Source organism: Podarcis melisellensis, assembly GCF_964234715.1.
Source record: "Podarcis melisellensis genome assembly, chromosome: 9".
NCBI classification, from domain to species: domain Eukaryota; kingdom Metazoa; phylum Chordata; class Lepidosauria; order Squamata; family Lacertidae; genus Podarcis; species Podarcis melisellensis.
This window is the reverse complement of record NC_138541.1, coordinates 55994574-56522227: the sequence shown is the minus strand read 5'-3', so window position 1 is coordinate 56522227 and position 527654 is coordinate 55994574. Positions and strand designations below refer to the sequence as shown.

Here is a 527654-nt window from a genome sequence, read left to right as displayed (position 1 = left end):
ATTATCACCGTTATTTATTTATTTATTTTACCTACTAACAATTTTAACTGCTTGCAATGGTTTTTAAGATAAATTACAAATTTGCCCCATTATTAAAATTTTGGCCTTCCTGATTTCTGATTCTTCCAGTCATTTTTGGCATTTCTGCATAATCTATCAACTTAAACTGCCATTCTTCTCTGGTGGGGACTTTAATCTTTCCATGTCTGGGCTGGCAATCAGCACCTAAAATTCCTAAAAGAAAAGCTGGGGGGGGGGGGGTTAAGAAAAAGCTTATTTTAAACATTTTTTTTCAACTCATTATAAATCATTTCCCAAAATTCTTTTACTACCTTACACGTCCACCACATTATAGAAGGTGCCTTATTTTTCCTTACATTTCCAGTCCAGCCCTTTTCTGCACACTTTTTGATGCTCTTTATAACCACAGTCAAGGGATGCAGGTGGCGCTGTGGGTTAAACCACAGAGCCTAGGACTTGTGGATCAGAAGGTCGGCAGTACAAATGCCCGCAACAGGATGAGCTCCCGTTGCTTGGTCCCTGCTCCTGCCAACCTAGCAGTTCGAAAACACATCAAAGTGCAAGTAGATAAATAGGTACCGCTCCGGCGGGAAGGTAAATGGCATTTCCATGCGCTGCTCTTGTTCACCAGAAGCGGCTTAGTCATGCTGGCCACATGACCCGAAGCTGTACACCGGCTCCCTCGGCCAGTAGAGCGAGATGAGCGCCGCAACCCCAGAGTTGGCCATGACTGGACCTAATGGTCAGGTGTCCCTTTACCTTTATAACCACAGTCACGATGGTCATGTTTGGAGTGGAGGCGAGAAAGGTGACGACTTTTAACAATTTTTGGAGCAGAAAAACGATAAGCTTCATAATTAAATTTTTGCACGTGCAACGCAAGAAGTGTGCCAGCGACGTAGGTTTCACAGTCTCATTTTCTTTTATTTTTTGATAATTTTTATTAGTTTCAATTACAGTCCAATAATTGCCTCATTATATCAATGCCAAATTACTAATACCAATCATTTTCACAGTCTCCTTTTTTCATCACCACATTTAAGCAACAACACAGTAAAAACTCCCATTGCAAGTGCTAACCGCACAAAGATGTCTGAATGCTGGGCAGAATTTATATGAAGGCAAATACCACCAGCAAGGTAGTGCTTTAAAAGGAAAAGGGAGAGGTAAATTGTTTGCCCGTCTGATGATTTTGAGTTTTTGATGACATTTGTGAAAGTATAGAATTCCATTTTGAAAGCCAGAAGAGCTTCTGGAGCTGTTATCACAACCAACAGATATGAACATTTCATTTCTTTTGTTTAACCCTAAAAGGGGGTGGAAAGGTAAAGGACCCCTGGACGCTTAAGTCCAGTCAAAGGCGACTATGGGGTTGTGGTGCTCATCTCACTTTCAGGCCAAGGGAGCCAGTGTTTGTCCGCAAAAAGCTTTTCCGGGTCATGTAACCAGCATGACTAAACCGCTTCTGGTGCAATGGAACACTGTGACAGAAACCAGAGCTCATGGAAACAGTGTTTACCTTCCCACCACAATGGTAGCTATTTATCTACTTGCACTGGTGTATTTTTGAACTGCTAGGTTGGCAGGAGCTGGGACAGACCAACAGGAGCTCACCCCCATTGTGGGGGTTTGAACCGCCAACCTTCCGATCAGCAAGCCCAGGAGGCTTGGTGGTTTAGACCAGAGCACCACCCATGTCCTAAAAGTCACCTGTACCAGGAGCAAATCCCATTGAACTCAGTAGGGTTTACCTCTGAGTAGGCACATACGTATAGGATTTCATATCTTGAAGGAACATCTTGAAAGGTCTATACCAGGGATTGGGAACCTTAGTCCCAGGGGCCAAATGTGGTGCTCAATGCCATTTTCTATGGCCCTCAGGACTTTTCCCAAGTCATACCCCATTTCCAGGCCACATCCCTCACCCGACCTTTTCTTTGTCTAGAATGTGCCCTTGACCTTGGATCATGTTTCTTGCTCACCTGGATGGAGGATAAAGAGTTGGGATGCAGGGGTAGCCTTAAGGAATGTCCTCTATTTTTTGTGATTAAGTCCTTATACACAGAAGATTGATGGGAGGACTTGATCAGGGAAAAGGTGTGACAGTGTTGGGGTGACAAGCCTTTGATGCGTATATAGTGGTACCTCTGCATGTGAACGGGAGATGTGTTCGCATCCTGAAGCAAATGCAACCCACGTCTGCGTGTGCGCGGGTCACGATTCACCGCTTCTGCACATGCTCGTGATGTCATTTTGAGTGTGTATGTGTGAGCGGTGAAACCCAGAAGTAACATGTTCCATTACTTCCGGGTCGCTGCAGAGCACAACCCGAAAATGCTCAACCTGAAGCAACTTCAACCCGAGGTATGACTGTACAGTGGTACCTCAGGTTAAGAACTTAATTCGTTCTGGAGGTCCGTTCTTAACCAGAAACTGTTCTTAACCTGAGGTACCACTTTAGCTAATGGGGCCTCCCGCTGCTGCTGCGCTGCCGCCACACAATTTCTGTTCTCATCCTGAAGTAAAGTTCTTAACCCAAGGTACTATTTCTGGGTTAGCGGAGTCTGTAACCTGAAGCGTCTGTAACCCGAGGTACCACTGTACCATTTTCATAGTGTGCACACAAATTTTTTCCCATCAAAATGCGATCCTGTGTTTTTTCTCCACTTAATCCAGATTTACCTTTTTCGGGGGAACCCATTGATAGCAATATGCTAGCTCCTTATTGCGTTCAGTCAGAGGCGTGTCATGGTTTTGAAGTCTCTTTAGTGTTCCGATATCCTTGTAGCTTTTGCTTGAGTGTTTGGCTGTTCTGTTTTCATTAGGAAAACTCAAGGTTACACAAGAATAAGCTATCATTTCCCCCCTCCCAGCCTGCATAGATCTTCTACAATCTCTCTCTTTAAAGGCAGATGTGCAAGTCCTCCAGTGCACATCTAAATATTTTTCAGATACCATATATTTTATCATGCACCATCCCTCCTGCAGTACCTATAGTTATCCTGTTGGGTTTAGCCTGCCTCTTATGGCCGCAGACAGATCAACACAACCTGGCCATCCATCTTGGCAACTGAAATCTCCTTGCAAATAGATTTATTTTCACAACATTGGCCATTATTGAAGCCATCCAACTAAGCCAGATGGATCATTAGCCGGACACACAGTGGCAGTTTTGCTTGATGTAAATTGGCAAGGACTGACTGACACAGTGACAAAACACAATCCCTTAGGTGTCCAATTTGTGCAACGAACTTTTGTCAAATCACAGTGGCCCATTGTGTCTTAACAAAAGCCTTTACTTGACTTAGTAATGCTGAGTGCCTTGTGCCACACTGAAAACAGACCCAATAAGTAATTTATTATAAGCTAAAATCAAATTTTGTATGATGAAAAGCCAATTTAAAGATCACAATGCTTTTGTTTTTGAACTCCCTGCCATTGTATTTTTCAGCAGCTGAACTGATGGCTCTTGTAAGGTAAAGGTAAAGGGACCCCTGACCATTAGGTCCAGTCGTGACTGACTCTGGGATTGCGACGCTCATCTCGCTTTATTGGCCGAGGGAGCCAGCGTACAGCTTCCGGGTCATGTGGCCAGCATGACTAAGCCGCTTCTGGCGAACCAGAGCAGCGCACAGAAACGCCGTTTACCTTCCCGCTGGAGCGGTACCTATTTATCTACTTGCACTTCAACGTGCTTACAAACTGCTAGGTTGGCAGGAGCAGGGACCGAGCAACGGGAGCTCACCCCGTCACAGGTATTCAAACCGCCAACCTTCTGATTGGCAAGTCCTAGGCTCTGTGGTTTAACCCACAGCGCCACCCATGCCCCGATGGCTCTTGTAAGCAGTGTAATTTGAGACATTTTCTTTGCTTAACTGTAATACAAGCTACACAATATTTGTCCAGCAATTAATTAGTAACAGAAGCTCTTGCCAATTACATCCAGGAGTCTTTCTCTTTGTCCAGTAGAAACAAATTTATACAAGTCTTTTATTCAAGCTGTTCAAGAGCTGTAATTAAACTCGCCTGATCCTTTACTGTAATTGCTTCTCAGTTTAGAATTTTTATCTCCCATTTTGGAGACTTCTGTATTTTTTCCAGAAATAACGTTCAGACATAAGTTCAAATGACTGTATTGGGTCCCAAAATAAACATGAATACAAGTTTGATGTTTGATTTTCGTGTTGTTTTTATCCTACATGAAAAAAATCTTAATAGAACGCAAAAAATATATATGATGCAAAGTAAAAATGGCCATGATAGGATATATTTTGATCCTCTAATCTGTTCAGGAAGTAGCATATGAAAATGATGTCTATTAATAATTTTATAATAATGATTTATAATAATAATAACTTATTATTTATACCCCACCACTCTGGGCGGTCTCTTGAGACCCCCCCTCCCCAGATTTTCAAGTAGATCAGGTATGGGGTGGAAAGTCCACTGTCCTAGATTGCCAAGACTGGGTGAAAGAGAGAAAATGCTAATGCAATAACCTGAAATTTTACTGGTGTTTTACATGGCAAAAGTCTGCAACAGGCAAACCCAAACTCCCTGAAATAAGCACCACTATCTTCATGCAGATTTCCCATCCCTTTAATATTCATATCTACATCATCCATTTAAACCACATGACATTCCCAAATAATTCTGGGAACTATAGTTTACCACTCATGGAGCTACAATTATTCCCGGCACCATTAACAAATTATTAGCCCAATAGCTCTTTGTGGGAGACATGTGCTTCAAATGTGATTTATACCTCTGGTATGGGTGTGATCATATACAGTAGAAGAAAATTCACAATAAAATACTTGTAAATTATATAGCGCCTATCATTTAAATACTGCTTTTACAGTCAGCACCCTCTAGTCCACCCTGTGCATTTTTGCTGAGAAATAAGCCCCAAGGAGGAACATGGGATTCGCTCCGAAGCACAAATGCTATGCTGGGAGAAGCATCAATAAGTTGCAATCCAAAGACTTCAGATGTCTCCTGTTGATATCCCATTCTCTGAAAGATGTCTTTCAGGCTAACAATATTATTTGACATGTCTTAGATTTCATAACTCAGGAGTAGAGGGGGTGGGCAAGAGAGGAATTCTAATCTCCAAGTAGCATATTGGATTTCAGCTTTGGCATCATATTCTGGTTTCTTGATGTGCTCCAAGAGTTCCCACCAATGTCAAGAGGTTAATGTCGTTTAACGTCCGGATGAATGCTGATCATATATGCAAAACTGGATATCAAAGCTCCTGTTCTTACTGCTTCCAGTTGCAACCGAGAACACGAAGCAACATCAGCTGTATTATAGCAAGTCAGATCCTTGGGTCCTTCTACTGTATTTTATAAATTTATTTATTTGTTTTTTCAGATTAAAATGTTACAGAGCTGTATCAAACATAAATCATAAAAACAAGATTTCAAGGAATCTCCTGGACTTCCATCCTCCCCTTTGTGGGTCCTGTTATTTATCATTTCCTTCTGTATCTTTTATGATAGTCCAAATCTTTTACATCTCCATTGTATCCAGAATTCACCCTTAAACTACAAGTCCTTTTTTCTAGCCTCCCCCTTACAGCCCCTGATCTGGCCACCCCAAAGGGTTTCTAGGAAAGTAGGCGGTCTTTCCGGTATTTGGGCCCAACCTGAAGCACGAATGTGATGCATCTTGAATTGGGCCTGGAAACGAATTGGCAGCCAGCGCAACTGTTTCAGAACAGGTGTCTTCTTTTCTTATTTTACCCAGATAACTATCCAAAGTTTCCAGCTCGGGAACGAGTAGAATTTTTATTTTGCCTTTTGTGAAGGATTGCAACCAGGATTGTGACCAGATTAAGGGGAAGGTGGAGAACCGGGAGGAGGGATTCACTCCAGCTACATCAGGCAAGTCATCCCAAATCCTACAATTCACATCCACCCTAGAACGTTGGAAAATTTAATCCTGAGTATCACTTCGTCCACCGAAAGGACCCTCTCCATTATATGCAGTATTCCAGGCAATGAGATGTCTGTCAAATTTGATAGTTTTAGACAACTATGAGCAACGGACAAAGAGAGTGAAAATAATTTGGGGAAATTAACGTAGATTACTGGAAAGGGGAAATAAATTTATGGTACTCTCATGCCACAAAAGCAGAACAAAATAAATCCACAGGCTTCTCTCCAGTGTTGGAGGGACTGTGGCCACCCTATAAACATTTTATCTGGTTATTTAGTGAGAATATTTGGGGCAATGATTTCAGAAGAAATCTCTGGATGCCAGGTGGCAGTTCCGGAAAAACCACCCAAAAATCCTTGACGACACCAATGAAATGTGATTTAAAAAACAAACAAACATTGAATCTGTGAAATGAAAGGAACATATTGCCCAACCTGTGACTTGTGGGCGTTTGTTGTGTGGTATTTTGGGGCAAGCTTCCCATCTCACGAGGGCGGGTGGTTGCGAAATGTGTGCAAGGGTGCTCATGTGACCAACATTAGGTAACTTTGGAACGGTGCCTATCAGCCGTGCAGAAGGGACTGATTCCTTCCGATAGCTGTTCATAGCGTTGATTTGGAACGGTGCCTATCAGCCGTGCAGAAGGGACTGATTCCTTCCGATAGCTGTTCATAGCGTTGATTTGGAACGGTGCCTATCAGCCGTGCAGAAGGGACTGATTCCTTCCGATAGCTGTTGATAGCGTTGATTTGGAAGACGTTGATCTCGAAGGAGACCCCCCTCCAGTCATGGAGATATTGGGAAGGAAGCGAAAGCTTCCTCTGACACGCAGCGGTAGATTGCTTCGCAGTTCCTCACCGAGGTTTCCAACTGTTTGGGACATTAGTGAGAATGAGGAACTGCCCCTGGGGAACTGGTCAATAAATGGCATTAAGATAAATTCAACAGTGTAAATAAGTTTTGATGGAGGTAACAATGGAATACTGAATGGTTTAGTTCACGTAAAATATGCAGGAATGTATGGTATGCAAAATGAACCACAGAAAGAGAAGAATGGAAGTCATTGATTTAAGGTTGTCTAAATGAATATTTTGAAATGTAAATTAGAAAAAATTAATAAAAATTAGAAAGGAAAAGAAAAGAAATATCACCAGATAGGGACTTCTCAAGGAGTAATCCGAACCAGAAAAGCAGTAAGCTTGGGGTAAGGCTCTGAGGGGTATGCAAACTTTCCCATTAAGTTCACATCCCAATGACCTTGGATAGATGGATGGGATTTACAGTAATTTGCTGCCGCAAGTGCTGGAAGGAAGACCTGCTCCCTGCTGCAAAGCCCACATCTACCTGGCCTAGGGGGTGGAGCCCAGACTCAACTTGAACAGCCGAAAGAGGCTCCTGGGAGGCCTGAGGGACATTGTGAGAACAACTCTTGGGTTGAGACGACTGGTAAAAATGTTTTAAATGTTTCCAATTTTGGTTCCTCTGTTTTGTTTTTGTTGGGTTGGTTAAATGTTCTGTTGGGCTTGGAGGTTGTTTTAATTTGGGTATAACTATAAACTGTTTGGGACGCGGGTGGCGCTGTGGGTAAAACCTCAGCGCCTAGGACTTGCCGATCGCATGGTCGGCGGTTTGAATCCCCGCGGCGGGGTGCGCTCCCGCTGCTCGGTCCCAGCGCCTGCCAACCTAGCAGTTCGAAAGCACCCCCGGGTGCAAGTAGATAAATAGGGACCGCTTACCAGCGGGAAGGTAAACGGCGTTTCCGTGTGCAGCTCTGGCTTGCCAGAGCAGCTTCGTCACGCTGGCCACGTGACCCGGAAGTGTCTGCGGACAGCGCTGGCTCCCGGCCTCTAGAGTGAGATGAGCGCACAACCCTAGAGTCTGTCAAGACTGGCCCGTACGGGCAGGTTTGTTGCCAATACAGGAAATTTTATTTCTTAATGTTGCATGTTTTGTTGTGTTTTTATATATATTGTAAGCTGTGGGCTAATAGCTAATCGCTCTGCCCAAGGCATGATAGAGAACAGCAAGAACCAGGAAAAGAGAGGCATAATACATATTTTACAAGGACAGGAAGAAACATCTCGGACAGAATAATTGCTACACACAGGAAGAACAAGGATATACAGTACATGTTTGTTTTGTTTTTTGTCCCTGATCATGCCTTGTGGGGAGACACCTTGACAGACACCCTGAAAGGGAGGCTAAAAAATCTAGTAAAAAAATTAATAAACCAAGCTTTTTTAAAGCAGCTCGGAATAAAAATCAGCAACAGCAATTGCATAATACAATTTAAGAAAACAAGTAAAACAGTAACAGTGCAAAACATTAGGTTTTTTTTATTTATTTCTACAAACCTTTATTAGGAATTGCAGATATAGATAATCTTAAAACATCCATATACAATTTTTTAAAAAATATAAGCAAAGAAACAACCATATAAGATATATAGCAACAGAAATTTTCATTGGAGTGGCTTCCTGCTAAACTGTGCCATTCACCACTCTAAAATATACTATTAACAGAAACTCAGCCACCCTTGCAGTTACCTCCGGGTTAATATCACAGGTAAAGAAAAAGGTAAAGGGACCCCTGACCATTAGGTCCAGTCGTGACCGACTCTGGGGTTGCGGTGCTCATCTCACTTTATTGGCCAAGGGAGCCGGCATACAGCTTCTGGGTCATGTGGCCAGAGTGACTAAGCCGCTTCTGGCGAACCAGAGCAGCACACGGAAACGCCGTTTACCTTCCCGCCGGAGCAGTACCTATTTATCTACTTGCACTTTGATGTGCTTTCGAACTGCTAGGTTGGCAGGAGCAGGGCCCGAGAAACGGGAGCTCACCCCGTCTCGGGGATTCGACCTTCTGATCAGCAAGTCCTAGGCTCTGTGGTTTAACCCCCAGCGCCACCCACGTCCCTAATATCACAGGTAGAATCCAATATTTTAATTGTACCACGATGTTAAAGGTAAAGGTAAAGGCACCCCTGCCCATATGGGCCAGTCTTGACAGACTCTGGGGTTGTGCGCCCATCTCACTTAAGAGGCCAGGGGCCAGCGTTACCTGGAAACGCCGTTTACCTTCCCGCTGGTAAGCGGTCCCTATTTAGCTACTTGCACCCGGAGGTGCTTTCGAACTGCTAGGTTGGCAGGCGCTGGGACCGAGCAGCGGGAGCGCACCCCGCCGCAGGGATTCGAACCGCCGACCTTTCGATCGGCAAGTCCTAGGCGCTGAGGCTTTAACCCACAGCGGGCCCCTGCGTCCCTGCACCACGATGTTAAGCTACCCTAAAAGGGCAAAAAAACACATTTATTTATTAAACAAATGTATCAATCTCTTAAAGGCATAAAGCCATCAAAGTAGTAGTAGTAGTAGTAGTAGTAATTTTATTTATACCTCACCCATTTGCCTGGGTTTTCTCCACCACTCTGGGTGACTTACAGCATATCTAAAAACATAAAGCATTAAAAACTACCTCAAACAGGGCTGCCTTCAGATGTCTTCCAAAACTTGTGTAATTCTTCATCTTCTTGACATCTACAGTTAGGATGCCACTGCCAAGAAGGCCCCTCTGCCTGGTACATGTTTAAAAGATAAGGAAACAGAAAAACATTAAGTTCTAAAAACAAGGAAGTCAATTCAACAAACTCTAAAATTACGTTTCCCAAACTTGAGTCTCCAGCTGTTTTTGGACCACAATTCCCACCATCCCTCTCTAGCAGAACCAGTGGTCAGGGATGATAGGAACTGCATAGCCTCCGCCTTTTCTCTAAAGAAAATAGGGACGTCCCACTCCTCAATGATAATTTTACTATTTCTACCCCACATATTTGACTGCGTTGCCCCAGCAACTCTGGGCAGCTTCCAACATATATAGTATAAAAACATAAGAAAACATTCAACATTTAAAAAAATCCCTTTCCTATACAACAGACCCAGGACGGCTCGGAGGTCAAATAACTCCATACCCTCCAACATTTCTCCATTGAAAATAGGGACATCCAAAGGAAAAGTGGGATATCCCGGGATCAAATGAGAAACTGGGACGGCTTCTCTAAATCGAGGATATCCCTCGCCTTGGAGGGTCTCCTGTAGTCCAAAAACAGCTGAAGACCCAAGTTTGGGAAACGCTGTTAAAGGGTATTATTAGAGTCGGAAGGGACCCCCAAGAGTCATCTAGTCCAACCCGCTGCAGTGCAGGGATCTGCTCTGTGTCTTGCGACTTTTCTGTATAAGGTGTTCCTAATTTCCCCAAGGGGAATGTTCATGCATGCTACTATTATGTTTTTAGATAGAGTAGTACTGTACCTTGGCACTCAAACGCCTTGGTTCCCAAATGCCGAAAACCCGGAAGTGTTCTGGTTTTCGAACATTTTTCGGAAGCCGAACATCCGATGCGGCTGTTGTTTCCAGGGCGCCTGAACCAATCAGAAGCTGCGCCTTAGTTTTTGAACATTTCAGAAGCCAAACGGACTTCCGGAATGGATTAAGTTTGGCCCTTTTGTTTTTGCTATTTATTTTGCATTTTTGTTTTTGAGGCTTTTTCGGTTAATTTGTTTTTATATGTGTGGAACCCAGTTCAGCTACTGATTGATTCTGTGACTGCAGAAATGGATAAAATGCCCCCATCCAAACAATGACTATCATCAGTGCATGTAAGAAAAAAAATTAATTTTAACCATCTACAATACTGTCTTATTTATTTAATAGTACAGTACATTATTGCTTTCATTTTATGGATCAATGGTACAATGCATGTTAAATTGCTGTTTTAGGGGTTGTTTTTAAAAGTCTGGAACGGATTAATCTGTTTGGCATTACTTTCTATGGGAAAGTGTGCTTCGATTTTGGAACACTTCCGTTTTGGAACAGATTTCCAGAGTGGATTAAGTTTGAGAACCAAGGTACCACTGTATAGCGAAGTTTTTTTAAAAAAACGTTTTATGTTTTAGGATGTTGGAAGCTGCCCAGAGTGGCTGGGGCAACGCAGTCACACTGGCGGAGTATAAATAGCAAAATTATCATTATGAAATGGGATGTCCCTACTTTCATTGCAGAAATGTCAGAGAGTATGGTATGATGCCATTTTCATTGGAGGGTGTGGAGTTATCCAACCCCCTAGCTGTCTGAAGGCTGCGCTGTATAGCATAGGGTATTTTTTTAACGCTCAATGTTTTATTACATTTATATATGTGTTGGCAGCTGCGCTGAGTGGCTGGGTATAAATATCAATATTCATCGGAGAGTGTGCTACAACTCTCACGGTGCCCAGCCAGAGAGGTCAGCGCTCGGTGATGCTTGGAATCCGTAGTCCCGGAAAGCAACAAACCGGAGACCCAAGTTTGGGAAACCCGGCGGGGAATTTTTAAAAAAAACCACGCCGTGGAAATGCTTTAAAAAAAAAAACCTGTTTTGAAAAATACGTGAAATTTGCCCTAGCTCACCGGCGCCACCTAGCATGGGCAAGTTACACCGTGAAGCGTTTCCTTCACAGCCGTGTGTCCGAATCCGCTTATATGTAACTTGAGGCCGCTCTACTGTGAGGGAAGAAGCCGCGCGAAACGTCGCCTTCTCCCCCTCAGTTCCTCAATCAGGGAGTCGGACGAGGCCGCCGCTCGGCCCTCAGGCGCTTCCCGCCTTTTTGTGCGGGCGGACGTCTGGCGCGCCCGCTTCACGTAACGGAGGCGGGCCTGCCAATGCGGAAGAGGTCATGTGATTCTCGAGGCCCCGCCCCTTCTTCATCTTCCTCGGCGCCTCAGAGCGAAGCTCCCACACGGCAGGGAGAAGCTCTGCGTGGCAAGTCGAGAGCAGGGAGATGCAGGCGCCGGGGGTCTTCGTTGTCGTCGTCGCCGCCGTCGTTTTGGGGGCTGCGGTGGCCAAGGACCCGGTAAGTTTCTCTTCGGGCTCGCTTCCTCTCCTGTCTTCCCCCCCTCGGGGAAAGCGGCGGAGTTAGAAGAGAAAGAGACGCACGCGCACAAAAAAAAACCCCAACACTCTCCACTACCCCCGCCGGCCAAAAGCGTTCCTGAGCAGGTGCAGAGTGCGCCTTCGGTGTTTGTCTCGGCGCATCCGCGGAAAGGGTTGCTGCTGCTGCTGCTGGTGAGCAGGCAGACTCTCCCTTTCCTTTTCAAAGGATCCCAGGGTGGTTGGAGTCGGAAGGGATCCCCAGGGTCATCTAGTCCAGCGCCCGCCATGCAGGGATGAATATGCAGCTGCCCCGCACCGGGATCGAACCTGCGACCTGGGCGATGTCAGTACTGCACTCTCAACCACTGAACCCTCCAGGCTGAAAGGGAAGTTCATTTTCTGTTGCGAACCGCCCTGCGATCTTCTGGTTTGTTTGTTTCTTTATTAAGCTTTTCCGATTTTAAGAATTAAAAAACAATTAACAGTCAACATAAAAAGAGAATTCCAAAGAATCTCCTTCCCTTTTCCCCTTTGTGGGTCCTTGTATTAACCTTTCTCCTCCTGCATCTTGTTTATTAATCCAAATCTTTTAAATCTCAATAACATCATCATCATCATTATTATTATTATTATTATTATTATTATTATTATGTATCCTGCCCATCTGGCTGAGTTTCCCCAGCTACTCTGGGCAGCTTCCAACAAATGATTAAAAATACATTAAAACACCAGTCATTAAAAACTTCCCTAAACAGGGCTGCCTTCAGATGTCTTCTAAAAGTCTGATACAGCAGTTGTTTATTTCTTTGATATCTGATGGGAGCGCGTTCCCAAATTTCAACATTAAATCACTAATGTCATTCCAATCCTACTAATGATTTTAATTGCTTGCAATGGTTTTTAAGGCAAATTATATATTTCCCCCTTTATTAAACTCTTGCTCTTCCTGTTTCTGATTCTCCGGGTCATTTTTGCCAATTCAGCATAGTCCCATCAACTTAATCTGCCATTCTTCTCTGGTAGGGACTCTGCCTTCTTTCAGTCTCCAAGCTAATAACATCCAAGCAGCTGTGGTCGCAACCACCCTGTGATTTTCAGGTCGAAGGGCAGTGTAGGAAGTTATAACAAAGCAAGGCAAATGCCACACCCATATGCTCAGAGGCTTTCACATTTATTGACAGATTTACAGGCTTGGTCCTAGGAGGAGGGAGGGAGGACCCAAAGCAATCTGCTTTTTACCATGCTGACCATGAGAAGAGTAGTTACAGATAGGTAGCCGTGTTGGTCTGCCATAGTAAAAAAAAAAATTCCTTCCAGTAGCACCTTAAAGACCAACTAAGTTAGTTCTTGGTATGAGCTTTTGTGTGCATGCAGGTATCTGAAGACGTGTGCATGCACACGAAAGCTCATACCAAGAACTAACTTAGTTGGTCTTTAAGGTGCTACTGGAAGGAATTTTTTTTGTTATGAGAAGAGTAGGAAAGGCTAGAGGAATTCCAAGGGATGATTAATCCTATTGGTCTGTATATTTCAGAGGAAGCGAAATAGGCAGCCCTATTGTTGTTTCTCTTCACTTTTTGCTGGGGATGCTGAAGTCTTCCTGCTTTGTGCATCTTTCAGGCAGATGCAGGGCTAGTAATGATTTTTCCTAGTGGGGGGAGGATTTGTGTCAGTTGCCTACATCTTTGGAGGCTCCTATCCTGAGTCAGAATCAGCTGAACGTTGGGTGGGGGCGTGGTTGGATCAACAGTTTGAAGGTCCTGCTGAACAAACAGCATTTGTGTGTATCTCTCCCCCCCCCCCTCTTGAGCATAGTGCAGTGGCTCTCACTGTTTTCCCTGGGCCATAGATTCAGAATAAAAATTTCCTTGCACCGCACCCATTTTTCTAATTTGATAACTTATTGGAAAACACAGCTAGGATTGTGCTCGGTATCGTGCTCTCATTTTAACAAGATATCCCTCCCATATGCTGCTATTTTTTTTATTAAAAAATTGATGCTATGCTATACTGAAATGTTTGAATGTGTTTTTTTTGAGCGGGTCCTGCCACACTTGCCATCCTCTCCTGCACACCAGTGTGCTGCGCCACACCGTTTGAGAACCACTGGCATAACGGTTGTAGAAGTGATTTACAATTTGAGGCGGTAGTTTAGGCAGTAAGTTTTTCTCATGTACAGAACGCATGAAGCAATGTTAAAGGGAGTGGTTTGGAACAAAAGTCCTTTGTTCTTTCTGAGCCATTTTCACAACTAGGTAAGATTGGGGAGGCAGATGGATTTCTGGTCATGACTTTCGAGCTCTCGTCTTAGAAATTAACCAGTGGCACAGAGGTTGACGATTGTTATCATTGTTATTCACTGCATAGTTGCATTTTTAAAATACAAATAATCTGCCTATTTCCCAAAATGTTGCAGCGGTATAGGAAACAGAGAGCCATCCATATGATGAAGCAGTCAGCTGTCTGCTTTGCAGGTGACCATAGATGAGATAATTCTCCTTGCATATATATGTGTGATAGCTCAATCGTAGAGCATGAGACACTTCCCCCCCCCCCAAGGTCATGGGTTTGAGCACCATGTTGGGCAAAAAAATCCTGCATTGCAGGGGATTGAACTCGATGACCTCTGCTATCCCTTCCAACTCTGATTCTATCCAAAGTCCTTAGTTGTGAATTGGAGCTTAGTCGCGTACATTGCTCAGGCCATACATGGTATAGGCAGAAGGCCTAAATGTCTAGATGTTCAGGTAGCTGGAAACCATTTTTGTGAGATCTTTTCATAGGCTGTTATATAATAATGTGCCTGCGGACTATTGAACAAAACATCTGTACTATATTAGCCAGAAATGTATGTGTGGTTTTAAATGCCTTCCTTCCACTTAATCCTTTGCACCAGGTAAGTTCCAAAGTGACATATGGCCGTCATGTGTGAAAATACCTTTGCTTTGTCTTTCATGTATACCGGTTGCCGAAGTTAAATGAACTGATCCGCTAATGATTTAATGATAATCTTTTTCACTTGATGAGTTTAAAGCCTTGACGTTTACATCAGAGCCCTCTGGATCAAGCCGGTGACCCATCTAGTTCAGAGTTCTCTTCTCACAATAGCCAACCAGATGCCTCTGGTAAACCTACAACTGTTAATCTCTCCCATCTTGTTTTCTACATAGTGCCTTCTTAACATTGCCTTTGCTTCTGGAGGTCAAGATAGCCAGATGACTAAATGGGTCTCTAAGCACCTAATTTTAGCCATTCCCTCTCACAAAAGAGCTGTTTGACTAGTGTTGCCTATGATGATCTATAGCAGCAAAGCTACTGTATTTCCTTGAATTCCTTGTATACTGTTGTATATTTCTATATTTCCCCATTCTACTTATATCCAAATACAGGAGCACGTTTCCCCCTTTGTTTAAACCACATGTTCTTTGAGTAGGCTGATCTCTCAAGTCCAACTTGTGAGGAGCTCAGATCTGCTGCATCTTGTGACTTAGCAGAGCAATTACCTTCTTGTTTCGTTTAGAGAAACGAATTGCTGAGTGCGGCAGTTCGTGGATGTGTAATCTTTTCTTGAAATGTATACTCCTTCCCAACAGAACCAAACGGACAACATAGATGTTCAAATGTGGTCTTAGTTAACGCTTAGCTATGGCAAAGTGTATTAACAAGTATCACATGACAGTTTCACCAGAGTTGAGACAGGAGCTGCCCTTCTACTTCAAAAATTTCTTGCACTTTTTTTGCATTTTGAGTGTTTTTCTTTTTATTTAACACATCTGAATTCTTCCTCTCTTACAAGATCGGTTGCGACTGATCTTGAGATAAATAAATGTTTGTTTGTACCAAATAGAGGGGCATTTGCAAAGGGGCTGAATCCCACATTTATTATGCAGTCAAGTTATTTCTAATACATATTGTGAAACTGACTAGTTTTTCCATGTTTGGGGAGCAAGGGAAATCTGCTTGCATCAGTTTCATGTGATTCACAACAGCCCTGCTGGTTCTACCTGCCAAGTGACTATTTCTTATATTACATAGGCCAAAGATTGAGTGCATGTCAAAGTAAAAATCAAAAATTGTGGATCTGTGGTCCCCAGAACAGGTCTTTGAACTTTGATGCATATGTTTATCTGTCATAAGCATTACTTTGTTGTGAATTAGTGCCTCTGGTGGGAACCTTTTAATTACATCCTTGTGTAACCTCATTTAAGGTGTAATATCCCTTATTTTTTCAGCAGAGTTCTTGACATAGTGCAAATATTACTTTATCGCTGGCAAAACAATTCTCTCCATTTTATATCCATTAGCAATTGCAAGTTCTGTTTTCTGAAAAACCAAAAATTAGTCCAAACCGCACAGAAGACAAGAAGATTCCAAAACAGTTAAATAGATTTGGGGGGAGGGGGAAGCGGGGAAAGGCAGAGAATTTTGAATTACACTTAAGTAATTCACTAAAAATAGAAAAGGGAAAAAAAGAGTTGCCTTTCTCTTACAGTCCTTGTATGCACCTATGTAAATACTTGAGCTGACAGTCTGAGTTAGTTGGCGAAAAGGTAAGATACTCCCTTATTGCAGATGTTCTGTCTGATAAAAGAGGAAGACAAGTAAGTAGAAGTGTACCAATTCTTGAAGTTATGCAATGCACCTTTACACAGGCATCTTGTGAAGGAGAATTGTGCATAAAATTGGGTGAGCATCTGGCCCCTCCCCTGCGATAGCCTGAAGCCATTGGGCTGTGTGTTTGGCATGGATATTGAGAGTGGGCACAGAATTGCAGCCCTGGTCTGTGCAGAATAATAGTTATGATTGCTGCAGTATTGTCTGATCTGATCAGGAGGGTTGCCTCTCTTTTAAGCAAAGGTGTCCCCACACTTAGGTGAGGGTTATGTTCTGGGGCCCCTCATGTGTACGAGTGACATTGTGTAAAAGCGGGGAGCACTCTCTGAATGCCCTCTGTGCCGCTGTCTCTCTTCAATCCAGACGCGAAAATACTGAACCCCAAAATATCCACAACTAGAATTGAAGCTCTGGGGCTGGCAGGAGACTGGGGGACATGCTGGGAAATGGATGGTCATTCCCAGAGCGTGTTGCTTGGGGTATGTTCTTCAGCCCCATGGAGCCTTCAGTGTAGTGTTTCTCGGGATTTAGTCCACCCCCCGTGCTGTTTAACATAGACCTGAAACCACTGGGTGGGGTTATCCAGAATTTTGGGAGTACATTGTCAGCAATATGCCAAAGACAAATAGCTCTACTTCTCTTTTGCATCTACAAATGAGGCAGTGGATGTGCTGGACCAGTGTCTTGCCCCGGTAATGGACTGGATGAGAGCCAACAACCTGAAATTCAATCCAGATAAGGCACTGTTAGTGGTTGGTTCCCTAGACCAGATGGGTGGGAGATTGCCTGCTCTTGATGGGGTTACACTTCCTCTGAAGGAGCAGGTTCATAGCTTGGGGGTCCCTCTGGATCCTTTGCTGTCGCTCGAGGCTCGGTTGGCCTCAATGGCCCGGAGTGCCTTCCATCAACTTCGGCTGGTGGCCCAGTTATCTGGACAGGGATAGCCTAACTTCTGTTGTCTACGCTCTGGTAACCTCTAGGTTGGATTACTGAAACACTTTATAAGTGCGGCTGCCTCTGAAGACAGTTCAGAAACTTCGGCTAGTGCAGAATTCGTCAACCAAGTTACTCACTGGGGCAAGATGGTTTGAGTATATTACACTGATCCTAGCCTGGCTGCCAGTTAGTTTCCGTGCCCAATTCAAAGTGCTGGTTTTGACTGCCCAGAACTGCTATACCTCAAGGACCACCTTTCCCCATATGAACTGACCAGGACCCTGTGATCATTATCTGAGGCCCTTTTTTGTGTGCCTCCTCCATGAAAGGTCCGGAGGGTGGCAACACAAGAACGAGACTTTTCTACTGTGGCTCCCTATCTGTGGAATGCTCTCCCCAGGGAGGCTCACCTGGCACCTTCATTAGGCATCAGGCAAAAATATTTCTCTTTAGCCAGGCCTTTGGATAATTTGTGGGAAGAGGTTTATTATGTTTTCGGTTTAGTTTATTAAGTATTTTGTGTTCTCGTTTGGTTTTTTCCTGTTTAGTTTATTAAGTATTTTGTGTTCTCGTTTGGTTTTTTCTCGTTTGGTTTTTTTCTGTGATCTTTGGATGAAGGGTGGTTTGCACATTTAATTATAATAATAATAATAGCCTCTCCCCACCCACTTTGAGGGTTGCTCAGCGTGTTAAGACTTTAGTAGAGGAGTCTGCTTTCCTGTGGGAAATTCTTTGCCCACACCCAAGATATTGTTGAGTAGGACCATCATGTACTAACTGTCCACACATCAACAGATGAAACACCACGGATAGGAGTCGCAAGCTGGGAAGCTCAATGCAGCATGGTCCTGGCTCACTTTGTTAACCCTATTCCGGTGCTTGCATAGAAGTCCTCACCCGATTTAGAACCCTGATTGAGTAAGGGGAGCCTATGCGGACACATCCCTGCTGCAGATATCTGCCCTCCAACATGCCGTGCGGAGGGAGCCAGTCAGAATTGTCCACACTCTACCTAACCAGATGGGGGAAGCTAATACCTTAACAGGGCTAGTAAGCTCTGCTAAACGGTATGGCAGGGAGTGAAGATGCAAAACACACATCATAGGGAACGTACAGTCTTTTTCTTTTTCTGGAATGCTAGTTTAAAAGGCAGAAATAAATTGAAGAGGGGTCTGTTGCCACTTAATGAATTGCCATTCCATCAATTAAATAGACAGCTCCCAGCCTACAACAGTGGCATTTCTGTGTCTGCTTACATAATCCCGACTGTTTGAGTAACACCTTTGCGAATCCTATGGTTTCATTCTTCTTTCTGCATTAGAGGCAGAGTGGCTTTTTTTGCAAGTGCTCTCTGCTTAAGTACCTTCTCACTGTTTTTCAATAAGAAGCTTGAAAACTTTATTTCAAATACAATGGAGCTAACCAGATTTGACTCTAAGTCAGGGCGGGGAACGTGGTGGCTCTCACTGATGTTGCTGGAGTACAACTTCCATCGTCCCTGGCTAAGGGCTGATGAAAGCTGGAATCCAAATGAGCACCACTGGTTCAAGATCTTACTCTCATGGCTTTTAAAAAAAATGCTTTTCAGCAGGTAAGGACTCTGGGCTACCCACCATCAGATGAGTCTCTACAGTATTGGATTGTAGTATATCTTGCTTCGCAAGCAACATAAAACTTCAGACCTGTTCTAGATCCAAGAGGCAAGCAAATAGCTGAAAGCAAAAGCTTCGTGTGCTAGTTGAAGCTCAAAAAGGAAACGTTAGCATTTCCCTACCTGCAGCATTCGGAATTCGTCATGTGCATTTTGCACATGGCTATCAGCCACTACCAAAAAGTTCCTGAAATTGAAAAATATGACTTTCGAGCCATCTGCCACAAAAATGACAGCTAGGCCTTCTCTTTTGGCGACCGTAACCCTAAGGAGCCATTTGGCACCTAGTTTATATGTTTGAGTTTCTAACACTGCCTGTGTGCTGCTGCTTCTAACACCACAAAAAAGCCTCCCACTGCGTAGTGATTTGGCTTGGGGGAAAATCCCACTACTATGAGTGGAACGCTTTTTCATCTTCTTCACCTAACCACCACATAGGGCAGCTTTTTGTTGCCAGAGAAGGGAGCATCTAGGAAGGTAAGGACTAGTTGTTTCCCACTTGTCTCCTCCTTCTGACATGCGTCAAAAAAGAGACGAGCATGCTCAAAGTCAGAGGCTCCCTGCATGATTCACAGTTATGCCCAAACCAGCCCATTTTAAACATGCATAGAAAAAAAAGTTCCCAGGTAGTTGTTTGCATTTTTGAACCCTAACCTTGACACCTGCAAACAGAGAGTTCAGGTATACTAGTTCAATCCTAGGCAAGGCTCAATGAGTTTCGCAGGACTTTAGTCTTTCGTAAGTGCATATGACTGCAACTTTAGTCCTACATGGGGGTTTTTTTGTCTGCAAAAGCTGAGAAGGAAACAAGAACTCTGAATATTTTTGCATGAAACAATTATAAAAACGTTTGTTCTCAAAAAGGGTTTGTCTTGTTTTTTTGCAGTTGGCTGAAGAATGCAAAACACTAGCATATCCTCCCTCAGGACCAACGTAAGTAACTTATTAAGGACAGCTCAGTAGCTGATAGTTGCTGTCTACTTGTGATCCTGTTTACTTACAAATTTAATTAACATAACATAAACTTTGAACTTGGCCCATTGAGTCCAGATTGTGGTGCTGCTATTACCTTACTATATCACTGACCAAATATTCAGCTAGAGAATATTGTACCTAGTTTGTACTAGTATTGTACCCAGTGGTGATTTTTGCAGAATGAGGGTACATGGAAAAGAATTGTGTAGATTAGCTTAATGAAGATTCCTTAATTGTCTTCAGCGATCGTAAAGGAAGACCGCTACTAGGCCTAAATATAAGTAAAATGTGCTTGTGTTAAATATGTTTGTGTTAAATATTAATGGATGAAAACTAGGCAATGTAAATATAAATTACTTAGAAAATATTAAGCAGAAAGATGCCTGAAGGCAACAGCTGCAAAACAGTGCTTTAAGTGTAGCGACACCTTTCTGCGTTTCATGAAAATCGCTCCTTTTTCAGGTACAAAGGAAAGATTCCCGCCTACATCATAAATCTTGACCTGCCACCAAGTGAGAGATGGGTCCAGTTGGCACGTGACAAAGATGCAGAGGTAGGGAACATGGTGGGGAGGAGGTCAGAATCAGAGCCTTTCTTCTGGGTGCATTTTTAATGAGATACAGGCGTTAATTTCAGCTAACATAGATGTACTGCTTAATGAAACAGGCTTTAATCCTGCCCCCAAAGCTGGAGGGAAATATTTTAAATTGTGTTCAGGAAAAGATGTTTGAATTCTACATTGCCTTTTATTTCAATGCCAAAAATCCTCGGTCAGAATGCCTAGTAAAATGGCTTTAACTGAGGAACAGACACAAGCTGGCATTCAAGTAAATGTGCATAGGTTGTATGAGAGCCAGTGTGGTGTAGTGGTTAAGAGCATAATTTGGTGACTCGTAATCTGGTGAACCGGGTTCGCATCTCTGCTCTTCCGCATGCAGCTGCTGGGTGACCTTGGGCTAGTCACACTTCTCTGAAGTCTCTCAGTCCTTCAAAGAGTGTTTGTTGTGGGGGAGGAAGAGAAAGGAGAATGTTAGCCACTTTGAGACTCCTTCGGGTAGTGATAAAGCGCAATATCAAATCCAAACTCCTCCTCCTCCTCTTCTTCTTCGGCTGTGAGTTCACTTCATTTTTTTGTTTTTCTGGGGGTATGGTCATAGGTTCAGTCTTGTGGAATCTTAACAGACACAACTCTCCACTTCTGCTCTCCTGTCTGGCCACATTCCAGTTTGTAAGGGTGGGGTTTTGCCATTGCAAAGCTGTGAAGGAGGCCTTGTCAGGATGCAAAACAGCAGATGCCTCATTGGGATGGGCAAGCAACAGCAGATAGGGCAATTCATAGAATTAGGGTGTTCCCTCCTCCCTCAGAGCACCCATTGATAGCAGCCAAGACTTGGAATGGTCATAACATACAGGATAGGCGGGGCTTAACAATGCATGAAGTTTGCCTGAAGAAAGAACTCTCTACCTTTACAAAAGACGTTTCACATTGCGTCAGTGAACATAGTTGAAAGTGTCAACTCATCCCTATTAAAGACTGCTTGTTTCACAAGTGAAAGGGTTATATGTTTTAAGTGGCTCTTGCATTACCCTAAAAGTGTGTTCACCTGAGCTTTTTCTTAAAACTTTTCCAGCTGAAGGATGTCCTTAAACTTATGAAAGATATTTTACTCACATTCATTCATAGTGGAAAAGCCATAGCATCACTGGAATCTAAATTGGTGAGTACCTTTCCATTTTCTCTAAAATGTAGGGGAAAGTTGAATCCAGCTTGCTGAACCTGTCTGAACCGCTGCTGCTAATAAGCCAAAAATGGGGAAATAAGTGCACTAGTTATCAACAGGATCTGATGCTTAGTGTGAATTCTGGCAGCAGTCCTTGGCATCATTGCAGGGCCCCTAATGAAAATCTCTTTGGTGTGCCACTGCTCTCAGAAAGCCAGTCATGATTTCGAGTTTGTACATTACTGTGCAGAGATTTATCACCGCTCCAGGCTATCTGGCTGTTGCTTGAAAGCCAGGATGCTGCCGTATGCGGGTTCAGACTGTCAACTTTTGTCAGGCAGGAGTCTACCCCAGCCCTGCTAGGAAAACCTCAGATTGAATCTAGCATCTTCCCCAGGCAAAACATGTGCTTTACCACTGAGCTGTGTGGGGAAAAAAGCAACTAGAAGGGATTCGGAGAGATGCAGGAAGGATTCACGCAGGCAAATCCTGTGATGAGCTAGAAAATGATAGGCTCCCGAGTAACTTAAGGGGGGGTATCACTATCGTTGGCCCAGATTCAAAGAGGCTTTCAGGTGATCGGGGGCCCTGGAATGTTTTTCAGATTTGTGCAATCTTGTCAGGGTGTTACACGCATGGGGTATACATTTGAAACAATATCGTGCCACATTGAACATTTGTGGCTTTCCCCAAATAATCCAGGGAACTCTGGTGCTGAGATTTGTTAGAAAACCCAGAGTGGTTTAACAGTCAGTCCCCTTTCCTGTGGAATTCTGGGAACTGTAGTTCTGTGAGAGGGAAGAGGGTCCCTTAACAAACTACTCTTCCCAGGATTCTGTAGGGGAATCCATGACTGTTTAAAGCTGTATGTTACTGGTTTAAATGTATCGTGTAGATGGAAGATTAGACCATTTAAATTAATGGGCCTAACGTAGTCATGTTCATTCATTTCAGGGGGTATACTCCAAGTGAAACACAGTAGAATTGTCTTCTAATTGTCTACTAATGTTTTAGAGTGTCTTCTTAATTAACTTCTCCAGTGTCCACTTATTTCAGCAGACGTTACTCAGAAATAAAAGGGAGCCTATTTATTCAGTTTACATTTAAACCAGAGTTTGAATTGGAGTTTGTTGCACATTGCTCTGGAAATAGCTACTGCAAGAAGGAAGCGAAATCTGAAAAAATAGGATGTAACGCAATAAGGGTTGCAAAAATGGTAGAAAGTGAGCTCAGGGACCTTGAAATAAGCATCCTAACTGGTCTGCGGATTGTGGCTGCAGTCTGTGCAGGAATGAATAAATAAATTTACAGTAGTTCTGTTTTGAACCTCCATCTTCCACAAAATCTTTCTCTTTGCTCTTGACAATTATCTGCATGAACCATGGTGTTCAGATTAATGTAAAAATGCAAGAGGAGAAGGATATTGGAGCTCCAAAATGCCAGCCAAACCACAGTGCCTTGGACTTTGTTAATGGAGGTCATCCTGCAGCTAAATTCTTGATAAGCAAGTTCTTTTTTTTAAAAGGTTTCAACAGTCCACAAAGTCTCAAATGTCTACTGAGGCAACTACAAGCCACTTAGCACATAGCTTTTGTTAGTTAAGTGTACACCTAAAAATTGTAGAGTGCAATTGCTGCCAACGTGTGTTGTTCATATGTACCCATTGGGGAGTCACAATTGGCTGTGCTGCCTGTTGATCAGACTGCAAAACTGAGTTTGTCCCTTTGTAGTTTGTGAAATGACACTAATGCTCTGTAAAGGTGCTCTGTTTACACCAAGTGAGATAATTGGGACTGAGAAGGAAATATATGGAGACAGATAAATTAAAAATAGAAAATAATTTACTATGTTTTCAGGTTTTAATAACTTGCGGCTTTTCTTCTTAGGGTTGGTTAGGTTCCACCCTTCCCTATCCTTTCAATGATGAGATCAAAGGCATCGCTTCTGCAATTGATGTTCCTTTAGGTAATTTCCATTTTGTTATTACTGTTTCTGGCTCTGAAAGCACACTATTAAAGGCATAATTTGGTGCAATTGAACATTTCAGCCACTGTAGCAATACATGCTGAGGTTATAATGCATTTGTGGAACAGGAGTGCTTAAATGTTTGTAGCAGAGATGAAGAGCAGGTGTCTATTTAAATGTAAGACCTGACCAGGAAGACTGAACAGGTTTTCTACTGAGTGAAAGTCTGTACAGTAATATTTTCACCTTTAGCATGCCGGGAGCACAATATTTGCATATCTGAACAGAGAATAGGATCCTGTAATCTTATTCCTGGATTAAAAATCATCAAGCTATAGATTATGCACCCTGTGTATTGCATAATTCAGGAGAGCAAGTCAATTTCATTCCTGTATCAACTCAAAAGCTGAAAAGAGGGGCATCTCACAGAGGTACTAAAATAGGATTGACCAACAAGTTGCCCATCCTCTTTGCAGGCTTCTAAGCGACTTCTGAAATGGCAAGTCTTGTAGATTTCCTGCTCAGTGTCTCTGTCTTGTGGCTTGCAGTCCATAGACATATGAACCAAGCACAGTAAGAAGTGCTATTCTGAAGATATTTCCTGTCTCCATTTTCTTCCTTTTATGTGTATACTTGGTTTTATCCGTTGTTTTTAATGGTCACTTTGATGAAAGGTCTCTCTTTCTCCCTCTTCCCTTCCCACCTTCCAATTTAGGTGACATTGTTCTGTTCAATATCTTCTATGAAGTCTTCACAGTGTGCACTTCAATAGTAGCAGAAGACCCCACAGGTAAATGAATGCTTAGCCAACAACATGTATTTTAAAGATAGTGCTTAAGGTATTTTTTTCTTTGACCTTAATTCCATTTCTCTCCACCACCCCCTTTTCCTTTCCAACTAGGAAAACTGTACCATGCCAGAAATCTTGATTTTGGATTGTTTCTTGGGTATGTATGTACCAGTGAAGTCCAACCTGCTCTGTAGATCCACAAACTTTCTAAATTGGGGGGGGGAATGTTTTTTACCTTACCTTTTTATTGCTTTGAGACTAAGCAGTGAGCAGAACGTTTAGTTAATCTGCAGCATCTTTAACTATGATGATTGGAAGGCCTGCCTTTCTCAATTTCTTTGGAGCGTCTTTAGAGGGGGAAATACGTGTGCTGTCATAATTTTCACCATTTTCTATAAAAAGGAGAAGCTCTGAGGTTGTCATTTTCAGCACAGTGACTTTTTATTTATTTATCAAAATAGATTATTATTAAGAAAGAAGCATAGTGAATATATATATATATATATATATATATGCAGGTTTTGGTGTCCTCGGGTGTCTTCCCGTGTAAAAGTTGGGGTGTCTAGGCGACGTTTCGACGAGGTCTCACTCGTCATCTTCAGGCTGGTGCTTCCTCTCTGCCCAGAACATTGGAGGCTATACACCACACCCCCTCAACAGTATTTATAGGAACTCAAACACTGAGATCCTGCTCTGTTCCAGTAACAAGAAGCCGAAAGCACCAGCCTGAAGATGACGAGTGAGACCTCGTCAAAACGTCGCCTAGACACCCCAACTTTTACACGGGAAGACACCCGAGGACACCAAAACCTGCATTCCTGTACCCGTGAAAATCTACGAAAGCATATATATATATATATATATATATATATATATATATATATATATATATATATACACACATACATACATACACACACACACACACACACACACACACACACACACACACTGCTCCTTTTGAGAAAAAGTCTTTTATCTGACCTCCAAAATCACTAAACCATCTATCCCTCCTATCTCCCAAAAAGACACCTTTGATACAATCTGGGCTCCCTTTTTCTCTCTTATTGAAGAACAGGATTTTTTAATGCCACTATCATCACAGAGCTGTCTGTAGAGGGGATATATTCATTGAAAAAGTATTGTAACTTTTGAATAAATTGTTAAAAAAATAAAAGGCCCAAGACTTAGCAGTGTTCCATGAAGACTGTGGGTAGCATCTAATTGGGGTCTTGCTCTCACAGAAGGGCTTTTGATTCAGCAGACTCCTCCAGTTCATAGAAGAGGAAGTGGGGTGATTTCTGCCAACTTCAGCCCCTTATGCCACCTTCAACCCTGTTCCGCCTGATGCCCCAACTGGATTCCATTTTCTGAACATACCAGGGTAGCAATGTGCATTGACCACAAGATTTGGTTCAGATCCAAACCCAGCACTTTGTACAGCAGTTTAATTTGTCTGTTCAGAGGCTACCTGATTTGCTTCATGGCTCCTAATCCACTCCCCCCCCCCTTAGTGAAAACATTTATTCTGCCAACAATACATCTCATTTCCATCACTGGAGGAGCTCAGACAACAAAATTATATGCAGCTTCCTTAACTGAAGAGCGCTAAGACAATGTAAAACATTGAGCAACCCAAAACAACCACGCCTTTGCTTAGTCCACGTGAGCTATCAATGTCGTTAACTTGAAAAAGACAAGATAATGCTCCTAGTCCACTTGATTGCCTTCCAAACCCAATCTATTACTGGGAAACAAACAAAGCTAAAATGGTTTCCCCCGCGTCTTTCTGGTACAAATAGGTACAGCCTACCGCATCGCAAACCAAAAGCCCCTAGACCAGGGTTTCCCAAACTTGGGTGTCCAGCTGTTTTGGGACTACAAAACAGCTGGACACCTTCCTTAAGTTGGGAGACAGTTTGGCAAAGCTGCTCCCTCCCCTGAAGCCCTTGGATTGGAGAATGCTGATGCCAGTCATTCCTTCCCAATTATAAGCACTCTCCCTCATCACCCTGCCCTAGCATTATGGTAAACACTCTCACTTCTGGGTGTTTGCAGCAATGTTTTGACATCTGGATCACTGAGGTGCTATGAAGCACTTCATGAGATGGGTCTCTGCTTCAACTTGTGCCTCCCAGAGGCATTCTGCTTTGCCTCAGGTTTTGCCCGAATCTGGTGCTTGCTCCTGTTGTGGAGGGGAGAGAGATGAAACAGATTTTTACATGCTCGCTTTTTCCAAGGAAAGCCGCCCAAATATTAGCTGTTCATGCATCCAGCTTGAAAGACTCAAAAATCTGAGAGAGTCCATTTTACATTGCTGTGGATTAGTTGCAATTCACATTAAACAGACAGTTCTTGCTTATGTTTAAGTGGTGTTGCTTTTCCTGCAGGTGGGACGTGAATGCTAGTTCTTGGAAGACAACGCAGAAGCTGAAGCCGCTCATGGTGTCGCTGGATTTTCAAAGGAACAATAAAACAGTGTTCAAGTCTGCAAATTTTGCAGGCTACGTGGGAATGTTTTCTGGATTGAGGCCAGTGAGTATTCCTTTATTTGGACAACACTAGGTGCATTCCGATGTAACAGTAAACCATAGCTTGCCATTATGAGTATGAACAGGCTTGAGACACACAGGCTTGCCTGCTTCATCTTCCCCTTCCCTTAGGAGCAAGCAGGTGACTTCAGAGGCTTCTACTGCTGGTGGCATCTGCCCTTAATTTTCCATTGCATCTGATGTTGCAAACTTTGCTGAAAACAAAGCCAGGCATATTAGTGCCTTGTAGAGAAAACAGCAAAGTCTCGAAGCACCTTAAATGTGTAATGGTTTATTTTACGATTGATGAAGCCTTGGGAGAGTGGCGTTCACTGTGTGCAGAATGTGTATTTTGGCAAACATCTATATGAGCGTATGATGCTTGTGTCCTCACCTCACCTCACATCACTAGGTATGCATGTACAAAGAGGAAGAGCATTTGTAAAACATTGGGGCCCAAAGACTATATAATACAATGGATAGCAGTGTTCTGTCGCTCACAGTGGCCTTCTTAAAGCACTACAGAATTAGCTTAACTGTGTCTCTGTTTTCTAACTGCTGGGTATTAATAAACACTGTTAACTGACTTTGTGTTTTAGGGCATTTTTACTCTAACCATGAATGAGCGGTTCAGTCTTGATGGAGGTTATATTGGTGAGTATGCTTAATGCTCTGACCCTGTGTCTTTGGGGTTTTTTAGTTTTCATAAAATGGGGAAATTTTAGTAGCGTTATATCCCACCCCACCCAAATCATTGGAGGTTCCAGTTTCACAAGATACAGGGGAGAAAGTGGAGAGAGCAGTGTGATGCATGTTGTAAGGAACTATATGAGAAGCTGTGTGGCATGAAGCAATAGCAGGGCACGCCCAACCATTGTCCCAAGAAGCAAGCCGCATGGAAATGGTTTGGGATGACTTTCAGCTTGGTTGAATTAAACTGAAAGATGAGATGCTTAAACAGTGCTAAGGCTGCGTGTGGTCATAAAGCTCTTTGAATTTGTGTCTCTTGCAGGAGTCTTTGAGTGGCTCCTTGGCCAGAGAAACGGTTGGTGGATGAGCTTTCTCACCAGATCTGTGTTGGAAAACAGTACAAGGTAACAGTCAAATTGTGAAGTGGTTTATCTGCATATATGGCCAAGCCAGGGAAATTAGGAATAATCGCAATCTCATTTTATAATGTCTCTTTGTTTAAGTCTGTTCTTTCTCGTCTTGACTACCGCCATCTTGGTTCCATGGAAATTTTACATTGTGCAATACTTAGGAAAACTTGTTTAACGTTCAAACCTGCCTGGCACCATCCGTGGATCAACAAGGTGCTGTGCAGCAGGGTTGCATGTTTCACGTTCTACCATTCCTCCTCCTCTTCTCTACTCAACTGGCTCCCGCCTCTGACATGGGAGGAGCCTTGAGGTTGGTTATGGAGTGGGATGCTTCATCCTTCGAATGCATTGTGTGTTCCTCGATAGAGGAAGTGCTTTGCTGCTTCTTGCCTGCCTCGAGGCTTACAGGAGCAATGGACGAGTCTCTTTTCTTCTTTCTTCCTCTAGTTAAATTTTTATTGGTTTTATAAACTTCAAAGCACTTTTCTTAACAATTTGACTTCCCATCCCTGCGTTCATGATGTCTCCCCCCCAGTTACCTGCTGCCTTATAGACAATACTTATTCTGCTCTGCATTTCTTTATTTACAGCATTCTTACTGTCCTCCCGTTGCGTATATTTCAAGACCTGCTCTCGATTTCATTTGGCTAGAATGCTTTTTAAAAAAATAGCCCGAAAGGAATTTCCATTCTTCCATATGCTTTCCTTCCTTTCAGTCTCATATTTTTGCCGTCAATCTCGCCCTCTCCACATCATACTCCATTAACTTCGAAATCCATTCCTCTTTTGTTGGAACCTTGTCTTCTTTCCTTCTTGCCTTCTTTGGCTGCTGTGGTCACATACATAAAGAATTTGACCATCTTTTGGGGGGGACTTCTAATCCTATTATTCCTAATAAGAATGCTTCTGGCCATTACAAAGAAACTCTGTCCTTGGTATGCCTTTTTCCCCTCTTCTCAGTTTGATTCCCTGGCACCATATTTGTATAAATTAACTATCCCAAAATACAGACGTGCCTTCACACTGGCCAGATTGGATGTGATACCCTCTGCCGTACTTGAGGGCAGATACCAAAAGATTCCAACTGAGAAACGACTCTGCCCCTGTGGAGATGGCAAGCTGGAAACAGTGGGTCATGTTCTCCTGTCCTGTCCCCTTTATAAAGATCTGAGGAATGAGATCATTACCCCACTCTTACTTACCATCCCAGGCCGCCCATTTGCGTCCACATTGTTCTTTCTTTTATCAGATCAAAATGATCAGACAACAGCAAAGGTTGCTAGCTTTATCGAGGGTGCAATGAGATTAAGGGCCACTCTCTAAACGATAATCTTGGTCATTTGATTGCCCTTTTTACCCATTGTTGTCTTTTTAATTGTATATATTGCTTGTTTTATGTTGCTGTGGCCATTGGCTAATGCGAATAAAGTTTATCTATCTATCTAATAAGAATGCTTCAGGCTTTTTTGGAAGAGCTTTTTCAAAGATCTTTTTTTCATTATGCATCGTTACCCAGAAGCCTGTTTCTTGTTGATAGGTCCATCACATATGAATCTCCTATCCTTTTTTCCCTCTGCCTCTTGATTCTCCCACCTACCCACCCTCAAACAAGGTCTTTTCCCCCCTTTGCTCTCTTACACAATTCCACCACAATACCCTTCCACACTAGGCATTTGCTGCTTTACATGAGAGTATTTTGAAAGGCTCTGGCCTACCAGCTTCACAGTTTCCATGGAATACCTGATTAACGCGCCTGTCTCATTGCTGTTTCTGTTCTTGCATGTAGTTACGAAGATGCAAAGGACAGACTGGCTCATTCAAAGCTGCTGGCTCCAGCTTACTTCATACTAGGGGGAAACAAATCCGGCGAGGGATGTGTCATTACACGTTCCCGTGTTGCATTGTTGGATATCTGGGAGTAAGTATGCCTGATGGTAAAACGATTTAAGCAGATCTGTCGCCTGTGAGTGATTTTGCTACAGCTGCTACACCAACCAGCTCTTGTTAATGCATTACTGAGGATTCGGTCTCTCTGCAGTGTCTCTTCCTTGTGTACATTCCCCCATGCTTTTATAGTTTTGAATCAGTATCCTCCTTGTTTTCAGTAAAAATCTGCCATGGCTTCTGACTTTACCATTCACATTGGTGACATGAGACCAGTTTTGGGGTACTCTGCTTTAAGCCACTTGAACTCTATGTTCAAGAACATAAGAGCCTGGTGGATCAGGTCAGTGGCTCATCTGGGACTTTCTCCAACAGAAATTAGTTAGAAGTAAAAATCATTTAGGGATGGGGGTGGTGCTGTGGGTTAAACCACAGAGCCTAGGACTTGCCGATCAGAAGGTTGGCGGTTCGAATCCCCATGACTGGGTGAGCTCCCGTTGCTCATTCCCTGCTCCTGCCAACCTAGCAGTTCGAAAGCATGTCAAAGTGCAAGTAGATAAATAGGTACCACTCTGGCGGGAAGGTAAACAGCGTTTCCGTGCGCTGCTCTGGTTCACCAGAAGCGGCTTAGTCATGCTGGCCACATGACCCGGAAGCTGTATGCCAGCTCCCTCGGCCAATAAAACGAGATGAGCGCCGCAACCCCAGAGTCTGTCATGACTGGACCTAATGGTCAGGGGTCCCTTTACCTTTACCTAAAAATCATTTAAGGTGCATCATTGCCAAAAAATAAGCGTTCATGTTTGCTACTTCTTTCAAGCTTGGACACAAAAAATGGCGTCTGGTATGTAGTGGAAACCAATTATGACCGCTGGAAGCCTCCACTTGTTCTGGATGACCGGAGAAGCCCTGCAATGAGCTGTTTGAACCAAACAAAGCAAGAGGTAGGTCTATACAGTGGTGTCCAAACTTTTTCAAAAAGGGCCAGATTTGATGAGGGCGGACCCTTTTTTGGGATTGAAGTTGTTGACTTTTCTTTTATTATGATTTCACCCCAAAGTTGTTTGTTTGTTTGTTTTGGGATTTTACCCAAGGAAATAAATGTCACATGGGTCAGGTTAAACCGGATTAGGCCCCCAAAACGGATTTTGGACATGCCTGGTCTAAGACATGCAAAATAAATTAAAATCATGTAACCCAAAGGCCTATTACAGGTGACAAAAACCCAACCATTTTTAATGTTTGACATCTTACTATTTTTTATATTTTGCTGGAAGCCACCCAGAGTGGCTGGGGAAACGCAGCCAGATGGGATGGGTATCAATAATAAAATTGTTATTAATATATTTTAATTAAATTGACACTCCATACGGGCAGCTGGGCTCCATACGGGCAGCTGGGCTCCATACGTCAGTCCAGCACCATTGTTTCAAAATGAAACTGATAGGACCCCAACATGGTGCAGGCATGCCCCACATCTGCCCGCGCCAACTTTTTAGAGGAAAAGGTACCACAGCGCTCGCAAAGAGAAGCTTTGCACCTCTCCTCCATTTAGAACAGTGTGTCCACTCCTGACCTTCGTTCGTGGACACGATTAAAGGAACTTGTTCCACATAGGAGAGGCTGAGAAGGAGCAAACACACTCATGCACTGTAGATTGTCAGCAAGATGTTTACTGAGACCTTTCACAGACACCTAGGAAGCAGTGGTGGGAACCCTGGTGCCCACAAGCATCAACTTGACAACTCCGGGTATGTTGTACTAAAGAAGAAGAAGAAGAAGAATAACAATAATAATAACAACAACAACTAATAAATCCCTTTCCTATTCAAGGATAACTCAGTGGAGCTTGAATCTGAGCAGAACTGCACAAGATTGGAAATACTAACTGGAGGCAAAATTTGAAGCTAGTTACACAGTGGAACCTCAGTTTTTGAACATAATCAGTTCTGGAAGTCCGTTTGACTTCCGAAAATCATTCAAAAACGGAAAATTAAAGGGCTGTCAGCAAAATGAATGGCGAAAATGGAAAAACACATCACAGAAGCTGTTTGACTTTTGAAAATCGTTCGAAAACAGAAGCATTCACTTTTGGGTTGTTGGCATTCGGGTTCCAAATTGTTCGGCTTCTGAAGCATTCGACAACCGAGGTTCCACTGTAATCCAGATTTTTTTTTTGTCTGTCTGCACCCTCTGCTGGTACATGACCCCACCCCCAGCAGCAGATGGCCTCCAGGGGAATGCAACGCTTCAGAAAAATGGTTCCCTGCTCTAGAGGGAGTCAACTTTTGGCTTCACTGCTGCTTAGCAGAGGTCAGATGTTGAAATTTGGTAAAGAAACTGCTTAGGTTGAAGCTTTGTTTTGGCTCAAGTCTGCAAGTAATTTAAATCTTTGTTCTCTCTATTTTTCACCCGCGCAGAACATCTCATTGCCAGCTCTGTACAACATTCTCTCCACGAAGCCCATTCTCAATAAGGTAACTCGTCCTCACTCTTCCTTGTCTAGCATGTTGTTGCCTTATTCAGGTCTTGGTAGGCGAAAGGGGCGAAGACTCAATTGCTGCTCTTAAGACAGGTGGCTCCCACAGCAGATTATTTCTGCCTAGAATATTCTTTGTACTCCTTAGATGCCAGAGTTGGGGATGAAAACCAAGCCACAAGACAATCTAAGCCATACACATGTGTGGAAACACACACGAGAGAGAGAGTGCATTTAATATTATTTATTTATTATTATTTATTGAATTTATATACCGCCTTACACCCAGAGGTCTCAGGGCAGTTCACAGAATAAAAGCAAAATATAAAACCACAAAAGACATAATCAAAATAAAAACAACAACCCACATTTTAAAAGGGCACGCTGGCAATTTTTGGGGTAGTTAGTCTGTTAATTCTCTTAGATTTCCAGATATTGGCAGCACTGATTCCGCTTGGTGTGGAGTCTCCCCCCCCCCCCCCGGCATCTGTAAATCAAAGCATTGTTGCATTACATGCAAGGCTTTTATATTTGGTCTAACTAAGACATAGCTTTCCACCCTTGTCGATATAAAACACTTTCTTTAGAAAAGCAATCTGCTTCATGGTACAGTCGTACCTTGGAAGTCGAATGAAACCCGTTCCGGAAATCCATTTGACTTCCAAAACGTTCAGAAACCAAACCGCAGCTTCTGATTGGCTGCAGGAAATTCCTGCAGCCAATCGGAAGACGCAGAAGTCATCTTGAACATTCAGCATCCAATTATAGTTCACAAACCGGAACAGTCACTTCCAGGTTTGCGGCGTTCAGGAGCCAAAACGTTCAAGAACTAAGCTGTTTGAAAACCAAGGTATGACTGTATTGACTTATTCTCTCTTTGGTTCAGACTCATTAAAGCCGTGAAAACTTTGCTTTCCCCCCCATTTAGCTGACTGTGTCTACAACGCTGCTCGAGGTTTCTGAAGGCCATATGGAGACTTACCTGAGGGAGTGTCCGGACCCCTGTAGCCCCTGGTGAGGACTCGGGTGGCTTATGAAGTGGATGCTCACAAGGCAGGAAAAGACAGAGGCTGTACTTCACCCAAGACTCCCCTTCACTTGCAGCGTGTCTTATGAGATGATGATTTTCTAAACTTGGCAGTTATGCAATGGTTTGCCAGTATAAACCGTATCCCTGGCATTTAACATACTGTTAAGGTGCACTTCCTATGAATTGAAACTTAAACAGTGGGCTTTTTGGATCCCTATTTCCTTACACGCTGCTTCAGCCCGTCAATGTTTAGGAAATGTCTTGCAGTGCAATCCCTGGGCATGATTTCCTCCAAAGTTTAGTCTCTCAGGTTTGGTCCCGGAGATCTGTTGTAGGCTTAGAAAAGGCATTGTACAAACTCCCTTCAGGTGGAGTGTTGCTGTGAGTCTTTTAAAAGATAGCCCAGTGTTTGGCCTTGCGATCGGACTGCCAGCTGCCTCTGCGCCACAGTGCATTTTCCCAGTTCTGAAGAAATGTTGTGGGGCTCTTGGCCTCCCCAGTTCCATCTCTTCCAAACTGGGAGCAGGGGTCATTTCCAACAGCATGGCAATCTCCTCCAGCCTTTGAGGGCTATCTTGGCTTCTTCCTGTGGGGATTTCTCTCCCCCTCCCCCCGACTTTTATTTTTTTTTAAGAGCTGGGAGGGAGAGCAGCGCTAACCTTACAACACTCTTTCCTTAAGTTAACAAACAGATGGCCAGGCTGCCTCTCCTGTGCTCTTAAAGAGCGAGGTGATAGCATTAGCGACAGGTTTAAGCATGGGAGACTTCTTAGCTGGGCTAATACGAATTGTGCTGCTTTCAGTGCAAGCAGGCAGGTTTTAAATTGCTGCTTTTTAATGAGCATAATTGGCTAACCTGGGGAATGAGCAGTGGTTTGGGGCAGGGCTTTTTTTTTTTTGCCGGAACTCTGTTCTGGCACCTCTCAGGTGGGTGCCATTGCCAATCTGGGAGAATGAGGGAGGTGTTCATGGTGAGTTCCGGCACCCCTTTTTCTAGAAAAATGGCACTGGTTTTGGGTATTCCTGGCTATGGCAAAATGGGTCCATCCATCCCTGCCTACCTCTTCCTTTGCCCTGTGCCACTCCCTGATCCCCCAGTTCAGTAGATTAGAGGTGGCTCCTTTCTAAAAGGTTTAGGCACTGGAATAAAAGTTATTCCGTTTTCCTACTAACCTAACGTGGCTACGAATGTTTCCGTACTGCTAGACAGTACAAAGAATGTACTTTTAATATATTCTGGATCGCTTTACAATTAAAGAAATTGTGGGAGAAATGGTCCACGTTGCTTTGTCTGACTTCTTTGGGAAAGCGAAGCGAGGATTGAGCTAAACTGTATTGCAACTTCTGCAAAGCCGCTCCCTTTCCTCTCAGGGTTTGACAGTGTTCTGCAGAGGCGGCTAATCCTACACCCACAAATTGGCCATGCCTTTTGTCTGTTGATTCAAAAGTTCTTCTGGTGATTTGATATGCATCTCAAGGGCTGTGTTACACCTAAGCGGAAATTTCCCTTAGGGAGGAATGGTAGTTTGGAAAGGGTGGTTCTGAATGCCTGGTTAACATGCTCTGAGTGGGCAGGAGAGGCAAGTTTCAAAGAAGAAAGTGGCCCTGCGCCTACATCTGAATATTACTTTGGTGTGTTAATGCATTAATGCAGATCTGCCCCTCCCTTTCTGACCAGCTGTCCACCCCCCACACAGTTGGCGTTCCCAGCCGAAAAAGACACAAGTTTATAAGGAATGCCTTGCTGGTTTTACACAGTATGTGACTTCTAAATGAAAATATTGTTAAAAGTATCTGTGCAGTCTGGAAGATCTCAGCTGAATTTATTTACTCTTGCCAACTATAGATAGTTCTATATATAAAGATAGTTGACAAGCACAAATAAGTCCAGCTGAGATCTTCCAGACTGCATAGATACAGTATAGTGCTTTTAAGCATTACATTGGTGCCATTACATTTTGAAACGCAGGGAAGCTGGAAAGTTGAGTTCATAGTAAAATCAGGAATATAGAAACTGAATGTTTCCCAACTGAATCAACTCGCGACGAGAAGGCAGAAAACGAGGCAGAATGGCTGGCACAGCAGTATCTTAAACTGCAAACCACGCCCCCTCCAAGCCTCACAGTTGGGCGCTTACCTGTGGGCGTGGTGTGCCAGCCAGGTGAGTGGGGCAGCGGGCATAACGCCCCCTGCGTGACGCAGTAATCACGTCCCGCCCACAATACCTCCCCTCTTGGAGGAGAAGAGGCTTTCCCAACTGAATCAACCAAATCCTTTAATCGTCGCAAAATCAACATTTCGGCTACAAAGGTTATGGTGGTGGCCAAGGTATAGGACTTGCCTCTCTCCTCTTTTTCTGCCCCAGTCCTCCACACTGATTCCTGTTTCTTAAAACAAAAACCCATGGCTATGACTTACTGCTGTTGCAAGACGGACTGTGTGTGTTACGCTCATCACATAAAAAGCTAGGCTGGGATTCCCAAGACTTCCCTCCTGGAAGAAAATGGGAGATGCTTGACTAGCAGGAGTAAGATGGATGTTCTTCCTTTGGTTTTACATTGCTCGCTCTCCCTGTTTGAGGAGGCAGCGGAGTAATTCTTTGCCACCTTCGCTGCTGCTTCATTCTGTGACTTAAGCCTTCAATAAGTACTGGAATGAGATCCCCTGTCAGCTTTACTCAGGAACAATTGTGTCAATAATGATCCTCATCTCCCCATTGCACTGCAAGGCCACGGCCTCCACAGGATTGCCGACTTTCTGCCACTCTCCTTTCAGTTGTGACCGAAAGCAAAGATTTGGTGCAAAATGTGTCGGCTCTTTTCACACCAAGGAAACCTGAGTTAACACTTGGATGATGATGATGCTTATTATTATTATTTTATTTATACTGCAATGCACTCGTAAGTGGGGCTTCTCTTGCACCTCACCTGGAAACTGCAGTTAGTTCAGAACGCTGCAGCAGGGTTTCTGACAGGAGTGAGACCCTGTTAGCATATCGAACCTCTGCTCCCAGATCTGTCCTCGTCATTCTTGTTACCAGGCTACATTCAAGGTTATATATTGGTATATAAAGCCCATATGTACCCACTAGACCACTTGGATCTGCAGAACGGGCACCATTACAGGTTGCCACCCAGTAACTGCTCCGCAGTTGTAAGAAATTTATTGTTTAGTGTGGCAGCAACTTTGGAACTCCCTGCCAATTGACACCAGGCTTTTACCATACTCTCTTGAGTGCCTGCTTAAAACATTTTTGTTTAGGCAAGCCTGTTCAGATATGTAAATGTTGACAAGCTTTAATCTTTAAAAAAAAAATCTGTAAAAGTTTTTAATGGTTAACTTTCTAATAATGTTAATATTTCATGTAAACGGCTTAGAGGTAGCATTATATAAACTTTGTGGTTGCTATTTATTTAATTTATTTAGCAATCTTTTCTTTCCCACCACCACCGACACTCCATGAAGACCTGACTTTAACCAGGCTTCTTCAGTTTTCAGGTTCCACGTTGCCAGAGCCAGCTCAACTAGTTCCACTTGCCTGAAACTAGAATGTCTTGCAGCTGCACCTCTGTTAACAATGGGGTGCAAAACTTAGACTCGTTCTATGACCTAGTTTTTTACCAAAGTGGCTGGTTAAATCCTGCAAGTCTAAACAAGGCAATTCATAACACCCAATTTTAAGGAGAAAATCAAAGTTAGAAACAGAACTGCTAGAACCCAGCTCCAAGATACTTTCAAGAATGTATAATTTGCTGCTAAAATGGAATACACAGGATGAAACGGTCAAATCAGCTATGATAAAATGGGCACAGGACATAGGGTACAACATTATGTTTGCTGACTGGGAAAAGTTATGGACCACTGGTATGAAATTTACGGCATGTAATACCCTGAAAGAAAACATTATGAAAATGATATACAGGTGGTACATGACCCCAGTCAAGCTTGCAAAGATATATCACCTGCCTGATAATAAATGTTGGAAGTGTAAAGAGGCTGAAGGAACATTCTTTCACCTCTGGTGGACGTGCCCTAGAGTGAAGGCTTTCTGGGAAACGATATATAACGAGTTGAAAAAGGTATTTAAGTACACTTTTCTTAAGAAACCAGAGGCCTTCCTCCTGGGCATTGTCGGCCAGAGTGTGCAAAAGAAGGATCAAACCTTTTTTATGTATGCCACAACAGCAGCAAGGATACTCATTGCTAAAGGCTGGAAAACTCAAGATTTGCCCACACTGGAAGAATGGCAGATGCAACTGATGGACTATATGGAACTGGATGAGATGACCGGCAGAATCCGAAACCAGGGAGAAGAATTGGAGGAGGAGAACTGGAAGAAGTTTAAAGACTATCTACAAAAGCATTGTAAACTGTATGAATGTTAAGAAAAATGTAAGATTTGCAACATTAGGGCTCCAACAAATTAATAATCTATGTGTGTAAAAGTTCTTGTAATTGTAAAATAAGATAAATTGTGGATAAATGGTATTCTATAATTAATCTTTGATAAGAGAAATTTAAAAGATTAAATTTGAGATTGGAATATTGGGAAATTCTAATAGATAAATTAAAATAAGTTTATAATTTGCTGGTAAAACATATGAGCTTAGAGAGTAGGGACAAGAGACGTGAGGAAGTCCAAGGATGTTTATGAAATGAGGATATCTGAATTTGGTATGTTTTTTTCTATATACATTTATTGTTAAACAAAAATTTAATAAATATTATATATATATAAAAAATTCATAACACCCAATTTTAAGGAGAAAAAAATTACAGTCGATCAATAACAGATTGGATTGTAATCCGACATAAATGCTGCTATGGGTGTGTATCTGGGGTGGAGTCCCACATTGCTTAATAGGGGATTATGCTCAAGTAAGCAGGCACACACAGGTTTGCAGCTCTGGTCTAGATAACAATAGGGTTTAGAAACAATCTGGTGTATTGTGTGTCAATTTATTAGCAAGTAGATCTGTGCAATAAATTGTACACCTCATCATTAGGTTATGCTTTGGCCACTTTACAGCAGGGCATTAATCATGCTCAAGCCCATTGATTTCAACAGATGTGGCCGCTGTCTACTCCTGCAACGCAAATCTCTTCCACGCAGCTAGCGGGCCATAGCCGAACGCTTTCCCCTTTAACCAAGGAAACCTTGAAACTTGTTAGATGAAGGCCCTTGAGATCTGCAGTAGAGATCTCGGTGCCCTCATCTATAGCAGCCATAATTCTCGGGGCAGTCGTAACGGTTAAAGGTAAAGTTACCCCTGCCTGTACGGGCCAGTCGTGTTCGACTCTAGGGTTGTGCGCCTCTCACTTAAGAGGCCGGGGGCCAGAGCTGTCCGGAGACACTTCCGGGTCACGTGGCCAACGTGACGAAGCTGCTCTGGCAAGCCAGCACCAGCGCAGCACACGGAAACGCCGTTTACCTTCCCGCTATAAAGCGGTACCTATTTATCTACTTGCACTTAGGGGTGCTTTCAAACTGCTAGGTGGGCAGGAGCTGGGACCGAAAGAGGGGAGCTCACCCCTCCGCGGGGATTCGAACCGCCGACCATGCGATCAGCAAGTCCTAGGCACTGAGGTTTTACCCACAGCGCCACCCGCGTCGGTTAAACGGGCGTAAATGCAAGATTGCGGTGTCTGTATCCCCCACCCACAAAAAGCTGTGTTTTCCTGCTCATCCAAATAATTGTGCTCTATCGATTGGCAGTAGTTCTTTGAAGACCTATAGGTAGGTTATGGGAAGCAAATACGGTAAGTTACATTCTGAGTGGACAGGCAGATGGGTTTTTCTTAAGCATATGCACGCCCAACTCCAGCACCCATACTGGCTGTTGTCGGGTTTGCTAGGACTGGTGGGAGTTGGAGTTCGTAGAACCATAGAATTTCAAAGTAGAATTTCTCTTCCAATGCTCTACAATGCAGGAATATGCAGCTGTCACATACGGGGATCGAACCTGCAGCCTGGGCATTATCAGCACCTGTCAGCTCTCGCCAACGAAGCTCTCCAGGCTGATAGAACATTACTAATTCTCCATCTTTGCCGGAGGAGGAAGCAGGCCGCATACGAGTCAAGATTCCCGAGGCAGAAGCTGACAAGGAGAAGGCAACATTTGGTGCTTGCCTTTTGGGGTGGGGTGTGTAATGCACAGCAAATACCAGGGAAGTTTTCCCCCAGTATAGAAAGGGTGTGATGGATAAATGGCTAATAAATACCGGTGATGTAAAGCTGCAAGAACTGTAGGCGGTTTAAGGCATTTTGCCCTGATGAGCCAATTGGTGTGGTTATTCCACGCTTGAAATTTCCATCATTTATTGCACAGCTGCACAGCAGTGACTAAATTGCCTGGAGCATCTTCCCCAAAAGTATAACATCATATAAAAAAAAGTAAAGGACTCCTGGATGGTTAAGTCCAGTCAAAGGTGACTATGGGGTTGCGGCACTCATCTCACTTCCAGGCCAAGGAAGCCGGCGTTTGTCCACAGCTTTCTGGGTTGTGGCCAGCATGGCTAAAGCGCTTCTGGCTTAATGGGACACCGTGATGGGAACCAGAGTGCATGGAAGCACTGTTTACCTTCCTGCCGCAGCGGTACCTATTTATCCAGAGGCTGCTCCAGCACCCGGAGTGGCCCATGGGGGCAGGGCTAGCCGCCCAGTGCGCCAATGGCAGGGAGTGTCCCAGGGGGCCACTGCCCGTGACGATGTCACACACCCCGCCTCAGGGATGACACCCGGGCAGACTGCCCCCCACCACACCCACTTTCTCCGCCTCTATTTATCTACTTGCACTGGTGTGCTTTCAAACTGCTAGGTTGGCAGGAGCTGGGACAGAGAAACGGGAGCTCACCCTGTTGCGGGGATTCAAACCACCGACCTTCTGATCAGCAAGCCCAAGAGGCTCAGTGGTTTAGACCACAACAGTTGTTAAAGACCTACATTTGCTCCCAGTACATTTCCGAGCACAATTCAAAGTGTTGGTGCCGACCTTTAAAGCCCTCAATGACCTCGGCCCAGTAGACCAAAAGGAGCATCTCCATCCACATCGTTCAGCCCAGACACTGAGGTCCAGCTCTGAAGGCCTTCTGGTGGTTCCCTCACTGCAAGAAGTGAAGTTACAGGGAACCAGGCAGAGGGCCTTCTCGGTAGCAGCATTGTGAAAGACTTTGAATTGCTCTGATCCACAAATGTGAGAAAGAAAGTTCAGCTCTTCACTTGCAAGAAAGAAGCTACCGTACATTTTGCTGGCGGTGATAACAAGCAAGTCAACAAGATTGTCCTTAGCATTACTTTACAAGAGTACAAAGAAAAGCAAATCCAGTGCCCCCCACTCCAAAAAAATGGAGAACATGGAAGCGTCTAAAGCTATTATCCCAAAAAAGAAGGATACAAAAATAGTTTAATATTGAGATAAAAGCTTTACCAGTTTTAATGGGAAATTAAGAAATGGTAAATAGAAGTTTGTAGTCTGTACCGCCCTGTAAAATGTTAGGGGGTTGGCCAGTTAGAAGTGACCTCAATTCACACTACAGAGGATATTCCTGTTTCACTGTACATCATGCCTCAGTGCCACAACAAAATCTAGAGTCCAGGATGAACGAGCAGCAACACAATTCCAAGGCAATTCCAGGTATGATATCATGTGTTTTCCTTGGGCAGAGAAACTGCAGCCAAGGGGAAATGTTTCCAAATTGCAACCAAATAAACCTCTTTCCACCTGTATCTAACATTGCATAGACTATTTTGGGGGACTCAAAATTAAGAAAATTGGGGAGGGGGGATTCCCCAGAGGAGTTGAGCTTTTTTTTAGGGGGGATTGCAGAAAAATTGCTCACCCACCAGACTGGCAATGCCACTCTCCCATGTTGTAAAATCAACCTATCCTCTATTTCCTCGCCGACAAAAGCAGCAAATTGCCCACACCTTGCCACAGCCACCAACACCAGCCCTTGCCATAGCCACCATTCACAATCTCTGGCTCCACACATCCCCACAATGCACTACCCATGTATAAGACGACCCAAAATTTTTAAACATGATTTTTGGAGGGGGAAAACCCACCTAGTCTTATGCTACAATTTACCCTATTTTTCTGTGTATATCTTATAATGAACAGGTACTGGTTTTGATTTTGTCTTGCTTTTGCTTACTATAAAAATAACAAAAACATGGAAGATGTAATAATTAGTAGGCTTTCTTTTCCTTTTATCATATGGAATAAGTTGTATGTCTCCGGAATTTGAAGGTCTGCAGACGACCAATAAGGTGAAGAAAGCATTGCATAAAGTGCCCAAGGCAACATGCTTCAGAAGTGTCGAAGTCTCTGCTTTAAATGGCACCCCCTTTATTTGTCAATGAGACAGACTTCTGGGTCCCAGATGGAGAACAGAGTAGTGCATGCAAATGCAGAGCATCGCTGATCTCGGGGGATGGCATTATTCAACACCGTCTTTTAAAAGTCCACATTCTCTCCCTCCCCACTTTAGAAAGGAATCACTGAGTGGCGAAAGGCAAGGCGACGATGCACATCGAGTCAAGCAGCCCGGGAGACTGTTAAGTCATAGTCTGCACCAGTTGAGCAAGCTCTTGCGATATTGCTTTAATCGCGTTGCAAATCTGGCAGAACAAAATTTCTCAGCTCCTCTCGGCCTCCACCTGGCCGGCTCTGCTTGTGTGTGCTTCTTGAGCAATCATGTGTTCATCACCTGCAGGTGATCAGGGCTGCAATAGAGATTTCTTAACAGCTGTCAAGCAGCCCCACTCCTCTTAATTCCTATCACGTGCTTAGAATTTAAGAGTGCTGGCTAAGGAACTCCAGAAGGAGAGGGGAGAGGTGGCTGGGAGGAGCCTTGGAAAAGCATCTTGAGACCTAGGCAAACTTGAAGTTCCTGCTGCCGCCACCAAGGGAGGTAATTAGCAATTTGAGCCGCTAGGATACAAGAACTGTTTCTTCAGTCTTGCTCTGACGCTGTACTAGTTGCTTGCTGGGTGCCAAGTCTTAATGGCAAACCAGTTTTTCACTTATTAGCTGTGGAAGTAGATTGTTATCATGGGAATGTTATGAACTCACTGCTCTGAACTCGCTTCCAACTTGCCATGGATAATTACTGTTTCTATCCTACAGGAGTTTTGGGGAGGAACGCATTGAAACCAACCTCATCAGGCCAGCTTTGTGCAAGGTAGAATGGTTGCCTCACAGTCTGTGACTTGCAAAGGCACATTTTTCAATGCGCTCCCCATGCTGGTCAGATGAGGGATTGGACCCAAAGTCTGTGTGGCTTTGTGTTTTGTTTCAAACGGTAGCATTTCAAACAATGCCTCCAGTATGGCGATGGAGGGCCTGTGACTACAAATCCCATCATCCTTGACCATTGGCTGTGCTGGTTGAGGCTGATGGCAGATAGAGAGAACACCACCATCTGCAGAACTCGACTTTCCCATGTCTGCTGCAGAAGCACACAAGCAGGGCACAAGAGGTCTCCTTCTGTTGTTGTCACCAGTTTGGAGACGGCATACAGAATTAGGCTGCCTCTGCAAATGTGGATTTTATCCTACTCAGGGTTGGCAAACCAATGGCTTTCAAATCTTTTTGGATTTGGCTCCCAAGAGCTCCAGCCAACATGGCTAAAGGGAGGTGGTAGCCAACATCTGGAGGCTCACCAATGGGTTGGTTGGTTACTTAGTAGTAGCTGCTGATGGGCCTAAAAATAATCAATTAAATTTAATCCATTAGTTTATCTCCTCCCATATTTAACAGACCATCAAATAGTGGCCATCAGCCCATCCCATGACAGTTAAGTCCATAAATTAATTGTAAGCTCTGTGAATAATGACTTTCTTTGGTCTGCCGTAATCCTCCTGCAATATTGGTCTTTCGCAGGTGACCTCAAGTTGTGGTATTATGGCCTGCCCCAAATAGTCCAGCTTCTCCCCTGTTCAGGTACACATTGCACCAGTTACGTAGCTGACATGCAGGTTGCCCAATGGGTGCTATTTCTATTCTAGGCTCTTTGTGCCCCACAGATGTTGTTGCTGAATGTCAATCTATCCCCAGCCAGCATGCCCAGTGGCCAGGGGAATATTTGTGCAATCACAGACTTACTTAGCAGAGGTCGCACTAGACATCCCTTTGGAACGAATAGGAGTTATAGATGATGGCTGGTGCCAAAGTTCCCCGTTGCCCCTTCAGTTTTTCCTCATGGCAGACAGAGCACAGCAATCACATATTGTTTTGGGGTTTGACAGCACTTGAAGTCCTACTTGATGAGAAGGGAAGTAACTGACATAGGACCTAGGTAGGGTTATTGCCGCTACACATTTCTCGCTACCGCAGAGATTTTAAAGCATCTGGCAAGACCTTGAGGTTAATTTTAATTTAGTGGAATCCTGATTTGCAACACCAGGTCCTCTCCTAGGATTTCTGTGGCTTTTTGGCAACTGCTAAATGGCGGTCAGAATGGGCACCTTTTCAGTAGCATCTCCGTTGTCCTTTGATGGGACTTCCCCCTGAAGAATGCGGATGGAACTCTGAGTGCCCTGTTGAACTTAATCCCTAAGGCAGGAACCTCTGGAGACACACAGGTACCTCATCCATGCCTGAAAAACTTTTAAGAGGAATTATGGGCCATGGGGAAAATGCAAGTGAGGGGTTCTATCTCCACATTTCTTCTATGAGGTGCTAACGCCTGATTAAATACCCTTGAGGGAAGCGGGTGGCGCTGTGGCCTAAACCACTGAGCCTCTTGGGCTTGCTGATTGGAAGGTTGGTGGTTCAAATACGCACAACAGAGTGAGCTCCTGTTGCTCTGTCCCAGCCCCTGCCAATCTAGCAGTTTGAAAGCACGCCAGTGCAAGTAAATAATTAGGTACAGCTGCTGTGGGAAGGTAAATGGTGTTTCTGTGTGCTCTGGTTTCTGTCATGGTGTCCCATTACACCACAAGCGGTTTAGTCCTGCTGACCACATGACCCGGAAAGCTGTCTGTAGACAAACACTGGCTCCCTCAGCCTGAAAGCGAGATGAGCGCCACAACCCCATAGCTGCCTTTGACTGGACTTGACTGTCCAGGGGTCCTTTACCTTTTTATTTTTTTAACCAAACATCCTTCATCTCCTCGAGAAGGACACCTCCTTGTCCTGATGCCCCTTTTCCCATCCCCCATGGAGAGCTCTGGGTTTAAACTATGGATCTTGAAGCCATTGGTATAAACTCTTCAGTAAGCATACTCAGAAACTGCGACAGATTTTATCTTCTTCTCCTTTGTGTTGATTCCGACTTGGCTCCTGATTATAATGTAGGTACCAATGGGAGGCCAAGATGTTATTACCGAAGTCCCCACAGCCCTGAAACGTTTGGCCAAGTACATGGTGCGTGGCTTCTATGGAGCCGAACATGCGCTGGCCCTCGATGTTTTGATCCGCTACGCATGCGTGAAGGAGGACGATTTGCTGCTGCTCCTCAGGTATGAGCGCAAGCAGCTACGGACCGTCCTGAACACCCTCAAGGCCGATAAACTTGTGAAGCTGCGCATGCGCGTGGAGACAGGCTGCAACGGGAAGAGCGCGAGACACAATTACTACTACATTAACTACAAGGTGTTGGTGCATGTGGCGAAGTACAAGCTGGATCACATGCGCCGGAAGATTGAGGCAGACGAGCAGCGTTCCACCACCCGATCGTCCTTCAAGTGTCCCGCCTGCTCAAATGCGTACACCGACCTGGAAGTGAATCAATTGTTTGATGCTTTCACAGGTAAACTGCTGCATCTGTGTCGTTTGCCTCTTATCCTTTAGAAAATACGCCGGAACATAAAAATGCACCTGAATTGTAATTGTGCAGGGAAAGGCCTTAGCTCAGTGGGTATAGAGCATTTTCTTTCCATGCAGAAGTTCCCAATTTCAGTTTCCATCATCTCCAGGCAGGTCTAGGAGAGATTTCTGCCTTCAACCCTGGATAACCATTGCTAGTTAGTGAGAGCCATATTGAGATAGGATCTTATCAAATCATAGTCAGAATGGACCCTGCAGATCATCTAGTCCAAGGCCAAGTCCAAGCAATGCAGGAATATGCCGCTGTCGCTTACAGGGGATAGAACCTGCAACCTTGCCATTGTCAGCACCATGCTCTAACCAACAGAGCCATCCCCCATTATGGGTGGGGCAATGGTTTGACTCGGCATAAGGCAGCTTCTGGCAACCCCATGTTGCAGATCTTTTAAAAGGAGATTTGAAGAGCGAGGGTAGTCTTTGGGTTTGTTTGTTTTTTCATTTTTTTAAATTGAATTTATATACTGCCCTATGCCCGGGGGTCTCAGGGCAGTTCACAAAATAAAATCAAGATATAAAACCACAAAATATATAATAAGAATAAAAAAAACACCCAAGAGCACCCCGCCCGAACAACAATAACAACCACATTTTAAAAGGGCATAGGATGTAAATCAGATCAGCCAAAGGCCTGGTTAAAAATGAACGTTTTTGCCTGGTGCCTAAAAGTGTGTAATGAAGGCACCAGGCAAACTTCCCTGGGGAGGGCATTCCACAGATGGGGAGTCACTGCAAAAAAGGCCCGTTCTCGTGTTGCCACCCTCTGGACCTCTTGAGGAGGCTGTGACAGGCACATCTCACGCTGTTGGGCCCACTCTCACTTAGATAAATTGCCCCCACCTCACTGAACAAACCTTTACTTGAAGGTTTCTTTTTCTTTCCTCTTAAATTTCTAGCCCAGAGTATCTTGCGGGGGACCTTTGTGAGGGGATAACTAGCAAGTTCGAGTCTCAGTCATGTTTTCTTTAAATAAACAATAAAGGTTTATTTAAAGCAAGATAGTGTATAACACAAATGGATTAAACTTAGGTTACTTTAAGAATACAGTGCGATTTCACTTTAATTCATCCTCAGTTGTTTTTGTGTTATAGGTTTGGTTCCTTTATACGGTGAGTCTTTCGGTTATCCACCCCCTTTAACACTCCTGCTCCTGAGGTACTTTTAAGTAATAGACCAAAGGGCTTTCCACACCCCTTTATTCTTTTCCTTAGAATAATCTCTCCCGTCCTGACTAGATTTGAGTCCCAAGCAGGCTGTTCCTTTCCAGCTCCTACTTGTCCTGACTCAACCTCTGCCTCCCAGTAAAATTCCAGTCTATTCCTCCTACAGGACAGCACACTCTGTCCTTCATAATATGCTCAGTGTGGAAGTTGTTTTTCCAGAACCAACTCTTTCTCCCATTCACTCTTTATACCTCAACCTATCTCCTTACCTATCTCCCAACCTCAAAACCAACCCTCTCCACTAACTCTCTACAAATCCTCTCCTTTTAATCTCTCCTTTCTGGAACCAGGGCCAATCAGAGGCTGCCATTCATTAACCATTTGCTGGCAGGGGGAAAAAAGAAAGAAAAAGAAACACTTGTTGATCCAACCGGTCCAGCAAAACCAACTTTTTAATCGCAGAGGCACATGAAGAAAGGCCTCAGAAGATAATCTCAGGGTCTGGGTAGAGGTGGTCCTTGAGGTATTGCGGTCCTGAGCTGTTTATGTGCTGGACTTTAGATTTCTGCATCAATCTGCTGAGGGCCTGTGGGCCCCTCTAGAAGTTGTTGGACTTCCATTTACCTCAGCCAATGTGGTCCATGACTGGGGAGGGTGAGAGCTAGAAATGAACAACATTTGGAGGGGCCACAGGTTCTCCCTCCCATCGCCTCACCTCTGTTTATGTGTCAGGGACGTTTCGTTGCACCTACTGCAATACTGAAGTTGAGGAAGATGTGTCTGCGCTGCCCAGACGGGATGCCCAAACTCTGCTGGCCAAATTCAACCAACAGACGGAGCCCATCTTTGAGTTGCTCCGTGAAACGGAAGACATCGTTTTGCCATGTGACCTCCTTGAGCCCCAGCCTACAGAAATACCAGAACTAGCAAGAAGGTAACATGTTATTAAACTTATCAAGCTCCAAGTGAAATACTGGCATGAAGTAGAGGTTGATGAGTTGAAGAATTTTGGGGTGGGGGTGGAGAACTGTCATGGTTGCCCCAACTAATTTTGTACCTTGGGCTTGCCTTTCTAACTGGAATAGGCAGCAGCTCTTCTTTCGTAGCATCGTACCACGGACTCGGTGATTATATATGTGAGTGGACTAGGATGGGTGAAACAGTCCGACCCCACTTCTGCAAAGTGGAATGAAATCTGTGTATTTCACCCCAACTCTGGTGTGGTTGTGAAAACCAGAATGGCTCCTACAATCAGCCCTGGGCATGGGAAACCTCTCTACATATTTCCTTTAGGAAATGAGGCACAGCAGGGACTGTGGTGTCTTTATGATATATGGTTTATTTACATACATTTGCACCATGAGCCTACGATGGAGGGGTTCACAGCATCAACACCCCGAGGGTCTTGTTTCTCCAATGGCCACAGCCTTGGATTCAAGCCAAAATCAGTCACAATTTCTTATCTGCCTTTCCAGCTTGCAGCTTCCCCCATTCTAGCTTATAGGTCACATGACAGTCAACTCTCGCTTTTGTCCTTCTCTCTGTCTAATAGCTGGAGAAGCAGACCACGCATAAGAGCCAACTCCTAGGGGCCGAGGTCCCTTTCCCCCACCCATAAAATATTTGAAGGGGCTGAACTTCCCTCCAAGTTGATGGGCATTGCTATTCAAACGGTGTGGGGCAGGGATTTCCTGCCCCCACCCCCAATATTTTATTAAAGTTGGCGCCCTGGCGCCACCCATTTGCTGTCTGGTACAGAGCTGCCTTTCCTTTATTCTCTCTTAATTGCCTGTCCCATGCCACCCTACCTGGAGGCATTCACCTCATGAGGAAGCCATCCTGAATGATATTTTAACACTTGCTAGGATTATAGAGATTAGAAGTCTGGCACCCACAAGCTCATAACAATACTCCTTCCCTTTCTTGTACCTTAGGCCACTGTTTAGTACTTGTTGTCACGGTACCGAGTAGAAAATAGTGCCCAGCCCATAATTGCTTCTGTCCCCACAATAAGGAAGACATGCTGCTAGCCCCAATTCCAGTTGAAGGTAGAACTCTGCCCCATCCCTAGAATAGGGTAGCACCTTTCTGAGCAGAGGAATCCTAGGCATGTCTGCTCCCCGGTTAAGCGTGTATAGCAATTGTAGCTACGAAAGGCACATGAATCATTCCTAACGGTGTAGTTTTTTAGATGAGGTTGTTCAATTGTGTGGGCAATAGCCTTTTAACTTAGGAATATAAAAGAGAGTCACAAAAGACTGTTCTGGCCTCCGTTTCTGAGATTCTCATACGTGAACTTTTGTAGCTTTAATCACAAATAAAGCACTTCTTAGATGAAAAAGGCCTTTCAACCTATATCTGGCTTGTCCCTTACAACAGCCTTGCAAAACAGGGTTGCTACGAATCAGGGCTTTTTTTTCAGCCGGAACTCACTGGAACTTGGTTCTGGCACCTTTCAGGTCGGTGCTATTGCTATTATAAGAGAACAAGGTGAGTTCATGGTGAGTTCCAGCCCCTCTTTTTCTAGAAAAATAGCACTGCTACTAAGCCATACTAGAGTTCTTAACAAGGAGTAGTAAATTGTGTTCCTTTATAATTTGCTGGCTACCTTGAATAAATAAGCTAAAACAATATTCAGGGGGGCAGAACAGGAGGGTCTTGTTCCATATTAGACCACCCGAAGCCAATGGGACTTAGAATATAATTGTGACATAACCCTATTAAATTGCAGTATGGGAAAAGTATAATTTTGTCTGAATCAGAGCCGTACACTTAAAATATTCACGTCTGTTAAGCAATATGAGAATGTCAGTGACAAGACTAATGTGTACATTTTTAGCTTGGATAAGAATCCATGTTCAAAAACTGAGCTGCTTCGTTGCCCTAAGAAATGGGCCGCCAGGAGTTATGCCAAGAACATGTATGTCCAGAACGTTGTTATTGACATCCAAAAGTCTGGACTTAAGAAGAAAGCAATGGTCAAGGCAGTCAAAGGACAACCTGTATGGATGACCCAAAGTGCCACAAAGGGGACCTCTTCAGCTGTGGCTTCTACTAGTGTCAGTGAGTCCATCTTCCAATAATATTATTCACACCTGCTGTTAAAAAGTGCTCCACTTCCATGCTGTTTGCACTTCCCCTTTGGTGGTAGCTGAACTATTGCTGTCAATCGATCCCCCTTTCCCTTGCATTTTGGAACAGGGAAGCTGTAGGACACCACATTTGCTAAGCTAAGAAGTCCCAGATGTTGTCGGTACTGAGAAGGACACTTCGCCCTGGCCAGACTCTGCTCCCCAGTGTTCAAACGAGTTTTCATACCCAACCTCTAAAGCAGCAGTACCTCTCAAGCAGCATTTGGTTAGGTGCAGATACTCGAGAGCAAACAGGAGTCAATGTTGTGGCAAGGTGGACATCACCAAAGCAGTCGTTTGCCATCAGAATTGTTGTTTTTTAATGCTTACAGCCAGTGGCCATCGCACTATAAATCCTAAAACAAAATAAATGTACAGTGGTACCTTGGGTTACATATGCTTCAGGTTACAGACTCCGCTAACCCAGAAATAGTACCTTGGGTTAATAACTTTGCTTTACGATGAGAACAGAAATTGTGCGGTGGCAGCGGGAGGCCCCATTAGCTAAAGTGGTGCTTCAGGTTAAGAACAGTTTCAGGTTAAGAACGGACCTCTGGAACGAATTAAGTACATAACCAGAGGTACCACTGTAAATGATGCAGTCGACCCAGGAGGAAGTTGCAAATGGTCCACAACTAAAAACGGTAAGGTTGACTTAACCAGTAGCAGTAGGTGGTCCAGCATAGGTCTTGCTCACCTGCTTTCCCAAGCTGTGCCACAGCCAGTTTTGGAGAGAGACAAGGTGCCGAGTGTGCTGTGGCAAAGGAGGATTGGGTTGGCTCTGCTGTGTTGACACAGATTTGAGCTCCTTGTGCTTTGCCCTGCTTTCTCTTGGCAAGCAGCAGCAATGAAAAGGCCGGTGAGCACCCTGCCTGTGCCAATTGCAATTGGCTGCAACTGCTGCTGTTGCAAGAGGAAAGTGTGAAGACACTTCATGCGTTGGCTTCAAGCATCCCATTCCTAGAAAACCCCAATAAATTAGTGTCAAGCTATGGTTGCTCAATTGTGAAAGCGGCACACCCAATATGATCATCATTTATCTGAGGAAACTTTAGGGTGCATAGCCAACTGTGGCAAAGTATGCAGCTTGAGTTGGTGGAAAACTATATTTACTTGGCCGGCATTTATTTTATTTTCTTGACCACCTTCTCATAAATTACAGGGGCGGTGAATATAGATACATATTAGTCCAATTCCAGAGCAATTGAGTTGGTACGGGTTTTGCCACTGCTAAAGTCTTATTTATAGGAATGATGGTTCACTGAGGCTTGACTTATTCAACGCTAATAAACCCTTCTTTTACAAACTAAAGCCCAGTTGCTTTCATGTTTCACAGTACTCAAGGGGGTTGCAGAAAGAGAGATCCCAATATCTTGGGCTTCTTCTCTTTGAAGGAACAACACACAGTTTCAACAAGGGCATTCACCAGCTACGAGACTGGACTTCCATTTGTACCTCTGGGTAGAAGAGCTCTGACCTGCTTCAGAGGCACTCTGTGTCTGCACAATTCGACTTGTCACTGGGGACCTAATTAGATAAGTGAAAAACAAAGCACTGCCCGATTCCTTACCCTGTGGAATCTAGAAATGGCTATTACGAACTCTTTCCCCTCCTCTCTGTAGCCATTGCAGTCTCTCCAAAGGGGACTAAGTCACCTCCCTGAGTGTACCCTGACCCCATTAGATCTAGTGCCTTCTGGAACAAGTTTTGCTCTCAATTTGGATGGTAGGTTAAACATGGTGAAGAGCTCCCTTAACTGTATTTCTCCCCCCCCCCCACTAGAAATGCCTAAGGATGTGGCAGACTCTCCCAAGAAACCTTCCATTAACAATGAAGTACTAAGGACTCTACTCATCCACGAGTCAATCCCTTTCTCTGTGTCGGGAAAAACCCCTTGTTTTGACAAAAACGGACCCCAGCAGTCAGAAAGCGACACCAGTGAGTCCGAGGAAGAGGCCAAACCAACTGCAGTCAACACCACCAGCAGTGATCTAGAAAATAATCAGGAGCCAAGAGTTCTAAATCCGACCGTAATTGTGGCTGGACGGCCACACTTATACAGTGAAGTGAGTGAAAACCCAGAGCTTGTTTCATTTATGACAGATGAAGAGCGAGATGCCTACATTAAAGTTGGGCAGGAGGTGTTCCATTCTGTCTTTGAGTAAGCACATGGACCAGGTTGATGGCTTGCACGAACCTCTTTGTGCAAATGGATTGTAATACAGGTGAAAAGGATAAACCCTACTGTGCTTTTTGTTTAAGAATGGCATTTGATATGTCAATTATAACAGTCAATTTGTTTTCCATTGGAAGATTAACTGACAATCTAAAAGTCAAGCGAGGTTGAGTCTATTATTTTGAAATGAGGAATGTTTACTTTTGCATTTTTGTTTAAAAATCCAAATGTAAATCCAAATTGTATGAATTGTAAGAGGATATATATAATGTGCCTTGCAAGCTTAAGGTTGGCATCCTTTTTTATTCTCAAGGAAACCTACTAAGCAAAAATAGAGTTACGTCCACAAAACCTCCAATATGGCGATTGTCCAGTTAGCAAGTTAGTTTTTTGTTTTTTTAAAAAGCACATCAAAGTTGCCTTCTCTCTGCAGTGAAGAGAGTAAGACTCTCTTTGAGTTGTAGTCATTAGATGCTGTGCTTGGCTATGGCTTAGGGGGTTAGGAGAGCAAAAAATGCTGATGGAAAGTGGCCTTTATGGAGTCTTGTGATTGCTACTAGCTGTGCTTCATAGGAAATTTACTGTCTCCTGAATGGCTGTCAGTTGAGCAAGAGATTCTGCCATTTGCTCTAATAACTAAAAAAACAGGTCAGACATCAACTGCCCTGCAAGAAGGGAGACAGGCACACAGGCTAAGATAATATCAGGGCCTACCCAATTGAACTGAGTGCCACTGTTCCCCTGCCCAGCCCAATGACCAGTTTGTTTTACATCATCGGCTTGATTTGATATTTAGAAATTGTAAGCTGCCCTGGAGGCCTTGACAGAAAGGTAGTTATAAATGCTCTGTATGCAAGCATGTCTGTCTAGGTCTTTATGTATTTGAATAAGCAGAAAGGAAAGGATATACTGTAGAATAAACTCTGCAACCCACATTAATTGGCAAGTTTTGTTTTTTTAAGCAACCCTCCAGTAATACCTTTGAGGATTATGTGAAACATTTAGTGCTGGCTTAATATCTTGCACTGAAGTATCAAATAGCATCTTCACAAGCTTACATACTTTTATATAAATATATAAATTTATTTTTATTAAATATTTTGATTTACAAAAGTACATGCCTTGTTCTCTTCAGGTTGTCCGGTCTTTCTTACAAATCAGCTATGTTTGTTGTGAGACCTTAGTGTTGAGTACAGTATAAGGTTGGGGAAGGGGGAATGGTGAGACTTCTATTTTTTTGCATAGTGTATGTGTGGGGCTTTGTGTAAGCATCAACTGGGTAGGTTCTCTTTCTCTTTATTACATTTCCTTGGCAGTAAGAGGTATTGGGGGGCAGGGTGTGGTGGCTGTCTGCAGTGGGGTTTGTTTACATATGGGGGGAGATTGTTAGGTCAGGTCAGCCATATTGATTCATATGCTGTGGGTAGATTCTTGTCTTGTTGGGCTGTGTTATGTGATAAAGGGGAGCCATACTGGGGTGAAGACGTCCTATTTGTCGCCATGTCGGTTTATTGGTTAGCTTTTCTAGTAAGGCCGCTTCCCGTAGAATTTGATACCATTGGTCCACATTTACTCCTGACAGGTTTCTCCAGTGTCTGGCTATGAGGCTTCTGAGAGTACGTGGGTTATAAGCTCTGTATGAGTGGAGCTATCATGATTTTGGAAGATGTTCAGCAGAGCCAGTTCTGGGGTGACTTCTAATACCTGTTGAGTTATTTCGCTATCTCTTGTAGGACTGCTATCCAGAAAGATTAGATTTTAAGGAATTTCCACCACATGTGGAGGTATGTAACTGTGCAGGTACAGCCTCTCCAACATCTTGGTGAGGTTCCTGGGCATATTAGTTCTAGTTTCTGTGGTGTTATGAATCATCTGTGAGTTTCAGAGTGAGTTATTTTCTTTTCGCTGATATGGATTTAAAGGGAGGTTTAGACCACATTCTAGTCCATTGGGTAGGTTTAATTTCATATGTCATGCTCCCATTGTTCTTTACGTCAAAGTGGTTTGTGGTATTTTGGAGTGGTGTTTTGTGGATACCATCCCTTTGCTGTGTCCCTCAGCTGTCAGGAGGTGGTTTTTGAAGGTGACAAAGGGTCTAGTGGCTGACAAGCTTTACATACTTAAGACCAATATTGTAAAAGGTTTTGCTACACCAACTGAGCATCAGTTCCTATTTACATTTTTCTAAATCTATCCCCAGCTGGCATCATATTCTTATATGGTAGGCTAATCCCTGGAAAATGTATAATTAATGCTGGATTACTGGTGATATATTATTGTATATTATTATGAGAGTGTACTGGGAACACGCCTACTGGATTAATTAAAGAGACAGCAGTTCATCCCCTAAGGCTGGAAGCTCTTTTGGGGACTTTGATCCTCCACATTTCTCACACTTTAAGGTATAAGTCTACTCTTGAAAAATATCCACAGCAGGGGTGGCTGATGTGGCATCTTCAGGGACATACGAGCCCACAGGGGCCCCTCCCAATGCTGGAATTAGGCTTGACAGCAGCATTCTGATGTAGTATAATACTGTGGTAGGTGTGTAGCATCCATGAGTCTACTGCTTTTCCTACTAACTAACTAACTAACTAACCAACCAACCAACCAACCTGCCCACACTGTATTGGTTAAGGTGATTGTAGTTCACTATTTAGAAAACAAGGTTTTCCCATACCCCAGTTTCACTGCCTTGATATTTTCTCCCTCTGAAGTGCTACTGCGTTACCAGTGGAAGACGAAGCCAGGGTTAACGTTGCATTGGTGCAGAAAGGCAAACTCTAAATTGTTAAGTCTGTTTCCTAAGAGTGGCTAAAACTAAAATGGCACCTTTTTTTGTTTGCAAATAGGGCTTCCGTATAGAACAAATGGCGGCTTAAGGTAAATTTCGACCAACAGAACTTTTCCACCAGCTAATATAGCCTTACAAGATGAAAGCCGTGTTGGTCTGCCATAGTCAAAACAAAAAAAATTCCTTCCAGTAGCACCTTCAGTGTATCTGAAGAAGTGTGCATGCACACAAAAGCTCATACCAAGAACTGACTTAGTTGGTCTTTAAGGTGCTACTGGAAGGAATTTTTTTTGTTTTGAAGATGAAAGCCGTATGTGCTAGAATTCACGCTTCTTTTAACAGTGCTGAGATTCTTCCCTATATTTAATGTGCACATAATACAGTGGAACCTTGGTTCTTGAACCACTCTGTTCCTGAACATTTCAGCTCCCGAACATTGAAAACCTGGAAGTGTTCCAGTTTTTGAACGTTCCTTGGAACCCAAACATCCGACACGGCTTCCCATCTGCAAAAAGCCTAGCTGTCAGCCAATCAGAAGCCACACCTCGGAATTCAAACATTTCACCGGTCGAAAGTCCTTCCGGAACAGATTACATTCAACGTCCGAGGTCCCACTGTAGTGAAAAACCTACATATTGGGTTTCAAATAACAGCAGCAACCAACTTGGCTCTACATGCCCTCCATGACTACTTTTGCCTAGTTGAAAGGTGTCCTTGAACTGTGACAATTCCTCTTGCTTGGATGGAGAGGTATAGAAACGTCTCAACTTTTGTTTGGCTGAAACAGTCACATCTACTGCTCCACTTTGGGCTCCCGGTCTTGCCCATCATGAACATGCAGCCCATGAGGCAACATGGCCCCTGGACTGGAAAAAAGCTGACACCACCACCACCACCAAATCCTCCTGTTTTTCTTATCTGACCACTTGAAAGGCTTCTTCCCACTGTAATTAATTTCATGAATATCTTGCACTGCATAGGCCCTCAGGGCATAGTAGTATTGCTCTTAAGACTTTTGGCTAGGGGTTTCTCCCATCTATCCTTTAATTCCCAAGTGACTCATTATTCTGCTTGAGTAATACCTTATCCACCCAAAATCCTTTAGGATACATGGCAGAAGAGGGGCAAACCCATCTACAACTTGTTTTCCTATGGCAAACTGGCAGGATCAACAGCAAGCAGCTGGTCTGCATAGGTGGTTCATATAATCTGCATAGCTAAAAATAGGGCTGACCCTAGACTGCATTGTACCTGTAAAATAAGGCTGAGAAACATGCAACCCTGCGCTGAACTACAAGTCTTATAATCCTTGATCATCAGCCGTGCTGCCTGAGGCTCATTGTAGCTGGAGTCAACATGTAGGTCCATGCTTTACAGCAGTGTTTCCCAACCTTGGGCCTCCAGCTGTTTTTGGACTACAATTCCCATCATCCCTTGCCACTGGTCTTGCTAGTCAGGGATGATGGGAGTTGTAGTTCAAAAACAGCTGGAGGCCCAAGGGTGGGAAACACTGCTTTACAGTATCAAATCTGATGTTTACAGAATTTTGAAGCTGAATGTCGTCAGGTTCCAGACAGACAAAATGAATAAACTGGGAATTTGCGATCATTAGATGCAGAGGTGGTTGAGATTCTGGGTGGCTTTTAAAGGGGTTTAGACAAATTCATGGATGATAAGGCTATGCACTAGTCTCCAATGAGGTAGGTAGAATGCCTCTGAATAGCGGTTATAGGGAATCATAGGTTGGGAGAGCAGCCTTGCCCACCGTGAGAACAGGACGTCAGAGTCCTGCCTGATCGGACCAAACAGTGTTTTAGGGTTACCATCTTTCAAAAGAGTAAAACCAACCCCAAAGCTGTCAAGCTTTTTTTTCTTTTTTAGACGAAGCCCACAGTTGTCAATCTTCTTTTTCTTTTTACAAAAAAAAAAGGACTTTCAGACCATGGACACGCCCATTCCATCCAGATGCGTGGCTGCCCTGATACTGCACCTGTTGAATTGCCATCTTTCAAAAAAGTAAAACCAACCCCAAAGTTGTCGAAAGTCCTTTTTTTGTAAAGAGAAGAAAAGATTGACAGCTTTGGGGTTGGTTTTGACAAGTCCATCGAAAAATCTGGTTTTGTTGAGGCAGGGGTTCATCACACATCCATCCCCACTCGATCAATCTGATAGGTGAGGGTGTGTGTAATTTTCATCCCCATCATGGATTTGGCATGGACAGAAAAGTTTAAACTGGCACACTGAATTGAATTGGGATCGAAGATTCCTGGCCCCTGCTCTAACTCAAGAGTTATTCCATGACTAGAAGCAGTGGCGTAGCATGGGTTGTCAGCAAGGCAAGTAATTTGCGCCCCCTAACACTAACCCCCAGATGTTGTGCCCGGTGCGGCCGGCCCCCCCTACACCCCCCACGCTACGCCACTGACTGGAAGATCATTTCTGTATGCAGGATGACACTTCTGCATCCAACCCACTACTTTGGTCCTGTGGAAAAAAGGAAGTTTTACACTTAATAAACTGCGGCAATGAAGTAAAAGACATGATTCAATACCGCTTATCTCCTTAAATCTTTTAACACCTGTCTGTTCACAGAGCGTCATATCCACACCTATGTACAAGTCAAACTTTATTTAAAACTACATTTTAAAACTGCTAAAATCACAATAAAATTTCTTTTAAAAAAGACAAGACAGAAACGAACTGTGCAGCCAGACTGAAAACTCAGTTTTAGCTGTTTAGACTTTATGGGGGGCAGGGGGCGGAGTTAGCATGCCTATTCTAAAAGGCAATGTGTGAAAAACTAATTTACATTTTTTGTACAGATTAGAACACATGAAGTTTAGTAGCAATTTTCTAGATGCAACTGCAGATGAAATAGGCCAAGAAAGAGCCCTGGATGTCATTTTCATGCACTTTGGGCTCCTGTAGTCTCTGTAAAAAGAGAAAACACTGATCATTGTTCAGAAACAATAAAATAATACATTTTTAAAAAATAAATGTTTGGTCAGGGCTTCCCTCAGCATTTTGCAGATTATAGTCAGCACAGATATATATGACCAATTCCGTGAGTGTCCCAGATGCACTTTATAATATCCTTCTGCTCACCCTTTCCCATTCATTTGAGAAGACCTCTAATTTAACCACATTTAGCCTGCTGAAATTAGTGGGGTAGCACCTGTAGCATTCTGGACCCCACAATAAAATTAAAGAACAGAAGAAAGGGACCAGAGAGGGTGCTCTCCAACTCTCACCTGCACAGGATCAGAGCAAGCTAAATTAGCATAATGGATATAAAAATCTCCCCATACCTCAACTAATAGTCAAAATGTCACAAGTTTGAACATAAAGTGAACTGCTGAATCTTGATCCCTCCTTTTGCAAGCCTACTTGAATCCACTTGAACCTACTACTTGAACTCACGTCAAGTCTTATGCAACAGCACTTGAGTGAATTACGGCAAGCTTAAGATAAATAAAAGGAGTTGAGCCATGCAAGGATAGACAAGCATGTGGAAGGAAGCTGAAGATTCTCACCAGGTTCCTTCAGCATTTGAGGATCTCCTACTAATTCTTCACCATGACTTTCTGCACCAGAGAGTATTTCTTCAGTGATACTGTTGGACTGAGCCTCTGCCACCATTTTTTTCATTAACTCTTCCTGGAAACAGATTAACGCGTTAATTTTCAAAAATTACTGTTCATTGCTCACTTCCTGTGAGTGATACATTAAATAAAATCTTTGTTCTCTACACCTCTCAATAAGATGAATTTCAAGCAACGTACCTCTGAGTAGACTGCAAGTTTAAGGGGCAAGTTTTCAACTTTTACAAAGTCATCTTCATCTGATTTCTGACTGACGTTTCCAGAGCCAGTTTCCTGTTGGCAGAATATTTTAAACTGTCTTGTAATTTGGATTTCCATGAAAATTTTAAAACCACACCAATCAAGGTCATAGTTTTTGGTTTTTTAAAGGTGGGAAATCCTGCTCTTTTGAGTGCAGGAACTGGTCTGAGCCATAGCTGTCAACGTTTCCCTTTTTTAACGGGAAATTCCCTTATTCCGAATAGGATTCCTCGCAAGAAAAGGGGAAAGTTGACAGCTATGGTCTGAACAAAAGGGCTTAGGTGGGCACTATGGAGCCAACCTATATTTCCCTATGGGAATGGGGGGGGGGAATTATGTGGACCCTCCTTCTTGCTTCCATGTTCTGAGCAGCAAGAACAATGCTAAAAATAAAATGGCAGGGTGGAAAAGGTTTCAGCTTTTACAATGCTTTTTAGGCAAAACTGCATTCCAAAGCAATTTAGAGCCATGCACAAATGCATCTCTAAAATCTATTACAGCTTTTAAACTATCCTGTCTTGCCTACTAAGCAACAAAGACTGAGCACTCTCTGATCCACTTTGTTACACAAGTTAAATAAGCTTATATTATAAAGAAATGACAAAACGGCACCTGATGTCGAGTAATACATACATATTCATTCACTAATACGGGAGACTCTGTATCGGGACTGCCAACCACAGAGCTTTCAGGAGTTCCTGATGAAGATTTGGTTTCCCCATGTAGTGTGTCCAACGCCTGGCTTTCATTGACTGCTAATGAAGAGTCTGGCTCTTCAGATGTTAATGCAGCACTGGCATTAAGATCTTCGGCACCTCTTGCAGCTGAAGGTTGCTGATCTTCTAATACATTCAGATACTGAGGCACAGCAGCAGGTAAATCCTGGTCACCTAAAAAGCAAACACACACAACTTTTTACTGCATCTTCTCTTCTCCCTCCCCTTTCAATTTAGTGATTCAACCCCTCTTGTTGTTTTAAAGGAGCTGAACCTAGCTTAGATCATGTGAACATTACTCAAGTTTCTCCCAAGGCAGGAATGCTACATCTTACAAGCACTGAGACTTCAGACATCTGCCCAGAATATGTAATCGCCTTTGCTGTCTGTTATCCTTTATCTTCATCAGCACAAACTATTCATTAAGTTAGAACTTCTGAACAGAAGCAGGTTTTATATCTGTTGCAACAGCACTTGAGTGAAATATTATTAGTCAGCTTAAGAAAAAGCATTCCTTTTAATTATTTCACCTGTGAACTTCAGGCTCATCCTATCTTGGCAACGGTGGAATAGATCTTACAACATAGTATAGTTATGAACACGGCCACAGTAGTTTGAAATGTTCTCATTCCCCACATTTCTTTCTTCAAAAATTGCAGATAAATCAGTTTCGATTAACAATCATTTTACCATTATCAGTTCCAGATTTGTCCTCAGTAGGCAACATCTGGCAACCATTTGGACTCTCCGGTTTGGGTTGCAAAACCTGTGAGGAAATGATGTTTAAGCTGATCAAGACGGTAAAAGTGTGAGGGTTTAAATATAAGCACATAAAGCTCCAGGGTTTTCTGCAATGACTTGTGTTGGCAAGTTAAATTATCCAGTCAATAGGAATACCATTTCTTGCACTTTTAAATCTAGAATTTTTTGAAATTAAATTGTTTCCCACTACATCCTGCTGAGTAAACACTGAAATATTTATTCATTAACATCCTCAACACATTCTATTTTGATTTTTTTATATACGACTTTGATTAATTAATAAAGCCACCACCTTCTTCCCCATCTTTAGCTGATTTGGATCTCCAAGTCTCCCACCTTTAGACAAATGTACAAGTTTTGTGAATTTTTATCCACTTAAGCAGGTTAATAAATCTTTCCATTGTACAACAGACTGTTCAAATGGATTTTAACAACTATGTCATGAGCCAAGTTTTCCAAATGATATTCAGCAAATATAGGTCACTGAGGATATCAGAATGATGATACTGAAAGTAGGGAAAACTGATCAATCCCAACTTAGCTCTTTATAAAACAAAACACCCCACAAGTTGGTATTTTGAAGAAATACATCATTGAAATTCACTGTGCTTCGTCAATCACAATACCTGCTCTTGTTCATTTTCAGCTGTAGTTTCATTGTTTGCTTGGAGGGAAGTCTGGACATCCACAGGTCCTTCCTCAAATTCATCTATTTCTTCATCTTCGTTTTCATCTTCCCCACTTCCATAATTAGTTAAAGCCTGGGTTTCTGCTTTAGACAAGCCTAAAGTTAAGTGAAATTAAGTTTTGAAACATATAGCAAAATGCAGTATGTGGGCATGCCTAGTGATATTTTGGAGGATTTCTCTTTTGAATAAAAAGCGCTCCATGCGCTCCAAACGTGGGCCGGTGTCTTCAGCGCTGATCATGTGGCAGGCCGGAGGGCGCATGCCCATACGCTATTTCCACCGCACTTCTGGGTTGGAGGAGCACTGGAAATAGCTTGTGCGCATGTGCACGGGCCTCCTCCGGCCTGGATGTGCACCGGAAATAACGCTTGCGCACAAGCTATTTCCAGTGCTCCTCCGACCCAGAAGTGGGCAGCCGTGCAGCACAGCACCGGTAAGAGTGGGCGGCGGGGGTTGCTGCGGGCCGGATAAACGAGTCCTTCAGGCCTTACCTGGCCTGCGAGCCTCAGTTTGGGGACCCCTGATCTGGCTAGTTTCAGAACAACTTTAGTGAACAGAACCAGTTCTGTGGGTCTTTGGATTCTGGTCATCTTTTCTGCACCTCTTACCGCTAGAGACCACACTGACCTAAACCAACACAAAATCAGTCATGCTGAAGTCTACTGATTTCAATGGACTTAAGCAAGCTTAGCTCTGTGTTGGATTTAGGCTGCTGTGATAATTATAATAGAAAATACTTTTAGATGTGAAAAACTGAGAATGTGAGGCATGCTGTGCACTGTAGATGGGTCATTTAACAGCAGTCCAATGCGTGTTTCCTCTGAAATAAATCCTACTATATTCAGTGCGGCTTACTCCTAATGTAAGCATCCACAGGAACCAAGGTAGTCATCCAAATGCCATTGAGGACCACAAAAGTAAAGGGAACCCACCTGAGGCTCTTTCTATTTAGTCCAAACTGCTTTTAAAACTGATGAGCACCTTGCTTTTCTTTCCATAGGGAGATACAGAAGTAAAAGGCTGCTGTGGACATCATTCCTTCTAATCCTTTTATTCTGGCCTGCAACAGCCCCTCTTCCTTCTTTTCTCTCTCCCATCCACCTCTGCCTACAGCAACAACAGTGCGTAACTCCCGTTCTGCTCTCTTTCCTGACACACTCCAAAACGGGTCAAGGGAGAGAAATTCTTCTTCAGAGAGATGCATTCTGGGTGAGGTGGCCGAGAGGCTGTCTATACTACCACCATGCCACTTCTTTGTCTTGGGGTTGGGAGTTTTGCAACTTAATATTTTGGGTTCTGCTGCATTGGAGCAAAAACAGCACAGATGGTCTTCTAGCCGCCTCCTGTAAATGCACTGCTGGGAGGAAAAACTCCCCTTCAGCTTTCTTAGAGCAAGGCAAAGCGGTGGCAGTGCAGAGCGCTCAGAAGTCTTGCGTCAGCAGGACGCTGCCCCACATGTGAAGCTGCTACATGCCTTGGCCTGCAGAAATACCAGACAGCAGGGGACCCTGTGAGGCGGAGATCCAATTTTCCAGAAACACACAGCCTTACCTGCCTCCTGAGGCTACTGTCTCAGTTGGACTCACGAATAGGCCAGTCCAATAAGGAAATTTTTTATCTGAAGACATGTTGCATGGGAAGACATACATCTGGTGATTTTGCCAACCTGGTACTTTTCAAATGTTTGGGACTACAACTCTCATCAGTCCCATGCAGCTCAGATGGGAGTTTTCCCCAAACATTTGGAGGGTGATGGGTTGGTAATGGCTGATATAAAGCTACAACACTGTTGTGTGAAGCTGCTTATCAAAGCAATGAATACTGCTTACTTATGGATACTGGACAACTTTCACTCTCTTCTTCTTCCTGGTCAGAAGCATCTGATCTTGTACTTCTTGGGACTTCCCTGTTGTTGAATATTGCAGGTTCATGAGTTTGCTTAATAGTTTCAGTTTCATCTTTGTCCTAGACATAAAGAAAGTGAATCTTACCTGGAATGTCAAAGTTACAGCATTCATATTTAATTTACAGTAGACATAAATGAGTGCACATCTCATATTGTTTACTGGACGGAGTAATGCTACAGCAGAATTGTATAAGTCAACAACACCACTAAGGAGAAGAAATAGATGTTTTGTGAACTCAAACACCTAAACTGTTTTCTTTTGGAAGAGGTTGTGCAGCAACCTTATGCCCCGTTTGTGAGCTTCCAAGGGGGCACTGTGTAGGCTGTTAATGTTCAGATCCAATTTTCTTGCTGCTCCATGCCATTGAAAAGGAAAATAAACAGAGACCCAAATGTCATTTTCTGTTCATTGTGTATTACACACCAAGTGGGCTGATGCCTTAGGGGACACTATGAGTGATAGACAGTAAGTTGGACTGACAGAATTCTGTCAATTCACCACTGCCTCTACATCCCCCTGACTTCACAAATCTGCTACAAACCTTCTGCTACAGCACAAGAGGTGGTGTTGGGGGCAGCAGGGGAGGGGAGAGTAGAAAAAATTACAGCTACACCCCTTCCACCAGAGTAGACCCTCTGCTGGATCAATCCAATCCAAAGGACACTCCCAACTTTTAAAAGGTAGAGGGAGATATTTAATTTCCCTCTGCAGTCCCCAGTGGCATGCTTCCATAGTGTTTCCCAACCTTCTTGAGCAGATTTTTGAAGGGGACCATCACAGGGAAAAAGGAATTAGCGGAAAGTCAAACATCCCCTTTCCACCAGCTGGAATATCCTTTGAGTGGAATTCTGCTCACGGAAAGTTAGGAGCATAATTTTTGCTGAATTCAGCGATCTTGCTTCTCACTATTTGAGTGAAATGAAGGTGGCTAGAAAAATGATTTTTCAACAAATGATTAATATTGTATTTAGAAGGAGATTTGAAGGCAGGCCTTTCCCTTCCCAATTGTTTTAAAGAACGTCTTACTTTGTCTTCATCTATATCTTCATTGGATGAACAAGCTCCTCCTTCCAGTGCTCTTTTTGCCTAGACAGCAAAGAATGGAAAGTTTATTATTTTCTGTTCAAAATTAAACAAAACAAGCAACCAGCTAGTCAAGAAAGAGATTAAATTAAGTCTAAGGAAACCAGTTTGGTTACTAGCAATGAAAGTGGCTGTTGCTTCTTTGTCCCAGTATACTTCGATGCAGGGCTTCCTGAACTTAGGTCTCCAATTGTTTTTGGACTATAATTCCCATAACCCCTGACCAATGGCCCTGCTAGCTAGGGATTATGGAAGTTGTAGTTCAACAACAGCTGGAGACCCAAGTCTGGGAAACTCTGCTTGATGCATTCGACCAGCTTTTGCACTTGGAATGAATTAACCTAATCTTCAAAGGCTATTCCAAATAAAATATTACAACATACAGCAGATAGGTCTTCTCCTATGCAGTCTACCAAGAAAGCCTTTCTCTTTCTTACGCCCCACTTTTGGGCTTGATTTAACTTCTGAGCCCAAGCACAAGGATTCGCTGAACTCACAGATCCAGGATTTTCAGTAGGTTCCAAATAAAGTGTTATGATTGTTCCTATTTGGGTTTTAGCAATGCTGTGACATTGCAAACAATTAACATTGTGCAGCTCTATCAAAGTGGAGAATTTAAATATGGGTTTTTAATCAGAATGGAAGAGAATCGAAGTTCTTTATGGGTTTGTACTTGCACTAAGTAAATATATTCCTGGTAATTTATTGTGTAGTTATGCAAGTTAAAGTTACGCTGACGATTCTTTTAACTTCTAGTGTGAGGTTCAATTCACATTTTGATGTGAATAATTTGCAGGGCTTTTGGTAGCTAGGCCTTCAAACAATAAGCTCAGTCACCCTGTTTGGCACCAGACACTTCCCAGCTCCAAGGAGAGACAATGTTCCTTTGTGTTATGCCCAACACAAGTAGTCTTATAAATCACAACCAAGTTTGAAGATAAAGGGATCAAACAAGAAATGTTCTTCCCCAATATCCATGAGCAGCAAGTTTCCAGAGTACTTTCGACAGTTAAAAGATATGGCGTGTGACAGTCTAATTTAAAGGCTGAGTTACTACTCAACTATACATAAACGCCTAAGGAAAACTCAGTCATATTTGTACTGATACAAAAAGGCATGGCGTACAATAAACTTTTCAACAATTTAAACATCACCTCTAAGTAGCTATAGGTACAATTCAAACAAATTCTACTGCGGTAGGAAGCAGCACAGCTGGCCCTATTTAAAAATTTAAAAAGAAATCTTATATTGCACTGTTTCCTGGGGGGAATTCACTCAAATTTAAAATCTGATAAAAACCTCTTTAGCATAGGACTGCATCATTCCATCTGCTTCCATTTTCCTTTTGCCTCTTTGCTTTACTGTCAGGCTGTTGTTGTCCAAGTCTTGCATGAGCTTAAAGAAGGCTAATTCATTGAACAAGACTTCAGAAATCTCCACAAGAAGATCCTCCCCACAATCCTTCAATTTTTTACCAGCAAATTTTGCCAGTGAATCCTGCCAAAAAAGAAAACATTTTAGTACGTTTACAGGTCACTCATCACCCCCCTAAAAAAACAACCAGGGAAAACAATACAGGGTTATTCAACTTTAACCTCACAACCACTATATATTGAACACCAATATATGTGTACTAGATTCCAGGGTTTCCTGGCACTTACTCAGGGTGGAATGAAGAACAGCGGAGACTGTGGTGTCCTTATGATATATGGCTTAGTTACACATATATACAACCTGAGCCTACAGCGGAGGGTCTCACAGAAGTAACACTCCCAGGAGGTCTTGCTTCTCCCATGGATCCCAGCAGAAATAAAGCAAGACTCTTTTCTCAGCTCCCTAGCCTGCTTCCTTTTAGCTTTTGCTTCTCAGACAAAACTATGGCCTTTGTCTTTCTAACGGACAGTTGACTTGCAACACTATTAAGGGAAAGTCAGCTGAATCGCAAGAACTGAGTTGCTCAAGTATTTAAGGTGCAGCAACTCTTATATTACTTTTCAAAAGTCTGTAGCTCAGGCTCTGTGCAGCCAACTGACTCAGTGGCAAAACCGTGTTATAGAAGAATATTCATACCAAAATGGTAAGCTAAACTAAACACATCATAGCTTTCTCATAATTATAGTGATTGTGGAAATGAAGCTTAAAGGTGGTTAATTAAAGGAAAACACATATACAAACCTGCAAAATGCTACGAAGTTGCTTATGAAAGATCTTCACAAATTCTTTGCTTTCATCGTTTTGTTGAGTAAGGGTTAAGACCATACGCCTTACTGAGGTCAAGAGCTGAGAAGAACATACTTCATCCATGTGTTCCTGGCAAGAGTTGAAAAGCAGATCATTCTTAATGAAAACATATACAAAGACAAATATCCTTCTTTGAGAGGTCTTATTTTTCTTCAGAGAAAAGGTGAGTGACATGAATGGCAAGTATGCCAACTGATTTCCCAGAACAGCAATGCAGAAGTTTGCTTACAGCTAAGGGACCGTAAGGCAGCTTACCAGTACATGCATGATAAAGAGTTCAGAGCATATAAATAAAATATTAACTGCTCTATCACCAAACTCTGCACTAAGGCAGGACTACAGCTATTCAAAACTCTGCACTCCTTGGAAGAAAACTTTTATTGTTGGAGAAGAGAACAAGGTAAAGGCCTCTGATTCTACCGATCAAGTCAAAAGGAAAACCTAAAGCTTTCTGTAAAGATGGCTTCAGAGAGAGCTCCGTTTACTGATATAATTTTGATTACCCTCAGAAATGGGATAACCTCTTTCATAATAGCTTTGATTTGCCGGTCAAGCTGCTGGGTATCTATTCGAGGACAAGGAACGGCAGGCGCTTCAGTAGACTGTGCTGCACAATGGCTTTCAGCCGTATCTGAACCTTTAAAGAGAGAAAAATATATATTCAAATCAATGTTCTTTTCATAAAGCTGCCGTATCAATACAGGTCACAAACTCTGGCACTTTGATTATAATAAAGACTACAAATTTATGCCAAAGAAGCTGAACACTGACATTGTACAGGGACTGCTCCCTGCTAAGGATGGACAGGATTGCAGCCTGAATCACAGAGTCTTAAAAGTGCCATGAATTTCCAGACCTATGGGAAAAGATTATTCCCTTCCCACAGCTTATTCACTTCTACATCTTTTATTCCAGGATGTGAACTAAGGTGGAAGGATATTAAGTGGACCAGGAATTGGGAGACAAAGGTTTAAATCAGTGTTACCTTGGGTCACATACTGTCTCTCAGACTAAGCTACATCACAGGGTTGATGTAAGGATACCATAAGGAATAGGAGACTTTATGAAAGCCACCATGAGCAACTTGGGGGAAAGGTGGACTGGATAAAAATATAATAAAAATTAAGCCTCCCTTCAGCCTGTCTCTGATTTTAAATGGGGGGGGGGGAGGTTTGGAATCATGAAAAAACCTCAATGTTTAAGAAAAAATGAATCCACAGACTACACTACAATTTGAGCCAAACAACAAAAAGCACCAGCTCCTTAAAGACTAATACATCTTTATAGCATAATTGCTGGGGGATAAACTTCACTTCATCAGATGCATCATTCTTAATCCACAAAGGCTCACGGAAGAATACAATTTGCAAGCATCAAAGTGCTACTTGACTATTGTTTCATTTCTGCTGTGAGCCATGGCTAGGTGGCTACCCCTTTGATTGAAAACAAGGATGCTGAGACTGCCCAAGGAAACCCTACTAGGCCAATACTGAGATTTAATAACAACAGATTGGAATAGGAACCTCCCATGTAGGGCTGCCTAGAAGGGAAGTCTGATCAGTCACATGGTTTTTCTGTTTAGAGAAACACACTAGGGACCTCTGTGCCACAGGTGTACTTTTGGATTAGGATGTGCTGCAGGGGCCCGGCTGGCAGAAATGTTTGCAGAACTCCTTTGAGTTTAAATAGCAATATGTATGTGGAACAAGAAAGAGTGTGTGCGCTTTGAGATTTGGAAAGGGTGGGTGTGTTAAAAATTGTTTGATGTTCTCTTTGCAAGGGATGTGTCCCAGTAGCCTTGGTGGACCAGCCTCTATGGAGCTTAAGCATACTTTCATACTACACAAAATGCATATAAACCACTGTCAAACATTTATATGCCCAGCGAACAGTGTTAAGCTACTTGATGCAGCTCCATTTCTCTGCATGGAGACTGCTTGGTAGGATTGTGTTTGTTCTTTCAAAAACGTGCAGGACAAAACTGTGATAAATGAATTTGTTGTTGTTGTTTAGTCGTTTAGTTGTGTCCAACTCTTCGTGACCCCATGGACCAGAGCACGCCAGGCACTCCTGTCTTCCACTGGATAAATGAATAAACAAATGCAAAAATGTACCTTCCAATTTAGAAGCAGAAGCATTATGAGGATTACTGCAGCATCCATCCTCAGAGTCAACGTTACTTTCGACTGCCATTTTCTTCCGTCCATATTCTCTCATCCGAGCCAGTGCCTGATCTAAATGAATCACAGTGTTGCCTGTATTTTGGCAACAAAACCTTTTACAATATATATTTAAGTTTTTGGAAATCAAACATTATTATGTGTAGATTAAATATAAAAACTGCAAGAAGAAAGCATCATTATTGTTTTTAACACTCGATTGGGAGCCGCCCAGAGTGGCTGGGGAAACTCAGCCAGATGGGCAGGGTATATTAAATTGTTGTTGTTGTTGTTACTACGTGTAAGAAGCGCATCAGTGAAGGACTGATTCACAGAAAACAGTTGCGGCACTTTAAAAAGGTACTTGAGTTACTGCTGTATATTGTTCAACTGCTAGGTTTATGCTTACCCAGCTCATCAGTAGCAAAGGGTTCAAAATTTGAAGAAGTAGACATAGTGCTGCCATTGTCTGCATCGTGTTGTTCACATTCTCTACAGGCTCCTTCATCAAAGTTCTTCTCAAATGTCTCCTTCAAAATATGGAAGCAACAAGTTGGCAATTGTTCTTCTACAAATAACTAGCCACTCTCAAACGCTCATGTTTTCATAAATTGTCACCCAGGATCTTAAATTAAGAATTCAGATCACCTTGAAGTGTTTGCATTAGTGGCTAATTCTTGGGCTAAAAGATTCATGTACATGGTTTAAAGCTTAATTAGAAAAAAAGGGGGGGAGTTTAATTGATAAATTCTTCTGAGTATGTTCACCAAATAAAGGGCTCATCCTTCCAAGCTAGAAAACGTGTTGTGTTGCAGAAAGCAGTATTTACCTGTTGTCAATTTCTATAAGTAGTTCCTTAGACAGTAATCGTTTACACTTAAAAAATGACCCTCAACTGACAAAAAGGTGAAATACTGACAAAAATTTGAAATATGCAACTGCAGACCTAACTGACGTCCTCTTAAAGCGGATCAGTATAAAGATCTTCAGCTGGTTGAACCTCCAAAGATCAAAGCCATTTTTTAAACTAAAAAAAAAAACCCCACTGCCTGACTGTTTGAGAACAACAGCTTGTTCTTAACACAACACAACAGAGATAACATTTTTGTGAATTATATTGAATGAGGAGTAATAGGAAACAAAAGGAGAAGAAGAGAAAGCTGCGGAGCTTTTATTTCAAAGGAAAACTCAGGAGAACATTCGGAAAGGGGAAAATAAATGGAGTAAAAAGTGAGTAAAAGCAGTCATGAGAAAGGATAAAAGCTGAAAGAAATCAACTGTCCATGGGGCAAGGTAGGGGAAAAACTGGAGATGGGAGTCATGGAAGTTAATGACTAGTATGGTACAGTTGGTCCTGCCTGCCCTAGGTAGAGATAGACTGTTAATCTGTTGTTGCCTCACCCACCTGGGAAAAGGCCAAGCCCAGGCCACATCCCTTGAAAGTAATTCCCACTGTTCAATGTGACATATTCCTTAAAATGCATGTTTAGGATTGCAGCCTTAGCAAGGTACACAGAGCTCAGAATTAAGAGATCATACAAAAGGACTATGACAAGGTTGAAAAATGCTATGTGGAAAGACATTGAACTAGCCAGAGATCACCTCTCCTCCAGGAAAGACCAACTGTCAACAAAAAAAAATTTGAGGACATAATCACTTTACACAATTGCTTAAAAGAAACAAGCTTTACCTCTGCATTTCTCTCTTACTTTTGCACAATTCCCATTTGAAGTTGTATCGTAATAAATATTTTCACATCAAAGTCTAATGGCTCAAATCTATACATATTTTATTATCAAATGTATTTATGCCAAAATCTAAAACCCATTTTAAAAAGGTTGGATTTTATATTAAAATACCCAAAGTTTTCAAAACCCTTACGTCATCCGTCGTTGCAAGGCTTTCACTGGGAGTAAGTTCTGAATTTGATCCTGCCCAACCTGCAGAGTTCGGTGGTTTGGGACACTCTCCTTTTGCATTTTCTTCAGATGCATGCCTGGTCACTATATCCTATACAATGCAACAGTTTCATTAATGATTGCATTAAGAAAATGTTTGCTTAACAAAGCAAGTCTAAAAATCATGGTTTTATTAAGGTACCTGTAAAGCATACAATGCTCTTTGTCTCAAATAGTCTGAATTTAGCATCTGGAGCTCATGAAAAAGCTCAATCAGAAAATGAGGGCGAGATTCATTTTGAGATATCAAAGTGGCTACTTCAGAGTAAATGGTGTCTCGCAAAGCTTCGAACATAGAAAGATCACTGCCTGTTTCTGTAGAAAGAAAAAGAATGAATTAAGTACCATTATTCTTCTCCATTGACATTTCTCTCCTGTTACAGCATGCAAACTTTGAGAAGGACGCGCCTTATGGATGGGATGCAACTCCTCCATGGGTGGATGGAAAGCTGTTTTGCTCATGCAAGGAGTGGTATTTTCTTCTAGCAGCAGATCCTTGTGCCTTAACTGCTTTTAAAGAGCCTCCCGATATTGGAAGGGGCTGCTGCTATAAACAGGCAGCGGAAAAGACCCTGGGCACAAGGGAATACTGCACACAATAGTTACAGTCCTTGTCATTATGTACTTCTTTTACAGGTGCAAATGAACTGCTGCATATTGTATTTTATAGAGCTAAACAAGTATCTATTGAATGTTTGCCCTGCGAAAGGGAACTAAATACAACAAAACGTAATTGACATAATAATTAATACAATGCATTGCAACAATGAATTCACTTGAAACCCCACAGTTACTGCCACACAGCTACAAAGCTATATTTGGTGACAATGTGTTCATTGAGGTTCAGTTTTAGATCTATTTTGTTTTCAAATGCATCCTAAGCATAGTTGAAGTAGCACATCTTGCTATCGGGTCATTAGTTAAGTGTAAGTCAAGGATGACTTTTCAAAATAGCAGCTGTGTTAGTGTAACACTCACGGTCATAGGATACTTTAAAAATATGGCTGGGATCCAAAACAACTCGGACCTCATGCAGCTAGTTGTGAGGTTCTTTGGATTATGGCCTAACAAATCTATTTTGTTTCGCTGTCCACTTCATGCGCCTAATGAAGCTATTGCAGCTCATGCCAAAATACACTTGGTATCGGATGACCCTTGTATTTGCTCCTTAAGTAGTTGAACACATTTAAGTATAGTAAAATCCAATTTTGAGTTTCAGCAACCACAATGTACTGTTTACTTTTGGGCAAAAGTAAACATATAGAACTTAGGGAGCTGAATATACCAAGTCAAATCATTAGTCCTTCCAGCTCAGTATTTTCCAGCCCTAACTGGAACGGCAAGGATTGAACCTGGGACCTTTAAGATGCAAAGCACATGCTCTACCACTGAGCTATAGATCTTTTGGCTTAGGGTTAAGGGTGAGAAATAAATATCAGTCTTTTATCTAAAAGGACAGGTGGCATTTCACACCCCTTTTCTACTTCTTCCCAACTAGCAAATTCTCTTATTTGAGTCCAATGGGCATGGCCAGCTCTGATCTGCCAGCAGGGCACACCTTTGAAATGTTCACCTCAGCATAAATGGTGACATGACAGCTGGATTTTCAATACCTCACCTACTCACGTGAGAAATTAAGCATCTACAGTAGACATAGAAATACTTTCATTTTACTAGAAGAAACCAAGTCATGCTACCTGTCCATGCTTTATGGTCCAACAGCAGCTCAAACAGCAGATTGTAGAAATATTTTCATGTACTGTACCTCAACTATCTCAAAACACGAACAGTTACTTCTGGATCCACTGGTGGTGCAGAGCGCCCCTTCCTGAAGAGGGATAGCTAACTTCTGCTGTCTATGCTCTTAGATGGTGGGAAGAGGTGGCCTTCATTATATATCCAGTTACAGATAGGTAGCCGTGTTGGTCTGCCATAGTCAAAACAAAAATCCTTCCAGTAGCACCTTAAAGACCAACTAAGTCAGTTCTTGGTATGAGCTTTCGTCTGCATGCACACTTCTTCAGATACCTGAAGTATCTGAAGAAGTGTGCATGCACACGAAAGCTCATACCAAGAACTGACTTAGTTGGTCTCAGGTATCTGAAGAAGTGTGCATGCACACGAAAGCTCATACCAAGAACTGACTTAGTTGGTCTTTAAGGTGCTACTAGAAGGATTTTTTTTTGTTTCTTCATTATATATCTTTAGGTTCCAGGCAAAAACGTGTCTCTTCAACCAGGCCTTTAGCTGATTAATATGTTCTTTTAAATGTGGGGGTTATTGGTTTGTTTTTATTCTTGTTTTTGCTTTATGTATTCTTGCGTTTTATATTTATGTTGTGAACCACCCTGTGATCTTTGGATGAAGGGTGGTATACAAATTAAATTTAAATAAATAAATAAGATTTAGGAATACACTCTTAGTTTCAACCGTAAGAGATACAAGGGCAAAACTCCGCTCGAAAGTCATATCCTCTGACACAGAAGTGCTTAATTCCAGGGTAGTCAATATGGTGTCCTCCATATTTTTGGACTCCAACTCCCATCACCCCCTTCTAGCATGACCAGAAATGATGCCAACTGTATTCCCAAACATTTGGAGGGCACCATGCTGAATACCTTTGCCTTAACTGGTTGTTCAGGGTTGGCTATGACTTTCAGTAATAATAAAGTACCTAATCATGAAAGCAAGTAGATTAAAAAAAAAAAAGTATCATTTGGATTAGTGCACCTTTTGCTAATTCAATAAGCAAGCTACTTGTTAGTTAGGACAAGAGACCAGAAAATCAAGGTAAGGTAAGTTTGGAAGCTAAGCAGCAAGTGCATTACCTGGTGCTTCTATGCATGCATTTCTGTTAGACTGCTGCAGTATTCTCCTAGCATGTGCTGCAGGAAAGGGGTGGGTGGGAAGGACAGACAGTGATAAACACAAAAATGTGTATCGGAAATAAAAGCAAGGTCTAAGGAAATAATGGGAGAAAGGCTATTTAGTGATCCAAATGAACAAAACAAAACAAATCTCCAGAGAACCCATGTCTCTTGGGGGTGGGGGGAGTGATTTGAGAAAAGCATATTACCACAAAAAAATTCCAAAAGGGGAAAAGAAAAGATCCCAGAAAGAATTTTTCAAGTATGCGCACTGGATTTCTCGCTCACTCTATGTCCACATACAGGTGCCTCTCCACTTACGCGGGGGTTACGTTCCCGGGTATCGCACGTATACATGAAATGAAAGTGGGGAACACTTTTATCTAAACCTCTCTGCAAGCCTCACAGTTGGGTGCAAAGGCTTCTGGGATCGCTAGCTGTTTTCCCACTCTTTCTGCGACATTTTAGCACTTTTCCAGTTTAATTCTTTTTATTTATTTCTGGGCGTCACACTTATATGCGGTCTAACTCGTGTACGTGGGGACATGCCTGTACACAGCGTCAATGAGATCATAATTGAAACTCGTTTACTAATAAAAGCAACATGAAAATATGAGCATTCAAAAATATGACCCTTCTTGTTTCAAGTCTCAAGAGCACACTGGTCTCCCACGATTTCAAAGAACCCCAAAAGGGGGAGACAGAGAAAAAAAAAGAAACCCATACGCACACACCACATTGTTAAAAAGGGACACTGGAGGCATTCAGTTGCAATGCTAAAACATGGTTTAGTGCTACAAGAGCAGGCCAGCCTCCCCATGCAATCATGTGCTTCCTCCACTGGCACAACTATGAGGAGGAGACTGGATTCTCCTCCTCCAGCTTTAGATTAATGAGTTTATAGAATGTCATCTGAGCTCTAAATTGTGGTTAACCAGAAATAGGATTACTGAAAGGAAACCAGCCTTCACAAACTAAAGCTTGTTCCCACTAACCGTAAGATTAACCCGGCTTGTCTGGGTTTGGCCTACATGGCAAGCTGTGCTTAATCAGAAATGAAGAAGAGAAAGCTTCTGAATGCCTCCTGGTAGCGGCACAGGACTAAGGGAGGGAAGTGGGAGGCGAGGCTCATTCTTGCAATGCTAAACTATGGCTTTGTGTTATTTCCAAATCAGCCCACGGGCAAATCATTAAATGTGCTTAGCAAATATGTTTAACGTTTGAATAGAGATGTGTGGGCCTTCCGTTTATGCTCTCTGATATCCAAAACTGGATTTCAAATATTACCTGCAATCAGCAGTGATCAAATATATACCTGAATGTGTCCCTTTAAAAGTGAAGAAACAACAACACTGAGAGCAGTAGTTTTAAACCTGTTGTTGCTATTTATTTTTACCCAAGCCTCTCTTATTAAGAAGAAAGCAACAGAATCAACGCTTCAATAAAATATTATAAAAAAATTAAAGACTAATATAATGGGCTGAATCTAGAGTCTCTTTTCCAAAAATCAGAGAGACCATTCAATTCACTGAAGGAGCTGAGATCCAGCAGATGCTCCTGCTTTGGGGAAAGAGAAAATACATTTTTGTCCTATTCCTCGTTCTCTCTGCAATTCCTTCACACTATCCCCCAACACTATTCTACAGGGTCAACCCAACCCTCTGAAGGTACAATCCATTACAATATCGCAGGGGGAAATTAACATTAAAGGCTCAGTTCTATGCATGGTCACTAGAAACTAGATGCCATTATATTTAAATATATTTCGGATTGCAGACTAAAATTCCATGCATGATCTTCAGCATATAATAGTTTCCATCTGTACATCTACACTATACATAGTGTAGTTTAAAAAATAAATAAATAGCAAGTAACAATTATGTGAACGTAATAATTGGGTTACCTGAAAATTTTCATCCCAGTTAAGATTCCCAGTTCTTCATTGAGCATGCAAGTAACCACAGAATTGGTACACTTTAAAATAAAAACTGTTAACTATTTTTAAGTACCTGAGGACATTTCTGATGATCTACTGTATTTAATTATTTTTTCTAGTTGCTCTCGATTCTTTTTACTGAACACCTTTGCTTGGACAACTTCTTCCTTCCGAGTTGAGTGCCTGCTTCTGTTGCTCTTGTAAGGCTCGCATGTACTGGAAACACTGGCACTTTCAAAACCTTAAAATAAAAAAGATCCAATTTGCACAGATTGCCCTTTCCATAGCCACCCTGCCCCCAGATTATTGAAAGAAAGATAAATAACCCCAAATTATGGGTGTTTCATATGAACCTACCATTAGATCTTGATCGGTTTTTAAATTGAGAAGCATTCCTCCTCTTATTCTTGGACTTTGGCGTTTTGTCTTTGGAAGCTAGACTGGCCTGTGCAGATGCTTTCCGAGGTTTAAAGGTTTTAGTCACGGTGGTTGGATCCACTGGATCGGGCATACTACTAAAGCTCTCCAGGGATTCTTCATCAAATTCTCTCCTCCTGCTCGTGCCAGCTTGATTTTTGTGATTACCACATCCTGCATTTTGTACAGGTATTGCAAATCCAGACTTGAGGAACAAAGGTTTTTCTTTTCCTCCTTCCTGGTGTCCATTTGACCTAGTTGATCTATTCTCTGTTTCTTCTTCAGGTTGCAACTGACCTCTTAAATGGGGGGGGGGGGGAGAGAGCGAAATCAGAATCATGGCGTAAGAGGCAAAGTCAGAAGTTTTCCAAGGAAAGAAGTGTATTTCCAGACAGCCATTATTTGAAATCTATAACCCATGCTGTTCCAAAGGTGTCCCAAACAATATTTTCTCAGTAGGCATGGGAAAGTCTGATGTGGTCTTTGGATACAGGCAAATCATTTCTGTTTTTCCTTCTGGAAATGAAATAAGCTGAACTGGTTCAAGAAATATATTGGATCTTTACGAGCTTGAACCAGCAACTAATCAGAGCTTCAATCAAACCCAAACTGAAATAAAACAGTTAATAGATTGTTTCTCTAAGCAAAGACAACTGGTTGCTGATGCCCCAAAATCTCATCCAAAATCACAATATTTGATAGGCTATCTATAAAGAAGTGCTTTCACAGAGATCAGCACAACAAAAAATACAATTTCATAACTAAATCACTCTTATAGGACAGGTTCTAATTTGAGCCCAAATAAAAAGTGTGGCTCACAAACACAAGTTCAATTTAAGCTTCAAGTACCTTGGTTTTTCTACTCCACCAGTCGAATTACTTTCAAAAGGTTTTGGAAATGCCATATAGTCCATTTTCCCAGTGGTGTTAGGCTCTATGGGTTGCTGCTGATGTTCACTGTTCTGAGCTGTACAGTTGTGTGGGAAATCCCCCAAACCAGAAGGAAACATTGGGCCAAAGTTTATACCTGTGAAAAGAAATCACACCAGAAACATTACTGCTTCCACAATTCAAAAAATTATATTATAAAATACAAAGAAAGATGTATGATAGACCATAAAAATGCTATCAAGCTTGTATCCAATCTTTTCCCATAATTCAAGTTTTTAAAAAACGATTTCAACAAAATAACAAAGGGTGTGCACTGACTAGGGAAGAAACCGTAACAACTTCCATACTATATTTACTGAAAACTATTCCTGATTTGAGTCACTTATTGTGGCATAGGCAACAAAACCACTGTATATATTAGGTAAAAGTATCTGTTGTTCTAAATGAACATTGCCTTCTACCAAAAGCATTACTTTATAGATGTGTATCTATGGTAACTGTTGCCACATCTAGGTGAGGACTAGCAAATTATAACTGGTTTATATTTAATCCTTGGGTGTTTTAATCCTTGTATTTACCTACAACTATCAGAGAGTAATGGCTTCACATTATTATTTAGGAAATAGAGTAACTCAAATGGACTCAATTTTATTATATACAGATGACGTCTAAAATATACAATGAAATAAATGCATATTATTACCATACATCCATGTATGCCATTGCTTACCTAGCCTACTGTGAAAGAAGGACTTTAAAACTTTTTTCCTTCTGAGAAACTTTAAAACTTTTTTCCTTCATAGTTTTGAGGAAAGCATGCTAGGAAGATGGACTGAAGAGAGGGCACAACATTTAAGTCATGCTGTGAATAAATGTGCTACAATGAAATTAGTGAGGAAAAATGTACGGAGACTTGGGAGGGTTTGCTTTCAAGGTAAAACAACATGAAGGCAAGAAATGCTACTTTGAAGCACTTATCTTGGGAACAGAGAAGCAAAACACATGGAGATCTACTGCTAGTAATTTGGTGCAGTTCTGGAAATGCCTACCTGGTGGGAAAGAGGATAAATTTGTGAACCCGGGCATGCTGAACAGGTTCATTGTTTGGGAAGGAAAACCAAAAGGACAAAACATCGTTGGTGATGGAGGCGGTGGAGCCCTGCTGTCTTTCTCCTTCGTAGTTGTTCTTGTCTGCTGTTGCTCTTGTTGGCGCATTAGATCATTTAACATTTGCTTCAACCTGTGAAATAATGGTATCTGAATTTCAAATACACAGACTAATAAACACTCAAGGACAAATCAGTCTTCGAAGCAGAAATGCATCTGTTTCCAAATTTCAATCCCTAAGCAATTTCAACAAAGGTTAAAATATGACAGAGCTCTAACATGATCACAGAATTATCAAGTCGGACCATTACGGTCTCATCTCTATTGTGTTCATAAAAATAGCACATAATTTATCTTTTAAATATTACATAAGATGTCACTACAATGTGTTTCTTGCACTGAGGTTCTGGAGTACTCGGGAGCACACATGTAACAGTCTAATACAAGTATTTTTTTAAATACAATAAATATAAGACACCATTTTTGTGCATCATTACAGCCTGTCTTCTTTCAAATGTATGGAACAGACATCTATAAAGTTGAAATGAATACCTTTGAACATTATTTTGTTGCCAAGTCAGTTGAGTATAACACTGATTTAACTGATGCATTATAAGGTGTACTTGTGGTGAAGCAACGTTACTGGGCAACACACTGTAAGGGCCAGTAAGCAATGTCTGCAACAGGCAGGAGAGAGTCTGCAGAGAAAAATATGTGAAAATATAGATCCATTAAAATTAATTCTATTTATTAGATTTCTACCCTGCCCTTCCTCCCCCAAAGGAGGCAAGGGGGTACAGAATATTAACTTTTCATTAAGCTTCTTTGTCCCATCTTTCCACAATCTTGAGCCAAGATAAAATAACAAACCTTCACACCTTTAAAACAAAATGCTAATGTTAGTCATTAAAATATTTTACTGCCCAGCCCCTAACCAAAAATCTTGCAGAACAAGAAGGATTTTATTTCTAAAATCTAGGAAAACACATCTTCTTGGGGATCATTCCATAAACTTGCAACTATGCAATGAACCTAAGTTCGTCTTGAAGTTCACTTCAATGGGTCTAAAAATTCAACTCATAATCAGACTGGAAGTCAGAAGCAGCAGATCAAGAAAGGATAATATATCTGGACTTGTTCTGTCACATATTCAGAAGAAATGAGAAGCTGGAAACCACCCTTTAAATACTGAAAAATGAATCCTTTAAAATTAGTGGCAGTCTCCCCCTCTCCAAAGTATAATCCCCTTCAACGGTGGGCTCAATTCTGCCTCATCAACAAGACAGGAAGGACAGAAATGTAGGAAACAACCAGCCTGTTGGATGGGAACATGCAGAAGAGAAAATTAAATAAGTCTTTCACATTCTACCTGTTGATCCTGCATTAAAGTCTGACAAATATTGACACTGAATTCAAGCTGTTTCTTTAGCTGGTTAATCTGCTCTTGCCATTGTTCTTTCTCTTCTACATGAGAAAGCTCAGACATCCAGCGATGGTTTTCTTGCCGCCGCATGCTGATATTCTGTTGCTGCTTTGCTTTAGCCAGAGGACGATAGTTTCCATCTGCTGAAAGAGGACGAGGATTCTTCCAGCTGAGAACAACGAATGTTTCGACAAGGGATTACACATTTCTAAATTGCGCTCTTGGTACAAAGCATTTCATTAAGTAAAAAGCCAGTTACGAGGCCAATGAGAAACAAGCAATTCAGTTCTGAAGGAACACAAGCCTAGTCCAGAGCAAACATGCTTCTTTCCCTTCACACCATGAAGGTAACATGATGTAGTCACCTAATTTGTACAGTGTCCCTTTATCCTCTTTTTGATGAGCAGGAATTTCTTTTATCTGGCTTTGAGATAGAACACAATGCATAATGCCAGGGCTGTGTGAGATAGCAGAACAGAGGCATGTCTCTCCTCTACAGCATGAAGCCTCTCACTATTCCAAAAAATGTTTGGAATGGGGCTTAGAAGTTAAACATCAGTAATACTGCACAAATGAATTGTAGGCTGACCAATGAAATTACAGAAAATATTACACTAGATATCCACACGTTCATAGTTTCAGGTTATATAAAACCTTTCAGAGTGAACTTCACGGTATATAAGGACTAGCATCATAATGCACAGCTTAATAAGCAGCAAAGGGAAAACATTTTCTTGGAGGGAGCAGTTTACAACTTAACTGTCGGTAATGAACATGCAAAACTAACCTCTCCTTATCTTCCTTTGCACAATATGTACTTTGATCTGCGTTATTGGGACACACAGAGTACTCATTGGAACTAGATTCTTGCTCCTCTTCCTCTTCCTCTTCCACTTGACCAAGCCCGTCAGAAAGATATGCATCTTCATCACCACCATCTTCATCTTCATCAAATGCACACTGAGTAGACCCTCCCCATGTTGCCATGGTTCTAGTATCAAGTATTAAAAAACAGTCATTCTGCTGCTAAAGTGTAAGGTAAAATTAGATCACAAAAAACTAAGTTGCATGCTGGATAAAAATAGCTAACATGCACATCTCAAATTAATCTCCTAGAAACACAATTTGCTTTGATTTATCTCTATGCCTTTTAGGAATTCTGCACGATTCAAATTAAATTTATGACTTTTGATTTATGTCATTTTTAGATTATTTCCCCACCTTTCAGAATATAAATTTTGTTCCTACTTGCTCCTGCATTTTAAAATTCACAGCTATGTATTTCCACTATAAGGATTTAGATATTTATTTGTTTTTGGCAAGGCCAAATTGTTTATAACCAGACAGTGCCTGCTCAAGTCTCCCAGACTAAAAGTAGCAAGCACGACTATTTAACCTGCTTAATCAGGCTAGTCATAACAGTGATTCAAAACCCACTGTGGGAATGAAGTCTTAAAGAGGATTATTTTTAAAAGTGTGGGTGGAAGAAAGGAGTATATAATTCAGTTCCAGAAATGAACATCCTCAAGAACACGGCAATTTTTTTGATTGGTACAACAGCTTGCATGCTGCTGGTGAAAAGGTGCACAGACGTGAGGAAGCAGTATTATCATACCAGTGATAAAGTGTAAGTCTACTGGGGTTGGGGAGGAAGAGATAAGTGGGGATCTCTTCCCTTCCTTAAACTGGGTTAGCAGAAAGCAATGCTCAGATTCAGTATAGGCTATTCTAATTATGCCACATTTAAAAGTAACACATCTAAATACAATCTTGAAAAGTAATTTTCTTTGCAATGAATACAACTTAAATATACACCAGATGAGAAAGCAGGGTATTTTACTTTTTCTCTTACTTTTCTGTTCTGCTTTGTTGGGGAGTGCACTGGGTCTCTGATCCATCACTTTTAGTAGATCCAGCACAAGCAGATGTGGTATCTGCTAGGTCCCTTCTCCGCTGGTGCTCAGCCATTAAGGCTTCAAGCTGCTTTCTTCTCTGTCGCAATTCTTCTCTCAAAATCTCATGTCTGCGCATCTCAGACCAAAGCTGTTTCAAATAAAATATTAAGAGAAAATATTTTACTGCAATGCAATTCAAAATATGCTATTGCAGTTTTATCCACAAGAATATGAAGCACCTCAGTATCAATTGTGGCTGTTTCTTCTGGTTGGACCACAATCTTGTTGGTTGCGCTGATTTCATTCGCAGCTGGCGCTGAAGTATTCCCAGGGCAATTATCCACACTAGATGACAACTAAGAATAAAGTGTTAAAATTACATTATTATTATTTGAATAAGAACCTTTATCAAGTTAATGAAATCTGCGGCATCACTGGCTTTAGTGATCCAGTCAATTTCATTTTTCAACAAGCCTGCAAGCCAACACAAGACTGATGTCTACAAACTAATGTTCCAAGCTTTTGAACTACTCATCCAGCTATTTACAGACCCATCATCTTTCAAGCACACATCTTTTTCTCACTATTTCTGACCTTTCGGTATATTGGCAATCCTATGCTCAAAACTCATATTTATAACTACAAGGGCTAACACACCCTGCATTTAAATGAATAAAAGCTAGGGTTAATAATCTTGCGGTTGAGATGCCAAGCAGGGTTGCCCTTGGGATTTTGTATTTCCCTCTCGTGTTAAACCACCGGTCTACCTACTTGAAGATCTGGACAAGCTTTCTGCAACACCTGGATCTTTTCTTGGATCTTTATCAGTTTCTTCCTTTCTTCTTGGAGATGTTTCAATTCTCTCTGTTGCTGCTGAAGCTTGGCTTCATAAAATTTCTCTCTACAACAATAAAGCATTCTCATGTTATCATTCTCTGCAAAGGAAAAAACCTGAAGTGATTACAGACATCTAACTGGGCAATTCCCTACTCCTAACTAATTTGTCAAAAGCAAAAACAGATTAATTTGGAGAACATGCACTGCAGAAGTTTAAAATGTATTTTTCTTCTTGGACGAATCAATTCTGTATTGGGCAAGGCCTTCCAGTTCCACAGCACTCCCAAGTGAGAGTGTTATATACCACAAACCAATGGCAAGGACATATGGCCAAGACAGTCCCACCTAAATCAGAAAGGGTATATGAGGCCTTAGCTGAGGAGTTGAGTTCCTGTGGCCCTCCAGATGTTACCGGACTCCAACTCCCATCATCCCTTGTTGAGGGTTGGACTCCCAAGAACAGATGGAGGGCCACACACTCCACATTCCTTAATCTCATTCAAAAATGATGTATGGGTAACCAGCCATCATGGGAGGTACAGTGGAACCTCAGTTGTCGAATGCTTCGGAAGCCAAACAATTTGGAACCAAACGCCGAAAACCTGGAAGTGAATGCTTCCATTTTCGAACTATTTTCGGAAGCCTTCCGAGGCACGTTTTTCATTTTTTTCCATTGACTTTGCAGCCAGCCCTTTCAAATGCTGAGCAGTCTTCCGGAATGGATTACGTTTGAAAGCCAAGGTTCCACTGCACACTATCCTGCTACCCTGCCTGCTCACTGGGTTAAAATTCACTTATCCACATGTAAAGAATTATGCCAAATCCTCACTATAACCACCACAGATTCAGAGACCCGAACACCAGGAGTTTGCACGCTGCCTTATTTCCTTGCTTGTTTCTGCTTTGATGGTCAGCAGAAGTCATTTTCAGGAAGACCAGGCAGGGAAAACTCTCACATTATATATAATCCCCTCAAATTCAGTCAGTAAATCTGCCCCATCATTAACTTTAATGCATGTGAAAGAGACTGTACCTTGCTTTTTCATTCAGAACTACACCTTTCTGGGACTTGTTTGCACTGGTTCGAATATTGTTTGGTTGCTGCTGCGCTTTTTCCTCTTCAGCCACAAAGAACTGATCCATGTTATCCTGTCCTGAAGCCTCTGGTTCTACTTCATCGTCCTAAAACAGAAACAGTGTCTTCAGCTATGACCTCACTGAGCCTTCCACCTTTCCTTTCCATTCTCTGTCTCTGTCTCTCTTTTGCGCCATCCAAAGCAGTTTTGTTGTCAGGTGCACCGGAGTCAAAATCCCATTGATTAAGCATGTTTTCAACACTTTCCTGCTGAAATCAATACAACTGAAAATGCTTTAATTTGACTGGAAGATGTCCCAAATAAACCTTCAGAATTGCTTGCTATTGGGTTCCCTCTTTTTCATGATACTAAAAATATGTCAACTTTTGAGACCATCTGTAATCGAGAGCTGGAAATATAATTTTTATTTAATACCTTCAGATACTGAAAAAGAAGTTTTCAGGTTTCCGCAGCTTAAAAGCATTTCATCATTTACTGATGAAGCCGGATTACAGTACAAAAAACAACAATGAACAATCACACACAATATTGGGCCAGATTAAACTACGCAGTTGATGGCAGAAGCCAGCTCAAGGATTCCCACTAGCACAGCGGGGCTTCCCCCATCCCCCCAAACCCACTCTTGCAGTTTGGGAGAACCCCTCAAAACAGCACATGGGGAGAAGGAAGGGGAAAGTGTTCCATCACTCAAGCAGAAATGCTAGGGCTGATGGAGCGAGCTCCTTAGCCTTACTTTTAATTCTACCCATTGCTTTAATTTAAGTTAGCACACTGGCAAGGAACTGATTAAATGAAAACAGACCTGTACCATAGCAACAAGGTTTTGCAGTTGTCGAAGTTTCTGTTTTGCTGCTATAAGCCTGTTGATCTTTTGCTCAAATTCCGCATCAGCAGGAGCCTCCTCAGCTATGCTGGTTCTGCGGCTGGATAGGGAAGCTTCACTGGCTCGATCAACTTCAGCATCAACTTCATCTTCACCTTGTGGAATATCAGCACCACCATCTTCTCTATTGTAATGGCAATCTGAAAGAACACACTAGGAACTGAAATCACTTATAATCTGGACAACCGATTTTTAAAAAATATGCCCAACCTTTTTTTTTTTTTTTAAAGGACTTACAAAATTTACAGATGGAAAGCACTGTCTTAAGTGAGTGGCTCTCCATTCTTACACATATCTTCTAAAAACAGTGTATGTGTTCTGCTTCAGAAATAATCTTTACCCATACACAAATCTAGAGAGTAAATTGATTAAACCCCATGTGATTAATAAATTAAGAAGACTTGAATACTGCCACACATTACATTCTCTGCAAAATATATTATTTTGAAACGTACCTAAAGTTGAGGGCATATTCAGCATCCTTATATTAGCAGATCGGTTGTTTATTTCACAAGATGTATTAAGATGCCTTCCATTTCTGTTATTAGTTCCACACTGCAAATTGCTATTACTATTGCAATTCATTTCTCCCCAGTTAGTGGTGCCCTGTGGATTTCTAGAGGAGGAAACCAAATTAAGCATCATTTAAATTTTAAGCACCCTTAGGATTTTTACAAGCTCCAAGACAGAATCGATAGATAGCGCTAGAAAACAATTATGATCCTCTAAAATCTTTATTTTACCAGTCTTTCTTTGCCCTTCACCTTTGATTTGGTACTTATGAAACCCATTCTGTTCCTAGTACTAGATTTTACCACAGCAAAAATAAGTAACTGACCTAACTAAAACTCTGTTCTTAAAAATATCATATCAAAAATGAACTGAACATACCAATTGCAGCAATACAATCATTCAACAACAATGGATAAAAATCCTTAAAATTTTTGTGCCTGCATTAAATTTCAAAAAACAGAAGTCTATATTTTTAGCCGTCTATATTTTATCTGTAAGCTGCCTTGAGTCCCAGTCTGGGGAAATGATGGAATACAAATAAATATTGTGCTAATACTATAATAATAGTGGGTTCTTTGTCTTGTTTTTGAAATAATTTATCTAATGGAAAAAGTGCATCACCTTAACAAGCCCAGTTTCCCAAAACCTAAGCATTCAAAAGTTGGGAGAATTGAGTTATGGGAGCAGGGAGAGGGGAAAAAAACACAGAAGAGGGAAGAAAGAAGAAAAATAACATATGTACACCCTACATTTCACTGCAGGAGAAAAAGCAGGAGAAAATTAAGTTTGCACTGTTGCTTTCCCCATTTCTCATAAATACCAGGTCAGACTTTAGGTATTTCGGACAAGATCAATAATTATAGCAAACTTATGTTTAAGATTATTTCTTATCATTATAGCAGCAGCACTTCAGGAGGCAACAGCCACAGCAACCAACCTACCTAATATTGGTAACTGGCTGTGGATTCTCATGTTCTGAATCACACTCTGAATCTTCCGTTTCCTCTTCCTCTTTAGTGTTTTCATTTACAGCATCTGTCATCATATCAGATGTCTGCTCATAGTAGTGGACTAATTCACGCAATTCATTTAGTCTCTTTCGAACTTCATTCAACTTCCTACAAAGGAAAGAGGTCCAACTGTCAGCTTGCTTTGAACAGTGGTATGGGGCCAACTTGAAATTCATATTTATTATTTTCTTACATCAAGGAAAGTGCAACCCTGGGATGACTGAAGTTGGCAGTTACCTGCGGAAAATCTAGTTCTGGACAAAGCAGGAGGTTTCTCTTGATATGAACTGGGGAAATTGTGTGTGCGTGTGTATAGCCACAAAAATAATATTATAAATTAGGAGGATGGGAGAAAGAGAGAAGATGGGAACTTCCGATTACTTTGACTAGGTATAAGCTAGCTAGTTGACAAGACTAGGAGTTTTATGACACAAGAGTAGCTAAACGACACCTTGCCAGACATCTGAGTAGTTACTTTGAAATCTGGCCATCAAGCAGCATTCATTTAGGTGTTCAAATCACTTCACATACATTATATTGTTTTAATTCTGACAACACTATAAAAAGGTAGGTCAGTATTTTCTATAAATTGTAGATGGGGTACTGTGGCTGAGAGAACAGCACACTCAAGGCCATCTCTTGAGATCTTGGAACAGCTGAAATCTGAACCATACTTCCTGATTTGTAACTCCCCTACCATCTCTCATACTGTTGTCAATACTTTGCTTTTCAGAGCCTAGTTTAACATATGATTTCGACCATCCTGAAAAGAGCACATTACAGATAATAATGCACGGGCAAGTTATTGCTTGAATTGTGTGTATCCACAAGGTATCGAAGCTAAGTTTATTTCGTCAAAAAATTAAACCAGAATGTACACGGACAATTGAATGTTCAGTACCCAAGTACCTAAGTTAACATCAAGCACCAAAGTTGGCTTTTATCTGCAATCGGTTTGAACACCCAACTAAATTGTTATCTATTGCAGAGCAGTCTCTCTCAAAACAAGTGTTAGGAAGAACTTGTGTCTTAAAAGCCCCTCCTTATATCGTACATATGCTCTCAAATATCTACCATGGGTAACTGCTTCATAAACCAAACTAATAAAACAAACTGTTTATCCAAAATTTTAGAATATATTACTGTAGCTTTTCTGTTGGATTTAAGTTGTCGTCCTCTTCGCTGTCATTCTGTGAGGTGACAGAATCTGGATGATAGGCAGCAGATGATGCTAAGCTGTTAGATTCTTCATTGACAGCAGCTGCTATTCCTACAGCTGCAGAAGCTACTGAAGCTGTACTTCTTTGATCAACACTTCTCTGAGGAGACCCTGAAGCCGGCAAGACTGCAAATTAGATGACACTAGATTTCATCTTGTTTTATGCAAAAACCTCTGAAGGACTATTTCTATCATAATTAAATGTTGCAGCCCTAGTATATTAATACACTATATTAGTAAATTAAAATTATGACTCAGATTAAATCAAGCAGATTTAAAGATAAAGAATACAAGTGTTTATAAAAACTTCAGATGGCTTCCTCCCATTTCACTTCTAAGGTAACACGTTGTTTGTTAAAAAAGGACATTTCTGCTTAGGAACTATTTTTACCCATATCCAAATTCAAATGATTGACCAATCACTGATAAAATCTTTTACGATGGGGATGAAGCCCATGGGGTCTGAAGCCTGACTTGGAAAGGACCACAGACAGTGCAGAGGCTTGTCATAGCAGTGTACTGGACATGAATTCTAATGTAAGTCTGCTTACATTAGTCAGAATGTAATGTAGGTCAGAAGCCCAATAACTCCTTAATGCCTATTTTTCCCCTGTAGTCCACTTTCTTCCTCCAGCTCTACATTCCAATAGATTTTTCTATCTCCTGTTGGGCAGAATGGTGTTGACCAATTCGGCTGGGTACCCAAACCTGTGCCGTGATCATTGGTAAGCTTCCAAGTTGCAAGCTGCAGCTATACTGGGTCCAAGTGTCTGATTGAGCCTTGAAAAAAGATGGTTGGCCTTGACCGAAAAAATCAGAGAAGCATGGTTGCTAAGCGAAGGAATACAGAAAACCACAGGTGGCATGGTTGGTAGGGTGCCACTAAGGTGACTGAGACCTGTTCCCTTGCACCTGGACTATCATATCAGTGGTGTTATGGGGAAAGTATAAACTACATTTCATGGATGAGGGGCTGGAAGAGCATCTATTGCATGGGTAGGCAAACTAAGGCCCAGGGGCCGGATCTGGCCCAAATACCTCCTCAATCCGGCCCGTGGACGGTCCAGGAATCAGTGTGTTTTTACATTAGTAGAATGGGTCCTTTTATTTAAAATGCATCTCTGGGTTATTTGTTCATATATTTTTTTCAAAATATAGTCTAGCCCCCCACAAGGTCTGAGGGACAGTGAACCAGCGCCCTGATGAAAAAGTTTGCTGACCCCTGATCTATTGCCTCCACTCACTCCATGGGGAAGTGCGTTTGTTTGTGATTGACAGGGGTGAAGAAATGATTAGGTGTGCTGCTGGACAGCTGAAACATTTTTTAGATAGTGGTTGCATCAAGGCTTCATTCTCTGGGCTTGAATGAAGTGTTACATAGCCCATCTGCCACTGTGTTCCACTCTCATTTGATAAGCTGTGCTGTGCTAGACATTAGGATGGTTTTAGCTCCCTCTGGAGGGAGCAGCTACCAGTTAGAGGCTTGGTTCTGCTTGATCTTGTGAGCTTTGATAGTAATATTTTTGGTGGGCTTTCAAGCTTGAATGCACAGACAAGATGCCCAGGGCAGAACTCCTGCCAGTTGATACTGTCACAAGTATCTGCTGACAATCAGGAACCTTATGTCAAGGTTTCATTACAGTTATTCTTGTCAGATCTCACTGGGCACTTGGTATTATGAGTGGTATCACGGGTGGCAGTTTCCTCTTCTTAGCTATGGCTGGAATTCATGGAGTATGGAATGGAGTATGAGTGACTTTTGTAATTTTGTCTTGAAATTGAGAAAAGAGGCGGAATCTGGATATCCCCCCCCCAAACTGTCTAAAGGCTCAGACTAGTGGCATGCATCTAGCAGTCTTATTCTTTTTTTACATTATTATTATTATTAATAAAATACAAAAGAGAACCATAAAACAGATATAAATCAAAAACATCAGAAACATAAGCAATTACACCTCTGTGATGATAGAATTAAAATACAGTGGTACCTTGGGTTACATACGCTTCAGGTTACATACTATTCAGGTTACAGACTCCACTAACCCAGAAATAGTGCTTCAGGTTAAGAACTTTGCTTCAGGACAAGAACAGAAATAGTGCTACGGTGGCACGGAAGCAGCAAGAGGCCCCAATAGCTAAAGTGGTGCTTCAGGTTAAGAACAGCTTCAGGTTAAGTATGGACCTCCGGAACGAATTAAGTACTTAACCCGAGGTACCACTGTACCCTGTTCTTCTTCAGTAAAAGAGAAAATGGGAGACCAGATTGTATCAAATGTATCTTTTTAGGAAATAGCAGCCTTAATCATGTGTACATTGAAACATGAACTTCTAGCAGTTTCTCCCTTACCAACTTCTTTATTTATGACATAACAAGGAAAGCCATGTCTAAAGGAGACCTAACCTAGGAAAATTAGGCTGAGCAGAGGTTTGAATATTCAACATCCAAACCCAACATGCATTTGTTTTTTTGGGGGGGGGGGCGGTGTGGAAAGAGAACGGAACTGAAAAGACTTCCACCAATTCATATAAGTAACAAACAAAATACTGTAAATAACACCACCAGATTGCATGCTACTACTTACGGGATGAATTGTTTAGATGCTGGTCCCGAAGTGTGTGCAATTCTCCCAACAATTTGTCCATTTTATGCTTTTTACCCTGCAATGCTATCATCTTACTGAAGAGTTGGGCCTTTTCTTCGGACAAATGCTCAGACACAGAAGAAATCCTGCTCTGGGAAACCTCCCTGGTTAGAGAAAGACTCTCTGCTTGCCTTCTATTATCTGGAACAGGTTGAACCTAAAAGTAGACATATTTTATTCAAGTTAATTTCAGAACACTTAACACTACAATCCTATTACCACTTTTGGGAGAGTAAGCCTTCTATTCACAGAAGGGATTGAGATCCAGCAGAGGTTCCCGCAATTGGAAAGAGAGCTGGACAACATAAGCAATTCCCCTGTTCTCTAGTAGCCCCTCAAATTACCTTCCACACTGTTTCAATGGTTCCCCAAACCTACCACAGCAGCTTTTCAGGGCTGCAGGGAGAATGATGAATTGGCAAAAAAAGTCTCCTTCCCCTTCCACTTGTGGAAACATCTGATGTGCAAAGTTCTGTTGCAGGGAATGCTGGATTCAAGGGAATGGGACTTCCTTCAGACATGTTTGGAATTGTGCTGTAATCTTTTTTTAAATGGCTGTTTTCGATGACAGCATTTCATGTAACAAAATTCCAAACAGTTGTCACAGTTTGCATCAGTCCACCCACCATTTTCCTTTCAAAGCAGTCAAACAAATCAAGAGAATTTTTTAATGGAAGTAGATTTATTGAAGTGTTTTGTTTTTTTAAAAAGATGAAGACTAAATTTCTGCATTGCAAGGAGTTGGATTAGACAACCCTCAAGACCCCTTCCAACTCTACAATTCTATGAAAAAAAATTCAATCCACATTACTTTCAACTGAAGGCATTTCAAGAAAAAAACACTTCAGCAATGCAAACACGTTAGCACTATTCATCAGGCTATAGGAGAGAAAAAGATGTGATGCAGTTACTTTGCTGACAGAACACAGTTTTGCTGAGATATGCAGTTTTGCTTTTTTCAGCTTCCTCTTTTCTGTCATACTTTTTGGATTTCTAAGCCAACAGTCTTGTTTCTGTTGATATTATATGTTGCCCTGATAGCCTTTTTGACAAAAGGGCAGGATAAACTTAACTTAACTTAAAAAACGAAGATTCCATGGAAAGTGCTAATAAAGGAATCGATAGCAACTGGCAACAATCAATACTATAATGCTCACTTCTGAAATGGAATTCTCCATAGCAGAAAGCAAGCCATTTTAGACTGACTTGATTAGCAATATAATCATGTACATACTAAATATAAAAAAGGGTACCTGAGAATCATGAAGCTGGTTGTGAAAGCGCTGAATTAAATCATTTAATTCTTCATTCAGCTCTGATGTTAGACTCACTCCTGAAATGCTACCAGTTGTTTCTGTTACAACTACAGGTGGGAGAGGAAAATGGAAAATTTTATTGAAGTGCTTAAGTAAATTTGGAACTTATTAAACAGAGGCTTTTTAATCATACGAAATAGGGCATACAGAAAAGGCATTCATGTAACAAACTGTGGAATCCGAAAGACTTTTAAAGATGTGGAAATTATTGTTTTTTTCCACTGGGAGACTGCAACTCCACTTCATTTTCTACTGATTACTAGAAACTTGAATCATAATACAGAATTCAGCATGCCCCACACTAACTGCCTGCTACTTTCCAAATGTTTCTCAGATTCTCCTATCACTGTTACTTATTTAGGCTGTTCATATGACATAAAGCACTCTTATGCGTTCTGTTTTCAGCTCATAGGAGGGCTAAAAACCAGAGGGTGATACCCAATAGTCACAATTCAGGCCCAGTGAAATAGAGTAATTTATGTCTTATGAATTCAACGGATCTACTCTGAATATGTGGGTATTTAACAGAATGCACATTCTCAACCTATTTCATTTAACATGCTCTGGAGTAATTTCTTAGGTTCTTATTTAAGAAACACAACCATTAAAGTGAATAATTTAATTACTGGAAATGCAATAAAAGGTACAACATCTGAGACCTTCAAGTTAGCTCAGCTGGTTAATGTGGTGCTGATAATGCCAAGGTTGCAGGTTTGAACCCCATATGAGACAACTACATATTCCTGCATTGCAGGGGATTGGACTAGGTGATCCTCAGGGTCCCTTCCAACTCTGATCCTATTATATCAAATTAATGATTTAATTGCAGAGGAAGAGGTCTTTTGTCCAGGTATCTAAACCTCAGCATACCAGAATCATCCATGACAGCAATGGCTTGTTCTGCTTTATGCTGTAGTGCAAGCAGAGCAGCTTGTCTCCCTTGAAGAGCTTTCAGTTGCTCCTGTTGTTGTAGCATCCTCTTCAATAAATCATGTTGCTTCTTCAAATTTGCAAGCTCTTCTGTAGCCTCCTGCTGAGGATCTCTAGCCTAAAAAATATAAAGGGATAAAAATGAAAATAAAATAAATGGGATCAATATTCAGCTGCCCATTAGCAGTTAACTTACATTTTTAGACAGTCAGTGTGGAGAAAACAAACCTGAACCTCTAAATATGTATGGAGTTTTGTTTTCAGAAAGAAGAACCTACGTTATTATCTTAAAATGTAGTGGAAGCAAAATTCAGTTTTCTGATATACTTGCTTCTTCCCACCCCATAATGTATTAATTGGAGTTACCGTATTTTTCACCCTATAGGACGCACCGGCCCATAGGACGCACCTAGTTTTTTTTGGGGGGGGGGAATAAAAAAAATTATTTCCTCCCCAGGCGCGGGGCTGGGGTGGGGGAAACCCGAGCTTCGCCCGACCCCAGCTCCCAGAACTGGCTGCTATTCGCAAGCCTTCCCCCACCAGCCCCGACAAACTCTGGGAGTATTCCCCACCTCCCGCAGAAGCCGTACGCTCTTTAAAGGGGCTGTGCGGCTTCTATTGGCTCTTCTATTGCCTTCACCCTGCTGTCCTGCAGAGGCTAGCAAGGCTGTTCCCAAGCCAGAACAGCGAGACGGAGGTCTCCATCTCGCTCTTCTAGCTTGGGGACGGCTGCGCGCAAAGGAAGGCTGTTCCCAAGCCAGAACAGCGAGACGGAAGACTCCGTCTCGCTCTTCTAGCTTGGGGACGGCTGCGCGCAAAGCCTCTCCAGGGCAGCGGGGTGCCTTCACCCCGCTGTCCTGCAGAGTCTAGCAAGGCTGTTCCTAAACCAGAACAGCGAAACGGAGGGCTCCGTCTCGCTCTTCTAGCTTGGGGATGGCTGCACTCAAACGAAGGCTGTTCCCAAGCCAGAACAGCGAGACGGAGGGCTCCGTCTCGCTCTTCTAGCTTGGGGGCGGCTGCGCGCAAAGCCTCTCCAGGGCAGCGGGGTTCCTTCATCCCGCTGTCCTGCAGAGGCTAACAAGGCTGTTCCCAAGCCAGAATTCCCCCACCTCCCGCAAAAGCCTGCAAAAGCCGTGCAACCCCTTAAAGGGCTGCACAGCTTCTCCTGGCTTTTCTGGAGAAAAGCCCCAGGCTGTCATCCGCAAGCCCTGGGAGCCCGAGGGAAGTCACGCCGGGCTCCCAAGGCTTGCGGATAGCTTCCTGATGCCTGCATTCGCCCCATAGGACGCACACACATTTCCCCTTCATTTTTGGAGGGGAAAAAGTGTGTCCTATAGGGCGAAAAATACAGTATATTCAATCCTTTTAACGCCATGCTGAAATTGGGTATGCCATTTCAAGCTTTCAGCCCTTACAGCAAAATCCTATACTTACAAAGAAGTACCACTCTTTTTATCAGGCCTTATTGCCATAGGCAAATAAGATAGTACTAATATATTTGGATATGATTCTGCCTTTTCTATTTTAAAAAAGGCTTGCATAATAACTTCCATGCAATGACAAATCAGAGTTATCCAACAAGAGCACTGTCATTCTATTTATTTCAATGGGAGATAGTCAAACATACAACGTCCAATGAAATGAAAACTACTCAAATTGGTATGCAGTGCAACACTGATTATGTAAAATCCTGTATTACAATGAAAACTGAGGAGAAAAAGAAAGCCACCAAGAGAAGCAAAGAACAAATCAGAATTCTTATCACACAGCTTAAATATCTTCCAAAAAAAGCAAGCACAAAATGAATTTCCTCATCTTTAATTCCTCATTTAAATGTTTTAAGATAAATAATTGGACTGGGGAAGAGAAATAGAGATAAAAAGGAAATGTTAAAAAAGCAAATCCAAACAACCCCAGTATTAAAGGGTAAGAACTTATGATCATGCCAATGGTCCAGAGTCCACATTCAGTTACCATTTTAGAAATAATCAACCTTTTTTTTGGGGGGGGGGTAATAAAATGTTTACTAAAACAACAACATATATGCCCCATTAACACTATTTTCTTATGAAGTAAGAACAATGTGTGACAGAGACAGGAAGATATCTGAGCTGAGATAAATATTGTTGCTACATTATTATTAAACTTATTTGTTCGAACAGGCCTTTAAAAAAATAAATGCAAATGCAGCAAAGCAGACAGAAGAATAATTTCACAGATAAATAGTGCATAAAGTCAAGTATTTAAAAGAACAAAAGCAATCATTGAATGCACATCAAACTTCTGTTACAGAGTATTTATTATAAAGAAAAACTAGGAATGCAGACTGAGCCCCTATATTGATGTCCAAGGCAATATTTGGTAGTGTACCTTTGAGAGTAATCCAGGTTCTTGGCTATTAATCCTACTAGACCAGATTTCCCTGCCATTCAGAGCAGCTCTGTCATTTTTCACATTTGGACTTGCTGTAACGGCCATGTCTGAAACCTGTCCTTGAGAAGCTGAATTCCCTAGTTTGTCCTCAATGCAGGGCCGAGCTCTCAGACTAAAAGATACCTCCTTTATCAAATAGTTTAGTAAGTTAGACTGTGAACATATATTTCTGCTAAGCATAGTTTAAGTTTATAATACCACTAGTCTACTCCAGTTGTAATTTGTCAACATACCATATTACCCAGGATCCGCTTTTAACCCAAACAAGCATCTGGGGAACCATTTCTTAATCTTTTACAAGATATTTGCATGGTGGTAGTGCTCCTGTTTGGACCCACCTTGGATCAGAGCACAACCCACTAAAGGGTCTCAAAACCACCAACTAAGCCCCAAACCCACTGACTTAAAATATATTAAGCATGGGCATGGTTCAACAGATTTCTTTTTACAAAATGTTAAAGATGTCAAATGTTGCGTTTCAGAGGACCCATGCATCATGAGCAGATCTCTGAATATCCTTGTATATGACTCATTCCACCAAACTTCTTAACTGCTTTTTAAACTCTCAGAAGCTGAAAGAAGCTGTTTGAGGATTTGGCAGAAGGGCTCCCAACTTCTTCCAAAGTGTCATGCGGTAGGTAGGGAAACTCCAATATCAAATGATATGCAAACATGAATAAATTGCATGGTGGCACATGTAATTTCTTTTGACTGTGACAAAAATATTATGACTGCAGGTATACAAGTTGCTATGAGGATAAACTGCCAACTAAGAAGCTATGGCTATTGTCCGAAGCACCTCACCAGGACTGCACTGTAAAAGCTTATACATACTTTGAGGTCATTCTTTTAGTAACAACGAGGTACGAATAAGCAAGGAATGAGATTGCAAACAGGTTTTAACACATCATTCTGAAGAGAATCCTAAATATAGTTTAGGCAATGAGGAATGTGCAGTAACATGGCTTCAACTTCAAACCTGCCTTGTGCTTAATTCCTGGTGGAAAGCCTTTGTCTACAGGCCATACATACTGAATAAAGGGTGAATAGAATCCCAAAACATTAAGTTTTGCGTTGCTATTCATGTTGGGGAAAGGGGGACTACATGGAGGAGATATTGAAGTTGGGGATAGGAAGCTGGCTACAGTGGGAAGCAGGGAGAGAGGAAAACCCAGTTTTCTGTTTCACTGTAGTTAATGCTTCCAGAATTTGTAGCTTATAAAAAGTTTTCCTGGACTAAAATTAGATTCAGAACATAAGTTATCTGGAGAGAGAAATGCATCTTCATCTCTAGCAACTTAATTACTAAAAAGAAGCTTACCGTTGTATCTGAAACTTCAGACTGCACATCTATGTTTAGCGATGTGCTCTCAGCTACAGAACCAGATCCCACAGCTGAATCTATAGTCCGACCATCCTCCTCCTCATTTTCTCTAGCCTGGAATATTTTAGTGGCATAAACAAAAAACTACATAAATGGGGTAAAGGGAACATTAAGGGGAAAATATGCTACGTTTTAGATTCATCCCCCGTACTATTTTCTCACACCATTTGAAAAAGGCATTTAAGCTTTCCAACTTACAAGCATCTTCTGCAAAAATTTTAGGTATGATTTCTCCTGTTCTTTTAGATGATCTATGAGATGTGACAAGCGTTCCACGTTAGCAGATCTCTCATTTTTCTCAACTAGATCATCTCGCATGGAACTGGCTTTTGCAATATAGTCACGAATTTGAATTAGTCTGCTCACAATCTGAAAGTCAAAAAAACAGTGGAGTCGATACAATAATGCTTTAAACTGATAAAATAGATGGCAATCCTGCATTTTAATTTAAAAATGTTTACGGTATTTAAAATGCTACATAAATAAATTGAACCAGTCCAATTGCTTAACATCCATTTTTTACTAGCAAGACTTGCTTAAATGAGTGTCCAGGCCTCTAGATGAAAACCATGTTTCAACTGAATACATTCTTAAAAAAAGAAAAGTGTAATACATCCATGGCGTGCAAGCTCTCTCTCTAGTTTCTCAGCGTACATTTCCCTTATGTTCATAATAAACCTTCAAGAAAAAAATATTATTTTAAGGAGCACTCATTAAATATTTCATTAAAAGATCTTTTTCAATATGAATTGGATAATTTAACCACTAATATCACCTGACTACTGTCCACTGCTGGTTCACCTCTTCCATCTTCTTCAATAGAGACAGGACAATTCTGTAACAAATCCTTACTCAAGGCAGCTGTAAATAAGTCTTTATATTGCGATGATCCCCCAGTTTCTTGTGTCTGAGAACTTGTTGCAGCATCTTTGCCTTTGTTAGTATTAATCTGCAGTGACAGGAAGTTGAATGGCTTTCTGCTTTCATTAAGCTGGCGTTTGTTGTTAGCAGCTGTTGCTCTGCCCTGAGAATCACTTCCAATGCTTCTCTACATAAGAATGAAAGACCACAAAATGACTTACAGCTTTCTTTCAAACACTGCTCCAGTTAAGAAATTCTGTGGGGTTCTTCTGGATAAAAAAAATGAATGACCATTTTTCCTCCCAGAGAAATGAATTGAGTTGCATTGAGTTGAGATTAAAGAATTCATTATTATGGCAAAACAACATTGTAGAGAATAGTCATATATCCTCCAAGTTCTCCCAGCTTAAGTTTTGTCCCCATCCTCCTATTCCTATTTTCTTCATTCCCTTCCTGCTAATATGAAAGGAGTGGGGACAGAGTTGAGTTCAATCACTACCCAGGCCCTATATCTTCTGACTTGTAGCCAATGTAACACCTTGCAATGAGATCCAGAATTGGGAGAATCCTCCCCCCCCCCGTGTTTGTGCATTTGTTTGTGTACATAAAATACTCAAATCCAATATCATCCAATGAGGCGGAATGGTGGGAGACTCAGAACAGATTTATTCATGTAGCCCATGGTTACTAAACACATTATTAGTTATCATAAATTGTAGCGATGGCTGCCAACTTGATTGGTTTTAAAAAGGGGATGGATAAATTCATGAAGGCTAAGGCTACCATACTGATGACTTCACCTCCAGTATCAAAAGCAATATGCTTCTGAATGCCAGTTACAGAAGAACGTAAGTGGGAGACAGTTTTTGCTCCCATGTCCTGATTGTGAGCTTCCTATAGGCATCTGGTTGGTCAGTGTGAGACTAGACCAACAATTTTTATGCTGTTAACTGTAGGTTTCCTCTATCTGCAGTAGAGAACACAACAAGGTACTTGAACAGAGGAGCAGCAGAGGATCCAGTTGGCTCATTTCCTACCTACACATGAAGTCTAAGAGTTATGAAGATAGTGTCTATAGCCATAACTGGAAAATATGGAGAGAGGCAAGCAATGCTGTCACGCTTGCTCAGAAGCTAACAGCTGCCCAAGTGCCTGACAGTGGACTTTGCAGCTGACCTTTTCTCTGCTCTTGTCAGACAGGATTAAAATTTAGCTGCAAAGCGCACAGCAGGGCGCTTGGGCTCATGCTAGCTTCTGCACCTCCTTCCTGCCTCTCTACAGAAGTGAGACAGTGGCTAGACACCTGAGCTTCCTAACTTGGAAACCAGGGAGGCCACCCAGGTCACTTTAGTAAAAACAAAATACATACCTGATCTAAATCACTGAAGTTTATTCTTTGTTTAAGTTTTTCAAGTTCTGCCTGCTCTGGAACAGACATTTGGGTAATGTATCTTGTATGAGGGAAAGTATGAGGTGTCTTTGACTTTTTCCGTCCAATTCCTGGTGTCGATTCTGGTGAGATGTCATTAGTAAGTCTTGTTTCACTTTCACCGGTAACCTTTTTCCTGTTTTTTTCTGAAGATCTGTTGGGCCTCTTTGGTTGACCACCCCAGCCCTTAAAAATCAAACAAAGAAACAAAACCACATACATCATCGTTAAAGAAAAACGATTACTTAAAATTCATGATTCTTCCCAATACCACACAAATTGCCTATTTATTTTTTAAAACTTACAACCATTTTAAAGCAAGTGTTCAGCATGCTGCAATCTGCTAGCATTTTTCAACAACACTGTGAAACTGATTTCAAACATACACTTTAATATTTATATAGTTTTGGTAGAAGCATCATATATCCTTAAAACTGCCTGTGGAACCCACTTGTCAATACAGGCAATCCTCGTTTTGTGCAGGGGTTATGTTCCGAATCCCCGCATGCGTCGGCAAAGCACACACAAGTCCACTCTGCCCCTTCTCTGTTCTGCCCCTTTCTGTGATGTCTTTATAACGTATTGGGCCCACTTCCAGGTCCAGCGCCATCCGCTATAGCGCACCATTCGGATGTGCATAAATCAGTCATCGCCTGTATCTAGAAGAGCTTAATATTCATTTTTTGTTCTTGTTTTTATTTCATATTTTTCTCTTGTGAACCATGATGAGATATACAGGTGAAGGGTGGTATACAAATTAATAATAAGTATTAACAGAAATTAGTCCTATACCGTGTTGTTTAATCGATCATCAAGGCTCTCATTGCTCCAGCCAGGTAAGTCACGATCATCCATTCCTTCTTCAAAAGGGCTGCCTCCTGCTGCCATGTTATGTTATTCACCACTAAAAAAACAGATACCATTATAAGACAAATCCACTTTAAAAGGGCCACATTTCCAATCTGTACTAAATGCTGGACACTGGGTAAGTCAGATATAACAGGAAACAATTGTCTCTTCCTATGTGAGTGTGCACATGTCCTGGGATCACACAGGCTAGTTCATGTCGCCTTCACACGGTTCATTATTTCTGAACCAGCCCTGGTCTCTAATGTTTGGTTCTGCACACCAAACTTGATACAGTATTTGTTTATTTCCATACTAAGCTTATTTCACATACAAGAATGAGTTGATTCAGTGGATGCAGCATTTTTAACAAATGCAGATTTATACAGAAATAAATTCCAATCCACCATCTTTAATGGCACTTACTCCCAAAGTAAGTGAATATAGGGTCATTCCACGTCAGTTCAACGCAGTCATGCCACCCACCGCCTTGGATTTTGATGAAACTTGGTGTACAACCTACCCTTATGGTTGAAAGGAACCCCCTTAAATTTTTCCCCTCTATCTCAAACTGTTTAAATTTTATAGCACTTCAAAGTTTTGTGAAATCTGTGTTTCTGTTCCTCTTGAGATCCTCGACCTTGTGTGAATTATATATTTTTTCTCCATAACCAATGATCAGATCTCTTTGAAATTTTACACAGAGTTCAGTAACATGATGAGGATTTCAGGAAAAAACACACCAGCACTAAAATGATTTTATAAATGCCTAAAAAATGTATAAATGTAGATTTTTGGTGGGAAAATGAGGTTTAGAAAACCTACATTTTCAGTGTGAGGGCACTACGGAATCCAATGTCTTTGATGGTGAAAATTATTGCAAAGATGTTTTTTACTTGCTTTTCCAGCTAGCCCATTCTTGTTCACCTTCCAAGTGGCTATTTTCAGATGAATCCTCTTATAAAAGCTTTGTTGCCCTGACATCCTCTTAATTTCCAGAAAGACTAAGAGATTGCACATAGGCTGGCACTAATATCCTGTACAAGTCTGTGATTCCTCACTAAACAGTCAAGCAAAAGCTATGCTAAGTGGAAATTAATAAAGGGCCATATAACAAGTTTACAGTACTTTCAATCGGTACCAAACTCACAGAATGCACTCTGAATTTCCATCTTCCAGTTTGTTTTGACAGAGGAAAACTGACTAAATCCCAGAGCCCTGATCCTAAAACACTTGCAGAACAATCCTAAACATGTTTACTCAAAAGTAACTCCTACTGGGTTCAATGGGACTTACTCCCATGTAAGCATACATAAGAATGCAGCCTTAAAACCCTATTAAAATTAAAGCTTAATGCACGTAACAGTGCAATGCCAGGATCCAGCAGGGAAAGCTGGAAAGTTTAAGGTGCTGTAGAGCATACTATTGGGTACAAAAAACCCCATGTCCAAAGTGTTCGTTCAACAACAGATATCACGAAGCCAAAACAAGTATGGTGAATTTTCCTATAAGATCCATCCATATTTGAAATGTAACACAGATACAGCACAATTCAATACCCCAGTCATCAAATATGGACATTGCAGTCATCAAATATGGACAGCAATGTAAGATCAAATTATGCAAAGTAAGAGTCCTATAAGCAGTTGGCAACATCTAAGGTCAGCCTCAAGAACTCTTTTGTCCACCAATGTCACACACACAAAGGTGCATAACCAAAATGTCAGCAGAGAAAAGCTATCCTGATAACCTTTGGCTGAAATCCTATGCATACTTTCAAGAGATTTGGGGTTGGACAGGAGAGGATTAATGGATCCAGGAGACTGCCTTAACAGTCGGAGGTGGAGATAGGTACTCAGGGAGCGTCCCAGGAGGGTGCTGCCCACGGCGAGCATCCCAGGGCGGTGGCACAGTAATGTCACCCCCCTCAGGGATGACACCTGGGGTGGGCCGCACCCAACGCACCCCCATTTCTCCCCCATTGTTAACAGTCCTCGCAATGTTGCCAAGTATTTCCTTTGCTAGAGAACTAACAGGTAAATGGCCCACAACAGACTGTTCTGGAAGCTTGAAAGCCATCTCTATCAAGTCCGTAGCCTGGGCGATGGGGCAAGATGTCTGTAAAGGAGAATGATAGGTTGCCATTTGAGTCAGGCTGAGAAGAAAAGAGAGCTGAGCTCTGAACTCTGTAAACTAACAGCCTCTGGGGTGCCTGCTGTCTCCTAGAGATCTAATGTGAGAGAAGTGGACTTCAGGTTGAGTGCTCCTGATGTATCTTTGTTCAACCTGCATTTTTGTAAATAGATGCAAATATTGCAAAATACAGTGATCTCCTTCCAAACGAGGCTAAATACAGGAAAGCACTGCACCCCTCAAACTTACTAGGAAATGAACACAACTGAACTCAAGGATCAGGCTGTCAATGACCCCAAATTCTTGCTCCCTTTTGAATCCGTCTGCCCCCTTACATTAGAAATTATCTTCCACATATGATATGTCCTATGGTTATCACAGGAATGAAAAGACAGTGAGGCACTGTTGTTCTTGCCTGATCAATAACACAAGTATCATTTGCAACTGGCCAAAAAACACTGTTCTATACTCTAAAGCAACTAATAGTCTTTCCCAGTTGGCCTGACTTGCTAGATATTTTGCATTCACTTTATATCAGCCCAATTTACAGCCACCCTCATCTCTCAAAAGAAAAACAATTCAAAGACGCACATGCATTTAAAACTGTTTTCATTAATTTTGAAACAAGGAAGAACTTCTTAGATCTCGCTATTTTTTTAAATTTTACTGTTACAGTATTTTCCATAATTGTAGAGCAGATTCAAGCAACAAGATCTGTTGTATGTTACTGTGATGACATACAGAGGGTATTATTATTATTATTTAAATGTGTATACCGCCCTTCATCCTAAGATGGCAAGGTGGTTGCCTAGCAAACTCTGTAAACAACCTCAGGACAAAGAAGGCAGCCAAGTTGCAATCTTGTAACTGGCTTGTTCTATGTATAATGTAGGAAAGGTAACAAAAGGTATGCAGCTTTAAACTTGAAGTACTGGTTTGCACTTCTGATAGAAAAGTCTACACAGACCAGGCACTGCTGCATAACTTGTACTCATGTGAACCAACCTGTGATCTTTGGATGAAGGGTAGCATACAATTTAATAAATAATAATTGAATTGCAGAGTTGTAAGGGACCCTGAGGATCATCAAGTCCAACCCCCTGCAATGCAGGAATATGCACCTGTCCCATACAGGGATTGAACCTGCAGCGTTGGCATTATTAGCACCATGCTCTAACCAAATAAACTCTCCAGGCTATAGTAATAAATAATTAAATGTTGGCTACCATTGGGAAGCACTGAAGCTGGACTACAGCCACCCAAACAAGCCTCTTGCTATAAGAAGCTTGCAGTTAAGCATATATAATGGCATATTGCTTCCTAAATTTCAGTTCTGGCAGTTTTAGCAGAACCACCAATGAAAGCAGCAGCACAGGGGAGAGCTTTAAGATGCCATGGTTAACAGGAAGCACCTACCCTAACCAGTTTCAGAAACTCAGATATGAAAATTGGGAGCTAAATGGTATCTTAAACCTAGGTTATGGTAGCAACAACGAAATGTCTAGGCACTTTTTTTTTTAATAACAAGAATACAAAGCTGAAAATGAATGAAGTGCAGCTAAAATATTATGTTCATTTCCCACATGGTCTGGCCCTCCCCAGTAATATTCTTAAGAGGGTGTATTCTCCAGTCTTCAGAGAGTGGCTGGAAGTGGGGAGGCAGAAAAAGGTCTTCTTTTCCTTCCACTCTGCTGTTTTAATCTGAAATCTTAGGCCCAGAGCTCAGACTGTGAATGACATCCTCGGTCGCAAAACTCTGCCTGGAACAATGGGAGTTTCGAACGCAGACCCCGACATAATTCTTCAGCCAGGTCAACCGCAGCTCACAACCCTCGGAGTTAATCATAAGGCCCAGCCCCTTTCCCCTATTATTACCGAGACTGGGAAACAACCTGGGATGGATCCCCCCCCCCAATTACAGCGGCGGACCCAAACCCAGTTCCCTAAAAGGCAGCAATCATAAGGAAACGATCTTAGCCGATCCATTACCCGCGGCGGCGCTGTGCAGGCCCGGTCAGGCAGGGAACCGAGCCCCAAGCTCTTCTTCCAACCACGGCCGCCCCAGCGCGACTGCCGATTCCTCCTTACCTGTCGCTTCTCGGGGGCGGGGTCAGAAAGACGGTTGGAGGGGCGGAGCCAGGGGCTCAGAAATCCCCGCTCCTGCCTCGAGATCGGCGGCAAAGTGAGGATGGAGGAGGAGGAGCAAAGCAGGGGGGCGGGTCCCGAACGACCCAAGCGGCCAGGCTTCGGGCCAATTTGGAAAAAGAACACTCCGTCTCCTTGGAGACAAGGCACCCCCTCCCAACGAGGCGCAGGGGGCGGAGCCTACCAAGGGCGCCGCGCGGGGCTCTGGAGGTGGAGCGGATGGACACGCCCCCCTCCGCACCAGCGCGCGCGGTTCCTGAGGCGCGCGCTCCCTCAGGCTGGCCCACAGAGGCACCCCTCCCCATCATAACACGCGCGCGCTCTTTTTGTTTTGCCTCCCGTTATCTCCCACCTCAGGGGGCTGCTCGTTTTGAGGGGGTAAAGGGCGCTGCCGAACCTCGCCGCCTTCCGTCCTTCTCGGCCGGCAGCTCCCGCCGGCGTCCTCGTTCCATAAACGGAGCGGGAGGGTGCTTACATGACGGGGTCCCCCCTCACATCCCCGTTCCAACGGCCGTCCCCGCCGCCATCTTGGTGAAAGAAAGGCGGCGGACGGATACGTACCGTTATTTAGTCGCCCCTCCGCCGGGGAAAAAAGAGATGCTCTTCCGCCGTCGGCTCGCCTTCTCTTATCTCTTCCCCGCCCCCTCCTCCTCCTCGTCCCCTTCCCCCGGGTCACGTGACGCGGTCCTCTTGAGGCTACGCTTCTTCCTCGACGGGCGTTAAGGAGGCGGAGGCGGCGGAGGGGCCGCCTCGAGCGAGACTCGCGCGCTCGAACTACGTTTCCCAGAGCGCAGCGCGCGGGCGGCCCCCTCGCGAACCGCCCGCCGGCCTCCCCTCGAGTGAGTCTGGGGAGCGTAGTTCGAGCCTGTGTGGCAGGGCGCGTTGCATTGTGGGATATCGGGCTTTCGTGAGGAGAATCGCTCGACTTTCTGAGGAGCCTTTTCAAAGCGCACGGATGCTAAGTCTCCTTGCTAAGTATCGGGCTGCCGATTGCGGTGATTCTGCAATAGGTTTCCGCATTGGCTGATAAAATTGCTGCGTTTCTCTTGTGTTTCTCCTTTCTGAAACCGCGGATTCAATAGACAGGCGCAGAATCACCGGTTACTAGCAATACCGTATACATCTTCTAACGGAGATGCTACCTTTGGGCATGGTTGAATTGTTTCCACTCTTTTCTCCTGGTCCATCAGGGCTGAGCTCGCTGACTGACAGGAAGGGAAGAAAGGTGGAACTTTTATTTTATTTATTGAATTTATATACTGTCCTACACCCGGAGGCCACAAATGCAATTTACACACACAATGTGTATTCAAAAAGGCAGAATAGCACCATATATGTAATCTATTTTTTAAAAAAGGTAAAGGACCTCTGTACAGTTAAGTCCAGTCAAAGGTGGCTATGAGGTGCGACGCTCAATTCGTTTTCTTAACTTTCTTTAAGGGCTTAGAGGCTTAGAGGCTGACTTTTAAAAAACAAAAACATGGCACACAACCTCAGTCTCTGAGCAGTGCAAGATTGCTCAGTTGCCTACCCAGGGTTCAGTTTCTTGGAATGAGGGACAGCTGAGACAGTGGGGTCTTTATTGTACCCCTTTAGGTGCCAGGCAAAAAACGTTCATTTTTAACCAGGCCTTTGGTTGATTCAGTTGACATCGTATGCCCTTTTAAGATGGGGTGTGTGTTATTGGGTTGTTTGTTTTTATTTTCATTATGTATTTTGTGGTTTTATATTTCAATTTTGTTCTGTGAACCGCCCTGAAACCTCCAGGTATAGGGCGGTATATAAATTCAATTAATAAGTGGTTTATTTACCTATTATTATTATTATTATTAGTAGTAGTATCATCCATAGATGCCACCTGAGGCTACGGTGGAGGGTTTCATGTGCTTTCTGGCACAAAACCATTTCATTTGTTAGATTAATGACCTTCAGTAGCATCTATCTCACCAAGGGAACTGCCCTGCCTGGCTTGTGGGAATCCTTCACTGGATTTTAACCCAGGCTAAGGCCCACAAGGGGATGCGGGTAGCGCTGTGGGTTTGGCGCTGTGGACTTGCCGATCAGAAGGTCGGTGGTTCGAATCCCCACTACAGGGTGAGCTCCCGTTGCTCAGTCCCTGCTCCTGCCAACCTAGCAGTTCGAAAGCATGTCAAAGTGCAAGTAGATAAATAGGTACCGCTCCAGCGGGAAGGTAAACAGCGTTTCCGTGCGCTGCTCTGGTTCGCCAGAAGCGGCTTAGTCATGCTGGCCACATGACCTGGAAGCTGTATGCCGGCTCCCTCGGCCAATAAAGCGAGATGAGCGCCGCAACCCCAGAGTCGGCCACGACTGGACCTAATGGTCAGGGGTCCCTTTACCTTTACCCTTTAAGGCCCACAGGGATGCAAGTGGCGCTTTGATCTAAACCACTGAGCCTCTTGGGCTTGCTGATCAGAACCTAGCAGTTTGAAAGCACGTCAAAAAGTGCAAGTAGATAAATAGGTACTGCTCCATTGGGAAGGTAACATTTTAACACCTATTCTTTATCAAGCCATGATTAATCTTGAGCAGATTAAATGTGATTCTGTATTGTGCCAGTAAAAAAAATCCATCTGTCCAGCAGGTGGCAGAATAACGTAAGGAAACTACATGTTTATTTATTAAAATATTACTGAGAGTTTATAGATTGTACAAAGTTATTATGTTCTTGTAAGTTTCATTTCTGATATGTTCTGTATCTTAAGACTACACATTAAATAGATTTTTGGCACCCAAAAGACAGACTGAGAACTTGGGTCCCAATCCCATGCATGGCAGTGACACTGCAGCACTTCAGAAAGCAAAGCTATTCCGTTCTTGAGGTTCCTGTAAATAAAATTTAAAAACCACAAAGGATTTTCCTAATAACCTTTCTGAAAGCCTCATCTTTTCTCAGCTTTACCCTTGGACTGAACATTTTTAAAATCTGCCATTGTCTGTAGGGAGATAAAGGAGGAGAAAGGGGACAAGTTAAATTTAAAATTGGTTCTTGAGCTCTTAAGTGTCTTTATCTACATGCTGGCTTGAAATATTTCTAGGGAATTTCACCTTTCAGACTAATTGGTTTCTGTGAACCTTACTGTAAAATGTTTGTTCCTAAATAAGGTGGGGAAGGGGAAGAGGGAAGACATAAACCCTTTCATCAGCCTGAATACATCCTGTTCCAGAATGGACTTTATCCAAAGAATGCAGGCAGGAGTATGTGAGGTTTCAAACAACCGTTGATCAGACAAAGTAAGGACAAGTTCTGTAAAACGTTTAAATCTTTTGCACACTTACATTACCAGAAAGTTACCTAATGAAGAATAAAAAAAATTCCTTCCAGTAGCACCTTAAAGACCAACTAAGTTAGTTCTTGGTATGAGCTTTCGTGTGCATGCACACTTCTTCAGATAAGTGTGCATGCACACGAAAGTTCATACCAAGAACTAACTTAGTTGGTCTTTAAGGTGCTACTGGAAGGAATTTTTTTTGTTTAGACCATGGCAGAGCAACATGGCTACTTATCTCTAATGAAGAATGTTTCTTTACTTATTTTGTATTAATACTCTTCAAGCAACATATCTGTTTCTGACAATACCCGGTTCAATTAGACATGCTCCATTCCTTAGGCACTGTTGCAGGAAGTAAGATGAATAAGTGCCAACTTCTGAGAGCACATTGCAAAAACAAGTTTGAGGGCATAATGTGCATTAATAATTGAAAAATTAAAAGAGCATCTGATAACAATCATTCCTCTGCAGTTTGAAATGCCCCTGATACTGAACTGCTTTCTCAACACCTTATGGCTTTAATTTAATGCATGTGTCAGCAGTCAGGAATCTAGAGTACCAAGCAATGTCAGAGGCTTCAAAGACAGAATGATTTTCTGTCCATATGAGCTCTTATCTTTAACACAAAGTGCTCTGCCTAAAATGTTAAAAGTATGGATAATGTTCACGTCTGATCTAAAAACGTGATCTCTTTTTGCAGTTGCATTCTGAGGGAGACTTCATGCCACAAATAAAGCTGTACAAAAAGTCACGAAGCTTCAACAGAGAATGAAGTACAGTAATAGTACAGTAATACACCTTGGAGGGTCATGTCCACTTTTACTCTGTATCTTTGACTGCAACAACAATCTCTCTTTGTTTTGCCTTTATCATCCCCACAGAACTGTAGATCCCCCTTCCAGACCACCTTGGGCAGGGACTCTTCCCCTCCTTTGGCAGGAAAAGGGGAGGCGAGAGGGAGGGGCTAATGTTTAGTTTGATTCCTTTTGCAATAAAAAAATTAAAAAAGAAGAAAATATGTTCATCAGTAGTCAAATACTCTACCTGAACCTTAGTCTGATATTTTGAAAAAACACAGGAAGCAGGTGGATAAGACGCATCATCCCATTCTGACCTTTCTGTATTTTTACATAACAGCTCAAGGTGATTTGACGTCAGCATTCTGAGAAACGGCAAAGCTTCCAGGTGGTGCTTAACGCATAGAAGTCAAAAATGAGCATAGTGCTAGTCTGTGGGACATTTGCAGCTAAATGACAGGTGTGTAACATTATTTTTTAAACACCAATATTCTTACCAGATCTGAAATTCAGCCAAATACAACACAAAAGCACAAATGGTACAGCTTTAAAAACGAATGACATAAGAAATAATTTCTTTTCCCTCTCTCTAGAAACAAACACCTAAAAATTTGAAATAGGTGCAGCTCTTAGGCATGTTGCTATGTGGTTAGGAAGAAAAAGCAATGTACATGTCGAACGTTTATAATGGAGGAAGAACTATTACTTAGGAAATGGTTCTTAGACATTTAGACATATCGTCAGACTTTACGTCTTCTGTGGTGACAGCATTTTTCAGAGATTAACAAGACAATGCTATACATGATTACTTAGAAGTAAATTGCAACTGTGTTCAGTGGAGATCTCCCTGATGCTTCCTTAAGGAAGCTGCATTGAACTGAAAGACCATTAGTCCATCTTAGTGTATTGCCCAGACTGGCTGGCAGCGGCTCTTCACAGCTTCAGATGTGAGCATTCCCAGCCTTGATTCAATAGATATTGTGTGCCGCATTACCTCCCACTGTTGCAGTCCCTAGCACAATTTTGGATTCTTTGGGAACATGCAAACATGCATTTATATCTTCATATCCACCCGAGTGCTCATGTAGCCTTTTCAAAAGGCATTGTACAGCTGCCCATTACCTTTTGCCAATACCAAGACTTTTTCCATCCACTAGTCTGTTGTGGTTATGATACATAGGTGCCATTTTCCTGCACATAGTGACCTCACTGCTGTTATCATACACAAGATGAATACATTATCTCCCCATCTCACTGAACCTCCTGTGAGATTCAGAAGGAAAAAGCAGGGTCCAGTGGGATCTCATGTTGTACAACTTTACTTGGTGTCAAATGAAGGAGAATGTTTGTAACTTTTTGTTTAGCAATAAACATTTTATTCTCCCCTTACTTTTTTCATTGCATGGTTGATCTTATTAGTATTGTATTTGTAATGTGGCAAGCTAGCAACGGTTAGGACAACTGCAACTCCTCTGAACATTCCTCCCCACTGACTCATTACAGTTTGGACGGTTCAGAAATTAACAGCAAAAAAACAACAACTATCTCATTCTGGAGAAGACTGTGATATTCTTTGCATCAACTCCGAAGGGTTTCTCTCTCTCTCTCTCCCCCGCATTTAAAGGTAAATGACAAGACTGTTTCGAGGGTGGAGGTGATTTCTCTATCACCAGATATATATGCTGTACTTCCATTAATTACATTGGTGTGCTCTAATGGGATTAATTGTTTAGTGAGTTGCTGGAAAAGAAAGTAAACCAGCAATCCTCAATACCCTTACTGGAGAGTAAGTCTCATTGAGTGCAGTGCAACTTACTTTCAAGTAAGTATGCAAAGGCTTGCATGGCATGAGTTACGGTAATCCGAGCTAATATGTTTCAGTGGGTAGTGGGTGTTTCTAGACAACAAGAACAAAAGCAATTTTTTGCAGACGCTTTATAAGAACTAGCCTGATAAAATTGACAAGAGTTGTGGCAATGTCATTTAATTTTATCTGGAAGGTCATTGGATTCAGGACTCCCAATCCCCACAGATTTGACTCAACGAATTGCATGAAGCTGACAAAATCTGTGTCGAATTTCACCTCATTTTTGCCATGAACCATAGCAGGAACGACTGTACTATAATTGCTCTTCTAGTAAATCCATAGCAAAGGGAGATTGCAAGGGCTGCGGGGGAGAGATAGAACAGAAAGAAGCAGAGTTACATACCATCAGCAAGCATCTTCTTTGGCAATCACTCATAGCCAAGGAGGATTGTCTTCCATGAACACAGTCTTAACAGTGAGTCCGTAAGTGACTGTGGAGGCCAAATCTGGATCCACACGTCCTTCCACACTGGGAACATAGGTTTCCAGGCGGGAGTTGATCACGGTGGGGGTTTACCAAGCGTGCCTTCCTCTTAGCACGTTTCTCCCTTTCATCCTGAGTTCGAGTGTCTTCAAAGCCCATGACACCTTTGGTAGAGGCTGTTCTCCAATTGGAGTGCTTGCAGGCCAGTGTTTCCCAGTTCTCTGTGTCCATACTACACTTTTTTAGATTTGCCTTGAGAGAGTCTTTAAACCTTTTATTGACCACATGCATTAGACTTTCCATTTTTAAGTTGCTAATAGAGTAGTTGCTTTGGAAGACGATCATCAAGCATCCAAACAACATAACCAGTCCAACGAAGTTCATGTTGAAGAATCATTGCTTTGACACTGGGGATCTTTGCTTTTTCCAGTACACTGGCATTAGTTCGCCTGTCTTCTCAAAAGATGTGTAAAAATTTACGGAGGCACCATTGATGGAATCTTTTGAGGAGTTGGAGATGGCGTTTATAAGTGGTCCATGTTTCACCAGCGTACAGTAAAGTTGGTACTGTAGTGCAATAGTTTTGTAAACAAGCATTTTGTTTTCCCAAAATCATCAAGCATATCAGCAAGCATATCACAGGCTCTGCCCGCTACATGTCAATATAGCACAGCACTTAACCATCTTGTGACATCATCATATGTGTTTCCTTGCCACTGCTAACACTAGCTAATTATGTGGAGCGAAGGCAGGGAAAGGCATGATGTGATGATGTCACAACAACACAGATCATTGTTACCTGTTGCACTCAGTCATGGGGAACTCAGACATGGCAGTGTGGTTTTCTGCGCCATCCTTTTGCTGCTATGAATGTGTTTTTTGTGGCTAGAGCTCAAACCTGATCATTAGTCTTCTGTAATTAGTCAATATTTACAAATCCATACAATTTCTATGGGAAATCAGTGGGAACAGAACTCCCAGTTTATCTTACCTTATTTTGTATCTTGGACCCTTTAAGTTGTAGATCTTCAAGTGGTGGGTTGGGAGCCATGGCTGGGTGGCAGCGTGACTTACGGTGGATTGCATCAGCAGCATTTCCACCATTTAGGTGCCAGGCAGAAAAAATATATTCACCCAGGCCCTTGAGCCTCACTTTGCTGCTTATCTTTGGATAGGGTGGGGTGGATTTGCTCTTTTATGCATATTCATTGGTGAGCATTTAGGTGGTTTCTATGTTTTTAAGGGGACGCGCGGGTAGCGCTGTGGGTTAAACCACAGAGCCTAGGACTTGCCGATCAGAAGGTTGGCAGTTCGAATCCCCGTGACGGGGTAAGCCCCCGTTGTTCGGTCCCAGCTCCTGCCAACCTAGCAGTTCGAAGGCATGTCAAAGTGCAAGTAGATAAATAGGTACTGCTCCAGCAGGAAGGTAAACGGTGTTTCCGCCTGCTGCTCTGGTTCGCCAGAAGCGGCTTAGTCATGCTGGCCACATGACCCGGAAGCTGTCTGCGGACAAATGCCGGCTCCCTCGGCCAATAAAGCGAGATGAGCGCTGCAACCCCAGAGTCGGTCACGGCTGGACCTAATGGTCAGGGCTCCCTTTACCTTTTATGTTTGTTTTTAATAGGAGTGCCAGTTTAGCCCTGTGACTGTGGGTGCCCGGGGCCGTGGGTGCCATGCAAAATTTGTGGTTGCCTGGCCCCTTCATGGGGAATTTTGTGGGTGCTCTGGCACCCAGGACCCCAGTGAGTTGGCACCTATGGTTTTTAATGTTTGCTTCTGCAAGTCACTTCGAGTTCACCTTTCTGAAAAAAATGGGTAATAAATATAAACTTTTTTTGTATTAAGTAAGAACTAAGCCACATTGCATATTTGGGCTAAGATGAGTTGCAGGTCTGTAAAGATGAGAAGACTACAATTCTGTAAGCATTTATTTGGGATGAAGTTCCACTGAACTGAGTGAAAATGTACTGGATTGTGTTGCATATCTTGCGTATGATTTCAGTTTACAAAGCCAACAATTAAGGGGAGTAACCCTTATTAAAACCCGTGCAACCCATTTCAGCCGTGTTTAAAATTACAATGTATTAGCTCTCTTGTACTGAAGAATCTTTTGTCTGTTGCTTCAGTTTTCACGTATGCCTAATTACAGTATTTCATTCTATTTACTTGTTTTGTTTCCCCTATTAAAATATATCTCATTAAGGGAGGGAATCAAAATAGCAGTGAAGAATCTCATTCAGGCAGCAGCGTGATTTTAAGTGTGGCCTTAATATCTTTGGACTGGAAGTTTTAACTTCCCAAAGCAGCTAGATGCCTCTTCTTTGTTTTTTTATAGTTTGCTTTTTTTAAGTATATTTTTATTAAAGATTTCTTAGTTTACAAAAATGCATGCATTGTCTCTTTTTTCAAGTTGTGTTTTCTACAGATCAGTTTCATGTGTTGTGAGACATTAGTGTTGCATACAGTGTTAGGTTAGGAAGAAAAGCAGGGGCATGGTGAATGGGGGTCGGGTGGCAATGCTTCTGTTCTTCTACTTAGAGTATGTGTGGGGTTTTGTGTCAGCGTCACTTGTGTAGGTTCTCTTCCTATACACTTGTTGTATTTCCTTGGTGGTGAGAGAGGTTGGGGGTGGCCTAGGGTGTGGTTGGTTGTCTTTGGTTAGTTATTAGTGAGATTTGTTTTTGTATGTGAGTGGGGTGTGGATCAGGTTAGCTCAGGCTTCCTTAATACTGCAAATGGGTAGTTTAGATCCACCCCCAACCCCCGCAATGTGTGCACGACTAGCACCTGAGCATCCAATGTTGTCATAGACGCAGGGCCCGATTTAAATTTGATGAGGCCCTAAGCTACTGAAGGTAATGGGGCCCTTTATATGTCCAGCTCTCCTTTGTCAACAACAAATTGTCACTGTTTTTTTGGTGTTGAATATATGCTATATGGTAATTTATAGACCTAATAGGTATCTAAAGCCATTTCCTCATGCAGAATGTAGGCACCCTATATATAGAAATGAGCAAACCAGTGATATTTTAGGGAGCAGGCTAGCAGGCAGGGCCCATTACTTACATCATAGGAACCTACACAACACAAAACACGGTTGCTGTATGTAGGGTTTATTTTATTTGTTGTTTATCTTATATTTTGGAAATGTACATCCAGTGTTTTTTTTTTACTTTAATTTTTTTTTAGCCCCCAGGAGAGTGGAGTCCTAAGCTACAGCTTATTTAGCTTATACATTCCTGCTCTTGTCGCTGGTCAGAGAGAAAGTGGAGAACCAGAAATGCTATATGCTCCTTCCATCTCAGGAGAGGAGGGGAAATGACATCACATAGAGCCTTCTCTACCAATTACATTTCTATGGTATGAGTCTCTGCCTGTCAGCAATACAACTCTGTAGCCTTAACCCCTCCTCATGCTAAGTAGCAAGAACATGCGCTGTTAAATTTGGCTGCTAATCTTCCACAATTTTATTCTCTCCAAGCAAAGCAGAGAGGAAGACAAGAGCACACCTAGGCTTCCTCTTGTCTCTCTGTGTTTTTTGAAAACAGGAACATGCCACAAGCACTTGTTTGCATGTTAATACTCAGCCAGCACTCTGGTTTCTTTCCTACTTGGAGAAGGGAGAAGCAAAGTGGGTGCGATTTGAGCAATATGCATCGTCATGTTTGCTTCTTCACAGTAAACCATAGTTTGGCATACTATGTCAGGTGAACCGCACCCTAGGGTTGAGGAGCACCTATTATTCTTTTTTAGGCTATATGCTGCATTAAAATATTTTAGTTCAGATGAATTTGATTTCTAGCAATGCACTTCTTGCCTCAGCTATGCAAATGAGGGAGCAAGCAGCAGGTCCTTGATTTTTTCTGCAAATACAGTGCTGAGTCATCATCAGCTATGCTTGTACTTCCTGCTGACACAAGATGTTGTTTTCTTTTGCAGGCTCATCAAAATGAAAAATTGGAGTTTATTTCATTTGTTTCTCCAGACTGTATTGATAGTAGGCACAGCTGGCTTGGTAAGTTTTACACAGTACAAGGAGGATTTGTAGTTTCTTCTCACCGTATAATAGAAAAAAAATGAGCTTATTCATACTTGGATCCTATTGAGTTCAGAGGTGACATTTGGCTTAAGCTGATAGTAGAATCATAAAATGCTATAGTTGGAAGGGACCACGAGGGTCATCAAGTCCTACCCCTCAACAGAGTTTATAATTGCTACTTTTATGCATTAAAAACGTCAGATCAGAACTATTCCCTCAGAGTATGGTTGGTTAGGGCTTCCTCTCCAGATAAGGACAGCTTCTTACACAGAGGTTTTTTTTTAGTTGAACATGAAAATATGAGTCTAAAGATATATTAAAAGATAATATGTAGACCAGAGATGAGCTGCATATGGTAGATTTCTGGAAGTAGCTCTTACTGAAGTCCTCAGATGTTCAAATATTCTTGTTATTATAATTTCACTGGTGGTACTTGCAACAAAACGTTGCAGATTGCAGCTTTATCCTCCATGAATTTGTCCAATCCTCTTTTAAATCCACCTAACCCCAAAGAGAACTAAAATTTAAGAAATCTGGACACAACCCTTGAGTTACAAAGAAAAAATGCTTCTTTAATTGTTCTTAGCGGGTACTTCAAATGTTCTTAACTCGATACTGAGTATCTTAAGTTCCAAAGTACGTACTAAGAATACACAACATTTTATCTTCATGATGTTCATGGAAAGGAGGAACAAGGGTGCCTTCATGGTTGGCTCTTTTAACCTGACATAAACCTTCCTCGAGAGAACGTATCGGATGGATGTTAGCTTGTAATCGGCCATGCAAAGCTGTAAAATAAAAAGTTTCTGCATGCATTAATGGCAGCAGCTGGGATAAATGTGATTGCATGTCCAGACCGCAGGATTTGACAGCAGCTGTTTAATATCTGGCTTGGAGTTTAGAAAAAAACCCAAAGTCAATAAAGTGGGCAGAGTCCGTTACACGCAATCTGTTTCCAATTAATGACATAGCTATGATCTAAATAGCATTTCCCCTGATGATTATGTTATGTTTTTCACTGTTCCTTTCAAGGGGATTTAAAAGGCAAAGGAAAACAATACCTGACCACTCCAAACCTGTGTACTTCTGAAGTCCTTTTTTCTAGTTCTGTAATGTTCCAGTTTAGCAGTTTAAAGTCCAGTTACCTGTGAGGCATTTTTACACAGTGGTGAACTGAAATGAGCAAGCCTCAAGAGCATAGGACCTTGCAGCTGTGCTGCTTTCTGGTAATGTTTAGAGAACTGCCCTTGTGACTTTTCCCCAGAGGGAGCAACTCTGGCATTCTAAACATGAGAAACTCGCCATTGCCCTTAAATGACTTGTTGGAAAATCAGTGGGAGGCAAGGAGGCTGCTTATTATCTCTGATCTTATGTATTGACATTAATTGTTTGGAACCACCCGCCTTCCAAGCGCTTGGAGGCTTCTGAGAGATGGTAAATCTGCAGAACAATAGCCAGGGCCAGCCCGGAAATTTTGGTGCTTGAAGCAAAGGAAAAAATGGACCCAAGCCAACTTGACTGTTAGCTGAATCTTCCTTCAACACTGGTGATGGGACGAGATCTTCCATTGCATTTGAAGGCAACAGGCTACTTTAGGGGTTGTGTGGGGCATGATATCTGTTGCACAAACCTCACTTATGCTACCCAGCCCTCAGATGCTGCTGCTTGTGGGAGACTGCTGTTTATACCCATGGAATTTGTGTGGAGGGCCCTTTGGGGTGTCTATTCCGTATCACATTCTATTTTGCCTCTATATGGAGCCACTGTAGCTATCACCTAGGGATCTGGAGCACTATATCACATATACACTGATAACATTCATCTTGGTCTCCATTCTGTCTGAATTGGGAGAGGCTGGGCAGGTGTTGGACTAATGTCCAGAGGCAGGGGGGCCTGGATGGGGGGGGTGGCAAATAGACGGAATCCTGACAAGACAGGGGGAGGCAGCGAAGAATCCTGTAGCATCCTAAAAGGCTAATGTTTAATATGGCATGTCATAAGCTGTAAGCTTAGGCCAATCACATTCATATGCCTTTAAAGTGCTGCTGGATTATGAGTTGTTTTTTATTCAGCAAATGTAACACAGGTACCTTACTGGAACTTCTTGCTTATAAGTGGATGACTGTTCTGCTTTATCACACGTCCATGCTATTATGAGACACATACACAAAATAGCCATCTCAAGTATGCCTAAAATACGCTTTGTTTTTGAAATATGAATTTGAATCTAGACAAGAGCAGCCTTCTTCTGTTCCCTACTAAACAGCTAGGAGGTGTTCAGACTCGGCCAGCAGCCTGCTTCTCGAAAGGACTGCCCTAGTGGTGCATTTATGAGGGCTGCACTCATTCACAAATGTATTGCGCTCATTCACGAATGATCCCTGTACACTGACATAGACCAGGGGTGGGGAACCTCTGGTCTGTGGGCCAGGGGGTCCAATTTAGCCTGCGATATCTTTTTCCCATCACCATGACCATCTGTCAATCAGCTGGCATCACTGGGCAGTAGCGGAATCCAGTTCTGCTGGGTACTGCTTTGCCAGCAAGATACCCCACAGGCCAACTTTGATAGGTTGCTGGGATTGCCTGACAACATCAAAACTTCAGAAGATGGGTGGGTGGGTGGTCTTGCATACCTATCAGAAAGTTGCCCAGTGTGGAGAAAAGGCTCTGCTGTACTGGGCGAAAAGGGTTCTCCACCCTTGATATAGACCCTAGTATCTAGCGCTGCAAAACTGGTCAGTCGGTAGAGCATGTGACTATTAATTTTAGGGTTGTGGTTTCAGTCCTCACAAAGATTCCAGCATTGCAGGGTGTTGGATTGGATGATCCTTATGGTCCCTTTCCAACTCCTGAATTCTACAATTCCTTGCTTGGGTGTGTTGCAGTTGCAAAGCCAGAAGAGGGAGCATGTGTGTTGCAGCACAGATTTCTAAATTCTCCTGAGCAAAGCTTAAGAGAAAAGGCTACGTAAGTAACTGCATATTGGCCGAAGCCTATCCCATCAAATAGATCTAATATTTGACATGGGGGACTTCTCCTTCATGCTTGATTACTACACCAGAACTCTGGCCAGTGAACAGTATGAAGAATACACATTTTGTATCCTTACGCATTATTTGTGTGCAACTTTCAATGCTCGAGGAAGCCATTGAAATTAACACTGCACAAAACAGCAGTGATGGTCATTTCCCCCTTTTAAATGCATTCAAACAGAGACCAAGCCTTTCCTAACATCTGTCTACATATATGGTACTTTAAAGTGAAAAGCAATTGCTTTACTTTGTGCATCTCTGCTCCCTTTCATAAATGCCATTAGCAAATGAAAAACACGCGCCCCCCCGCAAAAATAACAACAAACCCCCCTAATTTGGAATTGTAGTCAGTTATGTGTTCTGCAGACACTAAATGCAGAAGGTTCCATGTTCAATTTCTGGCATATCCATGTATTGTAGGCTTGGGAGACCTGCTGCCAGTTTAGTGTAAACTAGGAATGGGAAACCTTTTCCAGACCAATTGTCACCTTACCTTCTATCTGATCTTAAAGAGACCACATGTTGGTGGTGGGTGGAGCCTGAGGCAAAAGTGGGTGGAGCAACAGATGTGCATTTCACCTCTATGTGCTCTTGCACATCCTTTTCAGTCTTCTAAACAAGAGGTATTATCAGAGTTCAATGGCACGTGCCAGCCAAGCAAAAACATTTAAGTAGAGTAAAAAGATGCAAAACAGAGCCAGGGGAGATGTGGTTAGCGAGGGTGCAAGGAAGAGATTCAAGGGTCAGACAGAAAGACTAGGAGGGTCACATTCAGTGCCAAGGCCTGAGGTACCCCATCTCTGGTGTAGACAATAATAATCTAGATGGACCAATAACTTGACTTCCCATACAGCAGCTTCCTATGGATTCTGCATCCATCCAGCAATGTAAGATGCTAATTTCCTCCACATATCAATCCTGCCTGTATAAAATGGGGATAATGCATTTGTCTTTATCCTAAGGTATGCAATATGGCCTTTTAAAATGTAAGTTTTCTTGGGGGGGGGGGTTTATTGGGTGGTTGTTTTTATTTTGATTATATATTTTGTGGTTTTATATTTTGATTTTGTTCTGTGAACCGCCCTGAGACCTCTGGGTATAGCGTGGTATATAAATCCAATAAATAATAATAAAGTAATATGGGAGGCAGCTGAATTAGTGTATTAGTCTATAAAGCCTTTAGTTAAGTGTTTCCCAAACCTGGGTCTCCAGCTGTTTTTTGGACTACAATTCCCATAATCCCTGACCACTGTCCCTGCTAGCTAGGGATGATGGGAGTTGTAGTGCAAAAACAGCTGGAGACCCAAGTTTGGGGGAAACCGCTTTTGTTGGTCAAGAGGTAGAGGATTTTAAACAGCAAGATCCCTTTTAATCTGTTGGTCTGAGACAAGTTATGAGCACAATTGCCTGTTTTGATTGGAACACCCAGTTCCATGTGAAGTTACACTGAATCAGTTAACTACACAACAAACCAGCTAAAATGTAGATAATTAATCTGGTAAAAGTGCTTTAGTCAGTTGGCAGCACTGGTGGATAATATAGCAGCTACGAATCTAGGAATGGTTCAACACCTGAACCTGCAAGGAGGGGCTCCACTCTTTACACTGAAGTAGCATCACAGCCAACAGGCAGGCAAGTTCCCTTCTCTTCCAGAGAGAATTGTTGGAGCATTACCGAAGCTGCTTTGGACTGGCACCGAGCCCGTCCCTCTGGAAGAGTTTCCTGACAAGCTGCCTAATCCCGCCGCATGTTTTCCAGGCTGTTCTCCACTGCCATATATTGGATTGCACTCAAGGGTAGGAATTAAATGAAAAACAAACATCTGAGATGCAACACAAATATTTAAAAGGGAAGGCATGCAATCAAGATCGCTCCAGCATCAACATGCCTCGAGCAACAAACGCTTATTTAAAGCAACCTAGGAATGAATACTGAAGGCGAGAGGGATCTAGTCTATAAATAATATTCTGTTTTGAATTTTTCCTCCACGTAGAAGTTTCAGAATCATTGCTGCCCCTTCTTCCTCCTCCTCCTCCTGCCTTCCTATCTAGCTCATATCCTGCTATTAGGCAACAAAACTGAATTACATCTTTTGTAGTGAAAAAATGAGGGGAGGGGACTCCAACGAAGTCTGGTCCTGTGCAGAAGTCTTCTGTTTCACCGCAAGCAACACTATGTAATTATGACCCAGATTGTGTATGTATTTTCTGACTGTAATAACAAATTCCTACTTTTAAGTCAAGCCAAAATGTAATTAAATTGGAGAGGGGGATGGGATCTCGTATGTTCTAACCAAGAAAATTCTGCTGCAGAATTGCACTAATCTAATATGTAGTGTTGTCCCATCAAATAAAAGAGAACACTAAACAGAACGATGTTCTGATAGATTGGCACAGAGATAGATAGATAGATAGATAGATAGATAGATAGATAGATAGATATAGTCTTTTTTTAAGAACCAAATGGATAATTTCAAACCAGGGAAAAGGGCAAAAACAACAGCACAGAATGAGCATGGATATTAAAGACAATGTGTGTGTCACTTGTTGCTATCTTCATATGGATAAGAGAATGAGGCAAGTTTTTCTGCAATGTTTATGTAAATTCGCCAGTTATTAATACTGGCTGGATCAATGGATGCATGTAGCTCCTACAAAGTACCAGCTTTGATTGAATTCCCTTCTGTGGGGCACTCATGCGTCTTAGACACACAGACAGAGTTTTCTTTGTCTGAACTCCATATTCCTTGCTCAAACAGGGTTACCTTTCAGAGCACAAAAAGAGTCTGTTCCACAAAGCTTTCCTGATGAACTGCTACCACCAAATACACGTCAAATGATTAATCACAACTTTAGCTATGAAACCTTGCACTACTAATTACAGAGCATATTGCATTCCTTATTTTCAAATAGGCTCATGGACCTGAATGTGATAGGCGGTGATAGGTGGGAAACCTGGGTGCAATGGGTTTGTGCATCTGGCGGTTAACCAGAAGGTTGGTGGTTCGAGTCCACCCAGGGACAGCTTTGGGCAGGATTCATGCATTGCAGCAGGTTGGGCTAGATGACCGTTGACGTCCCTTCCAACTCTACAATTCAGTGATTTTACACTGCCACTATTTTCACGTGGGCATCAATAACCTAACAGAAAATTCAGGTTGTGCAATTAAAGTTGATTTGGAGCTCTTGGGCAGCAAATGTGCTTCCCCTTTGAAATCAGACTTTTTACGATAATGAAGGCGATTAAGAATGCACTGGCAAGGGTGCGATAAGAGTTGTTCAACACAACATTGTCTAACCTCTCTGGATGCGAATAGGAATGCATGCTCAATAAACAGGTTTGTCTGGAAGTGACCCAACTAATGCTTCTCCATCCTCCTTCTTCCATTAATGAACTGCTCCGGCAGACCTTAGAGAGTTGTTTCCAAGAGCAGCTGAAACTCCAGGCCCAGGTGAGACTTCTGGAACAAAGTGTGAAGCAGCAACAAGCCAAGATTGTGCAGCTCTTAATCGAGAAGGACATGCAGTACAGAGATAAAGGAAGTGAAAACAGTGTTATTGATCTGGGAGAAGAAAGAGAATATAAAGGTTTGAGCTAAATCTCCCTCTCTGCTTTTCAAATAGACTCCACCCAGTCATTGTGCCAAACCATGGCATGCAGTTACCATAGCCTGAACTTCCAAAAGTTAAACCGAGAAATCCCTTTTTTTTTGAGCAGCTTGCTTCCTTTAATTTTTCCATCCACTCAGCAGCATATTCAATAAATGCAGCAGCCTTTGACAACAGAGGGTGGCTCCAGACTCTCAGTATTTAAAGGGAGAGAATCAAGCACATACCAGAATTTTAGTTTGGGGCGGTGCGGATTAAAGGGAACTGTCACCCTAGCTAAGCAAATCCACTTTTAAAAAAGGAATCCGATTTTAAGCATTAGGAAAGTTGATGGGGAAATGTGTGGAAAACTGTGGAGTGAACAAATGACTTGATGGCATGAATTTCCCAGGAGTAAATGTCATTTATTTTATTTTAATGTACACAAGACATATGCATATCCAGCTAGTCAAGAGATCTGGAGTGATCTCTGAGACCTATTGAGAAGAGTGGCATGCACTTTGTGCAGTCCTTCAGACAGAGGGTTGGAAAGCAAGACCTGTGTGGCCTGTCAGTGATGCCACATTGCCCTACTGTCAGGGCTGCTTCAGTTGCAGGTCAGCACAGAGACTTGGAGATGAGCAGTAAAGTGGATTCTTTATTCCAGGAAACAGAATGCAAACAGAGGAACTTGTGGGCAAGACTGGCTCCCAGCAAAGCAGTTGCCAGAACTGACAATATGACACTCCCCACCTGGCTGTTTTCCTTGCAATCTTAAACTTGGTCTGTGCTTTTCGTTCCTCTACATGCAAAGTCTGCGTGTTCTTGGCGACAAGGCAGGAGGGGAGCTGAATATAGTGGGAATGGCAGGCTCCTGTCAATCTGTTGCAGCCTCAGCTCCCACCTCCTTCCCAGCTGCCTATCCTGCATCTGCAGTGCTTTCTGCCTCTGGTTCCTCTCGCTGAAGCCTGTTCTGCCCAACCATTCTGCTCCCCCCAATCCTCTGACCTGTCTTCAGTGTCCCACCAGCATTCCCCTGGGTCTGAGCCTTTCTCTTCTGAGGCTTCCCTAGGGGATTATCTGGTTGCCCTCACCCCCACCATTCCTCCTCAACCAGCCAGTCCCTGGCATCTGGCAAGTCTTGTACCAAAAACAAAGAGAGGCACAGTGGCCAGCCCTACCCATACTACAAAGGCCATAGGATTGGCGATATGGATGGGGCTTGTACACACCAGGGGTCAGCAAACTTTTTCCACAGGGGGCCGGTCCACTGTCCCTCAGATCTTATGGGGGGGCCAGACTATATTTTTTGGGGGAATTTCCCCTCCCTTCTCCACAGCACCAGATGAGCCCCAGGGGCTGCTTACCTTTGCCTTGCGAGCAGCAGGGGCTGGCGGTGGCGGAGGGATGATGAGCGCTGCGAAAGGGCTGGCTCTGGAGAGGAGCTGCTCTGCTTTAAATGGTGCTCAGCCAGCTATGGCTCCTGTGCCTTGCGAGCAGCAGAGGTTGGCGGTGACGGGGACGACAACGATGAGCGGTGTGAAAAGGCTGGCTCAGGAGAGGAGCTGCTTAAAATGGCACTCAGCCAACCATGGCTCAACAAAGCCCAGCCCCCTTCCTCCTCTAGGCAGGGCAGGGAGAAGCCAGGAGGAGGGAGGGAGGAGGCACCGCCATGGTGTGTGTGAGGGGGGGGGGGAATGGTGTAGCCCGAATGATCAGAATCCTCATGCCAATCCAAGTGGTGATTCCCGGACTGTCCGTGGGCTGGATCCAGAAGGCAATTGGGCCGGATCCGGCCCCCGGGCCTTAGTTTGCCGACCCATGGTATACACCATACCTTTAAAGCACATCCCCCCAAATAATCCTGGCAGCTGCAGTTTACCCCTCGCAGAGCTATAATTCCCAGCAAACGGCAGTGAGAAAGATGCTTTGGTGGGGTGTTTTGAAGGTATATTGTATATGTAGCCACCGCTATTCCTACACTGAGAAATAAATAGTTAATTTTTACAATTGCAAGATGCAAAAATGGAGGCTAGAAGTTAAGCTGGGCTTACAGATATGCATGGTCAATCCGACGTGGGAGGCTGCAAATAAAGAGGGAAAGGTTTTTTGGTTTTGTACAAATAATATGCTTTCATTAAACCTTAGTCTTCAATAAAGACCCAGTCAGCAGTAACAGTGGAAAAGGATTTGTGGGATAAACATATATAATTAGGAATTTGTTAACTCCAATTTCCAACTGTTTCCCTTGTATTTATTTAACCAACAAATGACTTGAAATCTTCCGGGGGTTTAGCCTGAGACAGTTCAACCAAGATCATGGAACAAGACCATTTGAAACAGCAAATGTTAGCTTAGCTTTCTAGGCATATCATGTATCTCTGGGTGATGCAATCCTGCACCCACTTACTTGGGAGAAAGCCCTGTTCAACTCAATGGGACTAACATTTGAGTAGATGTATAAAATGTCAGAATCCAATACAGACCCCCTTCCAAGTGTCTCTCTGCATATATTATAGTGGTAATGAGAACAAGACCAAATTTCATTATTTGGAATGACTGTTGTTTGGGGGCAATGCAGATTGTGCGGAGATCTATAACGCTGGACACAAACAGAATGGATACTACAAGATGAAACCTCTTGAGAGCCCCAGTGGATTCTCTGCCTACTGTGACATGTCAGAAGGAGGAGGATGGACAGTCTTTCAGAGACGGTCAGACGGGAGTCAAAATTTTGATAGGTAAGTGGTGGGCTTAAAATCAGAAGTAAGTCATAGGCACAAGGGAGGAGGTTAATGCTAAACCTTCTATCCCTGTACTAACTCCTGAAAGTGAAAGATGCAATGTAATATTCAGTGCTTATAGTTGATGATCCTGGAGAACCTACGTCCATCTGCTCCACATACACACTCATGACTCTTGCGTCATTTTCATGTCTGACTTCAGTTCGCTTTCTTCTATCTAAACCTTTCCTAATCCATATATAAAAACTGGGCTGGTGTCACAGGAGCTTTCCAGTCAGTATCTGACAGTTCAAAGTTGGAGTTAACACTTTATTAGCAAAAACACAATATCCACAGACTTGGTGGAGTGTCAGGCCCAATGAGCACAGTAGCGCATTCCCAGTAGATCTGGCCCCTTGTATCAATTGCAGAGACTGAAAGTTCCCACCTCCCCACAGTCATCTAACTCCTCTCCAGGGCTTTTCCCAAGCAGTTGGAGACTTTACCAGTGTGCAGCCAACCTCTTCTCTGCCCTTTTCATGCCTCTTCTGGTTCTGGAAGACAAGGGGATAGGGGACCTTGTCGCAGCAGGAAGGGGAGACTGCTGTGACTGTTCACCAGCCTGACTCATCTCTGCCTCTTGGCCTCCCTGCTTTCACTCTCTTAATTCAGCTTCTGCCTCTGATTCTGGACTTCTCTCTGCCACAGGCTCTCCCAGCTCACTAAGCCCTGCTACTGCTTCAGCTTCCAGCACCTCCTCTTCTCCCTATGACCATCCATCGTTGTTGCACCACCACTCCCTAGGCTCCGAACCTTCTTTCCTTTGTGGTTTCCCAGCTAGTTCTAAACACCATTCCTCTGTGTCCAACTAGTACCATGAGAAGTCGGCTAAGATAAGCATTCAGTTTACCACCACCGAAAATTGTATTTATTTAACAGCTGAGACAGGGTCATTTTTTCTAATTCTTCTCATGCACCTCCAAGACTTCTGTGTGTGGAGTTAAGACTGCTTTAGTTCCCTGGGGACTGTGACAAGGTTAGTAAAAGCCTGTGCAGGACTTTCTTTCAGACACTGAATGGTAGGAGACTCCTGATACCCAGCGCAGAGTAAGTACGACCTCACTCAGACTCCCTAAGTGTCCCTATTTTTCAGGGACGTCCCTGATTTAGAGAAGCTGTCCTGGTTTCTGATTTGATCCCAGAATATCCCACTTTTCCTTAGGATGTCCCTATTTGATTGGAGAAATGTTGGAGGGTATGGAGGGTATGGAGTTATCCGACCCCCGAGCCGTCTGAAGTCAATTCTGTATAGAGAAGTTTTTTTAATGTTTAATTTTCTATATGTGTTGGGAACTGGCGGGAGTGGCTGGAGCCACCCAGTAAGATGTGTGGGGTATAATTATCATTATGGAATGGGACTTCCCTATTTTCATCGGAGAAATGTTGGAGGGTATGCCTCACTCCCACTGAAGTTGGGGCACATGACCTATTAGGACCCAAGATGCCAAAGGCATTCCTAGCAGGCAAATCTCCACGCATGGCATCTTCACAAAACAGTAGCAGCAATTTTTTCACCCAATCAAATAGAAACTAATATTCCTATTTGTGAGGGAGTGAAGCTATTGGAAACAACAGAGGTTGCTGTGAAATATACCCAAAAGCATGTCCCTTAAATATACTGATATAATACTGGGGATTTGCTTTCATTAGGAGACTGTGCAACTCAAAGGGGTGTTTTATTAAAGAGCGTCTGAAAATCCTATTGGTTATAAAAAAAAAAAAATTTTTTATAAGAACCAGTTGATAATCCTTTTTGAGTGACCCAAATCAGAAGTTTACATTTTGTTTTCAGAGACTGGGCTGAGTATGAACAAGGTTTTGGCGATTTTGCTTCACCAGATGGTGAATACTGGCTTGGAAATAAAAATCTCCACTATCTGACCTCTCAGGGTAAGAAGGCCTGCTTAGTAAATGTTCATTAAGGTAAAGAAAACCAATGATGACAGGAACATTGCTGATTGTGTAACGCTAGAAACAAAGGCTGGAATCAAGCATTTAATTTCCCCAACGTGGTTGTAGCTTGATTTGCTTCCCCCCTTCCCCCCTGTGGGCTTAATTAGGCCTGCCAGGCCTCCCCACTTGAATCCCAGTATGGTTTGGCCTAAGCCACACCCATCGTGTGGGGCAGGGAGGGATGGGGAAGAATTTGATTCCACTCGCATTTATGGACAAATTATCAAATTCACACTTTCTGGGGTGGGGGTGGGGTGGGGGGGGAGAACAAAAACAAAAGCATCTTTCAAAATTTGCAGTTATCCAAATCTTGAGATGCAGTTCTCCAATGAAACAAAATGGTGTTTGTTAAGAGAAATTTGCGCTAAAATGCTGGTGAATTTTCTGGAGGATTTAAATAAATAATTTGCAAATTGCTGCAGAAATGTGGACAACTGATTTTAAGATTGGAGAGATGAGAAACTGAGAGAACCAAAACTGACAGATCCTTCCATCTCTAGGGACAAGTAAACCTAGGTTATAATTAGGGTTAAAATTAAGCAGGAAGAATCAGAAACAGATTTTGTGTGTGCTCCTGATAGTTCCTTCTCAGCTGCTGGTCGAATTCAACACTTCTTGAATCTGACACCTTATAAGGCTCCAAGTGAATTGAATGGAAGCTCTCTCGGCTCCAATGGATAATTTATCCTCAACACTATTGTGTTTTTTCCCCCCAGGGAATTATACCTTGAAAATTGATCTGTCTGATTTTATGGATGAACAGCGTTTTGCACAGTATGAAAATTTCAGAGTTGGAGACGAGCAGGTAATAAAATGAACTTTGTTAACTGACACCTTGGCACTTCTAATAGAAATTAGGATTATAAATACCTATTGGGGAGGCAAATGTTGCATCTAAGAAATATGAAACACTTTCTAATCTATCTTAACTTTTTCTCCTTCACCTTAAACACCTGCTTGCCTTTTATATTACCCCCACTGCATGTTAAGTGAAATTGTATGAGATATTTCTGCTTGTAATAATTCTGATTGGGTTACGTGTGTGTTTTTCTGACGAAGTTCTTTGGATGCCGAGGTTGGACTTTACTGCTTCAGATTATTTTTTTCTTCCCTTTATCAACCAGAGCTCTTACAAGATGAACTGTGGGCAATACTCTGGAACAGCAGGAGATTCCCTCACTGGGGGGTTTCACCCTGAAGTTAAATGGTGGGCAAACCACCAAGGAATGAAATTCAGTACAAAGGACAGAGATAATGACAACTACGAAGATAACTGCGCTGAAGAAGATAAAGCTGGCTGGTGGTTTAACAGGTTAGGTAACTCCCTCTCCGCCCCTCACTTTGCTTGCACTTGAAATATTTTATTATCATTTCTATTCTACATGCATTTATTCTAGGGATGGGGAATAAATTTGGGTCACTTCGCACACAATGTCAACCTGCCTGATTTGCACTGCCCAAACAATCTGCAAGCCAAAAAAGCAGCTACTCTTCACAATCCATACTTCTCCAAGTTTTACTATGTGGCTTTCTAACCAAACAATGTCTCCAAAATTGTAATGTATTTATTTGGGGGTGGGCGGGAGTGTGTTAAAATACACATGTAACACAAATAAGGGTTATATTAGGGGGAAATACCATGACCGTTCTGTGCTACCTTGCATGAAATACACCTTTTGTTACTCAGGCCTATGACCGCATAACAAAGAATATGTATCACTGCTTCGTATTTCCCCAACCTGCCTTCTCCTAATTCTGGGGAAAGGCCATGTGTCAGAATGTATGTGATGCTATAAAGCAGACATGTCCAAGGTGTTGACCGCGATTGACCAGTCGGTCCTGGGATGAATCCTGGTCGATCGCCCTGCCCCCTCCGCTGGAGATGTACCTGAGCAGCCACAACCTTGTCCTGAACTCCTCTCACAGGAGGGGCTGTTTTGACGCATGTGTGCCTCCTTGCACCCACCCCTGCTATGCGGGAAGCAGTCGGTGTCAGGAGCAGCAGCCAGTGCCTGCCCCACCCATCCCTGCTGCCCACCCTGCACCCATTCCTGCCCCCTTGGGAGAAGCAGCCAGCGCCCACCAGACCACCCTGCACCCACCCCTGGGTAGTAGATCACTGCCAGTTTTTATATTGGATCGTAGATCACAGCCTACTTCAAGTTGGACATACCTGCTATAAAGCAAGAAGGGGCGATTTCAAGTGAGGTATGGGTATACTAGATATCTCATTTGGACTACTGCAGTGTGCTCTTGGAAAAGTTAAATGACAGAAACTTCAGCTGGTTTACAGCGCTGCAGCCAGGCTGTTGACTGAGGCCAATTATAGGAAGCACGTGATTCAGGTTACACCAGCTATGCTGGCTCTGGTTTGAGTCTGGACACAATTCCGAGTCCTGGTCCCAAGCTCAAAATGGCCAGCTCCTCCCTGCCAACTGGATGGGCATTGCCATTCAAATGGTGTTTGTGCACCACAGCATGTGATCAGTTATGTGGGGTGGGGCTTACCTGTGCCCCCCCCCCCAATATTTTATTCAAGTTGGCACCCTTGCTGGTTGCCATAAAAAAAAAATGTGCACTTACCCAGTTTTTAGAAGGCGTTATTGTGAAACATATTGCAATATTGCTTACTGCAATATTGCTTTATGTTAACTTGTTTCAACACTTGATTTTATCAGTAACGCAATGTATATTTTACATAAATCATTTAGAGGTCCTGATGATTAAGCTGTGTGTGTGTTATATTAGCAATCTTGTCCATTTTTATGGAAAGCTATAAGGAAAAATAATAATTAATAGACAAAAGCTTCCCCTGCTTGTATCTACTGCCTCCACCTGCACCCTAAAAAACAAACAAACAAACCACCCTAGGGGGAAATTCAGTGTTGCACTAAGACAATTAATTGTTCCATCAGTGCAATCATTTATATTTGCTAGACAGAACGATCACCCCTCTACTGCCCTAGTGCCCTGTATTTGGGGTTCTCCCAACTCTCCCAAGTGGATTTGGGGAGGGCGCAGCTTAGTACAGGAAGAAGAGATGGGGGAAAGTCCTGTTTCATTAGTAGGGCTCAAGCTGATTTCCGCTAGTACAACAACTCCGTTAAATCTGGCCCATTGCTTTTTTGGGAAAAAGCTGCTGTGGAAAAGTCATTGAGGGTGCAAAACAAATGGGGGGACTCAGCCCTCCTTTCCCGCATTCCCTTGCTGCCCTTTAAGTTGCCCAGTGCCCGGTTTCATATGAAATGTGCCACAATCCGATTCTGACACACACAGGCAGGTCTGCCACTGTCACGTCTCATCTGGCCCCTTGCCAGATCAGATGTGGCATTTGTTTGGAAATGTAGGGCAGGTTAGCGCTGGAAATGAGTTAATAAATGTTAACGGGGTTATTTTTTAATCCCTTTGTCCAGAGAGACTCCGCACGTTTTTAGCAACATCATGGAGACCTGCACAAAATCAGTCAGGCGAGGAAGACTCCTGGATTAGTAGCGGCATAATAAGAAAACTTTAATGGCAGCTGCTGAAAGAAAAGTCATTAGATTTAAAAATAGTAAGCCAATATAGTTACGCAACAGCTACAGAATAAATGTGCTTGTTCCTTTGGAAATGAGTTGCCTTTTACCATTTTAGAGCAATCTAAATTCGCTTGTCACCCTTTATTTGCTCTGCGTTTTTGTGGGGAAATTGCCCAGACCTGTCTCTTACTTAATATCTCACAGGCCATGTCACCAGTGACTGCAAGTGTCATCCAAGCAGTCCTAAGTGGGGCTGATCCAAATCTAAATCTTTTTACTCTCATCAATGCTAAAATAATAAAAGGGAGGAAATGAACCTGTGTGTAAATCCTGTTTGCAGTGAAGTCAAATCTTCCACTGACTTCAGAAGGAAATTTGTCTGCATTTTACTGAGCTCTTTGGAGAGTCACGTTTGTTTCTGGTGAATCACTGCTGAATATACCCAACTGAGTCACATCTTTTGGAGTCACAGAATAATGACCATAAATAGATTATTCCAGCTCTCGCTGTTTACTTTTTATTGCTAGTTTCAAACCCAATGGAGGCTTGGATCCTGGCCTTTTCTTTCCATGAATGCAAGAATTCATGGAACATGAATTTTCCACCTCCTGATTCTCTGCAGTCTCTGAAAATCTGCCCTTGGCTTGGGCGGGGCAGTCATTGGAAGTGGTGCTGGGGGGGGGCTGCAAATGAAGAGAGAGGAATTGGCAAAAGTCACCCCCACGTGCCAAATTAAGTATGCAATCAATTCCAGTGCATTTCCCTGCAATGAAAATGTCAAAAATGATACAGAAAGTGATGTAACTACATAATATTACAAACCACCCTGTGCTGTTTGGATGAAGGATGGTATATAAATTTAATAAACTGTAAAATAATAATAATAATATGTGTGTACTAAAAAGAAGCAGAAGCAAATTTCTATTCATATTACTTGGGTGATTTCTATTCCTGACCTCCGATGAACATATAAATTGTGGCAAATTCTGCTCCGGTTTCCAACATTCCTTGTAGTGGCACAGGAAGGCCCCGCTCTTTCTGAATTGGAAGACATAAAAAAAAACTAAGATCATGGCCACTGGTCCCATCACCTCCTGGCAAATAGAAGGGGAAGAAATGGAGGCAGTGAGAGATTTTACCTTCTTGGGCACCATGATCACTGCAGATGGTGACAGCAGTCACAAAATTAAAAGATGCCTGCTTCTTGGGAGAAAAGCAATGACAAACCTAGACAGCATCTTGAAAAGCAGAGACATCACCTTGCCGACAAAGGTCCGTATAGTTAAATCTATGGTTTTCCCAGTAGTGATGTATGAAAGTGAGAGCTGGACCATAAAGAAGGTTGATTGCCAAAGAATTGATGCTTTTGAATTATGGTGCTGGGAGAGACTCTTGAGAGTCCCATGGACTGCAAGAAGATCAAACCTATCCATTCTTAAGGAAATCAGCCCTGAGTGCTCACTGGAAGGACAGATCCTGAAGCTGAGACTCCAGTACTTTGCCACCTCATGAGAAGAGAAGGCTCCCTGGAAAAGACCCTGATGTTGGGAAAGATGGAGGGCACAAGGAGAAGGAGACGACAGAGGATGAGATGGTTGGACAGTGTTCTCAAAGCTACAAACATGACTCTGACCAAACTGCGGGAGGCAGTGGAAGACAGGAGTGCCTGGCGTGCTCTGGTCCATGGGGTCACGAAGAGTCGGACACGACTAAACGACAACAACATTTAAACAACGCACAGGATAAAATATAAAGAGCGCTTGCTATTCCCTCATCTCTTGGCAAAGTATTGGCATGGCTACAGCAAGGGCACCTGTTCTGCCCATCTCAAAGGCAAGGAGAAGCTTTGCAGCCTTGTCTGGTGCAGAGCCGCAAGTTCACTCTATTTCAGTATAGAGGCTCATAGAATCAGGCTCATCTGCAAAGCACTCTAACAAATCAGTCCAATTCAGAGTCAATGTAATGGTATCAACTGCTAGGGCAGAAGAATAACGGTAAGCACATAGGGGAGAGGGGAATATCTGTCCTGCTTGAGCACAACAGGCACCCAGCAAAATTTTTTGCAGTGTTAGATTTGTCAGCAACTGAGCCTAATGTATGCTGTTACTTGGTGGCCTATAAATCAAAGAGGTTTTCTACTGCAGCTGAAGGGAGTTGGTGTCTCTTTAAGAACTGATGGTATTGGTGTGCAATGGTGACTTTGTTGTGCAGTGCTGATGCACTCCGAAAAGGACAGTGCCCATCTCCATTCCAACGCCGCCCGCCTGCTGTTTTTTAAAGCCATGTTCTTTTGTGGTGAACAATGGAGCATTCAATAGAGCAGGATGCCTGCAAGAACAGAAGCGGCAACCAGCAGGGAGAGGACAGCACTGACATTATAGCACTGACAGGACACCCTGGTCACGTACGAACAACAAAAGGCGACGCAGATCTCTGGGCTGGTTTGTAGAAGGTGGCCCACCTGGGCGGGGAAAATACTCCTTTACTTGGAGGTGGAGGGTTGAGTGGAGGGTTTTTTTTTTTTTTTTTTGTACCTTTAGCAATATAATTTGAGTCAGTGCAAATATTAACCATCTCCTGATTCTTAGGAGAGTTGTTTGGAAAATTCACCAGATGTAGTCAGTTCTTCACCTGTTAATGGTGGCAACGAGCAGCTTCGCCCTGCTCTGTTTGAAGGTGGGCCACCTCCAACGCCCTTCATTGGCAGATGGCAGTCCCGTCAGCAGGCGGAGTGTGTCGCCTACAGGCCTCACCCACTCATGCTCTTTTGCCGGGACTTCAGCACCACCTCTCTGGGTTGCCCGGGAGAACAGGAAGCAGGCAGCGGAAGAAGCGCCAGGCATTTTTATGTAGGCTTACACAAAATACAAATGCTCGTTCTTCACCCAATAGGTGCAAACATTTGCTGAGGTCCCAGGAAATTTCTGGATCCCCTCCTTTGGCCCCCGGGCCCTCTTTGCAACATTGAGCAGGGATACAATGTACGGTACGTCCTGCACTTTCCTCTCCTGGCTAATAAGAGAGGGATCCCGCAAGGAGGTAGTGGAGTGGGCAAATGTGCATTGCACCCCCTTACAGCTCCTTGCAAGAAGCAAGCTCTTTCTCCATGCAAAACCCCACCCATCTAATGACAGGCATTTTGCTTGTGGCAGGGTCGTGCTGCTCAAAATAAGAAATCCTGTCCTGCTCTGGAGCAGGCTGTTTGATGAGATATTCTTTTCCCTCTCCCAGCCTCTGAGCGGCTGAATACTACTGACAAAGCATTTACTATTGTTACGTTCACATTTGGAAGCTGTAGACTGGCTGACTCACAGCAATGTGCCGCAGAAGGCCCTGTTCCGACCTCCTCTGGATGTTTGGGGGTGGGGAGATGGATCAGAGCTGTTTTATTTCTTACGAAGAGAAATAAAGCCCTGTAGCATCATGGAGAGTTTTGAAGACAGTTTGCAGAGAGGGCTTCCGAGGGATAGGGCTGGAGAGGGAGGATTTCTGCATAGCCAATTAAAAGGTAGCTTGGAGAACCTAAGCTGTTGGCCGATGGCCAGTCTGCCTATATTTAACTTGCACTGAGATTTCCTAGCAAATAGACATCAGTTGCCTAATAGCCAGGCTGTGGGTAATTACTTTTGTTCTATCATGTAAACCCCAAGTGCTGGCAGGAAATGCATTCACAAAGTTACTCCAAAGCCACTAATGAAGGGAAGGCACATAACTACAGTCCTTTCATGTGGTTGTTCCCATGTGCAATCATCACAGGTTCGGAAGCATTCTCAGATGGTGGCGATTAGCAGGCAAAGTGGCAGGAACAAGGAACAAAAAACTTTTGTTTAAGGCTGCTGTTCTCAAACCCTATCTCAGAAAACTTTAGAGTAGCAAACAAGAGCAGGTGATAGAGATCATATATCCTTCATGATGGACAATTACTACATTTTTGTAAGATACACACACCTGGTAACTGATCCCACGCCATGTGACAAGGCATCAACATCCAGATTGGAACTGTGGGAATTTTAATGCAGCCAGGTAGAAGGACTACAGCAGGAAGGAAGGAAAGGCACCAATGCAATAAGCACAGATAGAAGAGATTTCAGTAGCACACTGAAAATAATTTGTTGGTTCAGTGCATTTCAAGTCTTGCAACTCCTCTTCAAGGGCAACTGATTTAATCCTTTCAAAGGATAATTAAAGAGTGTTGGACACTATCTCAGAGTGACAGTTATCCTTCAGATGAATTAAAAACCAGTTGCCCTTGAAGAGCCACAAAGCCTACAATTTATTTGGCTAATAAATCATTTTCATGGCACCTTTGAGGTCTCCTCCTGATTCTTTTTTTAATAATGCACACCCACACCCCATACTGAATTGCTGGCTGATGTGTACTTATCTCATGGAGACATTGGGATACTACTGTATATATAATTATAGTATTTTACCATGGTGGTTAATCTGGACCTGGCTACTGCAGGATATTTAGGATGACTTTGGAGAGGGGGACTGAAGGAACTAACAGAGCATTAAGTCATGGCTTAGGGTCACAATAATATTGCCAGGTTAAATCACGGTGCATGCAAAGTACGGTAATGAACAGTTGCAGCTTCAAAACATTCCATACAGTGGCTGTAACAATGAGAAGTGGTAATCTGTGACCTCTGCCCTTATGGTAAGCAATGTGTTAAGCACAGTATTACACGTACACATAGGCTGGGTATACATTACCATTTATTCTGGCTCCAGGGTGCCCCCACCCCTGCTGACCAAGGCCATGTACGCAAGATGTTAGCTGCAATCCAAAGAAATACTGCGCCTTGATGCATTTCCCTTCAAACCAGCTTCTATCCGATTTTAAAACATAAGCCACATTCGCTTTGCGTCTTGTGTGTACATTTGAGATAGTTGTTGTGCGTGCATTTGCCATGCAGGGCATAGATGGTTCTGTGTGAATCTAAAGGATATACTTTATTTCTCTCTTTTTCTGCCAGATGTCACTCTGCCAACCTGAACGGCCTGTACTACAATGGACCCTACTCAGCAGTGACAGACAATGGAATTGTGTGGTACACGTGGCACGGTTGGTGGTATTCTTTGAAATCGGTTGTCATGAAAGTCCGGCCGTCAGATTTTAGCCCTAATGAGGTTTAAGTTTAATGATGTCGGCACTCATATTTTTGGTGCAAGCCAGTCTGGATCGTATGGGGACTTTGGCATCCGTCTCTGTGCAAATCGTGGAAGATTCTACCATGGACAGGAGCTGAATTTCCAGCCTAGAGCAAAGTGTTACTGGGCTTAGCTGTGCCTAGCCCTTTGTCAAGGCAAATAGGTTTCACACAAGGCAAATCATAACCCTGCCCAGAATTTACAGTGTGGCTATATGAACTATTTAAATACCACTGGGCTTCATGATAAAGGCCAAAATTATGTATTTTATTCCAACAGATAAACTGGACAGTTTACATGGTAACTTCATTGTCTGGTATCATATAACTCTCTGTTGATTTTGATTTTGTTCAACAGGCTAACATACTATCCCAATGTTACATTAATTCTTCCAATATACATACATATATATATATATATATATATATAGTCTTACAGTCTGGATATACCTATTCAAAAACCACATCTTTCAGATGCTTTAAACTAGTGACCTATATATTGCAGCTTCATCGCGCAGTGTCTGCAGTTTCTGTAACCCTATATTCAGCTTGTCATGTTACATTTATGTATGGTTTAAGACTGGGGGAGGTGAATTTCCTAAGGGACACAGGCTGCATAGATAGCATACATTTAAAGCACATTACCTACCCCCAACGCACAAAAAGAATCCGGTGGGGGGCGGGAATTGGGAATTATAGGGACAGAGCTACCTAAACTGTATAGAAACTTATTCATGTATGCAACTACAGTGGCAAGAATGTTACTTTCCCAAAAATGGAATGAATAAGTCCCAGCAAAGGAAGAATGGATACAAAAACTTATGGAATATGCAGAAATGGCAAAACTTACTGGAAGAATAAGAAACCAAGATAACAAACTTTTTATAAAAGAATGGAAATGATTTATTGAATATTTACAGATAAATTGTAAACAGATAAAAACATTGGCAGGATTATTGTAATAACCTGCAGCTTCATAAGAGTATATATTTAAAGAAGATGAATAGATAAGCAAATTAAGTTAATTTGGATATGCAGAAGATATTAAAAATAAATTTAAGGAACTGCAGAAAGAGGAGGAAGTAAGTCAAGTTTTGAAATGTCAAAATGATTGTAAAATCAGTGAAATGTATAAACCTGAAAAGTATATATAAATAAAGAATTCTGGGAAATGTAGTTTATACCCCAGAGTTATAATTTCCCACTACATTTCCAACATTTCTTTGAAGGGTGCTTTAAATGTATGGGATGTGTGCCAGTACAGAACAGAATTATTTGCTCCCTTCAACCATTATAGCTGCTCCATTTCTAAGAAACCAAACTGCTGCAAAAATATTGATGGCAAAGTTTAGAAAGTGTAGGCCGCTTAGAATAGGTTTGTTTGTATGGTTCTAATACCGGGATTTCCCAATGGGGATTTTTTTAGTCAGCTGACTGGCGCTGTCAGTGAGGCCCATTTGCAAAGGAACAACTGGGACCTCACCTTAAACGCCTAATCATGCCTTTGTAGGCATGACCTTCCCTGTCTAACACCTGGTGTAACATACAATGTCAGGTGTGGAGCTGGTGGACGTGGTTTGTGGGAAATGGCTGCCCTCCTACTGCAGTAAATGTGTTGTCCAAAATGCTAGGCATAAGGCCCTAGCATTCAGCAAAGTAAGGTGACTGAGGGGTTGCTGAGAGGTGGTGGCGGCAGCAGCCACCTCCTGGCTGTTCCTTCTAAGCCCCTAGCAATTCCAGTCTATTGAGGACAGAGCTGTATCTCTTCCACAGCCTGCACTCCTCACCCCTGAACTAGCCGGGTGCTTCACATGCAGCGGATAATGCTGTCATGTCATAAGTGCGGAAGTCAGATTCAGCTGCCAGCTGAGTTGGAAGGAGGAGAGGCACTGTCTTGTTCATGGCCTCAGGCAGCAGAATGTATTGGGCCAGCCCTGGTTTATCCTATTAACACGCTCACTGTTAATTGCTGTCAGATTTACTCTGCACACAGCCGAAGATAGATTTCATTCATTTATCTCTTTGTTTTTAGTGCAGTAAAAGCACTACAGGAAACACTGGGTCTTTTATAGTGCCACATTATAAATGAAATGGAAAACGTAGAGAGGGAGTAAATGTGAGCCAACCCCCCCCCCCAAACTTTGAATATAATGTCATGTGCTCCTTATCATTTTTTGCTGCACGGCTCACTGTTTGGTTTAAATGGTATCACCTCTCAACACTTCCTATACTTTGTTTACACTGTGATATTGAAAAGCAATCCGGTTCCTGTGGAGCTTTAGCCAGGGATGGAGGACTTCAAGACCTGGGTCAAAAGGTGCCCCTCTGAGCCACTTTCTCTGGCTCTTGTTTGGCTGGAATGATCCCTGGACCCCAATAATGACTTGCTTGCCCAGATGGAAGATTGAGAGGAGTGTAGAAAAAAGCAAAATTTGCATTTGCTGCTCTGCATAGTTTTCCTCTAGCTTAGGGCGGTCCAACACATGGCCTGAGGGCTGCATGCAGGCCTTTAAGCCTTTTTTGAAGGCCCTCAGCAACATTTCACACACACACACACACACACACACACACACACACACTCCTGCAGCCCTTGCACAGCCTTCCCAAAGCTGGGTAAGGAGGCTCTGGATGTTGGGATGCAGCTGACAGTTCTGACTCCTCAAGTCCTCCCTCCTCCTTTCCAAAGTCTAGTTAGCATTTCCCCAGCTTTCGGAAGGAGATGGGAAAGCTCTGGGACCCTGCCAGAGCCTTGTGCCTCCTTCCAAAAACCCGGCACCTCGCTTAGCCAACTTTGGGAAGGCAGCCCGAGGGCAACAGGTAGGGGCATCAAATTTTGGCCTGGCCCCTCACTTCCCCAAGTGACAAGGCTGCTCCAAACTTCTGGAATGAGGGTGGAAGCTACAGATGCAATGTATTGATGCACTTGAATCCCCACTTTACAAGCAAGCATGCTTATAAAGGATGGAAGACTACCCCTTGACACTCCTAACTGAGAATATGAGAGTAGCTGAAACATATTAAATGATAACTTCTCCACATTTAGTGGTTGTAGTCCTCTTTTTTTGGGGGGGGAGTGTTGTGCAGCAGCTTCACAATCAGACCAAATTCAGATCTGTCTAATTCAGATCTGAATGTGTTATATCCACCAAGCTCAAGTATATACCTCTCTTTGTACATGAGTGCGGGAAGAGAATGTTTTGGTGTTGCTTCCTGGTTTCTTTCACATTCCTTCTGCAGGGTAGGGTGCTATTTATACAGCACACCATTGTGCTTTAGGAAATAAAGGCGAGTGGTTTTGTGATTAAAGAGCTGGCGCAGGAAATCTGGATTCCGGACTCTCCAATATAGATTTGCCGTTCAAGGCTTTGTATCTTTACTTCAGTATGAATAAAATGAGACACAATGCTTCTTTTACATGGAATTGATTAAAATTTGGTTTGGGAATGGTTGCAAGAAGCTGTTTCAGATGTTAGCTTATGGTATGCATATGAACATATACAGTGCTCCCCCCCCCCGAAAAATAGGTGCCAGTTCTCACCATGAAGTTGTTACAGTAAGTGTCACACTTTTTAACAACAAGAAAAGAGGTACAGTGGTACCTCGGGTTACAAACGCTTCAGGTTACAGACGCTTCAGGTTATAGACTCTGCTAACCCAGAAATAGTACCTTGGGTTAAGAACTTTGCTTCAGGATGAGAACAGAAATTGTGTGGCGGCAGTGCAGCAGCAGCGGGAGGCCCCATTAGCTAAAGTGGTAGCTCATGTTAAGAACAGTTTCAAGTTAAGAACAGACCTCGAGAACGAATTAAGTTCTTAACCAGAGGTATCACTGTACTGGTATTGCATATTTTTGAGTACACCCTGGAGAGAAAAAAACATTGAACCTATAAATAATGAATGTTCAAGATTCATCTGAAAATTCTTCTGTTCATGAGTTCTTTCCCCAATGATACAAACTCCACAGCAAAGGAATTTGTGGCTTCTTCGAATATAAGTTCCTTACAATGTACCACAGAAGAGTGCAGTAGGAAGAATGGAAGGAAAACAACATTGTTGTGATTATATAGCACCCTTCAATAGGTATTTTGGTTCACGACCAACAATAAAACACACATAAAAGTGTAATAAGACTATAACAATCAATATAGCAAAATAAAAGCAGCAATAAAAAAATACTGAAATCTGGGCAGATGTTTAAAGGCATGGGGAAAGAAAAAAGTTCTCTGCCTGTCGCTTAAAAGATAGTATCACAAGTGCCAGGTAAGCCTCCCTCATGGGGGAGAATTCCATAGGTGGAGTTTGGTCATCCAAAGGTCCTCTCGCGAGTCATCACCTGCTTCACCTGAACTGGTGCTGCTCCTGAAGACCCATGTAATACACCAGCTGGTTGATATTAAGAAAGACCCAAGCCATATTGAGGTTTAAAGCTGAGCACCAGCACTTTGAATTGGGCAGGCAGCCAGTGCTGCTCTTCAAGAATCAGTGAGATGTGCTCCCTTCACCTGATCCCAGTGTGTTTTGCAATAGCTGATGTTTCTAAACACTTTTCCGTCTAACTTGGAGCTTAACAGAGCATGGATAACTGTGACCAGGAGAGTTCACAGCTTGCGTAAAGCTGCTTTAGCTAGTGAAACACATGCACTTGCAGCCAAGGTCACTTAAGTCTCTGGTGGTAAAATTTGGCTCTAGGAGGACCCCAGGCAATGAACCAGATCACAGCAAGAACAGGGGAGATTGCTTGATATTGAGGCAGATCCTTGCATAAGCTCTCCAGGATTTCAGGCAGGAATGCTTCAACAAATGTCAGAGAGTCTGAATCTGAGCATGTGCTACCTCCTGAGAGCTAGAAATTTGTCTCCCAAGTGTCCATTGCGCTTTCTTTCCCTGGTGGAAAGGGTTCTATGGCTGCTCAGTGATGCTAATGCTCCAGTGTGGCCCTCTTTGAGCTGGCGGCAAGAAAGATCAGGAAGAAGAACCTGAACAAAAATGGCAGTAAACTGTAAAGGAGATTCCAAGGTCTGAAAAGGATAATATTGTGCGCTGTGTAGAGTCCCCAACCTGCACATGATCTTGATGGCCTGGGCAGTGGCTCTGCTTTTTATATGCAGTTATATAGTTAGATGGATGTTTCTTTTCCTGACGGTGTTCGTATGGCTGTATCATGGCCTTTGGCTAGTATAATAAAGCTTGTTTTGATTTGATGTGTCCATTGCTTTATACCATTTTACTACATGAGATACTGCACTTTATGGGCATTTGTCTAAAAAAACAAAACAAAACAAGTATCTGAAGTACAGTACAACCACATGGTTGCATTCATATAGCACTTTTGCAGTCTTCCAAGTGCTTTGCCTTGGCAATTCTTGAAATATCTGCCTAAAGTAGGTAAGTTTTCTTCCTACTGCCGATGAAATAACGCCACTGAGAATAGTCAGTCACTTGCCTAAGGCCTTGTACTGAGATTCGATTCAGAGGCTTGTCAGCCAGCCACTTTCACATTTAGGGTATAATCCAAACCCCAACCTGTTGTGATGTCAGAGGTGGGGGGTCAGATGGGGCAGAAGTCTCACTCTCACCAGCCCAGAACAGCCCCACTGGACTTTACCTGTGGAGAGACACGACCTCATCCTTCCACCCACAAAATATGCAAGTAGGTAGAACCAGAGGTGTTCTAGGAGGGAAAAGGACTGAATCGAGCTAGGTTTACTGCTGCCATTTGACAGCATGAGACCTGAACGGAACCCACTTGCTGTGCAAGCTCCAAGCAAGAGCAAGCTTTGGCCTCCCCTCCCACTGATATCCTCCTTGGCTGGCAAGAGTAATGGTTAGTGACAGGGAAGAATCATAAAACTGTAGAGTGGGAAGGGACCAAGAAATTCGATTCAGTTTTCATTTAAAGCCGAATCTATTAAATCTGCTCTTTCTGAAACAATATTGAGAACCAAAACAGAACTACCCTCCAAAATTTGCACTTATTCAAATTTTGCAATGCAGTTCTCCAATCATGCCATATTTGCAAAAATGCATATGTCAGGGGACAGTGTGCGTATAATTGAATATAACGGTGAACATGACATACAAAGGTGTACTATATTAGCAGAAACTACTTGGGGAAATGTGTACGTTGGTTTTAAAAACATGCATACACAAATGTGTTTATTGGGAGAAGTTTGCAATAAAATGCTGGTGAATTTTGAGCAGGTTTGTTTGTTGTTGTTGTTGTTGTTGTTGTTGTTTTAATGCAAATCGTAGGTGAAATGTGGAGAGCTGGGTAAGGAAATGATAAAGACAGAGAACCAAAATTGAGAAATCTTTCCATCCATAGCGACAGGGCTGGAGATGCGGCAGTGGTTATGCCACTCCATGACGGATTGGTCTGCCAGTCACTACACCAGAGGTGAGCAAACTTTTTCAGCAGGGGACCGGTCCACTGTTCCTCAGACCTTGTGGGGGGCCGGACTATATTTTTTTGGGGGGGAGAACAAATTCCTATGCCCCACAAATAACCCAGAGATGCATTTTAAATAAAAGCACATATTCTACTCATGTAAAAACACGCTGATGTCCGGACTGTCCACGGGCCGGATTTAGAAGGCGATTGGGCTGATCCGGCCCCTGGTCCTAAGTTTGCCTACCCATGGACTACACCAACTCTACTCATTTGTTAAGTTATTAAGTGTTCCCCCCCCAAAAAGGTGATAAAAGATCTAAATGAAAATGAGATCTAAGTAGACATTCCTTTCCTTGCTATTGCATGCTGCCTGGTATTAATTTCCTTCCTCTAAAAATTGAATTCTTGCAGGGCTGCCAAAGAAAGATCAGCTTACACCTTCCAGTGCAGGAAGGGAGACACACAACACCTATAAAGTGCACAAGCGTGAATTTATCACTCAATACCAAGATCACATAACTGAAATGGGGAACAGTCAGAGAAATAACAAAATAGAAGGCCTGTCATTTGTGATTCAACAAAAGGCATTATATCTTAGCACATAGGGCACAAAGCCTGTTTCTAATCTTCGTCTGCAAAAATCCCTTTAAAATTTGGTTATGCAGCCGTTTTAAAAAGATCAAAACAAACAGACAAAAATGGTTAAGCTCCATAAAGAATGAAAGAGTAGTAATGACATGCTAATGGGTGAATTAACTCTAACATTCCATTCCACAAGCCAATTAAATTTGGGCTTTGGCAGATTTGTAGACAGGGTTGTAAACAGGGTGGGGAGGCATGCACTTACACATCTTTCCTTTATACACTCAGAAATATGGAAACATGAGCCAACTTTTCCCCGCATGCTCAGAGAAAGGATGTGTTCAAGAAGAGCACCACTCCATCATCAGTTATGCTTGATTTAAGGAAGATTTACATTTTGGGAAACTGCTTCTCTGCTTCTTCCCAAAAGGTTTGGCCGCTTCTTAAGATATCATTGCCAAAGTTGACATAAAGGTTCCTGAGGTGGGAGTTTTCATTGACATTGGGACACTGGCCACCATTTTGAATCAAGATTTGGCATGACTTTTTGGTGTGTCAATTTCAACCTGCACTGATTTCAGACTAGTCACAAGGGTTCCCGAGGTGGTAGATGCTGTTTTTATCAATGTTAGAATGCTGACCACCATTTTGAACCCAGATGGCAGGCCAAAACGTGACATTGGCATGGCTTTGTCCAATTTTTGGTGTGGCAATTCTAACCTGTGTCAACTTGAACGCCTTTGAAAATATTGTTGCCCAACTTGGCAGAAGGGTTCCTGAGGGGAAAGCGGCAATCTTCCACAATGGAGAAACAAGCCACAACATGGCTCAACAAAAATGTGGACACTGGCTTCATTTATATTCCACAATCCAGTGTGGTATAGTGGTTAAGTGCGGTAGACTTGTAATCTGGTGAACCGGGTTCGCGTCTCCGCTTCTCCACATGCAGCTGCTGGTTGACCTTGGGCTAGTCACACTTCTTTGAAGTCTTTCAGCCCCACTCACCTCACAGAGTGTTTGTTGTGGGGGAGGAAGGGAAAGGAGAATGTTAGCTGCTTTGAGACTGCTTCGGGTAGTGATAAAGCGGGATATCAAATCCAAACGCTTCTTCTCTTCCACTTTGTCCAGGCAAGTCACCTTTATTTTAATAGGACTATTACACAGTAAATGTGTTGTGGACTACAGCCATGATTATACTTAAAGGTAAAGGGACCCCTGACCATTAGGTCCAGTCGTGACCAACTCTGGGGTTGCGGCGCTCATCTCGCTTTATTGGCCGAGGGAGCCGGCATACAGCTTCCGGGTCATGTGGCCAGCATGACTAAGCCGCTTCTGGCGAACCAGAGCAGCGCACGGAAATGCCGTTTACCTTCCCGCTGCAGCAGTACCTATTTATCTACTTGCACTTTGATGTGCTTTCAAACTGCTAGGTTGGCAGGAGCAGGGACCGAGCAACGGGAGCTCACCCTGTCGCGGGGATTCAAACTGCCGACCTTCTGGTTTGCAAATTTTGAGGACACAAGCCTCAGTGTGCTTCATAGATTTTTTTTTCTAGCAGAGTCTCCTAGATAGGACCTGGCAATCTTACTGGCCACATGTAGCTCATAGCCGGAGGTCAGGGATGATGGGAGTCCAACAGCCTTTGGAGGGTCACAGATTTCCCATTCCTGGCTTAAATCCACACCACAGATTCTGATGGATTCTAAAGGAGATGAGTGCTAGGAGCAGAATAGGCCAACACTGAAGCATATTTTGTAGTATACTTAGTCTAATAATTAATCCAGTCCTGCCTCTGCTTCTACTAGCCCACATAAGTCTTAATGTACATTCATGTGGCTCCCTTATTAGTAAGGATTACTAAGGACTTTGATCCTGTATTGTTCTGAACCCACTCGATATAGGAGTGTCCTCAGATTTTTAAAGTGGTTTGGGAGTTTTACTTTTTATATACAGTAGTACTGTTGGCAACAGAGCTTGCTCTATCTGGGGATCTATTCCAGCTGTCAGTCCATTACGAACAGCTTTCTCTCCCTGCAGGCCTGAGGTCAATGTTCCAGGTCATTTACTAACCCTCATTTCCTATGTGGTAACAAAATTGTATTCCTATGGCAGCTTCCCACTCATGTGGCCATTTTAACACACCAGGAGTGTAACTGCCCATGTATAAGTGGCATGTGAAAGATGACCAAGCATGACCAAAAGATATCACTTGCACAACAGGGTGCTTTGCTCATGACCACTCTTTTTAGAGAAACTATTCCCATGGAAGCAGACCTAGCCAATAGTCAGATCCAAAACGATGGTAACTTATAGAAAGAGTTTAGCCTTCTATTACCCAAAGATATGTTTTATTAATGGGTGCTCACTGGAAGGACAGATCCTGAAGCTGAGACTCCAATACTTTGGCAATCTCATGAGAAGAGAAGACTCCCTGGAAAAGACCCTGATGTTGGGAAAGATGGAGAGCACAAGGAGAAGGGGACGACAGAGGATGAGATGGTTGGAAAGTGTTCTTGAAGCTACCAGCATGAGTTTGACTAAACTGCGGGAGGCAGTGGAAGACAGAAGTGCCTGGCGTGCTCTGGTCCATGGGGTCACGAAGAGTCAGTCATGACTAAACGACTAAACAACAACAACAACAATGTCCATAATGCAGGGAATGAACTGACTGGTTGTGGTGATGATGGGTAATAGTCATTTCCTACTGAGTCTTTAGGAAGAATAAGCCAAGGCTATGAAACCTGTAGAATCCACACTTGTCCAGGCTTGCATGCCTGCTATTGGCTTCCTTCTTTTTTGTTCTGCTATCTCTCCATCTTTTATGTATATTCTTCTCGGGGCTTTCAGAAGGCTACACACTCTTGACCTGGGGGATCTGTGGCCTCGGGATGTTGTGGAAATACGGCTCCCATACTCTCTAACCATTGGATGGCTGGTCCCCAACAACTTCTGTAAGGCCCCCAGTTCTCCAATTCTATTCCAGAATGACTTATGGGGTGGGGTGTGTCACTGGCCACAAATAAGGGTAGATGAATCACTGGAATATTTTATTTTCCTGATGCATTTTCACTGGGTCAAATGATCTTCAGATTTCATGCTGCCTATAAGTAAGCTCTGTGCAACCCACAACGCAGAAACCGGTCTGGCAAAACTTCTCAAGAAAACTGTCTTTTCTTTATTACCGAGACTAGCATGGTGGCAGCTACCAGGGCTCTTCACAATGGGCCTTTCAATTACCAAAGTAGGTAGTAGCAGGTTCTAAGTAAGGAAAGTCATTATGACAACAGCTGAGGGTTTTTGCTGTCGTCCTTTTGATCTATATCGAAGTTCACGAAGTGAGCATTCACAAAGTACCTGTGAATTATTTATCTAAGCCTGGACTTTAATCTTTAAGAGGAGAAGCCGAATTCAAGAGTGATCTACAGGTATCGTTGAAATACTTAGTGGTAGGTTACAGTTGCCAGCTGCCTGACTGTTGCCTCTTTCATTCCACCTACAGTATCTCCTTTCACCTAAGAGTATTTGGAACACCAGCCTCTAGAAATGTAAACTGAGACCCAAGAGGAGTCAGTTTCAATAAAGGTTGCTCTGTGCTCTGTTTTTTGCCCCCTCATTTCAATGCAAACCAATCTTCTGCTCCCTGCAAAAGGGAGGCCTTCATCGAGTTTCTTTCATCAATCATTCAAAGCAAAGGCGTATTAGTTTATGGTGGTGCGCCTTTTAAACTGATGTGACAGGTAAATGCTCAACTGCAATGGATCACCAGCTCAGCCTCTAAAATATCCTCTCCTTACAAACCCCACAATTACGGCTGGAAAGGACAAAGCACAGGCAGAACTATCTCTTTTAGCACAAAAGAAGCCGACCACTAATTTGCATTACCTTATCACCATGGTGGTGTGATGAGATAAGATGGCAGTGGTTCAGAGGCTGAATCCTGTTTTGTTAATTTCTCAAGCCAAAACAAAATGGATTTGCAGCAACTATAAGCTGCCAGCTTTCAGCTCTCCTAATTATTTGTGCTTTCTAGGATGCCCCACCCGCTATGGCCAATTTTGTTAAATGGAAGGACTGAACCTGTCGCCCCAGCTTCTTCTGAGGAGGAAAAAACGTAAACACGTAGCAGAGTTTCCAAAAATAGACCACATACAATTATACTTCATTCAACAGAGCTTTACTTGCTACTGAAGGCAAACCAGCATAATGGGCACAAATCCACAACATTCAGGATTGGCACAGTCCATAAAAAAATCCAGTTGCAGCACTTACAAAAACTTATAAACTTATAACAATACTAAACCTTAATACTAAGCATACTATGTACAGAATACCACACCAGAAGGGAGAGAGATAGAAAGGGAAAGTAAAACCCAGGCTCCTTAATTGGAAGAGATAAGGGAATCAAATCAAGCCAGCTGTATTCAGCTTCTCTGAAGGTATAACCCAAATAATCATGAAGCTTCTTTCATACAAAGAAGCTTCCAGAAACTTCCAGAACCCTCTTGAATTAAGTAGAAGAGGAAAGATCTCTACACATCGGTTCAATACTTTCTGCACTAAGAAATGCAAACTGACAGGACCTTCCCCAGCCAAGCTGCTGAGGAGGCAGAGCCTGGCTGTGAGGTCACCTCTAGAAAGAAGTTGTGCTTGACTTACCCTTCCAACTAGCCTCAACTGAGGCAGAAGCTGAGGCATTTCTACTTTTGAGCTGTCATTCTGTGCTCCAAGGCTAGTACGGCAACCAGTTACCTGACTGGCAACAGGTTGTGTGGGCCCAAATTATATTTGACAGTCTATTTCCTGCAGTTACGGTACTTCCCACAGGAACTCTCTGCCATGTGTTCCACAATGGAGGCACAGGGACATAATTCTCTTCCCTTTGTCAGAGCAAAGGTAGAATGTGAAAGGAGGAAAAGCCCTGGTGCCAACCAGTTAAGGTTTAAAATCACTCTTTTCAGCTAGGACTTATCTCCATCCACATCAGGAGATGTGAGGTTAAGAAGACACCCAGCAGCCCTCTCATCAGCAACAACCACCACTTCACAGGGTTATAGGAGAGCATCTTGATGGTGCTAAAATAGCTGTGTTGGCTCTTAGTGCATCTCTGGGCACAATTCAAAATGCTGGTGGTTGCCTTTAAAGCCCTACATGGCTTGAGACCTGGGTACCCGAAAGGTACCACATTTTCCAGGAACAGGAAGCTGGTGGCCCTCCTGAAATTGTTGAATTATAACTCTTTCATCCCTGCCCATTGGGCCCTGCTGGCTGGTGCTGTTGGGAATGATTCATGGTACAAGTGTACTTGCTTGTTTTTTTGGGGGAATACATTTGTAACCTCTCCCAAATGTCATATTGTCACGAAATATTTAGTTGATTCCTCTTGATAGTCCTTATTTTTAGCCTTGATATTTAGTCATTTTAAGTCAACATTCTATTCCACTGCTGTTTTGTTTAGGAACAGTTTATGTGACACACACAGTCCATTGTGCTCAGTGTAATAAGCCAAATTAAAAACATACGTTACAAATTTGTCTGTGCTGGATTGTATATGGGAACACACGTGAAAGAGTGGGGGAGAAGGGGCATTTAAAAAGAAGCTTCAGAAGTTATTTCCGAAAAGAAACAGGAGGCAGAGAAAGGTTACACTTTTTCAAGGAGCTGAAGGTGGTCTGGATCGATGCTCCAGAGGGATCACTGCTTGTGGGCATGTACTGATCCCTCCAGCAAACCAGTTTAGCAGGATTTTGTATTGTTTAAAAACCCTGCAGAACTTGCTAGAGCAGAAGCAATGAGGGATAACTTGTATACTTGTTGTTGTTTAGTCATTTAGTCGTGTCCGACTCTTCGTGACCCCATGGACCAGAGCACGCCAGGCACTCCTGTCTTCCACTGCCTCCCACAGTTTGGTCAAACTCATGCTGGTAGCTTCAAGAACACTGTCCAACCATCTCGTCCTCTGTCATCCCCTTCTCCTTGTGCCCTCAATCTTTCCCAACATCAGGGGCTTTTCCAGGGAGCTTCTTTTCTCATGAGGTGGCCAAAGTACTGGAGCCTCAGCTTCACGATCTGTCCTTCCAGTGAGCACTCAGGGCTTATTTCCTTAAGAATGGATAGGTTTGAACTTCTTGCAGTCCATGGGACTCTCAAGAGTCTCCTCCAGCACCATAATTCAAAAGCATCAATTATTTGGCGATCAGCCTTCTTTATGGTCCAGTTCTCACTTCCATACATTGCTACTGGGAAAACAATAGCTTTAACTATACGGCTAAATGACTCCTAGTAAGCTAACAAAAAAGTATAAAACAAGTACAAATACCTGCTGGAAATGTAAAGGAAAAAGAAGGTACCTTTTATCATATGTGGTGGTCATGCAAGGTAATAAAAGCTTTATAGGAAATGATATATAATGTATTAAAAAAAGTTTAAAATAACTTTTGTAAAAAAAAACCAGAAGCCTTTTTATTACGTATTGTAGGCACTGATATCCCAAAGGAGCAGAAAAGGCTCTTTATGTATGCAACAACAGCTGCACGGATGTTGCTAGCACAGAGGTGGAAGGAAGACAAGGTCCCGGCTAGAGAGGAATGGCAAACCAAGCTGATGGACTATGACGAAATGGCAAAACTGACGGGAAAGCTCAGAAATCTACAAGACAAAATTTTTAAAAAAGAATGGGGGAAATTTACCATTTATTTAGGAGACCACTGTAAGCAGATGAAAACAGGGGTAGGATTTTAATAACACTAGTAATGTAACAGTTAACGTAGACATTATGGACAGATATAAAATGTGGACTACGAAACAATATGCAGTTGAAAACGTTGACAATAAGACCCATGGAGAGGATGGGGGGGGGGAAGTCCAGAGATTCAGGGAAATCTCTAAATGTGGGTATTGATTTGGTGGTATTATAACTCTATGCCTGTAAAATCAAATAAAAGTTATCTTTAAAAAACCCCCACACATGAAGGAGTTAATACCACAGAATAAGCTGTTCTGCCAGGCTCATCTATGTCTACTGCCCCTCACCTTGGGAGGAACTAGATAATCAAGGCTTTGTTCCACCCCCGTCTGGGGCATATCAGGGGTTGGTTAGGTTGGCCCCACCAAGGGCGTAGGCCCGGGGGGGCACGTGCCAAAATCACACATTTCTATTCTGGCTTGGAGTGGCTCGGAGCCCGCCCACCTGTGCGTCTGGTGCCCAGGCTGCTCCTCCGCTGCTCTGGGTGGCTGGGTGAGGCACAAAGACTCCTCTTGGCACTTGGGCAGAGGAATCCAGTCCCTGGCATGGACCATCGCAGCAGCCTTGTGCTATTAGAAGTGTGAGCAGACCGCCCAGCGGGGCTCAGAGTGAAAGGTGACAAAAAGCAAACTTTTTGAGTTTTCTGTCCATTAGTCTCTCTCAACAAACAGCAACAGAGTTTTCTGTGGATTGAGGTTTGCTTTGATTCAGCGTTAAAATGCGAGTTTTCCCAGGGAAAGTGCCGTGACCCCCCCCAAAAAAAACCACACCCTGCTTGGACATGGATCTTTAAAGGGCAGACCTGTGCCTGGAAAGTGCAATGCAAAGGGAAGTTTGGGTGAACCTTTAGTAAGCAAAATCTTCAGACGTGTGATGAAATTACAAGCTTCAGAACAGACAGCATCCGAGGTTTTTTTCTGGATGACTGCTGTTCTAACAGAAACAGAAGCTGAAAGCAAGTTTGGAGCCACTAGATAAATGCCTGGAGGAATAAACTGTCGGAATCTTGAATTTGCTGAAAGCTATGGGAGTGGAAGACACTTTGACAATTTTGGTCTTATTCCAGGATCTGCAAGAGTCACTGTTGTGAGATGAAGGAGGGGCTATCCTAGGTACTGCTGTGCTTTATTTTGTAGCTCTACCTTTCTTTCTTCAACCCCCATTTTACAGCATCCTCCCATCTCTGGCCATGTCTCATCTGTACAGAGGATTTAAGTGCTGAGAGACCTTACAGTCCGATCACACTGGGGGAAAGATACATTGAGTGCAACTGAGGTTGCTTCCAAGTACAGTATGTGTGCTTCGGATCAGAGCATTAGGTTTCTTCTCTCTGTCTGTATCTTCAGATTCTTAGGCTGTGTTACACACCATGCCTTTAAAGAATACAGACGCACAAAATCCTAGGAGCTGCAATTTACTCATCGCAGAGCTACACTTCCCAGCACCCTTAACAAACCGCAGTTCCCATGATTTTTTTTTGGGGGGGGGGGGCAAAACAACTTCCCAAAAGATGCCCACTTCACTTTTTGAAAACTATGAAAAGAAGAAGGATGCTCTTCAACCAAAATTAAGGGCTTTGGGATTCACTTAAATATTGAAATTTGCACTGAAACTGATGGGACTTGAATATGCCAAGTTGAAGCTGGATCACATCTCTTTGCATTTTCACTGCTATAAATCTACTTTGCAATGATTCTGAAGAAAGCAGCATGACTTCGAGATGGACATTTCGAATGCATTTGAATGAATATTATAAATCATTAATATTTCATGACATGCAAGCAATGTACTTTCGTGTAGCTTAATAGCCAGGGAGGTTTCAGAAAAGAGCTTCTCTTATACTAGAAGTTCGAGGGAGCTACAATTAGTCTAATGGCTAAAGATTTATAGTTTTTGTGGTCGTTGGTCTATTGATTGTAATACTTGCTGCGGTTGTTTTGAATATTAAGAGGTGGGGAATATCCTCTACATTCTCAGTATCCAATCCATTCTCCAGTTGTCTAGGGCTGAAAGAGTTTTTGTTTCTTGCCATAGCTTGCTATGGGCACCCCCACTATATTAAAGGCCCTGCCTTAACTATAGCTATTAGGGGAAAAGTAAATTTCTTTTACGAAGTGGGATTCGCTGGGGCATTACATACAAAATCTAAAGAGAAAAGTATTATTTAAGACTATGTTCCCAAGTGCATTTAAGATGGTGTGCATCCCACTAAATTCAATGGGGCTTCTATTATTATAATGGTTGTAAGAGTTACCAGTGTGTATGGATTAACATGGAGTAACTGTAACGAAAAAAGTATCTGCCCCAAAGAATGTACAGTCTAAACATACTTAGCTACAGCATATAGAATATTTGTGCCTCTCTCAAGTTTTGATTTATTTTTCCCATGAGTAAAATCATGGGTAATTTGTCTGCACACCTTGAACACTTAAGTGTTGTGAAAAGGTAATAATACTTCTAATTGGCTGATATTTTTCCTACTCATTGTCTTCATTCTTTCCAAACTTCATATTTTTGCTACTTTCTTTCTCTTGCAGATGTTCCTTTCAGGTCCCCCCCCCTTTGTTTGGATTGCTTTGCCTGTTTTGAAATCTGTTCTGTTGTATTTCTGTGAACCTTCAAGATATTTCTTAAAAGCTTGCTTCAGCCAGCATTTTTCTAATTGCACCATTTTATTTGTTTCCTCAAAAATCGCCCCCTTTCTTCTTTATATTGTCTTTGCTAATTCCTCACGAAGCTCTTGGGCAGGTTATTGTTCTTTTAGAATTCCAAGTTATCATGCAGCACTACCCATTAAGCATCTTATTCAGAAATATATTCCACTGATGTCAACAGGGCTTGCTTCCAATTAAGTGCAGTTGCAGGTAAAGGTAAAGGGACCCCTGACAATTAAGTCCAGTCGTGGACGACTCTGGGGTTGCAGTGCTCATCTCGCTTTACTGGCCGAGGGAGCAGGCGTTTGTCCGCAGACAGCTTCCGGGTCATGTGGCCAGCATGACTAAGCCGCTTCAGGCAAACCAGAGCTTGAAAATTATTTTTATGCATGGCAGGTGAGAGCTGGATAGATTAGCCTTGCATATAGTTTCTGGCCCATTTGCTTTCTTAACATAGATCCCCTTTAGACATCATTTTACCTGAACAAATCAGCACTCATGTTGTTACAAGGATGGCTACACACAATCATTCCCTCAATACTATTTGCTCCTGCTAAAATTTTGGGCCAGTCAAACTTATTTCTTTGCATATTACATAGCTTTTTAAAAAATTGGTTTTTATTGTGTTACAAAGCAAACAGATAAACAGGAAATAGTACATCTATCGTATCCACTTTCAATTCACATCCCATAGTTTGATGCTAAAATCCCGTAACTTTTCACACTGCAAATGTTAGCAAAAAGGTTTTGTCCTGCTTTCGTTGCACTATAGTTATAGTGCACAGGTGCTCCTGCAGACAGAAATAATTGTTAGCATTGGGGAAGCACTGCAGAACAGCCAATAAAGTGGAACTATGTTTACCATAAATCCACCACTAATGCACTATTATTGTGTTACTGACATGTTGCAGAATATGCTCACATGCCCCCCCCAAATGTCTGGTGGGGGCCCTACTTTTGTATCTTTGACGCTGTTATGAAAGCTTCTTTGCTTAAAATCATGAAAGGATACTTAGTGCAAGGAAATGGTCTGAAATCCTACCTTCTTTTCACAAGGAAGGCTGCCAGAATGCCCTCCCCTGCAGACAAAGTATTTTATATGCTCTTTCCAGACTTAGGTGAACTTTGGCAACCAACCCATGTGCGATAATATGTTCTTCCACACTCCTCTTTCCCCAAGTAGTAGGGTGTTCAAGACAGCTTCAGATGAGTCTCATTCCTTATCTGAGCTTCAGCAGGGCATTCAAAGCATTAGATTCAAAGAGAACCCTAGTCACAAAAAGATTATTCTTGACCATTGTAAGTATAAACCTATTCCACAAATAGATCTGTGGGTTAAAGAGAGCTAGATTTGTAGGGTGCATTCTTGTTTGTATGATTTATAATTTTATATTAAGGTTCTTATGGTTATTGTAAGCCAGCCAGAAGACCTGGTTATTGGATGGCAGATAAATACTAAAAAGAAATGAATAGCAAATTGGAGTATTGCCTGGAAACCATATGTGGTGAGTTTCTCAGAGGGAGAGCAGCATAAAATTGTAATTAATAAACATGTGCACATTTAGTTAAGATATATATGGCAACGCCAATCTCTAAAACAGAGGTAGATAACCTCTGGCCCTCAACATTATAAAACCAGCAAGCAGCTGACAGATTGCACACCACTCATCAGTCCCCTGCAAAAGTCTGTGCAAACAGGTGCATTATCAAAAGGCATCAAAAGGTTTAACACTGCCAGCATCAGGTGTATAATGACAGCAGGGAGGGGTGGAGTTGCACAACTGAGGTGCTACTACAAAGAAGGCCCTATTCCAAATAACCGCACAATGAGCTTGCCCAGTGGATGGGATCAAGGCAATATACAAGTGCAGACAGCTCTGAGGGGGACTGAAGCCAAAATTTGCTTTGAATAAAGAGATTGTGCACTCATTTTTTCCTGTTCTCTGATCTGAAAAGATGCTGTCAGACCGAAAGCTCTAACCCTATTTTGCCAAGGGGGTCTTTCAGGACACATGACTTCAAGTTCCCTTGTCAGTTTTATGTGCTTTAAAGTCTTTTTTTTTTTTTAGAACAAATATTACTGTCCTTTCCCTATTAATATAAGTAATAGCGGGAAGACAATAAGAATGACTGTGCACTAAAACTGTCAGATGAGATGGCTGGGAGGAAGATTGTGTAAAATGAGATATTTAAGGGGGGAAATTGAATGTGACAAGCTTTCAAGCCCTAAAAAAATCAGGTAATATAAGGCTATCTTTGCGCTAACCAAGACAGAATCCTTACATTAACACATGCCACACAGGAAACCATGTTTCAAACAGTGCAGCCCTAATATTTATAATTATGGTTAATATGGACTTTGCAACCATGAAAACAAACTTCCCATGTCAATAATGCGTAGCTTGCTCTTGCTGTAAGACATAGGTGGCTAACTAATGGCCCTTCAGATGTGTTGGAACCCAGAGCTCATCATCCCTGATCAGGGGCCATGCTGACTAGAGCTGATAACAGAGCTCAATGACCTCTGGAGAGTCACAGCTTGGCAACCTTGTAAAGGCAATGATGTTTTATGGAAACAATTTGTATTGCTGCAGGTAGGAGAATGCAAATTCTGAGCTAAAACTGAATTCTTTATCAGGTAGACTAAAAGGGAATGCAGACGGCAAGGATGACTAAAAGTCATTCCAGAAAGTGCCATACACCAAACAAGGGAAAGGGAATAGAAAGATTAGCCAGCAATGCACCCTCAAAATGAATGCTCTACAACATTTTTACAAGATGCGCTTTATAGTTAGATACATAACTGTATTGTATGCAAATGACAACTTCTTCTGTGTTTCCTGTTTTGTAGAAGAAATATAGAAACGTATACTGCAGGCTTATGTGTGCTTAAATACTAGCTTAAAGTCAATGAGGCTTTCGTCCAAGTAAAACACTGATCCTAAACACATCTACTGGGAAGCAGGTCTTGTGGCTTCAAATGGAATTTAGATTCAACTCAAGGCCTTCAAGATCTAAGTGTAGATGTGTTTAGAAGAGGTGTTATTTGGGTTCCCGCATACTACCACTAAATACATTGCAATATGATGAGTAAAACATTTGCATTTCTAAACAAGTTTCCTCCATACCTGCAGCTTCTAATCTCTCCTCCTGCCTGATAAGGATCTTATACAAACTTGAACCCTGAATAATCTTACACCAGCAGGCATTAGTCAAAAGTTATTGCCTTATCTGCTATGTACTTTTGTACAGTTTGTACTATGATCCAGAAAGTATGTGGTGTGGGTGGCAAATAACATCAATTGCATCAATGCAATTGCTTCAGCTCTTTGCAGCCCTGTTTTGCCTTGACCCCAATCTCCTTCTACACATAAAGGGCTAAAATAATGATGCCCAAATGATGGCGTTTGTATCTCTAAGAATACTCAAGAACCCATAGATTTGAAAACACCCCTGTAATGGTTGTTTTACTCCCACATTTGCAGCATCTTATCCCCTCCACCTTGTTCTCCTTATGCTTGCCTACCAGTCTCTTTGTCCAGCTCTTTATTGTCTACAACAGGAGAGTTAAGCATTTGCAGAAAGAGATGCACACTCTGTATAATATATTGTAGATGCACTGGTTTTACCTACAAAGACAGTGATTTGGGGCTATGATATCTGAAAACTGAGTCAGTACCATCTACATGAACTTGCAATGGCTCTCCAGGGTTTCAAACCAGGGACATTCCCGGTCTACCTGAAGATGTTGGAGATTGAACCTGGGAACTTCTGCCCACAAAGCCAGACCCTCCAAGTCTCTATTTTCAGGGACATCCTTGATTTAGAGAAGCTGTCCCGGTTTCTGATTTGATCCCGGAATGTCCCACTTTTCCTTAGGATGTCCCTATTTTCATTGGAGAAATGTTGGAGGGTATGGAGTTATCCAACCCCCGAGCCACCTGAAGGCAATCCTGTATAGGAGGTTTTTTTATGTTTAATGTTCTATTCAGTGCTTTTTTTCCTAAAAAAAATGTTTAGGGTTACTCTTATTTTCCTTCTCATATTGAAATACTGCCCCTCATATAACGAGTTAAAGAAAATGTTTCAACTAACATTTGTGAAAAAACCTGAAACTTTCTTGTTAGGGATTATGGGGAAAGACCTGCCAAAGAAATTTAAAAACATTTTAATGTATGCGACAACGGCGGCAAGAGTCTTAATAGCGCAAGGATGGAAGAATGAAGAAACCCCGACGAAAGAACTGTGGCAAGAAAAATTGATGGATTATGCGGAATTGGCAAAACTGACACACGAATTACGTGACAAAGATAAATGTGATTTTAAAGATGAATGGGAACCTTTCATGAAATTTGAAGAAACAACAATATGAATTGGACTCCTTAGCAGGTTTTGAATAAACATTCACAAAATCTTTATTGGTAATATACAAATATACAAATTGAGGATCATTACAATTTCATAACATGCAGATAAAAGCATATGTTGAGAAACCAGAGATAGGAGCTGAGAGAAGTTGCAGGGAGGAATTGGGAGGGTGGGCATATGTTCAGGGGGGGATAATGGGGGGGAAATAATGTGGATGATGTATTTTTGTTAAAATTATTGTGTTGAAATTCTTAATAAAAATATTTTTAAAAAAGAAATAATGCACCTCAATGAGCACTGGTTCTATTATGTTTTTATATATGTTGGAAGTTGCCCAGAGTGGCTGGGGCCACCCAGTAAGATGTGTGGGATATAAATAGTAAAATTATCCTTGTGGGATGTCCCTATTTTTGTTGGAGGGTGTGCAAAGCAGATGTTCTACCAGGGAGATATGGCCCATACAATCTGTCCACCCACTGCATTTATTCAATGCTGGAGGCCCTGGTGTGCATTCCACCACGCTCAAAAGTGGTTGGGATCTAAGAAACGGCCTTTTCTTTTGCAGCACCCATATTATGGAACTTACTTGCTAGAAAAGGGTGGCTGGCTCCCTCTTTTTAAAGCTTTGTCGCCATGATGGCTTTTTCTACCTCCACTATTGGAAGCATTGTGCCTCTGAATATCAGTTGCTGGAGATCACAAGCAGGGAGAGTGCTTATGACCTGGTTGAGGGCTTCCCCATAGGCATTTTCCTGGCCACTGTAAGCCCAGGATGCTGTGCTTACAGCAGGGCTCCTGTTAAGTTCAAGAGTTCTGCTAAGCCCTTTTTATTCCACTGAACATTTAATGGCAGTTAATAATTCTTTCTCCCTGTTCTTTAACCTTTTTTAACCTACTTTTGTTACATGATACTGTATTTTTGTTAGTAATGTTTTGTTAGTCATGTTTAGATAGTTATTATTTTGTTAATGCTACATTTTGGTGTATTTCAGTCATTTTGTGAGATGCTTTGAACTTATTTATAAAATTAAAGTAAGTGGGCAAAGGTAAAGGTAAAGGAACCCTGACAGTTAAGTCTAGTCATGAACGACTCTGGGGTTGCGGCACTCATTTTGCTTTACTGGCCGAGGGAGCCGTTTGTCCGCAGACAGTTTTTCCTGGTCATGTGGCCAGCATGAGTAAGCCGCTTATGGCAAAACCAGATCAGCTCATGGAAACGCCGTTCACCTTCCCACCGGAGCGATACCTATTGATCTACTTGCACTTTGATTTGCTTTCAAACTGCTAGATTGGCAGGTACAGGGACTGAGCAACGGGAGCTCACTCCGTCGTGGGGATTCGAACCGCCGACCTTCTGATCGGCAAGCCCTAGGCTCAGTAGTTTAGACCACAGCGCTACCCACAGTAAGTAGGTAGAAATGTCTAAATAAAACCCCCAGTCCACCTTTTGTGTCAGCATTTTTGGGCTATTGGGGGGGCACTTTTGTTTCAAAATATATTATGTTTGGCAACCACAGAAACACGAGAAATTCCTTTTTGCCTTCCAGATTTGATGGAATGGTCTTCACCAAGTTCAAGTTAGAAATGGAAGCTCAGTTACCACGTTCCTTGGGTGATGATGTCTCTGCCACCCTTCATGTGGACAGCAGTGAACTAGTGCTAAAAGATCTATGTGATGTATTTCCTCTCCTTATGAGTTTGCACACAGGTGATCAAACAGAGCTGACTTTTAAGGCAACAGATGCTATTCTAAATCTTCAGGTGCTAGCTTCACTGAATAGCCTGCATGAGCCACCTAGTTAATTTAATGCCCTGTAAGTACCATTTTCATCAATTGGATCTGAGTTATGCGTTTACTCACCAAACAAATATGCATTCTCATGATGTGACAGCTTCTCTTATGGTTTTGTGTGTGTGTGTGTGTGTGTGTGTGTGCACTTTCTCTCCAGAGCAAACCATAATGAAAGTAAACATAGTTTTCTTTCATGTGGCAATAACGTAAGACTGCATTTAGCACAGTCCATTCATCTTTTAAAGTACTTGGGTCAAAGAACACAATGCCCTCCTGACGTGCTCAGTTACCAAATCATTTAAAGTAGTGCCAAGTCACCAATGTTCTCTAGTATTAAGTCTTCCATGGAATTTAGATCCCAGACTGATGCACATGGAGGTTACCTTGAGTAGGGGAAAAAACTTTCCTATGTCTATTTAGGTGCCCAGGTCTAACAGAGAACAAATCTCTTGTCCCTATAATAGTTGAGTAGAAGATGGAATTTTGGAAGAAGTGAATGAAATGGAATTTTGTCATGTCTTGGGTGGAGAAAAGTTACATCTGCTCAAATTGCCTCTTTTTTTACAACTATTAAATGTACAAGAGTCCCAATCCCCTTTTGTATCTTGTCAGTCAGCCTCACTGGTAACTTACCATTTAATGCCAATAGCATACTAAGTATAGCACAGCACCAAATACAAGTGGCATGATCCCAGCTTAGAAGATTAAGGCTGACAGCCTGGTCCACATTTTAGGCTGCAGTCCTAACCTTATTTACTTGGAGGCAAGTGCCACTGAGACCTTGGAAGCTATTGCCAAGAAAACATGGGTCGGGCCAGGCTGTTATTCTTCTTCTGAACAATTCTGGGACGTATTCCCAATTTTAAATATTGTAAACTGGTGCTTGGAGATCATCATTTGCAAAAAGAAATCCCATGCATGCCTGCTCAAACGTTCCATGGAATCCTGTAGGGCTTGCTTCCAGGATTGCAGTCTGAATGACTAAGCAATCATGCATGCCCAAGCTCTTTATTGCCAGCAAAGCCCAAAGCAGATTTTGAATCTCTGTTTCCTTTTAGGAACTCGTGTACAGTTTGACACATTTAAACATTTCTTTTTATTGCACCTTCAAACCACTGTGGTTTTGTGTTTTACCACTTCTTGCTGTCTACTTTCATAATCAGCAGCAATCGGTTTTGTGAAGTTATGACCCCAAGATTCTTTTGTGTCAGTAAATGCCAAACCTACTTACGTTCTAGGGGATGAGTTAGCTGCATCATTGCAATTCCCCTGGGAGAGGCACCAACACTGTTTTCCTGAAGGGTCTCAATTTAATGCATAAACTATGGAATTTGCTCCCAGAAGACATAGCTACAGGATGGCTGTGTTCTGCCTCTATCTTCTTATTGGGAATCCCAGGTGTAGAGGGCACCGATGGCTCAGGTCAGGGGTGCCAACCTGAATAAAATATTGAGGGGGTAGGTAAGCCCCCCCCCCGTATAATTGATCACATGATGTGGTGCACACACACTATTTGAATGGTAAATAGCCAACAATTTGGGGGGCCCTGGCCCCCTTGAAAACTTTCGTTGGGGGGGCCAAAGGAACCTTGGGCCCTAGAAGTTGGTTCTTATGGCTCAGGGTCTTGCTTGTGGGCTTCTCCCTGTGAGAACCTGAAGCCGGACTAGATGCATACCCTCCAACATTTCTCTGATGAAAATAGGGACAGTCCCATTCCATAAGGACAATTTTACTATTTATACCCTCACACATCTGACTGGGTTGCCACAGCCACTTTGGGCAGCTTCCAACATATATAAAATCATAAGAGAACATTAAACATTTTTATAAAAAACCTTCCCTATACAGGATTGCCTTCAGACGGCTCATTGGTTGGATAAATCCATACCTTCCAACATTTCTCCAATGAAAAGAGGGGCGTCCTACCATAGCCTCCAACTTTTCTCCAATGAAAATAGGGACATCCTAAGGAGAAGCGGGACGCAGGTGGCGCTGTGGTTTAAACCACAGAGCCTAGGACTTGCCGATCAGAAGGTTGGCGGTTCGAATCCCCGCGATGGGGTGAGCTCCCATTGCTCTGTCCCAGCTCCTGCCAACCTAGCAGTTTGAAAGCATGTCAAAGTGCAAGTAAATAAATAGGTACCGCTCCGGCGGGAAGGTAAACGGCGTTTCTGTGCGCTGCTCTGGTTTGCCAGAAGTGGCTTAGTCATGCTGGCCACATGACCCGGAAGCTGTACGCCGGCTCCCTCGGCCAATAAAGCGAGGTGAGCGCCGCAACCCCAGAGTCGGTCACGACTGGACTTACTCGTCAGGGGTCCCTTTACTTTTAAGGAGAAGCGGGACATTCAATGATGCAATCGGAAACCGAGAGGGCAATCAGAAAAATCAGTCCTTGGAAAATAGGGTCACTTGCAGGGGTCTGCCTTTGCCCTGCTCTAGCAAAGCTTTTCTTAGCCTTTAAGAACAGGCAGAAATGCAGCCAGTAAGTCTCTCCCCCTTCCTGGTCCTGTAGATGAAGCAATGGGGCATAAGCCTCACCTGGTCAAAGGCTCTCGGCTGTGTTAAAGTCACAGCAACCGAGGTGGGCGGGGGTGGGCTCTGCAGGATGCGACACCCAGGAGGATCGATCCCCAAAGCGACACAGAACAAAGTGTGCGGGTTTTGTCCTGCAGCGTTTGCGCTCACGTGTGTCTTACTTGTTCGAGGGAGAAGGAGAGAGTCGAGATCTGGCCCCGCTCCGCTTCTGGGCCAGGTATTGAGGAATGCCGTGACGTCACCGGGGGGGAAAGGAAAGGCAGGTGCTGCGGCTCCGTCGAAGAAAGGAGGCGAGGAAGGCGCTCCTCGGCTGGTCCCGGCCGGTGCTGAGCACGCGCACTGGGCGGCGAGCGGACCCAAAAAAGGGTGGGGGAAGGGGAAAAAAAAGAAAAGAAGAGCGCGAGAAACCCAGGAACGAGGAGTGCGCGCCCAGCCAGACACACTCGCATACCCAGCAGCTGCCCAAGGCGCGCGAGGCGAAGCGTCCCGCCGCCTCCTCTGCGGAAGGTAATAAAGCGCCACTGCAGGGCTGCTGCGCTTCGGCGGGAAGCTCGGCGAGGTGAGGGAGGGCGAGGGGACGGAGGAGGAGGAGGAGGGAAAACTGAACGCCGCGCGTCCCTTTTGCCCTCAGGCGCCTCAAAGCTGGAAGTGTGGCGCAGCGGGTAACCGAGAGAGAGCGGACTCTGAGGCTGAGGGGAGCCGGTGGGGCTTTTGTGGGGCGTGAGGCGCCGCGGGAAAAGGTCGTGAGGGAACTTTGGGGGCGCCGCAACTTCGGCTGGGTGTCCGCGTTTCGAAAGGGCTGCGGCTGTGGGGCCTGAGGCGAGATTTATAGATATATATATGTGTGTGTGTGTGTGTGTGTGGAAGAGGGTCGCTGTCAAGTTGGCGCGAGGAGCTGTGGAGAGATTCGCCCCCACTCCCCCCCCTTCTCCGTGGCCTCCCCCATTCCGGCGGGACGCGCGGCTGGGCCAATGGGGTGCGCGGCCGCGGCGGCGGGGGTCTCCCCATTGGCCGGCGGCCTTGGCCTTCCTGCGAGTTGCTTGGACTCCGAGTTGCTCTTGCCCTTTCCTTCCCCCTGGCGTTTTGCTGCTGTTGGCGCCGGCTCTGGCTGGGCTCCGCCTCGGCCGCATTGGCCCGCCGCGATTCTGCGCCTTCTCTGCGCCCGGGGGGGGGGGGAGAGAGAGAGACGGCTTCGCTCCTCTCTCTCTCCCCCCCCCCCACCCCGCGCCGCCACCCGCCAGCTTTAGCTTGTGCCAGGCACTTCAGGGGAAAGTTGGCAAGGATGTCGCAGCTCAGGCCAAAGGGTTCTCTCTCCTGGCTGATCCCTGTTGCGCCTGCTCTGTGCTGCCAGCCCTTCTGCGAACGGGACCTGGCGCGGGCTGCCGCTGATCAGATGGGGAGAAATCGCATTTGCGGACTCCGAAGAGTTTAGGCAACAGGCGTCCTCGTTTCATCGCTTGAGGGCCGGTGGAGGCGTTGCCGCAGCTGAAAGTAGAAAAAGCCTATTAAGTTTTTTCTTCTCTCCGAGTTTTGTGCTTGATCTTACAGAACGTGGAAGGGATGCCTGATACCCCTAGGTAGCTGCTGAGAGGTTTATATTTCACATTTCAGACTGGTTTAAATCTCCAGTCTTTGCGTTCCTTTTTAAAAAAGTGTGTTTCTTACATTTGGCACATCTGTAAAACCGATACCTAGTAGAATGTACATCTGGCTTTTTGGGCAAAAAAAGTATCATTTGCTTTCTGTTCCGCCTTAACAATATGATACACAGATAGGTAGGCTCAAAGGTGTTTCTACTGGTTTGAAAACGCCGCTGAAGTTGAACTTGAGATGGCTTATTTCAAGACCTTATGGATTGTTTCATCTTCCTATCAGTAAAACAGGATTACTGGTTGGTTTGTGAAATGCTTTGAAAGGATGAATGGCACCCATTACTTTGAAACATTCTTTGTGACCCCCAGCAGCCTCAGGCAACACAAGCCAATGGCCAGGGATGGTGAGAGTTGTCATCCAGCAACATCAAGAATTTGTTATTAAGTACTGTAAAACCTCCTCACAGCCTACCAAACAACATAGCAGGATGTTAATCCTAACAGGCTTAGAATAGCATGCTATTTATGTGTGCACAACAACAACAACATTGAATGTTTATGTTCTTAATATCATGGGTTCTGCTTTGGTTTATTTGCTTTTCTCTTTTGGTTCAGGAACTAGATTGGGACAGATTTGTGAATGTCTCTTAATGGGGCCCTAGCCATAGAAATCTCCTAAGGAAGGAACAACTGTTAAGGTCCTTTAAGGCACACTGCAGTCAGAAATCTCTTTTCCTCACTCAGCCCCTCCCCTTCCCCCACAGTATTCCTGGCATCAGATTGTTCCTATGCTGCTTCCTCTCTGCTAGGCTAATGTCTAGTGTCAGGTTTTCTCATCATGGGGAGAACCACTCTAGGGCTTGTATTGAATAACCCAGTGAAAACTACCAAGTTTATAGGCTAATCCTTATATGCTGTCTGGAGGGTGACCAACAACAATACCTAACTCTCTGCTGTTTCTCTCCCCTGCCCCCCCCCCCCGCTCACCTCACTTGCCTAGCAGTAGACTTCTCAAGGTCTGCTGGGGCAACCAGAACTGCTGAACCAAGAGTGAAATTACCATATGTGTGTGTACTCTTAAGGTAACCAGCTTATTCTGCAATCCAGGTGAAGCCTTTCATGGGAAAACCCGTGCTGCTCTATTTTAATGCTTCAAACTCTGAAACCATCATTGAAGCACGCGTTTGGAATGTGCATGCTTTATTGTTACAAGAGAAGCACTCAGATGCTTGTCTCCGTCGGACAGGCTGAACAGTGTCAAGTAGCACTCCGGCTTTTTTTCACATCCAGTAGAAATGTCCTTTCTTTCTCCTGCGCAGACAGTTGCATTCTCAACACTGACCTCTCTTTGGTTTGCTAAGCATTCTGCACTGCTATGACGGTTAGTATGACAGGAATAATGATTGGACTGCAGTTCTGGAAGGACAGCTAGAGGCAGGGGATCCTTTAAACTTCTACATTGAGGGGGAACGGCAGCTACCCCCCCCTTAAACAAGAAGTGTGATGGAGCCAGCGCCTCCCCAGCTTTGCAGCCCCCATCCTGCTCCTGCTGGTGTGCAAGCAGGAGCCGGATCAGGGCTCTCTCAGCTGGGGAGGGGGAGCACCTTAACGGAGCCCCAGCACCGCCGGGGGCTCTTTAAAACTGCTTGGTTGAGGTGAGGGTAACAGCACGCTCCTCAGCCAAGCAGTTGAAAGAGGCAGAGGGAGGAACAAGCTGTATCAGCACCTCACTGATGCAACTTGCTTCTCCTTCTGCCAGTATGAGGGCAGACGATGGCAGTGTCATTCAGTGGTATATCGCTGGTGAAACCGCTGCCTCCAGTGCCTGGCTGCAGCTTGTTTCGCCCTTGGCGCTGGTAGCAGAGGGATTCAGAAGTCAGCAGTTTCACCAGCAATATACTGCTGAGTGAAACTGTCATCGCGGTCTGCCCCTCATACCGGGGCATATATATATATTGATATATCGCCCAGGCGTCTGAACACTCCCCTCCCAACACCACTCTCTGGACACGGCCCAGGAGGAAGGAGCGGAACCGCTGTAGAACAATGTCCCTTCAGCTCCTAACTCCTCTAGATGGTCCAGAAGGATGTCATGGTCAATGGTGTCAGAGGCCACTGGGAGATCCAGCAGAACTAGGAAACAGCTTTCACCTCTGTCTGTAGCCCACTGGAGATCATCGACCAGCGCATCCAAGGCAGTTTCAGTCCTGTGATGAGGCCTGAACCCTGATTGGAAGGGATCCAAATGGTCCACATCCTCCAGACATGCCTGGAATTGTTCAGTAACCGCCTGCTCAATTACCTTGCCCATGAATGGAAGATTTGAGATTGGACTATAATTGGCCATGATGGCTGAGTCCAAAGATGGTTTTTTAAAGAAGTGTGTCTGGGAAGACTCCCTCACAGAGGGAAGCATTCACTACCCCACAAGGCCCATTGCCCAACCCTCCCTGGCTTGCTTTTATGGGCCAGGATGGGCAGTATCACTCGTCTAAGCAGGCTGTCCAAATCCTCAGAGGTATCTGATTGAAATTGATCCCATACAACCTGACTAGCCAGAGCTCTGGCACTCTCCCTCCCCAGTCCTGCCCCTACAGTGGGGTCTGAGTAATTTTATCTGCAAAAAACTTTGCCAAGTCACCACAGGAGATATTGGGGTCCTCACTGGACCCCAATGGTAAAGGTGGATCCTTTAAACTCTGGACCACCTGGAGGAGTCTCCTGTAACTATTTTCCACAGATGCAATAGAGGCAGTGAAGAAGGTCCTCTTCACCGTCAATATCACCACTTGGTAGGCTTGACATTGAGCTCTAACCTGTGTTTGGTCTGATTCAGAGTGGGTTTTCTGCCACTGGTGCTCTAGCTGTCTCAACAGTTGTTTCATCGCCCTTAGCTCCGGGGGAAACCATGGAGCCATCTGGACCCCATGCAGTTGGAGAGGGTGCTTTGGAACCAGACAGTCGATAGCCCTGGTTAGCTCTGCATTGCAGTGGACCACCAGGGCATCAGCCAAAAGGCCATCAGAGTTAATTTATCAAGCTAAAACTGACACACACAGTTGGTATAAACGTTTGTAATAAAGTTATCTAAAGATCAATAGTCGTCCAACCTGCTTAGACATGAGATGCACCTTTTCAGTTTTCAAAGGTCTTTTTCTCTTATCCTTTCTTGCCCCTATCTATCTTTTCCTTTGAAATTTTTTATTTGGTGCAGGAGAACTCAAACCAAAAACGGTTGGCGCCACCAACTGTGGCTGCAACCCACGAGTTGAATGCCAGTAGTCTGCTAAAATGTTCCCAAGTAATTGCTTTGGAAGGTTAGTAAAGTTTCTTACTTGGAAGAACAGGTTCGTTTTTTAAAATGTCCAATGGTCAGGGATGATGGGATTGGAAGTCCAATGACAATCTGGAGTGCAGCAGGCTCCTCATTCATGCTCAAGTGCTTCAGTGGGAAACATGCAAAAAAGAAGCCATTGCCATTATTTCAATTATTGAAATAATTCAAGAATTATTTTATAGTGTGTAATGTTAAATATATACCCTTTTCATGTCAAAATGGTTGAAGCTGGCATTGCACCGATAATTTTAACCTCAGTGGTTGATGGTAAAAGTACAAAGGGGCATGGTGAAGAAGAGGTTGTAATTGGAGGAGGAGTCATTCCCAGTTAATTTTTTGTCCATCTTGTCATTGGTTGCCAGACCAGGTACTTATTCTCAGAGTAATCTGTTATTAGTTACTTACTGTGGCCTTTAGCTTATTATTCAGAACACCCAGGACAGGTGTTTTCTTGTGGGAAAACTTGGCCAGCAATGAAATGTTTTGTTTTGTTCGTGTTTATTCCATGAACTAAACATCAAACCTTAGGCGTGTTGTGTTTTCTTCAACAAGAGTAGGCATAATTTGGGTTGCTTAGTTGCCTCTTTGCTAAAAGTGGATATAATTGGAGAAAATAATTATTGCATTGCAGAAAATAATTACTCCATTGGACGAAATGTTGGTAAGGTGTAGGAATCCTTGTCTTTCTCAATCCTTCTCCCCCCTACCCTGCCCTCTTTTTGTGGTATTTCTCTTCCTCTCAGTCAGGAACCGTAACCTTGACCTGAGAGAAACCTCCATCAAAGCATAACTGGATTAGCCACACAGTTTAAAGCCTGCCTCTTTTTTTTTAATGCATAGAATTTAGCATGTTGTGACTTGCTAGTTACTATACTGTAATGTGTTTTGTGACTACCCAGGTTTCCAATAAAGATGGTGAACAGTAGAGTGTTTTAAGAGCATGGGTTTTGAGGCATGAAGAGATTTGCTGGAGTCTTGCATTAACTAAATCTCACAGTGGTGGATGAGTGGTGGTGGGGCTCCCAAGAGCATACCTGTAGGTGTCAAAGTTGTGAAGAAGTCTTGGCGATTATTTCTTCTAATTTCCAATACTGTGGTAACACTAGTCTGTGAAGCAACAATAACAACAAGAAGAAGCCATAGGAAATGTTGGGTGTTTGTTTGGTTGATGGATTCCTTTGTAATAAAGGAAGAAAATCAGTGGTATGAACATGGAAGTTTAAATACTGCAATTCAAAACACTTGTGTAATTAAGTATCACGCCTCTCAGCTTGTGATGTGGTTCAGGTCATCTAGCTTTGGAAAGATGCTCAGTAGTTTCAAATGCTTATACTTTTGTTTCTATTTATACAAAACGCTGCTGGCAAAAAGGGGGGGACTGGAAAGGGCATTCACGTTGAAATCTGATACTGTTGCACTGTAGTCAATGAAAGGTGGTGTGTGAATGATTTCTTGAGGTTCACTGAAAAATGAAAGGATTTTGAAAAATGCTTTTTAGAACCAAGCATGCCTCAAGCAATCAATGGCCCACTAAAGAAATGTGCAGGACAAACTCGACTGCTTGGAATGAGCTGATGAAATCCCTAAGTGCTTTGCTTCAGTATGCTGGCATATAAAGTGCCACTGGGTTAAACGTTTTCCAGGCATCACTTGTAAAGTTATTGCGAAAAAATCAGGTTACATTATAACAGATGTTTAATAAACCTTCATTGTAGAATGTATGCACCAATGAACAGACTGTGTTAAGGTAGGAAAAAATAGGAATCTCTCTCTCAGATATTAATAGTTTTATTTGCTATTTGTATGGGAGACCTATGTTCAAGTTTTAGTCCAACAGAACATTTCCTTTCCTTTCTTGCCTTAGAAAATGAAAGTTAATTGGTGATCTGTCTGTGAGACTGCAAGCCTAAGCATGTATGCTTGGAAATGAGCCCCATTGAAAGCACTGGGACTTGGTTCTGACTAAGCAAGTTTCTTCTGCATTTGACATAAAGAAACAACTGAAGTATTTGCATGAGCTATTTGCCTTTTTGATTGAACCTGTGAATATGTAAAGTTAGTTGATGATGATGGATGCATTCCAGGGGTTTGGAAGCTACATATCTACCATGAGTAGGTAAAAAAACACACCTAAATTTTCTGCTTCAATTGTAGTGTGTGATCTGTTCAACTACAGTAATCAGTTGTAACTGGTTGAGTACAAGGTGTGGGTTTGGGAGATGTTTTTTTTTTAAAGCCGAGGTATAGTGGAAAAGCTTTTGACTGTGTTGTGCTTTAATGACAGTGAAGCTTCTGGAATTGGACGTTTAACTGTACTTGTAATACCTTTTTCTTTTCTTTTTTAAATGTCTTTCAACAAATATCTCCAGCATATTGTGCAGGGCAGTTCCAAACAGGAATACAGCATTTCAGCTTATTTGCTGCTGAACTTCAGGGTGGTAGAGTAGTCACAAGCTGGGCACTTCCCCAATTCTTGGAGACTTCACAGTGAGTACGTTTTAACAAGTTGAAACTCATACTGGTGTTTCCATTTGAAACCGAGGCAACTTTTCATAGTCAGCTCCAGAGTACTCTCATTTCCTTGGGTGCACAGGATTAGGTAGAACCACTTTGGTAAAGAAAGCTCGCTTACAACAACTCCATGGATTTATTTCACTTGCATGAAGCTCTTGATTAAGAACAATAACCTTCATTGTGGGTTGAGGCTTTTGCCAGAATGTGTGAACTACACGTCTTGGAAAGTATGATGAAAGATTTGCGTCGTTGGTTCGTTTACGAATTTAACGCATGCAATTTTCCATGATGAATATGCAGATGTGAACTCTCAGATTTTTACAGAAGAAGCTGATGTCAGTCATAAATTATGGTTAGCAGATTGCATCTTATAGATCAATGTTTGAGGAGAGCACTGTACTAAGAAAACATTCTGACATTGAAGCTACATATTGGGTTATGCTGTTTTGTTGTAGGAAGCTGCTTCTCTGTGATGGGATGGAGTTATTGACTGCAAAACGATTGCTTGAAGTTAATGGGATAATGCCACAGAAACGATTATGTATTTACCACTGGTGAAATTTCATGTTGCTAGAGTAATCTTCAAGTCATGTGGGGTGAGGAGAGATGACATGATTGGTGTGGAGGTTAACTTTGGAACTCTAGAATTCCCTGAAGGGCACTTTCTTGAGTGATGGAAAGTGTCCTTCGGGATATGGAATGGTATGGAATGTTAATGAGGGGGAAATGGCTTACACAATCAATATAGGTTTGCCTTGCATTCTTACATTGCAGACTGGGGGAATTCAAACATTGATCCGTGCATTGCTTTTAAACGTAAGAAGAGCCTGCTGCACCAGGCTAGTGGCTCATCTAGTACAGCATCTGGTTTTCACACTTGCCAACCAGATGCCTGTGGGAAACCCGCAAGCAGGATTGGGGACAAGAGCATTCTCGCCTCCTGCAGTTTCCAGCAACCAGCATTCAGAAGCATTACTGCTCCAACTGTGGAGGCAGAGCATAGCCATCATAGCTAGCAGTCATCAATGACCGTCTCTTCCATGAATTTGTCAAATTCTCCATTAAAGCCACATGTTCCCATTCATCCTTCATTTAAAGTCCAAGGGCTGAGAGCCAAATTGCATGACAGCTGAGAGGTTACGTGTGACTGGGAGATGCAGCCATTTCTATGTACATGCTATATATTTAGGTAAGCATGTCAAATGTGCACCAGGTTCTTGTTATCCTTGTTAAGAACCTTAAGAGTCATGACTTAACATATACAGAAAGTAAATTGTATAATGTGGTAACTATACAGTGGTACCTTGGGTTATAGACGCTTCAGTTTACAGACGCTTCAGGTTACAGACTCCACTAACCCAGAAATAGTACCTCAGGTTAAGAACTTTGCTTCAGGATGAGAACAGAAATCGTGCTCCTGCGGCGTGGCAGCAGCAGGAGGCCCCATTAGCTAAAGTGGTGCCTCAGGTTAGGAACAGTTTCAGGTTAAGAACGGACCTCTGGAACGAATTAAGTACTTAACCTGAGGTACCACTGTATCAACATCTCATTGCACTATTGCTTGGACTACATCTGATAACTTCTTTTTTAAAAAACCCGTCTTAGCTAATGGCAGTTCTGGGTTGCTTCCATTCATGTGATAACATAGTAGTGACTGCTATAAGAGAGCACTATGTTTTCCCATTTATTTTCTTGTTGGGAATCATTTTTAATATAAGCAGAGTGTTTGGTACTATTATTCTTTCTTCACCCGGGAATAATTTGCCTCCTAAACCCCACGCTTTGCCAAAGGAAATGAAAATGTTTTCATTTCCCATTGGTTTTTCAGACGAGACTAGTTACTCAGAATGAAGCCTCACTTCAGGCATCCAAAGACCTCTCTTCATATCCCAGAAAAGTGCAAATTATGAGAAGAGGGCTTTTCCTCATTACTAGTGTTGTTAGCCGCCCTGAGCCTGGCTTCGGCTGGGGAGGGCGGGATATAAATAAAAATTATTATTATTATTATTATTATTATTATTATTATTATTATTATTATTATTACTTCTTTGGTGGTCAGCAGGAAGCATACCTAGCTGTAAGTAGGGTATGATGCTGATGATCAGTCCCACCATGGAGGCATAGCATGAAGACATACTTTAATGGGGAACAGCGTGTTGAAGGTTGCAGGGTCAGCCCTTGGCATCTACCACTTAAGGAGTCAGACTGTGGAAAGACCCCTGTATGAGATTCTTGGGAAGACTGAACGCCTTTGCAGAAGCGGGATTGTAACTTGATGATGGTGAAGGTATGAATGAGCCCGTCAAAATTAGAGTTGTAGTTCACACTTTCAGCTGACAGTGTTTATCTGCTGAGAAATCCAGCAATGTGTATACCAACCCAGAGGTCCTAACTACACTTTGCATATGCATGCATGCAACAAATGCCCAGTGGCTGCTTTCTCAACAGGTGGGAGATTTGGAGCAGATAAAAATGACACTTATCCTTTCCCTGCACACTGCTTCTGAACCCAAGCCACTTCCCCCTGCTTAGTTTCTTTTTTTAAAAAAAAAAATATGGTAGCTTACTTTCACACTTACTGTATTAAATAATAAACAAATCAGTTCAGAACAAAAACTTTAAACTCGGTTGATAAATAGCTTTCTATTAAAAAAAACAAGGGCTAGGAGACAGACGCAGACAAAAAAAGCATATTAGCAGGATTCCATTTGCTTCATACACAGAAGAGCCATTCACCAAGCTCTTTAGTCTTCTCAACCGGAGGAGCTGTGCATGTCCCTAACACATTCCTCTTGTCTCTACTCCTTTTCCCTTCATTTCCTGACTGAAACCCCCATCGCATTAGGAGACTAAGACCAGAGCCGTAGCAACGGGGAGGGCTAGCCAGGTTTTTTGCCTGGGGTGAAGCCTCCAGAGGGGTGCCACTGAGGCTCCCAACCCGTGTGTGTGTACACAAATGCATGTGGGAGGCCCAGCGATGTAGCTAGCCGCTCGGGTTCCTGGTGCGGGGGTGTGTGTCCTGCAGCTGGGGGCGGGGCGAGCTGCCTATGGGGGTGGGGCGAGCCTCTCCGCTGCATCCCCCTCCATCTCCCTCCATCTCCCTCAGCTGTAGGGTGGCTGAGGGAGAGGCAACGTAGGCAGAGGCAAGTCCCATGCTGCTGTTTCAGGCAGTGTGGAACCTGCAGGTACCTAAGTCACTGTGTCACTCCTAAAAAGTTCCTTGAACCCATTTTTTTAAAAAACCTCATATTGTCACCCTCCCTCAGTGATGACACCCGGGGCGGATTGCACCCCCCGCACCCACTCCCTCTGCCAGTGGGGGGGGGGCACACTGGGTCTTTGACCTGGGTGAAAATAAGCCTAGTTTCGCCCCTAAGAACTATATAGACCCTAAAAAAAATTCCTTCCAGTAGCACCTTAAAGACCAACTAAGTTAGTTCTTGGTATGAGCTTTCGTGTGCATGCACACTTCTTCAGATACACATGTGTATCTGAAGAAGTGTGCATGCACACGAAAGCTCATACTAAGAACTAACTTAGTTGGTCTTTAAGGTGCTACTGGAAGGAATTTTTTTTTGTTTTGACTATGGCAGACCAACACGGCTACCTATCTGTATATAGACCCTCTCCAACCTTGCATTCCAAGCTCAGTGCAAAATAGTTTGGTAAAATTATAAGGGAGGGGGCAACCTGCCCTCCATCCGTGTTGCTGTAACCTTTTTGCCAAGTTTTATTCATGTTCTAAAATGAAAATAGTGAAATTCCTTGTCTGAATTCTTGTGACACTTTTTGAACAATTGTAAAAGGGGGTAAGTAATAGCCAAATATAAACTGGATAACTTTTTGTTGATTTTTTTTTTAATTCCCCATGAGCCATATTTCCAGTTCCTGAATTTACAATTTTTCATGCTTGTTGGCTAGTTCCCTTCTTGCTCCAAGATGAATGGTGGAATTATTCTTAATTCATAGGGAAGGTATCCAAATTCTTGTCATTAGCTATGCCCCAGTTTCACTGTTAATACAGCACTTTTCAGTACTACTGTTCCTCCCTCCTGCCCTTAAATCTTATTCTAATTTAGGTACCATTCTATTTTAGTCAGCTGTTGTGTTGGTGCTCCTGCTCACTTTTGAATGGCTACAAAGTCTCTAAAGTGATGCCAGCTTGCTATCAACAGAGGTGAAGTGTTCGTGCAAGATTCAAGTATTCTTTTCTGAAAAAGTATACTAGCTGCTTTGTGTTAATCCTGTGTGTCAACAGTTCAGTGTTTGTTGGACAGGTTGGGAATGAATAAGGGTGAACAAGCTGAGGCTTGAGCTGGACAAGATGGAAGTACAGTGGACGTTCGGGTTGCGAACATGATCCGTGCGGGATGCACGCTTGCAACCTGCAGCATTCACAACCTGCAGCAGCGCATCTGCGTATGCATGGGTTGCGATTCGGCACTTCCGTGCATGCACAAAGCGCGATTTGGCACCTTTGTGCATGTGCGACCACCAAAACCCGAAAGTAACCCGTACACCTGATATCTCCCTATCTAGAGACATTGGACCTTTCCCTAGTCATTGCCAGGTACTGTAATGTACTCAGGGGTGTCAACAGGACTTTCTGGGTCCGGACTGTATGTCATTTGGGTCCTCTGCCCCACTCACAAACAAGACACAAATTTGCATAGTTTTTTATTCACTTTCATGGGTGAGTTGGAGCAGGGTTTCCCCCCTCACTTCTCCCTGGCCAAATGGCTTAGGTGAGGCAACTCCCAGGAAATATGATGTTACTAATGTGAGCTTGTAGTATATGTTGTGTTGTTGCATTTCCCATTTTACTTTCCAACATATGTATATTTAGAACATTAAAACAAGGGTGTCTCCCAGCAAAGCAGTTTCTACATCGCCTGGAGTAGCTCAGTTGGTAGAGGGCAAGACTCCTAATCTCAGAGTCGTGGGTTTGAGTCCTGCGTTGGGCAAAAGGTTCCTGCATTGCAGGGGGTTGGACTAGATGACACTCCTGGTCCCTTCCAACTCTACAGTTCTGTGATTCTACTAGCACAAGGCTTTCCGCTTGCTCCTTTCCCTGTGTGCCTCTGCATCCTTCCCAAATGTGTTGTGGAGGGTCAGAGGAACCCCTGAAACAGATTTAGGTGAGTGGGTTAGACGAGAATGAATGGGAGCTCTATTGCACAACAAAAAGTCCTTGTGCTAGAGGAACTTCTTCTTTGGATAGTGCTCAATGCTTTAAAAAAATATTCAGTTGTAGGCTTCCTTCATATTTAGAAGGTCTATATGAGGAGGAGAAATAGGAAACTTGGGAAATGTGCAGTGAGTGCATGTCTGCCGAGCATTTTCAGTATTATGAACAGGATCCTTTTAAATATGGCCATGATCCAAAGTAATATGAAATTAGTTGAGTGAGCCAGAGATGGCTTTAGAATTATTGACGAATAGTAGCCCTCAATTCTTTTGTATGGTGAACAATTCTGAAATAGAGTGGAGTTCAAAGAAGGGAAAACATTCCACAGGGCTAGTGCAATCTTATTGTAAACAATTTTTACTCATACATTTGTGTTTGGCATATTATCCCATGAAGTGTAAGTACGGTATACCCACTAGGAGTACAAATTAACATCTGGTAGACTGCATTTCAGTACATGCCTGGTGGGTACATTTTTTTATTTTAAATATTTATAAGTCACTTTTTAGCCTCACAAGATAACTTCCATACTATATTCAAATGCAAAACAACAAATAACCAGAAAGTAAAAGTAGTAAAACGATCCATAATAATATTTGCTAGTAGTATTGCAACATAAAGGTAGCTTGATGGCATCAACAAGGCTTAGTTGCTAATTTTGGTGCTAGAGGATCACTGCGAATGGAAACTGGTAGCTCTGTGATATCACTCTGGCATTTGCTTCATTTTGAATATTGGGAAGCTAACTAAACTAAAATCAGCAGCAAGGCACTATTGCAGTCACATCGAGCTAATTTCTTAGGCTAGGTATATTGATGAGAGAACACTTCTGTAGAAGGTCATTCAATAACACTAGTGTAAGTTATATTTAGCACTTGTGTACAGTATAACAGACTCTGGTTAGAGTAAAGCTACTATTAATACTACCCTGTTATTTATGTACAACATGAGGGGACAACGGTTGTAGAGAGAGGAAGCTTGTAACATCACCAGTTCTCTCCCAATACAAATTGCAGGTATGTTTCTCTCCTTCACTCCCAAATCCAGACCTGCCCCCATTCCAGGCTCCCGATCTGGACCCTTCTCTGCACCAACAATTTGGGAAAGAAAAGGTTTGCACTTGGCCCATGAACACTGACAGAGGTAATTTGGCCCTGATTTAAGAACCACTTAAGGAGTTCCTTTGTCATCATGATTGTGTAGCTGTGGAACACCCCTATTAAATTGTAATAAACTAAACTGGTTGAGCAGGTTTGCTGCCATCTTCTATCTACAAAGTCATGCTTCTAAACTTGTTGAAAGCAGTTCTTATCCACACAAATTGCTTTTATGAAGGATTTTTGCAAAAAAAAAATTTACAAAATTGTTGCAGTGTGATATGCTCCCTGTTGAGGATTCCAGCTGCTCCTTTGAATTCTTCTCCTCCTCCTCTGATTTCGCAGTAGCTCTGTATCTTATCCCTACCCTTGCTTTTCATAGCCTGTATTTTGTAGCCATTGAACACTGTTGGTCTTTATTTTACCTATTTGGGAATGAGTCCCCCTTTTAGTTTGTTCTAAACGTTTTTCTTTTTCATGTGCAAAGCTTGGGATTCTCTTGAGGCTGCTGGTATTTCCGTCACTACCAATAGTAAAATGAATCCTGATAATTAGCCTTTTTTTTTTTTGCTGTAGGATGTTTGGGTAAGGTGTTCATGGGATACATTAGCAAAATATAAGTTTTAGGCCATATCTGTGCTATAAACCTAAATTTGCTGAATAGGCCCAGTACTTCTCCTACCTCACACTCCTACCTCACACTCAACCGTAATTCTCAATTAATTGAGAATGGTTAATGGCCTGCCACACACTTCCTGTGGTACCCTACTGCCTTCAGTTGCAGTAGAGAGGATGGTATTGAGGATGCTGTCCATTCACCAGTGATTCAGTTGCAGGTCCAATCAGCTTCTGAAGAAGAAACTGGGAGAGTGGGGAGTGAGAGGGACCATTTTGTCCTCTGCCAAAGGCAGCAAAATGTCTTTATTCGCTCGCTCTCTGTGTATGCATGCTGTGAAGCAGTCTTTTGTCCCATTATTATTAATAACGATACGAATACGCAGCACAGAGACTAATGCATAATATTGTACTGTAAACATATTGCAATGTAATTTTGTGCCATTGTTCAGTTGAATGTTTATATTAAATACCCAAGCAGCCCTAACCACTTTGAGAGGATAGTTGAAGTATAGCTTCCTCTTAATATGTCTGTTTTCATTCAATTTGAGATTTGTATATATTGAGCAGGTAGCAATTATGTAGAAATCTTTTCTGTTCAATGTGATTACAGGGGTAAGAGTATACTAGAGATAATTCCAAACCTGATGCTGAGATTTGTTTGTACTTGGTAGGAGTCTTATTTTCTACAGTGAGATAGCAAAGCTGAAATTCTATTACTTTACACTCTTGTTTTTTAAGTTAAGGCATTTTTATAGTGAAGTCCAAGACTCTGTATCAAGAAAGAATTTATTTCAAAGCAAGTGTGTTTAAGGTCACAGCTCTGGTTGGTATGTCTCCAAGATTATTATTTTTTAATGTTGCAAGGAGAAATTGGTGTAAAATAGCATTTTCCAATAATGTGTAGTTGTAGCTTAAAACCTTGCCGTTTAAAAAAGGACTGTTAGCTCTTGAAAGCTTTGCACCCCATCCATAGTAACATGCAGAAATGGGCATACTGCTGAAAGTGCTAGTGTTGTAACTCTTCTTGGATAAAACTTTATTGGTTTCCAACGTCTGCTCTGTGCCACTAAACTACTGTGTATAGTTCCCTCCTCTCTGATTCAAAGTTTTGTGTTTTTTTTGCAAATCATGCTCCCTGTCAGTTGCTAAGCAACATGGAATGCTAATAGCTTATAGCTCCTCCCACAGCTGAATGGCTAACCAGTTGTTCACTTTGACAAGCTGTGCTTTCCTTTTACTGTAAGTAAAGTTGTTGGGCTAGCAGGATATGTATGTGCCAGTGCCCTTCAAAAGCCACAAAAGTCTTGGCAAGAGCAGAGGAGTTCACTGCTGGCAAACAACTAGCTCTTGATGCCTGGTTGGCAGCAAGTCCCAGGAAAATCCTTCGGCTGGGAAAAAGTTACTAAACTCTGCCCTGTTACTGTTGAACTGATCTTTGAATGCAGCACTCGCATGACAGGAGTCTTTGTGAAAAGTCTGCATTTTTCCTTTTGTCTTAATGGATGCTAGGAACTGAATCCGCATACCGCCGCACAAACATGGTGAGTGCCTTACTGCATTTATTTTAGTTCACAAGGATACTGAAGTTTATTCCAAATGCAAAGCATTGGGTTTTTTAAGCGCTAAAAGTTGGAATGATTTTTCTTGCATCTGGTTCATCTTATGAGAACTTGTTTTGGGCAAGAGAATAAATGCATACTATTTTTTTATTGTGCACACTCGTAAAGTATCTAATAAGTTTTATGAAAGCCAGGGTAAATTGTGTGTTAAAAAAACAAAAAAACTGACAGGCTGTGGACCTTATTGGGGTTTATGACATCAAGGCACTGGGAAAATATTGATAGTGGAACTATTAGAGCCTTCCGTTCTTGAGAGCAAAAACATTCTAGTGCAATTGAGCAGCTGAATACATGCTTGCAATGAAATAGCTAGACGGAAGTCAAACGGGGAAATAGCAAGTTAGTAAATGGAATAAAAAGTAGTAAAAGATCTCTTTAAAAAAATTCCCAGGCTGGATTGTAGGCATCTTGATCTGTGTTCTGCTTTCTAACCCCAAGTGAAACGATGAGGTTTTACATACCATATTTCAAAATTCTTGTGTGTCAGATGAATGTAAACACTACTGTCACAACTACTACTAGGATTTCAAGTGCTTAACTGTGTCAAGGATGCTTCTTGCTTGCCAAGGTAGAAGAGGGGGAGGGGTTTGTGTGTGTGCCTGTGACTTTTGCTTGACTGGAATGTAGCCTAGTTTACAAAGGTAAGAGGCACACCTACTGTTCTGCCATTTTTTGGCTCTGGCTCCACCCACCCTTAACATGTGTCCCCCCCCCCCCGAAGTTGCCTATGAGGGAATGTGTCCATTGGACTAAAGAAGCTTCTCCACCCACACTTCAAACTTCAGTTAAACTAAACTATGGTTTCAATGTGCATGTGTGACATATTAATGCACCCTGCTGTAGTAATGTTAAATTCTTGAGAATAATATTTTGGAGAATATTCTCGATTAATGAGAATATTAGAGAATTTTCATTTAAAATAGAATATTCATTTTAATCCATTGAAAATGATATAAGTATTTAATATACAAGGTTATTCATGGGTAAACTTGTTCAGATGGCAACTAAAAACTAAATAAAAATATAGAAACATCAACTGTTTAAACCAAGGCCATCTCACATGCTGTTACACATAATTATATATGCCTAGGTACTTTAAGTGTATAAAGCATTAAAGCTACTTTCTGGAGAGAAAAAATCACACTGTATGACCAAGGGTATAGAATTGCTAAGAATAAGGTTGCACCAAAATAGTAAAAAGGCTATTACATATAGTTGAAATACATATGAATTCAAATGTTCATAAAATTAAATGAATAGCATTTTTTAAAAAATGTTTTCTGTAGCTCACATTTCAGAACTGCCAATGGTGAATGACACAATGCCCAGTAATGTACTGTAACTGGATAAAAAACCCCACACATTATTCATTACTTACTCTGGCAATATCACAGCTTGGCTTATTATTTACTAGATTTTTAAAATGTGGGTTGTAAAACTGGTTCTTACATTAGAATTTACAGTTTGTGGAGAATACTGTCCAAAGAATTTTCTAGCAGAGAATATTCTCATTCTCGAGAATTTTCTTCGGAGAACATTCTCACCGTACATCATTACCCTGCTGAAATCCTAGGCACAACACTTTGCTGCTCTCCAATTCCTGTGTTGTCAGGAAACGACATGGTCTCATTTAGTTAGCACTTTGACTGAAACCAAGCTTGTGATTTGTTTCTTTCCACTCTCAATAATGAATATTTGCATCCCAGTGCTTAGTTGTAGGTGCTCTGTAAAGTTGGGATGCGGGTGGCGCTGTAGTCTAAACCACTGAGCCTCTTGGGCTTGCCAATCAGAAGGTCGATAGTTCGAATCCCCACAATGGGGTGAGCTCCCATTGCTCTGTCCCAGCTCCTGCCAACCTAGCAGTTCAAAAGCATGCCAGTGCAAGTAGATAAATAGGCACCGCAGTGTTGGGAAGGTAAACGGCATTTCCATGCGCTCCGGTTTCCGTCATGGTGTTCCGTTGCGCCAGAAGTGGTTTAGTCATGCTGGCCACATGACCCAGAAAGCTGTCTGCGGACAAACGCTGGCTCCCTCAGCCTGAAAGTGAGATGAGCACCGCAACCCCAGAGTCATCCGCGACTGGACTTAATGGTTAGGGGTCCCTTTGCCTTTACCTAGCATGGCACCCTTGTTAAAATAAATATAGTATTGGAAGAGAAAAAAGATTAAGCTTTCTATTACAGGGAAATAATTGCCATGTAAGTTATACGGCAGTCTCTTTTACTGCCTAGGGACTGTGCTCGCCGACTCCCCTGCCATTCCCTAAGCTTCCTTTTCACTATTCAAACCCCATTTCTGAACTCTTATATTCTGCAGTCCCGCCTTGCACCCATTTTCACCTTCATCTCCGTATGTATGACTCCCCGCCTCCCTTAGTGCACACAAACAACCCCCATGGTTACTTCCTGCATCTTGCATCTTCCACACATTGCACTTACTAAGCACCTTTTTTTCCTTCTGTCCAGTTATGAAGCCACTCCATTTCTTCAGACCCTTCCATGCACCTGCTTCACTGCCAGTCCCATGCCTCCTACTCCCTCCTTTTCTGTACCCCCCTTTTCACCTTCACTTGCTTTTTCTGACCAACTTTTCGATTCTCCCTTGCACGCAGACCACCTCATTTCCATACCTTGTTGTCTCTCATATTCTGTGATCCCCTTTGTGTGCATAACCTGTGGCATCTGTCACTGTATCTTTAAGATGAATAGAATATTAAGAGCAAATGCTGGCTCCCTCAGCCTGAAAAGTGAGATGAGCGCTGCAACCCCATTGTCATCTTTGACTGGACTTAAACCGTCCAGAGGTCCTTTACCTTTACCTTGCTCTGCAAACTGTCAAATAGTTATGGTGGGACACTGCTAAGTGACAACCAAACTCCCCCCCCCCCCAGTCTGAATGAGATGAAATCAGAAACCCTGTTACTGGATTCTTCTTCTTCTTCTTCTTCTTCTTCTTCTTCTTCTTCTTCTTCTTCTTCTTCTTCTTCTTCTGGTTTTGTTTCAGATGATATCTACTCAAGTTACCTAGAAGTCCATGTGGTGAATGCATACCTCTCTGTCTGTGTGACATCAGAGTTCTCCTGGATGCATTGTCAGTTGGTTTCTTTGAGGAACAAAGGGTTTGAGATTCAGGTTATACATTGAACCCATTGTAGTCAACTGTTTCAACAAGTATGCCACAAATTAACTTCCAAGTATGTGTGAATTGCACTATTGCCTACAGCGGTTCATATATCCGAACATACCCACATTGCAGTCTACTCCTATCATATTTTACTTTCTAATTTCTGATACACCCGGGAGCTCCTGAGTCAGATCCTGAAAGTAGTGTGACAGGGAAAGTGTCAAATTCTAGCTAGGACTTGGTTTTGCTGCTATTTGCAGGCACTGCTTTACCTGTCCAGTGTCTGACATCATATGATGGCAGGTGGGTGTGGCTTGGCCAAAACTGCCTTATGGGCCAAATTGGGAAGACTTGCAGCCTTATTACACCTGTGGGTCATAGGCTCCTAGTACATGGGCTTGATGTAATCTGGTTTTCCCAAGAGTGACCCATATATCAATTCCTAAAATGCTGTGTGCTTTTTAAAAACAAGTATTTGTTCTTGCGGGACGCGGGTGGCGCTGTGGGTAAAACCTCAGTGCCTAGGACTTGCCGATCATATGGTCGGCGGTTCGAATCCCCGCGGCGGGGTGAGCTCCCGTCATTCGGTCCCAGCTCCTGCCCACCTAGCAGTTCGAAAGCACCCCTAAGTGCAAGTAGATAAATAGGTACTGCTTTATAGCGGGAAGGTAAACGGCGTTTCCGTGTGCTGCGCTGGTGCTGGCTCGCCAGCTGCAGCTTCGTCACACTGGCCAGGTGACCCGGAAGTGTCTTCGGACAGCGCTGGCTCCTGGCCTCTTAAGCGAGATGAGCACGCAACCGCAGAGTCGGTCACGACTCGCCCGTACGGGCAGGGGTACCTTTACCTTTATTTGTTCTTGCACTCCCAAGTGTCTCTACCACTATCTCTGTGGCTTTGAAGCCCAAATCTCTTCAGATATATGGGGTTTCTCGTGAGTAGGAAAGTAGCACTCCAAGGTTGCCTGTCCTCACTAGCTAGACATAACCTGTTTATTCGAATTCTTTCTCCTTGCAAATTTATAGTACAGACCCAAGCAGTGTATGTGTGTGGGTGAGAGGATATTGAGTTTACAAAGTGTGCAAGCCACTTCCTGCATTCTGATTTTTAAGTATTTTATTAAGGAATCCAATTAAGAGGGAGAAATGGTGGACAGCTTATATTTCAATGCAATATTGCTTTGTGTCTAATCCTGACACTTTATAGTGAACCCAGGGGTTCAGTTCTGGCAGGGAACAGGCAGAACTGTGCTCTAAATATGTTTAAAAGCTTCATTATAAATATAGAGGGGGATGATGATGATGATGATAATGTATATGCCGCCCATATGACTGGGTTGCCCCAGCCACGCTGGGCAGCTTCCAACAAATTAAAACACAGCAAGACATCAAACATTAAAAGACTTTGCTATACAGGGCTGCCTTCAGATGTCTTCTAAGTGTCCAATAGTTGTTTGTTTCTTTGACATCTGACAGAAGGGGATAGTTGTCAGGCAAATGAAAAGAAACACAACGGAACATTGTTTAGTAGGCTTATACATGATTACTACTTTCAAATGCTTTAATATTGCTGCCTGTTTTCAAATGAGGTAATATTGCATTCTGGATAATTGTAAGCTGCTTCCTGCATGACAGTGGCAGTGAAGATGTAGTACAGATGGCATGTACAGCTTGATATCTCTGAAGTTTTACATGCCTCAACATACTGCTTCTGATAGTTATATTAAGCCAGAATTTAAAAATGTAACCTACTGTAATGTGAATGCCTGTCTGTCTGTGTCTCGGGCTCTTAAAGAGCGCTTAAAATTAGCATCTTGCTGTGTGGCCTAGATGGGTTCAGATTATGTGCAATCTAAATTAAAATGCACCCTGCTTGATATTTTAAAGAAGAAAACGTTCCTCTCTCGTTCTGGCCTTCCCAAATAATTGGTGTGCATCTGCTTAAAGTGATAGTGTTAATATGAATCAGGTTTTTTAATTTTTAAGTATTATTGTGCCTTAATAAAAGTATTGATCTAAAAACCCTAAATCTAAAACATGCTGTGTCTCTCAGACAGCACCTACGCAATCTATTTGCAACTGGAATGCAGACAGTGAAGTGTCCTGTGCTTCCAGCACAGTTATCCAATTTGCATGCTTCTCTAGCCTAGATATCTGGAGAAAAGTGCCCTCTTAACTAGAAATCCATTGTGGTTTGCAAGTGCTGAGTGTGGCAGGAAGTAATTGGATAGGGCAATGTTAACCCTTGGCTGCTGTGTCTAGAGATACCTATTACATTTCTGCTCGATAGGTAAAAGTCAGTTTGCTTCAAGATGCTGTTTTCTAAAGGTAAACAAAACAAGAACTCCTAAGGTAATTCTACTCAGTTCATAATGGGATAACTGATTAGCAACTGCCTAGGATAAAACTAATGGAATAAATGCTGCAGAAATAGAACATGATCTGTACTGCGTCTGTTACAGCACTGCAACTCAAGAGACGCTACAGATATTTTTTTCATCTCCTTTATTGTTTTATTCTAATGACAAGTTTTTCGGCTTTGGGGACTACTGACGATGAAAATGAAGTTATCAAAACAGTACAAACATCTAGCCTAAGCTTAGTTCGATAAAATGTTGCTGTGTACTTGCGTAGAGGACTTAAAATTTGTGGAATATTAAATAACTTGGAACATCTGAAGAAGTGTGCATGCACACGAAAGCTTATACCAAGAACAAACTTAGTTGGTCTCTAAGGTACTACTAGACAATTTGTGTGTGTGTGTGTGTGTGTGTGTGTGTGTATGTGTGTATGTGTATATATATATATATATATATATATATATATATATATATGCTTTCGTAGATATATATATGCAGTCGATATATATATCGACTGTGTCAGACCAACACGGCTACCTACCTGAATTTGGAACATCCTGGTAACACATGCTGTGCTCTTGTAAATGCACATTGTCTCCTTGAAGTAGCACCTTAAAGACCAACTAAGTTAGTTCTTGGTATGAGCTTTCGTGTGCATGCACACTTCTTCAGATTTTTTTTGTTTTGTTTTGTTTTGACTATGGCAGACCAACACGGCTACCTATCTGTAATTGTCTCCTTGATTTATCCAAACAATATTTTGGATTTATCCAAGCAAGATTTTGTCAAAGGAACACAAGGATCATTATGATTATAACCTTTCTTTTAGCATGTGCATAATAGTGAGATGCCAGTCACTCTGGAAGGTTTTTATAATGTACATTTGATAACATTTGTAGGTGTGCTAGGTTGAATGTGCTTGGCTTCAGTTTTTGGCCCAGGGAGAACAAATGTCATGTTTCAGACATTTCCAGCCTAGAAGGAAAAATGTAAAAGCAGGAGGAGAAAATAGACTCCCCCCACCCAGCACAGTAGAAACTTGAGTGCTGTTAGAAGCTCATATCTCTCTTTATTAAAAAAATAAATTTGGGGGTGTATGATTGCAATGAAGCCCTGAAGGGAATTCTCATGCGTTTCCTGGGGTCTAGTGGACTCTCAGCACTATTGTGCAAAAAGTTTACTGATTGGATGGATTTGTGTTTTATTAGATAAACATAAAATAGTTTCTGGCTGACTCACGGAGGCGTTTGTGACTTTAGTGCAGCTTCTAAGTTATTGAATGTTTTTGCAGTTTCTCTAAAATGTAAAAAATACTACTGCCGCCAACATAAACCGAGACCTCTTGCACTGCTGGGGTATTGTCGTTCTTTTAATGCTCAATAGCTAGATGTGGCGTGTTCAGAATGGTTGTGTAACTTCATTCCAGGAAGCCATTTACAACTCTTATAAAACTGGGTGTTTTCTTGGGATTCCTGACTCAACACTGCTCCCATACAGATTTTTTAGGCATTGCTGTGGTATGCAAACCTCTTTATTTCTCTGTGTGTACTACACTGGCTCTAAAATATTTAGATTAATCCCATGTGTGTGTTCTCTGTTGTATATTGTTACGACGCTTGGATTCTTACCATTAAAAGATAAAGAATTGTGTATGAATTGTGAGGGTGATGCAGTATGTGTCAAATCTTAATAGGCCTGACTGTGTTGTTTACCGGGATCTCTCTCTTAATGAAACATTCAAGCACTTCTCTGTGTGTTTCTCATCATAGCTGCATAGTTCTAGGCGGCCAAGGATCGCAGCCTGTCCAGTCCTAGCCAAGCCCCTGATCACCCAGAATTTCAAGATTAAACATATTTCTTACTGTGGTTGCCGGCTTTGTTGTGTGAAGATAGAAAATGGTGCTCTGCAAATGAGCCACTGCCCTCCTGAGGCACAGGAGAACCTTTGCAGTGCGTCTTGTACAGAGATGGAAGAGCTTCTCATGCAATTTTCGTTTATAGCCAGCTGAGTTGTCTTTAGACAACATTATCAATATCAACCCCTCCTCATCAGACTTTTGTAACATTGCAGTGATCTGTGCTATGTCTGATCGAGGTGTTCAATCCCCTGTGTGTCATCTGTTGGCTAAATGAAAGGGTTGCAGTAAAATAAACTTCAAACTTTTCAGGTGTTTCATTTTAAGTTACTGAAACACCCTAGCATACTGTAACATTTACATTGCCTCTGTCCTCTGCTTTCTTCCATGGGCATTGCAGAGTGATGCTTGCTAAGCATCAGGTATCAATAATGAGGGCCCACAAAAACAAACTGCTGTTGGGAGGTACTCCCAGCTTTTGAATTTCATTCTTCAAAAATTTCATAATCCTGAGCTAGAGTGTCTCCCAGAGGCAATAAAAGACTTTGGGCAGGTATATTATAGTTAAGGATGACTAAGCATACCATCAAGCCGTCCTGATTTTATTTGAATGTTTTGTTTTGCCTGCTGTAAGCCTTCAGGGAAAGGTGGATTAGAAGTTCAAATAAACAGAGTAAGCAAGTGGTAACGTTGCCGCCGTGCAAGGGTATTATTTCCAATAGAGTTTCAGGAAACGTTTGCCATAAGAGTGCCTTGGGCAAGTCAACAATATATAGTAGATGTTAGGGATGGTGCACTAGATGGACCTAAAGTCAACAGGGTGTAATGCAGTGTAAGCTTCATAAATAATACTAAGCAGTAAGTGTGAATTTGTGGGTAGTGCCATATACTCCCATCCCAAATAGGCTGCAGATTCAGGTCGTCATCAGTCACATCTGTGGCTTTTCTCCATCCAGTGATGTTTAGCATCATGAAGTTATAGTCCAGCTACCTCAGGGTTGGCACAGGTTCCACATCCCTAATATAATGGGAAAATAAAGGTAATTAGAAAGATGAATTAATTTCTGATCTTTTTGCGTGTACCTAAGCCTTTGGTTTTTTGGGGTGCGTGTGTGTTGTACTGTATTAAGACTGACCTGAAGCATAATGGGACGATAAATGGAGACAGAAATGTTAGGTAAAAGTGTCTCGGATATTCACGATGAATGGATAATGATGGATTGTTTTGTTTTTTGCCTGCTTGCTCTGATTACTGCGCACAATACTAAGAGTCCCTAATGAGTGAAATTGTAAAAAGAACCTAGCTTTGCTTGGAATGGCTTAATGAGTGAGGGGATAGATGCTCTAGCATCTTTGGAACTCCTGTCAATTAGGGCTCTGACATCAAAGGGTGCTGGAGGAACTCCCTCTCCAGCATTTTGGATCTTGAGAACCACGAATGGAAGAAAGTTAGCAGAAGGAGAATCCCCCTTCCTCTCACCCTATACCCCTTGAAAAAAGGTCTCTGGGGGGGCCAAGGGAGCCTCTGAAGACTGTGGGATGAGGGTGGTGCTTGGGTGGGAGAAAAATTGGCTAAAATTGGAGCAGCTTTCAACTTTGACATGGATATGGCCCAAACTGGAGGCTATGTACTGATCCCTTGAGTAAATGCAACTTGGAATTTTTGATTAGAAGAAGAGCCTAGCAGGTATTAGAAAACTTACATTAGTTTCAAGTGGAATTAACTAGGTTGAGAGCAGTGCCTATAGTTTTATACTCGGTTCTCATTTGCATCAGTTCTAATTTGTACTTATACATTTGGCTTCTAATGCTGTTTTGGAAGGTGAAACCAATTCAGCTGATGAAGCTTTCGTTGAGTATTTGGTTTCAGGCTGCCAGTGAGAGACACATCAAGTATTGTGTAGGCTGATACATTGAGGAAAAAACACATACCTGACTGCCTGTTTTATATGCATTTTGACAAAGAAATAATAAAAAAGTTGGAAACCAAACTGCTGGAGACATCAAAGCAATATTGTAGAGATGTAGAAGAAATGTGTAGGCCTAGCTCTCAAAAGCAAATGTTACGGGATACAGTGGTGGGATCCACACCATACCTTTAAAGCACATTCCTTCACATCCTGGGAAGTGAAGTTTGTTAAGGGTGCTGGGAATTGTACCTCTGTGTGGGATAAACTACAGTTCCCAGGATTCTTTGGGGGAAAGTGTGTGATGCAGATGTAGCCAAATGTGCAGTATTATTTGTCAATACATGCTGTTGAGAAAAGTGCTTTACATTTTTTAGTACCTAAATCCCCACATAGGCTGTCACCCTCCAAGTGTGTGTTAATGATATGTTGTAGGGTTTTAATTATTGGGCATGAAGTTCTTGGTCTTTAGACCTCAAGCCTAAAACATGCTTGAACTTTTCATATCAGCTGTATTTTATTTTGTTCTAATTTTGGTCAGGTACCAGGGCTGTTAAACGTTAGTTCTCTCCCTCTCCCTCCCCCCTCTTTCTCTTTTAAAAATGGGCCCTAGCACTTGTTTATTCCCCTTTCCCCAAAAGGCAGCTGTAGAGGCCCTGATCCAGCTTAGGACTTCATGGAAGGGAAGTTAACCATTTCCTATGCATTCTCAAACAACCCAACACCCCAAGCTGCTATTTCGCTAAAGGGAAAAAGGAGGGGGGAAAGCAAGGAGCGTTCTCTAATTTTTCCATGTGTTCCATTTCAGGTCAGAATTGGGAATATACTTGAAAAGCCCTACAATTCCAGAAAACGGACACAAAACTGAGAGAAGCTTTTAAAAAAGTGATGGAAAACACCTTAAATCCTGAACATTCTACAGATTAGGATGAGGACAAGCTAGAAACACAGTCAAAAATGAACATTGAAAGCATAGAGAAACAGGGCTTGCAGCCTCCTATAATCATCAGGGATGAAAATGGCAATAAATATGTGTGTAACGCTACTTCGTCAACCTCTCTGAATGGTGGCACTGTTAGCCACTGCCGCCAAGAGCTGGGACATGAAGACTATATCGAATTTAAGGATACAAGTGAGGCAGATATTTATTCAAATCCTCAGAGCACTGAAGCAAAAGATCTGCAAAAGACTGCCAGTGACTATATCTGCATGGGGACTTCAGATCTGGAGGCCATGCACATCCCTTGTGCAAAGGAACAGTTTTACATGCATGCCTTCAATCAGAATTTCCAGGAGCCAGAGAACCCTCTCAAAGAGGGTCTTGCAATAAAGAGTATCCCAAATTGCAGTACGGAGGAATCTGTGCCTTATTGCCAGGCGGACTTAACGCACCCAGTGCCCCTCGCTGCTGTGGAACTAAACACAACTACTGAAATCCAAGATGAATTAGATCATGCCCAAATGCAACAGGAAGGTGCTAGTTCAAGTGACTCTTTCATTACCATTATAAACCTGGGGGATACTGTGGGAAGCAAGTGTTATGAGGTGGGATGTGCCCCTCAGATGCCTGCATATTCTGGGGACACTTTTGAAACTGTTGCTTACACACACAATGCTGATTCCCCTAAGCTAGATGCCTTTGGCAACCCAAATATGATAAGTGTCATACAGCTAGATAGCGGAGTGTTACCTACTGCTCTTTCACTGGCAGGAGATCAGGCCACCAATTATATAGATTTAGTATCGCAGAACAGTGAACAGGGAAAGCAGGATGCTGAATGTAGTAATTCTAGCTGTGGGAGCTCACCAGAAATGGAACCATTTAATCTGTTCAATGATGAGCACAAGAAATATATGCATAGCACACCTGAGCATGAAGCTGAACCTGGAGTTGATGGCACCATCAATGGCATGTGCCCTCTAGTAATTGAGAGCTTTGATGAGCATTCAGAACAGGAGTCTGACAAAGACAGGGAGATCTTGACCAAAGCACAAAATATTTCTAAAGAAGATCAGGTTTTTCTCGAAGGACACGATGATAAAATGTCCGAGACGCTTCACTGTGATATACCGAAGTTAGAAAGGGCTGATCTGGCTGAGCCTAGTTGCCATGAGACTTTTGTGGTTTTTAGTCCCTCAGCTGATGAACACAACTTGGCTTCTCCACCTCCCGAAGCAGGGTCAACAAATACAACTTTTGCTGTGTTTGCTACCCCCGATGAAGTTGGTGATGGGATTTCTAAAGGTGGGAAGAATGGCCACTTGGCGAAAGAACACCCCAGGAGGACATCTTTGAAAAGTAATGCTGAACGAGTTGCAGTTAAATCGCCAAACAGGTCTCCCTTTGCAGCTACCATAACCAAAGCTAGGAAAGCAGAGATAGTGAGCTTTCCAAAACCAAACTTTAAAAATGTCAAGCCAAAAGTTATGTCCAGGCCTGTGTCTCAGCCAAGAGAAAGTAGTGCATCAAAAGCAGCTCAAAGATCTCCTCAGCTGTCTACAGCCTCCTCATCCTCCCCGTCGTCTTCCCCAAGGCAACCATCCTCTTCAGCTGCAGCACTGAGGAAAAAAATAGACTTGGATAAAGGTACAAAAGCAGAAGCACCGATGAATAAAACTCTCAAGCAACATTTTAATAAACACCTTCCTAGCCAAGCTGTGCATGCTGCAACTCATTCCGAAAACACTTCCCACAAGGCTCTAAAAACAACAGTGTTGAAGCAGAGCATGGAACAGGTCGACAAGGCAAGATGCCCTAGTATGACATGCTCCCTTGTGGCAGCTCCATGTTCCCAGGACTCGGGTGGGACAGCGAGCGACAAAATGGATAGTGCAGAGTCTTGGGCGCAGCCTTGTGCTTTGAGTCAGATACCTCAAGGGGAAGAGAAGCAGAAGCAGAATGGCTTTTGTGGGATTCCAGCAGAACAGTCTGCAAAAGATACTGCAAACAAAGTTGTCTCGGTAAGTTTCTTAAAACAACAACAACTTAAATGTATCTTCAGGTTGTTTCCAGAACATGGACTGCGTGTTTATTAAACTCAGACCTCTAGCATTTTCAGCATATAAACACATGGTGATAGCTACCTCTTTGACTTTACAGGCAGATTGGGTAAGCAGGTAGAGGATTTATTACAAATATTGGGTATGATGATTTGTTAAACCTGGCAGATGCAAGTCAAATGTGATTTATGTGCTGCTGGTAAGATCATACTGCTCCTAGTAAGTGCTATGTGTGGCAGTGCCCAAAGTGGCGCAGGATCGTTCTCGGTGGCTCTTCCTTTCCCTCCTCTGCTTTGTTTATTTAGCCTTGCAGTGAGAAGCTGCCACCCGGATGCAGCCTGTTGAAAATTTTATAATGCACGTTCACTCAAAACTAATGCAGGACAGCTTGCTTACAGTTTTCATCCCAATACCCCACCAATCTTACTTGTAACCTTCTGTTTATAGCTAGACATAGTCAGTTTGTTTGAAATTTGCAGCTAGTAAAGCTTTGATATGCACCTATATTGCAACAAAATACAGCCTCTTTGCTTTCAGTTCCAACATTATTTAGTTTATACCAAAATGATCAAAAGATCTTGACATTCTAGAACTGGATTTTTTGTTGCAGAGGCAGCAATGGGTAGGTGTTCCTTTATCAAGCTCTCAGGATGACAGTTGCTAGCGATAATATTTGCAGAAATGTTTTCTTTTCAGCACAGCAATTAAAGTATTGTGCAAGAGCTGACTTCAATGAGAGACTTTTGAAAAGCTTATGACAAACTTCCTGCAGCCAGTTATAAAACATATAAGAGCGTTTTAATCTCTGGCACTGTGGGTTTTTAAAAATATATTTTTTAAGGGTTTGTATCTTGGTACCAATTCCCCAGACTTGAGTACATTGGTTTTAGTCTTGGTACTGGTATTTGATTAAAAATTAAAGTGCAAAGTAAGATCAGACCTTGCTTCTCCTACAAGTAGTTTGCAGAAGACTCGTGAGAATAAGTGAGACCTTCCCGCACTTGGTGCAGGGGTTGGAGAAGGCTGTGTGAATCTCTCAAGGTCCTTCTCCAAAGCTCAGTGTATAGCATATGCACACGTCAGAGGACTGCACATGTTTGTGTGTGCGTGCTGATAATAGCAAATCGTGGCTTGTTACAAAGCCAAACCAAAACATTTGGATCCCTGCTTCTAAACAGGACCATTGAGCGAGAAAATTACCTTCCTCGACTCCACTAGTAGGTTTGCATAAACGTACAATCTGTCTTCTAATTCACAAATTCTTAAGTAAGTTCATAATATTGAAATAATAATGTTATGAGTGAAGGACTACTCTTATAGGAAATCTGTCTCAACTCCTGCATTGGAGGTTTTGACTTGACTTGTGGCTTTTAAAGCAAAGGTGAGGAGAGGAGTGGGGTAGGACAGGTGCACAGAGGGATGATGGGGATGTTGTGTGGTTGCATGACTACCTACGCACATTTTGTCCTTCACATGTTCAGGCTGTGCACCTGAAGAGGGCTAATGCCAAAACTATTATCTTAGCTCTTGTTCAATGGCATCTCATAACACCCTTTTAACATCTCCCCCCAAAATTTCATTTGAGCAGTTCCCCTGATCCTCGTAGAAGCAGGGGAGCTCACACTTTCATGCAATACATTTTTTTAAAACAAAAACAAAAACCTTATCATAATTAAATACCAGAAGTGATGTCCATAATCTTTTGACCACAGCTGTTCTGTCTTACTAAATTAGAGCATGTGGGTGGCTGTCAGCAGGACAAATGTTTGCCTGTTGATGTTGGGATACTCTTTAATTTGAGACAAGCCTTCAGTTCATGTTCAATCCAATGATTCTCCATTAGCCTCTCTCCATTATTACCTTAATGCTCCGCATTAAAGTGAGGCTAATAATATAAATAAATATCTATATTGCTTATAGATTCACTTTGTAGTTTGATCATGACTGCTTCTTGTTGTTGTTGTTTTACCCCCCACATGCTCCTGAATCGTATAGGTTACTTTGCCTAAAGCAGAGGCAACCCAAGGACAAAGTTTACCCAAGGACAGGCCTGTTGCCGTGAGGAATATGCCGGCCTCCAAGATTGCATTCCGCTCCAGGAGAGGAAGTGACAGCAAAAATGGCCACGCATCTAAAATTTTATCTCCTCCAAGAGCAAGAGCAGTCCTGTCGTCAAATTCTGGTGAGAAACACTTTTGTTAGTTGCCTGTTTTGTGTGGAATCTCCCATGACAGTGCATTGCAAGTAGCCCGATTTTGGAATCCTGTGCCTGTGCGAAATGCTTGCTGCATGTCAATGTTGACGCCAAGTCACTGCTGGTCATTTCCTCTCCCCTCTCCTCAATTTTGACTTTTCAGCTGCAGAGTGCACTAACTCCTAACCCTGTTCCACGAGGAGAGAAACCGGAGGTTTTATTCGGCTTAGATCTGTAGTTGTTGACTGTCCTTTACTTGGAACTCCCCCTCTCCCTGAGCATGGCAGTTCTTTGGAAGTAGCAAACCTGCTCTGAGGAGTGGATGGGTCGTGTATCTGCTGCTGGCGTGTGCTGGGGTCTGTACAAATGGACTTTGGTCATGAGACCACAAACAGCAGACTCTCTTTTCAGCCATTTCCATGATCTCCGCAGAGCTCAGATTATTCTAGTGGCAATTATGTGGTCTTCTTTCCCTTGTTCATATAAGCTTGTGTGACTACTGGTGCTGGAGTTGGGGAAATGCAGAGTATTTTATAGCAGTAGTGGCACACTAAGGAGGCTGTGTGGTTTGCCCCGGAGCCCGGTCGTGTGTGCATTTAAAGTATCTTGTGTATTTAACCCATGTGCATTTAACCTGTTGTGAGCCCCCCATCAGTACCAGGATTGTGGGCTTTCCTCCTATGCCATGGTCCCAGTTAACTACTTTTCTTCCATCTTTATGCAAAGATGGAAGTTTATTGTTGCTGCCAATGTTAGCTTCTCTCATGGGGGAGGATAATAGGCTCATTTGCTGGGACCACGATCTGAAGGGAAAGTGAATAAAGCTGCTCCCTGTATGCTGCAGTCCTGATTGTGGACCTGGGGTTTCATTTTCTAGAATAAAAACAAACACCTTAAATGTATACACGTGTACCCATCTATTGACTATCTTTAGCAAGTCTCCAGTCTCATTGGCTCCGCTTTCTCTTATTGGAACTCCAAGATCCACCAAACACGGCCAGATGCAAAAGACATATGATGAAAGCACAGCACATTCTGAGCCTAGGGATCCGTTTTCATCACCAGAACTGAGCCCTTTCACGCATGTTCACTCCTGGTTACCCCTAGCTCATTTCGGCAGCCTAATGTAGGCTGCAGTGGGGTGGAAATGTCATTCTGTTGCTGTTGCTATTGCTAAACAATTGGGAATTGGAAGCCCCTGCCAATCACTAGGGATGTACCAGTAGATCCTGAACTATCTTCTGCCCACACCTGTTCTAAGAATTGCAAACTAAAAAGTCAGTCTGGACATGTAAAGTTAATTTAGAAAACATACCATCATTTTAAAAGCATGCAAACGACTTGCTACCCAGAAAAACCAGTTTTAATTGTCCTGACTTTCCCACCCTCTTTAAAGTGAGAAACAACCCAAACTAACGTAAGTTTGTTATGTATAAACAAAGTGCTGGTGATCTGAAAAATGATTTCTCAGTTTTTATTTTTCATGTGAGCTCTTTTGTAAAGCTGGGTGTTGTTGCTTTTTTGGTTCTTCAGTGCAACTTTTTTATGCTTCCATACATACAAAATCCTATTTAGTGGGAGGTAAGCATGCTGAAAGGGACACAGGTGGCGCTGTGGGTTAAAGCCTCAGCGCCTAGGACTTGCTGATCGAAAGGTCGGCGGTTCGAATCCCTGCTGCGGGGTGCGCTCCCGCTGCTCAGTCCCAGCGCCTGCCAACCTAGCAGTTCGAAAGCACCTCCGGGTGCAAGTAGATAAATAGGGACCGCTTACCAGCGGGAAGGTAAACGGCGTTTCCGTGTGCAGCTCTGGCTCGCCAGAGCAGCGATGTCATGCTGGCCACGTGACCCGGAAGTGTCTCCGGACAGCGCTGGCCCCTGGCCTCTTAAGTGAGATGGGCGCACAACCCCAGAGTCTGTCAAGACTGGCCCGTACGGGCAGGGGTACCTTTACCTTTACCTTTAAGCATGCTGAAAGAAAAAAAGGAAAGGTTTTTTTTTGCTCTTTCAAAACAGTAATTTATAACTTCACAAAATCCACCCAGTTTCAGTTAGCTTGTGTCTGGAGGAGAGAGTTTCTCAGGCAGTGCTTTTCAGAGAGGGGAAAATATGCAACATAGAAAAAGCAAGTTCTTGGTGTCCATTGAGTCTAGCTAGAATAAAATCTTACTTGTACGCAGCCAAGTCTTTCTGGAGACTTCCCAATTTTCTGTTCTTAAAGGCTTTTTATCTGAGTAATCATTATAGGGTTAGTGATAATGATGGGTGAGTGTCTTAGTTTAAGTTTCAGAGCTAGCTGCTACTGGCATAGCACACTTTTTCCTTGGAATTCCAAGCTGCTAAAATGTTCTCCTCTTTCTTAATATCAAGAACTTTTCTTTGCATCACATTGGCGAGCCTTGAGGGACGGAAAAGCTTTAAGCATGTCTGGAACAGAGTCTTGTCACTGTACAGAATGCGTTATCCATGATTATATAAAAAAGAAACATGAAATAGGGCTTTAAACAAATACTCTGTCATTTAGCATAGGTGCCAAAGGTCATGCTTGGTTGCAAGCCAACTATAGATTATCTGAGTCATTCTTAAGAGCCTGAATTGTGGCTTGACAAGACCACAGCATATACATGACAAAATTGTCAGGGAATTCTTGAGTGCCATGAATTTCCTGTCTCTCCATACCAAGTCATGGTCACACTTACATATCTGGAAAAAATATATCCTCCATACCATCTTCCATTGCTCCTGTTTTGGGGAGGACAGGAGGTTGGAGAATGTGACAGAGCCAAAAGCAGAAGGCACTTATGGTTTCTGTTTCCCTGCAGTATTATTACATTATTATTATTATTACATAATACAGTTGTACCTTGGCTCCCGAATGCCTTGGGAGTCGAACATTCTGGCTTCTGAACGAACAAAAACTGGAGGTGAGTGTTCCGGTTTTCAAACGTTCTTTTGGAGGGCTCTTATGTACTGAAGTTCTCACCCTGGGCCAGCAGGGGGATACTGTAGATAGTTCAGGTCCACATTTCCAAATAAGGGATCAAAAGTGACGTTCAGTGATTGGATAGTTACAGAAAGTTGTTACAGTTACATTGTACTGGAGCTCTATATAAGCAGGCTGGCTGAACCCTTCAGTTCAGTTCTGTTCTGACCTGTGAATAAACAAGAGCTGTTTGGAGAATCGCTGTGTCGTCTGATATGTTCACCCACAACTTAACAAAGGCAAATGTCCGACAGGACTTCTTTGGCTTCTGATTGGCTGCAGGAGCTTCCTGCAGCCAATCAGAAGCCGCAGTTTGGAAATCAAACAGACTTCTGGAACGGATTCTGTTCTATTTCCGATGTACGACTGTACAGTAATACATTTATTGACGTAAGGCTTAAAACATACTTGATGCAGGGGAGAAAATATTTGCATTAGTATAATTTTAGCTGTTCTTTCCACTAAGGTGAGTCTGGCAGGAAGGGTTTGAGTAAGCTCAAAGAAGTGAGGCTTGTACATTCAGGAACCAAAACCCCATCGTCTGTGAGGCTTTACAGTAGCCATGTGAATAATTAAGGGATCATCCCCTGCTCTGTTTGTCAAACTCCTCTTCCAGAAAGGATCCTGTGGCAGGGCAAAACTTCCATGAATTGGGAATGGAGTCAATTTTTATGGATTAATTAAAACAACTTTAATTGTTATTGTGTTCTTTTTGTTGTTCATATCCTTTCTGAAGGTGGAGTGCCTAGGAAGGCTCAAGCCCATTCCCAGTGTTTCTTTTAAAAATAGTCAGTTGTGGATGTTTAAGCACTTGGGGGAGGCGACCCTCCAATTATAATCCCTCAGGTGTGCTATTCTACTTCTCTTGCTAAAGGCTGAAGTGCTAGAAGATGACAGGCCAGACACACTTCTGGGTCTGCTTAGCACACAGCTCAGTTGTGGAATGGGAGTCCCTTTCATACTGGTGGAGATAAGAAAGGCCACTTCTCAATGTGCAGCCTTCATGTTTTGACTCGTTTGCTTTTTTCATACTGTGGCTGAGCAAGTGTCCATCTTCCTTTACTTTCACCTAAGTATTAAAGGGCATCTAGTTCAGGGGTGCCCAAACTTTTTTCAAAGAGGGCCAGATTTGATCAAATGAACATGCGTGAGGGCCAACCAAAGTTAAAGTTGTTGAGCTTTTTTAGGATTTTACCCCAGGAAATAGACTGGATTAAACCAACCAGTGGGCCGGATTAGGCCCCCAAAATGGACTTTCGACATGCCTGGCTTAATACCATCGTGTCTAAGCAGTGCACAACAAGGCTACAAACGAGATAAAATCCTTTTACATCATCATAAAATGTGGGGAATCAACACCTGTTGAATGTTGTTCAGCAGCAGAGAACTGGCTAAAGGACAAGGATGAGGAGAGAAGATACCTCTAAATTTAATGGCAAATCATAAAAGGCAGAAGTCATTTAAAAACAGCAGTGGAACTTAGCATCATATTTGGTTGGAGAGAATTGTTTTCTGCTTCTGTCTAAAACAAGTGGAGGTTTCCTGAATGCATGTAAAGTGAAGGTTTCCTGTGTAGAACAGCCGGCGCCGCTAGAGGGCAGACATTCTCTGGCTTGTAGGCTGCCGCGCATGCGCTGAAGAGGCGGCTTTCTTGTGTCAAAAAAGTGAGAATAAAAGGTGAAGGCTGGCGGCCGGCGGCGGCTACACGGGCCACATGACGAGGTCTGTGTAGACATCATAGCTAGCTTCTGTGCTAGAGATGGAGGAGAAATTTGATTTGATATGAATTTAAAGCCAAATCTATCAAATTCACACTTTCTGAAATGATATGTGAACTGAAACACAGCTATCCTTTGAAATTCACACTTGCTCAATGCAGTTCTCCAACCAATGTACAGTGGTACCTCGCAAGACGAATGCCTCGTAAGTTTTTCGTTTTTTGAGTTGCTTCGCAAGACGAAAACGTCTTGCGAGTTTGTTTCCTTTTTCTTAAAACCGTTAATACCCAGGGAATCCGTGCTTCGCAAGACGAAAAAACTCGCAGAACGAAAAAACTCGCAGAACGAATTAATTTCATCTTGCGAGGTACCACTGTATTAAAAATGCATATCTTTTAGGGGGAGGGAAAGTGTGCATAAAAATGAAAATATTAGTAAAAATAGCTTACAAAATGCATCATATTGTAGGAAACTTGCTTGCAAAAGTGTGTACCGCTACCTCAGTAAAAACTGCATATAAAAATGTGTTAGGAAAATCCACTAACTTTTTAGCGCAGGTTTTTCTTGCAAGTCACTGCAAAATGATGAGAACTGAATTTAAGATTGGGGGCGGGGAATGAGAAACTGAGAGAACCAAAATGGACAGACCCTTCCTTACTGTGTGCTGAGCACTGAGCCACAGAATGGTGGCTGCGGATAATGCATATCCAGTGATAAAAGTGATGCAGGAGAGATGTATACTCTGCCTTGGGCTAAGTACTCTCCTGTGGTAGATGTGTGCACAGCTTGTTGCGGGGTTCTTTGAGAAGCAGTTGCTGCACATCCTACTTGAGTAGGCAAATAGTGTTCTCTGTTCAAAGTTGACTTAAAAAATAACACACACGCCCCCTGCTTATACTGCCATCAAGCTTTGCACTGCTAGCAACAAACCCTTTAAATGTGGTTTGGGTTTCAGTTGCCATCCTTTACAAAGTAAACTGAGAGGAATTAAATCCAAACATGTCATCTGGCTTTTGATAATGTTGCCTGTAATTCATTCTTTCATGATGGCCAAACAGTTTGGCTTAAACTGTGGCCAAAACTAGACATGTAGTGTTTATCTTTCCTTATCTTTTTTTTTTTTAAGTGGCTTAGGGAGGCTGTGAATTGGATTTTTGTGTGGTGGGTTGTGTAGTCTTTCCCCCTGATTTTTCTGTTTGAAATGGTCCCTTCTAGCTACTTTTCTGCCTGTGGAAGGGAAAGATATAAGGACTTTAAATCTTTCCCTTGGATGGAAAATCAGCTGGGGGAAAATAAGTGGTCCTCCCTCCACATTCCTCTTCTGAAATTCAAAGCCTTCCAAGGTTGCTTTTGGCTTGGAAAAAAGTAGGAGGAGATGCATGCCATTGCATGTCTAGACTAGGTCTCAATTAGTATTTGTCTAGTCCAGTTGTATATTTACTGTCACCAAATACAGTGGTACCTCAGGTTAAGTACTTTATTCGTTCTGGAGGTCCGTACTTAACCTGAAGCACCACTTTAGCTAATGGGGTCTCCTGCCGCCGCCGCGCCGCCGGAGCACGAGTTCTTAACCTATTTCTGGGTTAGCGGAGTCTGTAACCTGAAGTGTATGTAACCTGAGGTACCACTGTATATTAGTTATATTCAAAATGCTGACTTTAGTAGAAGCAAAAGAGCAAATTAAAAATCTTTGCAAAGCCCTTAGCAGATCACATCCTAGGATGCAACACTATAAGTCACCTAAGTGCATCTGTATATCATTTCTCATTATTGTCCAAAGGATGGCTTAGGTTCTCACCAGCATTTTTGAGAAAGTAAAGTTAGCTATCAGCATCGTAAACAATGAAGTAAGCCTGATTGCGGTGGACTGTATTGCAGGAGGAAATAAATTATGATTTAATAAGCCTAAAATGTTCTGCCCTGACTAAGGTGCTGAAATAGTGTAAGTATTGCATTTCTCAAACATCAATTTCATATCCTCCGTGCAAGATTTGGACAGAGAAAGCTTCGGTTGATCTATTGCACACCTTGGTGTTTCTTATCTGGAAACTGAATCTATTGCATTGCCACCAGCAAGAAAAAACTCTAAAATGGGATGAACACAGGGAAATTTCCCCCATCAAACCTAATGACTAATCCACTTCATCCAGATGTCAAATGTTTGGAAGCATTTGATAAGCTCAGAAGTTAAGAAGGCTCATCAATCTTTCTCTATTCCTTGCCAAAGGATATTGTGATGCCTGTTTGCATGATGAGGGGCTGAAAGTCCAGTGGCTGCCAAGATTTTTAAAAAATGGTAACAACAATCAAAATAGCCCATGTAAACCATTAGAGTTTAATCTAGGCGATTTGGGGGGGGGGTTGTTTTTTTTTCTTCACCCATAACTATTTTTTGCCAGGGCTTGAATCCAGAGAGAATAAGATCTCTGAATAAGGGTGCTCATACAGTGAGTTTCTACCCTATCCCCATGGTCTGATGCATCAATAGACTAGAAACAGGACCCTTATTTTAATTAGTATTAGGATGAAGCTTGTCCAAAATAAATGCATTTAAAATTGGTCATGCACCTGTTTCTGATATACAATTCCTACCAGTCATGTTTGCTGATACTTGTGTGGTTCCATTTTCCGTCAGCTTCCAGGACATCCATCATGTGTGTATGGTTTTTTGGGTTTTTTTAGATGCAGCATTGGTAAAACAAATCCATATAATCTTCTTATTTTTAAAAGTGCTATTATTCTTGTTATATGCATCCATAATAACTTTGTTCCTGAAGCACATAGCATCTTAGAGTGGATTTTTGAGGAAACTGGTGGTAGGAGGGAGGGGATTAAAACCCACCCTCTTTTGGGGGCTTCTACACCAATGCTATACAGTGGTAAGTCGGGTTACATACGCTTCAGGTTACAGACTCCACTAACCCAGAAATATTACCTCAGGTTAAGAACTTTGTTTCAGGATGAGAACAGAAACTGTTCTTTGGTGGCGCGGGAGACCCCATTAGCTAAAGTGGTGCTTCAGGTTAAGAACAGTTTCAGATTAAGAACAGACCTCCGGAATAAATTAAGTACTTAAGTCGAGGTACCACTGTATTACAGTTGATGTAGTGTCCTTTTTTAGTCATGCATGCTAGTTGTGCTTTCTATTTTTCCAACAGCAGGGTTCACTGTCCACTCATTTGATGATGGTTTACTTGGATAAAGTCAGTTTAGAATGTAGGGAGAAAAAACAATGAAATAGCTGTCTGGACTCCCCCCCCCCCCCGTGGTTTTTTTTGGTCTTTTTTTTTTTTTGAGATCCACTAGTAACATATTTTATTCTTGGTTTTCCCCCCTGCCAGACAAATCTCGTAATGTCTCTTTGCCACTCCTTGAAGCATTCTGTTCAATGAATCTGTTCAAAATAAAAACAGCATTTTTGATAGCACACCCATCTTAATAACTGATATTCTTCCCAACAATGAGAGGTTCATACTCCCACAAACTTCCAAATTTCTCTTAATTCCTGTCCATATTTAAATATAATTGTCCTTAAATATATTTATATTTTTGGGTGTAAATTACGCTCCTAGGTATTTGACCTTTTTCTCAATTAAGAGTCCCGTCGTGTCTAGTAACTCCTTTTTTACTTGATCTGTTCAAGTTGTTTACGTTAAAACAGCTAGTTAACAAAATTCAAGTGGTAGAGGCTTTTCTTTTGGGAATTATTGGACTAGAGTTTCCTAAGCAATATCAAAATATATTTATGTATGTGACCACTGCCACTCAAGTGACTTTTGCCCAAAGATGGAAAGAAGAAAATGTTCTCACCAAAGAAGAATGGCAACAGAAGCTATTTAGAATACTCAGAAATGGTGAAACTTACCGGAAGAATAAGAAACAAAGATGATAAACTTGTTAATATAGAATGGAAACTGTTTGTTGAATATTTACAAAAAAAAATAAAAAATTCAGACGTTAGCAGGATTAAAGTGAAAATGTGCAGTGACATAAAACATATATTGATTATCTGGGATAAATAATAAATAAGGTTAACTTGGAAATGCAGTAAAAAGTATAGATATAGGAAACCACAGAAAGCGGTGGGAGGGAAGTCAAAATATGATGTGTGGAATAATTTGAATCTATGTTTGGTGTTGGTTGTAAAATGAAAAGTATAAATAAAAACAAATTCAAGTGGTAAGTAAAACTGCAAAAGCTATTAGGGTTCCTATGCTATCTTACAGTGCCATCTGGTGTTGAGATTTGGCGGCATTGTGTTTTGTATTTGTGTATTTGTATATTTATATTTGTATTTGTATTTTTTCCTGTAAGACCTATTGCAGTCGTTAAGAGTCGTCAACAGGCTCATCACAGCTATCTGCCAATCACCCATTCCCACCACCCTTCTGAGTAATACCCCTCCCCACCTTCTCACTATATAGAAGGGTCTGGAAACTTCTGTTTCAGTGTATCTGAAGAAGTGTGCATGCACACGAAAGCTCATACCAAGAACTAACTTAGTTGGTCTTTAAGGTGCTACTGGAAGGATTTTGTTTTGTTTTGACTATGGCAGACCAACACGGCTACCTATCTGTAACTGTATTTTTGTGTGTGTGTGTCTTAATCGCCTTTGCCAAATTTGTGCTTTTGAGATTCTGTCTCTCAAACAGAACTAATCTTTTAACCGGCTGACTTAAAAATGGAATTGGGCAGCTGATGATTTTGCAGGAGACTTTCAGGGCATGAAATGCCATCATTTCTAACAATTCCCCTCCAGTGAGCAGCAGTGCTTCTTGCCAACCTCTAAACTCCCTGAAGTCTCATAGAGTTGGCACAGAGCTCTTGAATCTGCACACCTACCCCCCAGAACGGGTTAAAACCTACACTTTTGCAAATATCTCCAAGCCCACTTCTGGTCCTTAGGACTGTTTCTCAGAAATGATCAATAACTGGTGGTGCATTTAAGAAACTGGTGGTGCATTCAAGAAAGGTGTGTGCGGGTTGGGTTGTGGGTTCCAAACCCAGCCAGAATGGTGTGGAGGCTTGAGTTACAGGAGTTGTGCTGAAAATGCCTTTTAGAAAATACTGGCTGGGGAGACTACATTCAGACCCTCATAGAGTCATTTAAGTTCATGATCTTCTACCTTATATTGCGGGGTATTTGTAAGATAAAATGAGACCGCCTAGGTATGCCACTCCGAGCTTCTTGCGGAAAGAACAGGAAACAATGTGATAGATGCTGATATTTGCCTACATTGTACATCCTTATTTTGAGACATTTTAACACAAACAGCTCTCCAGAATCACACCTGTTAGCTGTCATGATTTTTAGCTTCTGCCACATCACGATATGTATTCTTACGTATGTAGATCTCCCCAGCTTACTAATGCCTTAATGAGACAAAAGCAATGCTTTTTATTTTATTTTTAAAAAACTGTTTTAGAGATTACTACTTTTGTAATCTTTGTTAGTAACTCACTCCCTTTTTATGCTGGCAGGAACAGAAACGTGTTCTCCCAAGGGGAGGCTTGCATCTGTGAAAGCCTTGCCAGGATCTTGGACCAGTTCTGCTAAGCCGAGTCCCAAATCAAAAGTGCCTGTCAAAGGACAAGGAATACGGAGAACACCTAGCATTTCCTCTGTCAGTAGCACTCAGAGTGACCAAAGTACACGCAGCAATAATTGTAAGTCATTTTTTTGTTAATCCATATCTTTTTAAAAAAAAAAAAATGAACAAAACCCTAAACGGCTTAAGTCTGTCCTTATGGCACTGATGGTGTTGTGCCTGTCCTCATCCTTGCAATGTTATCCTAAACAACAGGTAGAAAACAATAACTGGAAAAATGCTCATGTTGTTGGACCCCCTGATGTTTGCAAATGTGTACCTATGTCACTGAGCAGGCAACACAATCCACCAATGGCGATGGAAATAACTTGTGGTTTAAGACTAGCTTTCATTGTAGTACGCGGTCTTTATGTACAACATTGTTCCTTTCTGATTTTACAGCAGGTGCCTTCGTTTTCTTAGGCTTTCAAATAAGTTGCTGCTTACGAGCTTAGACCAATTTTTACAAGCACGCCGTTTAAGTACCATTAAGGAATTAATACTAAACAGCCCCCTGACAAAGTTTAACTGTTGCCTGCTTTGATACTGACTTAAACTGTAGGGATTTTTTTTGGGGGGGGGGGAGGAATGTAGCAATGGTGCTACATATTGAAGCCGCTCAAATCTTCTATGTGGAGAGGAGAGATATTATGCTAAAACCTTGTTGAGCTGAGGAGGCAAACTGCAGCATAGCTTTTTTTTTTAAAGGTTTATTGCATTTCCCTTTACTTCCTCTTTCCTTTAAAACAAACATTCCCTGTGTACTATTGTCTTTTAAAAAACATTTAAATTTTGCAGCATTCATCTCTCCTACAAACAGATTGGCTCTGAACAGACAGCCATGTTGGGGTTTTTTTTTTTTGGCTGCACAGTTTACTACGGTGCCTGACTCACCTAAGGAGGTTGTAAATGCTGCTCTGTTCCGTTTTTTCTTGTACTCTGCTCGTAACAAAGGGGAGGTCTTTTTGCTTCATAACAAAGAAATGTGGTGGTCTCCTTTTCAGATTAATTGACGACTCTTTCTTAGCTTGATGGCTAGTTGGCTTAATCTGTTTTGTCTCCTGCCTTGAAGCTTACAATTTTTTTCCACTCTAATTCACTAAGAGCAAGCGTGGGGAATACGAGAGAGGGTTGAACATGGCTGCAGTCTTTCGGGCTTTGAGCTTGCTTTGATCATTTTAAATGACTATACCAGGAGGACTTCGCAGTTGCACAGAAACTGACTTTTCTCCTCATATTTTCACCAATTCTACCCTAATGCCACCGGCAGATTCAAGGAGCCACTGCGATATTACCTTATTGACCTTGCTGGTAGTGGGATCTTACAGCTTTTGTATAATCCCTTTGTTAGCCACATTTACTGGGAGAAGAAGTAGGTGATCATCCTTTTTAAAAATATATATATATGTGTGTGTATATTCAGGGGCAGAATGTGTTGACTTATTGAATAAAATGAATGTGTTAATTCTGCATGTGTTAATTCTGCATTGCTTTTTAAAATTGTGATTTAGGGAGAGGGGGAGGAGGATGAATATGTTCGGTTTCTGTCTAACAAATGTAAGCCTGACCTGCCGTCTAGAGCCGTAATCAAATCTGGGGGATATTTTAGCCGAATGCATTTCCAACTGTAGAGCTTTATTGTTTGGATATTGCATCCTTTTTCTCCCCCCCTTTTTATTTCAGACTTAATTTCACACCCACTCCTTCCCAAATGTGTGTGTTTGTGTGTGTGTGAATGTATGACTTTTCTGAGCACAGTTTGGAATCAGACACATCAACAGCCCATGGGAGACACCATACAATCTTACACTGATACATTTTTGGAGCATTCTAAGGTCAAAGTAAGATGCTTGTTCAGTAAAGCAGTTGGTATTTAAGAAAACAACAGTGCATATCTGTAAAACGACCTTTTTCTTAAAGCAAGTGGAAAGTAACAATTCTGCTGCTTTGTGTGCCCCAATGCTTTATGCCATTCATTCTCATTCTCTCTCTCTCTCTCTCTCTCTCTCTCTCTCTCTCTCTCTCTCTCTCTCTCTCTCTCTCTCTCAATGTAGTTTCTGCAGTGTGTGTGTGTGTGTGTGTGTGTGTGTTTTGAGATTGGGCTGTTTTTATTTATCTTACCCCCCCCCCCAACCCCTGCCCACCAGCCGCCACCGGTTTTAAGGAAACTGCCTTCCCTTCAGCAATGGTTGAAACTGAGTTTATGCAGAGTTTTCAATAGAACTGTTCTTACGCTATAGTCAGAGATGGTGTTTCAGATATGCTGGAGAGGGCAATGAGATGAGGAAGAAAGAAAAAGGCTGCCTTATGAATGACTTGTACCAGAACAGCATTATTATTTTCATTAATAGCCACTTTAGGCGGGGGGGGGGGTCTGCTGAAGTGACTTGAACAAAATAAAATATAAATGAATAAAATCAATTAAAAACCAAATTTAAACTATGTACCATCCAAGAATACAGTAAGGACTAGTCCTCCTCCCTCTCCACATGCCCCCAAAGTGTGGGTTGATGATAATAATAATACAGTATTTCTACCCCACCCATTTTGCAACAGAATATTAAAAACACAATAAAACATGAAACATTAAAAACTTCCCTAAACAGGGCTGCCTTCAGATGTCTTCTAAAAGTCAGATAATTGTTTCGTTGACATCTGATGGGAGGGCGTTCCACGGGTGGGCACCACTACCAAGAAGTCCCTCTGCCTGGTTCTCTGTAACCTTGCAGTGAAGGAACTGCCAGAAGGCCCTCGGAACTGGGCCTCAGTGTCCGGGCTGAACAATGGGGGTGGAGAGCATTCCATAGACTGGGAACCACTACTGAAGAAGCTTGTTCTCATATCTCTACCCTCTGCACCTCTCTTGGATGTGGCACACAGAAAAGGGCCTCTGATGAAGGCTGTAGGGTCTGGGCTGGTTCATGTGGGGGAGAGGTAGTCTTTGAGGTCCTAAGATGTACTTTGAATTGAGCCTGGAAACCTAACCGTTAGCCAGTACAGAAGTGCCAGAAGTAGTGTGTAGGCTCAGATTTTCTGGTCCCAGTTAGTAACCTACTCTCTGAATTTGTCTTAGCTGCAGCTTCCAAATTGTCTTCAAAGGCAGCCCCACATATAATGCATTGCAGTAATCTAACCTAGATCTTACTAGCTGAAGCTAGATTACATTAACTATTGGCAAGCTTATAAAGTGTGTTTTCCTCCTTGCAGTGGAACAGTTGTATTCTCAACAAATAGAGTAAACTATGTCTTCATTAACAAGACTGAGAATGACCACTGGGCTTGGAATTCTTACAAAAATGAATGTTGGCATTTGCACAGCAAATTTATTATTTTGCTGGATTATCTAAAATTCTAATAAGCCTGGCATATACAGGTTTTGCCTCCAAACAACTCAGCAAGTTTGGCCTTAGCTTAAGGTAGTCAATTTCTCACATATGTACTGGAATATTTTTTCTTATTTGTTTAGTGATGCAACAGTATGGAAAGGTTAAGCATGAAAATTAACAGGATGTAGGGTTCATTTAGCCAGCTTCTGTCTTGAACAGGCTGATCTGTCCATCTCGGGTATCAGGATACACGTGGAAGATGAAAATCTGGTCCATTTTTCTTGCTATATTTCCTGGCCACTGAGAAGGTACAGTAAATGATATACTCCTGAAAAATAAGTTAAGTCAGCAGCCTACATGCTATTAATTGGTTATTACCATCCTGGCATAGGCTATATCACTACAGAGGACATTTGAAAATGATTTGATTGCACATTTCATTCAGGCATATTAGTTTATATTACACTGTGCTAATTCCCTTTGAACAGTGTCTTTAAACACTTTTACGGTAACAAGATTCCTTACAAAGACCCAGTGCATTGCTATCACTAAACTAGGTCAGTAGACCACTCTTTCATCATTATGAGTTCTGACATGCAGCAGGTCTTGCAGACTTGAAACATCAGATCTGCGTTGCCAGCAAACACATATTCTAAATTTAATTAAATGGGCCTTCTAAAAAAAAAACAACCCCCCAAAAAAACATTAATGTGCATTGAAGGTTTTGTGAGTGAGCGCCATGGGAAGGAGAGTAAGTTGTGAAAGCCCGTTGCCTTATTTGACAGACTTGTGTTGTACTAATCTAATCTGAGTAAACACATTTGTAATATGATTTTAAGTCAGCTGTGCAGGGTGGTGTTTTTAAAAAGTGTTATATTTTGTGGTTTTTTTTTAATGTTGGAACTGTGCCATCTTGAAGAAACCAAGTGCCATGCTGTCTTTTTCCATATGTATCTATCAATACCATGAGATCGTTAGAGTTCCATCCCTATGCGCCTCCTCTGAAGGAGGTCAGGAGGGTAGAAATGAAAGAAAGTGCATTTTATGTGGCAGTCTCTCCATTTATGAAATGCTCTCCTTAAGAGGTCTATTTGATGCCTTGGCATCATTTGGGTGCCAAGCAAAGGTGTTTTGTTTACCCAGGCATTTGGGCAGCACCAATTATATAGTTATACAGTTAAAGCTTTTTTTGAAACAAAAATAAGCTGCTGTGATTTTTATTTATTGTAGGGGGTTTTTCTTGGCTGTAAAGCACTTTAGGTGGGAAGCAATACATAAATTCAACAACCGAAGCTAACAAGTTGTAATGATAGAATAGCCTAAATGTTTTTGTAGCAACACAACCATGGGTAGGCAGACTAAGGCCCGGGGGCCGGATCCAGCCCAATCACCTTCTAAATCTGGCCCGCGGATGGTCCGGGAATCAGCGTGTTTTTACATGAGTGGAATGTGTCCTTTATGTAAAATGCATTTCTGGGTTATTTGTGGGGCATAGGAATTCATTCATTTCCCCCCCCAAAATATAGTCCAGCCCCCCACAAGGTCTGAGGGACAGTGGACTGGCCCCATGCTGAAAAAGTTTGCTGACCCTGTAATATATCACCAAGTGCCACAACAAAGAAAGAGTGTTTGGAGGACTGTAAATAATTTAAATACTAGAGTCACTTTCTGCTTCATTTAATAGATGCTTGTTATTGTCTGACCATATGTTTTCTGTAACATTCAAAGGAGTTTTACCCATCACGGTAAACATGACCCTGGGGTCTGGAATAGTTGAGTGGTTGATATGCATTGCTTGACATGTGAATGTCCTTCAGAAATTATAGCATGGATATGCCTGGCCAGTTGTAGAAACTTGGGGACCAGTTCTTTTCCGTAATTTGTGAAGTATCTCTTAGTTCGTTCAAAATGAACATAGTGGATGTCAAAATGTCAAAAAGCAGTGTTTTTTTCTGGGGGGGGGGACGCATACCCCTAAACATTTTGTGAATCTAAGTTTGGCCTCATTGAGGGGCAGTAGTTCAATATGAGTAGGAAAATGAGAGTACCGTTAAACTTTTTTTTTTAAAGAAAAAAGCACTGATTAGAAGTATGTGGATTTTTTTTAAATCTACCAGATTCTTCAGAAATGAGTGGCTCTTAGCTATGGAAAGTTGCATGCCAGCGCTTTCATGAATTCTTTAAGAATTATTGTCAAATGATTTTCACCAAAATCCCATATGCTGCCCAAATGAGCAGTTTCCATTATTGTCCCACATTCTGTATAATGTCCATCCTTGTGTTAAAAAACACAGAAACACTAAACATACAACATTCACAGTGAACAATAGGAACATAGTTCTAGGATCTTACTGTGACCATAGAGAAAAAGAAGTCCAGACAGTACACTGACGCTTCCTTCTTTACAGGTGCTGTTTTTGTGTTTCAAGCATGTGGTGTCTGAGTATCCATATGGAGGCTTTCATGGCTGTCTGCTTGACGGTTGTTGTTTTTCCTTCCTAAATCCAGCAGAACAAAATTCCCTTTCCCGTTTCTTGGTGTTGCTTTCCCTTTCCACCAAGGTGAATTGCGTTGGTGCAAAATAAGGGCACAATCTTAAAATAAAGTGAGCAGGCTTTTAAATAGAGATTCGGACTAAAGAATGAACAATGTAGAAGTCTTCAACATAACTGGATTGCTGTAGTTTTCAAATACCTGCAGTAAGGGGACTGGGATTTGGCTGCTCCTGCAAATGTGGCTACACATCTCCTGCCAACCCTATCAAGTAGGGTTTCGATACTGGTGTAAATCATGATCCAGTCGGAAGGAACGTGAGCAGGCTGGAGTTATGCACAGGGGAAGAAAGGGGTTGTGATCTCCCATGACTTAAGAGATCAGGAATGTTGTATGTACACATGCCTTTATTGTGGCAGAAGCTTTTTGCAGGCTAGGGCACATTTTATAAGATACATACATGTTTTATTTCCTTGTGATCATGTGCTGTATACAGCAGGTATGAGCTGCGAGCAGTATTGTTCCGGGATTTTTTTAATCCTTCATTTTTGGTTAATGGGCAGCATGCCATTGGCTTTGCTATTTGCAAGCAAAGCCCCAGTGGGAGATACTTTTTTGCAGTATGTTAGAGAGGAGTGAAGAAGCGTCTCAGAAAGTGAGTGCTATTTTCATATGAAGCAAAAATCAAAAGTTTCCCCCCTGAAATGACTAGTGGTAGACATCTGGAGTTGGTGTGTTTCCTCCAGCTTCCTCCTCTCCAATCCTTACGGGTGCTCAGAGCACAGACAACAGTGGCTCACTTTGTTTAAAAATAGGAATTTCCCAACAGGAAAAACTTTGTTAAAAAACTGCCTTGTTTCATGAGGACGTTATATGGAGAGTGGTATGAATAAGGATGCAGAAGGGATACACTAAATATTGGGCAGTCTCTGAGATTAAGAAACTGGCTATATAAGCTAATAATAATAGTGGTAAGAATAATGTAATTATATACAGCTATAGTGCCAAATAAATGAACAGTCCAGGGAAGCAGGCCCATTGTGTAGAGTAACAGGGAAATTATAAAGGAACAATAATTTAGAGGGAGGAAAATAGATCTGTAGGAAGAATAATTTTGGAACTCCTTCTGGGAGTGTACTGTAATGAAAACGTGGTAGCTTGTCTCAGTCCTCTTACAATGGCCACCTAAAGTTAGAAAATACACTATGGCATTGTTAAACCAGATATGCATCTTTGTATGAAGGATGCCTCCCTACAAGTAAGTGTTTGTGTGTTGGAGACTGGTGGATTGACTAAATCTATGTACACAAATGGAGCATATGCATGTTACATTGCAATTATTTACACAATGGTTTTGTAGTTGTTCATTTGTGTCCCTAGGTCTAGGTATGAGCAGCCCATCAGCAATGATAGATGGGGTTCCACTTTCAAACTTTGTGGCACCTGATGCTAAGTCTCTCTTAACACTGTAAGGAATACCAGAGTTTAATGTGCCTGTTGACTCTCCATGTACAGATATATTTCTAACAACAGAGGATAAAACTTGATACATCTGAAAGTGTATTCCATAATAAATTTGTTAGTCTTCAAGCTGCCACAAGTCTTGCTGTGTTTGCTGCTGCACTATAACATCAAGACTTCTCTGATAGCAAAAGAGTTTCAAGTGTTGAATATTTGGCATGTATTTTCTTGGTATGTGGTACTTAAACTTAACTTCTTTATGGCTTGCATTTTTCCTTTATAGCTACAAGTGCCACAATCATAATCAGAAATGGAGAGTGGCCTTCGAAATCGTCTTGTCAGAATGGCACAGCTGAATCCATCTTTCTAAAGCCCATTCCTAGGCCGAGAGTGCTTTCCCTGAAAAGCACCCCAAAAGGTATCTCATCCCTTAAGCTTCACTTTTATTCACTTTTATTCAAGCAGCCCCTATGTCCTTACTGCCACTGCATCCTTATGAACTCCTAGCCTTTGTCTTCCCCAGACAGGAATAAATCTGGCAGGGGTGATGGGGCTCGATTAAATCTTAGATCCCAGGCCCTTGGAACAATGCGCCCTGCATTGGCCGGCCTGTTCCCTTAAAATTTGCTCAGAGTGTAAATAGAGCCCACAGCCCCTTGCCTCTCCCAGAGAACACCTGATCTTTAACAACCCTGATCCTAAGCTGCAGTAGCATGGACCAAAATGATCTTGGCATTTGGGAATTTACAAGAATTACTGAGCTTGGCCACCATACACTTCAAACCCAGAAATCAAAATTACCCAGTTTTATATAAAATAGGAGGAAGGGAAGGACACAAAGGGTCAAAACAGAATACTGAAAAACAATCAGAGCTCTGTGGCTAAAAATTTGACTGATTCCAAGCTATTTGTTTGATGATAGCATAAGTGTTCTCAGTCTACTTAGGAGTGTGGTTGCAGGCTCTACAATGGTCAGTGATAGATAAATGTAGAATTGTAGAGTTGTAAGGGACCACAAGGCTCATCTAGTCTTACCTATATATTTCCTGGACCCCTACATTAGGAAGGGGACGGACCCTGATGTGAGGGCAGGGACAAAGACTCGCCGTTGGTCAGGCAGTTTCCAGTGAAGCAGAACCCAGATATTTTGACAGGTAGAGGTTTGGCGTCACTCTGGGATCAGAGGAAGATAGTTATCTCAGGTGTAAATTGTCACTGGGATCTCCCATCTCCCTGCCAGATAGTTTTAAATATATATATTATGGCTCTGAAGGCTTTAGTGGCAAATCCATTCTAGCCTTGCTCAGGAGGGGCAGGAGGAGATCAGTGCCTTACATGACAAGCCCTACGTATTAGTTCTGAGATTTATGACTCTTGCAAGCTTAAAAATAGGAAAGATGGGATATTTTAATTTTAAAAACCAGGCATATGTTTTCCTTCAGTAAGCAATATGAGATGAGGAAGCTACCAAATTGCCAGCAATGAAGCACATGCTGGAACGTTGATGGATGATTGTCTAACTGTAGCTGAGGAGTACGTCTGCTTGTTTAAATACCAGCAGCATGCTAGTTTCTGTACAAACCATAGACGTGCATAGTCCCAGCCAAGAATTCTTACAGGTCACGCTAGGCAGCTGAAATCAGTGGAAGGGAAAAGGTCAGGGGCTAATTAAATGACTGCCATGTGATCTCTTCCAGTGATCTCTTCCAGCACAAGATTAAAATAGGTGATAATCTTTGTGGGTGGGGGAAGAGAACCCTGAAACTATTGCAGCTTAAATGACCAAGGGGGGGGGGGGAGACAGCCTAATGTCTTCATAATGATTTTTCTAAGCTGGAAAGCAGTGTTCAGGCAAAGACCAGCATGGTAATTTAGACAAGGACTGACCACATCTACCAAAAATCTCCCTAGGCAGAAGAAATCCCTAATATTGATTTTTCTTTTCCTGTAAATCATATGGAATGTTCTTTATGTGGAAAACACTTGATCGATTCGGCAGTATTGTCACAGAACCTTGAATAGTTCCAGGTGTGATCTGGAACCTAGCAGAATGTAGTCCCTTCTGCTGATAAATTAAAAGTACAATTAGCTGCAGTCTTGTGTGGGAGAGAGAAAAATCTGTTTGGATGATACACCATACATAGTGTGTGTATGGTGGTGGAGAATAAGCATGCAAACCCAACATGCTCTCCTGAACTTGCTGCACGTTAAAGTTGGGTGGAGAGAGAAGTACTGTCCAAACAGTCTTTCTAGGCATCCTGAGAAATGGGACTGGTATTGCTACTCTGTGTACTCCTCCCTGTTACCCTTTCTAGTTGAATAGAAAGCATGATGAGAATGACACCATGTTGGGCATTGTCCCATCTCCAGCTCAGTGCATTATGTCCTTCTAGGCCTTATGGGGGGAAAGGGGTTGACATGGTGTGGCAGCAGTTTTTTTATTTTTTATATCATTAGGAGCACAGGTAGTTGCCTTAAACTGAGTCAAATCATTGATCCATCGAGCTCGGCATTGTCTACACTGATGAGTGGCTTTCTAAGGTGTCAGGTGGTTCGTATAAAGTTTACAGATGCATTGGATACTTTCATTATATCAACGTCTAATTTATTTGTGGGGGCTGTCTTTTTCCTTTTTTTTAAAGGAGTGAAAAGCAAGTTGAGCTCAGTGAGCCAATGTCTGCCAAAATCTTCTGGGGCACTTCTTCCAGGAAGGAAAACCAGAGATGCAAGAGGGAATCAGCAGCTGGGTAAAGTATTAGTCCCATTTTTGTTTGCGTGGTGATATTAGTTAAGGTTATAAGTTCATCTGTGTTATCTCCAACATCATTTCTATCCAAATGGCTCATGGATGAATTAACTGGCATGGTGCTTATACAATATACAATCAGACCTGTGTTAGGAAACATGACTTGTCTTGGATTTTGCAGATTTTGCTCAACCCTGGGCATCTAAGCACTGGTGTTGACTAAGGCAAGTGTACCTGTGTGTTTTTCCCTATTTACTTTAAAGCTTAAGTTTATGCTTATTCCACTGAGTGGAAATGCTTATTGGTGCGTGTAAGAATTGTTGTATTCTATGATGGCAGTATCCATTTTGCTATTTGTTCCACCTAGGGAACTAAATTTGTAGATAAATGTTGTGGATAAAGTAACAGGTTTCCAAACAACTATTACAAACCTGCAAAAACAGTGCTGACTTTCATTCATTTAAGTTAATTGTTCAGAACGGGGAAGGATTTTTAAAAAAGAAGTTCAGAATGATGCATAGCAGCACGAGGAGCCATGCATATATTAACCTAATTTTGTTACCTAGTCTCAGAATAGTGGCGGTGGTGGTTGTTTTTTTTTAATGAGCATTTCTTCTTATATAGAGAGAAAAGAGAAAATGCGCAGAAATCAAGGCTTATGCCTTTAATCATGGAATAATACATGATGATGCTAACAGTGAAACAGTATGCAGTATTACAGTTTGGAAAAGCCTGTCCTCCTAGTGATAATTGCATATTCACATTTGCCGATAACATACCATGTCACTTCTCAGCAAGGCAAAATGTATAATTGGGAAGATTTAGCATATCCCTGCTTCTTAAATCCACTCACTGTATGACCAAGTACTTTAAAAAATAATCTAGGGAGCCTGAAGAGTTTAAAGATAATCCACTTAAGCCCAAATATATATGCTTCATACAAGCACATGTAACAGTTGCCTGGCAGCTCCTTCCTAGCTGGAGAAACTACTTTGAGTAGTGCGGGCAATAGTTAGCTGCCTGCAACTCCAACCGTTAGTTATTTGCCTCAACCCTACAAATTTCCCATGCATGGGTTCCCTCCAAACATGCACATGAAATCCTATGTTGGCAGGGAGTTGCTCAGGAGAATGAAACAATTTGGAGTACAATCCTTTTTTAAAAAAAAAAAAAATATTTTTATTAGTTTTTACACATATTAAAGACAATACAAAACAAACACACACATCCAAAACAGACAACAGATATTGACTTCCCCATGCCTTCCCTTCGCCACATCCTTGTTTTACCTTTTTTTCGAGCAACTCGTCAATCAATCTTTAGTCAAGTCCCTTTTGAATTTTCTTAAAGTTTAAGATTTACAGCTGTAATTCCTTGTTTCTTACCCCTTAGCATCTTATCAGTCCACAATTTTACAATAGTTTTTTAAATATATTTTAAATTTCCCCCAGTCCTCTTCCACTGTCTCTTTCCTCTGGTCACGGATTCTGCCGGTCATTTCTGCCAGTCCCATATATTCCATCACCTTCGATTGCCATTCTTCCAGAGTAGGTAGTTCTTGCATCTTCCAATACTTTGCCAACAGGATTCTTGCTGCTGTGGTTGCGTACATAAAAAATGTCCTATCCTTCTTTGGTACCAATTGGCCAACCATGCCCAAGAGAAAAGCCTCCGGTTTCTTTACAAATGTCCACTTAAGGACTTTCTTAATTTCATTATAGATCATTTCCCAGTAGGCTTTAATCTTTGGGCAGGTCCACCAAAGATGATAAAAAGTACCTTCAACCTCATTACATTTCCAACATTTGTTATTGGGCAGATGATAGATCTTTGCAAACTTGACTGGGGTCATGTACCACCTATAAATCATTTTCATTATGTTCTCTTTCAGAGCATTACATGCCGTAAATTTAACACCGGTGGTCCATAACTGTTCCCAGTCATCAAACATAATATCATGGCCGATATCCTGTGCCCATTTAATCATAGCTGATTTCACTGTTTCATCCTGTGTATTCCATTTCAGCAGCAAATTATACATTTTAGATAGATTCTTAGTATTGGATTCTAACAATTCTGTTTCTAACTTTGACCTCTCCTTCTGAAAACCAAGTTTCCTGTCTTGCTTAAACATCTCATTTATTTGACGATAGTGTAACCAATCTCGAACTTTATGCTTTAGCCTCTCAAAACTTTGTAGCTTCAGTTTTTCACCATCATGTTCTAAAATTTCACAATACTTAGGCCAATTAGAGTCCATGTTAATTTTTTTCACTGCTTTCGCTTCCATTGGTGACAACCACCTAGGGGTTTTACTTTCCAATAAATCCTTATATCTATTCCAAACATTATACAGTGCTTTCCTGACAATATGGTTTTTGAAACTTTTGTAGACCTTTACCTTGTCATACCACAGATATGCATGCCAACCAAAGCTATTATCGTATCCTTCCAGATCAAGAATGTCTGTATCTTCAAGAAGTAGCCATTGCTTCAACCAGCAAAATGCTGCTGATTCATAATAAAGTCTTAAGTCCGGCAGGGCAAAGCCCCCTCTATCTTTTGCATCAGTTAAAATCTTAAATTTTATTCTGGGCTTTTTGCCCTGCCAGACAAATTTAGATATATCTTTCTGCCACTTCTTGAAGCAGTCCATTTTGTCTAGAATCTGCAACGTCTGGAATTAAAACAACATTCTTGGCAATACATTCATCTTGATAACAGCAATTTGGCCTAACAAGGAAAGTTTCAGCCTAGACCATATATCTAGATCTTTTTTAACTTCTGTCCAACATTTTTCATAGTTATCTTTAAATAGGTTCACATTTTTAGATGTTAGATTTACCCCCAGGTACTTAACCTTTTTTGCTATTTCCAACCCAGTTTCACTTTGAAACCTATCTTTCTCCTCTTTTGTTAGATTTTTTTCCAACACCTTTGTTTTCTGTTTGTTTAGTTTAAATCCTGCGACCTGGCCGAATATCTCCATTAATTCTAAAACTCTTTTGGCGCTAGCTTCTGGCTGTTGCAAAGTTAATACCAAGTCATCTGCAAATGCCCTTAACTTATATTGTTTTGACCCGACCTGTATTCCTTTTACCAGCTGGTCCTTTCTGATCATGTTTAATAAGACCTCCAGGACAGATATAAAAAGTAGAGGGGATATAGGGCATCCCTGTCGTGTACCTTTCTCTATTGGTATTTCGTCCATTACCACATTGTTCACAATTAGTTTAGCTCTTTGTTCAGAGTATATTGCACCTATACCGTTTTCAAACTCTTGGCCTACCCCCATCCCATGGAGATTCTTCTTCATAAATTTCCAAGAAATGTTGTCAAAGGCCTTCTCCGCGTCCACAAATATTAAAACTGCCTTTCTGTTAATGTCCACCTCCAGCAACTCCAAAATGTCTATGATGTTCCTTACATTATCTGACATGTGTCTCCCTGGGAGAAAGCCTGTTTGGTTCTTGTGAATCTCCTCCGCCAAAACTCTTTTAAACCTTTTCGCCAAAACGTCTGCAAAAATTTTGTAATCCACATTCAAGAGTGATATAGGGCGGTAGTTCTTAACTTGATGTTTCTCAGTTTCTGTCTTCGGTATAAGTGAGATGAATGCTTCTCTCCACGATTCGGGAGCCTTTTTCCCCTCCAATATCTGGTTACATACTTCCTTCAATGGCTGTATTAGCCAATCTTTAAGATCTTTGTAGTATTTCGCAGTCAAACCGTCTGGTCCTGGTGATTTCCCCAATTTCATATTCTGGATGGCACCCTCTATTTCCTGTTCTGTAATTTTTTCATTCAAAATCCTTTTATTTTGTTCTGAAATCTTTGATAGTCCGTATTTTTTAACAAATTCCTCCATTTCAGGTTCGTTTATAGGCCCTTGTGCATACAGCTTTTTGAAAAAACTTTGAAAGGAATTACTTATTTCATTTGGTTTATTAATAATTTTCCCATCTATTTCCAGGGCTGTCACAGTATTTAGCTTTTGCCTCTTTTTCAATTGCCATGACAGCAATTTCCCACATTTATCTGCCGATTCAAATGTCTTTTGTCTCATTTGCTTTATCTTCCATTCTATTTCTTGATTCATCAATTCCATATATTGCGTCTGATGATATTTTATTTCTCTTAAGATCTCATGAGACTTCGGTTTGGATCTCAATTTCTTTTCTCCTTCTTTTATCTTGTTCAGAATCTTTTCCTTCCTCTCATTTTGTTTCTTCCTCTTTATGGAATTTTGCTGAATTAGGAATCCACGCATCACGGCCTTACTTGCGTCCCACACTATTCTTTTTTCCACCTCCGTTTTCAAATTTATCTCAAAGTAATCCTTCAATATTTTTTGGGCCTTTTGATAGATCTCTTCATCTCTAAATAGGGTGTCATTCATTCTCCATCTGAAGGTTCCAGCCGTTGTTAATTTCATTTCCATCTTGACTGCAATTTGGAGTACAATCCTGAGAGGGGCAAGTGTCCCTCCAACTTACCCAAATTCTGAAGTAGCATTTTCTGTGTTTTTTTGTTTGGTATTGGTTGTATAGAATGAGCCATTTGGCTACGTTTGGGTATGTTGCCTTTGAGGAGTAGCTTGATCTATAAGGATAGTGTGTGCATTTTATTTCCTTTTTTTAAAGAGTATGACAGTTCAAGTTATGTTTTTGTCTTTTGCAGGACCTTCAGGACAAAATGTACCTCGAAGTTTATTGTCTACATTCAGTTCTGGTGAGTTCAATCACTCCCTTTTGTTCCTAAAAGTATTGCACTAGCAAGGAGGAGTTCCAGTCCTGATCCTAAGTATATTTTATGGTGGTGTTCTGGGTGAAGCAGTTGGCGAAAACTTTAGTGTTTTTTGTTTCCTGCACCTTTTTTGATATGAGACTTTTATACTGGTAGTATGACATCTCTGTTGTCCAAGCATGGGGAACCTGTGACCCTCCAGGGGTTGTCTTTATCATTTGCTACAAACAAAAGTCATGGTTCCATTCCCCACTGAGAGTCTTCCAGTGTGGGTTGAGTTCTGAAATTAGGTTTAATTCTGTTTCCAGAGCTTGGTTGGGAGAAAAGCTCATGGGGAGAGGCAAGGCAGGGAGTGTATTCAGACCCTTTCTGCTCATTAGTTTTTGCCTCACATGCTCCTTGTTTCATACATGATTTGGGTGGGCCTGCTGCCAGAATTCCATCTCATTTGGCCCTGATTCGTAACTCTGTTTTTTTTAATAAGGCTTAATTCTTCCCCTGCAAATGCCCCTTATGTTATTTTTAATCTTTTCCTCCCTCCAACTGTGCTCTGAAACCAGAGGCAACTTTAGATGAGGAAAATCAGGAGGGCTGCAGGTCATTCATAGGTAGCATACACATACGGTAAGAAATAAAACACTGCCTGCTGTTGGTCCTCTCTACCCTCTTTTGTGTTAGCTTTGCGCAAACACTCTTATCAACATGTTTGCCAATGTTGTAATCAATCTACAGAACACTAATTCCTTCTCCAATGGGAGTTCCCATCCTGTTCTAACTATAGCAGCTTCAGGGGGGCATATTGTGTTGGGACTGTGACATGGGAGGAAAGAGTTAACAGCTCCACTGCAACTCTGGCCCTGATTGGCCCATCCACATGCACCTGCTATTTAATATCTAAATCATGCAGGTGACAAGTTTACCATCACATTGAGGTTGACATAAAGCTTAGAGAACCAAACGTACTTTACCAACCAGACCAGCTAAACTGATGTTCTGAATCCTGTTTAGCATATAAGAAAGTATTTGAACTAAAATGTTGGAGTTGATAGCATCTGATGTAATAATTTTGTATGTAATGCCAAATACAATTTGTCATTGAGCAACACAGCCTTCATATATTTATCTTTGATTGTTGTCTGCAGTGTAGAGGTTAAGCCAGCAATCTGCATGTAGTAAGATGTTCACTTGCCATTTCCAAGTCTTGTACACCTGCCTTCAGTTTTAGAGCTCAGCAGTAAATAATGCATTTGGTGAAACCTTCATTTACCTTAATGGTTCCGTGTGTCAACGAAGAGTGATGAATGGCATGTGCTGAATTAGAAGTGCTACTTATAACATGAAATGTTAATTATAGATGCCTTAGTGATACTGGATTCCTCAACGCAGAGGTCTAAAAAGGTTCCTAGCGTTGTCAATTGCTCTTCTTCCTGTTGACTCGGTAGTTCAATGTTAATCATGATTTACTCAAACTGATTGTCTCTTTATTGAATCAGGATTAATTGGTAGACCCAAAATATTAAGGGACGTGAGCAGACTAAGAGTTATTCTGTATATGCAGCATGAGACAAATATTTGCACAACATTACCTCTGCAGATGTTAACCACATTCCTGACACCTAGTAAATGCCTCATGGAGCAGTGTTGCAATGATAATTGTATAGGACTCCACACAGTATTTAAGCATTATGTTTACATCTAGGAATTCCTGCACTGCAGGAGGTTGGACTAGATGATCCTTGGGGTCCCTTCCAAATCTACAATTCTATGATTCTATGAAATCAAAGGCTCCTGTAAATGATAGGAACGTTTTTAGGTAAATTTCACATGAAAAGAGTTGCTGTGTCTTTAAATTCTGTGTCTTTCCAGTCATGTACTCAGATGTGATTGGATTATTTTTTTTCTGAAATTGGATTGTATGGTGAGATTCTGAGAGCAGTTGAGCCATTAGCGTGAAGGTTGAAGATTCAGTTAGGCAGTTGGCAGCTGTGGGTTGATGGATGAAAAAGGGAGATCTTTTTGGAAAATGAGGATAGGAGCATTCTTGTACCTAGTATATATTGACTGTGAGATCTGGGCCTTGTAATGTAAGGAAACTAGCAATAAATTGGATTGTATTCTGTCTTGTTTTGTTTGAATTCCTTCCTTGGCTTGGTTGGCTTCCTATAGAATGATAGGAAGTTCTTACTGTTATTTGAAAGGAGAACTATATACCTTGTTGCTTTTCCAGTGGATTTGAACAAACTGTTTCTTCAAGGCAAAGGTAGAGAAATGCCAGAAAACCACAGTATGCCAATTACATTTTATTGGGCCTATCAAAAGTGCCACAAAACAGTGAGGAAACTCAAGTCCTTCAGAGCACTTCATGGGCAAAGGGTGTTAAAGGTGGGAAGGGAGAAAAACTGACTTCGTAAAGTCTGCCTTGTTATCAGTCTTATAAAGCAGTGTGGGAAGAGGTAAAGAGCGAACAATGTTTTTCACCACAATTGAAAATATAAAATCTAGCAATTCTCCAGATCTGTCTCCAGCCTTAAACGAAACACATGGGTTCCTTGTGCCAGAGAGCAGCAGTAAGTAGTAAAGAAGGATGAGTCTTTTGCTTAAGATCTAGAAAACAGCTAGGTTCTACCTTCCAGACCTTCCAGTCCCTGCAAGCAGCACATCCTCTTATCACCATTTCCTGGTCAGAACTGTTGGAAAGGCGGCTCTGGCAGAATGCTGCAGAGCCTGCAGCTATCAGCTGTGCCAGGGAAAAAGTGGACAGAGTGATGTTGTGCAAGTTGCTGCAGGTGACAGGCTTTGCGATTCGGCACTCTGGCATTACCTTCAACTACAATGCCCTCCTTGTTCAGGCCTGATGGCATGCATCCTTCCCATATGGGCAACAAAGGATGGCTTCTGAATAGCACCTTCAGGACTGGTTGCCGGTATCAATGGCTTGGCAGCGAGTGGGCAGGAGGGACTGCCTTGTGTGGTGGATAAAACACTGGGTTGCATTCTTAGTCTAGGCAAAGGGCGTGGACCAGCGCACTACCCTACTTTCCTGTGCCAAAGAACTGGGATAACCCAGTAATGTGGTCTGGTTGGGAGTGCCTCTATTAGAATACCCAGACAGGGGTGGGTGGGTCTCAGACCCCCCTACAAAATGGCATCCTGGAGGGACGTCTCCATTTGATGTGCATCACGGAGTGGTCCTTAACCCAGGATCGGCCCTGTTGGTATGATGAGCCAGCAGATTGGGCTGGTTGATACAGGATATGCACCCAATATCTAAGCCAAGACCATATTACCTCAGTAAAGAATAAAGTTGTGACCTATTTAATCCAAAGAACTGGCTTGTTGTGTCTTGATTACTCTGCCCCTGGTTTTGCTTAGGCATTTGCAGGCTTACTGCGCCTGGGCCTGCAAATACTTCTGTGTAAAGAAAGATCTGTCTTTTGCTTGAAGCTGGATACAGACCTGGAGAACAGATTTTACATTGCTTTGTTGTTGTTCTAGAGGTCAGGAAGTTTCACACCAACCATTTGTGTGTTTGTTTCTTAAATTTGTATACTGCATCTGAAGGTCTCGGAGCAGTTCACAGCATAGAAATACAAAATGAAAACACAAAATACATAATAAAAATGAAACCAAACCCATACCCACTCTACCACAAACACATTTTAAAGGACGTAGAATGTTAATCAGCCAAAGGCCTGATTATAGAAAAACATTTTGTAGTGAAGGTGCCAGGCTAGCCTCCCTGGGGAGAGCATTCCACAAAAGGGGGAGCCCCTGCAGAAAAGGTTAGTTCTTGTGTTATCACCCTCTGGCCCTCACCAGAGTTGAGGCACACAAAGAAGGGCCTCAGATGATGAATGCAGAGTCCAGGTCGGTCCTTGATATATTGTGGTCTTGACCCATTAAGGCTTCATAGGACAAACCAGCACTTTTAATTGGGCCCAGAAACTAATTGGCAGCCAGTGCAGTTGGGTCAGGATCAGTTTAATATGCCAAGAGTGCTCCACAAAGCAGAAGAGGGCATTCAGGAGCAATCATGTCAATAGCTTGAGCCATTCGGACGTTCCAGAAGTTGGCCAGGGCTTTGACAGGAGCATCAGATAAATCAGCTGGAGAACTCCCCAGAGCCTTCTGTAAACCCATTGGCTCCATTAGCCTCAAAGGATAGAGCATGCTCAAAGGATAGAGCATGCTCTGCAGAGGGGAAAAGGCACTGAAAGCCTAAACACCAGCAGGAAGTGATCTGACCATGTCAAGGGGCTGATGTCAATATCCCCCACCCCTTGTCAAGAAAAGAAGGTCCAGGATGAGGCCTGCCACATGCATTGGGCCGGTAACATGTTGGGACAGCCACATGGTGGTCAAGGCAGCCATGAAGTCCTGAGCTACCCCAGAGACAGTTGCCTTGGCATGGCTGTCCCAACAGTCCCAACACCAACTCCCAGACCAGCTCTGTCAGCTCAAGCAGGGAGATAGCTGGGCAGCAAGGCTGGTGGCAAAGCAACAGAATCCCATATATGTCCTGATGGCCCGATGCCAGGAAGACACACTCTATTCCCCCCCCCCCCACAACTGAACAGAGAGCTTTGAGAGAGAAAGAGAAATTCTGTAGACCACAGCAACTCCTCATCCCAACTCTCAGGTCTTCTCTGATGCTGCACCAAGTACCCAGGTGGCCATAGCTGGGTGAGACCAACTCCACCCTGTTCACCCACCCAGGTCTCAGTGATACAGACCTCCTCATCCATAATTGGATCATGGGTGAGGGTGGTCTTGCTCAGAGCCAACCTGGCATTTAGCAACAGCAGCCGCAGACCTGAGGACAACTGCAGTTCCCCAGGTCAGAGGAAGGGCTGGCACAGTCACTAACTGCCTGTGCTGTGTGTCCTTTACCTGGCCTTTCCCATCTCCTACGCCATACCTCCCCCTACCCTGGATCACTGCGATTGGGGCCCCCTGGTCTCCCCAGCTCCTCTTTCCCCAGGTACATATTACACCCCTTTATTTAAAAACCAGCAAAACTTCAAAATGGAAAAAAACACACCCCCAGATTAAAAGCTGTATAAAAACAATTTAAACCAAGTCAATTGGGGGCTCTGCTGTTGTTTTTTATTGCCCTAACAGAAATTCCTAGACAATACCCAAGGTTGCCTTTGGGTGTTGGGTAACTGAAGGAAAGCGAAGCACAGCCTTCTGTAAATCTGATGTTTTAGGTTTAGAGTCACACCTACATATAGATAGATAACTGTTGACTTGTGAGTCCCTGCATGATGTGACATATTGGCTCAGTAGCAGATTTTTCTTCTTCTTTTAAAACCCATCTGCTATCTCTTCCTGAATTGGCAGGTTTCCTTTGGATGCCGTCTAAAGCATGCAGCCTCTTATCTTAGGCTGTGTACACACAACATGTTTAAAGCACATCTGCTCCACCCCCCTACAATCCTGGGAATTGTAGTTTAGCCCTCAGCACTACAGTTTTGCCAGCACCCTTAACAGACTACAGTTCCCATTCTTCTTCTTTGTGTGTGTGTGTGTGTGTGTGTGTGTGTGTGTATGGAATGTGACTTAAATGTATGGTGTGTACACAATCTTAATCATCATGGCATGGTTTGCATGTCATGCTATGCCAAGATAAGGGACCACACAGGCTCCTGGAGATGAAACTGGCATGCACTTGACTCCTCCCTGATCCTTTTTGCTGCAGAACTGCACAGAACTGCTAAGCAAACATTTGTTCTTGGTTAGAGCTAGTGAATACTGAGCGGAGACCTTAATCACCGGGTCTGGATGGCACACTAAGCCAAACCTTGGCTTAGCTCAGCACCAAAATGTACTGGGAGGTGGGGAGAGAAAGGGCTGCAAGCCCCTCTTCTGGAGCACACAGATTCATGTGGTCTTCCTAAGTACAGTGGTACCTCAGGTTAAGTACTTAATTCGTTCCGGAGGTCTGTCCTTAACTTGAAACTGTTCTTAGCCTGAAGCACCACTTTAGCTAATGGGGCCTCCTGCTGCTGCTGCGCCGCCGGAACACAATTTCTGTTCTCATCCTGAAGCAAAGTTCTTAACGTGAGGTAATATTTCTGGGTTAGCGGAGTCTGTATCCTGAAGCGTCTGTAACCTGAAGCGTATGTAACCCGAGGTACCACTGTATTGGCTTAGCACGTTGCCCGTCACTAAACTGAGGCATTTTTAGTGCCATGAAACTGCACAACCAGCCTGACTTCCCTCTCTGAGCATTTCTCTCTCGATCCCATTTAAGTGAAGAATTTCATCAAGAATTCACGGGCGCATAAACAACAGTAATACGTAATATCAGCGGAATCCCGGTGAAGGGTTGTTGGGGGTTTTGGGGGGTTTTTTTTTATGTGTCTGGTTAGAAAGTGCTGAAATGTGTAAGTGGCTATGATAGCTGGGAGTAAGCATATTTCAGAACTGTGAAAAAGGATAAAAGGCCCTTCGGTTATATGAGGAATAATCTTAATCCATCTTGTGGAACGTTAAATCTTCACCTCTAGCGGTCTTGCAAGAGAATGAGATGCGTGACATTACTGGGTGATATATTCAGCTTGGGAGACCACCCACTTCCTCTTCCTCCTCCTCCTCCCCATCCCTCCTGGGTCCCTTCGTAGATTAAACATGAACAGTGTGATGTAATTCAGAGGCTGCTTGTCTTCTGAATCACAGAGCAGTTTTATTCTAAGGGTGAGCTTTGTTTTACAGCATCTGGTGGGGAAAGACGCTGCCAGCAGCGTTTACATTGTGGATAGAGTGTCTGGCTTCTTGGATTCTCCTGGCTTTTCATCTGTTTGTGGAATCTCAGTGAAGAACCAAGAGGAGGTTGTTGTTGTTGTTTTTATGTACTGTGAGCTTGTTTTCCTTTTTCCTCTGGCCAGCTACTGCATGGCCTCAATGCTGAGTTACAAATATAGTATGTGACAGTACATGGAGGCATTTTCCTGCTTGGTTTTCTTCCAATTGCTCTGAAGACATGTTATGGTCCCCGAAATTCTCCTTATCCAACATGCATGTTCGTCTAACTGCAAAAGGTTTGCTACAAAATCTTCGACTTCCTGCTGGATTTGGGAAAAACACAGTTATTTTTCATGCAGGTTGGTAATTTTTCTCTGTGTATGGGGGACATCTTGTCTTGTTTACTTCTGCTGCTGTAGCAGTTAGGATTTGTTCAGAGTGCTGTTTCCTTCTTGCAGCTTTAAACCTTAAACTGCACCATGTCAGACAAATTAATCATCATTTTCTTAGTGCGTGCGTGCATGTGTGTGAGAGAGAGAGGAAGGGAGGGGGGGAGAGAACAGAGGTCTGACAGATGTGTAATCTATTTATAAAGTAAAGAATGTGATTTTAGGATCAGGTTCTTCATTTTTGTTTAACTATATGGCATATAGATTCAGATGTTCATATATTATAAATCAGACTGTGTATTTTAAATAAAACTGTCTTCTATACAGTTCTGAAATGTATTCAGCGTAATAAGCAGAATGTGTTCTAAATGGAATTCTGAGAGATTATTGCTGAATTTGGACAAAAAATAATCTTAGTTCTAGTGCACATAGATAGGCAGTAAAAATATAGTAAATACTGTTCCTGGAAAGAAACGGATAAGCATAATGGATTCTAAATGTGACCTAATTACATCTGCATCAACATTTTTTGTACTACATTGCATATCAAACAGGAAAATGTAGAAGCTTTCTTTTTATACATTCTATTTTTGGAAAGCATAATGTTTCAAATAGTGCATCCAGCAAATATGTAACTGAAAGTCCTTTTCGGAGTTTAATCATGTCTCTGTCACCAAGCAGTTTTAACGCGCTCTGTTTATAGTGTGTTTTTGTGTCTCCTCCTCCCTTCTCCTCCCCAGGGCATTTCCTTTTCAGCCTGGCAACTAATAATCTTTCCTAACATCTCAGTCCCTTGGGTATTTTTGACATGCAATTCAGGATGGCTATGCACATGCCTGCTCTCACCTCCCTCCTTTCCCCCCTCCTCTGTGTGTGTGTGTGTGTGTGTGTGTGCGCGCGCATGTGTGCTTAGCACAGCAGTCAGAATGATCTCATAATTCAGGGTAATTGTTACAGTTCAGATGTTTCATAGGCAAGTGAGCTATCCAAGCATTAACATGTGTGGCACAGCTGAAGGGAAACAACAAATATTTTTATCGGAATATAGGTAGATATGCTACTTAACATTGCTACTAACCAACTGATGTGTAAGACTCAGCTGCAAAAAACAAACATACACAACCCTGCAAAAAATCTGTGCGTAGATTGCAATTGACTTGGTAGCAAGATCTGAGTTCTGTATGTGTATACATGAAAGCTCTTGTGTGTGTAGTTCTGTGATCTGAGTCTGCTGTTGTACATATTAACTGCACATCCTTCTTAACTGGAAGTAAAATATAAAAAATGTCCTGCTAGCAAGCCTTTTCTTAATACAGTATGTTTACACGCAGACCATGGAAGATATCCAGGTTTTCAATATCCCTGTTTTCACTGCATTCATGACTCTTTTATGTGCAGTAATTGGCCATGTAGCTAGCTGGCCATATTTTTTCCCCTTAAGCACATAGATGGTCAGTAAAATCTGTCTTCTGTTGGTAGCTAAGGTTAAAGTGCTTATTCTGCTATGGCTGTGGCTAGAATACTTAACCGGGGGAAATGGTTATACAAGTTGCTGAAGACATAAGCCTTTGCTGGCAAGCCAATGATGCAAACATGCAGCAGCAATGTGGAGGTTCTTTGTACCAAGAACGTGTGAAAGAGAGCTCATGAGATATGGGTCCAGAATTGTTTACCTGTATTGTATAATCCGAGCTGCAGAGCTCAACATTAAGTCTGTTATAAAAATTTTGCATCAAGTAAAGCTCTCTCACTGCCCCCAGCTTGATTGCATAAATGTTCATGGAAATGCTTTAAGAGGAACTCCTTTTTGTGTGTGTCGTATTTGATACTCTTGGACCCTTAACAATAGGTAGCATCACTCAGTGGAAGAAATCATAGTTTAGGCATAGGCAAACTCGGCCCTCCAGATGTTTTGGGATTACAACTCCCATGATCCCTAGCTAACAGGACCAGTGGTCAGGGGTGATGGGAATTGTGGTCCCAATACATCGGGGGGGGGGGGAGTTTGCCTATTCCTGTCATAGTTGATTGCTTGAGTTTTAGTTGATTTAAAATTGCCTATAAACAAGAAAGAGAAAACCATTATTTCATTATTATTAGATGATGATGGTGCCGCATTACAGACACACATCTTGGAAGTGGCACTCCCTTTTGCATGCTGGAGGAGTGGAAAGCCTCTGCTACCTGTGGTTTTTTTGTAAGTACCGGTACATGTATTAAAAACCCACAATTTCCAAGAATTAGATACCCAATTATTTGGGGGTGCCTTTTAAATCTCTTAGCTGATTAATAACAAAACATTGCATACCTCCTAAGGCACACGGTCACTTGGTAACAGTGGATTTTTGGTGCCTCCAAGATGCATAAACAAGGCACTGTACTTCTCCCAGGATCAGCCCAGTTCTGCTTTGTGTGTCAACACAAATGTAATTGAGGAGTTTCAGTGTCACCTTCTTGATGGAGGGTATTTGGTACAGCCTTGCAGCTGTGATATATGGACCACTATGTGTCTTTTGGGAGCTAGGCGCTGCAGTAGAAAACACACACCGACGGCTTTCTTTTGCAGGAGCCTCATAAAACTATTGGCTATGCTTGCCACCGCAGCTAATGTTGTGCTTCTCCACTAAAATGGGACAAGACCTGTTTATCAGTCCTCTGTCAGGAAAAAAAAATAGGTCCATCACGTAGAGCAGAACAGGCCGCAAAAAGCTCATTATGCAAATAATATGGCCCACGTTTGCAAGTATAAATTACTCAGGTTCTGCCTTAGCCTTGAGTTCCTTTATTTTCCCCTGTCCTCCTCTTCCTGAGTAAGCAATATGCTGATTTTTTTATTTTTATTTTTATTTTTTGGTATATCAAAGCATATTGTATGAGTATACTGCTGTGAAAGCTGTGTCCTATTTTTAGGGTTACATAACATATTCTCCCAAATGAGTTCCTTTAAAAAGGAAAGAAACCCCTCTTAAGGCAGCCTAGAATGTTGTTGAGGTTCTTGATTTTTTAAAACTTCTCTAAGACATGTAATGTTTTGGTTAAATGTGAATTGTGTTATTATTATTATTATTATTATTATTATTATTATTATTATTATTATTATTATTATTATAGATAGGCATCGTTAGTTGCCACGAAAGTTAGGCAAACAGATTCTAATGTTTGTTTTGAACCATATGGGCCATTTCCCCCCCCCTTGATGTATGGTTTCCCTATGTGAAGACTTGCAATAATCAATAAGCTGTCCATTCTCAGTGGCTTGTGCATGTCTAAACAGCTTTCTGTCTCAAAGCATACGGAAGCAGTAATTGGAAAGGGATTGGATACCTACTTAACATGTAGTGATGACCATTTTAAAAAATACATTTGTGCCCTCGCCAACTTGAAGTAATGTTTATATTTTGTACAGTGGTGCCTCGCAAGACGAAATTAATCCGTTCCGTGAGGCTCTTCGTATAGCGGTTTTTTCGTCTTGCGAAGCAAGCCCATTGACAGCTTAGCGGATTAGCGCTACAGCTGTCAAGCGGCTTCCAGCGATCAGCTGTTAAGCGGCTTATCAGCGGAACAGCTGATAAGCGGCTTAGCGGCTTAAGAAAAGGGCGAAAAAAGCGAAAAAAACCCGCGGGGGGATGCAAGATTTTTTTCGTCTTGCGAAGCAACCCCATAGGGGAATTCGTTTTACGAAGCGCCTCCAAAACGGAAAACCCTTTCGTCTAGCGGGTTTTTCGTCTTGCGAGGCGTTCGTCTTGCGGGGCACCACTGTACTTGAGTATCACAAAATCTTACCCAAGGAAACAAGCGTACGGCAGCTTGTGTGCACCATGAAAAGCTTTGTTTAACTTTGAAGTGACGCAGTCAACAAAAAGCTCTAGACCAGTTGGGCATAGGAGTATGAGTAGTTATGGCACATCCATTATGCAGCAACCACCTCTAGCAAACGTAGGCAAATATTGGTTGCAGCCATTAAACTGAGATGCTGTGACTGGTATAAAGTGACACCATGTCAGAAGCTGTGCTCCTTCAAAAAATTCTACAAGTAATGCAGTATCTGTCAAATTGCTCGGAGCTGGCATCACAAGAATATAACGTCAGTGGGACTCTTACTCTCAAATTAGGAGTTAGTCTCTAATCTGTGGAAAGGTAGGAGAAGAGAGATTTGTTTCTGAGAGCTTATTAGCAAGTACTAACTGTAGTAATATGCGCACTAAAAACTCAAGAACAGCAGTCTTGAAGAGGCCATTTTGTGTGTGGAGGAGAGGACAAAATATAGCTTCTGTACCTTTTCTGGCTGGCAGACCATATCCTAATTTTCCTGATGCCTGAGTGTTGATGCCGATGTAGTATTAGCGGTGTATTTGGTGAAAAGTCCTGCTTAGGCATGTAGCTTGCTGTGTCATTTTTTGCTTGGCACTTGGTCTCAAATGGATGACCAAGTTTGAGTTAGTTTGCATGGTTTGGGATCCTCTGGGTGGACTCTACTCATTTAGAGGTTCCTGAGCTCCAGGTGTCTGGCTCAGGGTGATTTAGTCTGTTTCAGTCCCTTCCATTCACTGTGACAGATATCATTCATGTACCTTGATCAAAGCTGGCTTTATGCGATTCTCAATGCGGGATAGTTTGGACCCAAAGGCACATTTTGTTTTTAGGGGCACTCCCTCTACCCAGGTTCTAGATCAGAGCTTTCCAAACTTTAATGTTGATGATACACATTTCAGACATGCATCATTTAGCAACACAGTAATTCAGTTTTTACTAGCTCTGGGAGTTTTTACTAGTGCTGGGAACATTTGCATGACACACCTATACACTGCACACACTAACAGACTAACAGAGGTTTTCAATCTTTTTGAGTCCACGGCTCCCTTAACTAAGTACATTGTTTCTGCGGCACCCCTGTGGGGCTCAGAAGCCCTTGCCTGCAAAGCTGGCAGCCCCTTACCCTTTTTTGAACACCCTCACTTGCCCCAGTCTCCTCTCCTCTCCACTCTCCTTGGGAGTCCACTAGGCAGCTGCTGCTGCCACCCTGGTCTCTGAGCTACCGCCGCTACCCCAAAGAGAGGTTTCTCCCAGAGCCACCATTCGCCTATGGAGCTTGTAGCTAGGGATGCTGCAACGAACAGCTGTGCAAACCTTTGGGAGGCAGAGATGCAAAAGGGCATCAGAGGAGGAAGGGAAGGAACGAGAGACAGGGGCCAGTGTTGACTGCAGCACCCTTCTAGCTTTCAAGGCACCCCAGGGAAATAAACAACTATCTGGCTTTTAGAAGGCACCTGAAGGCAACCCTGTTTAGGGAACTTATTTATACCCCAGCCAGATGGGCGGGGTATAAATAAGTTGTTGTTGTTGTTGTTGTTGTTATATGGCACACTGGTTGAAAACCAATGCACTAACATGCCGCGACACACAGTTTGGAAAGCTCTGTTCTAGATTGTTTCTATACAGATGTTTAGTCTAGAATTTGTCTCTGTCCACTCATGAAAAGAATACTGTTGCGCACCACCCTCATCTCTGAGTGGTGTGAGATTCCACGGGCTCTAGGCATGCTTACCCAGGTCCGTGTTTCTTTTTGGGAATGAGGCACAGCAGAGACTGTGGTGTCTTTAGGGTATATGGTTTATTTACACACATATACAAGATCTGGCTTACGTGCATGAAGAGGACACTTTCAGATCCTTGCTTTCTTGCCAATTGATTGCTGGCTCCTGGGAGGGAGGGAGGGAGGGAGGGAGGGAGGGAGGGAGGGAGACAGTGTCCCAAATTTCAGATTAATGGGAAAATGTCAGCTTTCGATCTGTTATGGAAGCTTCTTAAGGTTCATTCACTATGGAGTTGAAGTTGATTTGAAGCTACTTTGTGTGTCATTTTCTTTTGTGACCCCCACATCTTAGCCATGTGATGGCCCACACTTCCCTCATAAATTTAGGGTTTCCTGATACGTGGATAATCCAATACGGAAAGAAAATGTTAACCCTACTATGGACACACTTGGAGCACATAGTATGGTTGGGCTTTTTTCTATTGTCTTGCATACTCACTTGAATGATAAAATTATTCTCAGGTAAAGGCTATATTCCCACTGTCTTTAACCATAGGGTCACCATTGTTGAATGGCTGGGTAGGCTTTTGCCTAATTCTAAAGGTATCAGAACAAGTGGAGGTTATTTGGTTTCCTTTCTGCCAAAGAACTAAAACTGCTCTATTTATTTCTATTGTGGACAGTTACAAGTCCGGTTGCGGGGTAGGAGCTTTCTAGCCCTAAGCAATCCCTTGCTTTGTTTCTCTGTTGTGGTAGTGCCATCAACAGCTGCTGTGGGGATTCCTACTGATGGGAAAAGGGTGATTCAAGGCCGATTCAGGACAAGTGTCTCCTTGTATCCTCCCTGGCAGAAGCCAGAGTTGCTTCAGTGCTGCAGGTAGACTTTTCAGTATGGCTGCCTATTCTGTGCACATCAGGTTGGGAATGTGAGTGTCCCCCTATGGATGAAAGCAAAGTACTGAGCTCAGTGCTTTTGGGCAGCCACTCCCTCTATTGGACTTTGTTCCAATTTGCCTTCTCTCTTGGCCCTTTCTTCTCATCTAGTTCTTGACCATGCAGAAGTGTGACTAGGACACCCTGGGTTTGTGTGTGTGAGAGAGTGAGAGATCTATTTTGAAGCTGCTATCATAGAAGCAAGTCCTTCTGTAACAGAACACTTGGTATTCTGTTTTCTCTCTCGCCACCGAGTTTCGTTGCTGCCCTTAACCCACTAACAGTGCAGTTCTGTAGATGTCTACTTGGTTGCGTTCAATGGCACTTAACACCCAGGTAAGTGGGTATAAGATTGCAGCCTAAATTAAGTTCAGTTGCCTTTTTAGGCTTGAAGCCTTGCTTTTGGCATGCCACCTGAGATATTTTAGTTTTATGATTTGAATGCTGTTCCTAGTTTAGAAGAGTTACATGCACAGGCATCCAAAAACCATTTGTAAATGTATTTCTGTCTTGGAAGAATGGACCAATGTGACTGAAGTGAAGAGAGCAAGCTTGTGAAATGAGTCATCCTTTAATTAAGCATTTAGCTTCTTTCTTTTCTACACCTCTAATCTGTATTGGCCTTCACCAACATTTTGCGCTCCAGGCATTTTGGACTATGGCTCTCATCATCCCTGGGCTCTCATAATCTGGTGGGTTGTGGTCTATAACATTTGTAACACAACAGGTTGGGGGAAAACTGATCTATACCAAAAGGCTATGGCATTGAAGGGGTATTACATTTCCGTGAGGACATGGGAGTTGTAGTCCAATACATCTGGAAAGCAGCACCAGGGTTTGGAGGGAGCTTCACAGTGGAAGCAAAGGATTTGATTCATAGCGGATGGCGTGACCTAATACTGGCTGCACACTGCAAGTTTCTGTCGGTATCCTTTGTCTATTACATGAACAGTCTATTGCTACCCAGGGGCAGTGAGGATTTTAATCCTTCCAGGGCTTTAATTTTGCAAAGCAAGCACTTTTAGTGAGGCTTAGTAGACTAGATGCTTTTGATGTCTATTTTTGCACAGCTTCAACTTTAAATAGCCTCTAAATCCCCTCTGCCCTCCCCTCTGCAAGGTTTAATATATTTGTATGATTTGAGCATACTTGGCTTAATCTTGGACCTCAGACATGAACAGCTAAATCTATACATCCTTTTTTTTTTTTTACTATTTCTTACTACTTAAATGTTGTCTGTCTCAAGCACTGTGCTGCCACAGCACTCGTAATGCTGTGCCATGTTTACTTTAGGCAGTAAAAAGAAGAGGCATCAATATTTTTATAGCATTTCCATGCCACAGAAAGACATTGTGTTTTTAACTTTACATCTACCTTCTGTGCTGCTCCAATGGCATTTTCTGTAGCATGTTTAATTTTGTTTTGAAACAAAGTTTGACAGTCCCGAAAATCAACACGGCTAAGAGAAAGTATTTTGATCATCTTTCCCAGTATTCATCATTTGTTGCATAGAATTAAAAGGCTAAAAGATTAAACATCAATGTGTATGAAGGAGGCAATATCTTGAGCAGCGGCTTTTTATGTCGGAGCTAGTGGTAAGGTTTCACCACCTGCAGTCAGGTAATAGACTACAGGTAAAAGGTATAAACACAATCCCTGGGATATAGTTCTTCCCAGATTCATGGCCCAGGTGTTCCATTAATACATATTTAATCAAATGTATGCATGTATTGGGAAAACATATGAGCAAATAAATAAATAAATCCCCACCCATCTGGCTGGGTTTTCCCAGCCACTCTGGCGGCTTCCAACAAAAGATGAAAAATACAAAAAGATTATAAAATTATGTAGTTGAAGAGGTGAAGTATTTTGTTTATATGGGGTTCTGTAGTATTTCACAGCAAATTTAGGCATTTGAGGGAGGATGGGATTCTGAAATGTCAGTCTATGAACCTGTGCAAGAGGTTTGTTTCCTTAGCTCCTCTTTGGAGTAAAATACACATAGTGTGGATTCAGCCCTTTAAGTTGCACTTAGGTCCCATCAATATCTATGCAAAAAGTTAACTCTACTTGAAATCAGTGAGACTAACATCAATACCAGTTGCAACTAATTTATTCTGTATCCAAACCAAAATATGTATGTCATAAAGTGTAGGCAATTCACTGCATGTTAAGCTTCAAAATAAGATTCCAACCTTTTGGTTCTTATGGTGTAGTTTCAAAAACAGTCTGCAGAAAGCTGCAGAGAAAGATTGCTGCCCAATTGATAATCTGTTAGTCAGATTTAATAAACTGATTTTTTTTTTCATTTGAGCAAAAATCAGAAGTATTCTTTTTGCAGGGTGGTGTTTCACAGAAAGTATCTTCTAAGGACGGAATGTCATATGATACCTGCCATAGACAGGCTTTTTTAAGAGTACAGTGGTACCTCGAGTTAAGAACTTAATTCGTTCTGGAAGTCTGTTCTTAACCTGAAACTGTTCTTAGCCTGAGGTACTACTTTAGCTAATGGGGCCTCCCACTGCCGCCGCTGCGCAATTTTTGTTCTCATCCTGAAGCAAAGTTCTTAACCCAAGGTACTATTTCTGGGTTAAAGGAGTCTGTAACCTGGAGCATCTATAACCCAAGGTACCACAGTATTTATGTTAAAGATAATAAGCTGCTGCTCAATTAATCAGGAATAACTTTTTAGTCAAGCATATTTTAAATAAATTCAGTCTGTTTTGGCTAAATATTGCAGTTTTAACAGACAGTATATTTGAAGACACAGATGGCTATTCATCAGGGGACATGTATATCTAAGATTAATAGGATCAAGGGAATAAAAACAATGTCATGGGGTGAACTCACTGCAAGACCGGTTTCTCCATTTGTTTAATTCCTAGCTACACCTACTTCTGCAGCCCCATACTAATTAATGGAGTGGTGAAGTTAACTAGATTAGAACCTGTGCTTGTCTTATTTCTATCTGGGAAAACGTTTCCCACTTGGAAGGCATACTTGGGTGCACACATGTCTGTAATAAACTCTTAAAATTATTACGTTTAATTAAAAATGATTCCAAAGTGCTGTAGGCATGGGGGGGGGGGGAGCTTGTGGTCATGGGCTGTCTGGTAAATAATGCTTTATGAGCCTTAATGTATGATTGTTGCTGCGGCAACACTAGTCATGCTTCTAGGGCCTAGAGATGATTTTCTCAGTGTTCATGGCTTGAAATGCTTGAGCCATGGTGAAACCAGCCTAGTAAACATGTAGGCATTTAAGACTCTAAAACGGGAGTGACTAACCTGTGACTCTAACCACGTTGGGCTCCCAACTCATCAGTCCCAGCCAGTAGTGAGAACTAAAGAGGAAGGATGCCCTCCACAGCTTCCCGTACAATGTTGCCTTCAGTTCCCTGCAAAGCCATAATCTTTACGCAATATGGTAGAGGAGTGAGGATAGCAGAATCTTTACCTACTTTTTCCATATATGAATTATGGAGGAGAATGCAACTTGCATTCAGCCACATGGCTTCTGAACATTGATGAATGCGGGGCTGTCACATTACTTGATCTGCCACTACCAATGCAACTCATATTGTCAAAGAATCGCATTTTAGAACACTACTGTGCTGCAACTTAGATATCCCAAACAGTTATCCCGAAACAGTATTGCAATTTTCATTCTCAGTGCCCGTTAGGTCTTAATCAGCTGATTTGTCACCAGAAGATGTGTACATTTTCATGTCCTAAAGTGCCTAGAGCAAATAGACAAGATGCTGTACATAGGAAACAGTATGCCTGCAATCTAAAACTGTGTGTACAAAGGAGAAAGGGGGAACAATTGAGGAAGAAGATGGATTTTGGTATGCCAGGGTGAAGAATGAGATTTAATAAATAATTTGGCATGGTAGTGTTAGAAGTCAGATGATAGTTGAACATTGAAAACTGGGCACCAATTAATAGAGGGAGATTGGCTTTAGTTGGAGAATGGGGGGGGGGGAATGGTTAGGAAGAAAGGTACCAGAAGAATGAAGATTAATAACTTGAGGAAGCCGTATGACAGGCTGATTTATTGAGATGTAACACTTCTACAACAATCTCTTTAAAAAGTGGCTCTAGGAGCATCCAATTCTGGGTACTACTTTAATACACACAACATTTAGGCAAACAATATGGGTGTTCTAGCAGTAGGAGGTACTTAAAAATCTCTGTCCCGGTACATTTTGGCATTTCTGAAAGCAAATGTAGTGTTGAGCACTGAGACATGGTTGTCTTGCAAACTTTAAAAATTAGAATTTGGGGGGGAAGGGTCAGCACATAGTTGCTTATTTGAAAATGTGGGTTATAAATACAAATGATGCTAGCATATAAGTGCTGTAATTCTATCAGACACTAATTTTGTATGCCATTATGTCTGCCTGAACATTACCCTGGGGTAATGTTGTGCTTAATGGTAGTTAGTGGTCCTCATGCGATTTATGCTTCATCTGAAGCACTTGTGCAACCAATTTTGGAATTGGTGCCTAAAACGCATTATATTGGTTGCATATTGTCAGGGAACTGCCATCAGTGCCGGAGGGAGAGAGCAAGCTCCAGAGGGATTCCAGAGAGCGTCCCGGGATGGGGAGAGGCAGCCCATCTTCTGGGGAAAAGAATCAGCGTAGCACCAGTGGAGAAGGGGGGCAGATGGGGAAATCGGCGAGGCGGCCCCATGACTCCTTGCCAGGGACCAGTGGGGAGAGTAAGGGTCCTCCGCTGCCTACGCCCTCCTTGCGCAGAAGGCTTCCGCGCAGGGAGAGTAGGAGGAGACTAGGCGTCAAAGAGCTTCTTTGCTGGAAGAAGTTTAAGAAACGCCCACTGACGGATTCTGCCAGCGATTGAGACAGCCACAGGTGAGTGGCTGTCCGGACAGAAAAGGTTCACTCAGGCAACCCAGCCAGGTGCTGGCACCGGCTTATGCACGAGCAACCCCTAGAACCATTACACATATGGTTGCTTCCCAGTGTCTTCTAGTTCTCATTGTACTGGAACAGTCTCGCTACTCGTGTCCCCAGCAGATCTACCTTATATTTAAATGAGTAATCATTTTCTAATAAAGACAATATCCTGTTTGTTCTGTGCTACACCAACAAATTCCTGCAAGACCTGTTTGGAATTTGAGATCAACATTGCAAACATTTGTTCTCATCGGCTCAAAGTTTTAGTTTTAGTTTCAATTTTTAGTCCAGAGCACAAAGAGATCCTTAGGTTCAGTACTTGTTTTCGAAAGTTTTTGTTAAGGCATATTCTCTTTTCAAATTCTCAAACATATTTTGAATATGTAGGATTAAATTAATTATTCCTACTTTTAAAATATTGAACAATGTTTTAAGTGATACTGCAGGTCTGTGCTCACAATATTAATGATTACTTTAGAAACAGAACCTTCACGTCTTTAAATTGTTGTTCAAGTACTTTGGTCACATCCTGTTTGATGTAAATGCAGCCTTCCTGAATCAGCTGAGTGTTGGGTGCCTATGACTGTGCCACACATGGAAAATAGCTTCCATAAGTAAAATGGGATTTTAAACTTATTAGTCATAGTTGAATTAGTTAATCGTTTTACAGGGCTTTAATTTTTACAGTGTTATTAAGATTTGATTTGAGATCTAAGCATCTTCCATTGCTGTTGCTAGCCCTCTCGCCAGCTGTCTGTTCTGTATCCATTATCTGCTGTAGAAATGTTTCGCAAGTTGTTGTTTTTTATCCTAGTTTAATTAACTAGTCTCCTCGTGAGGTCTCCTCCTAAAGCTTTGTCTGAGGCTGTAGTTGGTGGTTGAGCAGCCATGCAGAGATGGAGGTGGAGAGCTATAAAATGCTTAGGTTTCAGTACTGTTTGCCCCAGGTTGTAATACACCTGACTGCTGGCATTCATGTTGTGACATACAAAACCATAAGACCATTTTCATATGATTTGCCAAGCATGCTTCTAATGGGTCACATTTGAACTGAGATTCCTAAACTATCAGGGACAGGTGGTTTGGTGTGCTGAAGGAACTGCATTTGGCTGTGTGCATGACTACAAATGCATACAAGACTACAAATGCATGCAAAAACATGCCCATGTTTTTACATTTGCACGCATGCTCATGTGGAATTGAAACACTGCTTAATTTTAACTGATGTACATCCTGCGGCTCATTTCTTCATCGTACCTTTTTTGTAGCTGTACACTTGGGAGAAAAATATTTAATAATAAACTGATGGTGTTCACAGAGCCTAAATCTATAATTCATGTGGAATTTTAAATGCTCTGTGTGCTAGCAACTTTAAAGTTTAATTATTCTATCTAAATGGTGCAGATGCACCTAAAAGGATGGCTTTTTCAGGTTAGGTGGGTTGCTCCTTTACCATTCTGATGGGTTTCAGTTGTTGCAAGGTGACTTAGATGGCAATCCTGTAGCCATTCACCTGAGCAGCTTACTTCTGAGTTAACATGTATTGTTAAAGATAAGTGAAATGCCAGCTCTAGTGGCCTCAAAGTCATCAACTTGAGCATCATGTTCAGATAATAAGGCAAATTGGAAAAGCAGAAGAAAAAGCACCTGTGGTTATTTACCTGTGGTGGATTCTTCTTTACTCCAAAGCGCAAATTCCTATTAGATGCATCCTATACTGCCAAAAGAAGACAGACAAGTCATGCAAATAAGAGAACACCCACATGCATTCTTTTGACTGACACGTGGATAGAATGACTGAGAGTATCTTTTCAGTGGCCTCCTACATGAAGGCAGCAAAGGATCTGATTGGTTTGGGTGTGACCATGTTGAGCATCCATTGCACAGGTACATTCTTGCCAAGACTTGCAGTTAAGCTGAACTTCAAGGACTAGGAAGATGTGCTCCATTCATTTCAGATGTCTTTATCCAGCCACACTGATGACAAAGAAGAGAGGGTCTGAAGAAGTTATTTTGTTGTCTTCTCAACAAAGAAGCTCTTTTTTTAAAGTTTTGGAAGGTGGGGACTAGTCAGCTTGTGCTTTTACAGTAATGGAGAGCTTAGCTGCCATGCCAGGAGAACATAAGTTTGTCAACTATGAGGTGACAGAAGCTGAACAAAAGGAATCTAACAACATGGCAGAATTCGGAAAAGAAACTGGAACAACTTTAGATTTGCAGAAGATCCAGCAGACAATTAAAGATGACCTTGTGGCAGAGATCAAGTCCAGCCAGCTGGAAATAAAATGTGTGCTTGAGGATATCAAGAAAGCCTGGATGGAAATGGAAATGAGGCTGAACACTCAGGTTGACATGGTGACCCTGATGAAGGAAGTGAGCCACAATCTGACTAATATTACAGTGTTTCAGACAATGGTGAAGAGCCCGAAAATGTCTGCCAGCTTGACTTGCGTTGCCACGGATGAGAAAGAACAGGCATCCCAGTGCATGGGTGCGGAAGTTGGAAGTATAGACAAGTGGGGAGCAAACTGTCAGTGTGGGGGGAATGCAGAGAATCCTACTTTGGGTAAGAAATATACAATTGTAATAGTTTTGCCTGACTGATATCACTGCAGACTTTTGAAATTAAAGCTGTTTCTCCCAGGAGAAAAATTCCTACATTTAATTATTTGAAAAACAATGTAGTAGCCTTGTAATTCAACTATAATTTTAAGCTAGGAAAGTAGGTTTGGGGTTTTGTTTTGCTTTAAAGAAATGTTTGGAAAGTAACATACTGAGACATTGTAAGGAGTTATCTGCAGGGGGAAGATTAACTTCTTTCTACAACCTGTAGTGTGTTAGAGTAAAAGGTGCTGGAACATTTCATGGCGAGTTCTTATTTTAAGCAATACCTACTGAGCTCCTCAGCTGACTCAGACAAGTGCTTTTGGGCAAATGAGCAATAGATTAAGTATGCCCCCTTGTGTTGCCTACAGGGTGTGAAATTGTTTGCAAAACACCCTGCTAAGTAGAATAGCTCTCTGCTTGAAATATTGTCAGATGTGAAAAACTGTGTAAGTAAGCTGAGGAACCAGATATTCACATGTCTATTAAGAAGGAAAGACAAAACCGGAAACTGATGTCATGCCAGTTTGCATTAGATCTTGGCTTTATGCTGGCAGTCTTTGCTCAGTCTGCACAAATATATTGTTCTGGCCCAGAAGGAATCTCTCCAGAAGCTAAGGCAATGATCTTTAGCTGGTGACCAAACATCTTTGTTATTCAGTAAGCCATACTAAGATTTTCAAGACACTTGAAGGAGGTGTTGCTTGTTAAAACAATTTCCCACCTGCTTGAAATAAAAACTTTTAGTAAATATGACTGTGAATCGCCTTTAAAACTCGACATAAAGTAGGTTTTACATACAATAGAAGTGCAGTAGGAGCCAAGTTTTATAAATGGTGGCAGGTCTAAGTAGACTGTGTTGTGAATGCAAATGAGAAGGTACAAGTAGTGATGGCTTGAGAGTCAGGGAGAGTTTTCAAGCTGGCTGTTTTCTTTGGGTGAAAGAAATAATTGGATAGATCATCAATATTTTTTTCTCCTGACTGCTTGATTCTGTGCTCCTATTCAAGATTGATTATTCAGCACCCTTTGACCCTGTACCTATCTACAGGATGAATTTCCCACTTGAAATAATTTACCAATACAATAGTGTGCCTTGTGATTGAAGAAAACATTTCTTGGTCCTGTTGGCACTTTCCTCTAGGGCAGTGGTGGTTAATCAGGCCCTGTAGATGCAGCTGAACCACAGCCCCAGTCAGCATGCTTAGTCGTCAAGGATGATGGGAGTTGTGAGGCATAATAAGATCTGGAGAGCAACCGTGCTGTAGGGTTAGTTCAGAATGCAGTGGAATGAGGGCTTTTCACAAGAACAAGAGACCAGTGTGCTTGCCTGCTTCCTAACAAGAGGAAAACTTAGCATCATTGAAGGACACCGGGAGACTGCAACACTAAATCCAGTAAGAGGCTGTTCATGCATTGCCATTTACTCTGGCTCCATTGTGCTCCCGCCACTGGTGTTTGAAGTTAACCACGACCCATAGCTATCAGGTAGTTCCTTGAGAAATACTGCGGCGTGGTGTCTCTTCCCTCAAATGAGCTTCTATCCAATTTGAAAATACACTTTGCAGTTAAGCTGAGGCTTGCACATTCAAGACAGCCATTTCACATGAACAGGCAACAGCTCCATGAGCAGGAGTTGGGCAGGGGTGGGGGCGGTTGCAGGCACAGGGAAGCCAGGTAATGTGCATTGGTTGAAGACATCCCTACCTGCCTTCTTGTGTGTACAGCAACATGCAAATGCAACTTGAAATGCAGTGTGTGTGTGTGGGGGGGGGGAAACAACCTCACTTTGTGTTAAGTTACGAATGTGTACCTGGTTAGACCTGCAGCGGTTCTCAGGATATCAGTCAGGTTTGTAGGCAGCTCTTGGGCTGCAAGAGGTATTCTGACTGCTGTTTTTTTTTTAATGTGTTACAAAGGTTGCATGCCACCCCCAATCTCTGCTGAGCGGTACCAAGATTCCAGGGGGTTCCAGTGTCGTGTTTCTGTTGGGAATCGAGACGTAGCAGAGGCTGTCATGTCTTTAAGAAATATGGTTTATTCTACTCGTATTTACACTGGAAGCTTTCGGTGGAGGGAGTGCAGAGTTTACAGCATTCGCATCTCCAGAGGGGTTTGTTCCCCGCAGCAGTGCAGCTTTGGATGCCGAGACTTCTCCATGTCTCTGTCCCAGCCTGCCTTCAGCCAGCCCACCAAGATGGTTCTGACCTTCAGCTCCCTGCCTCTCCTTCCCAGCAAACCCCTTGCCAAGCAACTCCTCCCCGCTATTCCAAGCCCAGTTTTAAAAGGTGAAAATATTCCTGTGTGACACCATGTCCACGTTGCCCTGGCAAACCCCCATCTCCGTAACCTGTAGGGTCTTTTGTCTTGTAGATGGATTAATGCAGTGGTGTCCAAACTTTTTTCAAAGAGGGCCAGATTTGATGAAGTGAAGGGCTGTGAGGGCCGACCAAAGGGCCAGCCAAAGTTGTTAACCTTTTTTAAGGATTGAAGTGAAGTTCTTGAGCTTTTTTAGGATTTCATGATGAGCTTTTTTAGGATTGAAGTTGTTGTGGTTTTTTTAGGATTTCACCCCAGGAAATAAACTACCACAGGGGCCAGATTAAACCAACCAGCGGGCCGGTTTAGGCCCCTGAAACTGACTTTGGACATGCCTGGATTAATGGCAAGGGCATCATCTTCCTCTGCCCCTCTGGCAGAAAAATGAGCTCAGCCTGTCAGCACTGATTAAACCGCAACACCCAAAGAATCTAGAGAGGGAAATCTGGCACCCGGGATCTAGGGGGGGGGTCTCTGTTCCCGCACTAACCCGTAACACTATGTATAAAATAAATTTACTGGTCTCGTAGACGGGTTATGTTGTTTTCCTGTTACCTTTGTTTCATACATACTCATGAATATACGTAACTAATAAATTGCGGAAGGGGAAGAGGAAATGACTAGGTATCGTATAGGTATTCTTACCAAGTTAATTTTACAGTAAACCTAGTCCTAGGCAGTGTGTATATCAGTGGCCTTCTCAGTGTTTGCACTTAGCTAGCTAAGCTGTTTTTTCCAGAAGGTCATTCCATATTAAATGGGCTTAATTTATAAGGTTCCACATTGGTTGGGTGAATTTTTTGGGAGGGGGTCAGGGGCTTTCTGACACATAGGTACACAAAAGTTCTAGAATTAAAATTGAGTCATCTCTGGAACACAAAATAATGCAAACTTTTAACGAATTCAGCTCTTAACTAGCCACTTGGTGATTTTTATCCATTTGTCATATATAATAAGATACCAATTTATGAAGCTAGGCTGAACAATGGTTGTTTTTTCCCCTGTGCATGTAAATTAGCTCAGTAGTAAAATGTTCCCGGATCAGCCCAAATGTACTTTATATAGTTGAAATGAGTTGAAAACCCGAAATAATGTCCTCCTCTTAAGAATGAGCTGCTCAGATCTTACAAGTAGCTCAAAGGTACCCACCATGAGCTACTTACCCAAGAGAGATGTTCATTTGTAGTGATGGGCTTATTGGGTATCAGCCAGGTTAATACTGTCTAATCTTGAGCAATAAAGAACAGATTTGACTACTTTTAATCCAACAAGAGAAGGCAACATAACGGTCGGAAGAGCCCATTCCCTCACTTTGCATCTTGTTCGACCTGAAGATTTCCTCCTCCCCTTGTTTTTGAACCTAGATGGGCACCGTGTGGCAAAGGACTTCAGGGGCAGGGGAATGTTGTGGTGGGCTGATTATGGCTTGAAATCTGTGTCCTCCTTACTCTGAGCATGTGCTGTAACAGTACTTCACTAGGTCTAGAGTGTTCAAAGCCTTTAAACTCTTTCTATCTATTTCTTAAGATACACAGTATTGCTTATCACAACCATCACAATAGTCTGCTACTCACCCACCTTCCCTTCTTCCGGGTCCGACCATCTCTTTTTGTCACTAAGGATATTATCCAGCAAAGTCGTCCCATTAGCACAAGGACTTTTGCCGCACAACAAGACTTCGCCTCGTGTGCCCCTCAAATCTGTTCCAGAGAGTTGAAGAACCTCTAGAGCAGATTCTTTTATTGGGGGAGAAGAGGAAGAGCACATTGTGTAGGCAGAAGTCCTTGTGCTAACAGGACAACTTTGGATACAACCCCCGTTTTAAAAGTTTCAAATTACAGATTAAGGGAACCCAGTGCATCAAGTAACTTTGGAAAGAAGGTTCTTGTTTTGAATGTTGTCATAGAGCATGGGTAGGCAAACTAAGGCCCGGGGGCCAGATCCGGCCCAATCGCCTACTAAATCCGGCCTGCAGACTGTCTGGGCATCAGCGTTTTTTTACATGAGTAGAATGTGTCCTTTTATTTAAAATGCATCTCTGGGTTATTTGTGGGGCATAGGCATTCGTTCATTCCCACCCCCCAAAAAAATATATATAGTCTGGCACCCCACAAGGTCTGAGGGACAGTGGACCGGCCCCCTGCTGAAAAAGTTTGCTGACCTCTGTAGAGAGCCTCTAGGGCTGTGGGTATGTAATGGTGGCAAGAGTATAAAAATTGAAGGAATATTCCTACAAATGTGAAACAGTTGTATATTTATTAGTACAGTATACATTATGCTAAAAAAACACGGTATTTTTGTAAGGGCACCTGCCAGAAACATGAGAGAAGTTGCACCACTGCATCTGGGGAATGTTGCTTGATAAAGCCATGTTGGAAATTAATCTTTGGCAAAACTGAGTAATACATGATTGCCAATTAATCAGCTACCCAAATGTTTAATGTGGCTTGTTAGAAATGATTGCCAATGAGCAGAGCACAGTAGTGAAAATCCCAATAATGCTTAGCAATGCTGGAATTGTAGGAAGGAGCACAGTGTACATCCTGGTTTTATCTTCCCACTATCTTTTTATATATTTCTCATGTTTGAATGATAATCCTTTTAATGGACTTGAGAGGTCCCTTAACTTCAGGGTTTGTGTTTTTCATTATAAAGCTGAGAAACTCCGCAATTAAGAGGGAAAAGATTGCTAAACCTAGTTGGAAGTGTCTATGGTGGAAAGCAGAAATGGTAAAGCTATAATTTGCAATGGAAATTTGTACATGGAAGTGCCTGTGGTGCAAATTTTATGTTAAATATGCCATTAAAACTGCTTTGAAAATGAAATTGAGCAAGCTGTTGCATTTGAGATTACAGCATTGTGAGTATATGCTAGAAAGGCACTGCAATATTATGGTAAGCTTTTTAAAATAGAAATGCGTGGGAAAAGATGCTGCTAATGGATAAGCTTCAGTATTTATTACAAAATATAGCAATAGAACACTTGCTGACAACTTGGCAAACTGCATATAAGGAGTCTTCCTTGTTTTGAAGTACTTTGCTTCCTGCAGCTATCAAAGTAATGCCCAAAAGCACAAGTTTGACAAAGAATTACTTGATACGCCTAATTTACTTGTACTCTTGACGTTTACGACGTTCAAAGTTGTTGCTTCTTGTTTTTGTGTTCTGCAGTTGACAGGGGCAAGCAGAAGAGTCCCAAGAACTCATTCATACAAACCCGCAGTTCATCTATCGAAGTGCATTCGCCAGAAACAAAACAACACGAGCTGACACAATACAAAAAGAAGTGTGAGAACCAAAGTGGACTTATCCAGCGATTGAAGAAATGCTTGGGCATCAGTCATCAGAAATTTGAAGCGTTGGCTATTGTGATCCAGCACTTGGAGTCCGAGGTAAAGTTAATTCAGAGTTTTGAATGCACATTTACGTAATTATTTACGTAATTTAGGTAATTATTTAGTATTGCTTGCGTTTTACATCTTTTCTACATTTGATTTGATTTGTTCTGAAAAAATATCTAAATATGAAGGAGCTTGGATGTTGATAGGCTTTTATTGTTGCACACCACCCCAGTTTCCAAGCGGGGCAATATTTCAGGGGTTCCAGGCGCTTATTCAGGGTTCATGTTTCCTTTGGAATGAGGGATATGTATATGCAACCTGAGCTTACGATGGAGGGGTTCTCAGCATCAGTACCCAAAAATGGTCATGCTTCTCCCATAGCCACAGCCTTTGATTCCAAGAGAGATGAGGCATCTCTCTGTGTCTCTCTAGCTTCCTAACCTGCTTCCTGCTTCCAGCTCACTTAACTAAAAACTCCCAACTCTGGCTTTTGTTTGTCAAGTTGAGAGAGGAGGGCCCACCCGTTTGTTATCTGGCACAGAGCCACGTCCTTTGTTACTTTGATGACCCATACTTAGAGGGCCATTACCAAGAAACTTGTCTGGCTGTTTCAACAATTTGATCCCTTACTTAAATTTCAGCACTTGCTAGACCCAGGAATTCAAAGGGTTTCAAGCATACTGCCTACCTGCCACAAATAATAGCACTATAGTAACACAATTATGCATTCAGGGAATATTTGAGTATTGATTCTCCACTCCTCCCTCCTCATAGGTTTACTCAAATTGGGATGTTCTACCATAAATAGATGTTGGTGTATTGCCTAGCCCCGGATAGTAGGGAAGAGGCTGTCTTCAGATGATGGGTGTTCATTCCTATGTTCCATCTCAGAATAAGAGAGAAGCAAGGAAAAGGCATCACTCCTGTTTCACACTGTGTGTATTGGGTGGTGTGTGAAATCACGATGAAGGAGTAGCCAAATAGCCCCATATACAGATTAGCAGAAGTCAGGCAACTGCCCATTTACTGTAAGGGCTATTATCTCCTGAGAGCATGGAATATTTCAAAATACAAGGCAAACAGGGCAAACAGGTCTGCAATGTGTTAAATGTGTTAAATGCGTTGTTAAACAACAACACATACTTTGAGATCTTTCATGGTATAGTATCAAATGATTAAACACATAACTGCGCACTGCAATTAAGTGGCATGCTGTGGGTATAAATTGTAATTTGAATGCCTTTGTTTTTAAAACATAAATTAGCTCTGCACCACTCTTACCAGTTAAATCTGCTCAGACGATACAGAATCTGACATCTAATTCTTGTAAATGTTAAGTAAACTGAGAGGAAATGGTCCCAGGCTGCAATGCTATTTGCAAGTTTCTTTTTCTCTGTATTGACAGCACTTTATCCAAATTTACCTTTTAGATGGTTTGTCTAACTAACCCTGAAAAGTTGGAAGTTGTTATGTCCGCAGTCGTAAGCCAGTAATATCAAATAACAAATATCCCAGCTTTCAGAATTTTGGAATGCTAAAGTTACCCATTCCTACTCTGATAAAAGAGAAATTGGATGGGGTTTTTAAGTTCAGCATTAGAAGAAATAAGAATGGACGATGCAATGTTGTTTACTTTTCCAACTGATATATGCAAAGAAAAACCCATCTCTTAAAAAAGCAATATAAAAGCAGTCAAGTCTTGTCTGAACTGGAAGAGCATACTAAGTGCACCAGCTATTGTGGAAGTTAATTATCCTTAATTATTCGCTTTATCTGGCTAGGCTAGACACTTAGTTGTGTGAAATAAAATTAACAAACATCTTAAAAGGCCAAAACTGCATAACTTTTTTTAAAGGAAGCCAACCATTAACACATCTCAGCTAAACTAAATATGAAGTATTGTCCTTACAGCCTTCATTTCCCTTTGCCAATGTTTCTCCCACTTTTCCCTCTTTCCCTTCATCTTTACCCACTGCAGCCTCTTCTTTACATTGGCGGTGTCCTGCTTCTCCTCTTCCTTTCAATCCTGTTCATCTACATATACAGTGGTACCTCGGGTTACATACGCTTCAGGTTACAGACTCCGCTAACCCAGAAATAGTGCTTCAGGTTAAGAACTTTGCTTCAGGATGAGAACAGAAATCGGGCTCCGGTGGCACGGCAGCAGCAGGAGGCCCCATTAGCTAAAGTGGTGCTTCAGGTTAAGAACAGTTTCAGGTTAAGAACAGACCTCCGGAATGAATTAAGTACTTAATCCGAGGTACCACTATATTATTATTATTATTATTATTATTATTATTATTATTATTTCACACACACATGAATACCGACCAACACACACACACACTGCAAAACAGGCAAAGGAAGCTTTGGGCAGCATCTTCATTCATACCTGTAGTCATTCCAATCCTTCCCATGTCTGGAATGCATGGCTGTCATTGCCCATTGCTCTGGGCCGTTCAAGCATGGATGCTTCCCAATTTGTTTTTCCCTCCCTGATGAGTCAAATCCACATTTTAGTGATGGATCCATGTAGCTCCGGGAATAGCAATGTTCTCAAGGCTAGCTCTCTGAGCTTCAGTTCCGAAATGAAAATTGCCTTGTCTCTCAGAGTTGTCCTTAGGGTGTGACTACGACAGACATGTAAACTACTTGGCAGAATAGATCAGCAGCATTGTATAGGCTGGGTGGTGACCTTTCCATGAGTTTAATTTAAAGATCATTCCTCTCATGGAATCTCCCATGCGAAGGTGCGAGTGCCATCTTATAGTCATGGGAAGGTCTTCAAGAATGCAGAACCATTTTCATCTTGTATTTTGCAAAGTTAATAGGATTTTTATTTTATTTTTAATCCTCTGTGCTTTGTTGGTCAGGAGGACCCATTAATTTCATTGTGAGGCTAGATTCAGAAATGTTGTTTACAAAGGTGAAAATGAGTAGTACTCACCCTATGGCAAATGATGGGCCATTTTCCTTGTTCTGGGCATTTTGTGTTCTTTTATTGGCAACCTGGGTTTTAATAGAATTTCTCACCAATAATATTTCTTTTAAATGCATACCTTATGGATTGCTTCAAGCAGTATTTTAGAAGCATATGCAGTTGGCAAGTTGAAAAAATAAGATATGTAGCACTGCAGTTCTGTACGCATTAAATGCTTGGCCAGATGCCAGTGACCTCTCAGTGAACTGTCTATCCTCATGTAGCACAGTTACTTCTAAGCATTAATTTATTACACTTGTCACTAGTCTCTGAATGGTTAACATGCATCAGGTTTGGCTGGTTAACTTTTTCAGGCAAAAGTTGATGGAATTTGACAGTATCTCATCTGTCACTTTGCTTTTTAAATTCTTCAGATTTTGGGATGTGTGGGTGATAGGACAGGCAATTCTAATGAGCAACACTCATAACCAAATTTGAAAAGTCTGCTTATTCATAGAGTTAATTCATAGTGTTGTAGCTATGTTCCCTTCCCAGTTCGTTTTTCAGATATTTGTTCATTGAGAGCATCAACAGATGGGGTGGGGCAGGGGAAAATAGATGGCAAATTGTAAGAAACCAAAGAAATGGTCTTGTTTGTGTCCAGGTCTTGCTTAATAGATCCTCCTTACCAGAAGCAAGAATTTTGTTTTATATATATATAAAACCCTCTTTAAAACCTGTTTACATTGGTCTGATCTTCCAAATATTTCACTTTACTGATGAGTTTTATATTATGCCCTTACATAGTCAAAGTAATCCATAATTCTCTTGCACACAAAAAATCCCAGCGCCCTTGTTTTGTGGAATTCCTCTCTTGTGCAGCATAGATGAGTAGCTTTGCTCTAGCACACTGTAGCAATGAATGCAGCCCAAAATATTATTCTTGTTTCATACCTGTTTTTTTAAAACTAAATGCAAGTTTATGTAGAATTATATGCATCTAATTGATGACAATCATCTGATCAACTACTTGTTTTTTTTATTACTTGGATGATAGCCTTGCGGCTTAGACAAAAGGAAATCTTTTGCACTTATTTTCGACTCATTTCATACATCCAAGGTCACTTATGTCACCTCATTTATGCTAAGTGGCCAGAACTTTTTCAGAAGCAGGAGCTGGTAGCTCTGTTTAGCTTGATTGACCCTTATTTCCATTTCCATTAAATCCCAAAGAACATGGACATAGCCCTATTTCTTTTCGGCGTGGTTTCAGCTTTTCCTGAGCCAGGGTGATGCAGCCTTCCTTGAATAGAGGATTTTGAAGGGCAGCAAAGATAAACTATTTCTACCACTATGGGAGGTGCATTTTGGATTTTCAACCCCTGAAGCAAGTGCTACACTATCACTTCAGCCCACAGGTGGTCTGAATGTTCCTCCAAACAGACAGAAAACCCTTCATAGCACACCAAAGAACCCTGACATAATAGGGAGAAGCAGGAACCCTGCTCCCCGCCACCCACTTCTCTACATGTGTGTGTGTGGGGGGGGGGATTTGTCTATTTTGTATAGTCATGTGAGTTACTATATTCAATAGTCAAGAAACAGGTTTAACTTCTCATCTGTTCTTTGAACTTGGCTTTAATGTGATGTCATCATTTAAATTGTCAATGAAACACAGACTTCAAACTGGTTCAGTTTTTCCGTGGGAATATTTGCATTTGAAGTCTGTCAGGAGTGGGAGATAATATCAGTGAGTATCAAGATGGAAAACTTTCAGGAATAATTTTCTTAAGAATAATAATTGCTTGAAGTTGTTTCGTTCAAAGGTGTGTTATGCATTTTTATGCTGACATGCACACTGGTTTTGAAATGGAACAATTGCTGGACCTTCTACTTGAAAAAGCAATGAGGTCACAATACTATATTAGTGATGCCTCTGTTGTTGTGGCAACTATTGATGTCATCACCTTTGTCTTTAATCCCTTTAACCTTATACTGAGAGAAAGATTGAGGTGGGCTCATTGTTTCCTAAACATAGGCTTTTAATTAAAACATGGCTGGAAAAACGTTCAAACATAAATGCAACTTCCTTGAAATAGCGTTTTAAGAATGTATAACAACTTTACCCCCAGAGAACATGGGTTTGCCTGTTCTCTTGAAAATACACTCGTCAGATCTGTAAAATACAACATTAATTGTCCATGAATTTATTGGGCCATTCAGAGTTCTTCTTGCCTATTACGTTAATACTTTTTGCACAACTCATGGGTTGCAAACTGGTAAAATTCTTTAAGGCCTACGTTGGATTAGATCGATCTGTGCCTCTGAACTTAATATCCGGCCACAAGAAAGAGGTGGTAAGTTTGTTGCAATAACTGCATTTTGGTTTAAATACAAATCTTTTAAATAGTAATTCTAAACCTGGCAACTTTTACAAGGCAAATATTATTCCTCCACATGTTCGTACCTAGGTTTCGTTACCATGGAAAATAACAAACAACAATCTTTGACTTTCATGCATGGAAATATTTTTTTTCCCCATCCTGCAAAGATCATTGGTTAATACAGGGGTATCTTGCTCTTTTGGAGACACACAGGGCTATAACCTCCCTCCACAGTGAGATGGAGAAAACTTTAAAAAAAAGCCTCTCCATCACTGGAGTCAAAATCTGTATCTTCTTGCCTCATGTCTTGCTCTCCTATAATGCAGATGTAAACCACTTTGAGGTTTCTTGAAATGTAAAGCGGTGTACAAGGTCAATTTATAAATAAATGCTGTCTTGCTACTCAAGAATAATGGCTCCTAGCCACTTATCTGTGGAACCATAAGAGGTAAATAATGCTAGAATGTCTTCAGTTCTATCCAGAGGACTTCCTGCTTGCTAGTTTCACATGGTTTACTTCTTCTTGACAGGATTTAGGGAGAGCTAGCTGCCAACTTTGGCTACAGATAAGCAGGACAAAGCAAAAAGAGTTCCTTACCATTTAAAGAGTCAAAAATAAAAATAAAAATAAATAAAATTTTATTTGTACCCCTCCCTCCCCGGCCAGAGCCGGGCTCAGAGCAGCTAACATCATATAAATAATACAATGTGCATAAAAACAATCAATCAATTAAAATGTATTGCAAAATTAATTCAAATAAATTAAAGTTAAAACTGGACAAATGACAATCCTCAGGTTAAAATTGAAAGCGGTTAATACTCGCCAGGACCAATTGTTTCCACTGATATTCTAAGGACCTGTGAGCGGGCTCCTTTGTGCTTGGAGTCAGACTGAACCCTGACCAAAGGCCTGGCGGAACAGCTCCGTCTTGCAGGCCCTGCGGAAGGATGTCAAATCTTGCAGGGCCCTGGTTTCTTGTGAGAGTGTGTTCCACCAGGCCGGGGGCACGGCTGAAAAGGCCCTGGCTCTGGTCGAGGCCAGTCTAATGATCACAGCAAAAGAACAAAGCATCCATTCTCGGAATAAAGGTGTTCCCAATTAAGGATTCCACCCACTCCCCCCCCCGGTCACTTCCGTCTTGCAACCTGATCTCGCAACCACTATGCTTTTTGTGTAGCCACCTTATCTGCTCTACGTGACCCTGGACTGATATGCTGAATACTTTCCAGCGAGAGAGAGTCTGTTAACTCTCTCTCTCTCCCAGTTCTTCTTCTCCTAGCTGTTCACCACCCAGTTCTTCCCAACGTTTGTCTTCTGAACTATGTCCCTCTGTGAACCACTCTTCCAAATCTATACTGTCCCAATACTCCTGGGCAGCTTCAGGATCCTGCTCAGGAGCAGGGGGAGGGGGAGGCTCCCACCATTCCTCATCAGAGCAGTACTCCTCAGCCTGGTCTGACACCAGCTACTTCTTGTCCATGATTACACAGGGAACTCCAAAGAGCTAGGCTGCTTGCAGGAGATGAGGGGGTGTTGTGTTCCCAGGTATGTGGGAGGACTGAGAAAGAGGAAGAGAAGACACGTGGGATTTGGGATTAGAGGCATAGAGGGTGTGGAATGCATATAAGTGGAAAGTTGAATAGTACTATGATATTTTTACAAAACATCCTATTACAGTGGAAGCTCAGGTTGCAGATGTAATCCGTGATGGAGGCACATTGGCAACTCGCAGCATTCATAACCTGCAGCGCCGCGTCTGCACACATGCAGGATGCGATTTGGCACTTCTGCGCATGTGCAAAGCGCGATTGGCGAAACCCGGAAGTACCGTATTTTTCGCCCTATAGGACGCACCGGCCCATAAGACGCACCTAGATTGGGGGGGGAAGCCCCCCAGGCGCGGGGCTGGGGGTGGGGAAAGCCCGAGCTTCCCCAGCCCCCAGAACGGGTCGGAGAGCAATGGCGAAGGTGAGCTTTGGCATCGCTCTAGGAGCTTGCCGGGCAGGGGAGATAGCTTCCTGAAGCCTGGAGAGCAAGAGGGGTCAGTGCGCACCGACCCCTTTCGCTCTCCAGGCTTCAGCAAAAGCCTGCATTCGCCCCATAGGACGCACACACATTTCCCCTTCATTTTTGGAGGGGAAAAAGTGCGTCCTATAGGGTGAAAAATATGGTAACCCTTTCTGGTACGTCCAGGTTTCCTGCAGTCCGTAACCTGAAAACGCGTAACCTGAAGTGTCTGTAATTTGAGGTACCACAGTATAAGTACATTTCAAACGCAGTAACCCTTTGTAGTTGTTGCACAGACATACAGCTATTTAATGGCAGCAGCAGCAGCAGCAATGAACTAGGTCTGAACCATAATGTTGTATTTTCAGAACACCCTTTTACAAAATGCAAAAACAGTGGCATGGGAAAAAGGGTTGGGAGACGAGGCAACCCATCAGATGGCTTTCTTGCACAGGATATAGTTCATTTTGGATGCCAATGATGGTCCTTCCTAGTGTATTACTTTGACAGCGGTGCTTATTTGGCTGTAATTCCCTGTGCAAGGGAGCGATGGTCTGGTTGCTGTAGAAACAGGAACCATTTCCCCCTCTTCAGTAGCTCCCCAGTTGGGGTAACACAAACAGAGTTGAAACAAATCCACAAAATAGAGGAAAGTAGATTTTGTCTACTGATTTTTGGTACCATCAGTTGTGGCTTTTACAGCTAAAATAGTACCTCACAAGGTCTGTGCTGGACTTGGGTAAACTGCTGGTCATTCTCTCCCCCCAACTATGACAGCCAAGGAAATAGTAATGTCTTCCCATGATTAGCAGTGTGCATGACCTATTTTATTGATTGGAAATGTTTGCACATCTTTCAGTTTTCTGGAACTTGCTGATGCTGCATTCTTGATAATTAATTCTTGCCTTCACAGATGAGCAGGCCCTCTGCTTTCATCCTATGGTCACACCGTTACTGTCAAATGAGTAGTTTTAAAAAGTGGGAGAAGGAAATAAAGTAAAAATGCACTGTGGGGGAACGTGATCTAGTTGGGGGATCCCTGGAGAATATTATGAAACCGACTTCTTTGTTTTAAATCCAGATTTAAATGTCCTCTTCTATATTATCCTTTGGAATTTTGGTGAATCACTAATGTTTAGCCACAGTTCTGCCAAATGCAAACTTGGGATCTGCAGAATTTTGAAGCCAGATCTGAATTATTATAGAATGCTGAAATTAATGGAGCACTGAATAATGGAAATTTGAAATAGAATTCCCTTCGCTCCCTAAATAGGCTTCAGTTTCAATTTAGTGCAATAACCTTTGATGCGCTTCATGAAAAAGAAATAAGCCACAGCAGCAACTGAAAAACAGGAACTGAACAATTTATGCATTCAGCTTGTTTCCAGTAGCAATACTGTTTGCTCATTTTTCATCAGTCCATGTTTTGCACACTAATATAAATGTGTGCAAAGCTGGAGGTGGCTTTAGGACTACCTTTGTTTTTGTTTGGTTTTCCAAATAACTCCCACCCCCTTTTAAAAACAACTTGTAATACAGTCGTACCTTGGTTCTCAAACAGAATGCATTCTGGGAGTCTGTTCGACTCCCAAAACTGTTTGAAAACCAAGGTGCGGCTTTTGATTGGCTGCAGGAACATCCTGCAGCCAATCGGAAGCTGCGCTGGACGTTCGGCTTCCGAAAATCGTTCAAAAACCGGAACACTCACTTCTGGGTTTCGATTGTTCAGGAGCAGATTGGTTCGGGAGCCAAGGCATTTGAGATCCAAGGTACGACTGTAGAGCGGGTGTGTGTGTGTGTGTGAGAGAGAGCTCTCAAAGAGAATTGTTTGCCTGTGTGGATTGGAGGACATTCAATTGACAGGATGACTCCTTCCACTGGACTGGATGGGCACGGTCTCCCCAAGCCTTTCACAACCTCCTTCAGCCATCCCACCCTTCAGATCAGCCCTGCCTTTGGTCAGGGTAGGATGATGGTTTTTTCTCTGGGAAGAAATAATTATTTAGTGCTTTTTTCCATTTTGTCAGCTTTCAGAGAATTTGGGGGCGGGGTGGAGGGAGGTGGGCTTAGCAAAACTGCTTGCATGAGTTTAAGCTAATCTTTGGGTCCTAGTCTTTAGCATCACTCGAAGCTTCCACAAGTCTTTCTGTGGGCCATGCCCCCTTTTTAGCCCAGTAAAAGTTTGTGTTGTGTGTGTGTCTGTCCTGATTGTGGCCGCTTACCTGGACATCTTCCCTTTGCTGCTAATCTATTTTATTAAAGTATTTTAGCCAGATTTGTTTTCTGTAGCTCATACTGGCAAAAATAATTGGTTCCGTGCAAGAGAACCATCTTAAATTTTGTATATCCAAGTTATTGACCTTCTAGATACTGGGCTGTTCATGTGATTCGCTTAACAGTAATGCTTTCTTTCCACCTAATGGGTGGATCCATAGAGTTATTGCCCTCAGATTTCTAAGAACAATGTCCTAATTGTTGGTCTTACCGATGGCTAGTAGGAGTGGCTGGTCACTAATCGGGTTATCAGATAAGTGGATTTTTCTCATTTGTGAGTTTTAAACCAATTTGCAGTTGGAATGAATGTCCTGAATGTAACAAATGTATTCTCAAGGTGGGGCTTTCTCTTGTCTCTCTGCGGCAGGGCAGTTCTTGCTCTTTGAATTAAAACTACCATAGTCCTTTGTATACGTGCAACATAAAGAATTTAATTCTACTCAGTAATAAATATTTTCCATGCGTCCCTGTTTTATGTACAGTATAGAATTTTGAGTATGCAAAATGCTAAAGAGGCCTTTCCTTCTACAACCAAAACTTACCTGTGAATTTGTCACTGATATTCCTGGTTTAAGATTGGTCATGCGCTTGGGGAATGGAGGAAGAGAGATGCACTTAGGGAAGGTTACCCAAAGAACTCACGGCCAAATTTTTGAGGCTAGCGCAGACTTGACTAAATGGCATTACGAGTTTTGTAATATAAATGATAATCTGTAGTTTCTAAGGTAGCAGAGAGCCATGCTGGTATGTTAGGGAAACGACTGAAAACTAACATTAGGGCAATACAGTGGTACCTTGGGTTAAGAACTTAATTCGTTCTGGAGATCAGTTCTTAACCTGAAACTGTTCTTAACCTGAGGTACCACTTTAGCTAATGGGGCCTCCTGCTGCCGCCGCACGATTTCTGTTCTCATCCTGAAGCAAAGTTCTTAACCCGAGGTCCTATTTCTGGGTTAGCGGAGTCTGTAACCTGAAGCGTCTGTAACCCGAGGTACCACTGTAGCTTTGTGAGGTTGGCCATCTGTCATGGATGCTTTAGTCGATATTCCTGCACTGCAGAGGGTTGGACTATGACCCTCAGGAGTCCCTTCCAATTCCTTGATTCTATGAGAAGCATCACGTTGGTGTTGTGGTTAGAGTGTTGGCTCTGGAAGACCAGGGTTTAAATCCCCACTTACCTGTGAACTTCGCTTGCCAACTTTGAGCTGTTTAACATGTCTCAGCCTAACATACCCCAAAGGATTGTTGTGAGAATAAAATAGGGGAGAACCATGTTTGCCACCTTGAGTGTTTTGGAGGAAATATGAGACTTGGAAGTTCGAAAACATTATGTTTTAAGCTGGTTTTTATAAAGTAATATGCAGGTGTATAGGTTCCCCATAACTTTTCAGGCTGGATGTCAACTCCACCCTACAAAAGGTGGGTGGGCTGGTGTGTTATTCATCAGTGATGTGATTTTTTTTTTAAAAAAATAGTGTTTTATTTTTGAATGTCTATTTTGGTGAAAGCTAAAAATGAGTGAATGAGTGCCGTTCCCCCCCAGCAAATGTAAATATAGATTTGGTTCTAGGCTTTAGCCTTCGGGTATGGACTCGTCAGGGCTGACTCAGGCCAGTTACTAAGTAATCTGTAAAATGGGAATAATAGCAAGTGGTCTAAATCATAAAAGAGTGCTTGTGAGGGCAATCACGAAAGCGATGCTGAAATATTAATGAATATATAGCTTCATCAAATGTAACAGGAAAAAGATGGAAGCAATCCCCTTGCCCCCACTGTTTAAAACCGTATTGTAAGCTCCTTGGGAGCAGAGATTTTACTATCCTGTAGAAGCACCAGGTTCACTGAAGAAGCTGCATAACAAATGATAGCATAGTCGTACTGGCAAGGTCTGTACCTTCTCTCGGCTCCTTACAATTCATGCCGTGTTTTCTTCTTCTATAAATTAAGAGTGAAAGCCTAGAATAACTAATTCAGAAAAGCTAAAAATAAGATCCATTATCCATAGAGGTAGTCGGGATTTCTGTGCTCTTTCCTCCCCTCCACCCTTCACTGTACCAGCTGATATTTGAGTAAGTGGCAATCGATCTTTGTAATGTCTGGTTCTCATTTTTCAAAAAACGAAAGGGCTGTGGCTTTAAGTAATCACTGGCTGCTTGTGCCAAGTGCAGAAGCTGCAGTGTCTGCTTCTGTGTTGGGGGGAGAGACCAGTAGAAGAAGTACGGTAACTGCAAAGCACAATGAAGCCGAGCTGAGGCAGTGTCCAAAGGAGCGCTACCTAGCTGTGAGTTAAGCGTGGGCCAACCAGTTTGGTTTGCGGTAGTCCCTGCCACCTGTACATGCCTGCTACGTGGATGTGGTTGGGCAGAGAACCTGAACGATGGGCTGCTCCAGCAGCAGAATGTGCCTGTATTCTCAGTGTGCTGCAAAAGAGGTAATTGGCATTTGCGCTGTAGGGGCTCTCCTGGAATAACAAGGATTTTAAAAGCAGTGGCTTGCTGCAAGCAAGGTGAAAAATGGTTCCAGCAGCTGGAGGGAAGGCAGGCTGGATCTGGCGACCTCTGCAATGTTCTGCTCTCCACAGCAGTTGCTGCATCTTGGAAGCAGATAGCATACTGAAATGCTCGCACAGCATAGATTTGTTATGTGGGTGCTGTTTGGTGCTTTAGTCAGAACTCTTTACTGGGGTGTCCAGAAACTTCTTTTAATACAGGGTTTGGCAAGTGGGAGTGGAAAGAAAAGTAGTGAAGTATAGATTGCAGGCTAACTTTGCGCTAACAGCAGAAGCACTTTGGACTCTTAAAGATGACTGTAATTTTGGTGTTTTGTGCAAAACCTTGACAGGCACAGCAGCTTGTAGCTGCCTTTTAAATTTTGCAATGAGGCTTTATCAGTTTGTACTAGCAGGCTAAGAGTATTCTGTGCCGAAGCTTATGTTTACCTTTGTTACAAAGTACATTACACGTATTGTTTATCCCTAACGATGTTCTCGCAGTTATGGGTTGGAGGCAAACATTGTGCATCCTGGAAGTTTACTTGAATGCTACTTAATACAAACTGTTTATTTAATCCTTAGCACCCCCACCCTTCTTAACTTGCAAACTAAAGTTTTGTTAACTTTAAAGTAAATTGTGTACTTAACTAAAACCCCACTGAAGAGTACTTTAGCCATTGGCAGAGTTCTTATTGCAAGTTACGTACTTCCTTAACTCAGGGGGCCATCTGTGTTTTTCTAACATTATGAAGCTGTTGTCCTGGATGATTCATATCTTGGCTTCACTTTCCTGTTTCTTGTCATTCTACAGATAGCAGGCAAGTTAAGCATTGGCAAATGTTGTATTTTCTGCTTGGAGTGTTCACTAACATTCCATGTGCCTCTGTGTTGTTTTTTTTCCTCAGAGGGAGGAAGTGGTAAAACAACGTAAAGAGCTGTCGATAGAACTTGTCAATCTTCGTGGAGAGTTAGGTAAGTACAGGCTTCTGTGCTGTCCTTTGCATTTTTTTAAGAAAACAACCCTTAAATGAATGCAGCGGCAAAGCTGATTTTAAGACACACAGTATTGAACCAGAACAATCTAATCCCCTGACTGTATTCATATGTTTGTGCTCTGCATTTCTCTGGAGTGTTGTCTGCCTGACCCTTGGGTTCATCGAATTCCTGGCACCAACTTGACTTAAGCCTACCAGAGCAGCCTCCTGGAAACATGTGTCTAATGGTCAAAACATTTACTGGGGGTGTCTTTTCAGCATGGATTTTGTTGTTTGCCTAAATGGTTTTGCAGACATTTATCCCGCATTTTGCCAGTAAGCACACCAACTGTAAAAGTGTGCTGTATCTTACTCATTGCCATGTGTCATGCCGGGCTCTGGTAGACAACAGGTCTGAAATGAACTTGGGTGCAGGTTAATTGTCACTTACAGTAATCAGATTAAATGCTGCAAGGCAGCATAGCAGATGACCGTAATGCTAAAATGGTGAGAGATGGGGTATGGCTTAAATTGGCCAAATGAGAGTTGCCTCTTAAAAGCTTTAGAATCCTTGACTTTTTGATAAGAGAGATTGCTGTGATAGGAAGAGATGTGTGCTATTTGTCCATTTTGCTTCCGGCAATAATAGTAATAATAATAATTATATATGTGTGTGTGTGTGTGTGTGTGCGCGCGCGTGTGTGCACGTACATGCACTGCCCATCTGACTTGGCTGCCCTAGCCACTCTGGGTGCCTTCCAGCAAATTAAAGCCCATTGGATAGCCCTAGGTATAATGCAATGATTTGGCCTCCATTTCTCTTGTAATGTGGAGGCAAGTCTGGCCTACCTTACAGATTTGTTGTAAAAAAAAATCAATCAGATGATGAATGTGGAGCACTTAATGAAAGTGCTATCTATATAAATAGTGTATTTGATGTATTGAATCTGTGCCTGTGAAATGTGGTTGAAGTATATACCCTTCGTTTAATTCAGAGATACTTGAGCCTTTTTTATTATGAGAATAATTACATGTCACATTCTTAAAACGGGGTGAATGTTTTAAGTGGTGGTTTTCAGAAGAAATCTTTGTGTGTCACACATTAGAGTTAGAAATGCCCACTTAGCTTTCAGTTTGCATTTGAAAAATGCTTCAATCATAAGAGGCCTTAAAATATTTGGGCCTATTCTTAAGGGCTTTGTGGCCTACTGCGATTTTATCTGCTGGAAGCTTACAATACGTTAGGCGAAGAGCCCTTTTTTGTTTGGCACTGTGGATGTCTTTGAAAGATTTTTGTGTAAAACCATGTGCATAAGCTTAATTTCTTAAACTGGTTACTTTCCAAATGGGAGCTCTGCTGCTCTGCAATGATGCACTAGGGAGAGTGAAATGCTCCTTGCGCTAAGTATTTCACACACATGAAGTAACTTCATATTGGGTAAGCAGAATGATAATGTGTGCAAATGCTATTGATCTTCTCGGTTCTTTCTCTCCCCCCCTCCCAATTTTTAATATGAAGTCTTTACAGAAGTCAGAATAGCTATAAACACTTAACAACTTGGGCAAGGCTAGATTATGACATAGAGTGGGGATTTTTGTGAGCAAACTCTGTTTCACTTTTGAAAGAACTGGTGCTAGGAAACTAGGGAATACATGGGAAGCAGGAATAGGGGGAGAACATGTTTGGGGATTTTAAAATATAAAACTGTAGGGGAAGCAAGTTGTCATTGATTCACCTACTTCTGGCGTCATTGAAAGGAGAGGTACAGTAACAATGCTCTTAAGATATTATGGCCTTAGGTGAAACTGAGCTCTTTGAATGATGACCACATAGAGTACTTGTGCAAATCTGATTAGTTAGGCTGCTTTCAGATTATCAGTGTACTAGCTTTGGTTTGGATAAACCTTGGAAGCAAGAGGGTATTTTTCAAAGAAAGAAATAATATTCCAAAATAGCATATACTGTACATCATAAACACAGTTAAATACTATAGCACGCTCTCTTGAGCAAGAGAGAGAGCTATATATGTAAAAAATAACCATGTGTGATAAGTCAGAAGTCCAATTTCAAACATGGGTGCAATAAAAGATGGTCATTAAAAGATGTGTGTGTGTGTGTGTAAGGGAAGCATCTGTTAAAATAGCAGGAAAAAAGTAGCTGTGGACAAATAAAAAGGCACAACAATAGGCATCAACAAAGATGCCAAGCAAACTTCCTGTGCAACTTTTATAAAAGTCTTCTGTACAGTTTCATTTTATATAAAATTTCTGGAAATTTAGATGAGCATTTGCAGAAGGCAGACCTCCTGAAAGCTCTGGGAGAAAAAACCTTTAGCTTTTTAAAAGCATTTTAAGATGTGGGACTTGAATCAAATGTTACGGTCTAGAATTTACCTAGAAACAAGAAGCTGTCGTAAACTAACAGGCAGCGGCTCTCCAGGATTCCAGTGAGGAAGACTGAAGCTGAAACGTCTGCCTGCAAAACCTGTTTTCTCACAGAATTAGGGTCCTATCCCTGAATACTATAGGGCTGGAGGAAAGGAAGAAACTCCCCATGTGTCATCAGAGATGGCATTCTGTTGAAGAGGGCTATGCTTCCCTAAAAGAAGTCCTGTGAGCATGTGCTTGCAAAACCATTTTATTTACATAGAGCGTCACTGCATTTCTGTCTTCAGTAACCGCTTCTGCAGCCTATGAGAAATTGGAGAAAGGTAGACATGAACTACAAGCAGCTTACGAAGGATTTGTGCAGCAGCTGAACCAGCAACACCAAAGAGATTTGTCTGAACTGGAAGAAAGGCTGAAGCAGTTCTATACAACAGAATGCCAAAAACTACAGAGCATCTGTATCGAAGAAGCTGAAAAATACAAAGCACAGCTCCAAGAACAGGTAGGCAGGATGGAAGTTGGGCTGAGATTCATCTGCTGAATTTCTTAAGTACAACCTCCTTTATTCAGATATAAAAATTGGCAAAGGAGATAACCCTTGATCATGATGAATTAAGCAAAGGTCTGTTTCATTAGATGTATGGAGTGTCATCCTGAACTGGCAGCTCTGTGTATATGCAGGTATGTGGTTAGAGGGGGAGGAGGAAGGAATTGAGAGGTGTAAGGCTGAAGGGAAACAAAATGTAGAAAAAATGAACAGTAATAATTATATAAAATAAAAATAGCCACAGTGGCAATTAACACGGCTATGGTGGTTGATATCGCAAACATCCTGGCACACGGTAAGCGAAATATGTTGTTGTTCCTCAGGTTGACAACTTGAATATTACACATGAAAACTTTAAGCTAGAGCTTGAAACCAGTCATACGGAAAGGATAGATGAGCTGAAGAAGAACCACGAATTGTCCTTTACAGGTAAAGTGCATAGCTTATCTGCTTTGATGGTACCAAACACATTGCATTATTGCTGTGAGAGAGGAAGAGTTTCTTTGCTGTGCTGCTAAATACATTTATTGTTTATAATCCTGGCAGTGTGACAAGAGGTCAGTACCTTATTAAAACTTCCCTGCCAAAATAACCATGAAAACCCACACTATGCAGGTATTGTAAAGAAGTTAGGCGAGTACACTTGTGCAATGTTAAGACTCTAAACATTTTTTCAGAGCTCAAGAATGCCCAGGAATTAGAAAGGAGGACACTTGAAGAATCTCTCCAAGAAAAACAACTACTACTAGAGGTCTGGAATTTCTCTTTTGCTTACTAAGCCAGAGGCAACTGTAACATTGCTAGATTTAGATGCCACCACAGTGTCAAAGTCAACATGTACCTTGTATTTGTAGCACAACCTGGAACATAGCTGTCAAGTGTCCCTTATTTGGCGGGACAGTCCCTTATCCCAGCGCCATGTCCTGCTGCTGTCCCTTATTGATGATGTCCCTTAAATTTCCCGGGTTTCAAAGCAAGCAGCTCCTCTCTCTCTCTCTCCCTGCTGGTCAGGGAGGAGGGAAGCTCCAACTGTGTTGCTTGGCTGTGTTGCTCACCCAGTAAGGAGTCTAGGAACGACTGGGGGGTGGAGTTTGCATGCCTTGTGCTGATCAAATCGGCCGCGTTGCCTGGGGACTCGCCTTTGCTCAGCGCTTCCCAGCGGAGAGGTGACAGTGGTTTTCTTTGAGGCTTGAGGCTTTGTTTGGCTGCTGGCTGGGCTTTCTGCCTTTGGCTCGGAGGGGCTCAGAAGTTGAACATACCTGTGCCCGGAAAATCCTTTATTTTGGCTGCTGATCCCTTATTTTTGAGGCTGCTGGCCCCTTATTTTCAAATCTGTAAGTTGACAGCTATGTCCTGGAACTGTTGCCATAGGGCCGGCCCACCCCACCCCACCCATGAGGCCTCGGGCAGCAGGAGCTACAGGGGCAGCAGATTCCAATATAAAGGAGATCTTTATTCCCCTTGTTCCTGATGTAGATCTTCATTCACTCCTTCTTCCCTGATCAGGAGGGGAGTGCCAGGTATCAAAATGTCTTGGGCCAGCCCAGAGTAGCCACAGGTACCTTCAACTTGATCTAAAACTACATACTGGTACAAGTTTGTGGGTGCTGGACATTTCTAAATTCCTTGATTCAGTAAGTGTTCAGTAAGGAATTTAATTAAGATCTGGGGTGTTAACACTTGGGAGCTAGGCCTGTGTGTGTCTTAAGCTGTGTGCTAGACACTTCTAAATCCCCTGGAATCAGCAAATTTCAAAAGCCAATTAAGACCCATGTGTATAGACCTGTGTGCTAGACACATCTGATCCTTTGGAATCAACAAGTGTTAAAAGCTAAACAAGCCAGGCTAGCTTCCTGTGTGAGGTGATAGCCTAAGGGATGAGCCATTTAGACAATGAGCAGAACCTTTCCCTCAACTGATAAAGCCAGAGTTTAGAGTAAGAAGTTAGGAGTTGTGACCGAGACACAAAACAGCAGGCAGAGCATGATGGCTGTTTGGACCCAAAGCTATGTTTATGGAAAAGGCAAGACCCTTTTGGGGTATTGATGCTGTGCACTCCATTATAGGCTCAAGTTGCATATATTTGTACATAAACCATATAGCATAAAAACACCACAATCTCCGCTGTGTTTCGTTTTCTAAAAGGATACATAGAGCACTTGGAACCAAACCCCTGGGAACCTCAAACTGCTCAGAGTTTGGGGGTGGTGTGCATATTTCTGGTTATCCCTTAGAAACCATGGGATAAGCAATTCAACTCCCAATTCTTTATAAAACATGCATTTTATTTTTATATTTTTGCTTAGACAAATTCCTTGGCCAGGACAGCTATGCTTTGGAGCATTACTTCTCTAAACTCTGACCTACTGTTTGTGTTAAGGATCTCTGCAACTTCTAATTTCTCACACTGGGGTTTTCTATTTAGCGTACTTGATAGCAATTTCCTAAAATGTTACCTGGCTTTATAGCAGAGGCTCAGGTCTTAAGTTTGGGGTGTTTTTTGTTTGTTTTTAATCTTTTAGAAAAAGATTAGTGAATTACAGAGTGAAAATGATTCCCTGAATGAAAAGCTTAAGTTGGAAGAGCAAAAACGTACAGCCAAAGAAAAAACAAATATTGTAAGTACTGACTTGCTTTTATAATCCTCTAGAAATAGCCTTTTTTTGTGGGGAGGAGGGGAAGGCTGGGATCTACTGGGTGAAGGGGAGCTTGGAAAAATAACGTATCCTCTCCTTCCATGAGTGAAGGATGCCCCCCTGCTGGATCAAAAACCTTTGTGCTCGTGCAAAGGGACCAATTAGGCATCACATTGTCTTATCTCAATTTCCGTGCTGTGGCTTCACTATTAATGTTCCAAACATGAATAGCAGTTACGAATGTTGTGGCTTAAACTGATGAATGGCTGCTTGACCAGGTGTGTTGCACTAGGAGCATCACACTGCATATGTGGGGTATGTGTGTAATTAAAATACACATACTTGCTGTGTTTTTGTATGTGTGTGTATACAGTACATCCACATAGCTTAGCTGGTTTTCTATTTATAGTTGTGTTTTTTTAAAACAACATCCAGCCCTATGATTCCTGGATAGGAAGATAATATGAGCCTTTGAACCAGGTGTATTACATTTTTTCTTCTGGGTCTACAAATCAGAGTAGTGGTGCATTTTCTGCAGGTTGAGTTACTGTAGTTTTAAGTTGGAAGATGTGGTGTGGGTGTGGGTGTGTGCAGAAGACGAAAAAGCATTGTCTTTCTCCTTAAACCCCAAAGTTGACAGATGTTTATAGTCTTGCCTGCACCTTGATCTTTGTTATCTGTTCCTATGTTTTTGGCTGTTGCTGTGCTTTGTTTGAGCTACATTAGATTATCATATTATCTTGGCTCTTGAGTTTACTTTTGCTACTGGTCATTGTTATCAAGATGCAAGGAAGATCTTGCTTGACATGAGGAAAGCACTGGTGCAATTAGATGCATACATACTAATTTGGTAGTGGGTTTTTTGTTAGAATTATCCCTAGGCAATATGGAACTGAGTAATGTGTGCACCAAAATCTTATTTATTTTCTGGAAATACTAATTTATCAATATTGTATCTGGCATTTCTCAATAACAAATTTAATTACCTGAATCAGTATTACTTGTAAATTAAAAACACAGTGTTTGCATGTACCCCTAGTTAGAACCAGAATCTATATCAGCTGCTTTTTTTCAAGATCGGATCTCCATAATTTTAAAATATAAAACAATTCTGGATAAATTTCAACAGACAGATGTGTGTGTACATTTTCATTACAAGATGATTTTCTATGGTTTCATGGTTAAAGCCCATTTGAAGTTTTTATCGTTATAGGTATATTTTACCTTGGGATAGATATCCTTACGCGTGGTTTAAAAATACAGCAATATACCAGAAAGTGACCACCTTTATCACTTTTTACAGCAATAAAATAATTTCACAAGAGCTGTAAATACATTTAGAGCATTTGTGAAAGTTTTGTTTTAAAGAGACTTTGTTATTCCTCCATACAAACAGCTTGCGAGTTTGAAATTTTTTAGATGTACCTTGGTGTGTGTGTGATAAATGTTTTCCCCTGCTTGGCTAAGGAAATCTGTAACAAGTCAATATTTACAGTCATAACTTAAAATATGTTTGCTATGCATGGCAACCTTGAGGGGCCTCCATTAACTTTGCATGTCATTTTGCAGAAAAACCCTCAGCTTATGTATCTGGAACAAGAACTGGAAAGTTTGAAAGCAGTGCTGGAGATCAAAAATGAGAAGCTACATCAACAAGATATCAAATTGTTGAAGATGGAAAAACTGGTGAGCTTTTTCTTGGAGTGCTAGGCTTCCAAAAGCTAGATTTGTGCTGATAATGCAAAAGTAGACACTGTAGCAATAAATTCAAGTTACAGAGGAGTTAAAAAGGAGTAAAACTGGAAAGAGGAACCATAATACTCCTCTGTGGAGCTAACGTAAATTAATTAGCTTTAGCTAAATAAGTTTCCACCTATGAACTTTTGCAGTCCATCATTCTCTCCGTCTCAGCCCATCCCATCTGTCATATAAACACAGTACATCACGAACTTTTGTAAGGGTTACGGAAATATGTGGGGCCCTTTGCACACTTAAAATACTGAACATTTAAAACAGTCTGTATAAATCCAGGTACATGGTATAACAATTCTGCTCTGTTGATATGTAAATTGGGGGGTGTTTATGCAAACTTCTGTTTCTCTGCTTAATATTGCTAGAGTAATGCAGATGCAGAGCAGAATAAGCAATATTCTGAGCAGTGACCCCATACAGGAAACTCTGAGAATGGTGGTTTCAGAGACAGAGAGATGCGTGCCTCCCTCTTTTACATGCTTTTTAAAGTGTGACAAATTCTGGAAGTCTGTCGCTCTGCCAGAGGCAGGAGGAGCCAGCAGGGTGTGTCATCTAAATGGCAGCAGTGAGGCTGGGCAAACATCATAATACAGTGGTGCCTCGCAAGACGAAATTAATTCGTTCCGCAAGTCTCTTCGTCTTGCGGTTTTTTCGTCTTGCGATGCACGGTTTCCCATAGGAATGCATTGAAAATCAATTAATGCGTTCCTAGGGAAACAGTCTGTCCCCCGACCTCTTCTGAAGGCTGGGGGGGGGGGGGACAAGGGCTTTTCTTCCCACTGCCAGCCTTCAGAAGGCTGTTCTGAAGGCTGGCGGTGGGAAGAAAAGCCCTTCTTCCCACCTCCCGCCCCGCAAGCTCCGGGGACAGGAGGGCTTTGCTGCCGACCGCCAGCATTTTAAAAGCCCCTGCTGTCCCGGGGCGATTTTAAAATGCTGGCGGGCGGGAGCGAAGTCTCCGCTGCCCCGAGGAGATTTTAAAATGCTGGGGGTCGGCAGCGAACGCTTCGCTCCCGCCCGCCAGCATTTTAAGATTGCCCGGGGCAGCGGAGAAGTCTCCGCTGTCCCGGGAAGGCAGGCGGGGGGAGCAAAGACTTTTGCCCCCGCCTGCCTTCAGAAGAGGTCCAGGACCTCGTTCCGATGCCCGGCGGCGGGGTGAGAGGTTCCCGCCCCACCGCCCGGCATCGGGGCATCGTTCCGATGCCCGGCGGCGGGATGCGAGGTTCCCGCCCCCCCCGCCCCGCTTCGGAGCAGCGTTCCGAAGCGGGGCGGCTGGGGCAGGTGTTCCCGCCCCCCCGCCCCGCTTCGGAGCAGCGTTCCGAAGCCGGGCGGCTGGGGCAGGTGTTCCCGCCCCCCCGCCCCGCTTCGGAGCAGCGTTCCGAAGCCGGGCGGTGGGGGCAGGTGTTCCCTCCCCCCCGCCCGGCTTCGGAGCACCGGGAGAAGCGATCTCCCCGCAGCCCCTTGCTTCAAAAGAGGTCCGGGGGCAGCGGGGAAGAAGCGCTGCGCTTCCCGCTGCCCCCGGACCTCTTTTGAAGCAAGGGGCTGTGGGGAGATCGCTTTTCCCCGCAAACCCTTGCTTCAAAAGAGGTCCGGGGGCAGCGGGAAGCGCTTCCCGCTGTCCCCGGACCTGGGGCTGCGGGGAGAAGATCGCTTCTCCCCGCTGCCCCTTGCTTCAAAAGAGAAGACCCGCTGTCCCCTGGGCAAGCTTCGTTTTGCGAAGCAAGCCCATAGGGAAATTCGTCTTGCGAGGCAACTCAAAAACGAAAAAACCTTTCGTTTTGCGAGTTTTTCGTCTCGCGAGGTGTTCGTCTTGCGGGGTACCACTGTAATCGGGGACATTGAGATCCCAGGACAGTGGGTGCCATTGTTTCTGAGATGATATACTGGTCTCAGAGCACATGTAAATAACTAAGTTAGGCTTCTCGTCTCTAGAGCGCACAGAGAAACAGATTATAAATCCAAGGGACAGGGAGCAGGGCTAAATAGTATTTATAATTTTAGAGATTTTTATACTGCCCTTGATCATTAATTCCACAGCATTTAATTCTTAAACCTAAACACAATACGCTGGCCATAAATCCAGATTGTGCAGCCAGAAACATAAGGATGCTGAACAGAAGAAACTGGAAGACTCCAGTCAACTCTCCCATTTTTCTTTCAATTATAAGGTGCTTCTTACTGGTTTTAACAAGACAGACTAGATTAGTGCAGGGTGAAGGAGGCATTTTACAAGTTTGTAGTAGAGAATTTTTGCTTGAGCTCTGGAGCTGTAATAGCAAGTTTTTCAAATAATAATAATAATGTTTGTGGTAGATTTTGAGATGTTATTTTATAAATTGGCACAATAGGACAACCTGGCTTCATCTAAAATAAATTTGCCTCTCCCTCTCCCCACCACACATTAAATTTGCACATTTGTTCAAGGTGGAGAACAATGCAGCCTTAGTGGAGAAAATGAGAAAGCTTCAGCAGGAGAATGAAGAATTAAAAGCCCGGATGGACAAACACATGGAGCTTTCGAGGTAACTCTAAAATACTTGTTTGAGTTGCTCTTGTAGTTTAACAGCTGCCATAGTCCTGTTGGGGGGGTGGATTTAGAAAGTAGAGAACTCAAGTGAAATTGTACCGTGTTTTTCGCTCTATAGGACGCACTTTTTCCCCTTCAAAAATGAAGGAGAAATGTGTGTGCCTCCTATGGAGCGAGGACGCCATAGCCCTGCACCCCTCTCCCGGCTGGAGAAGTGACGCGCGACTATGGCAGGAGCCTCTCTGCTGTGCCTTTCTGCTGCTCCCTGACCTGCTCTTTGGGGCTGGTGGTGGGCTTCCCCCCGCCAGCCCCAAAGAGCAGGTCGAAAGGAACCTGAAGCCTGGAGAGCGAGAGGGGTCGTTGCACACCGACCCCTCTCGCTATCCAGGCTTCCAAGGTAGCTGCCTGAACACACCTTAAACGGCACCTTGTTTTAGAGCGGGAAAACAAGAAGTGGAAAATTCTCCCCCTCTCTGCGCAGCACCTCCTACTGCTTCGCTGAAGGGGCGCTGGGCAGAGAGGGGGAGATATTTTTTTTTCTTGTTCTCCCTCCTCTAAAACAAGGTGCGTCCTATGGTGCGAAAAATACGGTATATACTGCAGATTACCTCAAGCCTATTGCAGGTGGGGCGTGCCTGCAGTAAAAGGACAAAAGCACAGCCCACACAGCATTTGAATGTGGACTTACCTAGTTAGGCAAGCCCCTCTGAAACTATTAAGAAATTGTGCTAAGAACAGTTTTCAAGAGATTCTGCTTCATTACTTATTGTACAAACAGCTTTGGAGAGCCACTGCATAGAGAATTAGTACTACAGTGGTGCCCCCTAAGACGAACGCCTCGCAAGACGAAAAACCCGCTAGACGAAAGGGTTTTCCGTTTTGGAGGTGCTTCGCAAAACGAATTTCCCTATGGGCTTGCTTCGCAAGAAGAAAGCCCATAGGGAAATCTCCGGGGACCTCTTTTAAGTGCTAGCGGTGGGGAGCAAAGCCTTCCCCCCCCCTCCGGCCTTCAGAAGAGGTCCAGGAAGGCCGGCGGGGGCCGAAAGGCTTTGCTCCCCACCGCCAGCATTTTAAAAGCAGTCCGGGATAGCAGGGAAGCGCTTCCCGCTATCCCGGAGGGCTTTTGAAGGCAGGCGGGGGGGAGCAAAGACCTCTTCTGAAGGCTGGCGGGGGGCCAGGACCTCTTCTGAAGGCTGGCGGGGGGCAAAAGTCTTTGCTCCCCCCCCCCCCGCCTGCCTTCAAAAGCCCTCCGGGACAGCGGAGAAACGCAGCGCTGCGTTTCTCCGCTCTCCCGGGAAGGCAGGCAGGGGGGAGCAAAGACTTTTGCCCCCCGCCCGCCTTCAGAAGAGGTCGGGGGACAGACTGTCCCCGGACCTGGTCTGAAGGCGGTTTCCATAGGAACGCATTAATTGATTTTTAATGCATTCCTATGGGAAACCGTGCTTCGCAAGACGAAAAGACTTGCGGAACGAATTAATTTCGTCTTGCGAGGCACCACTGTACTTGGTCAATGGCTGAGGTTCTGTGTCCTTGCAGAAGAGAAAGCAGCCTCCTTAAGCTCTTTATATTTAAACTATGCTGGATTTGTGAAAGTACTTGCTCAGACTGCTTATGTTTGGAGTTAGACTAGTAGTCCTTGGTGGTAACCTTTTCTGAATCGTGGAAGAGTTTAGCTTTTAAAAAAGAGGATCAGATAATTACTCTTTCCCCTTTTGCTGTTTCTTGTGCCTTCAAGAAGTTTGCTCTCCATCCCTTGCAGCAGGAAGCTCAGTCCCTACTGTTAAAACCTATGCGAGGAAAGTGGCTTGGCTTTGCCCTTTTGTAGGATTACGGGGCTACCATCTCTTAAGGGCAAGGATGTAGAGCAGGCAAGCTCTGCAGTTTGTTACTCCGGTCCCTGTCCACAGAGTTTCCTTGCACCACAAGCAGCTGACTGGCAAACCACAATATGGTCACGTGATCATTCCCCCTCTAGCTCAAGGTTGAGTGCTGACAGGACTGGAGCCACAACAAAACCACTAAGGAGGAAGCAAGTTACCTGCACACACGAGTGAACTCTCAGGTGTGCAGAAATACAAAACGTAAACCAAAGAGAGCAAAAAGCAACCTCCAAACAGCCCAGGGAAACTGCCCTTAAGAACCACAGAATTCTAATTGTTGGATGGGAGAAAAAACATCAGAGGTTAGGAGAGCTGTGCTGCAATCCTCATCACCACCAATCATTGGCTATGTTGGCTGGGACTGGTGGGAGATTAAATTCAGCAACCATGTCTGTTAACTCTGGGGAAGGCTGTAGCTACCTGAAATCCTGAACAGAAACACCTTTGGGGAAAGATGGTACACTGCAGCGTATTGTTGCTAGTCCAACCTAGACAGTAATCGTCTGCTTTCTCTCTCTCTCTCTCTCTCTCTCTCTCTCTCTCTCTCTCTCTCTCTCTCTCGTAACAGGCAACTTTCCACTGAACAGGCAGTTTTGCAAGAGTCTCTGGAGAAAGAATCAAAGGTAAATAAGCGCTTGTCAATGGAAAATGAAGAACTTCTGTGGAAGCTACACAATGGAGACCTGTGCAGCCCGAGAAAACTGTCCCCCAGTACTCCACCAATGCCTTTTCAATCGCCAAGGAATTCAGGCTCCTTCTCCAGCCCAACAGTGTCGCCTAGATGACACCACTGAACGAAGAGACACTCTCCATACAGGCATTTCATTTTTGGTCTGCAGAACTAAAAAACATGGATCGAGGGAGCAAAGAGCTATATTAGCTGCGCGTGATTGAAATTTAACTGGAAATGACTGTCATGAGAAATGGCTGTAACGTAATGGGAGTTCGTGGCTAGAACTCGAAACAGTGCATCTCCTTATTAAAAGAATACAAAAAGACTTCAGTGATAACTTCTCTGAACATTGTTGCACAAGCACTTAAAAGAGCAAGGAAAGTCTTGTTCGGTTTTTTGCCTTTTTTCACCTAACTCTAGGGAGAAAAAAAATATGCTCAGGGGCTTATAAATAAAAGATCACAACCTTTAATACGTTCCTTATTATAGACACCTTGAGACGCCGAGTGTGGCATGAGTGAATTGGATGTATCACACGGTGAGTGTGTTATGTGTGTGTGATGCAGCCACCTTTGCTATGTATATTATAAAGGACGAAAGCTGAAGAATAAAGTGACATGTACTTCATAAATAAAATATTGCCATTATGCATGTTTCATCATAGATTTTTCCCTTCTCTGGGACTAAGGAAAAGCTGCCGCTTGTGCTCTACGTTTTTCCTTATCTCTCTGCTTCAGTTTAGTCAAAGGATGATATTTTTATTTGATTTTTGTCATTGTCTGCCTACTTGCATAGTGGAATTTACGATGAGACCGATAACCTCTCATACCACAAAATATCATTCAAAATATTTTTAAGCTTCCCCTAGGTAACTATATAAGAACGGGGTTTCTTTTCTCACCTAGTTAAATGTTCTTCCCACTCCTTTTTTTTAGATATCTGGTGGTAGATAGTTCAGACATGCAGCCCTTTCCAGGGTGACGACAGCTGTGGAGAATAATGGTCTGATTTGACTTGAGATCACAGAATTTCACACTAAAGGAAATATATATATATATATATTCAGATGCTATTATTAGAATAGAACAGTAGGATTGGTTGTGTTCCCATAATGCACTAAGCCAAACAGTGAATGTGCAGGCTCCCAGAGAGGAGCTGAATAGCTAGAAGCTCCTCCCTAAGAGCCCATATGTTCATTCAGTTTTGCCTAGCCAAGGGTTCGGCTTAGCATGTTGTATGAACACAGCCATTGTGTACAGCTGCCAGTAGCACTTCCTTGCATTGCGAAGAACAAACATCCCAAACTGATAACTTGTCGATGTGCACTTTAACCAACTGGCTGCAAGACTGCATTCCCCCATTTCATTTAGCATGAGATTTTCAGGAATCAGAAAAAACAAAAACTGATTATTTTGCTGACATGATAGGTTGAAGATGTCTGTGTCATAGGCAACATTCAGTGCTGCATTACAAATCTGAAGATGACTCACTGCATGTCCGCTCCTGTTAATGACCTGTTCAACATGTATTCTTGTATGTACAAACGCATTTTTTATTATGGTTAAACACTATCTCTGCTATCAGATCTAGATGGGACTGTTAAGTGCTATGGCTTGGTTATGGAGTCATCACTCACACATCCAAGACGCACTGGTACCGTCATTGCTGTTGAATAATCAACTTGTTAATCAAAGCCTGATGAAATCATAGGGTTGTAGCTGATATGACAGTTGTACAAGTGAGAGACTCCCACTTTTGCAACTGGGCTTGCCCATCCTCTCCTTTCCACTGCTGCCCCCCAGTACCCTCAATCTGCTTGAGGGTTGGAGGCACTCTGGAGCAGATTTTCTGGGGGCACAGAGGGATGCAGGGTACAGGAGTGGAAAGGAAAGGCATGTTGCACAAGTGAAGATTGACCCACGCATGCAATGACAGCATTGGATTCAACCCATAGTGGTTTGTAGCAAAGATGTTGACAATTTGAGAGCTAGGTCTTGAGATATCCTTGTCCCCTTCCATAAAACCGAAGGAGCACTGGGAAAAAACGTTAATAAACTTGGAAAACAAAGTATCAAACCAAATGTTTTGTTTAGGGTGCAGAAACATTGGCTTCAACAGCAGAAGGTTTTAGTTATTACTGACTGAAATATTACTCTGTAATATGAAAAATTCAAGGATGAATTATTTTAATTTTACATTGTGTAAAGTGTGCCCCCCCTGTGAAGCATTTTGCCTGCCCAAACCCATTTATGGCACTGTTATGTAGCTAGAGATATCAGCACTTCTAAATTAACTGTTGTTCAGAGATTGATTTATATAACTATGAAAATCCGCTATAGGCTGAAACTTGGCTTAAAAGTATGACTTGGAGCAATTTATTTCTTTGGCAAGGTCATATTTGATTATATGTACTTGAGTGTTGAAAATTAAAATAAATTTTTTTTACTGGTTCAAGACTCTTGCCTGTTTAGACATAAAAGCAAAAATACTGAGGCTAAAGAGATAATTTTACAGTTACATCCACATTCTGAGCCATTTATACAGAAGAGGCTTCTGTTTTAGATGACCTTGCACACAGTAATAATAAGATTGAATAAGCTGCCACAGAAAGTGGTGTTTTGTCAAATCATCCAGCATTATGTATTGCTCAAAACTTACAGCTGCATTAGAGGATGAAACTTAATTTATTAAAAGATGTTGTTTTTGTTTCCCTTCTACAGAGGCTGGATGAGTGCTTAATTCTAAAAGCAGTTACCAATAGAAATGGTTTGAATTCAATTTGAATTCTACACTTGCTTAGAATTCTTTTAGTGCTTGGTGTGATCAGCAAAAGACCTTCACACTGAACACTAAAACTGGATCCTTCTACTATGTAAACAGCTGAGTAACATGCAGTAAGTCATGTCCCCTATACAGTGGTACCTCGGGTTACATACGCTTCAGGTTACAGACTCCGCTAACCCAGAAATAGTACTTCGGGTTAAGAACTTTGCTTCAGGATGAGAACAGAAATCGTGCTCCAGCAGCACAGCAGCAGCAGAAGGCCCCATTAGCTAACGTGGTGCTTCAGGTTAACAGTTTCAGGTTAAGAACGGACCTCCGGAACTCCTAAATTAAGTACTTAACCCAAGGTACTACTGTATAAATATAAGAAAACTACTTTTAATATTAAATCTACAAATGATTAAAACTTGCAGAGTATTTTATTTGTTTGATACGTATTTTACAAATGACAACAACATCAACCATTCAGGCTGCAGCTGTCTATTATACCTAAAGATGGCATATTAAAACACATATATTGTACTGCAATTTCTACAAAACTTACAATGACTAATTCTGCAGGGGGAATAAATTTTACAGAGCAAACTAAGCATTACATTCCAAGCTACCAGGAGACATGTGCATCTATGTTACAAGTGATATTTATTTACTTTTCATGTGTGCAAATTAAAGCGCAAGGCTAATTTTAACGTTAACTTAGCTAGCTTTTATCTCCTAATGACAAAAGAATATTGTGAGATTATGGCTTTGAAATGTCTATTTCCTAAAAAGTGACTTGAGTTATATTTAATGCTTAGCATTTATAGAGTGCTTTAGTGTTCGGAATGTGATGGAGACTTATTTTAGCACCCTGTTGCAACCAACCCTGTGTGGTAATTCAGTGTTTCCATAATAAAGATAGGATGGTCATTTCTCTAAGGCCACTTTGAGTGGGAGAGGCAACACTGGGTGATGGGTATTCTAGTTCCTGGTTCGGTTTCTAAGCCCTTGTGCTACACTTGCACAATAACCCTCATTTACAACCACATGCTTGCATTTGTGTTGCTCTACGGTAAGAATGAATTAAGATTTTTTTCCACTTATCTCAAGTTCTGAAGGCAAAGCTAGCCAGAAGCAGTCCAGAAATACATTTCCTGTTCCGTCTTGTCCGAGAGCTCAATATGTCAGATGAGTTCAACATAGGCAGCTACTGTGGTCTGTCCTCGAAGGTTCTGAGCTATACAAATATAGTTTCCACCATCAATGGTCTCAAAATCTTCAACGGTAATAAGGCTCTCAGAAATTCTCGTGGTGTGACCAATTCCTCTGTCGATCAGCCTCCAAGAGTCTTGGATAACCACAGGCCTTTCATACTAATGATTGGAAAACACTTAACATGAGATAGTAATCGGAAGCATTTCTGTAAACACAGTACTTAATTTTATTAACAGTAGTTTACTTGCTAGCGTAGGAGTTTTAATCTGAATGGCAGAGCTATTGCGGAAGATGCAGAGGCTGCTGGTTTTGCAATAAGAATCCCAGCTGTTCCCATACAATGAAAGATGTGTTTGCTGCTTCTAGGGCTGTCCTGTTTGTTTCTGCCCTTTTAATCTGAAGGGGAAACATGACCATTTAAGGCTGTCCTCTCTTTGTATTCATGGCAGATGAAGATTACTTACTGGGGAATTTTAGCATCTATATGTGACATGCAGCCAGATCCTAGCTAGGCACGTTTAACTGGAAGTAAGGCCAACAGAGTGTGGCAGCAGATTGCAGCCTTAATACAACATCCTCCATACTTCCTTAATTGTATTTTGTCTAGTTTAAACACCTTTGGGAAAACTGGTCCTATGATTTTTTTGGGGTTCAGATTATTTGGTATATAACCGAGTCTGGGACTCACCAGTGTAAGGTGATCAAGGATGTAAAGATTTAAGTCTTTTAAATACCACCTTTGAAAAGTTAATTGAATCCATGCAGTAGGGGGAACTTCAGACATTTGGTATGTAGTCCTGCCATCTGTTTTGTCAAGACTTAAAGTGGTTTTAGTGGGATTTATGCATGAGAGATCATGGGGCAGAACTGTGCCACTTCAGACACAGTTGCGGTAAAAATATTCAAAATATCCAAGCACCATATTGCAAAGGCACAACTGACTCTACCACCTCTCAAAACCAGAAAGAGGCTTTGGAACAAATTGCATTTTATCCTAATGCCCACTATCACCACACATATTATCTGCTAATAAAGGAAATTCTACAAATCAATGTTACTGTGTTACTAATCAATTTTAGTAGCCACATATTGCTAAACTGATGGCATGAGCTGGATTTGAGACAGGATAAGAGTTTGTGTTGCTGTAATAACTGCGTACACCTGCAGCTTCAGTAACACTGTCATATTAATCTGTGAATTTACAATATATAGAAAAATAAAAGGAAACTCGAAAGGGTCAATTACTGTTCTACAGAAGAGTGGATGAAGATAAATTGATTTTTAAAAATCTAGTGGTGAAGAATCAAAGTGCAGAAGGGAAATAACCCTCAAAAATTTATCAGGATTTCCTAGTAGGGAAATGTTGTGGTAGATTATAATGATAAGAGCTCTCTGTAAAGCACATTCCTTGTCTACTCATGTAGATAGCTTTATAGTAGTCCTTTTGTTAGGCTTTTTGGGTATAGACTTATCCAAAACATGGATGGCCAATTTTGGGCCAAATCAGGCCTTTGTGTATAATCTTTCCAACCTAAAAGTGTCAGGGGGGAAAAAAAAACAGATTACCAGTCAACATTACCCTCTGCCTGCATCATCCTCAAGACTTCAGCAACTTTGTCGCTAATAAGCTTTGTTTTCACGCCTTCCAAAATTTCACGATGGACTACCGGTAATTTGCGTGTTCATAATTTTCTATTTTTAAATTTTTTTTAGAGAAATAACAAAACAAATAGCAGTTTACCTTTTGCCCTGGATATATCCAATTAAACTCCACTTCTACATCTGGCTCCCCCAAAACTGTGCACAGAACACTGATATCATCGCCACCTTCTGCTGTACTGGATGATGCTTTGATTGTAGTTGAAGGCGGGCCACTAGGGACTGGTTCAAAGAGATGGGCGAGAGACAATAAAAAGCGATTCCCCATTTTTAATAGCCTACCGGGGCTGCAGATGGACCAGCTTGACTTGTAGAAATCAGCAAGTGAAAATTCCACAACATGGAAACCAAGATCACCAACTGCTAATAGTTGCACTCAAGTTACTGTCGTCAACATTTACGCAGGGAGTAGGAAAAAATATTGACAATTTAAAATTCTACTCAAAGTCAATTTTTAATTCATTATTGCTCAACCCCACCCAAGAGACACACAACTCTCTTGTAATTTGTTCACAAATTAGCTGCAACTGCTGTTTGGGGGCAAAATTATTTATGGGTGCAGATATATTACTGTAGTATTCCAAGGCTTCCCTTGGTTTTAAGTGCTCTTTAACATAGCTTGTGGGAAATATAGGTATTGCATTAAGATAACAGAGAACTACTATCTTCTGCCTCAATTTCAAAGTAGATATACGCTCGAGGTTTAGAAAGTTTCACTATGCTGATAATTTTTCTTGGCTGACTTCAGAAAACACATTTGAATGTGTTTTGCTTGTGGTGAAGTAGCCTGAGTTGTTCAGTATAAACCTGAGTACCTAGGTAGTTCACCATAAGGTAAAGGTAAAAGACCCCTGGATGGTTAAGTCCAGTCAAAGGTGACTATGGGGTTGTGGCGCTCATCTCACTTTCAGGCCAAGTGAGCCAGCATTTGTTCACAGACAGCTTTCTGGGTCATGTGGCCAGCACTGATGAAACCGCTTGTGGTGCAACAGAACACCGTGATGGAAACCAGAGCACATGAAAACACCATTTACCTTCCTGCCGCAGCGATACCTATTTATTTACTTGCACTGGCATGTTTTCAAACTGCTTGGTTGGCAGAAGCTGGGACAGAGGAACGGGAGCTCACCACCGTCACAGGTATTCAAACCACCAACCTTCTGACTGGCAAGCCCAAGAGGCTCAGTGGTTTAGACCACAGCGCCACCTGCATCACCATGCAAATTAACACAGATCACCACTGTGTTAACCTGTGTGGGAAATTACTCAGGGCCAGTTTAAAGCACTCTGTCTGAGAACGTACAGTAGAACTGCTTTGATGTTAGCCTGAGCCATTCAGTTAGTTTTTTTACCTTCCACATAAAGCAACTGGTACTTGATGGAAATCTGAGGTGCTCCCCACGATTCTGCTCTGCAGTAAACCACTCCCTTGTGATCGGATGTTGGATGCTTATAGATAAAACCCTTCTTCACATCATAAATAATGTTGGTTCCATCCACTTGGATTTCTTCGGCTGGGAACTCCTGGTGCAATGAGACTTTAACTGACGGGCTGGTCACTCGGCAAGGAACTACCGCTGGCTTATCTGGGTTGAGGTAGACAACTTCAAAATAACTGGCAGAGGGAACGAAGAGCTCCCCTTTATCTGTAGGAAGAAGCAAGGCAATGGATATTAATCATGCGCCAGTCATTACCATTTTAACCGGCACTATAGCAAAAACATCAATAATGGGAGAAATGGTTTATTGGCAGAATTCTGATTTTCACCAACAAGTAACCTTTAAGAGTAGTTTTCTAAAAGAAAATGAATGAGCTAATTGAAATATATAATGGCTTCATTGCATCTCTAATTTGCATGTCCCCTGTAAGCAAATGCCCAATCTATCTCAGGGGTAAACAAACCACTCTTGGGAGACTAGTGAGCCTTGTGAAACACACACCCCAAAGCCACATGAAGGCTGGCATACATGAAAAGTGGATAACAAGTTGTCCAAGCCTGACCTAGTGAGAGAGGCAACCATAGTACCTCTGCAAGAATTACATTTTCAGTTGTGATTTCAAATACTTAGCAACTGAATTTAAACACTAAGCCCCAAATCACTAAGCCTTTATTGAATGTGGCCATGTGCTCAGCAGGGCCTCTCAGACTGCGAATGCAGCTTCCATAACACATTGCATGTAGTTTTAAAAGAATCCTAACAGCATATTTGGATCTTCCAGCATAAGTCTCAGAATGGTGACTGCATTTCTGAATTTTTAAAATAACCAGATCTTTCCAAATTGAGCTATTGTACTAACTTCACCACCTAGAATCCTCTACTTCTGATCAGAATCTGTACTGGTAAAAGGTAAAGGACCCCTGGACGGTTAAGTCCAGTCGAATTCTACTATGGGGTGCAGCACTCGTTTCCGCTTTCAAGCCAAGGGAGCTGGCGTTTGTCCGCAGACTGCTTTTCCAGGTCATATGGCCAACATGAATAAACCTCTTCTGGTGCAGCAGGACACTATGATGAGTGCCAGAGTGCACGCTGTTTACCTTCCCACTGTTGTGGTGCCTATTTATCTACCTGCACTGGCATGCTTTTAAACTGCTAGGTTGGCAGGAGCTGGGACAGAGCAACGGGAGCTTACTCCGTCCTGCGGATTTGAATTTCCATTCTTGTGATCAGCAAGCCCAAGAGGCTCGGTGCTTTAGATCGCAGTGCCACCCACGACCCCAAATCCGTACCAATCATGATTTGTAGACTTTGTATCCTAGTTCAATCACCGCTCTTTACACAGTGCATTTTCACCTCACATTATTGCTCCTTATCTAGCTTATTCATTAGGGACACCTACCCCTCAACCTGGTACCTGCCAGATGTCTCATCCGCTCCCAGCAGCACATCCAGTGGTGAGGAAATTAGTCAAAAACTTGCAGTTTGAGGAAGGCTGCATTAAGGGATGATGTGCATGCAGTGACTTTTTAACTTCATCCACCACTGCACACCTTAAATAACCATAATGCGGCTGACTGTAAATTTTCTCTACAAAACAGACAGCAGGCACTAATTAACCATTCTTCTTTTTTAATTTGCTTTGATCTCCAATAAAATATTTTCACTGTGTAAACAAGCAACTTAAATAAGATAAGGTATTACCAAAAGACGATGACTGATTGCATAAACAAACCGAAATACAGCAGTGCTAAAAAATAAACTGCTTTGAAAAATGAGCGTGTAACTAATGAGCACAAAAGAGGTCATAATCTGCACTATCAGAAACACTTGCTGCCCACTCGATACAGGGATACCGTGAAGTGCAAAGATGAAAAAAAAGATAGCATTAAGGAAGGACCTTTCTACCTCTGGAAGCAATGAGCCATTCCATTACCTGCAAAAAAGATGTACGTTGAGCCCGTTTTGGTCTCATCCTTCTTGCAATTGTAGCCACTGCATTGCAGGAGCCAGCAGCTGTATTGACCAGTGTCTGCTGCAGTGGCATTTGCCAGAATCAGCTGCCCATATCTGTCATGTTGCCTGATGCTAGCAAGGACAAAGAGAAAACACAAAGTCAAAGGTTATGGAGGACCGTTTCAGTCCAAGAACTGCATTAGTTCATGGCAAAGTTTATTGGGGCAACATGCTAGTGGCGGGTTCACATGACATGCCAAGTGAAGGTTTATAAATCAAGGTCTGGTTAACCATAGTTCAGAATGATGGTCTGAACTCGGCCCTAATGGCCTAATGGCGCCAGTGACAGGGATCTTCTACCCGCTGTGCAAAAGGTGTACCAGGAGCAAGAGCCACCACCAAGGCTGCAGCAGGGGGAAGTAGAGATGGGGACTTGGAGCCCATGTTGCTTCTCTTCAAGGTATCAGCAACCAGTGTTAGAAACTGAGATATGAAAGCCAGGAGCAAAATGGCACCTTAAACCTAGGTTATGGGCGCAACAATGGAATGTCTAGGCACACTTTTTTTATAACAAGAAACGGAAAATGAATGAACTGCAGCTAAAATCTTATACAGGTAGGTAGCTGTGTTGGTCTGCTGTAGTCAAAACAAAATAAAAAAATTCCTTCCAGTAGCACCTTAGAGACCAACTAGGTTGGTCAGATACAAACTTAGTTGCTCTCTAAGGTGCTACTGGAAGGAATTTTTTTATTTTGTTTCGACTAAAATCTTATGTTCAATTTTCACATGGTCTAATCTAATCCTCATTTGAAGACTGCAAAAAACAAAGCCATACTTCCCCTGCCCACCCCCTTAATATTCTTATGAGGGTCCCTTCTCCAGTCCTCAGAAAGGAGCTAGAAGTCGGGAGGCAGAAAAACGTCCTCCTTTCATTCCAGCAGTGGCAGTTTTAATCTGAAATCTTAGGCGCAGTACTGCTCTCAGGGCTCAGAAACTGCTCGCATTAATGAAATTCCCTGTCACAAAATGCGCCGAGAACAATGGGAGTTTTGAATGCTGACAGCAACAGAAGGAAGTGGACACAGGCCAACCTCTGCTGCTGGACTTCAATATACCGTACAAAACACCCAGGCAAGGATTTTGGAGAATTCCAACAGAAACAGAAATGGTAGCAGAAACTGCCATAGTTCACTTATTCATCCCATGTCCAGAACTGAAATCAATTTAGCAAATACAATCAACACAGTGGTACCTCAGGTTGCAGATGCTTCAGGTTACAGATGCTTCAGGTTACAGACTCCGTTAACCCAGAAATAGTACCTCGGGTTAAGAACTTTGCTTCAGGATGAGAACAGAAATCGCACAATGGTGGCGCGGCGGCAGCGGGAGGCCCCATTAGCTAAAGTGGTACCTCAGGTTAAGAACAGTTTCAGGTTAAGAAAGCACCTCCAGAACAAATTAAGTTCTTAACCCAAGGTATCACTGTATTCACTGTTGGTATTGCTTTCGGCCCATACATGAAATAATTACTACCCGCCTCCCCTGTCATATGAATTGCATTTTCTTTGCACTGAAATGAATGGGATGGAATAACATAATGACAAACTAATGACATAATTTAAGGACCAAGCACACTTACTCATCATGTGTGGTAAAGAGAATGAGACACAGCACCGCAGATGCTCCTAATTAAATGTCACTGGTTAATACTGTTGATGATATTGATTTATGGGATCAAAACCAGTTAGAAACTCAAGATATATAAACTAGATGCCAAGTGCACCTTAAATCTTGGTTACGGCCACCACAATGGAATGGCTATTTTCCAGGGAGTTGGACCAATTTTACAATTCTACGATTCTACATTGTTTGACTGTAGCTTGCTCTTACAACAGTTCACTTGTACCAGGATGCAAGAAGGAGAAACACACACACAGTGATAATGGTACAAACTATGGACTAAGGCAGAGTTTTTAAACTGTGACCCAAAAATCTCCACATAGTTGTAACTGGACCCACGCCAGTAGCAAAACGTGTCTGGTACCTGGCTAATTTCTAACACTGATCAAAACATAAATACTCTGCAAGTGTTTGCATGACCAAAGCAACAAATACCACCAGACAATTTATTTTTGTTTCTTGGCACTCGATATAAGAAAGCAAAGGCGTTGTCAGTAAGATTGCACAGGGCAGCATTCAATTTTTCATGTCCTCTTTTTCTAGGACACGTCCTCTTTTTCATGAGTAGAGTCATCACAGAGATCCATTGTTAAAAGTAGAAGTCGGCAAATGTGTTCTCTTTTTTTCTCTTCAAAATATGGCAGCCCTATGACATATGCTCTGGGCACTATTAAAAAATCTATTATTAATTAATAATAATTATTATTATTGCTGCTGCTGCTATTTCTCAAATTTCTATACTGCACTTTAACTGAGGATCACAGGGCAGTTTACAGTATAAAAACACAACCATGCACAACACAGTAACAAACAAAACCAACAATCTGCCCCTCAACACACATACACAATTTCAAAGGGTATATAGATGGTTTTATTAGCCAAAGGCTAATTGAGAGGGTGTGGTGCTTAGGGTGGCAGAGGGGTTAGATATGGTCATTTGAAGAGAAGAGGATCTCTTTCCCAGTTGTGACTCTATATAGTGAGCACATAGGAAGAATAAAATGGGTAGGAATCCCTCAGCTGTTTACTTGTGAATCCTGCTTGGCTTCTTGTTTATCTTTGGACCTCATAGGAAGGGGCTTGGCTGGTAGCAGCCATGGGACGAATACTTTGCATGAGCCCCTTTTGGGGAGCTAACCAAAAAGTGAATAATGTGATTGTAGCTTAGGAATATATGCCTGCAGAGAAAATGGTAAGATATTCAATACTGTACTGAGTATCTCTAATACAGAGAAGCAGTTGTGCCTGAACAATTTTGACTCCCCCAGTTATCACAGTCTGCTAAATATCGTTAGAGCACCACTGAATGAGACAAATTAAGGTCAGAATTAATTAGCAAACCATACAGTTTGATTGGCTCAACTCTTTACACAATAAGCCATCCATCAAACCCTCTACATATAAGCCATCCAGCAATCAAAATAACCAAATAACTTTCCAAGGAAATCCATATTGTATCCCTAAGGAAGCTAAATAATTAGGACTTTGAAAGAAATCAATCTCTTCCAGAGTTTCCTTCCCACCCACATATGCACTGATTCAGTTCATGCAAAGCAAAGCTAGTTCTATTGCGGAAATGCCAACATTCTATTGTCCAAATCCCTACACAACCTGGGATATCTTTTTGAAATATTAGTTCCCAGTAAGAACCCATTAAGATAAACTCGTATGTAGATGTATCAGTGCTGTACAAGAAAGCCTAGGTGTGTTTTTTAATTTTAGGCAAGCACTGCGCTAACACAGAGTTTGATGTTGGGTGAAACTTTAAAAAATCATAGAAATTTCAGCCCCACCCCTTTTTAAAGGCAAGTTTCAAGATGCTAGAAAGGCATACTTGACAAAAGAAAAGAAGCCAAATGTACATGAAAAGTTTCGACCACTTCAAACCAGAGTTTCAGAGCCCCTCTGCATAGTTTGTTGTCTCTCCCACTGATTAGCAGAAGCATTAAGATATTATGCAAAATAAACAAGGAAATATACTTAATATGCACAATTTAGACACATTGCAGAATTCAGTTTTCTCACCCCAAAATTTAGATTACTGTGGTATAAAATTTCCATTTAAAAGCGAAGTATAAAAAACCTCAGCCCTACTATAAGCACTCTATCAGCAGCTACCAGCTTCTTATATCTAAATTATGTGCAGCCTAATCCTATGCTTATTTACTTAGAAGTAGGGTCTCAGCAAGTTGATCGTTCTGAAACCAGTTCATTGGACTTCAGTGTTAATCTGAAAATGGTTCGAATTTCTGGTGCAAAGGGTTTGAAATGTAACAGTCCGAGAAGAAGAAACAGAATGGTATCTGAGTTGTTTGTTTGTATCCATCAACACAAACAGCCAGCTTCAATAGAGATCTTAGTTCCTGAGGTCATTAAAACTGCCTGCAACCCCCTACTGATTAATCTGTTGTATCGGCAACTGTCTAGGATGCTAACTGTTTTCTGATTAGCCCGCTCTCCTCTTTAAATGACAGTAGCTCAATTCAGAACTTCTTGCGAGGCCAGCACAGGACCAGATGGTCCTGCTGTGCTGGAATTATGGATATACTGTCTGCTTTGGACTTACTACCCTTTGCCCCTCCTTGAGAAGGCATGAGGTTGGGTGCAAGTCTCCCCTTCTGCAGCTCAGCAGCATGTATCCAGACACACATTTGTTCTTTTGCATGAGTAAGTGAGGTGTAGCCATACACAATGGAGAATTAACCACCTATGAGTTCTTTCTCAAACATTTACATTTCTGTCATTGGCTAAAGCTTGCTTCCTGGTAATGAATGCTTTGTAAGTCAAAAGCTTGCATGTTTACCAAGAAAGTTGGAATAATAAGAGATATCCCTTAATCTGTTTCCTATGCCCATGAAAACTGCCTTAATTGGTGATGCACTTGACTTATCAAAGCATCATATGTACAGTAGATCCTGAAAAACAGGTTCACAAATTTCAGACGCATCCCTTTCTTTCTCAACTTGAAGTATGTCGCTAGAGAAATGCAAAATGTGGCAATTGGCAGAAACTGCTCCAGTTGCAGTCCATGATACCTAATCTTCTAAAGACTGACTGACTGAATGAACAGAACATTAATAATAAGAAGTAGCACTTATATGGAGAATAAAGATGGAGGAAACAAAATTGATCCTCAATATTGATAAAATATGCCATAAAGCAAATTCATATTACACCCTTGCATATTCATTTGACTAATGTCACTATTTACAGGAAATGGGCACCAAATGATTAAAGATGCTAGCAAGTACAGCATCTGAATACCACTTTAGCAGTGGTTAGAAGTAGCACACATTGAAGCCGACCATTGGAATAATAGCTCTGCAGTTTAGACAGACAGATGTGGAAGAGGACATCCCAGAATAAAGACCACATCCGCACCACACATGAAAAGCACTCCTATACCACTTTAGCAGTCATGGCTTCCCTCCTAAGAATCCTGGGAACTGTAGTTTAAAGTGCTGTGAACTGTAGCTCTGTGAGGAGTAAACTACAATTCCCGGGATTCTTGAAGAAAGGAATGACTGTTAAAAGTGATAGAAATGTGTTTTTAATGGATTTGTGGATGTGACCAAAGACTCATAGCCACCACTTCAAACAAGCTGACAAATACCAACTTGAAAGGAGGGTAGCTGCAGTAACTTGGAGTTTGTAGGTTAACAGATCATATGCTTAAGGGCTAAACCTTGATGAACATATATTAATCACCCTATAGTTGAGTATCATCATGCATTTATGATTGTGAGGGCTACTCAGTTCTGCAAAGGCCGAGGGTAGATTCTAATGATTGGTTTGCAGGTTGAATATCACGTATGTGCAAGTAGTTACTGAAGTAAGAACACAAGGATAACTAAGGAAATAGAAGCTGACGAGTCAAGGGCAGTTTCCCATGACGGTCTATCTTGATTGAGATGAAGCCAAAACTACAAGGAGATGAAGGGTTTCACCCTCACAGACTCTGGGAGAAAAGGTACTATTACAAACAAGAGTGATGAAATTCTTTATACGGGAGCTTGGAGATTTCTTAGTGCTGAAAAAAGCAAACAGATCAGATATACTGTATTATTAATGTCATCAGTTCTTGCAGAAGAACTAGTAGTGATGTCAAATCAGCTTAATACATCTTTGCAACAGCAAAATGCTGCCCAACACCCACAGCAAGCTCTGAATAACTTGGGAAACAGTGGAAAAGACATTTGTTTATTTATCTATTTATTTATTTTCTATACCACTTTATATTTTTAAGAAAAATCTCAGCGGTTTACAGCATATGAAGCATATTAAGGCAAGGTTTACCTCGCCTGGGCCAGTTCACTCCCGCGGAGATCGCTCCGTGGACTGTATTGCGTCTGTGCAGACGCAACTTCCAGCGCCTACGTCGACACGACCTCCAGTGCCAGGGAAGCGAGTCCCTGCTCTGCGCAGGTTTAGCGCAGCGCGCAGGGACTCACCGAGCAGGTGGCTCGGTTGGGGGTGTCTCGTGGGCCGTTTAAACGACACCCATGGGCTGCTTTATTATATCAATAAATCAATAAAACAATCTGAAAAAGTCAAATATAGAGTATACAGTCAAAGCAAAATAACAGAAAACTAAAATATTATCTTAAAATATTTCAAAATAAAACATTACAAAGAAGGTCAACTACAGAATGCATATAACATAGTATAGGGCTGGGTACGTCTGCCCCCTAGGCCAGGTGGAAAAAGCCTTGCAGGAAGCGGCCTTCAGCACTCACAGCTGGGCGATGTTCCTCCAGCCTCATGAGGAGTCTCTCTTGTAGGGCTGGATGGGTATGGGCCCTGCTCCCTAGGTCAGGTGGAAAGGGCCTTGTAATGTGCGGCCTTCACGCCTCACAGCCAGGAAATATGTACACCATATGTACACCATCAGCATGGTAAGAGATGGTCATCCTGAGTGTTGCTTCTGGGTTTTTTTGGGGGGAGACTGCCTTCTGTTCAGAGCACTTTTGTGGGAAAGATGAAATTGAAGGTGGAATCATTCATGATGAATGTAATGGTGATCTTGATGAGCGCCAATTAAAATCAAGTGTGGCATGCCAGCTTTGGTAAACCTGTTCAGGATCACAATAATATCCTTCTACCAGGTTCTTTGCAAAGTATAGATGGAACCAATTGTTGTTATATTAATCATCATCAAAAACATTCTAAAGGCTGAAATATAAAAAGCCCAAAGTATCAAACTGTCGTCTCTCATGGTTCCAAATCATCCAAGGGAGACTTTCCCTAAACTATCTGCAAGGGCTGCAGCACCACCTGAATACTCTGTGCCCAGAGATCTGCATCTCATGAAGAAAATGACAGGAAGATTTAGCTGAAAAAAGCCAGTACAAGAGTAATTCATCACCTGTGCACCATGGTATAGCTAGTTATTGATGGAAGCTTGAAGATACTCTTTCATTGTCTTTCTGTTCTTTGCTTTCAAAAAACAACGCACCTTGGGTTTCCCCCCAGTCCTTCTGTATCCTGTCACAGACTGTTTGCCATACTTATGGACCTTCAGAATGTGCTGAGCCAGCTGAAGCAAAGGTAGTGGCAAAGGTAGTATTTGGGGACTAGTTTTAACAAGTGGCTCTGGGCCTTCATGAGTACCATGTGATCATCCTCAAGAATACATCTGGCCAGCCAACCAGAAGAGCCTCTGAAGTGTACTTCCTGGAGGCAGTCAGCATCCAAAATCAGGTCCAGTCCTAGGATCGGGCAAACAGCAATGCATGTGGTCAGATGTTCCAGGGGTCAGGGAATCTGATGATAATGGGGTCAAGAGCAGGAATCAGCAAGAAAGGGCCAGGAGTTACAAGCATTATTACCAGCAATTGACTGCTGCTGGAAGCTCTGCTTAAGGCTGAAGCCAGATGGTTCTCATCAGCACCTTCTCTCTATCCTTGAAGGTTGGGTCACTCTGCCTTCTCCCCCTTCAGGCTGTTCAGCAGGTGAAGCTGACTCCTGGCCCACAACAGACCTGAGTGCAACAGCACTCTTCCTGCTCTTGATTCCCAGAAACTACTGTACAGAGGCATACTGCCTCCAATAGTGAAGGCAAAAACTGAATTATCCTCCATAAATTTGTCTAACCCTTTTTTAAAGTCATCCAAGTTTGTGGCCATCACCACCTCATGTGGGAGCAGATTCCATCTTGTATGAGAAAATTCACTCACCTGGTTGGATTGCAAAGCTATTCCTTCAGAACTTCAATATGTACTGCTACTTGCAACCATAACTGAGAAAGTGGTACTCATACTTGGTAGTGTCTTCAGTTTTTTGGTGAATATGTCCTGTTATATAATAGCAACATGAATTACATGCTTACAGTCCTATTAAATGTTTACGGGCTTGCAATGGTCAGCTCTTTGGCATTTTATACGTTTGTTGGGCTCGGTTTCCTCTCCTCCATCTTTATTTTTCACTTACTATGTTGCTTTAGGCACATCAGTGGAAGAGCAGGGAAGTGCTATAAGCATTACTCACTTTGCCTCAGTCATCGCCTTTTCATTTACGGCACTTGAAATCAAAGGATATACATTAATATGTGATTCACAGCTATGAAACTACATGCTCCCTTCTACAATAAAAATTCACTATGTCTTACACAGGTTTAATTTTGCATTAAATTGTGGAGGTATTGAAGAGACATTGGTGATGCAACTTTCCTCATGCTAGAAATGTATTATTGTACGCCACCCCAATCTCTGAGCCGTGCAAGATTCCAGGGGTTCTAGCTGCTTACCCAGAGTTTAGTTTCCTTAGAACGAGGGAGAGCATACCCTGTATATGCAACTTGAGCCTATGATGGAGGGGCTCGCTCACAGCTGGGGGGGTGGGCTTCCTCTTACTGTGGCTGGCCCAGAGGATGCTTATTTGGCAAGGGGAAGCTGGAAAACCTGGAAAATGATCCTCCTTCCCCTTTCTCCATTTTTGGAACTGTGTGTGACAGAGAAATCCTGGTGAAATCCTCTCCAAGCAAAGTTGAAAAGGGGAAGTGTTGTTGCTTTCTTCTTCTTTGGCTTCCTTCAATGTCTCAGAGATCAATTAAAAGTGTTGAAGAGATCAGAACACCACTACCTTCCCTTTTTGGGAACAGATGCACTTTGGTGTATTGCTTGCTTAAGTATTTGTGTGTTCTCTCTCTCTCTCTCTCTCTCTCTCTCTCTCTCTCTCTGTGTGTGTGTGTGTGTGTTTGGATCTAAAGGAAAACATACATGTTTACATCATGTGAATACATAAAAAGGGAACTGCTGCATACAATCAGCTACAAAAACTGAGTCCTCTTTATACCGAAAATGAAATACCTGAAATGAAAGAAATGTGATGCTAACATACGAAGCACTAAGTATTTATCCCTTCCTGTAATTTGGAAGGAAAATGTAGCCAATCCACTTTAAATTACTTAACTGCAATGGTTCAGCCGTCAAAAATTTTTTAAGGAAACTTGTGGACTATTTATTCTTTTATTTTATTATTTAGAGCCTTAAACTGCAAGCATTTACTACTCAGAAGTAAGTCCCATTGAGTTCGATAAGACTTACTCTTTATTATGTGCCTGATCATTATCAGTTTCTTCTACTACCACTACTACTACTATTAATAAATACTACTACTACTACTACTACTACTACTAATAATAATAATATCATACAGTCATAATACTTCTTAGAATTCCTCAAATGACCTATTACTCTCTGAGGAGATCTACTTAAGGTTGAATGAAAGCCAGATACATACACAGACAATTTTACTATTTTGGAAATATTATTTCTTCTCCAGCCTCTTTCAAACTATGTTCTATGTCCTTCATGAACAAGTGTGTTAAGTTGTGTGTGTACGCAAACACATGTGGGGGGGGGGTGACAAACTGGGTCTTTGCCCTGGGTGACAGAAAGCCTGCTTATAATAACAACCCATACCTTGTTGTTGTTTAGTAGTGTCTGGCTCTTTGTGACCCCTTGGACCAGAACACGCCAGGCACTCCTGTCTTCCATCCATACCTAGGGCCATTATAGCCCTTGAACAGTGGGATATTCTGTTAAGATTCCACCCCACCCCCAAACTCACAATAGTATTATGGTGTAAGTTTGGCAGGCCAGATTCTACTTCATCATGTACATGGAATGTCCTCTTGAGTTGGAAGGTACACAGGGGTGCAGAGAGAGAAAAGGAGCAGCGGCATCAGAGGGAAGTACCAGAAATAAACACGGTGATAATTACAATGAAGCTTAGATGTATGCAAAGTAATTACAGTGACCATTCACAATGCAACGTAGATAAAGATCCTGGCATTTATATGTTAATAAAAACATACAGGATATCTAGTTCACAATTATAACTTTGTCAGCATTTATGATGCCACAAAACGTTTTGCTGCAGCAGACTAACAGGGGGAAACCCAGCAAGATGGGAGGTGTATAAATAAATAATACTAATTATCATTATTATTACTCCTCCTCCTCGTCTAATAGTTCCCTGAGGAGAGGGATTGATTGTTAAACCATTCTGGGAACTGCAGCTCTGGGAGGGGAATAGGGGTTTCCTTACAACTCTCAGCACCCTTAGAAAACTACATTTAAAAGTTCAGTATTTTAAATGGGTAACCAGATGCTGAGACTACTGAAGTACTAAAAAAAACTACAGAGTCCTCATTTCAAATTTACCATATCCTTTCAGGACATCACGCCTTGGAAAAAAAGGTCTTCGTTTGTCAAAGAACCTCGCTTACTTTTACAGTCAGGCATTTTGGCCTAATACTACACAAACACATTTAAAGTACAGTCAGTTCTGCCTTTACATAATTATTTATTAACTCCCTCTGGCCAAGGCTATGTGACAGTATTATTTCTGGTGAAATCTGCCATCTAGTGGTCAGATATGGTGCGGCTCAGTTAACTGCATAATAAAAACAAGACCATTTGGAATAATTGCAATACTGTACTGGATCTGGCCAACTAATGTATTTTCTAACTTGAGTGTGATGGAAGTTCATCAGAGTTAGAGGGATGTCGTATCTTGGAAAGCGTTCGCATTTTCTGGCTACCAAAGGTCTGTAAAACCTCAAACACTTCTTCCATAACATTATTTAAACTACATTTCAGAGTAATTGGTACTTGTAGCAAAAGCCACAACATCCTATGGCAATGAATTACCAGTATATGAGCTTTTAAAAATCATTATTATCCCAATGTAAGATACCAATCACTATAAACACAAATAATGCTAACCATATATATCAGAGTTTGACTTACACATCTTGTTATTCAGCAATGTATTCATTTATTTCTAATAGTAATTAAAATTTGGTGACTCTCCTAGGGAATCACCGCCCCCCCCCAAAAAAAATGTTCACAGCGAGGAACAAAACTTAGATAGGGGCCCTTGTCATGCAGCTAAAATTCATCTACACTTCTATCTTAAGAATGCTATTCTTGTTAGAAAACCCTATCTTGAAACAGCAGGTGCAGGATGTATCTAGAAAAAAAGCTTACTTCACAGTTTGCAATATGGCAAGCTAAAAGTAATTACAAATAAAGACTACTTTCCTAATCTAGTCTAGAATGTTGACAAAACATTCTCCTCTTGTGATAACATCTACCTTTTATTGCTATGTATTTCTTGGGCAGATGGGAATACAGTTACAAACTTAATTCATTCCGGAGGTCCGTTCTTAACCTGAAACCGTTCTTAACCTGAGGTACCACTTTAGCTAATGGGGCCTCCCGCTGCCGCTGCCACACAATTTCTGTTCTCATCCTGAGGTAAAGTTCTTAACCCGAGGTACTACTTCTGGGTTAGCAGAGTCTTTAACCAAAGTGTTTGTAACCCGAGGTACCACTGCACACCCAATAAGAAACTTACATCTGAGTTAGAAAACTAATTTCTGTAAACCACACGTGTGAAACAAGACTACCGCTGCACTCCTAAATCCATTCAGAAGTCCTAATGAATTATTTGGACTTACTTCCAGATAAATATGCACATCATAACACTACAGCTACAATTCTTTCAACAAAGAAGTTTCCAGATATTTCATCTGAGCAAAAGCCCCTGTCCCCTCTATTTAGCTTGAGTTCTGTTTTAGGTTAAATTCTATGGAAACAACATTGGCAATGGTCTGTCATAAATCCCTCTGGTCTGAAATCTTCTCCCCTTCTCTATACATTCCAATATATTTTACCAAAGGAACATCAACATTTGCATTGATTTAAAAAACAACAGCAGTAAAGTTTGGGCATAACTTTATTCATTTCCACCTTTCAAAGTCTTACCTGACCCTGTTGTGATCTGAAGGATGGCTCCATTCAATTTTATTTCCTTTACACCGCAGTTCTAAATTCTGTCCTGCAGAGAGGCTCAGAGTAGCAGCAGGTTTCTGAAAACGCCCCTTATCCATCACCTGTGTCATTATGGAATGGATTTTTGGAGAAGCATCTGTGGATTCTCTCTCCTTTAGTTTGGGAGTTTTGGGTTTTACTTTTTTGTTAGCGGGTTTAATCCTGTTCTCTCCCGGTTCCTTTGGACGCTTGTTCTTTGAAGGCTGACCAATAGCTATCACAAGAGAGAAGAAAATAATCACGCTCTATTTTGGGTACAAAAAAATTCCTGAAAGGGGTTTTTCACCTCACATATGGAAAGGAACCCATAATATTGACACAGGATTAGCATTTGTAACCAATTTATTTTAAATAGGCCAAAACAGCATGGAGGGCTTTTGTGTGTATATACATCCTGTTCATTTTTTGTTAGTTCAGGATGCTCACCAACAGGCAATTTTAAATCTGCATGGATTTAAATTAACACATGCAAATAAGCAATTACTAGGGCTTCCCATGGGATAAGATGACACTTCTGTGTAAAATCAATTATCTTTGCCAGAAGCTACTACTCTTAGTTAGCATTCATATGAACACGCAGTTGTAGAAAGAACAGCTGAGATTATAGGTTTGGAAGTTGACTTAGAATTCTAGAAAACTAAACTTGGTTTGTTCATGTAAAACTACTTGTAATCCTTAATTCTAATGTTTTTCCAAGAGATATATTCCCCTTTTAATTAGTACTGTATTATCCTTGTGCTAGCACCTATAAAAAGATTCCATGGGGAAATACTGTGTTTTGGAACAGAAACACAAATTACACCTGCAGTGACTGATCTAAGCAAGCTCATTCATGTATTGCTGGTCACTTGATACTGTACTGGGATAAATATGCCTATTTGACAATCTACTTAAGAACAAGGGCCACAGAGCAGAGTGGGAGTGCACATCTGTACTGGGCCTCAAGCTACCAGGTGACCCAAACTCTGAGGTTTCATTTCTTTAAAAGACAAGAAGGAATTTCCTGGTTCATTTTGAAGAAGGTATTCGGTCTTTCTCAGGGTAGGTATGTCACCCTAATTTTAGTCTCTAGAGTCAAACAATTGAGAAGGACTGCCTGGTTCATTATGAAGTTTCCCCCGCATGTTCCCTAGTAGGAGATAAACAGGACAGAAATTCAGTATTTTAGTGCAGCTGTGACGGGACAGTAGCATGCCCACCCAACAGCAAAAGCAGCATGCACTTTCCAACCAAGTTTTAATTTAATGCAAAAAATGTTTTTTCTTCCTGAGTATGCAAGCATTAAGAAAATCATATCTATCGTTAGCATATACATCTGTCAAGGGAGTTGGGTATTGCAGTTGCCCAGTTGATGTAATCCAGTGCTTTTTTTTCCTTAAAAAATGTTTAGGGGTACTCTCATTTTCCTACTCATATTGAAATACTGACACCAAACTTAGATTCACAAAATGTTTAGGGGTATGTGTACCCCTGCCCCCCCCGAAAAAAGCAGTGACTTAATCCATACCTTCTCATAGCAAGCTGATTGCTATGAGTTTGTGGCTACTAGACATTTCTAAATCTCTGGGTTTAGAAGGTGTTAGAATTTAATCAAGGCTTGTGGTGTTAAAAGCTAACTAAGACCTGTATGTACTGAGCTGTGTGCTAGGCATGTCTAGTGCCTTGGAATTAGCAAGTGTCCAAAGCTGTCAGGGCTGGAGTCAGACATAGGTCAGGAACAAAACCATGAATCACCTGAGGCCAGTGAAGTTAACTTTTTATTCAAGGAAACTCTTCTCTGAATTATTTATGAGTTATTGACATTACCTAAATGTTTAGTTGGGGTTGGCGGTTATTTTAATTTGGGTATAACTGCAAACTGTTTATTGTTGTTGTTATTGGTTTCTATTGATTAACTGGACTGTTTGTTGCTCGTATTGGATATTTTGTTTTTTTAATGTTTGATGCTTTGTTGTGTTTTTATATATGTTGTAAGCTGCCCAGCAAGATGGGCGGGATATAAATTTAAAAAAATATTTTTTATTGGGGGGGGGGAGGCAAAAAGACTTCAGCCCCTAGGAGTGGTGCAATGGTTAGAACACCAGACTGAGCCCAGACACCCATCTTCAATACAAACATGAACCCAGAACCAAACCGACTTAATCTTTCTCTCTCTCAATACATATCATGACCACAGCAGAACTGTTTAACGTCCTGCAACGCAGTCTAAAACTAATCCCAAAACATAGTTTTGGTAGACATTTCTTGCAATATGACAATATTTTCTGCACCAAGTATCACAGAAAGGCAAATAATCTTCCTCAAGTTACCTGGATTGGACATTGGGGCATCCTAACAGACTATTAAAACTCGTGTGAAGCTATTATCGGATACAAGTCCCTTTGATGCTCACCGGGAACTTTAAATACACAACTGCCAGGCTTTGCAAACACCGATCGATCGTGTCTTCCACTGGTGAAAACCACATTTTTTACCAGGATGCTTTATGGTGTTACCCTATTTTACATCTAACTTGAATAGAAGTTTTGTTCAAACCATAATACATTATTATATTAAAGTAACACCATGCGATATCCCGTGCCATGATATTAAAACCTTAATTAAAAAAACAAGTTTTGGGGTTTGTTGGTTTGCTTTCAAAGCTATGCATGTGAGCCATGCTGAGCAGCACAGTCATGTGGTAACTAAATGGGGTGTGGAGAAAAAGAAAAAAAAACCCACGTCCAAATTCTCAGCATTCTTTCCCGGGGCGAGGAGGGGTGGCAGCAGCTAACGGACTCCATTAATCTGAGGCACACTTGCCTAGCCAGGAGGAGATGGAGGCGCTCTGCCAAGTGGCGGGAAAGGCGGCAGAAACTGGGAGGCGGCAGTTCTCCCTCGCCCCCCAAAAGTTTTATAAGTGCGGCGTGGCACGGGATACACGCCATGGGGTGGGGTGGGGGGGGTTTAAAGGGTGTTTTTTGAAAGGGATGCTGAGCGTTGGAAGGCGGTGGGGCGCGCAAGACGCACAGCGGCCACCCGGGCGGACTCACCATTTTGCAGCGTTTGGTGGAAAAGCAGGAGCCCCAGCAGCAGCAGCCACGGCTTCATAGCGGGAAGAATAGGAGAAGTCGGCCGGGAAAAGGGCCCGTCGTCAACTCGGGAGGGCGGGAAAGCGTCGGCGGGAGGAGGCCGAGGCAGGCGGCCCGGCTCGACTGAGGCGGTTGTGAGGGAAAGCGGCCTTTTCCTTTCCCGCCCTCAGGCCCCCCGCGGTGCTGTCAGTCATTAATAGCGCTCGTGGCAGCGACGCCGCCTCAGGAGGGAGTTCAGGAGTTAAGTGGGGTGGAGGACGCCCCATTTTTTGTTAGTGAGAGACTCTCGCCCACCTCTCCACACGCCCTCCAGCTGTCTCTCCTCAGGCGCATGAAAACAGGGTGGTGGTGGTTGTTCTCAATATCTTTATTCCCACCAAGCCTGCGTTAATCCCATCCACATTGGCCCCAGCTGAGCTCAGTGTCCGCATGGCACCGGCTCCTGGACAACACCTGTTTTTTAAGTAGTCGTTGAATTTCTGGTGCTGGCAGGTGCTTTTTATGGACTTCATTAATGAAGGGTGTTTTAGTGCCCCCGCAATAATGGTTATTGCAGAGTTTGGCGCCTAAACCAGTGTTTTCCAAACTTGGGTCTCCAGCTGTTTTGGGGACTACAACTCCCAGCATCCTTCGCTAGCTAGGGATGGGAGTTGTAGTCTGAAAACTGCTGGAGACCCAATTCCCATCACCCCTCGCTAGCTAGGGACAATGGGTTGAATGAATAAGAACTTTATTTGCCTTAGCCATTGGCCATAGCAACAAAAGAGAACAAAATAAAAGTTGAGGATAATAAAACACAGTTTAGGATCCTGAATCAACTGTCAAACAGTGGACCTTATTCTGATTGTCTCACCTAAAAATCATGCAACCTTTGCTGTCACATGCTCCTCTTGATCCACCAGGAGAAAAGACACTGTGGCAGTGGGTGGATGACCCGGAATGGACAATAAAAGAGGGGTGATAATCTCGTTCCTCAGGTCTTGGTAAAGAGTGCAGGCCAGGAGGGCGTGCGCCACTGATTCAATGCTGCCATCTCCACAGAGACATAAGCGTTTTTTGTGTGGAATCTGTTGGAATCGTACCTCAAGTACAGCTGAGGGCAGTATATTCAGTCTTGCAAGGTTAAAAGTGTGTCTATATTTTGGAATTGCTAGGTTGTGCAGATAGGTTGCCAGAGAATCAAAGTAGGAGGATGGAAAATGGTCATACCATGGGCAAATTTTCCTTATTGTTGCCAAGTTATTCTGGCGCTCAATATCATTTAGGCATTGACAAATTAGAATGTTTTACTATAACCCACGGTGAGTAACTGTTGTGGGGATAAACCACAAGGAGTGATGTTTTTGATCAACAATTTTAGACCAGGCACTCTTGTGACAGTCTTGTAGCACTAGGGATATTAGACCGGGGGGATTTGAGTTTTGGCGAAGCCAGCAGTTAAATGTCCTGCGCCAGATCTGTAATTCTACCAAGGGGATATTGGCCTCTAAGCGCAATGATGTGTTTGGGACACAGGGTGGTATAGGAAAAATTTGCCTTAAGAACTTTGATGATGGGAGTTGTAGTCTGAAAACAGCTGGACCCAATTCCCATCATCCCTCACCAGCTAGGGGAGTTGTAGCCCGAAAACAGCTGGAGATTAAATTCCCATCATCCCTTTCTAACTGGGGATGATGGGAGTTGTAGTCTGAAAAGAACTGGAGACCCAAGTTTGGGAAATACTGATGTCAGCGGCACGTTAATGAATATACTAGAATACGATTTGTTGCCTAAATGGTCATAGGGTAATAGATGCTTCGGAGAACATGGAAATGGTAGGTTGGGTTTGAAAGTATAGGAAGCCACCACACGAATTAGTAGGTTCATTTGTTTCGGCAAAGCATGACTCTGTGACAGGTGAACTGCACTGCAGTATTCCTAGCAACTGTAGCGTGAATCAACTGCACCCAACTTGTTAAACAGGTCACTTTATATACAGATAACATCCAAACAGTGGAGTGGGAATATAACCTGCACCTCTCATAGGGTTGTGATATTTCAGAAAGTATAATTCCTGATATCCGCAAAGTTGTTGAGCATTTTTTAGGAAGACCCCAAATTAACTAGAGCTGTTTCCAGGAATTTTTCTGATGTATGGCAAGCCTAACTCGTTATCAAGTTCCAAGATGCATTGGTGGGCATACGTGGTGTGAAAGAGCCAAATGGATGCTAAACTATCAAACTGTTGGCATCCATGTTTCTATCTTCTCAAAATAGTAATCACAGTGCTAATGTCATTTCTGAAATTGCTCTTTTTATCTGAAGTGTACAGCTGAAAAGATGTTACAGGATTATTTATCACCTCATGAAATAAATGTAAATACAAACCTTTATGGAAGGAAACAAGGTGACAAAGAGTATAAATGGCTATCAGTATATTTTTTGAATATGATATTCCTATAGATTTTTAAAACTATGTTATATCATGGTTGTCTCCAGCACTTTGGAAAATGAAAAAAGAAACCTGTAGAACATGTACAACTTTATTTTAAAAAATGTAGAACGAATGCACAATTACTGTCAAAAGTAGCTTTTTTTTTACAGTGAACAGCAGCAGTATAAATTTCTTAGTCTACAGTAACTGCAACTTATGAACATCAAAAAACAAAAGCACCAAAAAGTATTTTATCTGTCACACATTCTGAACACATTTTTACATTAATTTAAAAAACCTAGCAGATTATTAAACATTATCTTGACTGAAGCTAAAATTATCTATCCCCATTTATGTGCACAGGCAGCAGCAAACATAATACATGGTAATAATGACTAAAATATACAAATATATACAAAGCACTGTTTTTATAAAATCTTAAAACACCCAAAATGTGTTTTTACATGTAGAGACTTTCTGTGGGAGTTCTACAGACCTGACCCAAGTTTCCCATTGAGCTCCCTGGGATTTGCCAGAGACAGAAATTAAAAGGGAGGCATCTTTAGAAAGAAACTGATCTACTGTCCAATCTTATGCATCATTTATCAGAAATTAGTCCCACTGCATTGAGTGGAGCTTACTTCCAAGTGAATGACTGTGGGATTTCAGCCTTTGTCACACAGTTAAAAGAACTTTGTATTTCTAGAATGATCTTTTTTATGAAAATATTTTTGAACTATAAAAAATGTTTGGGTCTACCAAAAGTGTGGGAGACCTACATAAATGGCCACTGAAGTTAGGGACAAGCTAAGAAAAGCATCAGCAGAACAAAAAACTAGAAAAGTGAAGGGACAGCAATGTGCTGTGCAATATAGCTGCAAAATTTATCTGTGCTTTTGTTTCAGTCAGTACTTTCTCCTTGCAATTGCTTGAGAGGAGGGTTTGCAGGGAAAACATTCTGCCCAAAGAGGAAGGTATGAACTAATCCACCGGTACTTGCAACCAAAAAGTTATATTCATTAAGTTTATTTAGACCCAGTATTTGGTTGTACATTGTATTTTCAAATTCCTCTTGCTTTCATAGCTCTTTGGACCTGAAAAGGGCATAGTCTGTGAAACCAGGTACAATTAAAGTGAGCAGTAATAGAAGCTACTAATTAAAACTTTTGGGGATGTGAGGAAGAATGGGGGAAACAACTATTTATTTTGCTTATCTTTGGACATAGGTTAGTAATAGAACCGTTACAATTGCAAAGCTTCAGGGTTTGGGGAAAATTAAAAATTGCCTTTGGTTATATAGTGGAGCAAAACTATTTCAACGCTCAGTCCTAGAGCTCAGTGGGTGGGCTTGGCCCAGCCTACTTTACAGGGCTTTTGAGGCTGAATCATAATAATAATAATAAACCTTGCTCTGAAATCTTTGGAGGAAAGACAGAACAGAAAAAACATCACCAATTAGAAGTGCGAGAGACAGAAGTAGAACTGTAGAGAATGAACCCAATAACCCAATCTAGAACTTCACGTGTGTTCAGATGCATATACAAATCTCTTCTGCGCATTGACTACCCTATCATTCCCATGGAAAAAGCAGATCTATAGGACCATGACACAGGAGTTGGTGATGGTCTTTCTGTATATCTCCAGTTGCAAAAAAATGTGTATCTGAAGAAGTGTGCATGCACACGAAAGCTCATACCAAGAACTAACTTAGTTGGTCTTTAAGGTGCTACTGGAAGGAATTTGTTTTGTTTTGACTATGGCAGACCAACACGGCTACCTATCTGTATCCAGTTGCAAAAACAGACATATAGGTAGTATCTAGCTTAATAATTTTAATAGCTCTAAACATATCTGAACATGTGTGTTTAAATTTTGTTCTGTCTCCCACCAGCCCAAATATCCTTAGACCACCCATGATCCGTCTGCATTGAAGGCATGTGAAGTTGCTCCCTCCATTGGAATGAATGAGAAAGCCACTGTTTAGGCAAGGACTCTACGCAATGAAATCCACACGGAAATCCTGAGCACATTTTTAAGAAACAAAAAACTGCTCTAAGAGGGTTTGAGAAAATAAATGTCCTTAAAGCCTTAAATTTAATTCTATTTATCAAAAAGAACGAAAACACTTATCTACTACACAACACATACAATACGACATACAGCAGGGGTGGGGGATTTTTTCAGGCCAAGGGATAAATTCTTTTCCGGCTAACAGTCCAGAGGCAATATACCAGTTGTACGCATAATCAGAGACATAAGTGGGTGGTTCAATAAACGTGAATTTTAGCTTTGTACAGTAGGCTAGTTATCAGAGTTCAGAGACACATTCCAGCCAAGGCAAATGCCCTCAAGTAGAGTTCAAAGCAGACCAAGTAAGCGTTGTGCCCTGGAGAGTCCTGAGGGCCAGATAAAAAGGTCTGGAGGGCCACAATTAGACCCCAGGCCTGATATTCCCCACCCCATTTTACAGAGTTAAGCGATAATCCAATGCTTCTGTAGACACTAAAAACTGCTATAATTCTTGCAATGTTTATGCACCACCTGTATTTCCACCAGTTGTTTATATATACACATAGGGTTGGGTACACATATTCCCTTTCTCCCGTGGAAGTTCTTTTGATAGAAGGAGTCTTTTCCCTTCATGGAATGGAACCTTTGGGCCCAACCTACAGTATACATAAATCCTGAACCCTCTTTTTGAAAATCTAACATTCTGTTCTGTCTCGTGTAAGGCTTGGATAAGTAACCTGAGCCTCCAACATTTTTATTAAAATTAAATAAGATACGACAAAAACTGACAAAACGTAGAAAACCTTAAAATAGTTACGAAAACAGTATTGATTGTCTCTTCTGAGTTTCTGTTTTGTTTTTTAGTACACACAGTAGTAAAGTTTTTCAAGTCGTAACAAAGGTGATTGCTATTCATCACTTAACAACTTTTAAGGACGTCCATAATATAATGATGCCTAAAGAGATATTGATTAGCTACAAACCTGACCTGTGGAAGTTTGTTGTCTGCTAAAAAGATCTGTATTTTCCCGATTGTGATTTTTGTTGTCTTTGAACTTTGTGATCTCAGTAATATACTAAAATGTGACTTTATTCAATAATACATTTGTTTTAAGAAATTATCATAATCATATATATCTCTCTTTTGTTTTGGGGACATTGCAAACAGATCAGTCAATCAGAGCAATGTGCTAAAACTGCTGCACTACTATCTACATTCAATAATGGCGGCAATCAGGGCACCTTCTCTCATCTTAACACAATTTCTCACATTCCATATATTTCGTAATCTTTCATAAAAGTGTCCTTTCAGCTATTAATATAAGATTATACAAAAAGGCAAGATAAAATATACCTCTTTTACATTTTTAAGTCAAAGAACAGTGCTGCCATATCTACAGTTCCTAGCAAACTCAGTATTGTTAGGCTGACATCAAAAAATTACACATAAGCCAAGTCAGATGGGGCAAGCAATGTAATGGATTTGTGTTTCCTCCTTATATACTTACTCTGCAAGAATCACAACTAAGAACCTAAACAGCTCTCTCTTTCACTGTGTGTGTGAATTTGTATCTGCATCTGGATCTTCCACCTCTCACTGTAGACTTTGGACATCACACACAAATACACACGCACAGCATTCCCACCTGGTCACCCTTCCGTAACATCGAAAGCCGACCTTACTTTCCTTATCAAACTTAAAAAAACCCCACCAAGTGTGCTTATGATGTACTTATTTGCAAATAATCATCTCATTAGTATTTTAATACTTGTGCAGGACAGCTTTCTAACTAAACCGTTTTTGGTGCAACGGCATGGAAGCCAGAGCGCACGGAAACACTGTTTACCTTCCTGCTGCAGCAGTACCTATTTATCTACTCGCGCTGGTATGCTTTTGAACTGCTAGGTTGGCAGAAGCTGGGGCAGCAACGGGAGCTCACCCCATTGTGTGAATTTGAACCACCAAACAGCGGCTCCCTCGGCCTGAAAGCAAAATGTGCGCTGCAACCCCATAGTCGCCTTTGACTGGACTTAACTGTCCAGGGGTCCTTTACCTTTTACCTTTACTTGTGTAGGGATAAGAAAACGGTTGGCAGAAAAAGCATTAAATCCACAGTCTTGGATTGAGTGCTTTTCTAAGGCACTTTTAAAAACAATTTTTGTTCCCAAACCCCTCTGAATCCTGAAATTTTCAGCTTTTTAAAACATGGGTTTCTAACCCAACAGTTGCGATGAAACATTTGACAGATTGTTGTAACATGGTCCCAACATTAATAAACTAAAAGGCATTAGGTATACTGTAAGGTTATCCTTCCTCTGTCTCCAGGAGAAGAAACAGCCACAGCTGCTCACAGCCCCTATTCTTTTTCTTAAGAAAATAAGTAAATTAATGCTGCAGGACAGTTTTGCTTTGTTTTTCTCTTTGGCTTGTTCTCACACGTATACATATGTTGCTTCATACACAAATTAATGTGTGGAGCAGGCACACGTGTGCCAGAAATACAACTTGCCCATCAGCCACAATGCCAGGTTATGACTGTATATATGAGTGATAATAATGTAATCAAGAGTGATCCTTTGGTGCCTATGCCTGCCTCAAATTTTATTTATAAAATGTTACTTCAAAACTAAAAAGACCTGTCACCTGTTAAACATAACTCTGTATTCTTAAATGTTATTTGAATTATATTTCTTTCTTTTCTTTTTTTACTCCTCCCTCCCCTCCAAATACCCATCTCTTTTAAGGAGATGGAACATATTCCCTGAAAAATCTAAATTTCTGTTCATGATTTATACAAAAATGTTAGGTAAGTTATGACTACAGCAGAATCCACTGAAAGACATAATACCTCCTGCAAGGGCAAAAAAATACATAGTGGCTGAATTCAATCCTCATCATAATCCATGTTAGATTTATTAAGTGCAGCCTTGCGAGCTGGAAGCTTTCACAGCTATGTTTATTATTATTAATTGTTGTTTAGAGCTGCAGCGGAACCCTAAACTGTGGTTAATCTTAATTATGGTTTGTTAAAACAAGCCAGCTTAACAGCTCATGATTTAAATTTAGTCTATTTCAAACAAGCCACAATTAAGATTACTGACAATTTGTTGGTTTGGGGCAAAAATGCGCTGCTGCAGTTACTCAAAAGAAGAAGTTCAAACTTCCAAATCCCATCTTGTAGCCATGCCAGAGGAGAGGATGAAAGGGGAGAAGAATGCAAGCCCGAGGTTCACTACGGCTTGTTCGCATCATAAGCAGCCATGGTTTACTGTGACATCTGAATGCAGCCAATTTATGGCTGACAGTTTCATTTTCCTTAGTTACAGAAATTAATGAATATACAGTGGTACCTCAGGTTAAGTACTTAATTTGTTCCGGAGGTCTGTTCTTAACCTGAAACTGTTCTTAACCTGAAGCACCACTTTAGCAAATGGGGCCTCCTGCTGCTGCCGCGCCACTAGAGCACGATTTCTGTTCTTAGCCTGAAGCAAAGTTCTTAACCCGGGGTAATATTTCTGGGTTAGCGGAGTCTGTAACCTGAAGCATATGTAACCTGCAGCGTATGTAAGGTACACAGTTCATCAGTCATTGGATCTAGGGCAGCTACTTACAACCTCAGAGGGTTTACACATTCAGCACTAACTCAGGGCAATTCCATAGGTGCACCTGGACTTGAAAAATTCCCAGTTCCATAGGCACATGCTGTTTGCCACTGTTCTGAAGTATCTTACATCTTAGGAACCATGTAGCGTGACTTTTTGATTGTCACCATCGAGAAGGAGAATTTGGAACACGACAGGTAAAATGTAATTTCAAAACATTCTATACAGAGCCCATCTATATGTTAGGCATTGCAAACACTGCTTTTCAAAAGGATGTTCGCGGCATACATTATTTGCATATACAATGGTAGCAAAAATTTAACACTTTTTAAGCACTACATCGCAATGCAAAAGCCTGCCAAGTTTCTGCTCTATGTACTCATCTGGGTAACTGGCTTTTTAAAATAGGTTTTTTTCTTCCCTTTTTTAAAGTTTGAGAGGCTAAACAGTTTAGCTACCTAGTTACTGACCACTGCTACGCACATTTTTAAAAGACAGAAACAAGAAAATGTGTCCCCATTAACACAACCTAAAATGGTTCAGCTTCCCACCTTTAAACATTCCTAATTATATAACATTATGCCAGTTCAAGTTGTAGGATGGTGCGCTAAGGAAATTCCCAACATTTTTAGCACAACAGGCAAAATCAGCCGACGGGAGTTTGTTCCCCTCCACTTCCTTGGCAGTTTTTACTTCAGGCAACCACAATTTGAGGTAAATCTCCACTGGATGAAATATCTAGCGGTTGGTTTAGACCATTATTGATGTTTTCACAAAGCACAAGTAGGTTACTGCTAATCTTTCGGGAGCAAGTGTTTTGGCATTCCACCCCCCCCCCAAAAAAAACCCCAACTACATTCCATTACACTATTCAAAAGACATACGCAGCATGGTAGTTAGCAACCATTAACATTCACTTGTCCTTTCATGTGTAATAAACTGAGCACTTTCACTTGCATTTTCAATCTCGTTTGCTTCTTTTACATAGATCTTTTCTGGAGCTGCGCTTTTTTCGGAGCAGCTGTCGTCCTCGTCATCTTCATCTTCCACCCTAGGACGGCCTTCCACACTATGTCGGATGCCATAAGCAAAGTAAATAAAGAAGCCTTCCAGAGGAGAAAAAGAAAGCGATGTAAATTTTCTCAGTTTTGTCATATTTCTGTAGCTCTACCCAAGATTGCCAACCTAGCAGTTCGAAAGCACATCAAAGTGCAAGTAGATAAATAGGTATCGCTCCAGTGGGAAGGTAAACGGCGTTTCCGTGCGCTGCTCTGGTTCGCCAGAAGCGGCTTAGTCATGCTGGCCACATGACCTGGAAGCTGTACGCCGGCTCCCTCGGCCAATAAAGCGAGATTAGCGCCGCAACCCCAGAGTTGGCCACGACTGGACCTAATGGTCAGGGGTCCCTTTACCTTTACCCAAGATTACAAAACCAGAACACTTGTTTAGATCTTGGTATCACTTGTGGTCATAGGTTTCTTTAATCCACACTAAGCTTCCATTCTAGTACAGTGGTACCTTGTTTCTCAAACGCCTTGGTTCCTAAATGTCGAAAACCCAAAAGTAAGTGTTCCAGTTTTTGAACATTTTTCAGAAGCCGAATGTCTGATGCAGCTCTCAGCTATTGTTTCCGGGGCGCCTGTACCCATCAGAAACTGCGCCTTGGTTTTCGAACATTTCAGAAGTCAAACAGACTTCCGGAAAGGATTAAGTTTGGCGCTTTTGTTTTTGCTATTTATTTTGGGTTTTTGTTTTTGAGGCTTTTTTGGTTAATTTGTTTTTTGGCTGTGTGGAACCCGGTTCAGCTACTGATTGATTGACTGTGTGACTGTGGAAATGGATAAAAGCCCCCCATCCAAACAATGACAATCATCAGTGCAGGTAAGATTTTAAAAAAAATAAAAATTATCATCTACAATACTGTCTTATTTTATAGTACAGTACATTGATTATTGCTTTCATTTAATGGATCAATGGTCTCATTAGATAGTAAAAATCATGTTAAATTGCTGTTTTAGGGGTTGTTTTTAAAAGTCTGGAACGGATTAATCCGTTTTGCCTTACTGTCTATGAGAAAGCACACCTTGGTTTTGGAACAGACCTCTGGAATGGCTTAAGTTTGAGAACCAAGGTACCACTGTATTACTCTCAAAAATTGTATACAGAAATCCCTCATCTTATGTGGGGTTTCAGTTCCAAGACGTATGCAGATGTGCAAAAATTGTGTCCAGTCTAACCTTTGGAGCTGCGTCTAGAACCTGCATGCTGAGCAGGCTTTGCCCAGCAAGCAAGGTTAAGAGTCTAAATGCTCTTCTTGCACCATGTCTGCTTGTGTCACCCAGTATGAAAATGGCTTTTAAGCTTTTGCCCTTGCTTAGGGGGGGAGGCAAGAAAAAGTTCACAACAACATTCAGCTACTCATCCAGTAATACCTACCAATCGCCATCCAGATGCTAAACCGGATCCAAGTCTCTCCACTTAGTTGTACCATTAAGTAAATATTCACCAAGATACTCAAAGACGGCAAAAATGGCAGGAGTGGAACCTAAGGACAAATTTTTACAATTCAGTGTTTTTGACAAATATCTTGTGTGTTATACTTTTAATTAAATTTGTAAAGGGGCTCTACTGAACTGACACATCCATATTTCGAAAATGAAATAAAAGTTATAGGGCAAAGTGTCTTATTCCAGTTGCAATGAACACATTACCTACTTATAATGCATTTTAAATGCAGAACTAATGAATTAAATGTTGATAGGCCTGCAATGGGAAGGCGAGGACCACAATTTAGTGGTAGTACACACATGGGCTACACAAGATTTTATATATGCACAAGGGAAAATAGGGAAAGATAAAATAAGGAACACGGATCTTGTGGTCCACAGCTTTTGCATTAAAAACAAACAAACTTTTTAAAGATCTGTTGCCCAATTAATCTTCAATCAATCAAAAGATTGTTAAAAAAATAAATTCATCTAATCTTACACGTTTCAGTTGTAGTAAAAATGAATTCTCAACTCTTTCTACAGTCAAGGCCAGATTTGCACAAGAACCACTATTTTGGCTTACCACAAAAAGCAACTTTAGCACCATATCAGTCAAGCTCTTTTTAAGGCAACAGCTAATTTATTAATTCAACTGAAAGGTAGCCACTAAAGTGACAGGGTGGTAATCTCCAGAAGGGCAGCTAGTCACACAGCACCCCCCCCCCCCAAAAAAACAACCCTGTTTGTGAGGTTTTGCACTTGATGCCACTACCATCACCACTGCTTACCATAAATGCTACTTTCTGCTGACTCTGAGGTTGCCTCCAGATGACAAGTACAATGGTGATAAATAGCACTGAAAGTACTGCAAAGAGACAAATACTCCAAGGCTCCAGATTGGCAAGAAGATGAATCCCGTTGGTGGCCAAAATGCTTAAGCCACAAATCAGGAAAGCTAAACAGAGGCAATCAAAATGGGGGAGGGGGGGGACAACAAAGAGAGCATTTCAAAATCTCAAATGTTTAAGTGACATAAAGCTTCAGCAATATTGACAGGTAAAAACCAATACTGTACATTCCTTTGTTTTGAATTAGGCCGACAAAACAAAATTAGACTTGCAGTCATGTCTACTCCAATTAATCGGGGATGCAAAGGCTCCTCTCCCTCTTTTTCCATACTTGAAATTTTGGACAAGTTCAAAAGAATAAGTGAATCTGATCCGTCATTTTGTTTAAATGCATTTTGCTTATCAGTTGACACTTCCGAGATAGTCCAAGTATTTAGATAGCTTTTGACTTACCCAACAGACATACAAGAAAGCTAACCATGGTGGCAGACTGTTCCGTGGGCAAACTTGATGGATTAATCAGTGTTTGTAAGCTGAAACTGTGTCCTGGTACCATACTCATTTGAGATTCATTTGTACTTTCTCTCTCTGATCCCGCAAGAGCCTCTTTTTCTGCTGAATATTTTGGCTGTTCATAGTTTAAACTGGGTTGGTACCTGTTTGTGCACATACACACACAAATACATTTGTGTAAGGTGAGGTTCACAGAAAATAAAAATTAAAGGCACAATGTATTATAATCTACAAGGCCTACAGCAAGAAAAGACATGACTCTATATTTTGGGTGGCATTATTGCACCATTTGTTATTGATATTTAATTCAGGCAATAGAGCCAGAGTTGCCACCAATATGCAGTCCTACAGTCATAATCTGCATATTACAGGAAGGACATTCAGGTCCAGATTCTCTTAATGTTTCAGAGATGCACAGCAAGTAGGGAAAGAAGCCAGCATTAGTCACACCTGGGGAAGTATTGGGCATCGCTGCCTGAAGGAGTCCTGCATGTCTTTGGGCAGTGGCACCCAACAATGCTGGCTTTTACACTGCCTATCCTCCCTCCCCACCCCCCAGGAAAGACCAGATGAGCATTGGGCACCACTGACTGATGGCAGCCCATGTGTCCAAAGGCAGCATTGGCCAGCAGCACACCCCCACATAAACACTCAAGTGTTTTCCTTGGGAAATTGCAGGAGGGTTGCCTGACATGTATGGGGGCTGATAATGACCATTTCTGGCCTAACCAGAAAGGCCAATATATGGTGAATCCCTTCATATGCATTATAACTCTCAATAACAGCACCACTGGCCCCAAAAATCCCTCAATATGGTAAACCCATCAGCCCCAGGAGCAGAGCACAACCAAAGGGGCGAACTCCTAGTCCACAGGATATTGATAAGGAATCAGAGCTGGGATTAGACCACAAGAGACAGGTCTGCTTTACCAAACCGAAGATGCATGGAAGACAGAATTTGCATGCAAGATTTATTAGGCCACAGCTATTTTAAGAAAGCATCTCTTTCTAGCTTAGAGGTGCCTTAGTGTTGAGCATTTTCTCTGTCTCTAGCTCCGAAAAGGTAACTACCCAATGTGGTTGCTGAATGACAACTGCCACCATCCCCAGCCAGCGAGGGATGATGGGATTTGCAGTCTAACATCATATGGAAAGCATTAAAGAAGCACTTAAAGGTGAGAACCACTATGCAACAGAGCTTTATTTCATACAATTTGCCCTAGATGCCAAACAACTTTTATTCTCCCATTCCTCTGTTTACTGCAGTACCTAAACTTGTACAGCAGCGGAATGTGAACTTCTACAAAGTACTAAGGTAGTTGCTCTCATGCACAATCTGCATTTGAAGGCTATCCTGTCTGTTTGTGTAATTTCATGTATACATAACTTTACGGAAGAAACAATAACATTTAAGGATTTAGACAACATTGCCTAACAAATTAGTTAATAACCCAAAATTAGAACTCACCGAAGAATGAGGACACACGCTGCTACTAGCGAGTACGCAAGAAGCGTACCAATGGACATCATATCTACTAATGCTTTTAGGTCAAAGAGAAAAGCCATCAGAGCTAGAAAAACAAGACAAAGCAGAGCTAGTATTACAAACATGTCTGTATTAAGCTGAAAATGAATATTTGCTACCATCTCCATTAACGTTTAACACTTGCCCTTAAGGGTCTTTAAAACGTTCATACAATTTGAAGCTAACCATTGCCTTCTAAACGTTTTATGGCCAAAATTAAGATTTTAGTAATGCAGTAGCATTTTATAACCTTCAGGGGAACTGAGTTAATTCCCCTCTGAAATTTGGTGCCATCAGGGCATTACACAGTAGTTTCAATACTTGGCTTTCACATGATGGTATAAACTCATTTTGCATGACAGACACCATTAATTTAAATACATGCATAGACATAATAGGCAAAATACACTGTGAGCATCTCCCATGCTATAAAATGGGAGTTAGGCAAGCTGTTTCTGGCTCATTTTAATAAGGCAAAAATAGGAAATGTTCCTGGTACGCTGTGCCCATATAAAATCTTGCTTCTTTTCTTTTACTACACAAAGCTCATGCAATGAATTAAAAGTGTTGAGCTTTCAAGCACTCATAAAAGATAATCCCTCTTTAAAACAGTGTTAAAACTAAGCAAAAGTATTTGAGGGCTTATGCAAGGCACAGATGAAAAAAGTTTTTGAAAAACAAAACAAAACCCAGTACTGTTGTATTCTGCAGAGGTCATGCTAGCTGCCTGCAACCAAGGGTTTAAAATCAGTAGCCAGTCTCTAGCAAAACTATGTCCCCTTCCCAGGCTACAATTATCCATGGTGTGGCATGTGCATCAAAGCAAACCATGGCTTATGTCCCTCCAAAAAATGGTCTGCAATCCTACTTCAAATCATAGTTTACAAGGGAACTATGAACTGGCGCACATTCAATGTGTAACTATGCTTAACGCTAGGAAGTCATGATTTTGAGGGACACAGAGATGTCTTTACAGTGTTTATTTCAGAGGGGCAACTTGCTATTGCTTCAATTGTATCACTTACACTTTTAACTTAAAACTGTTTAACCTTCATACAATTATATATATATCACTATGAATAAACAAAGTCTAGTTTTAACATATTGAAAAGTTAGAAGCTAGCAAAGAGGTATCATTGCATTTTCATCTGAAATCACAGAAAACTGCAACCAAGATGTGGAAGACTGCACCAAGTCCACAATTTAAGAAAATAGTTATTCTCTGAATTACCTATCCTGACACCTCTGTTTATCTGCTTTTTTGGGGGGGGGGCAAACTTTAGCCATCAAAAAGAAGGAGGAGGAGTTTGGATTTTTAAGTTGAAGGACGGTGGAATATAAAGGGAAAGTGGTCATATAAGATTAATTAAATTGAACATTGGGTCAATGATAATAAGCTTAAAATTTGGGGTAAGAACTTGTGGAACTAATTTAATGGAAATGGAATACAAGAGGGGGTGGGGTGGGGAAGTCCTGGAAAGATGTTAATGAAAGTAAGGCCTAAATGCAAATGTTTCTTTCTTTTTTTCTTTTTTCTTTTATATTTTGGATTTTTCTGGAAATTTCAATAAATATTATTTAAAAAAAAGGAGGAGTTTGGATTTGATATCCCACTTTATCACAACTCAAAGGAGTCTCAAAGAGGCTAACATTCTCCTTTCCCTTCCTCCCCCCACAACAAACACTCTGTGAGGTGTGTGGGGCTGAGAGACTTCAAAGAAGTGTGACTGGCCCAAGGTCACCCAGCAGCTGCATGTGGAGGAGCGGGGACCCGAACCCGGTTCCCCAGATTACAAGTCTACCGCTCTTAAGCACTACACCACACAGGCTCCCTGGTTATTGTATAAGCAAAATATACCGTATTTTTCGCACCATAGGACGCACTTTTTCCCTCCTAAAAAGCAAGGGAAAATGTGTGTGCGTCCTATGGAGCGAATGCAGGGGGGGAGGCAGGCGGGGAAAGCCCCCAAGAGCCGCACACAAGCTCCGTGCGCTCTTGCAGGCTTTTCCACAGGAGGGAGAAGGGACTGACTGGCCGCATCAGTCCCTTCCCCCACCTCCCAGAAATGCCAGGAGAAGCCGCGCAGCCCCTTTAAAGAGCTCACGGCTTCTGCGGGCTTTTGCGAGAGGTGAGGGAATCCCCCCACCTCCCAGGAAAGCCAGGAGAAGCCGTGCAGCCCTTTTAAAGTGCGCACGGCTTCTCCCGGTTTTGCGGGAGGTGGGGGAATTCCCCCACCTCCCAGAAAAGCCAGGAAAGCCCTGCGCAGCATCTCCCGGCAAGGAGAGGCTGCGCGGGGCTAAAGGGGAAGGCAAAACAGCGAGCGGGATCCATCCCGCTCGCTGCCTTGCCTTCTTCCATAGCTGCGCGCAACCCCTCCGCAAGGAGACGCTGCGCGGGGCTAAAGGGGAAGGCAAAACAGCGAGCGGGATCCCTCCCGCTCGCTGCCTTGCCTTCTTCCATAGCTGCGCGCAACCCCTCCGCAAGGAGACGCTGCGCGGGGCTAAAGGGGAAGGCAAAACAGCGAGCGGGATCCATCCCGCTCGCTGCCTTGCCTTCTTCCATAGCTGCGCGCAACCCCTCCGCAAGGAGAGGCTGCGCGGGGCTAAAGGGGAAGGCAAAACAGCGAGCGGGATCCATCCCGCTCGCTGCCTTGCCTTCTTCCATAGCTGCGCGCAACCCCTCCGCAAGGAGACGCTGCGCGGGGCTAAAGGGGAAGGCAAAACAGCGAGCGGGATCCATCCCGCTCGCTGCCTTGCCTTCTTCCATAGCTGCGCGCAACCCCTCCGCAAGGAGAGGCTGCGCGGGGCTAAAGGGGAAGGCAAAACAGCGAGCGGGATCCATCCCGCTCGCTGCCTTGCCTTCTTCCATAGCTGCGCGCAACCCCTCCGCAAGGAGACGCTGCGCGGGGCTAAAGGGGAAGGCAAAACAGCGAGCGGGATCCATCCCGCTCGCTGCCTTGCCTTCTTCCATAGCTGCGCGCAACCCCTCCGCAAGGAGACACTGCGCGGGGCTAAAGGGGAAGCCAAAACTTGGCTTGCTCCATAGCTGTGCGCAACCCCTCCGGCAGGGAGAGGTTGTGCACACCCTGTACGCTGCTCTTTGGGGCTGGGGGGGGGGAAAGATTTTTTTCTTGATTTCCCCCCCTAAAAACTGGGTGCGCCCTATGGTCCGGTGCGCCCTATGGTGCGAAAAATACGGTAATTAGCACTTATATGTTGGTATTAACATGTATTAAATATATAATCTTTTTTAAAAACCAGACATTTCATCTTAACACCGTTTAAAATGGAGGGACTAACTCTGCTGAGCTTTAGCTATTAATGTCATATTGGCAGGGGAGGGGGATACTTTTCATGCTACATTTGCAGTTATTAAATTGTCAAATATACATTAAACAACATATTAACTATGGAGGAAGTATATGAAAGGCTAGGATGAAAATAGCCCAAATAGCAAAATTTAATGAGAAAGCAAGGACGTTTTATAGCTATTCACCCACACTTCCTCCTTTGCATATGCATAAAAAGGTACCATTGGTCACAGCAGAGGAAAGCTTTGGAGAAGTCCTCCAATGAGCTTGCTCCTCCACAACCAGCACCAGCACCGCCACCACAATTCAGGATTGTTGCTTCTTCTGATTAGTCAGCAGTTTTGTCCCCAATTTGCATGCACAGGAAGTTAGCAAGCAGGCCCATCTTATTAACATAAATTTTGCACGTGAAAACGGGGTTGAGGTCCCAGTTAGGCAAGACCTGCTTTAAGAGCTTACCGGAGATGAGCCCTGCTGTCATTGTGGCAGCAACTGGAGACTGCCTCTTGCTCACTTTGGCAAGAAATCTAAAGAGTAAACCATCTCGTGCCATGGCAAACAGAATGCGGGGCAAAGGGAACATAGAGCCCAGAAGACTAGAACAAAAAAATTTAATTGTTCAAATGCCACAGTAAGAATATTATGCACTAACAGACAATCCGAAACACAGACATGGGAGGAAAAGGAAACTGTAAAATGCACTTCCAATAACCAAAAAGGGGGCTTGAGACAAACACCGAAGTTTTAATAGTTGAACTCTTGAGATTCACATTTTATCATTTCAGCTGCAACTGCTTCATAATCTACATTTGATCATAGGTGAAGATGTCCCTTTTCCTGATAATAAATTCGCTTAGAGCCTCACCTGCTACAGCACCTGATGACAAAGTAGCAACAAGAGGAGTCTTCGTTTTGGGATTGATACGAGCTAGACATTTGAAAAGCAACCCATCCTCCGCCATAGCATAGATTACACGCGGCATTGGGAAAATGGATCCAAGGAGACTGGATAAAAAGCAAAAGAACATGCAACATGGCCAACACAAAGTCATGCAATGCATTAGAGCAAAAAAGAAACAAGGCCAATTAACAGCATACGATACCAGAAACGTGGGATGGGATGGAGATAAAATTGTACATGAGACACACTGCAGTTAAGACACAAGTTTCTTCAACCATTCAATTAATTTTTATATATTGTGTGCAGGCTTTTTTTTTTTTAATGCACAGAGTACTTTGCAGCCTTTATGGTCTATTTCAAACACTATCAGGGATCACAGAATGTATTTCTCTGTATGGAGTAACACCCTCACCTTCTTCACCACAGAGAACACATTGCATCTGTCACAGGCACGAAGATTTCCTCACAATATTTGGCGGGGTGGAACCTCAACTACACTTTTCTACTTGGGCTTTACAAGGTCCTCACAGTAAAATTCTTGTGTCGTTATTTCCCATATCCTCTGAAGAGAGGTGTGTTTCAAACCTAATTAAGTGCCAATGATTAAGGCAGCATCACGGTAATATTCCTACCCATATTTCAAAGATAAGCTGCTGACACAAAACCTCCAGGTTTGCAGAGGAAGGCCCCAAAATGTTAGATTAACCTGGTGAATTGTAATGGTAACTCTTGTGTTGTTGTTTTTTTAATTGACTGAAAAATCTATCAATTTAATTATTACTATCTTAATGCTATATATTACACCATTAGTCACTTGTGATCATGTGATTTGTTTTATTGATGATTTTTAGAATGCCTGCAACAGTTGGAGTAAAATACTCAAAACTGTAGAAGCTTGAGCCTTCACTGCAGTTTTTCCCCAAAACGGTATACCAGTAGAAAACATGTAGTAATACTTGCAATGCAATTAAGCGTCACCAGCACCTTGAATGATTGCACCAGGCAGCAGGATTGAAACAGGCAATATCAGAAAACACTTTTTTAAAATGCCAAAAACCCATTATATCATGTATTAAGTCATTTAAGGCTAAAACTTCATTCCTGTTAAGTACCTCTTTGCCCAATCTGCGTTCTAACGGAACCCTCCTACCATATAGGATCCGGGAAACAATCTGACAGACCCCGTGATCCAATCCTCCTGGACTTGGACTGGATTGGGGTCTGCTCCAGAATCGGCACATTGCCAGATTCCTAGATATCTTATGGGACTTTTATAGGGTGGTCCAAGGTCTGTGGTCCTGCCTGTTCTCTTGTAAACATTAATCCCAGTCAGCTTGTATGCAGTGACCCTGCTGCAAAAAGCCCATCTGGAAGCACTGGGACATGATCAGGCAACTAGGAGTGGTATGTCTGCATTTGACAAAAGTGAAGTAAACGTGACATCTTACTTAATTCGCTGCAGGATGCTAAACAGGTCACAGTGTATGCTAAACTGTATGATTTTAAATGCCATATCAGCTAAGCAGCCTCGGCACTGTTAATGAAATAAGCATATGCAAATGTTAGGAAGCTTGTACAGCCCTGGTAAGTTTTAAAAACACTGAATCCCTGCACTAAATGCTTGCTTGAGCAATTTGCAATTAAGCCACATTTACTTTGAACTGAGTAGGACAGGAAGGGTGGTCCTAATAATCATGGGGTTTTTTTCCAACCTTATGATTCCTATGGTAAAGCCACTTCAAGTGGAAACGCAGCCAGTGTAAGTGATTTATGAAGCCCAAATTAGATGCAGCTTCTTTAGTACATGCTTATATTTAGAAATGCAGACACTTTCATGATGGATTTTGGATAGTTCAGACAAATTTGAGCATAAGGTTTCTGCAAAATTACACTTCCCCTGATTTTACACCAAAATTATGTTAAAACATGCATTTTCAATATATGCTTTTTAAAAAAAATCCCAAAAAACCCAAGAACCCAAGCCTGGAAAAAGTACTTAAATATACTTTCATTACCCACACTACTACATGTATTTTAATATTACTCCAGTGCATTCTTAACAATATTCAGCAAATATGATGGTCAATAAATTAGCACAGGCAGAAAGAGATTAACTTATGAACATAACTTCCTTTCACAAGGAAAAAGTTCACAAAATAAGAACTTAAATAGTTGACTTACACAGCTGAGCTACATCTGAGCTGTAAAAAACTACATTATTATTCTAAATATCTCTGTTTAGCAAACCTAATAAATCCAAACTTTAAAAAATAGCTTCATTTTCCTGGCAATGACTTAGTTTTCCTTATTTTTACCTTGTCGATAAAGCACACAGAGATCCTACTGCTACAACATATTTCGCTGGGCCCCATCCGACATACTCAAAGGCTACAGGGAGAGGACTTTTCTCATCAATTAAATAGTACGGCATCATCAGAGTTAAAGCAGCTGAAACACCAAAGTAGGCCAAGAAGCAGACAAGCAAGGAAGTTACAATCCCAATAGGTATGGCTTTCTGGGGATTCTTGACTTCTTCCCCTATGGAAAAAAACGACATTTTATTCTTAGTGTGAATAAGAGTATGAAAGATGGGAAACAGTGAGATTTATTTTTTATACAAAAGACTATACTTTTTATCTAGCAGGAGTACTGAAAAATACAGAGACTCCAGATGGGATCAAGTTATTGATCTAAATTGAATTCTGTGTGATTTGTGAAGATAAAGACAAGTATTATAGGCCTGGGGGGACATTTTAAAATACACCAATTTATATATCACAGCAGCACAGTACTACGCATGCTAATTCAGAAATAACTGCTATTGTGCTGAGAGAGAGAAGGGGGAAAAAGGTGGTGCCGTCAAACAGGTAGTGGAAAAGGGATAGTGGGCAGGTAAGCAAAGCACAGAGGCACTACTACAGGGTCACCAATAACACCTTCAAACCAGGTAAGATAAAAGTGCTTTGTCTGATAGGATTGGTCTGTGATTGCAATGAAAGTTCAAAAAATTGCTACAGGCCAAAAACAAACAAACCAGCCTGGATGATATACAGGGAGTGAGGAAGAGGAAATGAAAACATAGCTCTTTGATAGAAACTTGTGAATTCTCTAAGCCAAGTGAGGGAGCAAATGGTGTAATGTAGGAGTGGAAAAAAAGCTACCATAGAAACACTGTATGCTACCTCTGGCTGAGAAAGCAGGTTTTAGAGGTTCTCAGTGTACTGAGCCTACGCATGCTATTTCCAATTATTAGGGGTGACTGAGCATGAAGTCACAAAGTAGAACTTAATATATATGCCTTGGAGAGACAGATAACATAGTTCTTAAAACCAATTTAATGCCTTTTTAGAACATGCAACAAATTAAAAAGGAGGACAAGATGTCTCTCCTTTGACCTATGTAATTTATGTCAATTACACATTATCATGCTGAATGGATTTTAAAGTGCGGCAAGAAGCAGATCTTGCCATTCTGTTTGTGATACAGAATGAATGGGGCAGAGTTGGTAAGATTTTCAGGCCAAGAGAAGAATGAACAAATATTGCATCAGAGTGTTTGGTGGCTTCTGCTCTGCAACTCCTATGCATGCTTACCTGGAGTAATAACAGAGGTTGCCAACATAGTGCCTGTGGGCACACATGCACCCACAGAGACCCTCCACAATGGTCACAGGGTTACCTCCACCTTCCCCCTGCTGAAAATTAGGCTTGAAAGAAGCATTCTGTTGTAGCCAGTAGAATAGGCTGCAGTGTGACTGCTCATCTCTGTGTGTACAGTTTGCAAAAGTGCCCACAGGTCCAAAAAGCTTAGCGACCTGCCTACAGACTCAAGCAAAGGTCTCTTTCAGCCCTGCTACTGGAAATCCTTTTAACTGGAAACGCCATCAAGTGAAGAACCAATAGGGTTGCCATAGTCCAGAATTCCCCAGACATATCTGGAATGCTGCATTCGGAAGAAGTGTCTGGGTGGAAATTGTCAAAATGTCCTGGAAAATCTGGACGTACGGCAACACATGTCACTTTTTGAAATATGGCAACCCTGAGAACCAAGATCCTTTTGAATGCAAAGCATGCACTCTAGCATTGCGTCTGCAGGCCTTTCTCTAAAATGTATAGGATCATGCTATAGGAACACAGTGGTTTTACACTACAGCTCCAGCACATGTAAATCACAACTTCAACTGCATGGCCCTTTTTTTTTTTAAGGCAGCTTACCAGTTGTTGCGATGCAATCAAATCCTATAAAAGCATAAAAGCAGGTTGCAGCACCAGCCAGTGTCCCTGTAAAGCCATATGGCATGAAGCCACCAACTCCAAATGCACTTGTCACATTTTCAGAAGATGACAGGTTTCTAAAAAAAACACACCAAATAATAATCATTACGTCGTATCCTGTGTAGGCATGGGACTTACAAACCCCACATCATAACTTGAGTGGTTGGGTGCACAACAGTGGCTCTCAACATTCACACACATAAATCAAAGGTTAATTGTGCACAGCTGCTTTTTATTCTTTGCTTTATTGCCCTTTTTCCTGAAGTGTCAGAACCACCCCCCCCCCAAGTACATTTAAAGTCTTGATGCCATGGCTGTTTCCCATACGTAGCACAGAAAGATATGAGCTGAGCATGGAAACAGTGCAGGGTTCAAAGCCCAATGCACACTGAAATTGCAGGTTTGGACTTAAGCACTGAAAATGTCAGGATGTTTAGAACTCACTTTTAGCTACTTATTGCTATCAGAGGGATTTTGCAGCTCTGTGACAAGTTTCCCCATGTACGGATGTGGTATTTAGCAGTATTCACTGCATGAAAAATGAACTGCCTATGAGGACCATAATGAACTAGCTTAGACGATGATGTTGGCCTAATAAGATGAGAAATGCACATACCCTTTGCCTGTATAAGCAGCTGTTTTGCTTTTCCGTTTTCCCTTTTGAGGTGATTAAATCAGGAAGCCTGTAATTTACTGCTTTCCTTTTTCACCCAAAGCTGGAAATTATGGTTTCCAGCTTTGGATCAAGCCAGGATATTACAACCAAAATGTGTCATTGAAAATGTCTGACCTCTAGCCAAAATCATCTTGGTTGATGATGCAACTGTTAGTTGGGCATTAAATCTAAAATGTTACATTTATTTTTATTAAAACATGGATAAATCCCATCACATAGTTTATAGATTATTATGCTCCAAAGTCTCCATTCTAAGCAACCAAAGCAGTAAAGCAAACAAAAACCCCCTGTATTACTCTATGTATACTGTGTAGTTTATAAGAAATTCTTCTGTTTTCCTCCAGTTATGAAGATCGCCTTTCACAAAACCAGAAGTCATCACGAAGAGGAGGACCAAGATGTTAACAGCAGTGAAGATTTTATTCACCCATGCAGATTCTTTGACTCCAAATGATAATAGGCCTATAAAACAATATTTTTTAAATTAAGTAACATGATTAAGGTCTACATGTTAGCATTTCTAATAGTATGCTTATTACAATTTGATAATGTTTTGTTTACATGAGCTATCTCATAAGGCTGGTTCACAGACTCACCAAGCAGGAAATTCTGTACACACAGAAAGCATTCAAGTCCATATTTCTCTCTGGGGATGTAAACATGACCTCAGAATAGGAGATAAGCTCCACCTAGAAATCCCTTTCACAGGTCAGAAGCAAATGGCCTTATATCCACCAGCACACGCACAACACAACTCTACCTGATGGTGATTACCGTATTTTTCGCTCCATTGGACGCACCCGACCATAGGGCGCATCTAGTTTTTAGAGGAGGAAAGCAAGGAAAAAATATTCTGAATCAAATGTTGTATAAACTACTGTATTTAATAAACAACCGGTATATCAGAATCACATTACAGCCATGTAAAGTGAACAGCAGTCAACAATGGCATTAAGAACCATCATCACTGTCATTAACAAATGAAGAGAGACTTTAAGGTTTGAGTACTCTTCTAGTCTTCTGTGAACCCCAAGAACTCATCACTGCTAGAGTCAGAATTTATGAAGCTCAGTTGCTCACAGTCACTGACATCACTTTCTTCGCTATCTTCATGTAAAATACCATCTTCGTACCCATCCAAAGCATTGCTAATGCCACATTTTTTCCTCTCAATCCTCTTCTTCCCCTCTCTCAGCGAACAGCCTGCCAGCTGCTTGCAAACATTCCCTTTACTTGAATTACAGTCAAGAAACAGCCAAGCAGAGCTTCTCAGCGGCAGGCTTGGGAGGCTTTCCTTTCCCCCACTTTTTTCTCCCCCCCCCCCCCAAGCAGAACAGTCCCCTTTTCCAGCCTCCTCCTCTCCATCCCATTCACCCAAACTCCTCAGGGGACGTCTACAATTTCTCCCCTTCACTGCTCCCTCTCCTTTGCCCTCTACCATGACTCTCCACTCATGGCAACCTATGGTACCTCATCTCCCTTCACCCAGCTTCTTGGTCCCCCTCCTCTCCGTCCTCTTCCTCCCCTCTCTCAGTGAACAGCCTGCCCGCTGCTCCAAACCTTGAGGGGAAGGGCAGGCTGCTGGCAGAGCAGCACCCCCACCCCTATTCAGCAGCCCAGGAGTGTGGGGCATGGGCGCACAGCCTGCCCGCTGCTCCAAACCTTGAGGGGAAGGGCAGGCTGCTGGCAGAGCAGCACCCCCCAACCCCATTCAGCAGCCCAGAAGCGCGGGGGATGGGCGCACAGCCCTCCCGTTCCTCCAAAGCTTCCCGGGGCTGCAGGGGGAAGCCGAGGCTGCCGGCAGGGGAGCGCGGCTCCCCCACCCCCGCCCCCATTCAGCAGCCCAGGAGTGCGGGGCATGGGCGCACAGCCCTCCCCTTGCTCCAAAGCTTCCCGGGGCTGCAGAGGGAAGCCGAGGCTGCCGGCAGACAAGTGAGGCTCTCCCCACCTCCCCCATTCAACAGCCCAGAAGCGCGGGGGATGGGCGCACAGCCCTCCCCTTGCTCCAAAGCTTCCCGGGGCTGCAGGGGGAAGCCGAGGCTGCCGGCAGGGGAGCGCGGCTCCACCACCACTACCAAAGACCAGTCCAAGAGTGTGCCGCACTCCGGCAATTTGGCTCCAGGGACCACACATTCGCTCCATAGGATGCACAGACATTTTCCCTTACTTTTTAAAAGTAAAAAAGTGCGTCCAATGGTGCGAAAAATACGGTATTTTTAAATTCCACATGGCCTTCGAGTTAGGGAGATTGTTGGAATTGTACATATGCATCTACCCGTGAAGGGCATGCAACAGGTAACATGGGCATAAGCTCATTATGCATATGTGATTCCTAGACTAGTGAATGTGTGGACCAGCCCTGGCTTGAGAAGAAGAGGCAATAGTCGAGAGCTCAAACTTATATCTCTAACATTAAGTCTATTTTTCTGACCAAAAGCAATGCAATTAATATTATTTTTTAGAAGACACCTGAAGGCAGCCCTGTTTGGGAGGTTTTTAACACTTGATGTTTTTATTGTGCTTTTAGATATGCTGTAAGTTGCTCAGAGTGGCTGGGGAAATCCAGCCAGATGGGTGGGGTATAAATAAAACAACAACAACAACAACAACTATTATTATTATTATTATATTATTACAAATATAAATGATATGAAGAACAAAGTTATCTAACTACTCTTGCTGACTTTTACTGGAGCAGATTAATCCAGTAATGAATATGTTTAAAATAAACATTTCTTCAAAAATGGGCTGCACTGGATTAGAATTTTCATTTTCATTTCCTAAAGACTGTACCCTTGTATGATACATATCCAGTACACGCACAAACATTTCCACAAGTAGTTCAATAAATTATAATCTAGAATTGCAAGGATATGCATGTGTGAGCTCCGCGAGAAATTAGGATATCATAGACCTAAACTGAGGTATGAAGATATTGTTCAAAAGGAAACAAAAATGACAGAATAAAAACTAGAACCATTTTTTTTGGCCCACAGCTTGATGGGATTCCTAAACTTTCTGATACGTCATGCTTGAGGCTAAACATACCCTGCCATCTGGGCAGAATTTCCCCATTAACAAAATGACGATAAGAAAAATGAATATTAAGTATATATATTTTACCTGCTAGGAGCAATATAAGGCAGACAGCAAAAAAATCTGGGTACTCTGCTAGACCTGAGTAATTCATTCTGAAGTAGGTCCTGAAAAAGTAACCAATTTGTTTCCCAAGGAGTTCATCAAAGGTACCACTCCACGCTCTTGCTACACTTGATGTACCTTAATGAAATGGAACAAAAACAATGGACATAAAATGCAATTATAAGAATTGTAAAAGACAAAACCTACATGTATTTACTAGGCATTATTACATATTTAATGTTGTGGAATCTTTCGCTGTTATTGAGACATATTGGGCTATTGAGGCCCATATCTGTGCTCTTCTCTATTCTGGATGTGGTTTTGTGTTATGTTGCAGCCTTGTACCCCTTCCTAATGTTGGGAATAAATTTCTATTTTGGAAACAATAAATCCCCATTTGGGAAACTGCTGATGACTCACATCGGATAATATGGTTTTTTGGAAGAGACCCGATACAGGCCAGAAGGTTATTTTCAGCTGCTACCATGAGAAATCCCTCAATTCTAAGTTGGTTTTGATGAAGCAATGAAATGAGATAGCAAGTTGTAAAGGTAAAAGGTAAAGGTACCCCTGCCCGTACGGGCCAGTCTTGACAGACTCTGGGGTTGTGCGCCCATCTCACTCAAGAGGCCAGGGGCCAGCGCTGTCCGAAGACACTTCCGGGTCACGTGGCGAGCGTGACATCACTTCTCTGGCGAGCCAGAGCTGCACACGGAAACGCCGTTTACCTTCCCGCTGGTAAGTGGTCCCTATTTATCTACTTGCACCCGGAGGTGCTTTCGAACTGCTAGGTTGGCAGGCGCTGGGACCAAGCAGCGGGAGCGCACACCGCCGCAGGGATTCGAACCGCCGACCTTTCGATCGGCAAGTCCTAGGCACTGAGGCTTTAACGCACAGCGCCACCTGCGTCCCCAGATAGCAAGTTGTACCCAGTGCTAATTCTACTCAAAGTTGACACACTGAAATTAATGAACTTAAGTCAGCCATTTCCAGTAAGTACAGTGGATCTACTTTGAGTGGGAATAGCATTGGCCTCACCCCGTTTTCTGGAAATCTTGTCAAAAACTCTACATTCTTCTTAGAATACACACTTCACAAGGAAATGTGCATTTTCAGTCTATTTAGTGCTTCTTCCTTTTTTTTTGCTACAGTGTGAGTTCATTTTTCTACATGCTATGACTTTATTTCACGGGTGCCCTGTTGCTGCAGTGCATTGTATTGTTATTTCTAGCAACAACATTGTACCAACTGACAGCACAAACAGTTAATTTATTTAATATTTACAGCTACAAACTGGGTGGAACTGTGAAGCGTTTTCCATGCAGAGCATCCCAAGGGATACAGCCATGTGGAGGAAGCAATGCCTAACCAATCATGTCCCCCAGTCCCAGCTGTTGCTTCCTGGCAGTGACTGAGAAATGGGCCTCTGCATTTGCCTAGTCCTGGCTGCAAATTCCCAGCAGTTATTCACATTAACACAGAGTCAGAAACTGCTTCTTCCATGCGTGCACATTCCCAGGACCACACTGGTTGCTCTGTGCAGTGAGAATTTCAGGAATAAGCACGGGGGCCTCATGTTCGATGACAATCTGAGAAACTCTTGCTGCTTTGTCTTCAAAAGGAAGATGAATGCTGCACCACACACACAACATTATTTACACAACGGTTGAAGACAAGAGAAACCAAGTAATTGTTCTAAGAATTATATTAGCAAAAATTATTTATTTGCAAAAAAACCCCTAAAAAATTATCTATACCACTATTTAGAAAATATGCTGGATGTTTGCAGTGACATCAGAGGCTTTGTCCTCCTTGTCAAGAGAGGCATGTCATCAAAGACAATCTGGGGATTGTTTGATGTTGCTCTCAGAGAGCATAATTTTATCTCTGGAATCTACACGTGGCTTGTGCACAAATGTGGCATAGTAGAAAAAGTGTTGGAGTGGGACATGGGAGGCCAGAGGTCAATTCTCCACTAGCAATTTCGTTTACAGGTTGACAATGGGCAAGTCACATCAGCCCAACCAACTTTATAGGGTAAATTTTGAAAATAAAATGCTGAAGGTAAGAACGTACACTTCCCTGAGCTCATTAATGCCTGAAAAGTCAAATCATCATGTAGTGTAGTGGTATATTTAATTTAGTCACATACACCAAGAGAATAACTAATATGACTATGGTTCATTTCCATTGGTTTCCATAACCACTACAGGGATCCACATCCTATTCTTGTGCTTGAAGAACCTTTTTCCTAGCCCATATGCCATTCACCTCTCATCATTTCAGTGCATTGCAATTCTATTCCCTTCTCATATTGCTGGCTGCTGGATATTGTCCCACTCACACTGCTGCCAATAGCCACCAAAAGGTCAGGAACATTGAGAGCATGTCCCCCCAAAAGTGTTCTCCCTCTCTCTGTGTGCACATTTATGCATGAATGCGGAAGATTACTCCAGTTATGAACAGCAGCCAGGTCACAAAAGCCAAGTAGGCTGTGGTTGGCGTTTTCTTAAGAGCCTCCGAGGTCTTCCAAACTCACCTATGACATAAGACAAAATGAGATTCCAGCCAGTGATAAAAGCCCAGAGTTCGCCAACAGTGACGTAAGTATACAGATAGGCAGAGCCAGTCTTTGGAACGCGAGCACCAAATTCTGCGTAACAAAGTCCTGCCATCACGGAAGCCAAGGCTGCTATGAGGAAAGAAACGACAATGCTAGGTCCGGAATTTGCTTTTGCAACCTCTCCAGCGAGGACGTAAACGCCAGCACCGAGAGTGCTTCCTACTCCCAGGGCAATAAGGTCCATGGTGGATAAACAGCGGCATAATTTGCTATCTTCAAGGCTGTCCACAGTGACGATTTTTCTCCGCAAGAGGCTCCGGGCAAACGAGAAGGCTGGTCCACAGGTTATCATTCTGGATGAAGGAGCCTGAAAAATAAGAGAGATTACTGCATTTTGCGACCCTCCAAATTTGCCATAGAGTGCCATCTGACTAAGTCAAGAGTAGATCCAATGAGATCAATGATGGTAGAAGTCCCATTTCCAATAAGGTCTAGTCAATGCATGATTTGTGCAGATGCCACCCACCATTTATATGTAATAAAAATTACACAGTTTTATCCACCAGATAAAAAGCTGCATAGCACAGCAATGCTCACCGACATGACATTGCAGCGGAGAGTCACTGACTACAGAGTCCTATTCATTTTGCACAAATTGCTGCTTAAAATACGCTCCTGTCCCAAGGTGTAGAATAAACTTTATTTCATTTTAGGCACCAGGTACAGACTTTAAAAAACCCAAACCAATTCAAACTTTTAAATTGTGAAATCATGAATCCTCTGAATTTTATATCAGTAATACTGTCTAGGTCACTATGCTATTTAACTTTCTGTTGATTTTTTATATAAAAACAACAACATTCAATTTTTAATCCATTATCTGTTTACTCTTTTTATTCTGTTATCATTATTGTATTTTAACATTCTATGTTACAGGTAGGTAGCCGTGTTGGTCTGCTGTAGTCGAAACAAAATAACAAACTTAGTTGGTCTCTAAGGTGCTACTGGAAGGAATTTTTAAATTTTGTTTTAACATTCTATGGTTTGAAAGCCAATAGTATGTAAGGGCTATCAGTAAATTTATATATATTAGCAAACCACATCTGTTGCAAAGCATTATGAACTGAAATTAAAAACCATTGAACTGGTTTGATGATAGATGAACATCCTTCTATTGCATATGTCTGTGGTATACTCTGAAAATGTTGTTCAACACATTCTTGTACTATTACTAAATACCAACAACTTAAAATCCAAGTTGTTACCTCTTTTCCAAAGCATACCATATTGCACAAAAATTAGGAGGTCAGTAGTTACTCATTCATTTAAATACATAATTATTCCTGCTTTCTGTGGACAGGTTTTATTGCACCATTTACTTTGCTGTTCCAAAGGCAGCCAATCTAAATTACACAAAGTTCGCAACACCCACTAGCCTCTGCCACATGAGAGCTCCCTCTGCTCTTGCAATAAATTTAATCTCACTAGTCTATGCATTCCCACCCCTGCTAATGTACCTTGATAGGAGTTTCTACTCTAACCTTCACAATCTAAACTAAAAAAACCAAACCAACTCTACCCTCTAACGTCCTTCAATTTATGTTCCATGATCAAGGTGTCTCCCCTGCCAGGTAAGTATAAGCTACGGGACAAGGATAACTGCGACTTTAAAGATGAATGGGAACCCTTTACAAAGTATTTGAAGACGCAACAAAGCGAACTGGACTCTTTGGCTGGCTTTGAATAAACATTCACAAACTTTTTATTGATAATAATCAGCTAAATAGTTTGAGGATCTATACAACTGTGTAACATGCAGAAAACAGCATTCTTAGAGAAATCAAATACTAGAACTGAGGGAAGTCGGGGGTGGGTGGGTTTTTGGGGGGGAATAAAGATGGTATGTTTCTGGATGTTTCATTTTAATTTTGAATAAAAAAAGTTTTTTAAAAAATTATGTTACATAATCCACAGAGCCCTCGCAAACAGAATCATAGACTTGTTTGAAGGGACCCTGAGGAACATCAAGTCCAACCCCTTGCATTGCAGGAATATGCAGCTATCCCAAATGGCTGTGGTTTTCAACCAGTGTGCTGTGGCACCCTGGGGCACCTTGAATGATGGTCAGGGGTGCTGTGGGCAACACTGGCCTCTGTCCCTTTTCCCTCCCCCTCTTGTGTCTCTGCCTCCCAAAGGATTGCAAAGCTGTTGCAGCAGCCCTGGCTACAGGCTCCCCAGGCCAATGGTGACTCTGGGCTGGCCAGGGGGGTGCTGGTTGCCAGGAGCTAAGGTGGCCTTGGAGTAAGCAAGCAAGCGGGCGAGGGAGCCCAGCCAGCCACTCCACCAGGCCTTGCTGTTGGGAATGGACAGACAATTCCCAGACCCTGTGGGGCAGTGCGAGGAGGCACCTCTCATTGGGGCAGGGGGGCAGCTCAGAGATCAGGGACAGTGGCAGCGGCTGCCCAGAGGACTCCCAAGGAGAGGGGAGAGGAGGCTGAGGGAACACTCCACAAGGGAGGGTGTTCAAGAAAGGGTGAGGGGCTGCCAGTTCTGCAGGAAAGGGGTGACATAACTGGGCTCCTGAGCCCCACAGGGGTGCCGCAAAAAGAATGTAGTTGGTTAAGGGAGCTGTGGACTCAAAAAGGTTGAAAACCTTGTGGGGATTGAACTTGCAAAGTTGGCTCTAGCTAATTCAGCTATCGAGAGTAGGATAGTCCTAGCCCATAGCTCTTATAGGGCTGCAGCTGCATTTCTCTCTTGTCCTATGAAAGTATGACAACAGTCACAATAAATATTCAGTTATTTCTGATGCCTGGTACTCGAACATCTGTTCTGAACACAGCGGGTGTGGAAGGGTATCATATTTTGCAACTTTCGAAAGGCAATACTTTTGCAGGTAAATACAATTGCTATTGCAAGCTTCTGCTGATAATACGATTGCCATTTCTGATATACCGACTCGTAAAAAACTTGCCACCAGGGCTTGTCCTCTAACTTTTAAAAAAAGAAAAAGAAGGAAAAATAGCAACGGCATGCATGTTGCAGCTTGTAAAAAAGTTTTTAGAAACTTAAGCCTGGAGATCCCAGCCTTTTGGGCTCTGGAGACACATTAAGAAATCTAAGAAACTGTCATTGGTACCCATTTCACAGAAGAAAAACTGATGATTGTCAGAATCCTGCCAGACAAAACACACACTGAAAACAAACGGAACACAGGCAAAAAAGCAGGCCACCCCCCAAAATAAAAGCCCAACCCTCCTCAATTTTTAAAATGCAAAATTGAGAGATGTAGCAGGCCTTGGCAGGTACAAGGGGAGTGGGGTGTGTGCCAGAGGCTGTCCTGGTGTCATCAGGTGCCACACTGGGAATCTCAGAGCAAAGCGTTCTCCTCCCTGCACCTTCCAGCCTTATCACTCTAGAACAGCCGCCCATTCAGCTACAGCAGAAGGAGAAAAGACAGCCCCAGATGCTCAATTATGCTAAAACATTTTCAAGATTATTTGTCAGTTTTCATCTATGCTGCACATAAGTATCTCTGCAAAATTCCAGCAGTGGAATCCTTAAGGTGTTTACTGAGAAAAGCAGAGCAGCATCAGAGTTTCAGACATTTCCCTGAGGAAGAAAATCCTCCTCCCCACACCCTGTTTCTATATTTCTTTTAAGCATTCGATATAGTTTCCAATATAGTTTGTACGCTTAACTGCTAATTCCTGCCAACAAACCATTCCAGCAAATGTTTTCCAAGCTGCAAAGCTTCTACTTCCGATACAGGTTTACTTTCAGCCCAAGCTTTACTCACCCAACAATAATGTTCAGATTATATGGATTTCTGTATCTGTAGGCAGCAAACGGTTCAGACTGATTTTACTTAAACATCTGCCTTAAAAGTAGAAACAGGGAGGTGGTGTGGAGCTGCTTGCTCATAGGGGGTGGAGGAAAAGCAGCCACAGGTGATTGGATGACACTGAGCGTGCCCACCTATTTGCCAAACAAGGAGGGGGGGAAGCTTTGCTATTCATATAAGTCCTTCCCATTATACACGAAAGGCGAAGTCACTTTGGCTTCTTTCCCTGTGGAAACTGGGCATATGTTATATACATACCCATAAAGCCAGTTTGGTAACTTGGCATATCTAACAAGGAAGTTTTGATTAGTTTAATCGGTTCAATCAAGTACAGTGGTACCTTGGGTTACATATGCTTCAGGTTACATACGCTTCAGGTTACAGACTCTGCTAACCCAGAAATATTGCTTCAGGTTAAGAACTTTGCTTCAGGATGAGAATAGAAATCGTGCTCCGGCGGCACAGCGGCAGCAGGAGGCCCCATTAGCTAAAGTGGTGCTTCAGGTTAAGAACAGTTTCAGGTTAAGTACAGACCTCCGGAATGAATTAAGTACTTAACCCGAGGTACCACTGTAGAGCTATGCATTCCAAGCTCAAAGATACACGGGAAAGTGTTGTTTATCCTTGTCTTTGGGCCAGGTGTGATGTATCCACTGCAAACAAAAGCTGTTCTGACAGACAGCGTTCACATCCCGATGCACAACGCAGTTCCTGCTCCAGGAAGCATTACACAGAAGCCTACCGCCATGTACAGATCTCCGTATCTGGATTAGGGCATTTTACTGACATTCCTCTGGATGGCCCGCTTGGTTACAGGTTCAATTCCCGTATGGGACAGCTGCATATTCCTGCACTGCAGGGGGCTGGACTAGATGATCCTCAGGGTCCCTTCCAACTCTACAATTTTATGATTCTATGAACTGAGAGCGTCAAGTTTTAACCAGCAAGTGCTACATAAGAAAAGCTGGAACTAGTTTTCAGCAGTGTGTGCCCTGAATGTCTGCAGCAAGTATGTACATGACTGCCTTTGGATAGAATCCACAGCGAAAAGCAGTGATGAATAGCAAAGCTTCAGAATTGAGGCTCTAAGTCACAAACGCACCATGGTAGAACAATGGTAGACTTGAGTTCACATACGAAGCAGGAATGTGATGTGGGGAGTGGGTTAAAAAGAAACAGCACATTTCTACCACATCCCTGCCTTACTTCTCATCAGCCCAGTGCTCCAGGCACTTTAATTTACATCCCATCTTTCTTCCATCATGAACCTCAAGACATGAGCTGAGGAGTTTCCAGGTGGCTTCTTGTGTAGGCACATCACCTGCTCAACTTCCAGAGAGTTACTTAGAGGGGAAAGTAGGTCTAGAATAGGTTGATACTTCCATCCGTTCCGTCAACTGAATTGTTAAAGAGAGCTAGAAAAGAAACACTCCATGTGTCTCTCAAATGCATCAGTATCTTTCAAGGATATCGCTGCAATCAGTTGTATTGATTACCTGTATTTGTGTTATTAGTAAAGGTAAAGGGACCCCTGACCATTAGATCCAGTCGTGACCGACTCTGGGGTTGCGACGTTCATCTCGCTTTATTGGCCGAGGGAGCCAGCGTACAGCTTCCGGGTCATGTGGCCAGCATGACTAAGCTGCTTCTGGCAAACCAGAGCAGCGCACGGAAACGCCGTTTACCTTCCCGCCGGAGCGGTACCTATTTATCTATCTACTTGCACTCTGACGTGCTTTCGAAATGCTAGGTTGGCAGGAGCAGGGACCAAGCAACGGGAGCTCACCCCATCAAGGGAATTCAAACTGCCGATCTTCTGATCGGCAAGTCCTAGGCTCTGTGGTTTAACCCACAGCGCTACCCGCATCTCTTGTGTTATTAATAGGCTGGTCTTAATAAAGAAGTAATTCTACAGCAATCAAGATATAACTATAAGTTGGGAAGGGAGAGAAATCCTATCCCCGGTTGGTAGAGCATGAGACGCTTAATCTCAGGCTCATGGGTTTGAGCCCCAAACTTTCCTGCATTGAAGCAGGTTGGATGAGATAGCCCTCAAGGTCCCTTCCAACTCTATGATTCTATGGTCTAAGGGACACTCTCCTAACCTACACAATGCTATACATGCCTTCTCGGAAGTAACTTCCATTGAGTTCAATGCAGCAAGCGGGTACAGGATGCAGCCACAGGAAGCCAAACTTTAGACATCATTTCCCCACAAGCTGCAGTGATAACTGAAGTTTACCCAAGCAAATGATCTCTTAACTATGTGTTTGCTTTTACGCAGTAGAAGGCAAACAGTCGGTGCAATGCTTAAAGTTGCTGCATGGCACTGCATCTCGCAAAACAATCCAGCCGCTGCACAAAAACCCTGAGTGTGTGGTATTGCAAAGACCTTGTGAGGAGCAAAAGAGGCACATGCATCAAGATTACATTGCTGTATAATAACTTGCAAAAGCAACAGTTTTATTCCAACGTGCTTTTTAAAAAACTAAATACTAATGTCTTTAAATTCCTGTAATTTTAATATATTTAACAATGTTTTATTTGCATTTTTTTGCTACATATTTTAAAATTGAGACCTGCCTTGAGTAGTTTTCTGTGGGATATAAATTACTGTAATAAATATAGAAGAAAAAATGTTGCAAAGCCACAGTAGCACCACTAGGATTGATATGCACAGGTATGACCAAGGTGGCCTCCAGAGGCACTTACCTGGAATTAAACATCATTGATTTCAATAGAACAAATGTCCTTTGGATGGCAGTCGTAGGCTGCAATCCAGACATTCACAAGCAGCCACTGACTTTAGCGGGCCTGGAATTAGGCAGCACACACCACAACTTTCCTAACATGCCACACATGGCCAAGTGAGCGACTCAGCTTTGTCCCTCGCCGTGCTTGAATTCAGCAAACAGTCCCAGATCAAAGCTCCTACTTCTGAGCAGATGTTTGCAATAATACCAACAATGCTATGGACCATGAGAAGGCTGGATGGAAATTCCTCCGAGCAATTTCTACGTATTAAAAGTGATAAAGGGTGACAGGCACTTGCAGGAGAGCCCCTCAGTGTAGGCAATCTCATTTCAAAAATATCCTTCAAAACGTGTAAGGGAAGATGAAAAGGAGAAAGAAACGCAGGGCCTGCTTTCCATAAATGATCAAAAAGGTTAGCCATAGCAAGACTGAATTGCTCGAACAGCAACTGCCATGAGGCATTGTAGAAAGAATGATACCAAGGCCTTGGAAGTACCATGTTTTTCGCTCTATAAGACGCACCTAGTTTTTGGAGGAGGAAAACAAAAAACAAAAAATATTCTGAATCCCAGAAGCCAGAACAGCAAGAGGAATCACTGTGCAGTGAAAGCAATGATCCCTCTTGCTGTTCTGGCTTCTGGGATAGCTGTGCAGCCTGCATTCGCTCCATAAGACGCACACACATTTCCCCTTACTTTTTAGGAGGGAAAAAGTGCGTCTTGTAGAGCAAAACATACAGTAATTCATCCCCCCCCCATTAATATCCCACCCTGCTTCCAAGAAGCTCAATGCAACTTATATATGAGAGTTACTCCCCATTTTATCACAACCCCCATGTTAGGTAGGCTAGGCTGAGAGAAGCAACTGGGGGAAAGCTAACTGTGCAGCAAACATGATGTAAATAGGCACCTGCACCCACTTTCCCCTGGTTTAAGCTCAGTATTTTAATCACCATATGATAGTGGTTATCAGAATTGGTACACAAGGCCAGACTGCTCGGTCCCTGTGTTATGCTGAAGCCTGTTACAATACTGGATAGTTATGTAACTGCAGCTGAAAGCATGCCAGAGTCTCTTGGAAGCTCTTAAAGACAATTATTTCCATATTGGTTCAAAGGAGAAAGGGCCTTCTCCTGTGTTCAGTGAATTGCAGCAGTGACCATACAAACCACAGTGGTTTAAAACCACTAAATGGCACACGCTTCAAAGAGCTAACTTCCTGTACTTGTGGCATTTTTTATCAGATCTGTTCAAAATCTGGCACATTCGTGGGCACCATCAGATCATGTATTCTCAAGTGGAGTGGATACTGCAAGATTAAAATGCAGCTAGGTCATTCATTTTCTCAATTCAGATTGAAGCTAGCTGGGGAAGGGGACACATCGAAATGCAGTATTTCATAAGTGATAGGACAGAGATCAATATGGATTTTGGCTAATAGTCAGCGGTTGGAGACTCTGGATTCAGAGTAAAATGTTCACAGCCCACGTTTCACGTTCAGATGTTTTTTTTTTTATGAACTATAATAGCTTAGAGGCTTATAATGGAAGAACTGTGATCTGGAATATGTGCCAGGAGTCAAGATGATCAGAAAGCAAGAATTGAGAACACCGCAAAAATAAGGACCAAAGAGAAAGAACAGAAACGTTACAGCTCAGGTAAACCATGCAGCTCAAGGCAGGGTCAACAGGAAAAGGAAGCCTGCCCATAAAGATCCAATAGGTGCGTGTAATCAGCCCAAAAGACACTTAACGAAAAAGGTTGCAGGGCAGAGTGCAGCAGCTCCTGACAGCAGTGGAGTTTGTGGTTTCTGGATGAACTTTCAGTTGTGTATCTCCTTTTCGAAATCAGTATTCCTGATTCCTTACAAATTACCGTAGTTCACTGAAGTCGGAAAGTACCAATATCTACCATATTGGTCCAATATAAGCCGCACCTGAATATGAGCTGCACCTTTAGAATTCAAGGGGGGGGGAGGAAAAAAGACAATACCTGAATATAAGCCACTCCCCTAAAATTCTGCAGGCACTCACACCCATTCTGTTTCACCATATGTCTGTTTCAGCAGCGATATCGCAAATTTTTGTAAGGTCGTGAATTTAAGCCACACTTTAACTTTTCACGGTCAGAATTTGGGGGAAAGTGAGGCTTATATTCAGGCCAATACAGTAATTTTAACCTGTGAACTAATTCCAGCGTACCAAATTGGCAGCACTTTGGCTATTACTCGACAGTATTTTTCTTGGTCCAGATGCTATGTAGAAAGACTCAATTTGTGTAGCAATTTCTACTGCTTCTCAAAAGTTCTCTAGGCATATTTCCACGAAGATGACAGGAAGCTTCCAAACCCTCTCTCTGTGAACAGGTTCCTAGGATCTCCTGTCTTTCATTGCAATCATCTCTATATATGCCAAACCTACAAAACTCCTCATATCTACAGTCAATTCTGCAGGGAACTCTTCTTTATTCCTCCAATTGCCCCAGGCCAATATAATGTGCCCTATGCAAAACTATAGACCTAAACTTTAAACCTTGAATAAGTCACTTACTGAGGTATATTATGCCATACCAGCAGGACTGATCTGCTAGACAAACTGTCAGTAATCCCTCTTTCTTCACGGCATCTTTGTAACTTAAACTTTCAAGTTGACTTTGACCCCATAACTCATTGGGTTTTGACATTAATCCTTCTTAGAGGTATACCAATAATAAGAACCTGATCCCAGACACTGAAAACCTATTGGGGTAAAATTATTGCTTAGCTATCCAATCTCAAAAAAATCATCTGCCTTGTAAACCTCTTTGGCTAGTTCCAGCTAGTCCTCCAGCAAGCCTTCTTTACACCAAGTCTCCAAATTCTGCATCTGGGAGAGCTGAAGGCTGCTTAGACTTCCTTTAAGAAACAACTCCACGCTGTATAGGTTTACTTACAGGTCCTTCTTTTGGTGTTGAGATGTTCTGATTTCTTCCAAGGATTTCTTTCAGGAAGCCCAATCTTGTCTCACTCACCAGTTCAGAGTTTATCTCCAAGAAAACCACTACCTCACTTCTAAAACCAGAGTTAGATATCCCCCCCCTCTTTTCTATGGGATGAGAAGTTAAGGGACAAAAGCTTAAGTGGTTAGCTTGGACCTCCTCCACATTGCAAATTCATGGTGTCCTTTTGCAATACTTGTCTTATTCACATTTATACAAAGGTGGGTGGTGCCCCCCAGATGCTGTTGGACCACAACTCCCACCATCTCATCCCCAGACACATTGGCTGAAGCTGCTAGGAAGATGTTTTATATCAACTCTTATGTTCCTAAGTCAGACTATTGAGTCCTTCTACTTTAGCACTGACTCTACAGTGACTGGCAGTAGCTCTCCAGGTTTCGGACAACAGTCTTTCCCTGCTCTATCTAGAGATGCCAGGGATTAGATATGGGACTTTCTGTATACAAACTGGTTGCTGAACTATGGTCCTACCCCCCATGAGAGTGTACCAACATCTGTAAGGTACCCAGGTTTTCCACATTTGCTTTAAGACATGGTGATAAGCTCAAGATTACCCAGATTCAGAACACTATGGATCTAAATCCTATTCTCATGCTGAGCAGACACTTCAAAGTTCAGAAGTACTCTTTTGTGCTCCATGCGACAATATGATGAAACAGTTTGATGTAGTTACCATGTCAAACATGAAGGCATTTTTTCTGCACAAAATCTTACTTTCACCAAAATGTCCTTGGAAGCTTAAAATACCAATTCATAATACAATTCAGTTTTTCTGATAGATACATGGAAACATGGTTTATAAAGCTCTTTCTCAGAGAACATACTCAAATGCAAAATGCCTTAAATGTGTTTAAGATTAAGAATATTAAAATATGCAGAATTTCTGAAATTAGTGATGGCTAGCTATGAATTTCAAGAAAAATTGTATTATAATCTTAATGTTATACAGAACTGTTGCATTTGATAGGACTTCAGAAAAGATTTACGGTAACACCTGCAAAGAGATAGCTATGCTTTCATGACAGGATATAAACAGCATTGCCATATGAATTATCAGTGCAAATAGAATGAATAAAACAGTATCATTACCTTACTTTTAATTATTTTTAGCCAAATCATGGGTTGATATTCTACCTCAGTTGAAGTACGCAGTTTGAGATACACAGGATATAAAATCCCAAGCACTCACCAACTTTCTCAAGTCGTCTTTAAGAATTCCAATTCTCCGTGGTTTTATGCGGGAAAAGATATCTTGCAAGTTGCTGCCTAGTGCTATGCTAGATTTCAAAAAATAGTCACAACCGTTTAGTTATCTCTGGTGATAAGTAGAGATTCACCAAATTACAGACAAGCTCACAAAAATATTTCACTGGGTGGCAGCGTCAAGTCTGCAGAAAGGAAGGATTAATCCCTTTCCATAGACATAAGATCCTAGGAGCTATATAACTGCTAAGACCAGTAACTCAATCTGGCTTTCAACGTCTCTAAAATTGCTACAGAGACCTACTACTATATATCATCCTCCAAACTCCAGATGTTCCCAAGCAAGCTGAAGCAACTACTTATAATTTTGTTGGCAGTGCAGTCCTCAGCTCCACCTCACAACAGTGATTTTCCTTTTTAAAGGCAGCCTGTGGGTGGAACTACCATTTTAAAGGCATAGGCCTTAAATAAACTCTTGAAGTCAAAGTTCAATAAATCCGCCTGCAAGCAAACAAAACAAAACAAAACAAAACAAAAAACACCCTATTTGTAGTGAGGATTGTGTCAAAGGCAGCAGGGAGTGAGAAAAGCTTAAAGTTAAAGCAAACTCATCCTTATTCAGACGGTAACAGAGAGCTGGCAGATTTAAGCAACATAAAATGGTAGCAAGCAAATGCATCAAAATATCCTAGCCAGAGGCTTGGGGGCCAGCGCGCACACACGCGCACACACACACACACCTTCCTGAGTCAGCTGTGTTCTTACCTTTGTATATAGCTTTGATTTAGTCAAGTAAGGATTATTTTTGCAACTACTTTCCCATTCCATGAAACTGGATCCAGATTGCCCCGACTAGAGGGTTCGTGAAGACAAATTTCACAACTGGTAAACATAGTAACATGGTGTTAAGAAGGCAACTGGGTAGTGAAGTCTACGAACTTGCCATTACTACACCTGTTGAAGCTACCATTGGGACCTCAATCTGGGAACAGCCATAGGATGCCAATATTTTTTTGCACAAAAGGGCTCATACCAGAGACATCTTCTCTCAAGCGCTGTTGTCTATTGCCCCATTTAAACAAAACTAGAAAGTAAATGCTAAAATTTGCAGTTACATTGCGAAAATCCTTGCATTGTTTGCACCTCTCTAGAAATATACTTATTTCCATTTACAATGAATTGGGAACCAGGGGATGTGTTTCAGGGCAGAACAAACCAGAATTCTATGCCAGGGGTCTTCCGTCACAGAGAGATAGCCAATATCCAGAACACTCAAGTCTCCTCTTGTGAAACGCCCCTTCCCTTCCACACAGCAACAGCAAGTTGTTTCTTTCTAAACCCAAGGGAACAAGATTTGGCAGAAAGTCTGCTTTCTGCAGCCTTATACTCTCAACATGTCCACAGGAACATGCTAGGGTGGGGAAGGGATTCAGTTGCTGCAAACGTGCTCACATAATTGCCTGTGCTTTCAGGAACAGGACAGGTTTGCACTTGGTGCCCTAGTTCCATGGACAGCAATAGTCATAGATGGATTTAGATCACTACTATCCCTGCATTTCCTTCCATTTTCACCCTTTGGATATCAATGGCTTAGGAACAAGAAGCGCTACAGTCCTGCCTCAGCAACAAAACCTACCGACGTCAAATTTAACTCAGCGCAGGATTGCATCCCGAGCAAGAGCCATTCAAGCTTCTTGAAGTTAGACAAAAAAGAACAAGAAAACCAAGCAGATGTAATGCTATGAACTATGTATATGAAGTGCGTGCATTTAAAATAGTTGTAGTTCCCCATTCTAAACTAATGACTGGGGACCAAACTGACAGTTCTGGATTTATTGCAGAGAAAGTCAGACACATATGTCATTGCCAAACGACAGGGCCACACTTGTATTAAGCCACCTAAACCTTAGTGCTCTTTGTATCCCAATTCAAAAACTAAAATTGCAAATTGGCTCTACAGTATAAGCGATTTTGACCCAAAAAAGGGCATTCACAGACACACATTCACCTGTTGTACCCACTGCCTCCAACCTCCCAGGAATGTATTCACCTAGGGCTACTGCAATGTTTTTAGTCTTTGTTCTTCCAGAAATTTCTGTTATATTATGTCTCCATCAACTGAAACTGCAGACAGACAGATGGATGCCTGAGGGACCTTGCTACATATCCTTGACTGGTGGTATTAAGATCAGGGAGAAGGCCATTCAGTCTCATTCTAACTTTCAGGTTGATGTTAAAAATACAAATATTTCATGTGCAAGGCAAATACGTGCGAATATTTCTTGTTATGTTGGAAACATACTGCTTTAGAGATTGTTACTACTAATAGCATCAAAACGTAGATGAGTTGTTAACAAATGCTATAGACAACTCCCCCCACCCACAAAAAAATCCGGATCCCTGAGTAGTCCCACATCAATATAATAATAATAATAATAATAATAATAATAATAATAATAATAATAATAATAATAATAATAATAATTTATTATTTATACCCCGCCCATCTGGCTGGCCCCCCCCCAGCCACTCTGGGCGGCTATACGTGTTAGAATGCAAGGCAATACGTGTTAGAATGCAAGTGACATGGATGGCCCAATACATTTTGTCGCCTGAGGTAAAAAAGAAAATGGCGTCCTTCTTCTCAAGTCACGATGTATTCTACCCAAGCCTGGCCAAGCTATTCTGGCATCTCAAGACAGGAGACCACATAAGTGCCTTTCAGTGGAAGGGAAAAAATGTATTACTAATTTATCCGTTTATTTAAAATATATATATAATGCTTGATGGTAGAAAAAAAACCCCAAAGCGGCAGAAGTTACTAAAAGCTTGCTGTCCTTTCATGACACCTAAAATCCGCTGTTTGGCACCCACCTCATTCTACAACCAAAAAGGAAGCCCTTCTACTTATTTACTGTGTCTTAAATTGCTTTTAATAAATAACAGTGTTTTACCTCTCCCCTAGAGGTTACCAAGTTTCCACTGCAATCCCTTGGGCAAGATTCTACCAAACTTTCTATTTCTAGTTTGGTGCCACTTTGTTACCTCTGTGAAGAAATCGCTGACAGGTTAGAAGGGTGTGATTAATTCTTATGAACCCTTTACACAGAGTTTTCCTAATCACGAGGCAGCCATCCACCTGACCGGCAAGTCTATTTTTATGTTCCTTTGAGTGCTAAAGGTGAGAGGGACCCAGGGACTTCGCCTTTACCAACATTTGGTGGCTTTCCACTTTGCACTAATTTTCCTCTACACCATTCACTGCCACTTGAGATAGGTGCAGTGCCCTCTGTCAAACTCTCTAGCAAGCACATATACAACCACATCTTAAATGGCAACAGATTTATTATGGCCCAAGCCTCAGACCAGTATATCTGAAGGAGCGTCTCTACCCCCATCGTTCTGCCCGGACACTGAGGTCCAGCGCCGAGGGCTTTCTGTGGTTCCCTCGCTGCGAGAAGCCAAGTTACAGGGAACCAGGTAGAGGGCCTTCTCGGTAGTGGCACCCGCCCTGTGGAATGCCCTCCCATCAGATGTCAAAGAGAAAAACAACTACCAGACTTTTAGAAGACATCTGAAGGCAGCCCTGTTTAGGGAAGCTTTTAATGTTTAATAGATTATTGTATTTTTTTAAAATAACTTTTATTCAAAATTGAAACAAAACATATTATCCAGAAACGTATCATCCTTATTTCCCCATTTTTCCTCCCTCCCCCCACAGAACCCACCCCCACCCCCAACTTCCCTCAGTTCCAGTCTTTGATTTCTCTAAAAATGCTGTTTTCTGCATGTTACACAGTTGTATAAATCCTCAAAGTATTTAACTGATTATTATCAATAAAAAGTTTGTGAATGTTTATTCAAAAATAGATTATTGTATTTTAATATTCTGTTGAAAGCTGCCCAGAGTGGCTGGGGAAACCCAGCCAGATGGGCGCGGTATAAATAATAAATTATTATTATTATTGGGCAAGAGGCCACTCTGAACTCCAAAGAGAGCAACATCATTCGACAAAATATGTCGCAAGAAACCTTATTAGCTGTGCTGAATTCAGCAGACTGAGGTGTTTTTTTAAGCGAGTGTGCTTAGCATTGCACAGCCTGTGTTGCGACTACGTTTAAGCTGCATCGGTTTCATTAGGCGTTTAGCCACAATTAGTTAGGTTGTGCGCCTTGTGAAGGTTTGCAGTTTGTATTGTGTGGGACACCTCGCCCCCCTATAAAAGAACATGGATGCATTTTAGGAGGGCTCTAGGATTCAGTACCGACTGGGAAAGTCCAGGTAGCATCAGCTGCCAAGAATGCCTTTTTAACAACTTGGGCTGGTATGTCAGATGCGATTCCATCCGAGGAGGTCTGACCTGACCACACTGATCCTTGCCCTGGCCACATCCATATTAGATTAAGGTTACCAGGGACAGTCCCCAGATTTACAAATCAGTCCCCATACAAAATCCATTGAAGTTGAAAAGTGTCCCCGGATTCATTGGGAAAAAAAATCTGGTAACCTTATATTAATGACTGTATTACACTTTATGGGGGCTGCCTTTGATGAGGGTTCAGAAACTTCAAGAGGCTAGAAAATGGAATCCCAAGGGAGACACGGTGACACTGTTCTTATGCCAGTTTCATGTCCAGGTCCAATGTAGACTGCTGCTAACTGGGTCGATTTTAAAGCACTGCATTTAACCTTCAAAGTCTTAAAACAGTTTGGGCCCAAGTTATCTGTTGGATTGCCTGTGCCTGCATAATCCTGCCCCATGCATTGGTATTGGATTCAGAGACCATCCTTAAGTAGCCATCCTCCTAGGTAAGTGAAGGAGGTGCCTATGAAAGAATGGGCTTTCTCCGTGGTGGCCCCACAGTTTAGGAACTCTCTCCCTTCAGATCTGAGTCGTATTGATCTGCTACAGGGATCTCAGAAGGCTCTGAAAATGTCATCTCTTTATATTAACCATCCAGTTAAAATAGTTGGTACTGTTATTTTATAGTTGGTAATGTTTTATTTCATCTTTATGGGATTTTTTTATTTTATTAAAATTAGTCTATTATTCACTCACTGTGCTTTAAATGTTGTAAGCCACTTTGGATGGGCTTGCCTAGCAAAACCGCTTCAAAATACAATTACGGTAAGTAAAAACAAAGAAGCAAATAAATAAAGTGTATATCTTCTCTTTAAAGCATTTATGTGCCTCACAGCTTCTGCAGGTATAAATTCTATTCAAATCAGACTCTCACAGCCCCTAGTAAGAGGGAGAACTGCTAAACAAAGACATTTTCCGGGATTTGTTCTACTTGCTGCATTTAGCATGAGATTGCGATTAATTCTAAGCCTATAATATACAGGGTGATTCAATTCTCCAGGAGAACGATAACCTTTAACATTAAGAATTAGACACCTGACCCATTTGCGCACTAGCAGACATCTAATCCATTTCTGCACATTTAATACATAAGATGCCTCATCAAAATAATATAAAATATCTATTCTGAAGTCGAAGAAACACTTATTTATAACCGAGGCAACCAAAGCCAGAGAGTTCCATTTTCAAGACGCATTCTTTACTTTAAATAGCACTTAATGTATCAGTAACAGGGTTTGAAATACTCTCTCCCCTACCTTCCCCTTTTACTCCCTTCCCCATCATGAAAGCAATGTTACTTGAACATCCAATTTTCTGGACAAGGCTGAGAAAGGACGGGAATGAAGGTGGATGAAACTCATTCATTTTAACTGCTGCAAGCAACTGGTGTATTTGTGACTACGCTTCCCCTGCCACAACCGTTACCCCCTTGTGAAACATACTGGGAACTTGATCAGAGATTTTGGAACTGACCATGCAATGGCTGCATCAAATGACCTTCTGTTAACCCAAGCATATGTTGCAATTTTCTCCACCACTTGAAGTATTTGCTGTGCAGAGTACATACAGCGGGGCAGGCAGGACAGTGACATGTGCTTTGCATTCGACACAACAGTCGAGCCCGGTAGTTTTCTTCTCTTCTCCTTTTCTGAGGTGCAGTTGGGAAACATTCCGCAAACTATATGCAGTTTTCTGGAAAAAATAATGAAGGCTGGAGCTTCGGTTCCCTAGCACTACGTCTCAGCCAAGTTAGCTGCCAAACAATGGGTTTTTTTTCTGTCAAAAGGTTTATTTTAAGAAGGAGATATCAAGTACAAACGTAATTGAATCAAATGTGAATGCAAAGTTGGGCTTTGGGTAAGATCAAGCGGAGATTGTGCCCACTTTACATCAGGACCCTCCTACCAGTTTAGGGAAGTCCTCTCGAACTCACATTCTTGGCATTCATTTGAAGCACTTGGTACCACTTTTAACAGCCGTGGCTTCTCCCAAAGAATGCTGGGGGCTGTAGTTTGCGAAGGGTGCTGGCCTCACAGAGCTGCCAAGTTCCTCTTGGTGTAACCCCCTTCACCATATATGATGGGACAGAACATTCCCGTTGCCTACAAAGAAATGCTCTTGTTCCTCTTGGCTGCTGCTGCTGGACAGATCATAGCAAGAAACTTCAGCTGGACCAAAATGCAGCAGGAGATATACTGGCTGGCTGGAGTTCCACTTAGAATTCATATTTTTTTAAAAAAAGCTGCACTGGTTGCCGGTTCATTTCTGGGCCCAGCTTAAGATGGTCACATTGACGTTTGAAGTTCTAAGCGACTTGGTCCCAAATATCTGAAAAACTGCCTCCTTCCATACAGACCCTCTTGGATGTTAAGCTCAACAGAGAAGCCCTATTGGCAGTTCCACTGCCTCAGAAGGTTGGGTGGTGGTGACAGAGCAGAGGGCATTCTCTGTAGCAATCTCTTAAGTTGTGGTTTACACACCCCAGAAATGCATTTGACACCTTCAATAGTTTCCAGGGTCTTTAAAAGCATGTGTGTGTGTGTGTGTGTGTGTGTGTGTGTAGCGGGAAGGTAAACGGCGTTTCCGTGTGCTGTGCTGGTGCTGGCTCGCCAGAGCAGCTTCGTCACGTTAGCCACGTGACCCGGAAGTGTCTCCAGACAGCGCTGGCCCCCGGCCTCTTAAGTGAGATGGGCGCACAACCCTAGAGTCGGACACGACTGGCCCGTACGGGCAGGGGTACCTCTACTTTTACCTTTTATGTATATATATATATATGTGTGTGTATATATATATATATATATATATATATATATATATATATATGTGTGTGTGTGTTTGTATACACACACACACACACACACACACACCACAGCCTCATACATACACACACACACACACACACACACACACACACACACACACCATCTTATTTTCCTGATCATAATTTGTTTTCAACTTATTTTAATATTGCATGTAACCCACCCAGGGACCTTGTACTGAAGGAGGAGAGGAGGTTCTAACTGAGATGTACTAATTGAGATGATGGTTAGCTGTCACTGTTGTCCTATCACTGTTGTCCTATCATACAAGGAACAAGAGCAAAGCTGGGGGGGAAATATTTAAACTATAATTTTATAAATAAGTGGAGCGGATGATACTGGAGTGTGGTAAAATCATGAGTGACTGCTGGGATAGCTCAGTCAGTAGAGCATGAGACTCTTAATCTCAGGATCATGGGTTTGAGTCCCATGTTGGCAAAAAGATTCCTGCATTGCAGGTGGCTGGACTAGATGGTCCCTTCCAGCTCTGCAATTCTATCATTCTATGAATGACTGAACAAAGCTACTTATCTCAATCTCACCCAACCTAGCAATGTTAAGACCTTCCAGAGAGGCTATGGTTTGGACATGTTTAAAAATCTGAAAAATTGCTTTGTAAGAATGGGAAATGCAACAATGAACCTAACAGAATCCAAAACAGCATTCCTTTTTTAAAATCTACTTTACTAAAAAGAGCAGTTGCAGTTAAGAATCATAACAGCAGAGAGATTGCACACCTGCCTTCTCACACACCTTGGTGCTATTCAGACTTAACACTCAACTATGATTTATCATTACGTGGAGAAGCCCTGGGCTCAAGCACTTCCCTTTCCTCCTCCAGCATGGCCACAAGGAGAGCATGAGACAGGGGTGCAAAACCTATTTCAACCCAAGGGTCACATTCCTTTTTGGACAACATACTGAATACCACATTCCAGTGGTGAATAGAGCAACCAATATGTATACCGTATTTTTCGCTCTATAAGAAACACTTTTCCCTTCCTAAAAAGTAAGGGGAAATGTGTGTGCGTCTTATGGAGCAAATGCAGGCTGCGCAGCTTTCCCTGAAGCCAGGAGAGCAAGAGTGATCGGTGCGCACCGATCCCTTCCATTTCTCCTCCCGCTTTGCTGGAGAGGCACTGAGCAGAGAGGGAGAGAATTTTTCCCCCCTTGTTTTCCTCTAAAACTAGGTGCGTCTTATGGTTGGGTGCATCTTACAGAGTGAAAAATACGGTATTTTACCTTTGTACAGCAAGCTAGTTTCCACATGCACTCACACACACCCCTCTACCCTCCATCCGGACAAGCACTTTTCCCTCTGGCCCCCCACCAACAGTATGTGGCCCCTGGAAGGATACCCAGAAAGGAATCCAGCCTTCAGGCTGAAACAGCTCCCCACCAGGACCATACTAAATGTTAAAGCCACAACCAACCTTTGCTTTCAAGCACCGCAGTAAGTGACCGCTGTATTTTAATTCAAGTTTTAAATAACTTGATCAAAAGGAACTCCCTTGGGTGGGGGAAGTGGCCCATTATGGTATCAGTGAACAATGCGAGAGGTTTGACAATATCTGAAATGCAATATCAGCAGGGTCACTATAGTGATTAGGATAATATTTTCTTTCAGATTCTTTGCAACACTTGGCCAACATCTTGGTTGACATAAGAATCTGAGCAAGTCTTCATCTGCAAATACTTTCAGATGTGTTACTGAACATAACAGTAAGACTCTTTTGTTCCTTGAAACTGAAGCAACCTGCATTTTCCTCTTTTACAAAATTTGAGTCCAAATACCTGTTCCTAGGTTGGTTGCTTTTTAATAAAGTAACAAGATATTTACTGAGTTCACACATAACACTAAGCCAAACAATGATTTAGCAAGCCTGATAGGCCACATTTAGAAAATTGTGACCACTTTGCTCCTTCCTTGGTCCTGCTGGTGCAGCACTACCAAAAACGTTTTACATGTGAACCTGGACTTTTGGTTTGTATATCCCAACAAACCAAGAGAATAAAACAAAACTTGGCTACTGTTTGGATTGTTTGGAACAAAACAAACTACCATATTTTTCACCCTATAGGATGCACCTAGTTTTTTTGGGGGGAATAAAGGGGGGAAATTATCCCCCCCCCCCACGCTCCGGGCAACAGGCTGCTATCCGCAGAGCTCCCTAGGCTGCGGATATCTGCCCGAAGCCTGGAGAGCGAGAGGGGTCGGTGCGCACCGACCCCTCTCGCTTTCCAAGCTTCAGCAAAAGCCTGCATTCGCCCCATAGGACGCACACAGATTTCCCCTTCATTTTTGGATGGGAAAAAGTGTGTCCTATAGGGCGAAAAATCCGGTATAAGCCTGGGTTTGCACATATAATGGTAAGTCAAACCACGACTTAGCTTCTCATAGCAGGAGCAGCGCAAAAATCCGGCTGCAGGTTGGCTTAATATAAACCCCGACATATGTCCTACAAATAAACACAAAATAGATCACAATTTACTGATACAACAAAACTTTATATGGCAGGGCAAAATTGTAAAAATTCCAATTCCAAAAACGGGAAGGGAAGAAATTTTATTCCTTAATTGTCCTGAATTGGAAAATGCTAAGTTTTCATAAAAAAAATACTGAAAACATCTTAAATAAGTTAGTAACACCATGCCCCATGTTTAAATTGGACTCTTTGTCAAAACAAAAAGTACACAAATTTGATACACTAGAACCCAGATTAAAACCTTGATTTTTTAGCATTTCATCTTAAGTCTTGCTTTACCATTAATGAAAGAATTAATGTTTAATATAAAAATGGTTTTTATACCATTTAAAACATGAACAAGATACTAATTAGAATGAATGTTTTTTATTCTACTGTACAGCCGGCAAACTGGTAAACAGTCTCAGAAACCAGTATGGTAAGAACTTTATATCACAAGTGCAAAGTCCAATGTGTCACTAAGTTTTGTTACTAGGTGACCCAGGCAAAATCCTGATAAAATCCAGCAGAGGTGATTTTGGACATCTGTCAAGAGATTCTGAAAAAGATCTCCTATACCCAAAACTCAGAGAGGACCAAATTAATTGTACAGACTTATACTCCTGTTACTTCAGGAAGTTTAAAGGTTGTCAGGTGCAATTTGACTATCAAGCCTTCTAGGTTTTCATTACTCTGGTCTTTCGCTATTTAACCATCCTTGATATTTTATACTCCATGTACAAACAATGCCCACATCTGCACGCAACCCTAAGCCATAGTCAAAGTCAGTAAACAGAAAACAAACTATGACTTATTTTTGTTAACAAGCCATACTTAAGTACTGCACTGTATTCAGACACAACACTAGGTAAAGGTAAAGGGATCCCTAATCATTAGGTCCAGTCATGACCGACGCTGGGGTTGCGGCGCTCATCTCGCTTTATTGGCCAAGGGAGCCGGCGTACAGCTTCCGGGTCATGTGGCCAGCATGACTAAACCGCTTCTGGCGAACCAGAACAGCGCACGGAAACGCCATTTACCTTCCCGCCGGAGCGGTACCTATTTATCTACTTGCACTTTGACGTGCTTTCGAACTGCTAGGTTGGCAGGAGCAGGGACCAAGCAACGGGAGATCACCCCGTCACGGGGATTTGAACTGCCGACCTTCCGATCGGCAAGTCCTAGGCTCTGTGGTTTAACCCACAGCGCCACCCGCATCCCGCACATGCCACTAAGCCATGCCACTACAGTAATGTTCATTTAAACCATTGTTCAAACTAGGTCAAAAAAGAGTGCATAAAATTGCTGTTTGATTCAGTCACACCTTCTTGTTGGCACCCGTCTGTCTCAGGAGACTATGGAAGAGTGCACCTTCAGAGTTAAAGTCAAACTGCTAGTGAGTTACAGTGCCTGCTGTGGCTGTAGAGAATGATATGGGAGAGACATGTTTTTACTGCAGGTAGGGCAGATGAAGGCATCCACATTGGCTATCCTCTAGGTTAGTACAAGCACTTCACCATGATTGAAGTAGGCTCCTTGGATCCCAGCCATAATTCCTAAGTCCTGTCAAAGTTCTAAATATATAGAAGGGAACAGCAGCATGGTTGGAACTGTCCAGCTTAACTGGAGAGACTGCTGTTGTGGCAATCGAAGCTAAAAGCAATTGTGACACACTAGAAAAGTGACGTTCTTGCTCACACAGATGAAACTTCAATCAATTGTGGTTGAAAAAAATAAAATATAATACTGGAGGCTACCAAAGCAACTCAAAATACCTTCTATGCCTGTTGCACTGAAATTACACTAAAACAATGCACTAAGAGCAGTGAGAACCCCCAATTTTCATGCCATGCTTTCTACACCAGTCCACAATACTCCAGAAAGGTTTTCCCACTAGCTACAAGGGATAATGGGAAATTATCAGATATGATTTTCAAATCTAATTTAATTAGGTGGGAGACACATAACAAAAGGAAGCAAGAATGAATCCTTGGTTTCCAGCAGGTTAGTTCTGCATCACTCATCCGTGGACAAGAAAGTGCATCGTCAACAGTAATTTAATGCAAGTTTTGTTCTTCTTTAGTATGGTTCACTGAACTAAGTGCAACCCCATCTGTCACTACATAGGGTAAGAAAAACAGCCAAACTGATAGAAATCTCACTTCAACATTGCTGAAATCGTGTTCTTTAGCACCTAAATAAACAACCATGCACCATAGTTCTAAAGCCAGCTCTATATCTGGATTTCAGATGTTCATCAAGAAAAATAAAACTATATAAAACTAACATTTATCCAAATTATATTTACACTTAGAATTGTTTTTGTGAGAAATAAAAATATCTAATTACTGTTTATATGGTGGTACCTTGGTTTAAGAACAGCTCTGTTTATGAACTATTTGGTTTATGAACTCCACAAAACCGGAAGTAGTGTCCCAGTTTGCTTTACCTTGGTCTAAGAACAGAAGCCGAACAGTGGAAGGGCACCAGCAGCGGGAGGCCTCATTTGGGAAAGTATGCCTCGGTTTAAGAACAGTTTCAGTTTAAGAATGGACTTCCGGAACGGATTAAGTTCGTAAACAGAGGTACCATTGCACTGAACAATATGGTTTCAAAAGTTTCAGAGTTCCAACAACTTCACCAGTCCCAGACCAGGCGTGAAATCAAGCGACCAAAATGACAGATCTCTGCTTTACATTCTAAACCAAGAAACCTCACTTTGTGTCTTGATTTTGAGATATTGAATCACAATCAGTAAAAACATCCTTCACACTTTCTTGCTACTTGCTTCTACGGAATTGCTCAGGGGTCATACGACAGAACACACCATAGGAGTGTTCTTGGGATACATTTTACAAAAGGATTCCTCTTTGCAGGAATATACAAAACAATCGCTATTCCAAGTTGTGCAGTGTTTCACTCTATTCATATGTGTTAACTATGGCTTGATGCTATCTTTTAATGAGGCTCCATTCTTTCCAGGTGCAAAACAATGGCAAAAGAACAGGGGGTAATATTTTGTGAAGTGTTATTATCCGTTGGAAGCATCCATGACAGATGTGAAATCTCTACAAGTTAACCACAGCTAACTTCTATTGAAATCAATGTGACTTAAGCTTACCATTATTCAACTCCCCTTCCATTGCTTTCAAATTCAACTTAGCTGCAGCCGATCTTCGTGCAATATCCATTATTAGGCTGCCTACAAAATACACTCCTCTGCCATTCTGAAAGAAGAGCCTTGAAGCCAGCAACCATTAAACCTGCAATGTCTGTAGACATGGTACATTCCATGTTAGGTATTCCTTTTGCTACAGGCAAAAGCAACAGTGCTCCAGCAGAATTCAGTGCATCAATTGCATTATGGTGTTCCTACTGAAATACAGGAATATGATTTGAACTAAAAAATAAATCCCTTTACCTTTTCTCCTTAATAAAATGTTCCCTGTGATTTCTTTAACAAAAAGAGATGGATGGGCCTTCTCTATTCCGTACCCGTAGTTGCCATGGCCAAACTAGGAAGAAGGTGGCAACAAGCAAAGCAAGAAAAAAGGCTTCAGATCAGTACAAAGTGGTTGATGGAAGAGACCAACTTGTTAGAATGTCCCTGCTGCTGCACCAGCTTTTTTGAAAAGTTTTACCTGCCTCTAGCATGGTTTGGCATGGTTTAAAGATTCTGAATTACAATACATGAGGATTTTCAAAGCTATCATTTGTTGACTGAACCAAGTCAAAGGGTGTTTTGGCACATGTGTTAAACGGTCTCCCAATGCCTGGATATCTATGTTATCAAAAAATGTATAGAGGTGATGCATGCACTTCTGTAACCCAATAAAATCTTTAATAAAAACTATTTTTTTAAAAAAAACTATCTTGTGAATTAACACCGTCTGAACTTTTTCTGCATTTTATTTTCCTGATTTCACTTTTTACAACCCCCCACCTAATCATGTATACGTGTGCTGATATAAAGCACAGCAGCCCATTAAAGCTTATGCCATAATAAATTTGTTATTTAAGGTACCACAAGACTCTTTGTTGTATCAGGTACTTTCATGTTATTGCAGTTGCTCTTATTAGATGTTTTGCACATCTGCCACACATCTTCAGAAGAACACCTTGATACAGAGGTGGGCAAAAGATAGATCAGGATCTGCTGGCAGAACTCTGTGGTAGATCACTGGGTGATTTCCAGTAGATCAACAAAGATGGATGACTCAAAACTGGGTAACAACAGGAATAAAATTAATCTCCTTCCCTCCCTCAAAAAATTATACTGGTGAAATTAAGAAAACATAGTGGTGAGGAACTGGACTGGATTGGAAGACTTGCAAGTTAAGTTTGGGTATTCAAAATAAATTTATGGACTATGAACTATGAATTTACCTATATGTCTTTTGCACAAAGCTCTGCTTGGTGGATCTCTAATAATTTACATCTGAAGTCTGCCTATCTCTGTCTTAACATACCAAAAAAGAAATAACTTTGCCAAGTCTAAGAAGATAAGAAGAGATAATATTTGACAAACACAGTTGCCAATTTTTCCCTTACAAGGTTCATATGTGTTAACAGCTATGTGAAAAACTGAAATGTAGGCAATGAAGCATTTTCTCCAACATGCATATGCAGTCAAGGGAAAGCTTCACCTGTTGAATTTCTGCTTCTGATGCAACTGTTTAAGCACCACAACGCTGCCCGAAATAAAGTTGGCAACCTTCCTCAAAAGCAAGTAGCACCAGTTTTAAACAGAATTTGCTTCCAAGTGCTCATTAATTATAACCAAAGCAACAGGGTATACAACTCAGTAAAATCAATGGCATGACTCCCTTATACTCTTAACAGATCTGGAATATATCCACTGTAAGCATCTTGCATAACAAGGTTAAGGAACTTTTAACTACTGCAACATTTTCATGTATTTTGGTTTTTTCATCACAATGGGGTGATAAGACAAAAGCCCAATTCCATTATCAGTTTGTTTAACTAGACAGAAACACTTTTGTTGCCAGTTCTGAAAAATGCAAAGCACTTTCTCCTGGCCTGTAAACAGATACTTACCTAAAAAACAAAATGTGCAAAGAGGCCCTGCTAAGAGTGAATGCTTGCCTTTTTCAGCCCACGGTTTCCACTGAATACAAGCTGTTCAAGAAAGCTGCACCAGCTGCTTGCTTTGTTGAAGCACAGCCAATTTAGCACAGCTTTCAGATTCTGCTCAAAATTTCTTGTCAACTGACCAAAAATTGCAAACGTAGGAAAGAAGGGCCCCAGCAGGGGTATACGACACTGATTGTGGCCTGAAGAAATGTTCTTTGGGTACACAAGTGGTCATTATTCAACACCCTACTGCTTGCTGCAGAAATAAAGCAAAAACGCAAGCACGTGTAAACAAACACACACATGCACAAAGTGGGCGTTAGTTATGCGCATGCTAATTACACTACTCTGTTCACTTCATGCGAGCGTTAAAATGCATGTTTGCAGTATACCTAATAGAATATGACGGCTCAAGGTTTGATGCAAGGGCTACATTATGCTGCAGAACTGATCCATTTGTTTGCCCTCCCCAAGAAGAAGAAAAGACTGAGCACTGAAAACATAGTGAAGATCTTATCTCTGAGAATCTTTCAATACAGTACAGCCATTTCTCTGTAGACACTGCGTAGTAGCTCCACAACAAGGGCCGGTAATGAAGCACTGTCAGGGGCTGTTACCGTCCTATCTGAATTGTTTTCCTTAATATTATTCTTCCTTTCAGCAACCTAGACATGGCCTCAGCTTTCTCCCATCTAAGGTCGCATCTACATAGCACAAGATGAAGTTGTGCCAAACCGAGAGCAGCTCTATGCCAATTGCGCAATGTCAGAAGGCATTTCTAAGTTTGGGAAGATGGACAACCAAGAGACCGCCGTCATATATTCCATGAAGTCAAAGAGCACCCTTGTATAGTCCTAAGTTGTTGTGGACCTCTAATGATCTAGATCAGCCCATGCACAGCTCATCATTGCCTGTCAAGGAATAAACTATACTAGAGCATTACTAGAAATTGTGAATAACACAGGACTGCCACAGTAAATGGCAGCCCTGTATCAAATTCTCCTTGCAGTGTGTAACAATGGACACATGTGACATATCAGATCTCATTGTTAGTTTTCCCTTACATACACACCACAGCAGAAACAAAGGATGTGTTTGCAACCAAGGGCGGCAAACACACACATGGTACAATGTCTAGTGTTTTCATTCTCGCATATTATGGGGTTTTCGTTTTTAGCACAGTCCCCTTTTCTTCATCCAATTTCACCATCAGACATTTACAAAACTGGCCTAGGTCAGCTTACTTGAGCTTGATGCTTGAAGCCTGGAAGGATTTCCACTCATTTTCACAAGCCGTGCAGCTTATCTGGTCTGGGGATAAATCAGGGCTCCATAAGTTTTTTGTGGCCAAATTTATGCTTGCCAAAGACCCACCACCACACTGAGCTTTGGAGGCATAACAGCAGGCATGGGCAAACTCGGCCCTCCAGATGTTTTGAGACTACAATTCCCCAGTGGCGTAGCGTGGGGGGTGCAGGGGGGCCGGCCACACCGGGCACAACATCTGGGGGTTAGGATTAGGGGCGCAAATCCACGGGTTAGGGGGCACAAATCCATGGGTTAGGGGGCGCAAATTACTTGCCTTGCCCCGGGTGCTGACAACCCACGCTACGCCACTGCAATTCCCATCATCCCTGACCACTGGTCCTGTTAGCTAGGGATGATGGGAGTTGTAGTCCCAAAACATCTGGAGGGCCGAGTTTGCCTATACCTGCATAACAGAGTACCTCCAAGGACCAGTGCAATCTGGAGATCCTGGAGATTTCCTCAGCTGAAAGTAGCACAGCGGGTTTTGACAATGGCATTTATGAGTTCTTCCCCCTCCCCAAATGCACAAAGCTTGGTCTAGAGGTAGAAAGGAGAAGGGCTAGACAGAGAGCAGAAAACCCGCCAATTCCACACTTTCTTTACAACAATCCTGGCAAGAAAAACAAAAACAAAGCTACAACCTCCTTTAAACCACACTTTCAGTTAAAACTGGATGTTTTGGTGCTTTACCTTGCCCAGCTGAGGCAAAGCCTGAGAGGTTTAATTTTGCCATGTGTACGGCAGTGCATTCCTGTCACGGTCTTTGCATGAATGGCACATACTGTCATGAGGTAAAACTATAAATATACATTGCTACCAGCCTGAACCAGCTCAACCCAGAAAATGTGACAGAATCAGCCCCACCCCCAGTCCCAAGCTGTCCTTTACAACATCAATAACACTAACCAGGGATAGCAAACATAAACAACCAGGGAAAGGAAAAAGAGAGAGAACGAGGGAGCTTGCTAGCTTATTTTTAGTTTGCATCCTACTAACATACATCTTCCTTTTTGGGCTCCCAGAAGCCCCGATTCAGGTTTCAAGCCACTTTGTCTAGAGTACTCTAGGGGCTCCACTGCAGCTTCTTCCGAGACAAGTGGCTTAGGGACATGCACCCAGGTGGTAAGTGCTTCAAAATCGGTAGAAAGTGTAATTGATACGAACGTTTGCAAAAGGAGAAGGTACTACTACTAAGGTCACCACCTTTCCTCCTGGCAAGATTCCTGAATCTTCTGCGAGCGTCAGGGCGGGCAGAGACTCAATAAGCACAGGCGCAAAATTTCACTGGCGGGAGAAGAGGCCTTCACTGAAGTTCTGCCTGTACTGCGGCTATTAATGGCACAGGGGTTGTTCTGAACTGGGGGGGGGGGGAGAAGAGCATGTGTTATCCTTGCAGGCATCTCTCTCCCACACACCACAGTCGTCCAGCATGGACAGCTCAGCTGGTTAGAGCATGGTGCTGACAATGGCCAGGTTGCAGGTTCGATCCCCGTATGGGACAGTTACAAATTCATCCCTGCATGGCAGGGGGTTGGGCTAGATGGTCCTCGGGGGTCCCTTCCGACTTTACAATCCTAGGATTCTAACGGACCAACAGTGGGATAGAGCATTGTGCTGACAATGCCCACGTCGCAGGTTCGATCCCCGTATGGGGCAGGTGCAAAATCATCCCTGCATGGCAGGTGGGTTGGGCTAGATGATCCTTGGGGTCCCTTCCAACTCTACCATTCTGTTACGGCAGAATGCGATAATTAAGGAAACTTAGCAAGCTGCCCGCATGCCCAAAGTGGCAGCTAATGCACACACGCCCAACACGGCGTCGACACCACCCACCCTTCCATATCGCGACTTCTGCAGGGGCAGCGATGTGTCGTCGAGGAAGCGTCACGCGCCTAAAAGGAGATCCTCCCGTCCCGTCCCCTCGCGAGGAAAAGCAACCCGTTCCCACGTGCAATGGCCAAACAGACGCGTGGCTTTGCAAAAAGGTATCCCACACAATACACACACACCCTTGACGGGAACCCGGCCCCCCCCCCCCGCAAAAAAACCCCAACAATAATTCGCTTCACAATCTGCTGGCCGTGTGAAGCGCGCCTCACAACGGCTCCAGCTTCCCGCCAGTTCCAGAAAAGACGCCCATAGAAGGAGGCGGTGGCGGGGGAAGGAAGAGGACCGGGAGGGCGGGGAAGGGGACTTCCACTCACTGGAGCCGGGCGGCCAAGGAAGAAGAGGGCGACCGGGAGGGCGACGTCTCTGGAGAGGAGCCTGTTGCCCGCTTGCTGCTCCCCGACAACCCGCCTAGCGCGCGGGAGTTTCCCACAGAAATAGCCCCCCCCCGTACCCCGCGGCCAGCCCCCTCCCCACTTAGAACGGCCGAAGCCCCGCCCCTCCCTCGCGTTCCCCCCCCCCCGGGGAGCTCGGTCTGCGCGCGGGCCCGCCCAGCTCTCCCAGCCAATGGGTAGAGGAGGCGGCGGCTGTGGGCAGCCCTTCGCCGCTGCTTGCAGATCTCTGGAGCCTGGGGAATGGGCGGCAGGCAGCCAAGGTGCCGTCGGAGGGATGCGCCGTGCATTTCTTCCCCGTGCATTTCTTTGGAGAGGGGCGCTTTGGGGTACGCACGCGTCATGCGCGCACATCGGGAGGAAAAAAGCAGGGGGACAGACGGACACACAATTAAACTGAATTGATTTGCTGAAGGCCTGGAGATTAATAGCGTTGGATCAGTCCTATGGACATCTTGCTTGAAGCTAGTTGCAAAGGCTGGGTCTGCGCGGTTGCGACCCAGATGCGTGATTAGATGCTTCAGATCTCATCGTATCTCCTCAGAAGAAAGTCCTATCAGTGCCGGATTTACGTATAACCTAAACAAGCTATAGCTTAGGGCCCCACTCTGTTGGGGAGCTCCCCAAAAATTTTAAAGGGGAAAAAAGCTGGATGTAAATTTCCAAAATATAAGATAAAAAACAAGTTAGTACTTAATAATTATTTCACTATATATATATATATATATATATATATATATATATAGAGTATGTATATATACAATTAATATATATTAATTGTATTTTGAACCCTGGGCTCCCAGGTTATAGACGTTCTAACTACAATACCACACATCCTTCCAGAATGGCTGAAGTTTTGCTTATCTGATTATTTTACTGTAAAGTAAATCAGAGACTGACCCTATTTAAAAATGAAAACTAGATTACAAACAAGCAGTATTTCTTTTCACCCTTATATATGATACAGTGTTATTTGTATGGGGGGGGGAAGCCTTAAGGAGAAAAGAAGGGCTACGTATTAGAAGGTTTGCAAGATACAGTCTTGATTGAGCAACCTTGCAAAGGTGCATCCAGTCTTGTAGGGAAACCAGCAGCTGCTTGGAGAGCTTTTAACTCAAGCATTTGTCAGGCTTCATTCACTACGAACCCCAAAATCTGGGATCCCTTCGAAACGGGTGCCAAAGAAGTTGCTTTGCAGTGCCCCACAAATGGAGCAATTGATACAGCAAACCTGGGTTCATATTTAATGCCCCAAAACACAACATTGTCCGATTCACTCTAAAATGGCAAAAAACTTTGGCAAAAGTTTTGCAGTGTTTTGGTTACCCTTTGACCCCAGGTTTGAGTGGCTATTGCTCCATTTGTGGGACATTGCAAAATTTGAGGGTTTCGTTGCGAAATGTGTCAAAATCTTTGCCAAAGTTTGATGCCACTTTGGAGTGAATTGGACAATGCTGGATTTTTGGGTCCCCTTTGACCCCAGAGTTTGAGTGACTATTGCTCCATTTGGGGGGCACTGCAAAACATGGGGGGGGTTTGCTGCAAAACGCTACAAAACAACTGCACATTTTGGCACCAGTTTTGAGGGGATCCCAGATTTTGGGGTTCATAGTTAATGAAGCCCATTTATCCCCCAGTCTGCCACATACTCTAAAACTGTGCATAGAAGGGTTAGCTAAAAACACACTGTCAGATCTAATTGGTCTAAAAAGCATTGCTCTAACATACTTCAAAGAGTCCTTTTGACTGTGCACAGCAACTTAGAAGGATTACAGTGCTTACCCTTTCAGTTAAAATTCTTATTGTCACGAAAGATCAGACACTAGAAGCTCTCAGGTTTAGCCTAGACTGACTTTATCCATACTATTATAATCCCTCTGATAAATGTTATACTGCATAGTGAAATCCTTTGATGTACTTCAGAGTTAACATGAGGTTTCTTTCTCATGCATTCTATGCAGCACCCAACTGTTAAAACAAAATATGCCGTGTTACTCTGCCTAAATATTTTTATTCCTTTAAATGACTTGTAATCCTGTCACTAAACTCTGCCCCCATTTCCCCTTGATTTCTGTCTGTAATGATAAACATACAGTTGCCAGCAGACAGGCTGATTGGTTTACCCATCCAAACAAGAATGCAGGAAAACCATTTTGCTGGTAATAAATTATATGATTTACCTTTCACTAGTCAGCTTGCAAATCCTCTCTTACACCCCACTGCTGCAGTACCCTATTTCTCCATCCCATTTGAATCTCCCTGCTAAATTGGTCATCAGTACTTTTTGACCATGAGAGAATATGTGCAGTTTCTAACATCACTATACTATTTGAACTCTGGCCTTTGTCCTTCATGCTAACAGCCAGGGGGGGGGGGGTTCCACTCATTTGCTCTCTAGCACAGAACCACTTCCTTTGATACCTTAATGGTCCATATGTAGGGGCCATTACCAAGAAACCTATATGGCTGTTTCAGCAATTGGATCCTTGTTGGATCTAGGAATTGTAAGGGTCTCTGGCATACAGCTTAACCCCCCCGCCCCGCTAAACTCAAAACACTATGAATCATGTCAGTGCACCACAGGTGAGGGTAACTGAGGTTGAGAATTGGTGGCTTGCTTAAGGCCATCCAGTGAGTTCATGGTACTCTCTCTGTCTCCTAGACATTGCACAATGTAAGCTAATTTGTCCACATCCCTAAGTAGAGGGTGATATGTTGAACCGGAATGACGCAGCGGATAACCAGGGAAAACATCCCTCTGCAGGGTAAAGTGTGTCTAACGCCAGCAGGCTGCATCTGTTTAGCTGGGCCTCCTCCACCCACTTCTCCACCCCTTGAGGGAAATGTTATTCAGAATCAATAATGTCTGCAAGGAGAAAATAATGTCAACCAGTACATCTCTTTTGGATAAGAAGGCAATGCCCTTTGGGGCATGCTACAAATTTATCTGGCAGGACAACAAGAGCAATTTTAAACTGGGCTGACTGAATCATAGCTACCCACTAGATAAATACAAGATTTTATTATCCAGGACAGTGTGTCCTTTAACCTTTACTGAATATACACACATACTGTGGCAAAAAACCCAACAACTGAACAGAGACAAAAACCAAGTAGTGTGAAATAAATTATTCATGAAAAGATCTGCTTATGGCTTGTATACTGTCGGTTCGAAAAACCAAATAAGCACATAAAATAAATTGTTGTAGCTGCAACCTATCTCCATGCACTTTGAAGAAGTTCTGCTGTTTCTACTAGGATTACTCCTGAGTAAGCAGGTTTCAGATTGCAAGCTGTGGAAGGAGAAATCAGTTTGTACTAGATTTTATAAATAGTCACCTATGACTGCTACCTCCGGTCCACACAGACTTGGGCATGCAACAGGAGTTATTTCTATGTAAACATGCATAGACCTAGACTGTAAATATCACAAGCCATTGAAACTAATTATAAGAAATTAACAAATGTGTATATTTGCCATTAATAATTAAGGGTAGTAGTCAACTGAATTTTACTTAGAGTAGACCCACTGAAATTAATGAGTGTAACTTAGTTATGTTTATTAATTTCAATGGGCTTGCTGTCAATAAAACTTAGTTGTAAAAGGTAAAGGTAAAGGTACCCCTGCCTGTACGGGCCAGTCTTGACAGACTCTAGGGTTGTGCGCTCATCTCACTCTAGAGGCCGGGAGCCAGTGCTGTCCGCAGACACTTCCGGGTCATGTGGCCAGCGTGACGAAGCTGCTCTGGCGAACCAGCACCAGAGCAGCAAACGGAAACGCCGTTTACCTTCCCGCCAGTAAGCGGTCCATATTTTATCTACTTGCACCCGGGTGTGCTTTTGAACTGCTAGGTTGGCAGGCGCTGGGACCGAGCGATGGGAGCGCACCCCGCCGCGGGGATCTGAACCGCCGATCTTTCGATCGGCAAGTCCTAGGCACTGAGGCTTTTACCCACAGTGCCACCCGCGTCCCTAAAAAACCACCCTAATAATTTTCCCAAAGTCGTAGACCACCCTAATAATTGGTGTATCATCTGAAATTTGGATCCCTCCCCTGAGCCCACCCTGATGTAGGTGTTTATTTTTTTCCTATTCAAAATGTACAAACCACTCCTTCCCAGAGAAAGAGAACAAGAAATGCATGGTTTATTGCAGATAGACTTGCAATCGACCATGTGGTTTGCAATTTAAAGTACCATACCCTTGGGAATGAAAAAAATGAGGTTTATGAGGGGGGTAGGGTAACAGGAAAGGGGCAATCATCTCGCCAGAGACAGAGCAAACAGCAGCAACACATATGTAGCACATTGAGCAATTAGGTATTTTTAAACATAGCTCGATGCAATGTCATTGCCAGTGAAGCTGCATAGACCCATCTAGGTAGAAGGTATAATTTTGTGTATTTGTGGGTTTCAATCAATGGCTTTGTTGCTGCATCTGCTTCCTGCAATCAAACTCTGCTAGCTTTCTGCTGGTTTAGAACAGTGTTTAAGAAGGAGCTTTTCATTTGATCCAAATAGCAATGCTGTCTGAATGAATGCTTCTGTGTAGAAGGCAAATGTGGGCTGGGATGATGAAGCAAGAAGTGATGATAGGTCAAAAACAGATGATGATGTACTCATATTTGCCCTCTCTTCTGCAATAGTTTATAGTTCAGCCTCCCTCAATCTTGTGCCCATCAGATATTTTAGCTGTGCTGGCTAGGGCTGATGGAAGCTGTAGTCTGGAGCAAATGAAGAACTTCGGATTGGAGATGGCTGGTCTAAAACATGAGGTTAGATATCAATAGATGCATGCTTTCACCTGAGTGTGTCTCTTGTCTAAATGAGTCATTGGAATCCATCTCTTCTGCAACTTCTCTGTTTGTGACACTATATGGCCTGGATTGCCTAGGTCAGGGATGGGACCTAAGTTGGTTGGATGGCATCTTGTATGCCTCCTTTCAGCAAGTCATGCAGCCAAGCTAGTGCCAAATGTATTATTCTGCTTTCCTTTGAACCACATCATGTTTAATGGTGTATTGACAAATGTACTTTTTCTGACTGACGGTCGAATAAAAGGTTGATGATGATGAACCACATCAGTGAGGCTGGGGCTGGCAGGTCTTGTCGTTTGGGCAGCCCAGGACCTCCATACATACTGCCCAGGCTAGCACCCCAGGGAGGTCACTTTGTCACTGCTAACACAGCAGTTTGACTTCACCCGCAGAGGTGCGCTCCATTGTCTCTCAAGACAGATAGATGCCAATAACAACTGTTATCCTTGCCAAAAAGATTGGCCACCGTTGTTCTATTCAACTTACTGTTTCTTTACATTCAACCACATTGTTATCGTTTACTTTTGTTGTTACTGTTGTTGTTTTGTTATTAGTATTCTATTAGATAGGCTTCCTTAAAAAAAAAAAGATGGAGGAGCACATAGATACAGAGGCCATCTTTGCAGAATCTTCCCATTTCTCCCATCTGGTACCTCTTCACCTTTGGTGGGAGAATAAATATGACAGTCATTGTCCATGTCAAACATTTATCCCAGCTGACAATGGAGCACATCTGTGTTGGAGAGGTTATGAGGCATTAGCAAGATCAGATCGTGACAGTTTTGTTGTTGTTGGGCTTTTTTGGTTTTTTACTATTGCAAAGAAAAGCTGAGGTTTGAACGAGCGATTCCCACAGGAAAAGATACCCGTATCAGCCAAGCAGCCTTGGTGCCCTTAGAGAAGAGTGTATAAATATATGGTTTAATGCTCTTTTCAAACAAAGTTTGACATTTGTTAAGAATATCAGGAAGCGAGTTGTCCAAATCCCGAAGGAAGGTCTATCCCAGCCAACAGAAGGTCAGAGTGAGAAACTCACTGCACTAAAAATGAAGAACATGTTCTTTAAGAATTTTCCCTGAGGCAAGTCATCTGAATGCTGAAGGTTTCTAATGGCAGTGGGAAAATGGCAACATCAGTTATCAAGATACAGTATATAATCAATCTGGCCAGCCTGGCCAGGACACCATTCCTTTTATATATTGCATGTTCATTGCAGCATCTGGGCTTGATGAGCCTACTCCAACTGAGGAATCACATACCTCCTTCCCAAGCTAGTGAGCCCCACCTGGGATGTGGGTCCTTGCCTTCCTTAGCCTCCTAGAGCGTACCTCCTGCAATCCTGCAGTCAGAATAATTCAACCAAAATAACCAAAACCAATGAGGTCCATGCCGTGAAGTGAATTGCTAGGGGATTTCAACTCTTCCATCTTCTGTGCCAGCTGCCAGCCACATGCTGTGATCATACCTCAAGGTAAAATTGCCATATTTTGAAGAGCAAAAGAACAGACACATTTGCTATTTTTCCAATCTTAAACTGAGTGTGCTCTTCCTCCTCCCCTCCCCTCCCCTCCCCGCCTCATTCTGTTATTCTTTATTCCTCCCAAAAGAAGTATTTCCCTCCTTTTTTCTTTAAAACCATTGTTTAAGTTATTGGCTTTCTCAGAGTTTTTGTGGTGATGCGGCAGCTGTACCATCCCAGAGATGGTAAATTTAGCAACAATGATGTCCATATGGGGGAGAAGTTACTTGGGAAGAGTAATGTGCATATTTCATGCTAGGTTTAGCCTTGGTCTTTCACTGATGCTTCTGCTGTTGTTTTGAGTTTGTTTTAATTTATTGTTTTAAATGTAGATCATAAAAACACAGGTAAGATAGACTATATCATTATTTTTCATGTTGCAAGTAAAATTAACATCTAAGGGTTAACTTTTACAGGGCAAGTAACAGAAATAGAATACAGAGTGTATAAATGGTATAAATTGTGTCCAAACACTGTCTTTTTCTCTTTTACAGGTAAGTGGATTGCATTCAGTTCCCTTAGACCAACGTCCCAAAAAGTCAATAAAGTTAACAAAGTAAGAGTTCAAACAAAGTTGGCTTCTCTGTTCTACTTAGAATGCAGAAGGGCAGATGATAGTATATATATATATTATACTGAAAGCTGCCTGAGCAGGTGAACCGACTTATGACTTTGCTGCTGTTATTAGGGACTAGAATAGTATCACAATGATCTATCTGAAGAGAGAAATACGTAGATTTATCTCCAGTATTTCTGTTGCAAATGTCAAGGAAGCCAACTTTTCAGTAACAAATATATGTTATTTTAGATAAATCCTGAAAACCTGAAGTGGTCTGAGCAATATTACATTTTGTGGGGAATGACCCACAGGAACTTCTTTGCGGGGTTTGGAAGGCAAAGCTTCAAAGAACAATAAAAATTCAAGAACTGTGAGAACTGCTTAGGGTGAAGACCCTCATACAACCATCTCAAGACACTATAGTTGTTCAGGGCTGTTGATCAAAGTCCTGTATGTGTCTTCCTGCCTATGGTGAGCTAACTCATGTGCAAAAGAAGGCTACTTTTAGTATTGAAGTCTGTGTCCTGATGTCAATAGTGGAGGTGTTATGCCTCTGGTTGCCAGTTGCAGAGAAACATGAGCAGGATACTGCCATTGCTATCTAGAAGGACTGTAGCTCATTGGCACTAGCACTTGGTTTTCACACAGAAGGTCCCAGCTTGAGTCCCTGACATGTCCAGATAGGGCTGAGAGAGACTTTTGCCTGAAACCCTGAAGAACTTTTGCCAGTTAGTGTAGACCAGGATTTCTCCCAGACTTGAGTCTCCAGCTGTTTTTGGACTACAGTTCCCATCATCCTTGACCACTTGTCCTGCTAGCTAAGGATGATGTGTGTTGTAGTCCAAAAACAGCTGGAGACCCAAGTCTGGGAAACCTGGTGTAGACAATGCTGAGCAAGATGGACTCAATGGTCTGTCTCAGAATAAGATAGCTTCCTATTGTGCTCAGGTCCTGCTTATGGAGGAAGTATTATCATTGTTCAATTGCACATACTTCCTGAGTTTCAACTCCTAGAAGAAAGGGTTTCCCCCCCCCTTCCAATTATAAACCAGCAAGAATGTTCAGGCAAAGTTAAAAATAAATAAATTCCACAGCATTCTCGCTAATCTTTTCTGTCATGGAAGTTGGCAGGCCAAACAGCACATCACAGGGGAAGAAATGTGTCATGTCACAATGTTTCATTAAAAGTACATGGGAAAACCCTTCATACAGAGTCAGGATAAAAATAGGAGGCCTTTGAGTTAGAGTGCATACTTGTATAATTTTAACTCATAACTAATTCTTGCTTTGTGTTGCCCTCTTTACTTCTGAGTGATACTGGGGAAAATAACTCTTGGAGTGTTTGCATACATGTGATACTTCCACATGCCTATGTATGTGGAATACATACATCTCTTGGGTAATACACAAACACATGTAAATGTCTTAGTTTCCCACAAATATGTGAAACTTCACTTTTAGTATTGTCTTCTTGGAAACATCCAGTTACGAACCACAATATGATTTCTCTCAGAACCTTTCTTCTGCAAGGAACTCTGTGTATGCTCTGATACCCGACTGCTCAAGCAGGGATCTGTCTCAAGCAATGGTTTTGGCGGTACAGTTTCTGACCCAAGGTGAAACTTCAGGTTTGGACAAACAGCAAGATGAGATAAAGGTCTGAGGTGAGGCTTGGCACCCTGGACAGCTCCAGACAGTGATCAGCTTAGCAACTCAAGAAGAGTAGAGCTTGAATGTTGTTTTGGGAGAGGTCAACAGCAGACTGAGCCTTAAATAGTTGGTACAGGTCTAGCTCTGCCTTCCATGGGAGCAAACCCGTCTATTAAAGGGGCCCAACCTGCTTTAGCAGCTGAGTTCAACAGAGCAAGAGAGATTATGGTTCAGAGCTGCGGGCTACTCCACATAACCTGTCACATCCCCCCAAAATCCCAGGATTATGACCTCTAACTCACTAAGTTAGATTCCTTTAATTCATTCATTCATTCATTCATTCATTTTATCTACTGATGTATTTTGATATTTTGTCTTTTGTTGTATATTGCCCTGGGCTCCATTTGTAGGAAGGCTGATGGATAAATGCAATAAACAAACACGGTTGTCTCCAGCAGTAAATTGCCAGAAACATGGCTGTGCTAAAAAAAGGGAGGAATCATATGTGCCTGCTTTTTTTCCCTCCCATGATACAGGTTCCATCATTATTCAGGTTGTGTGACAGGGACAGGGAGATCAAGACCACGTCTGAACTAAAAGGTTTAAAGCAGTATCATACCACTTTAAGCAGCCATGGCTTCCCCCTAAGAATAATGGAAACTGTAGTTTGTTAAAGGTGCTTAGAATTGCTGGGAGACCCCTATTTCCCTCAAAAAGCTGAAATTCCCAGAGTTCCTAAGAAGAATTGATTGGAAAAAAACACTCTGGGAATTGTAATTCTGTGATGGGAATAGAGGATCCCCTAACAACTCTCTGCATCCTTGACAAACTACAGTTCCCAGGATTCCTTGGTGGGAGCCATGGCTGTTTAAAGTGGTAAGATACTGTTTGGAAAGTATAGTCAGTGGCGGCCCACCCCCTCCGCCGCCGCCCCCTCTCGTACGCCCCTGAGTATAGTGCAGATGAGTTACAATCCACCATTTTCAAATTTATTCTGCCAGGTACTCTTGATACCACTTTTTACTGATGAAATTGCACATCAAGACTGGTACGGAAGGAGATAAAACAGAAGTTTGAAACATCTAATTAGTCAAACTATAGGACATAAAGGGCTCTGCATTTCTGAAGGGATGCGAATTGTCTAAGCTGCATACCAGTGTTCTAAATTAGAAATAGTATTTGCTAACACCTTTGGTTTGACATGTATTTTTCAGCACTTCATTTCCCTTCATAGCAAAGCCATGATGCTGTGAGGCATTGCTGCTCAGCAAATCTATGTTGGGAGTGAGCTTTGCACCTAGATCAAGCTATCCTAATTTCAGTAGCTGTCTCCTTCCCACCCTATCTCTGAAATTTTGGTTGACATTAAAGGAAAATGAATTGTATCTCTGCATTCAAACATGCAGGGAATGATCTGATTCCCCCCCCCCATCCATCTTCAACTTCCTTCTCTTCTCGGCTGAAGAAGTGGAGTACTTTTGGGAATAAAGATTGAAATTTTCTCACTTGTTCTGTGTAAGGTTCTCTCTTTCTTTTGCCTATGATCTTTGATTAATCAGCTGTATTCTTGGAAATCTCAAGTGCTTCTCTGTATTTAGAAGATTAACACTCCTTCATCAGCCCATTTGAGTAGATGTGGCTGACAGAACTTTTAAGAAGTTAGCATGGCGATCTTAACACCAGTGGGTGATGCCAAGATAAGCAGTCCCAAACCGTCTAGGAGAATCACAAGGCTTGCTGGAGTCAGCCAAGAATTATTCTAACCCTCTTACAATGACAGTCAATTTTAATTCCAAAAATGTGACATGTGGGGCCTGATTTTACCTCTTTCCCCCAGGGGTTTCTAAAATAATTCCATTTACTTAGGATTCCTGCCACTGAAGTAATTTTATTTCATTTTTAAATGTCCTGTTCATAATACTGTTACAAAAGCCCAGTGCCTGCCCCTCTCTCTGCCAAGCAGTGGCAAGAGCGTGAGGGGTAACAGGCACATATACAGGGTCTGTATCCCTTTGGATAATAGAAGACACGGCAGAGACGGTCATGCTTTAAGAAATATGGTTTCTTCACCTATTTAAACCTTCAGTCTGCATGGAGGGAGTCCAGATCTTACAGCATGGCCCACAGCATTGCAGGCAACCTTTTCTCCTTCCCTGCCAAGATGGATCTCAACCTTACTTCCTCCTCCTTCTGCCCGGAAGCCCTTGCTTCAACACTCCCCTTTTCCTGTCCCCTCAAACATAGTTACCCCAGCAACCTTTGTGACTTCTGACTCTCCAGGCCAAAGGATCCTTCTGTGGCTCATCAAGACCTTTTTGTAATGCTAACAGGCCTGCTGTTAACAGGCCTGTTCTTGAAACTACTAACATGAGTTTGACCAAACTGCGGGAGGCAGTGGATGACAGGAGTGCCTGGTGTGCTCTGGTCCATGGGGTCAGGAAGAGTCGGACATGACTAAACAACAACAACAACCAAGCCTGCTCTTCCCCCAGCCAGCCAGGCTGGTTGGCATAAGCCAGCCCAGGAATTCCTTTGCAGCTTGCATTCTCCCTTCATACTACAAATAACCAAAATCCTACCATTTATTAATTTCTATAACCCTACTATTAACAATGGCTTGCCATACATCCTGAATACAGAATTTGGCAGCAGTGTCTGAGCGGAAATTGGTCAAATGTCTGGAAAAATTTGACAGCCCATGTTGGCAGTGCCATTTCATTAAAATAGTTCAAAAACAGTAACAACTTTTGGCAAATCTAAAAAAAGCTCAAAAACCTTGCCCAAAAAACTTTTCCGTCCCAATTTTCACTGTTTGAAATATGGCAACCCTAAACAACATGTTTTTTAATGTAGCATTTCAATCTGCTTACATCTGGTGCCCGAATATATCAAACAATGGTGTCAGGTAAGCCTCCACAGGGAGAGCATTCCACAAATGGGAAGCTAGCACTGAAAAGGCCTGTTTTTGTGTTGCCACTCACCGGGATTCCCGGGGATGAGGCACATAAAGAAAGGCTTGATTGCAGGGTCCGCTTCAATTCCTATGAGGAGAAGCAGTCCTTGAGGTACTGGGGTTATGAGATGCTTAAGTCTTTATTGGTCAAAAACAGCACTCTAAAATGGTCCAGGAAACTAACTGGTAGTCAATTAACTTCTTTAATACCAGTGTGGCATAGTGGTTAGAGTTTCAGACTAGGCCCTGGAAGCCCAGGCTTCAAATCTCTGGGTGATCCTGGACCAGTCACTGCCTCTATGGGCAGGGTATAAATATTTGTTGTTGTTCTTGTTAGCTACCTCACAGTGCTGTTGTAGGAATTAAATGAGGAGGGCAAGAACAATGTACACCACCTTGAGCTCTTTGCAGAAAAAGGTGGGCTATAAATGCAATAAGAAAGTAGATAAATACTGAGAAATAGTTCTCACTCTCTAGCACTTTGCCAATCATATTTAAAGTTGGGAAGGCTCTTTTTCTTTTTTACCCCATCCTTTCTTCTAGAGCACAGGGTGGCAATCAATCATTAAAACAATAATCTAAAATACGTCAGAAATAAATATTATTCCAGTATAATAAAATACCGCAGAATACGACTACAGAGTAATTCGCTAAAGGGCCAAGTACATCTAGCACAAACAATTAAGAATCAATGATTGCCATAAAATTCCCATTTGCTCTGGAATCTTGTCGAATGCAACAATATTATTAATTTAGCCAAACATGATGATAGTTTTCTGTCACATAGATAAGAACAGTTTTCCATTTTGGTGCCAACTGGTTTCCTTCATTTCACTTTCTTTTTCTTTTAACCATGGTGAAAACAGCAATGAATAATTCTGAAAGTGCATGTTAAATGTTAAACTAAACACCGTGTAGCAGAGTTAAAGGTTGCACGTTTTGAGAAAAACTGACCTACATGAAATGAGAAAAAAACATCTTACCTCCGGATCAACGTATCATGTGCCACTTTTAGATAGACCCAACTAGGGGAAAAGTTTTTGTACTCAAGTCAAGTGCACCATGACGAAGAAACATCAAAGAAACGTGATCTACAAAGTCACATTTATTGGAAGCTGTTGAGCTCGAGCCTGGAAACAGATCCAATAAAGGAAGCATATCAGTCATTTGACTCTTAGGCTAGTTGCTACCTTTCAGCCGCATTACAGGGCTGTTGTGGACAAAATGTGTGTGTGTGAGGAAACCATCTACGATGTCTTAAAGAAAGGGCAGGATAAACATTAAAAAAAATCTTAGATCCACCTTATGGCCTTCATCTTAAAGAATGCCTACACTAAAAATCTATGGTTAGTATTCAACTAAGTTTTACTCAGCAAAGGCCTACTGAAATTAATGAACATGACTAAGTTAGGCCCGTTAATTTCAATGGATCTACTTTGAGTAAAACTTAATTGACTACTGCTCCATATTACGTAATTTTGCATTGGTGGAACTGCCATAGCTTCCCAAGAAGTATCTTGAAAAAGTTCAGTTTGGTTAGAAGCTCTGAGAATTTTGTCAGAAATCCTTAGACCTCCTCATAGAACCAATCCCCAGGGCTCCCTCAAAGGACAGATTAAGTCTCAGTTGTGTAATTATCTATCCATTATTTATTAAAATAGTTCAAGTTTGCCTTTCAGTCAAAGAGGGATCCCAGGCTGTCACTATTTTCGAGTGGGAGTCAATCCCATATTGGCAAATTAAGGCTGCACAATTAAAGCTGATTTGTAACTCTTTAAAGCTGATTTGTAACTGCTTTCCCCAAAAGCTCAGACTCCTTCCAATAAGGAAAGTGATGCGAAAATGCACTGGAAAGTGTGGGACAATGCTTGCTAGATACATCTGTGTTTATTCAGAAGCGAGTCCTGCTGTGTTCAGTGGGGCTCATTATTCCCTATTAAATATGTTTAGAACAGCAGCCTCAGACTGCAACAACAGCAAAATCAATTTTCATTAAATGCTAGAGAGAGTTTAAAAGGTCACCTAAAAGTAGTGAGGATGTGGGACTGCTTAACTGAAAAGAGAGTTCTAAAGCTGAAACTTCATAACTAAGATGCTGCTCCTCGGTACTTTCACTTATTTATTTTGATCGACTGACTAATTGTATTTCTAGACCACTCTTCATCCCTTAGAATCCAAGGGTCTCTTTCATAGAATTACAGAACTGGAATCTTTTGCATTCTAGGACTTGAACCCACAACCCTGAGATTAAGAGTCTTGTGCTCTACTGACTGAGCCACTAACTGTCAAACAACAATTAGATTAAAAAAAGACATAAACATTAGAACCAATTTAAATCCAAAGTATTACGGGTTGACAGTGGCACATTATTTGTGGGCACCCTGAGCAGGGTTTCTAAAGAAGATCTGAATTGCTGGGCAGGCAAATATGAGAGGCCTCAAGTACCATGGGTTCCAGATGCTTAGGTCTTAAAATATGGGTTAGGAAACCTGTGGCCTTCCAGATGCTGTTGGTTTCCAGCTACCATCAGCTCCCCTCAACATAGCCAATGGTACGCGATTATAGGAGTTAGTCCAACAACATCTGGAAAGCTGCAATTTCGGGTAGCAGAGCAGTCAGGATGAATGCTTTGTACCTAGACGTTTGTGTCCTGCACTTGTCCTCTTGCACACTTCCCCTGCAGAGCTCTGGCAAGTTGCCTTTTAGTCCTCTGGAACACTTGGCAGCTCTGAGGGATATTGAAAAAAAAAAAAGCCAGGCCAGTAGTCATGTTGAACCAGTTAACTCCTTTTACTATTAAACAAGTGTCATGCGTTCAGCGTTGTCACATTGCAATTTGTGCAACAATTGTTCAGCAGTTATAAGGTTTGGAAATAATTAAAAGGGCAACTTTTCATTAGCTTGCTTTTTATGAAGTCAAACGTTTTCCAGGAGAATCAGGGTGAAATACTAAAGGATTAAATTGTTGTTGTTAATATTTATTCACTGCCAGCAGTGTGACTTAAAGTTCCATATGCAAGCTCCCTGTCTCCAAGGAGTTTACCATTACAATCTAAGGACAACAACAGGAAAGCAGCAGAGGGAGGAGAGGGAGACAAAAGTGTAAATATAATTCATAATATAGAAAAATCTCATTTGGAGCACTATTGAACAATTCATTAAAAGTTAGTAATTTTGGGCAATGTCTTAAAATATGAAGTAATCTCAGACACATTTTTGAACTGTTGATTGACTGCAGATTAAAGTTATGTTTTATGGAAGAGTGAAAGCAAATTCAGCTCCATGTGCTTATAGTTTGGTTACACTTGTAGATTAGGATTTAAAGGGATAAACCATAAAAAATATGGAATCTTTGGGTTTTGAGGGGGGATTAGCTGCAGTATGTACAGTAGTTGCATACTAATACCACCAAAGTATAAGTTCTAGTGTTAGAATTAACCACTTTGTGGTTGCAAGAAATCCTTGCTTCATAGGCAGAAACTGCTATGTCAACAATCCTACATAGCTGCAGTTCTTAGAATTGCCATGGCTTTTTATAAAAAATGCAGCTGGATTAATTGTGCTTCCATTTAAATCAAAGGGGATTCTGCTGAAAAGTTTATTATTTGAACTAATTGAAAAACATTAAAAATGTGTTGAACTGCAGAACTATGAAAACTGAAAATGCCAAGATTATCAACCAGTTATATTGATAGTCATGTTCGCATTGGTTTTGGTTAACTGTAGTGAAAACGCAAACGAAAGAGCACTACTTCCAATGACAGAGGAAATGTTTTCTGCATTGTTTTCATGCCTTTAGATTACTCTACCCCCTGCAGAAACCCCCCCTGACTAGTTCATTACATAAAAACAACATGAGATACTGAGACGTAGTGAAACTGCTGCATGTAGCGAACTTTAACACATACGCACCATTCTTTTCCCTTTGTACACTTCAGACACCTGCAGTTGCGCTTTGAGAGATCTGAAATAACACATAGACAGCAATCTTAGGAATTTACTTGTAAGGACTATCAGTAACACAGAAGAGGAGGTGGTTTTCACAGGGGCAGCTTGTTAACATGCAGGCAAGAGAAAAGCTGCCCCCTTTGCATCTGGTCACTCTAAAAGCGGCAGGATTCTTAACTTTTGCTCCAGCCTGGGTTATGGGGGGCAGTAAAAACCAATAAAAATCAATAAAAAAACTGAGGTTCTGCCCTCCCTCCAAACAAAAATCCTGGTTACGCTCATGGCCTGGGTTTGGGTGCCACGTTTTCACAACTGTTTGGCAGGCTGCAACTTAACATGTGAAGCTCTTCCTTCGAGAGAGAGCAGATTTAAGATGTAGTCGCCAAACATAAAATGGAAGAATGGTATAAAGAGGTGTGGGATATAGCTACTGATTATAAATTGACATGCTATTAAGATGAGGAATATGTGGGAGTGGTGATTTTGAGGAGACATGGAAAGTATTTGTAGAATACTTTAAAAAAAATTATTTAGCTTTTCAAATTTTGAAATTGACAATTGTCAAACGACCAAATGTATTTGCAGGATTTGTCAAAACGGAAAGGGGTCAAACCATGGCAAAAAAGGCGTTGAAATTTTTGGCAGGTTGGATAGTTACAATGGAAGGGTTGGGGGTTTGAGGCGCGCATTACAGTATTTATTTATCATTATTACTTTGTCAAAATAATAATAACAATAAAAGATATAGTCGCTCGCGTTTCTGAAGAAGAAACAGGCCACAATGAGTTGTGGGGAAACGTTTCACCAAACGGAGGCCTTTCCTTCACAGCCTTCCGAGAACAACGAGGGCAGCACCTGACGGGAGGCGCTTGTGCTTTGGTTGGAGATGGGGGCCAACGGGAACCCGGCAGCCTCTAGGGCCTGGTGGCCTCCCTCCAGCCGGGAAGCCTCGGGCTCCTGTGCGCCTCGGAAGCCGAAACGAGCGGCATGGCAGCCGCTGCAGGAGGCGGAGCCAAGCGCTGACCTGGCGGCATCGGAAACAGAGGCACCTTCTCTGGGAACCGCTTTCCAGCCATCCCTTCCCCCCCTCCCAGTTTTCCTCTGTGTTGAGGTAACGACGCTTAAATCTTCATTAGGCCCTGTGACCCCCTCGGCTGTTGCGAGGCGTGTTGTGTGAGAGAAACCCCAGGGATCCTGTCGCCATGGAGCACATCCGAATGCCCAAGGTGAGTACCGGGAAGAGAGAGAGAGAGATGGATGCTCGCCTTTTGCATCCTTGAAAGCGCCCTTTATTTCTCCCTTGGGTGGGCGAGGCTGGGGTGCATTCACACACACACACACACACACACACACACACACACACACACACACCTCCCATAAATAAAAAAGTGATTTTTTTTAACTATTTCACCATTTCCTGGCTTTTCATAATTTTTAATGCCATGGCTGTTTAAAGCAGACCTTGTATTAGGCTCAGAATATTACCAGACTGTCTAGAATATAATTGCATTTTTAAACTCGTCCATAATGCAGCAACCATCCCTGAAAGCAGGGGGGAAGGTGTCTTCCCCCTTCAACCCCCCTCCCTTTTCATTCTGCTTTTTCACTTTTTTGAAATTAAACTGAAGGCCTCTGCCTGGCCGCGTCTGCTGACAGGGGTTGTGGTGGTGGTGGAAGAGACCCTACCGTATTGATCTTCTCCAGGCAGGTGAAAAATAGGATTGCAGCACACACAAAAAGGGCTCCGAATATGATGTAGTTTCTCTACAGGAATGAGATCAAGGTAGCGTTGAATCGTAGGAGAATGCTGAAGTTAAATGAATTCCTTTTGGCTGAATGGATGTGGAATGATCTAAGGCGCTGGAAGGGTTGTTTTGCAAATGCTGATGGTATATTATTAGCCATCGACTCAAAATAATGGCTTCTTGTTCTTTGGTCTTACATCACTAGGCCTCTGACTCCCAGACAGGAAATGGGATATTTGATCCTGCTTTAAAAAACCCAAAACACTGATCCTGTAATTTTACTCCTTTTTGTATCTTAAACAAAAAAGGTTTCCTTTATCGCATTTATTCCAATACATCTGAGAAACAATAAGAATTATGTGCCTATATCTAGTCGACACAGTCTCGAGAGCACTCAGAATATGGAGGATTTTGTTCTTTTCTTTTTTCAGAGTGATTATGAAGGGGAAACAGCATTGATATAGTCATTTTAGACAGGGTTTTCTGTTTATTTTGTCAACCAAAGTCCCTCGACTTTCATTTAAGAAATCAAGTTTCTAGCTCCTGAGGTTTGTTTAGAAAAGCTTGGCAATAGTCCCACTCATGTCATCTTCCACTTTATTCTTCCTTTCTTGCCAAAAATTCCAGTGACTACTATGAATCCAGGAACACCCTCAGGCTATGTAACTGCTCCTTCAGAGGGAGGACCTACCGGTAATTCCTGGACCTGAGAGTCACTAACCCACAAGGCCTTTATCATGCCAGGATTCAATTTCAGTTTATTAATCCTCATTCAGCCGCCACTGCATGCAAACACCACTCCAGGTGCACCACACCTGCCCCAGTTGTTACAGAGAAATAGAGTTAGGTGTCATCCACATATTTGTGAAACATTGCTGCAATGCATCCAAGTAATAGGCCCCATTCCTTATTTTTTGAATCACGTCACTTATTTCTTTTACTGGTTGGCTGACAGGCATGATTTCTGAAGCATTTCCCCTCTGGTACCCAAGGAAGCAGTGCTGCAACAGGATGCTTGCAACAGGGACAAGAAGTCTAAAACACATTTTGCCCAGATGTCCGCATTGCCAGTGGCAACCATGAAAGACTACCGACCTGGATCAGGACCATTGTGGACCAAAGGGTTAAAGCTCCCACACTATGCTATAGATCAAATCTAGGTCAGGTTCCCCCACAGTTGCTATTTACTCTGTGTGTGTGTGTGTGTGTGTGTGTGTGAGTGAGTGAGTAAGAGAGAGAGTGAGTCCTATACGGAATGCGTCCATTAAGCACAATATTGTCTCTTATGACTACAAGCAGTTCTCCAAAGTTTAATAAAGAGGTCCTTCTCAGCCCTATCTAGAGATGCTGAGACTTGAACCCGTGACCCTCTGCATTCAAAGCATGTGTTCTACCACTGAGCTACAGCCTTTCACTGGTCTGGCAACTTTACTTGTAAGAAACAAGTATTGATTGTAAATGATTATGAGCCATTAGTGTGGTTTGAAAGAACATCCTCTGGGAAGCTGCTAAAAACTGAAATATCTACTGAGTGAAATAATCTTCTGTTAACAGGCTTCACCATAAATGGCAGCCAAAGGGGATGGGGGACGAAACCAGATCCCCACCTGATTTGAAAATGCTTTGTGCTAACTTAAAGGGCGGGGAACCAATGGTGCTAAAGATCAGATTGATACCAAAGATATGAAGAAGACACTGCACTTAGATCACAATTTTTTTTTCAGGCACATAAAGTGTGTTGTTCCTTCCATTTATATCATTGTAGCTATATATTGGCAGCAGAGCAATTTTAGTTAATTTCCACTGAACATGCCAAATGAGTCCCTAGCGTCTGTGTTGTAATAATAGCACCAGGCATTCATTTGATGTTGTATCTGTTTGTTTAATGCAGCATTCTGGGTGGTCCAAGTTGTCCTTAAGTTCTAGTTTTTCCATGTTACTGAGTCCTTTTTCTGTTTTGTTGAACGTATTTAGGTTATTTCTGGGGGAAATGACATTTGTATCACAAATATTCAGGTCTTCGATGTTCTTTTTTCTTTTCATTTCATTTCCCACTTGAATGGGCTGAGATTAGCTCAACCTGTGGGTCTTCATGGGCTACTTAGTGCAGTATGAATTCGGGACTGACTCTAAGGTTCCCTTCAAAGCTCATCAGACTACTATGAAGCATGTAATGTGTAGAGCTGCCATGGGCCTGTTTATGAGCATAACTTTTCTGGGAAGAATATTACATGAAGAATGTTAGATCTTGGATTTATATACCGGTACACAGTAAAGCATCCTGTGAGAGGTGCTTCACACATTACATTTTTTGTAGACACGCTTTACAATATGTTGCTCAAGCAGCAACATTCATTCATTGGGTGTCTAACACACCCTTCATCAATTAATGATCTCAGGGCAGGATTGAACAACCCCCCCACACACTAAAAATGTCATAATAAAATTTACATGCAGCTCACAAAACAGCAGATAATAATATATAATAGCACAATATGGCACACATACAACAGGCTGATTTATGACTTTCCACATGAGGTCAACTCCCTACAAAACGCTAATATCTATTTAACTAGTGCCTAAAAGTGAATGGTGTAGCACCAGTCATTTATTAAAGGGGAGTGCTAGAAGTGAGATGCCATCGCAGAGAAAGCCCTATCTAATATCACCACACAGTGAGTTTCCTTTAACACCAGGGCCAATGAGAAGGGCCAGTTAGTACATGGGCAGAATAGGAAGATTTCGGATTACTGAGCTGCTCTGAATTCTGACAGCTTCATTCTGCACTAATTGCAGCCGCCTTCAAGGGTAGCCTCACATACCATGCATTATAGCTGTCAAGGGTCAGGAAGGTTTGTAGTTGCTACTTCAGTTTTAAAAAAATAAAATAAAATAAACTTTGTCCTCTGACTATCAAACCAACAAGTTATTCTTCACTATACTGTATTGTTGATTCATGTTGGGAAACTGAATCAATATGCTCTTCTGTTGTGCCAGTTCCAGGCTGGTTTTGTGATGTGAAAATACAGTAAACTAATCCATGGCTGTATTAAAATGTTGATATAATTCTGGTGTCAGTTTCCTTGTGTAAAAGTTAGACATGACACAAATATTTTATTTTCTTTCCAAAGGGATGTCCGAGTGCCATGTCTTGACAAGTTCATAAATCGGTATAACATTCTCATGTATTTATTTTAAAATAAACAGCTGGCTACTTATGTCTCTCTGTGTGTGAGCATTGTTGCAACCTTGCACAAGGATTGTAGCTCAGTGGTACAGTACATGCTTTGCATTATAAAGCTCCCAGGATGAATCCCTGACATTTAGGTAGGGTTGCTGGGAATTTCACTGAAACTCTGGAGACGTGCTGGCAGTGTGTTTGTAGATGAAACTAGGATCTCATACATTTAAATAAGGGATAGCCCAGTTGGTAGAGCATGAGACTCTTAATCTCAGGGTTGTGGGTTTGAGCCCAATGTTGGGCAAAAAAAGTTCCTGCATCGTAGGGGATTGGACTAGATCACCCTTGTGGTCCCTTTGAACTCTACAATTATTTGATTTTGTGATTTTAGGCATTTTGCCACTTTAAATAGTAATGGCTTCCCCAAAGGATTCATGGCAAATTGTAGTTTGTTAAGGGTGTAGAACTGTGGGAATTGTAGCTCTGTGATGAGAATAGGTAAAGGGAACCCTGACCATTAGGTCCAGTCATGGCCGACTCTGGGGTTGCGGCGCTCATCTCACTTTATTGGCTGAGGGAGCCGGCGTACAGCTTCCGGGTCATGTGGCCAGCATGACTGAGCCGCTTCTGGCGAACCAGAGCAGCCCACAGAAATGCCGTTTGCCTTCCCCCTCGAGCGGTACCTATTTATCTACTTGCACTTTGTGCTTTCGAACTGCTAAGTTGGCAGGAGCAGGGACCGAGCAATGGGAGCTCACCCCGTCGCGAGGATTCGAACCTCCGACCTTCTGATCAGCAAGTCCTAGGCTCTGTGGTTTAACCCACAGCGCCACCCGTGTCCCTGTGATGAGAATAGGAATATCCTAAAAGCTCTTGGGACCCTTAATGAAATACAGGTGCCAGGATTGTTTGAGGGAAGCCATGGCTCTTTAAAGTGGTGTAATACTGCTTTCAGTGTATGGTACAGATGACGTTTAATAAGCTAGAAGGATACATGGTTTGACTCGATAGGAGGCAGTTTCCTGAGTGTGTTCCTAAACTGTTCATTAAAGCACAGGGATTTCAATCAATTGTTATCACACACTTTCCAGTGCATATCCCCGTCATTTTCCTTATTGCAAAAAGTCTGATTTAGAGGGGGGAGGTGTCAGGTGAAGCACATTTGTTGCCCAAGAGTGCTGAATCGTCTTTAATTGCATAACCTGAACTTGCTGATAGGTGATGGAATCCCTCCTGAAAACAGTGACAGTGTGGAAGCAACCCCTTGTCTGCACCTCAGAGCTTAGAAACCTTTCTAAATGGCAGATTCTGGTTTCCTGTGTTTCAGTTCTAGAAGTGGAGAGAAAGATAATTGGTGGTGCGATCTGGCTGACCTTGTTTATAGAGTGCTCTTTGTCCTATTTATTAGCACTTGGGGCTAGAAGATTCTCATCATCCATCTATTCCGTCTCATAACTTCCCGCTGTTAGTCTAGTGATGCGAGCTTGGGGTCATCTAAGGAAAAAACAGCATGACTATTCCTCTTGGACACCCAACCGTCTCTCAGCTATGCTTCTCCCCACGCCCCCTCTGGCTCAGTGCTAATGTTTTTTCTTCCTTATCAGTCTCCTAGAGTAGAATTTAATCAGAAATCTGCATTGTTCTCACTTGGAGAAGACACAAGTCTAAGTCGCTAGTTTTGTGCTTGTTTTAATCAGATGTGTGAATCCTCAATTGTATAATCCTATTTTCCAAACAAGGTTGGCTGACTGTAAGCAATGTTATCCAGATTGCTGTTGTACTGCCTTGCAACCGCTATATGACTGGCAGTCTCCTGTCACAGTAACACAAGTTATTGCATTCTCCATGCCTTTTTAAAACTAGATCCACAATCAAGGTTCATTCAACAAGCATAAAATATACTTAGGGATACATGATGTCTTGGAACACCCAACGCAATTTGACTGTAGCCATAAAATCTTCACAGGCATTTAACGTGCATTCAGCATATCTAGAAAGAGCTATGCAGCTAGCTTAACTTGAGGACTTGCCTATCCCTTTCCCAAATACAACATCCCTTCACTTGAATGACCTCCCAACAGCCTTGTTCAGAAGGTCAGATTTCAAATTTATCCTCTGAAAGTGCCTTACATCTGTTTGCAATTTTGCATTCCCTTTAACTTCTATATTTTGCCTTCTTTCCCTTTTCTCTAAAAAGTGTTGTGTTGAATTTGGATCCACTTTATATATATCATGTAAGGGGTTGCCATAGACACCATAAATCCCTTGACTGTGTTCTGCTTAATGCCCTCTTTGCTCCTTTTAGCCTACAGCAACCAAGGTCATGGGGGGGGAATGTATCATGATGGACAGACATGGCTTTTAATAAATACTTCAGTCAGTTGCGATTTGTGTGTGTAGGCGATCATTCAAGGGACTTGGCACTCATCACTATGATCTCTGATACCTCTGCAATAGGAAGGGGAACCTCTGGCCTGTGAGCCTCCCCATTGGGACCCCCAAGACATGCTGACCCGTCGTACACCTCAAATTCTGAGCACACAATCATGTGGTAACAAGATGGCTTACAAATAATGTAGAAGTTGGATCCAAGGCAAACGACACAACCCAAGCATTGGCATATCATGTGGTATAAAGTCTTGCTTAAAATGAAAACAATTTAAACATGTACAGCTTTGGTGGTATCTTACCCCATATCAAGTCCAGCTTTCAGTGAGAGTGGTTTGCCTCACATATCCTTACGAATCATTTAGTGAAAGACCTTTTCTTCCATTTTTGCCCACTTGTTTGGTGCCCTGACCCCACAGAAAGTCACCACTTCCTTGTATTGCACATTTCTAAAAACAGAAATTAAAGCCAATTGCAGTTCACAGATTATTACTCCAAAATTCCACCACGTTCTTCGAAGATGGACTTCCAGAATCTGTGAACTACCACATGTCCATATCTCTTCTTTGACAATCGGAGAGAATACTTTGAAGGTTTGATGTTTAAGTCACGTTAATCCTACAGTAAATAAATAAAAGTTCGAAAGTACGAAGTGCAAGTAGATAAATAGGTACCACTCTGGCGGGAAGGTAAACTGTGTTTCTGTGTGCTGCTCTGGTTCGCTGTGTGCTGGTCTGGTTTGTCAGAAGCGGCTTAGTCATGCTGGCAACATGACCCGGAAGCTGTACGCCGGCTCCCTCAGCCAGTAAAGCGAGATGAGCGCCGCAACCCTAGAGTCGTCCGGGACTAGACCTAATGATCAGGGGTCCCTTTACCTTTAGACTCCTAGTTAGTGCAGTTTGTGTCTCCAGCTAAGTCACTATTGAATATACATTGCAGAACAAACTTTGTTCTTTTCAGTGCTCCTATTGGCCTAAAGTACTTTGATGATCTGGCACTAAGCTGCCTTAAGGGTGAATTTTGAGCTGACATCGCACAGTTTGTTTCTCCACTGGGAATGATGTGAGATGCACAAAAATAGTTCCCAGAGGCCAGAGCTTGCTAGAAAATCTGTGTCTTCAAAGTGGTTTAGCTTTCTGCTTTCTGCAGCCAGCTCTTGACATAGGTCACCAAAGAACTAGCCAAGACGTGGGTCTCATAAGAACTAGCCAAGAAGTCAGTGAATCATTATACTATAAAAAAACCCAAAAACTGGGTCACGTCCTGGAGTTCCACTCTTAACTCATTTGTTACCAAAGTAGATTCTCAGTAGAGAAAAGGGCAAGGATGAGCTGTCATAAAGTCATGAGAATTTAGCTCAAATGAAACCACAGAGCATACAGAAACACTCCATAGATCTATTTGGTTAGCTTGGCAGAAGTTAATTTTAGCTTTTTTCAAATCCCCACCTACCTTGAGCTCTGAATAGGCTCTTAAAAACATGATAATCCTTTAGGTGTCTTTGTAGCTAGGTTATGAATAATTGTTAAATTTCTTAGCTGCTTTGTCTTATGTGATATGGTTGAGGTGGAATTTGTGTATAAGTATTTTACCCCTTTTCTCTTTCAGAAATCCTGATATGTGTATGGGGCAAATATGACTTTAACTCATCTTTAGTATACTTATTTAAAAAGGAAAACAAAAGAAAAGTTCATTAGAAAATATGGGTGTTTCTGCTATAAGGCGTTGCACAGAATTATGTCAGATCCAGTCAGAGGCAAGCAGAACCAAGGCTCTACCAATCAGATTGCATCTTGCAATTTTTACAAAAGTTGTTATTGATAGTTTTATTGAGATTTTCACAAATTTTACTTTGCAAAGTACAAAATGTTGCAGCCACTCATTCCTGTTAGTCTCTTTCATCTTGCTACTTTTAAACAGTGGAAAAAGATTGGCATGTTTAACATAAATGGTTTCTTTCAACATAAAACCAGTTTCATAGAATTTTATAGAATTTTTTATTTTTAAATTTTATTGGAAGTATTGAACTGCTTGGTTATGCTCTCTCTCTCTTTTAGGTGGAAAATGTCCGCTTGATTGATGGAATATCTTCCAAAAGGGCTGCATTAGGGACGCTGTATCTAACAGCCACTCATGTGATCTTTGTAGAAAATGAGTCAGACACCCGTAAAGAGACGTGGGTATGGCAATTTCTATATTACAGCTCTGTGAATCCTATGAAAGTAATTTCTACAACTCTGGTTTTATTTTTATAACTGCAAAATGCCCTACAAACGTATGCTGAACAAATGAAAAGGGAGTGGATATATCTGTGAATGCATCCCGTAAAGTTCGCTAATTTGTCCTCTCCATTGGTTTTTAAAAGTCTGTGTGCAATGTACACAGACTTTTAAGTAAAGACTGGATTATATGTATGCATAGAACATAATGGGTATGCATAAGGAACTGCCAGACCATTGAGTTTGACGCAATGGCAGCAAATATACCAGAGAAAGCTCAAAATCTAGGAACATGGGAATCTGCCTTACACTGAGTTCATCTAGTTCGGTATTGTCTACATCAGGGGTAGCTAACGTTATGCCCACTTAGATGTTGCTGAACCATGACTCTTATCATCCCTGACTATTCTCCATGCTGGCTGGGTCTTGAGGAAGTTATAGTCCAGCAGCATTTGGGGGCACCATGTTGGCTACCTCAACTCTACAGACCGACAGCGACTGTGCAGGGTTTCAGACAGGGGACTTTTCCAGCCCTACCTGGTCAACAGGGAGCTTCAGATTGGAAATGGAATGTACTGTGTAAGTTTCAGCTCTTCGTTATGGGGAGTTCACCACAATGCTGATGTAGAGCTCATCCGTTCTGGTTTAAAACTCTGTCTTTCTTCTGCTTCGCAACAGCATATTGTCCAATGCCTTGCTCCCTCTTTCAGACTGCAACATTGCATGCATTAATGCACATGGTCAAAGTGGGCTGGGTTGTATTCTTTTAAAGTTGCAAGTGTTTTGTTGCTGTTTGATTATTTAAAACATTTATTTATTAATTATTTAAAACATTTGCACCCCACATTTCGTTGGCAGAGTTCAAGATGTCATAACACACACACACACACACACACACACACAGTGCAGTAAAAAAAAGTTGTTTCTCCTTTTCAGGTTCTTCACAGTCAAATCTCGTCTATCGAAAAGCAGGCTACAGCAGCAACTGGTTGTCCTTTGCTGATTCGCTGCAAGAATTTTCAGAACATCCAGTTCATCATGCCTCAAGAAAGAGATTGCCATGATGTTTACATATCTTTAATCCGTCTGGCACGCCCAGGTATGGAATGAAAGTTCAGAAGGATACAATCTGGAAATTAGCCTGAACAAATGCTCTCTCTTATTTATCTTGTGGTGGACTGCTGTCATGCGTTTTGTAAAAAGAAAAAGAAAAAACACACACGGTGATGCTGAGGAGGCTGTTATGATTCTCTTTCACCCAGTGTACAAACAATGCAATATCTGTTTGCTGTCTTTCAAAAAAGCTCTGTGCCATCTGATAGCACAGTTGTAGAAAAGGCATCTCCTTTCAGCATTTGATGATCATTTCATTCATCTCTCTTCTCTTTAGCCATTCATGGTCATGCTCATCTCTGGTTTTGCCCATAACTCTCTGGCCATTATTTCACTATTTCTCTTTTTCTTTGCAGGGAAGGTTCCATGGGACAGGGACCCTTCATTTTATTATTTTTAGTTTTTTCCTTCTTAGCTCCATTAATCTTTTAATATCAATCAGCACATTTACACAGCTGATTTAGAACTTTATTTCTCATCCTCTTGCTCTGTAAACCTGCAGACTGGGCCTGAACTTAGTTTTAGTAATAATAATAATAATAATTTATTATTTATACCCCGCCCATCTGGCTGAGTTTCCCCAGCCACTCTGGGCAGCTCCCAATCAATGTTAAAAACAGTACAGCATTACATATTAAAAACTTCCCTGAACAGGGCTGCCTTAAGATGTCTTCTGAATGTCAGGTAATTCTTTATCTCTTTGACATCTGATGGGAGGGTGTTCCACAGGGCGGGCGCCACTACCGAGAAGGCCCTCTGTCTGGTTCCCTGTAGCCTCACTTCTTGCAATGAGGGAACCGCCAGAAGGCCCTCGGCGCTGGATCTCAATGTCCGGGCTGAACGATGGGGGTGGAGACAGCACTATGGTGTTTCCTTTTTACAGGTATTCAGAGGTGTAGTTGTGCTGCAGCAAAAACAACAAAGGATTTTGTAGACTGGAAAAGGTGTAGAAAGGGGGAACCAACATGATCAAGGGGCTGGAGAAAGTCCCCTTTGAGGAAATAATAATGTGAGCAAGGAAATATGTAAGGGTTTAGTGGGTGGTACCCTGAGGCTGTGAACTTCTGGAAAGGTATTAGCAAGGAAGATTTGAGAACTCTTTCTGCTTAGGTTGTGACAGGTGGTTCTGGCAACATCCCACCATGTCCCTCATTCTTGCCAACTGTGTCAAGCACTTCCAATAACCTGCAAATATGAATAAGCTTTGCACCTCACGCTTTGTGACTGAACTGTTGATAAAGCCTTAAACTTAAAATAGGACGTTGTTTGTTCTAACTTGATCTAGCTGTGAGAGCTGCTAGCCAGTGATGTGAGCTGGTGTAATGGATGACTTTAATGCACGTTTTGGACGCTGGTGAACAAATACACGTCAAAATTCCAGCCAGATCTTTCTACTTGAGATATTTTCCCCCAGGTTAAATATAACAATGTACATAAACAGATGGAACAGTGTACATAAACCCATGCCATGACAATAAACAGATGGAGGCAGAAAAGTCTGAGTTCCAGAAACTGTTCAAACCCTGCCCTCATCTATTTTTTGAATTATGGTTTAATGTTCTGAAAGTTTATGGATTAATTTCCTCTCCATTTCTTGTATACAGCACTCCTTTTGTACAACATAGATTACTAGTTGTATCCATCTACATACTCTTATCCTGCTCTAGTCACACTTAAAATGGGCATTTATGTGTGACCAGATGCACTTGACTATTGATTTAAATGTGCATCCCATTGAAAGCAATGCAGTGAAGTAAGTTTTTTCAATAGTTCTACATAGGCATGTTGGTCTCCACAGCAAAAACTTAGGGCACCTTTTTTTTGCTTGGGTCGTATTCAATTTAAGTTGTACTCACAATAGAACCATTGAAATATAGTGGACCTGAATTAGTCATGGCCATTAACTTTAATGGATCTACTTTGAATGGGACATAGGTTGGCTACAACTCTTTGTGTTTAAGGTGCTGCAGGATTTTTCTGTTTTGCTTTTGAGAAGTAAAATGGCATCGGCGCTTGGATACACTTCCAGTGCCAAATCCAATTTGTGCTGGCTGTTCCTGATATGGCAAATAATTCACACAGATGGATTCACTTTACTTCTTTATGGATGACACTGGAGAAGCTTTCGTAGGGCGCAGAGACTTCACACCATACATGTAAAGCACATTTGTTCCACTTTAACTGTTGTGGCTTCCCCCAAAGAATCCTGGGAACTAGAGCTACCATTCATTTATGGCACTGACATGCATTGCTTTACACTTGTTTACATAGGACTTCATTTGCCATTTTACCACCCATTAACTCAGTTTGGAGAGGCCCTTTTGGAGCACAATCTCTTTTTGTTTTCACAACCCCGAACAATTTAGTATCATCAGCAACCTTGACAACTTCACAGCTCACTCCTAACTAGAGATTGTTTATGAACAAATTAAAAAGCACATGGCCCATTGCTGATCCTTGAGGGACTCCATTTTCTACATCCCTCCATTCGGAAAACTGTCCCTTTATTCCTCCCTTCTGCTTCCTGCTACTTAACTAATTCCTGATCCACAAGAAGACCTCTCCTCCCATTCTGAGCATGTTGCAAGCATCTGCATATAAGGGACTTAGCTGTTGCAAGAGCCCTTTATTTGCTTTGGGTTTATCCCACATGGCAATCTTGTTAGTTGTGTTCTGGCCATTTTATGGGACATCAATTCATAAAATTGTAGGGAAGGAAGGAACCTGAAGGTCACCTGTGACTGGTACCTTGCCTTGCCGCAAGCCTCCCTACCCTGCCCCCAATGACAACATTTGAAAGAGATTAACCCATAACATCCAGTTAATTGTTTCCTACTGTTATAGAACAGGATGGACCAAAGCTGAATTCTCTCTGTTTGCTTCTGGATCTGCCTTCACTGTGGTAGGGTTCACAGGTGACCAATGGTAGTCTGATGTCAGGTTTCTGCTGGAAGATCCTGCTGTAATCTACTAAGCCATTTCCTGTAGATAACAGTCTAACTGCGTCAGTCCTCCTGAGCATAAAGCAGTTGGCTAAGGTGCTCTCTCCCCCTTATTTCATCGTAACGGAGTGTGTGATGCACACTTTCTTTTCCTCTTAAGGTCAAGGGAAAGAGAAGAGGCAGTAGCTTAGCCGATCCCCACCTCGCCAAAGTGGCTGTGCACTTTGTAGTACAGAAATTAAGTCCTATTTAAACGTGAAGTTAAGCGAGGGAATGAAACGTGGGGGAAAGTTAGCAATAATAAAGTAAGGATAATAGAATTATGGTGCCTTACGCCATCAACTTAGCTGGGTTGGGATCTTCATCAGCTGATGGTCATAATGCTGTCAGTTGACTTGTCAGAACGCTTACTCGAAATAGTTGATTAGATTATGACTATTTTAAGAAATTGTATTATAGTTGTATTCCTTTATTTTGTTGTTATTGTGTTGGTGTGCAGTTGCTCTTTAAATCTGTTTCATCCTGTTGTGCGTCTTCTGTTGTTGAATACAAAGGTGGCCCATAAATATCTAAGATAAAATTATATTGACCAGGTATTTTTTGTTTCCTTGGCTTGTGTTCAAACAATAAACGCCATCTAAAAACATAAGCGAAAATTTTAATGGCATTTGCAGGGCTCATCGGCCAATTTTATTTATTTATTTATTTGCTGCCCAAGTCATAGGTGGGCAGAACAATTCTACGGAAGTGTCTTTCTATGAGAATCCATGCCGGAGCTCAGTTGCCCTGCTGGCTCAATGAGAGCTGCATGGGAAGTGAAGATGGCCTTTTCTTATTTCCCTGACACAATGTGTTTTGGTTTCCCTCTCTAGGGCTGGTTTAGTTCTTTAGTCCTGCAGTATGTTGAAGTACAAGGAGACTTTGGATCCTGCCTCAACATGCCTTCACTGTAGGAGGCAGTATGAATACCATTTGCTTGGAATCACAAGTGGGGAGAGCACTGTTCCATTCAGGACCTCCTTGAGAGCTTCCCATAGGCATCTGGTCGGCCACTCTGAGAACAATATGCTGGACTAGATGGGCCATTGGCCTGTTCCATCAGTAGAGTGGTACTGATGTGCATTCCGGAGCTACTCAACTGGCCTCTGGCCACCTGTATGCTTGCAGCCCAAGTTACATAGTACCAGTAGGAGGAAAATGGAGCAAGCATTGCACATCAAACCGGTGGTCTGAGCAAATGAATCAAATGACATGCTGCTAACGAAACAAGTAAACGGGATAAAACACAAGAGCAAGAAATGCAGCTCTTAACATCAGACACCCTGCCTGCCTCCACTCCCAGTCAGGGAAAAGGTTAGCTGTCTGCAAAGTTTGGCTGTAAAGTGTCTGGACAGACAGCATACAGAGCTTGTTTGAAATCCCATCTGGATTATTCATATACACAAGTGCAGTCCTCCCTAACGAATTGCAAGCTTCATTGGTTATCATCTTTGAAAAATGTGACAGCTGGCATAACTAAGCGAATAAAAGTTGGTATTTGTGATGCAATAATAATAAATCAAATGGATAAATAGTGTGTGTGTGTCTCTTTTCCCCTCTCCTTCAGTTAAATATGAAGAGTTGTACTGTTTTTCCTTCAACCCCAAGCTAAACAAAGAAGAGCGAGAGCAAGGTTGGAATCTGACAAACATGAAGGAAGAATATAATCGGATGGGGGTCCCAAATAATTACTGGCAACTCAGTGATGTCAATAGAGATTACAGGGTGAGTTGCTGCTATCAAAGGTGCGGTACTTGATAATGTGGAACACAAAGGACAGCAGTGACCACTTACGATCCCTGCATTAGCCTGGTAACTAAGTGACCCAATTCAGGCATGATGGTTTATGGAGTTGTGTGCTCATGTGCTCTTCTCTCATGCCCTCAGCTTTGGGTCTTACATCTTGGCTCGTTAAACCACAGTTTCCTGTGACATCCAAACTGTGGTTTAAGCACTGCCAGAATAAACCATTTCCCTTCTTTGGACATCATGGGAAAGTGGTTTTAAAAACCAGGATATAAGCATCAAATCTGGGTACAGGAGAATAGTGGTTGAGCAGTGTGGGAGTGCATGGGCACATGGTTTGTTATTTGGCTGATAAACCATAATTTATTAGAGCAACATTGTGATGTCTGAACTGGGCCAGAGTATAAAGAAGTTGTGTGACACAATCTCCTCATGCTTTGCTTTGCTCCCCCCATCATTCTATTGAGTGCTGCTTCTGGAAGTAAAGGAAATTTTTGAGTTCATTTAACAGAATGTTTGAGTTCTTTAACAGAAAGCTTTCAGTAGGATGCAGAAGGGGTTTTGAGTGGTGCATCAGAGCATGGAAAAACATCTAGGTCTTAACATATAAAGCACTCTTATTCAGGAAATATGGAATTTGTGTTTTATGTGAGATAGTGCAAGCTTTCAAACTTTGTTCAGTTATTTTTTGCTTGGCTTTTTCTTAAGCGTACTGAGCACAGATATGGGTATGACTATTTGTGAGGTCCTTTGAAATTATCCTTGGGTGAGTTTTCCAGAAGATCATGCTATGTTCTGCTTCAAGAAACTCATCTTGACTTCCTTCTGCTTTTGGACAGGTCTGTGACTCTTACCCCATCGAAGTGTATGTGCCGAAATCAGCCACTGCCCACATCATTATGGGAAGCTCTAAATTCCGCAGCAGGAGGCGTTTCCCAGCACTTTCATATTACTACAAGCAGAATAACGTAAGTGGGGGACTAAAACTTTTCAATGATTTATTTCACTTGGACTGACTCTTCATTTTCTACTAGCTAAAAACCATGAGGGACAAATGATAATTGCACCAAGCAGGGAGTTGGACTTGATCACCTGCAATGCCCCTTCCATCTCTATGCACATTAATATGCTCCTTAGCTTCTCAGTTTGGGACACAAGCAAAAGTGGTTTCAGTCTCTCTTCCCCATTGGAGTGAGAAGCAATGGAGGCACTGGAGGGGAGGCATCACTTACACACTTCTACAACCTCATATATTTGTAGTAACTGGAACGTAAGAGTCGGGAGATCCACAAGGAGAGAGTTCTTACAGAGCCTCTGGGGATATTACTGCTGAATCCTTTGCCTGGGTCTTGAATCATGGGTGGGAATTCAGTTGAGGTGCATAATAGGTGCTTCCTTGAAACCGGCAGATATGCTGGGGGAGGGAGAGAAGAAGAAAGCCTGAGGTTCATTTTTATTTATTTCATAAAACTTATATACCACTTGAGTGTAGAAAACCTCAAAAGGGGTTTACAAAGCGGTTCTGTGCTTAACCCTGATATAGGCTACGTTTTTACTTCTCAAGTGACAAGTGTCTGGGGGGTTTGTTTTCCATTTCTAGATGGTAAATTCCCTTTGGCCGTGCTAAACGTGTTAACTTGAATATTTCTGTTTTTTGTTTCCTCGCAGGCTTCCATATGCAGGAGTAGCCAGCCTCTCTCGGGCTTCAGTGCCCGATGCCTTGAAGACGAACAGATGCTTCAGTCGATCAGGAAGGCAAATCCAGGAAGTGATTTCATCTATGTTGTTGATACACGGCCAAAAGTGAGAAAATTTGTACTCTGTGGTGTATGTGCTTATTTTGTGGTGGCTAATGCCGATTACAGCCTGGCGCGTCTCAGAAGATCTACAATAGCATGCCTGTAGAAGTATGTCAGAGGTCATCTGAATGAGTTGGTTAGCACTGGGTGGCCTTGAAGCGCCTTGTGAGCTTGCTGCTACAAATCTCAGAAGATGGAAATATGGTTTTACTTAGCTCTTTCATTGTGAGTTCTGGAGTTAGAGGAACAGCAAACAAATAGTCCTAAGACTATGCTTTATAAATTATGTGTTACTGAAGCCGAGGGGGGGGGCATTGGACCCAGAGGATGTTACATGTAGCTCCATGACCTGACTGTGGCAGAATCAGAGCCAGTGTGGTGTAGTGGTTAAGAGTGGTACATTCGTAATCTGGGGAACCGAGTTCGCGTCTCCGCTCCTCCACATGCAGCTGCTGGGTGACCTTGGGCCAGTCACACTTCTCTGAAGTCTCTCAGCCTCACTCACCTCACAGAGTCTTTGTTGTGGGGGAGGAAGGGAAAGGAGAATGTTAGCCGCTTTGAGACTCCTTCGGGTAGTGATAAAGCGGGATATTAAATCCAAACTCCTCTTCTTTTTCTTCTTCCCCTTAGAAGAATGGCCCAGCACTGAAGTATGCAAGCTTATTGTATGTGTGTTCTTTCAAATATGCAGCAAAGGCTATCGCATGATTTGATTTCTTCTTCCATATTGCAAAATAAAGTACTTTTGAAGTAGAATGCTGTAGCATGTAGTCATGGGCATCACCAGATTGTTGAGCACTCCCAACTTCCCTGATCGGGGGGGGGGGGGCAATTCAGCAAGATTTGCTTTCCATTGAAAGACCAGTGGATAGAGAGTAACTTGTGCAGCCAACTCCCCAACTCCAGATAATGCCAGGTAGGAAGTATCAGGTAGTACAATCAGACTCCCTCCCTCTCCTTTGCCAACTGCTTGTCTCAAACTTGATCACTACAGGTCAAGACAGCCAGACTTGCAGCAGAATAATTTTACAGCTGCCTGAGGCTATGAGTTTTCTACATTGTGCCATTACTTGACTGGTGGTCATTCTGTGCTGTCACGGAATGCTAGCAAACATTCTAACTTGGTTATGGGCAATTGCTGTAACACCAATGCTATAAATACAATAAGAGCCCTTGAATTTAACTATCATCAGGAAAGCCTTTCAGACCTTCAATAGAATGCATTGGATTCTGGTGTGAATTTTGTCCCAGTTTACTTGCACTGCAGTCAGAACTGCAAATCTGCCACTGATTTCTCTTTTTGAATGCATCTGAGATGCATCCTTATCTCTGATAGATTTGACAAAGTTAACATGGGAAGCAGAAAGCCCCAGGATGGAAGGGTCTCTTCTCTCTTTAACCTATGATAAAGTTTGTTATTTTGTCAGTAAGTTGAAAATTTTCTTCTGTGCTGTGCCTGCAAAATTATAAAATTTCCTGAGTTACCTCACTTTAAAGAAAGTGTTTATTACTAATTAACTCACCCTAGCAAATCAACACAGGCCATCAAAAATTCAACATCTGGGAGCAAATCAGCATATTTATGTAAATGCACTGCGGTACTGTAGAGATAGTGCCATCTTCTGGATATATTGTGATGTTAAAAGCAGACTTTGCTTCAACAGCACAAAAATAAATGTTAATGCAACTGGATAAGAAATAGCCATTGTATTTTATTTTCATGCTCTCCCCTTTTAAAGTGGCAACCATAATATATGGAGTGGGCATTACGTCACGAGGACTGGGTGGGTGCTGGGTACATAGATGCTGAGAGAAAAGTGTAAATGTTTTGTTGGTTGGAAAGGCCGTCGTGATTATTTTGCTGCCATAGAAGCAGCTGCTGTTTTAGTTTTCCGACGCCACTTGCATCGAAATAAACATCCATCAATATACGTTACAGCCAGTTCTCAGCATGCTATCACATTCTAGCATGGGGGGCGGCGGATTGCAGCAGGCTTGATTTTCGCAATGGATGTGGCCACCAGGAAAAATGAGCGGGTGCAAATCTAGACACATATGTACTTAGAAGTAAGCCCGTTGAGTTCAATGGTGCTTACTTTCCAATTTGCATCCCATTTGGGTCTCTCGATCGCAGCCCAGATAAGTTTGGGATGGTAGTCCATATTGGAGCATAGGAATTTCCCTTCTAGTGAGTCAGGCTATTGGTCTTTCTAGCACAGTATTGTTGATGCTGTTTGCAGTGGCTCTTCAGGGTATCAAGGAGGGGGTCTTAACCAGCCCTGTCTGGATATGTCATGGATTGGAGCTGGAACCTTTTGTATGCAGAGTGTGTGCTCTGCCACTGAAAAGTTACGCTTAGGGACCATGAGAAGTGGGTACTTCTCCAGGTGGTTTGGCCCTAACTGACAGGGATCATGTGTGTGTGTTTGAGATTCAGTTGTGTGCCTGTGTCAGGCTTCGGGGAAGCAGATCCTTCCCCCAGTGGCAGCAAAGAAGCAGATAAAAAATGGAAGAGTTGTTACCAATTAGTTTATTGAATAATCACAGCGAGAGACAAAGGAATGCAGTCTCTCTCTAGAAATGGTGTTGCTAGTAAAGTCCCACCCTCGCTTCGTCTTCCCTATTCTACGTCAGTCCTGCGTCCGCTAATCTGAGCCTTCTGCTGCTGAGCTCTCTGTTCTACTACTTTCAATGCCTGTCTGGTTCTGGGAGAAAGGCGGCGGGGGGTCGGTCAGGATTGCTTTGCAAGGACACTGAGTCTGTCAGCTGTCTCTCCCTTGGTGCTGCTACTTCTTCTTCTTCCTCTTCCAATATTTCCCAGCTTCTGTCCTCTGCAGCCTCTGAATTATGCCCTTCTGCAAACCACTGATCTAAATCTATACTGTCCAACTGTTCTCAGGAAGGTTCAGGAGAAGGGGGTGGCCCCCACCATTCCTCCTCAGTCTAGCCAAGGGGTCAGCAAACCTTTTCAGCAGGGGGCCGGTCCACTGTCCCTCAGACCTTGTGGGGGGCCGGACTATATCTTTTTTGGGGGGGGGATGAATGAATTCCTATACCCCACAAATAACCCAGAGATGCATTTTAAATAAAAGGGCACATTCTAGTCATGTAAAAACATGCTGAATCTCGGACCATCCACGGGCCGGATTGAGAAAGCGATTGGCCCGGATCCGGGCCCCTGGGCCTTAGTTTGCCTACTCATGGCCTGGCCCCTGACAGCCTGTAGGCAGAGGACCCCAGGTATCCTTGCAAAATTTGATTGTTTCAAAGTGTTGCCACCCCAAATTGCACTGCGGGTTGTAATGACAATTGAGAACCATTTCTGGCACAGTAGTTAGGGTGTATGATCTAGTCTGCAGAGCACTGAGCTCACATCCCCGCTCTGCCACCAAGCTCACTGGGGAACCATGGGCAAGTCACTAGCTCTCAACCTAACCCACCTTCCAGGGTCATTGTGCGGATAAAACAGAGATTGTGCGTCTTGATTAGCACTCGGAGTAAGGTTGGAATAAAGACCTGAGGGCTGAAAAATATAAAAGCCTCTTAGTTCTTGCAGCTCAAATGTCAAAGAAAGCTCCAATTTTACTCTGATCCCTCCTCCCCCCTGTGCAAATAAGTTTAAAAGGTGGCCTTTTGTAATTAGATATGCAGTGCAGTGAAATACTCCTGTAAGTGTTCTTGCTTTTGTATATTCTGCATGCTGTTCCTTTGTTATATAGCAGAATGAGCACCATCTCCTCTGCAGCTCAATGTTTTCCCTTTCTTTTCTTACTCCCCCTCTGCAGCTCAATGCAATGGCAAACAGAGCAGCTGGGAAAGGATATGAGAATGAAGACAACTACTCCAACATCAAGTTTCAGTTCATAGGTATTGAGAACATCCATGTCATGAGGAGCAGTCTCCAAAAAATGCTGGAAGGTAAACTTCGTGGTTTTTCCCCTCATCTGTGCTTTTGCCTTGTGCCCTCTCCCATCTTTCACACGTGGTTTTCGGTGCAGCGAGATCCTGAGGGGAGAGGGTTAAAAATCATCAGTCATCTGCTGTGTGTACATCTGTGTTTCACCAATAAATATTGAAAATGTGGACTTTGCCCTGTCCCCAGTGTGGTCCCAGGAGACACGGTGGTACCCTCAGAGAGCCCCCTGGCATCTGCTGAGAGCCCTGCCACTGCCCCTTTACATTATTATTATTATTATTATTATTATTATTATTATTATTATTATTATTATTATTTATTTGGAGGAAGCCTATTTTTATTGGAGGGCGTTGCCTTCTTTTTTGTTTCTTTGCTTGAAGGGTTTTGGGGTTTTTTTGTGGAGAGCATCACCAGTTTTTCTTCTGTGAAATGGGCATTTTGTAATGTCCGTGACAGTTCTATAGATTTCAAAATGCGCTCCTTGGCCCAAAGTGGCTGGGGACTTCTGCTCTACCTGAGCACGTCTGCCCTCTGCTCCAAAACGACAAAATTTCCTGGGTTCATACCTGAATGAAATGAGCTGTGCATACTTGTGCTTTATACGATATCAGAAAGGGTATTGGGAAGAGAGCTGTTGTTTGCAGAATACTAAAATTTGGGTGTGGGCATTTCCATTAAACAAGTCACTCTGTTGCACATCAAAACCGTATATTTAAAGCACATGGCTCCCCGCCCCCCCCCGAAGAATCATGGGAACTGTAGTTTACGCCTCACAGAGTTACAGCCCCTGCACCTCTAATAAACTACAGTTCCCAGAATTCTTTGGGGGAAGCAATGTGACATATTTCTCAGGCTCACTTATCTCACAGGCTTATTGTGAGGGTGAAATGAGATTAATCCACATATGCTATTCTCAGCCTTTTGGAGTAAGGGCAGGATACAAATATGAGAACCGTAGACTTGTAGAGTTGGAAGGGACCATGAGGGGTCCATCTAGTCCAACCCCCTGCAATACAGGAACCTTTTGTCCAATTTCGAACCCACGACCCTAAGGTTAAGGGTCTCATGCTCTACTGGCTGAGTCACCTCGGTTCTGTTATGCTTCCTGATTAAGTAAATTAAAAAATCGGACCAGTCATTACCTCTTTCTCTAGTATTCATAGTTAGCAGGGTTGCATTCCTCACCAGCCACCAGCTTTCCCTGTTCGAAAGAGAAATAAGGTCATCTTGTGAGTTGCTGAGCTTGCCAGATATTTGAGTCACACACAAACACACCCACCCACTGAGGGTTGTCTCCTGTGCTTAGGGCCAGATCTGTCCCAGATTCTCCTCTTTGCAGACCCTTTTTATAGATTAATGCTTTTTAGTGCGCATATGAAGGTGCCAGTGCAATCTAATGGAGCTTTTGCTTAGTTATTTAATTCCTCACAGTTGAACTCCACATCAGCGGGAGTTCTCTTGATTTCTGTATTGTTGCAGGCCTATAATTTAGGACTTTATGGACTTTGCTCAGTAAAGTGGAGAGCAAATATTGATTCTGATATGGGAGGAAGGCTCTATTTTGACTTTATCCTGCACTTTGCAAACAAGAGGCAGCCATCTCGGTTTGAATCCAGCCGCTAATTGCTTGTGCTCCCATCTGCATGGATACATAAATCATTGGACAGGTTTCTTGCTGTCAGCAGTGGGCCATCAGGAGTTCTGTGAGATGCATTTTTAAAAATGGCCTTATGTGATAGATCACTGGATGGAAGGTTAGCTGAAAGGACTCTGGGTTAAGTAAGGGCATATGTGTCCAAGCATCAAATTTACAGGTACCTGCAGAATATTTGCTCATCCGGCCAGGAATTTCTACTCTAGGAATAGCCAACATGGCATCCTCCAGATGTTGATGGACTCCAACCCTCAGCCAACATAGGTAATGGTCAGGGATGATGGGAGTCGGAGTCCAACAGAATCTTCAGAGGACCACATTGGCTACTCTTGGCCTATTCCAACCAGGTGTGGCCCTTCAGGACCTTGGGCCCTTTCACATCAAATGACATCACTCCTGATCCTTTAGCTGCAGATAGCTGGGATTAAATTTGGGAGCTTAATCCTATGAGACAGATCTGGCCTTAAATTTAGGTGCTCTGCAACTTGGTTATCGTTTCTTCAGTCCTTCAAGCTACCATTCTCTTGGCATTCTCTTTGGCTTTAGTTGAATTGCTTTAGGGTCTCTAAAGGTAATGGGCCCCCTGACCGTTAGGTCCAGTCACGGACGACTCTGGGGTTGCGGCGCTCATCTCACTTTACTGGCTGTAGGAGCCGGTGTACAGCTTCTGGGTCATGTGGCCAGCATGACTAAGCCGCTTCTGGCGAACCAGAGCAGCGCACGGAAACGCTGTTTACCTTCCTTGCACTTCGTGTTTTTGAACTGCTAGGTTGGCAGGAGCAGGGACTGAGCAACGGGAGCTCACCCCCTCGTGGGGATTCGAACCGCCGACGTTCTGATTGGCAAGGCCTAGGCTCTGTGGTTTAACCCACAGCGCCACCCGCGCCCCAGGGTCTCTAGCTTCTAGCTTATGATATGTATGATGCTACTCATTACAATGGCTTTACAGTGGTCCCTTCCAACTCTACAACTCTTAAGATTTTATGTATTTTGTGGTTTTTATGTTGCAATTTTATGTTGCCAGGGGATCTGCGGATGAAGGGTGGCATACAAATTTTAAAACATTAATAATGATAACAATAATGTAAAACTGGCTATAAACAGAGTTCTTTACTGAAGCTGGTGTATTTTGCAGTTTGTGAGCTGAGATCTCCTTCGATGAGTGACTTCCTCTGGGGTTTAGAGAACTCAGGCTGGCTAAAGCATATCAAAGCCATCATGGATGCTGGCATCTTTATTGCTAAGGTGCAGTATGTACTTTTTAGAAAGAAATTGGGATAGTGCTGATTCAGGAGACCTGATTTTATGCTGTTGACTTGCTGCTGCCTTCAGGGATTTATTATGTAAGAAATGCATGTGGCCCAAATGAGGCTAGGGAAGTAGACGGTGTTGCTCTGTAACAAACAGGTGCCATGTTACTGAAACAGATTGTGTCATGGGCCCCTCTAGCCCACTCTGTCCTGCCCAAGTTACCTGTCCTGTGTACCTGTGGCTGTTGACACCACACTCCCAACAACCAGGGAACATAGAGCTGGGGTTGCCAACCTTTTTGGACCGGTGGCCATCTCTCACATTTTGAGAGCATTCTGGAGGCATCAGTCACAGAATGGCTGCCACGAGCAATGTGGTACAACACAAAATTAAGAGAGATGGTTGCCTGCAACAACTTTATGCTTTCCATGGGAAGTCAGCTATGCCCTGCTGGTCCTGATTGCAGAGATCACACTATATTGACAGACACACTGATTCTCTTGCTGTTTAATATCAACAGGGAGCATTTTTCAGTACTAGAAAAAATATATATAAGGTAGCCACACCACCCTCACTCTCATTTGACAGAAATTGCTTAGAAGGTACCTGCACATTTTGTTCCATAACTTTCTTTCTAGATGAGCCAGAGACCTTTTTAAAAAAATAATAATAATGAAATCTTATAGTCTGGGACACCTGCCCAAAGGCACCAGTGAAAGTCTTTGTGGACAGCATGTCAACCCCTGACACAGGATCAATGAGCTGATTTGAACATCTTGACAAGCTGGGCGTGACCCCTAAAGCTGACAGAAGCAAAATATGACAAGATATATAATTGCTGTCCACCATCTGCCAAGATCTGCCCAATGCATTATGTTGACTTGTAGAGTCCTTTGTTTGGTAACACTGGAACATAAGAAGCTGCCTGAGACGGAGTCAGATGACTGGTCCATCTAGCTAAGTTTTGCTTACACCAGGGATGGGAAACTCGTGCCCCTCCAAATTCTGCTAGACTGCAACTTTCATTGTCCCTGACCAGTGGACGTGCCAACAAGGACTGATAGGAGTTGGAGTCCAACAACGTATGGAAGGTCACAGATTCCCCACCTCTGGTCTCTGCTGGTCTGCACCCCTGGTCTATGCTGTACAGTGGTACCTTGGGTTACATACGCTTCAGGTTACCTACGCTTCAGGTTACAGACTCCGCTAACCCAGAAATAGTGCTTCAGGTTAAGAACTTTGCTTCAGGATAAGAACAGAAATCGTGCTCTGGCGGCAGCAGGAGGCCCAATTAGCTAAAGTGGTGCTTCAGGTTAAGAACAGTTTCAGGTTAAGAACGGATCTCTGGAATGAATTAAGTACTTAACCCGAGGTACCATTGTACAGGCACATGTTTCAGACAGGGGTCTTTCCAAGCAATACCTAGAGATGCTGGGAAACTGTAGCTGGAAACTTTGCAAATCCAAGCAAGTCGTTCTTTGAGTTGGCTGCACCAGTTTGACGTGCTTCACACAAATGATGGAAATGTTATCTTTCTGCATTTTATTGGCTATAAATCTCTGCAATGTTCCTCTGTATTTTAGGCTGTTGCTGAAGAAGGAGTGAGCGTTCTTGTTCACTGTTCTGACGGATGGGACCGGACAGCTCAGGTTTGCTCTGTAGCAAGCCTTCTTCTAGATCCATATTACAGAACTATGAAAGGGTTTATGGTAAGCATGCTTGCTTTTGCAGAAAAAGGGGGACTTGTCACAAGCTATGTGTTCTGTAGTTACTTGGCTTAGTACAGCAGAGGCTTTCTTGACACTAAAAGTATTTCAAAGCTACTTTTAAGTATCTAGTGCTTTGGTTCTATGCGCTTCTGTGAGAGCAAGTGTAGCATAGGAGCAATGAAAGCTCCCTTATGCTGCGTCAACCATTTGACCATTCGCTCAGCATTGTCTATGCTGAAATCTCATCCACACTTGACTCTTGCCTAAAAAGCACGGGTCTCACCTCTTTTCTACTTTCCCCATTGGATGTTGCTAAACTACAACTCCCATCATCCTTGGCCACTGGTCATGCTGGCTGGGGCTGATGATAGTTGGAGTCTGAAAACAGGTATCCCACCCCTGCCTTAGACTGACAGTGAAGATAATTTTCTGCTTTCTTAAAAATGCATGTGAGCTTCTTTGCATGCTACTTATACATACCTCTCTTATTCTAGGTATTAATTGATAAAGACTGGGTTTCCTTTGGCCATAAATTTAATCACAGGTAAGTGTGGTTTGCTGTGTGTAGATTTCATGAGGCTACAGCCAATGAAATGTGTTGCTACCATCGGATAGCAAATGAACAACACTTTCTAAATAATACCTATAGCTGCGCCTTTGAGCTATGAGCTAAATCTTCCATAACTATCATGTTGTATGAGGCAGCCAATCTTTGACTGAGGGACAGCAGTGGTTGTGCAATGTTTCAAACTGTGGTGGTGTTGTAGTAGTAATTCAAGATAACCAGGTCACTGCCTTGTGTATGACTATGTAAGCAAACTATTTTTGATTGTATGCAAATAAATTGAGATGTTAGCTATTCAGGCTTGGGCTGACTCTCATGCCTCAGCCAAGGCAAACTTCAGACTTGGTTCTGAAGTGCTAGGAATGGCACCAAAGTAATCTTTTTCTGTTAAAAAAATATTTAAATTGAAGTTTAGGACTGGGCTTGCAATGGTGCAGGGCGTCATTCATTTAAAAGGATCATTTGCTATGAATTAACATTTCATTTTGGGATTGTTTTTAGGTATGGCAATTTAGATGGAGACCCAAAGGAGATCTCACCAGTTATTGATCAGTTCATCGAGTGTGTTTGGCAGCTTATGGAACAATTTCCTTGTGCCTTTGAATTCAACGAAAGGTTCCTAATCCACATACAGCATCACATCTGTTCGTGCCAGTTTGGGAACTTCCTGTGCAACTGTCAGAAGGAAAGGCGAGAGCTGAAGTAAGGCATGCTTGCCACTTAAATGATACGTATGCACAGTAGGCCATTCACTCCTTGAGAGCTGTATTTCATTTAGATGAATGGGGGACTGGAAAGGGCAGACTTGCCCATGAAAATCTTTTGCCCTCCTCTTCCTAGTTCTACAAGTTATATTAGGTTTCCCTTTTATTCATTGGCTTTGATTTGGAGTTGAATGTACCGTCTAGCCTAGGGGTGAGCAACATTTTTCAATTCAAGGGCTTCATTCCCTTGGGTCAGGGACTGGCCGGACACTGACGAGTGGGCACCGGCAGAAGGGGGTTGGAGACTGACGTGGAAGAAAGGAACCTGTAACAGCCAGGAGGCAAGAGTCAGAGGCAGGAGAATCTGCAGGTTTGGAGAGTGAAGACCAGATGCAGGGGAGGAAGAGAGAGGTCAGGCTGGTGTAGAGTCAAGGGCTTCAACACCCACTCCTCCTGCCCCCTTCAGTCCTGCTCCACTGATTCCCAGGACCAGAAGAGGATTGAAGAGAGAGGAGCAGAAGGTTACACACAGGCAGAGTCTTTGCCTGCTTGTGTGCAGCTCGGATAGGGGAGATACTGTGATGGCTTGTGTATGCTCTTTGCAATAAGCACCTCTGCTCACTCAGAGATATTTACAGTGTGGGTTAAACCACAGAGCCTAGGACTTGCCTATCAGAAGGTCGCAAGTAGATAAATAGGTACCACTCTGGTGGGTAGCTAAACGGCGTTTCCATGCACAGCTCTGGTTCGCCAGAAGCAGCTTAGTCATGCTGGCCACATGACCCAGAAGCTGTACGCCGGCTCCCACGGCCAATAAAGCGAGATGAGCACCATAACCCCAGAGTTGGCCACGACTGGACCTTTATTTTACATATGTTCAAGCAGCACATTACAATCATGCATCTGAATCATCCGGTTCAGATTCGGGGAGTGGCCTTTGCCTGCTTCTCCTCCAACAGAAAAGGCGGGGAAGTTTCATGTGACGTCTCTCCCCCCTCCTCTTTAAATCTCTCCTCTCCTGGGCAGACGGAACAGGCACAGCCTCACTGTCTGTGCCTGAACTTCCTGTGTGGTGCTGGAGCTTTGCTTCAGCATCGGAGAGCCTTTCCGCCTCCTGGCTCTCCCCCTCTTCCCCATCCGACACTTCCTGTCTATCTCCCTCTGACTGTTCCCGCTCCTAAATGGCATTCTCTGGCAGTCCCATGACAGATACGTAAGCCAGGTTCAAGGGAGGGGCCTCTCCGTTGCGGCAACTGCCTCATCGGGTGCACACCTAGGTGTAGCTGAGAGACGTAGGACTGATGGCCCCGCCTTTTCCTAACTTGTAAGTGCACTTTTGGCAACATCATTGTTTCCCAAACTTGGGTGTCCAGCTGTTTTTGGACTACAAATCCCACCATCCCTAGCTAGCAAGACCGGTGGTCAGGGATGATGGGAATTGTAGTCCAAAAGCAGCTGTTGACCCACGTTTGGGAAACACTTGAGTTAATTCCTAACTGTGGATATTCCTTGCCTGACAGCGCCTTGACACATCGTGTAGGAAAGCTTACTTGTATTCAAGAAGTGAGCAGGCCCAGGACAAAAAGTGGACTGAACAACAGGTGCAGCTTTGTGCGGTAGGCTGCATGTCAGCCATGCAAAAGGTAGCAGCTTCTATGTGAAAAACGTGTGCGCATGCGTCCCCTCCACCCCACCCTTTCCACTCAAGTAAGCAAGAAGCCAGATCATAGGCCAAGGACACATTCAATCCAGACAGAAGCACTCGAGGGCCACTGAAGACTGCAGCCTGGGAAAGGGATGTGCCTTGGAGAGGGTTCAAAGGGCTGGGAAGTGAGGCTTAGTGGGCCACTTTTGGCCTCAGGGATTGAGGTTCTCCATCCCTCCTCTAATCCCTCTCCATTCGGAATAGGGGAGCTTGAATCAAAGAGTACCCACTCCAGAGCGTTTGAATTCTAGCCTTCTTAACTAAACACCTGCTCTCTTAACCTACTTCCACCAGTGTGTTTTGGCTTGGGCTTCTATTCATGGGACTTGTCTTTCAAATCAACTCACAGGATTCAAGAGCGGACTTACTCGCTTTGGGCTCACTTGTGGAAGAATCGGGCAGATTATGTGAATCCGCTGTACAGGGAAGACCATAATCGGACCCTGCACCCACAGTCCGCACCCTGCCATATTATCTACAAGTAAGTGACAATCTTGCCACTGGGTGTTCTCTTAACGGAAAACGTTAGGACAAAATGCTGCTGTTTGTTTCCCAGGTTTCATTCCCAGGTATATGAATAATGTGATAATGTTCCGTTTAGGAGACATAAAGCCATGTGGAGTTTCTTGCTAAATAGACACTTCACTTGTATCGCTGGATTATTTCCAGAAATAATGTCAATGCCCAGTCCTAAAATAAATTTGTATTAGGATATCTGTTCTAAGAGCACCTGTACCCATCAGCACCAATGTTGGGCATGGAAGCAAGGCATGCACCTTGCTTATGTGGTTTGATTTCTAACATCTTTCAGCAAATATCATCCTTAAGTTATATTGAATATATATATCATCGTCATCATCATCTCTCTTTCTCTCTCTCTCTCTCTCTCTCTCTTGTATATGTAACCCTGTATAAGGAAGCTTTTTGAGGTTTAATGTTTTACTATGTTTTTATACATGCTGGAAGCTGCCCAGAGTGGCTGGTCCGGCCCAGTCAGATAGCCAGGGCACAAACAAACAAACAAATTAATAATAATAATTGAAGTTCTCACTTTTAAAGTCAAATGTGCCTGTGTAGGACTTCCTTCTCAAATGGCCACTTACATATATTCCTAGATTTTTTGCTCATTTTCAAGTTTGTTTTTCTACCCCCCCCCCTCCCAAAGCTAGAGTTTTTATATATTTTCTATGATCCTGTGGAATAACAACAACAACATATTTCTTGTACCCTGCCTGACCTGGTTGCCCCAGCCACTCTGGGCAGCTTCCAATAAAGTATAAAGTAACACACCGAAACATCAAACATTAAAAGCTTCCTGAAACAGGGCTGCCTTCAGAGCTGCCAGAAGTCTTATGATTTTTTATCTCTTTGACATCTGATGGGAGGGCGCTCCACAGGGCAGGCGCAACTACCGAGAAGGCCTTCTGCAGCATAGACGGGCCCTGCTGAGGCATTTGGTACCCATGAACACCAACCACATGAAGGGGTCAGCTGAAAGGCACAAGACTTGTTACTGCATGTGGTGGGCACACCTACAAGCTGATGAGTCATTACCAGCAGTCTGAAGAGGGGCCCTCCTCAGCACATAGGATTTCCTCCACAGGGATGGGAAAGCTTGGTTAATCAGAGGTCCTGTCCTCATGTTGGAAACTGACATGCCCAGAAGCAGTGCCCTTCAAATTGATGCATATCATGCAGCAGATGGGGTGGCATGTATGGGGAGGGGGCTAGCCCCACATGTACTCTCTGGTCCCTTCACACGTTTGGTAGCTATGGATACCAAATGCCTAATGGGGCTGCAGTCTTAACTCTGATGTGCTGTGAGGATCGCTGACACTGGAACGAGCACATCCAGTCCCCTAAAATTATATTTATGGAAATGTACAAATAATGTTTATTATTGCTACAATTCAAAAGCTGTTATGTACAAATGCAAATGGTAAAAATCAGGATCTCTCATTGGTTTCCTTTATGGGGTGTGCTGCTTTATTGTTCTGATTGCTTTGTTCCCTGAGGAAATTGTTTTTTAAAAGTTGATCTTAAGCTAACATTGCCTCTTGAGAATTAAACTGAACTGCTATAGATTTGGGAAAGGGGTGGTTGTGTTGACGGGAATCCACTTAGCGCTATCATTAGAACTTACAGCATTACAGAGCCTCTTAAAATAGCTTCACAAGCCCTTTCTAAACAGCTCTATTCTGAATCCACCTCTGACTGTTACTTAACCCTGCACTGATCTGCTTATGCGCACGCAACCGACCTTTGGTTGCATGTAACCAGAGGAACTGGACAACAGGGCAGATAAGTCTAACCCAAGTAGTCCACAACATGTCTTTACAGTATACCCCACCTTCTCTGAGACTGTTTTCAGGCTAACCAGGGAACTGTCATGTAGGTGAGGTCTGTGACAGTGACAGAGTAAACAAGTGTAGGTCACGGGGGGAACCAGCGTCTCAGGGTGATGTGAAGAAACATCTGCCTATACATCAGGTGTTCCTTCTCACTGCAGCACGCTCCTTGTTTCAGGGATCTTGTGCTTGCAGCAATTTGTGAAATATTGATTGCTCGACAGCTGCTTCATGCTGAAATGTGTCACTTTCCCAAACAGAAACGTCTCAGAAATCCAGGAATATATATTTGAGCTGCATGGCTTTGCACTTCCATGTTAAAATTAGCCGCTAGATAGAAGAAGGCAGGCAAGGATTTTCACATGCCAACTTGAAATTTGAGGAACTTCCCCCCTTATTAAACTTGTACCTAGTATAGCATAGAACAGGGGTGGGCAAGGTTTACTGGCCATGGGCTGGATCACTCCCACGGAGATCGTCCGTGGGCCGGACTGGCGCAGCGTGATGCCAGAAATCGTGTCTGTGCATGTCTGCGGTGCCAGAAATTGCTTCTGCTCATGCCCAGACACCAAAAATTGCACCTGCGCAGAAGCGATTTTCAGCATCTGGACATGCGCAGACACGATTTCCTGTGCCGCTCGGCGAGTTTCCACGCTGCGCTGGTTTAGCGCAGAGTGTGGGGGACTCGCTGAGTGGGCAGCTCAGTTCAGGGGCAGCTCGTGGGCCAGTAAAACAGTCTTCGTGGGCCACAGGTTGCCGACCGCTGGCATAGAGGTCTGCGCTGGGCCTTAAAAGCGATATTGTACTCATTTAGGTAGAAATTACCTCCATTGAACTCTGTGGGACATACTCCTGAATAGGCATGTACTGGATTTCCTTGTGAGTCCTGCAACTTCATTCTTTCGTTTTCCAGATTCTGGAGTGGAATGTACAACCGCTTTGAAAAAGGGCTGCATCCTCGGCAGTCTGTTACTGAGTACTTATTGGCAGTGAAGGAAGAAACACAACAGTTGGAGGAAGAGCTACTGGTCTTGGAAGAGGTATCTTTATTTATTTATTACATTTCTATCCCACCTTTGGGGTGTTAGGGCAGGGGTAGTCCCTCTGGTGGGGGACATGTTATGCTCTTTCTGGTGTAGTTTGTCCACCTTTGGTCCCCATCCTGCTCTCAGCTCCCACCTAGGTCCTAGAAGCTGTCAGCATGCGACTGGTTGGCTAAACCTTCCATGAGATAGGGACTTCCTCTGCATGCGAAGACAGGCTCTGGAGGACGAAACCAATAGTGGGTCCAAGGTCAATAAGGTGGTTTCTGCATGTGCTATAGAGGGGGCAGATGGGACTCGTCAACCTGGGATGGTAACCCATTGAGAAGAAAAACTCTGATCTTAAACCTCTTCTGCCTTGTGGGATATCATCGGTAAGGCCCAGAGTGGGATCTTGTCGTCTGGGCAGCTCAGGACCTCCATTCACATTGCCCAGGCTTGCACTTAGGTGCAGCCAACACAGTGGTTTGACTTCATCCCCAGTGGCATACCATTCTCTCTCTCTCATGATGGATGCCAACAATCCCACCTTTCCTCCAAGGAACAAAGGTGGTCTATGTGGTTCTCCTTCTCCCTGTTTTATTCTTGTAGCCACCCTGTGAGGGAGGTTAGGTTTAGAAACTGGGATTTGTCCAGTGAAGGAGCTTTCAGAGTTGAACAGGGCATTGAACCTGAACTCCCAGGTCCTAGTCAACACTCTATAACCACTACATTTCACTATGCTTCTTGAAGTCAGTGTAGTGGGCCAGCTTTGATCCAGTTCAACATGTGTGAGTTGCATGCAGCTGGTGGTCCCAGATGGGGATGTGTCCATCAAGCTAAACTGAGTCCATTGTTATGAAGATACAGAGATGCTCCTCCAACATGCAGATCTCCCTTTCTTGACTGGAGCACTTGCATTCCCCCCCCCAAGCTAAAGCTAATTTTATGACTTTGGATGGATTGTTCCCAGCGTCTGTCAGTGTTTATTGTATCAGCAAAATAGTACCAAATACTTCACAATCCCTGATTCTGAAAGTGATGAGACAGAAGACTTTTTTTTTGGTCTTGCTTTTATTATGATTTCCCATCCTCTCTCTCCTGTCCCCCCATAAAACTGTAGTTATTAGCTGCCATTTAAAATGAAACATTTCCCCAGTGGTGACTTATAAAATGTAAAACAATTACAAACTGTATAAAATATAAACAGCATACTCAGAGGTGTAATAGCAGCAGTAAAAACATTTCAGATCAATATATTGCAGCCAGCAGTAAGACCACTGCACTGCTTGTTAAACTCTCTCATTAAAAATTGTTTCTGGAGTCCACCTAACTACTACTAAGGAGAGAGCTGATCTTGAGGGAGAGTGTTCCATAGACATGGGGCGGGCCATTGCAGAAAAGGCACTGTCTTTTGTATACACCAGCCTTCGCTTATTTTATGGACACTGCACAAATGGGACCTCTGTAGCTGATCTCAAATCCCTGGCAAGTTCAGTTGGGCTTAGACAGTCCTCTAAGTAGCTTGGTACCAAACATTTATGTCAAAATAAAAAATGAAGACTTGGGTCAGGAATGATCTTCCAAAGATGAAAGAGAACCCTCCAAAAAGTTGACCTTATCAAAACACATTTTCTCAGGCTAAGAAAAGACGTTTTGCCTGGGGATGGGGCGGGAATGGTGTGAGTCAGTATCCTAAGTCTCCAGGGGGGAAACTTGCTCCTCTGCTATTCCCTTGGCAATTCTCTCTCAATCCAATCCATTATATTTCATGTTGGTCTCCATATTTAGATTTTTTTTGTTCAAAGCATTTATATTCCCCCCTATCCACAAAGGCTCCTAGAGTGACTTAGATCAAGAAAAGCAACAGATGTGACACAAAAGGATAAAGGGATGGGGAGAGAAGAAGAAAATAATCAACCTCAGGCACCAAATTTTTGATGTTCATAAATAGCCTTGTAACACCAATAATTTCATGCCCAAGTTTGCTTGCTTTTTTTGACCAGTTAAGATGGAAATGGGCTGGTTGCTGTTTTGTTTCCTTTATTTTAAGGCCTTGATGGCCCTTGAGAAATAATAATAGGAAATAATAACATTAATATGTTAATATGGGATGTATATTTCCTCTTTCCTTGCTGTCCCCTTTTCCTTTTGTGAGGTGCCAGGGCAGGGACTGTGTCATTTTTATCGATATGTGAGTAATTCTGGGAGCTTTTCTTGCTGAAGAGTGGGATATATATGCTTTGAAAGATAGAAAAATGAGGAATGAACTGTTTCTTGTCTTGCAGAGATTGGCCAAGCTTACAAGCGGGCCGTTGAATAATGGTGAGATAAAGCAAAAACAACGAAATGGAAGCAACGACTTTGGACATTCTACTTCCAATGACAGCATCGCCAACACTCCCCAGGATTACACAGGCAATCTGAAATCCTTCTCCTCTCGGAGTCCATCACAGGGAGATGAAGAAGACTCGGCCCTGATTCTTACGCAAGATAACCTGAAAAGCTCCGATCCAGATCTCTCTGCCAACAGTGATCAGGAGTCAGGTGTGGAGGACATGAGCTGCCGGTCTCCAAGCGGAGGGGGATGTTTGCCCAGCGAGGATAGCACCAAAGACCGCGATTCGGACGAAGCTGTTTGTCTTACTGTCTGAAACGACAGCCAGCCAGTAGGTGACAAATGACTGCATGTTGAAAGAGAGAAAAGTCCAAAGAAATAGAGTTGTGCACTTAAGGTCCAGATGTAACATAGTTGTAAGCTAGAATCTTAACTGGAAAAATAACCTCTTACATTTAGCTTCTCCTATTTAAGAACAGTCATCTATTTATGGGATTGCTTCATCTTCCTTTAATAACTGAGAGCCATACAGAACGGACAATTTCTATTTAACTTAGAATTCTAGGTTAGTGTTTAGTTGGTCGACAGCAGTACCGTTCCAAAGAAGCTTCGAGAAAACATGTTGATGCAAGCCATGCCAAATCAAAACAAAGACCTGCCCTCACCATTCCTGCAAAATAATAGCTTGCACTTTATGGATACAGCTGAACAAAACTTCTTGAAGAGTATTACTCCATCCGTTCAGAAAGTTATAGTTAAAATAGTAAAATAATTAATTCCCAGGTTTCTGGATTTATTCCAGCCTTCCTCAAACTGGTGCCCTCTAGCTAATTTGGATTACAACTGCCATCAGCCCCAGCCTGTGCAGGTGATGAGAAGACGAGTCTAGGCACAGACAGCATACCAGTCACTTGCTGCAGATTCTTAAAAGGACCAAGTATTTAGAAAGCATTTCCCCGTGTTACAGATAGGGAGTATTGAGGCAAGGCTGTACTGCTGAGGACCACAAACCCTGAGGACCACAAGCTTGTGCCAAGCAGGCCCAGAAGCCCCAAACTTTCCTGCCCCTTAGTTTTGCAGAAGAGGAAGAAAACAAAAAATCAAGCTGTAGCTCAAATCAACAAAGGGCCTTCTTTTTGCTTTCCTCTAAAGGAGACGCTTCCTTAAATACTGTGACCCTGATCCAATTTTACTTCTAGGTATAGCCATGTGTAACAACAGCTTCACGATCAAGGATGCAAAGTCACATACCCATGAATAATAAAAGATGCCCTGTCCATTCTGGTTGGGTTTGTAGCACTGAGACAGCAAGGGATGTGAATCCAGGTAAATGCAGAGAGGCTGTTTATGGGGATGGATGTCTGTTGCTAGACTTCTGTCTCTGAGAGCTCTGCTTTTATATCATTTTGGGGGTGGGGGGATTTGAAGATGATTGCTGCTTAATGGGACCCCTGTACTTGAGGCCTATCTTTGACTTCTAGTTTGGAAGATACTGGGCTGTATTCAATGCCCCGCAAGTTGAACTCTGCCTGTGCAACAAGATGTCCTCCCTGTGCATGTCCCGCAAACCACATTTTGTTCCCGATTATCTTACAGAAACAAGAGTTTATATTGGATTAGCTATCGTGTGTACGTACAACAGTCAAACCCAGGTTTTAGTCTAGCGACAAAACAGGAAAAGAACTCAATGTGTGGTTATGCAGGCAAAGAGGGTGTGACAATGCAAACAGGAGGGGGCTTGATTCAGAATAGTTCTTGTTAAGGTATATGGAGCTGCAATAAGGTAAATGGACTGCAATAATCCAGATTAGCTGGGTTTGGTTAAACTAAGTGATTTTGGTTACTAGTAGCAGAAAACCCAGCAATCACGGATCCTGAGTAGATTCCTGTCACTTTTTATTATGCAAATGTAATGGCTGTAGTTCACTCCTGGAGTGGGAAGAGAGGCGGTAGGACAAGGGACATATTTTGGGAGCAAACACTGTCCCCAGTACTCATAGCGCCAGCCTTCAGTGATAAAAACTTGGTAGGGATGCAACACATCTAGCAACATTCAGAAACTAGCAAGATGACTCACATTGGTTTTAAACATTCCATGTTTTGAAATCAGCTCCACACTTTAGAATTGTACATCTTTCTAAAACATATGCATAGAATACCTGATGTACATTCTTAACGATTTTTCTGGATAGGAATGAAGAATGGTTTCTTTCAAAACTTGGAAAGCATGGAAGCCGCTGTGTTTGTGGAATTACATATGAAATACGGATGATGTGAAGGTGAAATCTGGGAATTGAACTTAAAACAAGTGTAACACTGTATACTATATCATATTGTCTGTATTTCTAGAAATATAGGAGTTTGAAATATGAAAAACACTTAGTACAATTTGTGCAGCATATTTTAATGTCCAGTTTTGCTGCTCAACTCCTGATGGTTTTGCTTGGGATCCCTGAACTCTTGATTTAAGACATTTTGGCTTGTTTTATTTTTGTATTGTCTTAATGCTGCATTATACTACCTGAATGAAGGTTATTTAAATAATAAATACATAAGGACGCACAATTATTATACTCTATTGTTTATATTTAGGATTATTATAATTTTGGAAAATTCAAAATATTCTTTTAGAATAAATGTTTGTGCTCTCATCAATTTCTTTGAATCCCCAATCCAGAGGTGTGTACTTTTTAACTCTTTCAAGACACTTAACCCTGTCACCAGCTGCTTAAATAAAGGGGAATCTAGCCCCACTCCTCCGCACTAGTTCAGTGGACTTCGAACCTTTTTGAACTAAACTCCCCTCAATGGGTGGGTCAAAGGGGTTGACTATTCCACTGTCATGTGCTCAAGTGACTCACTGTTGGGGTGCAGATATAATTTTAAAACCCTAATGCACCCTGAGAAATGTGAAAATTCAGGTGGGTCTATAATCTGTTTTTGCACCCTGGACAAACTGTTAAGAACTTTTGGACTATTAATAAGCAGCATGCAAATTTTGTCTTACCTGCATGCTTTATGTCCAAACTGTCTACTCTTAGCTGTAAAGCTATTTAAGTGCCAATTCAAGCTCCATCTCTACATGCCGTTAAGTTTAAAGGAGAACCAAAGCTTAAGATAGCATGGCATGGTTCTGCTCAAGAATATTAGAGACTGATTTTAATTGATATGCCCACCATTGACCAGGAGGAAACCAAAAACGACTGATATATTCCAAGATAAATATAATTTCAAATTTAAAGAAGTGTACAACTGATGGGACACACAGGATGTTACAGCATACCTTTCCTCCTAACAAAAATGCTCCTATTCCGGCTTTCAGAGAGCCATTCCTTCCATACAGTGCTTTCCTCTCAATTTCACTTCCATCATAAACAGCATTTCATGGCTACTCAGTCCTCATTGACCTACTTTGCAGATAAAGTTGCTTTCTGTCTTCCTGCTCTCCCTGCAAACCTCAGTGCTCCCTTCAGCATGCTGATACATCAATAGCCCCAATGGTATATGTATATACCACCCTAAATAAAAGGTAATAAAACTTAATCTGTTAATTTCAATAATAATAATAATAATAATAATAATAATAATAATAATAATAATTTATTATTTATACCCCACCCATCTGGTTGGGTTTCCCCAACCACTCTGGGCAGTTCCCAACAGAATATTAAAAACAAGATAAAACATCAAACATTAAAAACTTCCTTAAACAGGGTTGACTTCAGGTGCATTCTAAAAGTCAGGTATTTGTTTATCTCCTTGACATCTGATGGGAGGTGTTCCACAGGGCGGGTGCCACTACCGAGAAGGCCCTCTGCCTGATTCCCTGTAACCTCACTTCTCACAGGGAGGGAACTGCCAGAAGGCCCTCAGAGCTGGACCTCTGTGTCCAGGCTGAACGATGGGGGTGGAGACTCTATAGCTTAGTTCAATATTACCCAAAGCTGGTTTCTTTCAAAATGCCCCTAAAATCTTATGCCCCAAAGGGCATGTTTTAAGGAAGCGGAACCAAGCTTCAGAGGGCAAGCAAGCAAGTTGGTAATGACATCTAAATGACAAATGTAGCAATAGTTTTTCCACCAAGCTTGTTTTATTTTCAGTTCAAGACTCAATGATGCCAAGAAGAGCCCATTAAGGTATTGTAACGCTGAACTCTACAGCTGTTTTTCACCTGTGAGATCTGAAGTGCTGGTTTATAGATGCAAATATCAGTACCAGAAACTTTTTGAAAAAGCCCTTGCAGCCACCCAAAAAAAGGAAGTTTAACTTCTTTTAACAAAGTTGAGTGACACCGGCGAGGGGGGAGAACAAGAGATATATACACCTGGAATTATCTGTTAAATTACCATTTTTTTATAATTGTGTAGGGAAAAAATAGGGTTAAAGAATGTAAGGTCGGTGAAGCAGTTTGAGTTCCTTGCAAGAGCTACAGCACCATGAGGTAAACAAATAATCTAACATGTTTATATATGACAACAAAATTCTTTGGTTTTGGTGAATCACTATATCTCGAATTTTTGCTCCAAAGAAAGCTTGGGCCCTATTCTTTCAGATGATTCTACTTCCTGCTTGAATTGATTCCTCACTCAGGTAGGCCACAGCGCTGGTCTACCCAACCTTCTCTCCAAACCTTGGTATGTGTTTGTATTATATATACAGGATAAAATCCCTTCAGCGATTTCCACACACCCAAGGGCAAAAATAGAGCAGCTGAAAGATCTACCCATACTCTTGCCCTTCTCATGTGGTGCTAGAAGCTGGGAAATGACTCTTCCTCTAGAATGAAGACCTGATCCCACAAGCAGCTAACTGTGTGCATCTCCTCAATAGGGTGCAAGGCCATTTTCAAGTCTCCTAGCCTTTTGCCTGCCACCACCACTTAATTTCAATAGCAATGTAGTGTGCTGCTTTCAACATAAAAATGGTTGAAAACTGGATTTCAAGAAACAGAATTCTTTTTTTTTTAAAGAGGACTTAACATACGAGTTTTGCCTCACAAACTTTGCAACTTACTTTTAAGTAACCAACATTTCTACATCCCCTCCCCACCCCAAAACAGCAAATGTTTAATACAAAAGTTATGAATTATGTTGTATAAAATTTAAAAATCTAGTCAAAATTACATGTTTAAATATTTAATCTATAAAGTAGGCGGAGAGAGAAGTAGGAACTTAAATATGATAAGGATTATCAACAATAATGACAAGAAATATTTAGTGCAAACACTGCAATAGGAGGATTTCTCGGGTGAAATGAGAATAGAAAGACTTCCTAATTTGTCCCAAAATAATAATAATCATCAGCATCAGCATCATCATCCCAGTTCTGTATACAGTCTCTTCTATAAACGCAACAACGGTGATGAAATGCTTATTTGCAAAATAACAGCTATATGAAAATGTGCTTTGCTGGATTCATTCACTCGCCTCAGAAATTCTATTTAGCTGGAAAACCTGTGAACACAAACATAATTACAGTCAGTCAGATTTCTCATTGTACACAAACATAGCTTCGCAAAGGCAGGCTTCTAATTAATCCAGGGTAGAAAGCTTCCTGTTGCCTCCTGATTTGCTTGCATTATGTCATAAGAAAAGAAAAAAGAAAAGCTGGAATCAAACAGCCACGTAATGCAAAACTCTATTAAGCTATACTGGGATTTCCCGGGATTTGTACATTTCATTAGCTTAATTCAAGACAAGCTTAAGACCCAGAAAACTGAGAATGGTAGAAAAGTGAGCTTCTCTTGGAAATTACAGGGACAGAGCTACCTAAACTGTATAGAAACATATTCTTGTATGCGACAACAGGGGCAAGAATGTTACTCGCCCCAAAATGGAAAGAAGCAGAAGTCCCAGCAAAGGAAGAATGGATACAAAAACCTATGGAATATGCAGAAATGGCTAAACTTACCGGAAGAACCAAGAAATCAAGATAACAAACTTTTTACAAAAGAATGGAAATGGTTTATTAGATATTTACAGATAAATTGTAAAGAGATAAAAACATTGGCAGGATTATTGTAATAACCTGCAGTTTCATAAGAGTATATATTTAGATGAATAAATGAGCAAATTAAGTTAATTAGGATACGCAGAGGATATTAAAAATAAATTTAAGGAACCGCAGAAAGAGGTGGGAAGGAAGTCAAGTTTTGAAATGTCAATGATTTGTAACATCAGCGAAATCTGAAAAGTATAAATAACATTTTAAAAGAAAAGAAAAGAAAAGAAAAGAAAAGTGAGCGTCTAGCAACCTCTAGCCCCTGGTCAATGCCCCAACCTGCCAATCTCCTAGTTGGCACTCTAGGGTGTTTCCCCTGCCTGCTTTTGGGGGAAACCTCCTTCCCCCCCTTGGCCCAGCACATCAGCCACCCCATTCAAGAGGGTCTCCTGATGCTCAAGAGAGGCATTTCTGGAAACTCAGGGTGCTGCTGAGGAAAGAAGGGGTGGGAAAATCACTTTCTGCTGGCCCTTATTTAGATCCAAGCTGCCAATGGCTTTGTGAACCAGCTTTGACTGTTAGATGTGGCATACAGGGCAACTCAAGTCTGAATATTGTGTGAACATACCTATAACGGAGCATGAAATTGAATGCGCATTGCTATTGCCTGTTGAAGCTTTTCTTCTTTGGCTCTTCTACAGTGACAAATCTAAAAGAGAAACACAAGTGAGCTTTCATCGATAGCCACATGCTCTATATAGCATGCTTTTTTAAGGTTTATGGGCCACATGACATGAATCAACTCAGATTTTTTTTATCTTGGAACATAATTTGCTAACCAGTCACATTGCATTTGATCATTTTACTGTGAAAATCAACAGGAAAACAAACCACATTCCACAAGCTGGCTTTTGGCTTCAAGTAGGGGACATATTTTGGGGCACTACTTTTATTAGCTGCACATGACTTACAGTTTCCTTGATTGATATGGAACAAAAATAAAAGCTGTACATTCTTCAACCATAGAAGCCTCTAACCACCAAGTAATCTTTGCCAATGTAAGCAATTTCTACAGAACTTTTAAATCTCATTGACTTTGGTGGGAGAATTTAGTTCCTTTTCCACAAATCGACAAACTAAAGATGCTTAATTTTGGTGGAATCACACCCCATTAGCCCAAGAATTTGTGCCTGTGCAAACAGACTTCCTCTACTTCTTCTCTCCCCATGCATGCCCCCCCCATTTCCTCTGGAGTATTGGGGGAGTATCAGAACAGATTTGGGGAGCAGGAGAAGAGAGGGAGAGGAAGTCCTGTGGCACTAACACCACAGGCAGAATTTTTTGTGCTACTGGTACTTTATATATATATATATATTCAATTGCTGTTTCATGGTGTGAAATATTTGTAATTTAGGCTGCCATCCTAAACCCATTTACCTTGGAGTAAGTCCATTAAGTCTCTCTGGAGTCAAGGAGGATTACTTCTGAGTATTGGATTTCTTCGTACAGTGATCTCTTTTGTACTAGTGGGCTTTAGAAATTAGCTGTCCTTTTTGCATTCCAATATTTAAAACAATTTATTTAAGGATATTTAGCAAATCTAAGCACAGCCTTGCATAGTACACCACAGCGAGTATTAAAGTACTGAGGATGTCACAAAGATTATGCCACAAATTGGTGAGATATTTGGACAAGAGCTTGTGGTGAAATGCAGGAAGGCTTGAGGATAATCTCTCTACCCAAGATAGCAACACAGTTCTACTACACACTTCAAAAAAGAACCAAAAGCCTGTTTTTCAAAACGGCGGAAGAGAATCATTTTCTATCCCATAACAGCTTCTCTGCTGGACATTTTCATTCTAAGTTATGCAAAACATAATTCGTTTTAAAATGTAAGGGAATTTCACATACTGTTCTCTTCTCCATGAAGCTACTAAGAAAGTCATCTATTTCCGTTTTCCCTTCCAGAAAGTCTTCCGCAATAGTGTCAGACTCTTCCTCAGCTTCGTGAGCTGCTACTTTCAGTCTTGCCTGCAGAGCACTTGCACTACAACTCTAAGCAAAATTGGAAAATGTTGGGTGACAAAAAGATTCCGATTGCAAAATGAAATAAGTGGTGATGTTTTGTTGGTAAATTCATTGTTCTGATTGTATTCTGCTTTAATACTGCAAAGCCACTCTAGGGGGGAAAAGGTTTTGTGAAGGGCCTGAAGACATATAAATCTAATAAGTATGGGTATACTTAGTTCTAATTTAGAAATATTAAGGAAAAACTGAACTATTAGCTTTTTTGTTTATACAGCTCAAAAACTACATGCAGCCATTATGATTCCCAGAAAGAAATGTAAGCTGGTCAGAGGTAGGAGACCATTGTTAGAAACAGATATGAACAGCTCCAGCTTCGGATATAAATGTGAAAGAGGCCTTGAACAGACCTAGGCTAGAAGCTATCACTGCATCTTGTGACAGTGAAATCTGTAAGTTAACTATGCACTGGGAAAAAGCCCTCCCTTTTGATATGCAAGAGGGACACAGCTTACCTCGCCCAGTTCATGCTGCCGTTGCATCTTCTTTTCAAATGTAGCCTTCAGCTGAGTAAGCTGTTCATACTACAAGAAAAGAATGTCTTGAGAATCAAACTCAAATATTTTCTTTCCAAGCTCCAGAAAAATTCCCCTCCCCCTTCACTTACTTTATCCAACACTGCTTGTCTTTTCGTCTCCAAACTTGGTTCCAATAAGAGGTTTTTTTCTGCAAAGTAAACCCACTGTTCAATATTAGAAGGTTACCGTTTACTCTCACGTTACTCTTTAAATTACAAGTATTCTGAAGTCTTACTTGCCAGCTCTTCAATACTTTTCACTAAATCATCCTTATCGTTAATGACTTGCTTCAATTGGGGCAAATTAACAAATTGTTCCAGCAGGACATCTTCTTGCTCATTCATGTCTGTCAGCTGTGATATGCTGCATTTCAAAAGAAACACACCCACGTTTAAGATCACCTAAACATTTTTATCCAAGAAGTGGAATCTAAGCCTCAAGTACCTCTTAGGTTCTAAGTGTCCTAAACCTCTCATTCCTCACCTTACTGAAGATACGTTGCATGCAATTTCATTTTATGAACCTGATGTTGCAATTTTTTCAGCTGAAACACCCAGATGAAGATGACTGGAATATTTTGTTTTCCTCCAGAATAGGAACACTTCTGAGAGAACATGACCTTAAGCTAACTGCTTGTGCTATTAAGAAGCATTTTGCTCCTACTCTTTTCAGGCTGCAGAAACGTCTTCAACCCACTTGTTGCAATATCCTGTGTTCTGGGGAAATCACTGTACAATGACCGGTAATCTGATTATAGCCACTGAAGGATGGTTTTCACATGCCAGTGTTTCACAATTGGAAGTACTTCGCTTGAGGTTTTCTAAGAATTTCAAGTTTTCTAAGAACATGAAAGAACTGCTTTCAGTTTCTCAAAAGGCAGTTTTTTAGGTGCAGATCTAGCTATGAGTGGAGCTGGTTTGCACATGAAAAATAATACATTTTTAATGATACAAATTTTTTTACCTAAGTTCCAATAGTTCTGGAAATGCATCAGGCACATCAGGCATTTTGTAACTGAATCCATTAGGGCTCCCCTGAAAAGTTTATCAAGAAGGTAAGACAATGAATGGTATTTCCCCCCTGAAAATAGATCATGAGTAACAGATTTGTGAAGCAACAGAAAATTATCTTCTGCATGACTATAATATGAAAAGAAGACTCAATCTAATTCACCAGTATAGAATAATCCATTGGACATAAACTCGAATAATGAAGCAACAACAAAAATCTATCTAAGCCTCTATGACACAGATTTTGTACTCGGGAGCACTCTATGAACTTATACCACACAAGTTAGAAATAAGATGTAGGAAGATGTGTTTTATATTTTTAAAAAACATTCTTTTTCCAATATGTAGGTTGAAGGATAACCAGACTGAGCACATGCTCAATTGATAAAAATATTGTTTTTCAGATCATTGGGAAGAACTCCATTGCGTTCTTCCAACATAGCAATCCTCCCTCTGGCTGTTCTGTCCTGACCCCCAATCGACTATGAAACAGCAATTCTGACTCCTTACAATGACTCCCACTCATAGTTCTTTGGATTGTACATGGACATAGTGAATATTTAAACTGTTTTAAGACAGCAACACTGGAGGGAGGAATGAGATACTGGGTTGTATCCGACTAAGCTCTATTCAGAGCACAGCCATTAAAATTAATGTTACTTATGCCCCTTAATGTTACGCTCATTAATTTTAGTGGGCCTTCTCAATGTATACTAACATAGGATATAATCTTAACTGGCTGGTGATTCTGGGGCTCACACTTGGGAGGTGTGAAATACACGTGTTTGAGTTATATGGAGTAACAGTTTGAGAAACCTCTAGCATGAAGACATAATGCTTCTTTTGCTCTTAGTTTCTAATTATGCCATATAGGTGGAGCACTATATTGTTTTCTGGTTTACGTGGGCAATACAATTGGAGTTGGGGGCTATTTTATGCATGGAGTCAATCTGGACAAATGGCAGCCTTTTCTGTCCCTGAATTTTTTTCAATGAAATCTATATAGAGTAACTAGATCAAGCAATCTATCAACATCATAAAGCACTTTAAGTTATATTTCTGCCCAAACGCCCCAAATCCTTTTATATGATCTGTGGTTGGGATTAGCAGTTGCATAAAAAGTTTGAATCATAGCTATCACCAGACATACACACCTGTGATATGGTTTCTGCTGTTGGAACAGGTAATGGCAGATCTGATATCATGCCAAAGGAAGGAGCCGCAGGTCTGTTTGCAGCGTAGCCAGAAGAAAGTGATTCTGCAAGTGGCACAGATGTTATAGACCTATTTGTTTCTTGTGGTAGGTATGGAGAAAGAAACGGAAAGTTCTGAGCATAGGAAGGAATTCCAGCTGGTTTGTTGTAAAGGCTACGGAAAAAAGGAGGGAAACAATTTACCATCAGCAACAGTTTCTTGAGGAAAGGATTGCCGAAGTATAAGGATAGTATCTTGTCAAATACCTCACAATGATTCACTCTAATAACCTGTTCATCTGTACCAAGGTGTCTACCAACAATGCCAGTGTAACATCTAGGAAATCAAGTGGCCCAGCTGTCAATACATTTTGGCCCAAGCAGTTAGCTGTTGGCACATCAAGACTTAGGATGAGATCGAATCAATTACTTTAGGCATGCTCAACTTTGTGCCTACCCAGGGGGATTTTTTTTAGCTCCCCGCCCTACTGTAGAAAAGGAGGCATGCCCTCCTCAGCCATATTACACATGACCTTTCAAAGCCCCCTCATTTCAAAACAGATTTGCAAAATTTTCGAAACAGATTTCAAAACAGAGAAACGCAACCCTGAAGCCCCTCTGGGTATGTGAAAGTGGTGACAGTTATTTATTGTTATGGAACATTAATTCAGAGTTAGTCAATCTTCTTGGCACAAACCACAAGGCAAGTATGAGACAGCATCACTCTAGTGCACTCGGTCACAGTTATTTGAACGTCGACTCTGCTGAGTCAGAAAGTTCTGGAGGTGGTAGATATGGCATGCGGTTGGCCTAGCTCTTTACCAGAGTGGCTAACCTATGGTCCTCCAGATGTTGTTGGAGTACAACTTCCACCATCCCTGAACAATGACCATACTAGCTTGAGCTTATGGGAGAAAAGTCAAACAGCATCTGGGAGGTCACAGATAAGCCATGCTCTATACTGTAGCTACGGCAATAAACCATCCTACTCTCATGAACTCCTGCCCTTTGTTGCCATGTGTTGTACCTGTGTCACAGGATAGCTACTCATGCTATAATTGATCTGTATCCTTCACAAGCATTCCTATGCCTATTTCTAAGTTGAGACAGATCCAGAACTAACCATTTTATCTTAAATAAAAATAGTTATAGTTTGCTGTGACACCCCAAGTAGTCAAACTGTGGTTTCCAATTCTAGCCTGGAGGCAAAACATGTTTCTGGCAGTTTGTCCAGTTTGGATATTACTGCAAATTACACTTACTATGAACCGGTGAGGGAGGAACAGTAACAAAATGTGCACAGTGGATAGAGGATTGTTTGGCCGTGATATCCAAATTGGGTCCATAGCTTATCAACTCAAGTGTAAGGGAAGCTTTAAGAACACTACTAAATTATGTATCCAGCTTGTTTGCAATTATCACCCTTATTTTCTCTGTTTACACTTACTATGGAAATGATGTTGAGCTGGGAGCCAAAACTGGAGGATTCTTCCAAAATTCATCAAGTACACTTTGAACTATTTTTCCAAGGTCTGAGTGCATTGTGAACTGTTAAGAGATTAAAAAGCTGTATTTAAGTTGCAGAATTAAAGCATGATATACAAGTCAACTCATTTTACACTGATACCAGGAGGTTGACACAGGTGCCACTGTTACGCATTATTTGGCCCCAGCGGCTGTCAATACAGAGGCCTCAATCTGCACAGGAACTGAATTGTTTCCATGATTAAATACAAACTGAGGGGCTAGGTACTGAAATAAGGGATCATGAGCTCTGCAGAATACATATACAGGATTTGTTTTGTTTTTTAAAAAAACCTGAAATAAACTCTGGAAAAACATCTAAAATGCCACTGCTTCTAGTTAAAAAACTAATTGTAAAAAAAATCTTTCTTTTTCTACATAGAGCACATACTTTAATATTTCAATAAGTGCATTTCTTTGAAAAAAATTTTTGCAATAGAATATACTGTATTTTTTGCTCTATAAGACTCACTTTTTCCCTCCTAAAAAGTAAGGGGAAATGTGTGTGTGCGTCTTATGGAGCGAATGCAGGCTGTGCAGCTATCACAGAAGCCAGAACAGCAAGAGGGATTGCTGCTTTCACTGCACAGCGATCCCTCTTGCTGTTCTGGCTTCTGAGATTCAGAATATTTTTTTCCCTTGTTTTCCTCCTCCAAATATTAGGTGTGTCTTGTGGTCTGGTGCGTCTTATAGAGTGAAAAATACGGTAATTGCTGCCACCTATCTATCCTGGAAAAGACATGTACAGTTTATTATATGACCACCCTTTAAATTTTCAAGGAAAATGATACAATTGTACATACATTGCTTATTAATGGGCAGGCCACATACACTCCTTGTTTGTCCATTAAATGATGCCGTATTGGAGGGAAAACACTGATGACTGGTTTTTCCTGAGGAAACTGAGGAGGAAGCAATCTGTGAAACCAAAATATATTACCATCACTTTCATTTAAATAAGATATCTGGGTTGGTTTTTTTTTTTTTAATCTCTATTTGAATACTCTTCAAAGCATATGGTTTGCATTGGCAATGAAGGCAGTTTCCTTCCTTTACAATTACTACTCTACGGACAATAGCAATGTTTATCATTTAAATTATACTTAAATTATAACAAATGTTAATTTCAACTATTTACAAATACAAAAAACCCACAGTCCATAGGCCAAAGCAAGCTAGTCAAAGGTCTTCATCCTCTGTCCACAAATCAGCAAACTATCAAAAAGGTCACTGTATACACTCAAGTCAGCCCCAAGCTCATTGCTCCCCTGTGTGCACGGAGAATGAATGGTACAGGTACACTTGGCCAACTGTCTTGTTCTCTAATGCATGAGCTGTGGTGAGCTTCAGGCTTGCACACACTCTTTTATCCTCACACGCAAGAGGAGCAGAGTGTAAACCTTCACTTTGCACTTAACTACTACAGTTCTGAAAAGGGATGTGGGTGGCGCTGTGGGTTAAACCACAGAGCCTAGGACTTGCCGATCAGAAGGTCGGCGGTTTAAATCCCCGCAACGCGGTGAGCTCCCATTGCTCGGTCCCTGCTCCTGCCAACCTAGCAGTTCGAAAGCATATCAAAGTGCAAGTAGATAAATAGGTACTGCTCCGGCGGGAAGGTAAACGGTGTTTCCGTGCACTGCTCTGGTTTGCCAGAAGCAGCTTAGTCATGCTGGCCACATGACCCGGAAGCTGTACGCTGGCTCCCTCAGCCAATAAAGCAAGATGAGCGCCACAACCCCAGAGTCGGCCACGACCGGACCTAATGGTCAAGGGTTCCTTTACCTTTTACTACAGTTCTGCAAAGCTAACCAAATGAATTAAAATGAACTATGACCAAAAAGTGCTTTCAGGTCCTGGGTTGCTAAATAAAACAACAGGCCAATTGTGTTTTCGCTCATCTCAGCTCCAAGGTGTGTAAATCTGACCAATCTTTAGTAGAGGATTGTTTTCCTAAATTGCGATGCATAGCTTAAACATTTAAAGTGACATATAAGCAGATCACACAGTACTTACATGTTAATATTTATTGTCAGGTTGTTTACAGTAAATGGCAATCGATACTCCACATCTTTTTGTATTTCAGCTATACTGTTAAAAGAAATGTAGGTATTTACCAAGGGTCACCGGAACAATGAAAATCGTCAAGCTTTTAATGATACCGGCAAGTTAAACATTTTGAAGTTCAAATGATTTTAATGGGAGAGTTAAGCTAAAATCTCTCTTAGGGTAATTCATAGAACCTTAGAGCTGGAAGGGACCCAAGGAACATGTAGTCCAAACCCAGGAAAATGGTTTTAAAAGTGCTTAACTATCACTGGCTATGCCCCATGTTCCAATTCCTGCTACTTTTTGTCATGCTGACTTGCAACCAAAACTGAAAGAAACTTGAGCTCCTATGTGGAATGGGCTTTGAAGGCAGTCTGGTGCCTCCAGCATTTTTCGTTTGGTAGCAGAAAGCTATCTGGAGCACTTTATATCCCTGTACAATAGTTAATTAAAGGGATGAGGGTGGCGCTGTGGGTTAAATCAGAGCCTAGGGCTTGCCGATCAGAAGGTCGGCAGTTCGAATCCCCGCAATGGGGTGCGCTCCCGTTGCTTGGTCCCTGCTCCTGCCAACCTAGCAGTTTGAAAGCACGTCAAAGTGCAAGTAGATAAATAGGTACCGCTCTGGCAGGAAGCTAAATGGCATTTCTGTGTGCTGCTCTGGTTCGCCAGAAGGGGTTTAGTCATGGTGGCCACATGACCAGGAAGCTGTATGCTGGCTCCCTCAGCCAATAAAGCAAGATGAGCGCTGCAAGCCCAGAGTCGGCCACGAATGGACCTAATGGTCAGTGGTCCCTTTACCTTTTACAATAGTTAATTAGGTGGGCCAGGATCTCCTCTCTTGACCTCATTCCCCAACAAAGCCTGCCAGCAAATTTGGTTGCCACAGACGCCACTACGTATGTTTCTCTCTCTGGGTTGCATGTGCAATACAGTGGTACCTCGGGTTACATACGCTTCAGGTTACAGACTCCGCTAACCCAGAAATAGTACCTCGGGTTAAGAACTTTGGTTCAGGATGAGAACAGAAATTGTGCTCCGGCTGCGCGGCAGCAGCAGGAGGCCCCATTAGCTAAAGTGGTAGTTCATGTTAAGAACAGTTTCAGGTTAAGAACGGACCTCCGGAACGAATTAAGTACTTAACCCGAGGTACCACTGTAATGACTAAGCCATTTATTTTTATATTCAGGACTGCGGCGAGTATTCGCTTCCCCTCCATCAGCGCCGCACCCACTATCGCACCTTTGCCTGTCTTTTCACAACTTTGGCTCTCTCCTCCGGATTTAGCTTCACGGATTTACGGAGCCGTCACCCACCCACCACCTTCGGACTAAACCCTTCAAATCACGCTCCTTCGCTCGCGTTTCAACAACAACAAAACCACCTGGTTTCTCAACTGTATGGAGAAGCTGGACTAAGCTCCTCTATCGATACAGAGCAATAATAATTGCTAACCGTCGCGTTGCGGTCTAGATCCTTATCCGACAGGCATTCCCTGTAAACACTGTCAGCCGGATAAACACCCGGCTCTCTACCAGCAGCCGAAGTTGGTAACTCCAGTTCTGAGAAAGGGGCGGGGAATAAACTGGCCAATTTGTTTTTCTCTCTCCCTCCCCCCTTCTCTCTCCGACACCCCCATCCCCCCATGGCAGCGCGTCACTCACGCGGCGTGGGCGCTCCGCAGGGACTCGATCTGCCGCTGCTTCTGCTGCTGGAGGCTGGTGAGAGTCGGCGGCAGCGCGGTTCCACCGGCCGACGAGGGCGACGAGGAGGAGGCGGCGGCCCCGCCACCGCTGCCGGCTTTGGAGAGCGGGAAGAGCCAATTCATCCTCCGCTTCGCGCACCGAGCAGGGCAGAGCGAGACCGGGCCCTTCCTTCCCTGCTCCGCCGGCGCCGCTCTTCCCGCTCGCTACCCGCCACAACAAACTCCCCTCAGGCCGCCAACCTTCCTCCTCCTCCTGAGGGAACAGGAAGCCGTTCCTTGCCGTCGCGAGCCCCCTCCCCTCGCGTCATCGCCGCTCGGCATCCATTGGCGGGAGCCGCCGCCAACGTCAGCCCGATTGGCTGAGAGCCGAAGTCTCCCCGCCCCCCCACTCTCCTCCTCCTCCCCCCCCGCCCACGGCGAAGAGGGAGGGCAGGCCGAAAGCCGGCGCGCCGAGAGTTGAAAGGTGAAGCGGCGCGGCGCGCGGCGATGACGTAATGGCTTTGTGCGCTGGGCGGCCGGGGGGCAGCAGTAGCGGCAGCTTTCCCCGCACGTCGTCGCGCTGGGGCTGCCTCCGCCGCCGGGTCCCAGCTAGGCCCGCCTCCCGCTCCCTCCGCTCCGCGTGAGGAGCCGTCCTCTCTTCCGGTAAGTGGCGGCGGCGGCGTTTCCGGGCGTTGGGAAGGGAGCAAGCAGGGCTGGAGCCGCTCCTGAGGGAAAGTTGGGAGTGGGAGAGGGCCGGGGGCTGCTGCTCCCTGGGATGGGCCTCGCGAGGAGGGTGGGCAGGAGGTTTCCACGCGCCCGCTTCTTCGTTTATTCTTATTCCTTGCTATCAGTTAAATGTGTATACCGCCCTTCGCCCGAACACCTCAGGGCGGCATAAAAAAAATGAACCCCACTTGGTCGCCTCGGCCTTTCGCGCTTGGAAAGCCTGAGGGGAATGCCAGCCCCACGCCGACAGCCAGCGTGGCCTGCAGCGACGGCCCTCCGCACCTGGCCAGATGGGCGAGCAACTGCCTGTCCCGTGTGCATGGCCGGGGTCGCGCTTTTAGTTTCTCCTTCCCGTCCTCCCATGCTCTCTCTCTCTCTCCACCCACCTACCCACTTTTCCATTTTTTCTAAAGACAGTGCCAAAAGGAGTATTTACAAAAAGGGATAGGTTGCTTGCCCACCCGTTGTCTCTTGAATCGTTGTTGCTTACATTCTCTCTGTAGACTCAATTGGGGTTGTTATTGGGTTGTTGTTTTTATTTTGGTTATATATTTTGTGGTTTGTATATTTTGATATTGCTCTGTGAATCACCCTGAGACCTCCAGGTATATAAATTCAATAAATAATAATAATAATTTGTGGTGGCGCAGGTGTCAGTGTGTTGAAGTAGTTGAGGAAAGTGATCAGTATACTGACCCATTTAAATGGCTGTGGTTGGTATTCCACTAAGTTTTTGCTTAGGGTAGACTGACTGAAACTAATGAAACCCCCATTTGTTTTAGTGGGACTACTTGAAGTAAAACGTGGTTGGATACCACCTTCATTGAATACCACTAACAGGGCACTAGAGTAAGGAATTCTGCTTGTGCAGCAGAATTTCTTCCTCTCCTTGCATGCAACATCCCTCTAGAGCAGGGGTTGTCAACCTGGTCCCTACCGGGCATTTCAGGATTCTAGGTGGGCGGTAGGGGGTTCTACGGCACAAGCTGAATCCTCCTTCCATTGAGCACTGGTGGGTGGTAAGGAAATTTTACTATCAAGAAAGATGCCCTAGGTGTATGAGGAAAACCCATTCCCCCATGAACAGATTTAGGGGCACTTGGGGAAGGAAGTTTCATTGCACAAGTGTAAAGCTTTGCACCGATAGAACAAGCTAGTTGGCTACTGCCCCATCTATAGATCTGACAAAAGTGCATTCTTGGCCCTTAAAAGCACATGCCGCAATAGATATTTTACTTTTTAAAAATATCTTCATTGATGCAGCAGGTCAATCCCGTCATTCAGAAACATCATGTCTGTGTAAGCATTGGATGTACTAGAGGTGTGTTGGTTGTTAGCTTATGGGAAACTAGTCATAGACATCTGCTGCTATAGTCATTTTTTTGCTTTTAACTCTCCATGAATACTTCAAAAATAACACTTGTAGTGGTGATCTAGTGCCAGCAAATGTACACTCTGAATTTTTTTTAATGCACTGGAAGGTAGCATGTGTGGATTATATAGGAAGCTACCCTACACTCTCTATGGTTCTGTGGCTAGGCTAAAAGCCAGGACTTGGAAATACAGCTTCCCTATGATAAGTGTGACCTTTCCATTCTGATTTTTTTGGGATTTTTTATCTTGCTACATGCTGTAAATACAATTGAAAACCTGCATGCTCAGCTCTCTCCGCATTGCTTTATTGTTGTGACTGGAAGAATATTTTGGATTCCAGGGAGCCAACCTTGAATTATGCTGAGCAATACTTCACGTTCCTAGGTGATAGTTAAAAATGTTCCATTTCCCAAGTAACAGGGTGCCTGGAATCTTTCTGGTGTTTTTTGTAATAAACATCTGTTCTAGGTTCTGTAACTTCTGCATTTTTATAAATTTTGAAAAATTCCAGTGCATCTCTCTCTTTTATGTTTGTTTCACCCTCCATGTGTACTGTGGGTTGCAGAAATTTATGTCAGAAGAAGGTATACTTTATCTAGCTGTTGTTCCTGTTATTTTCCTTTTGTCACACCCAGGAAGTGAGCTTGCTTTTTTGGCAGCAGGACATGAAACTCTTGTTAACCTGCTCACCTCTTGACCCACTGACACAGTCCCATTTTATTTTGTGTTGGTGCATGTATAAGCAGCAGTCTTCTTTGTTGCTATCCATCTTAACTAGTTACATGGGCTTGTCTTAACGGAGACATTTAAAGTTGAGTAGAACAAATAGGTATTGTAAATTAAATGTCAGTTGTTAAAGGATGCCATCCTAAGAATATTTGGAAGCAAGTCCCATTGAAATAAATCGCTCGTTGATAGCTGAACATATAGTTTTCAGCAGTATTGCATTGACATTTATCTAACAGCCAATTGTTTCTACTTGAGACACCTCTTTGCCTTCTGATGATTTGTTAATCAGTGTATCTATGGGGAAGAGTTAGCATAAACATATCTGATTTTGCTCCTGTGAACAAGACCAGTACATTCACCATCTTTTTTAATAAATGAAATATGTGATTACCAGATTCATTTTTCATGATTTTGAAATAGATGTATTTTGTTCTACTTGTGAATTTGGAATAACTCTCTCTCTTTTTAAACCTCTTTAGATATATAACCAAAACCTGTTTTATGAAACGGACTCTTTGTCAAATATACCTTTTTGATGTCTGGTATCTGAAACCTCCCAACTATGCCAGCAGCTACAGTAGATCACAGCCAAAGAATTTGTGAAGTTTGGGCTTGCAACCTGGATGAAGAGATGAAGAAAATTCGTCAAGTTATACGGAAGTTTAACTATGTTGCCATGGTATGATGTTGGGATATTTGTGACCTTCTTTGTTTGGGCTGGAACTAGTCCTTGAAAATTATTTGGAAGGGGAAAATGTAGAGAAGATAATTTAGATATTCAAGAATAACAGAAGACTACAATCTCAGATATTTAGTTGGAATCAAACCCCATATAATCTGAAACTTTTTCCCAAGTAAGGAACAATGCTTATGTTATCTTTACAGTGTTTTTGCTGGTTGTTCTGGCTGGTTATTGTGTTTTACGGATACCATTTAAAATCAAGAGATCATGTGAAAAGGATGGATGATATGGTTACATGGTTTGGGAACATGTTCTTCTTTTCAAAGACTGAAGTTTTTCATGTTCTCAAAACATCAGAGCTCAGGGTCATGCAGGGAAATACCGTATTTTTCGCACCATAGGACGCACTTTTTCCCTCCTAAAAAAGCAAGGGAAAATGTGTGTGCGTCCTATGGAGCGAATGCAGGCTTTCGCTGAAGCCTGGAGAGTGGTCGGTGCGCACCGACCCCTCTCACTCTCCAGGCTACAGGAAGCTATCCGCTAGCCGTGGGAGACCCAGCTCTCCCACGGCTAGCGGAGCGCTGCATTAATCCCGAAGCTTGGGGCGTGCGGAGCTCAGCGCGCCCCAAGCTTCTGGGTGCCGGCAAGGTCTCCGCTAGCCGTCTAGACCTTGCCGACACCCAGAAGCTTGGGGGCGCTGAGCTCCGCACGCCCCAAGCTTCGGGATTAGCGCTCCGCTAGCCATGTCTAGGCTGCGGATAGCAGCCTGCTTCCCGGAGCGTCGGGCGCCCTGAAAGCAGAGCGCCCGGCGCTTCGGGAACACATCCGTAGCGTGGGGAGCCTTGCAGGAGTTCCCCACAGGGCTCCCTACGCTGCGGATAGCAGCCTGCTGCCTGGCGGGTGGGGCGCCCTGAAGCAGAGCGCCCCTCGCGCCGGGCAGACATCCGCAGCGTGCGGAGCCCTGCAGGAGTTCCCCACAGGGCTCCCCACGCTGCGGATAGCAGCCTGCTGCCTGGCGGGTGGGGCGCCCTGAAGCAGAGCGCCCCGCGCGCCAGGCAGACATCAGCCAGCCCCACAAGCTCGGACAGCAGGGAGGCGCAGCGCCACTATCCCACTGTTCCTCAACCTGGTTCGGTTTCCCTGACCAGCTTTTGGGGGGGGAAATAAAGGGAGATTTTTTTTTCTTTATTTCCCCCCCAAAAAAACTAGGTGCGTCCTATGGTCCGGTGCGTCCAATCGTGCGAAAAATACGGTATATTGGCAGTAGATTTATAACTTCTTCACACAATCCATAATTGTGAAATTTACTGTCACAAAGTAAAGTGATGGTCACTGACTTAGATGGTTTTAAAGGAGGAACAGACATTTATGGAAGATGACTCTATCAACAGAAAATTGGGCTTGCAATACTAAACCATTGCTTAGCACTCTGAAAACTACTGGTATTCCTTTCACATGGCGGTGAAGAGGACATGAGCAGATTTAGTTCACTTTCACTGATTCCTGGCTTAGTGTTAAATTTGAAACAGGGTTTCTGGTTTAAAATAAACTAGCAAGTTTTCCTTATAGGCCAGTTTCAGAACATAGGTTATGAAGCTGGCTTATTCAACCGAGCAGAATTAAGATATCTAAACACTTGCTGAAGAGCTAACAGACAGACTCAGAGAAAATGAATATTCTCATTAGCAATAAAGTACACTGTTTTCTTAATTTGTTTTTCTCATGTACTTATACCCACCTCAGTTCTTTTTGAACCAGTAATTTTGGCAAGCTGATATTTACAAAAGAAACAATTTTTTTTGTGTACAAACTAATGACTTTCCTAGTGTGCTGTTTCTACACCAGTGTAAAAAACCAAGGTTGGCTATATATTTCTATGAATGGCCATTTTATATATTTCAATTTGCTCTATATTCATGAAAAAAAATTCTGTATCTTAATAGTCTTGTTTATTGCAAATAATGGCTAGGAGCAGATTGTATGGGAGTCCTTGCACCAGTGCAGTAATTCAGAACAGTGTGTTTGCTTCAGTAAATCAGCACAACATAAGGCAGGGATGGGGAATCTGTGGCCTGCCAGATGATAATGGAATTCAGCCCCAGACAGCTCTGGCTGACCAGCATGCCTGGTGGTCTGAAGTTATGGGAGTTCAGTAACATCTGGGAGGCCACAGGCTTCCCTATCCCAAATGTTGCACCTTGTTAGGGCATGTTGAATTTTTCAATTTTCATATTCCAAAAATGAGGGTTGCTGAAAAGTTGAAACACGACCTGGGAATTCAAATGATATTTTGGCTAAATTGATTTTATTGATTGATTGATTGATTGATTGAATTTATATACGACCCTAGACCTATGATTGGACACGGGTGGCGCTATGGTTAAACCACAGAGCCTAGGGCTTGCCGATTGGAAGGTCGGCGGTTCGAATCCCCGCGACGGGGTGAGCTCCCGTTGCTCGGTCCCTGCTCCTGCCAACCTAGCCGTTCGAAAGCACGTCAAAGTGCAAGTAGATAAATAGGTACCGCTCTGGCGGGAAGGTAAATGGCGTTTCTGTGCAGTGCTCTGGTTTGCCAGAAGCGGCTTAGTCATGCTGGCCACATGACCCGGAAGCTGTACGCCGGCTCCCACAGCCTATAGAGCGAGATGAGTGTCGCAACCCCAGAGTTGGTCATGACTGGACCTAATGGTCAGGGGTCCCTTTACCTTTTATACCTATGATTGCAAAGCACTTGTAGTTTTTTTATTATTATTATTATTATTATTATTATTATTATTATTATTATTATTATTTACTTCACTGAAGAAATGTGCAAAAATTAAGTTTGGCCCTTAAAATGACATGCCCTAACAACTTGTGTCAATCCAACATGCAAGGAAAAGAGGCATGGGTGGGACGTAATATGGAATGGCATGTTTAAGTACCATCCTGCCTGTGTTGACAAGTCTAATGTTGCAACTACAACATTTGAGTGTTATGCTAAAATTATGACAAACAAATGCACCAGTCCATAATCTAAATTGGCTACAATGTTTGCCTGGTACCCAAGGGACTGGGATTAACTGCAAACGAGTGTGTGTTCCCACACCTGATGCTTGTTCTCAGGAAAGCATTCAGGGCTTTCTGAAGCATTTAAACAAATGTTGTGAGCTCTAGTAGCTTTTTATATTTTGCCTTTGGTCTTTGTGCTTTAATTTTTCAGGACACAGAGTTTCCAGGTGTAGTTGCACGGCCTATTGGAGAATTCAGAAGTAATGCAGACTATCAGTATCAACTGCTCCGCTGTAACGTGGACTTACTAAAGATAATTCAATTAGGGTTGACTTTCATGAATGAACAAGGCGAATACCCTCCAGGAACTTCAACATGGCAATTTAATTTTAAATTTAATTTAACGTAAGTTGCAACCCTTGGCTGCGTATGTGTATATTTATACCTGTAATTTTGTTCAGGCTTTTAAATCTCATTTAACTGTATCCCCAGGAATGGCATTTCAATGGGAAGGCAAAGGTGGGATAATCCCCTTTAAAGCTTGTGCTTCTCCAGAAACAACCCAGTGATGTTAACAGAATTTAGTTTAAAGTGGTTAATCCAGACATACTATCCAGTGCAAGGCAGTCAAGACACGGCTTGAAGGCTCTGTCCTATTACCTTTTAAATGCAAGGAGAAGCCAGTTTGATGTATTCTTAGCCAGCCTAGGAATAAATTTTAGCTTGGGCACAAATAGTGGGGTGGGTGAGTATTCTTCCCCAAAACTTGTGTGGTGGCTCCTCTACTGAAGCAGCAGAGCTGATGAAAAGTCCTATAATCAAGGGGGCAGGTGTTCCCTTGTGTGTGTGTGATAGTTTTGCCCCTAAAAGCTGTGCAGAGCCTAGAATTGGGCTTGGTGACTTATTTCATTGCAAGCAAATGTTCTTATCATTTTGCCAAAGTGCAGCAGTTTTTTAATAAGAAAAATGTATGCTAGTTTGCAAACCTGTATCCAGTAAAGTGAAGGGGTTTTCTTTCTTTGCAAAATCTTGTATGCACCACTTGGGAGTTTAAGGGAACTCTAGACTTGCTTTTGAATTCACTTAACCTTGTTTATTGAGCAGTGCTATGGAGATGGTGATGATTGATTATAGTGTAAATGGGCAATGTATTTAAGAGGGTAGCCTTGCATTCCAACTCGAAGCATGTTTTCTTGGACGTCTGTCCCATTGGTGGCACTGGGATTTGCCTCCAAGTTAGTATGCTTCTCATTGCAGCTGACTAGTCCAGGGCAGTGCATATTTACTTGGAATTACATTCCCCTGAGTTCATTGTGTGCATAGAATCGCAGCCTTAGTCTTTAAGCAAACATAATCAGCTAGCTCTCTTTCAAGCTGGGGCTGAACAGATGGCTTGACTTCTCGGATATGACTTGTCTCTCAAAGTGATAAGAAAGCTTTTGTGATACACCAGTGATGTAAACTGTGAGCCATAAGATACAAACCTCAGTCCAAAGTTGGGTTTACACTTTTCATGGATTTCGTGGTACATAGTCCCTAGGAAGCAAACAGAGCTTTGTGATGCCAGTAGATCAAGCTGATCTTTAAGATCTTCTAAGAAGATGGTGCAGGTTGTCCCATGAGCAGCAGATTGTGACTTGGTGGCAATGCAGCAATGGGCCTTCTCAGTGATAGCACTCACCATCAGGAATGCTCTGATTTGTGAGACAGGGACAGTGATGACCTTTAAAAGCCTCTTTAATATTTACCCAAGCTTTCCTGGAGTCTGCCTCTTAATTTTTCCACTTTTGTTACATACCGTATTTTTCGTTCTATAGGACGCACTTTTCCCCTTCTAAAAAGTAAGGGAAAATGTGTGTGCATCTTATGGAGCGATTGCAGGCTGTGCGGCTAAGCCCAAAGCCAGAACAGGGAGACGGAGCGCTGCACAGCAGTTCTAGCATGGGGATGGCTGCGCAAAGCCTCCGCAGGGCAGCGGGGTGCCTTCACCCTGCTGCCCTGCGGAGGCTTCACAGGCTGTCCCCGAAGCCAGAATAGCAAGAGGCTATCCCAGAAGCCAGATCCCTCTTGCTGTTCTGGGGTTCAGAATTTTTTTCTTCTTGTTTCCTCCCCCCCCCCCAAACTAGGTGCGTCCTATCATCCGGTGCGTCCTATAGAGCGAAAAATACGGTACATTGCTCAGTTTTATTTAGGATATACAATTGCATTTTCTCTGGCTTTTATGTGAATGCTTAGAGATTACATTTTTTAAAAAACAAATGAATATCCCTGAAGTAAATGAGAGTGCTGTATGAAGAAGGATTTTCCCATAATTTGCAGAGTCTTCAGTTAGAAATCATGAATTTAGGTTACAGTCATGCACACACTTACTTGGGAGTAAGTCCTATAGAACTCATAGGGATTTACTTCTCATTGGACAAGCAGAGGCCCTCTTCACGTCAGGGCAAACCATAGTTACTTGCTTACAGTAAATGCAAGATCTCCCCCACTTTGTTCCTCCCTCAGGGCAAGCAGGAGCAACGAGTCATGATCCTTGGCTGTGTGTTATGCCTGAACTAGGGATCCTGACTTGTTTTGCTCAAACCATGATCAGGAAGCTAAGAACCAACCTTGACATCATGTTGTGGTTTGTCTGGAGTTAACATTCTGGTTAGGCCAGAATGTTAAAAAAAAAGCCAGAGGGTGTCGTGTTCATAGTTCATTAACTTCATGTTCATTAACTATAGTTTACCTTGATGTTTGAACACAGTAAGATGAAGCTGTAAACCTTAATAATGCTGTGATCCTTTATTGATGTTCATCCGTTTTCATGATTTAATGTGCAATTTCTCCTAGATTTTGGTTTAAACTGTTTATCTCAAGATTTCTTTATTTCAAGTGTGAATCTTTCCCCATCGTGTTTCTCCTAGAGAAGACATGTATGCCCAAGATTCAATAGAGCTATTAACAACATCTGGAATCCAGTTCAAAAAACATGAGGATGAAGGAATTGAGACTCAGTACTTTGCTGAACTTCTTATGACGTCAGGTGTCGTGCTTTGCGAAGGAGTCAAGTGGCTTTCATTTCATAGGTAAATGCAGCATTAACTAATATAACTAATATATAACTAATGTTCTTTAACTTTTTCCTGAAACTGTAATACCAAATAACTGCCCCCATTAATTGCGATTGGAAAGTCAGGGTTGGATGAGGTGTGGATATGGCAACGTGATTTAGTCGTAAAGGCTTTCCTGCTTTTAAGTTAAATCTCTACGCTTTGGCTCCAGTTGGAAACTAATAATTTGTATCTTAAAATGAGGCACTAAAGTGTCAGCCTTGTAGAGAGGGAGCACTGTATTTTTCTATTTTGCTTTGACAGTTTCCCAGGTCAGAGGAAGGAACAGCCACATATCTCTACCCTTTGTGTACGCTTAGCAGGTAAATGAAAACTGGAATTAGTTGATTAACATCGTTGGAAAATCCAAATTCAGTGCAGCTCTGAAGACCCATATGATAATACTGGTAGGGAAAATACGACCCTTCTATTTTAACTGTAATGCCAAATATTGGAAAAAAATTAAACTTTTTAATTTGGTTGCTGCATGGATTATTTTCTTATCTGGTGCCAATAAACTAGTCTTTTGGCTTCTCCCCACCCCTGAAGGATCAGTTAAATCAAGTGGTCAAAATAAACTTTTGAAGGGTTTGGATTGCAGTCTAGATACCTGTGTAAGCACACTAATGATTTGAGCCAGTCTCATCACCTGGGGAATTTGTTTCTCCACTGCTGGGCTCACTGCTGCCACACAAAGTAGGCTGAAAGCAATTATGAATATTTGTTTGCCGGCTTATTCCACACTGTGTGTTGTTAACTGTTTTGAAAGAATACCTCTCTCCTGTCGAGCGGTTGTGTGGGAAGTTCCTTACTGAGTTTTCGTTCTGGCCTGTATGCATACTGATGAGTTTTCTGGGAAAAGTTGCTAACAGAGGTATCTTATTTGAAAAAGGGCATCTTGTTCAAGACCAGCTATGGACATAATCTATGGTGCTCATTCATTTCTTATTGCATTTCAGCATGCTTGAGTGGCACAACCATTTTAAAATGAAAAGGGCTTTCAGCTCCTGAGATAGGTACTGTACCTTGTGGCCAAGGTGTTTAAGAACTTGTTTTTAATACCTCCAATGGCAGAAGAAAAAGTTCATTTAGACAAGAGGCCATTAGCTATCTTTCAGTTCTGCTTTGTGTTAAGTAGACATAGCTTTTAAAAATCTGGTGTAATAAATTATATTATCAGGTTAAGCAGTTGATAGGGATAGGTTAGAAATATTTGGAATTCAACTATTGTACTGGTAATAAAATAAGTGTAGATAATTTCAAGAGTTGTATCCAACTATGTAAGTTGGCTGTTCCAATTTCTGTCCCATTAAAAATCTGATCAGTTTGAATTGCTGCCCAACAGTTTTAACTTTTGCTTTAGCTGCTGAAATGTTACATGAAAAATTCTGTTAGTAGAAAGTCTTCTGTGAATGAGCATTAATTTATAGAAATTGTGTTTTAAGGCAGCAATGGTCAAATATTACAAGCGGGCAGTGAAGAATGTTTCCTCAAGCATAGCGAGCAGGCTTCAGATATGCCCCCCCCCCAAAGGCATCACATTGAATTTCTAGTAATCTTTAATCCAGTTTTCCTTGATGAATCAGAGTTCTGAATTGTAAATGCTTGAGTACAATGACAATGTGAACACTCCATATCAGACCAAGATAGGGTGGCTGTGAAAATATTAGCAGTGGTTTTTAATAAGTCAGAATTATTAATTTAGAATTAATGATTTCTCAGCAACATAATATATTTTTAATTGTCTGTTTTATTTCTATGTAACCCTGCAGGCCATGCGGTCTAAAGTGATTGAAAGTTACATTGATAAAAATGTAATATTACCTAAATTCATGTGGTATTACCTAAATTCATGTAAGAATGCACTTTATGAAACAAAATTTAAAATGATGGGCTGGCAATCCTACACTTTACAAAACTGTTATCATGCAGCATTACTATTTTGCCAATAATGGGAGACTTTGGATAGTAATTCAGGTGGAGTATTGACAAAGAAAAGAAAGGGAGAATGAATAATAAAGGGAGACTATTTTAATGTGCAGTACAGTGGTGCCCCGCAAGACGAATGCCTCGCAAGACGAAAAACCCGCAAGACGAAAGGGTTTTTCGGGTTTTGCGACGCTTCGCTAGACGATTTTCCCTATGGGCTTGCATCGCAAGACGAAAGCCCATAGGGAAATCTCGGGGACCTTTTTTTAAATGCTGGCGGTGGGGAGCAAAGCCTTTTTCCCCCCTCCGGACTTCAGAAGAGGTCCAGGAAGGCCGGCGGGGGCGAAAGGCTTTGCTCCCCACCGCCAGCATTTTAAAAGCGGTCCGGGATAGCAGGGAAGCGCTTCCCGCTATCCCGGACGGCTTTTGAAGGCAGGCAGGGGGGGCAAAGACTTTTGCCCCCCCGCCCGCCTTGGGAAGAGGTCCTGGACCTCTTCCCAAGGCGGGCGGGGGGCAAAAGTCTTTGCCCCCCCTGCCTGCCTAACCGGGGGCTTTTAAATCGCCCCGGGACTGTCCGGGGCGATTTAAAAGCCCCCGGACGGCTTTTGAAGCCTCCCCCCGCCGCCCGGCATCGGGGCATCGTCCCGATGCCGGGCGGCGGGGCAGGAACGCCTCCCCCCGCCGCCTGGCATCGGAACCATGTCCCGATGCCGGGCGACGGGGCGAGAAAGCCTCCCCCCGCCGCCCGGCATCGGAACCATGTCCCGATGCCGGGCGACGGGGCGGGAAAGCCTCCCCCCGCCGCCTGGCATCGGAACCATGTCCCGATGCCGGGCGACGGGGCGGGAAAGCCTCCCCCCGCTGCCCGGCTTCGGGGCATCGTCCGGATGCAGGGCGGCCGGGCAGGAACGCCTCCCCCCGCCGCCCGGCTTCGGGGCATCGTCCCGATGCCGGGCGACGGGGCGAGAAAGCCTCCCCCCGCCGCCCGGCATCGGAACCATGTCCCGATGCCGGGCGACGGGGCGGGAAAGCCTCCCCTCGCCGCCCGGCTTCGGGGCGAGAAAGCCTCCCCCCGCCGCCCGGCATCGGAACCATGTCCCGATGCCGGGCGACGGGGCGGGAAAGCCTCCCCCCGCCGCCCGGCTTCGGGGCATCGTCCCGATGCCGGGCGGTGGGGCAGGAACGCCTCCCCCAGCCGCCCGGCATCGGAACGATGTCCCGAAGCCGGGCGGCCGGGCGGGAAAGCCTCCCCCCGCCGCCCGGCTTCGGGGCATCGTCCCGATGCCGGGCGGTGGGGCAGGAACGCCTCCCCCAGCCGCCCGGCTTCGGGGCATCGTCCCGATGCCGGGCGGTGGGGCAGGAACGCCTCCCCCAGCCGCCCGGCTTCGGGGCATCGTCCCGATGCCGGGCGGTGGGGCAGGAACGCCTCCCCCCGCCGCCCGGCATCGGGGCATCGTCCCGATGCCGGGCGGTGGGGCAGGAACGCCTCCCCCCACCGCCCGGCATCGGAACGATGTCCCGAAGCCGGGCGGCCGGGCGAGAAAGCCTCCCCCCGCCGCCCGGCATCGGAACGATGTCCCGAAGCCGAGCGGCGGGGCGAGAAAGCCTTTGTCCCCCCTGCCTGCCTTCCCAGGGGCTTTTAAATCGCCCCGGACAGCGGAGAAGTCCTCCGCTGTCCCGGGCGATTTTAAAATGCCGCCCGCCAGAAGAGGTCGGGGGAAGGCGTTTTCCATAGGAACGCATTAATTGATTTTCAATGCATTCCTATGGAAAACCGTGCATCGCAAGACGAAAAACTCGCAAGACGAAGAGACTTGCGGAACGAATTAATTTCGTCTTGCGAGGCACCACTGTATTTTATTATATGGGATGGATACAAACCTATCAACATTAATGCATGTCCCTAGCTTTTATTCTGAGTCATTCAGATTTTGATATTCTAAGGATACTCAGCAGTTCTATTGTTTGGAAAAATGTAAATCTAATTAGATTTTATGATCTACATGTGATAATCAATTTTTGGGCATACATAAGTGATCATATGCAAGAATATTTGACTAGATTTTTTTCAGTATCTGCAAATAAGGAACCTAGTTAACCCTTTGCCAAAGAAGTACAAGATGTATTAAAATCAAGCTAGTTTTCAACAACTTTTTATTGAATATGGAGACACACAAAATTTCTCAATTTGTAATCCTATGGCAGTAGAAGGCAAAAAAAAACTATGACAGATGAATATTTATTAGTCATATTTATGTAAAAAGGACTGTCTTGATTATTTTTGCAATTAAGAAAACTTTCCAAGGTCTTAATTTTAGTGTATTATGCAAAAACTAAGAGAATATATAGTTGCGTTTCTGTCAGTTGTTGGTTTTGTCAAACCATTGATGCTGGATTGACATCCATGTGCTAACAGCGTAATATCATATAAAATGGTTGGAAGGATGCATTAAATACCATCAGAGAAATCACAGGAGATGTTAGTAACATTAACTCTGTAGGTAAGTTTACTAACAGTGCATCTATACAAAAGTGGCTCCCATTGCATTCAGTGGGGTGTACTGGTGTGTTTAGGTTGCAGCCATGGACTGTAATCTTGTGCATACTTGGGAGTAAGTCCCATTTTAAAGTAGTGGGACTTAATAAACGCATAAACATGAATTGGGTTGGGCCTAAGACACTAGCCTTCAATGTGTGGGTTGTAACAGGAGGACTACCACCATGTATATATATGATAAAAGATTAAGAAATGGGTCCCCCAAATGGATATTTGAGTTAAAAATGGGCCCTGGGGCCTAAAAAAGGTAGAAGGACTACTGATTTAAAGGTGTGCTTAGAAACCTAGGAAATTGGTGGCTTAGCTGTGAAAATAATGGGAGGAAGAATGCAAGGCATTCAATAAGCAATATTAAAATTTTACAAAAGGGCAGAAGCTTAGGAAAACCTGGAATGTAACAATAAGAAATTCTGTATCAGATGGAAGAATTTTTGGAGCACTGGATAATTTCTAAAACACTTCAATGCATATTTTTTCAAACTATAGTGAAAATATTTAGAATATAAACCTACAGGCTTTGCCTCGCAAAATATTATTGACTATTGATGTAGACCAGAGCTTTCAAAACTCTCTGTTGCAACACGTTAGTGTGTCGGCTGCAGTGTGTAGTTGTGTTGTGTGAATGCTCCCCACACTCCTCCTGGGGCTGGAAAGGGGTTAGTTTAACCTCCAGTTTGCAAATAAAACTGAATTACTGTGTCACAAAATGATGCACATCTAAAAAGTGTGTCACCAAACATGAAAAGTTTGGAAAGCTCTGATGCAGACCTAAGGTTGTTTAATTTGTAATGTAACATAGTTAATAATTTAGGGTTCTATCTGGTGTTTGTCATATTTAAAGTAGACCCATTGAAACCAACAGATTTAAGTAGCTAAAGTTCATTGATTTCATTGGGTCTATTTGACTTGACTATCACTCTTAAACAAAAGGTATTGGTAAAATATAGCAGAACGTAGGTTTAAATTGTCATTTCATACTCTGTCCTATAAACAGGGAACAGCAGTAGATTTAGTTGCTCAGTAGATGGATATAAAAGCAATATTTCTTAAAGGTTTCTTAAGAATTCTCTTCATATGTATATTGCTTATTGGCTGTCAGCATATCCACAATATCACCACTGTGAAATATACATTTAATGCATTTTCTTTTAAAATAACCTCTTAAGGAAGATTATAGTACAGACTCATTTGGTATGCTATAGATTAACTATCTCTTGCAGATGGTTACATTGGCCAGTATCCAGCAAAGTAGTTCCATTGGCACAAGGGCTTCCGGCTTTGCAACAGAACTTCCCCTGCCTTTCTTCTTAATAATAATAATAATGAATTTAGTGTCTTGAAGAGAATACATATGCCTGGGCTTTGCAGTTTTTCTTTTAAAGAGAAGAATCTCTGGAATGACAATCTGACTAAACTTTGGTGTTTTTGTTTTGTTTCTGTTCCTAATTGTTTTGCAGTGGCTATGACTTTGGTTATTTGATCAAGATCTTGACGAATTCCAATTTACCTGAGGAAGAGCTGGACTTCTTTGAGATTCTGAGATTATTTTTCCCTGTCATTTATGATGTGAAGTACCTTATGAAGAGTTGCAAAAATCTCAAGGTAAATTCCCCAATGCCTTTTTAACAGAGATTAAACAGCATTTTTAGGAGTAAAGTTTTTTATGGATGAAGAATGTCACAAGTCAGCTTTTGTCTTGTCTTCTACCTTTACGGTGTTGTCTATAAATTGCTACCGTTAGACCTAGCTATCATCAGCCCCAGCCAGCGTAGCGAATGACCAGGGATTATAGGATTGTTGTCCAACAACTCTGGAGGTTCCTTATCCTTGCATTAGATCTTATGTACACCAACCTGGACCCTGTGCTTGTCATCCAAGTCCCTTCTCTATGTCCCTCCTCCCTGTGAGGTTCAGAGGGTGACGACGTGAGAACGAGCCTTTTCTGTGGTGGCTCTGTCTGTGGAATGCTCTCCCCAGAGAGGCTTGCCTGGTGCTATCATTACATGTCTATAGGCACCAGGCAAAAACATTCATCTTTACTCAGGCCTTCAGCCATTAAATAGTATATGGCCTGTTAAATGCGTGTGGGGACTATTATGATGATGTTTTTATTATTATTCTGTATATTATTTTTATTCTGTGTAGATTATGTTGTACACTGCCCTGGCGTCTTTGGACAAAGGGAGGAAATAATATAGTTTGGAGTTGCATTTTTTTTGGTTAATAGCGTTTGACTGAGTACATTGGATCTTTTATTATTATCGTCATTATCAACATCACCAGCATCACATTTATTAATTATGTACGTAATGAGTAGTCCCTCAAGCCAGTATAGCTTGAAGAATGCACTACATATTCTAAATTTGCATGGTATCATTTGGAAAATGGTGGATGGGGGAGGATTTAACTTAACTGGATTCCTTGATGCATTTGTTTTATTAAAAGGTTCCTGTTTATGGATCCTATAGTAAAGCAATTATAGTGATTCTAGACTCTTCGAAGTTCATAACCTTAATTTCTGAAGAGTCTTTTCCTTGATTCGCCAATGTTTTGGGTAGTTGAATATGAAAAAAATTAAATCATCTGAGTGTAAATTGTAGGATTTTTGGGAGTAAAACATGCATTCCGGTAATATTCCCCCCCCCCAAAAAAAAAATTGTATAGGTCATAGAATCATAGAATTGGAACACTGAGGATCATGTATTCCAACCCTCTGCATTGTAGGAAACTGCAGCTGGCCCTATGGGGATTGCATCCATGACCTTGTAGTCTCCTAATTTTCTTAAACCAAAGTAGTGGTTCTATTAAAGCCCCTATCTGTTGCCCTTCCATCCTAAAAACTTCTGGTCTCATACCTAGGCAGATCACTAGAAACCTCTGCTCAGGCACAATGTCTGCATTATACAGACTCATCTGACCCCTCCAATTGGTTGTGGTTCAGTATTGTCATTTAGCAAGTTTGTGGGTACAACACTCCCTCCTGCACATGGTTGTAACAGTGGGGGAGAAAACTCTAATTATACATGCTTCTGACAAGGGCCATGTAGCACTTTCAAGATTTGTCTTTTCAGTTTTTATTTCCAGTGGGTTTAAAAGCAACAATATAAGCCATTCCTTTCCTCATTTGCGAGGGCTTCAGTGAAATTGTATCTTTAGCTAACATCACGATTCCAAGAAAAAGCATGGCTTTTTGGTTGTGCGATCACTTGCTTCAGAAACAGTTACATAAACAAATGGGGTGGAAACCAATTCCTCACCTGTTTTATTACCTGAGGTCATAACTTACAAACTTCTGATTGTGCTGCCATCTTCTCTTTCAGGGTGGATTGCAAGAAGTTGCTGAGCAGTTGGAGCTGGAGAGGATAGGACCGCAGCATCAAGCAGGATCCGATTCTCTACTAACTGGCATGGCCTTCTTCAAAATGAGAGAGGTAGGTGGTTGGGGGTTTGGTTGGTTATAAGGCCTTTGGATGAATAACTGTTATTTAACTTGCCACTGGGGTTGGGCCTAGTGAAGCTAACCCTGGAAATAGGCTTCTCAGAGTGCAAGGTAGTTCCTCTCTCTGGCAGAAGCAGTGGCTAAGTGGCAGCTTACTCTCTGCAGTCTGTCCTCAATGCCAGTTTGTGTGTGGCTTTGACCAAAAGGCAGGTCCCAGCTTCACCTGCCTCACACATACCAAAGGAATCAGCCTTATATCGAGTCAGACCATTGGTCAATCTAGCTCAGTACTGTCAACACTGATAGTGGTTGCTTGGACTGACTAGGGATGGTAGGAGGAACCAGCTGGGGAACCAGGCTCAGAGCCCGGGGAGTGATGGCGGGACAACAATGAGTGGTCAAGACTGGGAAGAAGGGGTGCCCAAAGCTGAAGAGGTAACTAACTGAGCTTAGCAAAGTGGGAGAGTCTGTGGCAGAGAGAAGTCCAGAATCAGGTGAGAGGTCAAGCAGGAGAAGAGGGCGGTCAAGAGGCAGAGATGATTCTGGCTGAGGAAGGGTCATGGGTGTCTCCTCTTTCTGCAACAAGCTTCCCTCCCACCTTCTCTCCCAGAACCAGAAGTGGCATGCAAAGGGCAGAGGAGAGGTTGGCTGCTCACAGATGCGGTCTCAGATTGCTTGGAAAAAGGGGAACGTGGGCAGCTGTGAGGAGGTGGGAACTTTGTCTTGGTAACTGATCCATGGGCAAGGCCTACTGGGGAAGAGCACCAAGTCTGTGCAAATTGTGTTCTTGCTAATAAAGAGTTAACTCCAACTTACACAGTGTGATTTACTGCCAGCTGGTTCCTGCCAGTGGCTCACTAGGGTTTCAGGTAGAAGTCTTTTTCACTCATACCTCAAGATGTCAGGGATTGAACCAGGGATGTTCTACCTGCAAAGGAGGTGTTCTGCTATTGTCCATAGCATAGCCTTTCCCAATAAATGTGATGTGGGCAAGCAGTATGCCCTCTCATGGATTGATTGAATGCATAAAAATGGAAGAACAGTGTGTGGGGCCACAGTTTGTTCGGAGCAGATTAGTCTGGAATGTCCTTTTGTGACAAGATAGACCCTGCCACTTAGCTTTCTCCTCCTTAGCTTTCTCACTGACTTGTGGTTTTGAATTGTCTCCAGATGTTCTTCGAAGATCACATTGATGATGCAAAGTACTGTGGTCACTTGTACGGTCTCGGTTCTGGTTCCTCATATGTACAGAATGGGACAGGAAATGCGTATGAAGAAGAAGCCAACAAGCAATCATGACATGAAATGGGAAGCTGCTTTTTCTGAGCTCCACGTGCTTGTACATAGGTTTTATCTCTGGTTGAATCCCTTGGGACAATAAGGCCTTCTCTTCCCCTTGGCACACTTCCTTTTATGCCTTTGTATGTACTAAACCTGACTGTTCCTATCCCAGTTTTTTGACCTTAAGGTGTAGGCATTTCTGGGTTAAATGTGGCCTTGTACTTTGCCCATCTGTACATAAGCACATGTAGGAGCAGCGTGGCGGGTAGAAGAAAGCTAAAATGATAATGAAATTTCTGGTAAACTTTAATTGGTCTTAGTATTGGTTTATTATCTCCCTCACCCCTTTCCCCAAACTGAACTAGCACTGATTGTAACCAATTTCCACATTTCTTTATCCCTTCTGGTGTACAGGAGTTTTAGCTATTCAAGGTTGTGGACCATCACATTTGCACTTTAGAAGACTGACTCTCTCAGTCACATCCTCTGTTTTTTCTGAAATTCTGGTTTTGACCCCTCCCCTGGCCCAGACAAAATGTTAATCCTCTTGGTTGAACACACAAAGTTGCAAATTCATTAGAAAAGCTCATATTCACTGCATAATCTTGTTCAGAACTACTGAAATCCTAGTAGCTGCTCATATCTAAACTGGTGTCCAGTCTTCCAGGTGTGCCCTGTACACACCGGCTTATGATCAGCTTGCCAGTTTCACACTGCTGTGTGTGATCAGAATAACTAGATGATGCCATCAGAATCTGTCCTGGATGTACTCCACTGAATTTAGAAGCTCTTGCCTGGTGTCTAATTTGTGCTCTGTTCAATTCATTAGGGTGTGTTTCGGAGAGGTTCCTTGTCAAATTTTCCTCCTGTATCTGGAAACAAGCTGTACCGCCTTTGGGGACAACTGTGTCCTATTTTGCTTTTGAGCAGAATAATTGAAATGATGGAGATTGCAGTAAGATTTAACAGTTCACATTGTGGATCCAGTTCCTTATTCCTGTTACAGGAAGCTATTTCCTACAAATACTTTCTATTTTAAAACCGTATTTATTTTCTACTTGAATAGATGAACACAAGTCCGTATGAGGACGAGATCCAAAGATTTGAAGCCAACTCGATAATGAGCTAAATAAAAGGAAGATAGGTGTGCCCTTTTGGTAGCTGATACAAAAGGCATTTGTTGTAAAACAACAAAATCTATTTGTACCTAATAAAGCTACCGGAGGCTTGTAAGGCTAGTTTATTTTTTTGAGTCTAAGCAATATATTTTATAAATACATTGTTTTATTAAAGGACCACAAAGTACTTTCTTAACCATGCAGAGCATGCTCATTCGAAGCAGTTGTGCAGGAGGACTTCAATTGGTATTGAATAGCTAAACCCTAACCTGAAATGATGGAGTGCCTGTGGCAGCATTTCGTGTGTCTCGCCCACACTGAAAATCAGCAAGAGTAAATCCTAAATTGATTTGTTTACCATGTACTTTAACCTGTTTTCCTCTCTCTCCTCAAGAAGTTACAGTGATGTAACTGTGGGTGGTCCTTTTTAAAGAACAATAACACATTTGCATAAGAGGGTATTTGTTTTTAAAAGCTTTTGTAAATAAAGGCTTCAAAAGTGTTTTCTTACATATCTGCAGACTTGTAGTTTTGTTTTGTTTTGAAAGCTTTTACTGGTAATATCATTGTGCCCAATTAATCCCTTTGGATTTATTACCTGCGGCAATAATTTAATTCCACTGTTTTGTTGTCCCCAGTCCAGTCTGCTATTCAAAACATAATCTGATATTTGGTGTAGGAGATAGTATGTTCTAGATGCCCCTCCACCAGATACACTAATCTTACTTACTTTAGGAACGGTGACTCTGTGATCCCCAGCCAAGATGGCTGAGTAGGTGGGCCAGATCCTGATCCCCACCATGAACTACAGGTAAGTCTTATTGCCACAACCACTATTCCACGTCTTGCTCTGGGTGTGGAGGGACCACTTGGTTCTAAAGGCTTCAGTTGCTGATATGCTAACTTAGTTTTGTTGTAGTTGTGGGCAACCTGCTTGAGGTCAAGGCCTGCATTCCCTTGTGGGATACCCATTTGGTGACCAAATGCCAGCAGTAGGCTGACCAAAGTCTCTGTTGGGCAGTGGGAAAAATCGTATTTGGTAACAGTTGATAAAACTTGCACCAGCTGTGAATGGTGCATGTTTTGCGTGCTAGCCATGTTAGTAAAACATTTTCAATGCCACTGCTTGTGTTGTTGCACATGGCCCTTTCCAGTTCTCAAATTCAAAGGCAGAATTCTTGTCATTTGTCTCTTTTATTCTTATTTTCCCCAGCAGCAAGATATGATACAAAAATACATAATACTGCTTTACAGAGTACAAACAAAAGCAATGCAAGAAGCTCTTCTTTGCAAGACCGGTAGTTATATGTACACTGTTGCTTCGTAGCAAACATGTACTCAGGCAAGCATTGGGAATGTGTTTTCATTACAGGGATGACCCAGTTAAAAGCAGTTCTGGAGCAGAGCATTTTGGAAGCTAGGACTCCTCATTCTGCTTCAAAAGTCTTGACAGCATCACTGAAGAAGTAAAGCAGGAAGAGGAGCAAACAAATCACCAGCAGAGCATACCTACAGAGTAATGTCATCTGTGTCCTCAAAAACTGATTCCTTTCAGAGGTGAAGTAAAGTTTGTCCAATCGCAGTACCCTGAGTAGTCCAAAAGGCTAATTTGTAACAGTCACACTGTACAATGGTTTTTTTCACCTGACCATTTTATAAACAAACATTCGCCTGATAGTCATTTAAAGTAATTTAACTATAGAGTAACCAGTGAATCACTGGAGTTAACTTCTGTGGCAATATACAGATATTTTCTGGGTTCCATCATGGCCCACTTTAATTCAACTGGGTAACCAAGTTATACAAGTGCTGTTTTTGGAATGTTGAGATGTACAGTACTGACAAGGAGCTTCCACACCCAAATGTTTCCCCCCTTCAGTACAGAATAGGTTGTGAGCTGTGTATAGTGCCTTCAGTGACAGGTGCCATTCTTTAATTGCATCTGGCTTGTAGGTTTGGGGAAGAAAAGGGTGTTTTTGTTTTTTGCAATGTTACAGCTCTTACTTTAGTTTAACACCAGAACAAAATCCTTCTCTCAAGTTTTAAAATAGTTTTCCTATGTTGCGAATTGAAGGAGTCCCAATCGTTACAGTTTCTGGTGCATTAAATAACAGTAAGTCTCTGAAGCAGTGGACTTGGCACTAGTGAAAACACTGAGAAGGAGTAGGAACAAATTCTAGCCACAAATTGTTTCCTAACTAGTTCAACATATCTGCAGTTCACATGAAGTTTCTTCTTTGGCAGGTATGGGAGAGCTGTACCCCTTCATATATTCACTGGACCACACCTCCATCACCCCTAACCATTGGCCATGTTGGCTGGGGATAATGCAGATTGTAATCTATGAAAACAAGTAACTGAACCCAGAACTCTCCATCTTAAAAGCCATTGTAACAGTGCATCCTCTGTTAAAGCAGTAAAAAACATTTCTGGCCTTAGGTCAGAATTTTAGCTTTAATTATATAGGACTTTTTAAAAGCCGTATTTTCAAAATTAGTACTTTGTCACCAATTTGAAAAAAACAAAACACAGTAATCTATAGCATTATTTAGCTTTACTCTCAACTTGTACATTTTGTATCGTCTGTTGTCTTGGATGACCTGTGTGAGTTTTGCAGTTCTGCCAAACCTTTTAGTCCATAAAGGATTAGGTTAGATGAGGTTTGAGGTGGGGAGAAGATTTAAATGTTATCTTGACAAGCTAGCTCAAAATTGTTTGGTGTTCAAAATGTAAAGATGGAAGCTAGCAAAGGATTAGGCAGTGCACACTCTTAATTAGTCCCATTTACCTTTACCTTTGTGAAATAACCTGAAAGTTACAAGCCTGCAAAAATAAATAATATTTGCTAACTGAACATGGATGGGTCACACTGTCCCTCCTTTGCCAGCTTCATAAAGGTGAAAAAGCACACTCATAAAATTTATTGTAAGCTAGAGTCAAGTACTCCCTGTGTCATCTCTCAGCTCACTTTCCTTTGTGCCCTGGATGCACAGGACATGGCTTTGCTTTACAGATCAGTCTGTGTTTTTTTTTTAAAAAGTTTGTACAAGTACTCCCAGTGCTCCTAGAGCTGACATTAACAGGTGAGGTGACAGATCACCTGCTAAACAGCTATCACTCGTGCTCTGGGAAGATTAGAAATTTTTGTGTCCAGCACATACAGGGGGGTTATTAAAATGTAAATGCATTTGGGGCTGAAAAAACATCTTCACCTGAAAAAGGGGCAGATGGGATAAGCCAGCAATTGTGTAAAAGCAATGTATAGCACAATCATAGTACTACTAGCTCTGTAGGCATATATATTTGTACGTACTAGAAGCATATCTACCAGTACTTTGCATTCTATATAATGGTGGCATATGCAAAATACATACTGTTTTACACATTAAATAAGAACTATTAATTCTGAAGGAAAGAATTCAATACATAGGCTGACCAAGTAGTTCCTAATGGGTGTATTAATATTTTGTTTCATATAGTGACATGTTACTCCCTATGTGCTGTAATGGAATCTGAACTATGAAAGCATTTAAAAGGAGTATTTTGAATCCTTGTCGATTAACCAAAATGTTTTAATAGGGCTGCAATGATTGATCATGTAATCAAAGCACTCCAACATTTTAATCACCTAAAAATGTGTCCTCTGCTAAATAGGCAACAGCTTTAAAAATAGACATTTGAAAACATAATTACTTCTACAAACTTAAGACAGCAAGCAGCTTCTTAAGAGGCATTTCCCTTCCATTATGCATTGGAGGGAATAGTTCATCTAAAAACAAAAGTATATTTCTTCCTTCAAAATTATTGTTTTTACCTGTGTAAAAGTTTATGCAAATTTAATCAGCAGATTAAATTGACCAGTCAGCCAAAACCCACACAATTGACCAAAATGTCTTTAAAGTGTGAGTCCTAGTTTTCAGTTAATCAGTGTGGAGGTGGAGTGAGAAAAGATTCCTTTCTCCCGTACTATAATTTATGAAGGAATTTGAAATTTGCATTTCCAGAAACAGGAAGTCATAAAGCTCCTCTAAAATTCTGCAGTAGCCATACCTACATCACCACTTACTACCTATGACACCCACTTCTGCTATTTGCTCACTCCCTAATCCCACACGCTTTTATTGTGAAGCCCCATCGTTCACAGATAGCACTGATATTTACATTCAAGAAAATACGGTCAGGATGTAAAACAGCCATTCCTACCTTAATAATTATGTGTGACATCTGAATTAGCTGGAAAAAGTGCATCATGATAATGCATTTACACCCATCGTAGGCTGGCTCAATCTTTTGCATGAACCCCACTTTCCCAGGAGGTATGTTTAAATACTGGAATCAGACACAGTCATCAATCTTCCTTTCCATGATGCAGCAATGTGAGCCATATTTAAAACATGCTCTGATAGTCTGAATTTTACTGAAAAATACTATAAGATAGATTTTATCTGTAATAAATGTGTCCCACGAAAACTGAATTTCAGCTTTCCCCTTCATTTTATACACATTTTAATGAATGCTGGTAAAGTATCAAAGGCAGCCCTGCATAACCAGAATACACATCACAATGTGCATTATGATGAAGCAATGAAAGTACCAGTCTTTTCCATTCGGTCCCTGTGATTCTCATGGCCACTTTCAACACTGAATACTAAGTAAATACAACATTATGCTATAGAAACTATTGGCTCCAAAACACGTCTGCACATACTGTGTAAAACTATGTAATGCAGATCACAATGATCTCAAATACCCCAGGGTCATATTCTGGCACTTCTGGTGATTGAACCTGTAACGACTCATTTGGATTAAAATGTAGATAGAGGTTGCGGGGGGGGGGCGCGGCCTTCCAGTTATAATGGCAATGATGTCGAGAGACATCATACCATTTCACTTTAATAGAACCTTATTTACATGGGTGAATAATTTTGAAGTAATCCTCCAAGTCTTCTTTGTTGCCTGAAGAATAGGAAATAACGTTCTTAATGTTTCAGAAAAACATTAACAGTGATTCACTCAGGAACTGGGCTCTAATGGTCCTCCTGCTTTTGAAAAAATATTTTTACTTGGTGCAACTGCAGCTGTAGGGTAAGTCATGGAGCCAGATATGCATCCTACTGTGTCTATAATAATTTAAAAATCTGACTACCCAACTGATTTTAAAGTGGCAATTTGTTTCACAAATGCACCCTTGTGAGTTACCTATAATTTCCTCTGCTCATAATATTATCAACTTCTACAAACCATCTTGGAATTAAATATTACCACCTATTTTATGTAAACAGCACAATGTATTTTATGCGATCCATTAAATGTATATAATTTCATCTGAGATACCGTGCATGCAAAGGCACTGATAAAAAACGTATTATGAAACTTCAGTTTTCTTGGCTTCAGAAATGTCTGACAAATCCTACAAAAGCCTAAACAACTGTTAGTTTCATTTAAAATAAAAAGGGTCTCTGCAAGCCCACTTGGCTTCATAATCCAGAGTGTAGTCATCACAGTAATTAATTTTAGTATGTTCTACATGATAATACATCTTATATGTACATCATCAGGGTAATGATGAGGAATGCAGCAATTTAAGGATGCTAAATCAAACTGAGAAAAGATTCATATAGTTAAAATGGAGCCTCTTAAAGGCACAAAATTTAGGTTAAGCTTTTGAAGCCTAGCAGTCTCAAGGAATATTAATATCAAACACTCCTAATAAGGTTGAATAACTGAATAGTAAACAATCACACATTTATAGTCTCACTAAACTTTGCTCCGATCATGTTTTACATGCACATAAATTGAGGATGGAGTTTGTCTTCTGCTTTCCCTTGTATGATTTAAGAGAAATTGTAGCCTAGCTAGAAGTAGGTGAGTCATGTATAAAGTGGGGAGGGGGGGGAACTATTATATTAGCATCAAACAAAACCTTTCCTAAAACTTATCCAACCTATCTAACTGAGGTTAGTTTAAATTTAAAAGTATGACTAACCCAGCTGAAGGTAGGATTCAAAATATAGTCCAATCATTCTAGCCTACTAAGTTCCCCAAATCAATTGCTAAAAGTTGAGAATATATTTTCATGGTTAAAGATAACTTGTATGTGGAAACCAGAGGCAAAACTTAAAAGATTCAAGAATTGCCATAAGAGCAGGTTCAGGTTATATGAAAATAGGTTACACTCACCTGAGCTATCAATGCCAATGCAAAAATCCCCCTTTTAACCTAGTCCTTTAAAAAGGACTAGGTGTTGTCCTGTACGTCTTAAGGAAAGACTACCTGCTTTCCCAATGTGTAATCTTCAAGACATTCCTTTTGAATTTTAACAATAATTTGTGTTACCCAAAACATTCTTTTCATACATGTAAGAGATGGTAACGGGTCTTATATTTCAAGTGATGATACAGAGACAGCTAAATTAGATCTTGAAATATCTTCTGGCACATCCACGGTGCAGTGGACTGGAACAGCTGGTCAATGGATGCTGATGTTGTCGAGGAATCCCTCATCCTCTCATCAACAATTCTTAACTACAACAAAGCATTAAAAGTACACCAGTATGAAAAACAAAGGGTTCTGATGTAACGGCTATCATGTGTCCACAATCTAAATCACATGCAGATCATGAACTACAGAAGATTATAAAAGAGAAATTTATTAAATTATAAAGGTGTCAAGAAAGTATATTTTTAAAAAGAACAACTTACTTTAAAGATCCAGAATTTCTCTCTTGTACTTGCATGACTAGGTTTCATTTTCCATCGTTAGTGCAGGATTGGTCATACCTTTGAAAAATAAAATAATGCTTTGAAGCAGTGGTTCCTTTTTTTTTTTTTTACCAGAGAGCCTCAGCAGAAGAATTCTACATCCCTTCAACATACATCTGTTGCTACTACCCTTAATTTCTCTAAAATATATGATACGATGGGCAATGGATATTGTCTGCAGTGGAACAGATCTTGGCAAGGCTTTGACAAATATGACAAATATGAGAATATTATCCTTCAGATAGCCTACATAAAACAGTTGCATGCATATCAGAAGTCAAAAATATTATAAATGCCTCTTGTGGAGTTTGGTCATCTGTATGAGGTCTCTATACTTAATGCACAGGTCTTAAAATCATAAATCCAAAGACTACTGTGGTCCATGGCGCAGGTATGTGTAATAAAGATACCAATGCCCAACTGATTCAGGGAACTTTTTTTAAAAGGACAAGCTGTGCTGCATTCTCATGCATGTTTATTTCAACATATATTCCCCGTTTTGTTGCCAGACATCCCCTGCTTTTAATTCACTCACTGCCCAGAAAGTTGCAGGTTTCAAATTAGAGTTTAGCTATAAAGGAACTGCTCATATAGTATCTGCTTTGATATGTACATAAATTTTATTTTGTTTTCAAACTGGACTGGAAGCTAGGCCTGCAAGCAAGTCACCCTGAAAACATCACAGGATAAAAAAACCCCACAATAATCTCTTACCCGATCTGTTATTTTCAATACTTGCGCTGGTTTCTGTCCAAGACTGAGAGTCAGTAAGGAGATGACTTTGGGAGTCTCGTAATGGTTTAGCAGGAAAATGATGGCTATTCTCACTATTCAATGACAAAAATGTTGAAGGAGGAGCAAAAATATCGTTAGAAGACCGCCAGGTTAGGGTAACATCATTACCATTGGTAACATCATTACCAATGTTTTTATTTTTCCTATAAATATTCAACTTGGGTGCTCTGTGTTTCCTGGTGCATTTGATGAATTCCAGTGCCTAAACAGTTTAGTCTGAATTGTTTATGCATGTGTGCTAGAGGCAGCAGCAGGATATGCAAGCTAGAGGTTTGCAACTCCTCACTGAGACAGGATAATAGCCAGGTATTAGAGTGCTCATATGGTATGGTTGCCATGCTTTGTCACAATACAGCATTCATTTGCTGCATGATGGGTACCATGTTTGTTTGGTTGCAGTACTTATTTATCTTATAAATTTTATACCCTGCCCTTTTGCTGAAAATGTTCTCGAGTGGCTTACAAAAAACAGCACGAAGATGGTCCCTGCCCTCAGGAACTGGAGAGAGTAACATTCTGTAAAAATATGGAGCATGTATGTGTATTTGTTTTTAAATGATCACATTGAAGAATGCTATCTACAGTCATTTCTGCATCTACAATCAAGAATTATGGATTGTACAAGGTCATTAATTATGTGTCTCAAATGCAACTTGTGAGAGTGCTTCTATGCCAATGTACACTTAAATGTTAATATGACTACTATCTAAGCAGCAGGCAAGAAACAAAAAACAACAACAAGGTAAGTGGAAACTTGACAAGGAATAAATATAGGCTTACTTTTTGTTTGAAGAACTATGTCCAGAAGGAGTAGAAGCCTGCTCAGGATCTTGGTTAACAAGGCAGGTAGGAAAGGAGCATCCATCACCTAGGCTGAAAAGTAAAATGAAACAACATTGTAAGTAGGCGAGCAGCATTAAAAACTCAACTTTCATTGTTGGTTTCAAAACATAACCGGTTTTCTCTCAATATAACACCTACCTGGAAAACACTGGCAACAACCAATATTTTTTCTCATCCCCAAAGACTTGTCTTAGGTTTTTGTCAAATCCCAAGCTAAATCCATTCTTATCCGTTCCATGTCGAAAAACAGGTGCTCTGAATGCCTCTGGAAAGGGAACAGATGGTTACATTCCTTAGCCCATTCAAAGCGGTGCACACAGTTCACAGGACATGGACTGAATCAACTTATGAATCCTTACCTAATGTTGATTTATTTTTGGTCACTAACCAACAGTGATATCCAAAGAGAGATGATAAGCTGACAGAAAACATGGCTGCGGCAAAGAATAAAAACATAATATGGAACTTGGCTTGAGTATCAGGAAGGCCATTCTATAAAGAGAGGAAAGGGGGGGGGATGTCAATGCTTTATACTGGAAATAAAATAAAGGATCTTTTATCACCTACGTTGAACTTCTCTAATTGCTAAGGAATTTTTTTCCAAGTAGTTTATAGAATTACTGGGACACACCCAGATACACCACCCCCAATACTTTGGGAGAATGATGGAAGATACAGTTGCGTACCTCGGAATTTGAATGGAACCTGTTCCGGAAGTCCAATCAACTTCCAAAGTGTTTGACTTCCAAAGCGCGTGGCTTTTGATTAGCTGCAGGAAGCTCCATTCAACTTCCAAAGCGTTCAACTTCCAAAGCGTGGCTTCTGATCGGAGGCCACGGAAGCCCTGTCAGGCATTCGGCTTCCAAAAGAACGTTCAAAAACCGGAACACTCACTTCCGGGTTTGTAATGTTCGGGAGCCAAAACATTCGAGAACTAGGCTGTTCGAAAACCAAGGTACGACCGTATATGATAAATATTCTATGGGTACTAATGGAGCACAGCCTCAGGGAGTAAGGCTAATTTTGTTAATAAGCACTGTTTCGTTTTCGTATTGTTTCACAGTACTCATAATTACGCCTCAGTAATAATGCATTCTTTCCCTGTGTAACTTCTCATTTTCAGACAGAATTCCTGATATTCGACAACCACCTTAAATGGTAGTTCAGCAGTGGCCTGAATATGAATCCAGAGTAAATCAGTTTTAGTTAAATTCCTTTGCTAAGTTAATTTGGACTAAAATAACAGTTAACACAGATTTCAGTAGAACCCAAGTGCAACTAAACAAAGTTTACAATGCTTACTTCTCTCAGCGCTGAACCTGGCTGTGGCCCACCATTTTAACTCCCATACAGTGTCACTGAGGCCCCAACATAGCATTGATCCAGAGTGATGCTACACTGGGGCAACAGAGGCATTATCAATGAATTAAAATGGCAGGTGTCCGAAGTTACACTTGCTACTAGATTGGCTTTTTTCTTTTTGCTGCTGAGCCTGCCTGCCTGTCAGGTAAGATAAAGGAAAGGGGCGGACAGAGAGTCACTGCCACCAAAGGCCCTATCAAACCTGGCATCAACCCTGAGTGGCTTTTAACAGTGAATGTAGGCCATATGCCATTTTTTAAAATGCTTTTGATCTTTGTCAGCTAGCATAAAAATGACAGGTTTTTCCTCCCCAAAGCATTAACAAGCTTATTACTCTTACACGGCTACCTATCTGTAACTAAGCTTATTACTCTTCTTCTCCCTTACCAAATCATAACCACTGACTGTGACTACAAAAACTGAGGTAGAATTCTTCTAAATTATTATTTTATTATGATTATTTATTAAACTTGTATACTGCCCTATACCCGTAGATCTCAGGGTGGTTCACTACAGTCTAAAAATAGATAATATATGAACATTAGTTAGCAGAACAATCCTATTAGTTTTCACTTGAAAATAATTCCCACTGTGTCCAGCTGGGTTTACTTTCTTTACTGCCTAGTAACTGCGTTTAGGATTGTACCCTATATATAAGCAGTCAACATGTTTATGTTTACAGAGCTAAATATTTGAAACATGAAATACTTTTAAAACTTACTGTCCAGAATTTAATAAAATACTGTAAATCGGTTGCAACAATGAAAAGGCAGTATAACAGAGAATATGCCAAGAAAAGAAGGAAAAATTTGTAATTGGAAAATCCAACACAGTTGTTCACCCTAGGGAAAAAGAAGCTTGCATCACTGAAAATACAGACATATAATTAATTAAATTTCATTTATATTTCTTCATAGGCCTCAAACTATGTATTTACCTCCCATCTTTCTAATCCATTATAATCGATGAAATTCCTCTATTTAAAGCAGTAGTCACTAGGTGCTGAGGAATATTGCAAACATAAAAATGTCTTTCCTCAAAGGGAGCCACTTGCATATCAATGGCATCTGGGCTTTTTCAGATGTTCTCCCTGGGCTTTGCACAAGGAGCACATCATAGCTGCAGTAGACTCAAGCAGTAAAATACATCCATATTTCCCATGCATGAACTTCAAAAAAATATTGTTGAAAAGATTTACTTTTCTCTCGGCTTCCATGGTTGTTCTAGATAGAATTCCAATGCCAAAAATAACTGTGCACAATAGCCATTGTGGTGTCTTCTAGATACTATTGGACTACATATTCTGAGTTTTGCTGACTAGGTTGATGGCAGTTAAAATGCAACACCATCAGGATACCACCCTGACCAGTTCTGGTTTACTGTATGTTGCTATTTTACTAGAGATTAATGACACTCCTTTTCCCTGGCATAAATTGCTATTTTGACAATTTCTTTTTTATTTTATTACTGTTTTTTTAAAATTAAAATGACGATTAAAAATCTATTATATCTAGATTTCTTTTGAAGAATGTGGTCCCATTTAGCAGGACTTCTCACATAACCTTTTAATACCTGAAAAACTAACCATGCAAAACATAGGCGTCACTTTCCTCCCTCATAGCAATTCCCTGCCATTTTGTGAAATGTTTCTATTTTCCTTAGCTGTAGACTATATGGTACTCCTCTCCAAGATAGCACACACAAATACCTTGTTTAACAAAAATAAAAGCAAAAGCAAAAAACAGGTGATTCCATTCCAATAGTTATCACCGTTGCTGCAAGGCTACTACCCCCAAAATGCTGTGCTATTGCCACAAGATCTTGCCATGCCACTTCCTTAAATCTCATGAGTGGAACTTTTCACCCCTCATCATCAGGAAACAGTGTTTGTTTCCCATATTATCTAATCCAAAGTGATGAAGTAACATGGTTACTTACCAAGGGCAATGATGATCCATTTTCAAAATACATCTTTAAAAAGACAAACAACAATAATAGAATATAATTTGCAGTATCAAGCTTGTGGTGATAGCTAATAGTCTATGTCAAATGAAATGCCTCAAATATTAAGCATACAATTTTTTTCAATGAGTTACTCAGGTGTTATGTCCCAATGAGATCACCGGGCTATCCACACATGTAAATAATAGCAGAATTCCACACTGAGAGAATAAATAATCAAATTCTAATTTATAAAGAAATAATAACCATTAATAAAATAAAAAACTATATTTAAGTATATATAATTTCTTCAGTAATCCATGCAGGTAATTTTCCTTGCTCAACTCCTTCAGCAATAACAGAAATGCTACATAGCCTTGCAATATTTGTTCCTTACTTATCACAAACAGAGCAGTGATGACAACGGTCTGGTTTTACAAGTTGGCATCTGTCACAGTATCTGATTGCTGCAAAGACAGAAAAAGACTTCTGTTTAACATAAACGTTACTGTTCTGCTGGTCCCAGAAACTGATGCAGTAAGGGGGGGAAATGTTCTGCCAAGAAATTTATGTTTCTTTTTCATGTCTTAACTTGCTAACAATGTCATATTTCTAACCATAACAGGTGAAAAATATGAGCTGATTTAAGCCTGAAGTCCTAACCACCCTTAAAAAGTTCGACTGAATTAAATAGGACTTACCGTATTTTTTGCTGTATAAGACTCATTTTTTCCCTCCTAAAAAGTAAGGGAAAATGTGTGCGCATCTTATGGAGCGAATGCAGGCTGCACAGCTATCCCAGAAGCCAGAACCGCAAGAGGGATTGCTGCTTTCACTGCGCAGCAATCCCTCTTGCTGTTCTGGCTTCTGGGATTCAGAATATATTTTTTCTTGTTTACCTCCTCCAAAAACTAGGTGCGTCTTGTGGTCTGGTGCGTCTTATAGAGTGAAAAATACGGTACTTCTAAGTAAACATGGTTAGGATTGCACTCCTAGTCACTATCCCAAAACTAACTTTGCACTCATGTAGCTTGAAAGATTACTGGCAATCATATCAACCGGCTGCTTGAAGGGGAACAGGACTAAATCCACACATACACTCCATGGCTCAGGCTTCCTCAAACTTGGCCTTCCAGATGTTTTGAGACTACAATTCCCATTATCCCTGACCACTGGTCCTGCTAGCTAGGGATCATGGAAGTTGTAAGCCAAAAACCTCTGGAGGGCTGAGACTGAGGAAGCCAGCCATGGCTGGTCAGTGTTACCACCAATTCTCAGGCTAGTTGCTACATCAGGCTGATGAGTGACACATACAATTCTCCAACTAGCTAGGGGCATGCATACAAAGACTGCTTCTGTGCTTGTAAAGCCCCTAACTGGATTGAGGTTATTATGATTTACCCAGATGGTGTTTACATGTATTCACCTTTATCCAGGCCCAGGAATGGGGAGTCTCTGGCCTGTGGGCCAAATCCAGCCTTTCAGGCCTCCACATTTGGCCTGTGAGCATGTTTTGGGCAAGCCACTCCCATCTGCCCCCAGGTAAAGGCGGGACATGGTTGAAAGGAGCTTTGCAGGCACTCTCAATCTGTTTTAAGTGGATCATGCAAAGCACAAGTGAAATGGAGTTTTACAGGCATCTCTTCTAAGAGAATTCCCTCAGGAAGAGCAATAATTTCCCACGCTTCAATCTTAACAACTGTTTACCTCCAGACATTGTTCTTGTGTAGACGGGGAGGTCCTTGGCTGCTCTCCTCAGCACTTCCTGAAGGATTTCACTTCTAGTTTCTCTGTCTAACAGTTCCTTATCTGCATAGGTCAGGTGGTACTAGAAAAAAAGGAAACTGAATTAGTAGCACAATAATAGGTAACTGCTCTTACACATCTTGAATACATGGTTATGATGTGCCAGGTGATTTGCATGATGGCTCAGTTGGTTACACCATGGTGCTGATAAAGCCAAGGTAGCAGGTTCAGTCCCTGTACAGGACAGTTGCATTTTCCTGCATTGCACGGGGTTGGACTAGATGATCTTCAGGGTCCTACCAACTCTACAATTCTATGCTTTATGTGTGCGCCTCCCAGCCTAGGAAGAATGGTCTGAATCCAGACTGCAGATAGTTAATCCAAAAACTTTTATTCCCGCTGCTGACTCCTTTCCTCCTTGGCACTGATTTATGGCCAGTTATCCTTATCTTGAACACATTCATTTGTGGATAATGGAGGTTAGGGAGGATTTTGCTCTATATTTTCAAAGCATAGCGTTTCTCTCCTCCCTTCCCTCTCAGTTTCTTTCTCTCACTCACACAGTTCCAATTTTGTTAAATTCCATATTATATTCCAATTTCTTCCATCCTCACTTGTGCAGATATTTTTAATAAAACTTGCAAAACTTTAATAAAACCCAGCGCCTTTTCCTGCCTTCGCATTCCATGGGGAAGCGAGTGCCAGACCGCCAGGCAAACTGGGTGAGAGCCTGGTTCCTCTTCCAACCTAAGAGGAATGCAGATAATGAAATTCCCTCATCATTATTTGATTATCTCAGTCTCTCAGTCTCTCTCTCTCTCTCTCTCTCTCTCTCTCTCTGTGTGTGTGTGTGTGTGTGTGTTGGGAGAGACTTCATTCCTGGCACACTGGAAACAGGAAGCCTGCAGCCTAACTTTCTCAATGCTCCATATTATTCACATCTCAACCCCAGGTGAGATAGCTTGAAAAGTCAACCTTTTCAACCCTCAAATAGTCTCAATAGGAGACATAATTAAGTTATCATGTCCTATTGCTAAGCTTGAAAAAAATTAAGACCAAGTGCTTTGGTTTTCTTTCCTCTTTCATTCACAGTCCTTTTCTTTATGTGTCTTGCCTTTTGGATTGTAAGCTTGAAGGCAAGGATTGCCTTTTTCTTTTTGCTGAAGAGCTCAGTAAAAATATTTCAAACAGACAGACAAACCAAAGTGCATGAAAGAACACTGTGCTTTTATTCACCCAGATATAAAATGTTTGCAACTATCAATAATGACCATGTTTTGCTAACTGGTGGTCTTCAGGGAATGGGATCTAGAGATAACGAATTCATACAAGGTGTTATTTACACCTAAAAAAAATGGGGATATTATGCACCAGAAACAAAATTAACAAAGGCCTTTTTCTTACACCACACTTACTTCTTTGGAAGGATTCATTGGTGATGTAAAGATTGTTTTCCAGTAAGACCACACAAACATCGTGAAAAATAGATGGTAGGCAAGCAGGCACACCACTAAATCAAAGACATAAAATTAAGGCATTAAACAAATTACAGAAACTGCATAATAGTGTGAGAAATATACAGACAACCAAGATGAAGCTCAACATTTCCAAGGGGTCCACAGTAGGTAACAGTGCTATCAAGACATCAGCACAACTATAAAATAAAATAAGGGTAATTAAAGAAATTTTGTAGCACTACCAGAAAATGTGCAGCCAGACTTGTAAGGTTTACTAGGAAGAATTCTATGGGTGCAATTTAGCACTGTACTAATTTGATTATTCTGCCCGTGCAAGCATTTCTGCTCGCTTGATGAAATTATCTCCCACTCTCCTCCTCACTTCCCAAGCCCACCAAGAAGATTTGGGGGAGGTGTGGAGGACACACAGGAGACAACAACTATAATATGAGTAAAGTCATGCAAGGTTGGAAGCTACAGGAGCAGACCAAGGTACAAGAGGGAGGAAAGATGAGGTGTACACGCAAGCAATTTAAGGTCCTCAGGTATCCTCCCTAAACCCATGGGAAATTTATCTGGCTGTTTTTGAAGAACGCAGCGTTAAGAGATGAGCTTGTCTGTTGGCTATTTCTATTTATTTAATTAACTCACTGATTCATCTGATAAGTTCCCATCACCATAGAGGGCTCCCACTGCTGTGGACACTTAAAATAATTAAAACGAACACAGTGATATTACAGTCATTACTAATTGATAAAATCTAATAGAAGTCATAAAAACATAACTTAAGACCAGTTACAGTTTAAATCAGGCTGGCTACAAAGCCATGAACAAGTCTCATTAGTTCTGCATCTGAAGCCTGATGGAATCAGTTAAAATAATTCCTTCCCAATGACTGACATTACTGGCTCAGTGAAGGGTCCAGTTAAGGATTCCAAGATTAAGGTTCTGAGCTGCTGATTTTCAGCAATGGTTGAGTGAATATCACTTTGCAATGAGGACAGATATAATATATGGAACCAGACCTCATAGCAGATTCTCCAGCAGTAGTGTGAGCTTGGATTCCTCCCAGGTTTGCAACTGAAATGATGTGCACACCAGCAAAATGAACCCTGGTATTGCCCCTCCCGCATGCTTCAGATTGGTTCTCCACATTTTTTGTTTGTTTTTATAAGTGCCTCATAATCATTCACACAGAGATGCATTCATTCATCATCTTATTAGTTTCCTTTCTGAAAAGGAAACTTCTTTAAACTGCCAAACTGCTCGAGGGATAGAAGGGGGGAGATTTTTTTGGCAGTGAGGACATATCCAGATTGGCAACGCTGATCTAAGAATATGATGAACCTCTTCACTCTAATAACTATTTACAGTGGTACCTCGATTTTCAAATGTCTCAGAAGTTGAACATTTCAGTTTTCGAATGCCAAAAACCCGGAAGTAACTGCTTCAGTTTTCAAATGCTTTTTGGAAGTCGAACATGCCACGTGGCTTCCGTGTTTGAGTTTTCCGTAAGTAAATGCTTCAATTTTCGAATGTTTCGGAAGTCGAACGGTCTTCTGGAGCAGATTACGTTCGAAAACCGAGGTACCACTGTATTTATTTAAATAAGAATATTTATTTACTTAGTAAGAATATCCAGCCTTTCCAAGGCTTACACTTCACTCAAGGCAGCTTACATAAATACACAATAAAACATATTAATAAAATACAGATATGACAGGCACGACAAATAACTGGTAGTCTTCAACACAGACTCTTATCCAAAGTGCTGCAGTGAAAGCTTGCTGGAATGGAAAGGTCTTCAACAACTGATGAAATTGTCCAGGGAAGGAGGCATTCAAACCTAAAAGGACAAGGTGTTTCAAGATCTAGGTGTGGCCACATCAAAGGCCCTCTCTTGGGTGCCTACCATCCATGGTTCTTCTATAAGTAGGATACAGAGAGGATTCTCCCCACTAGATCTTAGGCAGGAGGCGAGCTAGTCTGGAAGGAGGCAATCCTTTAGTCAACCTGCACCTAAACCATTTAGGACTTTATAGGTGAATGCCAAAGCTTTCAACAATATTCTTCCCCATCCAAAACAGGTTGAATCCCTATTCCAGAATCGGTCTCTCTTCTGACCAGGAGCACTTGTGTCTTGTTTGGATTAAATATCAATTTGTTAATGCTCATCTTGTGCATTCCTGCCTCCAATCACCAATTTGGAACATAAACAACTTCCTTAGTAATTGTTGAACAGCAGAAACAGAGCTGTGTGTCATCTGCAGTGATCTACCAACCACAATTGCTTCACAGCATAGTTTGTTTTTTCCCCAAATGGGGAATTTTTTTATTCTTTTATCCCCAAATGGGGGAAAAATAAAGAAGCTGCCCACATTTCCAACATTTACTATAAAGCAGCAGTTTCTGCCACTTCAGACTGTGCGGAAGGGGAGGCACACTCTTAAATACGCCCCCATGCAAACAGTAATCAGGATATCAAGAAAAGGAGTAAAAAAAATGCAGACTAGGATTCTACCAAAAGTCTATTTCATCCTTCTTCACTTGCATTGATATTGAACTTGATTATTGAGTAACTTACACAAGCTGATTCAAAATCATATCTCCATAAGCATTCCTTCTCTCCCTCTCTCCTTGCCTTATATTCTGTATCAGTTTTAGATGACTACCAGATACAGCTTTTTCCTTTTTCTTTACTACTAATACTGCACAGAAAAAGATTTTTTCCAGGCCTGTCAGTAATTCTTCTATTGGCAAGCCCTGAATTCAAAACTGCTCATCCTGGTATAAGTTTAAAAATAATTACATGCGTAGATATAGGAATCAAAATGCAGAGAGTAAATCACGAAATGTGTAGTAAAACCTTGCTAAAGCGAAGTGAACTCTATATACACTGTTTTTTGAGATATTGTAAGAAAAGCAAAACATAAATGTAATAATAAATAAACAGTTACCTTTTTCTCCAATATTTGTCATGGTTACTGAAAGAGAGACAGAAAAAAACAAAGTGAAAAAATATTAGTTGCCATTATTTGAGCACAAACAAGACATTCCCATCTTCTTGAGACAATGTGTACATTTGTTAGTTAATATAAATATTTTACTTTGTAAATTGCTGTGACCAATTAAACATCCATTCCAAAACAAACAAACCAACCCACCCTAGGATAATATCCTAGCAGTTAGAATATTTGTAAGTAAATAAAGGGGGAACATTCAGGGGCCGGTATTCTCTCTTGAAAAGATGATTAGATCCTTGAGTGGGTGAACAGCCACAACTGCATTAAAAGGAGAAATACTCTTCTCAATGAAGACAAGGAGGGCCTGGTGTGCTCTGGTCCATGCGGTCACGAAGAGTTGGACACGACTAGATGACTAAACAACAACTACTCTTCTCAGTTAGTTCTAGTGTGGAAGAGGATACAGGAGTTTCAACTTGAGATAGGAAAGACTTCTTAAGCCAGTGGAAAATATTAAGATAGACAACACTCTTAAAGTGCTAGTCTGCAGAGATATGCCTCCCAAAGGGGTTGAGAGTGGTGTTGGAGGGAAAGGGGCTCCTGGCTCCCAGGGTCTTGATGCCCTTTTCTCACAGCTAGGGGGTTGAAACTGAAATTTCCCACTATTGTTAGCTATAAGGTTAAAATGGGATCACCAATTGGATGATCACTAACAATTTATCTACAAGTGGTATTAACATATATTGAAATAGAGTGATACACAACCATGACTTATTGGTAGTTTTCTCCCCCATGCATCAATTTTATTTCATTTATTTCTAAAGGTATACAGCCTTAACACTTCATGATCTAAACTGCATTGGTGGTAAAAGAATTAAATGTGGGTTATGTAATTCAATTTTAGGTTTTACTAATTGTAGTATTTTGAGATACAAACACTGCATTGGGCAGCAGCAGAGGGAAAGATGGAAAGCAGGTCTCACCCCACCCGATTCTGAGACCAGCTCTGTTTAGCTCCTGCTCTTCCTCAACTACTTCCATTCAAGTTTGTTATGATCCAAACTCAGTAACTTCAAAACTGGTACCTGAATTTACCTGTTCTTCTTCTCTCCCCATCCCTTTTGATACACATTATGTTTTATAAAGTTTTACAATGTAAGCCTGTAGGCAGGGACTGTCATTTATTTTTGATATTATGTGAGTTGCTTTGGGAGTTTTGGGGCTTAAGGGTGGGAGAAAAATGCTCCTGAATAAAGAAAGAAACAAGTCAAATATGACTAAGTGGCACCTTGAAGTCCTTTGCCCAACATCTTCTACTGAGTAAATTGAGGATGCTTGCAATGTATGGGGATGCACATGCATTTGAGGTTCAACTGATTTCAGCTGGAAAGATTTAAGCATGTGCTTAACTTTCTCATTCATTTAAACGATGCTTCAAAGTGCTTCTGCTTCATGTCTATATATAGCTAAGTACCAGACGTTGCTGCATATTAATTATACTTGTCACAGTAAAATTATGTGACAAATATTTCAATTAAAATACTTTCAATGTATTGCCTAACTGTCACATCATCTTTTTTCAATAACTTTTCCTTTAAAAATTTACACGTGACTCAACCAATATTTTATGTGCCATAAAGAGCAAAGCTATCTAGTGAGCTGGTCTGCCTAATGGATAAACAAAGACTGAGGATTTTTGGTTCAAATATCATCATTGTCATAGATTTGAGTGTGGTCTTGGCCAAGTCACGTTCTCTTAGCCTATATTCCTTTTGGGCATATGGAAATAAGTGGCCTATTTTACATGCTTGTTCAATCAGAAAATGTAATAGATTAAAACCACTTGGAAAAAATTAAGAAATGATATAGGAATTATCATTACAATTTTAACCTCCAGGACCTTGTCATTTGTGGGTTGCTGTTTTTTGTAATCACATTGCTTTCTGCATAGAGTACATCCAAAATGTTCTCCTTGTTTTGTGTTATGTCTAATACACCATACTTTTTCACTGTTCTGTTTGAGACATACTGGTTTGTTTCTGTTTAATCTCTAATACACTGCCCAGAGAGGAAGGCAGGATATAGCCCATGTACTACATAGTTATGACTAAGTTCTATTGAAACCAATGAAACAAGTTAGTCAAGCCACAACTAACTTCACTTATGGAATTCAAACAGGGCTGACTGCTCCCAGCCACCATGGCCATATATAACACCAGTTTTCCTGGGCAAAAGAAGTAGACAAATGGCTGTATATGCATTTGGCATTTTGTTGGGGCTGTGGTATAGCTAACATGGTGCCCATGAATACAGCTGAGCGCCATGCTGACCTCCCAGGGTGCCCATAAGGCCCCTAAGCTCTCCACCTTTTCCTTCTCCCTTCAGAAGAGGGAAGGAAGCAATCACCACCTTAAAAAGAACACCGAGATGACCAGGGGATCATCACTCTTTACCACATCTTGCCTCTATGAACTTTTTCTGGATGAGATAAGGACCAAAAACAGGCAAGTAAGAAGGTAAAGTATGAAGACATAGTTTTTTGTTTGTTACAGCAGTGACCAACACAATGCATCTGGAGGGAGTGCAAGTAAAATGATCCAAATAAGAAGGGAAGTAGCAGAGTGTGTTTCTATGTGATTTCTCCTTGAGGCATGTGTATGTGTTTGTTTGTGTGATTCTCTTTATCCTATGTGGAGGAAGAAGAGGGTTTGCCTTCTGTGAAATGGGTGTTTTTGCAATTGGTCGTCATTGACAGTCATTTTGTGAATGGGTATTCCTATGGTTCTCATTTTGTGACAGCATTCATGACACTTTCTCAAGATTTTAGATGTACTCATGGACACACACACAAAAAAGATTGACATTTTAGGTGAGGGATAAAAGCTGCTAGGAGTAAAGTGAAAGGTAAAGGACCCCTGGCTGATTAAGTCCAGTCAAACGAGACTATGGAGTGTGGCACTTATCTCGCTTTTCAGGCTGAGGGAGCTGGAGTTTGTCCACAGAAAAATTTCTGGGTCATGTGGTCAGCATGACTAAACCGCTTCTGGTGCACGGAAGACTGTGAAGAATGCCAGAGCACACAAACACCATTTACCTTCCTGTCACAGTGGTATCTATTTATCTATTTGTGCTGGTATGCTTTTGAACTGCTAGGCTGGCAGAAGTTGCTGAGAGTAGGGTATAATGTGGAGTGGGAAGGAGGAGGTGAGAAGAGTTAACAAATCTCCCACTTAGTTGTTTCTCCAAACTTAATTGTGGGTAAGCATGGGAGAGTCATACACAGTTGAATACAAATTCCAGTTTGGCTCGAAGATATTATCTATATCCCTGCTTCTGGATTAACAGGAAAAGTCCTCTGCTGTTCCCAGAGGTCAGGTCATAATTATTCTTCATTTGTGTGTCTTTTTGCTGAATACCAGTTTTAAAATACAAGTTTTAAAACTGAATACCAGTCTTAAAAAATTATGTTCTTTAAAATTATTTCAACATTCCTGGCCAGAAGCCTACAGTCTTCCCCCTTGAAGTAAGGTTATAGAATCAGTGGCTGCATTGCAGGTACATGCAATGCAAGTACAAATTATGTGTCAGAGGCAGTTCCTCACAAGCAGTTCCAGTGCAGCTCCTTCCGAGTATGGTTTGCAAAAATATTTAGATAGAGTGATTAAAAATTCAGAGGGGGTGGTTTGGCTGTGCTAATCCATTACAGCAAATACAACAGCAGCATTTTGTAGCACCTTAAATGCTAAAAGATTCATTGTAGCATATGTTTTTTATTGAATGCTTCTACTACAATAAATCTGTTAGCATTTGAAGTGCTACATGGCTCTTTTTCAGTATTGGAATATGAAAAGGTGAAGAAGAAGAGAGGGTAAAAAAACAGTTTATTTAACCTTATAGCTACAGCAAATACAGCTGATGACCATTTCACATGGAGATTCTGTTCCCGGCCCCCACATGCATCAGCAGAGTGCGTATAAGCACATCCCACCTGTTATGCCCCTGTTCCACCCATTTTTTTGGTGTTTTTGTGACATTTTCGGTCACTTCCTGGTTCAGCACTGTGTGTGCATAAGCAACTTTGAGATACACATTAACTAGTCACTGTCTGTACTGGCAAGTCTCCAGTAGCAATTACAGAGATCTAATACATACAGTGGAATCTTGGTTCTTGAATCTAATCCATTCCCGAAGTCCATTCGACTCCCGAAACCATTCAAAAACCAAGGCATGGCTTCCAACTGGCTACAAGAGCTTCCTGCACTCAAGCGGAAGCCGCATCAGACATTTGGCTTCAGAATAATGTTCAAAAACTGGAACACTTTACTTCCGGGTTTTCGGTGTTCGGGAGCTGATTTGTTTGTCAACCAGGCCGTTCGAGAACCAAGGTATGACTGTATTTCTATATTTTATTTAAACGATTTAAATAAGTACACCGATTGTATATCATAATGGTTTTTGACTGCTTTGGATGAAGGCAACTTGAGCATTAATGCCATTTCTAATACACAACTTGCAAAATCCCAGCCAATTTGTCTTTCAGCATGTGCCAAATGTGGTGCTGATAGTTAAGAACACATTGAACTTGTATATAGTATTACTTATATATCTATGAGGCAGTAGAGATAACAGCTGCATAGAATGCAATAAGAATCCTGCTGGATCAGACCAAATGTCCATCTACTCCATTATTTTCTTTCCATCAGACAAACCAAATGCTTATTGGAAGCCCTCACACAGAATATAACAGCAATAGCCCTGTCCCACTGTTGCTTCAACTCCCAGGTTTTCAGATGCTGCCTCTGAACATGGAGGTTCCATTTAGCCTTCACAGCTAATAACTACAGACAAATCTATCCTCCATAAATGTCTGATTTTTTAAAAAGACCTTCTAAGACAGTGGCCAGTACTACATCTTGTAGTCTAAACCATTGAGCCTCTTGACTTGCTGATTGTAAGGTCGGAAGTTCAAATCCGCACGATGGGGTAAGCTCCCATTGCTTTTTCCCAGCTCCTGCCAGCCTAATAGTTTGAAGGCATACCAGCACAAGTAGATAAATAGGTACCGCTGTGGTGGGAAGGTAAACAACATTTCTGTGCACTGTGGCACTCGGCACAGTGTTCCGTGCACCATTGCTTAGACTTCTAGGTTGTTCATATTAACTCACAGTACAATCCTATGAATCCTTACTCAGAATTAGGTCCTACTGAATGCAAGATGGCTCTCTCTCAGGTATGTATTTACAGGGTTGCAGCACCAGAAGAATAGCAGGTTGAATGGTAATTGCCACCTTCAGAAAACCATCAATGGCAGGGGTGGGGGAGAACAAGATTCCATAACAATGACACCATAACTTCTAAAGCAGTTACAAAACGAAGTGATGCACAATAAAATGAAGCACAGTACTGTCTGCAGGCTTATCTAATCGACAAAAATATAAGAGATATGAAAATGACACAAGAGGAAATGAAATGAAGGAAAATTAACTAAATGAGTAGAAACTGGGAGAACAAGCATGCATTTAAACATTGTTTCAAAACCAAAACTGATGGAAATGTTCTAGTATCAGGAGGCCGGGCATTTCAGAGATAGGAAACAAGAGCATAAGGACACAAACACAACACACTAGTTTTGTGGCTTGAAAAGTATTACAAGAAAATAAGGAACAAGGAGGATAAAAATCTTTGTCTTTAGCTACAGAACATCTGGCACAGAAAATTAAAGATAACAACAACAAAAAACCCACCCCAGGAATTATGGTAACTTGAGAATGGCAGCACAAATCCCATGTACTCTGATGATGATACAAAGACATTTACCTCTGAATAAACATATGCACCACCGTACTGTATGTAAACTATACAGTGAATTCTTAATGAGTGCTCGATCTTTAGCTCCTGCACAGGAGATAATCCTAGGCCTATCTGCAAAGTTTTCATATTTGCCTTTTGTGGGAAGGGGAATTATTTAATATCCACCCACATGTATTGTGCTGTAGCATTTGCAAAAAATAATTTCTGGGAGTTATCTGATCTCAGACAAACCCACCACAAGAAAGATGCATCTTAGTTGCTAGGGAAAAAGGAAGGGCAAACTACAGAGATTCCAAGGACCAAGGGGAGGGAAAAACAACAGCTCTTTGGGGCCTCATGGATTCCTACTGCCTGGTATCTGTCACAGCTCTGAATTAACCTATTGGATAAAATCACTGACAGGTGCGATCAGTCAGTCTGGCTCACTTCACAGAGATCACTTAAAAGGGTACCTGTGCATTTTGCTTCACAACTTTCTTCCTATGGGGGCTTTAAAAAAAAATGAAAGCAGAGTCTGCAGCCCCTGCCCAGGGATGCCGCTGAAGGCGATCATGGGTGCCATGGCACCAGCGGGTGCCAGTTTGCTGGCTCCGTTTAGAAGGTTGGACTAGGAAAATTCAAATACCCAATCAGTTATTAAGCTCACTGGGTAACTTTGGGTCAGGCACTATAATTTAACCAACAGGGTTAGGATAAAATGTGTGTGTGGAGCATGTTTACCACCCTGAGTTCCTTGAAGGAATGGTAGGATATAAATGAAGTAAGTAAATAAATGCTTGGTAACTTCTTGGGGCACCCAGTTAAAGACACAGAAAGTATTTAGGGCTGGGGGAGATACAAATCTTAAAACTATTAGGCACAACATTAATCAAAATGGTATGCTAAACATCTAATCCTGTATGTGATTATGATTTGATCACAAGCCATCAATGTGTACAGTAATCTCTGATAAGGCAATGATTGTCCAAATGGTCATGAGAATCTGCCCTATCTTTCCCAAAGATTAAGGACACAATGTTTAGGGCGAAAGCTAATAAGCGAGGAAGAATTAAATTTCATATTGAAATCTAATATTCCTAGTCCAATCGTTTTATTTATAACCACTATGGATACATTCCTGCTAACGTTATACACACACTAACTTTCCCACCGAAACAAAAAGGACTTAAAAGTGCTTTCCTTCAGCTAATTTGTGTCTTTAAACAAAGTCTAGATTTTGAAGACAAAAATGTTTATAATTAACCATTTTTTTAATGGGAAATATCCAATTGTCACAGGGGAGAAGCCTATCAATGGTTATTGACCATTCATCAGGATTCTGGGTTTGGGAGTCAATAGTTGTTTCTAGCAGCTATTCAGCTTCCTCACTCTCTCTAAATATTCCACAAAGGTAAAGAAAGAGCATCTCTTTTGCACTCACTGCCTGACAAGGAACCTTGCAGAAGAGTCAGAGCAAGTGGTGTGTGCTTATGTTTGTAGCAACCCGTCTTCCAAGCCCTGGCAATCCTGCTGTGTCTCAGAACAGAATACAGTCTGGTACTTTTTGAAAGCAGGAGTCTCACACACATTATATACTGGAAGCTTTTTTAAAAAAACTGATGGGAGTACACTAAAAGATATTCCTATTATTTGTTAGATTTAAGTGTACAGTCACTACTGGCCCAGATAGCTAAATGGAACCTCCATATTCAAAGGCAATATACCACTGAATATCAGGTGTTAAAGACAAACAATCTGTTCTCTCCCATAGTGCATTGCTGCCTGTTATGCAAATGGATGGGGGAAATCACATCAATAAACGAGAGATGCATTGGGTCAGGCTGTGTCTCAAAACTAGGTCATGCAACTCTACCCTTTTCTTGTTCATTTCTTTACATTGTTCAGAAAAGGGAAAAGATTGGGGGAGGAGAGAAAAAGTAGAAGACAGAGGAAGAGTGAAAGAGAAAAGGAAAAATTGGCATATGTACTAAAACTGATAACTGCATCCTGCATTGGCCCCAGGTTTGAGAAGCTGAAGACTACTAGTATGATATACACTAAAACAGTGATGCTATCTACCTTAGACTTTATGTAGAACACTTCTTTTAAAAGTTGGTCACTACCTATGTAGGCAGTCTTAAACATGGGATGTCAGCTTTTAAAGCATTTGCTGTATGTTTAAGAAAGAAAGTTACTACAACCACCGAAGATCAACAAAAAAATCTACTAAATAACAGCAGCTAGCCAATAGCACACTTAACATTATTTTACAGTTCTGAAACTAAAACATGTTACACATTTTATTTCATGTTATAGATGTACAATTATAACCTTGTCCACAATAAAGTATAAAGTGCATTTTTATCTCTAGCACAAATTTATTCACAATAGCAGAAAACAGAATTAAACCGTCATATTTTGATCCAAATCCTCAAAGCACATTTGTGTGTGTGTGTCTCGAGAAAGTAAAGCATATAGAAAAGATGGCAATGGTGTACAGTTTTAATTCCCAGAAATTCATAATGTAGTTGTACTCTGTGTGGGAGGTACGCTGCTGTTAGTTGTTTACTATCTTGCAGATATGCATCACCACCACAATAGTAAACCAGCATGCACAAGATTTTTTTAGTGCATGACTGGGACCTAGCTTAGCACATGCTAGCATTTAATTAACCCAGGAGGCACTATTTACAAAAGGCAGAGTATCTCTCAAGAGACCTTCCTTTTTATTCTTAGCAGATTAAGGAAAAGGCCAAGACTACTAAAAATCACACTCCAATTAATCCCTAGATCTCTTTTTAACACCAGAACCATACAAAAATAATGTTGCGGTAGGAGATGAAGGAAGATTTACTATTCTCTATACAGTGCCTGCCAAGTAGGCTATATTTTGTATCTGCTCATTTCTAATAAGCAATGTGTGCTGCGCTAGAGTAAATATACACATTAAACAGAAATAGCCACAATTATAAAATCAGACACAGAAGGGTCCCAACCATTTGGCCATTAGACAATGAGCACCTGCTAAAGGTCACAAGTTAACTGTATGCCTATCCTTAGAGAACCCAAGGCACTCTGAGTGTGAATGTGTGTACATGTGTTTTCTACCCAAGTCTATCCTTCTTAACACATGGGATTGTGAAGAGAAAGATCCTACTTGGCTCAGCCCAGGCAATGCTAAGCATGTAAACAACAACCTGCGGTAGGAGAAGCAACGGATTAGGTGCTGCTGTCACCACTCCCAAGGCAGGGCAAAAAGCAGGATGTTTTGTTCACCATGAAAACATTCCAGACCTACATATGCAAGATCACAGTGGTGTTACTCTGCATTACATAATCCAGAGCACCAAATAAATCAGTCCTGGAACTGCAATCATGTACACAGATTAGACACACCATGCAGGAAAAAGCCCAACCAGGAAGCTTGCCTTTCTATCATGATTAAGAGCAGCACCAAATCACTATTGTTGATTTTAAGTGTTGAAAAAGAAAGAAAGAAAAATATAAGGGGGAAAAAGTTTTTTTGGGGGGAAATATGGGGTGAAAACAAAAGCCCAACTCCCTGTCAGCTACAAACAAGGATGTTTCCCAACCAGCAGTGCCCACTTCCTCCTCTTGTGGAAGCTATCAGCTGAGTGTCAGCGGCCGGTTTGCCTTAGGAGAGTCCGCTCTGGGGCAATCGATTGTTTATGCTGAGCGTGCGCGCTACACAGTCTCTCTCTCTCTCTCTCTCTCTCTCTCTCTCTCTCTCTCTCTCTCTCTCTCTCTCTCTCTCTCTCTCTCTCTCTCTCTCTCTCTCTCTCTCTCTCTCTCTGAGTGAACGAGCGCGCGTGTGCACGCGTGTTTACACACACACGCGCGCGCACATGCGGGTCTATTGAAAGCGCAACCCGTTTTAATAGTGTTTTACCTCAACAAACAACAGTTTAAAACACACACACAAAAACCCCAGCACGCCCCTAAGGCATCGAGTTCAAATTCTGACGCGCGCGTTATTATCGAGGGACGGAGGAGGGCGTAAGGCAAGCAGGAAGGATAAAATAAAAAGGTGCCCCTCATGCTGCCCCCGACGCAGCTTAAGGCTTGAGGTCGAAGAAGAAGACAAGGGTAAAAGGCTCGTCGGGAGAGGAGTCGGGGCCAATATCCGAACCGCGCCCGCGCCCCATTTCTTAGGCGAGCTTTGGCCAGAGGTGCCTCTGGAGAAACTCTCTTCTCCCCCGCGCCCCGCCATATATGTAGAATAAATATATTATCTCCGTCCATTCCTCTCTCCCCCACGCCTCCAGGGACTCACTCAAGCAGAGCTGGCCGACGTACGCGTAGTAGGACCAGGCGACGATGCTCCCGATGAAGAGAACCGGCACCCAGTAAATGAGCCACTGGCATCTTCTCCTCACGCCTCCCGCTCGAGAGCGGCTGCTGCTGCTGCTGCGGGACAGCGAGATGCTCGACGAAGCCGCCGGCCCTGCCGGCGCCGCCATCTTCCCGCGCCCCATTCTCCCGCCCGCTCAGCGCTCGGCCTCTTCAGCTGCTCGGTGGTCCGTCGGGGGAGCCCGGGGCCCTCGACGCACATCCCCGCCGGCGGAGGCGGCGACGGAGGAGACGCCTGCGCGGTCCCAGGGCTTGCGTCCCCCCTGTTCCCGCCTGGCCGCCCGTTGTGCCGCCCTCTCCGGGCGGAGCGGCGTGAGGCGGCGGCGGCGGCCGCTCCTCCCCTCAGCCGCCTCCCGCCTCCCCCCGCCCCGCGAGCGTCGTCCTTCCTTCCCGCCAGTCACAGGCTAGCTAGGAAGCCGCCTCAGCCAGTTCTTTCTCTTCACGCACAGACGCACACGCAAAAAAACAAGCAAAAAAACAGTACTCTGTATACTGTACACACATATATATAATTGATTCCGGTGCAAGAAATCCCCTCAGGAACATAGGCACCAACATCTGGGGGCTGAGGTCCCTTCGCCCCATAAAAGATTGCAGGGAGCCAGCCCCACCCCAAAGTTGATGGGCATTGCCACTCAAACATGGTGATTGATTACATGGGCGTAGCTGCACCCCCATCAAGTAAATAAATAAAATACTTAACCAACTGTATCACAGATAACTCGGTTCTGCCTCCCCACCAACATAAAAACTGCCCCCTAAAATAAATCCATGATTGATTATGTGGGGCGGGGTTTACCTGCCCCCCAATGTATTTTATTCAAGTAAGCACCCCTAGTCAGGAACAAATACCAGCAGAGGGGCGCTGTTTAATTATGATTTCCCTGAAAAAGGGAAGTGGAAGCAGGAAACAAGAAAGGCAGCTATTCTATTTATGATTTGTAAGAAAATCACATGCCCTTGTGTGTCTAGATGAAGGCTGTGGTACCACCATATCCTCTGATCTTCCTTGATGCCACAGTTGTGTTATGTACATCAGGGAGACTCCAGGCTTGTTGAGTCTATTTTGTTTTTTTACTAGAACCTCAAGATGCCCCAATCTGAGCGAAGTGCAAGAGGCTTAGGATGAAAGGCGAAAGTGCCTTTGAATGCCTTTTGAGGCTAAGGATTTGCTAGTCCTAGCCAACCACCAGTGGCGTAGCGTGGGGGTGGGTGCAGGGGGGGCCGGCCGCACCGGGCGCAACATCTGGGGGTTAGGGTAAGGGGGCGCAAATCCACGGGTTAGGGGGCGCAAATCCACAGGTTAGGGGGCACAAATTACTTGCCTTGCCCCGGGTGCTGACAACTCACGCTACGCCACTGCCAACCACAATGGAAAAGCTTAACTTTAATGTTAACTCACCAACCCACTAGTGAATACTGGCTAAATGAGTCTCTTCTAGCTGGTAAATAAGTGGATGTGATGGTCAGTCTCAGAGGTCTGTAACCATGGGATGTGGTAGATCTGCACTGCTTTGTCAGAATTGTAAGGTACCATGTGCCTCTTTAGCCCATCCAAGCCTAGAGCCTTAGCTTTTGAAGTCCTGTGGGATTTGTGTTCTCAGTATTCTTATTGTACATCATTTCTGTCCCTCTCTTAGTGGCAAGGTGATTTGCGAATATAGTCAGTAATAGAAAGGGTTTAAACTTAAATAGCAGCAAATTATTATGGTAATATCCACTAGCATTTTATTGGTATTTCTCCTGCTTGAAACTGGTAGTAAAGTTTCATCCAATCATGGAGATGTTGTGTTCAAAGACAGTCTCATCCACAGGAGCCAACTTTGCCCCCAATAAAATATTTGAGGGGCCTGCCCCCCCAAGTTGATGGGCATTGCCACTCAAATAGTGTCAGTGCACCGTGTCATGTGATTGATTATGCAGGACAGGTCTTACTTGCCCCCCCCCCCACTATTTTATTCAAGTTGGCACCCTGGTCTCACCCATGCGGAACTCTATGGCCCTCCAGATATTAGGACTCCAATTCCCATCAGCCCCAGCCAGGATAGTCATTGGTCAGGGATGGTGGGAATTGTTGTTCAGCAACATTTGGAGGGCCACTGGTTCTCCGCCCGTGTTTAATGGGCCATACAGGATGGAAACTGACATTTCTGTTAACATGGCAGCAGAAGAGCCTCACAGACATGACAACAATATTAAGGAAATGAAGTGCAGTGCTTTCAAGTATTAAAAAAGTTATTTCTTCAGTTTCTTCCACAAATAAAGCAGGAAGGTGAACAGCTGTATTTATTCAATACATAGGAACATATGAACAATTATAGTCCTGAGGCTACTAATTTATTATATACATAAAGCCATTGTACGGGTCACCATGGCTGCAGTGTAAATTTTTGGGATTACATATACAGTGGTACCTCAGGTTAAGTACTTAATTCGTTCCGGAGGTCTGTTCTTAACCTGAAACTGTTCTTAACCCGAAGCACCACTATAGCTAATGGGGCCTCCTGCTGCCGCCGCGCTGCCAGAGCACGATTTCTGTTCTCATCCTGAAGCAAAGTTCTTAACCTGAAGAAATATTTCTGGGTTAGCGGAGTCTGTAACCTGAAGCGTATGTAACCTGAGGTACCACTGTATTGGAACAAAATACATAAAAATATGTGATAATAGATTTCCTGTCGACCTCTCAGACAAGTCAGAGAGCTGTTCTTTGGCCTATTAACCATGAAAATGATACACATACCCCAAAGTCCATCTACCCTCCTATGTTTTGCTTAAGCCATAGAATCATAGAGTTGGAAGCGGTCCTGAGGGTCATCTAGTATTCTAGTCCAACCTACTGCAATGCAGGAATCCTACCCACAGCCATCCTTGGGTGGGCTCATCACCAACTCTGGTTAACAGCCAGATGCGCTGCTCCATTGTACCACAGTGTTGCCTGTAATAATGCATTCAAAAATGCCCTCTTGACACTCCAATCTATGCACTAAATCTGTACAAAGAAGAGACACCATTCTAAGTAATACAGCCTTGTGTTTTACGCTTAATGAGAAAAAACTCCAACAAAAAATGCTTCTCATTACTATTTATACGAATTGCTGTTTTAAAAGAAGATAATAGTTGTTGTGGGTGTGTTTGTGCTACCCAGTTTTTATTACTCTGCAGGATTATTTTTGTTGGTCCTAAAACATTTATGATTTAATCATTCGTCGTAAGTCATGATTCATAGAGGCACACACAGTAACTGCTTTCCTAGCATTTGGCTCCTGATTTTAGAAAAGTGATTCAAATAATTCTTGTGAAAATAAATGGAATGGGTCCAAACTACTGTATTTCAGCTATGAGCAACCCCACATATATCCATCTCCCCAATGTAAATAATGCCCTGTGTGCACTAGGAAGGAGAAGGAAAAGCAGGAACACTTCTGCCTGATGAGTGCTCACTTTCAGGGGCACGCTGCCCCCTCCCCCCTTATTCTGAAGTTGTATAGTCCAGGGAAGACTGTACCACGTGATTTCCTAATGTGTTTTTTGGCGTCACGGTGAGTGTCTTAGCAGAGCAGGAATGGGCTCATAATCTGTCAGTTCTTCATGCCAAGCAACTTCTCTGCCTAATGGTCAGTTCCTTGGCATACAAGAAAAATCTTGCGGATGAGTGTATATGCCAAATGTTTACTTACTAGTGCAGCTGCTCAGCTCTGTCTCCTTTAAATGCAGAACTCCCTAGCAGTGCACCTCATTGCTATTTCTTCCTGGAAAAGAGCAAGCAAGCAAAGCCCAGCCGAGTAAGCAGGCAGTGCAACACTGACTCAAAGGAGCCATCCGTCCAGTGATAAACTATACTAGTGGCTCCCAACTGGTGCTCTGTGGACTCCAGGGAGTCCGTGTAACGCACCCAGTGGGTCCATGGCACATATCCATCAACTGTCCAGGACATCCCTTTTTTTGGGACATCCAAATACATGATGCCCAACCACCCCCAGGCTTGCACCAACCACTTCCCAGCTGCCCACTGACTGGCAGACACTACCGCCTATGCTGCAGTTCCTGCAGCTCCATGAGTCTGAGATCATCCTCCATGGAGAGACCCAGCTGCTTGCCAATGAGGTTGCGGCTGATCCTGGTTCCTCAGTGCCTGAAGTCCAGGCATCTCATGGTGGGGAAGGGCAGGAGCCTGGTGTCTGGATTGTGGCCCCTGGATCTGGGGAAGCGCTGCTCAGCTCAGTCACCTTTGGCCAGATGGAGGCTACCATCTCTCCTGCTGCAGCTGTGGCCCCTTCTGCAGTGGCCTTGAGGCCACCTGGGAAAGGTGATCGTTTGGGTCACTCCCACGAGGGACCTTTCACTCTGGCACTTACTCTGGCCTTGCATTCGTGACAGCTGAGGTCAAAATCAAGATATATAATTATATGTGGAAATGACAGTTCTATGCCGTGGTTGCATACTTTACAGACATTTATCCTCTGCAGCAGCAGGTTACTACCATATAAATGGATATGGGTCTGTGTTAAATTTAAATACAGCTCTATACTGTATATACATTGATATTGTAGTTGCCTACCATAAAAGAGAAGCTTAGGAAATAGACTTAAAAGAGAAAAATAGGAAAGATACTTTTTTTAAAAAAAATAATGATCTATCATTTTGTCCTTGTGTTACTGCTGCAAATTATATTTGAATGGGTTATTTTATCTGCCAATAAAATCTGAAGTATGTGAGTTTTGAATGATGAATGGTGGCAGATAAGTGCCTTATATGTTAAAGAATAGCCAAATCAAATGAGGGGATTAATGTCAATAGAATGTTGAAAAATAGGAAACTGGTATTTACTTGCCTCTTTTACGGGATATGTGTATATAGTTCCCTGCCTATTTTTTATTACCCAGTAAAATTATTTCTAACTCATACTGACTCTAATACACAGTTCAATAAGTGATGAGTCTCCATTAATAAAAAATATATACAGGAACTACTTTATTACTAGAATTTGGTAAGCTTTTTAAGGAATGTAGTAAGAAAGACCAGGATTCTTGTACAATATACTGTGCTGGTAAAGATGGGGACACAGAAGATGCATCTTGTTCAAAGGTAAGCTAGAGCAGCTTCAGGGGGATGACTATCACATTAGGATCACAATGCATTTTATGCAACCAGAGAGATTTTGGGACTAGTTTCAGAAGGCAAACACAAAAATTTGGCCTGGCACACCTATTTCAACCACGGAAAAAGCAATGTCCAAAGGCATCTTTACCCAATCCCACTGATGCATTCAAGCCCACAGGAGGGGGACTGGTGAAAACAGCATCTTAGGAGACATGTAACTTTGGCAGGACTGATACAAGGAAACAGAACAAAATAAGTAACTCTGCTGGAACTACAAAATTTGTGCACTTGTTTAGAATATTTATTGAGGTTAGGCTGTAATGGAAAAAAAACTCCACAGTAGTCTGGCTTGTACACATTTTAAAGGGAGAGACAGAGAAAGGAAGGATTCTAGTAGAAGCATTTAATGCAATAATCTTGCATGTAGTTTAATCCCTGTAACAGTGATGTAAAATTATACATTTTGGAAAGCCAGAATTTCTATACTATGGCCTTGGATGTGGAAAGCATACATTTGTTTAGTTTCCAAACTTCATTAAATATTCTTTTTCCATGTTCTTCCTGCAAATTGCTCCTTAAATCTGTCTGTGTTGACTCTGTTTTTCTGTCTTCTGTTTAATTCATACTTTTTGTAAATGCAGCACTAAACTGTTTCAAATCATGGGTGTGATCCAGCACACATTTATGTATTCTATATTCCCATTGATTTTAATTAACTGGATACAAAGTTCATGAGTGAAATATCTATTTTACTGAAATTCTTAACTTACTCCCATTGACCTTAATGAAGCCAAAGTACCACCATGTAACGTTAGAAAATTAGGGCTGGGTCCTACATTTATCTTGCCCAGGATTCTCTATGCACAATGGTGTAAATACACCTCTCCTTTTGCCTCACCTTGCTAGGTATATAAAATCATTTGTGATCCAGCAATCCCTCAAAACCGGGCAGCAGGCTGTATGATTATTGTGCACAAGCCTCTGAACTGTGTATCTGCACCTAACATCACATAAGTGAAGAAATGACGCCTAGTCTTCTATCATGTGTAGAGGTTCTGCCAAGTGAGTCTGTGAACTAGTCAGCAGAGCACATATGATAAGAAAATTGCACTGTATCGATTCATTATCTTCTTAAAAAACCCTACTACTATAGAACATTTATTTTAAAAAGCAGTCTTGAAAGCTGCCAGCTTACTGCTTGCAGTTTTCACATGATTTCTTACTTAGTGACCTTTTAATTGACATATCAATATAAAATCATGGCACTTTATCATTATAAGATTCTGTGACAGGCCATGACTAAACATTTATGCAGGCATTCCATTTATTTTGCAACTACCAAAACTGGAAGCAAACTAGCACAAAATTTAAGATCTGTTTTAGTGTTGCATGCTAGTTAACTCCAGAAGACAATGTATCTGTCTACTAAGTCATGCACTACATGACTAAAGTATTTTCAGCTAACTAAAGAAAGTGCAAAGAAAACACTTGGGCTTGGAACCAAGGGTGCCCAAGTGCAAGCAGAAGTTGCTTTTGCTCATGCAAGGAGATGTTCCTGATTTCCAAGGATTCCTCTTTCCAGTAGCAGCCCACTGAGGTTCCAGAGGGTCTCTGACTATCAGGAGCTGCTTCTGTAGGGAAATGGGTCTATAATGAGGAAGAGCCAAGGAACCCCCATTTTGCAAGTGGAATTATGTTCTGTTGTCAGGATCCAAGGATTGTGTATTAAGATAGCACAGAATAAGTAGGCTAGGAAACACATTTCCTTTTGCAGTGCTATCCATAATTATATAATCTGAAGTCAGCACATTCTGATTAACCTATTGAGTAAAGCATAAAACAATAAAACTACTATCCTTGAACTAGTTGAAATTTGATTTAGTCCAACAGAATGTAATGAGAAACACCAGGATTAAAACTGAAATACTCCAATTTAAGTGGCTTGTGTACCACTGTGCCATAATGTTTAAACTATTTTAACTTTCACATTAATCTATACTATAAGAGCTTGTTTAGCATAATGTTTCAGAGACAGTGGTCTAAATGCAGCTTTATAGCTTTGAGCCACAAAATTTTCTTCTGCTTCGGAATAAATCTCATTTTACATTTCCTATTTGCTTTCCACATGTTCCTATTATAAAATCATATGAAAACATTTTTTTCCTCCATAGCCATAATTATAGGCACATTTAACAGCCTAACAAACATATTAAGAAAATGGAATGGCATATGAAAACAAAATAAATACAACAGATGTTTTTTAAAAATACATTACTAAAACAATTCACATTTTGTTATTATATTTAAAGTGGAACAATCTCCTCCAACTCAGGGCATTAGATGTATTTGTCCCACCTGGAGAAGGAGCAGGGTGCTATACATGCAGTTTCTGTTACTGATCCAACACTTGGGGCTCTGCATCTGGAGCTGTTGCAGAAATAACTCAGCTGTTTTTAGGACTAGATCATTCCTTTCATGCTAAACAGCTGATCAGCAGGATTTTAATTTCTTTGAAAGGGCTCCACAAGATCAGGAATGGTTGCCCCATGCATACTTTTTTTAAAAGAAATGATTTGTACACTTTCCCCCCATTAGCATGGATCCAAAGCAACTCACAAAGATAAAACCAGATAATACTAAATCATAATATTGTTGTTTTGGGTTTGGTTGTAAGTGATCTGTAAATATAACCTATTTTAAGACTGCAATGCTGTGCACACTTACCTGGGAGTAAGTCCCGCTGACTTATTTCTCAGTACATGTCTAAGTCTTCTCTGCAGATGACTAATTAGAAAATAATATCTAATAGTTAAATAAAATCCTTACGAAGATTCACTTGAATCCCTGTAAGAAGAAATATTCAGAGGATGACTCTCACTCCACAGACACTCACACCTAATGTAGTGAATGAAAATTATACAGCAGGGCACTTTAGGGATCACAGTCCAAAATGATAAGACATAGCTACAGCTGGAAGATGTTTGGCTTAAATACCAACTTCATGATTTCTGCATTCAGTTTGCAAGGCATGCCCAAAAAGAAAAAGAAAAACCATCAGCGGTGAACAAAAGTGGAAGTGTCTTGTCATCCATCACAGCATATCTCTATTCCGAAATTGCTTCCAACGCTGCCTAATGTGTTTGCTTGTTACAGTCATCACACAAACATAGTAGTCCTTCAACCCATATTTCGTTTTTTTCTGTTAATAAAAACAAACATAATTACAGCTACATTAAAGGAGGTCTGTATATAAAATACAAAACAAAACAATAAACTCTAAATAGCTTACAAGAGCTAGGTGTTTTGGCTATGTCCCTTACCATGCAACATTAAAACAAAACTAAGAAAACCTGGCAGTGCCTCTGTTAACAGCTAAGGTAAAGGACAATATCTTAACCCTAGGGTTTGTTTAACCCTATTCAAAATATAATCTGTTTTATAAAAATAGGATTTTTAAAAAATCCTGATACCTTAATTTATTTAAGCAGAAAATAAAATTCTTAACTCTTGTAGAATTAATGTAGGTTCGAGCCAGATAAAGTGTAGATTCTTGAGCAAAAACTCTAAATCTCTAACCATTGAAAAATGCAGGCTTGAAGCTAGCCACTTGACCATGGGAAATAAAAATCATTCATAAGCAAATAGCTTGCAAGAGAAGAGTGCTGAATCTGCTGTGTGACTTGTGAGCAGGCAGCATTTTAATTGCATATACTGTATCCTCCATTTCCTGGTTCCATTGCACTTAGGCAAGGCAAAGAAAACTATACTTCTTGTGTGAATTCTATTTTACAGAATTTGTGAACAAGCATGAATATAGCAATCTGTGACCCCACACAACAATTATGCATCTCCCATAAATAAAATGAAGGGCAATCTCAGAGACATTATGGTGTTCAGGATGGCAACCCATTAAATCCTTTTGCATACTGGACATGAAGGTTATATTAATTAACAACATACATATTCTTCTGGGAAAATCAAAATACTAAAATACTAAAATTTCCATCTAATTTGAAGTGTATGATGAACATTTCCAGAATAAAACATCACATCTCTTTTGTGCATAAGGAGCAACAACAGAACACAAGAATCCTGCTGGTTCAGACTAACCTCTATCTATTCTAGCATTCCAGCCACACTGGACAACCAGAGGAAGTCCACAGGAAGCTCATAAGCAAGACATGAGAACAAAAGCGCTCTCCTTTGTGCTCCTCAGCAACTGGTATTTAGAGACATACTGCCACTAGAATATACAGATATCATGAAGCCACTGGCAGCCTTATTCTCTATGAATGAGTTGATTACCTTTTAAAGATGTCCAATTTGGTGGCAGTGAATGGCATACTTTAACTATGTACTATGTGCAGAAGTACTTCTTTTTGGTCTGCCTGATATCTCCAACCATTCAGCATAATTGAATGAGCCAGTGTTCTTGTATTATGGGAGGAAAAAAAATTCTATTGATTTTCTCCATACCATACATTTTTGTTGTTGTTGTTTAGTAGTTTAGTTGTGTCCGACTCTTCATCAATAATGTCCCTGGTTCTTCACAGGGCAGATGCTCCAGACCCCTAATCATTTTAAATTGCTCTTTCCTGGAAAATGATGAAGGAGCTGGAGCAACTCCCTTTATAGAAAAATGAAATGTTTTCTCAATGGGGGAATGGGGCAGAATGACCGTGAAATATCTAATGGTTGCTTATACATTTTTTACTATCAAATGTATGACACGTGTTTATATGAAGTATAGGTCTCATTGTGTTGTTGTGGGAAACACTGTCTTGGAGCTTAACACGGCTCCATATATGCCAGAGGTCACCAATGTGGTGCCCGTGGGCACACATACTCCCGAAGAGGCCTTCGTTGGCACCTCCCCCCCTCGCATGCTGAAAATTGTGCTGACAGAAGGAGTTTGTGTTAGCCAACAGCACAGGTTGCAGTGCCTGTTTGGTATGGTGCCCACAACAATTTCTCCAATTTTCAAATGTGCCCATAGACCCAGAAAGATTGGCAACTCCTGATATATGCTAACAAAATAGGTAATACAGGAGTCCTGGGTCATGAGCCTCCAGACTCAAGCCAAATGTCTTGGACATAGATTTTCCTAGAACAAACAAGTTTATGCACAAGTTCCCCGCGGAGAATGGAGAAGAAATTGAAATTTTGATCCTGAATGAACTGAACAAAATTATATAGAGTTCACTTTCTGATCAATTATTTTGATTTTCAGTTGTCAAATAAACGGTCAGCTAAGTACAGTGATAAATCTTTAACCAACAGTTTTAGAAACACAGTGCATCATAGACATACCATAGTTTATCTGCTATTGAGTTCCTTCTTCACACAGGATTTGAAAGTGGTGTATTTTTGTAGGGTTTTGTAGCCCTGAGAAGAAGACAAAGAAGTGTGCGTGTGCAAGCATCATGTGAAGGCAGCCAAAGGTGAGCATTAGGAGAAGATGGCATGAAAATAATAAAGGAATTGTACTTGTTAGTCATAGTGTAGAAAACTCAGCAAAAATAATTTTGGGCTAAAATATTCATGCACCTGTGATACAACTATGTATGATACCACAATATAGGCATAACTATTAATTTCAAAGATGCTACAATAGAGTGTTTTTCTTAAAGTTCTTGGTAAAGAAGAGAAAAAAATGCATGTTTTAAGCAAAGATCTTGAATCTACATCTTAAATAAGATATTATGGAAACAGCCCCCATACTCTACTTTCATACAGCTTACTGTATGTGAAATTACAAACATCACTACAAATTTTGGCAATACAGTCACTGTCCACAGGGTGGCAGTTAAACATACCAGATCTCAGAGCAGAAATTTGTAAAGTTCAGGTTAGAAAACAATTATAAAATCCCTTAATACATTTGCAAAGGAGACATAATATTCAGAATTATGAACAGTGTATATAGGGAATGCTAAAAGAAGATTGGCTAACAACACATTTTAACCCAACACTAATAACAAGGACAATCAGCAACTCCACACTACCGTGGCACTTTTAAAAAACAACATTCAGAGCACAAGCAATAAAATAAATTTTGTCACCACATTTTGAAGGCAAGGTATTACATAGTTGGCTTGCCAGTTCAAACTACTAGAGAAGGTGTATAAATTCATTCTTCCTTCTTTAAAGGCCTCATAGATCAGATATGATGTAAGAAATCAAAACTGGGGTTGTTTGAGTATTTCAGCCCACTTGCTTTAATCCTGATTTTGAGTCGCCCTTTGATCTTGGCAGAGCACAAAATAGCTAGCACCCCACTTCATATGTTCCCCACGCTTCCCTGGCAGTTTCCATGTCCTAATGGGGAAAACACACACCCATATATTGGAGAAGGGCATTCCAGTTGGCTGAGGATCATGATATCTGCCACTGAGGCGAAGCGCTGCTGTGTTCCATGCCCTCTGCCACCTTGTATTCCCTCTTCAAGACATTTTTTCGTCAGAGAAGGGAGCTTTTTCAACTGTTTGAATAGTCCAGCCCAATTATTTATGGGCTGAGCAAGTAGGTAGTGGCTCCTTCCTACTTATAATCATTAACCTAAAATATTTATATTGTACATGTATTTCAGGCTTATAAATAAATGCAATCTGATTACTGTGTTTTTGATAGAAGACTAAGCCTAATTTAAAATGTGAAATTAAATGCATAATTACACAGCAGTATTTACAGAATTACTTAAAAATACATTGTGACAAAATTCATTTCTGCTGACTACTATTTAGTTAATTTATTGTCTCTAGGGGGCAGTCAGGAGTACAGATTAAACTTCTAAAACTACAGGCTATCAAAAGCTTTTAGACATCTATTTCCCAGTCTATAAATTGCAATGACGAGACTGAACCTTCTAGATGATTAACTGGGGACCTACTTGATCAACAGCAAGCTGGATCAGAATGTGTCTGTAGACTTGGCTATAGAAAAAACAAACAAATCCCAGTTCTGTAAATTAAGGGTTAGTAAACTAAACATATATGGAGGTAGTTTTAACTTCAATAATAACCATAGATTAATCATGAGTTTCATTTCAAAGTCAGACTAATGTTACTGTTTATCGCAACATACACTATGAATTTTGGCACATCCTTAAATAATTATAAAATACACATCTATGTGATGAAGTTCTTGAAACCCTTTCAAGTTGAAGAGTAGAACAGATATCTATGAAAAAAATGGCTATATTTCAAATAGCTTTGGAAACAGCAAAATTTTTATAGTTTATGGACTGCTTATAGCTCATTCATAAGTTTCCATGATTAAGAGATAATCCATGTTCTTACCTTGAACCCTCGTTGCAATCGGTCTTTCATAATACCAATAAATTCTTTGTAGCTCAGCTGATCATCTTTGTCTACATCAAAGATCTTGAAGACGGTGCTCACTAAATGCATTGAAAGCTTCAGACCTGTAGCTACATATACTGCACGCTTGAATTCATCTACGGAAACAAGGAAATTTAGCAGCCAGCCAAAATCATCATGCAACACAGTGATTACCATTACTTATTATTGAAAAAAACTCATTCTCCATCACATATATATATTTGTCAAGAGTACTGTGTTCTAAGTGGCCCTTTATTATAGCATAGTTGCACAGCTGATCTCTTGAAAAAAAGCAATTGCTAATGAAATGATAACTGTGGAGTACAGAAAACATCTAATATACATGTATATTTTCATTCGTGTGATTTGAGGTGGTTTGCTGGAGGCTTATAGTGTCTTGTATTATTTGAATTTATTCACAAATATACAGTTTGACCATAGGTGGAAGCATGCAGCTTAACTCCTGTGGAGCTGCTGCTTTACTGCTACTGTGGCTTTACAAGCATATACCTATTTTAAAAAAGTATATAAATGGTTCATAGATGAGTCTTCCCTACCACACTTCCATATATTTATTAAATGACAAGAAAACTCTTAGATACACAGAGGCATTTTATGTCTCATAGGATTCAAACATGGATAACTGCCATGCAGTACATACATACATATTTAAAGGATTTTGGAGAGGTCGAACAGGCAGAAAAAGCACAATACTTGATGCTCACACAAATATTAAACAAAACAGATTTCTTTTCTTTTAATATTAAAAAAGTATTAACTATTGACATTAAATATTTTTACCTTTTCCTATGGAACGGTTTGCAAAATTATACATCTGCATTGCAATTGCGAAGTCTTCTAGATTATTCAAAAACTGGAAAAATGATCTGAATTCATCAAATGTAATGCCCTATGAATAAAGGAATACTGATATTAGTACTATAGAAGCACCAGCAGCATCAGCATCATTCTTTAATTGTTTTGCAGCAGTTTTGCAACTGATAATGGAGTCAGCATACCTCTCATAGCCTCCTTCCCTCACAAAGTTGCAATCCTGCTGCCACAAGCCAAATTGTACTAGCAGAGAAAGAATGCCTCTCTCAGGAGGAGTCAGGCCTCTCCCATGTGGCCAAACAGACAGAAGCTTTATTGGTAATACCTGTTCCCCACTTACTGGGGAGCACCACTTGTGGCATGGTGTGGTGATGGGAGGAGGGAGCAATTGGCTGTGGGAGCTTCCTGCATGGCTGGGAAGTGCTTTGTGTGCTTTCTAGTCAAGTGGGAAGTTGGGAGTTGAGTGTTGTTTTACTGTCAACAAGCCATGATCTGAAGCCATCTCTTATTGTTGGCTTACTCACTCTGGTTTATTTTGCCTATGGCTTGACATTATGTATGAACCTAGTATCCTTCCTTAACCAAACTACTTAGACGTTTTGTTACTATCATGTGGTATACACAATTTTTTTGCATGGAAATAAATAAAATAAAAACCATGGTTTTTTTGCCCACTCCATCCCGGAAACTCACTAAGTTACAAAGGTACATGGTAAGAGCAGCTGGAAACTAAATCAAATTTTGGAGAAACAAGTCATAGTTTGTTTGATCTGTAGACAACTGATGGTTAAATTTTAGTTTGATAAGCAATCCATGACTTTGATTTATGTGCATATGATACAGATATGTCCAGAATTCAAAACATGCAGTTAAGTTTCTTTGCTCTCTAATTCTTTCTCCCATTTTCCTAACTGAATATTTGGTCTTTTTTTTAGGTGGGGGTGGGGGTACATGACCCATTTTATTCTTTAACAAGTATTTATATTTTTAATGCTTGCTTATACCACTATTATTGTAGCACATTCATTGTTTCTTTTTAGTACTGTGCTTTAAGTATATTTGTTGAGTGCCTTATCTGTCTCATGATACCGAAGCACTTTGGATGTTTTTTCCTTTTAACTACCACTAACTGCTAAATGATGCTTACTTGCTCTTTTTTAAGCCCCTCAAACTAAAATGTCAAGAGTTGAAAAGTGTGATCATTTGAAAATAAGCTGAACTGTTTACAAATAGATCTAAAACAGTTAAACCTGATCTTTCTGTAAACAAATAAAAGTGAATTATATCCAAAGCACTCCATGCTTGAAAGAGTCCCTGCAACATCAACCCTATTGGTTTGCACTGATGCATTTAGCTGCCACTATGTCTCTTTGTTGCTTAAATTTACTCCAGACAACACCTTTGTTTCCTAACAAACAGTTTAGCTAGCAAGGTTATTTGCTTTTGCAACTGCACAAGTTCTTTGAAATCCTCTGTTTAGTCACTTCTAAGTACCACTCACTCCACACTGGCCTTCTACAAATGATCCTGTGTTAAGGAGACTGAAGAACTAGATTAAATGTGTTAAAAGAGCATATACCCTAAAGATGGCAAAACTGCACATGGGACTTTGTGGCATTCTATCACAATTAAATAATATGTCATTTAGGATAGATTATGTTGAACATCATCTTTTGCAAGTTAAAAAAACCAACAACCTAAACAAGCTCATTCAATAATATTTATGATGAATTCTACCCATCCCACTAAAAGGTGAGCACTACAAAGGCCAAAGCTCTAACTCGTGACCCTTCCAAGTAAGAGTCAAAGTCCTGGTTAAACAGAAATGTTTTAGCTTGGTGCCTAAAAGCAAACAATGATGTCCCCAGGTATATATCCTAGGGAGAGCATTCCAGAAATGGGGAGTCACTACTGAGGAGCCCCATGCTAAAATTGTTTTACCAAAGACAGCTATCTGGCTACTGAATTTTGCACTAGCAAAGGCAACACAATGCACACTGCATTGCCACAATCTAACCTAGTACATCTGTAGCCCGCTTCAACCACCCCTTTGTACTTTGTAGATGGGGCTGTTCTGGCTACATAAAGACTCACACTCAATAGTTTACTATTGGTAGAAACGAGTGGGGCACTTCAAAAAATGTTGTTTTTCTTTTCATGGTTCAGCCACTCCATCCCATTCCCCCTGGTTTTCTGTCCCAGTCAGCCAGCATTCTGTGCCTATTACCATGATCAGTTCTCATTGGGTGTTTGTGCTTTTTTCTCATATTGGGACACGGTGGTCTCCAGTCCCAACTACAGTAAAATCTTTGATTTCTCCACTGAATTCTATCAGAAGCTATAACTTTCATCATTTGGGGACTTATCTACATACCCTCAAACATTAGTCCAATGAAAATAGAGATGTTGACCCAGTCATTCTGGATGGCTTCCAACATTTTATATATAATAATAAATAATAAAAAATTAAAGATTAAAAACTTCCCTATACTGGGCTACCTTCAGATGTCTTCTCAAGGTTGTATAGTTTCTTATCTCATTGACTTGGGGGTTGCATAACTGCATACTCTCCAACCTTTTTCCAATGAAAATAGGGATGTTCCAAGGAAAAATAGGACATTCTGGGATCAAATCAGAAACCAGGATAGGTTCTGTAAATCCCAAACTGTTCCTGGAAATAGGGACAGTTGGAGGATCTGTATCTCTATGAAGCAGGAAATGGGTCTTCCTACCATTTTTTTATCTCTGTGCATCTTGCTTTGTATTTATCTTTCAGTTACTCATTTCCATTCTCCTTCCCATCTGGTTTTCAGTTTCTTTCCCTCTCAGTCAGTCAGCATTCCCTGGGTACTGTGCATGCTTAATCCTCATTGGGCTGTTTTAAGGGTTTCCTCCTTAGGGTTCCCTTGAGACTGCCGATACCTCCCTCTTGTGTGTAGTTGTTGATGTATGGTCTACATGAGCAATGGCACTCAAATAACCGGACTACAAATAGAATAAAGAAGAATTCTGTTAAAATTAGCCATTCTGAGATAGTATCAAAAGCCAGTGGAAGGTGTTGTGTAAAGTATTACTCCTTCCTGCCTATGTGACCAGGCACCATTCAGATGCAAAATGAACCCAGAATGTCCATGTCCAAAAACTCACAGAAAATGAATGAAACCTAAGTGGTTAACAGGACCTGTCCATATTTCTCATTTTTCATTCTCCAAAACTATTTGGCCTATTCCAACCCACCCCTCCTTCCCACAAATCCCACCTGCTCAACAGCAGGCATCACATTTCCGCACATGTAACTGGAAGTGATTGACATTTTCAGGTAACTGTGCTTTCAATCAGGCGATGATTTTGTGTATGTGTGTGCGTGCAGATGTTTGGGTCTTTGCTGAAAGCTTACTTGCTCTTCTGGCATGCTGCAGCGTACGTTTTCCAGATAACTTGATGTGTTTTCCACATTTGTATATCTTAAAAGTATATGAGCAAAGTCTTCCTCACTGATGGTAGTCATCCCATTAGAGTATGAAAGAAATTCAATTTCAAGAACTTCAGTTTGGAGATTATCCATAAACCTGAATTATAAGAGGTATTGATTTAATAATCTTATAACTCCATATGTAGAACCCCGCCCCCTAATATTTCAAACATTCCAACTCATGCAAAATTAATAAACTTGCAATTTCAGTAACAGCTGATGGACTTCTTGGTTTGACCTGGTAAAGGAAATTTATCATTGGCAGATCTTTTCAGCACACACAAAAATATTGTGAAATATATAGAGGTGAAATTTGTGGGGCTAAAATGTGATGCAATGACAATAGAAAGATATTTTAATGCCAAGGGCTGCAAGCTACCAAAGTTACATGGTTTAGTATTGCACTCTATACATGTCTATTTAAAATGCAGTCCCATTATTTTAAAAAGGTCTTACTATTAGGTAAGTATATAGGATTGCAGCTTAACTCACATTGGTTTCAGTATATTTTAAGCTACCTAAATGTGCAAAGGGTTTAAGCCAAGGAAAATAAACACGATGCAACACTCATCAGAGCCAATCCACAGCTCTGCAAGTGCACATGGAGCTGCTGTGTGAACAGGCACGACAGCTTCACATGGAGGACAACAAAGAAGCATTCACAGAGCTGTCCATGTTACTAAAGCCAATAGTGAAGCCCTTTTACAAGAAGAATTTTCCCTATCAGACCTTATAGCACATTGGAGTAATTATGGGGAAAGTAGAAGAAACACATTTCTCTACAATTGAGGTGGGGAACCTGTGGCCCTCTAGACTACAACTCATGTAATTTCTGACTAATGGCAGGGACTGGTGGGAGTCGGAGCCCAACAAAACCTGAGGGTGGGTGGGTGGGGGACAGGTTCTCACTACTGTACCATAGATTTCAATGTCAGAGAGGCAAAGAGATGCTGTTCCTTTTAAGTTTAGAAAGTTACATTATTTCTAAAAGGCACAGAAGTACATGTTTAGCTACAGACAGAGGCTGATTATCTGTGAAGGTGGCTTCTCACCTGTCATCTATGTATAAACTTTGTGATCAATTGCAAAGCTCTATAGAGATCCAGTAAAGATAATTCTCAACATGGAATTCAGTGCATAAACAAAGGCTCTAATGCAATGGAACTATTGGATCATTCAGACCAAAAAATACAAAATAGATATAAACCAAAAAATCAGGATTTACCAGTGGCTGCAGAACTGATTCATATTCACTACAGAAAATAAGATACATTGTATTTTCATATGTTGATCTTCTAAATGGGGTACTAACATATTTCTAAGTACTACAGAATGCTATAAAAAAACCCCTAAAGGTAACAAAAAGCTGTTTTTAGTTGCTGGGAATCACAAATGCTCCTTATAGGCATCTGGTTAGTCACTTTGAAAATACGATGCTGGACAAGATAGGCCTTTGATGACTCTTCTCAGGTTCTAGGCTATGGAAGTTTTTTTAAAAAAATCAGAAAGTACCTTCTAAAAATATTTAAGGAAACAGACAATATTATTGGCATGTATGATTTCTAATATGACATATACAAAAGGATTTGTACATATTAAAAGTATTAAAAGTAAGGCTCACCTATAAAAATCTTCAAAGTTAAGCTCAGCCTTTCCTTTCTTACCAAAAAAGTGTACCAGCAGGGTAGTATCGGATAGCAAACCAGTGATATCATCTGCACGCTTAAAAACATATTAAGTATGTTAATTGCTTAAAGTTGCAATAGATTTAGTAACAAAAATAAAATCCACAGAATTTTATCAATGCACTTTGCTTTAAAAAGATTGCTTCAAGATTAAATGCATCCATGCATCAAATACATATTAAAACCATTTGCAAGATCAGTTAGTAACGTTAGTCAGGCCATACTTCCCCACACAATATTTTACATTACATTTTAGCCTACCAAACTTAAAAAAGTGATATGGTATGATCAAATGTGTTAAATAAAACCAGGGACCTGGGTGAAATTAATCAGAATAGTGAAATAATATAGTGAAAATAAGTTAGCACATTTTAAAAATGATTATGATGATGGAAAGGTAACCATCATTGCAGACGTATTTCTCACCCATAGCTTTGTTAATGTCAAAAAAGTGAAGGGAATATTTTGCTGGAGAAAATAATAAGGCAGGCCTACCTCAGGAGCCTGTGGTTTTTTATTTGATTTGTTTTTTTGACAGTGATGTCATTTCTTTGCAAAAATCTACTTCCTATGAGGAAAAACCTCAAGTGTGAACAGAGGAAGAGTGGAATTATAAGAAACTGTTCTATAGTTAAGAATATATATTCACACATTGAGATATTTTTAACCTACAGCTTCTGAAATTGTAATCTAATAGGAGTAGCAGGTCCTCAATATGAGACCTGACTAGCTGACTTTCAGATTCATATAGTACACAAACCAGATATATTTAAGCAGTATGAAGGATTGTGTATTTTCTTTTCTATTTCTAGACAGCATTATTAACCGTTGCATCTATTTTTTATTGCTTATTTATCAAAATACGGCCCTTCTGAAAATGCAAGCTTGGCCTACAGTACCAGCTCAAATAATCGGCTCCCAAAGACCTTGCAGCAAGGCTACACTTGATTCATAGAAATGACACTGACAGGTGACCATTATATCAATAGATTCCAAAACCTCTGAGTACAGTTGGTCCTGAAATGGTGCAAATTCAATTTACAAGCACATGACAGATGCACCCCAGGACTTGTATTCTCCAGGTCATCCCAGGTGACCAAGGCAATTGCTTTGAACTTAAAATTGAGTGGTTTTATAGGCATGTGAATGTACATGAGTTTAAGTTTTGTGGCAGCAGGATGGTCTACAATCTGAGTACATGGTAAAACAATTACATAACCTCTTTTCCATGAATTTTATATATTCATCATTATACTCAATACCCCACAAGTAAACCACCTATATCTACATGAAAATAATCATATGAATCAGTGGATGAGAAAGAAAGAATGGTTATAAAAGGGCTTAACATGGAGAATAAGTTGTTGTGTATGAACTATATCCTAGGGTGGATATACAAAGACCAGAAAATTCTTTATTCTAGGCAGCAGTACTCTATCAGGGTCTATGCACATACTGTATGAAACCCTTTAATTCTGACTTCCCAAATAAAATGTTCTTCCTCTTCAAATCCCATAGCCTCAAGTCAGTGCTTATTAATGCATGCATTCCTTTCATTGAAAGAAGTCTAAATGTCTCCTCTTCCTCAAATGTCTTCCTTGTCAGTCTCACATAAATATGAAAATTGCCTTTTGTCTAGCTGGGAGGTCTGTAGATGCACCAAACGGGGCTTAAACCCATCAGCAAGTAAGACACAGAGGTAATGTCAGATGAATTTTCAACTTGCAGTGGGGATTCTGTGCCTTCAGTAGTTATGTAGAAAATGGAATCTTGGCAGGCACAACCCCTCATGCAACAGTACGAACAATTGCCCATGCCTAATCCCAACTTCATGTCTACTAAAATTAGCTGTGCCCAAATAATCATAAATGGAAGCTATTCCAATGTACAATGGTTGTTACCAGGCAGAGCTGTTCCTTTAATCCACAGGTAGGCAACAAGCAGCTCCCAGTTGCATTTTATGTTGTCCCTCAATTTTTTATGATGCTGTCCCATTCCATTCCAATGTTTTCTGCTTCCAGTTGGTTTCCTCTGTATTTTTCCTGGGTTTTTATAATTTCATCCCACTTTTGCTATGTAAGGAGCAGCATTCTAAGTTAGCTAATTTATAACACTTTTGTTTCTGGCTCCACATACAACCAGCATGTGTCTCTGACAGATTTACCCCAAGGGAATGTACCCTTCAATAGAGAAAGGTCGCCCACTTATGCTTTTATGAAACATAAATGTTTATCATCAGATGGTTCAATAAATGGAAAGCACTGAACCTATCTATACCTTTCAAATGTAAAAGACTAGTTCTTAAGATAGGCATACTTGTAACTGTGAAGCATCTTTTCAAAATACAATATAATGCAATAAAATAAAAAGATATCCAATATTCCAAGAATGAAATAAAACCAATTACTTCACTGTTAGTAAACAAGAAATATGGCAGTTTAAAGTATGGGTCAAATGCACGTTTTTCTTATGAAACAAATATAACAAATGTAAATACCAAACAAAAACCATGGGGAAAACAAAAACAACAACTCCAAAGCAAGGAGGAGGGGGTCATTAAAAAGTTTAAAATATTTAGAATATACACAATAAAATGGAATATGAAAAAGAAAAAGAAAAATGAAGAACAGCTCATGGACCATACAGAGGTTTTGTTATACCTCTGCAAGGTCCGAAAAGAGTGCCTGGCTTGTGCTACGTCTCAGAGTATCCCAATAGCTTCTTGGAACCAGGTCCTCTCCTTCTGTTTTTAGCACCTGCAAAATTTTCAAGATGCATAGGTTTGGTGGGAAGGGGTAATAAAGTAATAAAAACCGAGAGCAGCTTATACACTTTTACATCTTTGCTAACTAATCTTCAAAAAAAGAAAGCTTTATGTGATCACCTCCTCCATTTTTCCTACACAAAGAAAAATACTGTATAACACATTGCTTATAATACATTGCCCTTTTCAAAGCAGCAGAGTCCCTGAGAACCACTTTCTTTATTCATGATGATGCAATCTTATTAGGTTGATATTGCCAACTTTTTAAAAAATTACGATATAGCTTTGCACATGGGACCAAACATAGTTTTGTACACATTTTAAAAAAGAATGATTCTTATGTGATAAGTTTTTTTCTTCTTCATGTGTCACTAGAATCTTAGACTTTTTTCATTCTATTTTAGGGGGGAAATGTGGGTCCATTCCAGAAAAAGGTTAGTCATGGTTCTCCATTGAAGTAAATGGGATTTCAGTCACGACTAATTTGTCTCACTGAACTCTTTCCTAATTGGAGCCTATGAACTCTCTCTTAATTGGAGCAAAACAAAAAAAATCCTTCCAGTAGCACCTTAAAGACCAACTAAGTTAGTTCTTGGTATGAGCTTTCGTGTGCATGCACACTTCTTCAGATACACAATTAATACACATTAATTGGAGCAAGTTTGTGAAGTACTACTCTTACTAGATTAAAAAGAAGTATGGGGAAGATCCCACCCAATTAAGAATTTTAAGTTCTATTTATTTCAATGGGAAATACTTAAGCACACGCTTAACTATCTCCTACTGAAATCAGAAGAATTTAGTGACATTTAATTTGGCTGGATTATGCTCAGAGTTTTGATCAGTAGCCAACATATATGAAAAGATAAAAAGAACACCCTCTCTATATATTATATAAATATTTCTAGCTACTTTAGATATTTTTCTTCAGGCAAGAAAGCTATCTTTAATTATATGTGAAGAAATAATGTTCTCATGTTGGGTTTTCTGTAGTGACATGTCAGATGACACAGAGTGAAGCTTACAATGTGCATGTTTGTATACTATGTCATCCTTCTGAAAAGTACCAAAATTATCCAGCTGACATTCTGATCCATAAGTATAGTCAGAAATAAGTACCATCAATTTTAACTAAAATTCCAAACACTTGTGCTTAGAAAAGTAGTGCTGGGACTCCAAACTTGCCAGCAATATTGCATGAAGCTTTGTGCTGAAATCCTGGACACAGTTATGTTTTGAGAGGCTGAAGAGGATGGAGTGGGGTAGACAGAGACTTGAAACAAAAATCTAGGAGCATACCAGGTATTTCCAAGACAAGTCCAGTACTCAGCTCATAGATCCTTCATGAGATAACAGGAAGAGGTGGGTGGGTGGATGGGTAGGAGTCCATGTTTGCTGCTATCACAGCTGTCAGTCCTGATCATCTTTAAGTAGTTAAGGAAAGGGTATTTCTCTATACAAAATGATTTTGTGCTTGTGGTTTGGTTGGTTTCTAAAAAATGTTTCTTGTTATATTCAGGTGAGGGTATTGGCCATGGTGCTGTACTACAGCATCTCTTTCTTCCTCCTTTCCTATGGTTCAAAATGCAGAGGACATGCAGTAGGAAAACCACGCCATTAAAGATTTGGTTTCTTTTTTCTTTTTTTCAAGGGCCATCGTAGCTGTCATTTGAAAGCACTATAAATCGCAGCTCAGTCTTCCCCTGATGTGAATGGATGTGGCTTATACCTATAAATGCAGCATCCTTAAATGTTATAGTGACAAGATGGGGTAGCGTATCTAGAAAGGTGAGAAACACATACTATAAACAAGGAAGTGAAATAATTCACAGTAGGCAGAAGGAAAGATTTTCCATCCTACACTTTGCCTGTACTCACATTCCTTGCATGTCTCTGTGTTTGCTGTTGGGTCCCTTTGAGAGCTGTCTCCATGGAGATAGTTCTCAGCAGCTGCTGCAATATGAATATTTCAAGGTGGGAAATCCCTCACTTTAGCTGGGTTACTTCAGCAGCAGGTGTGTATCACCTCCATGGAGACAGCTGTCAGTGGGAGATACTGATGGATGACATTACTGTAAAATCCACCTTATTCTAGGATTTCCTGACTTGAGTAGGATTGCTCAGGTGACGGTGAAGATAGGTCTCACTGGAGATTGTCCTGCGAGTCCATGGAGGCAGCTCTTAGAAGCACACAGCACCAGGTGTTGACATCTACTTAAGCCTGATTTCCTGGTGACTATGGTTGCTCGATAGGCAACAGGTTCCTGTGACACCAGCGGTACTGATGGAATGAACTACAGGACACATTACAGTGGTGTAATCTGAACTTGCCAGTAAAAACTATCCTCTGTTGGGAAGTAGGGGCTCACCAGAACCCAAGAGCTGCTTGGTCATATAATCTATTTAACGCAATATTCTGTTTTCTTGTAGTGGTTCTGTCAGTTTCCATAGCAAAATTCAGAAGTAGACACAGTGAAGCAGTTCAAGGTGACTTGTGATTATGCTGCTGATGTTTGTACCTAAGACCATTTACATTAAATATACAGGTTGATTCATAATGAAGTATAGAGTTTCCAGATGCTGTAAGACAGTAACAGGCGACAACACAGACCACAACTGCGAACCGTGAGGTAGATGTACTTATAAAGTTTGTGTTCTGCTACTGAAGGAAGTGACATAGGCAATAACGCACGTGTTATGTGACCAGTCAGGCAAATGGCTGTGTGTACAGTGGAGAAGGCCTTTTTGTGTTCTTGAATTGAGCAAAACAGAATCTGTAACTGTTCCATTTTCTGAGATTCAGAAAAAAACCTCCAAGCAGAAAATGTATCTATGATTGGCATAATTTTTTTTGAAACTACGGGCTGTTTGTGAAAACTTAGAAGTCCTGGATGACTGTGTATCAGAAGCAGTCGTCGATAGTTGCGAGACAAATACTCATTGCCATAATCCTCATCATGGGATTCTCAGGCAAATATATTGTGTGAACAGTGAAACAAGGAAAACTGTATCCAATTCTGGGGTACCATTCCTAAAATGTATTTGCTTGAAAAGCCCAATCCAGGAATAATTCTGTGAGATGAAATGTATGTGTGCGCATGTGTGCATATACTGTAAAAATACTAGCTAACTAGCCTGATACTTGATGTTATCTGCTGTATTCAATACCAAGGATGTTAGTATTTTTACATTATACATGCTTCATCTGCATAAAAGATTATACTAAAGCCATTAGCTGTGACATTTTCAGTTCAACCAGTCATGAGGCACATGCAGTGCATGCGAAAACATACACCAAGGCCATGCACCAGAGAAGTAACTCACAATATGAAAGAAAGGGGGGGGGGACAGAAGCAAGTTCCTGTATTTTTTCTTGTAACTTAATCAAACTTGTCAGGCAGAACGGTTCCTCCTCCTTCCCTGCATGCTGCTGCTAAAGGGCTCCCAACCCCTCCAGAACCAATTTCAGGGAATGTACAAGGTAGGAAAGGGGAAATCCCTGTTGCAGAAGCCCTTGCACAGTTATTCATTAGTTGAATCCTGCCCCTAGTACTAAAATCCTATCAAAATAACCTCACCTACCCTAAATGGTATGGTGAGCTCAACAAAAACAGGAAAATCTATTATCTAGTGTGAGGATTAAAGCTTGCATTTGGGGAACAGTCAGAGAGTCTGATCTACCAGGGATTTGAAAAATGAAGAACCTACTGAGGCAGTGATCCCTCGTGCTTCTACTTTGCCTATATGCTATATAAAAAAATGGCCAAGTATTTCTTCAGTATAAAATTGATGGCTTACAAATGAAAGATCCTGCCCACCCCTCTAAAAGTTCTGCAGCAGTGAAATAACAAATAACTGTGACACCTTCTACCAGCTTCCTCCACCAACCCCTTCACTGATCCTCCTTCCAGATCAGCTATAGAGTAAAACTGGAGTCCTCTTGGTGAGGGTGCCAGTAAAAAGTCACAGCTGCATCCTCTCCTGTTACTTAAGGCTTCCACCCAGGCAACCTTAAAACAGTTTCTTATCAACACTGAACATTTTGGTTTTAACACTGTGCATCATTTCTTGTAGTGAATGCTGATTTCACATAGATTTAATACTTCAGAAGTATAATACATTTGGAGTACATACAGCATTAGTAGAACTGTGGTATCCATAAAGCTGGAGATGCTGATATAGTAAAGAAGAGTGAAATGAAGAGTTGCATTTCAAAATGAAGCCAGGATAAAAAGAAAAGATAACAGTAGGTTAGGGCATAACAGCTTCCATTGTACTTGTTATGAAATACAGTTTTACTTAAAGATAAGTCTTTGTTTAAAATTAAACAAGTTCAACAATATTTTTAAAATTAAAATGTTCTTAAGATTTTTAAAAAGCAGGGCATCAAAACAAACTATTGTCACCACAGCAATAGGATTATCAAAAATGAAGGACTGAACAGAGTTTCACCCACAACAGAATTCCAACAGAAACCAGGATTCCAACAGGGCAGAAGCATTGCTGTAGTAAGCCTGGTTTTCTGTAGGAACCACTTTCTGGCTGGTTCTGCAGCTGCTCTAGAAATAGCAAACCACTGATCACTGCCACAGCTAGCAGAGTGGAACCCAGTGCTTCTGCCCATTCTTATGAATGACTTTACATTTCTTTGATTGGGATACCAGTACTCCTGCCTCTCTCTAAATGTCTCACTTTCAGTTTCAGAGAATGAAGCTATATGTTCATCATAATAGAAAATATGTACTTGTGATTATTACTGTAAACTTAACATTCTCTGTGCAGTATTTGAGATAATAGAGCACCAATAATCATGTGAAGAAAACCAGAAAGTCCACAGGTTTCTTTCATCAATACTTACCAGCATAGCACGTTTCTCTTCATCTCCTCTTCTTTCTTTCTTTTCATTTTTCTTTCTGAATATGTCTTGCAGCTGCAAAAAAAGCCAATTGTATTCCCTATAGTCGTTCCTCTGTCTTAGGACATTTACAGACATAAAGCCATCACACACTAATGCCTCAAGGCACTATCTAACAAAAGCTATATGCAGTGAGGCTTATCTGCAACTAACTCTTGTTGGATTGTACCCTTAATATTTAAACTTATTTTTAACAAACACAATGGAGTTTTTAATACACATTTTCTCCTCCTGAGTCCCACCTTCACCTCTAGGTAGAAGCAAGTGCAAAGCTGTGGCGTATGTGCCAATTGACACAAACTTATCCCACTCTCGCTGTGTGCTGTCTGTGCAATTGTAAATGTAGGAAAGATACCATAAAAACCAATGGAGAGATATTGAGCAACAGATACAATTTAAGTACTCAGAAACAGAGCTGAACGTTCTGCAGTGGATTTTGTTATCAGCAGGCAACTAGACTAACATGCTCTATAGCTCCTTACATATTGGACTGATAGGCACCTATCTCCAATAATAAAGCTACTTGAATGTGCCCACCACAGCATGGTTCACCAGTCCAATCCAATCCAATCCAATTCAATCCAATCCAATCCAATCCTATCCTATCCTAGCCTCCATTGCAAATTGTGACTCCATGAAGAGATAATGAGCCATAGAGCCAATTCTAATGCTCAGAAAAAGAATATTGCTCCCCCTGGAATTTTACAACTTTAGAATGCAGGATGAAGTTTCATGTTTGATTGTTCCCTTCATCAAAAATTTCCCACATATAGAAAGCTATTACCTTAGGGAGAGGGATCTAGCCTAGACTTCTTCATGGCATATTAGTTTTCCAAGCACAGAGAATGTGGGAAGCCTTCAAACATGCAAAACCTCATCTGCATTCTGAAGTAGCACAGTCCCAGGAGACTATACAATATATTCTTTTTCTGAGCATTTGAAATACCTCAGATTGGCGTAAACTAAAAAGTAAGGTCAATCCATCATGAAATGGTAAGGAGAGTGTTGGTAATTGAAAAAGCAGAAAGATCTTTTTTTAAACCTCCAATTCATGCTTTGATTTCCTCTACACCAGATACGGGGAGGAAGATCTTGTTGCACTCATCAATAAGGCTCATTTGATCTTCTGGAAATGAACCTTTTGTGCAGAAGAAGTGCTACAGGATACCAAAGAGTACGACAGTGAACATGAATTAATCTGAGAGCACTTTTCATAGGAACATTGTCTGAAACAAAATAATGGGATTGACTGTTGAAAGCAGAAAGGACAAAACAACATCTCTTGTATCAAGGGAACAAAATCCCTCTGTTCTCTGACCTCAAACCTATGACATAAGCAAACAGGATTTTTTAAATAAAAAAAAGTCTGTAAAGCGTTTGATGACTTAGTTTGGATAATTTTTGGTGTGGTGTTGTATACTGGAAAAACTGGGTGTTATAAGCTCTTCCTTGTCACGTTTCATGTTCTTTATGCAATGGGACCCAATAAAGGGCAGCACCATTGCCTTAATTAGACTGGTTTTATTTACATGAGAACTCACTAAAGAGTCTGCTTGGCCTTTCAGTAACTCTTAGTATTACAGATGAATGTTAAAATAGCAGCTTGAGGGCATATTAAACATCCAGCTTTCCTTTAGAATAGATGTTAAGGATTTTTGCCCATTCATAGTAAAGGTAAAGGTACCCCTGCCCGTACGGGCCAGTCTTGACAGACTCTGGGGTTGTGCGCCCATCTCACTTAAGAGGCCAGGGGCCAGCGCTGTCCGGAGACACTTCCGGGTCACATGGCCAGTGTGACATCGCTGCTCTGGCGAGCCAGAGCTGCACACGGAAACGCCGTTTACCTTCCCGCTGGTAAGCGGTTCCTATTTATCTACTTGCACCCGGAGGTGCTTTCGAACTGCTAGGTTGGCAGGCGCTGGGACCGAGCAGCGGGAGCGCACCCCGCAGCAGGGATTCGAACCGCCGACCTTTCGATCGGCAAGTCCTAGGCGCTGAGGCTTTAACCCACAGCGCCACCTGTGTCCCCCATTCATACTTTAATATATATATATATTTAGTAAAATCTTTTCTAACACAGATGGTAGTGTGGTTCTTGCTCTGAAAGGTTGGTCACAATTCACAAGGCTTATACCATAGAACAGGTGTAGGGAATCTGTTGCTGAACTACAACCTCTCACCAGCCTCAGCAAGCATGGCCAATGGACAGAGATGATGAGAGTTCTAACAACATCTGGAGGGTCAAAGATTACCCAAACCTGCCATGGAGATTTTTAAAAAAAGTTTTCATTTGTTGTCATCATATTGCTACTGCATAACCAACTCATGAAACAACAGCACAGTGTCATTTCTCCCTTACTAACTGATATTAAAATACCCATGCATGTAATGATCAACAACCCCTTCTTTCTATCTCCAAACTGCCACATCTCCAAACTGTTACCATGGATTGTAGCTTAACTAGGTGGTACCCACCATGTAGTTATCCAATCAGTGAAAAACAGGAGAAATTTCTCATTTTCATTTCTCTCTTTCTACCTTCTTGCTTGTTTTTCAGTCTCAAATGTTTCTCTTTTCACCCACATTTCCCAACTCTCTCCCTACTCCACCACACACTTCACCTCCTCTGCGAAGCATGTGCTGTTTGCTTTATCACCACAATCACAAGAGTGTACCATGCACATGGTTGCTAGGTAACTACCCACATGGTTCCTTAGTGCCACCTTTTCATAGTGGGGCCACATACTGTAGCTGGAGTATCCAACTGGGATACTCCAGTGAGTAACTGGGAAATAAGTTGTTGTAGAGTGTACATGCTTTGAGGGTGGGATACAAAGGCCTCTTCAGACAATCTAGTTGCTGACTCTTTACAATTTCACAACTTTTACTTAAAAGTTTTTTGCTACAGCATACATAAATACAACAAACACACACTTAAGAAGCTGGTAAAAGGGCAATGTATAATATACGTACCACCAAAAACTCTTTTTTGTCCACCATCTCATTTCCATCTGTATCAAACATGTTGAAAGCTATCCTAAAACCAGCATGTGGCTCTGCCAAAGGAAAAAAAGAGGGGAAAGGTGTAACAGAGTAAAGCAATTTAAAAGGATACACCTGGGGTGATGAGCTGCAGAGAGGGTTCAGCTCACCTCACTTCTGCTGTTAAAATCAGACTGCCTAAAATCAGACATAAACCCACCCACCCCTACACGACTGCGACAATTTTGTGTTTAAACATACATAATGTTTGGTCTCTACTTTGACCCATAGCTGTGGGCCAGTTCCAGGCAACATGGCAACAAGGCCATGTACAGTGGTACCATGGGTTAAGTACTTAATTCGTTCCGGAGGTCCGTTCTTACCCTGAAACTGTTCTTAACCTGAAGCACCAATTTAGCTAATGGAGCCTCCTGCTGCTGCCGCGCTGTCAGAGCACGATTTCTGTTCTCATCCTGAAGCAAAGTTCTTAACCCGAGGTACTATTTCTGGGTTAGCAGAGTCTGTAACCTGAAGTGTATGTTACCTGAAGCGTATGTAACCCAAGGTACCACTGTAATCTGAAACCAACACCCCATCCCAACCACTTGAAAAGTATTGAGAGTCTTCACACACATGTAAGCTATGTCACTTTGTAAATTTGCCACTGCAGATCAGCTAAATGAAGTTCATGGACCACTTGTGGTCTATGGGTCACATTCTGGAAACCCCTGCTCAAATCATAAAGACCATATACCAACTTGGTGTTTTTTATCAGTTCTTGCAGCACTATTTCCTGACAGGACCCTGGGCTGTTGTGCAGAGGAGGTGGAATCTTAGGTCTTCACATAATTCCTAGGAACCTCCATGGTAACATGCAATTTTGGAAAGCAGTTCACTAATGAGTTTTTGACAGCAGCACCCCATTCATTTAGATAGGGGGTGTATTGCATCAGTTTGAGGAGTGGGAATCTTGCAAACAAAAAATCCCACACATGTATTCTAAGGTGAAATGGGATAATCACATGGAAGATTGCATCAGAATGTACTGGAACCAACCCTTCAACTGGGATTGAAAGGAAGACGTTGAAACTTATTTTGGTATTGCCTCCTGCCAATAGAAGCCTGTTTCACTTCCACTGTGGTAACCGATTGAAATAGTAACAGACTTATTTATCAGAAGAATGAATATGGAAAAGAACATGTTCAAGTACTGCTTCCAGGACAGTGATTTAAGTTGTCTTTTGTACTTTTCTATTGAATTATTCCAGTAATGTTTCATCATGGGCAGATAAGAACAAATTGCAAATTATGAGTTTTTCCCTTCCACAAAAATATTGACTTATTTTAATGAGCATGAAATGGCATGAAATGTACAAATATAGGATATAAATTTTACTCTGAACACTTACTTGTTAAGATACATAAAAGAAACAGATATTCTGTGTAAGAAATCACACCTGAAAAGAGCAAGGCAACAAATCACTTAAATTATTCCTCCAGTCATAGATTAATAGCCACAGAGTAAATAATGGGGGTTTGCCCATATCATAGTCCCTTTCTATGGCAACTCTACAAACACACGGGAACAACTCCATCTGCAAGAAGCCTCTCTTGGCTAATGAGTTATGCTAGATATATAACCATTTATTTAAGAACATAAAAAGAGCTCTAAACCTTCCCCCTCTCTTTCTCTGATGTACCTCTCCCGCCACAGAATTTTGCTTCTTTAGAAAAACATACAAATCAAATTTTAAAGTACACTATTCTGGCAAGTAAGTACTCAAAATGGGTTACATTGATTTGACTTCTGCCCAATCACATTTTTCTTCTTTATTAATGCCTTTGTCATAACTAATTTCAACACCTTACTACAAGTACCTTTTATATAAATTACTCGGAAAGAAAGCAACATGCTCGCCTATATTCAAGTGTATTGAAACTTAACATACATTTCAGCTTAAAATAGCATGAACCACATGAACTTATTGCTTAACACTCCAAACCCCCAAAAGTGGATTGCAAAATCCAACAACTGTTAGAAAGTCTTTTTTTTTACCTCCCATATGCTCACTGCCACAAAAATAAAAAAGTCAAAGTTGCACAACTAATCTAGCCTGCTCATTTAAGCCATCACACTTCTGGCATTTAATTTTTTCACTGAAAGTCTCAGTCACCTAACGATTAATGATCTTTCCACATCATGCTTATTCATCCTATATATTCATTGCACCACAAACAATGTTGTTCACTCTCCTTCAGACCATTTGCCTCCAAAGGGCAGGGCTTACCCTGGCTAGATAGACCTGCCAAATTACCCAGAGTGCATGCACACACAAAGGCCCCCTGACTTTAAAATGTTCTATTTAAGTCACTTTACTGGAGACCAATGAATGAAAGCGGCTCTTGTGAAGTAGGTCAGGCAGACAAGAACACAGCTATCTAGGAAATCTTGAACACATTTCTGCTTTTTGTCAGTACTAGTATATTGCATCCTATAGACAGATAGTTCTGGATGACTGCTCTTGCTGTTCTGGGAGAGAGATTCTGGAAAGGCTGCAAGTAACAGAGATAAATCCTGTGGGCAAATTACAGCTCAGTCTGCTGAAGGCAGTACTATTCGTTTAGGTACAAGTTATTGAGGTGGCAATATAATCAGCACAAAACAGTAATAGCTAGTGTGAGGGAAGATCCTAAAAAGGTAAAGGGCAATCTAAGCCTTAAGGTAAATACTGTTGTGAGTTTGTGGGTGCCAAATTCCCCTGTGTTATGAGGTTGTAGGCGCCAGACACGGAATTCAGCCAATGGTAAAATATAAGCCAGGCCAGTTTCCTGATGAAGAAATCACCTGAAGTGATGGGCCATTAGGAAAACAAAAGGAAGGTGAATGAGCCATTAGGAAAGTGAAAGAGAGGGGGCTCTGTGCCAGACAACAAATGAGAGGGGCCCCTCTCTCAATTCAAGAATCAGTTGTAGCACAAAGTGGGAATGTGAGGGCAGAGTCTGCTGTGATGTTACCTAGACACAAGATAAGCCATGCCAGATTTCTGCTTGAATCAAAGGCTTCAGCAGCTATGGGAAAACAAGACCCTTTTTGGGATGTTGATGCTGTGGACTGCCCCCCCCCCAATCATAGGCTCAGGCTGCATATATGTGTAAATAAACCATGTATCCTAAAGACTCTGCAGATTCTGCTGTGTTTCATTTTCAAAGGAAACACAAAGCCTGGGTAAGCACCTGAAACTCCTGGAATCTCACATTCTAATAAAACAAATATTCCTCTGTACCTTTCTCTTGGAGGTTACGAAAGAGTTTTGATGACCCTTTCCAAACTGGTGGAGTTTCTAAAAGTATTTGATTCAATTCCTGTAAAACAGTAATTAAAAGAAAGTTGACTATCTATGTGATAAAATAGATAGATAGATAGATTACACTGCAGCGAAGAAAGGTTGTGACAAGAACTGGATTAAATCCCATGGTACAAGATATTGGAAAGTCTGGGTTACAACAGCATGCAAACATTTAATAAAGTAGAATGATGGAATGCAGATTACATATACAGTCGTATCTTGGTTCTCGAACGCTCCAGAGCTCATACGTTTTGGCTCCCGAATGATAAAAAACCGGGAGTGTTCCGGTTTCGAAACATTCTTTTGGAAGCAGAATGTCCGATGGGGCTTCTGTGGCTTCTGATTGGCTGCAGGAGCAGAAGTTGAACATTTCGGAAGTCAAACAGACTTCCGGAACGGATTCTGTTCAACTTCCGAGGTACGACTGTAATAAAAATATGCAATAGATAACACTTCACTCATTCACATCAACAATATAAATTGGCTAGCATTATCATCTCCATAAACTGAAAATGAGAGAGCTGCTTGCCTAACGCCAACAATCTGAGTTACATCTGAACTGGGAATTGAAAGAAGAGCCCCCAGCTTTTGACTCTTCGTCACTACACCACACCAGTATTCACCCAATACTGAATACTTAATGTCAATATCTTCACACCTATGAGCTATTTATATAATTCAAGCAAAGGGAAGTGCTTCAGACATTCCTCTCAAAATATAAAGTAACTGTAGATAGTAAACACACATACAACAATTACACACATTGAGACAAATCCTAATTCTTTGTTGTGCAGAACTGAAGCTCACCTGTTTTGAAAGAGACTTCCATTTTCTTGTCCCTAAAATGAATATAGAAATAATTACTCACACAAAATATTCAATAGCACAAGAACACAGAAGATGTCCTATCGATAGAGCAGATGGCTGTTTCATCTAGCTCTGCATTGTCTACACTGACAGGTGTTGACTCGCCAAGGTTTCAGGCAAGAGTTTTCCTCAGTCCTGCCTGAAGACATCAGGGATAGAATCCGGGACTGCATTGGCTGGTCAGATTATTACTGCAAAGCAAAATAGTGGTCATTTTTTAAAGCTGGTGCTAGGTCAGGGGTTGCTAACTTGTGACGCTCCTGATGTTGCTGAACTACAACTCCAATCATCTCTGATCATTGGTCATGCTAAATGGGGCAGATGGCAGTTAAAGTCCAACAGCAACATGGAGGCTCGCAGGTTCCCTATCTCTACTAGAGAAGGTTTCAAAATCGCAGGAGATTTTATACCACCTGGTACTCATCCAGTTGCTATTATTTTTGTTTATATAAACCATTTTTAGACTGCTTTTTCAGCAACTCAAAACAACTAACAATTAATTTAGAAACACCAGCAGTAAAAGCAACAATCAAGCAAATGAAACCTGGTTATTAAATAAGCACAAAAACATTAACTAATCCAGGCAACCTTAAGAACTGCCTTCTCTAATATGACCATCCCAAGACCTGAAAACCTATTTGGAAGCCCTTGTTTGCGTCCTCATGCCTTCAATGGTGAGGTGGCAGGTGACATAATCACCCTTGCTGTTGTGATGCCTGACTGCATGACCCCAGATTGAGACCCCAAAGTCTGGCCGCAACTGCACCATTGGTAGCACTCCCCTTTGAAATGCCTTGACCAGGAAAGTTAGCCTGGAACTGTTTCTTGTCTTTTATTGCAATGTGTTGCTTTTATATTATGCTTACTTTATTATTATTATTATTATTAGTAGTAGTAGTAGTAGTAGTAGTAGTAATTCATAAGTTTGAGTTGCAACAGGCTGAACAGCAGAACAGAAATCAACCAAATATACAAAACAAAAAGCAATAAAATTCAAACCCCAATTGTTGAAAAGAGAGACATTTTACTTCCTATCCAGAATGCAAAAAAGAAAAAGTAGGTTTCCAAATATCCAAAAGCAAATGGTTTTAGGCTTCCAAATCTTAGGAATTATAACTACAAAGGCCCATACTGCCACTTTTCTCTTTCACTATGATGGAACACCAAGCAACGCTTGCTGACCTACGCTCAATTGGAGCATGAGCTAATATAGGGAAAAGCAGCCTTTCAGGTTTGTGGCTCCCAGGCCATGTAAAGGCTTTAAAGGATTAAAATCAGCACTTTAAATTGAGCCCAGAAGCAGTCAAGTTACCAATCAATTCTTTAGTGTTAATAGTTTTTCTATACAAAAAAGTAAAAAAGAGTTATTACTGTTTAAATGACTTTTGCGACCTTACTCTTCCTTCAAATTGCTTCTCAAAGTCCACCTTTTCCACCCAGCCTTTGACTTATCCCTTTAATCCTCATTCCCTTCTTTAATCATATTCCTCCCTCCCTACTCTTGTCTCTTCTCTCCTACTTTTGGTTGCTTTCCCTATTGCTTATTTTAGATTTCAGGATCCCTAGGGAGAGGGTTCTGACTAGTTTTTCCCATGGAAAATGCATCATACAAACAATAACATCAGCTTAAAAGTATTTTGCATAGTAATTTTTAGTGTGCCTAAAAGGGACCATGAAACCAATATTATTTCTCTTTTTAATTTTTACCCTTGATTTCACAAAGCTCAATGGTTTAAAGTTTCAAAATACCAGTACCAATATACAATTGTAAATACTTGGGATACCTAAAGTGAGCCCACACAAAAGGGAAGCTATACTTTAATCAAAAAACTGGAAGACTGCATATGAACATTCAGTGTAGCAAACACATTGGTGGTGGATGCAGAGGAAATTGATCAAAACATCAAACAAAGGCAGTTATAGAAGCAGCACACACAGATAAATTTATTTATTTATTCACACATACCTAGATTGAGTGCCCAGGTGGTGAGGGTTGGCTTCTTACTAAAATGCTCGTCTAGCTCAATAAAGTTGTGGAGATTGCTCTGCAGAACTCATATTTGGAACAACTCAGAAACCACACCCAGTAAACAACAACAAACTATACTTACTCTTTGGTTCATCATTTGAAACAGACTGAATGAAGTCATATGGTGTCATAAAGAGCTGCCCTTCAAATTCTAAACTAGCAAACATGCGAAATCGCTGCTCCCGGGAAGTTGCATAAAGATCCAACTCTTGAAGATCTGGTCTGCTTTCTGTGCCCTTTTAAAAAGACAAAAGAAACCAAGAGAGTGTTAGCTGTTTTGTTGACAAGAGATCCTAATGCTCTCCCCCACAGTTTAAACTGGCTGACCTCCCTCTCACCTTCAATCCCACAACAGTTTGTTTTTTTTAAATCATAGCCTATATATTTCCTTTTCTTAACTCCCACTTATAGTTTAAACCTACAGCTGAAAAAAAATGTGAGTCATATGCATGTATTACTTTACTAAAAAAGCAGCATCTATTACAGAGGACATATCAACTATTATTCCCTATCATAATGGGTTTGTGGTTTGGTTTGGTTTGGTTTGGTTTAGTACTGAGCTAAAAATGTCTCCTTCCTTTTCAAGGTGCAATTAATCTCCAGTAAAAGTGGGGAAATTATTATTTTTGGGTCTTTTTTTTGGTGAGTAGGTGTGTGCGGGGGGCGGGAAGATAAATTTATCTTACTTTTAGTGGGGCTTATATATGATATAGGTATGAGTAGGAAGTAGGGTTACAGCCTTTCTTTTCATAATAAAATTGTTTTGTTAGTTCAAGTGGTGGCAGAGTTAAATAGCCAGAATCAGCTGATGGGATCCCTTATTGAGTATAGTCCAGGAACCATGCCATGCCATAGCATTCTTTCCAGAAGGATTGTCAGCAATAAATAAGTACCGTATATATTTTAAAGGCTGTTTCCACTTCCCTGTTGCTTATTGAAGCTCCACCACTGCTTGAAGCAGTGTCAAGACTGCAACCTGCTGACATCTAGCATGGTAAGGCATTCCATCCCTGGAAAATTAATGAGAACTTTCTCCCAACTCACATAAGTAAGAAAAATAATTTCAGTGCTGTTTTCACCCTCCCTGTGCCTTAAAAGGTCTGTACTGTGTTATATTTTAAGGGGTAGTGAGGAAACTTGCCAACAAATCGTGCTGCCTTGTTTTGGCCAGGCATAATGGTTTAAATGGAACTAATCTCTTTCCCTCCATAAAGCAACTTGTAAAGCAGGGCAGAGAAAGAACTTGCCTCCCACCATGTATAAGTATTAGGGCTGCTATGAATGTGTGGTGTTCTGGAACAAAGATGGCAGAAGTGTGCCCAAGTCATGCAGATTCAAACGTTTTCACAAAAAATAATGGAAATCACACCTGACACACCATGCAATGAGATCCAGGAAAGGACAAAAGCACTGGTGAGGTAATGGGTAAGAGTCAATAAGGGTCCAGTTTCTATTCTTACTTTTGGAGATTATCTGATCCAAATCTCCTAGTAATTAGCGGCAAACCTCAAAAACTTTCATGAAAGCATATCCCTATCAAAAGATGTTAAGACTTTTGTTTACTAATCTTCTTGGCAATCTTACAGTGATGTTGTATCATGTTATAGCTCAGCACCTTTACAAAACTGGACACAGCCATTTCTTTCAAGCAAACCACCACAAATCTCTAATTAAAGCCATTTTCTTACAATTATGAAAAGTGGATTTTAGAGAGAATGTGTATTTCTATGTGAAATCTGGAAGCTAACTACAATGAATTATTTTGAAATTTACATCTTAAAACATAAACACCCAGAATAGGAAACACTTATGTAAGCTGCCTTCTAGAAGAATTACCCTATGTATTCAGCATTGTAGCAATAGAAAGAAAACAGCTAACATCTTCAGACACCAAATCAAGTCACTTTTCCCAGAACAAGGCAATTCATTGCTTTCTTACTCAGAAGCAAGTCCTGCTGAATTTTATCCTGCTTTCTTCCAGGACAGCAGCCCAAGCATATCAATATTATTAACTTTTTCAATGTATATAAATGAAGCTCAAAAACCATTTTGTCAACTCATATATTTCATCAACCCAGCTGTAGCTTTCTTTTAATGTCCTTTTAATTGTGCATTTATGATTATTTGTGTTCATCAGGGCAATCATCCATGATCCCACTTTCAACACTATTTGCGTTTACAGAAGTTGTGAGGCAGGAATACTGCTCTATTTACATACCCTGCAACTTGTGTTGCAATACCATAACTTTTTAAACCCCAGGTGTTCTGGGGTGGTTTTTGTCCAACACAGTGGCATTGGAGAAGCATTTCAGAGCAAGTAATAAAGAGGAAGGAAGTCCAAAACAGATCCACCAACAATGCACTATTATTGTGTGAAGAACACATTGCAGAACACCCACTGTAGAAACCTCCAGGCTGGAAGAGCCTGTGTGATTTACAGTAATTTGTTGGAACTCCAATAAAATATGTTTTCAAAAAGTGTAAATATTCAAATGCACTTGTTCTGCATTCTGCTGCATACTAATCTTGCCTCAGGCAGGGCAATCCAATGGGCCTGCCATGTTGACAGCTGGCTTCTGCTGTTCTGCCTAGAGAAGTTAGGCTCCTATGGACTCCTATGAGAAAAACTGTGAATGAAATGACAGCACCCCACCAGACAATGTAGCAGCTCCTCCTCCAGTGTTCAATGTCCCACCAATGACAGAGCCCACCCCTGTATTAGTCAGGCACTGAAGAAGCAAATTGATGCATAGCAATTGGCAGTGCTTTTTTCTAAAAAAGTATTTAGGGATACTCTCATTTTCCTACTCATACTGAAATACTGCCCCACAATGAGGCCAAACTTAAGATTCACAAAATGTTTAGGGATATGTGTCCCCTGCGTCCCCCCAGAAAAAAGCACTGGCAATAGCCACAATTCTGCCAGGGAGGCCCTATGACAAGCAATGAGAGAAGCTATAACTGCATTCTTTCTGACAATGAGCACATGCTATCAGCTCACTGGATAGAGCAATGGGATGGATACAGACAACAGGTTCAAGGTCCACCAGGAGGAGTAACAGAACTTAGACCCCTCATAGCTTTTGCATGTCCCACCAGCAATATCCATGTTAGAGGTAAAAGAAAATAAGCAAGCAGAAATGCAACCCATAGCAGATACACCGTAAACCAGCTCTTGAGCTACATAGCCACAGCAACAGATAGGAAATGTCCAATTATGTGTCCTTCCCCTATCTTCTGACTCACTTATAGAGGAGCAACCCTAGTTCCATGAAACAGCCTAGGTTTCACACACAGAAAGTCCCAGGTTCAGAGCCTAGAGTAGAACACTTCTTATCTAGTGCTGACCATTATTAGCCCCAAACTCTGTCATTTTCCAACTGAGAAAAGGCTGCACACAAGATAAAAAGATCTGTTGCATGGAAACCGATGCCAAAAATGGCTAAGGAAAGTAACTCGACAAATATATCCATTATCAATAAACCATGCATTCTATTTATCATTAAAACATGCAGTTTATTTAATCCACAATGGATCATGTCAAAACATTTACAAGTCAGAGAGAACAATCTTATACCATTTATATAGTGCCGTATTTTCCCGTCTATAAGACGCCCCCATGTATAAGTCACCCCCAATTTTTGGGGACTCAGATTTCAGAAAATGGGGGGAGATGTATCTGTGTATAAGACACCCCCTAATTGTTGACATTATTTTTTAGGGAAAAAACCCTAGTTTTATACACGGAAAAATACAGTATTTCCGGAAGACTGGAGCTCTTTCACTGCTATGGAACAACTATTGTGTCCCATGCTTAAATGTGTGGGATGTCTATCTGGACACCTCAGTTGGAGCAGAGCAGGATGTTGAAGATCCAGTTCATTTTTTTTTTCTCTCACTCAGTTTTTTTATTCACAATATTTATATTTACTTGTTACATATATAGTTCAGACAAGGCACTGTATTTACATATGGCAAAGGGAAGGTAGAGGCAAAAAGACAAGTCACACAAGTTCTACTTTTTAGCATGCGTTTTCACCTTTCCTTGTGTACCTGTGTGGGGTGCTCTGTTCTGGTACCCCAGTTACTGGAGGTGGAATTTGAGTTGTCGAGCACCTGCAGTCCTAAGGCAGGGTTACTTGTGAGAGTTTGATGAAGAGAAGAGTTAGCAATGTGCTCAAGTTTCTATCTGTGTTGTAAGGCCAAGCTGTTTGTGTGCAAAGTGCCCTTTCTTCATTGTTTCTCATCACCAGAGTTACCCTCGTGTACAGTGGTACCTCGGGTTACAGATGCTTCAGGTTACATACGGTTCAGGTTACAGACTCTGCTAACCCAGAAATAGCACTTCAGGTTAAGAACTTTGCTTCAGGATGAGAACAGAAATTGTGCTCTGGTGGCACGGCGGCAGCAGGAGGCCCCATTAGCTAAAGTGGTGCTTCAGGTTAAGAACAGTTTCAGGTTAAGAACGGACCTCCAGAACGAATTAAGTACTTAACCCAAGGTACCACTGTACATCACACGGAATCAGAGAGGTATAGCCAGATGCCCTACTATCTGAGCTGTGGTGCCCCCCGTGGGGCTTACATACTGGCAGCTGTGTGCTGAGTTACAACATATCCTAGGCCAGGGGTCAGCAAGCTTTTTCAGCCATGGGCCAGTCCACTGTCCCTCAGACCATGTGGTGGGCCGGACTGTATTTTGAAAAACAAATAATGAACAAATTACTATGCCCCACAAATAACTCAGATATGAATTTGAAATAAAAGCACACCTTCTACTCATGTACAAACACCAGGCAGGCCCCACAAATAACCCAGAGATGCATTTTAAATAAAATGACATGTTCTACTCGTGTAAAAACACGCTAATTCCCGGACTGCCCGCGGGCCAGAGTGAGAAGGCGATTGGGCCGCATCCGGCCCACGGGCCTTGGGTTGCCTACCTCTGTCCTAGGCTTTGTGGTGGTAACAGCTCCCACTGAGCTCCCAAAATCAGCTCCCACTGAATTCAATCAGAGGGAAATCAAAATCCTTTCTGTTCTGCCCAGTGTTGATGTACAGTTGTGCCATTGACAGGGTGTGGCTTTGTATTGATGGCAGAGCATAGGACATGGCATACAGATGTTCTGCTGGCATATATTTGCTGATGGAACGACTATACCAGTCCATAAAGGGAATTACACTGGTTTATCTGTCGTGGCTGTGGTGTATCTGGTGCTGCACAGGCTAAGTGGGGATTTTACAAGATTCTAAACACTCACAGCCTGCACAACACAAGTATAGGATTGTGCCATGAATTAGTATATGATACAGTACTTTATTTCCACAGTGGGACAGATACTCCATTTGAGATTCTGACTGAAATCACTGTACTATGAAACAAACACATTCTGACCAAAAAGGTAGTAGCTGTATTTTTGCATTCAGCCTTTAGAAAGAAAAGTTGCTGCACAAAGTGCAGGGGACACAAAATTACAGTGCAATGATTATTATTCTGCTGAATTTTACACTTAATATAAAAAATGTAAACACTTTGTGACTATAAAACAAAAATCCTTATGAAATTATCACTTCCAATTTTCAAGCCAAGTTCTTACAACTTTTATCAAAGTTTACTATAAAGGGTTTCTTTTTATTTTAAATGAGCAATTTTCACATTCCTTGATGCAAAGTCAGTTTGTTTGAAATTAGTGTGATTCTGTACAAATGAAGGAAATGAAGGAAAAGAAAACAGTTTTAAAAAAGCTGTGCTTTACTTGGCCTCAGGCTAACATACTATGCTCCCAAGTAGATAAAAGTGGTATAATTTTGTTTGCGTGCTGGGTGGCCAAAAGGTTAAACATCAAATTCTTAATGTGGGAAAATCCCAAAGCAGACAAAACTGTTTTGGTACTTAGCAAACTCTGGAGCAGAATGTACTAGTTGTCCAGCTATGTGATTTTCTAACTGAAGGATTTTATATAAATATTCTAAAAACACAAAAGTATAAGTATATATAATATTACATTTTCTGTCATAATTTAAAAGGGGGAAGGGGGGGTTGGGTCAAATACGTCACAGTTCTGGTAGTTCAGAATCCTTTCCCAAAAACATTTGACCATACAAAGTTGCCAAACTTTCAATGACTTTATGGTAAAACACATCCTGCACCCAAAATTCTTATTGCTGTCACACTTCTACTAATCAGTATTATGTGGTATTGCAATATATTCACTTTCATGTAAAAAAAGGTAAAGGACCCGTGGATGGTTAAGTCCAGTCAAAGGCGACTATGGGGTTGCGGCGCTCATCTTGCTTTTAGGCTGAGGGAGCTGGTGTTTGTCCACAGACAGCTTTCTACAGTATCGGTAAAGGTAAAGGTAAAGGTACCCCTGACCATTAGGTCCAGTCGTGACCGACTCTGGGGTTGCGGCGCTCATCTCGCTCTATAGGCCGAGGGAGCCGGCGTACAGCTTCCGGGTCATGTGGCCAGCAAGACTAAGCCTCTTCTGGCGAACCAGAGGAGCGCACGGAAACGCCGTTTACCTTCCCACTGGAGCGATACCTATTTATCTACTTGCACTTTGATGTGCTTTCAAACTGCTAGATTGGCAGGAGCAGGGACCAAGCAACAGGAGCTCACCCCGTTGCGGGGATTCGAACCGCCGACCTTCTGATCGGCAAGTCCTCTGCGGTTTAACCCACAGCGCCACCCGCGTCCCTTGTATGGCTACTGTACTACAAATCTTATAATGCAGTACTTCTTGCCTACATATTCACACGTGAATGTGAAAAATCCAAGGGAAAAAGCTGACCTTAATTTTCAGATCAGCAGATCAGGAATTCACCAAAGTACTTATATATTATGATCAAATCCTGTATGTACATAAAAAGACAAGAGGTTGATTTGGACATAATGCTAACCATCACTTTACTTCCCTTTCTCCTCTCCGGCATGGCTGCGAGGAAGAAGCTTTTGCTTTTGATTAATGACAGCTTCCTTGACTGACCAGGGCCAGACAAGCTATGGTTAATCTTATTCCTAGTGAAAACAAGCCAACTTTACAGTTTATGAAGCTGGATTGTTTGCACGAACTATTGCTTATTTAGGTCTGAATGGCATGGTAGGCTGTGGTTAATCAAAATGGTAGTGAAAGATTCCAATCTCTTCCATGGGGCTGTGCTGGAGAAGAAGAGGGGAAAGTGTAAACCTAAACGGAAGGAAAACTTATTCTCATAATGCTAAACCATGGTTTAGTGCAGCCTCCACCAACATGTCCGCCAGTTGTTTTGGACTTCAACTCCCATTAGCCTCAGCCGGCACAGCTGAAAATTGCCACGATTACTACAAATCACAGAGAAGTCCCCCTAGCTCTGTTCTGTATCTTCACTAACATTTTATCAGGCTACCTCGCCCTCCCTCAGAACACCCTCTTAAACTTTTTTCTTTCATTATCTATATAGGTTATATAAAGTACCTGGTAAATGTTTTAGGATTTCTATAAAATGAATAAACATGGCAGAATATCAGATTAGGAGAAGAAGAGGTGCTTCATGCTTTCACCCCAGATTTTTCAATACCTTTGGGTGTATCAATATGAAATCTAGAAGTGTTCTAACTATGCTACTTCAGTAGCATTCCTGAAACCCTTCATAGCCTTCCTGACATCAGTGGTTGGGTACTCTTATTTCTCTGTTACCAGAGTTTCATTGAATTTACCCTGAAGTGTACAAAGCAAAGAATCCAAGTATTGCTTCTAATGGCTGAACTTCCTGCATATTTATTATACTACTCCCTAGGTCCCATCTGAGACCACTTTGATTTTACTTATAAAAATGCTTGTCTCCCAGAACATTTTTTTTCTAAGCAGGGGTGTAACGTAACAAAGTAGACTGATGGATGCATCCCTACTGTACTCTCCAACATGTAGACCCCACCAGAAACATAGCCATGTCAGTCTGTAGCAGTGACAAGTTATGTTTCAGAACTGTAAACAAACTTAAATACGCAATAATTCATAAACATACTTAGACCTGCACATTAGGAATGCTGCCAAAATAAAAACAGTAAGATAAGCAGCAAATAGAGAAACTTAGAACTGCCAAGAGTGTCTTACCAACTGTAATTCGAATGATTGCTGCCACCACTTTTTTTCTTCACTACCACTTTTTCTATAGCGCTGAAGGCATTTCTCCCTCAATGATGCTGCCTTGATGCATATGTGTTTGGTGATAACGCACAAAACAAGATGAGGCTGTACCCAGATATAACCTTGGGAGGCCCAAACTTAATAGCATCTGATCATGAGAAACCAAACCTCGCTCTTTTTTTTATCTACTCCATGAAAGTAGAACACTGCTGAAATTTTAACATTGATAAAAAGGTTGTTTATAAATTTTTAACCTTTAATAAGTTTACAAAATTAGGAAGTTAATGAAGCCATTCACACAGAACGTTCAACATTGCACTATATACAAAGTCAGAACAGTGTCTTTCAAGCTCTTTTGGATGCACACTTATTGATTATATATTTAAAACCAGCAAGTCACAGTTTATCATTTTCCATGCAGAGCAGGCTTAGATCAGATAACCGATCTCCGGACATGATTGACCTTAGATAATCCTTTATCCTTTTTAGTCTAGAACATGAATCTTTTTGCGAGTACAATTTGTAAACATTAACACATGAACAATCTGAAAATTGATTCCATATTCAGAAAAGCTGTCCGATTTTTCTCCTGGAATATAATATGACACATATCTTGGTGGCTGAAATTTTCTTTTTCAGGGTGACTTTGTTTGATGGACAGGTGAAAGAATTCAATAATGAGACTAAGGTCAGCATCTTTTGGATTCTATTGCATCAACACCATTGTGAATCTGTTCCTTGATTACTTGCAGGTGCACAAAAAATGAAAATTCATTAGCTGCACTCCTGTACACTGTTGCTATTTTATCTAGGTTGGCTTCAGGAGCATCAATAACAGGGATAAATGAATATACACTAAACTTGTCTCTTGGAGAAAGTTCATCTAAGGCTTCAGGTTCTGTCCCATCACTGGTACAGTGGTACCTCGGTTTACAAACTTAATCTGTTCCAGAAGTGCGTTCTTAAATCGAAACCATTCTTAAACCGAGGCACGCTTTCCCTAATGAGGCCTCCTGCTGCCAGTGCCCTTCCACTGTTTGGATTCCGTTCTTAGGCCGAGGTAAAGTTTGCAAACTGGGACACTACTTCCAGTTTGCAGAGTTCGTAAATCGAATCGTTCGTAAACAGGACTGTTCTTAAACTGAGGTACCACTGTATTTTTTTTTTGTACTCTGTCTGTTTCTGACATTTCTTTTGACAGTTATTGCTTTATATCCAGTAGAGTAAATTTTACTTGCTGTTCAATTTCATAAAAATTAGACTGAGTATTTGATATGAACTGCAATAGTAAATATTTACACGTGCTGAATGAAAGTTGTGAACTTTGGAATACCTTGCTAACTTTATGAAATTGGTGTAGCAAATGTGCCCAAAGGTGAAGCATTAAAATGAATTCAAATTCTCCCATTTTCTGCAGAAGATCATAGTTAAATATGATTGTAAGCATAACTTTCACTAATAGTTGCAGTAGCCTCCCATCTTGTGTCTGATAAATGTTGAGTAACTTTAGACTCAAGAGACAAGAATTAGCATTGTCCATCTTTTTGTAGAAGCTGGGTTGGGGGAAAGCTCCTTTATTGTGGGGAAAAAGTCACTGCATCTAGGCAGGAGTCAACTATGGTTTGTCCAACTAGATTTAGGGAATGTCCAGTGCATGCAATAAACTCTGTAAACTTGTTCCTTTCTAGAACTTTTTGTTGAATGCTGTTATACTTTTTCAGCCATATTGGCTGCATTGACATATGGTTGTCCTCTACATTTACTGAAATCTATTTTCAAGTTCACTGACGTAGTTAAGTATCAACTCACCAGTGTGAACTTTCAGCTCAAAAAAATTCATCTCTAGAAAACCCATCTCTAGAAAAACGTACCCAAAAATGACAGTTGATCAACATGGGAATCACCAGGGGTTGAACTGACTGATAAACTAAAATAACCTGCTTGCTTGATGTTGCTCAGTATTGCTTCTCCAACTGTATTAGCCATCAACTGGATAACCTCTTCACATATGGTTTTGGATAAGTATAATGGCTGACTAGAACCTTTATGTGAGCACATGGAAAAGGACTGAATTTGACAACTCAAGAAATCCAAGAAGTTACCATTTTTTGATGAATCAAATGTTTCATCATCTCCCCTAAATGCCAAACCACATTCTTTCAAAAGAGAAGTCACTGGGATAACTCACTGAAGTACGTGCCTCCAGTAATCCTGCTCTGCTTTGATTTGATCTTTGATGTGCGCATTTGACCATAATTTCTTGTTAAGTATGTTAGCATCAAGTTCAAATTATTGTTTCCTGTCAGAATGGGATAGTAATGATTCAATGTAGATTTGTAGCTCGTTATAGTAGCATCACTTAGTTTTGATGTAACAGTTATAAGTTGCTTTTTATACTATATCTTAGTTTTAATGATCATTAATGATAATCTGTATACCATTTTGAGGGTTTGCTTTTTAACAACCAAGCCATGTATAAATTTTATGAAATAGATGAATAAGTAATATGCCAATTACAGAAAACTTAATATGTCAATTGCAGAATACAATCTCCTTCCTAGATTATCTGTGTTGATACTCCACATATTAGACAAGCCCACATAACAAATGCTAAGTCTCAACTGCCCAACTTGGGGTTTACAATTACATGGATTGCACCTTATTTAGCATGCACAAAATTGTGACTGCTTCTCTTGTAAAATCAATAAACATTTTTAAAACTGGCTTTTGACAAACACCTGTACAATAGCCACTGTTACACCTGTATTGAATTAAATAGTAATAGTTCCATTATTGTTGTAAGAATCACCAAGTACATTGTGATGTCAACAGGGCTACTTCTAAACTGCCCTGGATATTCATATTCATATTTACTACATAGACAAGAATCTGGACATGCTGTCACTAGCTGCTAAGCTTTTAAAATGAGTAACACAGATCAGCAGGCAACTTGATAACCTTTCTTTACTTTCTAACAGTGGGGAAGAAGTGTAACAAAAATATTCTTCCAGGCAAACGTCTTTGCCGATTGTCAATTTCCTTCTTAAAGTAAAAAGTGTTGACTGTCAGAGTGTGGTGGAGAGTATGGAGGACCATTTCAAAACAGTTAACCTCGTACACAGACAACATTTTGCATAAGGAGAAGCACACAAAAAACCACTCATGGTGTCTATTTTGCTGTAGGTACAAATGCAGTATGTCAATCAAAGCATCCCACCATGTGCAGGTGTAATGGAGCCAGCTGGTGGGAACATCAAAGAGATCATCCAAAGAGGCTGCCTTTTGTATTTTCCTTTAAAATCAACGGAGCTGCTGCATAAGCCACTCTGGGAGCCTAAAGAGGTGGGATGAACAAAACAAACCACACACACAGGCTCCACTTTATGGGGGTGGGGGAGGGAGGCGAAATACGTAGCAAACTGCACGACGAAGCAGCTCCGCTTGACAAGCGGTGACAAGGAAGGACCGTGCCAAGAACAGAAAGGGGAAGAAGAGCTTCGCCAAGGCCGCAGCATCCTTGGCAAGGCGGCTCCCATTTCCCCCGGAGCAGCTCGTCTCGCTTACCCTTTTGCAAAACAGCAGCTGCGCCAGGAGACGCTGACCCAAGCGAAGTCGCTGCTGCGGCGGCAGGTGGCGAAGGACGCCCTGCCTGCAGAGCGAAGGAGCCGCTTGCCGCCCGAGGGTGGCGGCGCCTGCTGCCGACGACGCTCCCGCCCTCTTGCAGGCCGGCGGCTGAGGCGCAGGCGGCCGTGCAACAGGTAAAGCGCCCGCCTCAGCCGCCGCCTGAGCCTGGGAAGCGGGAGCTGAGCTTGGGCACAGAGCATCCCCTGAGGGCAGCTGCTCTGCCGAGCGCCCCTCCTCCTGAGGAGACACCTACCGTCGTATCCCTGGCAGCGGCCGCGACAGGGATGGGCAGCAGCGCGCGGGCCTGGCCGGCCTCGCCGCTCCGTCCCTTCTGCTGAGGTGACGGCCGACGCTCGTAGAAGCGCTGGCAGACGAACCAGGCGAGCGCCCCGCCGGTAGCGCCCGCCGCCGCCGCAGCGCCCAAGCTGCTCAGCGGCGCCGCGCTGCTGCCCGCCGGCCGGGCCCTGACACCCCACAGCCGCCTTCGGGGAGGCAGCTCCGAGTCGTTGCCGTTGGGGAGGCGGCAGCGACGCCACCTCAGGAGACCCCGCAGCGCTGCCATAACTGCCGGCCCGGCGGACTTGACAGAAAAGAGGGAAGCCGCCGCCGTCGTTGCTGCGGCGCCGCCGCCGCCGGGGAAGCCTCGCGAGAGGCTCTCTCGCGCGCGAGTGTTTCCCCCCCCCCGAATCCCCGTTATTGCTCCGCCCCTCTCGCTCCCCTCCCTCAGGTCTCACTGCCCTTCCTTCAGACTAATTACTCGCCTCAGGCCACAATACGTACAGTGATCACTCCCTTTCCCCTCCACAATTGCTGGTCTTGAAGGGACCGGCAGGTGCAGGCAGCCCTAGACGTGTCTACTCAGAAGTAATCCGCACTGACTTGGAATTAAAGGGACGGCTGTGGGATTTAGGGTACAAACGGAGGAAGCGGGGCTTCTGCGCCTTTAATAGCTGGGCAGAAGAGGGAATGTCAGCAGGTGCAACGACACACCCGCTGAGATTTCTTATTCTGAACAGTTGTTAAGGGCATAGGAGCCCTGTTCTCTTTTTCACTTGGTCACCCTAGCAGGACTGTAGTGTGTTCCCAAACCTCGGTCTCCAGTTGTTTTCCCCCTCATACTACAATTCCCATCATTCCTGACCGCTAGTCTTGCTAGCTAGGGATGATGGGAGTTGTAGTCCAAAAAACCCCCCAGCCGGCAACCCAAGTTTAGGCAACACTGTTTTAGAAGTAGTAATATTGGAAACAATGCAGATTATAAATTCTTCAGGTCATGTTTAACATAATTCAATCACCAGCCATATATGTCCTACCTATTCTCTTCCTATAGAGTGTGTGTTAAATTTTCAGACCCAATTAAGAACTGCCGCATTGGCTGATTTGTTCCGGCCAAGGTGATCCATTCAGCGCAGTGCGGCTGCCAGATGTCTCTGGAAAGATCATTTAGGATTTAATGGGGATATTCACCTTCTGCTGTTCACTCTATCATCTAGTCATCAGAAGTACATTCCCCCAAACATGGAGGCTCCATCTGCCTATGATAGCTAGGAGCTGTTAGGGAAAACTGCTCATAAATCCATCACCTTGCAATATTGGGAAGGTTTCTTATTAGCAGTTTTCCCCTTGTTGCCTAATGTTGAAATTTTCAAACTGACTTGGAGTACGAGATTTACATTTATCACTTCCAAACATGTATGAATCAACAGATAGCTGTGCTGCTTCTGTTTCCTTGATGTTTGAGTCTTCAGTTGAGAAGTTAATGAATTCAGTAGCACCTTCAGGCTAATCTTTTCAATTGGGGAAAAATGCACATCTGTATCTACTTATGTCTGAATATGCTCCTCAGACCCTCCCACTGAGATGTTTGTTTAAGAACATAAGTTCATTTTAATCACATAATATTTTCAATCAAGTTGTAATTTTATATTATTATGTGCCTAACGCACATCTCATAAATGAATAAAGCAAAGGTTCAAGCGCCATTGTTGGAAACTTCATTGAACAACTACTGAACAGGCTTTCTAATGCATCTTATATAAACAAAATTTTATTCAGACTAAGTAAACAATGAGATAAAAAATCATATATAACAATAAATATATACCCACTGGGAATAGAAGTAGATGATAAAAGGGAAACTGTGGGGGGGGAGCGGGGGACGGACCCTAGAACTTAGCAAGCCTGAAAAAGTTGTCTGTCTACAGTGGCGTAGCGTGGGGGGTGCAGGGGGGGCCGGCCGCACCGGGCGCAACATTTGGGGGGGGCGCTCGCACTCGCAGCTCTCTGCCCCTACCGGGTTAGGGGGCGCAAATTACTTGCCTTGCCCCGGGTGCTGACAACCCACGCTACGCCACTGTCTGTCTAGAAGGCTGTTTTTGGCTTGGTGCTGGATTGCTTTATGTGCATATTGCAGTGTTTCCCTGATGAATCTATGAGCTTTCAGTCAGGACCTCAAGTAAGTGATGGATCTTTAAATCTGATTTTTTATTGAAAGTTTTCAACATATAATATAATAAAAACCAAACTAATGTAAATAAAAATAGAGAAGATATTCTCACTTGATTTGCTTTGAACTTATAAGCCACTGGGATGATGGCATATCCTTGCTATAGCCAACATGGGTTGACTGAAGAAGTCAATGTAGCTAGATGAACGAACACATGGAGAAACAAACAGATCCACAACTGCCACTACTGGACACTGCATTTTCCTACTAAAAAATGGCTTAGCCTGTGTGTAGATGTGTATGATTTTAGTGGCGACACTGCTGTAGAAACAGTGAGCAGCCTCCTGCTGGTATCTTCAGCCCACAGCACATGATGATCCTCTTATCCTTGGGTCCTGAAGCTGTTTGCCTACACACCCATACTCACTTGTCCTTCCTGGTTGCTGTGATCTCATGTGCTTTTCCATACAACATTAAGAAAAAAGTTGCACAGGCAGTAAAATTTAGTTCCAAAGCAGTGAAAGTCCCTAAATTATTGTTATAGGAACTCAAGAGTGGCTTGTAAGAATCAGGTCGTCTGAGCTGGGAGCAAAGGCTTGATTACTGAATCCCTCCCAAAGTGACCTAAGCCTTAAAGGACAACTTATTCTATGGCAGTGTTTCTCAAACTTGGGTCCCTAGCTGTTGTTGGACTACAACTCCCATCATCCCTGCTAGCTAGAGATGATGGGAGTTGTAGTCCAACAACTGCTCTATTGTATTAACCCCTGCATGATTAATTAGACTTAATCATGTTGGTTATATGAGGCTGGTTACCTCACAAGCAGAACAAGGAAATATCCCATGGGGGTAAAGTAGCACAAAGGGTTAGGGGGTTGGATAAAATGATCTTCAGGGTCCCTTCCAGGTCTACAATTCTATGATTCTTCTGTTGCCTATCAGATGTCAGGTTTTGATCTTGGCATAGGTGCATCCATACACACTAGTAACACCAAATTTACTACCTATTATCCTAAGAAACTGTCACCACTTCTTTATCCCATTGAGATCATGGACATAATTTTGGTCTCAGCTATCACTCCATATTTAAGGAGCTTCTTTCCCAAGGAAGCCCATTAAAACTATTTTCTTTCTGCACTGAAAAAGGCAGCAAAACGTCTTTTAAACAATATGCTGTTTTTAGCAAGTGTCCACGTACTACATTGTCTATTGCAAACCATAATACTTACTTGCTTTGGGAGTTTAAAAAACCAAACCTGGATCACCTATATATTTATTCAATAGCATTGAAAGTGCTGCTCTAGGAAGTAAAGGGGAAACGATTAGATTGTAGAGTATACTTAAAGTAGAGTAAGGAGTTCTTGCAAAAACACTCTTCAAATATATTTAACTTCCCAAGATAGCAAGACAGAATGAGCAAAAATATACATACATATAGGAGTTATCGCTTCCCGTCACATGACTAGTGCAAACGGCAAGGTGAAAATAAGGCCCTTATCGTGTTTTCCCCAGTACTTGATAAAATGGCATAACTGCTTCCAAACTCAAGACATGAAAGGCTACGCTTGAAAGAGGTCAGTTTGTTTAGCATTTCACTTTCACTGCTATTCTAATCCTCTTCATATTTGTTTTAAGAGCATTATATTGTGCTTTCAATAAATCTGACTAACAAATGATACCTTTGGAAAAATTACAGTATTGGTGTGGGTTAATTGCATCGCTGTGATATTTCTATAGTTTGCTATCCAATGGGAAGGTTGGATTTGCTAATCCCTCAGCTTCTTCCAACCTTGTAATTCTGGCCAAATTACTTACTAAGGCAGGAGAAGTATAGGCAAGGTTCAGATTAGCTCAGATTATACCCATGTCGGTCTTATTTTTAAAGAGTGTTGAGCTGGAGCAAATCAGGGGGCCTGTCTCCTGATGCTCTATCATCTATTACACACAAAATCCTGCAAACTGCCTGGTTTTCCATTCATGTTCCAGGCTCAACTGAAATTTCTAGTTTTGACTTAATGCTCTGTTTGCCCCAGTATCTGTAAAAGACTGCCTCCTTACATATATCCCATCATAATCTCTTATAAACTAGCAAAAATGTATTCTTCTGCATCTCACGAATTTGAGCATCAGAGGAATGGTTCCTTCTCACCACTATAGAATCACCATTCCTCAAGTCTTATCAAGAACTCAGCCTGAACTTCTCTTGGAAATCTTAAGATCATTCTCTTTGAAGTGGTGTGAAGCTCAAGGATATGTTTTATGGAATCTGTTTTCTAACTGGACAGTGTGTATGTTCTCTGTCTATAAATGGGCTGGGCTAGAAGTATGAATGAATAAATGAAATGATTAAACCAAATCTTAGATTAGGATGATCATGACCATCACAGTGCCATCCATGTATGTCTGTAGCAGATGAGGAAGACAGCTCCTGTGCCAGGAAGCTTCTAGTCTAAATATATGATCTTAAGGCACATATGACACCCAGGGGTGGCTGTGGGCAGGGTCCCCGCATTGCAGGGGGTTGGACTAGATGACCCTTGAGGTCCTTTCCAACTATGATTCTATGGTATGATAAGAGATGATAACGATTCTATGATACGTCACAGTTACCTTGCTAAAAGCTAAGCCAATGCATGTCTGGTCAGTGCATGGATAGAAGACTGCTTTGAAACTGAAATCATGTCTTCCATTAAGTTCTGAACTGCCCTGAGATCTATGGAAATAGGGCGGTATAAAAATCTAGTGATAATAAAATTAATGAAGATTCTTCCACTCCCTCCCGCAGCTTGGTCAAACTCATGTTCGTAGCTTCGAGAACACTGTCCATCTATCTCGTCCTCTGTCGTCCCCTTCTCCTTGTGCCCTCAATCTTTCCCAACATCAGGGTCTTTTCCAGGGAGTCTTCTCTTCTCATGAGGTGGCCAAAGTATTGGAGCCTCAGCTTCAGGATCTGTCCTTCCAATGAGCACTCAGGGCTGATTTCCTTAAAAATGGATAGGTTTGATCTTCTTGCAGCCCATGGGACTCTCAAGAGTCTCCTCCAGCACCATAATTCAAAAGCATCAGCCTTCTTAGTTTCAGGCTTTCCCCTGTACATCTGAGAACTAGCTGACTAAGCTCACTGACACAAAACGATAACTGGATCACGTTGGCTGGGGAAACCCAGCCAGATGGAAGGGGTATAATAAATAATAATAATAATAATAATAATAATAATAATAATAATAATAATAATAATAATAATAATTGCTTTTCCTTGGAGATAAGGTGCAAAAGAGGGCAGGGCTCCTCCCGAACCTTTAATAGTTGTGTCAAAGGGGGAATTTCAGCAGATACGCTCTGCATGACAAGCTGCACCTGCTAAGATTTTCTTTTCTACACCCTTTTCTAAGGATGGAGGAGCCCTCTTCCCTTTTGCATCTCACTACTCTACTTGGGACCAACGCAGGAAGCATTTCTATGATTTGAAATAATATCTGTAGGTGGCTCAGGGTCTGATAACCTGTTTCTTAATTATAACTATTTTGCTTGTGCTCATGTCCCCAATGTTTTGTACTGAGCTGCATTGATAGTTCAATTCTTCTGTCCATATGTACACATGTTTTAAGATACAGTATATATATATATATATCTGAATGACATGGTGTGCGCTTCAATTGTTGGGGTGGGGTTTTCTTGTTTTGGGGGTGTAATGCTATCTTTAAGACATAAGTGTACAGGCTCCCTGCACAATTGGTTTTCTTCAGATTCTGCAACTTTGATCTCGTTCTTTGATTTAGCCCTGCAATTAAGAAGATTTGGTTCAAAGCAAAAGCCCATTGGTTGATGTTTTACACTGATGTGATAATGTTTACACAGATGTGCTTTGAAAGCTCGATTATGAAGGATTTTTTGGGTCCAGCCACATGACAGGCTCCTGTTATTTGAAAGGTAAACTTATATAACATCTATCTGCAACAGCTTTCCCAACAAGTCTGCCAGCTCTCCCTCTCGCTCCCTCCTTTGGAAGTGATTTATCTGATCATTGTATTTAACATTATTTTCGTTTTGAGGTTTTAAATCCTTCCACAATAAATCACTTGCTTTCAACAATCTTCTCCTTTTTTATCACTCAGGTGCACACAGGGCAGTACTTAGGACTACTGTGATGAAAAGGTGTTGCGTTACCTGCTTTAAGCCACCTGCCAATTAATTAGCCCCAAACCTCTCTCCAACAAATAAAGCAAAGCAGCCAAATCCATTTGATCTCCCAGATTTACATGGTTGGTGACTGAAAAGACACATGGAAAGAGACTTTGAAAAAAAGAACCACCTAAGAAAAACATCACCCTATTCTTTCCCATCGCTCTACTACTTTTGTTTTGTTTTGTTAGTTAAACAAAAGTGTAAACCCACTAAGCAATTTCCCGCCCCCACAGCCCTTTCAAGATTTGGTTCTGAAAGGTCCTCGATAGGGAAATAACATTTATCTAGATGAGAATATACAGTGTATTAAGGCGGGCAATAATACACTTTGCAATACTAGGGTTACATTAATGTTCCCAAAACACACGTGAACCAGCGTGTTTTGTACTGAGCCAATCAGTGGATGAGATTCAGAATTTATGGATTTGGGAAATAGACAAGTTACTTTCTTCAACTTTAATATGCAAGTAATAAGCTCTTTCTCTCTTGCAGGGTGGTAAGAATTTTTTATAAAAAATATTGTAAACAATTTTGCACATGAAAGTGTGATTAACAATGATACACTTTTTATTTATATCCTACCGTTCCTCCTAAAATGTCATGGATGTATCCAGTTAAGTTCCAGTTGGAGTAAACCCATTGACAGGAACGAACCTAAGTTAGTCATGTGCATTAATTGAAATGGGTCTACTCTGGAGCATAACTAACAATGGATACAACCCTCAGAGTGGACTCTATGGTCCCTGCTCTTTTATACTCACCAAAACACCTGTGAAGCAAATTAGGCTGAGAAATCAAACTGGACAAGGTCACTCAGAAAGCTTTGTGGCTCAGATTTAGGATAAAGGGACCCCTGACCATTAGGTTCAGTCGTGACCGACTCTGGGGTTGCTGCACTCATCTCGCTTTATTGGCCGAGGGAGCCGGCATACAGCTTCCGGGTCATGTGGCCAGCATGACTAAGCCACTTCTGGCAAACTAGAGCAGCACACGGAAATGCCATTTACCTTCCCGCTGGAGCAGTACCTATTTATCTACTTGCACTTGACGTGCTTTCGAACTGCTAGGTTGGCAGGAGCTGGGACCGAGCAACAGGAGCTCACCCCGTCGCAGGGATTTGAACCACCGACCTTCTGATAGGCAAGTCCTAGGCTCTGTGGTTTAACCCACAGCGCCACCTAGTCAGATGGAAAAGAAGACAGGGCTTCTTCAAGGAATGTGTAGAGGAAGGAATTTCAACAGGCACAGATGACATTCCCTCTTTTATGAAACTATTAAAGGTGCCTCAGTCCTGTGCTCTTGCATCAAGACAACTTTAATGAGCAGAGATTTGAACCCGGGTTTACCCAGTCCCCAAATTCTAGCTACTACACCAGCTAGAGAAACACATCAGGTGGTATTCAACCAAGTCTTATGCAGGGCAGACCCACTTAATGCCCTTAAGTTAGCCATGCCTATTAATTTCAATGGGTCTACTCTGAATAGGACTTACACTGACTCCAACCTGTAATTTAAAATATGGACGTACTTAATTGCACCTGAAATTATATTAAAAGAAGATGCCTCTGAAACAATCTGAAGCTGGTCCTGAGTGTCACCATTTGCATTGGGAATTGATCGCTACTGGAAGAGTGATAGCTCTCGCTTGTGGTACAGTACATGTTCTTGAGACTCTGGAACTAGACAATCCTTTGCTGAACTCTTTCAAAAGTTAGTTCTTCATACAAGAGGACCCCTTTCCTCTTTTGCATCTGGTTACTCTGCTCACTAATCCACTTGTAGTGATATCGACATTATTAAAGCACCCCCGCAACTGATGGACAATTACTGTATTTTTTGCTCTATAAGACTCACTTTTTCCCTCCTGAAAAGTAAGGGGAAATGTGTGTGCGTCTTATGGAGTGAATGCAGGCTGCGCAGCTATCACAGAAGCCAGAACAGCAAGAGGGATTGCTGCTTTCACTGCGCAGCGATCCCTCTTGCTGTTCTGGCTTCTGAGGTTCAGAATATTTTTTTTCTTGTTTTCCTCCTCCAAAAACTAGGTGCGTCTTGTGGTCTGGTGCGTCTTATAGAGTGAAAAATACGGTAAGATACAGGCACACACTCTGCGTAACATAGAAACATCTGGAAATTGGGATAATTTTTACCTCTCTCTTGAAATTTGGGACAATCTGCCTCTGACCCATAACATAAACTGCAGTCTTATGCACACTTACCTGGGAGTAAGCCCAAATGAACTTAATGGGGCTTACTTCTGAGTAAACATGCCTAGGCATGTGCAGTAACTCTCCTGCATTAAGATGAACCCATGCAGATGAAACAGACGGTTAGGTTGTGTGAGGATTCCACTATCACACCTTTTATCTAACCTTATTAAGAAAAGGTGGGGTTTATTATAGTGGCAGTCAGGAATGCGAGTCTGAAAATTGAACAACAAGCCACACACAGATGGGACTTTCCCCTTCATAAGCTTGAGCAACCCTCTGGTAGGGAACTGTGAAGTTTCCCCTTGCCAGCCAGGAACACATCCATGCTTGCAGACGCAGACTAGGAAGTTGCAAATGTATCTTTCCCCAGCTATCAAAGTTCGCCCATAAAACATTTTGATCGCTTTTGTCTCTAACAACCCAAATACAGAGAGGTCTTGAAAGATTAGCAGGAGGACCTCCTGGCAGTCATGCAGAAATAAAACCCATTGACTACTTCCCTACTGCTTTCATTACAAAACACGGACTTTTTGATAGCTTCTTAAACTTTAATTGAATCCAGGTGCATAACTAATATATTTCTCTGCCTCTGCATTTCCAACAGAAACACTGCCATGTGTTAGGAACCAGGTATGACCATCAGCATCTTTGTACATTCCTAAACACCTGAAGGCAGGGACAGGGAACCTTTGGCTCTCTAGACCTTGTGGGACTACAACTCCCACAAGCCTTCATTGTAGGCCATGCTGCCGGGATTGATGGGAAATGTAGTTCAGCAACACCTGGAGGGCCAAAGGTTCCTCACACATGTTCTAAAAGGGATTGCTGAGCCCATCAGAGAGAGGGAGGGAAGCAGCAGCAGCAGCTGACATCCTTCTATCAGGTCTGGATACAGCTCTTGGGGACAGCCCCTGCTCTGAATGAGAAGCTAAACTGTTATGTATAATAATATCCATCTACCTATGGAATTAGTTCTTTTGGGGGAGGGCTTTACCCTGAAAGACAACATGTAAGTGTTGAGAATAAAGACCTTTAATCTCATGGTCATGGGTTTGAAGCCCACATTGGGCAAAGGATTCCTGTATTGCACTGCCGGGGGTTGGACTAGATGATCCTTGTGGTCCCTTCCAACTCTATAATTCTATGATTTTTGCATGGCAATTCTTATATAATGTATACATGTGTCTTACTGCCATCTCTTCAAGGAGACAGAGGCATGCTTTCAATGTGACACCTACTCTTTCCATATCTACTTGACCAGAGTGTCTACCATGCACCAGGAACTACCGTATTTTTCACTCTATAAGATGCACCAGACCATAAGACGCACCTAGTTTTTGGAGGAGGAAAACAAGAAAAAAAAATATTCTGAATCCCAGAAGCCAGAACAGCAAGAGGGATCGCTGTGCAGTGAAAGCAGCGATCCCTCTTGCTGTTCTGGCTTTTGGGATAGCTGCACAGCCTGCATTCGCCCCATAAGATGCACACACATTTCTCCTTACTTTTTAGGAGGGAAAAAGTGAGTCTTATAGAGCAAAAAATACGGTAGTTTCTCCGTCCAGAGATGAAGATGCTTTGATCCTCCAGATGTTGTTCAACTATGCCTCTCATCATCCCTAACCATTGGCCATACTGGCTGAGGCTGATGGGAGCCGGAGTCCAGCAATATCTAGATGGCCGTAGGTTAGTCACCTATGGAGAGCAGTGAGTGTGGTACTAAAAATGTTTCAGATAGAACCCCTCTATTCATGGGTGATCCAAAAAAATTGCAGGAAGGTTAACATGAGATTACAAATCTGCCTTCCTGCATTACCATCAATCACTTAAAAACACTACACAAGAAGACTGAGAACTCTCACATATGCACACCAAGAAGAGGGGGAGAGAGGTTTAGGTTTCCTGAGAGTCAGGCCCCTTGAACTCAGAGAGGCTTACTTTGGAGTAGACATGCTTGGCTTTGCCCTCTCAGGCTGCAACAGTTCTAAACTTACCTACTTGGGAGCAAGCCCTATCGAGCTCAACGAGGCTTTGAGTAAACATGTTTCAGATTGTGCTATCAAATCACTTTAAGTGGCATGTATGCAATCAGTTCTAGCCTCCTGAGACCTGATGGAAAAAGCAGAAAACATTGTTGGGTTCTGCCTTCCCCTTCCCTACAGGGTACGTGCAGTATGGGGAGATCTAGGAGCATGCCTAGGATTGGATTAGCTTTTCAGATCACAGCACAGCCAGGCACTGCAATTCTATGCGCAGAGTTGCTGAACCTCATTCCCTCCCCAGTCTAAAAAAGCAGCCGTGCCAAGGATGGTTGGTGTATTATGGGTTCATAATGTGAGCTCTAACAATTTCTCTAAGACCCGCCAGATGTTGTTGGCCTCCAACTCTTCTCAGCCCTAGCCAGCAAAGGTAATGGACAGGAATGATGGGAGATGGAGCCCAAGAACATCTTGTGGCCAGAGGTTCGTCACACCTGCTGTAAGGCCACATGTGTACGTGTATTAAGGCAAATGTCAGAAACTTGACATTGCTGATGTTGATTGGTAAGCTGTTGCAAGACCCAGCTGGAAAGGCGTTCACACTTGTGGCATCTCTTCTCCCTGTACGCCAACCTTCTCCAATTTGGTACCCTCCAAATTGTTTGGACTACAGCTCCCCTGTATGCCCAATGGTCAGGGTTTATGGGCATTGTAGCCCAAACCACCTAGAGGGTTGAGGAAGGGCGCCACAAATTAGGCAAATGACATTTGGTCATTTACAGAAGGCCATAGGCGTAGCCAGGATTTTTGTTACGGGGGCAGGCCTTTTGTTGGGGGGGCAGAACTGATGTGATTGGTCAATTAAATATTTCTATTGTTCCACTTGATCTGGGGGGGGGGGCAGTTGACCCCTGTCCCCCCTTGTCTATGCCCACAGAGAAAGCATTCACTTGGCTTCATCATTTACAGGTAAACATCTGATATTTCCCGCTGGGCCACTTCTAATGTGGAGACTGACCAGTAAATGTCGATATTCACCAATAGCCTACCAGATCCCTGACACGCATCTGTTCTGCTGTATTCGGATAGATTGTTAAGCACTTATATTAAGACACACCAGAACAATAGTCCTGTGTCACATTGTCTGTGATAAATGAAGTATAGCAGCCTTCAAGGAAGGGGGAAACCCCAGATGACGATGCCAATTCATTTGGAAACAAAATCCCCCCTCTTTTGGGGGGGAAACCTAAGGTGATAAAAGGAAAGGGTAATAAACGCAACACTTTTATGAGTGCTCTGAAAAATCTCAGAGTGGAACTGTTAGATCTTTTGCTTTCTCTCCCCCGCCCGCTGCTCTTTCATGTGTGTCTGGGCAGGTCTAACCCTCAGGTAACGCCCTTTCTCTCCTGCTTCTCGCTTACCTTTCCTTGCACCTGTCCACGTAATGCGCTGCAAGCTCCCCAAGTCCAACCCTGCTTTCTCCTGCGCCTCTTGCTAATCTGGGCTTTTGCGCCTTCTCGATTTACTGCTGTGTGAAGAAAAGCCTGAACCTCAAAAGCAGGCGGGGAACCGACGGCATCCTTCGCCCCACCGACAACAACCTGGTCTCTCTCTGTGTGTGTGTGTGTGTATGTGTGTGGGGAGGGAGGGAGGGGCTGGTGCTGGTGGCGGCGGAGGGGAGGGGAGGGGTGTTTCCTAGGCTGCTAACTTCGAAGGGGCGTGCGCCAAGGCGCGAGAGAATGGCTGGGGAACATTAGGAACTCCCCTCCGTCCCTGCAGAGCGAGGGTGGAGGCGGAGGGGAAGAAAGGTGTGAGAGGAGGGGCGGCGAGGAGAGAGAGAAAAAGCTCCGTCTAGGGTTTCAAACGCCGGGGCATTAGCATATGTCAGGGGGGAAACCCGCCCGACGTGGCTATATATAGAGCGCGAGCTGGAGAGATTCCCCCACGCGCAATTTTGGAGAGACCTCGCTTGCATCGAGCCAGAAGCAGCAGCACCGGCTGTGGATGTTTATGCCAAGCTCAGCCCAGTCCCGCCAGCCCCATGCCTAGGGAGAGAGGAGAGCCTCCCCAGACAGGCAACTGCTATCTGGATGCGGAGTCCGGCCTCCGGGAGAAGCCCCAGCTGTGAGCCTTGAGACGTGACTCTCTGCATACATCTACCTGTCCATAATATATATATATATATTATATATATCTCCCCGCCGTCCTTCTCCATCCCTTCCTCTCTGGGACTCCTCCATGGCTCCCTTAGCCGACGTCGGGGGCTTCCTAGGCGGCCTGGAGGGCTTGGGCCAGCAGGTGGGCTCCCACTTCCTCCTGCCTCCGTCCGGGGAGAGGCCGCCTCTGCTGGGCGACCGCCTGGCGCAGGTGGAGAGGGGTTCCCGAGGGGGCGCGGCGGCGTCGGGGGCCACCGAGCTGGCGCACTTGCAAGGCATCCTGCGCCGGAGGCAGCTCTACTGCAGGACGGGCTTCCACCTGCAGATCCTGCCCGACGGCAGCGTGCAAGGCACTCGGCAAGACCACAGCCTCTTCGGTAAGGCTCCTCACTCTTTTCCCTTCCTTCCTTCCTTCTTCCCTTCCCTCTCTTTCCAAGCAGGATTCGCTCTCTTCCGCGGCTTCTTCCCCCACCTTCTCCCCTTGCGACGGAAGCATCCTATAGCAACAGATGGTATAGCAACGGACCTCTGGCTTAAAGGCATAAAGCGCTTTAAATCCGGGCTAGGACCGCGGCAAAGGGAGCCAGCCTAGCTCCGGGTGATGCTGGAGACAAGAGCTTGAGGGAATTGGGGGGGGGGGGGTTAAGGGCATCATTAGGATCGTAGAATTGGAAGGGATCGTGAGGATCCCTTTAGCCCAACCCCCTGCAATGCAGGAATCTTTTGCCCCAACCCTTGGCTCTGAGATTGAGAGTCTCATGCTCCAGCATCAGTTTGCAAGGCTTTGTTTGGAGCAACAACCTTTTTTTGGGGGAAAAGAAGGTCCTTGTAGGCATGAAGTAACAGAAAAGATTTCCTTGAGCCTGTGCAGAGTGCCTTTCCAGCATCACCGACAGCTGCATCCTATACTGTGCAGCAGATGAACGTTGTGGGTGGAATCCTTGCAAGAAATAGCACTGCACCTGAAAACTGCAATGGGCCAGAGTTTCCATGTCAATAGTTATTCTCATGGTAGTTGCATGCTATTTTGGACACAGGTGTGCTTTCCTGCAGGAAGTAGGTAATTAGTTGGTGCGGATGAGAAGAGAGGGCTTCCAGGTCAGGGCGTGCTGCCCTAGAGAGCCTCAGGACCTCTCCCTTTAGAAAGGAAACGCCATATGTATTTGCTCAGTCATCTGCACCGCTTGTATGTAGGCAGCATGTGTGTGTGCATATGCGGAAATACAGAGACATATTACAGCGGCATACCTGGACACACTGCTCTGGCTGAGGGGAGGAAGAGGGCGTGTCAATTCCAGCCTTTCACTCTGATCTTTGCCAGTGCTTTGATTTTTCTTCTAACAAACGAACGTAGGTCTTGCCTTCCTTAATTGTTTGCAATGCAGCCCTGCCCTTTGCTACCTGTGTATTAAGCCCCATGCGTTCCAGTGGGAGTTAGGCATATGCAAATGTGTGCAAGACTGCACTTTAGCAAGACGCTGCTGTGCAAAGTGGAACTGAACTGTGCTGGTCCTGCATAAACAACAGCAGCTATTGCTGTTTCACATCTATTTAGTTCTGCTAAATAGTTCTATATAGGCACTATATGCAACAGAACAGGCCGCCTGCCTGACTTAAGAGCAGTGAGGAGACTGTGAGTCTAGGGCTGTATTCCTGCGAAGATAGTTTGATTCTCTTCCCAACAGCCCTATAGAATTTTTACTATGCCCATTTCACAGATTGGAAAAAGAAGGCAGGGTGACTTGAGGAAGGCCAACCATAGAGTTTATGGCATAGCAGGTGTCTCCCAGGTCCACACGTGACCTGACACACTAGCCAGTAGTCTGATAACTTGCTACACCTCTGACCTGCATTAGTAGTAGTAGTAGTAGTAGTAGTAGTAATAATAATAATAATAATAATAATAATAATAATAATAATAATAATAAATTTATTATTTATACCCCGCCCATCTGGTTGGGTTTCCCCAGCCATTCTGGATGGCTTCCAACAAAAGATTAAAAATACATTAAAACATCAGTCATTAGAAACTTCCCTAGCTTGAAGGGCTGCCTTCAGATGTCTTCTAAATGTGAGGTAGTTGTTTATTTCTTTGACATCTGATGGGAGGGCGTTCCACAGGGTGGGCGCGACTACTGAGAAGGCCCTTGCTCTGTTTAGGATTCAGATTTTCTTCTTCTTCTCTGGTGATCACTCGGAGCCGAGTAAGATTGTCTTCCATGAACACGGTCTTAGCAGTGTGTCCATAGGTAACTGTGGAGGCCAGTTCTGGATCCACACATCCTTCCACATGGTGAGGGTTTGCCAAATGTGCCTTCCTCTTAGCTCATTTCTCCTTTTTGCCCTGAGTTCGAGTGTCTTCAAAGTCCATGACACCTTTGGTAAAGGCTGTTATCCAATTGGAGCGCTCGCAGGCCAGTGTTTCCCAATTATCAGTGTTTATACTACATTTTTTTTAAAGATTTGCCTTGGGAGAGTCTTTAAACCTCTTTTGTTGACTGCCAGCATTATGCTTTCCATTTTTAAGTTGAGAATAGGGTAGTTGCTTTGGAAGATGATAATCAGGCACCCAAACATGACCAGCCCAACAAAGTAGATGTTGAAGAATCATTGCTTCGACACTGTGCCTTAATGACAATAGGAGACTTAATGCAAGATTGGGAAAGGTTGCTTAATTTGTAAGAGCAAACAAAAACTGACATTGTAGGAAGCACAGCCTTATCTGAAGAAACCTGCTACTGTTGACAAGCATGGAGGGGTTTGAACAGACACAAAAGGCCAATGGAGAGGTTTTCTATCAGGTTTCCCATAGTCAAAACAACCCATTGCAAAAGGTTCTTAACTGATTTTGCACACTGGAAACATCAGGGTTTCCAGACTGAACAGAACGTCGGTTCAGCAGAGTTCTGCACAGAAGGGAAATTTCTTACAACATGTAAACACAGAATAATTACCTCCAAAGAGAGAGAGAGAGTTTGAGATCGAGATCAAACATTCTTGGTGCTTCTTTATTCTATCGCCATTCTCAATAGGTTTGTCTGATGTGGTGTCTTTGTGGATTGAATCACCTGCTTATTATGAATTGGAGCGGGGGAGGGGAGGGGAGTTTTTCTTTGAAAATGATATCAGAAAGGCAGAATACCTCCCATGTCTTTCAATGGAACTTTGAATATTGGGAACTCCGAAATCTCTGATGATTTATTTGCAGTGTGGGAAGATTTAATATCTGATCTTTGTAGAAGATTTGGCTGGGCTGCCACTCAGCATTACACAAACCAAGACCCTGGCAACTTTCAATTAAAACTCCCAAGGCTGCAAATGATAGAACATTCATTATCTTGCTTTGGGAGTTCGGAAAATAAAACAGCATGGATAAATACAGAAGAAAGATTCAAAGCCATGCCTAAAATCAGATGGCAATATTTCAAAAAGTGGGGGGGGGGAGCCATGGTTTTTAAAAGCATTTATCAAAAACTTCCTTTCCAACAATCCAAATATTTGATTACTGTTATTATTTAACAGAGAATGGGATAGCCTAGCCAAAGTTGCACTTATAAGTTCCACTGATTTCAGCTGCAGAGACTTGGGCATATGCTTAACGCTCTTGTTGAAATCAATGAAGTGTCAAAGGGCTTAGTTTAGGCCAGATCGTGCCCAGTCTTTGAACCATTATAACTCAGGGATACACCTTTTGAGGGTCTTCTGTGCTATAACAAAATATTACAGTTAGATTTTGCATAGCTAAGTCTCTGTCTGCCTTTGGCAATATTTTATAACTGTGTCTTCACTGCCACGTGCATGGAAGTTGAAAACAAATGTTTGTTTTTCTCCCTCCTTTATGCAGGTATTCTTGAATTCATCAGTGTGGCTGTGGGATTAGTCAGTATTCGAGGGGTGGACAGCGGCCTTTACCTTGGAATGAATGAAAAAGGAGAACTTTATGGCTCTGTAAGTATTACCATTGTATCACTCAGCTTGTGCTATCAGCTCAGATTACCTGTCGACTTGATCTGTTATAGCCACTGGCAATTTTGCTGCTGGTGTCAGAGAAAGTTGGATCATACCCATTTATTATTATCCTTTCCTGTCACCTAGTGCCGGACCATTCTGCGTGCAAAGATATGCTCTGTCTCTGAGCTATGCCCCTTCCCCAGATGTCAGGCCAGCTTCCCTGGCTGCTACCAGCAGAGTTAAAGGAGCCATTGGGTGCACTTTTCATTCATATGCAGTGGCAATCTGGTTCCAGCCAGCCTGCCTCAGGTGCTCATGTGAATGACATTTAGTTCTGAGGGAAGAAAGAAGTCCAATTTGCAAGGAGTGAGTGGACAAGGGAGTCTTAGTACTGTTAATCTAGAACAGCCTTAGCCAACCCAGGTGACTTACAACACCTACTAGCTGCAACCAGGGCTGATGGGAGTTGTAGTCCGAAAGGGCAACCAGGTTGGCAAAACTGGTCTAGGAGTCCAGACAGTTTTGTAAAGGGGTTCAGTAGCTAATATTTTCCTTCCAATATCAATCTTGCAAAGCAAGTCATGCTGAGTTCACTCTCTGTTCACCAAAATAAAGAGAGAGAGAGAGAATGAAGGAGTTGTACACATAAATACCAGAGCATAGACGGCTGGAAGTGAAATTTGCTGCTCCATTGTGATTCAGCCAGTGGAGCTCTGGGGTGTTCTTTCTTTCCTTGTTAATAAAATAATCATCTTATATTCAGGCCAATACAGTACAGTGGTACCTCGGGTTACAAACACCTCGGGTTACAAACACTTCGGGTTACAAGCTCTGCTAACCCGGAAGTAGTACCTCGGGTTAAGAACTTTACCTCAGGATGAGAACAGAAATCACATGGCGGCAGTGGGAGACCCCATTAGCTAAAGTGGTACGTCAGGTTAAGAATGGTTTCAAGTTAAGAACGGACCTTTGAACGAATTAAGTTCATAACCAGAGGTATCACTGTATATCCCCAATGCTTCCCTTTGACTCTTTTATTAAAGCAATGGATCTATTGCTTCTCTTCTGGAAGCATAGGCGATATACTGTATTGGCCGAAATATAAGCCTCACCCGCAAATAAGCCGCACCTTTAAAATTCAAGGGGGAAAAAGAAAACAAGACAATACCCTAATATTAGTAGCTCCCTTAAAATTCCACAGGCACTCACACCCGTTCCGTTTTCCCGTATGTCTGTTTCAGCGGCGATATCGTAAAAGCCCATTTTTGTAAGGTCGCAAATTTAAGCTGCGCTTTAACTTTTCACGGTCGGAATTTGGAAAAACAGTGCAGCTTATATTTGGTCCAATACGGTAATCCGAGGTGGGGAGGGTTAGGGGTATTGCTAGATCCTTAAAATGGCACAAATAGGCCCATGGTGCAAATCTGCATAAAAATGTACCTGCTGGTTTATATGTATCGATGCACATTTAGACTGACTTTTAGAGGGAAAGCTGCCTTGTAAGCAAAATTCATTTTTAAAAGCTTTTATTCCAAAAACAAATTTTTTGGGGGTGGCCTAAGAACAGTCGTTGCCTAAAGGATTAGTTAGCTCTTATCTGAGCAAGTGAAAGGAAAGCTGCTTTTGAGAGATGCCACCTTTGAGGCATTTACTTAATCAGATTTCTCACCTCTGTGTTTATTCCTAAAATTTCCACAGGAGAAGCTGACGCCTGAATGTGTCTTCAGAGAACAGTTTGAAGAGAACTGGTACAACACATACTCCTCCAATGTGTACAAGCATGGGGACTCTGGCCGGCGGTACTTTGTGGCACTAAACAAAGACGGCAGTCCCCGAGACGGGGCGAGGTCCAAAAGACACCAGAAATTCACCCATTTCTTGCCCAGGCCAGTGGATCCAGAACGAGTACCAGAGCTCTACAAGGATGTGTTAGTATTCAGCTGAAGTCGGAACACTGGAGGAGAATGGAGTCTCTTAGCCTCAATGGTAACAAAAGCACGAAGAACTTCCGAATGCTGTGGAGTTCTGAGATATCTAGGGTGCCGGTTGTCAGAGAAGCTGTTAGTGGTAGACAAGCACTTCATTGCCCAACGTCTGGATTTAGGAGAGTGGGCCTTGAGGTCAAGTGGGTCAACCTCTTTCTGGTTTGCTCACTCGTGCGCTGGTCAAGTAGACAAGGAGAAGTTGGAACTGGACTTCAAACCAGACTGTTCTGGATTGCTTTCTCCCTTCACCTAGAACACAAATAGCTACGTAAAGCATGTGGAGGCAGATTGTAGGAAAATGGAAGAAATGGCAGGAAAAGAATGAATGGCAAGCTGTGTGGATTGGGAGTGTCAATCTATGGGGACAGCGCTAACTCGGGAAGTGAAATCTGGATTTGTTTTTCCCTTCAGGATGGACCTAATTTATATACTTTCAGAGTGCATATATTTATTTTAAATATTTATTTATTACAGAGTTTATTTTTTACTGGGCTATGAAGAGAGTACAACCCTTTACCCCAATGAAAAATCAATTATGGTGCCAATATTTACTCCAAGGTAGTGTCAAGAAAAGGGGTGTTGCATCCCCCCAAAGAGTTCAAATGGAGCAACATCTCTGGAAATATCATTGTTGGGAAATAATAAACTGGGGTTATATTTCTGTGCACGCCCCGTTGCCTTACATAGGAAAAGTTGTTGGCTGCCTTGTGACTGTCCCCTATATTTGTACTGGATTTTTAAAAAATGCACATTTAAAAGGGAATTAAAGATAAACTTCCATCTGTTTGTTTCACTGTTGTTACTTAATGGAATTGTTAATCAGTGGTAGCAGAGGCAAGGGTGGTCCTCTCCCACTCCTATGTCTCAGATTGCACATGGTTATTATACAGAGGCATCTATGTTTTCAACTCTCTGGTTCTTCCTGATGACTCTGGTCCTTGATAGTAACTGTTATGT

At 42.1% G+C, this 527654-nt stretch overlaps 13 protein-coding genes and 7 long non-coding RNA genes across 46 annotated transcripts; 11 read left to right on the top strand and 9 right to left on the bottom strand.

Moving 5' to 3' along the window:
* Positions 1-1290: 1290 nt before the first annotated feature.
* LOC309377374 (general transcription factor IIE subunit 1-like) lies at positions 1291-52781 on the top strand. 3 transcript variants are annotated; one of them, XM_081924579.1, is made up of 5 exons: positions 1291-2583; positions 45025-45298; positions 47268-47469; positions 49375-49598; positions 51449-52781. In XM_081924579.1, the coding sequence occupies exons 2-5, from the start codon at positions 45076-45078 to the stop codon at positions 51829-51831; spliced, it is 1032 nt and encodes a 343-aa protein (XP_081780705.1). In that variant the 5' UTR covers positions 1291-2583; positions 45025-45075; the 3' UTR covers positions 51832-52781. The 3 variants fall into 3 exon arrangements, with proteins under 3 accessions (XP_081780705.1, XP_081780703.1, XP_081780704.1); XM_081924577.1 differs by lacking the exon at positions 1291-2583 and adding an exon at positions 42131-42457 and having other exon boundaries at positions 44845-45298; XM_081924578.1 differs by lacking the exon at positions 1291-2583 and adding an exon at positions 42199-42259 and having other exon boundaries at positions 44845-45298.
* On the top strand, positions 11693-34822 carry ASAH1 (N-acylsphingosine amidohydrolase 1). Its single transcript, XM_081924582.1, has 14 exons — positions 11693-11848; positions 19956-20002; positions 20507-20597; positions 21676-21762; positions 23652-23730; positions 24446-24520; positions 24632-24677; positions 26911-27055; positions 27651-27705; positions 28064-28145; positions 29938-30069; positions 30856-30979; positions 32456-32512; positions 33443-34822. The coding sequence occupies exons 1-14, from the start codon at positions 11777-11779 to the stop codon at positions 33530-33532; spliced, it is 1182 nt and encodes a 393-aa protein (XP_081780708.1). The 5' UTR covers positions 11693-11776; the 3' UTR covers positions 33533-34822.
* Positions 52782-57249: 4468 nt separating the features above from the next.
* PCM1 (pericentriolar material 1) lies at positions 57250-102909 on the bottom strand. Of its 13 annotated transcripts, none has more exons than XM_081924286.1 (41): positions 102769-102909; positions 97876-97987; positions 97024-97269; positions 95569-95841; positions 94992-95162; positions 94731-94847; positions 93347-93535; positions 90917-91094; positions 89984-90093; positions 88671-88887; positions 86013-86214; positions 84801-84977; positions 83802-83962; positions 83266-83486; positions 82400-82548; positions 81301-81430; positions 80769-80885; positions 80487-80677; positions 79422-79625; positions 78581-78803; positions 77764-77909; positions 77154-77344; positions 76063-76240; positions 75154-75512; positions 74870-75037; positions 72822-72878; positions 70136-70308; positions 69917-70045; positions 68445-68565; positions 67991-68131; positions 66380-66513; positions 65811-65945; positions 64935-65132; positions 63579-63638; positions 62475-62610; positions 60583-60740; positions 59885-59960; positions 59112-59368; positions 58419-58511; positions 58170-58293; positions 57250-57567 (listed from the first exon to the last, which is right to left on the bottom strand). In XM_081924286.1, the coding sequence occupies exons 2-41, from the start codon at positions 97969-97971 to the stop codon at positions 57542-57544; spliced, it is 6432 nt and encodes a 2143-aa protein (XP_081780412.1). In that variant the 5' UTR covers positions 97972-97987; positions 102769-102909; the 3' UTR covers positions 57250-57541. The 13 variants fall into 13 exon arrangements, with proteins under 13 accessions (XP_081780412.1, XP_081780407.1, XP_081780416.1 ...); XM_081924281.1 differs by lacking the exon at positions 102769-102909 and adding an exon at positions 102560-102736; XM_081924290.1 differs by lacking the exon at positions 102769-102909 and adding an exon at positions 102560-102736 and having other exon boundaries at positions 60583-60725.
* A 2831-nt stretch (positions 102910-105740) lies between these two features.
* LOC309377428 lies at positions 105741-106930 on the top strand. Its single transcript, XR_014171561.1, has 3 exons — positions 105741-106270; positions 106635-106754; positions 106888-106930. It is a non-coding gene; the product is annotated as an uncharacterized lncRNA (long non-coding RNA).
* Positions 106931-112375: 5445 nt separating this feature from the next.
* FGL1 (fibrinogen like 1) lies at positions 112376-132958 on the top strand. 3 transcript variants are annotated; one of them, XM_081924604.1, is made up of 7 exons: positions 112490-112600; positions 119066-119246; positions 121828-121987; positions 123822-123919; positions 124699-124787; positions 125107-125294; positions 132480-132958. In XM_081924604.1, exons 1-7 carry the CDS (start codon positions 112535-112537, stop codon positions 132637-132639), a joined length of 942 nt encoding a protein of 313 aa, XP_081780730.1. In that variant the 5' UTR covers positions 112490-112534; the 3' UTR covers positions 132640-132958. The 3 variants fall into 3 exon arrangements, with proteins under 3 accessions (XP_081780732.1, XP_081780730.1, XP_081780731.1); XM_081924605.1 differs by lacking the exon at positions 132480-132958 and adding an exon at positions 127396-127592; XM_081924606.1 differs by lacking the exon at positions 119066-119246 and having other exon boundaries at positions 112376-112600.
* Positions 132959-133932: 974 nt separating this feature from the next.
* On the top strand, positions 133933-136067 carry LOC309378315. The gene is made up of 2 exons (XR_014172014.1): positions 133933-135283; positions 135318-136067. It is a non-coding gene; the product is annotated as an uncharacterized lncRNA (long non-coding RNA).
* A 22015-nt stretch (positions 136068-158082) lies between these two features.
* Positions 158083-267868, top strand: MTUS1 (microtubule associated scaffold protein 1). 2 transcript variants are annotated; one of them, XM_081924366.1, is made up of 16 exons: positions 158083-158224; positions 183734-185886; positions 187921-188107; positions 198298-198483; positions 205968-206102; positions 208327-208431; positions 213111-213161; positions 239794-240014; positions 252946-253012; positions 255690-255904; positions 256273-256378; positions 256627-256700; positions 258472-258567; positions 260155-260271; positions 262759-262856; positions 265310-267868. In XM_081924366.1, the coding sequence occupies exons 2-16, from the start codon at positions 183883-183885 to the stop codon at positions 265524-265526; spliced, it is 3879 nt and encodes a 1292-aa protein (XP_081780492.1). In that variant the 5' UTR covers positions 158083-158224; positions 183734-183882; the 3' UTR covers positions 265527-267868. The 2 variants fall into 2 exon arrangements, with proteins under 2 accessions (XP_081780492.1, XP_081780493.1); XM_081924367.1 differs by lacking the exon at positions 198298-198483.
* On the bottom strand, positions 218754-230700 carry LOC309377436. The gene is made up of 3 exons (XR_014171569.1): positions 230239-230700; positions 222621-222967; positions 218754-220246 (listed from the first exon to the last, which is right to left on the bottom strand). It is a non-coding gene; the product is annotated as an uncharacterized lncRNA (long non-coding RNA).
* On the top strand, positions 258881-260071 carry LOC309377467. Its single transcript, XR_014171602.1, has 2 exons — positions 258881-258950; positions 258995-260071. It is a non-coding gene; the product is annotated as an uncharacterized lncRNA (long non-coding RNA).
* Positions 267869-268598: 730 nt separating the features above from the next.
* On the bottom strand, positions 268599-289809 carry PDGFRL (platelet derived growth factor receptor like). 2 transcript variants are annotated; one of them, XM_081924586.1, is made up of 6 exons: positions 289497-289809; positions 286399-286678; positions 274425-274576; positions 272404-272697; positions 271134-271273; positions 268599-269550 (listed from the first exon to the last, which is right to left on the bottom strand). In XM_081924586.1, exons 1-6 carry the CDS (start codon positions 289552-289554, stop codon positions 269362-269364), a joined length of 1113 nt encoding a protein of 370 aa, XP_081780712.1. In that variant the 5' UTR covers positions 289555-289809; the 3' UTR covers positions 268599-269361. The 2 variants fall into 2 exon arrangements, with proteins under 2 accessions (XP_081780712.1, XP_081780713.1); XM_081924587.1 differs by lacking the exon at positions 289497-289809 and adding an exon at positions 289186-289274.
* A 1986-nt stretch (positions 289810-291795) lies between these two features.
* Positions 291796-298396, top strand: LOC309377420. Its single transcript, XR_014171551.1, has 3 exons — positions 291796-293604; positions 293752-297314; positions 297519-298396. It is a non-coding gene; the product is annotated as an uncharacterized lncRNA (long non-coding RNA).
* Positions 298397-298467: 71 nt separating this feature from the next.
* Positions 298468-346980, bottom strand: SLC7A2 (solute carrier family 7 member 2; the record flags this gene model as incomplete). Of its 4 annotated transcripts, none has more annotated exons than XM_081924500.1 (12): positions 346854-346980; positions 317779-318169; positions 315222-315377; positions 312395-312560; positions 311363-311499; positions 309464-309686; positions 307113-307252; positions 302880-302982; positions 301352-301554; positions 300839-301005; positions 299998-300106; positions 298468-298667 (listed from the first exon to the last, which is right to left on the bottom strand). In XM_081924500.1, the coding sequence occupies exons 2-12, from the start codon at positions 318152-318154 to the stop codon at positions 298468-298470; spliced, it is 1980 nt and encodes a 659-aa protein (XP_081780626.1). In that variant the 5' UTR covers positions 318155-318169; positions 346854-346980. The 4 variants fall into 4 exon arrangements, with proteins under 4 accessions (XP_081780626.1, XP_081780625.1, XP_081780624.1 ...); XM_081924499.1 differs by lacking the exon at positions 307113-307252 and adding an exon at positions 306707-306843 and having other exon boundaries at positions 346854-346979; XM_081924498.1 differs by lacking the exon at positions 346854-346980 and adding an exon at positions 328586-328968.
* A 5999-nt stretch (positions 346981-352979) lies between these two features.
* Positions 352980-363366, bottom strand: LOC309377431. The gene is made up of 4 exons (XR_014171564.1): positions 363229-363366; positions 362338-362389; positions 359409-359555; positions 352980-358513 (listed from the first exon to the last, which is right to left on the bottom strand). It is a non-coding gene; the product is annotated as an uncharacterized lncRNA (long non-coding RNA).
* On the top strand, positions 363253-399322 carry MTMR7 (myotubularin related protein 7). 2 transcript variants are annotated; one of them, XM_081924490.1, is made up of 14 exons: positions 363253-363599; positions 371745-371867; positions 372843-373005; positions 377568-377725; positions 378586-378714; positions 379415-379549; positions 383331-383463; positions 386251-386360; positions 387950-388075; positions 388570-388619; positions 389142-389342; positions 391399-391530; positions 394311-394437; positions 396708-399322. In XM_081924490.1, exons 1-14 carry the CDS (start codon positions 363576-363578, stop codon positions 397071-397073), a joined length of 1977 nt encoding a protein of 658 aa, XP_081780616.1. In that variant the 5' UTR covers positions 363253-363575; the 3' UTR covers positions 397074-399322. The 2 variants fall into 2 exon arrangements, with proteins under 2 accessions (XP_081780616.1, XP_081780615.1); XM_081924489.1 differs by lacking the exon at positions 363253-363599 and adding an exon at positions 371296-371443.
* Positions 399323-400827: 1505 nt separating this feature from the next.
* Positions 400828-413045, bottom strand: VPS37A (VPS37A subunit of ESCRT-I). The gene is made up of 12 exons (XM_081924581.1): positions 412735-413045; positions 411041-411115; positions 409831-409945; positions 408951-409051; positions 407465-407678; positions 406264-406334; positions 405536-405663; positions 405390-405448; positions 405238-405306; positions 404609-404752; positions 403326-403406; positions 400828-402210 (listed from the first exon to the last, which is right to left on the bottom strand). The coding sequence occupies exons 1-11, from the start codon at positions 412896-412898 to the stop codon at positions 403326-403328; spliced, it is 1221 nt and encodes a 406-aa protein (XP_081780707.1). The 5' UTR covers positions 412899-413045; the 3' UTR covers positions 400828-402210.
* Positions 413046-413225: 180 nt separating this feature from the next.
* Positions 413226-435705, top strand: CNOT7 (CCR4-NOT transcription complex subunit 7). Of its 2 annotated transcripts, XM_081924611.1 has the most exons (7): positions 413226-413417; positions 416063-416262; positions 419468-419661; positions 422166-422327; positions 428295-428439; positions 430158-430268; positions 431447-435705. In XM_081924611.1, exons 2-7 carry the CDS (start codon positions 416146-416148, stop codon positions 431573-431575), a joined length of 858 nt encoding a protein of 285 aa, XP_081780737.1. In that variant the 5' UTR covers positions 413226-413417; positions 416063-416145; the 3' UTR covers positions 431576-435705. The 2 variants fall into 2 exon arrangements, with proteins under 2 accessions (XP_081780737.1, XP_081780738.1); XM_081924612.1 differs by lacking the exons at positions 413226-413417; positions 416063-416262 and adding an exon at positions 416280-416437.
* ZDHHC2 (zDHHC palmitoyltransferase 2) lies at positions 433851-461003 on the bottom strand. The gene is made up of 13 exons (XM_081924583.1): positions 460628-461003; positions 450538-450564; positions 447539-447633; positions 446085-446205; positions 444775-444844; positions 444375-444407; positions 443158-443278; positions 441434-441566; positions 441213-441339; positions 441012-441104; positions 440151-440263; positions 439377-439454; positions 433851-439199 (listed from the first exon to the last, which is right to left on the bottom strand). Exons 1-12 carry the CDS (start codon positions 460827-460829, stop codon positions 439414-439416), a joined length of 1176 nt encoding a protein of 391 aa, XP_081780709.1. The 5' UTR covers positions 460830-461003; the 3' UTR covers positions 433851-439199; positions 439377-439413.
* LOC309377454 lies at positions 459653-460615 on the bottom strand. Its single transcript, XR_014171588.1, has 2 exons — positions 460156-460615; positions 459653-460081 (listed from the first exon to the last, which is right to left on the bottom strand). It is a non-coding gene; the product is annotated as an uncharacterized lncRNA (long non-coding RNA).
* A 10111-nt stretch (positions 461004-471114) lies between the features above and the next one.
* Positions 471115-508672, bottom strand: MICU3 (mitochondrial calcium uptake family member 3). Of its 4 annotated transcripts, none has more exons than XM_081924562.1 (14): positions 508572-508672; positions 496122-496275; positions 493951-493982; positions 493081-493159; positions 491206-491253; positions 489788-489870; positions 486758-486829; positions 486034-486072; positions 481796-481891; positions 479072-479172; positions 477376-477547; positions 473946-474054; positions 473103-473260; positions 471115-471189 (listed from the first exon to the last, which is right to left on the bottom strand). In XM_081924562.1, the coding sequence occupies exons 2-14, from the start codon at positions 496204-496206 to the stop codon at positions 471121-471123; spliced, it is 1143 nt and encodes a 380-aa protein (XP_081780688.1). In that variant the 5' UTR covers positions 496207-496275; positions 508572-508672; the 3' UTR covers positions 471115-471120. The 4 variants fall into 4 exon arrangements, with proteins under 4 accessions (XP_081780688.1, XP_081780690.1, XP_081780689.1 ...); XM_081924564.1 differs by lacking the exon at positions 508572-508672 and adding an exon at positions 508045-508455; XM_081924563.1 differs by lacking the exon at positions 508572-508672 and adding an exon at positions 507732-507823.
* Positions 508673-520843: 12171 nt separating this feature from the next.
* FGF20 (fibroblast growth factor 20) lies at positions 520844-527450 on the top strand (the record flags this gene model as incomplete). Its single annotated transcript, XM_081925867.1, has 3 exons — positions 520844-521138; positions 524606-524709; positions 526411-527450. 3 exons carry the CDS (start codon positions 520844-520846, stop codon positions 526654-526656), a joined length of 645 nt encoding a protein of 214 aa, XP_081781993.1. The 3' UTR covers positions 526657-527450.
* Positions 527451-527654: the final 204 nt, after the last annotated feature.

Excerpts from the sequence above, each read along its gene's own strand:
- ASAH1 (XM_081924582.1), top strand. The coding sequence starts at position 11,777 with ATGCAGGCGCCGGGGGTCTTCGTTGTCGTCGTCGCCGCCGTCGTTTTG. Across the intron at positions 24,678-26,910 it reads GATTTTGGATTGTTTCTTGG|GTGGGACGTGAATGCTAGTT; the intron begins GTATGTATGTAC and ends CTTTTCCTGCAG. Across the intron at positions 30,070-30,855 it reads GCATTGTTGGATATCTGGGA|CTTGGACACAAAAAATGGCG; the intron begins GTAAGTATGCCT and ends ACTTCTTTCAAG.
- LOC309377374 (XM_081924577.1), top strand. The coding sequence starts at position 44,851 with ATGGGAGGCCAAGATGTTATTACCGAAGTCCCCACAGCCCTGAAACGT. Across the intron at positions 45,299-47,267 it reads ATTGTTTGATGCTTTCACAG|GGACGTTTCGTTGCACCTAC; the intron begins GTAAACTGCTGC and ends TTTATGTGTCAG. Across the intron at positions 47,470-49,374 it reads ATACCAGAACTAGCAAGAAG|CTTGGATAAGAATCCATGTT; the intron begins GTAACATGTTAT and ends GTACATTTTTAG.
- PCM1 (XM_081924286.1), bottom strand. The coding sequence starts at position 97,971 with ATGGCAGCAGGAGGCAGCCCTTTTGAAGAAGGAATGGATGATCGTGAC. Across the intron at positions 84,978-86,012 it reads AATCCAACAGAAAAGCTACA|GAAGTTGAATGAAGTTCGAA; the intron begins GTAATATATTCT and ends TTTCCTTTGTAG. Across the intron at positions 78,804-79,421 it reads GCAAAGGAAGATAAGGAGAG|CTGGAAGAATCCTCGTCCTC; the intron begins GTTAGTTTTGCA and ends CGTTGTTCTCAG.
- FGL1 (XM_081924604.1), top strand. The coding sequence starts at position 112,535 with ATGAAAAATTGGAGTTTATTTCATTTGTTTCTCCAGACTGTATTGATA. Across the intron at positions 124,788-125,106 it reads TCAGAGTTGGAGACGAGCAG|AGCTCTTACAAGATGAACTG; the intron begins GTAATAAAATGA and ends TTTATCAACCAG. Across the intron at positions 125,295-132,479 it reads GCTGGCTGGTGGTTTAACAG|ATGTCACTCTGCCAACCTGA; the intron begins GTTAGGTAACTC and ends TTTTTCTGCCAG.
- MTUS1 (XM_081924366.1), top strand. The coding sequence starts at position 183,883 with ATGAACATTGAAAGCATAGAGAAACAGGGCTTGCAGCCTCCTATAATC. Across the intron at positions 206,103-208,326 it reads CCTGAAAAGCACCCCAAAAG|GAGTGAAAAGCAAGTTGAGC; the intron begins GTATCTCATCCC and ends TTTTTTTTAAAG. Across the intron at positions 213,162-239,793 it reads ATTGTCTACATTCAGTTCTG|TTGACAGGGGCAAGCAGAAG; the intron begins GTGAGTTCAATC and ends TGTGTTCTGCAG.
- PDGFRL (XM_081924586.1), bottom strand. The coding sequence starts at position 289,554 with ATGAAGCCGTGGCTGCTGCTGCTGGGGCTCCTGCTTTTCCACCAAACG. Across the intron at positions 274,577-286,398 it reads TCAGATCACAACAGGGTCAG|CATCAGGCAACATGACAGAT; the intron begins GTAAGACTTTGA and ends TGTCCTTGCTAG. Across the intron at positions 269,551-271,133 it reads GGATATATCCAGGGCAAAAG|TATGAAAGGCCTGTGGTTAT; the intron begins GTAAACTGCTAT and ends TCCAATCATTAG.
- MTMR7 (XM_081924489.1), top strand. The coding sequence starts at position 371,390 with ATGGGTGTTTCTGCTATAAGGCGTTGCACAGAATTATGTCAGATCCAG. Across the intron at positions 386,361-387,949 it reads CTGGCATCTTTATTGCTAAG|GCTGTTGCTGAAGAAGGAGT; the intron begins GTGCAGTATGTA and ends TCTGTATTTTAG. Across the intron at positions 388,620-389,141 it reads GGCCATAAATTTAATCACAG|GTATGGCAATTTAGATGGAG; the intron begins GTAAGTGTGGTT and ends GATTGTTTTTAG.
- VPS37A (XM_081924581.1), bottom strand. The coding sequence starts at position 412,898 with ATGAATTGGCTCTTCCCGCTCTCCAAAGCCGGCAGCGGTGGCGGGGCC. Across the intron at positions 411,116-412,734 it reads CTGCGGAGCGCCCACGCCGC|TATAGCTGAAATACAAAAAG; the intron begins GTGAGTGACGCG and ends TTCTTTTAACAG. Across the intron at positions 407,679-408,950 it reads AGCTCAACATCATTTCCATA|CCTTTACAACAAACCAGCTG; the intron begins GTAAGTGTAAAC and ends TTTTTTCCGTAG.
- CNOT7 (XM_081924611.1), top strand. The coding sequence starts at position 416,146 with ATGCCAGCAGCTACAGTAGATCACAGCCAAAGAATTTGTGAAGTTTGG. Across the intron at positions 416,263-419,467 it reads AGTTTAACTATGTTGCCATG|GACACAGAGTTTCCAGGTGT; the intron begins GTATGATGTTGG and ends TTAATTTTTCAG. Across the intron at positions 422,328-428,294 it reads AAGTGGCTTTCATTTCATAG|TGGCTATGACTTTGGTTATT; the intron begins GTAAATGCAGCA and ends ATTGTTTTGCAG.
- ZDHHC2 (XM_081924583.1), bottom strand. The coding sequence starts at position 460,829 with ATGGGGCGCGGGAAGATGGCGGCGCCGGCAGGGCCGGCGGCTTCGTCG. Across the intron at positions 447,634-450,537 it reads GACAAATATTGGAGAAAAAG|TGGTGTGCCTGCTTGCCTAC; the intron begins GTAACTGTTTAT and ends TCTTTGATTTAG. Across the intron at positions 444,845-446,084 it reads CACAAGAACAATGTCTGGAG|CAATCAGATACTGTGACAGA; the intron begins GTAAACAGTTGT and ends CTGTCTTTGCAG.
- MICU3 (XM_081924564.1), bottom strand. The coding sequence starts at position 508,353 with ATGGCAGCGCTGCGGGGTCTCCTGAGGTGGCGTCGCTGCCGCCTCCCC. Across the intron at positions 481,892-486,033 it reads ACCACAGTTCTACTAATGCT|GTGCTAAAAACAGAAGGAGA; the intron begins GTATGTACTCCA and ends AAAATTTTGCAG. Across the intron at positions 477,548-479,071 it reads AACTTTGAAGATTTTTATAG|GTTTATGGATAATCTCCAAA; the intron begins GTGAGCCTTACT and ends CTTATAATTCAG.